The sequence below is a fragment of the Lepus europaeus genome, chromosome 2, assembly GCF_033115175.1.
Source record: "Lepus europaeus isolate LE1 chromosome 2, mLepTim1.pri, whole genome shotgun sequence".
NCBI lineage: Eukaryota > Metazoa > Chordata > Mammalia > Lagomorpha > Leporidae > Lepus > Lepus europaeus.
This window is the reverse complement of record NC_084828.1, coordinates 151,004,647-151,579,207: the sequence shown is the minus strand read 5'-3', so window position 1 is coordinate 151,579,207 and position 574,561 is coordinate 151,004,647. Positions and strand designations below refer to the sequence as shown.

At 46.5% G+C, this 574,561-nt stretch overlaps 6 protein-coding genes and 1 pseudogene across 17 annotated transcripts; 4 read left to right on the top strand and 3 right to left on the bottom strand.

Moving 5' to 3' along the window:
* Positions 1–109,333: 109,333 nt before the first annotated feature.
* ANKRD28 (ankyrin repeat domain 28) lies at positions 109,334–296,198 on the top strand. 4 transcript variants are annotated; one of them, XM_062214944.1, is made up of 29 exons: positions 109,391–109,414; positions 162,777–162,849; positions 181,536–181,619; positions 208,900–208,978; positions 224,333–224,403; positions 230,724–230,924; positions 232,220–232,307; positions 237,123–237,265; positions 241,024–241,236; positions 247,464–247,542; positions 248,434–248,548; positions 250,134–250,216; positions 251,848–251,911; positions 254,578–254,646; positions 256,581–256,721; positions 264,900–265,011; positions 266,535–266,561; positions 266,928–267,002; positions 271,403–271,604; positions 275,569–275,656; positions 276,385–276,502; positions 277,031–277,250; positions 283,881–283,968; positions 284,056–284,139; positions 285,042–285,187; positions 285,752–285,834; positions 286,271–286,353; positions 288,671–288,762; positions 294,275–296,198. In XM_062214944.1, the coding sequence occupies exons 2-29, from the start codon at positions 162,832–162,834 to the stop codon at positions 294,559–294,561; spliced, it is 3,153 nt and encodes a 1,050-aa protein (XP_062070928.1). In that variant the 5' UTR covers positions 109,391–109,414; positions 162,777–162,831; the 3' UTR covers positions 294,562–296,198. The 4 variants fall into 4 exon arrangements, with proteins under 4 accessions (XP_062070919.1, XP_062070928.1, XP_062070910.1 ...); XM_062214935.1 differs by lacking the exon at positions 162,777–162,849 and having other exon boundaries at positions 109,334–109,414; XM_062214926.1 differs by lacking the exons at positions 109,391–109,414; positions 162,777–162,849 and adding an exon at positions 178,907–180,451.
* A 23,202-nt stretch (positions 296,199–319,400) lies between these two features.
* Positions 319,401–377,480, bottom strand: BTD (biotinidase). 4 transcript variants are annotated; one of them, XM_062214990.1, is made up of 4 exons: positions 377,407–377,480; positions 328,499–328,763; positions 322,311–322,460; positions 319,401–320,772 (listed from the first exon to the last, which is right to left on the bottom strand). In XM_062214990.1, exons 2-4 carry the CDS (start codon positions 328,757–328,759, stop codon positions 319,645–319,647), a joined length of 1,539 nt encoding a protein of 512 aa, XP_062070974.1. In that variant the 5' UTR covers positions 328,760–328,763; positions 377,407–377,480; the 3' UTR covers positions 319,401–319,644. The 4 variants fall into 4 exon arrangements, with proteins under 4 accessions (XP_062070974.1, XP_062070980.1, XP_062070963.1 ...); XM_062214996.1 differs by lacking the exon at positions 377,407–377,480 and adding an exon at positions 377,374–377,396; XM_062214979.1 differs by lacking the exon at positions 377,407–377,480 and adding an exon at positions 376,977–377,094.
* A 21-nt stretch (positions 377,481–377,501) lies between these two features.
* HACL1 (2-hydroxyacyl-CoA lyase 1) lies at positions 377,502–421,908 on the top strand. The gene is made up of 17 exons (XM_062214963.1): positions 377,502–377,728; positions 377,829–377,933; positions 382,163–382,203; positions 384,724–384,804; positions 386,852–386,924; positions 389,116–389,193; positions 391,662–391,756; positions 394,032–394,144; positions 397,849–397,984; positions 405,776–405,881; positions 407,316–407,399; positions 408,558–408,659; positions 414,040–414,194; positions 414,644–414,802; positions 416,471–416,578; positions 418,169–418,355; positions 421,092–421,908. The coding sequence occupies exons 1-17, from the start codon at positions 377,639–377,641 to the stop codon at positions 421,122–421,124; spliced, it is 1,746 nt and encodes a 581-aa protein (XP_062070947.1). The 5' UTR covers positions 377,502–377,638; the 3' UTR covers positions 421,125–421,908.
* A 27,573-nt stretch (positions 421,909–449,481) lies between these two features.
* COLQ (collagen like tail subunit of asymmetric acetylcholinesterase) lies at positions 449,482–511,758 on the top strand. Of its 2 annotated transcripts, none has more exons than XM_062179100.1 (17): positions 449,482–449,625; positions 480,294–480,406; positions 482,468–482,569; positions 484,967–485,011; positions 485,329–485,355; positions 486,874–486,945; positions 490,420–490,482; positions 490,913–490,939; positions 491,574–491,618; positions 491,785–491,820; positions 496,097–496,177; positions 501,772–501,886; positions 507,136–507,275; positions 508,015–508,134; positions 508,763–508,883; positions 509,889–509,991; positions 511,152–511,758. In XM_062179100.1, the coding sequence occupies exons 1-17, from the start codon at positions 449,520–449,522 to the stop codon at positions 511,219–511,221; spliced, it is 1,386 nt and encodes a 461-aa protein (XP_062035084.1). In that variant the 5' UTR covers positions 449,482–449,519; the 3' UTR covers positions 511,222–511,758. The 2 variants fall into 2 exon arrangements, with proteins under 2 accessions (XP_062035084.1, XP_062035076.1); XM_062179092.1 differs by lacking the exon at positions 449,482–449,625 and adding an exon at positions 472,667–472,731.
* A 7,589-nt stretch (positions 511,759–519,347) lies between these two features.
* Positions 519,348–532,960, bottom strand: EAF1 (ELL associated factor 1). The gene is made up of 6 exons (XM_062214874.1): positions 532,609–532,960; positions 530,978–531,072; positions 528,378–528,514; positions 526,602–526,804; positions 524,808–525,026; positions 519,348–522,648 (listed from the first exon to the last, which is right to left on the bottom strand). The coding sequence occupies exons 1-6, from the start codon at positions 532,958–532,960 to the stop codon at positions 522,602–522,604; spliced, it is 1,053 nt and encodes a 350-aa protein (XP_062070858.1). The 3' UTR covers positions 519,348–522,601.
* Positions 532,921–554,752, top strand: METTL6 (methyltransferase 6, tRNA N3-cytidine). Of its 5 annotated transcripts, XM_062214890.1 has the most exons (7): positions 532,921–533,081; positions 533,482–533,616; positions 533,783–534,139; positions 535,714–535,848; positions 543,066–543,236; positions 552,356–552,497; positions 554,211–554,752. In XM_062214890.1, the coding sequence occupies exons 3-7, from the start codon at positions 533,915–533,917 to the stop codon at positions 554,429–554,431; spliced, it is 894 nt and encodes a 297-aa protein (XP_062070874.1). In that variant the 5' UTR covers positions 532,921–533,081; positions 533,482–533,616; positions 533,783–533,914; the 3' UTR covers positions 554,432–554,752. The 5 variants fall into 5 exon arrangements, with proteins under 5 accessions (XP_062070874.1, XP_062070868.1, XP_062070888.1 ...); XM_062214884.1 differs by lacking the exon at positions 533,482–533,616; XM_062214897.1 differs by lacking the exons at positions 532,921–533,081; positions 533,482–533,616 and adding an exon at positions 533,334–533,421.
* Positions 535,189–535,307, bottom strand: LOC133753037 (small nucleolar RNA ACA64; annotated as a pseudogene).
* Positions 554,753–574,561: the final 19,809 nt, after the last annotated feature.

Sequence of the window (574,561 nt, the reverse complement as noted above, 5' to 3'; positions counted from 1 at the left end):
GGTTGCTCCTCTTCCAGTCCAGCTCTCTCCTGTGGCCCAGGAAGGCAGTGGAGGATGGCCCAGGTCCTTAGGCCCTGCACCCGCATGGGAGACCAGGAGGAAGCACCTGGCTCCTGGCTTCGGATTGGCGCAGCGCACCGGCCACAACACACTGGCCGTAGCAGCCACTTGGGGGGTGAACCAACAGAAAAAAGGAAGACCTTTCTCTCTGTCTCTCTCTCTCTCTCACTGTCTAATTCTGCCTGTCCAAAAAAAAAAGGGGGGGGGGGATTCTGTGGATGAGGGCCCATTGTTTCCCTACTGTTCTTCTGGCCTGCAGATCTCAGTGTAACTGAACAACACGCTTGCGTGCAGCATCCTGACACAGACAGGAACAGCTGGAAACAGCCTGAGCCTTGCTGCTCGCTCCTCTAGAAGCCCGATGTCCTCTAAGCTTTGCTTAGGGGGTCTTGTCGCCCAACTGCTTAGGCCCCTGCACCCACGTGGGAGACCCGGAAGAAGCTCCTGGCTCCTGGCTTCGGATCGGCGCAGCTCCAGTCATTGCAGCCATCTGGGGAGTGAACCGGTGGATAGAAGACCTCTCTCTCTCTCTCTCTCTCTCTCTCTCTCTCTCTCTCTGCCTCTGCCTCTCTGCAACTCTTTCAAATAAATACATAGATCTCCCCTCCCCCCAAAAAAGGACTCTGTTCACCCAAGGCAGCTTTCTTGAGCCTGGGGGCACCAACTCACCATGAACCCTCACCTTCTTGCGTCCCTGGGGGTCATCTATAATAAGTCAGCTTCCTATAACTTGCTACATGTGAGTGTTCTTCCCAACAGACCTGCAGTTAGCGATACCGCAGCCCAACATGCAAGGGGCACAGTGTTGGGACTGCTATTTCTAGTGATCAGCTTGCTGGTAACCTCCGCCATCCCCCACACAGCCAGAGTCCTCCCTCGGCCCCCTGCCTGATGGCTCCTGACGTAGCAGTCTGAGGGGTAAGGCAGCAAGCTCGTCGACTTCCTGGGAGAAGAATCTCCACCTTTGTCAGCACGACCTGCTAACGGAGGTTGGTTAATTTTGTTCCACCTGCCATTAACAAATGTACACGGTTCACCGCGGGAAAGTTAGCCGCACCTGTGACTGTCACAGGTGGTATTTGTGTTCTATGACAGTGCAGCTATCACGACACATCGCTTATATCCATCCATGCTTAATTGTCACCATTATCAGGTCTGCTGCTGGAGCTTGATATGTTAGGAAAGCACCACATTTGTCACCATATCGTATTATAAATATGGAATAGTGGGGCTGGCACTGTGGCGTAGCTGGCGGGGCCACCGCCTGCAGTGCCGGCATCCCATATGGGCACCAGTTCGAGTCTCGGCTGCTCCACTTGCAATCCAGCCCTCTGCTATGGCCTGGAAAAGCAGTGGAGGATGGCCCGAGTCCTTGGGCACCTGCACCCACGTGGGAGACCTGGAGGAAGCTCTTGGCTCCTGGATTCTGGCTTTGGATCGGCGCAGCTCTGGCCGTTGCAGCCAACTGGGGAATGAACCAGCGGATAGAAGACTTCTCCCTCGGCCTCTCCTTCTCTCTCTGTGTAAATCTTTCACATAAATAAATAAATCTTTTTAAAAATAAATATGGTATAGTATATGCATATACTGTATTTCATATTTATTCTGAAAGGGGGTCTGTAGGCTTCACCCAGGGCCAAAGGGATGCATGGCTAGGGAAGGCGGGGCCAGACTACCACTGCCAACTGCTTTCCACCCTCCTTTTCGGCAGCCCTGTGCTTCCTGCCCCACCCCCAGCCCAGCCCTCTTCTTTCAGGGTTCTGGGGCCTTGGGTTGTCCTGGTTGCTTCTCAAGGGCTGCCAAGATGGGGGCCTGGACCAGGCAGCACCCCCGGGGGCAGGGAAAGCAGGGAGACTGACTCCTCCTCTCGCCTCAAATCACTCCTCAGGCCTGAACTGGGTGGCGGCTTTTGCAGATGAGCTGGGGGCACTAAGCAACCCTTCTCCTCCCTCCCTCCCAGCAAGCCCAGGGTTTCCGCCTGGCCGGACAGCCTTTTGCCATGAGATGCGCAAACGTTCTTTCCTCCCTGGCAAACATTCCTGGTCTCTCTGCCCAGGATCCAGGAGCTGCTAATAAGTGCTATTAATTGCCTTCTAATTTGCATAGCTTGTGCACTATTTGCCATTTGTAGCTACAGGAGACCAAAGCTCACAGGTACAACCCTACCCCGCCCACCCCTGCAGGGGTCTGGATTGCCCTGAAGTGCTCTTCCATGCTCAGGAGGAGCAAGCGAATGGCAGGTTTCTGGTGCTAGGGCCCAAGACACGCCGGCAGATGGAATTGACACACTCCCTGCAAATGGTGCCTGGCACAAAGGAAGCCCTTCCCCAGGGCCTGATTGGGGGGATGGCTGGATGACGCAGAGGGCATTACGATGTAGTCAGGAGCTGAAGATTTTTTGCCCCCAAGTCATGCAATCACGGGCTTGCTGGCATTAGAATTCTGAAGAGGTTTGGGGGTTCTTTGTGCCTTGGGGTTGCTTTCTTTGTTCTTCTTTTTTGAATTGCGCCTTTAAGTGCTTTGTGTTTGTAATTAGTCCTAAGCCCCGGAATGACTCAATTCACATCACCGTGCAGGGCCCCGCCCGTATGGCTTGCCCCAGTGCTGATAATTAACCCTGCAAGACAGGCAAGCCTGATTGGCAGCCGCTTTTGCAAAAGGCAACAAAGAGAACGGGCTCAGCGTCGCGGCTCCGCAGCTGTCATCGGGATTCTTTGCTGTTTCAGGCTGCCGCTGCTGAGTTTTGTGGATGCATTTCTTTCTTTGGAGATGTGAGACCTCCTGTTTTGGTAGCAATGTGTAGCTCCTGCGAGCGAGAGGAATGTCGCGTTCGATATTTGTCACAACTCCTGCGAAGGGCTGGGACGAGGAGCAGGAGTGTTCACTTTCAGATGAAGAGTGGGGCTGTTTGGAAAACGGCTTGGCAGTGTCACTAAAGCTAAACCCAGACAGCCCCTGTGGTAGGAATGCGCTTTCCCGTCTTCCTTCCAAGTTCTTGCCCTTGCGTGGGGGAAGAATTCAAAGCAGAGGCATAAGCACCGTACATAAACGAGAGCGGGATTTCTTTAAAGTGTGAGAGTGAGGCTACAGTCAGGCGTGAGTGCAGGGAGCCCCAAGAGGAGCGCTGCTTCCTGAGAGAGGGCCAGAGAGTTCCCTAGGAGAGGAGAGAACTCAGGAGAGGCAGAGAGAGAGAGCCCTCCGGGGCCAGCAGACCCCTTTATGGGGTGCGGGGTGGTGCCCTAGCTGGATATGCAAATGAGATGGTGTTTGGGCAGGATGTAGTGTGCAGGAGGATTTCTGCAAGTTTTGTGGCATCTCCACGTGGAGCTCGGCTTATATGTGCTCATCACGATGTCTCCCGCTTCCCAATCCTGGAGGAGACAAAGGTGCATCATGGGAAAAGCTGGCACACTGGACTGGCAGGTGAGGGGATGGAGTTAAGGGGCAGGGCTAGAGGCAGAAATTGTAAGAAATTTTCCAAGGCATTTTCTCCTATCTAACGCCCTGCCCATTTTGGATCCCATAACCCTGTGACCCAGCAATGCCCCTCCTGGGTGACTCCCACAGAAATATGACACGTGTTTCCCCTCCACCATGGTACTGAGATATGCGGAGCTGCCCTATTCATTAAAACCCCAAATGCCCACCAACACCATAAGGATTTCTTTTAAAATTGTGGTGAGGTTGTTGTGGGGGTGCAGACCCCCCCAGATTATGTTCTGGAGATGGAGAGCCCCAGCTGGGTTTGGAGAAAGGCCAATCGCCCCCTCCCCAAGTCTGACTTGGTCCGGCTTCTTATCTTCCTGCAAATAAGAACACAACTGACAGTCATCGACAGAGATGAACAGAAGTTATTGCAGGGTTTATTGAAAGGCAAAGGGGTAGTCCATTCAAACATGATGGCGGGCAGTGCAAGTTGGGCTCATGCTATTTTATAGGTTGGGGTGGTCCTTGGGGCAGGGACCCGTAGACGGTGCACAGGAGGCGGGGTTTGTGGTGAGGCTGCTGCGCATGTGGGGATCTCCAAGAAGGTGTCATGGCGTCTGATAGAATAAGGCTTAGCTGCGTGCTGAGCGGTGGGTGTGCCACGTCTTCAGCCGTGTTGAACAGGCGTGGCAGGTGATGGGGTTTGGATGGTGCAGTCCTTGGTTCCATACCCCTCAGGGGCTCCCTGCCTAGTCCACACCAAAGTGACACTATGCAGCAAAGAGAATACAGCCTACCGTTACACACAGCGATATGAACCAATCTTGTAAACAAGATTGAGCCAAAGAAGTTAGCCATGAGAAGAGGATATACTGTGTCGTGCTCTCTATGTAAGGAACACCAATGGATGGGCCGGCGCTGTGGCTTAACAGGCTAATCCTCCGCCCCGGCACACCGGGTTCTAGTCCCAGTTGGGGCGCCGGATTCTATCCCGGTTGCCCCTCTTCCAGGCCAGCTCTCTGCTATGACCTAGGAAGGCAGTGGAGGATGGCCCAAGTGCTTGGGCCCTGCACCTGCATGGGAGACCAGGAGAAGCACCTGGCTCCTGGCTTCGGATCAGCACAGTGCGCCGGCCACAGTGGCCATTGGAGGGCGAACCAACGGTAAAGGAAGACCTTTCTCTCTGTCTCTCTCTCTCACTATCCACTCTGCCTGTCAAAAAACAAAACAAAACAAAAAAACAAAACTAGCGGATGTTGCAATGTGTGACTAGGCTATGGCTCCTGAGTTCCTGCAGAAAGCGATGTCTAAATCCCAGAGGCTCCAAGAGCACCCTGGTCGTGCTGTCTGCCATTGGCGGCTGCCCTTGGAAGGTAGTTCTTCTGAGAGCATTGGGATGAAGGCCACGTTGGGCCCAGCTGCTGTCTCTGCCTGCTGGCTTGCCATGAGCACCTTCCTCTGCAAATACTCCTCACCGAATGACCAAACCAACCCCCATCATGGCACCGTGAGCCCCCGAACCCACAAGCCCAAATGCTTCTTCTTGCTTTATAAATAGCTTGTCTCGAGTATTTGGTTAGACTGATGAAAAGCTGACTACTACAGATGCTATGGATTCAAATCCTGGCTAACCCTGTGGGAGACAGCACCAAAAGGAAGAGAGGGTTTCCTGGTAATATTCTATTCTTGGATCTGGGAGTTGCTTATAAGAGAGTGTTAGTGTGTGAAACGTGTTGAGTTGTGGCCAGCGCCATGGCTCACTAGGCTAATCCTCCGCCTGCGGTGCTGGTACCCCGGGTTCTAGTCCCAGTCGGGGTGCCGGATTCTGTCCTGGTTGCTCCTCTTCTAGTCCAGCTCTCTGCTGTAGCCTGGGAAGGCAGTGGAGGATGGCCCAAGTCCTTGGGCCCTGCACCCGCATGGGAGACCAGGAGGAAGCATCTGGCTCCTGGCTTCAGATTGATGCAGGCAGCAGCACGCCGGCTGTGGCGGCCATTTGTGGGGTGAACCAATGGAAGGAAGACCTTTCTCTCTGTCTCTCTCTCTAACTCTGCCTGTCAAGAAAAAAAGAAAAACAAAAAGAAACATGTTGATTTGTAAACTCATATGTGTACTTTTCTTCCTCTTTATTATGCTTCTGTAAATAGTTAAATAATAATAATAAATAAATAAATGATTCCAGGAAGCCTTCTTCAGTAGGAAGCTTATGGTTGACTTGATGACCTTATAACTGGAGCTGAACCTGCCCCGGATGTGGTGTCCAAGAGAAAGACCTAGATCTGCTTTTAGGGTTGGGGTCCCTTGGCCATGGGCTATTGCTCTAAAAGCCAGGAGAGTCAGCCCAGCAGCCACCACTCCAAGAGGAGCTCATGTGAAAGCCAGGTAGATGATCTGAACAACAGTGCTGACAGGGGGGAAGGCAGGGAGTGGGGCCAGCGAGGGCATCACTGTCAGCAGCACTGACTGCATTCTCTCCGGAGCATCCCAGAATCCTGCGACATTTTTTGAGGGCTCAAAAATGCATAACTCAAACATGCAAAAAGTAAAACTACATGATCAAAGTCACTAAATGTTTAACTAAGTGTCACAAACCGTAGTGTCATGTCGAGTGACTCGCTGCTTCTTCAACACCAATAAGCCTAAAAGACACCTGGAGCTCTTGTTGGACCACAGGTTCTGACTCAGCTGATCTGGGCGGGGCCTGAGAGTCTGCCGTTCCTGACAGGTTCCCAAGGAAGGCTGACACCTAAGGGCCCTGGAATTTGAACAGCAAAGAAGTGAACTACAGCTCAACCTCGTCATAAATATAATAAATACCCCCAGAAAAGTAAAATGAATGGTTCTTTTTTTTTTTATTATTTGACAGATAGAATTACAGACAGTGAGAGAGAGAGAGAAAAGTCTGCCTTGTGTTGGTTCACTCCCCAAATGGCCATGAGGGACGGAGCTGCGCCAATCCAAAGCCAGGAGCCAAGTGCTTCCTCCTGGTCTCCCATGCAGGTGCAGGGCCCAAGCACTTGGGCCATCCTCCACTGCCTTCCCAGGCTACAGCAGAGAGCTGGACTGGAAGAGGAGCAGCCGGGACTAGAACCCGGTGCCCACATGGGATGCCGGCGCAACAGGCGGAGGATTAACCAAGTGAGCCACGGTGTCGGCCCCTGAATGGTTCATTTTTACAAGACTCAAAACATTTTGATTGTGGTAAAAGAGACATAACAGAAAACTTCCCTTCTTAACCATTTTCACATGGGCAGTGCCGTGGAGCTCAGCACAGCCCCATTTTGTGCAGCCGTTCTCACCATCTAGTCCAGATCTCTTCTCTCACCCCAAACTGACCCTCTGTACCCGTCAGACAATAGCTTTTCAGTCCCTTCTCTCCACTACCACTTCCTGCCTCTCTCAACTCAACTCTTGGAGGGACCTTGTGCGAAGGGGATCCTGCAGTATTCGGCCTCTTATGTCTGGCTTACTTCACCTAGCACAGCGGCTTCCGGGTTCGCTCATGTCTTAGCATGGGTCACACACTTCCCTGTTTAAGGCTGAACAGTGATGTCTCCCCCTCTTGGGGTCTGAATGCTTGCATCCCACACACGTTTAAATGTTGAAATCTTGACCCTCCCCACCTCAAGTCATGTCATTAGCAGCTGAGGCCTTTGAGAGATGAATGGCTCATGAGGGCCATGAATGGAATGAGTGCCCGTATACAAGGAACCCAGAGAGACCGCTCACCGCTTCTGCCACGTGAGGACACAGCAAAAATGCGGGTTACTCTGAAGAAGGCCCTCACCAGACCCTAATCTGGGACTTCGGCCTCCTAACTGTGAGAAGCGAACTAGTGTTGTTTACAAGCTGCCCGGTCGGTGGCATTTTGCTCTAGCAGCCCGAATGGAGGACACCAGCCTCACATTTTGTTTATCCGCTCATCCATTCATGGACACTTGGGCTGTCTCTGGCGAATCATGCGATGAACATGGATGTACAAATACCTGCTCAGCTTCCTGCCCTCAGCCCTTGTGGGCATAAATTCAGAACTGCAATTTCTGGGTCCTGTGATGGTGTCATATTTTTATTTACTTGAGGAACCAAAATAATAATTATTTGAAAACTTCTCAGATACTTTTATTCTGAGCATCCAGATGACCTCATTCCCTGTGTCACGTCTTCCACGTTGGCTGGGGGCCAGGATTGTCCCTGCTCTAACTAGTGAGCTACAGACAGAGTGTTCCTCCAGCAAATTATGGAGGGATGCGTTACGACGCCCACACCAGGATTAGCACTTTAAAAAAAAAAAAGATTTATTTTATTTATTTGAAAGACAGAGTTACAGAGAGAGGTAGAGCCAGAGAGAGAGGTCTTCCATTCCCTGGTCCACTCCCCAGATGGCCGCAACAGCTGGAGTTGTGCAGATCCTAAGCCAGGAGCCAGGAGCTTCTTCCGGGTCTCCCATGTATGTGCAGGGGCCCAAGGACCTGGGTATCCCAGGTCATAGCAGAGGACTGGATCAGAAGAGGAGCGGGCAAGACTAGAACCAGCGCCCATATGGGATGCCAGTGCTCCAGGCTGGGGTGTTAACCCGCTGCGCCACAGCGCTGGCTCCAGGACTACCCTTTAATTGGCCTGGCAGCTTCTGCTCTTTCTGGAACAATCCTCCTTGGAGCTGGGTCACCATGCTGTCACAGGCAGTCCTGGCAGCCACACAGGGAGATGCGCATGGGCCCAGTTAACAGCCCCAGCAGAGCTCCCCGAACCTCAGGCACTGCAGCCATTGCACCCTCAGTGAGCTCCTGGGTAAGCTTTCAGATGGTTGCTATCTCTTGCTTGGAGCAGAAGAACCGCTCTGTGAAAGCGGGCACCATTATGTCCTCTTTTTTTTTTTTTTTTTTTTTTTGAGGTCATTTGTTACACGGCATGAGCTTGCAAAAGCACCGATTCTTCCAAATCTTCTTTTGCTTTTTTTTTGACAGGCAGAGTGGACAGTGATAGAGAGAGGGACAGAGAGAAAGGTCTTCCTTTTTCCGTTGGTTCACCCCCAGTGGCTGCTGAGGCCGGCGCATCGCGCTGATCTGAAGCCAAGAGCCAGATGCTTCCCCTGGTCTCCCATGGGGTGCAGAGCCCAAGCACTTGGGCCATCCTCCACTGCACTCCCGGGCCACAGCAGAGAGCTGGCCTGGAAGAGGAGTGACCGGGACAGAATCCAGTGCCCCAACCGGGACTAGAACCGGGGGTGCTTACACCGCAGGCGGAGGATTAGCCTAGTGAGCCATGGCGTTGGCCTTCTTTTGCTTCTTTCGAGCAAAAGCAAAGCGCGTTGCACCTAGTGAGGCATGTGGGGTGTTGCATAAGGTATTTAGCAGACAATGAGGTACATACAGAATCGTCAAAGCCCCTAAATACTTCAAACACCCAGCACAAGAGAGCATGCAAAAGAGCTGGTGGGAGAGAGGCCTGCAAATAACGCAGTCCCGGAAGCAGTCGCCGCCGCAGCAGACTTTTCGGTGTGGTCATGGTTGTTGCTTTGTTGGCCCTAAAGACCCAGCTGGCCCAGAGCAGCCTGCCAGTGAGCTGTTATCATCCTTACAGCAGAAAAGCAGCCAGGGATTTCTGCACGGATGTGGCTTGGCATACGGCTTCCGGGGAATTTGAACTCTTAATTAGAAGCTGCGGCTGAGTGATAAGGACGAATTCAACCAAGTCTGATCTTGGAGTTCCATAAGTGTGGAAAAACACAGCCCGAACACAAAACTTTAAAGGGGTGGCGTGGTGCTGTCGCACCCAGTCCCCCAGTCCCTGTGCCTCTCTGCCTGCCTCGGTTCTCCCGGGCTGAGGCCTCACAGCCCACACTGGCAGGAGCTGCCCTGCCCTTGAGAACAGTGGGCAGAGGTTCTGCTCATTATCCATCAACATACCGTACAGCCTAGGTGTGTAGCAGACCATACCGCCTGGGTTTCTACACATGAAGATGTTCGTCCAATGACGAAATGACCTGGTGACACATGGTTGTATTTATTGCTTTGTCTCCATCTCCCCCATAGAAGGAAAAACACCAGGAAGGCCGTCCCTCACCCACTACTATTTCTGGGGCTCTTAAAACAATGGCTGCAGGCAGGCACTGTGGTGCAGAGGGTTAAGTGCCTGCTTAGGGTGCCACCTCCCATGCCAGGGTGCCAGCTGGGGTCCCAGCTACGCCATTTCCAATCCAGCTTCCTGCTGATGCATCCTGGGAGGCAGCAGATAATGACTTGTGTTCTTGGGCCCCTGCCACCCACACAGGAGACCCAGATGCAGTTCCTGGTTCCTGGCATCAGCCTGGCCCAGCCCTGGCTGTTGTGGGCATTTGGGGACTAAATCAACAGATGGGACCTCTCTCTCTCTCTCTCTCTCTCTCTCTCTCTCTGACCATCTCTGTGTCTGTTAACTCTACCTTTTAAGTAGATGGCAAATAAATATAAGTGAACATTTAAAGCAAAGCCTGGCACGTAGTAGTCCACAATAAGTTTGAATAACCGAATGAACAACGAGGTAAAGTTGGTACCTTTTTTACCACCAAAGAAACATTGTGTTTTTTTCTCACATGACACTTAGCTGGGGATCATACTTAATTCTTCCCACCTTTCCTCCCCCTAAGTCTACAAAACTGCAGTTATGTGATAATTTGCACTTTTTAAAAAAAGGACAAGCACATACCAACAACCAATTATATCTTCTGCTTCTCCTGGAAAAACATTGGGATCATCAGACAAGGTCGATAAACTCCAGCCAGGGACAACGCAAGTGGTCATTTTTGCCAGGAGTTGCTTCCCCCCAGTAACTGTATGATATGCAACAGGCATTTGGAAATCTTCCAAACAGCCCCCACGAATACCTATCTGCCTGATGGGGACCAGGCACTGTGCCAGCCAGGTAGACAATGATGAATCTCAGAGCTCAGAGACCAAAACCAACACGTGCTCTATATGCGACGCGTGCAGTGATGGAGCTCGGCAGAGATTCTTGCAGAACTCATGGGAAAGACACATAATACAACAGGGTAGGGTCAGGGTGAGGGGCTGCCTGGAGGAGGCATTTCCCAAGCGGAATGCTAAAGCCAGGGAGGCGGACTGGGGACAGTTGAGCATTAGGGACAGTGAGGGGAGGGCATGGAGGGGAGGAACAGCTCGAGTTTCTGGAGGGCCCTCAGCTGCTCTGGTTGCTGAAGCAGAGCCGGGGAAGAGGAGAGAGAGGAAACCGTTGGGTGCAACACTGGACTGCAGTGCCATGGACCAAGCCCTGCCTGCTGCTCCTATTGCATCTGCCTCAGGTCGCATCTCGGACCTAGCAACCCGCAGATGAGACCGCGGGCTGGAGACAAGCATTTTTATCGTTGTTGCTCATTTCTTCATAGGAAGAATTTTTTCTGCCTACCCTGGAGAGATTGAAGGTGAGCATTTTTCTCTATGACATCTTTTAGCCCCTTGTAACGGCTTGCTTTTGAAAAGTCAGCATTATGTCTATTAACTTTGAGAAACTGCAGTAGAGAATCTAGGAAATCTCCATTGTTTGGACAACTGGCAAAAGAAAATGGCCTTTTCCCAGCAGCCCGCACGGTCCACCCACTCTGCAATTAGACAGAAGGAGAGACAGCAAATAGAGGAAGAGATTAGCACTTAATGGAACCTGATTTTTCCCTGGTTTAATAGAAACCTTGGAGACTCAATTTTGTTTTCCTTTCCTGAAATAAAAGAGTGACCATTTCTCATGGTCCATGTACTTTGTGAATTAAAAGTCTTGCATCACCACAATAGGATCCGCGATACTGCGAAAACTGCAGAAGCAATCTGGGAGGAAGACCTACAGGGGAGATTTCCAACTACCCTTCCAGGCTGCCCACCGAGCAGCAAGCTAAAGTCCACCTAACACAAATGTTTAAGCCAGACCCAGAGCATCGCTCTAGTCTCAAAACCTGTCTACCACGCAGGATCTACACACACCGGCATCTTGGGTGCTTAGTGACTTGCAAGACAGGGCACTCAGCCCAGTGTCCTTAATCATGTTGGGGAGGGGCAGAAGCACCCCAGTGCTAGGTTGTCCCCTTGTGACTTCCCGGGGCTGGTGGCACTCGGGCTTTGGAGCAGGGGACAAGGGCTGAAAGCAGCAGGGGAGGTCGGGACTGATGTCAGGAGCAAGGCCATCAGAGAGGGCAGGAAGCCCTGTTGGCCCCACAGCAGTGCGGTCCTCAGACATGGTAAAACAAGTTGCAGTGGGAGAGTGGCAGGGTGGGGCTGGCGCTATGGCACAGTGGGTAAAGCTGTCTGCACTCCGGCAGCCCACATAGGTGCCGGCTCCAGACCTGTGCCTCCACTTCTGATCCAGCTCCCTGCTAAGAGAGAAGACCAGGATGAGGCTCCTGGCTCCTGGCTTTGGACTGGCCCAGCTCCAGCCATTGTAGCCATTTGGGGAGTTAAGCAGCAGATGGAAGATCTCCATCTCTCTCTCTCTCTTTCAAATAAATCAATAAATCTTAGAAGGAGAAGGAGAAGAAGAAGAAGAAGAAGAAGAAGAAGAAGAAGAAGAAGAAGAAGAAGATTGAAGAAGAAGATTGAGAGAGGAAGACCGTGTATTGGAATGACAGATTTAGCAAATAAACAGGACTCTCAGTTAAGTTGAAAGGCAGAAAAACAACAATATTTAATACAACAGGTCCCAAGTATTGCATGGGATGTACTTACACTAAAACATCTTTCCCTGTTTAACTGCAATTCAGATTTAATGGAGAATCCCATGTTAGCATTTGTTAAATCTGACAATTCCGGGGCCGGTGCTGTGGCATAGCAGGATAAAGTCCCAGTCTGCATCCCATATGGGTGCTGGTTCAAGTCCCCGCTGTTCCATTTCCAATCCAGCCCTCTGCTATGGCCTGGGAAAGCAGTAGAAGATGGCCCAAGTCCTTGGGCTCCTGTACCTGGGTGGGAGACCCTGAGGAGGCTCCTGGCTCCTGGCTTCAGATCATCACAGCTCGGGCCATTGCGGCCAACTGGGGAGTGAACCATCAGATAGAAGACCTCTCTGTCTCTCTCTGCCTTTCCTTCTCTCTGTGTAACTATGATTTTCAAATAAATCTTCAAAAAATAAATCTGAGACACCAGTGTAAGTGCCTGTGCACCCACACCTGAGTACCTAAGCTGGATTCCCAGCAGCAGCAGCAGCAGCAGCTTCTCACTCCCGCTGCCAGCCAGTGCAGACCCTGGGAGGCAGCAGGTGATGGTGCTGGTGGTTGGGTCTCCTGCATGGAGCTCCTAGCTTGCAGCTCCAGCCCTGGCCCAGCCCAGGTCATAGTGGGCATTTGCAGAGCGAACCAGCAGATGGGAGCTCACTCTCTGTCTCATATAAATTTAAAAAAAATTTTTAAAGATTTATTTATTTATTTGAAAGTCAGAGTTACACAGAGAGAGAAGGTTAGGTAGACAGAGAGAGAGAGAGAGAGAGAGAGAGAGATCTTCCATCTGCTGTTTCACTCCCTAGTTGGCCACAACAGCTGGAGCTGTGCCGAAGCCAGGAGCCAGGAGCTTCTTCTGGGTCTCCCACCAGGTGCAGGGGCCCAAGGACTTGGGCCATCTTCCACTGCTTTCCCAGGCCATAGCAGATAGTAGGATCAGAAGTGGAGGAATCGAGACTCGAACACCTATATGGGATGCCGGCACTGCAGGCAGCAGCTTACCTGCTATGCCACAGTGCCTGCCCCCCCCCCCCAAATTTTTTTTTAATTTAACTGGATTTCCTGTGTTTTGTCTGGCAACCGTTCCCAGAAGGCCTCTAGTTCCCCAGTTCCTCTTCCCCCGCCCCCTCCACTGCCTCTGCTGAGTGCCCTACTCTCCCCCTCCTCAGGCAGGAAGAATCTCCCAGCAGGTCCCTGGCAACGGAAGCTCATTCCCTCCCGGCATGCTCTCCTGCTTCACTGCACATTGACATTTTTGTTCTTGAAAGTTTAAATCCTTTGCTCTGATATTAAAACTCTCTGCCCTTCTATAGCAATATCTACATTGGAAGTGAATGTGGCAAAATGTCTTAACAAAATTATAAGAATCAACAAAAATAAAAACTTTTAAAATAAAAAATTTTAAATTAAAAATAATTTTGAAGTGGATGTCAGGGATTGGGACTAGAAATATTCAGAAGCCATTTGTCTTTATTATTAAAGAAATAATTGTTGGGGCTGGTGCTGTGGCATAGTGGGTAAAAGCCGCCGCCTGCAGTGCCGGCATACCCTATGGACGCTGGTTCAAGACCCAGCTGCCCTACTTCAGATCCAGCAGTACAAGATGGCCCAAGTCCTTGGGCCCTGCACTCACGTGGGAGACCCGGAAGAAGCACTTGGCTCCTGGCTTCAATTCGGCACAGCTCCAGCTGTTGTGGCCAGTTGGGGAATGAGCCAGCAGATGGAAGACTCTCTCTTTCTCTCTCTCTCTCTCTCTCTCTCTGCCTCTCCTTCTCTCTGTGTAACTCTGCCTTTCAAATAACTAAATAAATATTTAAAAGAAAGAAAGAATTGTTGGTCATCATAATAAATAATATCCCTTTTGCTTAATAAAGAAAGTTTAAAGACTTTATTTCCTGCTAACATTACCCGCTGTGTGATCTGCAGCTGGTGAGGGCAGTCTAAGGGTTTTAGATCTAACCTCCTTCCTTCTTCCGGAATTCCAGTGGACTCTTCCAGAATGCTAGCCATGGGAGCTGCCTCACTGGGCCTTGCGACGTCAGCACCGCCCTTTCCACTCCCAGCCTCTTCATCCTCCTCCTCCCGTGGCTGCTGTCTTAAGCCCGCTGCTGCTCGTGGGAGTTTCCGTGTAAGGATGGGAGAAATGAAAATCCCTGGGAAGGAGGAGGCAGAGGCAAAGCCTCCCACCCCACCCCCCAATGCCGGTGCCGTCTAAGCCCTGAGACTCAGCTCCCATGAGTGGCAGAGTTTGCCCGTGGGGCGATGGGTGAGTGGAGACAGCCAGCAGAGGCCAGTGATGGATGCTGGCAACCCAAATAGGAGGGAGCAGCCAACAGGGTTTGGCTGGGCGGCAGTAAAGTAATTACAGTCATTTCTGGAACCTTCTACCACAGGGATGCCTAATTGCCACCCGGCGCCATCATACTCATGCAAATCATTGTCTGTGCCTTAAATGAACTTTGTTACAAAGCGTAATTTGATCAGAACAGCAGAGCCAACAATTGAGCCTTCCCAGTTTGTCACTGGAGCAGGACAGCCATCTAAAAGGTTTAGTGCAGCTACGGTCACCTTGTGAGAGAGTGAGAGAGGCCACCATGATCAGCGGCCTTGAAAATGGTTCCCAGTGGGGCCGGCACTGTGGCATAACTGGTTAAGCCGCCGTCTGCAGTGCTGGCATCCCATATGGGTGGCAGCTCAGGTCCCAGCTGCTCCATTGCTAACGGCCTGGGAAAGCAGTGGAGGATGGTCCAAGTCCTTGGGCCCCTGCACTCATGTGGGGGACTTGGAGGAAGCTCCTGGCTCCTGGCTTTGGCCTGGCCCAGCACTGGCCATTTCAGCCATTTGGACAGTGAACCAGCGGATGGAAGATTCATTCTCTCTCTCTCTCTCTCTCCCTCTCTCTGTCTCTCCCTGTCTGTAACTCTTTCAAATAAATAAATCTTTAAAATAAAAAAAGGCTCCCTGCGACCCCATTTCCATGTTTTAGAGCCTTTGTGTAGCCACCTCCCCTCAGTGAAGGCTGCACCCCGAACCTGCCCCTCTGTACCCAGCTTTGTGAGCCTGTTGTCGAGCAAGCGTGCTGATGGCCAGGGCACTGCAGGCAGGGAGGCAGTGGGGCCCACTCTCCCTGTCCTCAGCAAACGTACAGCCAGCCTCAGGTGCTGCTGGGAGGCCTGGCTGCCTGCCCCAGACACGCCTCTGAGCCCTGTGTTTCCATCATTCCAGCCTCTCCCCTTTGTGCCCCCAGCCCTGGGGGTCCTATGGCCGCTTTCTAACAGTCGCTACTCGGCAGGAACAAGTTTGCCTTTTCAGCTGCTTCCCTAAGAGTTATTTCCATGAAATGCCCTCTGTTAAAAACAAACAAGTGTTGACTGGGCTCCTGGTTGTATTCTGACCTCTCTACCGCTGGTCTCTGGCCAAGCGCAGTGCCAGCCTCCTGTCTTAACCGTCCAGAGCCCTCCCGACCCTGCACCGTCCGTCCCCGGGTGTATACCTCCTCTATTTGCATGTCCTCAGTCCTGTCGTGACTCACCCCTAGCAGGACCGTCCTCTGGGCAAGTCCAGGGAAGTGTGCGCCACAGACACCGGTCAGCCTCAGAGCCCGACCAGAGACCTTGGAGGAAGGGGCAGGCCAGTCTAAAGAAGCCAGGGCCAGCTGGGGTTCCCTGGTGCCTCGCGAGACTCAGCTGGAGTCACCGAGACATTGAGAGTTGGGGCGGGGAGAGGGGAGACCAAACTGACTTTCCCTATTTATACAGGGGGATTGAACACAGTGAACTGATCACCCCGTTGATGGGGGAATTCAGCGGCCAGTGAGACCCAAGCTGGAAGGGCAGAGGGCAGAGGCCAGAGACCAGAGGGCAGGTTGGGGCCTCTAAAAGCACACACCTGATGTAGACTGGAGGGCAAGATGGCTTTGAGGGTCACCCCCCAGGGAAGGGAGCTGCCCCGAGATGCAGCTCGGACTCAGCCTCTCTCAGCCCAGTCTGTAGCACCGCCCACCTGTGTCCACCTGCCCCTGGACCACCAGCACCCAGCTGCTTCAGGAGGGGCGTGGTCTGGAGCAAGGTGGCTCTCTGTGCCTCGGGCAGCTGGGCGAGCAGCGGGCCTTCCCTTACAGGGCCACAGGCTGGGCTTCTCCCATGGGCGACTCAGAGCTTCCGTCCAGCACCTGGGCCCCAGGACTGCCCAGGGCAGCCTGCTGTGCCACCTCATGCTATGGCCACCGTGTCTCTCTGTGACAGACACGGAGCTGGGAGGGACGACACCCCCACTGGGACCAGGCCACAGCCTTCCTTTCTTCTCCGCCACCTGCTGCCTGCTGTCTTCCATTGCGTGAGTGTTGGTCACACGGGCACCCCCTGATCCCAGCCCGCGCCTGCTTTGGGACACAGCCAAGCTGTGACTCACGTTAACTTTGTTTCAGATTCTTCTGGCCTTTGGAGAATCTCTTCATATGTCCTTTCTCTCTTTTTAAAAGATTGATGGATTGGTTTGAAAGGCAGAGTGACAGAGAGAGAGGGAGAGACAGAGATCTTCCATCTGCTGGTTCACTTTCCAAATGGCCGCAACAGCCAGGCCTGGGCCAGGCCAAAGCCAGCAACCAAGAACTCCACTCAGGGGTCCCACAAAGGGTAGCAGGGCTCCAGGTACTTGAGCCATCATCTGCTGCCTTCCCAGGAGTATTAGCAGGAAGTTGAGTCCGAAGCAGAGTAGCCAGGACTCAAACTCGCACTCCAACATGGGATGCCCGAATCCCAAGCGGTAGCTTAACGTGCTGCACCACAACACACACCCCACGTCCGTCCTCTCCTAGCAGGGCACGGAGGCCCCTCCATCCAGCTTCCACTGAGGCCTGCGTTCATGCCAAGAATCTCCTCCCAGACAACCAGCTAGCTCAGACCTCCGCCTCTTAGGTCTATGCACAAATATCAGCCACCGCGGACCGCAGCTTTCCCCAGCTCTGCCATACCCTGCCTTGCTTTTCCTTCTCACACTTACCAATTATTTACGATGATCTGTTGGTTGACTGTCTCTGCCCGCTTGAGAGCAGGGCACTGGGCTTGGTTCGCAGCTGTATGTACGCAGCACCAGTGTTCAGCGCACAGCCTGAGAGCAATGGTGTTTGGTAATGAATTCGTTCACTTATTCACTTACTGGGTGCCAGACACTGATGATGCTTTTGGAAAGTTCTAGTCTAGTGGGAAAACTACACAAGCAGAAAAATAATTATAACGCAACAGGGTAAGTGCTGCAATTGAGTCTTGATGATCAACCAATACGATCGACCCAGGCAGGCGAGGCAGGGCCTCAGAGATGGGTGAGAAGGGACTGGCTCTCTCAGGAGAAACCTGGACCGAGCATGGCCTGGTCTGGGTCAGTAAGGAGGTGACAGCAGAGGCCACACACTTCCTGGAACCGAGCACTTGCCCATGGGGAAAGGTCCCTCGGGACACCCGCTGGCATGGAGGCACAGAGTCCCGGGCACGCGGGACCCCTCCACACTGCTCCCAGGAGGAAAAGAGCTGACTCAATCAACTTTGGAATTCTGCCTCTGTTACAAAGAGTGACAACGAGGGCGGGCTTTTGGCCGGGTGGTTAAGATACATCTCACAACAGAGTGCCTGGGTTCAAGTCCCGGCTCCCGTTCCTGTCTCCTGGGAGGCAGCAATGACGGTAGAAGTCACTGGGTTCCCGTCCCCCATGTGGGAGACCTGGATTGCGCTCCAGCCTGGCCCAGTCCCGGCTACCACAGGCATTTAGGACAGGACTTCTCTGTCTGTCTCTGAAATACATAAAGTGACACCAGTCTCTCTGTACTGGCGTGGAAAGATGTACTTTACATGATATTAAATGAAAAAAGAAATCACAGAACTATAGGGATGTGTTGATGCCCACTTTGTGCAAACAGACATGCGCACGTGGGTTCATAGCAACATGGCGAAATCCTCTAGGCTGAATTGTTGAAAGAGGGCTCGTGGGAGTGGACTAGACGCAGGAGGCTTTCTTCACTTTCTGATATCATTACAACTACCATGCATTAACTTCCAAAGTAAAAGAAAGAAGAAAGTTAGCCCGGCTGGCTGAGGAGGATTGATCAAGGCGGGTCACAAAGGGGGAAGCAAACAACGGGCAGGAACCAAGACAGTGAGTTAATTGAAGCCAAGGTCACCAGCAGGGCAATGGGGAGGGCCAGCAGCACAGGTAACCTGAGCCTGGCAGGACAGCTACCTCTTGCAGGCGGCAGATGTGTGCAGGCCTGGACAGAGCCACCTGCCGTGACCCGGTGACGCTGATGGGGGCAGGAGTGACAGAGTTAAGATGATGGGGAGGCTATCATTAGGCAGGCCAAGGTCTTCCAGCTTTCTGTAAGCCAGTCCTTGTTTGGTTAGGGCAAGACACACCACCTCTGCTTCTCTCTCTGGCTCCCGTCACCATGAAGTCCGAAGTCCGTCTTTGCTCCTTGCAAGAACTCTCAAAGCCTTCAGCAAGTTTCTCTCTTCCTTCCTTTTTCTTTTTCTTCCTTTTGGCATTGGGAATCTCCAAGAGGAAATCCAAGACTTCCTAAAAGTACATGACCACAGAGCAGACCTTGGTTAATGTTTCATTGCCATCTAGTTTTAATCACACAGGTATTGTGTGGATGCTTCTCCTTCTAAAGAATTCCAGGCTGGGAACAGGCATTTAGCCTCACAGTTAAGAAGCTGGTTAAAATGCCCCACATCCCACATCAGAGTGACTGGGTTCCAGTCTGGCTCCTGACTCCAGTTTCCTGCTAATGCAGACCCTGGGAGGCAGTGGTGATGGCTCAAGTAGTTATATTTATGCCACCCACATGGGAGACGTGGATGGAGTTTTCAGTGCCTGACTCCCGCCCAGCCCAACTTATCACAGGCCTATGGATAGTGAACCAGCAGACAGGAGCTCTTTCTGTCTCTCTGCCTCCCAAATAAAAAAAAAATTAAAGGAAAACCAGAAAGAACCCCAAGTTATGTGATTGGAGGTAAAGGTTACGTGAGGAAAAGGGGACCTAGACGAAGATACACCACGTACAGAGAGAGGCCACCTGCACAAAGTCTGAGGTGCCCCAGCCAACACACAGCACAGGGTCCCAGCCTTGAGGGTGAGGTCATCCTTGAGCCTCCACCTACCCGGCCAGCCACGTACAGACACATGAGGGGGCCAACCCTCTCCACCTGAAGTCTGGATGCAGAGCACCATGGGCAATAATTGACTGTTGTTTGGAAAGAAAGAGAGAGAGAGGTCTTTTATCTGTTGGTTCACTCGCCAACTGGCAGCAACAGCTGGAGCTGTGCTGACCCAAAGCCAGGAGCCAGGAACTTCTTCCAAGTCTCCCACATGGGTGCAGGGACCCAAGGACCTGGGCCATCCTCTACTGCTTTCCCAGGCCACAGCAGAGAGCTGGATGGGAAGTGGAGCAGCAGGGACTTGAACCGGCGCCCCTATGGGATGCGGCACTCAGGTGGTGGCTTTGCTCTGTTTTGGTGGCTCTGTCAGGTGTGTCTGCACCCTTACATGGTGTATTTTATAATTTGACTTGTTTGCTGAGCTTGTAAATATGGACTCAGGTCCCTGGTCTCATGAAATGAATGAAATGGCAGCACACCCTCCAGTGGAGCATTGTTACAGCGATTAAATGGGCAGCTGAAGTCACCAGCAGTGCTGTACTGACAGATAGCTCATACGACTATCGGCCACTTCCTCTCCTCTGACTTCCTCCTTCGGTCCCTGCATCTACTTTCTCTTAGGTTGTCCTTTTCTTAGTGACTTACTGGGAATCCTTTATGTATTTTAAGAAGTGTCCCCAAGAGTAGAATACTAGGAATTGTTCGAATCTTGAGAAACATTTTCACGAACAGAATAAAATCACCGATCACACAAATGCATCTGCGGAAGATAGTGGAAAAAAAAAAAAAAAGAATTCACAGAAATAATGACAAGTGACACAGGCTCTTTGGTTACTCGGCGGAAAATCCCAAGAGCCAGCTATTCGACCAAGCTTTAAGCTGTGTGGTCCAGGAAGAAGCCACTTACATGAGCCACTGGGCTCAGAGGTATCCGTTTCATATTTTCTTTGCCACCAATGGGTAATGCATCATTTAACTTGAGATTCAACTCCCTGTAAGCATTTGCTAGCATAGACGGATGAATTACTGTTCTTCCTAGCAGGGACTATGCATCGCACAAAGGCAAAATAGATTCCTTTAACCTCTGGAGAGTCACATTTCTTTCACTCAGGTCACTTGATAGGGCCATTATAGCCTCAGATAAGACATGTGGGACTCTGTTAAATATCTGGCCATTTTCCTGTGCCTCTTCGTTTATTAACAGAATGCATCCATTAGTGGTCATTAGTATGTCCTGTCAAGATGGGGGCTACGGCTGAAAGGAAAACGTTGTTTCAAGAAAAACAGTGGCATTAGTTGCCCAGTGGAACAGATACAGCCTTCGTGGCTGTCACCTCCCCCTCCTGCCGTCAGGAGGAATCGGACACTGCTTACCTCTGTCAAAGCTCAGGCCGTGTTCTCCTGACCCTGGGCGTCAGCGCTCCAGCCTGTGGCCTCTGCCGGGGAGCGGGGGAGGGGAGGAGGCCATGGTCCCTAGGGGCTCCATCAGCCCTTCCCTGCAAGGAGGCTCAGAGAGGCAGGGGAGGCCTCACTTAGCCAGCAGTCTCATGCAAAGGGACTATGTTTTAGCCACAGGCAGCCAAGCACTTTAGAGAAATAATCACCCTCCCGTAGCGCCCAAGGGAAACAGATCTCTCTGACCTCTGGAACGCAGGCTTTCTGGAAAACACACGGGGCTGCCTGGAGGAGGGAGGCTGCTTAGGTGTGTGATGCAAACCAACTCTGTATGAAGCTCTGTGTAGCAGAGCTGTGTCTGGTCCGTCTCTCCCGTCACAGCCATTCTCTAGAGGATTTATACTTACATCTGTGTCAGCTAAGATCCCTTCCCCTGAAAGCCCTGAGACACCAGGCCGTGGCTTAGTCAAGACGCTTCACAGACACAGGTGCAACAGGGAGGGTGGGCTGGATGAGTCCGGGCAGGCTCCCGCACATCAGCGGGGTCGCCGATGGCCAAAAGTCCCCACCGTCTTTTGCTGCGTCATCAGCATCTGTCCAAGTGGGCGCCCTCCCACCCAGCCCCTCCGCAAGGAGCCTATGCCCCCCCCCCCCCCCCCCCCCCCGCCCCACAACAGGCTCACAAGCAGAGGGGATCACACAGCCTTGGCCTTGGAAGGGTTTCTTTTATCAGGAAGAATCCTTGAGTCTCATTGGCCAGAACTGGATCCCACTGTCCTGCCTGACCAGCCAGAGTGACATAAGCTGCATTTATGATTTATGCACCTCACCTTGGGTGCACTGCACCCCAAACTCGGGAGCAGTCCCATCAAGATGAGAGGTGGCAGGGCCCAGATCTGTGGTCCAGCCCTGGCTCTTCTCACATCTCTCCTGCTTCATTGCCTTTCCCTCTCTCTCACCTCCAACGCTCTCTCACCTCCAACTCGCTCCATCAGGGATCAAGGGCCTTTTATGCCTGCGAACTTGAACTCAAACCTGAACATTTTAGCTTGGGCTTCCTTTCAGAAAAGAAGTCCCCTTGTCCTTCCCTCGGGCTAGACTGGTCAACTGACTCTTCCCAGGATGTGCCGGATGCAGTCCCATCACCGCACACCTAAGAAAACCTTTCTGCTTTCTCTCTCATCTGGAACTTCACTCGGGTTTCAGGGATGAAGCCATCTCAGGCGTGCTGCAGTAACTGTTTTCGGAAGTCCTATGTGTGTGTTGCCCTTCGAAGATTGCCAGTTTCCAAGGAGAAACGTTAGGGTTAAATAACAGCAAGTATCACCCTGCCATGGTCATTTTACCAGTGCTTTCCAATGTCCCCCAATAACCAGGTATGGTAACTAATGGTGGACTACTCGTCGTTGAATATTGAGAAAGGCTTTGAAAATATTCCATTCTAATCATTGAGCTTTGGAAGGTTCAGAGCCCACTTAAAGATAAAGGTGCTGGCTCCTCGCCCAGGGCTGCCAGATGTTTCCAGAGGGTAGCAGTGGATATAGCAACAATTTGGTGTCATCTGCCAATGGAGACCATCCACCTGCTCACTCATTGGGAGCTGGGAAATTGCCTGACAGTTGCCACTAGTATTCTTGGCAGGAGAACTCTGTTTAGGGAAGCATCTTGCCAAATGTCTTGGAGGGTAAGAATGAAGTCCAGATAGGGTTTATCATTACTGTGACACATTATGTGTGTCAGAGTGCCATGCTAATGCCCAGTCAACGTGAGGGCTCACCTTCCCAACCATAGCTCCAGAGAGAAGCACGGAGCTGCTTCAAGCAACATTGGCAAGGTTCTCCAGACATGGTCTGTGTATACAGAAACACAAGAAGATATACAGGACGGTTTTCAGTTCCAGTGTTTCATAAGAGCTATAGCAAAAGACTAGGAGGCCTTGGGCACAGTTGGAAAGAGTGGGTGAAGCTAGGTTCTGGTACCAGGCTACCCAGGGGGCTTGGTCTAAGGGAACCTGGCCAAGTGGGGCATCTGTTTTGCTATCTGCTGTTTATAAGCCTGGTAGGAATTCCAGCTCGGCTGCTTTTAAGCCTTGTCAGGACCCTCTGAATTTTTTTCTCTTTTGGAAGCTTGTAGGAGGGAGAACTCCACTACATGCAGGCTCTCCATTTCATTTTCACTATGAAATATTTATGTTTCTGGCTGCTGCGGTGGAGCTCTCAGTGTGTGACCCCTGTTACTTTGCTAGCACAGTCTGTAATGGCCACCGCGCTTGGTGCTGTGATTAACAGAAAACCCCATCTCAAGTAGCACATACCTCAAAGGGGATGCTGTGGCTCATTTCACTGAAAAAGCCCAGATGCCAGGCACCCGTCAGGCATGGGTCCATTGGCCTCCAAACAGCCTCTCCGGCTTGCTTGGGCCTTCCCTGTTGTATGCACTGGCTGGGGACTCAGGCTGATGACAAAGTGGCCGCAGCATTTCCTGGGCTGGCAATCTTGCCATAGCAATGGCCACAGGAAGACAGACCATCTCTGCCTGTGATACCACCTGTAAGAACAGGAGTCCTAAAAAGAAAGCAAGAAGGGAGGAAGGGAGGAAGGGAGGGAGGGAGGAAAGAAAGGAAGGCAAGAAGAGAAAGAAAGAAAGAAAGAAAGAAAGAAAGAAAGAAAGAAAGAAAGAAAGAAAGAAAGAGGCACCCAAAACAGCCACCCAGCCAGTAACATCTGCATTTGTCACTTGGCATGATACTAACCACTCTAATGTACCTCCCCATATTAACAATGTGTTGGAGGCAACAGAATATCCTGTTATAGGAGACTAGAAATTATTTATTTAAGACTCAGATTAGTTTTGAATTTTGTTCCTCCCCTGCAGTACTTAGGACATCTTACTTTGCACTGTTAGTAGGAATATCTCCCCTCTCTCTGCTCCACATTTAGGTCTTGAAGACATCTTGGACTTACTAGCTACCAGAATGCATGGTGGCTGGCATACATAGGGACCAAATATTCCAAGAGGGAACAAAAGAACACATACATTTTATTTGAAAACTGTCTTTTCAGAACAAATGTTTGCTTTTATTAAATGGTAACAATAAACATAAAGCATTTGAAAAATGAAGTTTAATCTCACGGCCTTCCTCTGTTAGCATAATTTGTTTTATTCACATTATTTTCATATTTGCAACCAAAGCATATGAGCATTTTGGTATTTTTTTCAGTTTAATTTTATAGATGGTTATGTTTGCATGGTGTTACTCTGTCTCCATAATCATCGCTTTTAATCCCTGTTCATATAAATGAATGTAGTATAATTTTGTCTGCTGTCAATATGTACCATGCAAACACGGCCTCAATAAAAATCCTTATGCATTAAAAAAAAAAAAAAAAAAAAAAAAAAAGAATCCTTTTACCCTGAAACTCCTAAGAAACCGTCGGTTTTATCTCACTGGCCAGAATCTGGTCACGTGCTCACCCCTGAACCAATCCCCTTGGCCTGAGGAACGCCATTCCTGGATTGGAGCACCCGGACGGGGGGGGGGGGGGGGGGGGGAGCGGGCTGAGCCTCGGATGCGCGCGGGGATGGAGGTGCCTGGGAGCAGCAGCTGGGGCCCCGGTAGAAGCACCAGGAGTTCGGCCCTTCAGAGGAAACTATAAAACCCGCTGCTTCTTGCCAGAGGCGGCTGAGCAGGGTGCAGCATGTCTGCTAACAAAACTGTGGCGCTCGCCAAGTGCGGGTCTGCCAGGTCGGTGTGTGACACAGTCCAAGATTTCCCACGAGGAAATGAGAAACGTAAACAACCACAGCTCCGAGAGCGACCTGCACCGGCACCCGTGAACCCGATTGTTTCCACTGCATATGGCATCGCAATCAGCTCGGCTACACGGGAAGGGAAGACTCGAGAGCCAAGACTGCCCCAGCGTTTCGGCAGAGGAAGACAAACAAAAAGCTTAAAAATATATTCCGCAAGCAGAGACGCAGGCCGCGTGTTGGAGAGACTCAGTCAGAAACAAGTAGCTTGCTGTTTTGTTTTTATCCACCAGGGAACACAAAAGAAGTTGGAAAATATTGGGCCCTGCACCCGCATGGGAGACCAGGAGAAGCACCTGGCTCCTACCATTGGATCAGCGCGGTGCGCCGGCCGCAGCGCGCCTACCGCGGCGGCCATTGGAAGGTGAACCAACGGCAAAAAGGAAGACCTTTCTCTCTGTCTCTCTCTCACTGTCCACTCTGCCTGTCAAAAAAAAAATATATTAAAAAAAATATACTCTCTTCAGATAGAAAAACAGGGTAATGTTGGAGAACAAGTAGAGACTGATCAGTTTTTACTGCTTCTTACAGCTGTCAATCATTAATACCATGTGCACTCTGCCGCCAAGCTCGCATTCAAGGTTTGCTTTCATGTTTGCAAACGGCATGCAGCGGTTTTGTGAGCGGTGGACAATCTTCTGCTCCCTTTTTGCTTGGGGCTGGAATTCACTTGGAGGCGCAGTTGATCCATTCTTCCACCCGCTGGGGGTCTCTGAAGTACCTGGCCCCCTGTGCCCCCAGAACAGTCCAATGGCAGCCAGCCTGCCTTCCCTTTCAGGCGAGAAAAGTGTCTTGGAGCCCATCACTTAATGTCCCCAGGCTTATGTCCCTTGTGCCCATTAGATCCTTCTCCTGAGCAGTCTTGGTCCTTCCTCCAAGGTCAGCTCAGAAAGGTCGTTGACTTACGGAGCTCCCTCCAGCATGAAAAATATGTACAAAATGCAGCAAATCAGGGGCCGGTGCTGTGGTGTAGTGGGTAAGGCCGCTGCCTGCAGCGCCGGTATCCCATATGGGTTCCGGTTCGAGTCTTGGCTGCTCCACTTCTGATCCAGCTCTCTGTTGTGGCCTGGGATAGCAGTAGAAGATGGCCCAAGTCCTTGGGCCCCTGCACCCACATGGGAAACCCGGAGGAAGCTCCTGGCTCCTGGCTTTGGGTCGGTGCAGCTCTAGCCGTTGAAGCCATCTGGGGGGAGTGGACCAGTGGATGGAAGACCTCTCTCTCTCTCTCTCTGCCTCCTCTCTCTGTGTAACTCTGACTTTCAAATAAATAAATAAATCTTCTAAAAAAAATGCAGCAAGTCACGGCCACAACGCTTGTTCCTGAGAAGCTCTCAATCTTCCTGGAGATACAGCCCCACCAGGAAAGAAAGAAGAGCACACCCACAGCAGAGTTGATGGAGCGCACCCCCAAGGTAGGTAGGACAGCAGCGAAATGCATCCTCTGTCCCCAGGTGAGCATGGGCTACATGTGCTGGGATGGGGAGACCGGGGCAGATGGAGAACAGTGGGAATGAACACCACGCCAAAGGCCCATTGTTGAAGATCCTGGAAGTCAGAGAGAGTGCTAGAGCCAGCAGGCTTGGAGAAGTGGGGAGTGGTCTACAGTTCCAACGTGGAGCCTGAAACAAAGGTTCTTCCATGCATGGTGTGCCGGAAAGAGTCTTCTGGGTCGGACCAGCCTAGGGCTGACTCCCGGCTTGGCCACCCACCAGCCTCGTGACCCTGGGGAAGCTATTTACCTTCATGCCGATAGAGAAGTAAAGTCTGTATTCTCAAGTTGAGTTGTTCAAGGCGGCAGCCCCTAGCCACTTGTGGCCATTGCACTTAAAATGTAGCTAATCCAAATACAGATGTTCGGTAGATGTGAAACACACACCTGATTTGGGAGACTGGGTATTTTTTTTTTAAAGTGAAATATCTTGTAACTTTTTAGAAAGATTTATGTATTCCTTTGACAGGCAAAGTGTCAGACAGAGAGAGAGAATAAGAGAGAGAAAGAGGGGTCTTCTATCCACTATTTCACTCTCCCAAATGGTCACACAGCCAGGGGCTGGGCCAGGCCAAGCCAATAGCCTGGAACTCCATTTGGGTCTCCCATGCAGGGGGCAGGAGCCCCAGTACTTGGGCCATCTTCTGCTGCCTTCCCAGGAGCATTAACAGGGAATTAGGTCAGAAGTGGAGCAGCCGGGACTCGAACCAGCACTCTGATGTGGGATATCAGCATCAAAGGTGGTGGTTTGCTAACCCCTCTTGTAATTCTTTACATTGTTCACATGCAGAAATAGCAACATTTGGTATCTTGGATTAAATAAAATATGTAATAAAAATGAATTTTATGTTTCTGTTTACTTTTTTAATGTAGCTACTTTAAAAGTTAAAATTACATAGCCAAACTGTTAGGTAAAACAAGCAATAGTTTTTTCTCGCTAAAGGAAACTAAAAGTAGGATTTCATCCCCTAATGTCATTTTTTTAAAGATTTTATTTATTTATTTGAGAGGTAAAGTTATAGTCAGTGAGAGGGAGAAACAGAGAAAGAAAGGTCTTCCTTCCACTTCCTTCCTTCACTCCCCAAATGGCTGCAATGGCCAAAGCTGGGCCGATCCGAAGCCAGGAGCCAGGAGCCAGGAGCTTCCTCTGAGTCTCCCACACGGGTGCAGAGGCCCAAGCACTTGGGCCATCTTCCACTGCCTTCTCAGGCCCATTAGCAGGGAGCTGGGTCAAAAGTGGAGCAGCAGGGACTCAAATCAGTGCCTATAAGGGATGCCAGCCCTACAGGTGGCAGTTTAACCCACTACACCACAACGCCGGCCGTGAGCTCAGGCATCTTTACTGCTGTGTCAAACGTCTGCTCTCTCTCTAACAAACATCTTTAAAAACTGGTGAGTGGCCGGCACCGCGGCTCACTGGGCTAATCCTCCGCCTTGCGGCGCCGGCACCCCGGGTTCTAGTCCCAGTCGGGGCACTGATCCTGTCCCGGTTGCCCCTCTTCCAGGCCAGCTCTCTGCTGTGGCCAGGGAGTGCAGTGGAGGATGGCCCAAGTGCTTGGGCCCTGCACCCCATGGGAGACCAGGAGAAGCACCTGGCTCCTGCCATCGGATCAGCGCAGTGCGCCGGCCGCAGCGCGCCAGCCGCGGCGGCCATTGGAGGGTGAACCAATGGCAAAGGAAGACCTTTCTCTCTGTCTCTCTCTCACTGTCCACTCTGCCTGTCAAAAAAAAAAAAAAAAAAAAAAAAAAAACAAAAAAAAACAAAACAAAACAAAAAAAACTGGTGAGTATGGTAATTTGTAATCACGGCCACAATTTCCATCTATGCTCCTGGGCTCTGTCTTCCCACTCTCACTCTGGACTGCACCTGTCACTTGCTTTTCCAATGGAACTTTAGCAAACATGATACAAGCAGAGGTTGTAAAACTGCTTGCACATCAGGGCTTGCTCTCTTGCTGCTCTGGGGAAGCTTGAAACAATCGCCTGTGAATTAGCCCCAGCCAGTCTGCTGGCTGAAGAAAGGTTCACGGCCAAGTGTCCCTTTGTCCCAGGTGACGTCACGCTAAGTACTAGATGAGACCATTCTAAGAATATCCAGCCTGGATGGAACTGACCCATCAGATCCACACAATCACAATCAATTACATGTAAAGATGTGTTGTTTTAACCAAAGTTTGAGGTGTCTTTGCTTAAGCAGAAAAGCTAATTAGTAGTTTGTAGATGGACCCAAGATAGCCCCAGTATGAGTCTTCTCTGAGGCCTGGGGATGGGTTGGGACTGATCAACCACAGCATAATGTCAGTGCCTGGATGAATCTGAAAAAATAACCATTCGCCCAAGCCTGGCTGTTGTGGGCATTTGGGGAGTGAACTAATGGGTAGAAGAGTCTCTCTCTCTCTCTCTCTCTCTCTCTCTCTGTTGCTCTGTCTCTCAAAATAAATAAATCTTTTTTTTAAGCATTCTTTATTCTATATGCAAAGCTTTGTGACTTGACACCATAACTTTACCGCTCCCCAAGGGTCTGTGTCCACAGCTGGGTTCAGACCACACAGGGCTGTCTGTAACGGTGCTGTGAGAAGGTATCAGGAGTGGTCTTTGTCCCTCTCTGTCCCACACTCACAGTTTACAGTGCCTAGAGAACTGCACAAGGAGATAGCACTTTGTTCCAACAAAACCAATCACAGGATTGAGTGCTAAATGAATCCACTTACATTTTGTTCACACATTTTTTGAGTGTGAAAATATGTCTACAAATGAATAGCTTTAACATAAAACTAGGGTTATTAATAACCCTGAGTTTTAGGCGTGAATTAATTTAACCACTCACACAGCTTTAGTGTGTCTGAGGTCTCCCAAAGGCCAGGTTCCAAAGACGTATCATCCCCTGTCCTCTAGCCATTCGCCAAGGTCAAGAGCACAGCGGAAGTAGAAAGTCTGCACTGGTTGTTTTCTAGCTACGCGCCTTCCTATCTGTTGACTGTTCACCTGGGACTGTATGAGTCTCTGTGACAATGCCTTATGTCTGTAGAAGCGAAGTACTTTTTTGAAGCCCTTTCATAAACCACATAGTTAGTTTTAAGAGGAAAGTGTTATTGTTTTGCCTGCTTCAGCAATGTCGAGGCAACTGAATGATGGAGACGGAATTCTCGAATTATTTACGGAGCGAGGCAGTGAAACTGCTTCCCATAGGGCAAGGATTAATCACACGTACCATATCTTCCAGCTTTTCATTAACCCAAGCCAGCGATGTGTGCTTGTCGCCAGCTCTCCAAGTGAAAAGGCTCAAGGGGTAGCACCTGACAACGTCCCTGGAGAAAATCCTCCCACAGGGCTGATTTCCAGCATCCGGGCCATGTCACTGAAACAGATTTGGGGAGAGATGTGAGTAGCACACCACTCTTCAGAGTTTCTACCATCTAGATGCAATAGACGTAATAACCTCAAGAATATGCTAATAGGGGTGGGCATTGTGGCACAGCAGGTTAGGCTGCTGCTGGGAATGCCGGCATCCCTCATTGGTGGGCCTGGCCTGAATCTTGGCTGCTCTGCCTCTGACCCAGCTTCCTGCCAATGCACTTCCTGGGAGACAGTAGCTCATAGTTCGAGTACTTGAGTCCCTGCCACCCAAGTAGGAGACCCGGAAAAGAGCTCCAAACTCCTGGCTTCTGCCTGGCCTAGCCTGTATGTTACAGGCATTTGAGAAGAGAACCAGTGGATGGAAGATCTCCCTCCCTCTCACACACATGCTCTCACTGTGCCTTTCAAATTTTTTTTTTTTTTTTTTAAAGAATATGGTGGGGGTGGTGTTGTGGCACAGTGAGTTAAGCCACCGCCTGTGACACTGGTATCCCATATGAGCAACAGTTTGAGTCTGGTAGCTCCACGCACCTAGGAAAGCAGCAAAAGAAGGTCCCAATGCTTGGGCCCCTGCTACCCACGTGGGAGACTCGGATAGAGCTTCAGACTCCTGGCTTCGGCCTGGCCAAGGCCTGGCCGTTGTGGCCATTTGGGGAGTGAGCCAGCAGATGGATTAGCTCTCTCTCTGTAACTCTACCTTTCAAATACATGAATGGTTTTTCAAAAAACAGAATATGATGATAACAAAATAATTAGAAAGTGAAAAGTTTTTTAGTATCTGTTACCTATGTGCTTAATATAATTTATCTAATTGTATTTAATTTAATTTAATCTTTTTTAAAAGAGGATCCACTTTTTTAATTAATTTATCTATTTGAAAGTTGGAGTTACACAGAAAGAGAGGCAGAGAGAGAGAAAGAGAGAGAGAGAGAGGTCCTCCATCTGCTGGTCCACTCCACAGCTCGCCACAAAGGCCAGAGCTGCACCGATCCAAAGCCAGGAGTTTCTTCCAGGTCTCCCATGTGGGTGCAGGGGCCCAAGGACATGGGCCATCCTCTACCACTTTCTTTCTTTTTTTTTTTTTAAACAGGCAGAGTGGATAGTGAGAGAGAGAGACAGAGAGAAAGGTCTTCCTTTTTGCAGTTGGTTCACCCTCCAATGGCCGCTGCGGCCAGCGCATCATGCTGACCCGAAGCCAGGAGCCAGGTGCTTCTCCTGGTCTCCCATGCGGGTGCAGGGCCCAGGGACTGGGCCATAGCAGAGAGCTGGCCTGGAAGAGGGGCCACCGGGATAGAATCCGGAGCCCCAACCGGGACTAGAACCCGGTGTGCCGGCGTCGCAAAGATTAGCCTGTTAAACCATGGCGCCGGCCAATCCTCTACCACTTTTCCAGGCCATAGAAGAGAGCTGGATTGGAAGTGGAGCTGCCGGGTCTCAAACTGGCACCCATATGGGATGCCGGCACTGCAGGCGATAGCTTCACCCGTTATGCCACAGTGCCGGCCCCATCTAATTTAATCTTTAATGATACTGTGCTTTATAAGCAGCTCACCAAATTCTTAAAAACTGAACAGTCGGCTCTCATCAGCCAGTAGGAGTTCATTTAGCATGCCGATGACCAAGTGTGTATATCCTGAACATGTATGTAAGTTATATGCACACACTATACCATTTTATACAAAGGACTCACACATCCACTGATTTTGGTACCCACAGGAGGTCTTGGAACCAATCCCGACAGATACCGTACTTCCTGCATTCCTGAAGAACTATGTTACTTAAGGAAACACAAAAATAAAAAGTTGCAGGGAGCATGTTAGCTTGGATGAAATCCTGAGCCTAATCTAGGCAAGGCACAGAGACCCACAAAGCCCTGCAAGACCTCACCTACTCCAAGGCCACCATAATGTTCAGGCAGGCTGGACTTCCACACTCTCGGTGGGAAAATGCTTATAAGGCAAATCAAAATGTGCAAACAAAGGAAATGTTGATGTTTCTTAAGAAGGAAGGCCGCAAACTATTTTTAAGTACTTGTAAGGTTATTCTGAATAAAGCCACCAGGAGCAAACAATGACTTTGCTAATTAAGAAAGCACTACTCCTGCTGACTGAAACACACAGAAGACCCTCCAAGGTGCACAGTGGTTTGGGCTTTGACATCAGTGTCAGGTGCATCAGGGTTCTCCAGAGACACAGAATCAATAGGAGATGAATATACATTATATATATAATTATACAGCAATGATATAATAATAGATAATAGATATTTGTATATATTTATACACACATATGGAGAGTTATAGGACTTGGAGGTTGAAAGACCTGTCTCCAAGTCGGAAAACCGAGAGCAGTGATATCCAAGGACAAGAATGGATGGAATTTTCAGCTCAGAAAGAAGAGCAAAGTCACTGCTCTTCCTCGGCTTTTCTGCTCTTTCCCGGCCCCTGACGGACAGATTTGATGATACCCACCGCATCAGGGACGGCCCTCTTCTTCCCGAGTTCACCGATGCCGTGCTATTCTCTTCCGGAAACACCATCACAGACACTCCCAGAAATAACACCATCATAGACACACCCAGAAATGTTTCGCCAGCTACTGAGCATCCCTTAACCCAGTCAAGTGGACACATAAAATGAATCACCTCATAGACGGGAGAAACTGTACTGCATATATTCAGGCGTCCCATATGGGTGCTGATTCGAGTCCTGGCTGCTCCTCTTCCAATCCAGCTCTCTGCTGTGGCCTGGGAAAGCAGTAGAAGATGGCCCAAGCGCTTGAGCCCCTGCACCTGTGTGGGAGACCTGGAGGAGGCTCCTGGCTCCTGGCTATGGATCAGCCCAGCTCGGACCATTGCAGCCATTTGGGAAGTGAACCAGCAGATGGAAGACCTCTCTCTTTGTCTCTCCCTCTCACTGTGACTCTACCTCTACAAATAATAAATAAAAAATCTTAAAAAAAAAAAAAGAATACTGAGAAATGTAGACCTCTCTATTGCATGGGTAGACCCAGTAATCCCAATTTTACTAAAAAAAAAAATAAATAAAGAAGCTTTTATCAAGTTGTGATCATGGTTCCCAGGCTATAGGCATTTTTCAGAAATCACGGAATAACACACTAAAAATGATAAACTTCACTATATGTAAATTATACGTCAATTTTTAAAAAGAATATGAGCACTGGGATGGGCTCAGATAGCCAAGAAATGTTTCCTAGGAGAAAAGGAGATAGGGAGATTCTCTTTTAAATTTGGTTAAATTGGAAGGGTTTCACTGTCTAAATAAAACAGTGACAATGGCCTCCGTTATGAAAAGTCGCTCTTCTGAGGACATTGTGCTGCAACCCAGCACCTCCGGTGCTCTGTAGCTGAAGACCTCCTCAGCGCCCTTGGGACCACAGTGGCCATGCTCCACACACAGCCATTTGCCTTTAGGAATCAATGGAATCTGATATTAGTAATCACATAGTGGAATGGACAATCCCTAAATTTAAATTTACAGATCTCAATGCGGTCATAATAGTCAACAAAATGTATTTGCCATGTGCGACAGACACACTATAACAAAATGCACAAAAAATCCTAGGAGGTGAATGAAATGATCGAACTGATCTTGCAGCTGGATTACTTTGGCCTCTATATTGAGAACTGGCTATAGGTGTGTGTTGGGGGGAGGGTGGACAGTGTGGATGAGAGATTTATAGGAGGCCATGGCACAGCAGTAGCCCAGGTGAGAGGTGGTGGCTCTCAATCCACAGGTTGGATTGGGAACATTCTAGAAAGAGAAGAATCAAGAATGACTTATGGCTCTCGAGTCCCTGAACAAGCACAATGATTCAGTTGCCATTTCCTGGGATGGGGAGGATGGAAGAGGAAAAGCTTCAGTGCACAGTTAAGGGCTTAGCTTTGCGCATGTCAAGTACAGATGTCACTAGCCATCCAGGAGGTTTTTCAAGAGGGCAATTGGCTAGATGAGTCTGGAATGCAGGGCAGGGGTCAGAGCGGCAGTGATTAGATCATCCCCAGCCTTGACATCGGGGAAATGACCACGGGAAGCAGAAGGCAAGCAAGAGAAGGGGTCCAGGGCTGGACTCAGCGACACTGGAATGCTTGGAGCGCATGCAGATGAGGAAGTAGGAGCAGAGAGACAGAAGGCGCAGTCTGCACGCATGAGGCTGTTCCAGCAACAGTCATGTTCTGGAAGCCCGGAGCAGAGGAGGGAGCTCTGTGGGACGACCTCAGAGGGCGAGTCCCTGGGAAGCAGCTGCAGGGCTGAGAGGCCCAAGGCTCCCAGGGCTCCCGTCTTCTTCCAGGTCACCTCACCAGTTCCTCCTGGCCTCCCAGATTGGGTCACACCCCTGTAATCCTCGCTCCCTTATCTCTCACTCCTCCAGTTTTTTGCAGTATTTCCAGTGCACAGCAGGTGCCCAATAAATGTTTGCATGGATAAATGGATGTGTAAGTGATGAGTGAGTGAGTGAGTGGGATTTCACAGGCTAGGAAGGGAGCCTGGGACAGAGAGGCATTGAAATGCCTCCCCTCCCTACCCTCTACCCCTCAACCTAAAGAAGACACGGTCTTCCGTCTTCAAGTTCCACAAGGATCAGTGATGACCTGGAGCCCTTGTATTGGCTCACATGAACTAATTGTTGAATGTTGAGGAAGGCTGAGGGTTGTCTATTAAACATGGCCAGGGTTAATCCAATGACATAAGCTTACATCTGAAAATTGTATTGAAAGCAAACTTAAGACACACTCAAAATGCACTGCTTCCCCAATTATGTTGCTTCATTTTATAAGGGTCTATGCTCCTGAGTTTATTTACATCTTCTGTATCAGGATGACGGTATGCTACAAGCAACTCCACACCATACACTCAGTGGCATTGTGCTGATTGCTGGAAATTGGCTCTGGCAAGAGTATTTACACAATAAAATGAGCAATTTCCATTCATCAGGGGCTTCCCAGAGTCGGTTGTTAAACAAAACATTTCCCATCACATTCCTGATTATTCTGTCTTTTCCACGAAAACCTCCCGTTGGCAACCTTTCTCCTATGGGGAAAATCACACCACCTTCTGGAAGACAGCATTTTCTCCTCTCGGCTCCTAGCTTTCACCTGTGTGAGTGCCAGGTGGACCAGACAACCAGCAGATTAAGCGAAGCTCTCTTTCCCTCCCACCATGCTTTGCTGGGGTGCGGACAGCAAGTGCCCAGTGCTGTCCCCGCTCACCACCCAGCAGCCTTTTCCACTGGGTGTTTCCGAGAGAAAAAGTTTAGATTTGTGAAAATCCACTCATTACGATTTAACTGGGTCAGCAGTGGAGCTGGTTATGAAACCAGCGTGTGGATAGGAAATGTGGGTATAGACTGGCAAGCTTCAGAAAATTTGAAAAGAAAAAAAAAAAAAGCAACATATACGGCAAATGTGGAAAAGAGTGGGCTCTCTCCCTTTGAAAGCTCTGACTCCAGCCTGCTTCCTCTCTGGGTCCCTCTGTAGCTCCCACGTGACTCCTGCATGACGCAATCCACCCCCTACCGGGGTACACCGTGCTCTGCAAAGACAGGAGTTAATAGAATGCTGAGAAAATCCGTCCTCTCTCATGATGGGGGCCTGCCATTTGGCAAACGCAAAGCCAAGTCTCCCTCCTCCTAAGTAGACAGAAATAAACCCCGGGGTGGGGGGACACTTGGATGGTCTCCTCCTCGCGTCCTGAATGAGTCCACACACATCTCATTCAGAGAGCGGCTGCACAGCCACGCACTGCAGAGGCGGAGACAGGACTTGGCTTCTGCCCCTCTCCCCGCAAAGAGGGCACCTATCACACACATGCATTTTGAAGGTCCTGAATGAGTCCACACACATCTCATTCAGAGAGCGGCTGCACAGCCACGCACTGCAGAGGCGGAGACAGGACTTGGCTTCTGCCCCTCTCCCCGCAAAGAGGGCACCTATCACACGCATGCATTTTGAAGGTCCTGAATGAGTCCACACACATCTCATTCAGAGGACGGCTGCACAGCCACGCACTGCAGAGGCGGAGACAGGACTTGGCTTCTGCCCCTCTCCCCGCAAAGAGGGCACCTATCACACGCATGCATTTTGAAGGTCCTGAATGAGTCCACACACATCTCATTCAGAGGACGGCTGCACAGCCACGCACTGCAGAGGCGGAGACAGGACTTGGCTTCTGCCCCTCTCCCCGCAAAGAGGGCACCTATCACACGCATGCATTTTGAAGGAACATATTCAAGTGGCATCTAAAATCCACAGCACCACCATTCATTAGGCATTTGTCATGTGCCAGGGATCCTGCTTGAAACACAATCTCTCTTGTTGTCAACAACCTTAGGAGGTAAATTCTTTTATTCCCTTTGATGGTTGTGAGGAATAGTCTGAGGTCCCTTTAAGTAGCAGAGCTGTGAGTTTGAATCAATTTCAGTTTGATTCTGAAACCAAGTCCTCAAAGCACGTTGTCCGGCACTGGCAATCCCAACTCAGAGTTAGAATCAAGCGAACGCGAGTGGTGGCTCCAGGCCTCTGCTCAGATGGAGATCACACAGACGGCCACATCAGGAGCTCCTCCATGCCGGAGGCGTCCAAGGAGAAGCTCGAAGAACATTTCCCGCTTTGACAGATTTCTAGCTCTGAGAGCCGGAACTGCAAGGAAAACAGAGAACATATTTTTGGTAAGCAGTCTTGTTCCATAAGACCAGACGATAGACATGAGGAACAAAATCCAAAGACTGAGGCCATGACGAGGAAGGATTCTTTTTAAAAATGTTTTAGATGTATTCATTTATTTGAGAGGCAGACTTACAGAGGGAGAGGCAGAGGCAGAGTGAGAGAGAGAGAGAGAGAGAGAGGGAGAGAGAGAAGTCTTCCATCCACTTGTTCACTCCCCAAATGGCTGCAACAGCTGTAGCTGAGCTGATCCAAAACCAGGAGCCAAGAGCTTCTTCCTGGTCTCCCACGCAGGTGCAGAGGCCCAGGGACTTGGGCCATCTTCCACTGCTTTCCCAGGCCATAGCAGAGAGCTAGATCTGAAGTGGGACAGCCAGGACTTGTACCACCACTCATATGGGTGGAGGCTTAACCTACTACACCACAGCGCCAGCCCCCACTTTAATATTATTTTTGTTTATTTGAAAGAGAGAGAGAGAGAGCATACTCACATCTGCTGGTTCACTCCCCAAAGGCCCAAAACAGCCAAGGCTGAGCCAGGCTGAAGCTGGGAGTCAGGAATTCAACCTGTGTCTCCCAGGTGGGTGGCAGGGCTGCAGCTACTGAGCTGTGACCCCTGACTCCCAGGGTGTACATTACTAGGTAGCTGGAATTAATAGCAGGGCAGGAACTCCAATCCGGGGGACTCCGACGCAGGATGACCACATGCCCACATGCCCACAGGATGCATCCCAAGCGGTATCTCATCCACTGCACCCAACACCGGCCTCATGCTTTGGGTTAATTTATTTTTTAATTGACAAATCAAAAGTATATATATTTGTATAAATTTATGGTGTACTATATGATGTTTGAAATATATACACATGAGGCCAGTGCCACGGCTCACTAGGCTAATCCTCCGCCTGTGGTGCTGGTACCACAGGTTCTAGTCCTGCTTGGGGCGCTGGATTCTGTCCCAATTGCTCCTCTTCCAGTCCAGCTCTCTGCTGTGGCCTGGGAGGGCAGTGGAGGATGGCCCAAGTGCTTGGGCCCTGCACCCGTGTGGGAAACCAGGAGGAAGCACCTGGCTCCTGGCTTGGGATCGGCGCAGCGCGCTGGCTGTGGCAGCCATTTTGGGGGGTGAACCAACAGAAGGAAGACCTTTCTCTCTGTCTCTCTCTCTCTCACTGTCTAACTCTGCCTGTCAAAATAAAAAAGAAAGAAAGAAAAAGAAGTATATACACATTGTAGCCTGGCTACCTGAAGCTAATTAACATACACATGATTTCTCATGCTTACCATTTGGTGGTAAGAACACTGCAAATGCACTCTCCAAGGGTGGGTGTTCGATCCAGCAGTTAAGATACCCGCATCCCATAGCAGAGTGCTGGGGTTCAATACCTGCTTCAGACTTTTTAAAAAAAAATTATTTATTTATTTGAAAGGTAGCGTGGCAGAGAGGCAGAGGCAGAGAGAGAGGTCTTCCATCCACTGGTTTACTCCCCAGATGGCCTCAACAGCTGGAGCTATACTGATCTGAAGCGAGGAGCCAGGAGCTTCTTCCAGGCCTCCCACATGAGTGCAGGGGCCCAAGCACTTGAGCCATCTTCTACTGCTTTCCCAGACCATAGCAGAGAGCTGGATTGGAAGTGGAGCAACTGGGACTTGAACCAGCGACCATATGGGTTGCCAACGCTGTAGGTGGCAGCTTTACCTGCTACACCACAGCGCCGGCCCTTCACCTGCAACTTTTTGTGTCCCTTTTGGCCTACAAGCAGCCAGGACTTGAACCAGGCAGCTATCTTAGCAAAGAGAAAGTCTAGACAGCTGTGAGTGAGCGTCCTCTCCCAGAAGCACTTCTTCCTGGACCACAGGTACCCATGCACTCCCCTACACCAACAGGAAGCCACCAACCCTGTCCCTGGCCTGCAGTGCCCTGGGCAGGCCAGCAGCCTCCACACCTCCCCCACCCCATCCTCTGTCCCCTACCGCCTAACGCAGGGCTATTTCTCAGGGGAATCCTCAAATGTATGGCCGCTTTCCTGATTTCTGAATGTGCCGCCCGCTTACACAGAAGCCTTTCCCTGCTGTATCAGCTTCCTGTGACTCCGGTAAAAAAAAAAAAAAAAAGTCACACACTTGGTGGCTTAAAACAACACACGTTTATTCTCTGGAGTCAGAAGTTCAAGATCAGGGTCAGCAAGCAGAAATGAGCTCCCTCTGCACACTCCTGGGGAAGAATCTACTGCCTGGGCTTTTCCAGGGCCCAGAGCCGCATTCTCTGCATTCCTGGGCTGGGGCTCCTTCCTTCTTCGGGAAACCAGCAGCAACAAAGCCTCCGGCTTCTCTGCCACGTGGATTTCCGCTGCTCCTGCTCGGCTTACCTGGGTTTCCCCCCCTTGCAAGGACCCTTGTGATGGACCTCTGACAGACGAGCTTTCTTTTTTATGTCTGGTCATTTTGCTTGAAAGGGAAAGAAAGAGAAAGGAGATTTCCAAACTGTTGGTTCACTTGCCAAATGCCCACAGCAGTCAGGGCTGGGCCTGGCCAAAGCCAGGAGCCCAGAACTCCATCCAGGTCTCCCAGACCTCTCTCTGCCTCTCCTTCTCTCTCTGTGTGTGTAACTCTGACTTTCAAATAAATAAAAATATATCTTTTAAAAAATGTTTTAATGTTTAACATTTTATTTTTTAAAAAAGATTTACCTTAATTTATTTGAAAGGCAGAGTTACAGAGAGGCAGAGAGAGAGAATGAGAAGTCTTCATCCACTAGCTCACTCCCCAAATGGCTACAACTGCCAGAACTGAGCCAATCCGAAGCCAGGAGCCAGGAGCTTCTTCCGGGTCTCCCATGTGGGTGCAGGGGCCCAAGTCCTTGGGCCATCTTCCACTGCTTTCCCAGGCCATAGCAGAGAGCTGGATCAGAAGTGGAGCAGCCGGGACTTGAACTGCTGTCCAAATGGGATGCCGGCGCTGCAGGCTGCGGCTTTACCTGCTACGCCTCAGCGCCAGCCCCAGTGTTAACATTTGAAAAGTCCACTTTGTAAACCTGTGTGAGTGTCCACAGGTAATGTGTACTGGATGGAACTGGAGGACCATCTATGGAGCAAAAGAAGCCAGGCACAGACAGACAAGCGCACACCTTCTCCCTGGCAGGTGGCGTTTAGAAAGTCAGGAGCAGAGCAGAGGTCACCAGAGACCAGGAAGCCAGGGAAGCAGAGCTGGGAGGGAGGGAGGGCAGATTCAGGCCCCAGATCACAGCCACCCAGCGGCAGTGGGTTCCACTGATCAGGGTTCACAACAGTCTCCTCTGTATTGCACAAAGAACTGCAAGAGAGGAGTTCCAAGGGCCAACGCAAGGAAATGTTTAAGGAGATGGAAATGCTAATTTGCCTAATTTTCTCATTACACTGTGAGTAAAGTGTGCGTACATCTATCAGCTTACCAGACTGAAGAGGATGTACAATAATTATACAGCAATCAGAATACTTCCTTTTTTTTTTTTTAATTTGACAGGTAGAATTATAGACAGTGAGAGAGACAGAGAGAAATGTCCTCCTTCCATTGGTTCACCCCCCAAATGGCCGCCACGGCTGGCGCTGCGCCAATCCAAAGCCAGGAGCCAGGTGCCTCTTCCTGGTCTCCCATGCGGGTGCAGGGGCCCAAGCACCTGGGCCATCCTCCCCACTGCCCTCCATGACCACAGCAGAGAGCTGGACTGGGAGAGGAGCAACCGGGACTAGAACCCAGCACCCATATGGGATGCCGGCACCGCAAGCAGAGGATTAACCAAGTGAGCCACAGCACCGGCCCAAGAATATTTCTTGAAATAAAGATGTCTCCAAAGCACCTGGTGTGCGCTGATGAACGCTGGTAAGTCCCTCCCTGCACACTTGCTGCTCATCCCTAGTTGCACTGACTGTGGTTGGCGTTTTGAATTTTTTCTCCATTGCCTCATATTTCCATTTTTTTTTTTTTTGAAAGTTAGAGTTACATACAGAGAGAAGGAGAGGCACAAAGAGAGAGAGGTCTTCCATCCACTGGCTCACTCACCAACTGGCTGCAATGGCCGGAGCTATGCTGATCCGTAGCCAGGAGCTTCTTCCGGGTCTCCCACGCAGGTGTAGGGGCCCAAGGACTTGGGCCATCTTCAATTGCTTTCCCAGGTCACAGCAGAGAGCTGGATTGGAAGTGGAGCAGCTGGGACTTGAACTGGTGCCCATATGGGATGCTGGCACTGCAGGTGGCGGCTTTACCTGCTACGCCACAGCGCCGGCCCCTCCATTTTTATTTGTAAATATTTGCTCATAACATGTTTTGTACCAGGCCGCAGAAGCTCAGATTAGAATGCAAGATTACAGAAAACCCTTTCCTGGCAATCACGTCCTTGGCTGTGTGTGCATCAGAACCACCTGTACCGTTGGCTCTGTCAGCTTATTGAAATGTATTTGGGCCGACGCCGTGGCTTAACAGGCTAATCCTCGGCCTTGCGGTGCCGGCACACCACGTTCTAGTCCCGGTTGGGGCGCCGGATTCTATCCCGGTTGCCCCTCTTCCAGGCCAGCTCTCTGCTATGGCCCAGGAAGGCAGTGGAGGATGGCCCAAGTCCTTGGGCCCTGCACCCGCATGGGAGACCAGGAGAAGCACCTGGCTCCTGGCTTCGGATCAGCGAGATGCGCCGGCCGCAGCGGCCACTGGAGGGTGAACCAACGGCAAAAAGGAAGACCTTTCTCTCTGTCTCTCTCTCTCTCACTGTCTACTCTGCCTGTCAAAAAAAAAAAAAAAGTATTTGGACATTTCCAAACCTACTGCACAGCGGAAGAGAACAGTATAATGAGCCTCCAAGGACCTGATTCCCAGCTCCAAGCATTGTCAGTTCTTAACCAGTTCTGTTTGCTCTGTCCGCTACCCTCGATTTTTATTTCTGCAGTATTTTGAAGACAATCTTGGATGGCATATCGGTTCACTCATAAACAGTTCGTGCTAGGACTGCCATGACAGATACCCCAGTCGGGCTGGCTAAGCAGCAGAAACTTACTTCCTCACAGTTCTGGAAACTAGAAGTCCAGATCAAGGTGCCAGCAAGGACGGCTTCTCCCGAGGTCCCCTGGTTTCGGATGACTGCGCCCCTACTCACACCGGCTCCCAGCGCCTCCCGTCCTGGAGACCTGTTAGATGGGGGCCCTGCCTTTGTGGCCTCATTTGAGCCCAGTGACCCCCATAAAGGCCCTCCTCCAAACAAAGTCGCACAGTGGTCACAGCTTCAACAGCTGGTTTTGCAGGCTTCACAATCCAGTCCATAACAGAACCTTTGCAAAATATGACCACCCCACCACGGCTGCACCTGATAGAAATAATTGCTTAACACTCTGTGGCACCCTGTCCATGCTCAAATTTTTTAAGTGTCCCCTAAACATCTGTCAATAGTGGGTTCATTTAAATTAAGGTTCAGAAGGGGAAACATTTTTAGAAGTACAGAGTCCCAAGCCTGGCCCTGGAGACATGGGTGAGCTTTGCCCTGCCGCCTCTCAATGTGTAGCCTCTGCGAGGGTCATACTATTTTTCACTATTATTTAACCTCCATGCAAATCTGACTATAAGCGGTGTCATTGGAATTAGGCCAACACTGATGGATTCCCATCAGAAAGCAGTTCCTAGAACAACTACCATTAAGTTGTGAAATTCTCTGATCAGTTTTCCATGCAGCGTGGTTTGCTTCTGGTTTTCACCGTTGTTACTTAGGGTGAATCAAAGTTACTGTGTTTGGCATTTGTTGTGGTTTGGATGTGATTCTCCCTCAAGGATTCACCTGTGAGAAGCTTGGTTCCCAGGGTGGCAGTGCTGGGAGGTGGTGTGGCCCTTTAAAAGGTGGGGCCTTGTGGCCAGTCCTTGGGTCACTGGAAGGGATTAAGGTAGTTCTAATGGGACCGGAAGTTACTTCTCCAGAGAGGGCTGTCATAAAAAGAGAAAGCTCGCTGGTTTTCTGCCTGGTAAGGTGACCGCTGGCGCTCCCACCAGCATCAGATGGCAAACTAATTGGGCTTCCAGACTCCGAAGCCGTGAGCTACATAAATCTCTTTTCTTTATAAATTTGGCCTGCCATAGGTATTTCATTATAGGAATGAAAAAATGGATTAATACAGCATCGATTATCTTTCTGTTTAAATTACAACAAAATTTGGGTTGTTATCAGGTCTTTGCTTACGTCGCATTCCACCAGTTATAACACCTGCCTCTGTGAGTTTTACTTTGTGGCTATCATTCTTACAAATCCAATTTTTCTGGGTCAGAATTGGATGTCTAGATTTTTGCCTTAGAAAACTGGGTGCTTTGGGTCATTGTCCCTCAATAACCATTTGTTTTTCTTTGATGCAGTTTTAGCCATCGCTAATCCTGCTTTTGCACTGGTTATTTCTGCTGCTGATATTCATTATTATGTTGACAAAAGGCTGAGAGCTGGGCTGATCTCTTTATGTATCCGTGAAAAAAACAGCGACGTGTGACTGAGAGCAAGGGAGACGAGTGGGGGCGGGAAAGTGACAAGACGGAGGGAGGGGCAGCCAGATGGAGGGGGAGGCTGCAGCTGTCTCGGGACAGTGCTTGCACAGCTCTCTGAGGGGCCCGAGTGTCTTGGGGGTCACGATGGCAGGATTCCAACACTAAGAAGGCTGAACTAGAGCTGGTGACAAGGGCCTGTGCAAACAGCTCAGGATGTTAAACCCTGGGAAGTTACACACACAGCTGTCATCTCGCCACCCTCTTTTGTGGCTCCTTCCTATCCTTACTCCTCCCCCCCCCCCCCCCCACTGCCTGAGAAGCGCCTTTGGCAGCAGAGATGGGTTTTATCCGTGCCTACCCAGTGCTTTGCATGCACTGGGCGCTCAATAATTACTTGTTGAGTGGTTGATCCTCAGTCATCACGCTCATTATTTAAACCCCCATCAGCGAAGCCACTGTTACCAAATCAAAACACACCGAACCACCGACTTCCCACTTCCTGGGGGGGTTAGTGGGTGGATGGAGCCGGATCCAGCAATTCTGAACTGCTGGGAGGCCTCTCAATCTGTCTGCAGAACTAAAGCTTCAAAAGTTTTATTTTTTGCCGACGTTCCCTAGCAAATGCTCGCTGCACACCCACACGCTCAGCCCGCAAAAAGCAAAAGGGAGCTCCTGCAAGATTTATTCCCTCTGGGACCAATAATCCCAGGGGTGGCCACCCCAAGGCTTCCTAGCCGACCTGGGCCCCCAGTTCGTGCCTCTTATCCAGCTCCACACCTGTCAGGGGTCGCAGCCAGGGCGGGGCTCTGAGAGAAGGTGTGGGGAGGGTGGCTCCTCCCGGGAGGGGGTGGTCCTCGGTGGGGGTGGGGGGGAGTTGAGCCCTTGGGAAGCCAGAAGGAGGGACGGAGGGACCCCGCTGCACTAAGAGAGACTGGCACAAGATGGGAAGGGCACGGCAAGGCCGGCTCTGGGGCTGAGAAGCGCAGCACCCTGCGTGCAAACTGTGTGACTGCAGCCTTGAAAGCTGAGGATTAGCAGAAGGGAAATCCAAGGGGCAAGAGAGGGATTCTGGCCTCCAAGAGAGGAAGGGAACTGAGCAGCAACAAGAGGCAAAGAGCTAGGCTCTAGGGTACTCACACTTGGCTGCAGGTTGGAACCCTGTGGGAACACGAAAAGACTGCCACCCGGCCGCCGCCCCAACCCCCTGCCCCTCGTGGCCTTAGTTGGTCTGGGGGTTGGTGGTGGTGGTGGGGGATTCCCGGGCATCAGGATGTTTCCAAGCTCCCTCCAGGCTTCTAATGTGCAGCCAGATGGGAAAACCAATGGGCCACGGCATTGACGAAGGAACAGGAAATGGAAGCAGGTACATCATTGAGGATGGAACAGGAAATGGAAGCAGGAACTCCTTGTGCCTGCCTCCTCCAGCCAAGCAGGAGAGAGGGGCCTTGAGCCTGACCACCCCTCTGTGTCCCTGGGGACAAGTTGTGTCACTGGAGCAGGGCCACCCTGCGACCGTGACACCTTGAGGGGGCTGGCTGGGGAGGACCTGGGTTCCCTGATTCACCGTGGGCCGGGCTGGTCCCTTCCTCTCTTCATGAACCGTGAGGCTGTTGCTGCCCGGTGCTAACACTGTCCACATCTCCACTTTCCTTCCACTGGCCCCATCACTTCTAGTTCAACAGATTTTTTTTTCATGAATTATTCAAACTTGGAGTTGAATGTTGAACACATTCGCAACGTCCTCGTTAAGGAGCTTCTTGCTGTGACTCTCCCTTGCTTCCACTACATCCACAGAGCCTGACTTCTGCAGAGCCGGGGAGTGCACACCGCCAGTCATTGCCATCATCTCTCGACGGTGCCACGTGGAATTAAAGCAAATGATGAGCACCCACCTGATACACAGAGCGAGCAAGAGAGAGCAGCTGCGGGTGCGTGCATGGTTCCACGCACAGCCCTCCACAAGTCCCTCAGCCTTGTTGCTTTCAGTGTCAGTCCCACCATGAGCCCCTCTTGCATGCCTCCTTGGGGAAGTGCAGCTAATCAGATGCCTCTGGGAGATGGAAGCAGACACCCAAGCAAGCAATGATGGCAGAGAACACGAGTAAGAGGCAGACTGTGGCACAGATTGTTAAGTTCTGGCTTTTCTCTTTGACTTTGAACCATCAAGTGGGAAATCCAGGATAAGCAGAAGGTAGGACCGAGTGTCCACACACACACACACACACCTCCACACACCCAAGGAGCACAGGATCTCAGCCCGTGGGACATCACGATGTCATCACAGAGGTCACCACATTGCAGACCACACAGGGCTTCGTTGTGATGGCTTCTAGAGATAGAATTGTGAAGGTGTGCAAACAGGACACAGTGATTCGCTATAAATGCATTCCAACTCTAGACGAAGGGTATTTCTAGAGAACAGCCGTGAGAGCAGATCCATTTGCTTAATTTGCAGACGCCTTCCCCTGCATCATAATTAACCAATCACCCGAGGCAGTGAGGAGGCTGCACCAGGACACTGGCCTTGCGTGTATCTGCAAGAACCAGCAGCCTAGATGCCTGGGGATGTTCTAGTCTGTCAGGGAGGCAAGTGATGCAAAGTGCTGAGACACTGACAATTTCACTTTCTTCTGCGCTGGAGACGCTGGTTGCAAGCTGCTGCGTTGTAAACCAGTAGTTCCCAAACACCAGCGTGCATCTGTAGCCGCTGACTGCTGGCCCTGCTCCCAGGGCTTCTGACTCAGCAGGGCTGGGGTGAGGCGAGAGAACTTGCACTTCCAACAAGTTCCCAGGTGACGCCGCCGCCGGTCAGGGACAGCACTTTGAGGATCACGACGCTAACACATCATGTTGCTGTTTAAGCAGCAGATCCTGTGCGTGGGAGGAGCCTCTTGGTGCTGTGCTTCTCAGCTCGGCTGTGCCAACTCTGTCCTTGTCTGTTCCGGTCCTGCCTCCTTAGCTCCCTAAGCTGTAGCACTGACCTGTGGTTGACCGGCCACAGAGAAATGTGTCCCTTCTCGGCCACTATCTTCTGGAATCATCAGTGCATAAGTGCAGCTGTGAAATCCGAGAGGGTGCAGTAGTGCAGATTCTTGTTCCCCCCTGTTCCTTCAGCAGCAAAGAACCTGGCCCAGCCTCAGGTGCCATAGCTTTACGAAGCGATCCTTTCCAGCAGCACGGTCCACCTGTGTGGAGAAGAGGAGACGGGTTCCTGTTCCAGAGCGTCATTTCTCTAGGCACACGCCAAGTCTCACTTCCTTCTCCCACAGACATTGGCCTGGGTGGGCCGTTCTGGAGGTAGAGACACAGAAGTCTAGAGGGTGGGGTGATGAGGCAGGGTGTGAACTCTGAACTCTGTCCACACTGCGGGCTTTCCCACTGCGAGGCAGAGTGAGAATAACGTCGGGAAAAGGCTTCCTCCCACCGACTGCTCTTCCACTTCCAAACTCCACAGACAGGTGGGCATTTGCTCCGCAGAGAGAGGCTTCACCTGTGGTTACAGACCTGGAGCCCCCACCCCCACCCTCTGTTTACAGAGCTGGAACCCCAGCCCCACCCTGCACTCACACACACAAAGTGACTACAGAGCCACCAGGGAGGGCGGAGGGCGGGGCCAAGCTTGGATGGCACAACTGTCAACACAGCGAAAATACTAGGAAAGGCAAAGACATTTCCAAAAGACAATCAGCCGTTTTCTTCTTGTTAGAATCAGCGGCTCTTGACCCTGTATTTCAATAGGCTTTTATTTCCCTTTAAAAAAAAAAAAAAAACACTATTCTATGTATAGCTCTTCTTATGGCAAGGTCACAACGTTCACAATCTTCACATCCAGTAATTCAACATCCCAGGCTCAAGTGACCCTCAGGAGGAAAAAGGATCTCTTACCCAACCCTAAGCAGCAGTGAGAGGGAAGTGGCAGCTGCCCCTCACCCAGGCCCTCCGAGACCACGTGGTCTTCCAGAAAGCCATCTTCACATTATTTGCCAAGACAGAGTCCAGCACAGTGTCTCTAGGTGGCTACCTGCAGAATGGAAGGCAGAGGTCAGAAGTGGAGTAGCCAGGACTCGAACCGATGCCCACATGGGATGCGGGCACTGCAAATAACAGATAAACCCACTGGGCCACAGCGCCAGCCCCCATCCCAAATCTTTCAATGGTGCATTGCCTCCGGATAAAAATCCCAACCCCCCCCCCCCCAGATTTCTAAGCAAAGAAACAATTTGAAACATTGGTTTTATTGATGAAAAAGTGACTCACATTAATAACCAATCACAAACATTTTCACCGGTAGAAGGGCATCAATACATTGTCCTCAACAAGGTTGTCAGAGACACAAATTATACTTTGTAGCAGCATATTCATAATTTTAAGGGGAAAAAATCACTAACAATTTGCTCGTTAACTCTAAAAGAATTGAATGGTATTTCTATAGCAAAACTTCCAATCCCACTGCTCAAATATGAATAAAGCTTCTTAGCACTTGCATCAATAAAAAATTAGGCGAATATTGTTGCCAAATCCTATTTTATTCTAGCAGCCATAGCCAACCATAGATATTACTAACTAAAAATAAAGCAAAGCAAAGCAAAAGCCCAATGCACACCATTAAGAAAGCAACTTCCAGTAAAGATTGTTTTATAATCATCAAAACAAATAGCTATGTTGTTTGAACCAACTGTATAACAATAATCATGATAACCACTGAATGGAAAGAGATATTTTTACATTTACAGTCTTAGCAGCTCTGAGTTTTCATGCACTCTTTAGAGAAATGACACAAAGTACATTTCACAAAGATAAGATTCTGTGAAATAAAGGAATAAAAATGGAATTATGAATCCAAGGAGAAGAAAGAACCAGGTAAAATTTGAGAAGAGTTTTTTTTTTTTTATTTCTAAAGGAACAATCATATTGACATGGAGTCGGACTGGTCTTTAGCTGGGTTTCCCTCTTGCAACTCAAAAACCTCTTATCTTTCCTCACTCTTTTTCTGAATGTTCCCTCGTCCTATGCTTTAACTTTTTTTTTTTTTTTTTTTTTTTTAAGTTCCGGCTTGCTTCAGAGAGCTACTTAGAACACAATTGCTATGTTGGCCTGATTCCAAGGCCCTGCAAACAGGCCTGGCCTGGCCAGCATTTCCGCATCCCAGCTTCCTCCTGCCTGATCCATAGAACTCTCCTCCGACCAGGGAGTCACATCTGAGCCTTGCCTTAGCCCCTGATAAACCTCCCAAGGCTTCAGCGGTTGGCTTCCCAGTGAGCACAGGCAAACAGACTTACTCTGGCTCAGTAACAGTGTCAAATCATTTAGTCCATAAACTGTATTGGAAACTTTTTTTTAAAATATGTAAAAGTCTTGTTTTAGAATGTGAGTATTCTTTTTAAAGAATTATTTTATTTATTTGAAAGAGTTACAGAGAAAGGTAGAGCCTGAGAGAGAGGTCTTCCATTCTGCTGGTTCACTCTCCAAATGACCACAATGGCCAGAGCTGAGCTAATCTAAAGCCAGAAGCCAGGAGTTTCTTCCAGGTCTCCCAGTGGGTGCAAGGGCCCAAGGACTTGGGCCATCTTCTACTGCTTTCCCAGGCCACAGCAGAGAGCTGGATCGGAAGAGGAGCAGCCAGTACTCGAACTGGCACCCACGTGGGATGTCGGCACTGCAGGTCAGGGCTTTAATCCACCATACCATAGTGCTGGCCCAAGCATGTCAATATTTTTAAAAGAGCATGATCCCGTATTTTTTACAAGGATGACTATATCAAATTACTATAGACTATGAGTATAGATGCCGTTAGAACCTTTAAAAATTATATCAGACTTGTTTTCAAGTGGCAATATTTGTAATAAGCAGAGAATTTCACTCTCCACAACTACTTAAACTTCTGATAAAAAATTTTGACAGCAACAAAAAAATTTGGGTGTCATACGTAGCTTTTCAGATTGCATTTAGAAGTTCACACACACACACACAGAGAAGAAAAACAAAAAGTTTGAAGTTAGCATGCCTGAAAGCTTTTCCTCTCTTTTTAGACACAAGACACTGTGTCGTCTTGTCCATGACGAAGCTCTCTCTGACCTCCCAGTGGGCAGGGCAAAGCATCCATGACCTCACGTCCCCGGTTCTGTGGGAGGCCTGGCTCCAGCCTCACGCTGCCATCCTGCCATTTGCTCAGCAATGCCTCCTCGTGTCATTCCCAGCACCTCCTCAACCTTGGCACGAAGGAAGAACTCAACACACGGTGAATGAAAGACAACCAATAGGTGATGCACGGATGGTTGCATGGAGGGAGGATACGGATGGGTGGATAGATGGCGAATGGGCAGAGGAAAGATGAAGTAGGGGTGATGGGTCATGATGGATGGATGACGGATGGAGGAGACACAAAGGGCGGATGATGAATGAAGAATGGATTGATGCGTGGAACGACTCCATGCTGTGTAGCCAATCACAGAATTATTCTGAGCAAAATAATTTACCATTAGGCTTAAACAGCAGCAAACGCTTCAGGACCATGGTTCCGATGTTTTTCGCTGTCTAGCTGAAGTTTTAACCAGATTATCACCATAATGTCACACGGTACGGCATACACTTGGATATGAAAACTCAATATCATGGTTTTTCTATTTGGTTTGCTTTCAAAATGACTGGCTCTACCCTCATTTTAGGTTATTACTTATTTGAGGGTTTTTTCCTGTTTTCATTTTTGGCAAGGGAAAGCAAAAGTGATGGGAAAAGTCAATAAAGGAAATACAAGGGAGTATTTGGCTGTCATCTCCTAAAGAGATCACGTCTTTGAGTTATTAGATAAACAACCATTCAGTAAGTCATCTGCTCATCTCTGACCTCCATCATGCTTTCTTGTTTCATACTTACAAAATTATCTACAATTTATAAGATATTAATAATAATATATGAGCTGCTGGGGCCAGCACCATAGCGTAGTGGGTAAAGCTGCTGCCTGCGGCACTGGCATCCCTTAGGAGCACTGGTTCCAGTCTGATCCTCCTCTTACCATCCAGCTCTCTGCGATGGCCTGGGAAAGCAGTAGAAGATGGCCCAAGTCCTTGGGCCCCTACACCCACATGGAAGACCTAGAAGAAGCTCCTGGCTTCTGCCTTGGATCGGTGCAGCTCCGGCCATTGCAGCCAACTGGGGAGTGAACCAGTGGATGGAAGACCTCTCTCTCTCTCTCGCTGCCTCTCCTCTCTCTGTGTAATTCTGCCTTTCAAATAAATAAATCAATCTTATTATTTTTTTTTTTACAGTCTCTGAGGGTCAGACGTTCGGAAGCAGCTTAGCTGGATGGTTCAGACTCAGGGTTGCTTACGGGGCACAGCCGAGACTGGGCAGGCGCTGCCTGGGATGGAAGGAGCTGCCGCCCGGATGGGTTACTCACTCACGTGGCTGATGAGGAGCCTCTCCTCTGGGCCCCGTGGACATCCCTGTAACACATCAGCCACTCGGGTGTGAATGACATCAGAGGGAGCAGCCAAGGGAAGCAATGCTGCCTCGGAGCCAACTCCTGGAAGTCACTATTGCCTCCACCATATCCGCTTGGTAGAGTCCACAATGAGACAGAAGGGACGTAGGCTTTTCTTTTTGAAGGGAGCACTGTTGAAGGATTTGTGGGCGTGTTTTAAAACCATCACAACCAAGGAGATGCTTAAAAACAAATCTTTTTTTTTAAGATTTATTCATTTACTTGATAGGCAGAATTACAAAGAGGCAGAAGCAGAGGCAGAGAGAGAGAGAGGTCTTCTAACCACTGGTTCACTCCCCAGATGGCCGCAATGGCCAGAGCTGTGCCGATCCAAAGCCAGGAGCCAGGAGCTTCTTCCAGGTCTCCTATGCAAGTGCAGGGGCCCAAGGACTTGGGCCATCTTCTCTGCTTTCCCAGGCCATAGCAGAGAGCTGGGTCGAAGTGGAGCAGCCGGGTCTTGAACCGGCACCCATATGGGATGCCGGCACTGCAGGCAGTGGCTTTACATGCTATGCCACAGGGCCAGCTCCAAAATGTTGTTTTGAGCCACTAGGTTTTGCATTAACCTATAAGGCCTCCATGGTCAGAAAACACGTGGGTCCTCTGCCAAGACAAGGAGGTGGGCTACAGAGGGCGGTGGTACATGTGAGGAAATGTCTTAGGCTTGACAAAGGCCAGGGAAAGCAGAAGCTTCTGTATTCAAATACTGTTTGCTCCCCAGCAGAGGTACCCTCTGGTTTGAGAGAGGAAGAGCAAGCCCTTGGAATTCACAGGAGACGGATACACGGTTCCATTTCAGCTTTATCAAGGGCTGATCTCCAATTCACAGAAGAAGATATGGAAGCTCGGAGATACACAACTAATAAGTGAGGAAGTAAGCTCGCCTCCCCAGCAATTACATTCTACTGGAAACTTCTATGATATCAGACACTGATCTGTCCCATGTCTACCACCCAATTTCATAAACAGCCATGAAATAGGCCCCTCACCACCCAGATAACCCCAAATTAAACCTGAGTCTTTTGTGCACAGTCTCAAAATGAACCCAGGAGTGGACCCCACCTCCCTACCTCTGCTGGCACACTCTAGCCGGAGGCACCAGCGATCCTTCTCCCCCACACTCTAACCAAGAGCCCCTCCTGCCCAGTAGCCTGCTGCATCCCTGCCCTGTTCCCATCCATTTTCCACATAACCATCAAAATGATCTTGTCAAAATACCATTTTGACCGTGCCATGCACCGGTTGATCCTTGCCGATGGATTACCATGGCACTCAGAATAAAACCCAGCCCCTCACCATGGCCTGTAAACTGTTGCAAGGTGTAGTCCTTTGCCTGCCTCCCACCCCCTTCCTGCCCCAAGACCCTCACCCTCTGGCCACCAGGACCACCTCTCAAGTCACCAGCCAACCAAGCTTCCTTCTTCCTAGGAGACTCATCTCATCTCTCCCACCTTTCAAGTGTGGGCAAACATCACCTCCTTCAGAGAGGGTTCCCCAATACCTACTTTAGTTGGATCCACCTCACCCCATCTGCTTTTCCATATCATAGCACATCCTGGATTGCCTTTCATAGTTTTATGCATTTGCCTGCTCATTATTTATTTTCTGTCTTCCCAAAATTGAATGTAAACTCTTTGAGGCCAAAAACCTGTGTATCTAGATCACACTATTTTATGTACCACCTAGCTTTGTGCCTGCATAGGGTGAGTGATGAAACAATATTAGTTGAGGGGCCAGCGCTATGGCACAATGCGTTAAAGCCCTGGCCTGGGTGCCGGCATCCCATGTGCGCGCCAGTTCGAGTCCCGGCTGCTCCTCTTCCAATCCAGCTCTCTGCTATAGCCTGGAAAAGCAGTGGCAGATGGCCCAAGTCCTTGGGCCCCTGTGCCCGCATGGGAGACCCAGAAGAAGCTCCTGGCTCTTGGCTTCAGATTGGCGCAACTCCAGCCATAGCGGCCATCTCTACCTCTCTCTGTAACTCTTTCAAATAATAAAATAAATCTTTAAAAAAAAAAGAAAGAAACAATATTAGTTAAATGAATCAATCAACCGAGTGTCAATAAATAATTACAATGCAGGTGTCAACCACTGTGTTTACTGTTTCTCTAGGGACTCTGATGAGCCTGGTGATATATGGACACATTCAACATTTTTTTAATGTCTATTTATGTATTTTAAAGGCAGAGTGATAGAAAGAGGAAGAAACAAAGAGAGAGAGATCTTCCACCCACTGGTTCACTCCTCAAATGGGTACAAAAGCTAGGGGTGGGCTCGCTGGAGCCAGGAGCCTGAACCCCATCTGGGTCTCCCACATGGATGACAGGACCCCAAGGACTTGGGCCACCTTCTGCTGTTTTCCCAGGCATGTTAGCAGGGAGCTGGATCAGAAGCTGAGCAGCTGAGACTTGAACTGGTGCTCCAGTATGGGATGCCAACATCATAAGTGCTGATATAACCCACTGTACCATAGTGCCAGCCCCCATTTAAAATTTTCACTGAATTCCTATAATAATGTACCAAGAAGTGCTAGGCCTTAAAATATCATTTATTGTTTCTCCATGAACTCTGCAAGGCAAATACCATTATCCTGATTATTATAGAGGAGCAATCTAGCAATCTGCAGCTCAAGGAAGTAACACACTTTACTGGAGCAGTAAAGTGGCAAAGCCAAGATGTGAACCAAGAAGTCTTACTACAAAGATTGCTTCTTTGCCTTCTATCACACCATCTTTGTAAAATTAGGCAACTTAAAAAAATACATGGGCTGGAATTGATGCTGTGGCTTGGTGGATAAAGCCATTGCCTGCAGTGCCGGCATCCCATACGGGTGCCAGTTTGAGTCCCAGCTGTTCCACTTCTGATCTAGCTCTCTGCTATGGCCTGGAAAAGCAGTAGAAGATGGCCCAAGTCCATGGACCCCTGTACCCATGTGGGAGACCTGGAAGAAGCTCCTGGCTCCTGGCTTTGGATCGGCACAGCTCTGGCCGTTGTGATCATCTGGGGAGTGAACCAGCGGATGGAAGACCTCTCTCTCTCTCTCTCTCTCTCTGCCTTTGCCTATCTGTAACTCTGTCTTTCAAGTAAATAAATAAATCTTTAAAAAAAAATACATGGGCTAAGATCACGACCTGACATCACCATCCTCCTTCTAACCAACAAATAAAGAAACAGCTGCAGCTGAGGGGTACAGAGTGCTATGGGACTTCTCTTACAGTGAAATACAACTATGTACAAGGATGTGAAAGCATCTTTGCATAGGAAGTGCTTAGCAGAATGCTGAGCACACAGCAGTCATCCAGAAATGCTTATTGCAACTGAGAAACTCTTAAGTGGTCCATGGCTTGGGTTTTGGAGCCAAACCAACACTAGATTCCAATCTTGGTCTCTCTTACTAGTTGTATGACCTCACATCTCTGAGCCTCAATTTCTTCCTAGATTTTCTGTACGGCTGAAATGCATTTCAATTGTTTAGCACAGTACCCTGACCCATAATGAACAACCAATGGTCATTTTCATTGGGTTGGCTAGGGAAGTATCACACAAGTGCGTTAATTCTCCTTGGGGCAGCTACCTGTGGTGCCACCTGCATTTCAGGGGTCACACAAAGCATTAGGCCTGTCAACACTACATTGATTACTTGTCTTCTTCCAAAATTGCTCCTTCAGCATGGATTCTAGACCGTGGGTGGCAAACTGGTGCTTTCATTTGGGCCACATGGGATGTTGCAACATTTTGAGTCTGTAGCCAATGTTGAAAAGTTGGCAGTTATATTAACACTGTTGGATGACTTCCATCCTCTTAGAGGTATGTTTCCCCTGGATACATTGGAAGAGGCAGGAGGTATTGTTTCCCATAAATTAAATATTACTATAATAGCTCACTAATTTACAGTGAAAGATGTTAACAGCTCCAGGAACCAGGATTCGAAGCCTCTAGGCACATTCTCTTCTAGGAGGAAATGCACATGGGTGGCCAGAGGTTGGACTGAGGATTTCTTGGTGAAGAGGTGATCAGACCCATGGGATGCCGAGCAATCCCAAAGGCAGTGACATCAATCCACAGTGAAGCATCCCCTCCCCCCTGGAGAGGCCTCCAAGGGGCAGTTACCTGAGCCTGCTCCTCTCTCTAATGGACAGCCTGCAGAACAACACCAACATTTTATTCTCTTGTATCCTGGACAACGTTTTGGCAGGGCTCTATGCAGAGGTACAAGTATAGGGGCTCTCATCTAACAAAACTGAGAGATGTAGTTTGCCCATAGCTTTTTTTTAGTTTATTTGACAGGTAGAGTTATAGAAAGAGAGAGAGACAGAGAGAAAGGTCTTCCTTCCGTTGGTTCACTCCCCAAATGGCTTCTACGGCCGGTGCTGCGCCGATCTGAAGCCAGGAGCCTGGTGCTTTTTCCTGGTCTCCCATGTGAGTTCAGGGGCCCAAGGACCTGGGCCATCCTCTACTGCCTTCCCGGGCCACAGCAGAGAGCTGGCCTGGAAGAGGAGCAACCGGGACTAGAACCCGGCACCCATATGGGATGCCAGCACCGCAGGTAGAGGATTAACCAAGTGAGCCAGGGCACTGGCCCTGTCCATAGTTTTTTTTTTTTTTTTTTTTTTTGACAGGCAGAGTTAGAGAGAGAGAGAGAGAGAGAGAGAGAGAGAGAGAGAGAGATAGATACAGGGAGAAAGGTCTTCCTTTTTCCGTTGGTTCACACCCCCCAAGTGGCCGCTACGGCAGGCGCATTGAGGCCAGCCCGAAGCCAGGAGCCAGGTGCTTCCTCCTGGTCTCCCATGCGGGTGCAGGGCCCAAGCACTTGGGCCATCCTCCACTGCCCTCCTGGGCCACAGCAGAGAGCTGGACTAGAAGAGGAGCAACTGGAACAGAATCCGGCGCCCCAACCAGGACTAGAAACCAGGGCGCCGTCGCCACAGGTGGAGGATTAGCCTAGTGAGCCGCGGCGCCGGTCCCTGTCCATAGCTTTTAAGAAGTAAATAGAAAAAAAATTATTTGGGAAAAAAATAGGCAATTGTTTAAAAAAGACTGTTTTTAAAACATACCTTAATTACCAAAATTTTTCTATAGGGCTTAGGCCTTTTCTTTAAACTCTATTTCATTTCTTTTGCCTGAAATGTATCCTTTATGGGTCATCTACAATGTCCAACTTAAATTTCTTTATGTTGGAGTGAAAACAGAAAGAGTCCACTTGAGAGGAGGATCTTTCTGGATTTTTACAGTTCTCATAATCACTGTTATCTCATTCACGTATAATTCAATAGCAACCTTATTTGAATGAAAACATTCTGTCAAGAGGTCCTCTGACATTGTGATGCGGGAGAAGCCGCTGCCTGCAACACGGGCGGCATCCAATTCAAGCACTGATTTGAGTCCTGGCTGCTCCGCTTCTGATCCAGCTTCCTGCTAATGCTCCCGGGAAAGTGACAGAGGATGGCCCAAGTACTAGGGTCCCTGCCGCCCATGTGAGAGACCAAGATAGAACTCCAGGCTCCTGGCTTTGGCCTAACCCAATCCTGGCGGTTGCAACTGTTTGGGGGATGAACCAGAAAATGAAAGATATCTCCCTCTCTCTCTCATTCTCTCTCTCTCTCTCTCTCTCTCACTCTGCTTTTCAAATAACTAAATAAATAAATCTTTTTTAAAAACCCACTCTGTAAGTCTTTTAAGTTTCATAAAACAAGAACTTAATACCCATTTTTAATCATCATTTTGTTGGTTAACAGTATATTTTATTTAATTGCATGATTACAAGATAGCACAACTGGCACAGATGGGTTTTGGAATAATCCCCACTGGCTCTAGGAAAGCATAGAGTTTCATTGGTCCAAATAAAGATACTGGACATACAAGAGACTGGGCTAGCAGCCAGAAGGTTTTAGTGAGACGTGGACATTGGTCTGTATATTTTACCAGCATACCCACTAATCTGGTTAGTCTGTTAGTGGGCTCAGTTAAAGGTGCACATTTTATAAACATGCTTTTTTCCCCTTTCTGATCGTGTCTCACGTAACTGTTTGGATCTAAGTTCTCTTAGTTATAGTCTCAGTGCTCTCTTTCCTTGCTGAGGCTACAGCCGCCTCTTTGGCCACCCAGTGAACGATCGTCAGTCAGGGAAACTTCCTTCCAGTTCCTCACAAGCTCATTCTGCGATTAAGAGCAGGATTTACCTTGCAATGGCCGCCATGGCCTGCCTCTAGGGACTGGTGTGAGGACCAAATAAAACCGTATATGAAAAACGCTTTTTGGGAGCTGGCGCTGTGGCACAGCTAGTTAAAGTCCCTGTCTGTGGTGCCGGCATCCCATGTGGGTACCAGTTCAAGTCCTGGCTGCTCCACTTCTGATCCAGCTCCCTGCTACGGCCTGGGAAAGCAGCAGAGGATGGCCCAAGTGCTTGGGCCCCTGTACCTGTGTGGGAGACCTGGAGGAAGCTTCTGGCTCCTGGCTTCAGCCTGGCCCAGCCCTAGCCATTACAGTCATCTGGGGAGTGAGCCAGCAGATAGAAGACTTTCTCTCTCTCTTTCTCTCTCTCTCTCTCTCTCTCTCTCTCTGTATCTACCTCTCTGTGTAAATCTTTTAAATAATAAAATAAATATTTAAATATCTATATGGCTGGTAATATGAATTTTAAAAAATAAAAATAAAAAATATTTTTTTATCTCAAAAGCCCTAATCTGAAGGTGAAGTCATTTATTTCATGTGTGCTGGATGTGTCCCACTAGATTATGAGTTCTGTGAGAATAACAATACAGTCCCAACCAGATCCTGTACAAAACCAGCACAGCTTGAGCACAGCAGACCCCTGGGGGCGGACCCTGCGTGGACATAACACGCATTGTCCTACCTAGGCTCATCGGCCAGGTAGAGACGCACACTGGACAGAGGACCCCACCAGTCCTGCTGGTTGCGTGCATTCTGATGCATTGTCAGTGAGTGAGAAAACAAAGGATTTCACAGGGTCCTGCACCCCAAAATGAAACCTACTGGCAGCCCCCGGGACTTACCAGTGATGACAATGGAGACTGACAAGGAGGAAAAGTGTGTGAGTTTGTCTGGGAAGAGCAGCAGTTTCAAATAAAACTACAACTCACCTTTTGTTTTGTTTTGTTTTACATTTTTCTTTGCTCTCTTCCTAGTCTAAAAGACATCTGTTTTTTAAAATCATTCAATAATTTTCTTATAGGCAAAAAAAATTTTTTTTCAAGAAGGAAAACAACCTGTCATTATTGATTTATTTTACCCTGCTCATGGGTAATAAGTAGGTTCTTTTCTCTTCCTTTCTTTTCTTCTTCTTTTGTTGATAATGGTGGTGGTGGTGGTGGTGGAGTGTGTGTGTGTGTGAGAGAGAGACAGAGAGAGAGAGAGACAGAGAGAGAGACAGAGAGAAGGGGAGAGGATAAAGACATGTCTGCAAAAGACAGAAAGCACCTGAGTTCTTGCTAGCCTAAAGAAGACCAGCTTCAAATCTCTCTAAACAGTGCTTCTCAACTCTAACCTGTATCAGACCCTCCTGGAGGGCAGAGGGCTTGTTCAAACATAGGTAGGTGGTGTCTCCCTCCGTAAGCTGTGATCCAGTAGCTCTGGGGTGAGACCCCAGGTGTTTGCACCTGCAACAAGCTCCCAGCTCCAGCCAGTGCTCTGAGTCCAAGAATCACACTTTGAGAATCGCCGACATAGGTCCTACAAGGCTACCACAGAGTGAACTGCCAAGTGCCAGGCTCTTAGTCCAGGTAGCGCAAGGAACAGCCGTATACATCAATGTACTTACTCACCGAGAACGCAGGAGGGACCACGGCAGCGGCGTCCGTCCTCTGGGCCTCAGTTTCCCTCCCCACATCTCAGTAGTAGTATTGTCCATTCTACTGCCCTTCCCAACACCACCTGTTCCCTTCCTTGCTGGCTGGCCAGGGTGGAGCACTATTCCCGATCATTGCTGCTGCCTCCTTGGCCAGGGAGGCATGGAGGAAGCAGCCCCAGAGGCCTGGGCCAGGTCAGCAGCTCGCAGAATGGGGCAGGCCAGGGATCACCCCCAGACCTAGTCTCTAAACCCTGAGTCTTAATCCCTTCCTGTGAAAATGTCACCCTTAGAGTTTGCTTAGACGTCAGATGCCTCTGAGCTTCACCCTCCCCTGGGCCCTCATGAGAGCCCAACCCTGAACAGTCACAGAGTTCTTTCCATTCCTACCTCTGCATCAACTGCTTCTTCTTGTCTTGTGGAACATGAAATCCAGCCCCAGCTCCCTTGCTGGCTGTGAGTTCCACCTTCCCTTAGAAGCCCCTGTGGCATCCATGGGGCGCTGTCCCCGATGTGGCCCTCGCCCCACGACAAAGAATTAAACGATGAATGAACAACCTGCAATGTAATGTGAGTGGTAGGGGAGGGAACCAGGGCAAGTAGGGACAGAAAGAGATCCGAAATGGAAAAGGCCAGTTCCAGAATCTTGGCTGGAGGTGATTCTGGGGACGATGATTAGCTAGTGGGGGATTACAGGAATTTCAGGTTCATTAATTCATCCATCACTGACTTAGCTTTTCTTTTGTTCTCTGGATTGGCAAGTGTGGCCAGGCTCCCGTGGGCAGCATCTGTTCTCTTCTCAAACCCTACTTGAAAATGAACGTGGCATTTGACGTTTCCTTCGGAAGTCATTGACTGAAGATATTTTTTGGAAGGGAGAAAAGGAGACTGACTTCATATATCAAATAGCAAAAACTCCCAATTCCTCATTAGGCTGTCAACCCAAGTAAGAAAGGTGAAGAACTGGTGTTGGGGCACAGCCGTGTAACTCGGCTTTCGACACCAGCATACTATATTGGAGTGCTGGTTCGAGTCCCACCTCCTCCACTTCTAATCCAGCCTCCTGCTAAGGCACCTGGGAAGGCAGTAGAAGATGGCCCAGGACCTTGGCCCCTGCCACCCATGTGGAAGACCAGGATGGAGTTCCTGGTTCTTTGCTCCTGCCTGGTCACCAGACCTGGCTGCTGGGGCCCTTTGGTGGGGAGTGAACCAGAAGATGGAAGATCACTCTCTCTGTCTCTGTCTCTGCCTGTGTGTGTGTGTGTGTGTATATCCTTCTCTCTCTATTGCTCTGCTTTTCAAAAAATAAATTTGCTTTAAAAAAAAATAACAAAGATAAAGAGGCTGCCCAGAGACAATGGGTTTATCTGGGAATGCATATGGTAGTGGGAATTCTCATGGGTATATACAAGGGGGAGGCGAAAGTTTTTCAAGGTGAAATGGAAAGGGTTACGTAAGTTGTTTTGAAGAATTATTCTTGGCCATCAAGATCGATACATAACAGGGGTGGCGTCAGGCCAAGGCTGGATGGGCAGCTGCTGGACGGACGCCGTTGCAGACAATATTCTGGCTACGGTTGCCCCAGGCTTTGTACAGACTGTGGTTGTGGAAGAGTCTTTTGCAATCGTCTGCTATCAGACACGCATGCGTGAGATCCTGCCCTTCCTGATCTCACAGTTTTGTTTGCTTTCGCCAGGGTTTGACACAAGTAACCCCAGTTCTCGCCAGACGTCTTTGTTCCCTTCAGAATGCTCTCCACTCGGCCCTCTCAGCTCTTCCTCTGGCTTCCACAGAAGCCTCGGAGACCCCTTTGCTTCCCCAAGTCCTTCGGCTCCTCTCAGACGCACCACTGTGAAAAATGGAACCGCAAGAGTTAACCAGATGGCAGTCTTCTAGGGTTCCCTGAACAAGTCCCTTTGGAAGCCCCAGAGCACCCCTCCCCCACACTCAACATGCACAAACATGAGCACTTGTTAGCCAGCCCCTGGAGCTGGGTGATAACCATGTCCTTAGGTGGTCCTCTCCCAGAGAGCATTCCAGCTGGCCTTGTGTGGCACATTGAATGTGGAGGTGCCGATTGTATAACTGCTGGAGGTAGAGCAGAATGACCTTGAAGTTAACTTTCCCTCCGTGCTCCTGGGTTACCTGCTTCTAGAGCCCTGGAGTACCGAGAGATCCAGCGATCCCGAGGTCACCCTGCAGAAAGACTTCAGGGAGAAGCCTCAGGGAGAGGCCCTGAGACTACACGAAGACCGTGAGATGCCCAGGTGGCCTGAGCTGTCCAACCCCTGCAACTCGAGTCCAAGGCCCCAGATATGCAACAGCCAAAAGTGCAGATCCCTGAGAACTTCATGTTGCATTAAAGTCACTAAGGTTCGGGCTGGTTTGTTAGATAGCAACGGATAACAGAGATATCCTCCTCCTTAACAACCAGCTCACTGGGCACAGGGAAAGCCAGAAAGACACCATCTCTTAGGTTGTTGACACAGGGTGCAACTTGGCAGACTCTACTGCTGTCCCTAGAGTCCCCAAGATAACCCCAGGGGCCCTAGACTGAAGGCCACCCTCTCTCCTTGCTCCTTCAAAGTTCTCTTCACCCTAAAGGGGGACGGAGGGGATATCATTATGTTCTCAGAACTGTAGCTACAAACCCTAATGAATCTGTTAAAACGAATAAAAATTGTTTTAAAAATTTAAAAAAATACACACACACATAAAGCTCTCTGCACCCTGCCACTCTTCCCCAAACGTCTAGGCTACTCCTGTGACAAAAGCCAAGATCCTTGCTTGGAATCTCCACTGCATTCCACAGCTCCCAGGATAAAATCCAGATTCTTTGCAGTAGCCTAAAAGATTTTGCACAAGTGAACTCCTGCCCAGATCTCTCACCTCATCTCAGGTACTTTATCTCATGCTTCCTCCACTTACCACACCTATCCTGGCTGGCTTGTTTCAGTTCCCCCAACAAACCAAACTCTTCCAAAGGCAGGGTGTTTGCCCATGCTCATCCTGCCCCGCAATGCTCTCTCCACACTGGGCTCAGGACTGGCTCCGTTTTCTCACCTCAGCCGTCAATCTCCATTTAAATGAAGCCCTCAACTAAACAAGCCTGCTTCAGCCTATATCTTGGTTACAGCACTTGTCATAGCTCAAAAATACTTGAAATGTCGATCATCGTACTTGCTTTCACTCAGTGAAACCCACTAGAATGTAAGCCCTGGGGATCAGGCCCTGGGCCCATTTTGTTGGGAGCACCCAGGAGTATGTCTCACTCACAGTGAGCGCTCTGTAAGCATTTACTAAATGTGTCAGCGCCAAGACTCTGGTACATGCACACACGGAAGTTTTCATAGCTCCACCGGAATCTTCCTGCCTAGACCTTCCTTGCTTCTGAAATCCAGTTGCTGCCAAGACACCATAATAGACTGTATTTGTAGATACTACTGAATCTCATATGAAACCTTTTTTTATGCACTATTTAAAGCATATACAAGAGTAAAGACAATAGTAGAATAGAATAGAATAGAATAGAATAGTAGACTAGAACCTGTGCACACCCATCGGCAGCTGCAACAGTCAACTCCTAGGCCATCTTGCTTCATTTACTCTGTCACCTGCTACCCCACAATATGATTTTAAACCAGTCCTAGACATCTTGTCAGTTCATCTGCAAAAAATAAAATAAATGAATACATTTTAACACTATATAATAACTTGATCACCTGTAATTTATAAGACAACTGTAAATCGGAATAGTGTAGATGTTGTTATGGTACTCCATACCGATATTGTTCATATGGAGTGCCATAGCAACATATGCAGCGTTCAGATTTGCAGTTGTCATAAATGTCAAGAACTGCGTAGTTATCTCTGTCTCTCTCTGTCTCGTTTTCTTGTTTCTAGTTTATACGAATCAAGTCCACACATTGTGATTGGTGGGTGTATCTTTTATATCTTTTAGATCTCTGTAGACTCTCTCTCTCTCTCTCTCTCCTTATCGTCACATATTTTTTGAAGAAACCGGACGCTTATCCTATAGAGTTTCCTACTGTTGAGTACTGGTCTTCTTGGGTTGCTCTTGCCAGAACAGAACACCTACACAGTGACCTCAACAGTGAAGTTGATTTTCTCACAGTTCCAGAGGCTTGGACATCCAAGATCAAGATGCCAGCAAGGTTGGCTTCCCCTGAGGCCTCGCCCCCTGCCTTGCAGAAGGCAACCTGCTTCCTGTGTCCTTACAGGGCCTTTCCTGTGCCGAGGGGAGGGGTGGGCCTGTCAGATTAGGCTCTGCCCTCAATTAACCTTAATTATTCCTTCCAAGGCCCAAGAACCTTGGAGTCACATCCAGGGTTAGGGCCTCAATATACAGACAGCCCCGGACTTAGAACAATTCAACCTGGGATTGTTTGATTTCTTGATGGTACAGAAGTCAGAGATTCAGCAGAAACCATACTTCATATTTTCATTTTGCTCTTTCCCGGGCTAGTGATACACGGCGCCGTGCCGTCTCACAGTGCTGGGCAGCAGCGTGGAGTGAATGCAGCTCCCAGCAGGCTCTGGGACCATAAAGGGAACCACGGCACTGCACGGTGTCCTGTGTGGCTGGGTTAGCATGCTCAGTAGACTAGAGCATTAGATGCATCAACTTAGGACATTTCCAGTATTTTCAACTTGTGAAGGGTTTATTGGGGGATGAGACCCCATCAGAAGTTAAGAAGCTTCTGTATGATTTGGGGGAAATATACTTCACTCCATAGCACCCACAGTCTAGATTTTGTTGATATCACCCCCATGGTGGTGTTTAACATGTTCTTATATCCTCTATATTTTCTATATTTTGGTAGCTGGATCTAGAGTCTTGATAAGATTAAGATGCAGGTTTTTTGTTGTTGTTGTTGTTGTTGTTGTTTTGACAGGCAGAGTGGACAGTGAGAGAGAGAGAGACAGAGAGAAAGGTCTTCCTTTTGCCGTTGGTTCACCCTCCAATGGCCGCCACGGCCGGCGCACCGCGCTGATCCTATGGCAGGAGCCAGGTGAAGATGCAGGTTTTTTTAAAGATGATTTCATAGTGATACTATATTCTTCCATCTATAATACTAATAAATGAATCCAACCTATGAAAATTGGATTTCTAGGGAAACGGCGCTGTGACACAGCAGGTTAATCCTCCGCCTGCGGCTCTGTCATCTCATCTGGGCACCGGTTCTAGTCCCAGCTGCTCCTGTTCTGATCCAGCTCTCTGCTATGGCCTGGGAAAGCAGTGGAAGATGGCCCAAATACTTGGGCCCCTGCACCCATGCAAGAGACCCAGAGGAAGCTCCTGGCTCCTGGCTTCGGATTGGTTCTTTAATAGTTTAATTACCCCAAACTGGAATCCAGTTCCTCAAAGAAGTTCAAATGTCCAGTGTATTTTTTCATAACTCTGCTGAAATCTTGAAAGGTGAAATGGCAGATGGCAATAATGATTGTCATGTGTGAGACATGTTGTGTTTGTTCTTCAGAACAATCCCGTCACAATACTGCTTCTTGGTTTTCCAATAGAGAAAATGGGATTTTAGGATTTCTCTATTTCAAATAGGGAAAATAGGATTTTAAAAGCTGGATTTAAAAAAAAAAAAAAAGCTCAAATATAGTTAGGCAAACACCAAACCAATTGAATTCTCCTTTGATAAAGATGGGATTTTGGTGGGGCAGTATCACGCCAGATTCTTCCTGGGAGAGCCACATGAGGCTGTCCCCAGATAGGCACCCATTCAATCATATCAAGGGTTCACCACCGCGAACTGATTCATGGTGAAACGCAAAAAAAAAGGCATGCAAATGGCTCCACCTCCCCCAATCTGATTCATTCTATTTCCTGTTATTTGCATTCCCACAGCCTGCCTGCATTTCCTTCCATTTTAATATGCATCTCACCAATTTTTGGCAAAAATCTTCATCCTCATTTGGTTGGGCGCTAGCCCTGCAAGGACTTTAAATTCTGTTTCTATTGGTGATACAGTACACCAGAGGAGGTTCAAAAGTCCGCTTTGTGGCCTCACTCACTTCACCCTCATAACAGCCTTATGAGATCAAGACTATTATTATCCCCAGATTACAGATGAGGAAAATTAGGCTCCAGGTGCTCAAATAACTCACCCAAGACCACCCAGCCCGCGAGTGGTGATGTACAAGGTTTGAATCCAAGCACTTGGCCTCCAGAGTCTGTTCTCAAAACGTCAGTGGCTTCATGACATCTAGAGCCACATGGACACTCAGATGCCCATGATGTGGCCCTAGTGGACTTCTGTCGGGCAGGGTCCGTGTGCACCATCAGCTTCACCACTGCCTCTCTCAGTGTAACTTCAGGTCCTCCATCACCTGGGCGTGGTTCACACTCAGCATCACCATGGAAACAATGCCATCTAAAAGCTGGCATTAGAGTCCAGAGGATTGGTGTGTGAGCACCCCAGGACCCTTCCTGCTGGTCACTCTCCCGTTTCCCTCACAGCATGGATGCCGTGCTGGGTGGGTGGGTGGGGGGGAGGACGTTAGGTCAGAAAGCCCAGAGGCAAGGGCTGGAAGGACAGTGCTTGCACAGGACTGGAAATGACAGCTCTGCGCACGGACCTGAAGTGGGTCAGAGCCTAGAAGTGCTGGGGTGGAGAGAAGGAGCCACCAGGACCGTGCGCTGGCTGCTCTCTGCCTGCCCCGTCCTCCTCCGTACATGCTCCGCATTTCTCTGCCCTCTTGTCCACTCAGGGAAGCTGACCCCAGCACACTGCGTCAGCCAGGCCGGCTGGCCAGCTGGCTCCTGACTGCACTCAGCACTGAGAGACTCAGCACGGGCAGGAGACTGGGAGGTGGGAGGAGAGGGAATTCAGGGTTCCCCCTTCCCCTCACTTTGCACCACATCGCAGGCCTTGGCTGCGACCCTGCACAGCCCTAACTCCTCATGCTCCACCGTGCAAGCTCCAGTCTCTTCCATTAAGCCCGAGGGTGGTAACAGCTTGCCCATTGCTGCTAGGCCCTGGGTACCCTGACTTCCCACTTGTTCCCTTGACCTGGATCACACTCTGCAAGCACTTCCTCTACTTCAAGCTTTTCCTTGGTCCCATCTGGAGTGAGCTTGGTTCTATCATGCAGCCGCCAAAACGATACATATGAACTGGGAGAGGCAGGAAAGGTAGCAAGATGTAATAAGGGCAGGCTGGGGTGGGGCTGTCTGGGAGTTAGGCCTGCATGAAGTGGAAGTGCCAGAGGCTCGCCAGTTATGGTGCAGGCAGCAGATGGTTTTAAGAGGCCTTACATGAGGCCGGCACTGTGGCAGCATCCTATATGGGTGCCGGTTCAAGTCCCAGCTGCTCTACTTCCCATCCAGATCTCTACTATGGCCTGAGATAGCAGTAGAAGATGGCCCAAGTCCTTGGGCCCCTGCACCCATGTGGGAGACCTGGAAGAAGCTCCTGGCTCCCAGTCGGATCGGCACAGCTCTGGCCATGGCAGCCAATTGGGGAGTAAACCAGCAGATGGAAGACCTCTCTCTCTCTCTCTGCTTCTGCTTCTCTCTGTGTAACTCTGACTTCCAAATAAATAAATACATATTTTTTAAGAGAGCTTACTTATCATCCACCTACATTAGGAGCCTCTTCCCCCTGTATGAAAATGACAATCCCAGGCTTTGCACAGTCATTACTGTGGCTGACAAGGGAACCCATAGTCCATGTCATGGATGAAAAATCCCCACAAGAGCCTTTGCTTTTGCTATGGCTCCAACACTGTGTCGATGTTGGGTGCAAAATGATGCCAGAACAGAGTGCCTCAGATACCCCATGATTCTACCCTCACTAGCCCTGTGGCTTAGAATAACTAGGTAATCTCTCTGGGCCTCAGCATTATCATCTGTAAAATGGGAATAATGATGGAGTTGGGGCAAGGGTTGAGTGGCCTATTCCATATAAAGCTCCTGGCACACAGCTTGATACCAGCAAATACTCAACAAGTATTATCTCCATCACTCATGTAGCCCATGACCTTGGGCAATGTACTTCAACTTTCTGTGTCTCCATTTTCTCCTCTAGGAACTTGGATAACACTGACCTCCTGGATTGTGTGGGGATTAAAAGGAAGAAAATATCAGTGTAAGTATTCTAGAAACTGGAAATTGTCTTATGAATGCAAAGCTTAAAAAAAAAAAAACCTAGTAATTATTGTAATTAAAAACCTAGCACAGGATTCTGTCCCGGTTGCCCCTCTTCCAGGCCAGCTCTCTGCTGTGGCCAGGGAGTGCAGTGGAGGATGGCCCAAGTGCTTGGGCCCTGCACCCCATGGGAGAACAGGAGAAGCACCTGGCTCCTGCCTTCGGATCAGCGCGGTGTGCCGGCCGCGGCGGCCATTGGAGGGTGAACCAACGGCAAAGGAAGACCTTTCTCTCTGTCTCTCTCTCTACTGTCCACTCTGCCTGTCAAAAAAAAAAAAACAAAAAAACAAACCTAGCAGAGGCCCCTAAGCAATTTCACAGTCACCCTTATCCCCAATATCCACAATGGGATAGAGGGAGAAATGTAACATCAAGGCCACAGGAAGCTCTTAAAGAACAGGCCATTTGGAAAAAAACCAAAAAGGTCATGAGAACTATGAGCAATGGATTTGACCTCGAGCTAACAACTTACAATTTCAAAGTAACTTCTGGAATCACTATTCCTATCACTATATTTATGTTTAGCCAAGGTCATTGATCAGGAAACCAAAGTGAACAATGACTACAAAATATGCTGGGCCAGCCACATTGAAATGAGTAGTCGCCCCCTTGCTGCTTCCTAGGCGGCTGGAGAGAGCCACTCCCTTCAGCAGAGCCACTCTCCTCCCGGCACACCTGCCCTCTCTCAAGACACCCAAGACAGCCACCACGCGGGGTCCATGACCAGGACTTTGGAAGACCAGAGAGACTCAAACTGAACTGCTTTGGCTTTCCTGCCCTCTACTCTCGGCCTTTTCCTTCCCGGGAAAGGCATTGATGAGGTCGGGGCTCAAGCCTCCTGCTCCTTCCAGTCTGTGGCCAGCGCTAGCAGCATCGCCTGGGTGCTTGCAAAACAAACAAACAAACAAACAAACTCTGCAACCTTGGGCCACCTCTCAGCCCAGACTTGCTGCTCCTGGGTCTGCGCAGGATGGCAATTCCCAGGTGACAGACGCCTCAGCTCTTCAACGTAGGAGAAGCCCATCTTCAACTTTCAGACCTGTCTTGCAAGGTTCTTGTGAGGGTTACATGAATTCAAAGCGCCTGACAAATACGAGGTGCTAAATGTGTTCATTCACCAGGCACCTGGCCCTGCCTGCGACTCTGCCTGCACCCTTCCCTAGCCCGCCCAAGCTTCTGCAGGCTGACCTTAACTTGCTTCCTTAGCCCCTGCTACTTGGCCAGAGCCCCAGATTCTGACCTCAGCTTTTTCCATGGAGTCCCTGGCACTGCGCTGTGACCTGTTGCCGTAATTCCCAGCTCTCTCCCCGCTAACCTATACCCTCCCCATGCCCCACCTCTCTTGGCCTGCCCCTCCCTCTGGATACCTAAGACCCTACAGCAACATTTATTTTAGTCCTCCGGCCACTGCTCAAAATGGTCTTGGAAGCGATCCTTGGAATTTGTTCTCACAGCCTCACACGGAGCCTGGCCCAGCAGAGATACTCAACAAAATAGCCCTTAAGGGAATTCATGGAGAACAAAGATTGGCTTCCCTCTGGGCCCCAGCATTAGGGTTTAGTGTCTCCCTTTGGAGCTTCTCTTTGCTCTTCCTTATGCTCACTGTTCTTTGGCATCCAGACAGTGTGACACAGAAGGCTGAGAATTAATATTATGTTATTTAAATTAATCACTTTTTTAAATGAATCACTTTGAAAATTGTTGCTAGAAGAGATTTTTAAAATCAATAAGCTTCGTGTTATCCTTCTGTTGGCAACACTGGTCAAGAATTTCAGCCTGAGCAGGTGAATAATGAGAAAGACATAGCAGCTTCTAGGAGCCTCCAGGTACCTCCAGCACCCTGCACCCCAGCAAGCTTCCGGGCATCTTAAGGTTCCCTAGCCATCGAGAGTCACCAAGAATGAACATGAGTGTTTATCCAAGGGTCACCGTTTAGCATTCTCTTCTGGTTAGATCGAAGAGACCTGCAGCCTTGTCCAGTGTGGTAGCATGGGATCTTGGTGGCCCCCCCATCCATCATGCCTCCCCAAACTCACCCCCTTACTGTCTTTCCCATGGCTCTAAGCCAGTCATGCTACCAGCTTCAACCTACTGAAGTAAACTGAGTCCGTTCTGGACCTAAGCCTTATGATCGCCCGGCAGCCTCCACTTCCGTGTTTAGCCAGCCAGATGTGGGATCTGGATCCAGATCCCTGGCCACCAGCCCCGCCGGAGCTCCCACTCTGCAGTCAGCACCAGCCTACTGGGCACGTGACGGGGGCCGCCTTGGAGTGGATCCTCCCTCCAGCGGCTGTTGAGTTACCTCACTTGACATCACACGGAGCACAGCTGAGCCTTCCCCACTGATTCTGCCCACGTTACAGAACCATGAGAAAATGAGTATAGTGCGTGTTACTTCGAGCCATGGAGTCTTGGTGTGATTTGTCATGCGGCAGTAGATGAAATGAAACATTAGGGTCCTGAGAGCAAAATTCCGTATATCTTGCTGAAGGCTTTTGCCTGCCCTTTAAAACTTGATGAACGAGGCCGGCGCCGTGGCTCACTAGGCTAATCCTCCACCTGCGGCACCAGCACACTGGGTTCTAGTCCCAGTTGGGGCGCCGGATTCTGTCCCGGTTGCTCCTCTTCCAGTCCAGCTGTGGCCTGGAAAGGCAGTGGAGGATGGCCCAAGTGCTTGGGCCCTGCACCCGCATGGGAGACCAGGAGGAAGCACCAGGCTCCTGGCTTCGGATCGGAGCAGCGCGCCAGCTATAGCGACCATTTGGAGGGTAAACCAACGGAAAGGAAGACCTTTCTCTCTGTCTCTCTCTCTCTAACTCTGCCTGTCAAAAAAATAAATAAAACTTGATGAACGAATGGACTCATGTTCTTGGGGCCAGCATCGTAACATAGCGGGTCAAGTCGCTGCCTGGGGAGTCCTGACTACTCTGCTTCTAAGCCCGCTCCCTGCTTATGTGTCTGGGAAGGCAGCAGAAGATGACTCCAGTCCTTGGGTGGCTGCTACCCTGTATGGAGTGCCTGCCTCCTGGCTTCAGCCTGGCACAGTGCTGGCCATTGCTGCCATTCAGGGAGTGAATCAGTGGAAGCTAGACCTCTCTCTCTCTCTCTCTCTCTCTCTCTCTCTGTTACTCTGCCTTTGAAATAAATGTAAATCTTTAAAAACATTAACTCATGCTCTTGAGTTCGCATCACCTTTGGTAAATATCACTTTCCCATACCAAGTAGCCCATTTATATTCACATGATATTTGGGTTGTTTTTGTTTTTGTTTTTTTGTTTTTAAAGATTTTATTTACTTGAAAAACAGAGTTACAGTCTTCCATCCACTGGTTCACTCCCCAAATGGCTGCAACGACCGGAGCTGGGCTGATCCAAAGTCAGGAGCGAGGAGCTTCTTCCAGGTCTCTCATGTAGGTGCAGGGGTACAAGCACTTGGGCCATCTTCTGTTGCTTTCCCAGGCCACAGCAGAGAGCTGGATCAGAAGTAGAACAGCCAGGACTCAAACTGGCACCCATATGGGATGCTGGCACAGCAGACAGCAGCTTTACCCGCTACACCACAGAGCCAGCCCCAATATTTTTATTTATTTATTTATTTTATTTGACAGGTAGAGTTATAGACAGTGAGAGAGAGAGAGACAGAGAAAAAGGTCTTCCTCCCATTGGTTCACCCCCCCCCCCAAGTTGCCGCTACGGCCGAAACTGTGCCAATCTGAAGCCAGGAGCCAGGTACTTCCTCCTGGTCTCCCATGCAGGTGCAGGGGCCCAAGCACTTGGGCCATCCTAAACTGCTTTCTCGGGCCACAGCAGAGAGCTGGACTGGAAGAGGAGCAACCAGGACTAGAACTGGTGATGCTGGCACCACAGGTGGAGGATTAACCAAGTGAGCCACGGCGTCGGCCCCATAGCCCCAATATTTGATATTAATGCTGTGTCCCCATAGAACAGATCCGGTTTTATATCAGCCGCTGCTCTTCCCCACTGTGGCAGGTGCGTGACGGATGCCTGTGATGCAGCATGCCGATGCCCTGTTCTCACCATCTCTGTCTCCACGTGCCACCTCGGTGAGTTCTTACTGCCACACTCCTTTGGACATATGAAAGCCAGGTGTCCCTGGGAGGACTCCAGGGAGCCAATAAGTAGTTCCCTGCTCAGCTACCCCTCCCTTATGAGGAAAGTGGCTCCAATTTGTACTTTGTTCCCAAAGCTCCTGTGGCTCCTGCCACACGATCTGAAGGACCCCACCTGGATAGCCTGGCTCTACGCGATAAGAACAGGAGCTAGGGGCTGAGCTAAAGACAATTAAGGGGCCAAAGGTGATGAAGTAGACACCAGCTGCTGCCTGCAGTGAATTCCACCCATTAAGAGTCTTCCCTGGTGTGTGGTGGAACTGGGCTCATCAGATTCTCCTTTGGGGTAGATGAAGGTGAGGGTCAGGGAGAGCGTGGGAACCCAGGCTAAGGCGTAGCCAGGGTGGGCCTGGGAGACACAGTCCCGGCAGGGCTGCGATGTCTCCATTTCCCGGGTATCTTCTCAAGAAAGCTCCGTGTCTTAAGATGGGGTCCTTGGAACAGACATTGAAATGAGGATTGATGTGAAAAACAATTATAAAGAAGTATCCCGGGGCCAGTGCTGTGGTACAGTCGGTTAAAGCCCTGGCCTGAAGTGCAGGCATCCAATATGGGCATCAGTTTGAGTCCCGGCTGCTCCACTTCTGATCCAGCTCTCTGCTATGGCCTGGGAAAGCAGTAGAAGATGGCCCAAGTGCTTGGGCCCCTGCACCCACATGGAAGACCCATAAGAAGCTCTTGGCTCCTGACTTTGGATAGACTCAGCTCCAGCCATTGCGGTTAACTGGGAGTGAACCAGCAGGTAGAAGACCTCTCTGTGTGTTTCTACCTCTCTCTGTAACTCTTTCAAATGAAAACAAAAAGTGTTTAAAAAGAAAAGAAATATTCCCAGGGGACTCTGGTAGGAAGTGGGGAAATCAGGACAAGTTGAATGGGTGTGATTTGGGTGGCAGTCTTGGAAAAGGATAGGGTAGCTTCAGCCTGATCCAGGTAGAAAATTCTGGAGTACAAGTTACAGGCCAGAGGTGATCGCAGATCAAGGTCAAGGACGTTGGTTCCCATCTTCTCTGTCCCCACCCCAAGTCAGTCTTGAGCAACAGATTGCTCAGCAGGAGCATGAACGGACACTTCCAACTCTGTATCAGAGGGAAAGCCACGCCCCATGCCCAATCGGAGGGAAAGCCACGCCCCATGCCCAGGCAGCGTTCTCAGAACAGTTCCAGGTACAGACGATCGCAGGCAAAGGCACCCAGGAGCTGGGGAGAAGGGCCCAGAAACCCCGACGAGAAATGAGAATTCTGGTCAGTGCATCAACAGTGTCCACTGCTGGACATCAAAGAAGGTCCCCTGGCTAATTTTTTTTTCCTGCAGCCTAAAGGGTCTGTCTGGAGCAGCCTGCAGTTCATCTAATGTTTGCTTGCGATCTGTTTGCTACAGAGTTTCCTCCTGGGCCACCACAAGTTGGGGAGAACCCAGTCAATAGGGGATCTGTTCCCTTTATCCAGCTATAAACGGATGAGTTCTACTTTTACTTGCTTTATACTTGTCTACTGGGCCCTCACGTCTTGTTTAAATACAGGTCTCCACAGCTGAAGGAAAGGCTCGGAACCTAGTGGTGCAGATAAGAGTGAAAATGAGCGTGTCAGCTTGCCATTGCTGTGTAACAAGTTCGGTCAGAAGTCCAGGCTCAGCTTGGCCACGTCCCCTGGCCAGGAGCGCAGGACTGCCATCCCAGAGTTGGCTCAGTCTGTTGTCCTATCAGAGACTCAGCTGGGGCAAGCTCTGTCGCCAGGCAGAATTCATCTCCTTGACTTAGAGGCCTGAGGTCCTGTTTTGCTGCTGGACGGCAGCGAAGACAGCAAATAGAGGCTGTCCCCTCGGGGATCCTCTCGTGACACGGCAGCTGACTTTGTCGAGACACCAGTGGAAGGACCGTCTGTAGCGTGTGCTATCAAGACAGAGCGCCATGGGGCTGACGCCATGGCTCACTTGGTTAATCCTCCGACTGCGGCGCCGGCATCCCATACAGGCTCCTCTTCCAGTCCAGCTCTTTGCCTTGGCCCGGGAGTGCAATGGAGGATGGCCCAAGTCCTTGGGCCCTGCACCCGCATGGGAGATCAGGAGGAAGCACCTGGCTCCTGGCTTCGGATCAGCACAGCGCCAGCCGTTGTGGCCAACTGGGGAGTGAACCAATGGAAGGAAGACCTTTCTCTCTGTCTGTCTCTCTCACTGTCTGTAACTCTACCTGTCAAATAAATAAAAATAAAATATTTAAAAAAAAAAAAAAGAGTGCCACACAAATACAATAACGTCATCATGGAAGTAACACCCCATCCCCTCTGCTACATTCCACCAACTAAAAGCAAGCCTTTGGTCCTATCCATGTTCAAAGGGAGGGGATTATGCAGGTTATCAAAGTGGAACCAAACTAGGGTCTGTCTACTACAATGGTAATGGAGGGAGGAAGATTAATAGAAGCCTCAGGTCCTCCTCATTCTTCCTTTCATACCAGGGTGGTCTCAGGAAAGCAAGGTCTTTCTGTGCCTACCCTGAATGGTTTGGATTCGCTGCTTTGCCATCTGATCTCTCGAATCTGAGTACGTTGCACAACACACGCTTGCCTGTCTCCTGGTTCCATCTTGTCGGCTTTGCCCAGCCTCAGTGTGCTCACAGCAGCCTCTGTCCTCAACACTGATCATCTCTTTGCTGTTAACTTCCTGCCTCAGTTTTTGAATATTTGATCGTAAATGTCATATGGGGAAAGGCCAAAGCTCCCTTTGCCAAACATAACACATTATAACTATTAAACAAGCAAATCCTGGTTAAAATTTCTTTAGCTAAAGTTAGTTGCACTTCACTGCCTTGATAAATTTGATAGCAATTAAGACTTATTTTTAGCTTTGTGACAATTTTTTTTGAAACAGCCCCATGCGACACCAGCTTGAGGGAATTTGGTTGGCATTACCAAAGGCCACATTTTGCTGGAAGTTTTTTTTTTTTTATTAACAGCCCATATTTTATGCAAAACCTGAAGACTTTGGTGCTTAGGTCCTTGGAGACAAGGTCTTAAAGTGTCACACTGTATTTCACCAACAGAAAAAGCTAACAATAAACGTTAAGGAATGAATAAGATGTTAATTGTCCAGCATTATCAGAAAAAAAAAAAAACACTAAGAACTCATCAGAAAAACAAATGGAATTTGAGAGTGAAGATCATTTCAGAGATGAACTCATCAGAGATGGTAAGGATTCAGCAGACACTACAACTCCCTCAACCTATGCCCATGACAGACATCATCAATCAATCACTATCTTCTGCTGAGTCTGGATAGAGTTTCAGCATTCTCAGCTGTAGGAAACTACTACTGGTCTGAAGAGGTCTCTTCAGTCTCAAGTCAATACAAACCACCTTGAGCCAGTCTGAGCAAGTAAGGAGGAAATGGGCATACGAGGATGTCCTGAGAAAGGCAAGCACAAGAAGGCAGCGAGACTCAGGAACCTGGGACCGCAAGGCCATCAGGACTTGCCCCTGCCCGTTTCTGTGTACCTGTCTGTTTGGTGTCACATTGCCGCTCTTAGCACCCATGTTGATACCTCCCAGCTACGGCCACCTACAGATAGGGCGTCTGCATCAGTACCAAGTTCCGAGGGCCAACCTCAGACAGTCGGTGCTGCGGTCTGGTGGTGACGCCTGGCCCAGTCAGAGCCCAGCCAACAGGAAGTGTCCAGCGAGTGTCAAGCACTGCAAAGAGCTGCCCGGTGCCCACCCCTGTAGATGCAGGGCCATTCTCAGCCAGCGCAGGCCGCCCACAGGTGTATGTGCTGCTGCTGCCATCAATCCGTAGGGGGTGGTACAAAGGATGCAGAGTGTTTTGTCTTTGGGATTCAGATCAGTGCCAAACACTGATTCTTTGACAACACAAGTGTTTTTATCTGGACTCTTCAACAAGGTAGGCACGCTCCATGTGTGAGCTATGGAGCACCTGAAATGCATCTCAGGGACCAAATTTTTCATCTTGCTTATTTTAAATTAATTTTAAGGGGCTGGCGCTTTGGTGTAGTGGGTAAAGCCATCATCTGCAGTACAGGCATCCCATACAAGCGCTGGTTCGAGTCCCGGCTACTCCACTTCCGATCCAGCTCTCTGGATCGGAAAAGCAGTAGAAAATGGCCCAAGTCATTTGGCCCCTGCACCCGCATGGGAGACCCGGAAAGAAGCTCCTGGCTCCTGGCTTTGGATCAGCGCAGCTCCAGCCATTACAGCCAATTGGGGAGTGAATCATCAGATGGAAGACCTCTCTCTCTCTCTCTCTCTCTCTCTGCCTCTCCTTCTCTCCCTGTATAACTCCAACTTTCAAATAAATAAATCAATCTTTTTAAAAATTAACTTTAGCCACAGGTAACAAGTGACTACCATATCATTAATTATATGTTAATTATATAATTATTAATTATCTAGGCTGTTCCAATTTCAAGAGAAGGAAGCCAAGCTCCTGGCCCACCCAGCTAATCAGTAACCCGGCACTAAAAGCTTGGTTTCTTCTCCTGTTTTACTTTTCTGTCTTGTTGACCAGACTTGAGGCAGCCTGCATAAGTGATTTTCCCAGACGATTCAAAATTTGCCATTTTAAATGTCCACACCCTAGCCACTCTTTTTAAAAAGATTTTTAAACATTTATTTAAGAGGTAGAGTTACAGTGAGAGGAAGAGACAAAGAGAAAGGTCTTCCTTCCATTGGTTCACTCCCCAAATGGCTGCAATGGCCGGAGCTGCGCTGATTTGAAGCCAAGAGCCAGGAGCTTCTTCCAGGTCTCCCACAGGGTGCAGGGGCCCAAGGAGTTGGGCCATCTTCTACTGCTTTCCCAGGCCACAGAAGAGAGCTGGATTGGAAGAAGAGCAGCCAGGACTAGAACTGGTGCCCATAAGGGATGCTGGCACTGCAGGCAGAGGATTAACCTACTGTGCCACAGTGGCAGCCCCGCTAACCATTCTTTGATGTAAAACTTTCTGCAATGCATCACACACTTCCCTACCTTGGAAAAAATCCAGGTGGCCACCACTGGAGACATCCCTTAATGATACAAGGTAGTAATTGTGAACCTCATTTGTCATTCTAGGTGATAGTAATGATGCCTTTAAAACAGGACCTAATGAGGCTTGCTGGGCTGTCTTCCCAGGAATGTCTCTCGGGCAAGGGAGTGACTTAGCTGCTTCCTTTCTCTCCCTGTCACCTGTAGATATGGGAGCTCCTGACAGCATCCTGCTCCCTTCACTAGCTCAGCAACGAACCAAGTACAGGGATTTAACCCATCACTGGGCTTGATTTCACCTGCAGTTCCAAATCATTAAAGTGGGGGTGGGGTGGGGATGGGGGACAGTAGAGAGGGGGCATGTGTTTGCAACTGAGTCAGGTATACAGAGTTTTATGTAAATTTTCAACAATGCAGTTTTTTTTTTTTAAAGATTCATTTGAAAGGCAGAGGGAGATACAGCATCATCTGGTTTGCCTCCCAAATGGGTGCAACAGCCAGGGCTGGACCAAGCCAAAGCCAGGAGCCAAGAACTCCATCTGGGTCTCTCATGTGGTCTTTTGGCAGGGGCCCAAGAACCTGGGCCATCCTCCATTGTTTTCCCAAGAATTTGGGCTGTCCTCTGTTGTTTTCCCAGGCACATTAGCAGGGAGATGGATTCAAAGTGGAACAGCCAGGACTCGAACCGAGGTTCCAGTATGGGCTACTAGTATTAAAAGAGGCAGCTATATGCCAGTCTATAGCTTTTTTCTTACAGGTTTATAATGATGCAAGGCTCAAAAAAGCTGATTACTCAGTACATGGCATGGTGCTTATTTCACTTTAATTGGGCATTGCGGCTATGTCAATACTGTGATGTCCAGGTTACCAAGGCACGGTGGGAGTATGCACAAAGAAGCAATGAAACTGAAGCCACAAACCGATTATTTTAGGTTAGCTTCCTGAGCTCTTTCTCCTCGGTGTATTCTCAGGCCATGGAATAGGAATGGTCTTCGGGGTCTCTTGACAATATTTAAAAACCAAAGTGAAGTTCAAGAACACTAAACACATAACCCATGTGCTCCAGTAAATCCCCATTAACACCAGGTTTGCAGGGACCATGTCTCCCCAGGATGTAGCTGAGTGCCCAGCAGCCTGCCTGGGTTGTTTTTTACACTGGGAAGTCATTGCCACCCAGCCCGTGCATCAGGGCCTGTCACCTGTAGCCAGACAAGCCTGGAGCTGGAACTGCAGGTGGGTGAGATGTGTGGCTGGGAAGCAAAGTCAGGTCCTTTTAGCAAATCCTGGGCCTCCAAAGGCTAATGGGTGGCCAGACTGTTTGCCACCTGTGAGGGGAACATCACCCATTTGCAAACAGTTAACAGCTAAAACTTTGTTGGAGGTGGGGTGGGGGGTGGAATCTACAAGGGTAGCCTTCAGTTATCTGGGAACATTATGTAAAGGCGCCATCGCCCAACAGGTGCTGCTGTGTTTGCACTCAGACTCCTGGAGCAGTTCGGGTGGGGGAGAGCACACATTCAGTCTACACCACTTTAGAAAATAACTGCCCCCAACACGTTTGTGATGCCATCCGTTATTTATAGCCAGGTTCTGATTATCCCCCAGGCAGCTTCCTGGCTCAGCTTGCAGCTCTCTGTTTGCCTTTCTCGCCTCCCACCGACATACACCATCCACAGCTCAGAATTTCCCCTGAGTCATGGCTGGCTCCCCTTCCCCCAGTCCTGGCTCAGCTCCTGCCCCCACTCCTCGAGGTCTACACACACCCAGACAATGGCCACCTTCCTCTCCACTCCCCAGTCGCAGGAGGAGGCTGCCGGGCAGCAGGCAGAGGACTCCTGAGTCAAGGTCCCCAGCCTTGAACGTGTTGGTGTCAATGTTGGGTGTGTTATATATTCCCAAGACTCGCGACACATCCTCCCCCACCAAATTCCAGATGGGTGCACAAACTCACTCCCAGAATTACTTGCTTCCTGACGCCTCTGCACTTTGGACCTCAGGGAAAGCAGCACTGGCACTCTTGTGCTGAGGGGTCTCTTCCAGATCTCCCAATTCCCCAGCCAGAGCAGCTCCCAAGCTAGTGTAGAGCCCTAGCTTAGAGCTTCTCAACCTTGCGACTCAGGTATCTGGACCTCAGCTCCGGAGTTTCTGCTCTGAACTGGGCCAAGGTAGAGCCTGAGCGCCGGGATTTTCAAACATTCCTCACCTGCAACCAAGGCTGAGAGCCACTGGTTTACAGCTGGGCTTGGCTCCATGGTGATTGCAAGCGTGATTCTGCAGGTGCACAGCTGTGGCTCCACCGATTTAGAATAAGTGTTTAAGGAGGAAGGGGAGAAGATATGCACACACATGCACACACACACAGAGAGAACAACTCGAGAGCCACTGTCCCTTGCCAAGGTCAAGATTTCATTTGCTCCTTCCCTCAACAAATGTTTGTTGACAGCTGCTACTAGGAAGGGTGGATGTGAAAATGGGTGATGAGAGGCCGGCGCCGCGGCTCACTTGGCTAATCCTCTGCCTGCGGCACCGGGACTCCGGGTTCTAGTCCCGGTTGGGGCGCAGGATTCTGTCCCGGTTGCTCCTCTTCCAGTCCAGCTCTCTGCTGTGGCCCGGGAGTGCAGTGGAGGGTGGCCCAGGTGCTTGGGCCCTGCACCCACATGGGAGACCAGGAGGAAGCACCTGGCTCCTGCCTTCATATCGGCACAGCATGCCAGCCATAGTGGTCATTTGAGGGGTGAACCAACAGAAAGGAAGACCTTTCTCTCTGTCTCTTTCTCTCACTGTCTAACTCTGCCTGTCAAAAAAAGAAAAAGAAAAGAAAAAGAAAAAGGGTGATGAGGACATAGCCACTCCCTGGAGGAAGCCTCCCAACGTGCTGTCCAGAGCCCAGGAGGGGGTCATGGTCCACTCTGGCCCTTCCTTCTGCCCTGCTCATCCCCATCCAGGGTCTCCTAATGCCCCTGCACCAGCATCTGATTTGACAGGTGCCTGTAGCCCCTGCTTGCTCTGAGGAGCGCAGTTGCTTGGATTATGACAGCTATGTCTGTTAATGAAGCTCCCTTTCTTTACCACGGAGTTATAAATACATGTGCAGCGTGCATATTCGAGGAGGCGTGTGGGAGGAATCGCGGAGCGGTGGAGCCCTTCTAGAACAGGAGCATTCCCTGGTGCGGGCACTCGTGGCTTTTCTGATATCCCCGGGAAAAAAAAGGAAAAAAAAAAAAGGCTCATCCTCAGGGCGTTCTTATAAAAGAGGTTTTACTCTAAACAGCTCTGGCGAGAAAATCAGGCGTTAGCATCCTTGACATTGGCCTCTTTCCTCAGCCCTCACATTGGATGCACCCCCATTGGCTTCCCTTCTCCCTTGCTATCCCTGAGGAAAGGAAGGGAATGAACGGGATGTCATGGCCATCAGGAAGACGAGTTGCAGGGGTAGGGACAGCCACCCCTGGAAACTCAAGCCACGTACGTCCCTTTCATCTAGGCTCTTCTGGGTGCTGGGACGGCACAAATACAGGCATCAGACCATTTAAATCCAGCTGTGATCTCCAGGAGGAGGGAAATTTCTAGAAGGAGCTTTAACGCCTGAGTACAGTGACGTCACAAATGATCAAGCAGCTGACTGTCATGTTACCATGCAGCCTGACACTTGAACGGCTTGCAAGAGATCGGACCTTGTGAGTGATGACAGGTATGTGTGGTGAGTGGTACACAGCATATTTCTTTGAGATACATAGTTAGCTACTTTGGTAACAAATATGTTTGTTTATCAAGAAACCCGTGGCTCTGGTGCAATACAGCGTGTGGTTAGCCCTGCTGGTTGCCTAACCAACAACTTTCTCTTCATTTTCCTTGCTACTCAAGCCCTGATTTGGGAGGATGTTGGTGGGTTTCAACCCTTTCCCATGTGACACAGGTGGGACGGCTGCACCCTACTCCTGGGGTCAAGGGAAATCCTCCTGGAGCCGGAGCCTATCCCAGGGCCTGCTCCCTTTGCCAGGCCCAGGTCAAGGGTGGGTGTGTTGGACGGTCTGCTGCCACAGTGACGTCAGTGCTGCTCCTTCTGAGTCTGTGACCCACACCGCCTGGAGTCATGGTTTTAGTCTCATGTAGGAACGGAGGCCGGATGTGGAGAGAGAGGGCATTATTCTCCTGCAGATGCTCAGAGGAGATTTTCCCAGCAGTCTCCTGGCCCGAGTGAGGAACTCCACCCAGATGTTCCAGGCCCAGGTCTTCCAGGGTCAACTCCTCTGATCTCCCAGGATGGAGTTTCTGAGCTCTGCTCCCAGCAGCCACGTGGATGCCACTCATTCCAGGTGAAGCCCTCCAGGTCCAGAGTGCGTAGAGTGGCCAAGGCTCTCCATCCTCAACCCTGACTGCTGCTGTGGCCGTGTGGTACCACGGTGGCCCCTAGGATGTGAGGGAGATTCCTGACTGGAGGGTGTCTTGTTCCTCCTGAGAAGGCTCTGGAAGAGACAGCCCCAGTCTGCAATTGGATGTGATACCTGGGACAGTTGTCACGATTTGCTGCCAGCCTGAAATAGAGCTAGGACCATATGCAAGTTCAAGGCCACGCCAAGAGAAACACCAGCAAGAGCGGCTGGAGTTCCGAGGAACCTATGCGCAGTGGCCTTCGCGTTGGTGTAGACCCGTGCCTCAGGGGAGCAAATGTTTAAGATGATTTGATGCTGGCAGCCATGTTTTCTGAGGCTGAGACACTGTGAGTACCGGGCACTTCAGAAAGTTCACGGAAACTGGCATTAGTAGGTAAGTTCATTTTGGTGCAAAACTTTTTTAAAGTTCATGCATATGAGGGGCCTTCAAAAAGATTAGGAAAATGCATATTATCAAAAAACTATTACAGGCATGTTTTTAACATTTGCACCAAAATAAACTTAGCTTTAATTTTTTTTTTTATTTGAGAAGCAGAGATAGACAAAGAGAGGGAGCAAGAGAGAGAAAGACAGAAACAAAGACAGAAAGAGCTCCCCTTCGGCTCCCCAAATTTCTGCTGAGTCCAGCTAAAGCCAAGAACTAGGAATTCAACTCAGGTCTCTCCAGTAGGGGAACAGGAATTCAACTACTTCAGCCAAACACACCCCTCCCAGGGTGACTGTTAGCAGGGAGCTGGATCTGGGGGCAAAGCTGGGAGGCAAAGCCAAGCACTGCAATACAGGATGCAGGTATCATAACTAACATCTTAACTTCTAAGCCAACGCTTGCCTCTAAAGTTATCTTTTAATGCCATCTTCCATGAACATTTAAAAATACCCTCATACATGGTGATTCATCCTTGTTCTCCCACTCTCAAGACAAATGAACATCCAGGTAATCTCTGGCTCAAATACATCACACACCATTGAAATAGCTATATGAGTTACTGGTTTGCATTGGCAAATGTGTCTACAATACTGTTATGGATTTTTTTTTCCATTTTTCAATTATACTCTAAAGGACACATTGCTAGAACAGTAGTCCAGTTATGTAACTTTGGGTTTCTTCTTCTTTTACCCACAACCAGATATTTTGCATGGTAGTGCAGAATAAAATTGAACCATGGAAGCTGAAACCATGCAAAGCAATCTTAATCAACAGGAGGTGGGCATTTGGCACAGTGAATGCTTGGGATTGAATCCCAATTCTACTTCCTTTTCCAGCTTCCAGCAGCAGGTAGGTGATGGCTCAAGTACTTGGGACTCCACCACCCACAGGCGACCTGGTTTGAGTTCCCCCTTCCTGGCTCTGGCCTGGCCCAGCCATGGATGTTGCAGGCATCTGGGGAGTAAATGAGTAGATGAAAGAGCTCGCTCGCTCTCTCTCTCTCTCTCTCTCTCATTATTTCCCTGCTTCTGTCTCTCTGCCTTTTAAATAAACATTAAATAAGAAGAAAAATTTTGAATGTTCCATTACAGTGTTTGCCAAAACGTTAAGAACTGTCTTATTGTCAGTTATAAAGTATAGGGGTCCTTTAAAAATAGTAAAGCTATGGGGCATCCTTTGGCCCAGAAGGTAAGCCACTGCTTGGCGTGTCCGCATCCCATACTGGAGCACCTGGGCTCAAGTCCTTGCTCTACTCCCAAGTCCAGCTTCTGATAATGCACACCCTGTGGGCAGCAGGTGATGGGCCCCTGCCATCCACATGGGAGACCCGTTATTGCATGCCTAGCTGCTGGCTTTGGCCCATCCCAGCTCCAGCTAGTGCAGACATTTGGAGAGTGAACCAGCAGATGGGAATCTTCTGTCTCTTTGTCTCTCTACCTTCCAAATAAATGATTATATTTTTAAAAAAATAATGAAACTAATATATATTTTATTGTGATTTATAAAGTTAGAAACATTAATAATTATTTTATCTGTTTGTAAAAATCTTATCAAGAGCAATTTGAGCAGTGTTTACCTTCAGAACATCTTTTCTATGCCTTGGAAAACTATATCTTTCTAGGTTTCGATCAGTTTCTAATATCTTATCCCTTGAAGTTTCTATTTTTTTAAAAGATGTACTTATTTATTTGAAAGGCAGAGTCACAAAATGAGAGAGAGAGAGAGAGAAATATCTTCCATCTGCTGGTTCAATTTCCAAATGACCACAATAGCCAGGACTGTGCCAGGAGTTTCATCCAGGTCTCCTCCATGGGTGCAGAAACCCAAGGATTTGGGCCATCCTCTACTGCTTTTCCAGGCACATTAGCAGGGAGCTGTGTTGGAAGTGGAGCAGCCGGGACTTGAACTAGCACTTGTATGGGATGCCAGCGCTGCAGGTGGTGGCTTAACCTGCTGAGCCACAACACCAGCCCCTCCTTTGCAGTTTCAACATCATAAAATATCTTTGAGGATACTTTTCATGTGAAGTTTTTGCCAGTGTCACTTCCTCTTGGACATCATTGTTTCGAATACAACCACTCACATCACATATGTTGACAAATTTGCCTTTTAGCTGCATACTTGAAGGTTCTTAAATGGTCAGCAGCATCAGCATACCCACCATGTGCCCTCTGCAAGCTGAGGAGCCAGGAAGCCAGGGGAGCCAACAGTCTCACTCTCAGCCAGAAGTCCAAAGTCTGGGGACCTGGGACTGCATGCCCCGGAATGCAGAGGCCAGAGAGCCTGGGGTTCTGATGTTCAAGGACTGGGTAAGAAGGGTATCCTAGCTTCAGAAGAGAGAGAGAATACGCTCTTCTCCCACCTTTCTGTCCATCAACAGAAGGGACCTTGGCCACCCACATTGAGGAGACCGTGGAGTTTGACTCAGCCCACTGATTGAAATGCCAACCTCTTCTGGAAACGATCGAGATAGGTGGTTGGACTAAGGACCCAGTTAAGGGGCAGGCATTTAGCATGTTGGTTAACCCTCTGCTGGGGATCTCCACACCCCGTAACAGAGGGCTTGGGTTCAAGTCCTGGCTCCGTTCCCGACTTCAGCTTCCTGCTAACACGCACCTTGGGAGGCAGCAGTGATGATCCAAAGAGCTCAGTCCCTGCCACCCCTGTGGGAGATAGTGACTGAGCTCCTGGCTCCTGGCTTCAGCCTGGCCCAGCCCCAGCTGCTGTGTGCCTTTGAGGAGTGAGTCAGGGGATGGGAGCTCACTCTGGGTCTCTTTCTGCCTCTCAAATAGCTAAAAGTAATTACTTTTGAAAAAGAACCCAGTCAAGTCGACACCTAAAATTAACCATTATGGAAGTCTAAACCAGGTTGTCAGGACAGTGTTCATTCCTTCTGGGGGCCCGAAGAATTTCCTTGCTTTCTGCAGCTTCTAGAGGCTCCCTGGATTCCTTGCTTAGGGCCTCACATCACAACAACCGCTGTCTATGTCTATACATCTTCTGTGACTCTTCCAAGCACCTTTGAGTTTACACTGGGCTCACCCAGGTAGTGTAAGACAATCTCCCCACTTCGGGGTCTCTGACTTACTCAACCCACACAGCCCCTTTTTGCCATGGAAGAGAACATATTCTCAAGATCCAGAGATCCAAATGGACATCTCTGGGGGAGGCATTTCTCGGCCTGCTACAACTCCTCACACAGAAGTCAGACAGCTGCAGGAGTCCACTTGCCCTTCCTCTGCCTGCCTTCCTGATGCCACAGTGTTCCAACAGCCACCCTGACCCGTGAGCTGACCCAGGAAAAGAAGCCACACACTAATATCCTCAGCAGCCTTGGAGTCTCCAACTCAGGCTCGGCTTACCTTCTCTGGAATTCCTTTACGTAAAGAAAAACAAACCCTCTTGTTCCAGCCACTGTCCTACTGTTGGGGGGGGGGGGATTTCTATTCTACATATTTGCAGCCAAAATACTTCTGATACAAGAATTGTTACTACTATTATTATGGTAAACTCCATGTACAAGCTTTCTGCTAGTTCCAAGTCAAGCATAGTAAAATTTTAAGAAACCTGTATATAAACATTTGGAGCTTGCCTATGAAAAGGTCAAAAAACGAGTTGCATGAATTCTCCTCTCCTTCTGGATTTCCACTTCCTAAAATGCCATTTACTTTCACCAGGAACTTTTTGGGATTAGGACTCCTCTACCCTGCTGGCTGAGGTCAGGTTTCCCCTGTGGAAAAACCAGCTGGGCATTAGAGGAAGAGAGGTTTTGTGAGGTCACCAGCATCCAGGCTAGCAGGTCAATAGGGTCTTAGGGGTCAAGTGGCAGTAGCTTCCCAAGGGCTGTGCTAGGAAAGACTCTGCAGCTAAGTCCAGGCTCAATGGGAAACAGCATCGGGATTGGCAATGGCAATGACTGTTGTCCTCAAGGGAGGGCAGCTGCACAGCATGGTGTGTGTGCTTCTCTCCGTGGAGCACAGGTCTCTCCACCACCACTGCTCTATCGGGCCCTTGGCCAAGCTGAATTTTTTTTCTACTTTAGATTCTCTCAAAATTTCCGCTGTAATCAGCGATTTTTAAAAATTTGCATAAAGGGGAAATTTTCTTTGTCCTTTATTAAATATGAATTTAGGGAACCCTTCCTAATAATCTATAAACCAGGTTCTCAAACTTAGGCAAGCATTAACATCTCTTGGAGGGCTTATTATTTTTTTTTTTTTTTTGACAGGCAGAGTTAGATAGTGATAGAGGCAGAGAGAAAGGTCTTCCTTCTGTTGGTTCACCCCCCAAAATGGCCACTATGGTCGGCGCACTGTGACGATCCGAAGCCAGGAGCCAGGTGCTTCCTCCTGGTCTCCCATGTGGGTTCAGGGCCCAAGCACTAGGGCCATCCTCCACTGCCTTCCCAGGCCACAGCAGAGAGCTGGACTGGAAGAGGAACAACTGAGACAGAATCCAGCGCCCCATCCGGGACTAGAACCTGGGGTACTGGCTCCACAGGTGGAGGATTAGCCTAGTGAGCCATGCCGCCAGCTGAAGGGCTTATTAAAACAATTCTGGGCTGGGGATGGCGCTGTGGCATAGCAGGTAAAGCCACCACCTGCAGTGCTGGCATCCCACATGAGTGCCAGTTCTAGTCCTAGCTGCTCCTCTTCCAATCCAGCTCTCTGCTGTGGCCTGGGAAAGCAGTAGAAGATGGCCCAAGTCCTTGGACCCCTGCACCCATGTGGGAGACTGAGAAGAAGCTCTGGGCTCCTGGCTTCAGATCAGCGCAGCTTGGCCCATTGCGGCCAACTGGGGAGTGAACCAGTAGATGGAAGTGCTCTCTGTCTGTAACTCTGCCTCTCAGAAGATGGAAGATATCCCTCCCTCTCTTTGCCTCTTCTCTCTCCATATAACTCTGATTCTCAAGTAAATGAATAAATCTTTAAAAATAAACAGTTCTGGGGCAAGTGTTCAGCACAGTGGTTAAGTCACTGCTTGGGACACCACATCCCACATCACGGTGTCTGGTTCAAGTCCCAGCTATTCCACTTCCAATCCCACTTCCTGCTTATGTGCACCCTGGGAGATGCGCAAGTGATGACTCAAGGACTTGGGTTTCTGCCACCCATGTAGGAGACCTGGATAGAGTTCTACATACTTGGCTTTGGTCTGGCCCAGCTCTTGCTGTTGTAGGTATTTAAGGGAGTGAACCAGCAAATGGAAGATGGGTCCCTGTCTCCCTCTCTCTCTTAAAACAAATATAAAAAATACCTGCATCACTGTCCCACCTTCAGAAATGCAAACTGGCGTGTCTGGGCTGGAGCTCAAGCGTTTGCATTAACCAGCTCCCAGGGGAGAGTGACACTGCTGATCTGGGTCCACAGCTTGCAAGTTATGGATATATGTCATTAATTTTAGTGCAGAAAGAGGGAACTCAGGTATTGAAAATGAAAGGATTTTGTAAACTAAAAAATATCAGATTCCAGGCTGGCTCTGTACCATAATGGGTTAAGCCACCACCTGCAGAGCCAGCATCCCAAGCGGATGCCAATTTGATATTCCACTTCTGATCCAGCTCCCTGCTAATGTGCCTGGGAAGGCAGTGCAAAACAGCCCAAGTACTTGGGCCCCTGCACCCATGTGGGAGACCCGGATGAAGCCCTTGGCTCCTGGCTTCAGTATGACCTAGCCCTAGCTGTTGTGGCCATCTGGGGAATGAACCAGTAGATGGAAGATCTCTCTTTCTGCCTCTGCTTCTCCCTCTCTAACTCTGCCTTTCAAATAAATAAATAAATAAATAAATAAATAAATCTTTTTAAAGAAAAATCAAGTTCCATCTTTCCTCCAAAATACACCAAACCCACATCTGTTAGTGCTCTTTCCCCAGACCCACATCGCAGCAGGTCCCAACAGCTCCTCTTCCAAGCCTTCTCTCTCCACCTCCTGCTGGAGGTAGAGAAACTGGTCTATCCTCTCTCCTACCCAAGACCTCGGTTACAGCCCTCTATTACTTCATGGTTGTACTGGTCAGAGTTGTGCTGCTGTAACAAAATACCAAAGGCTAGGTACTCTCTCAAGGAAAGCGGTCCATTCAGTTCACAGTTCTGGAGGTCCCAGAGCAGAGCTGGCATCCTGGAGCTATGTCACCATGTGGCAGAGAAGTGGGAAGGGAATCAGGCCCCTGTAATAGGGGGGACCACGCTTGCAGCATATGAACCTTTGGAAGACACACTGGAACCCTATCCCACCCACAGCAGTGGTGCAGTGAGCGTGGGCACTTGTGGGGCAGGGCTGCAGACCCTTTTAAAGGCTCGCCCTAACACCAGCAGCTCTAAAACAGAGTCTCAGTGAGTGAATGAATGACACACGTCTGGAAGAGAAGGGGAGACTATTCACATATTAAAGCTTTTTTTAAAGATTTATTTATTTTACTTGAAAGTCACAGTTACACACAGAGAGAAGGAAAGGCAGAGAGAGAGAGAGAGGTCTTCCATCCACTGGTTCACTCCCCAGATGGCCGAAACGGCCGGAGCTGTGCCGATCCAAAGCCAGGAGCCAGGAGCCTCCGAGTCTCCCATGCCAGTGCAGGGGTCCAGGGACTTAGGCCATCTTCCACTGCCTTCCCAGGCCATAGCAGAGAGCTGAATCGGAAGTGGAGCAGCCGAGTCTCCAACGGGTGCCCATATGGGATGCCGGCACTGCAGGTGGTGGCTGTACCCGCTACAACACAGCGCTGACCCTCACATATTAAAGCTTTTCCTAAGTGAAGGAGACAGCAATGGCAAGGGAAATGATTAAAAATCCAAAACAAAGTAAAACAATGAAAATACTTGGTTTTCTTAGGGCTGATTGTAACCTTCCAATCTCTTACATGATGTTAATCACACACAGTTCTGGTTTAACAGCTGTGACTTCCACTGAATACAGACATTTTTACTTGCAGTACTGGGCCTAAGGAATGACTTTATGGAATAAATGGATTCAATGCCTTTATAACGCTGGGTCTCAGAGCTCATCCCTTTTTACTTTTTTTTTTTTGACAGGCAGAGTGGACAGTGAGAGACAGAGAGACAGAGAGAAAGGTCTTCCTTTTGCCGTTGGTTCACCCTCCAATGGCCGCTGCAGCCAGCGCATCTCGCTGATCCGAAGCCAGGAGCCAGGTGCTTATCCTGGTCTCCCATGGGGTGCAGGGCCCAAGCACTTGGGCCATCCTCCACTGCCCTCCCAGACCACAGCAGAGAGCTGGCCTGGAAGAGGGGCAACCGGGACAGGATCGGTGCCCCGATCGGGACTAGAACCCGGTGTGCCGGCGCCGGCCTTCCCTTTTTACTTTAACTGCTTGTTTTGGAAACTTCAGATATACACAAAAACAAGCAGGACAGTTAGAATGAGCCTTCATGAGCCAACTTACTGGCCAATCTGTTTTCTCAGTAACTGCATCTGCTTTTCCAATCCATCTACTTAGTTTGAAGCAACTTCCAGTGTAAGATTTGCATCCATAAAAACTTCGGGGAGTATTTCTAATATATGTGCACTTAAAATATAACCATGCTGTCATTATCATACCGTAATAATAATCCCTTAGAGTGACGAAATATACAGCCGGTGTTTCAGTTTCTCCATTGTCTCATAAACTCGTCCAGATTATTTATTCAAATTAGAACATATAGGTTCACAAATTGCAACTGGTTGCTATGTCCCTGAAGTCCTCCCCAATTTTTTAAAAAATTTATTTATTTTATTTGAAAGGCAGAGTTACAGAGAGAGAGAGATAAAGAGAGGTTTTCTGTCTGCTGGTTCACTCCCCAGATGGCTGGAGCTGCACTGATCTGAAGCCAGGAGCCAGGAGCAGGTGCAGAGGCCCAAGGACTTGGGCCATCTTCTACTGCTTTCCCAGGCCATAGCAGAGAACTGGATCAGAAGTGGAGCAGCCAGGACTCTAACTGGTGCTCATATGGGATGCTGGCACTGCAAGCAGCAGTTTTACCCACTATGCCACAGCCACGGCCCCAAAGTCCCTGTTTTTAATCACTAGGTTCTCACTGCACCCTTTCTCTGTCTTTTTTAAAGGCTGTATTTACAGAGACATTGTATGGCTTTTCTAGTTTCCTGCAGTCTGGAGTTCACAGATTGTGCTCCAACTCCTGTGCTGTCATTTACCCTACTCCCTCTCCCCAGCATAGGTAAAAATTTCTTTTTCTAAAAACATTTCATTGAAGAATAGTTTCAAATTTACAAAACAAAAAATGGTGAGGTAGTAATGCAGAGTTCCCATGTACTCACTCCTCTGCCGCCTTCCCCTATGAACATCTCTTACCAGTGTCTTTCTCACAGTTAATGAGCCACACCCAGCTTCCATATTTTGTTTTATCTAAACTCCTGTTATTCCTCCCACCCCTGGCAGCCTCTAGGAACCAACATCCTGTGTTCAGACTGAGGTTTTTTTTTTGTTTGTTTGTTTTGTTTTTTTAATTCCAGCTCCCACATATGAGGGAGAACATGAAGTATTTGTCTTCCTGTGTCTGGCTTGTTTCACTCAACGTGACGTCCAACAGTTCCATCTGATTCGCTGCATACGACACGATTTCGTTCTCTCCTACATCTGAATAGTACTCATTGTGAATAGACACCACATTGCCTTTGTCCATTCATCTGATAGTGGGCACCTTGCTTGATTCCAGTGAACGGTGCTGTTTTACACATCGTGGGGGGCAGGCATCTCTGATACAAACAGTTCAGGTCTCTTGGGCATTATCCAGTAGTGGTATTGCTGGGTACATTTCCTTTAAAATTTTATAGTTTATACTTTCATTTAAAAAAAAAAAAACAGGCTAAACAGGCTATAGGCTACCATACATATTTCTCTCTGTCTTGCATTTTAAAATTGAATCTTATATTCTGGTGACCACTCCATGACAGTTTAGGGAAGAATTCTGTGTTCCTTTTTCCCATCTGCATAGGACTTCATTATGTGGGTATTATGTCATTTATTCAACCCATCTTCTATTGATATATATTTGAGTTGTTCAAAGTTTGTTGCTATCTACAAACAGTGCTGCAATACATATCCAACCTATCTTTTTGTATTTTTGCCCAAGTATCTTTAGGATAGATTCCTCTAAGGGAGACTTCTGAGACACATGACAATTGCATCTACACTTTTGATAGAAATTGCAGAAACTCTGCTTTTATTTATCTATTTAATTTTACTTAGTTTGATTGGAAAGGCAGAGGGACAGCAAGACAAAGAAAGAGATCTATCGGGGTAATGGGCTAAACCTCCACCTGTGGTGTCACCACCCCATTTGGGTGTGGGTCCGTATCCCTGCTGCTCCTCTTCCAATCCAGCTCTCTGCTATGGCCTGGGAAAGCAGTAGAAGATGGCCCAAGTGCTTGGACCCCTGCACCCACATGGGAGACCCAGAAGAGGCTCCTGGCTCCTGCCTTTGGATCAGCTTAGCTCTGGCCATTGTGGCCAACTGAGGAGTGAACCAGCTGTGGAAGACCTTTCTCTGTCTCTCTGTCTCCCTCTCTTTCTGTAACTCTACCCCTCAAATAAATAAATAAATAAATAGATCTTTAAAGAGAGAGAGAGAGAGAGACCATCTATCTATCTGCTGGTTCACTCCCCCAAATCCTTCAATAACAACGGCTGAATCAGGCTGAAGCCAGGAGCCCAGAACTCCATCCAAGAGTAGCAGGGGGCCGGTGCCACGGCTCAACAGGCTAATCCTCCACCTTGTGGTGCCAGCACACCGGGTTCTAGTCCCGGTCAGGGCGCCGGATTCTGTCCCGGTTGCCCCTCTTCCAGGCCAGCTCTCTGCTGTGGCCTGGGAGTGCAGTGGAGGATGGTCCAAGTGCTTGGGCCCTGCACCCCATGGGAGACCAGGAGAAGCACCTGGCTCCTGCCATCGGATCAGCGCGGTGCGCCAGCTGCGATGCGCCAGCCGCAGCGGCCATTGGAGGGTGAACCAACGGCAAAAAGGAAGACCTTTCTCTCTCTCTCTCTCTCTCACTGTCCACTCTGCCTATCAAAAAAAAATAAATAAATAAAATTTAAAAAAAAGAAAAAAGAGTAGCAGGAACCCAAGTACTTGAGCTATCATGTGCTGCCTCCTAGAGTACACATTAGCAGGAAGCTGGAATTGGAAGTGGAGCTGGGACATGAAGCCAGGCAATCTGATATGGGACATGGGCATCCCAAGTGGCTTCTTGCACCCAACATCCACCCTGAATCTCTGCTCTTAAATGCAATGTATTTCTGGAAGTTTTCTTGTAAAAGGGACCCTGAAGCAGATCTACTTCAGTTATTATCTACAACTAGATAACAAATTATCCCCAAAAGCGATGGCCTAAAACAATAACCATTTGTTATTTCTCCCCAGTACACAGTTTGTGAGACTCCTCAGGGCTGCTCATCTCTATGCCATGTGCTTGGCTGGGGCTGGGGAATCCACATTTTGAAGCCCACCTGCAGTGGCTGCTATGCCTGGGCACTGGGCTGACTTCTCTCTCTCTCCACGTAGTCTCACATCATCCAGGATCCCAAGTGTCTGAAACATGGTGCCTAGATCCTGAGGGAACAAAACTGGACGTGAGATCAGTTAGGAGGCGTGACGTGATCACCGTGGCCTGGGTGGGGAGGGGAGGCCAGGGAAGACTTAAGACAGGAGATCAGGCAGGGAGGAGAGCAGGGCCTTTCCTTGTGTATATGCCAAGACCCAGAGGCTGCTGCATCATTAGAGTTCCTCACCACCTGCTGAGAGAGGCCAACAAAGCCAAGTTTTAAAACTGACTGCTCTGTGTGGTAGGTAATGCAATTCCGCTAAAAATTATATATCACTCCAAGGCAAACACTGGAGTCCTATGGTGGGTGTGAAGGCTTGGTCCTTGGTGCTCATATCTGCATGCTCTCCCTTTGCGATCTCGCTTGGTCTTGGGCTCCACACAGCATCTCAATGCCAATGACTCACACCAGGAGAGCTGCAGCTCCGACATTTGCCACACTCATCTAACAGCCATCTTGGAGGTCTAAGAGGTGTGGCAAGCTCCACATGACCAAAACCAAACTCCCGATCTCCCCTGGAGAAAGCTCTGTCCCTCATCCAGTTTCACAATCATCCGAGGGCACCACTACCACGAAGCTACTTGGGTCAAAACACTTGACCTCTCTCTTTTTCTCAAACCCTACAACCAACCCTCCAGCTATCCTGTTGTTCCATCTTCAGAATATGTCTCAAGTTCAATCACTTTCCAGGACTTCTTCCTTTGGTCTCTCACTTCCTCTCATGCTGCCCACGGTCTATCCCCCACATCACTGCCAATGTCACATTTTTAAAATAAAAGTAAGGTCCTACACATCCCTAATGAAAAGCCTCCCATGGCATACCGCAGGGATTCAATCCCAATTCAACTGGCAGCCTTGGCTGAGGAGGCCTCCCATGCTTGAGCCTGAATCATGTCACCTCGTGACATGCTGTTTCTCCCATGCACCTCTCCAGCACCCTAGCTTCTTTGTGCTTCTTTTTTATTTATTTTATTTTATTTTATTTTTTATTTTTGACAGGCAGAGTGGACAGTAAGAGAGAGACAGAGAGAAAGGTCTTCCTTTTGCCATTGGTTCACCCTCCAATGGCCGCCGCGGTAGGCGCGCTGCGGCCGGCGCACTGCGCTGATCCGATGGCAGGAGCCAGGTGCTTCTCCTGGTCTCCCATGGGGTGCAGGGCCCAAGCACTTGGGCCATCCTCCACTGCACTCCCGGGCCACAGCAGAGAGCTGGCCTGGAAGAGGGGCAACCGGGACAGGATCGGTGCCCCAACCGGGACTAGAACCCGGTGTGCCAGCGCTGCAAGGCAGAGGATTAGCCTAGTGAGCCGCGGCGCCGGCCTCTTTGTGCTTCTTAGACATGCAATACCTGTTATGCCCTCGGAACCTAACATTGCTCTCCCCAGAATGCTCCTTCCTAAGCTCTTTGGCGGAGAACTCACTTTAGTTCTCAGCTCAGTTGGCACGTTACAGATACCTTTCCTGGCAACCCTATTAAAGCTCAAGTCAATCTAATAGACAAGGCCCTAGCCTTTACACGGTAGGAGATACCTTGTTACTCTGTGGTATGTTTTTCATAGCACTGGCCATGCTCTGACCTGGTCATGTTCTTCTTTGTGACTATCTTTCCCATTCAGTATCCATTGGCCAAGGGAAGCAGGGGCCAGCATTGTGATGCAGTGGGTTAAGCCGCTGCTTGCAACACTGGTATCTCGTTTGAGTGATGATTTGAGTCCTGGTTGCTCTACTTCCAATCTAGCTTCCTGCTAACGTGCCTGGGAAAGCAACATAAGATGGACCAACTGTTTGCAACCCTGCCGCTCACATGGAGGACCTGGATGGAGTTCCAGGCTCTTGGCTTCAGCCTGGCCCTTGTGGTCATCTGGGGAGTGAACCAGTGGATGGAAGATAATTCTCTCTCTGTAACTCTGCCTTTCAAATAAACAAAATAAATCTTTAAGCAAACAAAAAACAAAGGGAAAGAGCTGAGAGACCTTGGCTATCTTGCTATTCACAACTCCTCCATTCCTCCAGTTGGAGTTCAGCGAATATGCGTTAATTGTATGACTGAATATGGTGGTATGTGTTCAAAAGCATAAGTTCAAAATCACAGTTACGAAGGGAAAAGTTGTTAGAAAGGGAAAACTGTTAATGACTCCTTCACCCAAACATCCCTCTAAGCCTTCATCTCCACCCCCTAACATTATTTTAATATCTCAAGAGTCACTGGGCCCACTTATCACACTGGTACCAGAGGAACGCATGCCAGCCTAAACATTTTCTGGAGGAAATACGCCCCTTTGCTTCATGTAAAAAGTATATTCTTGGGGCCGGCGCTGTGGTGTAGTGGGTAAAGCTGCCACCTGCAGTGCCAGCATCCCATACGGTGCCGGTTCGTATCCTGACCGCTCCACTCTGATCCAGCTCTCTGCTATGGCCTGGGAAAGCAGTGGAAGATGGCCCAAGTCCTAGGATCCCTGCACCCATGTGGGAGACCTGGAGGAGGCTCCTGGCTCCTGCCTTCGGATCAGCACAGCTCCAGCTGTTCTGGCCAATTGGGGAGTGAACCAGTGGATGGAAGACCTCTCTCTCTCTCCCTCTCCCTCTCCCTCTCCCTCTCCCTCTCCCTCTGTGTGTAACTCTGCCTTTCAAATAAATAAATCAATCTTTTTTAAAAAAAATATGTATTCTTTCAAGGTCATTTTAAGCACCACTGTTCCAGTTATAGGTTCTGAAGGTGTTCTCTGTGTTCCTTTGACATAAGCGATCATGACCTGGCCAGAACCAAACAGAGATTACAGAAAAGCAAACACAGCTTTGTCAAACAAACACAGATTAGGGCCTCGGCTCTGCACCCTGTGTGGCCTAACAGAAAGATTGAACTTGACATCACAGTCTGATGCTGGACGAATTGTGTGGTTCTTCACGATACCTGTTTCTCTTTCTGTAAAATGTGTCTATTCTTCCCAACTTCCTTATGAAGCTGGTATTATTTTCTACTGGAGGATTATAGAATGCTAGGCCTTGACGCATCTTGGGAATTCTCTAGGCTACGTACAAATGTAGAAACTGAAGCCTGATGGGTTTACCTGATTTACCCAGGATCACAGCTAACTGATTGGCAGGGTTGGAAGTAGAGTTCAGACGTCCGTCCCTTGGCTGGTGTTGTTCGTGTCTGATGTGTTTGTCCTATTGTTTAGCTTTTTTACTTCGCTGATCATTTAAAATTATGATCAGGGCCTCATAGTTTGCCATCTCAACCAACCCCCTCCTACTCTTCTGGACAATTTCAGCTCTCTTTAAATCTCACACTCTCAATGCCTACTGCTTACTTTCACCTACTAACTCTCTGGAGAAACAACATTAAGCAAAGGGAGCTGCCAGCATCTTTTCTAACAGTCTGTATTCTTCACAGCAGATGAGGGTCCATGCTAACCTCTCTGTTGAGAGATAATGCTCCATTTCTTTATTTGCAGATTATATCACTGAGCATGTCTGAATAGTGAACGTCCTTGGCATATATTGTCTCTGTCTGGAACAAACAGCAGGAATGCTTATTGTCCAGTATAACACAGTGTCTCTCTCTAGATTAGAACAAAGGTCCAATATAAAAGATTCGGATTCCCTAACCACAAAATTCCTTATTGTAAGACAACCCACTGTATGTGCAGGTATCACTGGCCTTCTTCGCCTGACTCTGTGGGAACTGGGGTTTGGGGAGCTGGTGTTATGAGAAATTAGATTTTTGTCTCTTACCCAGGAGTCTCATATTTGGTGAGGATCCGTGAAACTAGGGCAGGTAAGTTGTTAGCTTGCAAGTAGGATAAATCTCAAACCCTTCAGAATTCTTCACAAGCTTTACTTAAAAAAGAGAGAGAGAGAGAGAGAGAGAGAGAGAGAGAGAGAGATCTGAAAGGCAGTGTGTCAGAGAAAGGGAGAAACAGAGAGAGATTGACCTTCCATTCACTGATTCACTCCACAGATGGCTGCAACAGCCAGGGTTGGAGCCTAGAACTCCATTCAGATCTCCTACATGGGTGGCAGGGCCCCAAGTACTTGAGCCATGATCTGTTGCCTGCCAGGGAGTGTACTAGCAGGAAGCTGAATTGGAAGTGGAATAGCTGGGACTCAAACTCAGCTCTCTGAAATGGGATGTGTGTATCTCAAGTGGCAACTTAACTACTGCATCAAATACTTGCTCCTGCTTATAATACTTTTGATTTCTGTAGGGTTGGCAATAATGCCCCTCATTCATTCCTGATTTTGGTAGTTGGTGCTGTTTTGTTTATTTTCTTGGTCAGTCTAGTTAAGGATTTGTCAATTTTGTTGGTCTTTTCAAAGAATAAACTTTTTTCCCCCAAAGAAACATTTGATTTAAAGAATACAAACTTCATGAATTTTGTAAGTACAACTTTAGGAATACAGTGATTCTTCCCACCATACCTGCCCTCCCACCCACACTCCCACCCCTCCTCCGCCTCCCTCTCCCATCCTCAGTCCCATTCTCCACTAAGATCCATTTTCAATTAACTTTATACACAGAAGATCAACTCTATACTAAGTAAAGAGTTCAACAATTTGCATGAAAAAAAAAGAAAGAAAAAACTGTTCCTCAACATTTGAGATAAGAACTGTTCAAAGTCATTGCATCTTGAAGTTAATTTCACTTTTTTTAGAAACTTAATTAACTTTAAAGACACACCCAAGAATGACACATCTTTTGGGAGCACTTAGACATAACTGTAACTTATGAGACATCAGAATATCCTCCACTTAATACATTAAAAGAAAGTAAGTCCTTGAGAATGAGTTTAATCATTAATTAGGGAAGCACCTAAGAAAACAAGCAATGGAGTTTGACACTAAGGCATAAATAAAACTTATGAGACATGGGAATGTCCTCCACTTAATATACTGAAATGAAATAAATATTTGAGAACAAGTTTTACTGTTAATTTTCATAGTACAACTCTTTGAGGACAGAGGTCCTGCATGAAAAGATAAACTTTTAAGACAATTTTTTTCAGCTATATTTATTATTATTTTCATTCCTTTTGCTTGCTTTGGGTTAACCTTGCACTTTGTTTTCCATTTGCTTAAGGTGAACATTTAGGTCTTGATTTAAGATAATTTAGGTTCTCAATTTAAGGGGAAAGTTTAGGTTCTTGATTTCTGACAACAACATCTAAAGTTACACATTTTTCTCTAAGCATTGCTTTAGATACATCCCCTAAATTTTCATATGTTGTGGTTTTGTTTTCATTCAGCACAAATTATTTAATTTCCCTCATTATGTCTTTGACTTGTTAATTATGCAGAAGTATATTGTTATGGGGCTGGCATTGTTGCATAATAGGTTAATCCAGTGCCTGCTGCACCAGCATCCCATAAGGGCACTGGTTTGAATCCCAGCTGCTCCACTTCTAATCCAGCTCCCTGCTAATGTGCCTGGGAAAGCAGCAGAAGATGGTCCAAGTGTTTGGACTCCTGCCACCGAGGTGGGAGACATAGATGCAGTTCTTGGCTCCTGGCTTTGGCCTGGCCAAACCCTGGCTGTTGTGGCTGTTTGGGGAGCAAACCAGCAGATAAAAGATCTCTCTCTCTCTCTGTAACTCTGCCTTCCAAATAAATAAAATAAATCTTTTTTAAAAACAAGTGTATTGTTTCATTTCCAAAGACAGTGTTTTATCAAATTTGCTTCTATTATTGGTTGCTGATTTAAGGCCATGGTGACTGGAGAACATGTTTTGTATATTTTCAAGATTTTTTATTTTATTGATACTTTTTTTGGCCTCTATATTATGTTCTATCCTGTAGAATGGTCCAGGAGCACCTGAATAGAATGTACACTCTCCAGTCTTTCAGTGGAGTGTTCTATAAATACCAGTTAAGCCACACTAACTGTTAGTGTTTTTGTAATTGTTCTATCAATCGTTGAAAGTGGGTATTGAAATCTCCTTTTAAAAAATTTATTGTGTACTTCTAAGATGTACAACATAATGTTTTGAGACACATATAGATAGTAAAATGGTTACTATAGTGAAACAAATTAACATATCCATCATCTCACATAGTTACCACACCCCTACCCACTTTTTTGTAGCAACAGCAGCTATAAGCCTCCCATTTAGCAAAAACTTCCAAATACAATGCACAATTCTTACTTCAAGTCCTCCTGTTGTACATTAAATCTCTCGAATTCTTTGACTTCATCTTCCATTTTCTCCATCAGTTCCCCAACTCTGCTCAGGGAGCCACTGTTTTATTCCTTCAGCAGGCTTTTTATTACTATTATTATTCCACATACAAGGTCATAAAAGAATTGTGTTATCCTTAATTCCATTAGACCCTTCAAATTAAGTGGGACAATCCAATAATTTTTCTTTCTGTGTCTGGCTTATTTCTCTTAGCATAATATCTTCCATGCTCATGCATGTTGCTGCAGATGGCAGGATTTCTTTCCTTTTTTAAGGCTGAGTAATATGACATCACACACACACACACACACACGCGTGCACGCACCTGTTTATCCCTTCATCTATCACCAGGCATTCAGTTTGCTTTGATCATTGTCATGGTCATTGTGAATAATGCCACAGTAAACCTGGGAATGTAGATATCTTTCTGATGTGATGATTTCATTTCTTTTGGGTCTATACTCACAAAATGGATTGCTGCGCCATGGGGCAGTTCTATTTTTAAATTTGCTTGAGGACTTCCATAGTGTTTTCCATGAAGGCTACCTCAATCTGTGCTCCATCAACAGCGTGCAAGGATTCACTCTTCTCCACACTCTTGCTAGCACTTGTCATCGTCTTCTCGGTCATAGCCATCGTTAGTCGATACGCAGTGGTATCTCAAGAGCACTTTTCACTTGCATTTCCCTGATGATAGTGATGTGGAGCATTTCTCCATATATCTTTTGGACATTCTTATGTTGTCTTTAGAGAAACATCTTTCATGTCCTTTGTCCATTTTTCATTGGGCTATATATTTTCTTGCTATTGAGTTGTATGAGCTCTCCCTAATTTTTAATATCAGCCCATTATCAGCTATATGGCTTGGAAACATTTTCCCCAATGTGTAGGTTACCTTGTTCATCCCATTGATTGTCTCCATTGCTGTGCAGAAGCCTTTTAGTTGGATACACTCAGATTTATCTGTTTTTGCTTTTGTAGTTTGAGTTTTTGGTGTGATATCCAAAAAGTCTCTTCAAAGACCAATGTCATGGATCATTTCCCCTATGTTTATTTTCCAGGAGTCTAATGGTTTTAGGTTTCATGGTCAGATCTTTTATCTATTCTGAGTTGATTTTTGTATATCATGTGAGAGAATGGTCCAATTTCATTGTTTTCCATGTGGAAATTAGTCTCACAGCACTGTTTTTTGTTTGTTTGTTTGTTTGTTTGTCTTTTTGACAGGCAGAGTGGACAGTGAGAGAGAGACAGAGAGAAAGGTCTTCCTTTTCCGTTGGTTCACCCTCCAATGGCTGCCGCAGTGGCGCGCTGCAACCAGCGCACCGCATTGATCCAAAGCCAGGAGCCAGATGCCTCTCCTGGTCTCCCATGTGGGTGCAGGGCCCAAGGACCTGGGCCATCCTCCACTGCACTTCCGGGCCACAGCAGAGAGCTGGACTGGAAAAGAAGCAACTGGGACAGAATCCGGCGCCCTGACTGGGACCAGAATCCGGGGTGCCGGCGCCTCAGGCAGAGGATTAGCTGTCTCCTGGAACGCCTGCATCCTATCTGGGCAGCAGTACAAGTCCTGGCTGCTCTGCTTCCAATCCAGCTCCCTGCTAATGGCCTACAAAAGCATCAGAAGGTGGCTCCTGCATCCATGTGGGAGACCTGGATGAAGCTCCTGGCTCCTGGTTTCCTCCTGGCCCAGCCCTGGCCATTGTGGCCATTTGGGGAGTGAACTAGGGGATGGAAGATCTCTCTCTCTCTCTCTGTATCTTTGCCTTTCAAATAATTAAAATAAACATTTAAAACAAAGTTGGTTAACCAAGGGTAGCAATTTGGCCTAGTTGTTAGGATGCCAGGTTAGGATGCCCACAATCCACATTTGAATATGGGGGTTTGAGTCCCAGCTCCTTTCCTGATTCCAGCTTCCTGTTAACGTACTCCTGGGGAGGCAGCAGCAATGGTCCAACTAGCTGGGCTCCTGCCACTCATGTGAGAGACCTGAACTGCTTTCCCACTCTGGCTTCACCCTAACCAGGAGCTAATGCAGGCATTCAGGGAGTAAATCCAGTGGATAAGATCTTTCTATTTGTTTCTTTCTGCCTCTCAAATAAAATAAATAATTTTAAAATTATTTATATGACCATATATGTTTGAGTTGGTCTCTGGGCTTTCTGTTTCTTTGGTCTAGGTATCCAGCTCTGTGCCAGTACCACTTTGTTTGCTTGCTATGGCTTTGTAATATAATTTAAAATCTGAATGAATGATGCCTCCAACTTTTTTTTTCTTCATCAGAATTACTTTTAGCTATGGTGAGGCTATTTGTGGTTTCCTACAAATTTTATGGTTGCTTTTCGTATCTCTGTAACTAACTTCATTGAAATTTAGGAATTGCATTGAATGTGTGTATTGCATTGGGTAGTATGGCCATTTTAACATTAATTTTTCTGATCATTAGAATGTGATATCGTACTATTTATTTGGTCTTTGATTTCTTTCATCAATGTTTGATAGTTTTTAGTATACAGGTCTTTTACACACTTGGTTGAATTTATTCATAAGTATTTATTTAACTCTTTTTGATATTGTATTTTTTCTTTTCATGTAAATATATTTCAAATAATACAAAAAAGTATAAAGGAGTTCAATGAGCAACATATAGTTAAATTTTCTTTAAACATTTTGCCGTATTTTCTTCAAATTTAGATATATGTAAGTGTACATATATGTACTACTTTTCTTGAAAGCAAGGTGGATATATTTTTTTAAAAATATTTATGTATTTATTTGAAAGTCAGAGTTACACAGAGAGAGAAGAGAGACAGAGAAAGAGAAAGAGACAGAGAGAGAGAGAGAGGTCTTTCATCCGCTGGTTCATTCCCTAATTGGCCACAACAGCTGGAGCTGTGCCGATCCGAAACCAAGAGCCAGGAGCCTCTTCTGGGTCTCCCACATGGGTGCAGGGGTCCAAGGACTTGGGCCACCTTTTACTGATTTCCCAGGCCATAGCAGAGAGCTGGATTGGAAGTGGAGCAGCTGGGTCTTGAACCGGCACCCATATGGGATGCCGGCTTCAGGCCAGGGCTTTAACCTGCTGCACTACAGCGCCAGCCCTGGGTAGATATATTAATATCACATAATGTGGGATTCATGACCAAGATCCTAAAGGTGAGGAAAGATGGCTATATTATTATATAAGGGGTATAATTCAGTGAAGACAACTTTTATAAATAACTACATACCAAATAATATAGCATCCACACATTTTCTATACCACATATATTAACTTCCACATATGAGAGAAACATGTACTTGTCTTTCTGTGCCAGGCTTATTTCACTTAGCACAATGAGCTCCAATTCCATTTTGCTGACAATGGCAAGATTTCACTCTTTTTGTGGCTAACATTCCATCATTCTTTCTCCAGCCATCAGTTGATGGACATCCAGGTTGATTCCATAGCTTTGCCATTGTAAGCTGCAACATCATAGGAGTACAGTTATCTTTCATATGCTGACTTCATTTCCTTTGGATATACTCCCAGAAGTCGAGAAGCTGGGTCACATGGTAGACCCATTTTTAGTTTGCTAAGGAATCTCCATAATGTTTCCTATAATGACTGTGCTAATTTGCATTCCCACCAACAGTGTATTGGGGTTCCTTTTCTTCACACCTTTGCTAGCTTTTGTTTTTTGGCTGTTTGATAATAGCCCTTTAAAAAGAGATTGTATTTATTTATTTGAGAGGCAGAGTCAGAGGGAAAGGTTTTCCATTTACCAATTCACTCCCAAATGACTGCAATGGCTGGAGCTGGGCCGATCTCATGCTAGGAGCTTCCTCCAAGTCTCTTAAGTGGATTAGAGACCCAAGGACTTGGGCCATCTTCCATTGCTTTCCCAGGCCATAAGCAGAGAGCTGGACTGGAAGAGGAGCAGCCAGGACATGAAGTGGTGCCACAGGCAGAGGCTTAGCCTACTACACAACAGTGCTGGTCACTGATAATAGCCATTCTTACTGGAGTGAGATTAGACCTCATTGTAGCTTTTATTTGTATTTCCTTGGTGGATAGTGAGACTGAGCATTTTTTCATGTGGTTTTTGGCTACTTGTATTTCTTCTTTTGAAATCTATTTAGATTCTTTCTTTAATCCTTGACTAGACTGTTTTGTTGCTGAGTTTCTTAAGCTTCTTTTACAATTCTGGACATTAATCCCATATCAGTTGCTTACTTTACACATATTTTCTCCCATTCCATTGGTTGTCTCTTCATTTTTTTTTTATTCTTCTCGTTGCTGTGCAGAAGGTTCTTAATTCGATATAACCCCACTTTTCTAATTTTGCTCTTATGGCCTGTTTTTATGGGTCACATCCATAAAACTGTTGGCTAGGCCAGTGTCTTAGAGTGCTTCCCCAATGTTTTCCTCTAGTGGTTTCACAGTCTTATGTTTAGATTTCTGATTCACTTGGAGTTGATTTTTGTATAGGGAACTTTTTTTTTTTTTAATGATACTGCTAATGACATTGTTTCCCTATGCTATCTCTAATATTGTGAATTATCTATTTCTGTCAGTTTTTGCTTCATCCATTTTGGAAGTCAGTTCTTACCAAATATTTATAATGGTTATATCATCTAAATGTAGTGACCTCTTGTCAAAATGTCTAATGTTCCTTGCCCTAAGTTTATTTTGTCTCTTAACAATTTAGCTACTCTACATCCTTTTTTTTTTTTTTTTTCTTCTTATTTTTGACAGGCAGAGTGGACAGTGAGAGACAGAGAGACAGAGAGAAAGGTCTTCCTTTTTGCTGTTGGTTCACCCTCCAATGGCCGCTGCGGCCGGCGCACTGTGCTGATCCGAAGGCAGGAGCCAGGTGCTTCTCCTGGTCTCCCATGGGGTGCAGGGCCCAAGCACTTGGGCCATCCTCCACTGCACTCCCGGGCCATAGCAGAGATCTGGCCTGGAAGAGGGGCAACCGGGACAGAATCCGGCGCCCCGACCGGGATTAGAACCCGGTGTGCCGGCGCCTCTAGGCAGAGGATTAGCCTGTTGAGCCATGGCGCCGGCCTCTACATCTTTTTAAAATATCTTATTTATTTATTTGAGAGGAAGAATTACAGACATAGAGAGAGAGAGACAGAAGTCTTCCATCTGCTGGTTCACTCCCCAAATGGCTGCAATGGCCTGGGCTGGGCCAGGCCAAAGACAAGAGCCAGGAGCTTCATCTGAGTCTCTCACATGGGTGGCAGGGGCCCCAAAGATTTGGGACATCCTCTGTTGCTTTCCTAGGCCATTAGCAGGGAGGTGGATAGGAAGAGGAGCAGCTGGGACTAGAGCCAGAGCTGCAGGTGGGGACTTAACCTACTAGGCCACAGCACCAGCCCCCACTCCAGATCTTTTATGGTTACTATGCATATTGTATCTTTTCCATCTGTCCCTTTCAACCTACTTATGTCTTTAACCCTCAGGAATGTCTCTTATTGACAATATGAAGAAGGGTCCTGCTGTTTTACTCAGTTTGATAATACCTGCCTGTTAAGTAGAAGTATTTATTTAGTTCACTCAGATTTTACGTACTTACTGACGTTATTAGAATTTCTTTTGATATTTTAATGGTTGTTTTCTATATATGTCATATTTTTATTATTCAATGAGGTAATGGAACCATTAAAAAATTTTAAGTTCAGGGGACGGCACTGTGGTGCAGTAGGTTAATCCTCTGCTTGCGGCGGTGCCCGCATCCCATATGGTCACCGGTTCTAGTCCCAGCTGCTCCTCTTCCGATCCAGCTCTCTGCTGTGGCCTGGGAAAGCAGTAGAAGATGGCCCAAGTGCTTGGGCCCCTGCACCCGCATGGGAGACCTGGAAGAAGCACCTGGCTCCTGGCTTCGGATCGGCGCAGCTTTGGCCATTGTGACCATTTGAGGAGTGAACCAACACAACAGACAGAAGACTTTTCTCTCTGTTTCTCCCTCTCACTGTCTGTAACTCTACCTCTCAAATAAATAAATAAATAAAATCTTAAAAAAATTTTTAAAAATTAAAAAAAATTTAAGTTCATATAAAATGCCCATATATTTGGAAACTACTTAAGTGATCTTTCAGTAAACAAAATATGCAAACTACAGAAAACCAGAAGAAATTACTCATCCTTCTGTCATTTAAACACACCTTCATTTAATATTATAATGTACTCTCTACTGGATTTTTAAGTTTTTTCTATTCATAAATGTTTGCTCACTTGTCTTTTTAAAATGGAATCTATATCATGCTATGTGAACAGTTTTTTTTTTATTTTATTTTATGCAGTCTATCAGATGCATTTTCCATGTATTTCATCCACAGAGCAAAAGTTCAGCAGGGATCCTCTCAGAAGAGCTTTTGAATAAATGGAATGGCTCTGATGACCCTATTGTTGAAATAAGTGTACTTGTCAAAAAAATTGGATGTCAGAGGGTTGAGTTGGAAGATCTGCTGCATTAAGAGTCTGTGCTTATACAACTTGGTTTTAGCCATCTACGTATTTTGTGAAGCAAAGCAAAAGAAAGGTATTTTCCGGTTCGATTCCCGGCTGTGCCACTTCTGATGCAGCTCTCCACGATAGCCTGGGAATGCAGTAGATGAAAGCAGAAAGAAAGGCATTTTCTCTTGCAAGTTTGGTAAAAATCATCAGTAAAATGGCTGAACTTGGTGTGCTGGAGAAGTGGTGTGGACAGCTTTTTACATCTGATTAAATACGTGTGTGCACAGATCGTCTCAAATGATACTAAGCTTATTGATTTTATGAGACTCAACCTTTTTGTCTCTTGCCAATGGTGTATTTGCCCATTTTTCTAAGTAATTCCAACAAATTTTGCTTTATATAGCTACAAACACACATGTTCATGACTGTATATATTCTTGGCGGGTAGGTCTTTTTTTTTTAATGATTATATTACCTGCTTATCCCAATCAATCCTCCTCACCTTAAATTTTTATGCCTGATACTAATGTTCTTATATAAACAATCTTTTGGTTTATATTTTCTTCACGTATAGTTCTTTTTTATTCCTTTTCCCCAATTTTTTTTTTGACAATGTGTTTTAATCTGTATCTTGCAAATAATATATAGCTGTTTTTTTTTTTTTTAAATCCAGGTTGTGTTGTTTTTTATAGATGGGTCTATACCACTCATACGCATTGTGTTTAATAATATACTTGAACTTTTCTATAATCTTAACTGCATTACCTATTTACCATGCTGTTGATTTTCTTCCTTTTAATCCATTTTATCTAGGCTATTTCTTTCTTCATAGATTTGGAAGTTACACATTCTATTTCTCTTATTTTGGAGAATATCTTTACATTTTAACATACATATTAGTAATGGACCCTGCCATATTTAAGGATGCCTTGATCTTTTAAATAACGTTTTTTAATATTTGGGATAACTCCCTGGTTATAGGTCCCACTTCCTGGTATTGAGTTCAGAACTTTTTTCCTTTTTCTTTTCTTTTTTCTTTTCTTTTCTTCTCTTTTCTCCTTCCTTTCTTTTCTCCCTCCCTTCCTTCCTTCCTTCCTTTTTTTGTGCCTCTCTTGCAGCTAGGAAGCAGGCCTATGAAATAAGTTCTGCTAACTAGAAATATCCATGGAAATAGGAATGTTAGAATACACTCTGCACAGATTCCATTTTTCTCTTTGCAAGGTTATGTTCCTGACACAGAATTGGCACCGATGCTGACAGCAGGAGCAAATGGAGAAAAGGTGATCTCCTGACATTTGGTGCTTGAAGGGAGTAGCAGCAGTTTTTCATGCCCCCTGTATTGCATGGTTTAGAGCTCTTTTTTGGAAGTTTTAGCCAAAGGATGTTTTTCTAGCTTGCCAATGACTCTGGGAGTTGCTACTATTTTAAGAAAATTTTACATAGAACCTGTTTGTTATTTTAAGATTTATTATTATTTATCTGGAAGGCAGAGTTAGAGAGAGACAGAGAATGAGAGAGAGAGAGAGAGAGAGAGAGAGAGAGAGATTTTCCATCTGCTGGTTCACTCCCCAATTGGCTGCAACAGCCAGGGCAGTGTCAGCCCAGAGCCAGGAGCTTCTTCCTGGTCTTCCACTTGGTTGCATGGGCCCAAGCACTTCGGTCATCCTCTGCTGCTTTCCCAGGCCATTAGCAGGGAGCTGGATGGGAAGTGGAACAGCTGGGACAGGAACCCACACCTATATAGGAAGCCAGTGCCATAGGCAGTGGCCTTACCCACTGTGCCACAGCACAGCCAATATAATAAGACTCGTTAAAGTCTACAATTAAGGAATATTTCATTCCTTATGAATAAAAGGCTAGAATACATAACTCAGTACTCCCTACTACCATCATCTACCACATCTTAAAAAAAATAGTTTATTTATTTGAAAGACAGTGTTATACAGAGAGATAGAGACAGAAAGACAGAGGTCTTCCATCCACTGGTTCACTCCCCAAATGGCTGCAATGGCTGGAGCTGTGTTGAACCAAAGCCAGGAGCCAGGAGCTCTTTCCAGGTCTCCCATGTGGGTGCAGGGGCCCAAGCACCCACATGGGAGACCTGGAAAGAGCTCCTGGCTCCTTCTTCTACTGCTTTCCCAGGCCATAGCAGAGAGCTGGATCAGAAGTGGAGCAGCTGGGACTAGAACCGGTGCCCATATGGGATGCAGGTAGTGCCTTTACCCTCCTTTACAGCACCAGCCCCATCATCTACCACATTTTTAAGGGCTAGTATTTTTAATTTCATCTTTTTTTAAACTTAAAAATGACTATACTTGAAAATAACTACATAGATTAACCAAGTTGTCTCTTGATTTAAATTTTCCAAGGTATTTGCTAACTTGTTTATCCTTTCTTTTCCTATCTCACTTTTTTTGAGTTCAACTTTTTTCACACTGGAGTGTTTTTTAGTATTTTTTTCAATAAGAATGGTGCGTCCTAAATTTTGAAAATGTGTTTACTTTGTCTTTTTTTCTTGAGAGATGGTTTAGCTAGGTATAGAATTCTAGTTTCTCAGTTATGGTCTCTCAATGCTTTGAGGATATTTTCCATCAACCACTGCTACCTGTGGTTGCTGATAAATTTGTTGATGAAATAACTGTTTTTAAAGTAATTTGACTTTTCTCAGTGATAACCTTTACTGTTTTCTTCTTATGTTTGGCATGTAATTTCATTATTAGGTAAAGGTCTCCAATTTTTTTTTTAAATTTATTTGATTGAAAGCAGTTACAGATAGAGAAAGAGAGGGAGAGACAGAGAGAAAAGTCTTCTGTCTGCTGGTTCACTCCCCAAATGGCCACAACCATCAGAGCTGGGATGATCTGAAACCAGGAGCCTGGAGCTTCTTCTGGGTCTCCCACATGGGTGCAGGGCCCCAAGTAGTTGGATCATCTTCCACTGCTTTCTCAGGCACATTAGCAAGAAGCTCCATCAGAAGTGAAGTAGCCGGGACTCGAACAGATGCCCACATGGGATGCCAGAGCCTCAGGCAGCAGCTTTACCTACCAGAGCAGGCCCCTAAAGACTCAATTTTCTGAATTTTTTCTGCCAGTGTCTTGCGTTGATCTGATGACTCATGTTTTTCTTATTCTTGGTCATTGTCTCCACAGACGTTGCTACTCTTTTGTTGTCTACTTTCATCCTTCCAGAAGCTGTTAGGCATAAGTTGGACCTTCCAGTTTGAGGTTTCTGAACTGACCTTTGCTGCTTTACTAGTCTGTTACATGCATGTCCTATGTACATCAGGCCTTTCATAAAAATCTTTTATGAGACAGGGATCACCTGGCTCAAAAGCCTTTTAACCCGTCATCCATTTCCTACCATGGACCTGGCTTTTAAGGCCCTCACACAATCAGGCCCTGCCATTGATCAGCTGGGTCACTCCAGGTGCACTTAATTTCTTTGGGCCTGGTTTCCCAGAATACAAGTTAATGAAAAACCTAAAGCATATAAGGTGCTGAGCAAGTACTCAACACATCGCGGTACAGAAATAAAACTCAGTGTGGCTGCCTTGCTCCCAGCAGTTTCCCCAGTGGTCACAGCTGTGTGACATGTTCCCTCCTGTCATTTCAGACATGCCTTCTGAGGGAAGCGGTCACCAGATCCAGCGCCTCCCAATAGTGCCTGGCTGGGGCATGGGCACATGAGTCTAGTCTAGGCAGTCATTACTTGAGACTTGTCAGGAACCTTGGCTCCTTTTTCAGTTTCCGGCTGCAGAGCCCTTAGCATGTGTGAGTGGAGCCACTGGTTGTGGGAAGGCAGAATGAAAATCACCTGAAGAAAAGAGAAGGGAGGGAGAGTGGGTAGAGAAAGACATTACTGACGCTATTTAAGTTCCTGGTGCCATTGATTTTGATGATATGGGACTTTTCCCATTGGAATACTTTGCAAGCAGGAATAACATTATAATAAAGGTTTTAAAAATATTACCGGAATTTGAACAATAATCTTACGTTCATTTCACTGCTGAATTATAAACTTATTTTTAATTCCTATCTTTCAGAATAAACATTGTTACCCTTTCACCAGCTACAGAAATAAAGCTGCAGTAATAGCAGCATTGTATCTGAACACAGGCCAGGCAATACTAAGCTGTGTTTTACAAATTGTGAAACTGGGGCCCAGAGAGGTTAAATGGCATTCTGGGTGAAAGGTGAGGAACAGCTGGATCTGAAGCACCCTCTCTGGGGACAGCTCACAGTCCACTGCCATGCAGAGACCGTGCACTGTAAACCATTTCCACTCATTGTTGTTCATCAGAAAATGTCTCAAGAACCCTGAAACGTGTCACTAGTCCAATCACAAAATCTACCAAAATGAATATTCAGTCCAAAATCTAAACCCGTACTCTCTAAAAGCACGTGCACTCTCCCCCAAAATTAATCTTTGCTAAGTTCCTGATCAAGCCTTAAATTCTAGAACTTAACCCAGAGGGGGGATTCCTGTGGGGGTGGAGAGGTGGTGGAGGTCACACGGATTCCAGGCCAATACTCCCAGGGCTTCCCAGGCTTCCGCTGGAAGGAGGGTCGATTCTCACACCACTGGCTGGAGCACCAGGCTCATTATTTACACAGGTCACAAAGCACTCTAATACTATGATCAACTCATTCACCCTGGCTGAACAGATAAGGAGAGGCTGGGCGACAAACAGTGTGCCTGTGTTAACTGTTGCAGGTGGTCAAGTCCAGAGCAAGAGCCTTGCTGGCCTCCATCCTAAGGGGGCAAATGGCATTTCTACGGCGAAGAGCGCACTTTTATGAGGGAATCAGCGCACGGCTGTGGCAAAGGCCTGTGGCGGGATCTCACTGCCGTCTTTCATCTTGCGCGCTGACATCCTCATTTTCGTGTGGGCTACAGAGCCAGAGCCGGGTGTGTGTGTGTGTGTGTGTGTGTGTGGCGTGAGGGGCGGTTAGTGCAGTGTGTGTGTGGCGTGAGGGGCGGTTAGTGCAGTGTGTGTGTGTGTGTGTGTGGCGTGAGGGGCGGTTAGTGCAGCGTCGTCAACCTGGCATGGGTCCCCGCGTCTCTCCAGACGGAGATCGATCCTCTAAACAAAGTCCGTCCCAAGACACACCAGCGATGTAGGCAGAAGGGCGGGCCTGACGCCACGCGGCGGCGTTCTCACAGCCCGCACCTCTCGTGACGCGGGGGCCGGGCCGCCGCCCCGCAGCCTCCTCCAGCGAGCGCGGACCGCGCGGAGCTCGCCTGAGGCGCCCGCTCGCCCCGCCTCGGCCCGCGCCTGCCGTGCCTTGGCAATCCTGCGAGGCAAAAAAACAAAAAACAAAAAACACCTTAGGACGCTCAGGGGAGAGAGAAGCCGGCCCGGCCGGAAGCTACGAGGCGACCCCCTACTCAACCCGGCTTCCGACAGAGAAAGGCGCGGGCGCCCGCAACCCGCACGACCGCAGAGACGACGCCCTCCGTCCCGAGGCCGCACCCGCTCAGCCCGGCGACCCCCCACCCCCACCCCACTCCCGGGCGGCTGCATCCTGCCCCCCAAGCCCAGGGTGCGTGCTCCGCTCGAGGGTCAGGGTCACCCGTCTCCCTTTCAAGCAGCGGCCCCGGGCGCCCAGCTCCGGAACCGCCCGGAGGGGACGACCGCACTCCCTCCACGTGCGTGGCCGGGGCCGTTAGCCGCCGCCCGGCTCCAGCTCCCGCCCGCGTCCGCCCAAGCGAGCGCGGCAGCAGGGACACCTGGCCACCCTCTCTGCGGCCCATCGCAGGCCCCAGCCCCGCTCCGGCCCCCGCCCAGCGCGCGGCACCGCGCACAGCCCCGCGCCCACCCTGCGCGCCTCCTCCGCCCTCCTCCTCCTCCCCCGCGGGGGCGGCGCCTCGATGGGGCGGGGCCTCTGGCGAGCGCTGCGGCGTAGCCAATGGGCGCCCGGCTTACTCTGGCCTCTCCCCCGCTCGGCTGCCAATCGCGGCGGGCGGTGGTGTAATACCGTGGAGTGGAGTTTGGTGCCGCGGCTGCCGCGGGCTGGAGCGGCGCGGCCGCGGGGGCTGCTAGGGTATTTCGGGAAGGGGGCGTGAGGCGGCTGCGGCGGGGGGCTGAGTGCGGAGGCGGCCGAGGCCCAGAGAAAGAAAGGAAGGAAGAGGGCGGGGAGACCTTCGCGGAGGAGGCGGGACCGGCCGCGCTCCTCACCTCGCGGCGGCGGCGGCAGCGGCGGCGCCGCCCCCTGCTCGCGCTCTCCTCACGGCCGCCGGCCGCCGACCCGCCGGCCACTGGGGCGAGAGCGGTGGGGCCGGGCGGCGGCGGCGGAGGCCGCCATGGCGTTCCTGAAACTCCGCGACCAGGTAGGTGCTGAGCGGCCGGGCGGGGCCGCGCCGCCGGGAGGAGGGGACCGAGGGCGGGCCGGCGCCGTGGGCCCGCGCGTCCGCGGCGGGCTGGGGGCCGCGGCGCCCCGCCTGTCAGAGCAGCCTGGGCGCGGTGCAGCCCACGTGCCGCGGGGGTCTTGGCGGCCGGGGCGGCCGGGCGGGGTCGGCGCCTCCGCCGGGCTCCGCGGGCTGCCGGGCCGGCGCCGCCGCTGTCCTGCCTGCCAGGTGAGGCTTGGGCCTAACAGGTGGCCTCCAGCAGCCTGCGGGCGGGCGGGTGCCGGCGCGGGCGACCTAGGGGCGCGACCTTGGCCGCGCTGCCCCCCCGGGTGGTGCGAGGCTCACTCCCTGCGGCTGGAAGGCGCTTGATTTCTGTCCGGAGACCCCGTGTGCGAGTTCCCAGCGCTGTTTCCTTCTGACGTCTCCTGCACCATCTTGGTTACTTCTCTTGACTTGGGGAGAGCTGGCAAAAGAATACCTGAAGTGCCAAAGACGCGTTACCTCCTGGCACTGGAAAAATACTTTGTATCCAGGACCGAAATTGCAGCTGTGGCTGAGCGATCGGTGGCTTGAAACGGTGCAAGGGTGGGCATTAGTGCTCTCAGGAGATGCAGGCGCTCCCCCGACATTCGCATCTCCCTTGTCAGGAATTGGAAAATTCACGCGTGACATTTTTCCGCGGGCGCCGGCATACTTAGAATGCAATGAAATTATTTGTTGCCATTTCATTTCCTGAACAGAAAATAGTGAACCGATCTGAAGGGAGAGTAACTTTCATGCCTTGGAAAATTGCCCAGAGTACCCCTTTGCAAGAAATGATGGGCAGAGACTCGAGATGTACTTTTGATATTATGTCGGTAGATACTGCACCTTAACTTCTAAATCTGAGTAGTATCAGTAATTCCCATTTCCCAAGTGAATTTCATGTTCAGGCTGATGACTAACCTTGTTTAGCACTTGGAGTGGGGAGAGTTTTAGATAGTGTTAACATGAAGGCGTGATCCTTTGGGGAAAAAAAAAACTTAGGTCTATGAAATTACATTCAATATAGACAATTTAAATTAATTAAAATGAGGTAAATTCAGTTCCTTAGTTTTGCTAGCCAATTGCAAGTATTCAGTAGCCACGTGTTGTTCCTGACTTCTGTACAGAACAGGGCCCTGTTAGGACATGCGTCCTTTTGGAAAGTTCTGTCGGACAATGCTGTTACACCAATAACAGGTAAAGCGTACACCATAAACCATATCCTACTACTTCCTATGCAGTTAACACATGCTTTGCTTTGATGGTGTGAAACTCAAGATACAGGTTTTCCAGTAACCTTTGCTGAGTTAGTGACGCTTCATGCGTCCATAAATGATGGTAAAGGTAATGAGTGATTGTTGTTTTTTGTTTCCGGTCCTACACTTTGGAAAAAGGGAGTTTTGTGATTTAGGTTCTTGTCTGTGTTAGGAGTTTGAGCATCCTGTTTTATTCACCATCAGGCTTAAACAGACACAAGATTGTTTTCAGTTGGACATAAAACCTAATTGAACTTTTGCATTTGTGTGTTTATAATTGCAATTATAAAGGAGTTGTGATGCTGTGTCATTTTATATGATTTTTATTAGCACTCAGTGATGGCATTGGCTTTTTTTTTTTCTTTGAGGTTTATTTTGTCTATTTGAAAGACAAAGTTACAGAGAGAGGTCTTCCATCTGGTGGTTCACTCCCCAAATGGCCACAATGGCTGGAGCTTAGCTGATCCAGAGCCAGGAGCCAGGAGCTTCTAGTGGGTCTCCCATGTGGGTGCAGGGGCCGAACCACTTGGGCTATCCTCCACTGCTGCTTTCCCAGGCACATTAGCAGGGAGCTGGATCGAAAGTGGAGTAGCCAGGACTCGAACTGGCACCCATATGGGATGTCAGTGCTGCAGGCCAGGGTTTTAACCCGCTTTGCCACAGTGCTGGCCCCGGCATTGATCTTTAAAATGTCACCTCTAAACTTGCGAGTATGTAGACAAGTTAATAAAGTGGTATGGTACAGAGAAAAAAACATTGAGGTTTACTGCTAAACTACTAAATAAATGGTGCAACTGAGCTGTCTTGGAAGACTGAGAAATGAATTGGCTTTAATGGGAATAGCTGTTTAAAAGTCATCTAATATGTTGATGCTTTGCTAGCTGTTAGAAATAATGGTAAGAATGGGCCAGTGCTGTGGCTCACTTGGTTAATCCTCCACCTGCAGGACCGGCATTCCATATGAGTGCCGGATTCTGTCCCGGTTGCTCCTCTTCCAATCCAGCTCTCTGCTGTGGCCCGGGAGGGCAGTGGAGGATGGCCCAAGTGCTTGGGCCCCTGCGCCCGCATGGGAGACCAGGGGGAGGCTCCTGGCTTCTGGCTTTGGATCAGCACAGCGCCGGCCGTAGTGGCCATTTGGGGAGTGAACCAACGGAAGGAAGACCTTTCTCTGTCTCTCTTTCTCTCTTACTGTCAATAACTCTACCTGTCAAATAAAAAAATAATAGTAAAAATGAAATGGAGTGGAAATTCTCTTAACCCTTCCAACTACAGAAAAAGCATGCGGTTCAGGAATTCTTTATTTGAAGGCAAAGAGGATAGAATCTGGATAAGTGCACAAAATACCAGACATTGAAGGTATTTTGGATAACTTTTAGCTCAAAAGCCTTATATACACTTGGTGGGAAATAGAATCCACTTTTCTGTTTGCATATTCACCTTGTATTTTGTTTTCTTCTACGTTTCAAAATACAGTTTACTACATAGACACTACGAATGGGTAGAGATTGGTTTTCCTTATGTGTTTAAGTATCAGGAAGGTTCTGAATGCTTTAAATACAAAATCAGTGAACAAAGAAAGAAATTTATTCTTATATCTAATCAGTAATCTGAATAGACAGCTCTTCCTCCTTTTCTTGCTAACACCTAATTATGAGTAGATGTAGATGAAAATAAGTTTTAATTATAAATAAAATGAAGATAATTTCTGTAGGCATAGATAGTTTTTTTTTGTTTTTTTTTTTGTTTTTTTCCTGAACTGTTTTACTTTATACATCAGGGTTGCAGAACCTTTTTTCTACCAAGGGCAGTTTGGATAATATCATTTGTTTATAATATCATTTGTGGGTCCTGCAAATTGATCAACTTAAAAACTAGCCTGCTGGGGCCGGTGCTGTGACATAGTGGGTAGAGCTGCCGCCTGGAGTGCCTGCGTCCAATATGGGCGCCAGTTCGAGTCCCAGCTACTCAACTTCCAATCCAGCTCTCTGCTGTGGCCTGGGAAGGCAGTGGAATATGGCCTGGGTTGTTGGGCCCCTAGGCCCATGTGGGAGACCCAGAAGCAGCTCCTGGCTTCAGATTGGCATAGCTCTGGCTGGTGCAGCCAGTGGGGAGTGAAAAGTTATTTTTTTATTTTTTCAACAAGTGTTACAGTCATGATTACTTGTAATTACAGTTTAATTCATCAACAGTATATCCTAGTAAGAAAGGTAGGAGGTCTTTTTTAGATTAGTGGTCACAAGGTATATAGCAACTGACTCTTCATTATTAGAAGACCATAGGACATGTTAGAGACAGCCGATAAATCAGTTGCTCCTCAGCTCCAGGTCACTGTTGCTGTGCAAGTGGGCCTAGTATTTTTAAAACTTTTTTTTTAAAGAGTTATTTATTTATTTGAAAGGCAACATTAGCGAGAGAGCGATTGCTTGATGGATCGATCTTCCATTCATTGCTTCACTCCCCTAAATGGCTGATGCTGAGCTAGGCTGAAACTAAGAGCCAGCAACTGCTTCTGGGTCTCCCAGCACTTGAGCCATCTTCTGCTGCCTTCCCAGGCACATTAGCAGGAAGCTGGATTGGAAGTGGAGTAGCTGGGACTCAAAAGTAGCTTCCAGTATGGGATGCTGTTATATGGATTGCTGACATTCCAAGTGGCAGCTTAACCAGTGTGCCATAATACTGGCCCCGATGCTGTGTATGTTTTTGTTTGTTTAAAAATTTATTTGCTTATTTTAAAGACAGAATGACACAGGTGTGGGAGAGAGATTCTATCTACAGTTCCCCCCAAAATGGCTGCAGTAGCTAGGTCTTGGCCGGATCAAAGCCAGGTGCCAGTAATTCCATCCTGGTGTCCCACATGGGTGACAGGGACCGAAGCGCTTGAGCGATCTTGTGCTGTTTGGAAGCTGGATTGGAAGCACAGTAACCAGGACTCAGAACCACGTCACAAGCACCTGCTTAACCCATTGCACCATAGCACAGGGCCCAATGCTGTGGTTTTAAAAAGGGCCTTGGGTATAGGTATTTGGGAGCTTAAGGTGCTGGTCAGTATGCTTAAGTTCCACATTGGAGTACCTGAGTCTGCTAGCAGGTTCCAGCACCTGACTCCTTTTTCCTGCTAATGCAGATCCTGGGAGGCAGCAGTGATGGTTCAAGTCAGAAGTGTTCCTGCACCCATGTGAGAGTTCGATTGGATTCCTGGTTCCTGGCTTCAGGGACTGTTGCAGGCATTTGAGTAATGAACTGGGGGTTGGGAGCTCTCTCTCACTGTGTGTGTGTGTGTGTCTCTGCTTCTCTTAAGAAGAAAAGGAGGCCTAGTAAGGACCTAGTTTGTAACTGCCAGTTTAGATCATTTTGAGGAAACAAACTGCAAAATAAGACCCTTACTAAAAAGTTTTCTGTTTTCTTTGAGATAAAGTAGCCAGAGTGGCCAAAAACTTAAAGATAAAATTTACCCTTTGAAAATGTACAGTACAGTGGATTTTAGTAAATTGACAAAGTTGCAGTTATCATCATTAATTCTAGAACAGAAACCCAAAAAGAAACCCTGAACCCATTAGTGATGACTCTTCCATTCCCCCCTCCCTCCCGCCCCTAGCGACCAGCAGTCTACTTTCTGTCTCCATGAAGTTGTCTCTTTTGGATATTTCATACAATTGGGATCGTACAGTATGTTGGTTTTTTTGTCTTTTCATTCACTTAGCATAAGTTTTTAGGTGTTTATTTTTTATTTTTATTTTTATTTTGCCTGTGATGGGACCTCACTTTGGACCCAAGAGGGACCAGTAGCTTTTTTTTTTTTTTAATTTAAAAAAATTTTTTTTATTTTTACAGGCAGAGTGGATAGTGAGAGAGAGACAGAGAGGAAGGTTTTCCTTTTTGCCATTGGTTCACCCTCCAGTGGCCGCTGCAGCCGGCGCATCACGCTGATCTGAAGCCAGTAGCCAGGTGCTTCTCCTGGTCTCCCATGGGGATGCAGGGCCCAAAGACTTGGGCCATCCTCCACTGCCTTCCCGGGCCATAGCAGAGAGCTGGCCTGGAAGAGGGGCATCCGGGATAGAATCCGACACCCCAACCAGGACTAGAACCCGGTGTGCCGGCGCCGCAAGGCGGAGGATTAGCCTGTTGAGCCACGGCACTGGCCTGGTGTTTGTTTATTTTTATCTACCTGAAAGAGCAACAGAGAGAGGGAGAGGAAGGGAGGGAGGGAAAGATATCTTCCAATCTTGTTTGCTCCCCAAATGCCCACAACAGCCAGGGCTGGGCCAGGCTGAAGCCAGGAGCCTAGAATTCCATGCAGGTTCCCCATGTGAGTGGGAGAGGCCCTCCCAGCAGGAAGCTGGATCAGAAGTGGAATAGCGGAGACTTGAACTCTGGCATTCTGATATGGGATGTGAGCATGAATCTGTTGATTTTAAGCTTTTATGGCATACTATTTTTTTTTTTTCAAGATTTATTTATTTGAAAGAGTTACGGAGAGAGGCAGAGACAGAGAGGTTTCCCATCCGCTGGTTCACTCCCCAGATGGCTACAATGGCCGGAGCTGTGCTGAGCCAAAGTCAGGAGCCAGGAGCTTCCTCCAGGTCTCCCATGCGGGTGCAGGGGCCCAAGGACTTGGGCCATCTTCTACTTTCCCAGGCCATAGCAGAGAGCTGGTTTGGAAGAGGAGGAGCCAGAACTGGAACCAGCGCCCGTATAGGATGCCGGCACTTCAGGGCTGGGCTTTAACCTGCTGTGCCACAGCGTTGGCCCCATGGCATACTTGGTTTTAAACTTTTTATTGCATGTTGCTTTTAAGCTTTTATTGCATATTTAAGAATTCTGTTTAAAAAGTTTCTATACTTAATGCTGTTTCACTGTCTCCTGTAGTGTACATATATTCTGGGATAGTATTTCTGGAATTTGTTTTATAATTAGAATTAAACTTTATTTGCAGTAGTACTAAAGGGTAATAGCTCCTTCATTTGGATTATTTTTGTATAGCAACTATGCATGCTCTCCTCTGGGTTAATAGTTGTTAGGTTTCTTGTTGTATTGAAGGTGGTTTTCTTTTTTTGGACAAGGTTGGCATATATCAGCAGGTTGATGTTGGGTGGATGAGAATAACTTAACCACTACTTTGTATAGTAAAAAGTTCTCACTTGATAAGTACCAGGAGTGGAGCTTTTGACTTTTCAGAAGGAAAAAATGATATTTGAGAAATATAGTTGGGGTTATAGAATACATGAAATGTCTGAAGAACACTGAAATGCAAGTACTCTATATCAGGTGTTGCCCTGCTTTGTGATTGGAAGACATAAGGTTGAAGTGGCTACTATCTCTGCTTTTAAGGATTTTGATTAGAAGAGTAGAAAAGATAAATGCAGAGTGTATAAGAAGTAACATGAAAAGGTTAACAGAAGTTGAAGGAAAACATGTGAGGCATACAGAGGGTCTTCAGCAAGTTCATGGAAAATGCATGTTGTGAAAAACTGTTTATGTGTTTCAAAATTTTTGCACCCAAATAAACATCTTTTCCATTTTTTCACAAACTTTTTGCAGTAGTATCTTTATATTATTTGAAAATATAACCTACAGTTCATAAATATTGAATCCTAAGTTTTTTGACTTCTTAGGATACTTTTTTTTTTTAAAGATGTATTTATTTATTTGAAAGGTAGTGTTACAGAGAGAAGAGACAAAAATCTTCCATTTGCTGGTTCACTCTCCAAATGGCCACAACAGCCAGAGCCATGCAATGCAAGGAGCTTCTTCTGGGTCTCTCACATGGGTGCAGACACCCAGGTACTTGGGCCATCTTCTGCTGCTTTCCCAGGAGCATCAGAGGGGGCTGGATTGGAAATGGAGCAGCCTGGATTGGAACTGGTGCCCATATGTGATGCTGGCACTGCAGGCTGTGGTTTAACCTGCTGCACCACAGTGCTGGCCCCTTTAAGATACTTTTTATGAGACAAAATAATGATCAGATGGTCTGATTGTAGGTAGAGGGAGACCTTCCTGGCAAAGAAAAGGTATTTAAAGATATTTTAAGGATAAGTAGAAGATTTTGTTGCTATCAAAAGCAAGCAGTTGTGCATGAAAGGAATAAGTGGAAACTATGAAGGCAAGAGAGTAGTATATTTATGTGGGGTAGTGAGGAGATTTCCAGTTTGATGTATGTATTTGGAAAAGATAGGAGATAGATTAGCTAGCTTAACACTGACTACATTACAATAATATTGGTTCAGCATCTCTAATCCCAAAAATCCAAAATTCTTGATTTAGGAGCATTTTGGGTTTCAGGTTTTCAGATTATGATGTTCAACCAGTAATATTTCCAAATTTGAAGAACTAGGAAATCAAAAACACTTCTGGTCCCAAGCATTTCTAGTAAGGGAAAATCAACCTATGGACCCAGAAATTTGGACCTCATTGGTGGGTGATGGGCAGTCATCGCTTGGCTTTCTTAAAATATAGGATCTGGGCCGGCACTGTGGCTCACTTGGCTAATCCTTTGCCTGCAGCGCTGGCACCCTGGGTTCTAGTCCTGGTTAGGGCGCTGGATTCTGTACTGGTTGTTCCTCTTCCAGTCCAGCTCTCTACTGTGGCCCAGGAAGGCATTGGAGGATGGCCCAAGTGCTTGGGCCCTGCACCTGCATGGGAGACCAGGAGGAAGCACCTGGCTCCCGGCTTTGGATCAGCGCAGCGGGCCGTAGCGGCCATTTGGGGGGCTGAACCAACGGAAGGAAGACCTTTCTGTCTGTCTGTCTGTCTGTCTCTCTCTCTCTCTCTATATATATATATATAAATATATATATATAAATATAGGATCTGTATGTGTTTCAGCAGGAAAGGGGTGTGTGTGTGTGTATGTGTGTGTATGTGTATGTATCACTTTTCTCAAGGGGCTTCATAACTTTATTAGAGCCTCAGCGAAGTCCATGACACCTGAAAGTTATAGCCACTACACTACAGGTTTAAAAAGAGTAGATTACAAGTGGGAAGAGACACTTAAGACCAACTAGTTAGCTAGTATCAGACATATTTAAAATATTTTAGTACAAACAGAACATTAAATACTAAGCTGAAGTTTGAATGAGTGCGTCTTGAAAAATTCCTACATTGATGGTCTACTTATGAGGGTATTTTGAAAAGTTGTTAGAAAATGGACCTAAAAGATAAATTTATTTAGGTATTAAAAATTTTGAGATCCATGCATACTTTTTTGCAATATACATTTTTCATACATCTTTTGAAGACCCCATTATATGCATGAATTTCAAAAAAATTTTGCCAGAATAATTTTGATTGCATTTTCTTAATAAATGTTTTGCCACTACTTTGTACGTGTGCATATGAGAATGCCTTATATTCATATGGTAATTGACAGTTTTGTATGTAGTCCCAGTAGGATAAATTAAACATTATGGAAATAGGGGCCAACATTGTGGCACAGCCTGGGACACTGAGATCCCATATGGATGCCAATTCCTGACCTGGATGCTCCACTTCTTTCCACCTCTCTGCTAATGGCCTGGGAAAGCCGGGAAAGATGGCCCAAGTACTCCTTGGAGACCTGGAAGAAGCTCCTGGCTCCTTGCTCCTGCCTGGCCCAGTGCTGACCATTGCAGCCATCTGGGGAGTGAACCAGGGAATGGAAGATCTCCCTCTTTCAATGTAACTCTTTTAGGTAAATAAATAAATCTTAAAAAATACAGTTTAACATTGCTTATAGTAGTAAAAAAAAGCACATAATCCAAGTAGTCAGATTTACATCTTCAGCATTTTGTCTTATTCCCCCCCTCCAGTATAATGTAAATTTATATTCAGTGAATGCACTCTACCTGGGATAGGGATATCCTGGAAAATATAGCTGGAGAGAATAGTTCAAGATTAACTCCTTTGTTCTGTGTAACGTATCCTGTGGACAGTTCATGTCAAAGCATATCAGTCATACAGTAATATTTCTAATTTGAAGCAAATATTAATGAAATTTTAGTTATTAAAACAGTATTTTCAGTGGTTACTGGGATTTTGTATTCAAATGTAAAACTGAAATAATTAAAATCCTCAAATACTGTAGCTTTAATTTCTACTTTCATTCCCCTAGCCCCAATGCTTAAATAAACTTTTAGGTGATTCTTCCATCCTCTTTAATATAATACTGATTTAAAGAAAAAAATGACCAAGAGTCTTCTGTGTGTTGATCGGCTTACAAAGCAGAGAGTCTGGAGAGAATTATTAGTCCCATAAGTGTAGTGACAAAGCTGCTATTTTTTTTTTTTTAAGATTTATTTTATTTATTTGAAAGAGTTACAGAGAGTGGTAGAGACAGAGAGAAAGGTATTCCATTTGCTGGTTCACTCCCCAGATGGCTACAACAGCCAGAGCTGTGCTGATCCAAAACCAGGAGCAGGAGCTTCTTCTGGGTCACCCACGTGGGTGCAGGGGCCCAAGGTCTTGGGGCCATGTTATACTGCTTTCCCAGGTCATAGCAGAGAGCTGGATCAGAAGAGGAGCAGCCAGGACTCGAACCGGCGCCCATATGGAATGCCAGCACTTCAGGCCAGGGCTTTAACCTGTTTAAACCTGCTGCGCCACAGTGCTGTCCCTGAAAGCCACTTTTTCCTAGTAAGTTAAGTTCAAGTTCTTAATTGGTATTTACTCATTAAAATTTATTGTAAATTTAAAGGTTTATCTTTCTTACTCTTAAGAAGTTAAAGCCACAGATAATACTAAAAACATTTACATCACAAGATAGTTAAAGTTTACTTGAAAAGAGGGGGCAGCGCTGTGGCATAGTGGGTAAAGCCGCTGCCTGGAGTACTGGCATCCCATTTGGGCTCCAGTTCGAGTCCCTGCTGCTCATCTTCTGATCCAGCTCTCTGCTATGGCCTGGGAAAGCAGTGGAAGATGGCCCAAGTGCTTGGGCCCCTGCACCCGAGTGGGAGATCCAGAAAAAGCTCCTGGCTTTGGATCATCGTAGCCATTTGGGGTGTGAACCAGCAGATGGAAAACCTCTCTGCCTCTGCCTCTGCCTCTGCCTCTCTCTAACTCCACCTTTCAAATAAGTAAATCTTTAAAAAATACTTGAAAATGGGAAATTGTGTAGAAAAATTCTTGTTCTAGAAACCTAGAACAAGAGTTATTGTGGTTGAGTGTTATTGTTATTTCCTGTTACTAAAGGTACTAAAAAAAGAAAAGATATGTATCCTACAGGTATAAATTATTCTCCTGCATCAATTTCTGGGTGAAAAGGTTTGATAGCAGGGCAGGTGGTATGGCACTAAGTTTTGCTTGTAAACCAGCATCCCATATTGGAATGCAGGTTCAAGTTCCAGCTACTCAGTTTCCAATCCAGCTCCCTGCTGATGCTCCTGGGAAAGCATAAGATAAATCTTTTTTTAAAAAGTTTGATAGTTTTTTTTTTTTTTAAAGATTTATTTGTTTATTTGAAAGTCAGAGTTACATAGAGGAGAGGCAGAGAGAGAGAGAGAGATCTTCATCCGATGGTTCACTCCCCAATTGGCCTCAACGGCCAGAGCTGCGCCGATCCAAAACCAGGAGCCAGGAGCTTCTTCTGGGTCTCCCATGCGTGTGCAGGGGCCCAAGCACTTGGGCCATCTTCCACTGCTTTCCCAGGCCATAGCAGAGAGCTGGATTGGAAGTGGAGCAGCCGGGACTCAAATCAGCACCCATATGAGATGCCAACACTTCAGGCCAGGGCGTTAACCCACTGTGCCACAGCATCGGCCCCAATGGTTTTTTTTAAAACAGTTTTATTGAGATCTAATGTAGTCACACATTTAAGTTGTACAGTTTAGTCTTTTTTAGCATAGTCCCGGAGTTGGGCAGAATGACCACCAAGTTTTCGAACATTTTGTCATGTGAGAAAGAAGTCTCAAATCCCTAAACCATCATCTCCAAACCTCCAGCCTCCTGCTGCTAGACAATTACTGTCTCTCTACAGATTTATCTGTTGCAATTAGCATGGATTCAGGGTTCATCCTTATTACAGTAGGATCCATATTTCTTTTTTTATTGCTGAATAATATTTTATTGTGTGGACATACCATTTTATATTTATCCACTCGTAGTTGATGGGCATTTGAGTTGTTTATACGTTTTGACTATAAATGATTGATGCCGTCATGGACATTTGAGTGCAAGTTTTTGGACATAAATTTTCATTTCCGTGGGATATATAGGAACAGAAGAGTTGAGTAATTTGGTAGCACTGTAGTTAGTCTTTCAAATGAGTAACATTTTACATTCCCAGTAGCAGTGCATCAGGATTCTGATTTCTCCACATCCTTGATACCACTTGTTGTTTGTCTTTTAAATTATGGACATTCCAGTGTATATGAAGTAGTATTTTGTTGTGGTTTTGGCTTGCTTTTCTCACCCTCACCCAACTCCACTTAGGTAATGATGTTGAACATCTTTTCATGTGTTTTTTGGCTGTTTTTATTTCTTCTTTCTTCTTCCTCCTTCCTATTTCCTGTTTGCTGCTTCCTTCTGTCTCCCTCTTCCTCCTCCTTTTTCCTTCTCCTTCCTTCCTTCCTTGTTTTTTAGATCCATCTATATTAAAGGCAGAGCCAGAGAGAGAGAGAGAGTAATCTTCCATCTGCTGGCTTACTCCCCAGATTGCCACAATAGCCAGTCCAGGCCAGGCTGAAACCAGGAGTTAGGAATTCCATCCTGGTCTGTGGAGTGCAGGGATCCAAGCACTTGGCCATCTTCCCCTTCTCTCCCAGGCTTAACAGCAGGAAGCTGCTTTGGAAGTGGAGCAGCTGGGACTTACACTGGCACTCCAACATAGGATGCCTGTGTCGTGAGCTGTGGCCCAACCTGCTGTACCACACTGCCAGACCCTGTATATCTTCTTTTTAAATTTTTGTTTGTTTGAAAGGCAGAGAGACAGAGCTTCTATTTGCTGTTTCACTTCCCAAATGCCCACAGCAGGTGAGACTGGGCCAGGCAGAAGCCAGTAGCTAGGAACTTTATCTAGGTTCCCCTCCTTGGGTGGCAGAGACCCAACCACTTGAGTCATCACCTTTTGCTCCTCAGGGTGTGCGTTAGCCGAAAGCTAGAATCAGGAGTGGAGCTGGGACTCATACATTCCCATATTAGAGGTGAGTGTGCCACTCAGCATTTTACTCACTAGGCCAAACACTCTCTTCCTTTGGGGAAATGTTTATTTAGTTCTTTTGCCTATTTTTTAATTGGGCTATTTGTCTTTTAATTATTATAAGGGTATAGAAACAAAAGAAACCCAGTTTCTGCTGTGATAGCTTTGACAACACAGAATACTTCTGTGATCAGATGTGTCACTTTTGATCTTTTCTCACATATCTAGTAAGCAGATTCTGTGGCAAATTCTCCAGTGAACAAAGGCAGAGTGTTCTCCTATTCAATTCGGTTTTGACACTGTCTACCTGGAGGAAGCGTCAGATCCCACAGGATGCCAGCTCAGTCCCACAAGAGGGCCTCTCTTAGATTCCAGTTGCAAAGGTCAGGGTGTTTTATCTCTGCTTCTAACTGGCTATAAATTGGGGTTCCCATTACCTTCTCTTTTTCTTAATTTGCTAGGATGGCTCTCAGAACTTGGAAACATCTTACTTAAATAATTCATTTGTTATCAAGGATGTTGCAGACAGCCAGATGAAAGAGATGTGCAGGGCTAAGTATGGGTGAAAGGGCACAGACCTTCTATGCTGTCTATAGATGTGTCGCTCTGCCAAGAGCCCCTGTGTATTCAGCCATAGAAGCCAACTGAACATAGTCCTTTTGGGTTTTTAATGGAAATTTTGTTATGTGGGCATAATTGAATAAATTACAAGTCATTAAGAGCCTTCAGCTCTCTCCCCTCCTTACAGATTGTAGATAGGGCTTAATATCTCAGCCCTCTAATCATGGCTTGTTCTTTGCCATGACCAACCCCCATTATGGAACCTTCTAGGGGCTACCAGTCCCAGTCATCTCATTAGCATAGAAAGGACACTAGTCTATACTCTGCAGACTCCAAACATTTTAGGAAGTGTATGTCAGTGGGATGGGAGACCAAATACCTCCATATTTTACAACGTCAGGATTGATAAATTGTGAGAGTTCTTCATATAGTCTAGATACAAGTCCCTTGTTAGAGATGATTTGTGGAAATTTTCTCCCATGCTATGAGTTGTCTTTCCACTTGATGCTTTACCTTGAAGCACAAATATTTTTAATTTGCTGAGGTCTGGTTTATCTGTTTTTTTCTGTTTGTTTTTTTTTTTTTTTTTTGCTTGCCTGTGTTTTGCTGTTACATCTAAGAAATTGTTTCTTAAGCCAAATTCATGACAGCTTACTCTTATGCTTTTTCTGAAAGTGTAGTATATCAAATAGTAGCCCTTAAAAGAAAGGTCCCGGTCCTAACTGCTGGAACCTGTGCATGTGGCCTTATTTGGAAAGAGTTTTTACAGATATAGTTAGGGGAAGGATCTTGATGAGTTTATCCTGGATTAAGGTGGGCCCCCAGCCCAAATGGTGACAGTCTTTGTAAGAGAAAGCAGTGGAGAGCACAGAGAGGTACAGATGCAGAGGGAGAGAGGGGGCAGGGATTGGATTGTGCAGCCCCAAGCCTGTAAACACTACAACAACCGGATGGACGCCTTGTTTTCTTTACTTCTTTTACCTACCACCAATCTGAGAGAATAAATTGCTGTTGTTTGAAGTCACCAGATTTGTGGTCATTTGTTATGGTAGCCCCGGAAAGTATGTAAAGATGTTTATAGTTTTAGCCCTTATATTTAAGTTTGTGATCCTTTTTGAGTGAAGTTGTATATATTCTTCAAGGTAAGAGTTTAATATCTTTTTTTCTCTTTTTGCATGTAGATACTACTTGTCATAGTACTATATGTAGCAAAGACTATTCTTTCCCCCATTGAATTATCTTGCCATCCTTAACAGAAACTAGTTGTCTAGAAATGTGAGTTTATTTCTGTACTTTTTTTTTTTTTTGAAAAGATTTATTTATTTGAGAGAGTTACAGAGAGAGGGAGAAAAGAGAGAAAGGCTTTCCATCCACTGGTTCGCTCCCTAAATGGCTGCAAAGGTTGAATCTGAGCTGATCTGAAGCCAGGAGCCAGGAACTTTTTTTTAACTTCCCACGTGGGTGTAGGGGCCCAAGCATTTGGCCATCTTATACTACTTTCCCAGGCCATAGCAGAGAGCTGCTGGATCTCGAACCGGTACCCATATGGGATACTGGCACTGTAGGCAGCAGCTTTACTTGCAGTTACACAGCACTGGCCCCAATGTCTGTACTCCTTAATTCTTTCTATACCAGTGACGGTCTGTGTGCCAGTCTTTATGCTAGTACCACATTGTCTTGATTACTGTTGCTTTGTGGGAAGTGTAAAATTGGGAAGTGTGAACCTCTACTTTGCTTTTTGTTTTTCAAGATTTTTGCTTTTTTGAGTCACTCATGTTCCCTTATGAATTTTAATGTCCACTTGTCAACTTCTGCCAAAAAGACAGTTGGGATTTTGATAAGTATTGCTTTTATTCAGTAGGTCAGCTTAGGAGTTATTGCCACTTTTGCCCTTTCATACCATGAACATGGAATACTTCCTACTAAGGTTCTTTAGTTTCTTTCAGTAATACTTTGTGGTTTCTAGAGTGCAAATTTTGGGTTTCTCTTTTTATATCAATTGCTAAGTTTTTTTTGTGCTGTTGAAAAGGCGTGTTTTCTTCATTGTATTTTCAGATTGTTTGTTGGTAATATATAGAAATTCAGTTTTTATATATTGTATCCTGTAACTTCTAGTTTATTGGTGCTTAGAGTGTTTTTTTTTTAGTAGAGTCCTGAGGCTTTTCCTTGTAAATTTTATATGTGAATAGAAATAATTTTACATCTTTCTGGTCTGGATATTTTCATTTCTTTTTGCTGCTCTGACTGGAACCTCTAGTATAGTGTTGAATAGAAGAGGTGAGAGTGAACATCCTTGTTTTGTTCATGATCTTTCATTAATGTTAGATGTGGGTTTTTTTTTTTTTTGTAGATAATTTTTATTAGGTTGAGGAAGTTCCCTTCTATTTCTAGTTTGTTGGTTGATAGCTTCTTAAATATGTAAATTAAATATTAGTTCCCATTTTGGGCAATAGCTATTTTGAGTATAATGAAATCTTAGGAAGGAAAAATTCCCTGTTTTCAGCTAAGATCACAGTATTGTCAGAACTTGTCCATTCTAGAGACTTCCAAATGTTGTTTCTTTAATAACGATTCTGGGACTGGCATTGTGGTATAGCTGATAAAGTTGCTGCCTGCGACACGGGTATTTCATATGCATGCCAGTTTGAGTCCTGGCTGCTACACATCTGATCCAGCTCCCTGCTAATGGCCTAGGAAGAGCAGCCGAAGATGACCCAAGTACGTAGACCCTTGTCACGCACATGGAACACCTGGAAGATACTCCTGGCTCCTGGCTTATGTGGCCATCTGGGGAGTGAACCAGCAGATGGAAGATCTCTTTGTCCTTTTCTCTTTTTAACTCTGACTTTCATATAAATAAATATTTTAAAAGATTCCAAAATTTGTGGTTCTAGTTTTGCATTTTCAGCATGATTGTTGCATATATTCATTTGGTCAGTTGATTTTTTTGTGTGTGTCAGATGCTATACCAGACTTGCAAAGGATATAAGAAATGTGTTCAGTGAATTGTCAGAAATTAAATAAGGTTAAAGCAGAGGGTACTTACAGTGTCAAGAGATGTTAAAGGGTCCTGTGTGCTGAAATCTGAGGAGTTGGAACTTTGCTTTGGAAGGCAGTGATGAGCCACTTAAACATCCAAAGCAGGGAATCAAAGCCAGATTTGTATTTTTGATAAACTCTTGATATGTAGTATAGGGTATGGATTGATGTTGTTGAGTTGTGAGCAGGGGAACCGGTGGGAAGTTCTATTTGAAGGGGGTTTTATTGAAGACATGGGCAATGAAGGTGGATTCCAGAAGTATTGAAAGGGACCAGTGCTGTGGCTTAGGTAAGGCTGCCACCTTAGGTGCCAGCATCCCATTTGGGTGCTGGTGCAAGTTCCGACTGCTCCACTTCTGATCCAGCCCGCTGCTGATGTGCCTGGAAATGCTGTGGAAGATGGCCCAAGTACTTAGGACCCTGTACTCAGGTGGGAGACCTGGAGGAGGACCCAGCTCCAGCTGCTGTGACCATCTGGGGAGTGAACCAGAGGATGGAAGACCTTTCTCTCTCTCTGCCTCTGCCTCTTTGTAACTCTGCCTTTCAAATAAATAAATCTTTTTTTTTTTTTTTTTTTTTTTTTTTTTTTAGTATTGAAATAAAATTGACAGGCTGTAGGAGAAGGATGAATAATGACTCCCTGGTTTTTAGTTAGGGTGCCAAGTGGATAGTGTATGCTAGAAGAAGAGCTGGTTTGAAGGTCAGGTGAAGTTTTGGATATATTGATGTCCTGGTGGGACATTTAAATGAAGGGTTGTAGAAGACAGTTAAATGTTAGTGTTTTAGGTGGTAGTTGATGTGAATGAGGTCATTCAAGGAATGAGAAGAGCTCATGGCCCAAGGAGAGTATAATATGAGTGAAGTAAAGGAAGCCCTGAGAAGAAGCTACAAATATTAGTAAGAAAGCCATTAGAGACTGCCATCACAGGCCAAAGGAGGAAAGAGTTTCCCAAGTTATACCTGTTACCTTATGGAGGTAAAAGCATGCAGGTTCAATGTTTTTATTACTTTTTGGGTGTTCCTTTTATCCAATAAATACATTGTCCATAGAAATGTTTTTCCTGTTTGCCCCAAGCTCTTTTACTTCCTAAGCCACTATTGCCCAACTTGGGAAAATATCAGACTCACTTGGCAAGCTTAAGTACATACAGATTCTTAGAGTCTCATTTGACCTGCTGAATGAGGATCACCTTAGATAATGCTGCAGAATCTGTATATATATATATATATATATATATATATATATATTTTTTTTTTTTTTTTGTACAGGCAGAGTGGATAGTGAGTGAGAGAGACAGAGAGAAAGGTCTTCCTTTTTGCCGTTGGTTCACCCTCCAATGGCCGCTGCGGCCAGCGCATCTCGCTGATCAGGAGCCAGGTGCTTCTCCTGGTCTCCCATGCAGGTGCAGGGCCCAAGGACCTGGGCCATCCTCCACTGCCTTCCCGGGCCATAGCAGAGAGCTGGCCTGGAAGAGGGGCAACCGGGATAGAATCCGGTGCCCCAACCCGGACTAGAACCCAGTGTGCCGGCGCCACAAGGCAGAGGATTAGCCTGTTAAGCCACGGCGTCGGCGCAGAATCTGTATTTTAAAACCTCAGTGATGAGCACTGAGGTTTTACCGATCTTGTTTCCTTTTCTTTGGGGCCCAAACTAATATTTACTAGCCCCCTTTGTATTTGGAGATGGCCATATAACTGAGAAATGAAGCAGAAGTGTTGATCGTTGATTTCAGCCCTGACAAATACAGGGTACTTCAAAAAGTTCATGGAACAGTGGAATTATAAGTTTATTGGAGTGGGTGTTTGACCTGGTGGTAAAGATGCTCCCATTTCAGATCTGTGTACATGAATTCATTTCCCACCAATGCAGGTTCTGGGAGGTAGCCAGGATTTCTTGAAGTCATTGGGTTCTGGCCATGCTGAGGGAGACCTGGATTGAGTTCCCAGTTCCTGGGTCAGGCCCTAAGAATTGTGGGCCTTTGAGGGGTGGACCCTCGAATGGGACCACTTTGTTGTAAGTTATTTTCATGTAAAATATTTTGAAATTCATGCATATATGAGGGATATGAGAGATCTTTAAAAATTTTCATATTATGAAAAAACTATGGATTTCAAAGGTTTTATGCACGAAAATAAATGTCCTTTAATTCTATTTTTTCGTGAACTTTTAAGAATACCCTTGTGCAAACCTTAAAATGAGACTCTTCACTGCCCTGACTGTAAGGCTCAGGATTGTTTGCAGGAGCAGCTTTAGAAATTATGGGTCAAAGGGAGCTCTGTTAGCCTGTGTTGTCCCCAGCCTCCTCATGACCCTAGCTGATCATTAACATGGATTTCTGGACTTCATGTAAGCACTATATAAAAATGAAACTACTGTTATGCTACAGTTTGGGGATTTGTCTATTACAACATCTGTTATTTAATCAGTACAGCTTCTTAGTACGGTTATTATATGAAGATTAGAATTTAGGAACCACTGCATTTGGTTTGACTATATTTTTATATTCATTTATTTGACAAGTAAGTCTTCAATTATTGATTTTCAGATTTTGTATGCTATTGTGTTTTCTCTAATTATATGTAATGGAAATAGTTATATTTAATATCCTGATTATTAGATTAAAAATATGTCTACTACCTGCTGGTTCTTGATATTGGGGATATATTCTATGCATACAACAGAGTCTGTCCCTACTGGTGAAAAGATAGGGTTACATACGAACACTTATTTTACCAGTGTTTTAGGAGAATTCTCTATTTTGTGAAAGATTATATACTAGGAAGTGTGTGGTTCCAGAGTATCCTACTGGATTCTGCCCAAAATGAGCAGTGGCCCTGGGAGAGCTGTAAACAGGCAGCTGATAACTACATCCTGGAGAAATTCTGGAGTTCGTTGGCTTGAGGGTTAACAAAATCCAGCTTTTAAAAAGAGATATGTAAGCAAATTGCAGCTTTGGGGTGAGCAGTAGAGTTGAAACTGCTGAATAGTAAGTGTTAACCTTAGTCAAGTAGGTGTAATAAGTGGCTTAATTAAGGTTATAAGCAAGTAGATAGAAACCATCATGTCTGTGAGAGCCTAAGTGATTCAAACGGAGATGTCTGGGATCAGTAGACTTCAGGAGGGTAAGGCAAAGAAGCTGTCACTTTTCAGACATTCTCATTGGGTGTTACAGCATGACCAAGAGAGGGAAGCAGGTACTTGGAGTATTTCTTAGTTGAGAAGCTAGTCAAGCAAAAAAAACTGAAACATGGTATATATGGGTTGTAGAAATGGCCTGGCAGATTGTGTGTATGTTCATTATTAGTTTATCCATTCACTTAACAGAGGATGCCCTTGCTATTTAAATAAACTTATTATAAATTAAAATAGAGAGAACATTATTGTTAATCTTACCTTTCATCATAATTTTTGTGAATTACCTTCACTTAAATTTGCATGTAGTAATTGCCTAACTGTTGTAGATCAATAGATATATTATTTTGCATTTCCTCATGTATTGTTCTAGAATGTCCTATGGTTTTGATTATTGAAATATTGCCTTTGGGGCCAGCGCTGTGGCATATCAGGTTAAAGCCCTGGCCTGAAGCGCCAGCATTACATATGGGCGCTGGTTCAAGTCCCGGCTTCTCCTCTTCCAATCCAGCTCTCTGCTATGGCCTGGGAAAGCAGTAGAAGATGGCCCAAGTCCTTGGGCCCTTGCACCACATGGGAAACCCGGAAGAGGTTCCTGGCTCCTGGCTGGCTTCGGGTCAGTACAGCTCCGACCATTGCGGGGAGTGAACCATTGGATGGAAGACCTCTCTCCTTCTCCCTCTCTCCCTCTCCTCCCTCGGTGTAACTCTTTCAAATAAATAAATCTTAAAAAAAAAAAGCTAATGTTTAATGATAAAACAATAAAAGTGAAGAAATAATAGAAATAATATTAAAAGAAGAAATATTGCCTTTAAAATGTCATTAACCAACCTGTTTGTGTTTTTTTCCTCCTACACTTGATCTTAACCAAAAGGCCGAGAAGCAATGTTTTTTTCTCCTTACCTACAGTATTGTCCCTTCCAGGCCTTCCGGATTTCTTTATAAAGTTGAAAGAATGGGGCCCAACATTGGTGTAGCTGGTTAAGCCACAGCCTGCAGTGCCAGCATCCTATCTGGGCGCTGGTTCAAGTCCTGGCTGCTCCACTTCCAATCCAGCTCCCTTTTAATTTGCCTAGGAAAGCAGTGGAAGATGGTCCAATCCCTGGTCCTCTGCACCCATGTGGAATGTTTTTAAAAAGTCTAAAGAACCCTTTACATGTTCGTCTTGTTCTCAAGCCACTGTTTGGAACTTTTGGGATTTCTTTTCTTTGACTACAGCTTCTTTCATTGTCAGTTTTTCCACTTTACCCGTAGGGAACCTGAGCTTTATGTATTGGCACCTGCTTCTCGTGGTCAGCTGGGTTCAGTTTGGCGTCTCTGGAGATGCCTTGACCTCGTGATTTGAACCAGATTGTTCAGATTAGTGTTTTCTCAATAAGACTGATGGTCTTATTTATTTGAGGGAGCTACCATTCATTGGTTCACTCCACAAATGCTTACGCTGGCTGGGACTTAAACCAGGAGTTGGGGAACTCAGTCCAGGTCCCTCATGTGGGTGACAATAACTCGGTTACTTGAGCTATTGCTGTTGCCTCTCAGGGTGTGCATTAGTGGGAAGCTAGAGTCAGGAAGCAGAAACAGCATTGAACCCAGATACTCTTGAAGTGGGACGTGGGCATCTTAACCACTGGTTAACCATCTTAACCAGTATCTTAACTGCTATGCCAGACGTCTCTGCCACAATGATGTGGTTCCTAAGATTTTTTGTGGGGGGACCAGTGCCTGGTGGGTTAAGCCTCTGCCTGCAGCTCCGGCATTCCATATAGGTGCCGGTTTGTGTCCCGGTAGCTCCTCTTCTGATCTAGTTCTCGGCTGATGATCTGGGGAAGCAGTAGAGGATGGTCCAAGTGCTTGGGCCCCTGCACCCATATGGGTAACCAGGAGAAGCTTTTGGCTCCTGGCTTCAGATCATCCTAGCTCCGGCTGTTGTAGCCATCTGGGTAGTGTACCAGCGGATGGATGGAAGACCTTTGTCTCTCTCCCTTTCTCTGTCTAACTGTACCTCTCAAGTAGATAAATTAAACTTGTAAAAAAAGATTTTTTTGTGGGTGAGCTGTCTACTTTGAATACCAGTTGACTGACACTTTCCTTGTTCCCATCCCATATTTAAGAGGGTAGCCTGGTGCGGTAGGCATGGTAACCCTACGCCTACTTCATTCTCATTTCCCTCTGGGTTATTTGGTGATCTCCCAGCTCACTATCTTGCAGCCCATCGTTGCTTTGTTCTTCATTTTATTCTCTTTAACAGCCATCCCCTTTTCCTTCAAGTTTCACGTCACTTCTGACTGTCCTGGAGCTTTCATTTCTACCTTTCTACTTGAACCACCCTCCCTTTAAGTGTTGAGCCCTAATTTATTCACACCTTTAGTTTCCTCCCTTTCATCTCAGTCTTCTGTCTCTCAGCCTGCCCATTCTTTCAGTCCTCACCCTTGTTGGACCAGTGATAGAGAAGTCTGCCTATTCACGTAGGCTTTCTTACTGAGCCTCTTCTTTATTGCAGGTCACCTATTTCTACAGTTTGCTTTTTGCCTCTATTTTTTCTTATTCGTGACTCAAAGGGATGAGTATGCATTTTTCTTTTTCAAGCTATTCTACATTCCTAATCCTATCTTTATATGGATTCTAGACACTCTTAACTTTTTCATTCCTTTTACGTTTGGTCCTCTGTCACAGTGTACTGTTGTATATTGATGTCTGGATAGACATTAGCTATTAAAATTTTAACACTCAGGTTGGGCAAAGCCGTGGTAGTAATACCCATTTTGTTAAAAGTGATCCCTGTTAAATTTAAGAGTGGAAAAGAGAGGGAGGAGATGTACAATTTGGGACATGCTCAATCGGACTTGCCCCAATTGGTGGAGTTAGAAATGTGCCAGGGGATCCCAATACAATCCCATCAAGATGGCATGTACCAATGCCATCTCACTAGTCCAAGTGATCAATTTCAGTTCACAGTTGATGGCTTTGATAGGTCTAAGAGTCAAAGGGATCACACAAACAAGACAAGTGTCTGCTAATACTAACTGATAGAATCAAAAAGGGAGAGAAAGATCCAACATGGGAAGTGGGATACACAGCAGACTCATAGAATGGCAGATGTCCTAAACAACACTCTGGCCTCAGAATCAGCCCTTAAGGCATTCGGATCTGGCTGAAGAGCCCATGAGAGTATTGTTGGCATGGAAAGCCAAGATACCATGGAAAAGAAGAAGACCTAAATGAAAGATCTCTGTGAGTGAGATCCCAGTGGAAAGAATGGGGCCATCAAAGAAGGAGGTACCTTTCTCTGAAGGGAGGAGAGAACTTCCCCTTTGACTATGACCCTATCGGAATAAGATCAAAGTCAGCGAACTCTAAAGGCTTCCAAAGCCCTGGCAACTCATGACTAGAGCCTAGGGAGATTACTGACGCCATGAACAGGAGTGTCAAATTGTTAAGTCAGCAGCAGGAGTCACTGTGTACTTACATCCCATGTGGGATCTGTCCTTAATGTGTTGTCTAATGTGAAGTAATGCTATAACTAGTACTGAAACAGTATTTTTACACTTTGTGTTTCTGTGTGGGTACAAACTGATGAGATCTTTACCAATTATATACTGAATCGATCTTCTGTATATAAAGATAATTGGAAATGAAAAAAAAAAAAAACCTGGTGTTAAATTGGAAATGGCATAGAAAATTAATTTTTTTAAAAAAATATTATGTAGGATCTCTGTCTTTAATGTGCTGTACACTCTTATTTAATGCTATAACTAGTACTCCAACAGTATTTTTTTTCACTTTGTGTTGCTATGTGGGGGCAAACTGTTGAAATCTTTACCTAATATATACTAAACTGATCTTTTGTATATAAAGAGAATTGAAAATGAATCTTGATGTGATTGGAAAGGGAGAGGGAGCGGGAAAGGGGAGGGCTGTGGGTGGGAAGGAAGTTTTGGGAGGGGGGAAGCCATTGTAACCCATAAGCTGTACTTTGGAAATTTATATTCATTAAATAAAAGTTTAATAAATGCAAAAAAAAAAAGCAATACCCATTTTGAAATTCAACCTTAACAAGACTTCTGTTTGCATGTGACTTATATTAAAATACAACTTTTTTTTTAAAGATTTTATTTTATTTATTTATTTGAAAGGTACAGTTTCAGGGAGAGAGGGAGAGACAGAGAGACAAACAGAGAGGTGTCTTTCATCCACTTATTCACTGCCCAAATAGTTTCAGTGGCTGGGGATGGGCCAGACAGAGCCAGGAGCTTCTTCCAGGTCTCTCATGTGGGAGCAGGGGCCCAAGCACTTGCGGCATCTTCCTTTGTTTAACCAGGCCATTAGCAGGGAGCTGGATTGGAAGTGGAGCAGCTAGGACTTGAGTCAGTGCTCATATGGGATGCCAGGGTCAGAGGTAGCAGCTTTACTCGCTGTGCCACAGTGCAGGCCCCTAAAATACAACTTTTTAAGATTTATTTATTTGAGAGGCAGTGTTACAGAGGCAGTCATCCTTCTCCTAGTTCACTCCCCAAATGGCTGCAACGGCCAGAGCTGGGCCAATCTGCAGCCAGGAGTGGGTCTAGGCACTTGGGCCATATTCTGTTGCTTTCCCAGGCCATAGCAGAGAGCTTGATCAGAAGTGGAGCAGCTGGGACTCAAACCTTTGCCCATGTGGGATGCCAACAGTGCTGGTGGTGGCTTTATGTGCTACTCCTAAAAAAACTTTTAAGATGCTACTTACTGGCCGGCGCCGTGGCTTAACAGGCTAATCCTCTGCCTTGCGGCGCCGGCACACCGGGTTCTAGTCCGGGTTGGGGCACCGGATTCTATCCTGGTTGCCCCTCTTCCAGGCCAGCTCTCTGCTATGGCCCGGGAAGGCAATGGAGGATGGCCCAAGTCCTTGGGCCCTGCACCCGCATGGGAGGCCAGGAGAAGCACCTGGCTCCTGGCTTCGGATCAGCATGATGCGCTGGCCGCAGCGGCCATTGGAGGGTGAACCAACTGCAAAAAGGAAGACCTTTCTGTCTCTCTCTCACTATCCACTCTACCTGTCCAAAAAAAAAAAAAAAAGATGCTACTTACTTTAGCATAAAACAGCAAATCAGTTATTTGCATCTGAATTTCTTTGATTAGCAGAGTGTTGCTCTTCCCCTCCATTATGTGGCAAGTTTAAATATATGCAAGACTTAAAAAGAAGTGGGTGTTTTTGGTAGTTATGTATTCTTTTCTTTAGTCCCTGGAGACAGATCAGACTCTTCAGATAACCTCTCTGAGCCATATTGATTCTCACATGTACTGAATTTATATAGTTTTCATTGATTTCACATTCCTTTGTGCCTAACCACCATGTCATAAAATTCAGTTCTCACCAGTTCCAATTCAGTTTTCTACATTCTGAATAGCTAACTAATAAACCTTTCAAGTTAGATTAAGGGAGATGGTGATTGGTTAGACCAGCACTTCTGTTTTTTGATAGTTAAAGTATAATTTACAAACCATAAAATTCAACTTATTTTAAGAGTACTATTCAGTTATTTTTAGTAAATTTAGAGTTGAGTACCCTTCACAGTATGGTCTTGAAACATTTCCACTGCTCCCAAAATAGACCTTATTCCCATTTTGCAGTCATTCCTGGTCCTAACTCTAACCTCAGGCAACCACTGATTAATGGTCTGTGTATAGATTTCTCTTCTAGACATTTCATATAAAAGGAATCATAAGCCGTTTGATCCTTTTGTCTTTTTTTTTTCATTTAATATAGATGTTTATGAGGTTCTTTTGCGCTGTGTAGCATGTGTTAATTTTTCACTGCTGAATAGCATTTCATTGTGTGGAAATAGCACATATTGTTTAATCATTCACCAGTTGGTGAAAATTTGCTTTTAGTAATTATGAATAATACTGCCATTAATATTCACATAAAAGTTTTTGTGTAGACATATATTTTAATTTCTTTTGGGGACATTACTAGGAGTTGAGAATAGCCAAACTGTATCATTCTTGCCTGTTGCTGGATTTGGTATACTGATATTTTGTGGAAATGTGTTTTTTGAAAGCTTAATTAATTAATTAAATGGCAGAGACAAGGAGGGAGAGAAATCTCCCATTTTCTGGTTTACTTCCTGAATAGCTGAAACAGCAAGATATGGGCCAGTATGAGTGAGGAGCTAGGAACTGGTCTTGGGCATCAAGGGACCAAGTAAATGGGCCATCATCCAGTGCTTTCCCAGGTACATTAGCAAGAAACTGGATAGGAAGTGGAGTAGCCAGGACTTGAACTGTGGCTTCATTGTGGGATGGCATCTTTGAGACTAACAGCTTCAGGCCACCATACCACCATGCTGGCCCCTTGTAAATGGCTGGCCTCATAGAATAAATAAGGAAGTAATCTCATTAAAATTCTAGGTGAGTTTGTGAAAGTTTAAGTGTTCAGTAAAATTCACCAGTGAAACTATGTGGACCAGGGTTTTCTTTGTAGGAAGATATTAATTATTAATTAAATTAATTTATTTGATATTCATGTTTTGTTTCCCCTTAAATCAGTTTCAGTAATTGGTGTCATTTCAGGAATTTTTTTTTTATAATATGTAAGTTGTTTATGTTTGTTGACATAATATTCCTTTATAATCCCTTAATTTTTCTAAGGTCAGTAGTGATGCTTTCTCTCTCATTTCTGGTTTTGGTAATTTGTTTTATCATTCTGTTTTTCCTGGTCAGTCTAGCTAAAGGTTTGCCAATTTTGTTATTTTTTTCAAAGAACCAACTTTTGATCCTGATTTTTCTGTTTTTCCTTTTTTCTGTTGCATTGATTCCTCTAATATGCATCATACCTTCTGCTTGCTTTGAGTTTAGTTCTCTTATGTGGTGATTTATGTGAGACATTCTTTATTTTTTAAAGATTTATTTATTTGAAAGTTAAAATTACAGAAAGGGAGATACAGAGAGGGAGATATTCCATCTACTGGCTTGCTTCCCAAATGGCCAGAAGAGCCAGGGTTGGGCCAAGCTGGAGCCAGGGGCTTCACTCAGGTTTCCTCCTCGGGTACAGGGTCCTAAGCACTGGAACCATCCTCCACTGCTTTCCCAGGCATATTAGCAGGGAGCTGGATTGCAAGTGGAGCAGGTGGGACTTGAACCTTCACCCATATGGGATACTGGCACTGCAGACAGAGGCTTAGCCCCTTGTATCACAGCACCAGCCCCATGACTCTTTTTGTTAATATTGGTGTTTATGGCTCTGAATTTGCCTGTAAACACTATTCATTCATTGTATCCTGTAAGTTTTGGTGTTTTGTTTTTGTTTTCATTCAACTTGATATAGATCTGTGTTTTTTAACATGGATTATTTAGCAGTGTCTTTGTTAATTTCTAAAAATTTTTGGATTTCCTTAGTTCTTTTGTTGTTGATTTCTAATTTACATTGAGATTGGAAGCATTCTTTGTATCATTTAGGTTTTTTGAAATTGAGACTTGTTTTGTGACCTAGCAAGCATCCTGAAGCATGTTCCATGCATGTTTGAGGAGAATATGTGTTCAGTTGCTTTTGGGTAGAATTTTCTATAGATGTCACTTAGGTCAAGTTGTTCATAGTGTTCAAATCTTTAGTGTCCTTGCTAATTTCCTGTTTATTGAGGGTGGGATATTGCAATTGCTATCCATTATTGTTAGATTGTCTATTTCTCTTGTCATTTTAATCATTTTTTTGCTTTCCTATTTTGGGACTGTTTTGTTAAGTGCAGATATTTTTATTTGTTATATCTTTCTGTTCATACTTTTGTCTCTAAGAGTTTTTAAAATTTATTTTTCCAGATAACTAGTGTAGCTCCTGCAGCTCTCAATATTTTTGTGTGATATGTCTTTTTCCATCCTTTCAGCATGTTTGTATCTTAATATAATGTTTCTCTTGCAGTCAGCATATAATTGGGCATTGGTTTTTTTTTTTTTTTTATCCAGTCTGAGAAGTGGTCTATTTAATGGAATGTTTGATCTTTTTATATTTAATGTTACTTTTGAAATGGTTGGATTACATCTCATTTGCTGTTTCTCTCAAGTATCTCATGTCTTCTGTTAATCTTTTATCACTTTTTTTCGAATAATTTTCTATTTTACTTTCTTAGTTTCTGTGATTTAAAAAAATTTTGGTTTTTTTAGTGTTTGTTCTGTGGATCACAGTATGCATATGAATTTAGCATAGTCTACTTCAGATTAATGCTAATAATGCTGCAGTATAGCTCATTTCCTCACTTCTCCTTTGTGCTATTTTTGTCATAATATTATGTTTATGTGTGTAATAAATAAAGTTAACAATACAGTGTTTCAGTTACTACTTTGTACAGTGTATATCCTTTAAATATGAGAAGAAAGAAAAATATGGTTTTGATATTAACTACATATTTACTACTTTGAGTAGTCTTAATTTCTTTTTGTGGGTTCTGGTTAACCATCTGGTATTGTTTTCTTGCTGTATTGTAGCTCCATTCCTTGTTTTTTTGGTGCTATTATTATTGTATGATTAAATCTTTATATGTGATAAACCCAATAATACAATTCTGTAATTGTTTTAAATCAACAGAAGAAAAAAATGGAAATTATATTTATACTGTCTTGTTTTTTAATGTCACTTTCTCTTTTTTATAATTTTTTTTTTTTTTTTTTTTTTTTTTTTTTGACAGGCAGAGTGGATAGTGAGAGAGAGAGAGAGACAGAGAGAAAGGTCTGCTAACCAGTTCCCTCTGATCTTCTCAACTGGGGAGCATATGCCTTACAGTCTTACACATGTTGTTAGTTGAGTGAGGACTGAGAAGGGGCGGAATGAGATGAACTGGGGACCGAGTATGAAGGAGCTGGTTTCTGGGGTATTTGTAATCCAAGCTGGGAGACTTGAGCCTTATTTTTAAACTCTGAGGGCAGAAGTTGGAAAATTTTATACAGACTTATTTCATCAGATTTAATCTTTAGATAAGGTCTTTGAGATGGCAGTGGCAAACCATAGGCTCTAAGAAGAAGTTAAATCTGCCCTTTTCTCTGTAATTCCTGTCTATATTCTTTTGAGCAATTAAAAGCTGTTTATTTTCAAGTAGCTACTTCCTTGAAGCATAACGTATTTATACGTTTGTATTAGAGCACTTTGTAGTTGTAGACTGGGTAGACTGGGGACCAGGAGAGCTTTCTGTGAAGTTTGTAAAACAACAGTTTGAGAATCCTGTTACAGGATGAGCAGGTTGCTTACTGTTTGTGTGTATGGAATGGGTGTGTGTTGCAAGATGAGATGAACATCCTTAGGCAACTGACCTACCTTCTTTTCTTTCTTTCTTTCTTTCTTTTTTTTTTTTTTTAATTCTTAAGGGAAGACTGGACAAATTAATGCCCTTTAGTAGTTTTGACATAACAGGGAGAAGTGTTTGATTTTTTTTCTTACTTGGTATCTACAACTTTATTATTTAGTCATAGAATGGAGATAAAAGGCTTTTTTCTCTTGTTAGGAAAAAGTGAAGACCAGAACATTTTGTTGTTGTTGTTGTTTTTAATATTAATTTATTTACTTGAAAGGTAGAGTTACATAGAGAGAAGGGGAGACCGAGAGAGAAAGATACTTTCCATCCACTGGTTCACTCTCGAAATGGCTGCAATGGATAGGTCTGGGTCAGGCTGAAACTAGGATCCTGGAACTCCATCTGGCTCTCCCACGTTGGTACCAAGGACCCAAAGACTTGGGCCATCTTCCACTGCTTTCCCAGGCACGTGAGCAGGGAGCTGGATTGGAAGTAGAACAGCTGGGACTTGAACTGGTGTTCATAGGATGCCAGTGTTGCAAGCAGGTGCTTAATCCTGCTGTATCACAATGCTGGACCCCAGAAATTTCTTTTTTTCGTAGCTTTTGTTACCAGTTCTTTACCAAAATGTAAAATGAAAGTGGAAAAAATGTCCCCTCTTGGAGTTGTGCCAGATTCTGTTGTACATGATTCCTGTAATACTCAGCTTGTCCGTGAATAATTTTTTTCTCTGAGTGGCTTGTGCAGGAGAAGCCCTCATTTCTATTCTACACTCATTTATTGCCCACACTTTGCCTTTGGGACCACAGGAGCTCTTTATCCTTATTCATAAAATCATTAAACATTCCTGTTTTTGAGAGTTTAGCATAGTGTTTTCATTGAACTGACACAAGTTATAATCGAAACTATGAGAGAATTTATCTGTTTAGTTTTCATCTTACAATTTCCCAAAAAGTAAGGTGCCACAGTTTTATCCAGCACTAGATACATAACAAGATAATTGATTTAGGCATGTAATTATGTCATAGGTTTTCTAAATACTCAGTACAAAATAAGTTTCACCCCACCACATCCAGTACTTTGATGGTAAATTTTCTGATTTAATGAAAATACAAGGAAATGCGTCCTTTTGTTTTATTTCCCTGTATTGCTCTCTGAAGTGATTCTGTGTGGTCTGTCTCCCTCTGCAAGAATATGGGTTTTAGAGGACAGGGACACTGTCTCTTATTCCTATAGCAGTGTTTTGCATATAGTAGAAAAATAATTACTGGATGAATAATATCAACTGGGTATGTCTAAGACACTTAAAAAAAAAAAAGTACCTTGAGTTAACTTATTTTGATGTGCATTCCAGAAACAAAGCCTATCTTCCTTTTGTAGTACGTAGCAGTGTGCATTTAGATACAGAAGATACATCTTTTCTGATCATTGTTAGAGACTTCCTTCACTTTTGAAATTAGTGACCTGAGTTACCTAGAAAGAATAGATTTGTTCACCACAGGTAGAATGCAGAATTTACAATCACTTTCTAACTTCAAGTAATTTAATTTAGGAAAGGTGGGAAGGAAGAGCTAAGGGAGAGTTTATTCCCTTTTTTTTTTTTTTTTCTTATTTGTTTTTAAAAAGGTCAAAGACTTCCTAGATTATTTTTCTGAAAAACAGCGATTCTTAATGTTGGGGATGTATATTTAGCAATATCTGGAGATGTTTTTGATTGTTACAGCTAGGGAAGAGACCAAGCAGTTATGTGGGGTTTGGCAGTGCAGTGTGGATATATGCACACACACCCAGTTTTTGGCCATGGGAAAAACTGAGTATTTTGTCTATAGAAACCTGTCGTTGTGGAATTGGGTTTTACATACTCAGCAGTATGATACCAACTGTGTAGTTTGGGAGGTCTTCAAGGCCACTTTCAAATTCAGTAATTGCCTAAAAAGATTCACAAAACTCAGCAAAGCAACTTCTGCTGTGGTTTATTACATCAAAAGGGTATAGATTAAAACTGGCAATGGGTAAAGGTGAATAGTGCAAAGTCCAGAAGAGTTCCAGGTGCAGACTTCCTGTTACCCTTAGTCTGTTTTGTGCTGCTATAACAAAATGCGTGAATCTAGGTAACTTAAAAAGTAAAGAGGTCTATTTGGCTCATGATTCTGATGTCTGGAAGGTCCAAACAGTATGGCACTAGCATCCTGGTGAGGGCTTCCTGGCTGTATCACAACATGAAATATCAGAAAGGGAACTGGTGGTGCACAGAGTGGGCTATGTGTGCTCGCAAGGAAAGGAGACCAGAGAAGGCCTGGCTTCTCTTTGATAATAACATGCACTCGCAGGAACTATGTAGACGCACAGACCTGACCCTCTTCTGCAGATGGCAGTAACTCATTCATGAGGGAGTAGCCCCTGTGACCTAATTACCTTTCATTGGCCTCATCTCTGAAAGGCTCCACACTTCAACGTCATCACACTCGAGACCACGCCTCTGGTGCTTGTACCACTGGGAACAAACCATATCCAAACCATAGCACCTCTCCCAGTGGACTCACAGGGACGTTGCCTACTCCTCTCAGCAATGATGTATGGCAGGGGTGGGGAATCTTTTACTGTCAAGGGCCACTTGGATATTTTATATCATCATTCATGAGCCATACAAAATTATCAGCTTAAAAATTAGCCTGATACAGATTTATTGAATTCTGGGTTTCACCTGCAGTTGCTTTGGCAGGGTCAAGTAAATGATTTTTGTGGGCCTTACACAGCCTGTGGGCCAGATGTTCCGAATCCTTGGTGTATGGCAGTGTGCTTGTAGTATTGCCAGCCAGAGACTCCCCCTGAGCTTGGTGTCCTGGGTTGTTTTTGGGGAGGTGTCAAGTCACTAGGTGTGTGAACCCCACTCTTCTCATGGTTGATCTTAGTTTCCGCCCCTTCTAGAGGTCAAGCAGATAACTGTGTGGCCTGAAGCCCCACCGCAAATCATGAATCATGTGGACCAGGGCCCCAAGCAAACAGACTATCAAGGAATGTGCCGTAGGTCTTAGAGCTTACTTTCTAGGAGCTGATCAAGGGCCCAGTCTTCCTGTGACCAAAGTTAATCCTTTGGGCTTGCTCATTTTTGTTTTTGTTGTCCTTTGAAAACAATTAGTCATCTGAGTGACTCCTAGGGGCTAGTTTAGGTTGTTCTATTGTTGAATACCAGTAAGTATGTCCAAATCTTGTATTTTAGAGACTTGGTTATACATGTAGACCAGTAGTTTTCAGAATGTGTTTCTTGAGTCCCTGGGAGTCCCTGGTATTATTATTCTTCTCATAATAATAATAATTATAATCATAATCAAAATATTACATGCCTCTTTTACTTGGTTGACATTGTACTGATGGCATAAAAGTAATGGCAGTGGCACCAAACTTATCTAGTAGCCTCCATTTTTCACTGCTCAGCACTCACATTCAGGATGGGAAAGAACTTTAAGACTGTTTTTAAGTATCAGTGACTTTTGTTACACTTGCCCCTTGGGTATGGGTATAATAAAATAGTATATGTCAGTAAGGAAAAGTACTTGTGATTTGCTCGCTTGACTAGACTTTTTTCTTTTTTAATAGAATACAATTTTACTAAAAGAACAACCAACAAACTGATTATTTGGACTTGGATATTTGGCAAATATTTCCTTGAAAAGGAACGAAGTGAACTTGTCACTTTAGGAAAGAACTGTCAGTACAGGGAGTCTTCAAAGAGTTCGTGGAAAATTGAATTAGAAGATAATGCGGGGCCAGCACCGTGGCACAGTAGGTTAATTCACCTGCAGCGCCAGCATCCCGTATGGGCGCTGTTCGAGACCCGGCTGCTCCTCTTCCAATCCAGCTGTCTGCTGTGGCCTGGGAAAGCAGTAGAAGGTGGCCCAAGTCCTTGGGCCCCTGCATCCACGTGGAAGACCCGGAGGAGGCACCTGGCTCATGGCTTCGGATCGGCACAGTTCCAGCTGTTGCCGCCATTTGGGGAGTGAACCGGTAGAAGGAAGACCTCTCTCTCTGTCTCTCCCTCTCCCTCTCTGTGACTCTACGTCTCAAATCAATAAATAAAATCTTTTTTTTACAAAAAAGATAATGCGCATTTTCCATGAACCTTTTAAAGACCCCTCATTATCTGTTACTAATGATTAAGTTTTTCATTTTTAGGAGTGGGCATTTGGTACAGTAGTTAAGAGGCTTTGGTTGTCTGCATTCCACATCAGAGTTTCTAGTTTAAATCTCAAGCTACTCTGCTTCCCATCCAGCTTCCTGCTGATGTGCACCCTGTGAGACAGTGGTGATGGCTGTAATCCCTGGATCCCTGCCACCTCTGTGAGAGACCTGGATTGAGTTCCAGGCTCCTAGCTTTGGGCCTGGGCCAGCCTTTGCTGTTGTGGACATTCAGGGAGTGAACAGCAGGTGGGAGCTCACTGTCACTCTGACTCTGTTTACTGTTTCTGTTTCTTTGTTTCTCTCTGATACACACTGCAGTGCAGCTTAACAGGATAGAAATAATAGGTTTTTTGTGTCTATAAACCCTGAAAATCAGCTTTGTGAGTTTGAGCTGTTGGTTAGGTACTATGGAAGTAATTTCAGACAACATTTATGAGAACCTACTGAAAATGACTCTACAGATATTTTCTTATATCTTTAAGGTTAATCAGGATTACCTTGAGTTAGAGGCTTGGTCTTTTTTTTTTTTAATATTTATTTATTTATTTGAGAGGCAGAGTTACAGGCAAAGAGGGAAAGACAGAGAGGTCTTCCATCCGCTGCTTCACTCCCCAATTGGCCGCAATATTTGGGAATTGACTTAACCAAGGAGTTTCTTTAAACATTTTATAGTTTTCAGTGTGCAGATCTTTTCACTCCTTGATTAAGTCTATTCCCAAATATTTCATTCTGATTTATTGTAACGGAATTTTTTCTTAATTTACTTTTCAGATTGTTCATTGTTAGTGTATAGAGACGCATTGGATTTTTGAGAGTTGATTTTGTGTACTGCAACTTTGCTAAATTTGCTTATTTTCATACTTTGTCATGGAATCTGTAGGATTTTCTACAAAGGATTATACTGTATGCAAAAAATGTTTTATTTTTCCAATTTAGATGCCCTTTATTTTTTCTTGTCTAATTGATGGAGAAATTAAATAGATGCTATTAGGTGATTTTCACACTGAAATTTGTTTATACAAAGATTTATTATGGAAGATATGTCTTGAGATTTTTTCATGTTATTCTCTGGATAACTGGAGTTTATATGTACAAAATGATAAAGATGGTCCAATTGACTCAGTTTCTAGATTTATAACAGGTTGTTTGATTTGTTTTGCTGTCTCTAAAAAAGCTTAATCACGTACATTTTCTTCTAGTTCTTGACAGCGTGCATACCTTTTGTGTTTTCTGTTTGCTTTTAAGAAGGTATTTGTTAGCATTTTAACTTTTGCATTTTTGTTGCTGAAAATAGTTGTGTAAGAGATGCCTGTTATTGACATTATGGTTATGTAAGATGTGAAGTCATTTAAAACATGATGTATCATAAATAAACTTTAGTCATTTATTTTAAATCTTAGATGAGAAAACTGAGGCCTGATGATGTACCTTATGTAAGGTCCTGTGGTTATCATCAGAGTTAGAACGAAACCTTTTTTGGTGATTTTTGTCACTTTTTTTTTTTAAAGTTTATTTATTTATTTGAAAGGCAGTGAGAGAGAGAATGAAAGAATAAATATGGGTGTCTTCTGTGCTTTGGTTCGCTCCCTAAATGCCCACAGCAGCCAGGGCTAAGTCAGGCTGAAGCTAAGACCCAGGAAGTCCATCTAGATCTCCCATGTAGGTGGCAGAGACCCAAGTACTTGAACTGTCATCTGCTGCCCCTAGGATATGTATTGGCAAGAAGCTGGATCATAAACTGAGTCACCAGGATTCAGACTCAGGCATTCTGGTATGGAATGTGCGCGTCCTAAGTGGAGGCTTAACCTGCTGTGCCATGACACTAAGCCCCATATTACTGATACTTAAATCAGACCTCACAGGATTTGAAACTTGCTCCTTGCATTGTATTTGGAACATGGGAAACTTGAAGCTTTACCTTGTTTAGTATGATACATTTATGCAGACAATCTGCCTTTCAAAAAAGGTCTCAGAACTTAGCTGATAAATGTGTTTTGAGTTTGATTTTTAATTCAAGTCCTCTTCTTTTCTCACTGCATGTTTCCCACATGCCATATTTTCAGTGATTATGTTTATACATATACATATGTGTATGATGGTTTCAAATTTTTGTGTAGCTAGACTCTCAAACTATGGTCCCCATGCTTTCTAGCTATTTCCAGCTTATGTTCTGTGTGGTCTTCAAGCTTTACATGCCTTAAATTGAATTTCTGTTCCTCCTTGAAAATCACTTTGCCCCATTTGTTTTCCACTTTATTAGCACATGGTTCTGTCATCTTCCCGGTTCCACAAGTTGTAAATTTATGCTTTTCTTTTGATCTTGCTTACTATATTAGAAGTCCTCCCCATCTGTCATCCTTTCTCCTTATGTGAACCATTGATTACTGCAAGGTTTTTTTTTGTTTTTTTTTTTTTTAAAAAAGCTTTGCTTACCTGCCTGGCTTCCTTTTCTGAGAAGCACAGAGGCAGGTAAACATCCCATCTGCTGGCTCACTTTCTAAATGTCTGCAGTGACGAGGTGTTAGAGGGAGTCAGAGCCAGGAACTCAACCCAGGTCTCCCACACGGATGTTAGGGACCCAATTGCTTGAGCCATCATACTGTCTCCTAGGAACTGCATTAGCAGGAAGCTGGGGTCAGGAACCAGAGGCAAGACTGAAACCTGGGCAATCCAGAGTAGGATGCGGGTGACTTAACCAGTAAGTCCAGTGCTTGCCCCTGCAACTGCCTTTTAGCTGTTTTCCACTTTACACTTAGTTTTTTTTTTTTTAATCATAACCATTTTTAAATTTTTTGATATTTTATTTACATTATAGTCAAAGGCTTTTTGTGCCACCAAGAGTTCAATACATAAACAATTCAATAGGAATATAGGAAAGGGCTGTAGAAAGTAATTGAATGAAATGATGTTCACTCATATAAGATAAATTTTAAAATAAGATTGTTAAGACTATAGTATATAATTATTAACAATTTGACAAAGATTTGCTAGTGTTTTGTCAAACTTGGTTTAAAAGCATTAATGCCTACATTTCTTTTAAATTTTAGTTCCCACTTAGGAGAACATGAGGTATTTGTCTTTTTGTATTGAGCATATTCTATTCAACATGATGTCCTCCAGTTGTAATCATTTTGATGCAAATGATAGAATTTTTTATAGCTGAATAATATTCCATTGTTTATATATACATCACATTTTCTTTATCCATTCATCGGATGATGTATACCATGACTGATTTCATATTTTGACTATTGTGAATAGTGCTGTTATAAACATGGTGGTGCAGGTGTCTTTGATACAGTTTGTTCATGTCTTTTGGGTATATATCCTGTAGAGGGACTGCTGGATCATATAGCAAGTCTATTTCTAGTTTTTAAACAGATCTCCATACTGGTTTCCACAGTGGCTGCACTAATTTACATTCCCACCAACAGTGTATAAGAGTTCCCCTTTCTCCACATCTTCCCCAGTATTTCTTGCTCTATGTCTTTTGGATAATAGCCATTCTGACAGGGAGAAAGCGACATCTCAGTGTGGTTCTGACTTGTGTTTCTCTGATGGCCAGTGATGTTGAGTGCTTATCCATGTATTTGTTGGTCATTTGTATTTCTTTTTCTAGAACTGTATTTCAGACCTTTACCCATTTCTTAACCGTATTTTTTTTTTTTATTGTTGAATGTTTTGAGTTGCTGGAGAAAGAAATAATGGGAATCAAAATTGGAAAGGAGGAAGTAAAAAATATCTATGTTTGCAGATGACAAGATGTTGTACATGGAAAACAATCTAAGCACCCAGAAGCTGTTAGAATTGACAAACCAATTCAGTAAAGTTGCAGTTTACAAAATATACAAAAAGTAGCTTTTTTAATGCCAGTAATGAGCTTGCCAAGAGAGAAATCAAGAAAGAAATCCCATTCACAATAGCCACCAAAAAGATCACATATTTAGGAATAAATTTAACCAAAGTAGTGAACGCTCTCTACAGTGAAAATTATAAAACATTGATGAAAGAAATAAGCAAGGACACAAGAAAATGGAAAAATATGCCTTGTTCATAGATTAGAAGACTTTATATAATTAAAATGTCTATGCTGCCTAAAGTAATCTACAGATTCAATGCAATCCCTTTGAAAATACCACTGGTATTCTTCACAGAATATAGAAAAACATCTTAAAATTCATGAGCAATTATGAAAGACCTGGAATAGTCAAAGTGATCCTAAGCAGCAAAAAAAAAAAGAAAAAGAAAGAAAGAAACTGGAGGCATAACAGTACCTGACTTCAGAGTGTGCTGTGTGTTAGTGATTAAAAAAACAACATGGTGCTGGCACAAAAGCTGATAGATCACTAGAATAGAATAGAGAGCCCGGAACTTAATCCACATACATAAAACCAACTGATTTTTGACAGGAGTGCCTAGACCATACGATGGGGAAAGGATGATCTCTTCAGTAAATGATGCTACCAAAACCGGATGTCTGTATGTAGAAGAATGAAATTAGATCCTTACCTCTCAACGTGTACAAAAACCAACTCAAGATGGAGCAAAGACCTAATATTGAGACCTGAGACTGTGAACTTGCTTGAAGAAAATGTAGGGGAAACACTTCAAGACATTGGTGTATATGATGACTTCTTGGATAAGAACACCAAAGCACAGGCAACAAAAATAAAACTAGACAAATGGTGTTATACCAAACGCAGAAGCTTCTGCACATCAAAGGAACCAATCAGTAAAGACACATCCAACAGAATGAAGAAGTATTTGCAAGCTGCTTATCCAACAAAGGCTAATCTTTTGATCTATTCTTGCTGCTGAATTCAAAGCACATAATGTTTCTTAAATACAAAATTGATTGAGCATAGTCAAGCTTAGATTTTTCTTGATTATTGTTATCTTCAGGATAAATGGTATCATTAAATATAGCTATATGTTCATTACCAGTGACATCTGATTTAATTATTTGAGTGGGCATTTAATTTTTATTTTATTTATTTTTAAATGTTTTTATTTATTTGAAAGAGTTAGAAAGAGACAGAGAGAGAGGTCTTCTATCTGCTGGTTCACTCCCCAGATGGCTGTAATGGCCGGAGCTGCCCTGATCCAAAGCCAGGAGCCAGGAGCTTCTTCCAGATCTCCCATGTGTGTGCAGGGGCCCAAGGACTTGGGCCTTCTGCTGCTGCTTCCCCAGGCCATACCAGAGAGCTGGATCAGAAGAGGAGCAGCCGGCACTCGAACAGGCGCCTATATGGGATGCTGACACTTCGGGCCAGGGCATTAACCACTGCACCACAGCGCCGCCCCCCCCCCCCCTTCCCTTTTTTTTTTTTTTTTAATGCGAATTAATGGATGAAGAAATGAGACTGGGACCTTAACCCAAGACTGTCTAATTTCAAAGTTTATGTTCTTAGGCATTTTTATTATACTATTTAAATAGGGCATTTTGTGTTGTGTCTCTTACCCATCTCTCTAGTGTTCACTTAAATTTTTTTTTTTTTTTAAGATTTTATTTTATGTATTTGAAACACAGAGAGGAGAGACAGATCTTCCACCTGCTGGTTCACTCCATAAACCCAGAACTGAACCAGGCTGAACCCACAAGCCAGGAATTTCTTACCGGTCTCCCATGTGGGTCCAGGAGCCCAAGCACTTGGTCCATCCTCCACTGCTTTCCCAGGCACATTATAGTGTGCTGAATTAGAAGTGGAGCAGCCGGGTCTTGAACTGGCACCCATATGGGATGCCAGCACTGCAGGCTGGGGCTTTAACCTGCTGCGCCACAGCGCAGGCCCCTCACTTGACATTTTAAACTGTTAATTTCCTCTAGGGTAGAAATCATTTCCCTTTCCAAGCAGTTGCCTAATATATAGTAAGTCCTTGGTAAATGTTTTTGGAATATATTTTCAGTAGTGAGTAAATAGCAGAACAATGAGAACATCCCACTGAGTATTACGTGATTCTTAGCTGTGAAAGCACCAATATTTCTCTCTAGTCAGCCCCTTCGGTTAAAGCAGAATAGTGAGAATTTTTAACAATGAGGGAAATGAAATTCAGATGCGTCACTAATGATAGTAACTGTTCTTCTTTTTTTTTTTTTTTTTTTGACAGGCAGAGTGGACAGTGAGAGAGAGAGAGAGAGAAAGGTCTTCCTTTTGCCGTTGGTTCACCCTCCAATGGCCACCGTGTCTGGTGCACTGTGGCTGGCGCACCGCGCTGATCCGATGGCAGGAGCCAGATGCTTCCTCCTGGTCTCCCATGTGGGTGCAGGGCCCTAGGACCTGGGCCATCCTCCACTGCACTCTCGGGCCACAGCAGAGAGCTGGCCTGGAAGAGGGGCAACCGGGACAGAATCCGGTGCCCCGACCAGGAGTAGAACCCGGTATGCCGGCGCTGCAGGCAGAAGATTAGCCTATTGAGCTGCGGCGCCAGCCAGTAACTGTTCTTAACGTGAATGAGTTATTTCTAGTGTTGAGTTATAATAATAATAATGAGTTAAAAATCTAGTGTTGTAAGAGCTTCAAATTGAAATTTTAAATTTGTTTGCAGTCCCTGTAGAGTTAAGGAAAAAGTTGCCTGAAGATTCAAGACAGAAAGGGTTACTCTGGTTTTTGAGAAAGGTGAAGAAAGCAGATTATATAGCTGGATTTGGCTTTCAGGTGAACTTTTGAAATAAACTACCTTAAGAGTTGCTTGTTTTCAGAAGAGATGAAACAGCTAGAAAGTAGAGAGGTGAGTGTTGTGGCACATCTGGTTAAACCATTGCTTGGGACACCCACGTCCCATATCGGAGTATAGGTTCAAGTTCTGGCTTCTCTGCTTCTGATGCAGTTTCCTGCTGATGCATTCTGGTAGCAGCAGATGGTAGCCCGAGTACGCGGGTTCCTGCCACACGTGTAGGAGACCCAGATGAAGTTCTGTGCTACTAGGTAACCCTGGGCTCTTGGCTTTGACCAGAATGAAGTTCTAGGTCTTGGCTCTTGAGGATGTTTGAGAAGTGAATCAGCAGATGAAAGATACCTCTCTTTCTCTCTCTTCCCCTCCCATCCTCCCTCCCTTTCAAGTAAAATAAGTAAGCATAAAAAGTTAGCTTGAGGCTGGCGCCCTGGCTTAAACAGGCTAATCCTCTGCCTTGCAGTGCCGGCACACCGGGTTCTAGTCCCGGTTGGGGCGCCGGATTCTATCCCGGTTGCCCCTCTTCCAGGCTAGCTCTCTGCTATGGCCCGGGAAGGCAGTGGAGGATGGCCCAAGTCCTTGGGCCCTGCACCCCATGGGAGACCAGGAGAAGCTCCTGGCTCCTGCCTTCGGATCAGCGCGGTGCGCCGGCCACAGGGCGCCGGCCACAGCGCGCCGGCCGCGGCGGCCATTGGAGGGTGAACCAACAGCAAAAAGGAAGACCTTTCTCTCTGTCTCTCTCTCACTATCCACTCTGCCTGTCCAAAGGAAAAAAAAAAAAGTTAGCTTGTATTCATTGAAGACCAACCAAAGCAGCCTAAACTTTTTATAGGAGTGTATGATATTTAAGGCATATTCATCAGATTTGCAATGGTATAGGTATGGGGGGATGCTATATTAGCCAGTATGAGGTAAATTAGTAAATAACCCTTAAATCTCAAAAATTTAAAAGCAAAAATAGTTTACTTGCTGTTCAGACTGTATGTCCATTCTCAGGTAAGAACACTTAAATATACTCTCAGCAGTTTCCAAGTACACAATACATTGTTTTTAACTATTGTCACCATATGTACTTCAGATCTCTTGAATTTATTCTAATAACTGAAACTTTGTATGTGACTAATATTTCCTCAGTTCTCTTTCCCTCCCCTCCAACCCTGTTTACCATCATTCTGTCTGGTTTTGTGAGTTCAGCTTTTCTGAGTTTAGCTTGTTTAGATTCCACATATAAATGAGATCGTGCAGTATTTGTTTTTCTGTGCCTATTTTTAAAAAAAAAAAATTTCTTTAAATTTTTGACAGGCAGAGTGGATTCTGTGCCTATTTTATTTAACACAGTGCCCTCCAGATTTATCCACATTGACAGGGTTTTCTTCTTTCTTAAGGCCGACTGTATTTTTTATTTATTTTATTTTATATATTTTATTTTATATATTGAACCTGCTGGTTCAATCCCCAGATGGCCCCAACAGCCAGGACTGGGCCAGGCTGAAGTCAGGAGCCAGGAGCTGCTTCTAAGCTTCCCTCATGGGCACAGGGACCCAAGGGCTTGGGCTATATTCCACTGTTTTTTCCAGACCATTAGCTGGGAGCTGGATCAGAAGAGGAGTAGCTGGGACACAAACCAGTGACCATATAGGATGCCGGCATTGCAGGTGGCAGCTTTACCTGCTACGCCACTGTGCAGGACCCAGGATGATTGTATCACATCTGGAAGTTTGTATCTCATATTATCTTTATCCATCGGTTGATGAGTGCTTAAGTTGATTGGTTTTGTGAATAATGCTTCAATGAACATGGGAGTACAGATATGTCTTTGGTATACTTGCTATGACTCCCAAACTCATGGTTAAATCTGAAGGTCACAGATTGTGCTGAGGGAGTAGAAAAGCAAATTTAATCCAATGATGGTATCTAGGAAGTGGGCCTAGTGGGAGGTGCTTCGGATCACTAGGGTTTGCTAGTAGGCATTGAGTTGAGCCTAGGAGCTCTCCCTGCTTCGTGGCTCGCCCTGTGATTGTACCTCTGCACTTTCTGCCTTTGCCGTGTTTCGGCTTCACAAATGACCAAACCATGAGTCTCATTGGATGTTGACTTATATGTAATCTTCCAAAACCACGAACCAACTTTCTTTTCTTCCTTAGTAGTTTGATCCAGGTGTTTCTTCCAGTGATAAAAAGCTCACTGGTACAGTACTGACTGCATTTCTTGGGTATATACCCTGTGGTGGAATTACTGACCCATAGCCATTCTATTTTTGATTTTTTGAGGAACTTTCATATTGTTTTTCATAATGGCTATACTAATTTACATTTCTACCAACAATGTACGAAGGTTTCCTTCACATTCTTGCCAACAACTATCTTTTGTCTTTTTTTATAACAGCTATTCTTTTTTTTTTTAATTTATTTTATTTTTTGACAGGCAGAGTGGATAGTGAGAGAGAGAGACAGAGAGAAAGGTCTTCCTTTGCCGTTGGTTCACCCTCCAATGGCCGCCGCGGCCAGCGCACCATGCTGATCCGAAGCCAGGAGCCAGGAGCTTCCTCCTGGTCTCCCATGGGGTGCAGGGCCCAAGGACTTGGGCCATCCTCCACTGCACTCCCGGGCCATAGCAGAGAGCTGGCCTGGAAGAGGGGCAACCGGGACAGAATCCGGCGCCCCGACCGGGACTAGAACCCGGTGTGCTGGCACCACAAGGCGGAGGACTTGCCTATTGAACCATGGCGCTGGCCTATAACAGCTATTCTAACAGGTATGAGGTGATTATCTTGTGGTTTTAATGTTCCCCTTTCTTTTGAGCATCTTTTCATATACCTATTGGCCATTTGTATGCCTTCTTTTGAGAAATGTGCTGTGTAGGAGATTTTAAAGAGAGGAAGTGACTCACAGGCATACCATGCTAGCTAATTGTACGAAGAACTCTATTCGTAACTCTTACATATATGTAATATTGATCTCTCTGCTTCCTTCTTGCATAGTCTTCGTTTATATCTTTTCTCATTAAATTATGCTAATAGTTCTCTCATCAGTACACCGTTTTCCATTCTTGTCTCTGTTTCAGTTCATCTTCTTTACTCGGGCCAGTTAGAATGATCTTTCTTGAAATATGTTTTTAATTAAATTCAAATGTTCAGACACACAGGATAAAATAAAACAGTTCTGCAGAAATCTAAGTACCTTCATGGGAGTAAAGAGATATTAGCACTTTTTTTTTTATGTTTCTTAAAGAATAAAATTTAGTTACATATAAGATAGACCCATGCCCCCATCTTTTTTTGTTTGTTTATTTTTTGGAAATATTTATTTTGAAAGGCAGAGTTACAGAGAGGGAGAGGTGGAAGAGACCAAAGAGAGATCTTTCATCTGTTGGTTCACTCCCCAGATAGCTGCAGTGGCTACGACTGGGCCAAGCCAAAGACAGGAGCTTCATCTGGATCTCCCAAGTGGGTGGCAGGGGCCCAAGCACTTGGACCATCTTCTATTGCTTTCCCGAATGTGTTAGCAGGGACCTGGATCAGAAGTGGAGCAGCCGGACATGAACTGGCACCTGTATGGGATACCAGCGTCACAGGCAGCAACTTAACCCTCTGTGTTATAGCACTGGCCCCCAACTTTCCTTAAGTCTAAACACCTTGAAAGTTGCCTCCTATCTGTCTACTTTGAATAATTTATATATCCATAAGCAATATAATAATTTACTATTTTATGCTTTCTATAATCTTCACTAAATGATATATCTTGTGTTTTTTGCAGCATTGCTTTTTAAAATTTATTCATGTTGATACTGTTTTACACTTGATATGTCTCATACAGATAAACCACGGTTTATTCTCTTAACAGGCAGTATTTAGGTCATTTCCAGTTTTGAGCTATTACAAATATCTGATTGATGTGTGGAAGTGGAATTGCTAGGGTCATGGAATGTGCACATTGTTTACCTTTACTGTGTAATTACTGTTTTACTCAGAGTGGTTATAATGATTTTATCACAACTAGCAGTTGCACAAGTTCCCTCTTTACTCAAACGTGCTGCTAATTGTTTTATTTTGTAATTTTGGCAATCTGATATGTGTGATGTGGTGTTATAATTTGCGTTTCTCAGATTCCTAGTGATATTGAATATATTTTCATAAATTTTTGAGTGATTAGGTTGTTTTGTGACTTGCCAAAATTTCCCCCTACATTGTAGTCATAAGTGTTTATCTATATCTGCATATATGTTTTAATATGTGACTATGTTTTTGGCTGTTTTTTAAAAAATTATTTATTTGAAAGACAAAGTTATTCAGAGTGAGGGAGAGACAGAGAGAGCTTCCATCCACTGAGCTTCCATTCCCAAATGGCTGCAGTAGCCAGAGGCAGGCCAGGCTGAGCCAGAAGCCAGGAGCTGCTTCTGGGTCTCCCACTTGGGTGCAGGAGCTCAACTGAGTGTTTGGACCATCTTCTGCTTTCCCAGGTGCATTAGCAGGGAGCTGGATCAGAAGTGGAACAGTGGAGCAGCCAGGACTACAACCAGCACCCATATGTGGGATGCTGACACTGCTGAATTTGGCTGGTATTTTGTTGAGGATTTTATATCTGTATTCAAAAGGGAAATTGGCTGTAGTTTTTACTTTTTTCTCGTGAGGTCTACTATAATGTGTACAAGATTTGGCTCCTCAATTCATGCAGATGTTTAAATCCCAAAGTCATCCAATTATGTTGTCTAGGAGGTGGGCCTGGTAGACGTCCTTAGGCCAATGGGGTTGTCTCTGGAAGATAGTTCTCAGTGGAGGGTTGTTTATAGAAACTGAGTTGGGCCTGGCAGCTCCCTGTTTCCAGACTTGCCATGGAAGCTCATATTCTGCTTTCTACCCCCCACAGACACCTAGGACCTTCCAGTCTTGGGTGGCAAACCTTCAAAATCATGAGCCAAAATACATCTTTCCTTAATAAGTAGCCTGTGTTGGGTATTCAGTTGTAGTGGTGAAAAGCTGGCTACTACAGTTTCTTTTTCTAGCTTTGGTAATAGTAATGTTGACCTCAAGAAATGTGGATCTAGGGGCTGGTGTCATGGCATAGTGGGTAAAGCCACTGCCTGCAACACTGGCATCCATATGGGCTCTACTTCATGTCCTGACTGCCCTGCTTGTCATCTGGCTCCCTGCTATTGTGCCTGGGAAAGCAGCATCAATAGCCCAAGTGTTTGGGACCCACGTGGGAGACCCAGATGAAGCTCTGGGTCTTTGACTTGACCCAGTGCTGGCTGTTGTGGCCATCTGGGGAGTGAACCAGTGAATGGAAAATCTCTAACTCTGACTTTTGAAATAAATAACTGAATCTTTGAGAGTCAGAGTAAACAGTGAGAGAGAGAGATACAGAGAGAAAGGTCTTCCTTTTTGCCGTTGGTTCACCCTCCAATGGCTACCGTGGGCCGGCGCGCTGTGGACGGCGCACCGCGCTGATCCGAAGGCAGGAGCCAGGTGCTTCTCCTGGTCTCCCATGGGGTGCAGGGCCCAAGGACTTGGGCCATCCTCCACTGCACTCCCGGGCCACAGCAGAGAGCTGGACTGGAAGAGGGGCAACCAGGACAGAATCCGGTGCCCTGAAAGGGACCAGAACCTGGTGTGCCGGCGCCGCAAGGTGGAGGACCAGCCTATTGAGCCGCGGCGCCGGCCAAGAAGGAACTTTTGAAGTTACCTCCTCTGTCGTATTTTGAGATATCATTTCACTGTTTGGAACCAGTTGAATGTAAACAGATAGAATGCTCATTATTTTTAGTCATTAAAAATGCTACTGGGTAGGGCAGCAAGTATTGAACCCAGGTAGTCTGATTGGGATGCAGGTGTCCTAACCAGTTTCTTGGCCACTAGGCCAATTGGCTACCTCTGTGTTTAATTTTTAAAAGGTTGAATCTTTGTCCAAGTAGTATTCATATTTCTGTTCAGATGGATCAAGTAGCTTGTCTGTCCCTAGCTAGTTTAATGCTGCTTCAAAATTTTTTTTTTTGCCAGATTTTCAGGACTGTAACTACTTGCTTTTGCATTTTACAGTAAGGGTACCATTTGAAGAAATTGTTAATTTATTATCAGTGTTTCTCAGCAGGGGGTAGTGTTGCTCCTTAATGGTTATTTTGTAATATTTGGTGACTTTTTTTGGTCATCACAGTTTGGAAACAGGTTGTACTTCCAGTATTGTGAATAGAGACCAGGATTGCTGCTAAACATCCTATAATGGGTATGGCTGGACCCCATGAGAAAGAATGTCCTTATATGTTGACAGAGTTGACATTGAGAAATACTGATTTAGATTTATCAGATTTCCTGAATTCCTTACATTACCTTATACATGTGATGTTGTGATGTTTTAGTTACTAAGTTTGGACCTAACGACTTCAACTCCACCCCCCCCCCCCACACACACCATCTGTCTCTCTCTCTTCCCCTCTCCTTCTGTGTCTCCTTTTTTCTTTTGGACTCCTCTTTCTGAAATAGTTATCCATGAAGAAAATAATAGATTTTTATCTAAATTGATTTACCCTATTTATTGAAGTCTTATATAATTGAAATTTTCTTTAATTTTTAATATAATGTAATTCCTAGATTTTCATTCATACGGGAAAAACATTAGTGAACACCTGAGAATTCATTATCCAGCTTCATCAGTTGTCAGCATTTTACCATTTCTCTACATTTTTAGAGTATTTTAAAGCAAATTCAATTCACATTTAATTTTCTTTGTGTCAGAGGTCTTTTGAAGCTTAAACTAGAACAAAACAGTTTGAACATTATATGCAATTAGTTTCTAAAGCTTCTTTCTGGAACAAGTTCTGCTCCCTTTAAAAAGTTTACATTATTTGTTAAAGAACTCATGTCGTTTGTTCTGGAGAATGTACCACTCTCTAGCCTGACTGATTACATCCCCACAGATTATTTAACATACTACTCTATATATATATATATATTTTTTCTGTAAATTGGTAACGTCAGAGCTGTGATTAGATTCAGCTACTCATTTTTTAAAGGATTTACTTATTATATTTGAAAGGAAGAGTTAGAGAAAGACAAGAGAGAGAGAGCGCTCGAGAGCGAGCGAGCTCTAGTGATTCTCTCTGCTGGTTCACTCCACAGATGGCCACAGTGGCCAGTGCTGGGTCCGCCTGAAGCCAGGAGCTTCATCCAGGTCTTCTATGTGAGTGGCAGCAGCCCAAACACTTGGGCCATCTGCTGCTGCTTTTCTCCAGGCCGTTAACAGGGAGCTGGATTGGAAATAGAGCAGCTGGACACAAACCAGCATCCATATGGGATGCCAGTGTCATAGGCGGTGGCTTTACTCACTATACTGCAATGCTGGCCCCCATCTGGCAGCCTTTGTGTTGAAGGAAAATAGACTGGCAGAGTGAAATGAACCTGTTGATTCATTTCAGTAATTTGCTAAATGAAGCATTGTTCTAAATAATTCTTACCCATATACATATGATTCACCTGTGTAACTTATATTTTTTTTTAGTTTATATATTTTTAAAGATTTATTTATTTACTTGAAAGTCAGAGTTATACAGAGAGGAGAGGCAGAGAGAAAGAGAGAGGTCTTCAATCCGATGGTTCACTGCCCAATTGGCCACAACCGCCAGAGCTGCACCTATCTGAAGTCAGGAGCCAGGAGCTTCTTCTGGGTCTACTACATGGGTGCAAGGGCCCAAGGACTTGGGCCATCTTCTACTGCTTTCCCAGGCCACAGCAGAGAGCTGGTTTGGAAGTGGAACAGCTGGGTCTTGAACAGGCACCCATATGAGATGCTGGTGCTTCAGGCTAGGGCATTAACCCGCTATGCCACAGCACCAGCCACCTGTGTAACTTTTAAAATTTAATTTTAACAGGCAATTTTATGGTTTGTGGTTTAAAAGGAAAACAAAAAGTACACTGTAAGCATTACCCCTTCCACTTCCACCCACATCATCCTCAAACCATCTGATGTCCTATATTATAGCCAAGCAGTATTGTTGTATTTATACTTAGAGATTTTGGGACTATATTGGCAAATATCCATTACCTCCGTTTTCCAAGTGGATTATCTGTTTGTCCCAGAACTGCTTGTTAGAAAGAATATTCTTTCCCTGTTGAATTGCTTTTGTACCCCTTCCAAAAATCAGTTGAATATATATGAATAATCTGTTTCTGGTCTCTTCCATCCCATTCTGTTGGATCTCTATGTTAGTCTTTTCTCTAGTAATATACTGTATTGATTACTGTAACTTTTTAGTAGTATGATTCCTCCAACTTTATTTTATTTTTCAAAATTGTTCCTTCTCATTTCTTTGCCTTCACTCTGTGAATTTTTTTTAAAAGATCTATTTATTTATTTGAAAGGCAGAGGCTGAGAGAGAGAGAGAGGTCAGCCTTTCATCCTCCGGTTCACTCCCCAGATGGCTGCAATGGCCGGAGCTGTGCCAATCCGAAGCCAGGAGCCGGGAGCTTTCTCTGAGTCTCCCACATGCGTGCAGGGGCCCAAGGATTGGGCTGTCTTCCACTGCTGTCCCAGGCCAGAGCAGAGAGCTGGATTGGAAGTGGAGCAGCAGGGACTCGAACTGGTCCTCATATTGGATGCTGGCACTTCAGGCGGCAGCGGCTTTACCTGCTATGTCACAGCGCTGGCCTCCCCATGTGAATTTTTTAATCAGCCTATTAATTTCTACAAAAAAAGCCACTGGAATTTTTTCTCATCTGTAAGTGAGTACAAGTGATATGAAATCTTCCCATCCATGAGCATGGTTTCTCTTTGTTTACTTAAGTCCTCTTTGATATTTTTCATCAATATTCTGTAGTCTTTATCATAAGGATTCTGTACATATTTTGTTAAATTGGTATCCTAGTACTTCTAGGTTCTTTGGTGCTGTTATAAATGGTACTGTGTTTTTGTTTTGATTTCAGGTTGTTCATTAGTAGAAATATATGTTGGCTTTGCTGAAATTTACTTACTAGTTCTTGGACTTTTTTTAAAAAATAGATTTGATAGAATTTTCTAAAAAGGCGATCATTGTCTAATAATGCAAGTAGTTTTATTTCTTCCTTTCCAAATCTTGTGTCTTTAATTACTTTAAAAAAAAACAATTTATTTATTTAAAAGTTACACAGAGAGAAGGAGAGGCAGAGAGAAAGAGAGAGGGAGAGGTCTTCCATCTGCTAGTTCACTCCCCAATTGGCTGCAACAGCCAGAGCTATAACCAATCTGAAGCCAGGAGCCAGGAGCTTCTTCCAGGTCTTCCCACGTGGGTGCAGGGCCCCAAGGACTTGGGCCATCTTCTACTGCTTTTCCAGCAGAGAGCTGGACCGCAAGTGGAGCAGCCGGGACTCACCTGCGCCCATATGGGATGCCAGCACTGCATGTGGCGGCTTTACCCACTGCGCCACAAGGCCGGCCTCATTAATTAGCTTAAAACCCTATTTCAGTGCCAAGTCTTCCAATATGACATGGAATAGGAGTGGTAAGAGGAGACATCCCTGCCAGTTTGCCATGTTAAGGAGAAAGAAGTCAGTAAATTACTGGTACTTTTATATTTCTCTAAACATATAAATCTCAATGCAGCGATCACATAGGAAAGGAATCCTGTTTTATTTTGTTTTTCAGGTTGCTGCTCTGTTCTGATATCATTCATTGATTGGCTTTATCTTGTGATTCCTAATGCATTATGTTCAGGAATATCATCTGACTCCTTCCCCCTTCCTAAGTCTCCCAACCTCTGTTGTGAAGAGTTGATATTAGGTTAGTCTGTGTGAAATTGCCAGTGTTAGTTTATAACCTGTAAAATATTTTATCTGGTTGGGACAAAACAGTCTTGTGCTGACAAAATAAAATAATCAGTATGGGAAGTGTTCATGCTTGAGAGCTGGTAATGGTGTGGTGTTGTGTGTTGCGCAGAATCACGAGAGCAGGTATTGTGTGAACGAGGTGCTCACTGTGAAAGACTGGCTTTTACAGTACTCAGGTGTGTTCACCTCTGTGACGAATCTGCCAGTATGTGCACAGATTTCTCAGTATGAGTTCACTCCTTATCTTAGTCTCATGCTTCTCAGGGGGGTCTTGACATGCTTTGCCATGTGATACTTTTGTGTGAGAAGATTCTCTGCATATATCTTACTCAGTTAAATGTAAATTTTTTAGTCAGTATCTAGTGGGTTGAATAAATAGTGTATTTTTCTTTTGAAATAATATGCTTCGAGAGGAAGAAGACGCATACATTTATAATAGAAAAAACCTGATATTTCTTTAGTTCTCTGTGGTAGTGTTTTTTCATGGAAATTGTGAGTGAACTAAAGCTATAATCTTTCTGCTTTTTAGGTTCTTAAGCTAATCTTTTATAACCCTCTATTACATATCTAGAAAAAGGAAATATATAAGAGATTTTATATAAGCTTCATGAAACCAGAAACTTTCTTTGGTTTACTGCTATGTTTCTTGTGGGTATAAGAGGCTGGGCTACTTATATATGATTAGAGAAAATGTAATATTTGCATAAGACATAAATTTTAGTATAAAAAGTCATTGCAGTTAGATGTTGCTTGATATGCTTCAAAAAAATCCCATAGTTGTTGAGCCAATTAAAATTGTGTTAGTAAACACTTTAGTAACAGAAGGCTGTTGTTTTTCATCAGAAATTTGCTCATGATATCATTTTGAGCATGACAGTTTAACAAGATTAGAATATAACTAACAAAACTTTGTGCGTATGTGCATGTGTGGTGTTTAAGCATTTTATATATTTGAAAGGCGAAGTGATAGGGAGGAAGAGACAGAGATCTTACGTCTGTTGTTTCAGACCCCAAATAGCTGCAATAGCCAGGGCCGGTTCAGGCCAAAGCCAGAAACTCCATCCAGCTCTTCCATGTGGGTGAATGGGGCCCAAGTACTCAGGCCATCTTCTGCTTTTCCCAGACCTTTAGCAGGGAGCTGATTAGAAGCTGAGGAGCCAGGATTAAAACCGGTGCCCCAGTATGGGATGCAGGTGTCAGCAGGCTAGGCAGTGTCTTAAACTACTGCACCACAACACGGCTCCCTCCTCATTCATCTAAGAGCTCTATTTAAAATACATGGCTCAGGGAAGACTTTACCTTTGTATTGGTAATAATGCGATGATTAGGAGTAATGAGGAAATTTCATTTCTTTTGCTTTTGCTACCACCAGATGGCAAATTATATTATCATGCGTGTTACATGCTGTAGAACACATTGTAAAAATGTCTCTTTAGTATTTTTGTTGAAATTAATTTGTTCATAAGTAATTTCAAGAAAAGGAGAAAAAAATTTTAATGTGTTTAGAATTGTAGCTACACCTCCCACTAAAATGGCTAGGGTAGTTTCTTTTTTTAAAGGGAGCCACGGATTTTTTTAATTAATTAATTTATTTGAAAGGCGGAGTTACAGAGAGGCAGAGGCAGAGAAAGAGAGAGCAAGCGAGCAAGGGATGTCTTCCATCCACTGGTTCACTCCCCAGATGGCCACAATGGCAGGAGCTGAGCCTACTGGCAGCCAGGAGTCAGGAGCTTCTTCTGTGTCTCATGAGGTACAGGAGCCCAAGGACTTGGCACCTTCTACTGCTTTCCCAGGCCATAGCACAGAACTGTATCAGAAGTGAAGCAGCGGACTCAAACCAGCGCTGATATGGGATGCTGGCACTGCAGGCGGTGGCTTTACTTGCTGTGCCACAGGGCCGACCCTAGGGTAGTTTGTTTCTTCCTCCCTCCCCCTTTTTTTTTAAAGGTTTATTTATTTATTTGAAAGTCAAGTTACACAGAGAGGAGAAGTAGAGAGACAGAGGTCTTCCATCTGCTGGTTCACTCCCCAGTTGGCCGCAAACAGCCGGAGCTGGGCCAATCTGAAGCCAGGAGCCAGGAGCTTCTTCCAGGTCTCCCATGTGGGTGCAGGAGCCCAAGGACTTGGGTCATCTTCCACTGCTTTCCCAGGCCACAGCAGAGAGCTGGATCAGAAGAGGAACAGCCGGGACTAGAACTGGTGACCACGTGGGATGCCGGCGCTTCAGGCGAGGGCATTAACCTGCTTTGCCACAGCACCGGCCCCCTTCCGTTCTTTCCTTTCCTTCCCTCCTTCCTTCTTTTCCTCCCCTTCCCCTTCCCTTCTCTTTCCTTTCCCTTTCCCTCCCTCCCTCTATCTCTCCCTCCTTCCCTCCCTCCCTCTCTTAACTAGTTTCGTGATTATTTTTTAAGTGATTTTATCATTTTGCATTTTTTAAAAATTTTAAGTTATACAAGTTTCATGTATTTCATATATACAGATTTAGGGACATACTGATACTCCCCCCAACACCTTCCCTCCAACCCCACATGCTTCAACCTTTCTTTCTTCCTCCTCCCTCTCCCATTCCCACTCTTTAATTTTTACAAAGATCTGCCTTCAGTTTGCTTAATGATTATAAAGTTAACCCTACACTAAGTAAAGGAGTTCAACAAATAATACGAAGGAAAAAAACACTTCCTCAACAGAAGAAACAAGGGCTGTAAACAATCATCGAATCTTCAAATGTCCATTTCACCCCAATACTTTACATTTCGGGTGCTGTATTAGTTACCTCAGAGCAGGGAAAAACACATGTCCATCAACTGTTAACTGGATTAAAAAAACTATGGTATACACACACACACACACACACAGTGGAGTACTACTCAGCTGTAAAAAAAAAAAAATCCTGTCTTTCGCAACAAGATGGATGCGTTTGGAAGCCATTATACTTAGTGAGATAAGCCAGTCTCAAAGTCAGTTTCTATCTTGACATTTTAGAAAGGCGTATTTAGGACATAAGCAATAATTGTTATAACAAAAGCTGATGATTCTTTCAGATGAACAAGAATTGCAGTTGGTAGCATTCTTTTATGTAGGGAATTTAATTCTGACATTTGTTCATTCTAGGTCCTTTCATGTAAGAATTATGGTGCCATAATTTTTGGCCTAATTTATATTTGAGGATAAACCATTTCTTTCTTTTTTTTTTTTTTGACAGGCAGAGTGGACAGTGAGAGAGAGACAGAGAGAAAGGTCTTCCTTTTGCCGTTGGTTCACCCTCCAATGGCCGCCGTGGTAGGCGTGCTGCGGCCCGCGCACCGCGCTATCCAATGGCAGGAGCCAGGTGCTTCTCCTGGTCTCCCATGGGGTGCAGGGCCCAAGCACTTGGGCCATCCTCCACTGCACTCCCTGGCCACAGCAGAGAGCTGGCCTGGAAGAGGGGCAACCGGGACAGGACCGGTGCCCCAACCGGGACTAGAACCCGGTGTGCCGGCGCCGCAAAGCGGAGGATTAGCCTAGTGAGCCACGGCGCCGGCCGGATAAACCATTTCTTAAAAGTTGACTAGTGGTATATTTATTTTTATTTTGGGGAAATTATTATATGAGACTATAATCTTAGAAAAATTTTTCTATATAAATGCTTATTCTCAGGAAATTGGTTAAATATGCATTGGTTTTGAATGGACTTTCATATAGTCATTTAGCATGTTGTTTAGGATTATTTACTGAATGGATAAAGTTTGCAGTGTTTAGTAGGGAGAGATGGAGAGAAGCAAGTTATTAAATATGTTATCCCAATTTTTCAAGAAGCATATCTGCAGAAAATGGTTACCAGTGTTTATCTTTGGGAGATATTATGGTGATTTCTTAAGTTTATGTATTAAATGAACATGTTTTATATTATATGGATGAATATTTTATACCATATAGGCAGTATCCTAGATTAAGATTTTTCCTATGAATAAATATATAATTATTGATTAGAAAGAAGTTGTGGTATATGTTACTAGGTGATATATTTGAAATAGGGATTGTGTGTCAGATTTACCAGGGTGACTTGTTGCTGGTAATTCCAGGAAACAGGCTGTGCTTTTTGGCTCTCTTCTGGAAATCCAGTAAGGATTAGTTCAGATATAAAGAAAGTCTTTTTTAAAAAATGTCTTATTATACAGATGAGTAATTTTCTTTCTTGATAGAAGGATAAAACCAAATTCTGAGTTAAAATCCAAAGTAAGTCTTTGAATATTATTTAATAGTTCAGTGTTAAGGTAGTAGTTATATAAAACAGCCCTTCATTTCTAGGATCAGCCTGTTCTTGCTTTTGATATCTGTTTTCTGCCACAGGCCTTTGATTGGAATTGAAACAATACAACTACTGCTTCCACCAGAGGAAAATAGTATGGGAATTCCTATTATGGTAGGTTGTTTTCTAGTAGTCTCTCTGCAGTAATAGAGGCAGCTCTTGAAATTTGTTGGTTTGTTGGTATTTATGCCTTCTTTGAACCTAAACTTTTTATATAGAACTGTATGTGAATAAATACTTAATGCTAGCCAAAAACTCATTATTATAGACATTTTCTTTATAGCAGTGGGCCCTGGATTAGTGGACTTAGTATAGGAACTTAATAATTCAGATAGATTTTCAGTGGAGGGAGCTTGAAAATGTGATTTAAGATCTCTGTGTTATCTCTTTGAGAAGAAAATATTAAATAGCTGAAAGGGGCAGTCTCACTTTGAAAATGATTAAATTAGCAGATATTTTTATCCTCTTGTTCAGCTATAAGCATCATTTTGCTCATAGCTCATTCTCTTAAATGGTAAATGTTTGGGATTCATACTTTAAACATTTTCAGACATTGAACAATCACCTGGGAATAGTCCTGTGTTTTTAATAAAAGTACTTTTAGAAATCTCATAAACCCTAGAGGTGTCAGACAAAGGCACTGGTGAAGACAATATAAACTTCTATGATATTATTTGTTCAGGCTTCTTATTTGAAATGGAAACACATTGAAATATTTACAGAATAAAAGAAAATGTGGTCCAGTAATTGGCTTGTTTACTGTACCAAACTGAAATCTGCTGTGCTTCTTGTTCAATATCTTATTTGATATAATAACCTTGATGAAAAATTATTTCAAAACCAAAATATTAATTTTTGCTAGGTTTTTGTTATAATTAGTTCTTAGTTGTATTAAACTTTTTTTTCCGTTTTAAAGAAGAGGTGGTCATTAGAAGGAAATGGAAAGATTTTACTTGGTTGTTTCTTGATAGGAAAGGAGATGGAGAACATTAAATTGGACTAAATAGGTCACGGTGTTTAGCTTGGCAGTTAAGACGCTGGTGTCCTGTGTCAGAGGGCCCGGATTCTATACCTGGCCCTGGACCCAAGGAGACAGTGGTGATTTATATAGTAGTAAACTGGGTCCCTGTCACCCACGTGGGAGACCTGAATTGAGTTCCTGGGTCATGGCTTTGGCTTGGCCCAGCAACACCTGCTGTTATGGACATTTGGGGATTGAACCAGTAGAAGGGAGTATTCTCTGCGTCTCAAATATGTAAAAATTAAAATAAATTGGAGTTTGGAGTTTGGAGTAGGAACAGGTGTTGTGGCAAAGTGGGGTAAGCTGCTGCCTGGGATTCCCAGTCTTCGGAGTCCCAACTCCTGCACTTGTAGCTTCCTGCTAATGCATTCTGGGAGGCAGCAGTTGATGGCTGCAGTGCTTGGAACCTTGCTACCTGCCCTACGTGGGAGACCCAGGTGGAGTTCCTTCCAGGTTCTTGGCTTCAGCTTGGCCTGGCCCTGGCTGTTGGACATTTGTAGAATGAGCTAGTGGATAGAAGACCTCTCTGTCTGTCTGTCCCTCCTCTCTCCCCTCTCTGAACTTCTCTTCAAGTAAAATAAATACACATTTAAAATAAATTGAAGTAAATAAAATCCTGTGACCTGAAGATTCATATTCCCTTTAGAAATTATGAACTCAAATTAAATAACTGATTGTGATTCTGAGCCTTTTTCTAGGCAGGTCTAGATTATCTGCCAAGCCAACTTTTTGTTTGTTTGTTTGTTTTGTAAGTACATAGAATAGTTATGGGTGACTAGAGAGTCCCATTGGAAATTTGTCCCCTAATACATACATACATACATACATACATACATACATATACACTTTATTTCTGGTTATAAACTGTCATGTAGCCATAGGTGCAATAAAAGCTTTGAATGAATTTTATAATGCTCTTATCCTAATTCTGTTTCCAGTCAAGCATTTGAGTAATAGGTGGGCAAGGCAGAAAAACAAGAGAATGCCAAACTCAAGATGGTAAGGATAACATTTGGTTGGGAAGACGTAATGAATAGAAGACACGTCGTTATCATAGAGTGTGTTTGTTTTTCCTTTCGTGGTGATTTCTGCATGGCTGCTTGCCATCATGCAAGTTGTAATTATCATATTTTGCCACTGGGTGGTGCCATTGTAATGGTTACCACAAACCCTTTCTAAATTTATGTAAGAAAACCTTTTGAAAGTTCACACATAAAGAGCAGTAAAATTAAGATAATGATATAGGTAGTGATATGTTTATATAAATTCAAAGTAGTAAGACATAACCATTACTTGTGATACAATGTGCACATTAAACATTTTTAAAGATAAATTCCCATATATAAGTGAAATGGTTAAGAGCTATACCTGACTATAGTTTTAATACAATCTTTGATTCTCACCTTAGAAACATGTAAAATGCTTTGATTTCTTTAGATGGTACCAAAATATAAATAGCATCTACATTAAACCACAGTTTCTTAATCTGTAATGGTAAGAAAAATACAGATGGCTCAGTTCTTAAAAAAACAAACAAACAAACAAAAAACTCCTTGATGATGATTTTGTCTTTTTCTCTTATTCTGTAGCTATTCAAACTCCTTTCATTGAAACCTTTTTATTTCACAAATACTATATTCAAAATTTGATTTCTTTAAGAGACGCAGAGAGAAAGCTCTTCCATTTACTGGTGCATTCCCCAAGTGGCTGCAATGGCCAGGGGGCCTAAGCCAGGAGCCAGGAGCTTCTTCCTGGTCTCCCACATGCGTGCAGGGGCCCAAGGACTTGGACCATCTTCTGCTGCTTTCCCAGGTGCATTAACAGGGAGCTGGATTAGAAGAGGAGCAGCTGGGTCTTGAACTGGTGCCCCATGGGATACTGGTGTCACAAGTGGCAGCTTTGCACAATACTCCACAGTACCAGCTCCCCAAAATCTGATTCTTTGTTTTAAAATCACCAAATGACTTTTTGTTATTTGAGTGAATCAGAGTCTACTTGGAATTGTAGCAATATTATAGAGATCCCAGTTCAGCAAAAATTACAATTTGATGTAATATTCTCTTACTATTTTTTTTTTTATTTTTTATTTTTTTTTTGACAGGCAGAGTGGATAGTGAGAGAGAGAGACAGAGAGAAAGGTCTTCCTTTTGCCGTTGGTTCACCCTCCAATGGCCGCCGCGGTAGCGCGCTGCGGCCGGCGCACCGCGCTGATCCGATGGCAGGAGCCAGGTGCTCCTCCTGGTCTCCCATGGGGTGCAGGGCCCAAGCACTTGGGCCATCCTCCACTGCACTCCCTAGCCACAGCAGAGAGCTGGCCTGGAAGAGGGGCAACCGGGACAGGATCGGTGCCCCGACCGGGACTAGAACCCGGTGTGCCGGCGCCGCAAGGCTCTCTTACTATTTTTAAAGAGCAAAAAGTAAGTACAGACTTCAGACTATCAATGCCCCTAAACAACTTGTTCTGAGACTTTCTCCAATCCAGTCTGTCATTATTTCTTTTTCTGTTTGAAGGATTATTTTTATAAAAACTAAGTGATAAAGATAGGCATCTTAAAATTGCCCTTTCTTGTATTTACTAGCTTTCTGAGGACCTCTGAGGTATGATTTAGAGGCTGCTACAGCCCAGTAGGTATGAATTCAGAACCTTCATTTGCCTGCAAGGCCTAACAGTTGTGGTCTCTCAGGAGTGGTGGGTTTAATGACTCTGACTCTGCAGTTCGCTTTTTAGCAGTGAGTGTTCCCTCTATCTCTCAAAGCAAAATAAAAGCCTTCTCTTAAACATAATTAAGGTTATTTTGTATGTAGTATTGTATTCTAGGTAACTTTTTAAAGTATTATCTCAGGTGTTTGGAAATTCTTTGAAAATTTGATTTTTAAATATAAAATTTCTTTTATTCACCATTTAGATTGTTTTTAATATTTTGTAATAAATGATGCTTCAGGAAAATGTTGATAGGGAAAATCTCCAGGTTTTAGGTTATTTCCTTATAGCTACATTCTTGCAAGTAGAAGTGCTGGTGGTGTTGATACGGTGCTGTCGAAAGCTGTTGGCAGGTTTTTCCTCCAGAGAAGTTACCCCAGTTTACTCTCTTCACCATCCCTCATGGCTTCTGGCCAATTACCGCATCGCTTACTAGCCTTTTCCTGCCGTTAGTGTTGCCTCATTTTTTAGGTCACCCTTGACACTGTGTCCACAGTGCGTCCTCTGATAAACAAGTCTTGTGTTGTATGTTTTTGACTGAAAATCAGTTAGTGAGCTCCCTGTCAGAATGCAGACTAGAGCCTTTACGGTTCGGCTTCCGTCTGCTTTCCTGTGCCACCCCTGCTGTGTACCTGATGATAAGAGGCAGTGGAGGAGCATTCTAGGCACGGGGAAAGGCACAGCGCGTGCTGTACAGCGGCCGGCTGCATCTGAACTGCAGCAGCTGCGTAGAGCCATGTGGACTTTCAGGCAGGTAGTGGAGGCAGTCTTCAGCGCACTTGAATAACATCTAATTGACCAAATAAAAGCAGACCAATATCATATTACCTATGACTTAGAATTAAGGACTCCTGGTGACAAAACACAGAGATCTAATTGAAACTGTCTCTGAGAGGCAAAAGGGAATTTATTGGCCAGGCTGTATGGATGGTCAGACAAAGCTAGGTTCACAACTCGGTGACAGTGAATTCTCCTTCCATTGGTTCACTCCCCAAACGGCTGCTACGGCTGGTGCTACGCCGATCCAAAGCCAGGAGCCAGGAGCTTCTTCCTGGTCTCCCATGCGGGTGCAGGGGCCCAAGGACTTGGGCCATCCTCCACTGCACTCCCAGGCCACAGCCTAAAGCTGGACTGGAAGAGGAGCAACCGGGACTAGAACCTGGCACCCAAATGGGATGCCGGCACCACAGGCGGAGAATTAAGCAAGTGAGCCACAGCGCTGGCCCCCTCTCCTACTCTTAAAAATTTGGCCTTTTTTTTCTTTCTGTCCTACAGGCAGTGTAGCTTACATTGGCTTTACAGTCCCAAAGTAAAGTTAGCCCTGGCAGTAAAGTAAAGTGCTAAGGAAGAGCGTGTCTGGTTTCCATCATGCACTTGTTCACATACTACATGTGTGACTAGCACTAGGTGGTACTATGGTCATACCTGGGTTTCTTGTATGCCTCTGGACTGAAGGTGCTCCTTGTTAAAGAGAGGATTCTTGCAGAAGGACTCGTGTCTGCCACAAGGATGGAAAGAGCTAGGAGGGTCAAGATGTATAAGACCCATTGAAAGGTAGTTTTGACAGTTCAGGTAAGGTCTGAAATGTAGCTGAATGGGTCGCCGTGTGCAAAGAGAGTTGAGGATTTTAGGTGAACTGGTTAGAACCGGGCGACTCCAGTGGGAGACACAAAAAGGGAAGGCTCCTGTGTGTCTGTGGTGACGCCATTGCTCTTAACCAATATGGGAACTCGGAAGGGGAAGGGTGCTGGAGGTGACAAGTTGAATTTTGACATGAATTTGTCTAGAAGGAGATGGTAGCCCAAAAGGAGGAAAAGCAGCTGAAAAGCAAACCAGTATTTTTAAGTATGAGTTTTAGAAGAAAAGCCAAGTGAATGGAGGCCAAAAAAGATATCTTAGAAAACAGTGAAATTTTGTGGAAGCAACAAAAAGAGTTTAATAAAGGTTATTGCTATCCAGTATTTTGGAGTAGTTGAGAAAAATGACAGTTTTATGAGAGGCTACGATTTGAGACCTTAGAGCCCGGTTAGTTGATTGTTGAGTAGGAAGCCAGATTACATTGTGTTGAAACAATTTAAAAAGTGTGTAGTAGCTTGGTAAAGAGACACGAAGGTTTTCTGTTGCCCAAGAGGAAGGAACAGAGACAGCCATGAGGACTAATTTAAGAAAGGAATCTCCCCACGTTACCTACCTTAAAAAGCATTGCTGTGAGGAACCAGTGGGAGAATAGATGGGAAAATATTGTTTAACTGGGAGGTACTGAAACAAACAGAAAAGTATAATACTTTAATTTTTTGGCATAGCTATCATTTTTTTCTATTAAAGATTGATTTATTTGAAAGAAACAGTGCTGATAAAGGAGAGGCTGCCGGTTTATTCCTCAGCTGAGGCCAGGCCCAGTGAAGCCAGGATCCAGGAAGTCCATCCTGGTATTTCACCTGGGCAGCAGGAACTCAGGTACTTGAACTGTCATCCACTGTTTTCAAGGTACATTAGTGGGGAACTGGATCAGACACGGAGTAGATGGAACTTGAGCCAGCATGCCATTGTGGGATATGGGTGTCCCGTGCAGTGACTTAACCCACTGTGGTCATTTGGGGAGTGAACCAGCTGATGGAAGACACTTCTCTCTCTCTCTCCCTCCCTCTCCCTCTCCCTCTCCCTCTCCCTCTCCCCCTCCCTCTCCCCCTCCCCCTCCCTCTCCCTCTCCCTCTCCCTCTCCCTCTCCCTCTCCCTCTTGCTCTGCCTCTCAAATAAAGTCTTTTAAAATGAAATAAAAAGAGAGCCCCAGAAAGAAACTCCTTTCTCCTGGGCAGCAATATGTATTTGATGTGATGCCATGAAGTGTGACAGGTATCTTATGACTATAAAGGAATTATCCCAAGATCCATGTTGAGTTTGAAGAGCGAAAGGTGGAAAACCTAGTCCTATGGCATAATACTGAACAGTGAATCAATCAGCCACCTTAAAGCCACCTTAGTTCAATTCTTGCTGTTTGTGGTGATAAACCTCTTTATTGTTTAAGGCAGTTTAATGTAATGTGCTATTTTAGAAAATATTTTCGGTTTCAGATAGTCCTAATGTTAAAGAGCAAACATTTATATCCTGTTACATTGAAAAGTAGACATTTTGTGGAAGGTTCATGAAGATATAATGAGCTTCTTAATCGAAATGAATTGTGTTAAGTCAGAAAAATGCTCTAAACTGAGTCATTTTAAAGTAGTCATGTTGAGTATTTTTGTCTCCACCCTTCCTGGGGTTCAGAAAGACATAAATCACTTTCCTAGCATTTCCCAATGATAATAAGTACTTTGACATGGAAGTGATATATACAGTCCCAATTTGTATATGAAATAACCAGTGTGTGTTTCACCTACTGATCTTACTGTATTTGTGGGAATTCCTTGGGCAACTCCTGTAATCATTGGTTTTAAGGGTAAACATTGGGTAGCCATGGCAACTTATTTTTAAATAGAAAATTTTCTCTCTTCAGCTTTTAAAGTGCTGTAACTTGACACTACATTCATCGTAGTGTCACCACAGTGTAGAAACCAGAATGAATTGCAAATAACCTTTTCTTGGTCTTTTTAAAGAAGGGCAAAAATTATAGCCTATTTAAAATAATTTTAAACTCTGATTTGTAATAGGGAGGCTAAAGTATCTTTGATACAGTTGCTGAAAGATAATTAATTATGCAAATAATAGTATGATTAGATTTCAGAGAATGTGTTTATCCTGGGCCTGAAAGAACAGAAATCATATGCTAGACATGCAGGAAATCACATAAATCCTAATTAAAAATTATACTAATAAGAGACAGATTGAATAGGATGTCACATTAAAAAAAAAAAAAAAACTCTTAAGTCAAGCTGACCTCCAGTCCATTCTGAATGAGGAATGCTTTTGCTTAATTTAAAACTGCTTCTTGAGGAAATCAAAGTTATTAAGACTATTTGCTCAAGTAGTTTTTTTCCCTTACTTTTGGCATGTTAGTATATTCCAGAAAACTTACCTGTGTTGTGTGGTTTCTCAAACTTTTTTGCTTGTATTCCTTTGAAAGGAAATTTCTCAAGACTCACACCTGGAAATGATCCTGTAAATATTTAGACCTTAAGTCTCAGATTTGTAGCACTTGAGTCTACATTTCTGCAGAAAATTGCTCCACTTTTGGCTTAACTGAAACTCAGTGGTTTTGTAAAATACAAGCTTCTCTAGAAACCTTAGCAAGTGTTGGCATTCCTTTGTTCACAGGCAGTATCTTGGGAATGCCTGGGGGGAGGGGGGGACGGTGGGCAAAGTCTTCTTTTGAGGCACATGCCATCTAGTTAGGCGACCTTCTATTTCCTGTTATTAACAGCTGCCAGATCTCTCTCCTTTCTGTTTGTTTCACTCATCCAGGTCATTTTGCTTCCTTGTAGACGATATTTTGGACTTCATACTTTATTTAAACTCCACATCAGCAGTCACCTGCATTTGGCTCTGGACACCTGTGTGTCAGTTACTAGGTACCTGACAACTTGTCTGCAGAAACTACCTTCACTTCTGTGTGTGTTAGCCAGCCTAGAAATCATGAGCTTTTATTGCTTTTAACTGTCCAGCTACTCACAACTGTTCAGCCACTCACTTGGACTCCTTTTCAACTCGATCCTTCCTCTTCTATTAATTTACCCACATTAGCTCTTCATTTCAAAGGAAGATGATCCCCTCTTCTTAACTCAAAGTTTTCACCTCTTAGACCTCCTCCTCTCTATCTTTGTGCTCTTCTATCAATTATTCCCACATTTTTCTTTTAGAAAAATAAGTTCTTTAGTCTTTAACAATATTTGTCTTGATCTTCAAGCTTTTTAAACACTCTCTAGCAGTTGCCAAATTTATTCTTTCTTCATAGTCAGAGTTCCCGAGGAAAACCTAATCTGTGATTACACCAACTTCTTTTCATTCTCCCATTCATTAATCAGCCTACTGTTGTCAACAGAGAAAAAGAACGTAAACTTATAAAATGTTAGAACTGAAAACAATTACAAAAATCATTTTATTTGTTTCCTTTTCAATGATAAAATAAGGCACATAACAAACAAGTGATACACTGGCAGAAAGGTAGCTGACTTCTGTTCACTTCAGCTTACAAAATCTGAGTGGAACCCTCATGTATGTGATAAGGCCCCTGGATAGTGAATAAATGGTACCTATGAAGTGCATGCACTTTGTTTTGAAAAAAACATGTCATTGCTCACGCCAAGGGTAATATTGTGATAAAATTTAAGAAGATCTGGTTTGAAAGGAGAGACACAGAAAAAAGAGAACTAGTAGCCATTCAAGTTGGGACAGAATCAGGAAAAATCAATTAAGGGAGTACTTAAAATGGCCAGTATTCATGTATAAAGTGAATGTACAAGTATATTGTTAGTTTGTTTTATAGTATAATAATGAACAGTTATATTCATATTACTGACTCTAGGCCACTGTAAAAAACCTAAGTCAGGGGCCAGCATTGTGGCACAGTGGGTTAAACTGCTGCATATGGCGCTGGCATCCCATGTGAGTGCCATGCGTCCCAGTTGCTCCAATTCCCATCCAGCTCGCTGCTAATATGCCTGGGCCAGCGGTGGAAGAAGGCCCAAGTACTTGGGCACCTGCATTCACATGGGAGATCTAGATGGAATTTCAGGCTCCTGGCTTTGGCCTGGCCTAATCATGGCCATTGCAGTTATTTTGGGGAGTTTACCCGTAGATAGAAGATCTCTCTCTTCCCCCCCCCCCCAATCTGTCTCTAACTCTGCCTTTCAAATAAATGAGTGAATCTTTAAAACATACACACAAACCTAAACCATGTTCTCTTCCTTAAGACAGTAATGTAGATGGCATGCTTGTATCTAGGACAGTTAAACTGTGATAGTATTGTCTTTTTAGGTCTAAACCAATGTTGTATGCTACGATAGCCCCTAGCTAGATGAGACTAGGTAATGTAATCGAGGAACAGATTTATTAAATTTGTGTAATTTAAATTCATTTAAATTAAAAAATAGTTTAGTTATTGGAAAACTTTTTAAGTATTATTTGAAGAAATTTGCCACATGTATTTACTTCCTCAAATGTTAATTTGATGAACTCAAAATACATATCAGTAATGTCCAATGAAAATTTATTTTTAAGATATGCCATGAATATGAAATATACAACAAATTTGAAGACTTCATAGAAGTAAAGTATCAGTTTAAATTTTTATATTGAATGAAAATTGAAATATTTTAGATAGGTTGGATTACATAAAATATTGCTAAAATTAATTTTTCCAGTTTGGTTTGGCTTCTAAAATTTTTGCTATTAAAAACGTTCAGTTATACCTGAAGAATTAGTCATGCATTGTGGTAGTTTTTAAATTTCGACCATTTTCTCAAAAATATAAGATGAGGGTCTGGTACTGTGGTGTCGTAGGCTAAGCCTCTGCCTGCAGTGCCAGCATCCTACATGGGTACTGATTAATGTCCCTGCTGCTCCTCTTCCAATCCAGTTCCCTGCTATGGCCTGGGAAAACAATGGAAGATGGCCCAAATGCTTGGGCCCCTGCCCCCACATAGGAGACCCAGAAGAAGCTTCTGGCTCTTGGCTTCAGATCTGCCCATCTCTGGCCATTGTGGCTATTTGGGAGAGAACCAGTGGATGGAAGACCTTCCTCTCTGTTTGTAACTCTACCTCTCAAAGAAATAAAATTAAAAAAAAAAAAAAAGTTAGATGAGTTTTGATATTAAATGTTCCAGCTGGCAGATCAGTAGAAAGCACTCTTCCAATAAATTAGAAGAAAAGATAACAGTGAAGTTTAAATATAGGTTTATAAAAGCATCCTTTTTTTGCCGGCGCCATGGCTCAACAGGCTTATCCTCCGCCTTGCAGTGCCGGCACACCAGGTTCTAGTCCTGGTCGGGGCGCCGGATTCTGTCCTGGTTGCCCCTCTTCCAGGCCAGCTCTCTGCTCTGGCCCGGGAAGGCAGTGGAGGATGGCCCAAGTCCTTGGGCCCTGCACCCCATGGGAGACCAGGAGAAGCACCTGGCTCCTGCCATCGGATCAGCTCGGTGCGCCGACCGCAGCGCGCTGGCCACGGCAGCCATTGGAGGGTGAACCAACTGCAAAAGGAAGACCTTTCTCTCTCTCTGTCTCTCTCTCTCACTGTCCACTCTGCCTGTCAAAAAAAAATTAATTAAAAAAATAAAATTTAAAAAAGCATCTTTTTTTTTAGAGAATGGACATTTAGAAAGTATCTTTATATTGCTGATTATAATTAATAAATTCATGTGTTACACTATTGCATGATGGAATTATTGAGTATAGTCTATATCGTATATTCATACTTAGTATTTTTGTAGCCTTACCTTGTATTGGTTAGTTTTTCTTAAAATAAAGCAAGGTACTATGTCATATTTAAATCAGTTAATAAATAATACAGGCTTTATAACTTGGCTCATCAGGCCCTGTATAACTCAACTTTGTCTGTTTCTCCATCTGCATATCCCTATGATTGCTTGCTGCAACCAGAGGAGCCTTTGTTGTATTCCTTGCTCTCTCCCAATTTTTTTCTTCTAGAATTTATCACAGTTTGTATGTAAGCACCATTAGAAAAAGGATTGATTATTTATTCATAATTCTGTTTCATTAACTAGCCCATAGTGTACAATGAACAAATACCAGGTGGATGGTGGATGAATGAGGGTGTTACTGAGTGAGCCTCTGTTCCCCATACGTAGATTAAATATTAGTACCTACCAAAAGTGACTGGAGATTCTGTGAGAATGTTGTGACAACCACGTCCTCCTCTCTCCTTACTCAAGATAATGTCATGAATTGTTTCTCAAACTGGCTGCTAGCCATTTACTGTTTCTGTCACATTTGTTGCAGCTAGTATTTCTAACCCATTTCATTATTGAAGATTTAAGTAGCTACGTGGTATGGCTGGTCAAAGAACAGGGTTGGGAGGTATGTGCTCACTCAGATAATTAAAGGAAGAATAAGATTATCCCTTAGAGTTAAGGTCAGCTCCAGGTTCCATAAATGCAAAATCACAGTAAATTAGATATGACAGAACATTTTATTTCTGACATAAAAGTTGAACAGTGAGGGGTCAGTGCTGTGGCATAGCGGGTGAAGCCACCTCTTGCAGCGCCAGCATCCCATATGGGCACCAGTTTGAGTTCCAGCTGCTCCACTTCTGATCCAGCTCTCTGCTATGGCCTGGGAAAGCAGTTGAAGATGGCCCAAGTCCTTGGACCCCTGCACCCGCATGGGAGGCCTGGAAGCAGCTCCTGACTCCTGGCTTCAGGTTGGCTCAGCTTTAACTGCTGAAGCTATCTGGGGGGTGAACCAGCAGATGGAAGACCACTTCTCTCTCCCCGCCCCCTCGCTCTCCCTCTCTTCCTCTCTGTAGCTCTGCCTTTCAAATAATAATAATAATAAAAAAAAAAAGTTGGACAGTGAGCAGTCCAGGGCTTTTATGACAGTTCCGCCCACAAAGTCAATCAAGGACTTCTAGCCTTCTAGCTTCACTGCTTGGGCTCTGCTTCTTGTTTGGTTGAAGATGGTCAGTCACCTATGTCTCAGTAAGCAGACTGAAGATGCTAGTTATCCTTTAAGAGAGTTTTCTGGAAGCCACACAGTTCTGCTTAAAATGCTGGTCAGAGGTTTGTCATTTGGATCCTAGTGACAAGGGAAGCTGAGAAATGTAGTCTTTATTCTGTGAGGCTCTGTAACTACCTAAAAGCTGGTTATTATAGTTCCCTGAAAGATGGGAAGAATTCAGTGTGAAATATAGGTTCATTGCAAGAACACATGTGACATTAATAGATGTTAATAATATGCAGTGTCTAGCAAAATTAATAAAGGAAGGGTTAACTATTACAAATACTAGTAGTGTGAAACCACTTGAGATTTTCGAATGACACTGATTATTAACCATTTTGAAAGTATGAGTGGATACACATTTTTTTAAGTGGTCTGAATCATAAATATATATGGAGAAGTATATCTGATTATTAGGATTTTGAGTTCATTTAAAAAATGTACAATGGATTTTTTGCATTGGCTCTTATTAATCACATAGATTCTGACCTTAGGCTAGAAAACAGCTATTTCCTAACCCCCTTCACACTTTTGTTTTACCTCTTTTCAGGTAAGTCTAAGTTGAAGAAGCTTGTTCAGGATTCTTGATCTGTCAGAAATGTTTTCTGAAACATGGTTTGAACCTACTTCCTTACCAATCTTTTACCACAAGCTTGATTTTGAATGCTAAGATACTAGCTTGGTACTTAGCACAGAGTAGCCACTTAATATAGCTGTGAGTGAAGTATTTTATTCTGTAAGTCAGCAATATGGAGTTCCCAGATATATAAAAGATAAGTTTAGCTTTACATTGCATCTTAGTGGAGAAAGAAGGAACCATTTGAATCAGAAAAAGAAATTCTGGTATAACAAAATTATTTATAGGAACTTGAAATAATTTAGAACTTTTAGTTTTCAGGAAGATGAAAGTTTAAACCATCTTTGCTATTATGTGATTCTGTGAAGAGTGGCTCTAAGCTCTGTGATAGGATACATTTTATATAAAGAATGGAAGGATTATGAAACTTTCCGGGTTGATTTTGTTAACTTACTAGAAACTTAATCTAATTTGGCCTAAAAAATAAGTACCTAAAGAAAAAAAAACACATCCCTTTGCTGTTTCTCTAACTGGGGGAAAAACGTTGAACTTACAGTTTGCACAATCTTTGTCAGTAATTTTTCATCAGAAGTGCTTCCTCCTTTTCTAATTTCTAATATATGTTTAGTTACCTATCGTTCCTTTAAGGTATGAGTTCCTTGAGGGTAGAGGCCTTTCTTACCCAGTAGTAGTTAAGATACAAAATAGTACTCTATGATACTGCTAATTTAAATAATAAGAATATTTGAAGTATAGTGTATCAGTTATTTTTCATCTATCTTTATGATAGCTTTCTTTTACCATATGGGCCAGTACTTTCTACCCTTTTTCTTTCTCAAAACCGTAAAATACACTGAATTGGAAAGAAAGGAAAAACCTTATGGTTTTTTTTGTTGCCTACGTTTGCTGCCCCACTCCCCAGTAACAGTAAGTGAAGAGTCCAAGACAAGCTTGTAGCAGTCTATGAAGAGGGAAAGAGGACTCTAAAAAGTGTGAGGATTTAGCACCTGAAAGGAGTGTCTCCCAATGCTAGTCTAGATTACCTCTCTGGGATTGGTTGTGTGTGTGAGGGTGTGAGTGTTTTGGGGGGATGGAGTTCTGTTTTGGGGGTCAACAGCCTTTTATCAACTCATTGGCTTCACATGAGGCATCATTCAGGTATTCATAATAATAATAATAATAATAATAAAACTTCACAACATTTTGTAGTAGATTCTCTTTGTGTCATATAATAGATGTTGAATCAGAAATAGAGAGGTTAAGTAACTTAGTTCAAGGTCACAAGGTAAGGTCAGTTAGTGGGTATCCTGGATTAGCGCTCGAGGCTATAAATCTTAAGCCATTGTGCTGTTACAGTACTATCCTCAATAGAAAACTCTGGTGTAAAGAAGTTTAGGCCCAAGACACAACTATTAAGTGGAGGAATCAGTGAACTTCAAGTAGACTGTCCCTGAGCTCTTAGCTGAAGCCATCATTCTGAATCATTATTTTATATCCTATCAACTTTTGAATTTTTATTGTTCATGTATTAGAGGTTCAAAACTCATTGTTGATGCACCTGTCTCCAGTGTTTTCTGGTTTAAGTATATGATATCATCCTCAGGTTTTTTTTAATAATTCTACCACTGTATTCCAGAGGCATTGTTAAATAATGGAACTCATTTCAATGAAATTGTTTACAGGTGGAGGACAGTGGAAGGAAACAGTATGTATGATATGTAACACAGTCCCTACCTTCAAGGAGCTTGCTTTCTGGTTGGGAAAGACCTAAGTAAGGAAGTTGATCTAGAACAAGAAACAGGATGTACCTGCTTAAGTCTAAGTAGTTGAACTTATGCACTAGATACTTTGGAACAAGTTAAAATGGCATGTATAAAAAAGAAGTTTTGCTTTAGGTGGAAAAAACTCAAGGTGGATATAATTCTTGTATTATCTATCTTTTTTTTTTTTTTTCCTTTTCATGGTTTGATAACTAAACTGGTTTAAACACGTGAGGTAAAATTAGCTCTGAAATACCCTCTTAAAAATAGCATGCTCTGGAATATTGCAATTAATAGCATATTCCTTTATTACTTAAACTCAGATTTATTTTATGTCACTTTCACAAGCCAGTACCATGGGTTAAAATACCTTGAGGAGGAAAGAGGAGAGGGTTGGAGGAAAGGAGAGAGTGAGTGAACAAGTATGTGTGTGTTCATATGATAGCTGAATAGCTTAGAAAGGGCATGTGTTTGGAATTAGGCACAACTTTGCTAATTTTTATGACTTTGGACCAAATATTTACCTTCTGAGTCTTTTTCCTTTATAATGTGGAACTGGATGTAGAAAAGTTATTGAGAGAATTAAATGAGAGTGTACAGCCCTAGCATATCATAAATATTCAAAACTATTGTGTTTCATAGACATACTAGTTGATGGAAGGAAACAAATTGAAAAAAAAATTTTTTTTCTGTTGGGAAATATCCCTGTCATTGAGTAAAACAGAGGAAGGTCAGTTACAAAATGGCTGTTTTTTGGTACTTGGTTGTACCATTGGGAAAATTATTTATAGGGCCCATAGAGGTTTTCTTTGCATTAATGTGTATTTTTTTGACATACAGATAGTTTGGACTTTAAAGAGTTGTTTCATGTAGCTATTTAACAGTTTTTAAGGTTTTATATCCACATTCAGATAAGGTAGGATTGCTTAATTTCTTCCATGAAAATTCATATGTTTCATGGAGAGTTAGGATTTTTACATTATGAAATTGGTATTTTTCTCTTTAATCAATTATTGTGTAAATTCAGCAATTCAGAAATCTTAAGTTTCTTTTGCTTAAAAAGTCATTGCATTCTGTAAAAGAATATATATCAGACAGATTAAATATAGGTTTAAAATAGTTAAAAAATAAAGCCTTAGCTTTTGTTTATTGATTTTGTTTAGTAGTCTCATAGAATATTTCTTAGGAGTTCACTGCAGTTGTATTCTTATTGTAGTTGTCATTATAGGGTTAAACATTTGCCGTATTGTACATGCGAAAGCAGTTAAGCTGTTTGGAATTGTTTACTTGCTAAAACCAGTGTTAGTCAGCAGAGGCAGTGCACCAGATTTCCTTGTGGCTTTTAGTGGAAAATGTTAAAAGCGCACTCATTTTTCAGTTATAGAATTTTTCAGCTTGATCTGGATTAGTCACAGAACTGGCATGAACTTCTAATTGTGAAGGCTGTCCAAATGTACTATTTTTTTCTCCTGCTAGAGGAAGTTACATCCTGAGCAGTAGCTCAGATCTCGGGTAAGTGTAACATGTGAGCATTACTAGGCATTTCGTCCTGCGGGACTGCAGTCTTTGCTCTTCAGACTGTTGCTCAGTTGGAATGCTTCCGTGGGGTCCCTCCTGAGGTTCAACAGATATTTCTTAGGGACCTACTCGATGGGGATGTCAGTGGCGTTTTTGCAAGATCATCTGAGGAACACGAAGGCTTCTGAAATCTACTGAAAAAATAACTAGCAGTTTTCACGGTGGAAAGAAACTGTACTGGCACAGAGACGGATGATTGAATAAAGTAGTTGGCTCCAGGAAGATGCACAGTCTGCTGTTTTTTCCTCTGAATGAAGACTGTTTAATGGAAGCTGTGCTCCTGTGGCGATCAGAGGAAACACTAGAATGATAAACTACAGGGTTTTTGTTTGTCAAGAAAAACCTGAAGCTCGGATGCCCTGATTCCTTCGCAGCCTCCGTGTTCTGCTGGGATTCTCCTCCAACACCATTTTTGTCTGGTGCCGGTGCCCTTTTGCTGGAGCAGCCACAGACAGCTGCCTGATGGAGAAGGAATAAATGCTCTGCTCTTCTTATGCTGCCGATGGGAATAAAGCTATCTGTGTTTCTCCTGTTGTATGGGAAATCTGGATTAATCAGGCAGTATTCTAGTACCAAGGGTCCTATTGTCTCCTGTGGTCTGACTCATCACATGTAAATGTACTGCAGCTTTGCTATTAATGCAGAGTGGTTTTTTGTTGTTGTTGTTTTTTCTTTTCCCAAATACTGAAAGAATTGTCAACCTCTGAGCTTCATTTTCGGAATTTGTGCTGAACCCTCAGTCTGGTTTTTTGGTTTGTTTGGCTTTTTGTATTTTGTTTTTTGGATAGTGTTAAGCCAGTGAAGCTGAAGAAATGAAGACCAATTAAAAGTAGAAACAGAATAGTGAGATTTGATTTTTCATTTTCACTTGTAAGCAGTCCAGCTCCTGGTAGCTATATGACCTTGCAGGCGAGAGTGGGTCTGCTGCGATCGCCTCTGTCCCGGCAGTTGTCTCTCATTTCATTCTGCATCGTGTGCTGTTGTGTCACCAGAACAATGCTCATTCTGTGCAAGTGATCTCTGAGACAGAGCAATCTGACCGTTTTGGTAGGGGGGAAATATTTTTAAGTGAGCCTGTACTAGACTCAGTTTTAGTTATTGACACATTGATCTTTTAATGAGTGAGGTAACCTAGTAGAAAAAGAATAGAATTTTGTTATTTTTAGGAATTTACAGGCTCATGTAGCCATAATTTTAAACTTCAGTTTTTCTGATAGTACTTCCTAACTTTAGAAAACCAGCTGCGCTGTTCAGAGAATGTTTGTAAGTGTTGTACAGAAGGGAAGGAAAAATTGCTTGAGCTCCTCCAGCTGGGACTTTGATCAAATAGCTTGGAATTTAGAGTTTTAAAAGAGCGAATGAGTCGTGTATGTATTGTTGTTTTGGAGGAGGTAGAAGATGAATCTCCTCCATTCATTTCTAAATTGCCACAGGAAAGTAAATGTCTACATCCTCCACCTGGGAATGTATTGGTAAGATACGACAGTTTATATGCTTACTATATTCTCCTGGGCTAGTGTGAATTTTATTTTTAAAGAGTAAACAAAAGTTCCCACTAACTTTATTAAAAAACCAAATTAATGAAATATGTGTAGCACTATGATACGGTATTATTTTTGCATATAAAATGCACACATTTCTGATTTTCTGCTTTCTTAAATGGTTAAATAATATTTCAGGCTGTTCAAAAGATGTTTTAAAAATAATCTAGTAGTTATGGAAACCACGTTTCTGTTTTCATTTTGTGGTTTTAGAAACTGATGTGACAAGAATCAAGAACTCTGCATATTTTAGCAAAGGTTGACTACTGGCAGTGCCAAGGCGTGACCTTTTCGTAATGGATTTTATGTATTTATCTGCACAACATGTGAAATAAAAATCAGACTTCATCCTTAACTTTATTTGTAATGCTATTGTCAGTGGCTCCTTATTTGACTAGTGTAATGTGATCCCTTATTCAAGAGGCAGTGTTATTGATTAGGAAGCTATAATGTTTAAACATGCATGTGTTTGTCTTTCCGTGTTACTCCAGTGGATGGTATTTTTTTGGTCTTTGAGTAGTAGTAATTGTCATCAGCCATCAGGTCTGCTCTTTGGGATCTGTATCTTTATACATGTAATGCTAGCCCCTGCAGGTTATGTTGATGCCTCAAATAGACCTCTTGACAGGGCCCTTGCTTCACGGGCCTCAGTGTGGCCTGGGAATTGCTTGTTTAACAAGATTTGCTCCACAAGTAGATGTTGAGATGTCAGGTTTATATTTAGAAGAGTCGGTCTTTTTATATTTATAAATGAAAAGTTTCCACTTAAATAAAGTGATTGTTATTGTCTAATTGGTCAAAGTAAATTTCTGTTTTTAAAAAAAAAATCAGCACTCTTTATTTCCAAAGACGAATCCTGTGCTTTGATATGATTTAGTTACATAAAACTTCTGGTTAGTGTGAAGAGGTAATTGATATTACAGGGAAGAAAAGTTGAAGATTTAAAGTTATACAGAAATATCTTCAGAATCATCCATGATGTGTGACTAATGTTTTTATTATTCTTATATTTTAGCCATCACTGGTGCAAGCTATATTTAATGGAGATCCTGATGAAGTTCGAGCACTAATATTTAAGAAAGAAGATGTTAACTTTCAGGTAAAACAATTAATTCATTGATGGCAACCTTTAAACCTACTTTAAAAACTCTTTCCTAGAATTGTGATTTCTCTTTCACAGGCATAACACAGTTCCGTAACCACTATTTTAAATTTGCCTCAAGCAAATGGAAAATACTGGCCTCATATTCAGGATAGTCACTAAAAGTGCAAGAGTACTAGAAGCCGCGTTCTCCCAGCTTTTTTATTTTGAAATTATTCAAATCCTGGAAGGTTGAAAAAAGTACTGTGAACCACCCGTATGCTTTTCACTTAGTTGTGGCTTTAATAACACTTTGCCACATTTGCTTTTCCTCTTACATTTACACAGATTATATACACATAATGTTTTCTCCTTGAACCCATTTGAAAGTAAGCTGCAGAAACCATAACATTTGCTGTGAAATACTTCAGTGTGCTTTTCAGATGAGGGTTCTTTTTTGTGAACTTGAAATCAAAGATACTTTTTAAAGTTTATAATATACCTAACTTAATTATAAGATCATATTTGCTTTCTATAAACAATCATAGTAAGTGCATAGCAAAGATTCCTGATTATATTTTGATTGGCTTTCAATAACAGATACTTTGTTTGAAAAGTTTCTAAACGTCAAGATATAGTAGATTTAATATTCAGGATTTACCTGCAATCCAATTTTAGAAAAAGTAGTTATATGAATACTTTTCTCTTTTTATGTTTCTCCAGCAGCCAGTAGTTTCTTTAATTTATTAAATTATGACTGAACATACGTAATTTCTTTTTATTGCTCTTTTAAGATTGATTTATATATTTGAAAGGCAGTGGGGGCAGGGGAGAGATATCTTGCATCCATGGATTCACTCTCCAAATGGCTGCAATGGCTGGAGGTAGGCCAGTTGGAAGCCAGGAGCCAGGAGCTTCTGTGAGTTCAGGGACCCAAGGCCCTGGGCCATCCTGTGCTGCTTTCCCTGGCACAGTAGCAGGGAACTGGATCAGAAGTGGAGCATCCAGGACTCGAACAGGCATCTTTATGGGATGCCAGCATTACAGGCAGTGGCTTTACCTGCTGTGCCACAAGACTGGCCCCCCATAATTTATTCTATCAAGATTGAATTCATTAATGCTTATATTTCCATTGGAAACAAACATACCTCTGAGTTATAGAGGAGTGAAAAATATGATTCATAAAGTTACTGTAGCAACCCCAAACAGATGACATAAATGTGATTGTAGTTCTGAGAAACAGATGACGTAAATGTGATTGTAGTTCTGAGAATGCACTCCTTGAAAGCTCATCTTCACCCCCATCTTTCCTCCTTTTTATTTAGCACTGCTGTGACCACTTGATGTTTGATAGTTATGAAAAACATTAAATTCATCTTAAAAACTTATCTGAATAAATTTGAGTCACTGGCTGACCTGATTAATTCTAATATTGGGTATTGATTAAAATGCTATCATTTATTTTTTTTTTTTCTTAAACTTTCTCTAAGTGAATTGCCTTCACATTTATATTTAGTTAGAAACATGCAGCTGGTTCAGTATTTATTTTAAGTGGAGCTTTGGTCACTTTACCTAATTAGGGTGCCCTGAGAGTCTACTTTTCCTAGAACAAAAAATAGCTCTAGGTGTATATAGATTTATGAAAAGGAAGGAAATAGGCTTTCTGTTCTGTTTAACTTTTAGGGGGTTTTTGTTTGTTTTATTTTAATAGTACCAACAAATCTTGGTGAAAAAGTTTGCACTATAATCCTACTTTCCATGACTAATTTCTTCATCACAACAAAGTTTATTGCTTTTCTGTTATATCCAAATTGTACTAAAATTTAGAAAATTATTCAGGGTCAGTATTTTGAGTATCAGTTTACTCATCAAATTTCCTGAGGGTGACTGTCACAGTTGTCCTCAGTGCTGTATGGGTTTTGACAGATGCCTTTATGGTTGTGACTCGTAGTTGTTGAAAGTATTGTTATAATATTAAAATTTATGAAATATTTGGTGGTCTTCTAGTTTAAGATGATAATTTTTTTCTTTCTTTGTTTTTGTTCTCTATGGTTAGGAATCATATAGGGTTTTAAGAAACAGGGTGTTAAAATCCACTATTTTGTGACAGGCTGTAAAATATCTATAAGCTTTATGTCAGTAAAATATTTTTCAGCTTTATATCAGAGTGACTGATTTTTTAATTTATTTAAATGAAGTATTTAATATTAGCAAATATGAGAAACAGCTTTCATGAAAACTTTAAGTTTTTTTTTAAGATTTTAGAATAGGTTTAAGTTCCAGTTTGCTACTATATTGTGTTTGTCATTGTATAATTTTAATTTTTTCCAATTTAGATTTGTTTTATTTAAAGTTAAAAAAAAAAAAAAAAAAGCTTTGCATCTGCTGGTTCACACCCAGATGCCTGCAATAGCCAGAACTGGATCAGGCCAAAGCCAGGCCTTCTGCTTTAGCGCAGAAGCCTTCACTTATGTTTCTGTATTTCTGTGGCCAAAATAATAAAGAAATACCTTTCCTTAGGACTTACTAAAACTTAATGGCCATATTGTGGAACCCAAATAATGAAAAAAAAATTTTTTTTTTATTAAAAGGCAGAGAAATAGACCCACACAGAGATTTCCATCTCCTGGTTTACTCCCCAATTGTGTGCAACAGCTGGGGCTGGCCAGGTCAAAGCCAGAAGCTGGAACTCAATGCAGAGCCACCATGTGGGTGGCAGGGGCCCAACCACTAAAGCCATCACCACTGCCTCCCAGGGTACGCATCAGCAGGAAGCTGGAATTGGAAGTCAGAGCCAGGACTTGAACTTAGGCACTCTGATAGAGTATGGAGTGTTGCAACCAGTGTCTTAGCCACAACACTAAACTCCTGTGCCTCCAAATAATTTAATCCAAAGTATCAATAACATTATCACATTGGAACACTCTTGACTTTTTTTATAGGAAAGTTAATTTTTTAAAAGATTTTATTTATGTATTTGAGACATAGAGTTACAGAGAAGGAGAGACAGAGAGGAAGGTCTTCTATCTGCTGGTTCATTTCCCAAGTGGCCACAACGGCTGAAGCTGGGCTAATCCAGAGCCAGGAGCTTCTTCTGGGTCTCTCAAGCATTTAGGCTGTCCTCCACTGCCTTCCCATGCTAGTGGTAAAGTAGAAGGGGCTGGCACTGAGGTGCAATGGGTTAAAACCCTGGCCTGAAGCGCTGGAATCCCATATGGGCGCCGGTTCTAGTCCCGGCTGCTCTTCTTCCGATGTAGCTCTCTGCTATGGCCTGGGAAAGCAGTGGAAGATGGCCCAAGTCCTTGCACCCATTTGGGAGACCCAGAAGAAGCTCCTGGTTCCTGGCTTCATATCGGCACAGCTCTGGCTGTTGTAGCCATCTGGGGAGTGAACCAGCAGATGGAAGGCCTTTCTCTCTGTCTCTACTACTCTCTGTAACTCTGTCTTTCAAATAAATAAAATAAGTCTTAAAAAAAAAAAAAAGATGACGTAGAAAACCCTAATTTTCCATAAATTTCCCTGAATGTCACCCACACCCATCCTTCAAAATATGTTTAAGTCTTTTTCTAGAAATTAGCCAGACATGCTGTTAAAGTTCAACAAATCTTTCCTTGTGGCCACATGTCATTTCTGCTGGCCATCAGTTTATCTAGCTATTGATGTTTCTGAGTCTTTAATGCCTCTTCATCCATTATTTGAGGTTAGGTGTGCTTTCTGACCAAACGCTGTGTTTATATGTGCTCTTCTCTTGTAGCTGCTCACAGTAATTAATGGTGGAGCCACAGCTGTTCATCCCCAGCTCAAGTGTATCCACCCAACTTCAAATTGATTTGTATGGGATAAGGAGTGGAGGGAGGTGGGTATGGTGGGAGAACCAATTTAGCTTCCACGCAGGAGAGTATTCCACACTAGTGGCTCATTACAAAAATGACACCTCTCCTCAAATGAAGCAGTGGTTTTAGATTTCAACTGCAAAATTTAAAATTTTCCTCATTGGTGTTTATTTTAGTTTGTCCCCAAGGTCATACATATCTTTTGCCATTGTGACTAAATGACTGTTAGAATAGTTTTGAAAGAAAGCAGGTATTGTCTATTAGAACCAGCAGTTTTTGTAGCTAGAAATTGATGAAGACTTTTTCTTTTTTTGACAGGCAGAGTGGACAGTGAGAGAGAGAGAGACAGAGAAAGGTCTTCCTTTACCATTGGTTCACCCCCTCAATGGCCGCTGTGGCCGGTAGCCGGCACACCGTGCTGATCTGAAGCCGGGAGCCAGGTGCTTCTCCTGGTCTCCCATGTGGGTGCAGGGCCCAAGCACTTGGGCCATCCTCCACTGCACTCCTGGGCCACTGTTGAAGACTTTTTAAAAGATTTATTTATTTATTTGAAAGTCAGATTTACAGAGAGAAGGAGAGGCAGAGGAGAGGTCTTCCATCCACTGGTTCACTCCCCAATTGGCCGCAACAGCCGGAGCTGCGCCAATCCAAAGCCAGGAGCTTCTTCCAGGTCTCCCACGCGGGTGCAGGGGCCCAAGGACTTGGGCCATCTTCAACTGCTTTCCCAGGCCATAGCAGAGAGCTGGATGGGAAGTGGAGCAGCCAGGACTAGAACCGGCGCCCATATGGGATGCTGGCACTGCAGGCGGTGGCTTTACCTGTTATGCCACAGCACCGGCCCTGAAAACATGCTTTTGTAATCCACTCATATAGATAAATATAGATATATTTATTTAATATGTTATATGTGTGTTCTGATTTTTCCTTTTTTCATCCTCAAAATATTTTGGGAGTCAGTCCACTTTAGTCTGTAGAGAGTTTCTCATTCTTTACAGCTGCATAATATTTCATTATGTAGTTGTACCATAATTTATTTGACCAGTTCCTTTTTATTACAGCTATTATTAACCTTGATCGTTAGTCATAAATGGGATTCTGCTTCAGTGGACAAGCAGATTTTTAGAGTGTATTGTAAATTATTAAATGTATTATCAGCTTCCCATTAGACTACATGTTCCTTTGATTCTGTGTTTAAATCAGTTATAGTAGTGATATACACACACATATAAATTAATGGTAGGTAAATAATGGCATTTTCTGTAGAGATCAAGTATCTGTTCTTCGTTTCTAGAATTTTATGTAGATGGAATTATAAAATGTGTATGATTTTGTCTTATAGTTTCCTTTTTAATAGAACTTATTTTTTAGAGGAGTTTTAAGTTCCCGGCAAAATTGAGAGCAGGGTGCAGAGATTTCTCATGTGCTGAAACTTGTGTACAGCCTACTCTGTTATTATTCACCATCAGAGTGGGAATACAATTGAGGAACCTACACTGATTGATACATCATTATTGCTCAAAGAACATAGTTTTCATTAGGGTTCACTCTTGGTGTTGTATGGTGGGTGGATTTGTTCCAATGTGCAATGATGTTATCCCCCATTATAATTTCATAAAGAGTAGTTTCTCTTTAAAAATCCTCTGATCTGCACTCACTTATTTCTTCCTCCTGCCTTGGCCCTGATAGCCACTGATATTTTTACTGTCTCAATAGTTCTGCTTTTGCATAGTGTCATATAGTAGGGATCATAGAGTATGTAGCCTGTGTAGATTTTGTAATGCATAGCTAAGTTTCTTACAGTGACTTGATAGCTCATTTCTTTTTAGCACTGAATAATACTCTGTTATCTAGATACACCACTGTTTGTTTATCCATTCACCTACTGAAGGACATTTTGGTTGCCTCCTCATATTTGGCAGATATGAATAAAGTGCTGTAAACACCCATATGCAGGGTTTTATGGTGACATAAGTTTTCAGCTCTTTTGGATTAAAGCAAGGAATGCAGTTGCTGGATCATATGGTAGGGAGTGTGTTTTGTTTTATAAGAAACTGCCAAACTAACTGCCAATTTGCATTCTCCCCAGGTATGAACAGACCCCTTATTTCTCTACTTGCCTTGGCGGTATTTAGCCCTTTTTTTTTTCCCTTTAAAATTCATTTGTTTTATTTGAAAGTCAGAGTTACCGATTACAGAGAGAGAGAGAGAGAGAGAGAGAGAGAGAGAGATCTTCCTTCTGCTAGTTCATTCTCCAAATGGCCACAATAGTCATGTCTGCCCCAGGGTGAAGCCAGGAGCTTCATCTGGGTCTCCCACATGGATGCAGGGGGCCAAGGACTTGGGCCATCTGCTTTTGCTTTCCCAGGCACATTAGCAGGGAACTGGAACAAAAGTAGAGCAGCCAGGACTCAAATCAGTGCCCATATGAGATACTGTGTCACAGGCAGCTACTTAACCTGATACACTGTGATGCTGGCCCCTATTTAGTCTTTTTTTTTTTTTTTTAAGATTTATTTATTTATTTATTTGAGAAGTAGAATAGAATTACAGACAGAGAAGGAGAAACAGAGAGAGAGGTATTCCATCCACAGGTTTACTCCCCTAATGGCCACAGCTGCACCATCTGAAGCCAGGAGCTTCTTTCTGGTGCAGGAGCCCAAGCACTTGGGCCATCTTCCACTGCTTTCGTAGGCCATAAGCAGAAAGCTGGATCAGAAGAGGAGCAGCCAGGGCTGGAACTGATGCCCATATGGGATGCTAGCGCTGCAGGCAGAGGCTTAGCCTAATACGTCACTGCACTGGCCCCATCCATTTTTTAAAGCGAGTAGGGACTCTTCACATTCTTACTGTTGAGCTTTAACAGTCCTTTATCTTGATAAATTTTTTGCAAGTATTTTCTCCCAGTCTGTGGTTTGTCTTTTCATTCTCAGGTGCTATCTTTTGCAAATGAGAACTTTTTAATATTAATGAAGTCCAGTTTACTGTTTGTTTCTTGGATTATGCCTTTGGTGTATCTAAAACATCATTGTGCAAACTAATGTTGAATAGTTTTTCTTCTATGTTATTTTATGGGTGGAGTTTTATAGTTTTGTGTTTTACATTTAAGACTGATCATTTTGAGTTAAATTTTGTGAAAGGTGTAAGGTCTATATCTAGATTTACTTATTTTGCATATGGATATCCGGTTGTTTGAGCACCATTGAGAAGACCGGTTCACTTTATGTTGCTTTGTATAAAATATTGCAGACAAAGAGTAGTCGTCAACATTGCTAAGAGTGCAGTGCAGTGGTGTGGTGTGTGTATTCACAGGGTTACACCGCCATCACCACGCAGGGGTGTCGAGAATGCCTTTCATCTTGCAAAACGGAAACTCTGTGCCCAAGGAATGGTAACTCCCTATTCCTCTCTCCCCCCAGCTCCCAGTAATTGCCATTCTGCTCTGTGTGATTCCGACTACTTTAAGTACCAGATATAAATGGAATCATACTGTTTGCCTGTTTGTGACTGGCTTATTTCACATAGCATAATGTACTCAAGTTTATGCATGCTGTAACATATGTCAGTTTTCTTTTTCAAGGATGATAAGGAGGAACTTCTGTCATTATCCAGTTTGTGTTCCATATGTTTTTTCTCTCATTTCTTGAATTCTTGTCTTCTTTGTGTTGAGTTGATTTATTTTGGTAGTGAAACATTTTAAATTCCTTTCTCATTTCCTCTTTTGTATACCCATAATCCTTATTCTTTTTGTAGTTACCATGGGGATTACATTTAATATCCTAAAGTTGGACTCTTAATTTGGATATAGGCCAACTATAATAACATACAAACTTGCTTCTTTACATCTCTGTTCCCACTCCTTTGGTTTTTTTTTTTTTTTTTTGTCATAAAATTAAATCTTTATACATGATTTATAAAAACTCAAATTTTTAAATACGCTACCCCTTACCCTATATAGAAAAGAAAATGTGAAGTTGTAAACTAAAGTTACAATAATACTACTAGTCTTTAGACTAACTGCTGTTTTAAAAAATATGTTGGTCTCTTATAGCAGATATTTGGCCTAGTACTTTATTTTTTTTTTTTAAAGATTTATTTATTTACTTGAAAGTCAGAGTAGAGTTACACAGAGAGAGAAGGAGAAGAAGAGGGAGGGGGAGAGAGAGAGAGGTCTTTCATCTGCTGGTTCACTCCCCAGATGGCCACAACGGCTGGAGCTGTGCTGATCCAGAGCCAGGAGCTTCTTCCGGGTCTCCCATGTGGGTGCAGGGGCCCAGAGACTTGGGCCATCTTCTGCTGCTTTCCCATGGCCTAGTAGTTGAGATGCTGCTTGGGGTGCACACTTCCCATGAGAGTGCTGGGGGTTACGTCCTGGCTCTGCTCCCAATTCTAGCTTCTTGTTTGTGTGTACCTGGTAGGCAGCAGATGATGGGTAACCAAGTAGTTGGAGAGAAAAAAAAAAAATACAGAAACTCTCCACTGAAAAAGACCTGAAGACACATCTACTAGACAAAGATGGATTAAATCTAAAAGATAGGGAGAAAGTCAAGAAAATAACGTTTGGGGGAAAAAATGAAAATATAAAGACAGAAATAGAAAATCTAGAGAGAAAAAATATTCTAAAGCTGGAAATTTGAATAACTGATATGAAGAATTAACTAGAGTAATTCAAAGGCAAATAGGAAAAATGACCCTGAAGATAAGACAAAGGAAACTAGAATTTCAGGACAGAAAGAGGATTGAAGAAAAGAAAAAATTGGGGCTGGTGCTGTGGCACAGCGGGTTAAAGCCCTGGCCTGAAGTGCCAGCATCCCATGTGGGCACCAGTTCTAGTCCCAGCTGCTCCTCTTTCAATCCAGCTCTCTGCTATGGCCTGGGAAATAGTAGAAGATGGCCCAAGTCTCTGGGCCCCTGCACCCACGTTGGAGACCCGAAAGAAGCTCCTGGCTTTGGATCGGCACAGCTCCGGCTGTTGCAGCCATCTGGGGAGTGAACCAGCGGATAGAAGACCTCTCTCTCTGTAACTTTTTCAAATAAATAAAATAAATATTAAAAAAAAAAAGTAAAGAAAAAATAGCTTAATGTATCAGTGGGACATTATCAAGTGGAAGTTCCAAGAGGAAATGAGAGAAGGGCAGGAAGAACATGGGAGCTCCTAGTGAGCTAGGAGTACTTGCCTTGAGAAAAATACTGACAGGATTCCCCAAGTAGAAGTCAAGACACTAGACAGTAACCTGAAACCACATACGTGAGATTTCAATGAAGGTAAATAATGGGCGGTCAGATAAGGTAGTAGTATTACATGGATGATTTTTAACTTTACCCTTTTGTGCATGATTTTACAGACTGATTTAAAATTATTTATTTGAGAGGCAGAGAGAGAGAGAGAGATCTGTTTTACTGTAATTCCAAATGTGCACCACAACCAGGACGAGGCCAGGCCAAAGCCAGAAGCCAGAACTCAATGCAAGTCTCCACAGAGGTAGCAGGGATCCAGCTGTGTGAGCCACCTATCGTCTGCTGCCTGCCAGGGTGCACACTGACAAGAAGCCAGAATTGGGAGCAGAGTTAGGACTCAAACTCTGACACTCTAGTATGGGAGGTGAGTGTCGTAAGCTGCATCTAAACTACTAGACCAAATGCTTGCTTTTAAAACGTAGTCTACGGACTAGTTTCTTTGTATGACGTGTGATTTTTTTGTTGTTGTTGTTGGCAGTGGTATTAATTGTTTGGACAGGTAAGGCTAATAATGGATTAATTCTGGAAGTTAGGTTCTCCCTCATCCACAGGTTTGCATCCTTTGCAGTTTTCTGGTTTTTGATTTTGTTTTTGTTAGGTGGCCACTTTGCTCAGAAGCAGTCTTAAGGGTAAACTTGGACTTTGCTAATTCTGAGTTTGCACCTTTCCCTGAACATGTGTGGTGACTTTGTAATTTCCCTTGAATTTGTGATTGTTTTTGAATATTTTAGTCTTTAATGTTGTCTGGTTCCCAGAAGGGAGAAAGAAAAATGAAAGGAGGTCAAAAAGGGCACTGGAAGTCACAAAAGGGCTTTGTAGCAGTGGAGGGAATTTCAGCAATAATTGCTGCCAACGCTCTGTTTGTACCTTTGTAATTTGAAACAATCATCAGAATTGCAGAAATCCTGGATATTTGGAAGATAGTATCCTTTTTACCCATGCAGGTTCCAAAAGCTATGTCTAGGCTGTTCCGAACACACATGGAATTTGTGTGATATGTGTACAACTGCCTACCCTGTACTGAGGGATGGAGAGCGGGTAGCTGTTAATTGTATGAAGAGCTGAGATTGATTGAAATTAACCTCAGTTGACCAAAGCAAATTACCATTTTCCTGCTTAAGCTTTCCCTTGGAAGTTGCAAGCTTTCAATAAGCTACAGAGTTCCAGAAGAGTTAAATTGGACAGATTCCTCAAGTCTAATTATTTTCAAATCGGCAAAACATTGCCAAATTCTTCCCAGAATCCTCTCCTGTCATTTACTTTTTTTTTTTTTTTTTGACAGAGTGGATAGTGAGAGAGACAGAAAGAAGGGTCTTCCTTTTTGCCGTTGGTTCACTGTCCAATGGCCGCTGTGCCAGCGCATCTCGCTGATCCGAAGCCAGGAGCCAGGTGCTTCTCCTGGTCTCCCATGCGGGTGCAGGGCCCAAGCACTTGGGCCATCCTCCACTGCCTTCCCGGGCCACAGCAGAGAGCTGGCCTGGAAGAGGGGCAACCGGGATAGAATCCGGCGCCCCGACCGGGACTAGAACCCGGTGTGCCGGTGCCACAAGGCGGAGGATTAGCCTGTTAAGCCACAGCGCCAGCCCCTGTCATTTACTTTTAATGTTTTCTTTTCTTTTTTTTTTTTTTTTTTACAGACACTATCTAGTGTCTTTCTTACCCAGTCTTTTTGATCTTTTTTAAAAACTGGTGTTTTTAGACCCCGGCAAAGTGATAACTAATATAGTTGGACTGCTACTTAGCATTTTTTAAAGATTTTATTATTTATTTGAGAAGTAGAGTAACAGAGGAAAGAGAGAGAGGTCTTCCATCCGCTGGTTCACTCCCCAAATGACTGCAACGGCTGGAGCTGAGCCAATCCAAAGCCAGGAGCCAGGAGCTTCCTCCAGGTCTCCTCCGCAGGCGCAGGGGTCCAAGCACTTGGGCCATCTTCAACTGCTTTCCCAGGCCATAGCAGAGAGCTGGATTGGAAGAGAAGCAGCTGAGACTTGAACCGCCCCCATGACATTCCGGTGCACCAGGCTTAGGCCCCTGCTTAGCATTTTTGTAACTGTTTTGTATCTATTGCTATTGTTTTTTGTTCCCATTTTGTGTTATATTCTTTCTTTTGTGGTTTTGAGAATTTTATTTTCAAAAAGCCAACCATTGGCGCTGGTATCATTTACATAAATAAAATTCAGTAATACATGTTGATATTTTCTAAGTAAGCATTTGTTACTTTAAATTGCCCAACTTTAAGTTTAGATAGATGGGTGAGTAAATTTTTTCTTTTCTTTTTTATTTGCTTGAGACGTAGAGAGGGAGGGAGAAACAGATGGACAGTGCTCCTATCATTGAGTCACTCACTAAATGTTTCTAAGGGCTGAAGCTGGGGCAGAGCTAAAGCCAGGAACTCAGTCCAGATTTCCCACATCGGTGGCAGGAGCCCAGTTGTTTGAGCCATCATTGTTGCCTCCCAAAGTGTTGCCTGGACAGGAAGCTGGAGTCAGCAGCTGGAGCCAGGAATCAAACCCAGTCACTCTGAGGAGGAACACAGGCATCTTAGTCACTACGCCAAATGCCTACTCCCTAATTTTTCTTTCCTTTCTTAATTAAAACTTTCTAAAAAATTATTTATTTATTTGAAAGGCAGAGTTATAGAGAGAGTGGGAGAGATAAGAGATAGAAATGATTTTCCCTCTACTGGTTCATTCCCCAAGTGACCATAGCAGCCTGGGCTGTGCCAGGTCAAAGCCAGGAGCCTGGAACTCCATCCCAGTCTCCCATGTGGATGGAAGGGGCTCAAGTACCTGGACCATCTTCTCCTGCTTTCCCAAATTAACACTCATATAGGGTGCTGGTGTCCCAGGAGGCAGCTTAAACCACTGTGCTGTAATGCTTCCCCCCCACACACCTCAGTTTACTTTTTAACTGACACATAAGTATATAAACTTAGGGGGTACAGTGTGATAATTTAGTATATACTCTGTGTGGTGATCAGATCAAGATAAATAGCATTTCTGTCTCTCGGTCTCCCTCTTTTTCTTTTTCTTTTCTTTTCTTTTTTTTTCTTTTTTTTTTTTTTTTAAGATTCATTTAAAAAATCTTTAGAGGGAGAGATAGATCAGTCTTTCCTCACTGGTTCATGCCCCAGATGGCCAGAACAGTCACGGTTGGGCCAGGCTGGAGCTAAGTGCTTCGTGCAGGTTTCCCACGTGGATAGCAAGGGCCTAAACACTTGGGCCATCTTCCGCTGCTTTTCCCAGGCCATTAGCAGGGAGCTGGATCAGAAGTGGAGCAGTCAGGACGTGAACCGGTGCTATATGGGATGCTGGCATTGTAGGTGGTAGCTTTACCTACTGTGCCACAATTCCAGCCCCAGCATTTTTGTCACTTTATTTGTGTATCATTTCTTTATGTTTAGAGCCTCTAAACTCCTTTCTTTGTTCTTCATAAAATATTTAATAAGTTACTTTAAACCACTGTCACTCAGCTGCTGCAGAACACTTTATTTAACTGTATTTTGATACCCATTATCCAACCTCTTTCAATGGTCCTCCCTTCCCCTCCTACCCTTTCTGCCTGTAGTAATCACTGTTGTACTCTATCATTCTTTGAGATGAACTGTTTCAGCTTCTACATATAAGTGGGAATATACAATATTTGTCTTCTTGTGACTGGCTTGTATCACTTAACATAATATTCTCCAGTTGCATCTGTTTTCCCACAAATGATAGAATTTTATCCTTTTTAATGCTGAACAGTATTCTGTTGGATATTTATACCATGTGTTCTTTGTCCATCTATCCATTGGTGTACACTTAAGTTGATTGCAAATCTTGGCTATTGTGAGGAGTACTCCAGTAAATGGGGTGCAGGTATCTCTTTGATAAGCTGTTTTATCCTTGTGGTACATATACCAGAAGTAAGATAGCAGGATTGTTATTATAGTTTTTAGATTTTTGAGAAATCTCCATACTTTTTTCCACAGTGACTGTAGTAACTTGCATTCCCATTAACAGTGTATACAATACCTTTTTCTCTACAAACTGACAGCATTTGCTACTTTTTGCCTTTTGGGGGGCAGAACACTCATTGTGGCTGAGGTGAGATGGTATGTTACTATGCTTTTAATTTCCATTTCCCTGATGATTAGTGATGTTGACCATGTTTCATAATACTTGTTGGCCATTTGTGTATTCTTTTTGTCTATTCAGATCATTTGCCTGCATTTTTAATCAGATTATTTTGTTGGTAAGTTTTTGAGCTGCTTATATATTCTGGATAATCTCTGTCACAGTAATTTATGAATATTTTCTCCAATTGTACGGGCCATTTCTTCACTATTGATTGATTTCTTTGTTGTGTAAAGTTCTGGTTTGATACAATTCCGTGTATTCATTTTTGCTTTTGTTTATGCACTGATGGTCCTTTCTTTGAAAAATCATTGCATATAGTAATATCTTAACACGTTTCCCCTATATTTTCATCTAATTGTTTCTCAGTTTCAGGTCTGACATTTAGGTTTTTGATCCATGTGGAGTTGATTTTTGTACATGATAAGAAATTAGGATATGGTTTCATTCATCTGCATGTGAATAACCAGTTTTTCCCTCAGCATTTATTAAGGAGGCTGTCCTTTCTCCATTCATTGTTTTTGATGCCTTTGCCAGAAGTCAGCCACTCGATATGAGTGGATTTATCTCTGTTCTCCATTCTGTCCCATTGATCTGTGTGTTGTTACGCCACTATCGTGGTGTCTTGTTTATTATTGCCCTGAGCTGTGTTTTGAAATCAGGTACTGTGATTCTTCCAGCTTTGATCTTTTTGCTCAAGATTACTTTAGATATCAGTATCATTTGTGGTTCCATGGGAACTTTTTTTTTTTTTTTTGACAGGCAGAGTGGACAGTGAGAGAGAGACAGAGAGAAAGGTCTTCCTTTTGCCGTTGGTTCACCCTCCAATGGCTGCCGCGGTAGGCGCGCTGCGGCCGGCGCACCGCGCTGATCCGATGGCAGGAGCCAGGTGCTTCTCCTGGTCTCCCATGGGGTGCAGGGCCCAAGGACTTGGGCCATCCTCCACTGCACTCCCTGGCCACAGCAGAGAGCTGGCCTGGAAGAGGGGCAACCGGGACAGGATTGGTGCCCCGACCGGGACTAGAACCCGGTGTGCCGGCGCCGCAAGGTGGAGGATTAGCCTAGTGAGCCGCGGCGCCGGCCTCCATGGGAACTTTAGGATTACTTTTTCTATTTCTGTTAGGAATGCCATTGGCATTTTTACTGAAATTCCATTGAATCTGTAAAATAATTCAGCATTTTAGAGCCAATGTTGTTGCTATCCCATAATAACATGGGTTTGAGGCTTGGCAGCTTCACTTCCTGTCCAGCTCCCTGGAAATGTTCCTGGGAAAGCAGCAGAATATGGCCCACATGCTGGAGAGACCAGATGAAGTTCCAGCTTCCTGACTTAGGCCTGGCCCAGCCTCAGCTGTTGCAGCCATTTGGGGGGTGAACCAGTAGGGGGAAGGTCTCTTTCTTTCTGTAACTATTGAGAACGAACTACTGAATGGTTTAAGACTTAGATCTTTTTTTTTTTTTTTTGGACAGGCAGAGTGGACAGTGAGAGAGAGAGAGAGAGAGAAAGGTCTTCCTTTTTGCCGTTGGTTCACCCTCCAATGGCCGCTGCGGCCGGCACATCTCGCTGATCCGAAGCCAGGAGCCAGGTGCTTCTCCTGGTCTGCCATGGGGTGCAGGGCCCAAGCACTTGGGCCATCCTCCACTGCCTTCCCGGGCCATAGCAGAGAGCTGGCCTGGAAGAGGGGCAACCGGGATAGAATCTGGCGCCCCAACCGGGACTAGAACCCAGTGTGCCGGCGCCGCAAGGTGGAGGATTAGCCTGTTAAGCCACAGCACCGGCCTCAGACTTAGATCTTACATATTTTGTGAAATGGCAATTTTCTGTAATAGTTTAATAGTATTTTTGAAATACAAACAAGTCGGTTGCATTTGATAATTTAAAATTCTGCAGACAGATGATTTCATATCTATTTCCTCAATCTTTTAAAAATTATTATAAACTTAATTTGAATTGAGATTATACGTGACCATCCATGCATACAATATGGATTGATTAAATCAAGTTAATGACTGTCTTGCTTGTTCATTTTCTTGTGAAATCTTTGAAATTTACATTTTTAGCTATTTCGGAATGCATAGTATGTTTTTATTGACTATATCATCCTGGTGTGCAGTAGGTCTCACAAACTTAACCCTTCTTTTACACTGATTGTTTATTTGATGGCAGAGAGAAGGCGCTCTCATCCACTGATCCACTCAGTCAAATGCCTGCAGTGACCTGGGCAAAGCCAAGCATGGCCAGCAGTCTGGGTGTCCTGCATGGGTGGCAGGGACCCAACTACTTGTACCATCGCTGCTTCCCCCCAGTCTGCACTTGAGCAGGAAGCTAGAATCAGGAGCAGGCTGAGACTAACCTAGACACTCCCATTAGGGATGTAGAATTTTTTGTCAAGTGCCTTTTCATCATCTGTTGAAATAATCATCTGGCTTTTGTGTTTCTGTTAATATAAAGTATAGTGTTAATTGGTTTGCTTATCTTGAACCATCCTTGCATCTCTGTAATGAACCCCACTTGAACATAATGAGTGATCTTTTTAATGTGCTGTGGAATTCAGTTTGCTGCTATTTTATTGAGGATTTTTGCATCTGTGTTCTTCAGAGATACTGGCTTATGGTTTTGTTGATTTTGTACCTGGATAATTTTGGCTTCATGAAATGGGTTTGGATATATTTCTACCCCTTGAAGTTTTTAATGAATTTGAGAATAATTGATAGTAGTTCTTTAGATGTTTCCTAGAGTTTCAGCAATGAAGCTGTGAGATCCTGGGCTTTCCTTTGATGTGAAATTTTCTGTTCTAATCTGAACTCCTTTCTCTTTATTGCTTTATTCAGGTTTTCTGTTTCTTCTTGAGTCTGTCTTGGTAGGTTGTATGTTCTTGAGCTTACACATTTTTCTTGGTTATCAATTTGTTGTCATATATTTGATCATAGTAGTTTCTTATCGATTGTGTCTCCTTTGTATAAAAAGTCTGTGGTATTATCTCTTTTCTGAGTTTTTGTATTTGTGTCTTTTATCTTAGTGTAGTTAAAGGATTTGTCTTTTTTTCCCTAAAAAGCCAACTCTTAGTTTTTAGATTTTTTCTATTTCTCTATAATCTCTTGTTTATTTCTACTCAGTTTTGTTATTGTAATCCTTCTGCTAACTTTGAGCCTAGTTTGTTTCTTTTTCAGGTTATAACATTGGATTATTTTGATATCTTCTTTTTTTGATACAAGTACTTCTCACTGTAAGGTTGATATGTTGTGTTTCCATTTTTTTTAAAGATTTTGTTATTTATTTGAAAGAATTAGAGCAAGAGAGGGAAAGAAGGGGAGAGAGAGAGCGCGAGAGCAAGAACGAGCTTCCATCCACTTGTTCACTCCCCAAATGATCATAATGACTGAGACTGGGCCACTCTGAAGCCAGGAGCCAGGAACCTCATCTGAGTCTTGCATGTGGGGGCAGAGACCCAAGCACTTGGGCCATTTCTGCTGCTTTCCTAGGCCAGTAGCAGGGAGCTGGGTCAGAAGTGGAGCACACAGAACTTGAATTGGCACACATATGGGATGCTACATATAGTGGCTTAACCTACTGCACCACAGCACTGGACCCTCCATTTTCATTTGTCTTGGGTATTGTCCATTTCTTCTTGATTTCTTCATTGACTCATTGATTTTTCGGAAGCATATTGCTTAATTTCCACATATTTATGATTTTTCGTTTCATGGCCATGCAGTGGGAAATGTACTGCATATGTTTTCAGTCTTTTTACATTTGAGACTTACTGTGTGACCTAACATATGACCTAATCTGGAGAATGTTCCCACATGCACTTAAGAATAACGTATATTATTTGACTGTTGGTTAAAATATTATGTGTATGTCTGTCATTTAGTCTAAAGTGTAATTTAAGTCCAGTGTGTGTGTCCTTATTGATTTTTCTGTGTGATTTGTTCATTGTTGAAATTAAGGTATTGAAGTCCCTACTATTACTGTATTGTTATCTGTCCCTTGAGATCATGTGCTTTATATATTTATGCTCTAATGTTAATTGTATATTTATTTATAATTGTTATAGGCTCTTGATGAATCGTGATTTTTATCATTATATAATTACCCACTCTGTCTCTTTACAATTATTGACATGATCTACTTTGTCCCATATAATTACAGTTACACTTGACATCTTTTGGCTTTTTTCCATCAGTATCTTGATTTCATCCCTTCATTTTCAGTCTGTTTTTCCTCACTAATAAAGTGAATCTTTTATAGACAACACATAGCTGGATCTTCGATGGGCTTTTTTGTTGCTTTTTTACAAATTCATCTTTTTGGTTGATAAGTTTGAGTCATTTGCATTCAAGGTAATCATTGATAGGTGAGGACTGGCTATAGATATTTTGTAATCTGTTTTCTGATTGTTTTGTTGTAGTTTTTTTTTTTTTTTTCTCTTGCTGTCTTCCTTGGAAGTTTGATTGTTAGATGGGTTTTTTATTTTTTTTTTTAATTGGCGGTATGCTTTGAATCGTTGAATCTTTTCTGAGTCTTGTGTAACTATTCAGGGTTTTTCTTTCTTTCTTTTTTTTTTTTTAAGATTCATTTATTTATTTGAAAGAGTTACAGATTTAGAAAGAGAGTGAGAGAGACATGTTTGGCATGTACTGGGGTAGGCCAAAGTTAGGAACCAGGCATTTCTTCCAGGTTTCCCATGTGTGTGGCAGGGGCCTAAACACTTGGGCCATCTTCTACTGCTCTTCACAGGCCATTGAAAGTGGAGCAGCCAGGACCTGAACCAGCACCCATATGGGATGCTGGTGATGCAGGCAATGACTTTACCTGTTATACCACAACACTACCCTCCAACTTAAGAGATTTTTGTTTTGTAGTTACTGGGAGGCTTACATAAAACACTTTCTATTAGAGTACTCTGAAGTGACAACAACTTCAATAACACTCAAAAATTCTGCACTTTCCCCCTCATTTACATTTATGATTTGGATATCAAAGGTTAATGTTTTTATGTAATTTGTTCCCCTTAGTAATTTATTGAAGCTACAGTTATTTTTGATAGTTTTGTGTTTTAACCTTCATATTTATTATAAAATTGCTTTACATACCACCTTTACAGTAAATTAGTGACATTTTATCCACGCTTAAAGAACTCGATTCCTTTGTATATGTTTCTAATCTCTTGCTACTTCAACAATTTATTATCTTTGATCTTTTTCTCTCAACATTTTTATTTAAGAGACAAGAGACAGTGATCTCCCACTTGGTGGTTTGCTCCCGGAAGCCCACAACAGCCCAGACTGGGTTTGTGCCAAAGTTCGTGGTGGGTACTCAGTCTAGGGTCTCCATGTCCATGGGTGTGGCAGCAGCCCAACCACTTGAGCTATCACCTGCTGTCTCAGGGTGTTCATCAGTAGGAACCTGGAATTACGAGACAGAGCTTGGACTCAGACTCAGATAACTCCTATTTGGGATGCAAATTGTCTCAGCTAGAGTTTTCAAAACACTTGGAAAATGCTCGCCCATCTGTGATTTTTGATAGTTTGATTATAATGTACCTTGATGAACTTCTCTTTGATTTGAATTTTGTTGGCAAACTCTGAGGTTCCTATACCTGAATTTTTACATATTTCCCCATATTTGGAAAAGTAGAACCACTACTTTCCTTTTTTAAAAAATATTATTTATTTGTTTGAAAGAGCTACACAGAGAGGCAGAGAGAGAAACCATCTGCTGGTTCCCTCCCCAGTTGGCCGCAACTGCTGGGGCTGCGCCTATCTGGAGCCAGGAGCCAGGAGCTTCTTCTGGGTCTCTCACACGGGTGCAGGGGCCCAAGGACTTGGACCATCTTCTACTGCTATCCCAGGCCATAGCAGAGAGCTGGATTGGAAGTGGAGCAGCTGGGACTTGAACCAGCGTCCATATGGGATGCTGGCACTACAGGCAATGGCTTGACCCACTACGCCACAGCACCGGCCTCATAGAACCACTATTTTCTTATATATGCTTTCTTTTTTCTCTCTCTTCTACTTCCTATATGCAAGTTAGTTCTGCGAATTGTGAACCATATTCTCATAGGCCCTCTTCATTCTTTTTTCTTTTTGCTTCTCTGAGAGGGTTAGTTTAAATGTCCTGTCTCTAGCTCACTGATTCTTCTGCTTGATTAAATCTTCCTTTAAAGCTTTCTGCCGTTTTTTTTTCAGTTCAATTATTGTACCCTCTATTTGCACATTTTCTTTTTTTATTGTTCTGTTTCTTTGTCCAAGTTTTCACTTTCATCATGAATCATTGCCCAAATTTCATTTAATACTCTATCCACATTTTGTGTGTATAGAAAAAAGTTGCTCTTAATTTCTTTAAATTATTATTTTTTATTATGGGATAAGGAGGTGTTTTTTTTTTTTTTTAAGATGTGTTTATTTGAAAGTCAGAGTTACACAGAGAGAGAAGGAGAGGCAGAGAGAGAGAGGTCTTCCATCCGCTAGTTCACTCCCCAGTTGGCTGCCACAGGTGGAGCTGCACTGATCCAAAGCTAGGAGCCAGGAGCTTCCTCAGGGTCTCCCACACAGGTGCAGGGGCCCAAGGACTTGGGCCATCTTCTGCTTTTCCAGAGCCGAGAGCTGGATTGGAAGTGGAGCAGCCAGGACTCGAACCTGCACCCATATGGGATGCCAACACTGTAGGCGGAGGCTTTACCCACTATACCATAGAAGCAGCCCCAAGATTATTCTTAATTCTTTGTCATTTCATAGATCTCCGTTTCTTCAGGGTCCATCATTTAAGCTTCATTAGTTCCTTTTGATGGTGTCACATTGCCCTGATTCTTCAAAATTCTTGTGTTCTTGTGTTGCTGTCTGCATTTTGCATGGAAATAACCGTATCTTCAGGTTTGTTGGTGTTCTTTGGTGATGATAGCTCTTCAGCAGTCTAGCATGAGTTTCTTGCTGGGGTAGCTGATAGCATCTGTGGACCAGCAGAATTTGCTGTCAGTTTCTGTAGTTGGCTTGTCCGTTACCTCTGCTGTGAGGTTGAGTGGAGCTGCTGTGGTGCAGTGATGCGATAGATGATGGCTGGGATCTGTGATCACCTCTAACAGAGGTGTATTCTCTGACTGAATAGCACTGCTGTCCCAGGCTGGGCTCCGAGGATAGGCAAGGTCTCTGGGTTTACTGCTTCGAAATCTTTGCTTCCTCACCACCCCACCCCCACCCCCAAAATGATAACGTGGGCATAGTGTTGTTTGCTGTACTGAGGAAGTCTTGCACAGAGCTTTGAGACTGGGTGGGGCTCTTACAAGCTACTAGGGTCAGGTGGGGCGGGATACTGCCTTGTGCACATACTCACTGTCATGCACTTGCTTCAGGTCTAGGGAACCCTAAAGTGGAGCATCCAGGCTGATGAAGCCTAGGGACTCAAGCGTGGCAGACCTGTCTACTGTGCTTCTTGCAGAGTGACGTTGGTTTCTGTAGTGAGGCACCTCAGAGCCACTAACTAAGATCCTTTACTGCTCACTGGGACCTCTGTCCATGCTTCTGGCCCTGTGTAGCTGACCCCAGATGATTGAGCCCTTTCACTCGCAGTGGTCTCTGGGACTGTCTGAAACATCCCAGGATGCTGGAGAAGCTGAATGTCCTCCTCTGGTTTTCTTTTCTCACTGTAGAAACCATGCTCCCAGAAAAATTCTCTGTGGAGCAGTGTGCTCACCCAGTCAAAGGAAAATGATTCCTCTTACCCTTCCAACATGGCTTTTCTCAGTTCTTTCATCCAAGAGGGTATCTCAGCCTCTCTCCAGAGTGCTAGGGTATTTACAAAGATATTCTTCTCTATGAATAGATGATAGTTGGATTTTTGTGAGGGAATCTGGAACTAGGGAACTCTATTTCTTCCAATTTCTTAACATCATTCCTAGTTGTGATTCTTGTTGGCCCTGTTACTGATGTATATTATAATTCTGGTGTTTTATTTCTCTAGTATGAAAAGCAGGTGGGTCTTAATTGGAAGTATCCAGTAACTACTAAATTTGTAGGATGAAGTAAATTCAGTACTTGGAATAGGATGCCCAGTGTATCTGTCATTTCAGTAGTTTTTTTTTTTTTTTTTCTTTTTTTACTGGCAGAGTGGACAGTGAGAAAGAGAGACAGAGAGAAAGGTCTTCCTTTGCCATTGGTTCACCCTCCAATGGCCACTGCGGCTGGCGCGCTGTGGCCGGCGCATCACACTGATCCGAAGGCAGGAGCCAGGTGCTTCTCCTGGTCTCCCATGGGGTGCAGGGCCCAAGCACTTGGGCCATCCTCCACTGCCTTCCCGGGCCATAGCAGAGAGCTGGCCTGGAAGAGGGGCAACTGGGACAGAATCCGGCGCCCCGACCGGGACTAGAACCCAGTGTGCCGGCGCCGCTAGGTGGAGGATTAGCCTGTTGAGCCACAGCCCCAGCCCAGCATTTTGCTTTCTGTAATCATTCAATAAATATACTTATTCATTGTATCTGCACATTTTAGTACTATTTACATCTTTTTTTTTTTTAAGATTTTTTTTTTTTTAATTTATTTGAGAGAGAGCATCACAGAGAGAGGGAGAGACTAAGAAAAAGGTCCTCCATCCATGGGTTCACTCCCTAAATGGCTGCAACAGCCAGAGCTAGGCCGATCTGAAGCCAGCAGCCAGGAGTTTCCTCTGGGTCACCCATGCGGGTGCAGGGGCCCAAGCGCTTGGGCCAACCTCTTCTGCTTTACCAGGCCATAGCAGGGAGCCAGATCAGGAGAGGAGCAGCCAGCGCCCATATGGGATGCTAGCGCTGCAGGTGGATGCTTAGCCTACTATGCCACAGCGCCAGCCCTATCTTCGTCTTTAAAAAAAATTCCTTGAAGTGTATTGCTGTGTATAAGGAAATACTCATTTTTTCATTTTTACAGATTTTTCTGAAGGGAATCTTATTGCCTAGTTTCCAGCATTTAACTGTAGTAAAATAAAATATGACACATAAATTTTCTTCCAAAATTAGCCAGTTCCCCTTTTTTTTAACTTGATTTATAGAGAGGAAAAAGCATGATCATATGAGTCATCTAACACATTAGTAGTGTTCGAAGTATTGAGTCACAGAATTACAGACATCTCGCATATACAAATGACTCATTTTCCTTGTCCCTGTGCTATCTGAACATGATAAACTATGTTCACTAGATACATTCCTCAGTTTGATTATATCTGATCATATTTAAAACTATGAAGAGTAATACTGAAAAGTCTAGACACAGAGTCCTTTTTAGCAAATGATTAAAATAGGACCCATATTTGAATAAATCCAGATATTTTAGTGTTAGCTAGATGTAGCTGTTGGAGTGGTTTCTGTTCAGAGCATTCTATTTCTTGGCAGTATATATATTAAAATAAAAAAAGTGCTCTCTTGGGGCCTGCGCTGTGGTGTAGCAGGTAAAGCTGCCGCCTGCAGTGCTGGCATCCCATATGGGCGCCAGTTTGAATCCTGGCTACTCTACTTCCGATCCAGCTCTCTGCTATGGCCTGGGAAAGCAGTAGAAGATGGCCCAAGTCCTTGGGCCCCTGCACCCATGCTGGAGCTCCTGGATCCTGACTTCAGATTGGCCCAGCTCTGGCTATTGTAGCCATCTGGGGAGTGAACCAGCAGATGGAAGATCTCTCTCTCTCTCTGTCTCTATCTCTCTCTGTCTGCCTCTGCCTCTCTGTGATTCTGCCTTTCAAATAAATATTTCTTTAATTTCCACAAGACTACTTTTTTTTTTTTTAAATCATGGTTTGAGATACAGAAGCCATCAGCTTACTAATAAGTAGTTTGACATCAATAGCCCTATACCACCCTCTCTTGAGTACTTTTGTAAGGACAAAACCAGTATCACAATTAAAATTACAATTACAATTAAAATTAAAGTATAATTATAACTTATAATTTAAATTAAATTATAATTACAATTTATAGTTATTTATAATTTGATTATGATTTAGAATTGTGATTAAAAGAAGAAATATACAAAGAGACCACAATTTTAAGTTATATATGTATCTTTATAATATCTTTACATACTATTGTTAAGCCTTTTTTAGATTCTCCATAGATATATAATCCTTCTTTTGCCTAGCATGGGTTTTTGATTTTATAGTTTTTTTCCCAATATAGTCTTAGTGTTCCCAACCATTCTTTCTTAATTGACTTTCCTAAACCAAAAAATTATTTAAAAATGAAATAAAATTTTCATTTTTAAAAAGTGATTTATTTATTTGAAAAACTGAGTGATGGGGAGAACAGAGAGGGAAGGAGGGAGACCAAGTAGGTGGAGGGGGGGAGAGACAAAGGCAGAGAGCGGGCGGGAGAGATCTTCCTTCCACTGTTGCACTTTCCAGATGGCTGTGGCAGGCCAAAGCTAGGAGCCTGGAACTGCGTCCTGGTCTCCCACGTGGGTAGCAGATGAACCATCATCTGCAGCCTTCCCAGGCGCATTAGCAAGAAGCAGGATGGGAAGCAGCGCAGCTGGGTTTGGAACTGACTCTCTGATATGGGATGCTAGTGGCATTGCAAGTGGTGGCTTAACCCACTGCACTGCAACACCAGCCCTGAATTTGTCATATATATATATTTTAATTTTGGAAATGGTAACTGTATTCTAATATGGGTAGAGGACCCCAAAATAAAGTATCTAAAATTTTAAAAAAAAATTTTTGACAGGCAGAGTTAGAGAGAGACAGAGAGAAAGGTCTTCCTTTTTCCATTGGTTCACCCCCCCCAAGTGGCCGCCAAGGCCGGCGGGTAACACCAATCCATAGCCAGGAGCCATGTGGGTGCAGGGCCCAAGGACCTGGGCCATCCTCCACTGCACTCCCGGGCCACAGCAGAGAGCTGGATTGGAAGAGGAGCAACCGGGACAGAACCGGCGCCCCAACAGAGACTAGAACCCGGGGTGCCGGCGCTGCAGGCAGAGGATTAGCCTAGTGAGCCGCAGCACCGGCCAAAAAAATTTTTTTTTGACAGGCAGAGTTAGACAGTGAGAGACAGAGAGAAAGGTCTTCCTTCTGTTGGTTCACCTCCCAAATGGCCACTACAGCCGGCGCACTATGCCGATCCGAAGCCAGGAGCCAGGTGCTTCTCCTGGTCTCCCATGCGGGTGCAGGGCCCAAGCACTTGGGCCATCCTCCACTGCTTTCCTGGGCCACAGCAGAGAGCTGGACTGGAAGAGGAGCAACTGGGGCAGAATCCGGCGCCCTGACCAGGACTAGAACCCAGAGTGCTGATGCTGCAGGTGGAGGATTAGCCAAGTGAGCCGTGGCGCTGGACTAAAAATTTTTTTTTATTTATATATTTCACTGTAGTGCTTTGAAAATAAAATGACATCTGTGTACTAGATCATGCATACATCAGCAGTGAGGTTAACTTTTCATTTCTCCACTGTTAGAATATTTAGTTTTTTGTAGGAGATGTAGCATGTAAGATGGACATGCCAAATAATTTTGGTTTTTTTGTAATCTTTTTTTGTCAATAGTATTTTATCAACCTCGATGTTAATAGAACTGTAAGTTAACCTGGGTGATAGAGTGTTTGTGGGGGAGAATCATTCAATTGTGTTACAACTGCAGTTTTTGCTAATTTCACATACACCAATAAGGAACTTGCCATAATTAACGACAAGCTAGTGTTTGTTGCACGGTGATAAATTCTTTTGAAAATACTGGTTAGCCCACTTATATGTGAAAAATGTCCTTTTTACTTAACACAGAAGAAAAAAATATTCTGAAAGTTATTTGGCCTTGCTATGTCAAAAAGTCAACTGTACAAAGTTAACCCTAAAATTATAATTTTAGAAGTCTATTAGAAAAGAAATCATGCATTTTTAGTATTAATTATGCAGAGGCTTAAAACTGTTGCAAGACCATATAATATGTTAGCTTTTATACTGCTGATGTGTGAAAGCACACTTAATTAGAATAATAAATCTGTTAATTGCACCTTTATGTATCACACTAGAGAGACAAATGCCACAGGGTCTACAGAAATGTTCAGTTCTGAGCACTCAAATCGCAGAGTAGCTTTATGTTGTAATCTTTCACATACAGAATAACAAAAGGGAAAAATTCTGCAGCCTCACATTACAAAAAATACTGCTGTAAAATATTAATAAGGGGTAAAAAGATATTATATGTAACACAGAGTAACTTACACCTAATATCAGAAAGCAAACAAAACTTCTAAATAAAAATATCAAAATACACAGGGCAATTGAAAATACCAATTTTAAATAAATGATTTCTTTGTCTGAAAGTCAGTATTTCAAGCTGGTGAGGATTGTTTAGGATCTTCTTGCTTAACAGTCTTAAGATACTGGCCCATATCTGCATGGTCAGTTGTGGTTCAGGTTTCTATCTGCCTTCCAGCCTTGCAAAATGGAAGAAGATTAGCCCAGCTCTGGAGTAGTGGTCTTTTGTGTTGAAGATGATCTGGAAACTTGCACTACCACATTAAGTAACACAGCTGTAAGGGAGGCTAGGAATGTACTCTCTCTCTCTGCATGCTAAATGACCAGCTAAAACTTATTCCTGTGGACAAAAGGGAGAACAGCAGAAAGCTACTAACAGCCTTTCACCTTCGTCAGAGATACTGGATTTAAGTTTCAGAATAAGTTCTTCTAAACCTTGGCAAATGCAGCCAGTTCAGCAACACTCTATTTTAAAATTTGTGTGTGTGTGTGTTTTGGAGGGAGGGGGAAAGTATCAATTAAAAATCCCTGAATATGGGGCCAGCATTGTGGCTTAGCAGGTTAGGCTGCCACATGAAGTGCCAGTTCGTGTCCCAGCCGCTCCATTTCCAATCCAGCTCTCTGCTAATGCACCTTGGAAAGCAGCAGGAGATGGCTCAAGTACTGGCCCCTGCCATGCACATGGGGGACCCAGGTGGAGTTCCAGGCTCCCTGGCTTTTAGCCCTGGCTGTTGTGGCCATTTGGGGAGTGAATTCAAATGTGAAATACTCTCCCTCTCCTCCCCTCTCCTCTCCTCCCCTTCCCTCCCCTCCCCTCTAACTCTGCCTTTCAAACAAAATCAATAAATCCTAAAATAAAAATCCCTGAATGTGGCCTTACCCTAAGATCTTGCTTCCCTAACTGGAGAGCACTATTTTCAAGGAAGAGGTCCATGAAGCAATGCATTAAATGTAGCTTCTCCTCCTGGAGGAATATGTACTTTTTATACTAAAACAGAATCAGTATTCTTTGAGGTTGAAATTAATACTGACAACAACATAAAGAAAAATTGTAAGATAGCGTTAAAGGATAATTTTAATTCCCCAGAGATGTTTTCTCTTTGTGACTGGGTTTTCCTATGGAAACATTTTGATAAGTGAATCTTTTGATTTCTTAAGATTTGTTTTATTTAATAAGGTCAATCAATATATATATTTTTTTTAATCTTTGACAGGCAGAGTGGACAGTGAGAGAGACAGAGAGAAAGGTCTTCCTTTTGCCATTGGTTCACCCTCCAATGGCCGCCGCGGCTGGCGCGCTGCAGCCGGCGCACCGCGCTGATCCGATGGCAGGAGCCAGGTGCTTCTCCTGGTCTCCCATGGGGTGCAGGGCCCAAGCACTTGGGCCATCCTCCACTGCACTCCCGGGCCACAGCAGAGAGCTGGCCTGGAAGAGGGGCAACCGGGACAGAATCCGGCGCCCCAACCGGGACTAGAACCCAGTGTGCCGGCGCCGCAAGGCGGAGGATTAGCCTAGTGAGCCGCGGCGCCGGCTAATCAATATTTCTAAGCTGTGTAAATACATTGGTGAAAATAAAAGAATAATATAAAGTAAAAGAGATTTGTCAATGGGTATCAGCAACCAGATCTGTATGCACATAAAGTGTAAGAAGCTATTTCTTGGTCATGTTAGAGCTTTGTGTTTATTCTTTGCTGTACTTTATGCTAGTATTTTTTTTAAAAAGGGGTTTTTTTAAGACTTTGCTTCTTCCTACAGGGAAATACCTTTTATTTAATTAATAAGATTAAAAGATTAGACTAAAGCTGTGCAAGTAGTGTTTGTAGTTAATAATGATTTTTTTTCATTTATACAATGTGAAAATTAACCTTATTTTAAAACTTAAGTTCTACTTTCCCTGCTTATTACAGGACAGTGAAAAGAGAACCCCACTGCATGCTGCTGCCTATCTTGGAGATGCAGAAATCATTGAACTGCTCATTTTATCTGGTATGGTGACCTCTCTAATAAGAACACATTATGAATATTTTTGTCATAATTAATGTTTCCAAAACATAATTGACTACTTAGTGCATGATCTGGTTCTTGGTCTTTGTTGAAAAGCTGAAATTTACTTATTCATTTATTCTGTAAATATTGTGCGTGTATCCTGTTCTGATTATTCTGAGTGCCAATTAGAGTACATGAAAAAACAAAGATGACTGCCTTGCAGAGTTTATTTTCAGATAAGAAAAAATAGCCAATAAACATAAATAGATTTTATTCTATATTAAATGATGACGAATGTTATGGAAGAATGTAAAGGTATGGCAGGATAAAAGAAGTATGGTAAGTGCTCTTTAGTTTTACGTGGAGTACCTGGAGTGGGCCTTACTGCACACGCAGCGACTGGGAGATGGCTGCAGCTCTGCACGGGAAGGCGGCAGTGCCTCCTACCAAGTATGGCAGTGGAGGCGGGCGGCAGTCGTCTGGTTGTAGGTATGTTTTGAAGCCCGTGCCAGCAAGAGTGCTATCTTATATAGTTTTACATAATTCCATTTGAGGACCTGTAAAACCCTTCGTAATAAAGTTGTACTTTACTTTTTTATTTCTTTTAATCTGTTCAAGTCTTTATTATATGTAGCTGTGCTGAACTGTCTCTTAGAGAAAAATAGCTCTTCTTGTGGTTCAAACTGCCTACAGTCCTAGAACAGGAAGTCAGCGCTTGGAAGTATTTTGTCACATAGCCAGATTGTTGCCATGATATTTATTGGGAAATGATGAATATAGTTGATTTAGTTGTTTTGAGCCTAAAATGTCATATTGCAAACATTGAAAAAATGTCCTTGCTTTGAAATTTTGCGTGAAGGAGGGCTGAGAAAAATTTTGCATGAAGTTCCCACTAAATAGTAGTTCAAATAAAGTTTTTCCATTACAAATTCATAAAAAGTTTTTAAAATTTGATTTTTATAACATGAGTTTGATTATGTGGTGGAATTAAATATGGTTAAAGATGGGCTCAGCTAGTATTGTTAGTTTCTTTATGAATAAATTTACCTCTAATGCACTAGCTTAAAGATGTCCATTCTCTATGAATGCTAGTTCAATAGGTTTCAACTGAAATTTATTAGAGATAAGAACAGGAAAGGAGTTTAAGAAAAAAAAAATCCCATTTCTTTTTAGTTGAGATAAATTCAGTCTGTGGTTGTTGAGTACGCAGGGACAGCACGCAGGGGCCTGATGTACTTGCTGAATGGACCTGCGGTTCTGGCTCTCTCTTTTTGAGAAGTTTGTTTCCATTTTGGTCTCAGTGTCCTTGTTCTTCAGTGGAAGTGAGGAGAGGTGAGATGGAGACACGGGACAGTTGTGTAGGGTTGAAGGGCTCAGGTAAGTGAAAAGAGAAAGGAGGCAGATGATTGGTTTCCTGTGGATGCTGCTGAAATTCTTTAGATTGTGTTTCTCCTCAGACTTATCACACAGGCTGCTGTTTAAGAAAAATAAAATAAAAACTTCTTTGGATGTAGAATAATGTGAGTTGAAGTGAAGTTCAAGGCTAGGTTTCTATTAAATTAGAACCTGAGTTTTACTCACAAATGAGAAAGTAAAGAAAGGAAACAGGCTCTGGGTTGCCAGGAGCTTCGCAACAGTTAGTGTAAAGAGCGGTGGTACTTTGGCAACACAGATTTGAGTGCAAATCCTGACTTTTCCTCGTAACACCCCTGTAATTGTTGGGGATTTACTCAGTATCTGTGCCTCAGTGTCCTCATTTGAAAAGTAGGAGTAAATATAAATTTTAGAGGCCTGAAGAAATGAATGAAATGTTGCAATCTGGATGCCTGGAAAAGCACTTGGCATACGGTACTCAAAGTTATAGCTGTTATAAACCCTTCTCTTTTCTTTCCTCAACATTTTTGGTCCTGACAAGTTCCATGATGTCAGAAATTACCTTTTTTTGTGACTTTAAGGTATGCTTCCTTATAAATTCTCCTCTGCCAATTTTGAAACCTAGTCACATCCTGAAGTGGTCAAAAGACTTGCTTGTAAGGGAAAAATGGAAAAGAGCATATTCCTGTAATCACGGAGGATTATATATGCTCTATAAATGGAGCAAGTGTATCCTTATTTAACAAATTCTAGAGCCAAGAAACAGATTTGAAGGTTTATGTAAGTACAGAGAAGGGCCCCCCAGAAGCTTAGCAGGTAATAAAGGCTCATTAGGTAGCACAGCTGTCATAAGAAAAAGGATAGGTAGTAAAGGGATGTGTACCTGACAGTTAAAGTTGACACTGTAGATGATAACGACCATTACCATGGACATCTATAAAAATAACCCTTTAAATAATTGAGAAAGAAAGCAGAAGAGATTCTGAAATCTGAACCAGAAAGAGTCTTACTTTGGTGGATATTTGTTCATATATTGATTTAAAGTTTCCATTGACTTTTTTTTCCTTTTTGAAAAAATTTTTATTTATTTGAAAGTCAGAGTTACACAGAGAGAGGAGAGGCAAAGAGAGTGAGAGAGGTCTTCCATCTGCTGGTTCACTCCCCAGTTGGCTGCACCTGCCGGAGCTGAGCCGATCCGAAGCCAGGAGCTTCCTCCAGGTCTTCCCATGTGGGTGCAGGAGCCCAAGGACTTGGGCCATCTTCCACTGCTTTCCCATAGCAGAGAGCTGGATCGGAAGAGGAGCAGCTGGGACTAGAACTGACACCCATATGGACTGCCGGTGCTTCAGGCCAGGGCTTTAACCCACTGCACCACAGCCCTGGTCCCTCCATTAACTCTTAATGTTGAAAGTTGATTAGAATGGAGCATATGTTACACATCTGAGATGTCAACAAGTATAAACTAAGTCCTGAAATAGATTTCCATAATTACAAATTAGTAAAGGTTAACCATATCCAAATTTTAATTCAGAATAAATTTCAGAAGAGTAATATTCTGACAGTACAATGATCAGGGAATGCCTGAAACTTCAGATTGTACCAAACCCTATATATACTGTTTTTCTCCTAAGCATATGCACCCATGATAAAGTCTGATTTATAAATTAGAGTAAGAGGTTAACAATAAAAATTTACTATAGACTAAGCAACCGCAGTGTATGATTTTTCTTTTCTTATTAAATCATGAAAGTTCACCTTTTCACTTAAAGGAGGCACGTAATGACTTTTCTTTGGTGTATCTGAATTTCCAGCACTACTGCTCTTGTGCTTTGGGGCCATTTTTAAGTGAAATAAGGTTTTCTTGAATGCAAGCACTGGACAAAGGTGTGATTCGTGGCCAAATGGGATAGTATGAGAGTTCCATCAGGCTACTCAGAATGGTGTACTTAGGAAATGTCACTTCTGGACTTTTCCATTAATATTTTTGGACCATAGTTACCTCAGGTAATTAAAACCACAGAAAGCAAAACCACAAGTGCAGGGGTAGGACTAACTATCGTCAGTAAATATAATAAGGTTCTGTAGAGATGCTTTAGGGAGTCTATCTAAACCTGATTTGGAAGCCATGGCTGCTGAGGCCCAAATTAGATTCTGGGTATGTCATAGCAGCTTTATAATATATTTCTTTAAAGATTCTTTTATTTATTTGAAAGTCAGAGTTACACAGAGAGAGAGAAAGAGAGGTCTTCCATCTGCTGGTTCACTCCCCAATTGGCTGCATCGGCCAGAGCTGTGCTGATCTGAAATCAGGCGCCAGGAGCTTCTTCCAAGTCTCCCACACGGGTGCAGGCGCCCAAGGACTTGGGCCATCTTCCACTGCTTTCCCAGGCCACAGCAGAGAGCTGGATTAGAAGTGGAACAGCCCGTTCTCAAACCAGCACCCATATGGGATGCTGGCTCAGCAGGTGGCAACTTTACCCGCTACACCACAGTGTCAGCCCCAACTTTATAATAAATTTAAGAAGTTGTGTTATAAATTAGATTTGAAACTAGCTGATCTGTTATCCAAGTAAAGAAGTAAATGGACTGGCATTGTGTCGTAGCAGGTAAAGCTGCTGCCTGTAACACCAGCATCCCAAGGGGGCACTGGTTTGTGTCTTGATCCACTTTTTGTTCTTATTTTAAACTATATTTATTTTTAAAAATGTTTACCATAAAACAGTATACTATGTTATCCTGCCAGCAACCTCATACATCAGGCAAGGTGTCTTACTATATCTTGATTGTGTTATTTTCTCTTGTGTTCAACTTAACCTCTTGTAGTTTGTTCGTCATGGTTCTAGGAGTAATTGGCTATGCCATAGATGTGTATATATATAAATACACATCATACAGCCTTGGTGTGTAGTAAGCTGTACAACCCAGGTCTGTGTAATTACACTCTGTGTTCACACAATGACAAGTCATATAACAACACATTTCTTAGAACATATCCTCTTCATTAAACAAGCCATGACTATCTATACCACAAACTAAGTGACTTAAACACCAGAAACTTCCTGTATCACTCACAGTTCTGGAGGCAGGAAGTGCAAGATAAATGCGCTGGCAGGACTGGTTCCTTTGGAAAGCCTTGAAGAAAGGATCTGTTCTAGACCTCTTGCCTTGGTCTTTTCACATGTGTGTGCCCAGATCTCTTCTTACAAGGACAGCAGTCAGATTAGGTTAGGATCTACCCTAATGTTCTCACTTTAACTTGGTGAGGACTGTGAAGACTGTCTCCATGTAGGGCCACTTTCTGAGATTCCAAGGATAAAGGCTTCAGCATAGGAATTTGGGAGCGAAGGTCGGGGAGACACAATGAAGCCCACAATAGCTGATGTCCGCAACACTGTCTCAGAAAGAGTAATGCAGAGCTTCCTTTTTTTCAGTACTGTGAGTGGCAAAGTGAAAATGCAGTTGGTTTTTGTTCATCCCATTCCCAACCTGAAAACAGAATCTGAAGCTTTTGCCACTGCTTTTGTTAGGCAGCCAAAACAAAGTGTTATTTCCAGTTTGGAAAGAGAGATGGAAGCGTTTGGCACCCGGCCCAGCTCACTGGGTCTGTACCATCTCTTCTTTGACTTATAACAGAAAAGAAGACAGTTCGCTCTGCAAATAAAAGTTTGGTAAAGGATTAATGAAGCTATTTATAATAATGAAAATAAAAATAACTTTTAATAGTACCTATCAACAAGTGCTTGGCCTAGATCAGAAGTTGAAATAAAAGGCCATATAGTTTTTACAGGCCACTCTGCAATGATTCAGCTCTATTGTAGTCTAGAAGCTATATAGTTTATACTTAAATGAACAGGGATAGCTGATTACAGTTAAACTTTACAAATTAAGCAACTGGCAGCCATAATTTGAAGACCCCTGGTGTAGATTATAAGGATACTTCCTCATATAGTTAAAGTATAGCAAGGAGTCTTAGTCCTTTTGTTCTGCTACAACAGAATACTATAAACTGTGTGGCTTATAAACGGAATTCCTTTCTCTTGGTGCTGGAGTCTGGGAATTCCTATCTTCCTGTCTGGTATCTGATGAGAGCCTACTTCCTTGCTCATAGAGAGCAGTCTTTCCACTATAACCTCACATATCAGAATGGTTGAGGGAGGGAGTTCTCTTGGTCTCTCCCTCTGCCCCCACTCCCAGCTTTATTATTCGTTTATTTGAGAAGCAGAGCTCCCATCCCCTGGCTCACTCCTCAAATACATATCCTAGGAACTGTGTCCAGGTCTCCTGTGTGGGTGGCAGGAACCCTATTACTTGAGCCATCATTGCCACTTCCAAAGCCTGCATTAGCAGGAATCTGGAGTCAGGAGCTGGATATGGAACCACCAAGCTGAAAGCCCACTGAAGGCCTCTTTTGTAAGAATACTAACAATTTCTGAAGGCCCATGACCTAAACAGCTCCTAAGGACCCATCTCCTAATACAATCACTGGTGAGGTTAGGATTTCAGCTTATGAATTTTAGGAGAATGCACACATTCCGACAATTTGACAAGGTATTTGGTAAGTGTAAAATAATTTTCTGAGTGTTTCATGGTAAGAGAATATTGTTATCGCTGGAAATGGATCATAAGGATCATTTAGCACAATCTCCTATTTTACAGGTAATTGTTCAGAAACCAAAGAATTGACTGAACTTGGTGACTGGTTACATTAGAAAGAAAGCTACTGAGCCATTATTTTGCATGATGAGACTTGGAGTCAGATGGAAAATTCCTGATAGAAGCTGCTGATGTAGATTTCACTTTGTAAAGAGCACCCTGTATTGTTTAAACCTGGGACCCATTCTCATCCCTCAGTCCCATGCACACATTCAAGGATTACGATTAACAAGGTGAAGAATCTCCTGGTTACTTGATTACTGTTAGGCAGTGAGTAGTGTGACACAGTGGATTAAGCTACCACTTGGGGTGTCGGTGTTGTGGCGTAGTAGGTAAAGCCACTGCCTATAACACTGGCATCCCATACAAGCACTGGTTCACATCCCAGCTATTCCCTTCCCATCCAGCTACCTGCCCATGGCCTGGGAAAAGCAGCAGAAGATGACCCAAGTGCTTGGACGCCTGCCACCCACAATGGGAGACCTGGATGGAGTTCCTGGCTGCTGGTTTTGGCTTGGCTCAGTCTTAGCTGTGGCAATCATTTGGGGAGTAAATCAGCGGATGGAAGATCTGCCCCACCCTCCCACCCCCACCACTGTACTTCTAACTTTCAGAAAATAAATGTCTTTAAAAAAAGCTATCACTTGTGGGGTGTATACAAACTAGTTCGAGGTTCAGGTTAGTTGCTTCCAATACAGCTCTCTGCTAACGTGCCTGCAGAGCAATGGATGATGGCTCTGGTTCCTTCAGTTTTTGCTGCTTACTTTGGCCTGACCCATCCCCAACTGTTGTGGCCATTTGGGAGTGAACCAGGAGATGGAAGATCCATCAATCTCTCTCTCACTCTGCCTTTCAAATACATCTTTTTAAATTTATTTTTTAATTTCTTTGAGAAGTAAAGTTACAGAGAGGGAAAGACAGAGAGAAAGGTCTTCAATCTGCTGGTTCGCTCCCCCAAATGGTCACAATGGCCGAAGCTGGGTCAGTCTGAAGCCAGGTGCTTCTTCCTGGTTTTCCACATGGGTGCAGGGACCCAAGCACTTAGGCTGTCTTCCACTGCTTTCCCAGGCCATAAGCAGAGAGCTGGATCAGAAGAGGAGCAGCTGGGACATGAACTGGTATCCATATGGGATGCCAGTGCTGCAGGTGGAGGCTTAGCCTACTACACCACAGCACTGCTCACCACTGCCCCCCCCCCTTTTTTTTTTGAAAAGAAGAATTACTGTTAGGAAACAGGTCTTTCTTTGGCTCCTGCCACTCACCCACAAGGTCTCTTAATAAGACCAACCCTTGCTTCAGCTCCATTACTGTCTAGAGCCCAAACTAGTCCAAATTAATTAAATCAAGAGGTTTTGCTTTTGTTTTCTAGTTACTTACATTGCTTTTCTCCAGATAAGATCAACATTCACTTAATTCTGGAAATCTCAATCTTTTATTTTTAAAAACTATTATTTCAAAGTGTATTTTTATAGAGTGATTTATTAAATGAAGAGGTGGGTAGGAGAAAGTTAGCTGGAGTTTTCTGTAAAACCTAGCTGCGATATCATGTATACATACTATTTAGCTAATCTTGCAGTTAGTATTTGCTTGTTAGTTACAGCATGTAATACCAGAAATCAGATCACAGTATACCCTGAAAAGGTGAATTCAAATTCAGTTATTTGTGTGTGAGTGTAAGCCCTGACAGCTTATTTGTCTTATAAGAAAATTTAGACAATGTGCTCGAATTAACGGAGGGAAGAGAAGTCTAGTAAAGAAAATATTGATTGTACAGTTGGATATAACTGTTTTGGAATTCATGAGATGTACTCATGGCACATACGAGGTTTACTGCAAGTATTGTTTTTGCAGCAGTCATGACATCTTTAAATTGGTATCTTGATTGTCTCCAGTTTCTTGGCAGTATTCTCTCTACCGCCGTGGCCTATCAGTAACCTGACTTCAGCAGTTGTGATGTGACTGCTTTTTTATTATGTTCTTTCCCGTTTTAATGACTAGAAGGTAGTAAAGGAAGTAATCTTCCTTGGTGACCTTATAGTCTTCCATGTGACTAGCCCAGCAGAGGTGGTTATATTCACTCTCATGTTGCTCTTAAAGACTGTTTTGTGAGTGGGTATGTTTTTCTCCTCCATCTCCTTTATTAGCTTTTGTGGCTAGTTTTCTATACTCTAGCTAGATTTTAGACTAGTTAACCGTACTTGGAAATGTTTTTGCAGTACTAGAATGACTTTTGTAGTTTGATGTGTATGTGAATATAGAGTTAGCCGGGGTGCTGTGTGTGGAGCAGAAGTCTCTGTCTTTAGAAAGTATACTGCAGTGGGCCCTGAAAGTCTGAACCATCTGAAGTACCGCTATGTTCATGGCCCTTGGACTGTTTCTCATTTTACAGGAACACAGCCAGCTCCTGTTCTTAGAATATCCACTGCTGTGTCATATTTTTCTGTTAATATGTGACCTACACACTAATCAGCCAGTGTGGACGGGAGAAATATTTGTTTTATTGGTACCCTCAAAGATGGCCTAACCATTTCTCATAGAGTTGACTTTTCTTTTTTTTTTTTTTATTTTTTAATTTTTATTTAATGAATATAAATTTCCAGTGTACAGCTTATGGATTACAATGGCTTCCCCCTCCCATAACTTCCCTCCCCTCTCCTGCTCCCTCTCCCCTTCCATTCACATCAAGATTCATTTTCAATTCTCCTTATATACAGAAGATCAATTTAGTATAAAGATTGCAACAGTTTGCACCCACATAGAAACACAAAGTGAAACATACTGTTTGAGTACTAGTTATAGCATTAAATCAAAATGTACAGCACATTAAGGACAGAGATCCCACATGAGGAGCAAGTGCACAGTGGCTCCTGTTGTTGACCCAACAAATTGACACTCTAGTTTATGGCGCCAGTAACCACCCTAGGCTCTCGTCATGAGTTGCCAAGGCTATGGAAGCCTTCCAAGTTTGCCGACTCTGATCATATTTAGACAAGGTCATAAAAGACAGAGTGAGGATAGTAACCAATGATCCTAAGAGTGGCATTTACCAGGTTTGAGCAATTATACAGCATTAAGTGGGGAAGAGGACCATCAGTACACACAGGTTGGGAGTAGAGCCATTGGTGGTAGAGGTTATGATTACAAAGGAATGAGGCCCAAGTGTGCTAGACAGGGTCTAGAACAAAGGACAGAGTCATTATTAGAGGAGCTAAGAAAGGTGCTGTCTAAGCTACAATTAAGTTTTCTGATTGAGAGGCAAATAGAATCTGATAGAAGGGGCTTGATAATAATCTGTTGGGCTTTAGGCCTTGTAAGTTAAGAGGCCCAGACCTATCTATCTCTTCACATGGGGTATATCCTAAGGGAGGTGTGAACTTCCTAGGGGAAGGCACTCTGTTGACTTTCATTACTTGGCTGGCCTGGGAGGAGAGCTGGCCAGGTAAAGGCAGGTGGCATCTCTAACAAGAAATTTACAGTTCTGCCTGCAATGTTGCTGACCCTACTTGACCATCCCCTCAGCTGCAGTGGTCACTTTGGAAGTTGGGCTGAGTGAAGGGCTTTTCAGCTTAGAGCCAATAAGATCTGTGGCTCTGACCTGGGCATCCTTCGACTCCAGGGCAGGTCCATTTCCAGTGATCCAACTCTTGGCAGAGCTGCCAGGGCTCTTCACAAGCTGACTTCTGCTGAAGCCCAGGCTTAGCACATTGAAAGCCACTGCAGTGGACTGGCCTGTTGGGTCTCCTTGAGGGCAGATCACTGTACAGATCAGCCATTAATAGGCCTGCCACCCATTGCTTCTGATGCCTAGCTTTCTTTTCCTCCTGGTTTGTGTTAAAGCAGACCAGAGGATGCAAGTCAAGGGAGTGCCCAAGTCCCATCTCTAATCTTCGGTGGCCTGAACTATAAGTTTATAGTCACAGGCATGTTCTGTAGTAGTTTTTCTAAGGTAGACAATGCCCATGAGGAAAATTATATTCTCACTTTAAAACTTTCTTTCCCTTTGGTCTGAAAGGGAGGTTTTTTCTACTTACTGCTTACTTCACTGATGGCGAAGTGAATCTAGCTATGAAATTATTATTTAAGTTCTTATTTTGGCTATGCTATTACAGAAAAATGTTAGCCATCTCTTTTATAAGGTCTAAAGATTAAATTGTGCATCCTACCTTGAAGAGAATAGAGAAATGAAAGAAGTTGGGCTTAGAATAGAGAAATGAGGGAGCAAGTCCTAGATCGCTTGCTGACAATAGCAATATCACATGAATACTTAGCAGACCATTTCAGCCATTAGATAACAACTTAAGAAAACATTTACCAGAAGGTCCAATGCCTTCTATAAATTTTAAGAATCATGTATTTGAAAACACCTCTTAAATATCTAACATGGTGTAGTTTGTTTAACCAGTAAACTTAAGCACAACCATATAAAATGTTTTTAGTTTCTTTCTACCAACAAGTTTAAAACATATGATACACAGATTTAGGTCACACAAATTAAAATGTATCTTTGATTGATTTTAGCAGCTTAAATTTATGGACAATCTTATCTATAAGCCATTTAAAATAAAACTCTTAATAAAATTTTCCCATGTGGACATACAATATGTACACACATATAACATAGCATAGTAGACCAATATAGCAATTTTAATAATAGCTTTTAAAATCTTTAACCCTGATTCAGTTTCAGGCTTTGACTTCACTCTGGCTGTTAAAGGCATTTGCTAGTGACACAGCAGATGGAAGATAGCCCCCTCCCACTCCCTCTTCTTCAAATAAAATGAAATAAATTTAAAAAAATTTTTTATAAGATTTGTTTATTTGTCAGGCAGTGTTACAGAGGAAGACAGAGAGAGATCTTGCATCTACTGGTTCAATTTCCAGATGGCTACAACAGCCAGGGCTGGGCTGGGCCAGGCCAAAGTCAGGAGCCTGGAACTCTATCCTAATTTCCTACATGGATGGCAGGGGCCCAGGCACTCAGGCCATCTTCTGCTGCTTTCCCAGGCACATTAGTAGGGATCTGGATCAGAAGTGGAACAGTTGGGACTCGAACTCATACCTATAAGGGATGCCAGCATTGCAGATGGTAGCTTAACCTGCTTAACCACAATGCCGGCCCCATAATTAAAATTTTAAAAAGCCGGGGCTGGCAAAGGTGCAGCCTGCAGTGCCAGCATCCCACATGGGTGCGAGTTCAAGTCCTGGCTGCCCCACTTGCAATTCAGTTCTCTGCTATGGCCTGGGAAAGTGGTGGAAGATGACCCACATAGGAGACCTGGAAGAATCTCCTGGCTCCTGGCTTCAGATTAGCCCAGTTCCAGCTATTGTGGCCATTTGGGGAGTGAACCAGTGGTTGGAAGACTGAGCCCTCTTTCTCTCTCTCTCTCTCTCTCTCTCTCTCTACTCTGTAACTCCGCCCTTCAAATAAATATATAAATCTTTAAAAAAATTTTTAAAAAGCCAAAATTTTTAATCAAATTTTCTGTTTGTAACAAGTGGCGATATATCCTCAGTCATCTATCAGTGTAGTCTTTGCAATCACTTAAGCATTTTGGTGGATTAATTTTGATTATGTTATTACATGTGAAGAGAAAGAAATTGTTATAACTAAATGACAGGATGCGACCAGCAGAGTTTTGTTTGTTTGTTTGTTTTTTGGTATACCGTATACCAGATGCACTTTTTTTTTTTTTTTTTTTTTTGACAGGCAGAGTGGATAGTGAGAGAGAGACAGAGAGAAAGGTCTTCCTTTTTGCTGTTGGTTCACCCTCCAATGGCCGCTGCGGCCGGCGCACCGCGCTGATCCGAAGCCTGGAGCCAGGTGCTTCTCCTGGTCTCCCATGTGGGTGCAGGGCCCAAGGACTTGGGCCATCCTCCACTGCCTTCCCGGGCCATAGCAGAGAGCTGGCCTGGAAGAGGGGCAACCGGGATAGAATCCGGCGCCCCAACCGGGACTAGAACCCGGTGCGCCGGCGCTGCAAGGTGGAGGATTAGCCTGTTGAGCCACGGCGCCGGCCCAGATGCACCATTAAAATCAGATTTTCTTCATGCAGTTGTTTATCTAATAATCTTTAAAAAAACTATCCTCACTTTACTCCCAATTACTTTAACTTTTCATTTGCACTTGGGGCTGAATTTTTAGTATATTTTCTATGATCACTTCATTTGTTCTGTTAAATGTATTTTATGTCTTAAATGGGCAATATTTCAGTTTTATTTGTTAAAAAATATGTGTACACACCCAGTATCTGAAATGCTTAGGACCAGAATTATTCAGATTCCAGATTTTTTTCATATTTTTGAATGCTTGCATATACGTAATGAGCTCTCTTGGAGTGGGATCCAAGTCTACATACAAAACTATTTTATATTCAATACATGCCTTGTGTACAAAGCCAAACGGGAGTTTTACCAAGTATTTTTAGTGTGCCTGCATTTTAACTGTGACCTGTCAACATGAGGTCAGGTGTGGATTTGATCAGTTGTAGTGTCCTGTCAGAGCTCAGAGTTGAGAGTTTTGGAACATTTCAGATTTTGATTTTCTGATTAGTCATGCTCAACCTGTGTATAGATTTTGAAGCACACAGTCTGTGGTGAAGCCGTCCTCTTTCCCCAGTCTCATATTTTTAGTGCACTTCCTTACCAGCAGAAACAGACACCCACTCGCACTTACGTGTTAGCTCCTAGAGTCTCCTTGTGATGTAAAGCCAGTGGGAATACTCATCTCTTCCTTTTGCTGCATTAACATAAAGCATGTTGTTGATACAGTTACCACGTTTTTCCCTATGTCTCAGATCCTTACCAGCACGTAGAGGACTTCCTTAGTTTTTCATGACAGCCACATTCTGTATTCTTGTTAATTAATTCCTTTAATCAAACATCTTAAGGCCCTTTATGAGGCTTCCTTCTTCTTTGCCTTTGTTAATACAGGATACTAACTCTTCTGGGCGTCTTTGTTGATACCCTTCTTGCTTTACTGCCACGGCTTGCCCTTCTGTTGTACAAATACAGAAGTGCACATAAACACAGGGATTATCGGAACCCTAAGCAGATAAACGGGAGAATGAGAGACTCTAGCTTCTGTATTGGCCTTTCACTGTCACCAGGACTCTAACCTTCCAGTTGGTAAACATTTCAAATGTTTTTACTGTCTACTCAAACATTGAAGTTACTGTGGACCGAGAGGCTGTGTTTTAACCATCTTAAGCTCTACAGAGGCCTGGCAGAGTGTTACTCAAATGTTGAATACATGTGTATACCACTCTCTGACTGCTTTTCTATGTTGCTGCTTCCTTTACTTCTCCTAAAGTCTAACTCTGAGCATTCCTTTAAGCTCCCTCATTGATTTGTTCAGTGTCCTCAAGGTTAATGCATACAGAGAACCCAATTACTTCCAGAATTTCAACTGCTACTTTTGTGGATATTTCTTAACTTTCCAGTTTAATTTTATTTTCCCAAATTCAAAGCTTATTCATTGACCTATAACATATCTAGGCTGTGTGTGCTAGGTATGGTTATTATATGTTATCTTTTTAAAAGATTTTATTTATTTGAGAGGCAGAGTTACAGAGAGAGGGAGAGACAGAGAGAAGTCTTCCACCCACTGGTTCACTCCCCAAATGGCCACGACAGCCTGAGCTAAACTGATCCAAAGTCAGGAGCTAGGAGATTCCTCGGGGTCTGCTACGTGGGTGCAAAGACTTCAGCCATCTTCTGCTTTCCCAGGCCATAAGAAGAGAGCTGGATAGGAAAAGCAGCTGGGACACAAACCAGCGCTCATAGGGGATGCCTGTGCTAAAGCTGGAGGCTTAACCTACTATGCCACAGTGCTGGGCCCTAAGATTTTTTTTTTTTGTAAGGCAGAGTTGGGATGGGAGGAAGATATAAGAGAGAGATCGATCTTCCACTGGTTCACTCCCCCAAATGATCTCAAAAGCCAGGGTGGGGCCAGACCAAAGCCAAGGGGCCAGGAACTTTTTCTGGCTCTTATAGATGGAAGCATGAGTTTAGGGACTTGGGCCATCTTCTGCTGCTTTGCCAGGCACGTTACCAGGGAACAGGATTGAAAGTCAAGCAGTGGGGACTCGAACCAGAACCAATATGGGATACCGGCATCACTAATGGCATCTTAACCCATTATGCCACATTGCTGGCTCCCACAGGTTATCTTTATAGCAAAATATTATAAGCTCTGTTTTATAGATGAAGAAATTCATGTTTAGGGAGTTCAAACAAGTAGTTAGGGGCTGACAGCTGGTAATTGCTAGAGCTGTAACTAGAAGTCACTGCACTTGATTATTCCTTGAACCTTTGAACTGAAGACATAGACATAACCTAAGCATCAGGAGTTACAACCTCTAGCCATGATTCTGCCATGGTTGGTGCGGATGCTAGGCTGTTTAGTGTACCTCTGTTTCATCATTTACAAAATAAGTAGTTAGTTAGGATCTGGAGTATAAATCTAGGGTCGTGATAGGATAGGACCTGTCAGCCAAATCCTCTACATTCCCCAAAACCATTGCTGTTCCTTCTCTTCCTAGAAGTAGAGTGATCCTGCCATGTGCTACTTTTGTTTGGTTGGAACTTTGGTACTAAATCAATGTATTTTGTCTCAGACGGATCCCCCTTTCAAATTATGTAACACATTTTGTCATAATAAATGTGTTTGTATTCTGCTAAAGTTAATTTTTACCTATTGACTTTATGATTTTTAAAGAATCATACATAGTTCATTTTTTTTTTTTTAATTTCTTCTTTAAACCTTAGGTAAAACCCAGAAAGACGTGGGTTGGTTCATTTCTTTCTCAGTTTTCCCCAAGGTCTATAGCCGTTGTATCCAATTTATATAATACCTCTGTAGTACTAATATGTCTTTAATCATAGCTGCAGAACCATTTTGATATTATTATATTACTTTATGACATGATACATTCATTAATAAAGAAGTATAATGAAAACTTTGGGATAATCTGCATTTTAATCTCTTATTATTCTTATTCATTTATTTCCGTATTTGAGTTTTTAAATGCACATTTTAAAGTGGGGTCTGATTTTTGCCTTGGATATGCTCTGTATAAAGGTGGCTTTTCTAGCCTGTTTATAAAGTGTTTATCTTTAATAGAGAGAAATAATGCCTTACTGGATAATTACGCCAATTTAAAAGGATAATTTTGTAATGTAAGAGTAATTTATTAGCAGAAAGTATAAAAATACTCTTTCAGTTGTTATTCATCCAATTTGGACTGTATATAGAACTATTATTTCAGGAGATTTATTAAAAATACTTAATGTAAACTATTTCAATTTATTTTTTTCTTCTTGTTGCAGGAGCTAGAGTTAATGCCAAAGACAGCAAATGGTTGACACCTTTACACAGAGCAGTTGCATCTTGTAGTGAGGTATGAAACATCTCTTAGTCATACGTTGTATGTAAAAACATTAAGTAGGCCACCTGTGAGTCTATACTCAAATATTCTGTTCGCAAAAGAAGTCAATAACAACTGAAGTATCTAGACTGGTGCTTAGAATTTGTACAAATCAAGTTAATTGTTTCATTTCTCCTTTTGTATGTGAGGCCTCCTAGAGACCTGAAGAAACAGAGTAGGAAATCTTGCTTCTGCCCCTCCTATAGGAGGAGTTATTTTTTAATCTTACAGAATCCTCCTCGCGATCCTTCTGTGAGGTTGACAGTAACCTGTCACAAATGTTCCACTGATTGTGATCAGCAAATAGTCTTGTGAGTCTATTTTGATAAACTGAAATATCATTTCATAAAACACTAGAATTAGTCAAAAGTGTTTCATTTTACTAATTCTAAATATATAGTCTGAAAATACCTGAAGGATCTTTCAAGGAAGAATAGTTCCTTTTTGCTTACAGCCCTATGTATTGTTTGCTCATCAAGAAAATTGACATTTTTAGAGATTATTCATTACTTGCAAAGTGTTTTTGTATTTTTCAGTGCTTTTTAATATCCTCTGTCCTCATGACATCGTTGTAGTATAAATATTTTGAAGAAACTATGTAGTTCAGTGGTAGAGATGGGATAAAAACTTGTACCTTCTTCTCTGCTGTTATTTACTACCTATGTAAAGTATATACCTTATTATAGTTGGTACTTGTTTCAAAACATTTTAAGTAATTTGATTGAAATGTAAGTTTATGTGATTATATAGGTGACTATTAGTCCATTGTTTCTTCAGAGTTGCTCAAACAGTGAGAGACAAGGAGAGAGCTCCTAAGTGTAGCTTGTTTTGCTTCTCCCCATCATGAGACCAGGTAGTTTGGAGAGGGAAAGGGAACTGTAACCAGGGCCTCAGCAGAAACTGGAGAAGCTCCTGCCACTCTCTTCTTCATATTACTCCATGTGAGCAACCCAAAACGAGCTGGTAAATGAGGAGAAGTAGAGTGGAAAAGTGACCGGGGAAGATTGCAAACCCTGTGAGATGACAGAAGCAGTCCATTAGCCACAGCCTGCTAATGTGGGGAGGGTGAGAGACACTGGAGCACACAGCCCACTCCCATCTGGGTCCTTGGCTTGCCACAGTTGATGAACTTACAGACCTTAGACTTGGAGAAATCAGCTCCAGCTACCACCTGCAACTATTTAAGGGTATGGTGTTGGGCAAATCTGGAAGTTCCAAAACTAAGACCAACTAGTCAGTGTACATTGAAATCTGAAATTCTGTGGTAATGTTACTGATTTTGTGGTTGATCCTCCATAAAGGTGTTTCTTTAAATAAAAGCAGTTAACATGTACATCACCATTGTTGGAACCTATTAATGTTATAACTATGTAGTTTTCAGTATGACTCTTGGAAATGTGGCTATTAAAGTTAGTGGAGCTTAAATCATCAGAAGGTAAACTTTGTGTTTTAGTCTACTCTTCATTCTAAAAATTACTGAACTGTGTAGTATTGACTGTTTTTGTAGGATATGGAAAACAGCTATAAAATATGGAAACTCCATGGAATTATTATTTCTGTAAACACTTGAGTAATTACTTTTTTTTTTTTTTTTTGACAGGCAGAGTGGACAGTGAGAGAGAGAGAGAGAGAGAAAGGTCTTCCTTTTTGCCGTTGGTTCATCCTCCAATGGCCGCCGCGGTAGGCGTGCTGCAGTCAGCGCACCGCGCTGATCCGATGGCAGGAGCCAGGTGCTTCTCCTGGTCTCCCATGGGGTGCAGGGCCCAAGCACTTGGGCCATCCTCCACTGCACTCCCTGGCCACAGCAGAGAGCTGGCCTGGAAGAGGGGCAACTGGGACAGGATCGGTGCCCCGACCGGGACTAGAACCCGGTGTGCCGGCGCCGCAAGGCGGAGGATTAGCCTATTGAGCCACGGCGCCGGCGAGTAATTTTTTTTTTTTTTTTTTTTAAAGAATGTCATAATTAGCAGAACAGCTAGAAAATCTACTTGGGATTCTAGGTATTCTTTGCTTTATGTTTTTGAGACTATGAGAGAAATGAAGGAGTGCCTGTGTTCTAAATTCTCCCAAGGACACACACAGCATTTACCACATATAATAATGCTTTCAGGCTTAAATCCTTCATGAAACCTAGGTTGCTAAAGACGGCCTCAGGCTAAATCCTGTGACCCTCTAACTCCAGCAGTGTATGCTTTCCAACATGTGTCCTCTTGGACTGGCTGCCTCAGTCTGTCCCTACCACTCTGGTTTGTGACTTTCGTTCTTTGAGGGTAGCACATAGTTTTTTTAAGATTCCACAAGTTTTTAAAAAATTATTATTATTTTTTTTAATTTGAAAGGTAGAGAGAAATTGATTTCCATCCTCTAATTTACTCTCAGATGCCTGCAACAGCCAAGGATGGGCCAGGCCAAAGCCCGGAGCCTGGAACCCAATCTGGGTCAGGTCGTTGATCAGCCACCTGCTACCTACCAGGGCACACATTAACAGGAAGCTGGAATGGGAATGGAGTTGGGACTGGAACCCAAGCACTCCAATATGGGATGCAGGCATCCCAAGTGGTGTCTTAACTGATGCCCAAATATCTGTCCCTGAATAAATCAATTTCCAAGTACTAAGGTTATTTGATTATTTCATGTATGGGACCAAGGTGTGTGTTTAAGAATTGAACTTAAGGGTGCTGAATCCCCTGGAGAGAACACAATTTTTTAACCTAATCAGATACATTTTATAGTGTTGATGGAGCTGCCTTCCCTGGTACCAACCACACATGGGTACACACCTGGGTGAAGCAGTGCTGGTGCTGGTGCTGCGACTCACTTGGCTAATCCTCTGCCTGCGGCGCTGGCACCCTGGGTTCTAGTCCCGGTTGGGGCGCTGGATTCTGTCCCGGTTGCTCCTCTTCCAGTGCAGCTCTCTGCTGTGGCCTGGGAGTGCAGTGGAGGATGGCCCAAGTGCTTGGGCCCTGCACCCGCATGGGAGACCAGGAGGAAGCACCTGGTCCTGGCTTCGGATCAGCGCAGCGCACCGTCCATAGCGGCCATTGCGGGTGAACCAATGGAAAAGGAAGACCTTTCTCTGTCTCTCTCTCACTGTCTAACTGCCTGTCAAAAAAAAAACAAAAAACAAAAAACCACAGTGCCAGTCTGTAGCCTCCTGTTCAAAGGAATGGGAGTACTCTCTGTCTTTAGCACTTCGTTTTCATAATAAAGTTAGCAATATGTCTAAAATTGAGATAGGTTTCACCCAGAGTAAAATTTTCACCTCTGATGTTTCTCTTCTCTCCTCTCTGCTTTTCAAGTAAAAATAATAATAATAATTAATAAATTTTAAATTATATTGTGACATATCAGTTGGCCACCCAAACTGTGTTTGTTTGCAGATTGTTGTCCTTTTTTCTTTGTCTTCCTTCAAACTGGTGGTAAGATGTGCTAGAATGGTAGAACCTAAGAGAGCTGGTGCTGTAGATCTCTCATAGATTGAGCTCAGGATAATAGTAAAGGCTCTTTGAGTATAATTGTCTGATCCTTTATCATCACCCCGAAATTCATAATTTTTTTAAATTGATGTCATGGGGTATAATCACTTAAAAAAATCTGGGCACACCATCAACATTTCTTACACAAACTCACTAACAACTGAAAGTTGAAATAGAAATTTCTTTGGTAATACTGTTAGTGAAGCCATCTATGCCCTTGGATATCTCCACATTATTTCTGTGAGCTTATAATATACCGATAATGGAATCTAGAATTGTACTAGTATATGACATCATTCTCTTTATTTGGTGGTTCTAGAAATTTCTCTGTTCTTTTTAACTATCTATAGCCTTTTGAAATTTTCTTTAGTATATTTTCTAAATTTTCAAAGACTAATGCTACTGGATCAGAGTCTTAGTTGTTAAGTTTACAGGCTTCCATAGCTGCCATGTAATACACCCTTATCTAGCATGAACTGGGTTTATTCTTGCTTTTCAATGAAGCAAAAGAAAAATTTTGATTTTTGTGTTATTACTAATGGAATGTAAACATTTCCTATACTTTTCAAAAGTTTGAATGTTTGTATTGTGAATTTCAAAGTGGGAATAAATAGGGCAAGACTGGCATTTCTAATGTGCTTTGTTTTTCCAGCCTATGCCATTAGGAATTCTTTATCTTAATTTTAATTATTTTCTAGTACATACACCAACCTACCTGCTAACATTTCCCAATATAGTGTTAGTTGTATCCTTTGAGTCACAGAGGTGGAGCTAAGAGATTCTGATGGCATTTGTTGGTAGTCTTCCATAATTTTGAGTAAGTATTCTGCTGTAGGCTATTTCTACATTCCTCTTTTAAACTAAAATATAACTTAAAATAAAATGTAAGTGTACACCATTTGAGTTTTGATAGATGTATATACTTGTGTAACCTTTATCCCAGTGAGGATGTAGAAGATTCCACCATCCTAGCAAGTCTCCTTTTCAGTCCCCAGAGACAGCCACTGTTCTGATTTCTCTTACCATAGAGTAATTTTCCCATTCTTGAACTTTATAAAAAATGGAATCATATAATATATAGTCTTGGGGCCAGCGCTATGGCACAGTGGGTTAAAGCCCCAGTCTGCAGTGTCTGCATCTCATATGGACACTGCTTCCAATCCCAGCTGCTCCACTTCCAATCCAGCTCTCCACTGTGGCCTGGGATAGCAGTAGAAGATGGTCCAAGTCCTTGGGTCCCTGCACCCACGTGGGAGACCCAGAGGAAGCTCCTGGCTTCAGAGTGGCCCAGCTCCGGCTGTTGTGGCCACTTGGGGAGTGAACCAGTGGATGGAAGACCTTTCTCTGCCTCTACCTTTCAGATAAATAAATCTTTTATTTATTTATTTATTTATTAGTCTTTTTATTTATTTATTTATTAGTCTTACATCTTGACTTACTGTATTTGCCATAAAATTTTGAGATTTGTCCATGTGGTTGCACACGTTATTGATTTGTTTTTTTAATTGTGTAGTATTATCGTAAACATGCTGTTAATCCATTTTTCTGTTGAACATTTGCAGTTCTGGACTTTGGTAGTTATGAATAAAACTGCTCTGTGCACTCTTGGGTGGATTTTTTTTTTTTTTTTTTTTTTTTTTTTTTTTTTTTTTAAGTTTCTGTTGGGTAAAACCAGAGTGAGACCAGGGAGTCAGAGGCTTCAGTATGTCTTTGGTGAGCTGGCTAACTTCCTTCACAGGTTATAGAGGATGGGCCTCTATGCAGTCTTTTGCTAACACTTTTAAATACTTGTTCTGTTCCCCATATTTAAGACAGTTCTGATTACATTTTATTTCAGATCTTTAAAAGCCATGGATGATTATATTTTGCTTAGTCCCCATTGACAATTTGTATATTTGTTGTTTACATTTTTTTAGACTTGTCATACATGTTAATTTTGTGCCTTGAAGAAGGGTAAGAGAGAATGGTGTTATCTACCCACCCCCCAAAACATTGAGGGGCAGTAATACAAGGCTTTTATAGTATACTTTGTGAATAATAGAATCAAGAATCTGCCCTGGTTCTAGTCCTTTTCATTTTAATACATACTTTGGCATTTCTCTACCAAAGATAGGATTATCACTGTGAGGAGAAAAATTTTGCTAAATTTAGTTCTGTTTGTTACATTGCTTAATGTTGCTGGTATAATGAATTCCTTGGGATCCTGCCATGAGTCCAGTTTATGAATGTGGTATTGTGAAGTTTTTCCATGTGCTTCTGGGAGATAAATCCCTCTAGACAGGAAACTCTTAAATTGCCTTAACATCGGCCTCCCTCCAGGGAGCCTCACAGCAAAGACCTTGTTTATGACATTTTTGTTTTGTTCTGTTTTTCATGAACTAGATCCTAGTGGCTTTTCATTTTGTAAAGTACAGTATATATAATACTTTGGGAAATAGAATGTTTTTGTTTTATTTATTCAATTGCAAAGTAATAAATTTACAACTATTACAAGTATGAATGAGTTGTATCTCACTATCTGGAAAAACAAAATAAAAAAATGTTTTTGAAGAATATTTGGCAGTATTTCTTTTTGCACGTTTTGATAGGAATTCTTAGTACCTTTAAATGAGAAGGTAGGGAAAGGGAATGTTGTATCTAGGTCCATCTTGTATGGCTCTGAGTACTGTATTTAAATCCAGAATAGTTTGTTTTCTTGGGTAAATTCCTACTTGCTTATAGTGAGTTCTATCAAAATTTTATTTCTTTAGGAAATTATATAATTTCTAAATCTGTTAGCTCATTTGTGTTTTATAACTTTTTCTCCGTATGTTTTAGGAAGCAGTTCAGGTACTTTTGAAGCATTCTGCAGATGTTAATGCACGAGACAAAAATTGGCAAACCCCTTTACACATAGCTGCTGCTAATAAAGCTGTCAAGTGTGCTGAAGCTCTGGTCCCCCTCCTGAGTAACGTGAATGTGTCTGACCGGGCTGGGAGAACTGCACTGCACCATGCAGCTTTCAGTGGGCATGGCGAGGTAGGTGGCCTTCAATTCAACTGACTCTCTCTACCTCCCTCTACCCCTTTAGCACTTAGTGAATCTGCCTTCGTTAGCCCCTCATTAGCCCATGGTAAAAGTACACAAAAATAGCTCTCTTGCTCGTTGTCATCAAAATTTGCCTTTAGCAGACTGTCACTTTTTTGTGTGGTGTAACTTTTTCAAATTTAGAAATTTATTTAGGACATACTGCCCTTGGACTTGAATTTCATAGTCAGCCTCAGGTAACAGCAGAGAACACTGCCAACTATCATACAACATGAAAAGTCTGTTCCGTCATTGTGGGAAAAAATAATCAGGAAAAATGGCAATTTCATTATTTCCTCGGACAGTTCTATGCAAAGCAAGCAGAGTTTAGAAAACTTAGTTTTTTTTTTAGTTTATTATCAACTTTTAGAGCATTCTTCAGTGGCAGAATCATCAAAAGAAAACAGTTTGAGACAGTTTTTAGTTGCCGTACACAACCAGCATTGCCTGTGCTAGGTGTTGCAGTGAGTGGGCTCTGCTGCACGAGGGAGACTTTGGGAAGAGGAAGTAGAGGTAGAATAGTTTACAGGCCAGCTTTTCCAGGCCTTCATTTTTATTGCAACACAGAAAGTCAAAGAGATAAAGTGATATTCCCAAGATTCCATGGCTGGGGGAGCTAGTGTCTGCTGTGTTCTTTTCACTATACCTCTGATTTTGCAACAGAAACAATCCTTGCCTTCACTGCGGTTAAGGTTACAGATGTGTCTCTATTTGAAAAACGGAGTAGCCTTTCCCGTGGAGAAACTGTTGTAAATATGGTTAGGGATAATTATTGTCCTTGGAACATTAAGAGGTAAGTAGTCTGTTCAGGGACCTTCAGGTTTAATCAGATGGTAGGTACACTGCATTTGTACTTAGATTTAAGACATTTCTGGCATGAGAATGCACTTTGTATTTTAGTAATACTTTGTGCTGGTAATAGGAAGAAAACCTCTTGTTAAATATCTCAGCTTTAGACTTCAGGAATCATACTTAATTGTTCAGAAAATAGCAGGATAAAATGTGACATTTTAAAAAGATACTGTTACCTGACTTCAGTAACACTCACAGTGAAGGTGAACCCTTTTTTCATGTTTTGTTCTGTTATTATGTTAAATGGCCTTCAGTATTTAGTCTAGCTCCTTTCTTTCCATAAATGCAGAGATGCAGTGCCAGAAAAATTGAGGTGAGTAGTCATTTACTCAGGGATATTAGTGAATAATTCTACTTCTTAATTTTGCTAAAATTTATGTATACTTTTATTTCAGATGGTCAAATTACTTTTGTCTAGAGGTGCCAATATTAATGCCTTTGACAAGAAAGATAGACGTGCTATCCATTGGGCAGCATATATGGGTATGTGTCTTTTAAATTTACTTTTTGAATATTATGTAATTAGGAAAGGTTTAATGTTTTTTTTTGTTTGTTTGTTTTGTTTTGTTTTTTTTTTTTTTTTTTGACAGGCAGAGTGGACAGTGAGAGAGAGAGAGACAGAGAGAAAGGTCTTCCTTTTGCCGTTGGTTCACCCTCTAATGGCCGCCGCGGTAGCGCGCTGCGGCCGGCGCACCGCGCTGTTCCAATGGCAGGAGCCAGGTGCTTCTCCTGGTCTCCCATGGGGTGCAGGGCCCAAGCACTTGGGCCATCCTCCACTGCACTCCCTGGCCACAGCAGAGAGCTGGCCTGGAAGAGGGGCAACCGGGACAGGATCGGTGCCCTGACCGGGACTAGAACCCGGTGTGCCGGCGCCGCAAGGCGGAGGATTAGCCTGTTGAGCCACGGCGCCGGCCAGGTTTAATGTTTTTGCCATTTGTGTAACGTTTGTGTTTTAGTGTAATGAAAAGTTACACTGTATCTGAATTTGCCTGCCAATTGGAACCAGCACTATAGTTGGAGAGGCTTGTTGCAACAGGAGTGCGTGGATCCAGTTCATCTAAAAGCTGTTTGAAATTGTGTTTACCCTCAAAGGGAAAAATCCCAGACACAGGCCTAGGGCATAAAACTTAGGGTTGATGTTTCCTAAGAGCCCATTCTCATACCCGTCCTTGTTTCCATGGGAATATTAAGGTTGAAATAATGAAATATGTTAAGGAATCCATTACTGGGGCCACACATCAAGTTAAATGTGCATGATCCTATTTGATGTCTATAACATTAATTTTACATAAAGAAACTGAGGCTTTAAAATATAGGCTTTTCTACTGTAACCTGGATATGTGTTCTAGAAAAAAATGTTACAACTGCACCCTAAAAGTAGAAAGGGGAAGATAGGTCTGAGATGGACCACTCAGAACCCATAGCACTCTGACCACAGCACTAACAAAACATTAATTGCTTCTTAAGATTAACTTGAAGAGCCACAAACTCACATCAGCCTACCTCAGGGTAGGCAGAATAGAAATGCTGGCTTGTGGGTGCCGAGACCAGGCAGATGGAAGTATATGGCCAAGTGTGGGAAAGACTGCCCGCCCACAAACCTTGAAAGTTCTGTGAGGCTGGGCTTGTGGCTCTGGGAGGAGCTTCATGGGTATTGACGTTCGTTTTACAAGTTTCTTTAAACAGAGCCATAAAACTCAGGATTTTGTCTCTTACTGCCAAGGATTATAATTCTGCTTCTGGTCTTTTTGGCTCCTCTTGATACAAAGAATCCACATGTGAAGTGACATATTGTTGTCACTGATTCACAGTCAAGCCTCTTGATTGTGATTGAAAAGGCGTGGGCCTTAATACATGTCTTAGTCTGTTTTGTGCCACCTTCTCAGCCACACCCCATCTGTCCCTAGGTGAAGCAGTCTTTTCCCTCTTTTACCCTCTCTTTTACCCTCTTCCTACACTGTGCTTACTCCAGCCAACGAGGTTGCTATGCACATTCATTTTTTCTGTTGTTCTCAGTACTTTTAACAATATCCAACTAAGTTCTACCACAGGTTACCTTACTGTGATAACTTTGACATAGAAAGTACTGAACAGATGCAGGTTACCCTGATTAGCAACTCATTATTTCTTTTTGAAGCAATACGTAATTTGAATGGTTGTGAAATGAATGTTTTTCCTTCCTCCTTTCCCTACAAATTCTACACATCACTTATTTTTCTTTCCTTATACATTTATGAACAAAGGACAAATTTAAGGAATGATCCAAATGTCTGAAGGATAGTGGTTATGTCTGTCAAGTTCACATTTTTTGGGAGGATGTCACCATTGACCAGTAAGTCCTCTACATCGTGCACCTCTGATAGATGCCATCCTGAAAGTAGACTGGGATGAATTAAATGAATTCTGGTCCCCTTGGTAGAAGGGTTTTGTGAATTGACAAAGAAGACACATAACACATTTATTTCACTCTAGAGTTTTCTTTGCTTTCTTTTAATACAAAGATACTTCAGAACATTCATGGGAAAATGAAATTAAAAGGTAAGTTTATTTAGATGCAGAGTTTTTTCATAGGATACATTTTTCAAGAACTTTTTGAAGATCCCTACTCCTTTTGGGTCTCTGTCATAGTTACTATGAAAGGCCTTCTATGTTTTTAATGGCCTATTAAAGGGATTGATCCATATTAATGAAATGTGCTCAAATATTTGTCAATTTTGAGTTTGTAGATTTGCTTATCCATTGTCCTCTTAAAATAGAGCTTTCTTCATGTTAGGAAATGTTTATACTTGCTGGAATCTGCTTGTTTGCACCCAAACTTAGTATGATCTGCGTTACTTGGTATGATGTGTTGGTTTTGAATCGTTTCTCCATGTTTGTAGCTATGCCTTCTAGTTTGAAATGTCCAGAAAACTTTTTGGCTATTGGTGAATAATATGCTCTTGGAGTGTAAAGAGCTGAATTTACATGTGAGCCTCCTGGATGTTCAAAGTCCTGGTTGCCACTACATTACAGTTAACCCAAATACTTTTTAGAGCCATAGATCAGAGAGTAGTATGTAGAAGGGATCTCTTATGCCATTTAATACTCTTTTTTCGGGGGAGAAGGGATTTTAGTTATTTGAGAGATAGAGTTGTAAATGGAGAGACAGAGAGAAAGGTCTTCCATCCGCTGATTCACTCCCCAAATGGCTGGAACCAGGCCGATCCGAAGCCAGGAGCCAAGAGCTTCTTCCAGATCTCCCACATGGGTGCCTTCTTCCACTGCTTTCCCAGGCCACAGCAGAGAGCTGGATAGGAAGAAGAGCAGCCAGGATACGAACTGGAGCCCATATGAGATGCCGGCACCATCGGTGGAAGCAAACCTACCATGTCACAGCACTGCCCCCCCCCCCCCATTTAAAACTCTCATGCTATATTCACGTTTAATTTAGCACCTTATGATTTGATACTTGTCTTTGTGAGTTTTTTCCTTAAAACATAAATGATGATTTTTTGGTTGGGTGGAAGCTGAAGAATACTACTTCACTTAATAATTTACATATAAGCAACCAAATATGTCTGATTGTGCATCATGTAGTATCCTGGCTTAATTTGGATATGGGATGCAGGCCTGTGTTTGAAAACTTCATTTTTATGGTTTATTAACTTAATATGCCCATTGTATCTGAAGAGATTATAAGATTGCCATCATAGGCCGGCACTGTGGTTCAATAGGCTAATCCTCCGCCTGCAGTGCCAGCACACCAGGCTCTAGTCCCAGTTGCTCCTCTTTCAGTCCAGCTCTCTGCTGTGGCCGGGAGTGCAGTGGAGGGCCCAAGTGCTTGGGCCCTGCACCCGCATGGGAGACCAGGAGATGCACCTGGCTCCTGGCTTCGGATCAGCGCGGTGCGCCAGCTGCAGTGGCCATTGGGGGATGAACCAACGGAAAAAGGAAGACTTTTCTCTCTCTCTCTCTCTCTCTCTCACTGTCCACTCTGCCTGTTTAAAAAAAAAAAAAAAAAAGATTGGCATCATAAGCAATTAATTTAATGTAACAAATATTTATTGGGTGCCTGTTTTGTATATAATACTGCTGTTTACCCTCTGGAATATACCAAGTGGATCATAGTCTTTACTTTTGAAAGGTGTATAATGTAATTTCAGCACATAAAAAGTATTAGAGAGTTAATAATTTCATTTTAGGAATAATCACAAAGCATTGTATAACTATTAGGTGAGATTTCTGTGTATCCGATGCTTTTGATATATGGGTCTTCTAAGGAAAAGATGATTGGGTTGGTCAGGGAAGATGGGATCTGACATGGGCCTGCAAGGAGCAGCAGCAATGATTAGGAGTGGACATCCAAGCAGAACTTTCCTTATAAGATAGAAATCTCATGAACAAAGACATAGAGGTGGGAAGAATGGTGAGGGAGAGGGAGAGAGAGCGTGTTGTATAGTGTAACCTGATAAAAGGTGAAGTATTATAAAATAATAGTGGTTCTCTCTGATCATTCAGATACATGGCCTCTTTCCTAGGCTTCTCGTGTGGTTGAGTGGGACCTAAGGCTAGTTCTGGTACCATATTGAAGCATCACTTCTGTATCAGAGCATTTAATTAATGGTGTGTGACTCCACGGTGACCAGTCATATTCAAGCTAATGCCAGCTACAGGAGCCTGAGTCTGTACACGACTGAGCATACCCCTGTTGCCAGCCTGTTACAGTGTGACTGAGTGGTTACAAAAGATTAATTTTTAAGCCATTGATATTTGAGAGTTGTCAGTCCACAGTTCAGTATACTGTAGCCTGTCCTGGTTCTTAGAAAGATGAGTAGCAGACTGAGTTGCTTAATGAGATCTGGTATACATAATAAGGAAAAAGATTTTTCAGCTGCATGTTCTAAAGACTTAACATGTTTTATTCCAAGATTTATAAGTAGAAGATTCCAGTAAGGCAAAGAATATAATTAATGCCTTATAAAAGCCCATAAAAAGCTAACTTCAGAACTTAAGATTGTATTAAAACAATGTCAGAGGGGAAAAAGATGTAGGCAAAAGGAAGAGGATAGATTGCAGGATTATTACTGGATAAAATAAATATATTGTTTTTAATTATTAGTTACCTCTACTAACATTTATCAAAATTATCCTGCATTCTTATTTTTTTCCTCTTTTCTCATAATTTATAACATGATGTACTGGTGACCTGTGTTCCATTATCTAGTTAATTTTTATTTCTATCTTTCTTTAAAAATATTCAGAATTATTTTTAGTCTTTTCTGTCTGCTCATCTCTTATTTACTCATGAACATACTTCAGGTCACATTGATGTGGTGAAACTACTTGTGGCACATGGAGCTGAAGTGACGTGCAAGGATAAGAAGTCGTACACACCTCTTCACGCAGCAGCCTCCAGTGGGATGATCAGTGTGGTCAAGTACCTTCTAGATCTTGGAGTTGATGTGAGTGTACAGTGTGAATAATAGAAAATAATGTAGTTTTATATTGTTACTGCATTGTTGGCAGAAAATAATTCAGGTATAAAAGATAATCTTTTACAATAATGTTTTTGTCCTTTAACCATATATTTATAATACTTACACTGATTTATGCTCAAGATACTTAATTGAAATATGTGAAGATGTAAAGTATATTCAAAAGATGCATGACTGATCGCTACAAATTTTCTTCCTCATTGCATTCAAGGCCCCGTAGCTCCATTATGGTTGTGGGAACCAGCATGCCAGACACACTTGAATTAGGTGGCTAGGTTATTGTTAGACTTACTTGACCAGTTAGTCTAATATTCTCTTGAAATGACTGTAACAGTTCACATTACAGAATATCAGCAAGAGCCAGGCAGGAAAACAAGGGGGTTCTTATGCACCAAGCATAAATGTTCTTACTCTGGAATTCTTTTGGTTTAAGGGATGCTGCGTTATCTGGATGTATAATTCCTGAATCGAGCTAGCTAAGAGTACCTGTAGCTTTTGCAGGGCTTTATTAAACATACGTACTTTATTCCTCTTAGTGTATTTGTGTATTCTCTATTACTTTAGATAGAGTTCTGACAAAGTCAGTGGTTCTTCAGGACAATATATTAGGAAGAGAAGGAGGAAGAGGCTCTGCTAGAAGGAGATCAGCTGCCAAAAAAAAAAAAAGTGAATAATAATCCTGGTTGGAAGAATACATGACATACCTGTAGAGTTGGATAGGCTTTTTTTTTTTTTTTTTTAAGATTTATTTTTATTTATTCCAAAGTCAGAGTTACAGAGAGAGGTCTTCCTTCTGTTGGTTCACTCCCCAGATGGCTCAAACGGCTGGAGCTGCACCAATCTGAATCCAGGAGCATCTTCTGGGTCTCCCACGTAGGCCCTAGGACTTGGGCCATCTTCTAGTGCTTTCCCAAGCCATAGCAGAGAGCTGGATCAGAAGAGGAGCAGCCAGGACTCGAACCGGCGCCCATATGGGATGCCGGCGCTTCAGACCAGGGCTTTAACCTACAGTGCTACCATGCCAGCTAGATAAGCTCTTAATGTTGCGACTCTGAAGCCCCTTACCTAAAACAAGCATTTGCTAAAATTCTAACAGTTCAGAGGTATTGTCATTCAGGGCACCTAGAGCACAAAATGGATTGAGTTTTCATTTTAACCTAGCAGACTGCTGATGTGCATAAGCGAGGCAGCCTCTTTTCTGATCACTGTTTTCAGTCCATATTTGTGGAATTTCCACACTTTTACTGTACTGACAGTAAAGTAACTTGATAGATTCTGGTGGCAGAGTGTTGTTTGAAGTAAGTGGCCATAGCTCCTTTTAATGACAGGTAACCTCCAGTTGTATGGTTTTTTAGTTTCCTAGGATGCCATAACAAATTACCCAGACTAGAAAGCCTATAACAACAGTTTAATCTCAAACTTGTGGATTACAGAAATCCTGAATCAAGGTATTGGCAAGGTTCATTCCTTCTAGAGGCTGAGAGAGAGAAATTATTCATGTCTCTGCTGGCTTCTGATGACAAAAATCTAGATACTTAGATTAAAGTTATATTACTTTTTTATATCCTCTAATTTCTGTTCCCAGTGATCTCAGAAAGGAGGGCACAGTCTCTCTCCAATGCCATCCTCACTTTAGACCAGTTCTGAGTTTGAGAGGTTCCTCAGACCACCGTAGGTCTAGTAATCCACTAGAAGGACTCCCAGAACTCAGTAAAGGCAGTTCATTATAATTGGAGAACAGTACAAATAAAGAAAGAGGCACAAAAGTAGGGACAGAATCTAGGGTATTCTGAACGCAGAGTTTCCATCGTCCCCTGCTTGTGGAATCATGCAGAGCATGTTACTTCCCCAGTGTCTCTGTGACATGTGTCGCCAGCTAGGGATGCTCACTTGAGCTTCATTTTCAGAGTTGTTCTGGGGGCCCCAATACATAGGCATGATATATGGATTGCCCATCTCCAAGTCCACTGATACCTCATGACCCTTAAATAACATTATCTGTTTATGGCTGGTGTGATTATCCTCCACAACCCCCCAGCACTACATCACAACACTGTTACTGGGTGTGTCAGATTACCTCCCTGAAACCAAGACCTCTCTTTGGGCACAAATTATTTACTATGGGGGCTGGCGCCGTGGCATAGTAAACTAAGCCTCTGCCTGCAGTTCCAGCATCTTTATAGATTCTGGTTCAAGTCCTTGCTGCTCCACCCCCAATCCAGCCCTCTGTTATGGCCTGGGAAAGCAGAAGAAGGCAGCCCAGGTACTTTGGCCCCTGCACCCGTGTGAGAGACCTGGAAGAAGCTCCTGGCTCCTGGCTTCAGGTTGGTCCAGCTCTGGCCATTGGGGCCATCTGGAGAGTGAACCGTAGATAGAAGTCAGTGTCTCTCTCTCTCTATCTCTAACTCTAGCTCTCAGATAAATAAGATCTTTAACAAAATTATTTACTATGGAAATCATGTGAACTTTAAGGTTTCTCCTTTTCATTCTTAGAAAAAAATAAAAACTTGAGTTGTGAGTTATTTCTCATTCAGCACATTCTTTTACCTTGTGATAAAATGTCATCATGAGACGCTAGAAAATATTTAGAGTCCAAGTGTGTAATGAAAATGAAATAAGTAGAAGAATGTGCTATTCATTTTTTTTAACTACCGATCTCTGCTTCATGACTAACTTCAGTCTTTTGTCACTGCAAAGTGAAAAAGCTGAAAATATGCATATTACTGAACATATTTCAGAATCTTCAGTTTGTGTGTTCATTTTTTATGATTCTTAAGAATTAATTCTGTGGTGTGTTCCTTACCTAGAAAGTGTTTAAAAATACTTGTTTTATGGAGCAGATGTTCAGCCTAGCAGTTAAGGTGACTGTGTTCCACATTGGAATGACTGGGTTCAGTTCTCACCTCCAGCTCCTAACTCTTAACTTCCTGCCAATGGGAACCCTGGAAGCCATTACCTGATGGCTCAAGTAGTTAGGTCCCCACCATGGATGTTATTGGATTGAGTTCCCTGCTTCTGGCTCCAGCCCTTGCCTCAGTCCCGTCCCAACTATTGGAAGCATTTGAGGAGTGAACCAGTGGGTAGAAACTCTCTCTCTCTCTCTCTCTCTCTCTCGCCCTCAAATAAATAAGTGACTTTTTTTTAAAAGATTTATTTATTTATTTGAAAGTCATAGTTACACAGAGAGAAAGAGAGGCAGAGAGAGAGAGAGGTCTTCCATCCAATGGTTCAATCCCCAGATGGCCACAACGGCCAGAGCGGCACCGATCCGGAGCCAGGAGCCTCTTCCAGTCTTCCACATGGGCCATCTTCTACTGCTTTCCCAGGCCACAGCAGAGAGCTGGATTGGAAGTGGAGCAGCCGTGTCTCGAACCAGCGCTGCAGGCCAGGGCGTTAACCCACCGCACCACAGTGCTGGCCCCAATAAGTGACTTTTAAAATACATTTTTTTTTTAATTTCTATCTTCTAAAATGTCTCTCTTAAAATCATTCACTTTTGTCATGAGATAGACATTGTATATATAAATTATATTCCCTGAAGGTACATTATAACACCAAAAATCCATGTTAGTGCTTCCTTGTTTTAGAAGAACCTTAGAATCATAAGCCTCACCTGTGTATTTATTCATCTCTCTATCTTCTAATAATATGATTGTGACAGGGTTGCTAAAATAGTACACAATAATAAATGGCAACACTTTTAACTTTTACGTTTCTTCCAATAGATGAATGAACCAAATGCGTATGGAAATACACCTCTTCATGTAGCCTGTTATAATGGACAAGATGTTGTAGTGAATGAACTCATAGATTGTGGTGCTAATGTAAATCAAAAGAATGAAAAAGGGTTTACTCCCTTACACTTTGCTGCTGCATCAACTCATGGAGCACTGTGTTTAGAGCTTCTGGTTGGCAATGGTGCCGACGTCAATATGAAGGTAGGAAACACAATTAGAATCCATATTTAAGTATATAGTAGTGCACTGTTTAAAATAATATCAATAATGAATACCATTCAGCTATAAAAAGGACAAACTCAAGAACATGGATAAATCTTAAAAATATTATGCTGAGTGAAAGCCTTACACAGAATATGTACACTATTTCCATTGAAAGGTTCTAGAACATACAATTCCATTTAAAGGGGGTTCTAAATCTATAGTTAGGTAAACAGCAGAACAATTGTAGCCTCTAGAGGGGAGGAGTGAAACAGATACAAGGTGATATAAGCTGATGGTAGTATTTTATTTTCAGTAGACTTTGTATTACATAGATGAGAATTTGTCAGAACTCAATAAGCTGGTACGTTTAAGATCTGTATGCTTCATTGTGAGTGAATTTTCTCTTAAATGGAAATTAAACGCCCAGTGATATGTTTTGAGGTGATGCATGGTGATGCCTATGATTAACTTTAAAAAGTACCAAACGATTGATACCTAGTAAAATGTTAGCTGTAGGAGTCGGTGTTGTTGTGCAGTAGGTTAAACCTCTGCCTATGGTGCTGGCATCCCATATGGGTGCCAACTTTATCTCCCAGTGGCTCTACTTCTGATCCAGCTCTCTGCTGATGGCTTAGCCTGGGAAAGCAGTGGAAGATGGCCCAAGTCTTGGGCTGCACCTGGCTCCTGGCTTCAGATTAATCCAGCTCCAGCCATTGCGGCCATATGGGGAATGAAACAGCAGATGGAAGACCTCACTTTGTAATTTTTTGATATTTTTCCTGTTGTGAAATTTTTCAATTTTCTGTTGAAATTTTTCTTAATGCTAGAAAAAACAGTAGTATCAGGGTGTTACACGTTGTTCCTTGGTTTTTCTTTGAGGGAGGGTCACAATCAGTTGTGGGTTTTTTTTTGTTTTTTGTTTTTTTTTTTGTTTTGTTTTGTTTTGGACAAGTAGAGTGGACAGTGAGAGAGAAAGAGAGAAAGGTCTTCCTTTACTGTTGGTTCGCTCTCCAATGGCCGCTGTGGCCGGCGCACTGCGGCCAGTGCACCGCACTGATCCGAAGCCAGGAGCCAGGTGCTTCTCCTGGTCTCCCATGCGGGTGCAGGGCCCAAGCACTTGGGCCATCCTCCACTGCCTTCCCAAGCTACAACAGAGAGCTGGCCTGGAAGAGGGGCAACCGGGACAGAATCTGGTGCCCCAACTGGGCCTAGAACCCGGTGTGCCGGCGCCGCAGGCAGACGATTAACCTAGTGATCTGCGGCGCTGGCCCCACAATCACCTTTAAAAAGAAACATTTAGATTTTAGAAACAGGTGAAAATTCTAAAGCCCGAATAAATGTACTTCTGTGTGAAAGCACATTTAGCCAGAATAGCTATTTTATAAATTGTAATCATGGTTTTAGATTTTCCAGAGGCTTTGTCTGGTTGCTGCTGTATTAATTCATCAGTTCACTTTTTGAGCCTCTGCCAAACTGTATCTTGTAGCATAAAGACAAGAAAAGCCACAGACAAAATTTAAACATTTAAGATTAGTAAAAACAGTGAAGCTTCTAGTGTGGTTTTCAGAGAATTTTAATACACGAGAGTTGACCTCTTTCTATAGTTGTGGTAAGCCAGTGTCCACTGTATCACCTAACTGCAGGGAATCCTGAATGCCACTGACCTGCTTTGACATCTACCAGTCTCCATCTGTAGTGAGGTCATTGCTTTAACTTGTCTCCTTCCAGCTAAGGGGCAAAACGTAGCATTCAAGCAAGGAAGGAAGGGCATGAGGTATCATTTAAAAACTCTTGTTATGCCTAGGGTTAAAACTACTCTTTTAATATACTTATAAATATCATAGTTTTCATTGTTCAATCAAATCATCTGGTAGTATTTATTAGATAGTTCAATTACTTAAGAATATGTTGATGATAAGTTTGACCTGCTTATTTCAATTTGAAGAATTCCAGCTTTTTGGATAATCATATCCCAGAAAAATATCTAAACTTGGTGGAAAGAAAAATTAGCTTTTCTTCAAAGACCCAATAACATTAAACACTTTTTTAAAAGAATTCTTTATTGATTTGAAAGGCAGAGTTACAGGGCCGGCGCTGCGGCTCAATAGCCTAATTCTCTGCCTGTGGCGCCGGCACACCGGGTTCTAGTCCCAGTTGGGGTGCTGGATTCTGTCCCGGTTGCTCCTCTTCCAGTCCAGCTCTCTGCTGTGGCCCGGGAGTGCAGTGGAGGATGGCCCAGGTCCTTGGGCCCTGCACCCGCATGGGAGACCAGGAGATGCACCTGGCTCCTGGCTTCAGATCATTGCGGTGCGTTGGCCGCAGCTGCCATTGGGGGAGTGAACCAATGGAAAAGGAAGACTTCTCTCTCTCTCTCTCTCTCTCTCTCTCTCTCTCTCTGTCCACTCTGCCTGTCAAAAAAAATAAAATAAAAATTTTTAAAAAGAGTTACAGAGAGTGCTTCCATCTACTAGTTTACTCCCCAAATGGATGCAACGGCTGGAGCTGAGCCTATCTGAAGACAGGATCAAGGAGCTTTTTCAGGATCTCCCACGCTGGTGCAGGGGCCCAGGGACTTAGACCATCTTCTGCTTTCCCAGGCACATTAGCGGGGAGGTGGAATGGGAGTGGAGCAGTCAGAATTCAAACTTGTGCCCATACAGCACCGCAGGCAGTAGCTTTAGAGGCTGTGCCACAGCACTGGCCCCCAACATTAAAATTTTTGAAGTAATCTTGACATTACTCAGAAGCAAAGTTCACAGCCTAATTTTTGGTATTTTCTATTGTTTAGACCAGTTTATTATAAAATAGTTAAAATCTGTGTGTTAATTCTTATGGAAACAATAGAGGCTTATCTGTATCATTAGCTAATCCCATTTTATTATGCATCTTTATATGTTACTCTCTTTAAAGGATAAAAGTTGGGCTTTCTATTTTATATACTTCCGTTAGATGTGTGAATATTTAATATAATTTTATGATAAGTCCCTTGATTGGTGTTGTTATCTCTATCACAAATACCTGTAATTGTTTTAGTCTATATTTTATTTTGAAATTTAGAATTGAGAATCAGTACTAAAGAGAGATTCCCTTACAGTAAAATGCTCAAGTCCTATTTGAAATAACCTCCTTAGTGATTTAGAAAAATTCACTGGTGGATTTCATACATAACAAGACAATTTTTTGGCCAAGGGATTAAGATGTGTCTAAGTAGATTTAAGCAGATTTGAGAACAACAGCTTACAGTATTGGTTTGGAAGTAAATTTCATTAAATTTACCTTAATTTTACCTAAGGATATATGACATCCCATTGATACGCAGTTGTTGAATTAATTGGTTTATTACCAAGGTTCATTGAAACAGGTTTCCCATGTTGGTAACTTCTAGGGTCTCTTCCAGCTCAAATATTCCACAGATATTGTTGATATGAGTTTTCAACCAACAACAATGTTTATTCATTACTGAAAACTGTATTTCCTATATGCATATTTTTCAAATTGGTATTTTATCGAGTTATAGACTGGCTAGTGGACCAGATTCATGACATTTACCACTTATCCTATGGTATAACAAATACATAATTGTCCTTAAAAATACCATTTTCTTTCTCTTTGTTTCATCTTTTCCTCCTACCCCATTCTCTGCTTTGTTGCTTCTGCCCTTGATTAAGTTTTTAGAAGTCAAAAATTGGACTGTGAAGTTAAGTGTGTGATAATTCAGTTTCTAAGGTTTATGTTGGTTATAAAGGTAAAATGATTACAGATTAAAAGACAGCATAGACTTGGTCTTTATAACTTTGGTTAACATGGGTCTTGCTGTATTTGATTGTTTCATTTACATGCACATCTTTTCCTGCCAACGGTGTTCTTTAAGAACAAATTTTAGTCAGCTAAATAAAATACTTGATTTAAAATTTAAACCTAAAAAAATAATGTGAGGGGCCAGCATTGTGGTGCAGCAGCTTTAAGCCTCTGCCTGTGACGCTGGCATCCCATGTAAGCACCAATTGGAGTCTCAGCTGCTCCATCTCTGAGCCAGCTCCCTGCTAATGTGTCTGGGGAAAAAGTAGCAGACGATGGCCCAAGTGCTTGGACTCTTGCCATCCACAAGGGAGACCCGGATGGAGTTTCAGGCTCCTCACTTTGGCCTGACCCACCCCTGGCCTTTGAGACTATTTGCAGAGGAACTAACAGATGGAAGGTCTCTGTGTGTCTGTTCCTCTCTCTCTCTGTAGTTCTGCCTTTTAAATAAATAAATAAGTCTTAAAAAGTGTAATGTGAAAGGTGTGATGTTTTTATTGTACTGCTTTTGGCTATTTGTGAAACCAACTCTTAGAATTTTAGTAGATTTTTTTTAATTTTGCTTAAAACTCCTAATCTGATTCTAAAATAATTTGAGGTGATTCAAAGAAATCTCCATGTTGTTTCTGCGATTCAGAGAGAAATGAACATGTCCTCCCTCTTACCATGTCTTGAGGTAGACTTTGCAGTTAGTAATCACAATCACTTTTTTTCTTTAGTAAACTTAGAGTACTTTATATGATCATTATGTAGACAGTAAAAAATCTTAACTCACCGCCACGTATGGTGTCATAATGACGCACTCCACTCCTTATTAGCTATGAGATGATCTAGTTAAATTCTTGAACACCAGGGCCTAAGTTTCCACATTTATAAAACAGAAATGATGGATATCTATCTCATGTGATGTGAGAATTCAATAACTAATATAAATGTTAACTAAAGTTACATTTTCTAAATGTCGTCTTTGTGTGGATTCATGTTTTTTCAGCCAGTTTGTCTTTTTTTGTGTTATATCTTTAAAAATAACTCTAGGTAAAAGATAAACCTTGAAAATGAAGGTGCATCCTTTGGGGAACATTTTGAAAAGACAAAACCAGAATCTTTTTGTTAAAATGCTTTTGTGCTTTTTGTTAAATAAAATGGCAGTCTGTTACAAAGGTTCTGGTGTGTGATAGGGACTTTTCTCAAAAGATTATTCTATCTATGAAGTATAGATAATATGCTGATTTTCAGTTGAGGAATTGTAGGCTTCAAGACAGTGGGCATCCTTGCTTGTGTTCAGTGTCAGAGCTGAAGTCCATATTCAGGCTGCTCTGACTCCGGAGCCCATGCGTGCACACATCCTCTCTTCCTCCTCCCTGCCTTCCTCACACTAGCCTCCAGATTAGGAATTCTGTAAGATTCCTTGCCTGTTGGATGGCTTGTTTACTCAAAATACTCATGAAAACATGGAATCAAATACCTAACTAGGTATTTACAATGTTGCTCTAATACTCCATTTTAGCGACATGCTGATTTCTTAAAGAGATTGGCGTTGTACATTGTTAGTATAAATTTAGACGGTAGTCACATTTCATACACAGAAGTGGTGCTGAATATTACTAGGGGGTTAGGAGCTGCAAAACACTTCATTTTGTTTGTGTTGTTCACAAACATGGTTTGATTAACCAAAAGATTTTAAGGAATAAAAACATCATCTGTCTTGAGGGTTGTTTGTCTTTATATTTAGCACTCCTTTAGAATCTCTAGGTGGAATATACATATGCACAACCAGTCTGACTTATTTTAAATAATTAAATAAAATAGTAATATTTATTACAAATAAATATATCTATAAATAGATACATATAGTTTTTAAGTGAATTATACTGGCCAAAATTGAGTAATACTCAGTTTTCCTTGGATGACTAGGAAGGAGGGAGATTCAAGGTTTTTGGGGATCAAAAGCACTGGAACAGTGTCAAATTGTGTGTCTGAGACTGGAAAGTACTTCTTAGCAGTACCATTCGTGGTTAATGACCTTTGTTGAATCATAGAATCTCCTTGTACTTCAGCTGCCCCACACATTAAATAGAATGATACATCTCTCTGTCTCTCTCTCTCACTGTCCACTCTGTCCAAAAAAAAAAAAAACGATGCAAAGTTTATAACCTACATACCACACAGAGCTTTTTAAAACTGTGGGCATAAGTTTTTGTTGTTGTTGTTGTTTTGGTTTTTGTCTTTTGTTTTTGTATTTGTGCCTTTTAATCCACTTGCTGTAATACTTCAGAATATTTTATCACCATAGTCCAGCTAAATGCCTGAGTAAATCACAGAAAGTAAAGATAAAGGAGGATATTCAAAATAAAATGAATGGTTATATGATTTATCTTGTGGGTATAACGGAGGAATTTTAAAAGTATTTTGTTCCATTATTTCAGAGTAAAGATGGGAAAACCCCACTGCACATGACTGCCCTCCACGGTAGATTCTCCAGATCACAAACCATTATCCAGAGTGGTAAAAAGTATTTCTGTTTGTTTTTATTTCTTAAATGTAGTAAAAACATCCACAAAATAAATGGTACTGAATAGCAGTCTGTATATTTTTAATATTTGATTTCACATTCACGAAAATCAAATATTAGATTATAATATTTGTGTATGCATCTTTTATAATTAATTAAATTTTATAATTTTTTATTTTTGTTTTGTTTCCCCTGAATTATAAGCACTGTTTCTCTTGCCGTTAGTGTTGACTCTTTTCCCAGTGCTGCTGCTTAGAAAGCTCTTTCTGCCAGTTTGTACTCCATATTAACACATGTACTCTATTGCATTTTATCATTTGTCCGTTTTGAATATTTTTTGCATGATCTGTAGAATTTTAGCTTCTTTTCTGAACTTGCTTTCTTTTATGCTTGAATTAGTACTAGACAAACTAACTTTTAGATGTAAAGAACTTTTAGCTGTGTTAAACACTTAAATCGGTATTTCCCTATCCCTGTTCCCAGGAATTGTTAGTAGTCCTCAAGTTAATAGAGGCTGCGGTTTTGCAGGGGAAACCAGGAATAAATTCATGACTAAATAATTTCAAAGCACTATGTGCGGTCTTATTGATGTACAAAGTATGCACATTAATGTTCCACAGATTTTTGCTATAAAGAAGTTTGTCTAATTTTGTTTTAATGAATTGGTTTGCAAACTTACTGGACCCTACAATCCTTTGTCAATTTAAAATGTGTTAAAATCTTAGGCTCAGTTCACAGAATTGCTTTCAATCTGTAAATATGATCTGAATGGAATCTAGTTAGAATTAGTTTGTGCTTGAACATCATTGTTTATCACTTTCTGCATCCTAGGCTTGACTTGATCAGGATGTAGTTGAGTGTCTGACAGTACATCCTTATTGCAGGAGCTGTAATTGACTGTGAGGATAAGAATGGAAACACCCCTTTGCACATAGCAGCACGGTATGGCCATGAGCTACTCATCAACACTCTGATTACAAGTGGTGCTGACACTGCAAAGTAAGTGGCACTTCAAGGTGTCGATAGCTGTCACAGAGAAATATAAAAGCGAGTGGATTGCATTTTTCTAGAAGGTGCAGGTGGAAATGTGGATTTTGTCCTCAATATTGTACTAATTTTTGAACCTTTTTCATTTCATATTGACATTATAGTAGATTAGTATGTTTAAATATGATTTCATTTGGTAACCAGCATAAAATATTTTTACATATTTTACGCCAGTTCTCTCTCACATGAGTAAACAGTATGCAGCTTTTAATTTTTGTTATCTATTTTTGATCTAGGAGTACTTGAAAGACAAAAAGTGTTGCACATACCAAACACTTTTCCTCATCATCTAAATACTATTTGTAAATAATAGTTTTCAAACCATACCATGTGGAGCTCAGGGATGCCATGATTACTACTACAAAGAATCCTTTTCCCCCAATTTGATCAGAACAAATCCCTTTTATTTATTTTACGTGTTTAACTTTCCATGTAAATGTTTGAAAGATAGATCCTCCTGTATATACTGTCCAAAGGAAACACCTACTGAAACCAACGTTGGTCACACCTGTATATTTTTATACTTATATCACGTTTATATGTATTCATTAACAAATTTTAAACCTTTCATGCTTTCATTAAATGATATGCTACTGTGCATATCTTTACAACTTCAAAAAGCTTTTTTTTTTTTTAAAGATTTATTTATTTATTTAAAATTCAGAATGAGAGAGTAACACACAGAAAGAAGTTTTCCACCCCCTGGTTGCCTCCCCAAATGGCTAAAGCCAGGAGCCAAGAGCTTCAGCTGGGTTCCCCAGGTAGGTGGCAGGGGCCCAAGTACTCAGACCATCTTCTGCTGCTTTTCCCAAGCCATTAGCAAGGAGCAAGCTGAATGGGAAGTGGAGCAGCCAGGACATGAACTGGTGTCCTTACAGCATGCCAGTGTCACAGGCGGCAGCTTTACCCACTATGCCACAATACCAGCCCCTAAAAATGTTTCTATGTTAACTTAATGTTTAGCCAGGGAAGTATAAATTTGGGACTTTTTCTCACCTCTCCAAGCTCTGGCTCATCCATTTCATGGAATAAAGATTTCACTATAAATTCATTCCCATTTACAAACAGGAGTTGCTTCTGATTTTTCACTATTACAGAATTACTTCAGTGAACATTCTGGAATATGTTGCCATATTGCAGTGCTTTTCAGTTGGGAGTTGTTTCATGGGAGTGAGTTTTGTTCCATCAGCAAATGTACACACATTTTTTTGATTGCCATAATTTATAAAGGAAGGCATTGTTGATATCCTGTGTGTAGAGCCGAGTAATGCTGCAGAATATCCTGTATGCACAGGAGAGCCTCGCTCAATGAAGTCCGTAATGACAGGAGTGCTAAGGTTTAAAACCTGCTTGTTAAAAATAGCTATGTAATAAGCTATGCCCACCTTCAATTCCGGGCTTGGCCAAATTGCTCTCCAGAGTATTAGAGATTTGATTCAGTTACCTTTCACTACGTAGTCTGTCATTTATTTCATTGCATGTTTGTGTGTGTGTGTGTGTGTGTGTAGTAATGAAGGTACTGTCATGTTAACTTCAGGCGCGGCATACATGGAATGTTCCCCCTCCATTTGGCAGCCTTAAGTGGTTTTTCAGATTGCTGCAGGAAACTTCTTTCTTCAGGTGAGTTGAACCTTTATAGAATTTTTTTTCTTTCTTTCTTTTTTTTTTTTTTTTTTTAATCATCTCCCTAAAACCTTCAAAATTTTAAGACGCTCTCTTTATCCTACTTTCCCGGAATTACATATACAAGATGGGTCCAGGTATAGATCACTCATTAACGTTTCAGAAAATAATTATGTTCTTCTGAAAGTCAGTTTTCTCTTTGGTTCTGGGAAATGTTTAATTTTTTCTAGTGATCTTCTCTATTGGGAAGTGGAATGTGGAATACTTCAAGAACAGCTCCTATTAATTGATGCTAGTTGTCTTGGATATGTCTGGAAGCAAAATATCTTCATTTGAATGTCATACTAGTCTTGGTTTCTATTTAAAAGCCATTTAACCATAACTTTGTGGTTTGTGAAATTATGCAGTGTCTACTTAGTAGCTTAAAGTACTGTAATCATAAGTGATTTGAAAAGAATAGGATCAATATCTTTACATATTCTAAATTATGATCCTTGTTAAGTGCATAGAATTACTAAAGATAAAATAAGACTTAATTGATTTTAAATGGTTTTCTATTTCTCATAGTGTTAAGAAAGTTGAAAAAATTGTATGTTTACACTCACGTATGTACTGGAAGAATTAGAACATTTCAGTGAAAATTCACATTATGGAGTGAGACAGATACATCTGAGTTTTTCTTAATGATATTTTTTAAGTGAGTTAATTCTGTTTTAATTTTTTCAAGTGTATGTGTGTCCACAAGTATTCACATGCTCATTTTCCATGAAAGGGAATATTAGAATCTCTTCTTAGTTTAAGACTCACAGAAAACAGAATATCTATAACTTTTTATCATTTCTATTAAAATTCATATACTCTACCGGTCATCCATTTGAAGTGTACAAGTCAGTATTTCTAATATATTTATGGGAGTACATAACCATCATTATAATCTGTTTTAAAACATCGCCACTCCCTGTAAAAGAAGCACCTTTAGCAGTTAGGTTTTATTACCCCCCTTTCCCCAGCCCTACACAACGTTAATCCACTTTTTGTTTCTAAATTTGCCTGTACTCAACAGTTCATATAAATCAGGAGTGGGGAACCTTTTTTCAGCCAAGGGCCATTTGTATATTTATAACATCATAGACAGGCCATACAAAATTAGCAACTTAAATATTAGCCTGCTATACAGATTGATTGAATGTCAAGTCCTGCCTGTGTTTCTTGGCAGAGCCATCCAGATGATTTCGTGGGCCTTATACATTCCCCATCCCTGATATAAATGGAATCACCCAAAATGTAGTCTTTGTGACTGGCTTCTTTCAAGTAGCATAGTGTTCCCAAGGGGCACCCATGTATCTGTGTCAGTACTTCACTTTTATTGCCAAATAATATTTCATTGTATTCTCTGGACTTTTAAACAAGCATTCTAGTTTGGGCCCAAAACCCCAGTCCATTATTGCTAATATTTTTGTGATACTGCACATTATTCATATATTTTTCTCATCAGTCATTTTGTTCCTACCTAGCACTCATAGTCTTGTTTGGTATTGGAGGAGAAGATGTGAGTCTTAGCATAATACTTTAAAGCAATACGTCTGTAGTAGCTGTGTGATACAGAGGAGGTGTATTCGTTTTTGCAGGGTTTGATCTAGACACTCCGGATGATTTTGGCAGGACCTGTCTGCACGCAGCTGCAGCTGGAGGGTATGTGTAACCGTGTCTTTGTCTCTTTAAGAATGAAGTGTCTGTTCATGACAGTTTTCCTCTTTATTGTTTATTAGTTTCTGTTCACAAAGTAGAAAACTATAACAGGAATAGTTTCAGAAAAGAAAGTATAAGATAGAAAAAATTGCTATTTGCATCTTCCAAGTATGTCATAGGTTATGAGTGGGAGAGACTATGAAACTACAAAGGAATTATTGCCTTCCATGAGAGAAGTAATTGCTGGATAAATGAAAAAAATTATAAACCTTTTTCTCACATTAAAATATATAATACATCTTAGGGAGCAAGTGTTTAGCTTGGTGATTAAGATACCCACATCCCACACTGGAGTACCTGGGTTCTAATCCTGGCTCCTAGAAAGACCCAGCGAGGCGGCAGAGATGCCATCCACATGGGAGACCTGGATTGAGTTCCAGGCTCCTCCAGTCCCAGCCACTGCAGGCATTTGGGGGAGTAAACCGGAGGACTGAAGCTGTCTTTTGTCTCTCAAAATTTAAAAATTATTTCCATGTATACATACACACACAGACATATTTTTCCATATATACTTGTGTGTGTGTAATGAGAAAATATTAGGAATGTTCTCAGTGGTAATAGTGCTCTATATTTTTAAAATCATATTGTCGGCCAGCGCCACGGCTCACTAGGCTAATCCTCCGCCTGCGGCGCCAGCACACTGGGTTCTAGTCCCTGTCCGGGCACCGGATTCTGTCCCGGTTGCCCCTCTTCCAGTCCAGCTCTCTGCTGTGGCCCGAGAGTACAGTGGAGGATGGCCCAAGTGCTTGGGCCCTGCACCCCATGGGAGACCAGGAGAAGCACCTGGCTCCTGGCTTCGGATCAGCACGGTGCGCCGGCTGCAGTGCGCTGGCCGCAGCGGCCATTGGAGGGTGAACCAATGGTAAAGGAAGACCTTTCTCTCTGTCTGTCTCTCTCTCTCATTGTCCACTCTGCTTGTCGGGAAAAAAAAATTTTTTTTTCTTTTTTAGAAGATTTATTTATTTATTATTTAAAAGGCAGAGATAACAGAAGAGAGAGAGAATCAGTCGATCGATCTTCCATCTGCTGGTTCACTCCTCAGATGGCTGCAATGGCTGAGGCTGGACCAGGCCAGAGCCAGGAGCTTCTTCCAGGTCTCCCATACAGGTACAGGGGCCCAAGGACTTGGACTATCTTCCACTACTTTCCCAGGCTCATTAGCAGGGAGCTGGATCAGAAGTGAAGCAGCCAGGAATTGAACCGGCACCCATATGGGATGCCAGCAATGCAGGCAGAGGCTTACCCTTCTACACCACAGCACCAGCCATCGGAAGTGGAAAATTTGAGATTAAAAGATTTTTTTATTAAGTTTTAAATAGTCTACTACTATGGGATACCAAACACGTGGTTTGACTGAACAACAAACTTCATCTAAAACTCTTGGTTTCCAAAAGGATGCTGCTAATCTCCTGATGATTTAGATTTGTAATAAACCATTTCATTCACGATGTCATTCCTGATTCACAAAAAGGACATTTCCTAAGAACTTTATTCCCTGTGATACTTCCTTAAAAATTGCCAGTGATTTCAGAGGACAACTTTGCTAAACTAAGAATACCAGCAAACCAATCTAAATTGTACGGAGGGATTGTGAGCATGTTTCTGACTCCCATGTTCTTCCAGAGTCACTAGAAGACCTACCCTCCAGTTAAACCAACGTTTCTGTAACTTGCCTACAGAGAGAGGGACAACAGGCTTGAATGTCTGACCTAAGGGCAGTTAAAGTTTATATTATAATATAAAAAGTTCATGTTCAGGCTTATAAAGATTAAATTACAAAAGAACCCATATGTGTAATGTACTCTCCTACAGTTTTAACTAAGGTAACATCTGAGTAAACAATCATAGTTTAGAAGAAGATAAGGAAAAGCTGACTTGGGACATTATCATGTTTTCAGATTTGCTTTTTTAAACCCATTTTAAGTTAATATTTTTTAAAAAACTTCCATTTAAACCATTTTAAGTACATTGTTCCCTAAACCTCCTTAGAATCTCTTTTACAAACATAATCTTCCTTTTAAACATGACAACATGATTCATTGATTATCTTTTATCAGTGTGCCAATATGGTACATGGGCGCTTCAAAAAGTTCAGGGAAAATGCACATTGTCATTTTTTTCCCTTAAGATTTATTTATTTGAAAGGCAAAGCAACAGAAAAAAGGAGATCTTCCATCCTCTGGTTCCCTCCCCAAATAGCCACAGTAGCCAGGGGTGAGCCGGACTGCAGCCAGGAGCCAGGAATTCCATCATGTCTCTCACATGGGTGACAGAGGCCCAAGTAGTTGAGCCACTTTCTGCTGCCTCCCCAGGTCCATGGTGGGGAGCTGGATTGGAAGTGGCGCAGCCTGGACTCAAATTGGCACTATGATACGGAAAGCTGCAGCTCAACCTGCTGCATTACAATGCTGGCTTCTTAATTTATTCTTCCATGTACTTTTAAAATTCTAGATGAGTTTTAATATTTCATTCTTCATAAAATATAAATGATACCATTTCATTCACATTCACTCATTTAGTGTAACATGCTTTTATACTTATTTAAACTTACCAATTTCATTATAAAATCGCTGACAATTAAGTTTTCAAATTATATTCTCCTTGATTAGGAATTTGGAGTGCCTAAACCTTCTGCTGAATACTGGTGCCGACTTCAACAAAAAGGACAAATTTGGGAGGTAGGATATTACAGTTCCTCTGTTGAGCTTAATTAACTTTATTTACTTAATGACTTGTTTGATCTGACTTCTGAGAAGGCACTGAATGAGTTAGCATCTCTTGCACTGTGGCTGTGATTTAATGAGAATCCCAGTGAATGTCAGTAGCTTCTAGTCATTCTCATCCCGTCTTCTTCACTTGGGTCTTTCCCACAGCCGCCAGCTCCCAGCCACAGCCTTTACCCCCTTATATAGTCCTGTGCTTCTTGGTGTCACATCTTTTCCTGTAATTACAGCCGCAGAGGTATAAACCCCATGGGTCCTGTGTTCTTCAAGAAACTCACAGGGCATAGGATACAGTAGTAGCACAGTCCTCCTATCTACAAGTCATTCCTTGGTGAGAGTCTGCTCCCATATCTGGTTACAAAGTACTAGTAAGAGGGAGGAAATAGGTTACAAACATAACCTTTTCCTTTGTCTTCTATATAATTTTCCTTTCTCTTCTATATAAATTTCACACTCAAATATATGCACATACGCCACTGCGGGTGCCATGACAGTTTCCTTGTAGTCAGCCAATGCTGACTCCCACCATTCAGATGCAAGCCTCATTTTCACTAATACTCGTGATCTTTGTATCTAAAGTTACCATTATTTATTAAGTTAGTTAAAATAGGAATTGACACACAGAGTGCATTAGAACTATACAGGAAAGAACTGAAGGCAGTTTGAATTGATTTGAAAGACAAATATGACAATATAAACAAAACTGTGTTTGTTGACAGTTTGAGAATTGTACACATGAAAGTTTGTGACAGGGAAGAAAGAGTGTATGTCAGAAGGGAAGTGTGTCAATGTGTTTCTTGCATGTGCTGAGACCAGAAGAGAAGCAGAAAGAATTATGTATGATAGGAAGTCAGAAATCAGTAAAACAACAGCAACAAAATCTTCATTCTCATAAGCATACTAATGGAACTAATGGCCCACAAAATCAAAAATCACTTTGTTTGCCTTTGGAATTCAGTATTTTTAAAGCTAATTTACTTTTATAATTTATATCCCATTCATATTGGTTACTGTGTTCGACTTTTAACTTTCTATATTGCAAGTAGCACTGAAGGCTTCTAAAGCACATTCTGAGTTTGGAGTCCTCAAAGAATCAGAGCTCAGTGCATTTCTGTTTTAAACAGTCACTCTAGTACTAGTATTATCCAGTGAGACACAGTAATGTTTTGTTACCATTTTACTGTATAAATGTTTTAGGAAACATACCATGAAGACTTAGGACTAAATTTGCTGTTCATTTTTCAGTGTAATTTTTTCTTAATGAAGTCATGGAATCATCATAGTTTTGTAATCCAAACTCAAGTTCTCCTAAAGTTAGTAACAGTCTGTTTCACGTCCGTAACCAGGAAGACATGAGTTACAAACATTCACACTTAGAAATTAAAGCAGCTCTTTTGATAGTGAAGTCTTCAAAACTGCATTTGTTGCTTGAGAAATTGGATTCTACTCTCCAGCCATGTCATGTCATTGATAAATTTTTAATGCTTCTTTTTTCCTGTTATCTTTATTCCTCTTCTGACACATGACAGTACTGCTGTACTCTGGGACATCTTTATTAATATGGGGAAGCTTTGTTAAAATGAACATTTTCAAGTGTTTGAGCACAATATGAATGTTATTTATAATCAGTTTAAGGGGATGGGATTGGTCTTGTGTAGGGGCCCTGAAATAGTTGTATTGTGTTAGTCTCATTTCCTGTTTTAAAAGCCTCTGCCATCTTGCTATGTCTTTCTAGCTCTGTGTTCAAGAGACTTAGTGTCTGATAGAGGCAGCCTGAGGCTCATGGTCATGTATACTGGAAACTGGGTGGAGTGAGAGTCGTCTGTGCTCTTGTTTACTAGTGCATGTCCCTGGCTTTTATCTTTCTTTTATTAATTTGGGCATAAAAGATCTCCACTGCATTACGCTGCTGCCAATTGCAATTACCAGTGCCTGTTTGCTCTTGTGGGATCAGGAGCGAGTGTGAATGACCTTGATGAGAGAGGCTGCACACCCCTGCACTACGCAGCCACGTCAGACACGGATGGCAAGTAAGTACATGTGGTGAGAGGGAAGGACACTGTTTCTGATGTATAGTCACTTCTTGAATTTTTGTTTATTATTTTTCCCTGAATCTCCAGTTTGAGAAGTAAACTGGTTTCTTAATTATTCCTAAATCGTAGTTGTTACATTCTGCTGAGCAGCCTGCCTTACTGACTGATCTGGTGGCAGAAAGATGAAGGTCCATTCTTACCCTTCCTGTGAGAAGAACAGCTTCATATCACTTCAGTGTTTTCCCATCTGTCTTCTCAGAGGCTGAAGCCTTGAGTATAGCGTGTGAGAAGGGAGAGAGCAGGGAGAGGGACAGTATCATTGGGAGATTGGGGAGAGATTGGGATTCAGGTGTGCTTCAGTGTGCAGAATGCTAGGAAGCCTTGTTAAACTGGCATCTAAAAAGGTAGTTCAATAGCAAGTAAGTGTTCGCTACTAATGAATGAGAATAAAACAATGAGTGATGCATAAACGATTTTGTAATATCCACTCAGTTACCAGTCTATTATAGTACTTTAATATATTTTTTTCTTGTAAAAAAATAAACTCATTGAAGAAAGAAAAGTAATCATCAGTATATATGATATTTTCATGTGTGTAGGACAGTGAAAAATAAAAATGTCATTGAGAAAGATAATGGCTTGTAGGGAAAGGTATTATATAAAATATGCTTCAAGGAGGTTGCATTTAACATAGAATTGTTTCTTTGGCTTTTATGACATACTTTTATCCTCAGAAGGCATATTAATGTTTAGTATAAATTCTGTAACCAATTAACTTGATTTCAAAGCCACTTTTCTCAGTGACCTTTTGTTATGTCATACTTGCGGCTAAAAGTCTCATCTTGAAAGTACTTATAAAATATACTTTCTATTTGCAGGACTATAATACTTTGTACAATTTCATGTATACCACATTATATATGATTTTGTTTGTACCAGAGAAGTTATATATAGATATTTGGGTAGAAATTAAATTATTCAAAGTATGTTTTGGATAGTAGCAAATAGCTTTTAAAATTTTTGTAATAGACTTTAAATCAGAAAATACTTTGATAAACTTGGATTAAGTATATGCATATTATTCTCTTTTTACTTTTATAATTTCTGGATTTAATATATAGATTTTCTTAAAATAGGTTATACCTGAAGTGATTTTCATCACCATCTGTGACCCTTCACCACTGCCCCCACAGCCTGGTAGCCAGGTGCAATTCATGATCTGAATCTAATGAGAGGTCACCCCCTAGCCATTCTCCCAGCTATTCTGGGGTCCTCCTGCCCTTAGACATTTACATTAAACCTGAATTCTAATGGAAAAAGAGAAAAAAGGAATAATACAGTGTTTGCCTATTGTGCTGGTAATTTGTGGTTTCATTTTAAGCCAATTTACATTTTCTACTCCCTGCTAGTACTAAACTGAATTAGATTATTAGTGTCCTCACCCAATGTAAGCTGTTTTTAGCAAGCAGGCTACAGACTTTTACTCCTCACACATTGAAGTCTTGGTATTTACATTAGGCAGGCTGTTGTGCTGGAAGGAGCTGAGTTTTGGGACTCAGACCCCAATTTAAATCTTGGGGCCTCCATTTTGTACCTGTTTGAGCCAAAGCAAGTAATTTCTTAAAGGATTTTCTTTTTTTTTTTTCCTTTTTTTTTTTTTTTTTAAAGACTTGTTTATTTTACTTGAGAGGAAGAGTTATAGACAGAAAAAGAGAGAGACACAGAGAGAGGTCTTCCATCTACTGATTCATTCTCCAAATGGCTACAACAGCCGGAGCTGGGCTGATCTGGAACCAGGAGCTTGTTCTGGGTCTCCCACGTCGGGCAGGGACCCAAGCACTTGGGCCATCCTTCCACTGCCTTCCCAGGCCATTAGCAGGGAGCTGGATTAGAAGTGGAACAGCCAGGACACCTGTATGAGATGCCAGCACTGTAGGCAGATGTTTAACCTACTATGTTGCAATGCTGGCCCCCCTCCTTTTTTTTTGAAAGACAGAAGAAAGTTAGAGAAAAGACAAAGAGAGATACACAGAAGTCTTCCTTCATCTGGTTCATTTCTCCAAATGTCTGCAATAGCCAGGGCTGAGCTTAGCTGAAACAAGATCCTAGAAATCCATCTGGGTCTCCCACATGGATTGCAGGGGCCCAGGTGCTGAGTCATCACTTGCTGCCTCCTGTGGCTCAATTTTGCAGGAAGCTGATTCAGAAGTGAACTGGAACTCAAACTTAGACACTCCTATATGGGACGTGGGCATCACAAGCAGCAACTTAACTGCTGTGCCAAATGCCTGCCCCCAGGCAAATGATTATCGATCAGAGGTTGTGTAGAAAATTAAATGAAATTGTGAACATAAAAAAACTTGGCTCTCTGTTTCTTTTTATTTTGTTTTTGTTTTTGAGAGATGGTTTATGTCCACTGATTCACTTCTCATGCCCACTGAGGCCTCATGAGGGGGTGCCTACACCCTGGGCAAGGACCTCAACCCTAGTCTCGCACATTTAGTGTCAGGAACCCAAGGACGTGGGACTTCACCACTGGTGCTCAGGGCTGCAGTAATGGGAAGCTGGAGCCAAGAATTGTACCTAGACTTCCACTGTGGGACATGGGTGCCTTGACTGCCAGGCAAGCACCCACTCCTATTACCGGCCTCTATAAAGTGTCATAATCCTAGAGGTTCTGTGAAAAGGCATCATTTATACCTCTGCCAAGCAAGACTGAAATACTTTAGAAAAGAAGCCTCAACTTATTCAATAATGTATGTTTGCTTATTTCTTAATGATTTTTTTTTTAAAAAACCTAATTTTTTAAGAGTCATTTATTTATTTGCAAGGCAGAGCTACAGAGAAGCAGAGAGAGAGAGAGGTCTTCCATCCACTGGTTCACTCCCCAGATGGCCACAACGACCTGAGCTGCGCTGATCTGAAGCCAGGAGCTTCTTCTGGGTCTCCCATGTGGGTGCAGGGACCCAAAGACTTAGGCCATCTTCCACTGCTTTCCCAGGCCATAGCAGAGAGCTGGATCCCAAGTGGAACAGCCGAGATTCAAACTGGCACCCATACAGGATGCCTCACTGCAGGCTGGGGCTTTAACCCACTGTGCCACAGCACCAGCCCCAAACCTAATTCTTTTCAACATCGCAGTTTCTACCCTTAACCTAAGGAAACCTTTCTGCACATATTTTGAAATTTGAGTTTATATATTATATATTTATGTATATTTTATTTTTTTGAGAGGGAACATCCATTTGCTGGTATATTTCCCAAATGCTGGCAATGGCCAACGCTAGTCCAGGGCTGAAGTCAGGAGCTGGAATCCAGGTCTCCCACATGGTTGGTGGGAACGCAGCTACCTGAGTTGTCTCTGCGTCTCTCCAGGGTCTATATTAGAGGGAAGCTAGACATGGCAGTTGAACCCAGGAACTGCACTGCAGGGGGCAGGTGTCTTGACTATACAGCTGAACACCCACTCCTGACAATGGTTTTCTACGGTCTAGAAATACATACAAGAAACAGGTATTTAACTAAGTGCTTAAGACACCTTTGTCCCACTTTGCGGCACCTGGGTTTGATTCCCAGCTCCATCCACTTTTACACTAGTGCAGAGCCTAGGAGGCAGCGCTGATGCCTCCTGTAGTGGGCTCCTGCCACCCTCACGGGACACCTGGACTGAGTTCCTGGCTTCAGCCTAGCTCAGCCTCAGCCCTTGTGGGACATCTGGGAAGTGGCCAGTAGATAGCAGCTTTCTTTCTCTATGCCTTTCAAAGAAAATGAAAAGAAATGATATATGGTGATTATAATTCTTTTCCTCTGTCTGAGTCCCTCCGTGCTTTGAGTAAATATTGGAAAAATACGTGATACATCCTGGTACTCACCTCATCCTTGTGAAGCCTGCATTCTTACAGATGGTCTCAACTTAGCACATCCCCTCAAGTGTCTTTATTTTATGTCATGTAAGAATCCAGCAAACAAATACATGTGTTTGTAATCCAAGGAAACATTGAATATATTAAATACTATTAAAATTCTCTTTGCCCACTGGAAAGAAGTAGGGCTGATAAGGAGCAAGGTAGTAAGAATCTCCCCCAATCCTGGATGTGGTGCCTGTCATAGAAGTGAAGGTTGAGGGTTGTTTTCTTCCTGATTACACTTTATATAAGGAAGAAATTCCTCCTCATGCCAGCTCTCCTGAGATAACCACAATGGAACATTTCAAAGTTAAAAGTCTTGCTATACGGCTTTCTGCAGGGAGCTGGATCTGAAGTGGAGCAGCCAAGACACGATCTGGTGTACGGTTGGGATGCCAGTGTTGCAGGCAGTGGCTTTACCCACTCTGCCACAACTCCGGCCCCAACAATGCTCTTATGAAATGGGATCACATTGTTTATTTGTCTTTTTTTTTTTTTTTAACTTCATGTACAGTTGTTGGTATAGAGGTTTTATAATCCTTAGATATATTCCTGAATATTTGATATTTTTGTTGTCAGAAATCCAGTTTTGCATTTCCTTTTATTTGTGGTGCTATATAGATAACATATATAACTTACATTCAGCAGCCTTGTTAAACTCACTTTGTGTATGTATATAAGACAACACTGGAGTTGCCTCTATAGCCTACTATGGGACTTTGAACAAGTTACTTAATACCCATGGCCATGTGCAGTTTAAATGGCTTTAGTATATATGAATTGCTTGGAACAGTACCTGATACATTATGATCATCTTTTAAGGGTTAGCTATATTGTGCTTAACATGCTTTTTTTCTTTTTTTGTAAAAGCACTGTAGTAAATTCTAACAGGAAGGGAGGGCTCCTGGGAGCAACAGTGCCACATTCCTTCTCCTGGGCTGAGTGTCCTCTTGGACAGGGACTTGAATCAGTCCGAATCTGCAGTGAAACTTACAGTTGTAGGGACCTGTGGGTGGGAGAGAAGAGTTTGGAGAAATTTAAATAGTCTGAAATGTACTTTGACTTATGTACTTAATTGGGATAAAGATACTTAATTTGTCTAATATATTGAATGAAGAAAACTATGAGTAAGAATAACTTACAATGTAGCTATAAATATTATTCCATATTTTGCATACTTATTTTTATTTCAGGGGAGAAAAGAGATTACAAGAAGATTAATTTCTTAATTACCTAGATTTTACAAAATCAGCACGTGTTAATTTATAATCAGAAAACCTGAAAATACAGTCTCTTCGGCCTCCTTCCTTATTTGCAAATTAAAATTTAAGTCCAGATTTTCAACATCTGGTAATTTTATAGCTCATTCTTTTACAATTACTCAGATTAATTTGCTATTATTCATTAACACTGTGGGGAACCTTTGTGGGGTCATGAAAAGAATAATAGATGGAGAATAGCCTGCCCAGGCTATATTCTAGCCAAAAGATTTGGGGCAAATCATTTAAACTTATAGAGCATCAATAATTTCTTTCATTTGTTAAAGATATTATTTACCAAGTTTACCTCACAAAGTAATTACTGAAATACATATTGCCTAGCCAGATATAAAAAGCATGCCACAAAAGGGAATTTTATTCATATAAGTCCGCCTAGTTTTTGTTTTGTTAATGTAAAAATTAAGTATTATGTAAGAAGTACCACACTTAGAACATTTACATTTCAAACCATGTAATGCTGTCAACTTGACAGTAGCCACTGTAAATAATGTGTAGAACATCCTCTCCTACTTTAGAAAGTAAACAGGGACTTAAACCTACTTGTTTTGCTTTCCTTAAATAAATAGTTTCCTCAGTACTCATGTATCAGTGGGTTATCTTAAAATAGTTTGTTCCACTGGTAGAATATGCCCGCACTCAGGTGGCAATAAGGGGAAGCTCTTTCTGCTTTAGTTACATTAGGGAACTTGATTTTCTAGGACGTTTATACCTGTGGATGAAATGCCGTGCCTATGAAGTAGTGAGGTTGCCCTGCGTACAGACCTACAGGCCTTTCCTACAGCCAGTGAGGTCTGTCCTCTGGTGTGGACACCAAGGAAAGTGTGGACAGTTACACTGTGCTTGAAACACTTCTTGTTCTGGAAGTGCACTTATAACTCGGTTATAAAACCCCCAGGAAAAACCTGTCTTGTTACTTTAGAGCTAGATCTGAGTTGTTTTTTTTTTTTTTCCCCAGTGTTACTCAACTTTTTTTTTTTTTTTTTTTTTTTTTTAAGATTTTTTATTTGAGAGGTAGAATTACAGAGAAAGGGAGAGACTGAGAGAAAGGTCTTCCATACACTGATTCACTCCCCAAATGTCTGCAGTGGCTGGAGCTGGACAGAGCTGAAGCCAGGAGCCCAGAGCCTCATCTGAGTCTCTCACGTGGGTGCAGGGGCCCAAGGAGTTGGGCCATCTTCTACTGTTTTCCCAGGCCATAGCAGAGAGCAGGGTTGGAAGAGGAGCAGCCAGGACTTGAACCTGCGCTCACAGGGGATGCCGGCACCACAGGCAGAGGCTTTACCCGCTACACCACAGCTCCCAGCCCCAAGATACTAATTTAATGGCCTTCCTTATTTACCATGTTGACTCCAAATAATTTTAGCGTGCATAAATACCAAAATTGTATTTAGGAGGATGACCATTTGCTACCATGGAGGCTGTACTAAATAAAGATTCTGAAAGTGAATCCTGAGGGATGTAAAGAGTTTTAGCAATTTAGCATTAAAGAATAGATATTAAAAGATGGGCCTTAATTTATATGCTAGAGTTACAGATTACATTGTTTTAGATTCTTTTCATTTGGTTTCATATAGCTTCAGTGCAATTGTAGAAACTTGAATCTTTATGTTATTTTATTTGAGAAACAGAGTTCCTATTCAGTGGTTCAATCCCCAAATCCTACAGAAGCTGGAGCTGGGCCAGGCTGAATCCAGTAGCTGGTAACTCAGTCCAGATCTCCTTCATGGGTGACAAGGACACAATTATTGAGCCATTACCTGCTGCCTCCCAGCATGTACAATAACAAGAAGTTGGAATCAGGAGCAGAGCCTGGCCTTGAACCCAGGCCCTCTGATGTGGAGGTGTCCCAACTGCAGCTTACCTACTAGGCCAAGCAACGTGTCCTGGAAACTTACATTTTTAGCAAGGAATATTTAATTGTACAATTCTTGCATTAACATTTAGGTAGATATATTAGAATACAAGACAAATCACTGCATAATTATAGACTAAGAATTTGAACATGAATGGACTTTAGATTATTTAGTGAACTCCCACTTTTTATCTACCAGGTGAACAGAGGCCATTTCACCATAAACCTAAAAACAAGGCCACTGATAACAAACTAACTCAAGAGGAAAATATTTCTAATGCAGTACCTTTTTTTGACCACCATAATAAAATTTATTATAACAAACTGTGATCCTTGAGGTAGCATTTAAAATTACTTTCTTCACATTTCAGTAGCATAGAAATGAAACAAGTGGTCATTCATTGTGTCTAAGTCTGTCTACCTTTGAAATACATAAAAACAAATATTTTTTTAAAAGAATAGGAGTGAAGTCTCTCTAACAGATGACCTCTGTCCCCATCTGCACCACTTGCACTGTGTATGTTTCTATACCTCTTGGTCCTGTCCCTCAGCTGATCCGAAGCCAGGAGCCAGGTGCTTCCTCCTGGTCTCCCATGCGGGTGCAGGGCCCAAGCACTTGGCCATCCTCCACTACACTCCCCGGGCCACAGCAGAGAGCTGGACTGGAAGAGGAGCAACCAGAACAGAACCGGTGCCCCAACCAGGACTAGAACCCGGAGTCCTGGTGCCGCAGGCGGAGGATTAGCCTAGTGAGCCACAGTGCCTGCCGGGAACTTTTTTTAAACATATTTTCTTGAACTCCCTGATGAGAAATTATATTTACTGTGTGTTCTTCATAGACAAGCAGTAATATTGCCAGCAGTGCCTGCTCACCACCCCTGTGAGTTTAATCCTGAGCCTTCGGAGAAACTTGAAGGTTCCCACTTTGAATGAAGGGATGCTGTTAGGAACAATTCATGTGGCTCCTTCTTGTGTTTCAGTCACTGTCATCTAAATGGTAGATTTTTGTAGCATAGCTAAATTTATGGCTTTTAAATTATTCAGATATAAGAAAAGTTCAGTTTTTAATTCATTCTCTTTTTGTCATTAGTTATAGTTCAGATTTCAAAATTTTTCATGGTATTGTTACTGTGTATAGGTGCCTGGAATACTTACTAAGAAATGATGCAAATCCAGGGATCCGGGACAAGCAAGGATACAATGCGGTTCATTACTCAGCTGCTTATGGTCACCGTCTGTGTCTTCAGCTGGTAAGATTCCTGAATTCCTGTGGAAGAGACAATGAGTCTAAGTGTAATGAAAATGAGAATACATGCAGCAAGGGACAGATTCTGTTTTTGCTTTCTGACATTTTCAGAATTCATGTGCCTCCTAAATTCTACCTGCCTCAATAGCACACCTCATTCCCTTTTTTTTTTTTTTTTTTTTTTTTTTTTGACAGGTAGAGTGGATAGGGAGAGAGAGAGACAGAGAAAAAGGTCTTCCTTTTTGCCGTTGGTTCACCCTCCAATGGCCGCTGCGGCCGGCACATTGAGCTAATCCAAAGCCAGGAGCCAGGTGCTTCTCCTGGTCTCCCATGGGGTGCAGGGCCCAAGGACTTGGGCCATCCTCCACTGCCTTCCCAGGCCATAGCAGAGAGATGGCCTGGAAGAGGGGCAACCAGGATAGAATCCGGCGCCCCAACCGGGACTAGAACCCGGTGTGCCGGCGCCGCAAGGTGGAGGATTAGCCTGTTAAGCCACGGCGCGGCCTCATTCCCTTTTCCTTTTCAGAAAGAAAGGAAAAAAACCTAGTCTCCGGAAAGGGCTACTTAGATCTCACTTCCCTTATATTGTCTTGTTTCTTTGTAGCATCTCTGTTCCTGTAAATGAATGTTTTCTATGAATTTCTAACTGATAACCACGTCTCATGTGAGAAATGAAAGTCCCTGTCAGAGGATGATTTCACCGCATGTATTTAGGGAATTCTGAGAGGCCCATTCATTTCATAATCCCCCACTAATTTAAAAAAAAAAAAAATTTATTTGTTTGCTTCATTGTATTTGAAAGGCAGAGAGAGAGGAAAGAGGTCTTCCTTCCACTGGTCCACTTACCAGATGCCTGCAACAGTCAGGGCTGGGCCAGGCCAAATCCAGAGCCCAGAACTCCATTCGGATCTCCCTTGTGGGTGGCAGGGACCCAACTACTTGGGCCATTACTTGCTGCCTCCCAGCGTGTGCTTTAGCAGAAACCTGAATCTGAAGCAGAGTAGCTGGGGCACTAATCAGACACTCCAGTGCGGGCTACAGGCACTCCCAGTGGTGACTTCACTGTACCAGCCGCCTGTCACACAAAACTACTTTTGCAAGGAAGTTTGTATTTTCAAGCACGGCCTCATTCTGGAATGTGTGTTACTCCTCACCCACTTTGCCAGACCAAAAGGAAAGTAAGGGATAAGTTAAAAGATGCTCAAGAATGTAACAAATGCTTCAAGTTAAAGGTTCCTTTATTTAGACCTAAGTTATTCACTGTTAAATTTTGCATCCCTTCAAAGGGAAATAAAATTAAAGGAGAATAGATGTGGAAGATAGAAAAAGGAGGTTAACATATTTAACACACCATTTAGAATCCTCTACAAAAGTAGCAGTTGTTGATTTTAAAATACTTGGTTTTTTTTTTTTTTTTTTGAGACAAAAACAGCACAAATTTAGAAGTTAACAAAGCTCTCTGTGAGTAGACTTCATTATATGTGAATACTTGTTAACCTGAATGTTTTCTTTTAACTTTTATTTCAGATTGCAAGTGAAACTCCTTTAGATGTTGTAAGTATTAATTGATTCTTCCTCCCATTCAGAATACTATATTTATTTCTTTGAGTTAATAGAGCTTAAGCTATTTTTACATAGTCATGGGAGCCAAGACAGTGACAGAAACCATGTATACACAGAGAGGGGAGGTGTTTACCTGGTGACAGTTTCACAGCATTTCCTCCAGACTCCTGGTTTTTATAGCCATTCCTGAAGGCCGTCAGTTTTTGGTCCTTACTATACTTTCTTGATCCTGATCAGTGGGCTTACAGAGCTACCGGTTTACGCTTGAAAAAGTATATTTGGGGGAGGGGAGGCAGTACTGCTTTATTATATTTAAAAGCGTCATTTTTAACATTTCAAATACCTCTTCTTTTTCAGTTAATGGAAACCTCTGGGACAGATATGCTAAGTGATTCAGATAACCGAGCAACAATAAGCCCATTACATTTGGCTGTGAGTACTGCCTTCATAGACAGCTTCATGATTGTTGTACTAAAACTATCTAATATATCTATTTGTGTTAACTCAAACTAGTACCCTGAACTGTTGATCCTTATAGTAGTTACCATGCTGTGAACATTTTGAGAACACTTCTCTGAATAGAGAATTAATTCTGTATGGTGTTTTGTTTTTTGCTATGTCTTTTATCACCGCCTCTCCCCACACCTCCCTAGGCCCTAAGGAAGAGAATATGCTTGTGATGATGATAAAATACCTTACCCTGGTGGGTGATCTCTGACTGGCTAGGCGGATGGTATACACACACATTACATTCTGTAGTGTTTCTGCAGCTTCTTGCTTACCTCATGATCATGAGGTGCTAACTGCTGTGTAGTCGCTAGTTCTTGAGTTGCTTATTCAGGACTTGGCTACACGCTCTATAATGTTCCTTCTACTTTCAGATCTCTAAATTTTTCCTCAGTGTAAACTACCAAGAGAAGGTTAGGGGAGAGTGTGACAGTTGTATAAATTTAATACAGAAATGAATTCGTGAGGAGCCCTCAGGTAGAGCCCAGTCTAGCTCTTTCTCTTTGAAAGAACTTATTTATTTAAGTAAAGCGTGTTACACTTTGGGGTAGGAGAAAATTTTGAGAGTTAGGAGATAAGGGTACTGACACTGCTGGAAGACCTCTGGTTGTAAGTTTAATAAAATGCCTCTAAAGGTGTATGCTTAATTTAGTGGATCATTATAAGTTCAGTGGTCCATTTTAATTGTTTCTTTTCACATGTTCTGTTCTTGCAAATGTGCTAACACTGATGCATGCACATTGCATCTTCTGCTCTTTACCCCCCTTTCTCCCCACTAGGACGTCCTGTCAGGGTGAGGCTTCCTGCTTCCTTACCCTTTCACTCCTAGGAGCACTACCATCTCTCACAGATTTGAGTGGGAAATGAGTGTGAACAAGGCAAAGCCAGCTGTGGAGAAAATAGCCACTTTACTATTAGTAACAAGAAACGAAGTGTGAGCAAATGACTAGGCTGCTCTTGCATCGTTGTGCTCGTTCGCCACCATAGTGATAGCACTGTCATCCTTTGAGCACTTGCCCAGTTGGGTATTTCCCCCTTGGGTAGATTCAGCAAATAGCAGCATGGTAAAACTCCCAAAAGTTCTGCCATCTATAGGAATTTCACATTTGTGTGCTCTTCTTTTGGAGCTTACAGATTAACAGAGTAAGTAGTGGGTTTTTTCTCTCCGTTACTTTTTTTTTTTTTAAGACTTATTCGAAAGAGTTACAGAGCAGCAGAGGGGGGAGGGGGGAGGTCTTCCATCTGCTGGTTCACTCCCCATATGGCCGCAGTGGCAAGACCTGTGCCGATCAAAAGCCAAGAGCCAAGAGCTTCTTCTGGGTCTCCCACGCAGGTGCAGGGGCCCAAGGACTTGGGCCATCTTCCACTGCTTTCCCAGGCCACAGCAGACAGAGAACTGGATCTGAAGTGGAGCAGCCAGGACTCAAACTGGCACCCATATGGGATGCTGGCACTGCAGGTGGCAGCTTTACCCACTACACCACAGCACCGGCCCCTCTCCATTACTTTTTATGTTTTGCCAAAGGTGATTTTTTTTTTTTTTTTTTTTTTTTTTTTGTGGAGGTAAAATTAAAAGGAAAAAGTGGCCGGCGCCGCGGCTCACTAGGCTAATCCTCCGCCTTGCGGCACCGGCACACCGGGTTCTAGTCCCGGTCGGGGCACCGATCCTGTCCCGGTTGCCCCTCTTCCAGGCCAGCTCTCTGCTGTGGCCAGGGAGTGCAGTGGAGGATGGCCCAAGTGCTTGGGCCCTGCACCCCATGGGAGACCAGGAGAAGCACCTGGCTCCTGCCATCGGATCGGCGCGGTGCGCCGGCAGCAGCGCGCCTACCGCAGCTGCCATTGGAGGGTGAACCAACGGCAAAGGAAGACCTTTTTCTCTGTCTCTCTCTCTCACTGTCCACTCTGCCTGCCAAAAAAATAAAAAATAAAAAAAAGGAAAAAGTGTAAAATATACCTTTATAACCACTCCTAGTTGTATAGTTCAGTGTTAAGTACATTCGCATTATTGTCCACCAATTTATGTATCTTTTTCATTTTGCAAAACTCAGTCTGTACCCAGTAAACAACTCCTCACTTTCCCCTTCTAGTCCCTGGCAACCACTGTTCTTCTAATTTGATTAATCTAGAGATCTCGTGTAAGTGTTTTTGTAACAATCTTAGCCTGACGTCCTGAAGGGTCCATCATGTTGTGGCATGTGTCAGGATCTCTTTCATGTTTAAGGCTGTTTTATATCCACTCATAGATAGCACCTTTTCTATGTGCATTCGTCTACTGAAGCACTTTGAGTTGCTTCCCTCTTTGGGCTGTTGTGTATAGGTGCTGCTGTGACTGCTAATAATGCCAAATACTGTTCTTAGACTGAATGGAAGTACTTCTATAATTTAATACATTCGGTGAAATGCGGTAATAGTAACACTTTTGCATTGTTATCTATTCCAAGGAGGTTTTCAGGAGTTCCTTAAAGTAGTTTTTCATTCCAGAGTCTTTCATAATTATCCAGACCACAGCTTGGCATATTGAAAACACCTCAGACTCAAGCAAACTAGTCTTAATTCCTAATTTTGCTCATAGTAGGTGGATGAGTGTTGCAGTTGATTTCTCAACAATGTTGCAGTGGATTCGTTTCTAAGAGGAGGAGTGTGGTGGGGGCAAGAGGCGCGGAGTCACCACACAAACCCCGGGAGTCGGGTGAAAGCAGGCCTGAGGCGAGCTGCCTGCAGACTCGTTTGAGTTAGTACAACAGCTTATATAGCCAAGACCAGCCAATCCAGTCAAGGGATGGTCTATGCTCCAACCAATCACAGCCTGTTGCCAGGCAGTTTCCAAAGCCATTCAATTACAGCCTGTTGCCAGTCAAGCTCTTGTCGCCAGGCAGTTTCTGAAACCATCCAATCATGGCCAGCCATCAGTCAGGCTCTGTTGTCATGTGGTTTCCGAAGCCACCCAATCAAAATCTTGGGAGGAAGAACCCTGTGACAGATCATCATGTTTCCTGGTCATCCTCATTTTTATACTGTCTTCTGCATACACTGTGCAGAGTTCATTTTTTTTCAGAGCATAATTTCATTGACTGAAATTAAGGAACAAAACTAGATGTGATCCTCTAGCAGTAGAGTTCTGTGACCTACAGTCAGTTTTATCTCTGAGGCGGTCAAGGTTGTTGGTTTTCAGACTTCCTACACAAAAGCATCATACAAAACCAGTAAGGCCTCAAGCAACTTTATCATTTGCTGATGTATTTTTTGACATTTTCCACAAGAAATTGCTTTATGTTCCTTTTTAGCTTATTATTGTTTTATGTCTTGCTCAGCATCCTGCCCAGTGTAAATAACATATGTTCAGGTGACATGTTGTTTCATTGAAATAAGTTACCTAGGAAACACCCTTATCTGACTTTGTAAAAGAAAGGGGGAGGATTGGGTCTAACAGACTTTCAAATCTTCTTGCCCTCTTATACAGCTAGGATAATGCTTGGTATGTGGCAGATGTTCAAACAAGGCTCAGTTTAGTGTTTCTATGTTAAAAAAAGTTATGGCACATTATGAGGTGGGGGTCATCGCTTTATCCACCACCGACTCAAGTTGGTCTGGCTATCTTGTGATTTTTAATAATAGTAAAAATTTTATCAGTGTTAATGTGTGGTACCAAACTCTGATTTAAGAATATGGGCTTTTAGCCGGCGCCGCAGCTCACTAGGCTAATCCTCCGCCTTGCGGCGCCAGTACCCCGGGTTCTAGTCCCGGTTGGGGCGCCGATCCTGTCCCGGTTGCCCCTCTTCCAGGCCAGCTCTCTGCTCTGGCCAGGGAGTGCAGTGGAGGATGGCCCAAGTGCTTGGGCCCTGCACCCCATGGGAGACCAGGAGAAGCACCTGGCTCCTGCCATCGGATCAGGCGCAGTGTGCCGGCCGCAGCGTGCCTACCGCGGCGGCCATTGGAGGGTGAACCAACGGCAAAGGAAGACCTTTCTCTCTGTCTCTCTCTCACTGTCCACTCTGCCTGTCAAAAAAAAAATAATAATAATAATATGGGCTTTGGAATCAATAGACTTTGCATCAGAGTTTTAAATGAACCCATGTCACACATCCACTGAATATCTGCCATGAAGCAGGCATTGTATACTCACGAAAAGAACATCTGTCATTTGAACTTCATTTTTTTCAGAATACCTGCTCCCTAGAACTGTAGCCTACTATATTAATAATTAGAAAAAGTATAGTTAACATTCTTAATTCTCAAAATAGAAGTTTTGTATTATGTCAAATATAAAGATAATAGGAAGTCAATCTAAATATGTGTTTTTAACTGATATTTTTATTTATTTCTAGGCCTATCACGGTCACCATCAAGCACTGGAGGTGCTAGTGCAATCTTTGTTAGATCTTGATGTGAGAAATAGTAGTGGAAGAACACCCTTAGATCTGGCAGCATTTAAGGGTCATGTGGAATGTGTGGATGTGCTCATTAATCAGGGAGCCTCCATCTTAGTGAAGGATTACATTTTGAAGAGAACACCTATACATGCAGCAGGTATGCCAGATGTTATCCTGGACTTATTTACTGCTTTCCATCTAATATTTTCTCTTTCAGTTTCTAGTATACAATACTCCTGGTAAATTGTCTTTAAATTTTTTACTTCAAATGGTAAAATGATTGTATTTTTAGAGGAAAGCTAGCAAGATATACCAACTTTAAGAAGTCATTTTCTGCCTTAGAAGTTGTATTTATATCAAATCTTTAATTTTTTTTTTTTTTTTTTTTTTTTTTGACAGGCAGAGTGGACAGAGAGAGAGACAGAGAGAAAGGTCTTCCTTTTGCCGTTGGTTCACCCTCCAATGGCCGCCGCTGTAGGCGCGCTGCGGCCAGTGCACCGCGCTGATCCGATAGCAGGAGCCAGGTGCTTCTCCTGGTCTCCCATGGGGTGCAGGGCCCAAGGACTTGGGCCATCCTCCACTGCACTCCCGGGCCACAGCAGAGAGCTGGCCTGGAAGAGGGGCAACCGGGACAGGATCGGTGCCCCGACCGGGACTAGAACCCGGTGTGCCGGCGCCGCAAGGCGGAAGATTAGCCTAGTGAGCCGCGGCGCCGGCCAAAATCTTTAAATTCTTTATCAAAGCAGTAATTTTTTTACTTCTTTTTTGATGGAAGTTATTTTGGATTGGAACATGGCTTTTATTCAACAATTGATAAACATTCTGACTCATTGTACCAGTGTTCTGCATTAACCATTGTTTCAGACAAAATATGTAGGTCATCTGCTTTATGTAAGAATTACTTCATGTTGTAATTTTGTGACTTTACTGGTAATGTGAAGACTACAGAAATCTGTAACCAAGTCATTAAAGCAACTTGATACCAGCTGTTTATCACTAGAAAGTGCAGAGGCACAGTTCTCTACAGGAATTATATTTTTTCTTTTAAATTTATTTGCATTTTATTTGAAAGGCAGACAGATCTTGCATCTGCTGGTTCACTCCCCACATGCCTATAACAGCCAAGGCTGAACCAGGCCAAAGCCAACAGTCCAGAACTCTGTCTGGGTGTCCCATGGGAGTGTCAGAGACCCAAGTACTTGAGCCATCATCTACTACTTCGCAGGGTGCACATTAGCAAGAAACTGGATCGGAAGCAGAGTAGCCAAGACTCGAACCAGGCACTCCAGTATGGATGCAACCAGATTTAACCCCTACACCAAATGCTCGCCCCATTTTAAGTAACCAAGACAGGTTTTACTTCAAATGGTAAAATGATTTTATTTTTAGAGGAAAGCCAGCAAGATATACCAACTTTAAGAAGTCATTTTCTGCCTTAGAAGTTGTATTTATATCAATTCTTTAGCTGAGTGTTTTTCTTATCTTCAGTGGGCTATCTTTATGTGATTAGATTGATTTCACTTAGTCTGCTTTTACAGAGTGATCCTTGAGATCATTTGAAGGTTGGATTTTATTTCTATACATGTTTATTTTATTTGTAAAGTTTGCATTGAAGACCATAGATAGCACCCACTCTGGCTCCCAGAGCAGTCTTTCAGAACTATCAAATACTCAAACAGGGATCAGAGGCAAATATTTTAATAATGGATTAAGACCCCAAATAAATTTATATTTAAGAGGTCAAATGCTATCACTTTGTAGTAGCTTATTCTGTAAAAGAGTAAAGTTCTGTCAGCCAACAAATAGAAAAATTATATTGTAACCACAGGTCATTTGTAGAACTAATTAAAGCTTTCATGGAGTTTTGCATTAATATTTCAGTGTTGAGCTAAAAAATTTACCAGTCCCTCACAAATGGCTCAACAATGCCATATAATCCAGCATAAGTTCTACCTACAAAAAAAAACTTATAGGTTAATGTTAGCACCTACCTATTCAATGAATGCAAGCCTTCATTTTGTAGATGTCTTTCAAATTTGGAGGTCTGCCAGGGAGCATAAGTCATGAAAAAACTCAGATTTTTTTTTTCTGGAGGTGAGCCAGTTATCTCCCAGAGTGATGCTATGCTTGGTGTTCTGACACAAAAACACTCTTCAGTAGCTATTGTGCAATGAGTATACATGAATCTTTTCAAAAATGTTGGGCCAAATAAGATCTCCTTGAACTATCCCCAGGTGTTATGGTCTCTGTCTCTCTCTCTCTCTCTGTCTCTCTCTCTCTCTCTTTTTTTTTTTTTTTTTTTTTTTTAATTAGGCAGAGTTAGAGAGACAGAGAGAAAGGTCTTCCTTTTCCATTGGTTTACCCCCCCAATGGTTGCTGCAGCCGGCACGCTGCGCCAATCCGAAGCTGGGAGCCAGGTGCTTCTCCTGGTCTCCCATGCGGGTGCAGGGCCCAAGCACTTGGGCCATCCTCCACTGCACTCCCGGGCCACAGCAGAGAGCTGGACTGGAAGAGGAGCAACTGGGACAGAATACGGCGCCCCGACCGGGACTAAAACCCGGGGTACTGGCACCGCAGGCAGAGGATTAGCCTAGTGAGCTGTGGTGCCGGCCATGGTCTGTTTATTACTGAGCAGAGTACAGCTCAGTAATCAAATTGGATGGAGTCGGAAAGGGGTGATGGTTCTAAGCTACAAATCTTACTATTAGAATTTAAAATAGGTATCAGAACATACTTCAGAATCGTGGTAGCTAGCTTGCTTTCACTAGTTTTGTCATCTAATTAGGAAGAATATTGGTACAGTGTTCCCCTCTGTATCATTATATGGCTTATATATGCTTTTAAACTTCAAACTTGATTGTATATAAGAGTAAGACCACACTTAAGCAAAAGATTTAACTGATTTTAAAAGCTTTCTGTTTTCTTTGGGATATGACTTTGCTTTATCCTTCCCCATTTTGTGTTATTTGGAAATACATAAGCACGATTTCATAGATGAATGTTGTAAATATATCATTTGACATTCTTTGAGCTATTGGTTACAGAATATGTAACTGAAAGTGGTTTCAGTGATAGGTGTTTAGTCTTTCACATAAATCAGCCAGAGAGTGTGGCAGCGATGGCCAAGTGGTTAAGGCGTTGGACTTGAAAACAGCTGGTGTTGTGGTGTCGACAGTATCCACATGGGCAACTGGTTCATGTCCTAGGTGCTTCACTTCTAATCCTGCTCCCAGCTAATATGCTTGGGAAAGAAGCAAAGGATGGCCCAAGTACTTCAGGTCTTTGCACCCACATGGGAAACCTGGAAAAACTTCCTGGCTTTGGCCTGGCCCAGCCCTGGCCTTTGCAGCCATTTGGGGAGTGAACCGGCAGATGGAAGATCTCTCTCTCTTTCTCTGTCTCATCCTCTCTCTCTATAACTCTGCCTTTCAAGTAAATAAATTTAATTTTTAAAAATGGCCAAAGTTAGATATATTTCCAGGTTTGGTTTATTCCTCCTGGGCCAAATTCTCTTACTCTTTATTTTATTTTATTTAAAAAAAAAAAAAGGGGGGGGGGTGGGCGTGCAAGGGTTTAACTTAATTATTTGAGAGACAGAACAAGCTCTCATCTGCTAGTTCACTCTTCAGATGCCTGCCTTTTGTGTTGGTGTTGCAGGATAGTCACTGCTTCTTTACAGGGTCCCATCTAAAATCAAGAAAGAGGGGTGTTTTTCATTATCAAACATAAAAGTATTTCCCAGCAGCCCTGTGGACTTCAAAATCCCAGTGGTTAAGTCTGGACCATGTGCTCACCTTAACTGATCACAGGCAAAGAGAACAGGGTTGTTGGTCTAACATGATTTTACCCATTGACTACAAGCAGGCTGCTTTCCCTGATCACAGCACCAGAAAGCTATATAAAATGAGCATTCCATTAGCTTACAGATGCTGAGGGTGGGAGTTTAGGGGGAAGAGGGCTGTGCTGACTATCCTGAGGCAGTAGAACTTCCTTTGTACCTGTAGCTTTTATTATTTCATATTAAATTCAGTCCCCAAATTTAATACTAGAAAATGTGCTGTAAGGTGTACATTTTTTATATTTATCATTATAGAATAAAATTTCAAAATTTCACTTTACAGCAACAAATGGTCACTCGGAATGCTTACGGCTGTTAATAGGAAATGCAGAACCACAGAATGCGGTAGATATTCAAGATGGAAATGGACAGTAAGTTTCAGTAACTTTTAAATTACTTCTGGGATAACTGTTAGTCTTCATGTGCTCCTGTGGGAGTAATTCTGTCATAGTATGTTACTGAGCAGCATCAAACATGGTGTCTTCATTTTAAGAGAACTGAATTCTTTTTTGTTTGATTGAATCCTCTAATGTCCACTACTACAGACCAAAGCCTGGGTCTTGTTCACTGGCTTCCGATATGGGTGGCAAGGACCCAAGTGCTTGAGCCACATCATTTGCTGCCTCCCAAGGTGTAACAGGAAGCTGGAATGGAAGTGGAGTAGTTAGTACTCAAACCAGGCATTCTAGTGTGGGATGTGGAAGGTCCCATGTAGCAACTTAGGTGCTGCGCCCAGCGCCTGCCCACCGGCCCTCACCACCTCAGTCCCGAGTGTCCCCTCAGATGCCTTCACAGAGCGCTCAACTGCAAGATACGGAGGCAGGTTTCAGACAGGGAAACTATATATAACTCTATATTCCTGATTCTTGGGTCTTTCGGCATTGGGTTTTTGTCCTCCGGAGGGATAAAATCTGTGGGAGTCAGCTCGAATGGGCAAGGGAGCATGTGTGCTGCCCCTAAATGCAGTTTTTAAATGTAAGCGTAATTCAAAACTGCACCGGAGAGCGGCATGCTGGGAAACCAGGCCGTCGTGTGGTTTGACTGTTGTTCAGAGTGCAGTCCAAGTGGTGGCGCTGAGCGTGTCACTGTTCTTACCCAGGACGCCTCTGATGCTGTCTGTTCTCAACGGGCACACGGACTGTGTCTACTCACTGCTGAACAAGGGAGCAAACGTGGATGCCAAAGACAAGTGGGGAAGGACGGCCCTGCACAGGGGGGTAAGCAGAACGCCTCATCTCCTAGCCTCTTAGTATCTAAAACTAGGCTGTTGGACTTTTCTTCATTAAACTGTTACCAAATCATGTTTACTGGCTTTTTACTTACAGGATCTTAGAGATTATCTGTTCCCCCAGTAACTTTGTTTTATATGAATCTAAGTAATTACAAAGCATAACTTAATCCAGAGAATAGTAATGCTGGAAGAAAATTGTAAAAGCCTAAAAACCTTGAGTAGAATTAATATCAATTTGAGTTTTTCCCATTATCTCAGCTATTTCCTTACATATCTTTATTTTAACTTCTCAACTTCATTATTTTCACTGGATTATATCTCCCTATTTTTCATACTACTTTTGTGGTTCTGCTTAACTGGAATGTTAAGCCACTTTCAATAAAAATACTAGATTACTGAGAAAATTATAAACAACCCTAATTGGTGAAAAGATGTGAGTAGTATGGACTTTAAAATGTTTAAATTAGCTGAAGTCGGCAAGGATTCAGCCATTTACAAGTTATTTTTCTTTCAGGCGGTTACGGGTCATGAAGAATGTGTGGATGCGTTGCTGCAGCATGGTGCTAAGTGCTTGCTCCGGGATAGCAGAGGTCGAACTCCCATACACTTGTCCGCGGCCTGTGGACACATTGGGGTCCTTGGCGCCCTGCTGCAGTCGGCAGCATCCATGGACGCAAACCCAGCCCTCGCAGACAATCATGGCTACACCGCGCTTCACTGGGCTTGCTACAATGGTTAAGTACACCACAGAAACGGCCTCAGGTTCCTGTGAATGTACCGAGCAGACAGCTGTCATGTATTCTGCTACTAGGGAAATGATATGTTAACAAGGGAAACTTAAAGTTGGAGAAGAGTAGAAAGCCTAGGAACAAGCCCCCGTTGTAGCTGTAACTCACTTCTGTCCTTTGCCAAGGCTTTAGTTGCCAAAGATATTTCAAGATAATCCATGACATTTTTTGAAGTGTTTTTTCAGACCTTTTAGTTCAACCAAGATATGCATTTCTAAGAGGTTTTTAAAACATTTTCATACCTTTTGTATAGTATGCTTGTATTGAGGATGTTCTTTAAGTCTTCTGAATGCTCTTTTAAAAAAAAAAATTAAGATTTTATTTATTTATTTGAAAGGCAGTGTTACAGAGCGGGGGGGGGGTGGGTCTTCCATCCGCTGGTTTACTCCCCAAATGGCTGCAACGGCCAAAGCTACACCAATCTGAAGCCAGGAGCTTTCTCTGAGTCTCTCACGTGGGTGCAGGGGTCCAAGGACTTGAGTCATCCTCTATTGCTTTCCCAGGCCATAGCAGAGAGCTGGATCGGAAGTGGAGCAGCCAGGATTCAAACTGGCGCTCATATGGGATGCTGGCACTGCAGGTGGTGGCCCCTGAGTGCTGTTCCATTAGAAAAAGGTGATCAGAATAGAGGAAATAATGAACTGCATCACATCAGAACTGCGGTCATTGTGTGCGTTCTGAGCGCATCACAGTCTCACCACTGACACACATGCTCAGTGTTTTGAAGCAGATCTTGGACACTCGGATGGGTGAGCTTTGCTGCCTGACTAGAGCAGAAGTACTTTCTGCTTCCTAGAGGCTCAAAGTTACCCTGTACCTGTCACAGGCTCTCAGCAGGTCATTCAGGGAAGCAGGAAGCTTTTTTTTTTTTGGACAGGCAGAGTCGACAGAAAGCTATTTTTAAGGTGTAAATGATAAAATAGTTTGGTATATGAAATATCACTATTAAAATAATTTATTGAATAGAGCAATACATTAGTTTCTTCCCTTCCTGCAGGACCCTAGGTTTGATCATCATAGAAAACATTCATATATTGCTGGCGCCGCGGCTCACTAGGCTAATCCTCCGCCTTGTAGCACCGGCACCCTGGGTTCTAGTCCCGGTCGGGGCACCGGATTCTGTCCCGGTTGCTCCTCTTCCAGTCCAGCTCTCTGCTGTGGCCAGGGAGTGCAGTGGAGGATGGTCCAAGTGCTTGGGCCCTGCACCCCATGGGAGACCAGGAGAAGCACCTGGCTCCTGCTATCGGATCAGCGTGGTGCGCTGGCAGCAGCGCGCCAGCCGTGGCGGCCATTGGAGGGTGAACCAACGGCAAAGGAAGACCTTTCTCTCTGTCTGTCTCTCTCACTGTCCATTCTGCCTGTCAAAAAAATTTAAAAAAAAAAATTCATATATTACATACATGTAAGCATGAGTTTTGTTGAAGTTTGTTTGGACTTAAGGCTTTAGCGGAGAAAAGAGGTGTTTTTGTTTCTTCTTTTTATCTTAGTACAGCACTGAGATAAGTTTTAGTTGTAACATACCTACAAAGCATAGTTTGCATTTCTAACAACTTTCTCTAAAAGTGTGAAGGAAATATAAATTACCTCTTTATATAACTATTTGCTTAAAAAATGTGGGGTTTTTTTTTTTAAGATTTTATTTATTTATTTGAGAGGTAGAATTAGAGAGAGAGGGAGAGACAGAGAAGGGTCTTCCATCTGCTGGTTCACTCTCCGAATGTCCGCAGCAGCTGGAATTGGGCTGATCTGAAGCCAAGAGCTTCTTCCAGGTCTCCCACACGGGTGCCAGGGCCCAAGCATTTTGGCCATCTTCTGCTTTCCCAGGCCATAGCAGAGAGCTGGATCAGAAGGGGAGCAGCCGGAACTAGAACCTGCACCCATATGGGATGCCGGCTCCACAGGCAGAGGCTTAGCCCAGTAGGCCACAGTGCTGGTTCCAGGTCTGTCTGTTCTAAGATTAGCTGCCTGCCTCACCAGAAAGTGGAGGTCTGCCGTCTTTCTGTAATCAGCTACTTCCTGGTTCTTCTGTTGGAAACCATTAGGACAGAGAATGTTGAATTATGATCAAAGAGGAGAAATGTGAATCTTGGGAAATTATAGTTAAATTATTTTAATAAATGTTTCATAGATAAATTTTAAATGTTTATACTAATCCTATACCAGAGTTGAGAGATCCATTCTTACATGGTAAGAAAGTACTGGGCTATTCCCAAAAATTGTTTTTTGGTTACTCTTGGTCATCCTGCAGTTCTGAGTGCTCACAGTATACACAACATGAATAATTAAATATATTGCTCAGTCAAAAAACTGAAGGTTAATCTGTTTCCTTTTCATTGCCTCAGACCCTTAACCAGCAGTTTTGAAAACTGTAAAACATTTGAGATTGACTTTTTTTTCCTTTTTCAACTCAGTAATGCTGGTCTTTAATGAGTATAGTGAAGTCCCCAAGCCCTAGAAGATACTGTATTTTTGCCTTGGGAGTTTGATTTGCATTTATAATGTCACTGGATATTTACAAGTGTAAGGAAAACTCCTAATACTTAATATAGTGGGACAACATCCACAAATGTGAATTTTGTTTAGAATGGGCATTTCTGTAAAACTGTTCTGAAGCAAATTCTGACTGCTAGACACACACAAACACACCAACACACACCCCAGTGGAAGTCACACAGCAGGGTATTCTTCCTCAGGTAGAGCATTTAGTTGTGAATGCGTGGTCACTGTCCCTTGGAGCTGCTCTCACATTTCTCACCAGGTTCCCTACTCTGTCGTTGCCCAGTGTAGACTCTGTAAGCATGTTTTTGTTCAGGACGCAGCATTTTGCAGGAATAACATGCCTGGTTGCCACTGAAAGATCCTGACAGATGTGTCTAATTTTCAGAGTGTAGCAAGATTGTGGTGTTTCTGAATTGAGCTGGAAGGAGCTAAATATGTGTTGTCCGTATGCAGTAAGAGACTGTGCAGGCAGTCTAAAATTAATACCATATTTACAGCCAAAAGTCTGTTTTGTAACTTGGTGTTCTTGAAGTAGAATATATAAAATGGTTTCAACGTGACTGGTTATTAGTAATTACTAGTATGACTGGAGAAGAGAATTTGAAAGTACTCCAACAGAACAGAAAACAACCTTTCTCTTGAAGTGGTGGCCAAATTTCAGAAAAGAACAGGCTGTACAAGCTGAAGTTAAAAGTTCAAAAATTTCAGTTTATGTAGTCATTTAATCAAGAAATTGAGTCCTTACTATCTCATTTGTTCCTTTTAAAAATTGATAAATTTTTTAAGATACTGTAAGCATCCTTGGAATTACCCAACTAAAACATGAATAGGGCTTACTTTTCTGTCCATCATCAACTGTGATACAGTGTGGTGAGATTGTTGGCTTGATTTCAGCCACTAATGATTTCTGTAGGTAACCAAGAAATCCTTTTACTCAGTCTACTTCTACTCAAGTGGTCGCTCTCATATTGTGTAGTCTGTGTAGTCACAGAATCTATGTCTGTTGATATTGATAGAAATTGATAATGATAGAAACTGAAACTGAGAAGTGTTAAAATATTTATTGATTTATTAAATAATGTTGCATATTAGTACAAATAATTTTTTTGTGAAAAATAACTATTCTAAAACAATACTTTTTTATTGACAAATGGTAATTCTCTTGAATGACTAGTTTAAGAAATGATTTATTTATTTTGAAATTCAGAGTTAGAGGGATAGAGAGAATCTTCATCTGCTGGTTCGCTCTCCAGATGGCTGCGTGGGCCAGGGCTCCCACGAGAGCGGCAGGGGCCCAAACACTTGGATCATCTGCTGCTGCTTTTTGCATGCCATTAGCAGGGAGCTGGATTGGAAGCAGATCAGTCGGACACAATCATATGGGATGCCTGCTCCATCTGGAATACACCTTCTCAGTATAACCCAGGATTTCCTAGGTAACACTAATTCATGTTCAGTGGAAAGGCTCTTAAATCAATATTGATCAGCTTTCCACTGCTATTTATTTCTCAGTGACAAGTTAATATTTAGAGAGATGGGATTAAAGCAGTAGTAATGAGTTAATATTCAGAGAGAGAATTGGCCTGGTGGGCCCGTGAGTGTGTCTTAGGAGGCACTGTCCTGTATACTACAGGATGTTTAGCAGCAACCCTGGCTTCTGCCTACCAGGTGCCAATAGCATTTCTCCATCCCCTACCGCGATAGCAGAAATGTCTAGACGTTGACAGGTTTCTTTTGACAGGCATAATAGCTACACTGGAGAACCACTGGATTAGAAGAAAAACTGGGCCGGTGCTGTGGTTCACTAGGCTAATCCTCCGCCTTGCGGCGCCGGCACACCAGGTTCTAGTCGCTGTCAGGGCACCGGATTCTGTCCCGGTTGCCCCTCTTCCAGGCCAGCTCTCTGCTCTGGCCAGGGAGTGCAGTGGAGGATGGCTCAAGTGCTTGGGCCCTGCACCCCATGGGAGACCAGGAGAAGCACCTGGCTCCTGCCATCGGATCAGCGCAGTGCGCTGGCCGCAGCGCGCCAGCCGTGGCGGCCATTGGAGGGTGAACCAACGGCAAAGGAAGACCTTTCTCTCTGTCTCTCTCTCTCTATCCACTCTGCCTGTCAAAAAAAAAAAAAAAGAAGAAGAAGAAGAAGAAAAACTGACAGACAGTTAAGAGGCTTCCTAAAGGGACCAGCACTGTGGTGTACTAGGCTAAGCCTCCTCTTGTGGCACCAGCATCCCATATGGGCGCTGGCTCGTGTCCCCTGCTCCTCTTTTGATCCAGCTCTCGACTATGACCTGGGAAAGCAGTGGAAGATGGCCCAAGTGCTTGGGCCCCTGCACCCTTGTGGGAGACCTGGAAGAAGCCCCTGGTTCCTGGCTTTGGATGAGGTCAGCCTAGCCCTTTTGGCCATTTGGGGAGTGAACCAGCGGATAGAAGACCTTTCTGTCCCTGTCTCTCTCTGTAACACTACCTCGCAAATAAATAAAACCTTTAAAAAAGAGAGATGCTTCCTAAAAATTACTTTATTTTCTTGGTGAAACAATTATAATGTTTAAGTTGAGCTGTTGTTTGAGCATGTTAGAATAATTAGCAAAGAAAACTTGATATCACTTTGTTAGATGTTAAGCCATGAAAAGAAAGAGGCTGTGTAGGAACTGAATTTATTCTCAAAGCACATCCCAAATGTCTAGTGGAATAAAAGAAGCAGTATTTCATTTGCAGCAATTAGGGTATTTTTGCTAAAACCCTGGCTTTGAAAATTGAGTTAAAAAAATCGGGTTTGAGTTTCTTGTTTTCCAAATTGCTGTTCAAAACTGTGGGCCTACTGTTTCAGTGGGCATTGCCATGGTGGTGCTGGTCCCATCGCATTGGTGGATGGGTGGGGAAATTATTCTACCCCAAAGCTTCAGGCAAAAGTTTTTGTTTGGTGTTGGCTTTTTGTTGCTTTTTTTCTTTTGGATTTCAGTTTTGCGTTTTGCATTGTGATGGTTACTATTGTAGGCCACAGACATAATGGGCAATGAATGGGCAGGAGCAGACCAGTGGGAAGGTGTTCAGGAACTCCTGTGTCTCTAACAGAGAAGGCCGCGCGGAGTAGCAAGGAGATGCTGTGTCAGCTACTGCAGCTGTCAAAGCTGCTGTCTCCCTGGACTTGAAAATTGTTCCTGGCCGGCGCCATGGCTCACTAGGCTAATCCTCCGCCTGCGGCGCCAGCACCCCAGGTTCTAGTCCCAGTTGCTCCTCTTCCCGTCCAGCTCTCTGCTGTGGCCCGGGAAGGCAGTGGAGGCTGGCCCAAGTGTTTGGGCCCTGCACCCACATGGGAGACCAGGAGAAGCACCTGGCTCCTGGCTTCAGATTGGTGAAGCATGCCGGCCTTAGCGGCCATTGGGGGGTGAACCAATGGAAAAAGGAAGACCTTTCTCTCTGTCTCTCTCTCTCTCACTGTCCACTCTGCCTGTCAAAAAAATTAAATTAGATTAAATTTTTTAAAAATTGTTCCTGTGCAGCCTATTTTTATTGAATCAAATGAACAAGAGGGTTTTGCCATGTAATGCAGGGACTGTGGGCCTGGTGGCTTTGTCAGGATGCTTGCCCTTTACCACAGTAATATGATTTCTAGGAACCTGACAAAAATCCTTGTTTCTAAAAAGTACCAGTATGTTCTGTTCCATTCCGTTCCCACTGATAATACCATGGAGACCTTTTTAAAACTAACAGCCAGCTCAAACATTCACAAATTAAATCATTGGTGATGAGCATTCACACTTTGTAGCAGAGTAAGATTTCTATGTGTGCTATCCGGAGGAGGATATTCTACAAGTTAGTAAAAGCTAGCAGCAGAACCAAGTATTTCATTTGCATTTTTAAAAAAGAGAGTATGTTTCTATGTATGTGGCTGTGTTTGCCTAGAAAGTTCCTGCAGCAGTGGAACCACAGTGGTTGTAATCCGAGAGTGGACCTAATCACAGGAATTGGGATGGGGGAGGGATTTGTAATGTCTTCCTTTAAATACTACTGAGTATTTGAGACTTTTGCCACTATCTTTTCTAGATTTTAATACCTGGTTCTTCTTTGCCTATCTAGGTCATGAGACATGTGTAGAACTTCTTTTAGAACAGGAAGTTTTCCAGAAAACAGAAGGAAATGCTTTCAGTCCATTGCATTGTGCTGTGTAAGTAAAGCCGGGATGAGTCAGGTTTGGGTTGAATGTTTTAAGAAACACCACTGCTGTGAGTGATCACCTTGTTACCTTACACAGAATCAATGACAACGAAGGTGCTGCTGAGATGTTGATTGATACGTTAGGCGCCAGCATTGTGAACACGACAGATTCCAAAGGAAGGTGAGAATTCAACTGTGTAGGAAACAGATTTACTTTCCATAGGAAAAACTTTCAGCTTCTAACTTAATGTGAGAATTTATGGAGAATCCATTGTTTGATTTTCTTTTAAAAAAGGATTTTATATATATATGAGGCAAAGTTATAGACAAAGAGGGAGAGACAAAGGTCTTCTATCCACTGGTTCACTCCCCAAATGGCTGCAATGGCCAATCAAAACCTAGGAACCAGGATCTTCTTCTGGGTTTCCCAAGGAGGGGTGCAGGGGCCCAAGGGCTAGGGCCCACATTCCACTGCTTTCCCATCCATAAGCAGAGAGCTGAATCAGAAGAGGAGCAGCCAGGACATTACCCCGCCCGTATGAGATAGGCGCAAGCTTAGCCACAGTGCCAGCCCTGAGAATCTATTATTAAATGAAAGTCAGTTTTTATATTTGCAAGCATAAGCTATTTTAAAATCTTTTTGCATTATAAAGGACTTTGCTATCTACCTATGGCAGTCTTCTTATTAAACATTTTTAATGCAAAGATTCTGCCCCACCCCCACCCCGCATTTTTAAGAAGTATCTTTGTTACCCAGAAATCACTGTTAAAAAGTTAGCACTTTCTAAATAGGAATAATGGCTGGAAGAGGGTGCAGCAGTTGGGTTAGAATTTACTTATCAAAGAATTTTTAATGATATAATGTTACTTTATTACTAGTTCTAGTTTAAAGCCTTCTATATGATCAAAAGTACAAATTTCTGTGGCAGAAATTAGTAAGCTCTATGAAGCCTTTTTGTATCTAGGCAATTTTTTGGTAGAATAATATGTAAACTATGGAAAACTGTATGTCGTAAATTAAAGTTTTTTCAGCATATGCAACTTTTGGATTACATCGTATGTTTCGGTTTCTCTGTGTCGTAGAACTCCTCTGCATGCGGCCGCCTTCACAGACCATGTTGAGTGTTTACAGCTGCTGCTCAGCCACAATGCTCAAGTCAACTCTGTGGACTCTTCTGGAAAAACACCTCTCATGATGGCCGCAGAAAACGGACAAACAAATACCGTTGGTAACGACAACAATGCATCCTGCTTGTGTGTGACTTAGAGTCCAGGCCCAGGACTTCTGCTAGTTTTATCACTTCAGTCTGCACGCACCCCACCTTTTCATCTAGGAGCACAACGTTTTCATTTCCCTTACTGACAGAAGAGGTTAGCAGGGCAGTGTAGCGTGGTGGTCAAGAACACGCCTAGAGTCTGACCGCCTGGATGGAAGTCACAGCACTTCCAGATACGTGCTCTCTTTCACAAAGTGAGAAAAATAGCAGTGCCTCCTCTGTAGAGCTGGTGTTGGGGTAAAATAAATGACTGTAAATACAGAGCATGCAAAGTAGCATTTAAAATTGAGGAAAGACGCAAAATAAATGTTAACTGCTGTTGTTATCCATGACTTATACAGCAATATAGTTATTCTGTACACTCCATGAGACAATACAGTGTTCTGTATTTTTCTTGCACTTAAGTTTTTGTGAAAGGGATTTTTCTTGCTTTATATCTTCATTTCTCTGCAGTGATTATTGGTAATCTAAGAAACATGTCCATAAACTTAGAATTGATGCACTTTTTCCTCCCAGAGATGCTGGTCAGCAGTGCTAGTGCAGATCTGACTTTACAAGATAACAGTAAAAACACCGCCCTGCATTTGGCTTGCAGCAAGGTATGTACGCACCGTGGGGACATGGGTTCACTGTGGAGCTCAGCAGTGATGTTACAGTTTTTATTCTTCACTACTATAGACAGAGCCAGGGACCACATCTCTCATGATAATTGGCATCAGGTTCTTGTACAGAAACACTGACTTATTAGGCGCCGTGGTACATGCAAGTCTCCAGTAAGCCAAGTAAGTTGTAGACTACAAGCCTGAGCATACTCACCATCTTTGCTTCACTCTTCATTCTTCTCATCCTCTCTCCCTACCCCTACTCCTAACACATAGTTAGGCAAATTTTTAAGGCATTAGCCAGGAAAATTTGTGCATGTATGGTCTTGTACATACTACTTTGAGTTACAGCTGCGAATTATTGGGTGTATATAAATTGATTTTTATATATAGTGCTCAAGTTTCTTAAAGAGTTATTTTGTCACAATTTTAGGGTCATGAAACTAGTGCCTTGTTAATATTGGAAAAGATAACAGATAGAAACCTCATCAATGCAACCAATGCAGCCTTGCAAACGTGAGTACTTCTTTGTTGACCTGTAATTCCAAAAAAAAAAAAAAAAAAAAGACTAGATTTTTTTTTTTTTTTTTTTTTTTTTGGACATGTGACCATTGGATTGGGCTCCATTAGTTAAAAAACAGTTAAAAATAAAGAACGGTTTTGGGGTTTTTTGTTTTTTGTTGTTTTTTTGTTTGTTTTTTGACAGGCAGAGTGGATAGTGAGAGAGACAGAGAGAAAGGTCTTCCTTTTGCCGTTGGTTCACCCTCCAATGGCCGCTGCGGCCGGCGCATCTCACTGATCCGAAGCCAGGAGCCAGGTGTTTCTCCTGGTCTCCCATGCGGGTGCAGGGCCCAAAGACTTGGGCCATCCTCTACTGCCTTCCCGGGCCATAGTGGAGAGCTGGCCTGGAAGAGGGGCAACCGGGATAGATTCCGGCGCCCCGGCCGGGACTAGAACCCGGTGTGCTGGCACTGCAAGGCGGAGGATTAGCCTGTTAAGCCACGGCACCGGCCAGTTTTGGGTTTTTTTAAAAAGATTTATTTGAAAGGCAGAGTTAGAGAGAGAGAGGTCTCCCATCAGCTGTTCACTCCCCAGATGGCCACAACAGCCAGAGCTGGGCCAATCCAAAGCCAGGAGCCTGGATCTTCCTTCAGGCCTCCCACATGGGTGCAGGGGGCCCAGGCACTTAGGCCATCTTCGCTGCCTTCCCAGGCACAGCAGCCAGGACTTTTAACTTGCACCCATACAGGATGTCAGCACTATGCCATAGCACCAGCCACAAGTAGTTTTTACAGTTGACAAAACTAATTTCTAAAATCATCACAACTAAAAGGCCTATTACTCAGGACTGGCATTTGGCAAGCCATTAAGATGCTACTTGGGATGCTCACGTCTCATCTTAAAGTGCCTGGGTTCTAGTCCTGGCTCTGCTTCTGAGTCCAGCTTACTGCCTGTGTGCACCCTGTGAGGCAGCAGGTGATGGCTCGATGTGAGTCCTTGCCACCAACAGGAGAGACTGATATAGAGGTCCTGGCTTCTGACCGCGGCCTGGCCCAGCCCTGGCTGTTGCAGGTATTCGGGGAGTAAACCAGCAGATAGAAGATCTCCTTCTGTCTGTCTCTCTCTCTGCCTCTCTGGTTTTCAAATAAAATGAAAATAAATAAGTAAAAATTTTGCAAAAGATTATTACTAAAAAAAACCTTTTGAACTGAAACTCTATTAGAACATTAACAGTACTACATTTTTTTCTCAATCCATTCACCCATATAATTTTCTAAAGGAAAATAGTACTGTTCTGTGTATTTTGTGGAAGTTGGCTATAAATAGGTTTTGACAGTGGCAGTAGATGAGGCAGGAGCTTCGTGTGTGCCTGTAATCTGAGTGGGTTCCAGAAAGACTCTGGGTCCTGAGAGCAGCCAGCCTCCACGTCGACAGCTCAGATCAGCGTCTCCCATGGTCCTCTCTGGGTTTTCATTTGCTCTTCTGCTTTCAGACTTGGGAAAGAGAAAAATCTTAAGAATACTGATTCACAGCCTAGGGTCACTCACATTCTTTGAGGGCCCAAAGATTAGTCATGGCACCTGTAAGCTATTTTCAAAACCTATTAAAATCTGTACTAGTGCTGTGTACAGTTTTTATTCTGGATTCTCCCATGTTCTTTGGGTGACCCCATTTCTTAAAACAATTTGAGAATGCAGTTTCAGGGAGGTTATGTACAGCAGGTGAAGGTGCTACGTGGGACACCCACATTCCATATCAGGTAGCCAGATTCAAGTCCTGCCTCTGCTTGCTGCCTTGCTGATGCACACCATGGAAGATGGCAGATGGTAACCCAGTACTTGGGTCCCTGCCACCCATGTGGGAGACCTGGATGGAGTTCCTGGCTCCTGGCTCCTGGCTTCAGCCTGGTGTAGCCCTGGCTGTTGCGGGCATTTTGGGGAGTGAACCGGACCAATAGCACTCTCTCTCCCTCTTTAACTCTGCCTTTCACGTAAAAGTTAACTTTAAAAATATTTTTCCCAGCGAATTTTTTTTTTTTTAAACAATGAGTCTTTATGGGAAGTAACAGCAGGATTGGTGATGGTGGGAGCCTGCGATGGGACCCAGGGCTAAGCCTGTACACATGGGTTACTGGGTGCCTGTGATGGGACCCAGGGCTAAGCTTGTACACATGAATGAGGTGTGGTGGTTGTGCCCCACAGAGGTCCTGCTGTGGGACTGGCTGCCTCGGGTTTGTATCTCTGGGTACTCACAGCTTGGCAACATGCTGTTTGACAGCCAGAGGTATGTGTGTTTGTACATACGTATACATGTGTAATTACTTTTCCCCTAGACCTCTGCATGTTGCTGCCCGAAATGGGCTAACAATGGTGGTTCAGGAACTTTTGGGGAAAGGAGCAAGTGTGCTTGCAGTAGATGAAAATGGTAAGTAGCTTCTACATTCTCTTCCCTTAACCTGGATCTTACGAGACACTTTTATCTTTAGATCCATATTTGAAGTTAAAAAAAATTGGTATAGTTTTTATTTGGCAAAGTAGGGAGAGACCGCTAATAGTGAATAGTACTTACTGGCAAAGGAGCAAGGGCAAGGCCGCAGGAAGAGCGCATGTAACAGATGGACTCTGAACTCACACGTCTGTTCATCTCCGCAGCCATAGATTGTGTTTAAAGAAACTCACTGAGGCCCTGACGTGTGGACTCTGATGCCAGTTCTTCCATGCACGCACTAAATTCTGTTCCCTTTGCCAACCTGAGAATATCACTGTAATAATTCTTCTCTTCCGTGTTGTGCAGTGACTTTATTTTCTTTCTGGATTGTTTCCCTTGGCATATAAACATTAGTTCTCTCATCTTAAAGAAAATATATCTTATTAATCCCTCTACTGCTGCCGTATTTCTCTGTTCTCTCTTGCGGTACAACTACTCAGGAACGGGTTTTCCTGCTCCTGATGAGACTCCCTTCTCATTCACTCATTCTCCTCAATCTCCTGACGTCAAGTCTTTGCTCCCAACACACTGCAGCACTGTTCTCATGATGTACATGCATGTACAATGCTGCTATAGAGCGGGGTGGCATGGCAGAATGGAATGATGGAAGAGAAAAATTTGGAAATGCAATCAGGAGGGTCATGAAGTGGGTCTTATGACGACTGAGAGAACAGACTCAGAGGAATAAAACGAGAGTCAATTCTTAGTTCTGTTGTACTGGACAGATCAACTTTTGGCACAACTGATTCCCTAGGTAATTGCAACCTTGTTTTAAACAGCATGAATGAGTTTATGCTAGGAATTCCTAGACTTATTTCTCTCCATCTCTGTTTTCATATATCCACCTGCCTAATTATCAATACCACATGGTAATCTAATGAACAGTTCAGAGCTAACATGTCCAGAAACTGAACTTTTGACCCCTCTTCCACAGTCTTGTTCTTGCCGCCCTTCTTGGTCTCAGTTAAGAACAGCCCATCCTTGTTGCACACGGCAGACGCTTAGGAGTTGTCCTTGACACCTTCTCTTTGACACTCTGTGGACTTTTTTATCTATGGCTACCACCCTGGTAGATCCTTTTAACACACATGGGAACGTTTTATTCCTCTGAATCTGTTCTCTCAGTCGTTGTAAGACCCACTGATTACCCTCCTGATTGCATTTCCAAATTTTTCTCTTCCATCATTCCATTCTGCCATGCCACCCCTCGACAGCAGCATTGTACATGCCTTCTGATCTCTGTTCTGGCTGTTTCCTCTGCCTGGAACACTCTGCCTCCCAAGCATTCTTTGACTAAATCCATCAGCTATTGTAGATCAGCTCAAGTTCCGTCTTCTCAATGACGTCTATCCTGACGACCACCGTCTTTGTGTGGCGGCCTGCTACGTAGCCCTACCACCGTGTGTTCAGTCCTTGCTAACCTGCCCTACTCTGTTTTCCTCTTTTATTTTCTATTGGGCTTGTTTCCTCACATACTGTGTATAATTTAACCTTTTTTCTTTTTATGTTGTGGGTTTCCCGCACTAGAATGTGAGCCCTACAAGAGCAGAGATTCCTTGTCAGTTGCCTTCTGGGATGTATTCAAAGCGCTGAGCCGCTGCCTGGACACAGCGGGGTTTCAGTGGCTAACGTCCATGGAAGATGCATACCCCGGGAAAACTGAATGGATTTCAAATTTTTTGCACCAAATTAAGCCCCTCTGTTAATTCTGTGTTTCCGTGAACTTTCTTAGTTTCTCCATGCGTGCTGTAGAAGTGATGGTTCCAAGCACCATGCCGTGTCCTGAGGAAACAGTGCAGGAAGCTGTTACGATGCCCTGGAAACAGCCTGACTGGAGTACACCTAGAATGTTCCATCCAAAGTGGGGAGGGGACGTTCTAAGCAAACACAATAGACTGTTAAGCGATTTAACATGGCTGGCAGAGGTGAGGGTGCAAGTAACACAGAATAGGCCCTAATCCATTAGATCCAATGACAAGGGGTCTGTGCATTATAAGACAACAGTTTATCTGAGGGAATCCAAGACTAGAATAAAGAAATTTACGTTAAAGATGGAAGCTGGGGGCTGGCGCTATGGTGCATCGGGTTAAAGCCCTGGCTTGAAGTGCCAGCATCCCATGTGGGCACCGGTTCTGGTCCCGGCTGCCCCTCTTCCGATCCAGCTCTCTACTGTGGCCTGGGAAAGCAGTGGAAGATGGCCCAAGTCCTTGGGCCCCTGCACCCACGTGGGAGACCCAGAAGAAGCTCCTGGCCATTGTGGCTATCTGGGGAGTGAACCAGCAGATGGAAGACCTCTTTGTCTCTACCTTTCTAACTCTCTTTCAAATAAATAAAATAAATCTTTTAAAAAAAGTAAAGATGGAGACAGTATTGTGGCATGGTGAGTTAAGCAACCACCCATGATGCCACCATCCCATATCAGGAGCACCTGTTTGAATCCCAGCTGCTCTGTTCCACCCATGTGGGAAGCCCAGATGGAGTTCTTAGCTCTTGGCTTCGGCTTAGTCCAGCCCTAGTCGTTGTAGCCATTTGGGTAGTAGACCAACAGATGGAAGACTGATTGGTCATATTCATTCACTCGTTCATTCTGTTCCTGGCTTTCAAATGTGTACATACAAGAGTCACAGATGAAGGTAGATGTCAGGATTAAGCTAGAGGCCTTGGGGAGGAAAAGACATGGGTGGTATTTGGAGATCTGAAGGTGACTGACTCAGGGACTGGGTGAAGTGATGAGGTGTGGCAGGTGAGAGGAAAGCTGTGGGGACCAAAGGCCACTGACCAAAATAAGAACATATGAAGAAGGTGCTGGGTTCATCCAGGAAAAGTCCAGTCGAACTCCAAGTCAGCAACTGGGCAGAGAGGCCTGAAACCCCAAAATAAACACCAGGTTGGACACAGATTGAGGAATCAGTAGCACTAAATCTGCTGCTGTGTAACTCAGTGGATCATTTTCAAGATTTTACACATCTGATTGTGTCTCATAAGGGATAGAAAGGATAATGAAACATAAGGAAGGTCTCTGATAGTAACACGGTATCTCCTAACACACTTTGTATTGTGATAGGAACTGTGGCCCACAGCTGACAAGTTACGCAGTTCGTAATTGCTTCTACTGACAGAACAGCAGCGTTGGTTATTAATTGTACTCTGCAATCTTAGAAGAGACAGAGCAGCTAGTAGTATAGAGTGTGCCTGTGTTCCCTCTGAGAATGGAGTTATATTTTGATTTTTCTGGAGGAGATGGGACATTATATTTGCCTGGGATGTAGGAGAACCTTGACCTTGAGAGTAACTTCTCGTCTCTCTAGACTGACCACACCAACCCTCTGCAGAGAGGAGCGGAGCCTGTTTGGGGTCCTATTCTGACCAGAAAACTTGGCCATTCTCGTCCGAGGCATTGGTGGCCATCTGATGAGTGGTCTGTTGGCCAGCAGCAGGGCCCCAGCTGGAAGCGTGGGCCATGGAGTAAAGAAAATAGGCACATCCATCCGTCACTCCTGCCTCCCTTTCCAGGGATGCCAGTTGGTCCTTTTGACCACGGACAAAACTGTATAAAGGGGAGAAAAATGGTGTTTCATTGACGAGAGCTCATATAGCACAGATGGAAACATACAGGCGGCTGGGGACAGCCACGTGCCCACTCGTTAAAGTATGTAACTATGCCATGGTCTGGGCACGAAGGAGAATACTATGCAGCAATGAAAAGGAACTGGCAGCTCTCTTGGCCAGGCAGGATAGTGGCTGCCACTGTGCACGAGGGAAAGGGCAGGTGACTGGGGTGGGGACATGTGGAATTTGTTAGGCTAGGAATGTTCTCTCTTACCCTGCATTATCGTTAGCAAATAAGTCATACAGCAGTTTACACAGCACGGCTTTGTAAATATATATAGGACAGGCATTTGGTGCACTGGTTAAGATACCACTTGGGACACGTGCTTGCTTTGTCCAAGTGTCCCAGCTCGGCTTCCAATTCCAGCTTCCTGCTAATGCACACCCCAGAAGGCAGCAGGTGAGGGCTCAAGGACCTGGGTCCCTGCCACCCCTGTACGAGCCCTGGGTTGAGTTTCAGGTTCCTGGCTTTGGCCTGGCCCTGCCCTGATGGTTGTGAGCATTTGGGGAGCAAACCAGCAAATGGAGGATCTCTGTCTGTTTCTCTGCCTTTTAAACAAGTAAAATTTATATTCATATCTGTGTGATGGCTAAAAATCGAGGAAATGTAATAGAGGAAGCAGTGTCTGAACGTAGCTGTAAACTAAGACTTTCAAGATGTTTGTTGCTAAATGCTTACTAGCTCCATGTGGCTTAAAATAAAAGAATAATGGCTTTGGGGCCAGCACTGTGGGTAAAGTCACCGCTTGCAGCGCCGGCATCCCATACAGGCCCCAGATCCAGCACTCTGCTATGGCCTGGGAAAGCAGCAGAAGATGACCCAAGTCCTTGGGCCCCTGCACCTGCGTGGGAGACCAGGAGGAAGCTCCTGGCTTCAGATTGGCACAGCTCTGGCTGGTGTGACCATCTGGGGAGTAAACCAGCAAGCAGAAGATCTATCGCTGCCTCTGCTTCTAACTCTACTTTCTAAATAACTAAATATTTAAAAAATAATAATAATGGCCTTGACCTTTCTTGGCCCCAGCTGGTACAGACAGGGCATTTGGGGAGCAAACTAGCAGATAGATCCTTCCTCTTCTTCCCTCTCTTTCATGTAAATATTTTGAAAATAGTAAGTACGAACAGTTGAGGCGTGTGGAGTGGCAGGCCTGAGCTCGCAGCTCGCACAGCGCGTCTCCCCTCTCCTCTCCCACTCCGGCTGCGTCTTTCCAGCTGAGGCGCTCAGCGTCTCCTCCTCAGTTGGCGGTGTTGATGCTTGTGGGGCCTTGTGCCTAAGGTCAGTCCTCTGCTGCTTTAAAAGGAACAGTCGGAGAAGCGGCGTTTGTCTTGGTCTCTCTACTGTTTGTCTTCAGTGGACTGACTGCAAGAGAAACACTGAGTTGCCAGCCCTCGTGCCATTCACTGAAAACATAGCTTGGAGGACCCGCTCAGTGCATACATCATGAATTCATACACAAGGGCTGCACGACTGCGAATGGACAGTAACTCTCTGTTCCCCGTGCTGAGGGAAGACGTTTTGATTTCTTTCTTTGTATTCTAGCCCAGCGCCTTCTGTGAATTCCGACGTCTGTGGCTGTTATGGGAGGGGATCTCGCACAGACTGTACATCTCCTCTGGGCTTTGGTTTCCTCTTGTGTTATTCCAGGCCATAAGGGCTCTGTCCACTCTAGACTTCTGTGATGTTTTCTCCTTCCTGCAAAACTGTGAAGCACCCTGGTTCAGACAGTTTATACACCAAGTAATTTAAAATGTGTGAAGCTGGAGCCTTGGGGGCTTATTTCCTTATATTTAGTAAAATACATGGCAAGACATTAATTTCTGATTTGATCTTTGATTCTAGGTTACACCCCAGCCTTGGCCTGTGCTCCCAATAAGGATGTGGCCGATTGCCTGGCTCTCATCTTGGCCACAATGATGCCTGTCTCATCAAGCAGCCCTTTATCATCCCTGACATTCAATGCCATTAACCGTTACACCAACACCTCAAAAACTGTCAGCTTTGAAGCTTTGCCCATCATGAGGAATGAACCCAGCTCCTACTGCAGTTTTAACAACATCGGCGGGGACCAGGAGTACTTATACACTGACGTGGACGAGCTCAATGACTCCGACTCTGAGACCTACTGAGAGGCTGAGCCTGAGGTCGAAGGAGGAAGTTCTGACACTAACGCTTCAAACTGTGCTTTTTCAGGAAAAAGGCACTTTCTCATTCACATACAAATCCACCTGAGAAGAACGATCGCACAGTGAGTGAATGTAAGAGATGGCATGACATTAAGAAGAATTTTAAAGGCAAGTTTTGCAAAAGGAACTTCTAGAATCTTGAAATAGACTTGACCAGAGGAAAACATGATGTCAGATTGCTCTGTGGAAGTGTTTAATTTGGTTTTGCAGTGCCCGGAGTAATTTGGGACACTGTGTACCCTAACCTGCTCACACAAGCCAACGCTGTTGTAAAAAGAGGGATAAAGACACTAGATTCAAATTTTACCAATAAAATTACAGCTACATTTAAAGGCAATAAAAGTTTGGTACAGTGGGCATTGTGTGCACAGCAAATTGCCAAAGGACCAAATAATTCAAAGGTTCTTTCAGTAGAATGCCATTTTGTGGAAACTGGGGTAGGTGAAATATGAGACATTATCTAAACTTTAATATTTCAGAAAATGAAGCTGAGATTTGATTTTAAGTGTTGATTTTTTTAAATAAAACATCTGAAAGAAAGCTTTCCAATACTGTATTAAACCATGAAAGAAAGCAGATGTATTTTTACATGTTTTTCTTTTACATAAAAATTTTAAAATTCCAATTTTTATAATGTTAGAATTGAAAACCAGCTGACTGGGTGTAGTAAGGGTGGAAATACACATGACATAGACATGCGGTGGGGTAGGGGCTATCGCCCAGTTTTGAATGGTTTGCATTTAAAATTGAACTATTTTTGTTTAAAAATGTAAAGAATTTCCTAGGGAAAAAAATCCATGAAGTCAAATGATTGTTCCGCCCTGTTGCAGCGAAATGGCCCTGGGGAGCGGAAGCTTCAGCCTTACCCTTGGATACACCTGTGTCACTCAGCGTCACTTCTGTGCCTCCACAATGGGTTGGGGGATTTTTGTTGCTGTCATTTATTTTGATCTTTGAGTTTTGAAAAAGTAAAGAATCAGAAGGGAACCAAATCCATTACGCTCATAAAGTAAGCATCACTGGGTCTCGTGGAAGGCATTTCTGTATTGGACAAGATTAAAACACTAAAGCCGTCAGGTCCTGCAGCGTGTTCTAGTAACCTGTCACTACTGGGAGACAGAAGAAACCGCCCGCCAAATGGAAGACGACCTTTCAAATAACAGAGAGAAGGCCAGTGTCTAGGCTTTTAAATAACAGTTGATGCGATTCTGCTGTTACTGTAAACTCACTTTCCCAGTGAATATGATTTTGCATATGTCAGGGGTCTTGAACAGGTCTGGGTAAAAGTTCCATAGATTGCAGCAAAAAGATATCCAATTTCATTTTATCTTTTTTGTATTGTGAAACTGGAAACTTTATGACATTGTAAATTATCAGCTGGTTTTTCTGAATATAAAGTGTGAAAACACAGAACAGTATTTTGATCTATTTGATAATTTTGTGGGTTTTTTGAAGAATTAATGAGCATGTACATAGAAATAGTGACTGCTTGAATACTGTATTTACTTGCACTCTTTCAGTACATCAAGATTCCTGTATATTTTAGAGTATAATAAAACACAGATGTGAGTTGTATTTAATGAATAATGTATTTGTATCTGTGCATATTATCTAAAAATCTATAAAGTTTCTAGGGCATTGAGACTACTAGATTTTAAGGAGTTTTTCTAAAGTATTTACAAAAATTATAAATGTAATCTTCCATCTTTTCTTTATAATATAAAGAAATCATAATGAACCTTCCTAACCATGAGTAGTGGGAAGGTAAATATGCATTTTAAACACAGTGGACTGCGTTTTCTATTGTACCTTTTGGGAAAAAAAAAAAAAACTCAAGAGGATTCTAAAAGTATACGTATGTGTGCTTTCTCTTTCCTTTTAGGAATTCTCTTCTGAATTCCCTGAGGGAATTTTCTAGAATCTCAGAATTGAAAGAGACCTGAGGTTCATCCAGTGTAACCTCTTAACAAATGCAGGAGTCCCTCCTACAAAGGTGCCCTTTCCACCTTGAACACCTGCAGCGACTACCTCACCACGCAGTCCATTCAGTTGCTGAGCAGCTGTTAGAAAGGTCTTCCTTGGCTGGCATGGAAGCCTCCCTCCCGCGGACTCCTGTCTCAGGCCCTGGTCTGTCCTCAGAGACAATGTCGCGAGGATGAATCTCGTGCCTCTGCCGTGTCTTCTCTCTCACAGGCTGTTGGACTCCTCTGCTGAAGTGATTTCCAGGACTCCTTGGACACACTTTGAGATAAACCACATCTAATCAGACCCAAGGTGTAGCTATAAAGTAACAAGGCTGTTTTTAATTTAGCCTCCCCCAGCCCAGAACTTAGATCCTGCATCACTTTATATAAACGATGCGGCTACTGAGATGTGTGAAGTGGTTCCTGCGGTCGCCAGCCCACTGGGAAAACGATCTCAGTGCTCTGTGCCTGCATCTCTGACAGTCTGTCCCCAGCCCAATGGGCCACTTCCTTTGGTCAGCACCTGAGGAGGGGAAGTCGCAACGTACTTGCTGAGTGGTAGCTGACCACCAAGCAGTACTGCTGGAATGAGTACACGGAGTACTTGAACCGCTGCACCACCAGTGAGCTCTTTATTGTTACACCTTATATGTCAGAAGCAGTCAGGCCCTGCTCCCTAGTGTTTTATCCTCCTCACACAGAACAGAAGAGCCTGTTTGCTTTCTTTAACATCTGCATGAAAGATGACATCTGAAATTTCTGGTGTGTATTCTAACAATACCAGCTTCTGCTCTAAAACTACTTTGGGGGAAATGGTGGTACAAGCAGATGACCTCCTTAACGAGACGTCCAACTCAAACAGTGCCATTTAGTTCAGGAGATCACTACATGTAGCTGTAAATTCGGGGTTTAATTTGGCTTATATTGGATCTTTTAAATGAAATAAAGTTTTTTAATGCAAGAAATTAAGTGTTTCTCTTCTTTATATGCAAACTACTTTTCCCTTAAAATGTTAGTGTTAACAAGTATATAACAAGTATAACAAGTATCTTTTTTGGTAAAGCTCTTTTAGACTTTGAATGAACATATCTATATAGGCTTTTCAAATACAGCCACTCAATAACTACTTTTTGCTTGTCTGCTGTAGACTTGGGGATGGGAATGAGTAGAAAGCGAGAAATTAAAAGGCGCTTATGGTTTCATTATGAAGAGGTCGAAGTGGGGGTAATGAAAATGTAGTTGAGGTGAAGATGAGTTGCTAAGGCAGTCAGAGAACAAGAAGAGCGTGGTGAGGGTGGGGCAGGACACTTCATGGAGAAGGTGGCACTAAGATTGGACCCTGAGGAACAAATACGACTTGAGCAAATGTTATCTGTGAAAAAGACAAAACCAGCAGTTGGAGAGGAAATGGACATCAGCACCTGGCATAAAAAGATCATGAAAACACACCAAACAGCTGATTTTAATACATCATGAGAACTCGATAACAGAAGTGAGAACAGAGAGATGACAATAGGTGATTGGGAAGACAGGTGAAAGGGGCTTTGGTAGCCTTTGTCAGAATTGTCTCTCTGCAAGACAGCTATAGCAGATGCCTCGACAGCAGTTTCACACTACACAGGGTTGTGAGTGCTTGAAATATATCCTCTCTTTACCCATACAGCTGTCTTAGGAGGTTAGGACTGTTCATAGCACCATATAACAGGTGAGGAAAGAGAGCAAGTGAGACAGAGTAGGCTTTGCCCACGGTCTCCTAGCTGGTAATTAAGTTCCCTAGATTCAAACCCAGGCAGCTCAGCATGACCTACTGTAGTGTGTTTCTGGTGCTGGCTAACATGGGTGGTTTTGAAGTTGACAGTACTAAATCATACCAGTTCCCTTCAGTTTTTTTCTCCTAGGTCACTGTTTTTGGGGAAAAAAAAAAGTCTGATTATTGAAAATCTGGGTGCCAGGAGCTGCCTCACTCTAGGCCTCGTGTGAGTGGTAAAAGAAGAGGTAACAAATGGATCCTGAATGAATGATGACTTCTCAGGCTTCAGCTGCTATTCCCGTCTGACCACCCCCAACCTCAGTGACTTCAGTCATACTCTCTCGTGACTTTGCAGGTTTGTCGGTGACTCTTCTCCAAACTGGGGCTCTGTTATGAGTTGGACTTGGAGCTGTCCCTTGTGTTTGTCCTGGGACCTGGGTTGGAGAACTAAAGTTACAAAGAATTCCTCCCAGAAGGCAAGCCCATCCACTGTTTGGGTGCATCACATCTGTCAGCCCTCCCTGTCCATAGCAGTCTGGCCACGTCCCCTGCCTCAGTGTGATGGGACAGTATTTCTTTGCCATGCCAGGGAGGACAGCTTGGGTTCAGTTTCTACAATTCTACTTACCCCTAAGATGATGCCAACTAATAAGTCCCTGTTTTGGTTAACATGGGCATGCTTCCAAGTCTTTCCTTTTTGCCTGTTCCTTCCCTTTTTGTGGTACCTTCTGATGTGGGGTGTGGGTGGTCCAAATGTAAAAATAGGTAGCAGAGATCCAAGGTGGTGGAATAAGGCGGGAGCTTACTGCTCTAGTCTAAGGGAAGATAGTTTTTAAAAAGCGGAGAGGGTGCAGTCTCAGGGAATAGTTAGGGAGAAAATGGCAGAACAACTTCACATTCATTAGAAGGACACTGTGGACCCACGTGGTGGCTGTGGGCCCGCACAACTCAGGACCCCAGCAGCCCAGAGCCTCAGCACCAGCCTTGGAGAGAGGTGAGACGGGTCTGCAGCAGTCCCAGCCACTCACTGGAAAGCTTCAGGAAGAGCCTGGCGTGGGCCCAGATTGGAGCCTTGTGGGGGACAGCGTACCTGCCAAACTAGAGGAAAAAGGGGGGCACTATTCTCTCTCCCTGACCACCTTGCACCAGCATCCTGTAACAAGCCAAGAGAGAGTGAGCACCATTTTGGACATGCATAGAGCTGCACCAGGTTGTGTCCATGTGCCCAGCAACCAGCTGAGCAGATACCCCTGAGTGGCTGGGAGAACTGAAACGGGCCTGGGTGCTTATGACTGTGGGAGGCTTGTGTGCTGGGACTGTGAAAACACTGGCTGCATGGGAGGGCACAGGGTGTGGCTGGGACTTTGGGCAGTCACTGTGGGTGGCTCCACAAGCTTGGGGCTCCCTGATTCCCTGGTAAGGGTCATTGCTGCTGTGTGGATGAATACTGTACCCCCTGGGGCTAGCACCGAGGCACTGGTCTCATTTAAGGAGAGGAGGCGAGCATGAGATAATGCCAAAAGAGTAGAAATAACCTCCCCTCTGATTAAAAAAAAAAAAAAAAAGATTTACCATGTCTAACCTGGGTGTGTCACCTTGGACTCTCCCTTCACCCTGGAGCACTGAGCAGAGCTCACTGGCCACACCCACCACACACCTCTGGGTATTCACTGAAAAAGCAGACCTTCCACTAAGCCACAGAGGCATAATCCAAAGATAAAAAAAAAAACAAAAAAGAAAGAGTATCTCTACAACTGCTGAATAATAAATGCAGCAATTCAAGAAAAAATAAGGAAGACAACATCTCAATACTAGAATGTAAAGGTGAAGAGTGAAGAAATGCCAGAAATGGAATTCAAAAAATTGATTGTAGGATTACTTAGAAGTAATCAGAAGCAAATCCACAAACTAATGAAATCCGTACATGACACGAAAGAAAATTTCTCCCATGAAATTGAGATCTTAAAAAGAAATCATGGAAATAAAGAGTTCATTAGAACAAATAAAGAATGCAGTGGAAAGCCTTCCAAGTTAGAAGATAAATCTCTGGAAATTTTACAGTCAGACCAAAAACAAGAAGTTACAAAACTAAATACTGTTGGAGATCTACAGGATACTTTCAAACAACCCAACATACTAGTCTTATGAATTCCTGAAGGCATGGAAAGAGAGAATGTATTAGAAGGCCCTTTTGGTGAAATAATTACAGAAAACTTACCTAATTTGGAGAAAGACATCCAAGTACAAGAAGCACAAAGAACCCCTAACAGACAAGACCAGAAAAGATCTTCACCACGATACATTCTAGTCAAACTCTCTACAATAAAACATAAGGATTCTAAAATGTGCACCAGAGAAATGCTGGAGTATGTTCAGAGGATCTCCAGTTAGATTCAGCAGACTTCTCATCAGAAACCCTACAGTCTAGGAGAGAATGGCAAGATATATTCCAAGTCTTAAGAGAAAAGAAACTGTCAACCCAGAAAACTGTACCCTGCAAAGCTCTAATTTATGAATGAAGGTGAAATAAAGACCTTCCATTATAGAAATTGAATTTGTCACCACCTGTCCAACCTTACAAAAGATGCTTAAGGATGTGCTGCACACAGAAACATAGTCATCACTACAAAAGAAGGTGAAGGCAGAAAATCTCCCAGTAAAAGTACAAAGGAAATCCAAAGTAAAAAATAGGGATATTTATGGGAAAATGGCAGGGCAAAGTCATTATTTATCAAGTCACCTTGAATGTAAATGTCCTCAACTCTACAGTTAAAAGACAGAGACTGGCTGAATGGATTAAAAAATAAAACCTGTCTATTTGCTGCCTACAAGAAACATCTCACCAACAAAGATGTACACAGACTGAAAGTGAAAGGATGGAAAAAGATATTCCATGCTAGCAGAAACCAAAAAGGAGCCAGTATAGCCATCCTAATATCAGACAAAATAGCACTATGTAATCATTAGGGCATCAGTTCAACAGGGAGATGTGACTATTATAAATATATATGCACCTAATTACAGGGCACCTGGATATTTAACACAAGGTTAATGGATCTAAAGGGAGACATAGACTCCAATACAATGGTAATAGGTGTCTTCAATACCCCACTTTCAGCAATGGACAGATCAACCAGAAAGAAACTCAGCAAGGAAACAAAAGAGTTAATCAAAGCCGGCACCACAGCTCAATAGGCTAATCCTCCACCTGCGGCACTGGCACCCCGGGTTCTAGTCCCGGTCGGGGCGCCGGATTCTGTCCCAGTTGCCCCTCTTCCAGGCCAGCTCTCTGCTGTGGCCCGGGAGTGCAGTGAAGGATGGCCCAAGTGCTTGGGCCCTGCACCTGCATGGGAGACCAGGAGGAAGCATCTGGCTCCTGGCTTCGGATCAGCACAGTGCGCCAGCCGCAGCGGCCATTGAGGGGTGAACTAACAGAAAAGGAAGACCTTTCTGTTTCTCACTGTCTACTTTACCTGTCAAAAAAAAAAAAAAAGAGTTCATCAAAACTATAGACTAAATGGACCTAACATATCTACAAAACATTGTATCCTACAGTTGAAGAATACACATTCTTCTCACAAGTACATGGAAGTTTCTCTAGGATTGACTACATGCTAGGCCATAAAGCAAGTCTCAGCAAATTCAAAAAAAATTGAAATTATACAATACATTTTCTCTGACCATGATGGAATGAAGCTGGAAATCAACAACTCAGGAATCTAGAACATATGCAAACACCTGGAGTCTGAACAACATGCTCCTGAATGAACAGTGACTCACTGAAGAAATCAAAAAAGAAAAAAATTTCTGGAAACAAATGAAGAAAATACAATATATCAAAACTTATGGGATACAGCAAAAGCAGTGTTAAGAGGAAAGTTTATAGCAATTGGTACCTACCTCAAGAAATTTTAAAAGACAACAAATAAATGAGCTATCAATGCATCTCAAGGATCCAGAAAAAACAACAGCAAACTGAACCCACAACTAATAGGCTACAAGAAAAGAAATAATTAAAATTAGAGAAGAAATTTTAAAAATTGAACCAAAAACCATACAAAAGATTAGCAAAGCGAACAGCCGACTTTTTGAAAAAATAAAATTGGCACAAGATTTGCCCAACTAACCAAAAAAAAAGAAGAAGAGAGAATACCCAGATCAATAAAATTAGATATGAAAAAGGAAATGTAACAACAGACACCACAGAAATAAAACAAAACATCAGAAATCACTACAAAGAGCAATATGCCAACAACTGGGGAAACCTAGAAGAAATGGATAGATTCCTGGATCACAAACAACCTACATAAATTGAGCCATGAAGACACAGAAAACCTAAACAGACCAATAACCAAGATGGAAATTAAATCAGTAATAAAGACCCTCCCAGTAAAGAAAAGCCCAGGACCGGATGGCTTCACTGCTGAATTCTACCAGACTTTTAAAGAAGAATTAACTGCAATTCTTCTCAAGCTGTTTAAAACATCTGAAAGGGAGGGAATCCTCCCAAAACTCCTTCTATGGAGCCAGCATCATCTTAATTCCTTCTTTTAAAAAAAATAAATTTCATTTATTTGAGAGGTAGAGTTACAGACAGTGAGAGAGAAAGAGACAAAGGTCTTCCATCCACTGGTTCACAGCCCAATTAGCCACAATGGCCAGAGCTGGGCTGATCCAAAGCCAGGAGACAGGAGCTACTTCTGGGTCTCCCACATGGGTGCAGGGGCTCAACTGCTTGAGCCATCTTGTACTGCTTTCCCCTGGCCACAGCAGAGAGCTGGATCGGAAGAGGAGCAGCTGGAACTAGAACCAGCACCCATATGGGATGCTGGCACCACAGGTGGAGGATAAACCCACTGTGCCACAGAGCTTGGCACACCTTAATTCCTAAACCTGAAAAAGATGCAAATAGAGAAAGAGGACAAATTTCCTTGATGAACATAGACAAAAAAAAATACTCAATAAAATACTAGCCAATCAAATCTAACAACACATCAGAAAGATAATTCACTCAGACCAAGTGGGATTTATCCCTGGTATGCAGGGATGGTTCAAATTTTGCAAATCAATCAATAGGATACATCACTTTAACAAATTGAAGATCAAAAACCATATGATTATCTCAATAGATGCAAAGAAAGCATTTGATAAAATACAACACCCTTTCATGTTGAAAACTAAGCAAATTTGGTATAGAAAACATTCCTCAGAACAATCAACACAATTTATGACAAACCCACAGCCAGCATCCTATTGAACAGGGAAGCATTCCAACTGAGATCCAGAACCACACAAGGATGCCCACTCTCACCATTGCTATTCAGTATAGTCTTGCCTAAAGCTCTCCACCCGGACCATGTCTGCTCTCCATCTCTCCTGTCCTGCAATGCTTAACTTCTCATTTCCTTGTGTTTTTCTCACTCCTGTGCCTTTACGATTCTTTTTCCTTTTTTTTTTTTTTTTTAACCTGAGACAGTCATCCCATCTGCCTTTTCACTGCCATATGGGTGGCAGGAACCCAGACCCCTGAGCCAGCACCAGTGCCACCCAGGGTCCGCATGAGCAGGGTGCTGGAGCCAGGAGCCAGTGCTGAATGGTGAACTCAAGTCTCCAGTGTAAGACATGAGCATCGTAACTGCTGGACTGAATGCCTACCCCAACCCAGGGATTCTCTGTTGTTTCAGTTAGAATTGAAATACAGATTAGTACCTCCTTTAATTTCAAAAATATAATTTAACATTTTTCTTCTCTTCACCCTTCTCTAAACGGAATTAAATTTCCACCTTTAAAGCCTGTTTAGCCATTCAGCAAACACTTCCTGAGCACACACTTTGTGGCAGGCATTGTCTTCAATACCAGAGAGCTCTAGGGGTGCAAAATGAACCAGATAAAGTTCCCTGCCCTTAAGAAACTTACATGTTAGCCAGGGAGGCAAGCAAGAAAAATATTCTGCAAAGAAGGACTTGTGAGTAGAACTGGATCGTCGCTGAGTTGTGTGTTTGGGGCAGGTCCTGGGGGATAAAAGGAGTCCTTACCTCTATCATGCAATGAGGGACAAACTTTTGTTTGTTTGTTTTTGACAGGCAGAGTGAACAGTGAGAGAGACAGAGAGAAAGGTCTTCCTTTGCCGTTGGTTCACCCTCCAATGGCCGCTGCGGCCAGCGCACTGCGCTGATCCGAAGGCAGGAGCCAGGTGCTTCTCCTGGTCTCCCATGGGGTGCAGGATCCAAGCACTTGGGCCATCCTCCACTGCCTTCCCGGACCATAGCAGAGAGCTGGCCTGGAAGAGGGGCAACCGGGACAGAATCTGGTGCCCCGACCGGGACTAGAACCCGGGGTGCCGGCGCCGCAGGTGGAGGATTAGCCTAGTGAGCCGCGGCGCTGGCCTGGGACAAACTTCTGACTTCTGACGTGAGGTGCTGAGTAGGAGGAAGGGTGCTGAATTAACAAACTAGTAGAGGCCAGAAAGGGTAGATGCAAATGCACAAGTACAAAGCTGAGGATACTCAGACCCCAAAACATGTCCTAAGTTAACCCAAGGAGCGTTTGCATAGGGGTGGGGGCTGGGCTTGCTGGAAGGAGCCCTTTGAGAATGCCTGCTGGCTCCATGGCTTCTGCCTTGGGGTTGGAGTAGCACAGAGCCCTAAAGCATGTGTGTCACCCAGTGGCTAGAAACAGTGAGTTGGTTTATTTCTGGTGCCCAAAGCAGCAGCAGGCACTGAGAATCCTCCTGGCCCAGATCTCGTGGAAACCACCAGAAGGCTCAGCTGGTGCCGGTCCTGTCTTTGCTTCAACCCTGCTTCTTGTCAGCCAGTGGCCCTGTTCCCACCGCAAAGGTGCAGCACCAGCACGCTGGTTCTGACGGGTAAGCCTCACAACAGAAGCCATGCTGAAATCCAAGAGGCCCTGAGTGCCAAGAACTCAAGGAACAGGGGCTGGCGCAGGCGAGCGCCGTCTGCCCGAGGCTGAGCAGCGGCAAGCCCGTGAGGCCTGCAGTTCCGTGACTAAGTGGGACCCAGGACACTACAGCCAGGAAGCTGATGGCTCAGGGCCTCCCCAGCTTTGCTTCTGCACAAAAGCAGCGAGTCGGCTGTCACGGAAGTCTGGTGGCGTAAGGCGCCAGCAATGGCAAGAGAAAAGCTGCCGCGCCTCTGCGGGAACTGTGAGCCAGACTAAGAAAATCAAAGGACAAAACCAAGCAATGTCAGAAGCGAGGGCTTTCCGCATAGACCATCAACAGGAAACGGACACGAGCCCAGTCCCTGAATGGCACGGTCTGCCGAAACACGAGCCATCCTGACCGAACAGCCCTGTGTATGGGACTCACGGTCGTGGAGGGGCAGGCGCGGACGTGTAGCAGGTTAAGCCACTGCTCGGGACGCCTGCACCCCACAGCAGACTGCTCTGCTGCCAATCCACCTTCCTGCCGAAGGATCCTGGGAGGCAAAGATGATGACGCAAGTGCCCAGGACCCTGCCACCCACATGGCAGACTGGAATGGAGGTTGTGGTTCCTGGCTTCAGCCTGGCCCAGCCCTGGCTGCTGCAGGCATTTGAGGAGGGAACCAGTGAATGGAACTCTCTACCACTCTGCCCTTCAAGTAGAAGAAAATAAGCATTTTTTAAAAAACTTAAAAACTACAGAAAATAAAATGATACAATTGACAAAAAACTCTGAAACCTGTGCACACATAACAACTGAATCAATGATAACCTTCTAAAACAGCACCAAGTCCATGTGGATTAACTGGTCCATTCCACCGTACACAGAAGAAATTACACCAGTCCTCTATAACCTTCCAGAAATGGAAGCTTCTAGACAAGCTCTTCCAGCGATAGCTCAGACAACGGGTTCCTAACTCATTTTCCGAGGCTAGCATTACCCTACTAAAACCAAAGATACTACGAGAAAACTGCAGACCAATCTTTCTTGAACAAAGATGCTGTGATCCTCAGTACAACAAAAGCGAACCAAACCCGACAATGTATGCAGAGTTATACACCGTGTGCAGAGACGGCTCAGTGTTTGTTGAATGTAATATGCTACAGAAGTCACATAATCACATCTGAATGGAGAAAAAGCACTTGACAAAACCCAACACTAATATATGGTAAAAAGTCAGTTAACTAGAACTTCAGAGGTACTTCTTCAACTTAATGAAGAAGGTACAGAGAAATCCTGCAGCTGCGTCAGCACTATGGTGCAGCAGGTCCACATCTGGTCCAGCGCTGCTACTGCGCCTGGGAAAGCAGCAGAGGATGGTTTGAGTACTTGGGCCCCTGCACCCACACAGGAGGCCCAGAAGGAGTTCCAGCTCCTTCCTTTGGCCTGGCCCTCCCCTGGCTGTTTCAACCATTTGGGGAGTGAGCCAGCAGATGGAAAATCAATTCTCTCTCTCTCCTCTCTCTCTGCCTCTCAGATAAATAAGTCTTTTTAAAAAATAAAAAGTCCTGCAGGTAAATATCATAATAACAGAATTGCAGCAAGAAGGCAAGGTTGTCCCCTCAGAACTGCTTTTCAATACTGTACTGCACTGGCCAGCGCCGTGGCTCAATAGGCTAATCCTCCACCTGCAGTGCCGGGGGTTTAGCAAACCCATACCGAAGGTGTGATCTAATGCTATTCAAGATACACAAAGTGCTTTTAAAACTCCAGAGCACATATCTGGTTTTTTAAAATTAATTATTTATTTGAAAGGCAAAGGCAGAGAAAGACCTTCCATTCACTGGTTCACTCCCCAGATGGCTGCAACAACCAGAGCTGGGCCAATCCGAAGCCACCAGTGCAGGGGCCCAAGCACTTGAGCCGTCTTCCCCTGCTTTCTCAGGCCATAGCAGAGAGCTGGATGGCAAGTGGAGCAGCCCAGTCTTGAACCAGTGCCCATATGGGATGCCGGCACTGCAGGCAGCAGCTTTACCGCTACTACACAGCGCTGGCCCCCATCTGTTTTAAGAAATGGACCAGTCAAGACCTTAAGAGACACCTCACCGGAGCAGATACACAGTAGTTCCCCCATTTTCTCAGTTTTGCTCTCTGTGGTTTCCGTTACCGAGGGCTGAAAATACGAAAGCTGTTCCAGCCAGCACGCAGCAGTGTCCTGAGCGGTATGATGGTGTCGAGCACCCTGCACCTGCCCTTCGTCCAGCGTGTCCATGCTGTGCGCACTGCCCGCCCGTTAGTCGCGTGGTGGCCCTCCAGGTCCCTACATCAGTCACTACAGGACACAGTGCTTGGTTCAAGTAACACTGATTTACTCAGTGGCCCCTAAGCGCTGGAGCAGTGACCCTGGCCACTGGGACTTGCCAGAGAAGCCAGAAGAGGCTCTTCCTTTAATGAGAGGGGCAAAGTTCTCACTTGAGAATCATAGGCTGGCCTGACTGCTGGCAGGCGCAGGAGCCCCAGGCACATCTCCCTGCCCGCTCCCTGTTGAAGGGCCCTGTCATTGCCAATCAGGCAAACAGCTCCCAGCTGTGGCCCAGGCCCATCAGGCCCACCTGGAAGGCTACTAGGCAACGTGACCTTCAAGCTGACTGGAGAGGCACAGCGGCGCCAATATCGGCTTTATCCTATGGAGTTAGTGTTGCCCTGACCTAGCTTCGGCACCTCTGCCTGCCTTTTAAAAGCTTGAGATTGACTGTGAATACACGGATATGTTCATCAAAACTTGTCCCCGGTGCTTCTTACCGAACAACGCCGTCGCCCCACCATCCCGACAGTGTGTGGGCCCGCACCTAACTTATAAACCATCAGGGGTATAGACGTATAGAAAAAACAACTAAAACTATACCTAAGCTAGGGCTCAGTACTCCCCACGGTTTCAGGCACCCAGTAGGGGAGATGAGGGGGTACTGCCACCGTGCAGATGGTGGATGAGCCGGGAACTGCTGCTCCCTGTCCTGCACCGTCAGGGAAACGGAGGAGTGCTAGGACACGTTCCCCCCACCCACACCCCGTGAGAATGCTGAGAACCCAGAAGGCTGACGTCAGCAGACGCCAGGGTGGATGGGGGGAGGGGAAACCGTCCACTGCGGGAATACAAAAACAAACGCAAACCCCCCTTGCAATCTCACCACTTGGTATTTACCCAAAGGAATGGAGAACAGACACCCAAACACCTGTGCATGGATGTTTACAGTCACTTCATAACTGCCAAGACACAGAGGGACCAAGATGTCCTTCAGAGGCCAATGGATGACCCGTGCTGCGTCCAGACTACGAGTATCAGTGTTAAGAAACCAGGGCCCGCACTGCGGCACTGCAGGTTAAGCCAGGTGAATGCCTGAGACACCAGCAGCCCGTGAGTGCCAGTCCACGTCCTGGCTGCTCCACCTCCCATCCAGCTCCCTGCTGATGCACGCGGGAAAGCTCTGGAAGATGGCCCAAGTATTTGGGTCCCTGCCACGCACATGCAAGAGCCAGGTGGAGTTCCGGGCTCCTGACTTCAGCCTGGCCCAGTCCGGGCTGTTGTGGCCATTTGGGGAGTGAACCAGCAGATGGAAGATATTTCCCTTTCTCTCTCTCTCTCTGTGTGTGTGTGTGTGTGCGCCCTTCAAATAAATTATTATTTTTTTAATAAAGGAGCCATCAAGCCCCGAGAAGACACAGAGGGGACTTAACCGTTTAAGTGTCAGAAGCCAGCCGGGCTACATACCGTCTGGTTTCAGCCCCGTGACGTCCCGGGAGGGGCAAACCCAGAGACAGCAGAAAGACAGGGCTTGTGAGGCTCGGCGGGCAGGAGGCGGACGGAGCGCAGGGATTTCCAGGGCAGCAGAGTGCCCTGACTGGGAAGGGCCCTGCCTGCCGCAGCTGAAACTGCTTTTGTATTTCCCTCCACTGTAATTATGAATGAGTCATATTTCATGGGGTTATGTTACATATCATGTGCACACATTTCTTCTTCACTTGCTATACTATAAATTCCTGTGCTAGCACACTGTGCATAGATATAAATGCAATAAACACACACGGTGCTGAGTGGCCTTCTAGTGTTCCCATGTAAGACCCTGGATGTGTTGGGTAGGAAGTCAGATATGAGCTTATGTGTGTGTGACAAAGGCCTAAACAGAAGATGTCTATGTCCAGCATATGCATCTGCATCTCAAAGTCATCCCGATAATGTTTCAGGGGCAGCCAGGTATTCGCATCCTGCCCTGCCCCCTCCTACCCGATAACTTGCCAGGTGGGGGTCCCAGCCCCTTCTGCCTGACAATCTTCCACAATCTCCCAGGTGCAGCCCAGTATCTGCATTTCAAACACCCTGCTCTGGATCCCCATTCTCCAGGGGTCTTGCTCACCTTTCCTCTAAACTCAGGATGGCACCAGCTAGGCTTCCTCCTGTCTGATACCTTCAGGGGAAAACTCAGATAGGAGTTTCTTAATATTTACAGCCATAAAATCCTTTGTTTCAGGAGGAGATGTGTGAAGACAAAGACAAAGACCCATCTACCTTTTTTTTTTTTTTTTGACAGGCAGAGTGGACAGTGAGAGAGAGAGAGACAGAGAGAAAGGTCTTCCTTTTTGCCATTGGTTCACCCTCCAATGGCCGCTGCTGCTGGCGCATCGCGCTGATCCGAAGCCAGGAGCCAGGTGCTTCTCCTGGTCTCCCATGGGGTGCAGGGCCCAAGCACTTGGGCCATCCTCCACTGCCTTCCCAGGCCATAGCAGAGAGCTGGCCTGGAAGAGGGGCAACCGGGACAGAATCCAGCGCCCCAACTGGGACTAGAACCCGATGTGCCGGCGTCTCAAGGCGGAGGATTAGCCTGTTAAGCCACGATGCCAGCCAGACCCATCTCCTTAAAAACCCCCGGCCTCAACCGTACTGCACGCTCAGCCCTCTGCCTCTCTGCTGAGCCGCCCGCCTGGCCTGCCCAGGTGTACTCTCTCCACTCAACCATGTAACCTCGCTCTCCCCGAGTCTGAGCGACTGGGCACTCTCTCAGGTCCTGTCTGGAGAGGCGCCCAACTGTTCTTACGGATGTCCTTTCCCTACTAAACTCTGTTACTTTACCTCCCACTACTCTGTCTCACGCCTGAATTCTCTCTTGCGCGAAGACAAGAATCCTGCCATTCACGATAACAGATGCATCAGCTTTTATGTTTTATGGGAATTCAGACTGAGGCAGGGGGAAGCAAAGGTGCAGCGTGGAGAAGCAAGACTGGAACCATCTGCAGCCAGGGAATTGGGCAAGGGAAAGCGAGTTCTCCCAGAGGCCAGGGCAGGCCCTCGGGAGTGAGGTGCAGCCACCGTCGGAGGCAAACTCTGAGCTGCCCTGGTGTTCCGCCTGCTAAATGGGGCCGAGGCAGGAGTTGAAGGAGAAGTTGCCAAATGCATGGTAGGAACACGGTGCTAGCGGGGCTGCTTCTTGCTTTATGGGAAGGATTTAATGAGGTAATGAGCGGTGTAGCATCTGAACTCTGCCGCTTGCCGGCTGTGTGTGACACGTGGACAAGTCACTGACCCTGCCGGAACCCCAGACAGCCCATCAGCAAGCGAGAGCCACCCTACTGTGCTCCAGGCTGGGGGAGCTGGCGCACCCACTGCACTGTTCCCTCGTGTGGGCTGCTCAGAGGCGACAGAAGCAATCAGTGTGAACTATCTGTTCTGTTAGCCCGAGTCCTCCCAGAAGCAGGTGTCAGGATAGGACCTCACAGGCTGAGTGGGAGTGGAGGAGATGCAGGAGTGACAGGCAGTAGGGATGCAGTAGGGGGTGGCACCAGGGCTGTGTCACCAGACTCAGGGGCTTAGGAGGCAGCTGGAACAAACCGGGTTTGGGCAAGTCTCACAGCCTCTCTGAGCCTCATCACCGCTGTCCGACGTGGATGGAGGCACCACGGGGTCCTGGTGAGGCGGTGGTGAGTGGGCGCCCGGCGGTGAGGGCTCAGGAAGCTGTCCCCAGGGCGCTCCGACTGTGGACGGGACACCAGGTCACTTTCCACAGGGCTGGGAGAGCAAAGGGGAGCAGGAACCTTTCCAGCCATGATGGGGGCCTGAGCCGTGTGCAGCAGCCTGTCTGTGGTGTTCGGGACCCTGGATTAAAGGGGTGCAACTTCCAGAAGACTCACATACAGCTAGTGGCCTCGGGCCATTTGCTCAGCCCCTCAATGTGTCGATTTCCTGAACTGAAAGTAGGAACGAGAAAGATCCAGGGTGGTTGGAAACATGAAATGAGTTACAGTGCCCGGAATGGTAAGAGCTCAATAAAAACCACTTTCAGTGCAACTGCTTACACGGAGGGAAATTTAAAACTGCCACAAACTCAGACCCTCTCCCCACAAAGAAGTGGGGTGTGTGTCCTCCCCTTGGATCTAGGGAGGCTCCATAGCAGCAACTTCCCTCCCAAAGAATACAGCGGAAATGCCCGCTGAGCTCGTCTCTGGCTCCAGTCCCTAAGAAATTGGCATCTCCTCGTAAGATGTCCCTGGGAACCCTCAGCTGTGCTGGAGCCCACCCCCCGGCGGGCCACTGGGCGGGCCTGCAGGAGCCCCAGCTGCCCCAGCAGCCTGCCAGGGACGGGAGTGGAGAAGCAGCCCGGAAGTGGGGTCTCCAGCTCCAGCCGCTCGGATGGGAAGAGGCAGGCTGCACAGCTGAGCCCTTCCCAAGTTCATGAACAAATGAAACGGCTGTCACTAGCCATCAGGTCTCAGCGTATTCCCTTTGCTTAGCAACAGATCATCACAACACTGATTATCAGAATCTAAACACATGAAGCAGATGAATGGCTGGGAGCGAGATGACTCATTTCAAACCGAGCCTGTTCTTGTTTGCTGTACAAACTATCCTGTCAGAGCTGCTCTGCCACGCGTGGCTATCGCTCGCCGCCTCATTTACTATTGGAGCAGGCAGCCGGGAAGGGTTGAGTCTCCCAGGGTGTCTGGACCACAGCATCTAGCTCCACCCCTTTCATGAGGACAGGGCCTGAGGCCTGGAGAGGTAAGGGGACACAGGTGCCCGAGGCCACACAGCCATAGGAGGGAGCTGGGCTTGGTGTCCCGACTCCCAGATCAGCCCTTTCACACTCTGCCCGCGTTATTTAATGGCATGTTTATTTCTGCGTTATGTAACATTGCAAGAATAAGTCTGTTTTGTAACGTGGGCCTATTTTACCCACTCAACATACACTGCCCCTCCCAGGACAGCTCTGAAGCAGAATCAGCAGGGAGCAATCGAATACAAGGGCCCCATTGTGGCGTCTTCATTGCAGAACAGTGAGATTCAGATTCGGCATCATGTTCAGATTCCTTTAGAATCCCCCAATGCTGCCCCTTATCCTAAGCACATCTTTGTCCTTCTATTCAATCAGCCCGGTACTCTGACTTGGTGCCCCAGGCTCCCCGGAGGGGTCAGCCCCTTGTCCCAGCAGCTCAGCTGAAATGCCCGCTGCCATTCAGAAGCCTCAGAGCCGCCTTTGTTCTCTGAAAGCCTGCGAGGGCATCGGAGCCAACACCGCTTCCCTTCTGGCCCCTGTGCAGTTAGGGGCTTTTCCCCTTTTAAAAGCTGAAGCCCCGCTGTATTAGAACGTGCTCAGCTCAAAATAACTCCCAAGAACCTTCGTCTTTTTTTTTTTCTTCTCTTAAATGACTATTTGTTGCAGGTTGTAAAAATGTGATTCTTCCCTTGACAGCCGCTCTTTTCTCGGGAGGAATCGAGCCGAGCCCTCAGGGCTGGTCACGCGGTGTGCCTGACTCACAGCTCTGGGAGCAGCCAGCAGGGGCCCTGGCAGTGGCCCCACATCCCCTGTGGCAGCTGCCCGGGCACACGCCTGGTCTGCCCGCTGTGCAGTGCGCCCCCCACACCCCACCCCACCCCACCACACACACACACACACACACACACCCGCTCCTCCCTTCCCCCTCTCTTGCCAGAGTGTGGCCTCACTGCCTTCTATTTTTCTAAATGTTTTAGTTCCACAGCTACGCCAAGACTGCTTGGAGGACAGCGCTCCAACACAGCCTGACATTTAGCGGCTCGGACCCGCGCGGTCGCTGCGCGCGTGGGCGGCCTCGCTGCCCTGGCTGGCCAGGGGCTCGAAGGACGAGGGCTCTGTGACAAGGGCAGTCACAGAGCCCTGCCCAGGGAGGAGGAAGGGACTCAGCCCCCCATCCCTGGGCCACGAGAGACAACGTTTTGGAAGACCGAGGAGCTGGGGACACTGCGCCGCCATCCCGGAAAGACCCAATCTCCCCCAACACCCTTCACCGGTTTGTTCTGGAGTCTGGGGATGATATGAATGCTGGGTAATTAGCACTCAGGTCCAGGTAATTGTCTCACCTTTCTCTTTAAAAAAATTTTTTTTTCAATTTACTTGAAAGAGAGCAGAGGCACAGAGAAAGCTCTCCCACCTGCTGGTTCATGCCCTGAATGTCCCTAACAGCCAGAGCTGTGCCAGACCCAAGCCAGAAGCCAGGAACTCAAACCAGGTCTCCCACGTGGGTAGCAAGGACCCAAGTACTTGAGCCATCCTCTGCTGCCTCCCAGGGGGCAATATTAGCAGGAAGCCGGATCAGAAGCAGAGCTGGGCCTTGAGCCAGGAACTCCAATACTGCAAGCCACGTCTTCACCACAGTACCACATGCCCGCCCCGCCCCGGTACTTATCTTCCCTTGGGGACTTTGCCCTCCACATTCTGTAGTTGCTAGCACATGAATCTTTAAAAAAGATATATTTATTTGAATTACACATGGGGTGGGGGGGGAGAGTGTCAGAGTGAGAGAGAAAGTCTTCCATCTGCTGGTTCACCCCCCAAATGGCTGCAACAGCCAGCGCTAGGCCAGACTGAAGCCAGGAGCTTCACCTGGGTATCAGAGGCCCAAGCACTTGGAGCCATCTCTACTGCTTTTCCCAGGCCATTAGCAGGGAACTGGATTGGAAGTGGAGCAGCTGGAGCCCATATGGGATGCCGGTATCGCTGGCTACAGCACAAAGCCAGCTCTAAGCACAGTATTTTTCACAGAGCTAATGCTTAATTGTTACTCCTGGTTTTTTTACAAGATGCAAGCTATCCATATTTGAATAAAAAATTTTTTAAAGAATTAAGAGCCAGGATTGTTACTCAGCAGGTTAACCTACCACTTGCAACTCTGGCATCCATATCAAAGACTGGCTCAAGTTCTAGCTTCTCTGCTTCCAGTCCAGCTCCCTGCTAATTCACTGGGAAGCAGCACCAGATGGCTCAAGTCTCTGAGCCTCTGCACCGGTGTGGGAGACCTGAAAGAAGCTCCTGGCTTCGGATTGGCACAGCTCCGGCCGTTGTGGCCAGTTGGGGAGTGAACCAGCGGATGGACAACCTCTCTCTCTCTGCCTAACTCTTACTTTCAAGTAAATAAATAAATCTTCTAAAAAAAAAAAAAACCACACTGGGCATAATTTTGTCTTTCTTTGATTATTCAGGAGTCACTTTAGAGCACCGGTGTTTCTCGATTAGGGTATGCATTTCAACCATCACATTCTAACACTTGGAACAAAATGGAAACTTCTGACCATGCACTCGCTGTGCAGGTGTACCTAGACCTAGGGTGGAAAAGCACAGGTTGGTGTCTCTGCCCCGAGGGTCGGCGTGTTTTCTGACAACCCACTGGGAGCCTGTGGCAACAGACTCAGGGTTCACGTGGCAAGACTACACCCCAAGTCCTGAGCTTGAAGGGTGCAACATCTGGGATTTCAGTCTCCCCAAATCAGGTGACATTTCCCGAAATTTTAAACACTTACGGTATAATAAAGCTGGTCATTGGACTGGTGTGGAAGGGCCAGTCCACCGGAGGTTCGATGTGGACAGGTCCCCTGACCATAAATACTACCCTATGTGTTTTACCCAGATTTCCTGAGAATTCTGCTGCCCGTGTTTCTTACACTGGAACTACATAAACAGATTATTCTTAAAATAACAGCAAATAAATTGGCTGGGTCAACAAAAGTTGCGTATTCCCATGAACTTTCAAGTTCACACAAAACCTGATGGAAGGCAATTCTCTGGCTCCACGTGGCATTTTCCTAGTACTCTGCCTTGAGCCAACGAAACAGAGCAATCCTGGCAGCTGGGAAAGCCACCCAGAACGGGTAACGGGGCACAAGCCAGTTCTTCTGGCTGGTGATGGGGAAGCTCTAGCTGGGCACTGCGTCTGGCCTGGGGCTCCCAGGCCCCAGCTCTGTGGCCGAGATGCGGCTGGGTCTCGGATGAGGGGCTTGCCTTCCCCAGCCTCAGTCCCCTGCTCCGCGTGGAAGCACCTGGCTGCTTCAGGCTCTGGTGTGGGAGCTGCTGGCCGAGGCCTGTGTGTCCGCTCGGGGAAGCGCTCAGCACTGCAGCAGGGGCCCGCGCTCCCCAGGAGGCCTTGCTTGCTGCTCGCTGGACTGGGGGTCCGCAGACCCCAGAGAGGCTGGTGGAGCCCATACCGGTGGACCCAAGAACGTGCGTGGCTGACAGCTTCCCAGGGGCTGCTACAGCCTTTGAAGACAGACCTCCCCCGCCACTCACTATCAGAACCCCTCTGGCCAGGCCTGATGTGGGCAATGAATATATTAAAAAAAAAAAAAAAAGTTATTTGAAAGAGTTACAGGAAGAGAGGAAAAAAGAGACAGAAAGATATTCCATCTACTGGTTCACTCCCCAGATGGCCGCAATGGTGGGCCAGGAGCTTCCTCCGGGCCTCCCACGCAGGTGCAGGGGCCCAGGCACTTGAACCATCCTCCACTGCTTTCCCAGAAGCATCAGCAGGGAGCTGCATGGGAAGTGGAGCAGCTGGGACGCGAACCGGGTCTGTGCCGGCACTGCGGGTAGCGGCTCTACCCGCTACGCCCCAGCGCCGGCCCAGCATACAGGAATTCCTAATCCAAGTTCTCGCCCCCCGCAGATGGGTGTGCAGACAGGAACAGAACTTACGGTGAGGAAAGAAGCACACATTCAGGCATAAGAGGGGGCCACACGAACACCCGACCTGAGTGGGCCAGAGCTGCCGGCGAACGAGAGAACTGGGCCAGTTACCTCCAGCGAGGGCGGGAGCAGTCCGTCAACGGTGACCCAGTCGGGGGCGGCCCAGGGCTGCAGCGAACTCTCCACCTGCCTCCCCTTCTTATAAGGAAGGGGGTGGCCCCCCAATCACGTAGTCAGTCGGGGAGGGACTGAGCATGCGTCCTGTGACAGGTGCATGCTGGGAAGGTAGGCAGATCAGGCCTGCAGTTAAAGGAACAGCATCACTTTGCAGGGAAACGAGTTCAGCTCATCTAAACCTTAACATCATAACAGGCCTAGCAGTTAAGACGCCTGGGTCCCACGTTGCCAGTACCTGGGTTTGATTCCCAGCCCCGGCTCCTGACGCCAGCTTCCTGCTAACGTCCACCCTGGGTGGCAGCAGGTGATGGCAGAGTGGTTGGGTCTCTTCCAGCCACGGGAGAGACCTGGGCTGAGTTCTGGGCTCCCAGGTTCAGCCTGGTCCAGCCCTGACCATCCCAGGAGTTTGGAGAGTGAACCAGTGGGTGAGCACCGTCTCTCATTGACCTTCAGCCTGTTAAATTAAAAAACCGGTGTTCAAGGTGATTATAGGCCACTGGGGCCTGGGGTGCTGGTTACGTGGAAGTAGAAAGCTAACACAGGCAGAGGGCTTGGCAACAAGGGGAGACGGAGGCAGTGGCAGGGGTTTGGGGCGCTCACAGATCCCGGGGCACAATACATTACAGAGCACTGCAGCTCTCTCCAGTTTGCTCTCTGTCCCCTGTGGGCAGGGCTCAGGGCTGTGCCTCCCCGTGAAGCTGCTCCCCCAACTCTGACTCGGCCCAGCCTCTCCATTTGAGCAGGTTGCCCTTTGCCCTGAGCTGGGAGGCCACAGCTAACCAAAGCTGCTCCCAGCCACTAGTCCCAGGGATATTTTCCTTCTAGAAAACGAGTTTTAGGACCAGCGCTGTGGTGTAGTGGTTGAAGCCGCCGCCTGCAGTGCCGGCATCCCATATGGGTGCCGGTTCTAGTCCAGGCTGCTCCACTTCCAATCCAGCTCTCTGCTATGGCCTGGGAAAGTAGTAGAAGATGGCCCAAGTCCTTGGGCCCCTGCAATCACGTGGGAGACCCGGAGGAAACTCCTGGCTCCTGGCTTCAGATCGGCACAGCTCTGGCTGTTGTGGTCAATTGTGGAGTGAACCAGTGGATGGAAGACCTCTCTTCCTCTCTGCCTCTCCTCTCTCTGTGTAACTCTGACTTTCAAATAAATAAGTCTTTTAAAAAACTAAGTTTCCCCGTCCTGTTGCCATCTTTCACTTTGCTCCTCCCTCTGAGCCTTCTTTTCAGGGCAAGGCCACGCTGTGGCCACCACGGCCACTTCCAGAGCCCACAGGCAGGGAGAGGGGACCCAGCAGGCGCTTCCTGGGTGTAGCCTGCGCACTGGCCTCCCAGCCTCTGTCCCTTGGCTCAGGGCGACGCCACGCGTTTCTAAGATAATTTCTGTGTCCCTGGGGTTTGGGAGGGAAGCAGAGTGGGCGGCCGACAGCCACATCCTGCCTGCCAGCTCCCTCCCGCAGCCAGTCTGCACGGGAGGGTGGGAGAGGTCCTGCTCCCGTTCCAGGGGGACTTCCCAGGGCGTGGGGATCCCAAAACTTCAGGAATTCTGAGTCATTCCTGCTTATTTCCTGAAGACTTGACTCATTCCAGGCCTTTGCAAGGAGCAGTGAGTCAGCAGGGGCCGGCGCCAGGAGGCTCCCCACGCAATCCAGCAAGGAGAAAACTGGGGCAGGAGGTTTCAATGAAGTGCCCAGCGCCACGGCCAGGGCCAGGGCTGCAGGCCTGAGGCTGCCACTCCAGAATCCGCCCTCTGACCCTTCTCGTCTCCAAGCCCCAGAGGCTCCTGGAAGACTGCATTGCAGGCGGTGCGGACCGGGGCGGTTGTGTTCACCCCAGTTTTGAATTTTTAAAACTCAACAGCCACAACATCTAACGGACTATCCATGCTGCCCTTAGGGATCTGAAAACAGTCAGTAGGCATGGAATGGAAAGGCTTCTTTAAGCAGCTTTGCCCACTCCCGCCCCCACCCCCACAGCAGCGCTGCCTCTCGGCTTCACAGACCTCGGTGCCTGGGGCTGGCAGGGCAGGTGCACGGCCAGACGGTGCGGGGCTGTGCCCCTCACACCTTCCGCACACTTTCCCTGCCTCCCACCCTGCCCGGAGCCTACCACATTCCATTCACCGTGAGCTGCTGCGCTATTTTTGAAAGCTGTTTGCTGGCGGCCCTGGCGTTGCCATTTTGTGGATGTTGTTAGGGTCACAGCGAGGGAGGCCCACAGGGCTGTTTCTAACGTGGCTTCTGCTCTGGTCCTTCCCTGAGAACTTGGCTGGGCTTGGAAACCACTTACACATCCTGGGGGGGTCACCTGATCAGCGACAAGAAAACAAACCCAGTGCCCCCTCCTCCCGCGCTGTGGTACTCGGGTTAAGTGTCCACCTGTGGTGCTGGCATCCCATATGAGCGCTGGTTCGAGTCTCGGCTGCTCCACTTCCAATCAGGCTCTCAGCGGAGAGATGGTCCAATTACTTGCGCCCCCACCACCCATGCTGGAGACCCAGATGGAGTTTCAGGTTCCTGTGGCCATTTGGGTAGTGAACCGGCAGATGTGATTCTCTCTCTCTCTCTCCTAACTCTGCCTTTCGAACAAATGTATCTCTAAAAAAAAAAAAAAAATCTGGCCGGCACCGCAGCTCACTAGGCTAATCCTCTGCCTGGGGCGCTGGCACACCAGGTTCTAGTCCCGGTCGGGGTGCCGGATTTTGTCACGGTTGCTCCTCTTCCAGGCCAGCTCTCTGCTGTGGCCCGGGAATGCAGTGGAGGATGGCCCAAGTGCTTGGGCCCTGCACCCCATGGGAGACCAGGAGGAAGCATCTGGCTCCCGGCTTCGGACTGGCACAGTGCGCTGGCTGTAGCTGCCATTTGGGGGGTGAACCAACGGAAGGAAGACCTTTCCCTCTGTCTCTCACTGCATAGCGGCCATTTGGGGAGTGAACCAACGGAAAAGGAAGACCTCTCTCTCTCTCTCTCTCTCTCACTAACTCTGCCTGTCAAAAAAAAAAAAAATCCAAAAAACTGCTTTGTGGGTATGTAAAACATACACTGACATTTATTTCCATTTTAGTTCTTAAAGCCAACTGCGTACTGAGCCATCTGCTGCAGGAAGGTGTGGTTGGGCAGACGCAGGTGCACGGGAGAAGCCAGAAAACGTCTCCATCACCGACACCTAGGAGGACGAGGGCAGCCGCGTGTTCCGCGTCTCCCCAGGGTCCCGGGCGCCAGGCAGCGCTGGTGCCCCGCCACCAGGCCGTCCGCACCAGGGGCGCCCCGCATCCCTAGTCCCTCTCGTACCACCGGCCGTACAGGGCCGCTGTCACCAGCCCGGAAGACAGCCGTCTCTTCCTCAGGAAATAGCGGCCCCGGTCCCAGCCGAGCTGGTCGGGGGTCTCCAGGCGCATCCCCGAGGTCAGGAGCAGAGGGAAGACGTAGGCCGTACTGAAGTTCCCCCACAGGTCGAAGTCGAAGCTCCCCGAGGCCTCCGTGACCTCCTGGCCGCACGTGTGGAGCTCCGAGCCCCCGCACTTGACCAGGGCGCACACCTGGAGGTAGTAGGCGCCGTTCACTGTGTGCAGGCCGTCGAAGACCCCCAGGGCGTACAGCTCGGGCGACGGGGCGGGCCGCTCGTAGAGCAGGTGACAGCACAGGCCGTGGGCGCACACTCGGAGGTAGCCCGCCTCCTCGCGGGCGGGCACCAGGGTGAAAGTGTCGTACATCATCTCGGCGTGGAAGGTCGGGGCCCCCTCGCAGCGGCCCTCCCGGGGGTCCCGCTCGCAGGTCAGCTCGCCCCACGGGGCTTGCAGAAGCTGGCGGGGCGCGGGGTCCGCACCGACGAGCCCCTGCGGGCTGGCGGCCACCCGGGCGACGAGGAGGCGGCCGCCGGGGTCACCCGCGGCGTGGTGGTACCAGGACTGGCGCGGGGTGTGGATGCCGCTGCCCGTCATCCCCAGGGCCGGCTGGTGGATGTTGGCCGCCAGCACGTTGACGCCGAAGGCCGTGGCGAAAGCTCTCTGGATCTGGATGGCGGCCAGGAGCGGGAGCTGGTTCATCCAGGCTGTCGGGTAGGCCACGTGCTTCACCTGCGCGCCCAGGAGCAGCCGCACGGCCGGCTCGAAGAAGAGGATGTCGAAGCAGGTGAAGACGCCGAAGCGGCCCGCGAACGGGGTCTCGAAGGTCGTGCGGTCCGCCGCCGCGGGCCTGTCGAAAGCTGCCTCGAAGTACAGGTTGTGCTTCCGGTAGCGGGCGACCAGGGTGCCGTGGCTGCTGAACACCACATCCGTGTTGAACTGGTATCTCCCGTCCGCCGGGCAGCCGGGGTCGCCGCGCACGCACGGCTGCTTGGTCCCGAGGTTGGCCACCAGGAACATCCGGCCCTGGATGGCCATGCAGCTCAGGCGCCGAAGGACCTGCGAGGGAGAGAGGTGCGCGTGCACGCGATCCGAATCCTGCTTTACCGTGGCCGCGTGGTTTTAAACAGAAAAGCTCCTGCCGTGTGTCTCTGAGCTATGAACTGCTGGCAAGAGGGCTGGAAAGCACATGAACAGGTGAGTTCCCAGGACAAATCCAGACAAGAGGCCCAACGTCACCACCAACAAGGCAGCGAAAGAATTAAACTCATGAGCCACCTTTGTGCGCCCGCTAAGACTGGCCCAAATTCAGAAAGTTATTCTATCTTGCGTAAGAGAACGGGCACCCACCGTTACTACTGAGATCGAAGTCTTTTGAAGGCAAAACGTGGTACTCTTTAAGGTAATCTACCGTCTATGAATATGCTTGGAAAAATTCGGTTTCTAGAAGTTTCATCTTAGAGAACAGCTCAAACATGTTTACAAAAATCACACAAACAAGAATATTCACTGGACAACTGCTTATAACAGTAAGAGTTAAAAAACAATAGACACAGGGCCAGCGCTGTGGTGTAGTGGGCAAAGCCACCTGCATCCCACGTGGGCGCTGGTTCAAGTCCCGGCTGCTCCACTTCTGATCCAGCTCTCTGCTAGGACCTGGAAAAGCAGTGGAAGATGGCCCAAGTGCTTAGGCCCCTGCACCCACATGGGAGACAGGAAAAAGCTCCTGGCTCCTAGCTTCGGATCAGCGCAGCTCCAGCTGTTGCAGCCATTTGGGGAGGGAACCAGCAGATGGAAGACCTCACTGCCTCTCCTCTGTGTAACTCTTTCAAAATAAATAAATAAATCTTAAAAAAACCCAATAGCACATGGCATGCTAAAAACAGTGTATCGCACAGCAGATAAGGGGGTGCAGGGCAGGGCACTGAGGGCAGGGTCTCTAGGAAAGGATGGGAGTGGCCTGGGAAGGGGAGGGGGAACTTTCGCTTTTGTTACTTCTACTTGGCCAGGTTGTTCGATACATTTAGACTCTTGTATTTCTTTTTTCTTTTCTTTTTTTTTTTTTTTTTTTTTTTTTTTTTGACAGGCTGAGTGGACAGTGAGAGAGAGAGACAGAGAGAAAGGTCTTCCTTTTGCCGTTGGTTCACCCTCCAATGGCCGCCGCGGTAGCGCGCTGCGGCCGGCACACCGCGCTGATCCGATGGCAGGAGCCAGGTGCTTCTCCTGGTCTCCCATGGGGTGCAGGGCCCAAGCACTTGGGCCATCCTCCACTGCACTCCCGGGCCACAGCAGAGAGCTGGCCTGGAAGAGGGGCAACCGGGACAGGATCGGTGCCCCGACCGGGACTAGAACCCGGTGTGCCGGCGCCACAAGGCGGAGGATTAGCCTAGTGAGCTGTGGCTAGACTCTTGTATTTCTGTACAATAATACGAAGAGAAAGTTCCCTGGATCCTCACGACGACCAGCATTCCTTGATGGGATGAGTGGCTCGTGCAGTCTGGGGAGTTTGGGTCTGGCTTTGTGGACCCTAGAGTCTCCTCTGGGTCTCAGCCCCGCCCAGCCCCGGGGACCCTGAGAAGGTGGGGGTCCTCACGCACCTCCGTGTCGTTGTAGCGCTGGGGCTCCAGGCATGGGTTCCACCTGACCACCTGGGGGTCCGGCATGAAGTCCAGAAATGGGTAAATGGAGGTCCTCGTGAAGTTAAACCCATGAATGCCATCTTCCGGAAACACTATGATCTGTACGCCCTGAAACCCAAACAGCGAGGCATGTTCTGTTACCCAGAACACCGTTCGTTCGCTCATGCCCACCGGGAACTTACTCTGGACTGGGAACAAGCGATGCAGAGATGGCGGCCCCGCTCTCACCGGGGATTGTGGTCTGGGGGCCGCTGCCTCACTGGGGACAAGGACTTCCAGGAATGATGCCCACTTGTGCCTGAGGGCGTGTCAGGCCAGCAGGTGTGTGTGTGAGGGGATGCAGACCAAGGTGCAGGAGTCTGTGAGGCGCACCTGCAGGGAGATCGCTGCACAGCCTCCCCTGTGCCTCTGAACCAGCCGGGGAATTTCTGAACAAACTCTGAGGCTGGGGCCCAGCAGGCCGGTGGATAGGAGTCGGGTGCGTGGATGTCAGCACGGAAACACACACTCGCTAGAAAGACCAACTCCCCCACGGGGAACTGGGAGGCTCCCCCGAGGACTCTGGCTTCCCTACCTGCCTTTGCCGCCTGGGCTCCGAGCACCACCGGCTCATTCTTCTCCTGCGCTCCACTCACACAGCTGAAAACGCCAAGGCCCGGAATGGCAGGTGGGGAAGGCAGGCCTGCAGGCACGAGTGACCTACAGCAGCAGGCAGAGGCACTGCACTGCACTCTTTTCTCCTGGTTACCAACGCTTACACGTTCAAGTGTAGAAAACTTGGGAAACAGACAAAGATATGCTGATCTTATGACCCAAGGATATTCCTATCCGCTATTTGCATCATTACTCTCTGTACGAAAGGTTCCTCAAAGAGTTCACGGAGGGGCGGGCCTTGGGTGAAGCTGTTGGATGCCGCTTGGGACATCTGCATCCTAGCTCCGCTCCCGGCTGGCTCTCTCCCTGACTCCAGCTTCCTGTCAGTGCAGGCCCCAGGAGGCAGCGGGGTTGGCCCCAGTCACTGGGCCCCTGCCACTCCCAGGAGATTCTGCGTTCCCGGCCTCGGCCTGACCCGGCTCTGGCCATCACAGGCCCCTGGGGAGAAAACCAGTAGATAGCAACTCTCTCTCTCTCTCTACCTCTCAAATAAGAATTTTCAAAAAAAAAAAAAAAAAAAACACCTGTTTGTGGGACGTGGAACGAAAAGATAAGTTTGTTTTGGAAAAAAAAATTTCAAAACCCATGTAAGCAGAAGTCTTCAAAAAGTTTACATATTATGAAAAAAATATGCATTGAATTTAAAATTGTTTTGCATCAAAAAAAAACCACAACAACCCTGTTTTAATTCCACTCTCTGTGGCCCTTCTGAAGTGCCCTCATGTGTGTATGTGTGTGTATAACTGAGAGGACGATAAGTATGTGGCCCAGCTATCATTTGCAGTGGCCACATTGTGTCTAAGAGGACCCCGTTTATCCTCTGTCGCTGGGCACTGGAAGCAGTCCCAGCTTTTTGAAATAAAAACTGTTGTGAACATTTGTATTCGGCATGAAAACTTACTGACAGTTGTCCACAATTTCCAAGTGAGTACCTCTTTCTTCAGAATAAAATCAAGTGAAATTAGTGGGTCAGGAGGCATAAAATTTTTTAAGTTTTTAACACATGTTGTCAAAAAGCTTTAGAGAATGGTTACACCAACGTGAGCAGTATGAGACTTGCTATCTCACTGCCCATGATGAGAATAGAAAAACCATCACAATCGTGGGAACCGAGCAAGATGAAGGAGTGGGCACTTGGTGCAGTGGCTACAGTGCTGCCCCAGGTGCTTGCAATCCAGATCGGACTGCTTGGGTGTGGGTCCCAGCTCTGCTCCTGATTCCAGCTTCCAGCTAAGGCTGCAGAGACGGCTCAAGTGCTCGGGTCCCTGCCACCATATGCAGACCTGGATGGAGTTCCTGGCTCCTGGCTTTGGTGTGGCCCAACCCTTGCCATTGTGGGCATTTAGAGAATGAACTAGTGGGTGGGAGAAGTTTGTGTGTTTTCTGTCTCGCTCTGCCTTTCAAATAAATAAAATTTTAAAAAATTAAAAGTGCATATATTTCCAAATTACACCGGTTACTGTTTAAGAAGCTCACTCAAGGATTATTTAATTATCTAGAGAATGTACTGTGGCTTGTTTTTATTTAAAAGATCACTTCAAAGATTAGAATTACATTGCCTTGTAGGACATTAGTCGTAAGTTTTTTTTTTTATCAATTAGCAATTTTTTTTAAATGCTCACTGCTCTAATACAATTTCATTTCTCAAAATCTTTTTAAAAAATATATTATTTAGAGCTGGCGCCGTGGCTCAACAGGCTAATCCTCCGCCTTGTGGTGCCGGCACACCGGGTTCTAGTCCCGGTCGGGGCGCCGGATTCTGTCCCGGTTGCCCCTCTTCCAGGCCAGCTCTCCACTATGGCCCGGGAGTGCAGGGGAGGATGGCCCAAGTCCTTGGGCCCTGCACCCCATGGGAGACCAGGAGAAGCACCTGGCTCCTGGCTTTGGATCAGCGAGATGCGCCGGCCGCAGTGGCCATTGGAGGGTGAACCAACGGCAAAAAGGAAGACCTTTCTCTCTGTCTCTCTCTCTCTCTCTTTGTCCACTCTGCCTGTCAAAAAAAAAAATTTTTTTTAATTGTATATATTATTTGAAAGACAGTGCTACAGAAAGAGGGGAAAAGACAGAGCTCTCCTATCAGCTGGATCACTCCCCAAATGGTAGTAACAGCTGGGTCTGAGCCAGGCCGAATCCAGGAGCCTAGACCTCCACCTGGGTCTCCCACATGGGTGGCAGGGGCCCAAGTCCTTGGGCCATCTTCTGCTTCTTTCCAAGGTAACTTAGCAGGGAGCTGGGTCAGAAGTGGAACAGCTGGGACTTGAACCAGCGCTCATGAGGGACGCCAGTGTCACAGGCTGCAGCTTAACCTGCTGTCCCACGACACCAGGCCTTCAATTCTCTTTTGATTCAGCTTTGCCATCTTGCTGGTTCCTTTATTAATTAATGAGTTCAATACGGTGGTCTAAGAGTCATGTTTTTAACTTCTTGTAGCTTATACTTGGATATGTTTTCCTTTCTTGAAAATAAAATTCTGAGTGCAACAAGTGGTTTCTGGTGGAGATGAACATTTAAGTTGCATTTACATATCACATGAGTAAGGAAATCAAATTGCATTGCCTGAGCACAGGCCAGCCAGGAATGGGGACGGGAACCAAACCCGAGCTGGGGCAGAGGGTGGCTGTGGCACTGGGAATCCTGGACGGGGAGCTGTCAGCATGCCTGAGAAAGGGCAGCAGCAGCGACTTTCTGATAGCCCTTGGGGAGATCGAGGACTCCTGAGGAGCGCAAGGCACCAAGCCGGCGAGCGCCCGGCCCAGTCCTCTTTAAACCGGACTCCTTTTCCTCCCTCCAAACAGCTCTGCCAAGAGAGAAGGGCTCGGGCCGGCTCGCTCAGGAGCCTCCGCCCCACAGCCAGGCCCGTGGGAAACTCCACTGTCTCAGAAGCTGCTCTGGCAAATACAACTGCGCGGGAGCTGAAATATCTGGAAGTGCCACACGTGGAGGGGGAAGCCTTTTGTTTCCTCCAGGCAGGTTGTTAAACCGCAAAAGCAGGGGGCGTGCACCGCCACTGCCCGCGGCCTGGCGCGTAGCAAGGGAGGAGGAGGAAGAGGGAGGTGCTGTCAGGTGCTGGAGCCACGTGGGCAAACGCCTGCGCCAGGAGAATGCATGCCCTTGGTGGGTCGGTGTCATCCGGAGCTCTGAGGGCACAGCCGGGTATTTTTACACTGACTTCAGCATAAACATAAATCAGGTGCGTGTCAAATATATGCGTGAATGACGTGAAAGAAACTGATATGCAGGATTCCTAAGTAGCCATACCTGTGAAGTCCCTGCTCTTGGCTTTGTAAGTGCAGGCTGGCAGAGGCAGCGTGGGTGTCTGTGTGTGGGCAAAGGGCACGATGCAGTCGGCAGCCGCCACCCTGTGAATCTACGGGGAGACACGACTGCCAACAGTGTCCTGGGGACCACATCTACAAGGAATCGTCAGGATCGAGAGGGCTGCAGAACTACAGGTGGCAGGCGCGGGCACTGCTGACTGACTGCTCACTGAACAGGAGACCCTTCCAGAAGTTCCCACTGTTGGAATGAGTGCACCTGCGAGAGTCAGCTCAGAGCCACTACAGTGTCCCAGGAGAAACGGGACGTCAGGTTGGGACAAGAGCGAGAGGTGTCACCTGTCAGAAGAAACTAGGCCAGGTCTTCAAGCTCCCTTCCAGCACCACCCGTGTGTCTGCCATGAGCTACAACTTTAAAATGCAGGTACCAGGCATCCTCCATTGGAGCGCCTGGGTTCAACTCCTGCCTGTGGTCCGGGTCCCAGCTTCCTGCTAATGTGGACCCTGGGAGGCAGCAGGTGATGGCTCAGAAAGTTGGCTCTCTGCCACCCTGTGGAGACCTGGATTGAGTTCCTGACTCCTGGCTTTAGCCTGACCCTGCCTTAGCCTCAGCCTCAGCCCCAGCCCCAGCCCCTGCCATTTTGGGTATCTGGGGAATGCTAGCAGGAGCTCTGTTTCTGCCTATCCAATAAATAAAATAAAAAAATTTTTAAAATGTAATGTGGCAGTAGCTGGGGGAGCTGCAGCTGCCACCCGACCAGCTGCTCCGGAATAGGAGCTGTGTGGGGGACCTGTCGGCCTCACTGCCCCTCCCTTCTAACTTCCACATGGAGTTTACCTCCTGGCCAGGCGAGGGCGGGGCTTCTCCAGCAACTGGGCTGGGGCAGCTCACCCCCTGGGGTACAGCCCGAGCCTCCTCTTGCTCACGGGTTTCCCAGGACGCCTTTTCCCCCCTCAGGTGGCATCTGGCACGTACATTTCCCTCTCTGCCCTGAGAGGCGCCTCTCCTTCACCCCACCCTTCCTGGAGTGAGGCGGAAACACAGGCCGGCAGGAAGCCTTCACAAAGGCTGGCCCAGCCTTCCCTTTGTGGGTCTGGGATTGGTTCTGTCAGGGCTTGAAAAACCCGAGGAACCCTTACTCTGGTGTTTGGTGTGCTTTATGGCGAGTGTGGCTAAGAGCTAATTGCAGATCTCTTGCTTCTGTACACATCAGCTTTGCTTGCTAACGCTTGGGGGTAAAAATGTTGCCAAACTAAAAACAAGGAACTAAGCCTGAGAACACGGAACTGGGCCCGATCCCAGGCAGGTTTCAGAGACGCCTTTCCCAGATGTTCCACCGAGATTAACGGGCAGAACATTCTGCGGGTATTCCGAGAAAATAGCCTCCTTACCCCCTCCAGGGGCAGCCACTCCCCATCTAAAAGGATCCAATGAGTACCCATGGTAACCTTTAAACTAGCCAATCAAGCCAAACCCCACGAAATATGTTAATCCTGTGGTTTTTGCCTTTAAAAGATGCTTGTAACTGCTGCTCGGGGCTTCTCTTCACCTCTGGTGACAGGGAGCCTGTTTGCGGAAATGCTTAATAAAAAATCCTCTTGCTTTTGCATCTATCGGTCTGGAGTTTGGGTCTTTGGGCGACCACCCGAGCGCATTGGAATCCCAAACTTGGGGTCCATCAGGCTAAGGTCGCAGACTGTCTGGCACAGAAGCCAGATCATCTGAAGACAGCACATGGCAGGCTGGAGGACGGGTGCTGCTTCAGCTCAGCTTTGAGTGCCTCATAGAGTGTGAGAGCTCACAGGGCTCAGTGGTTTGCAAATTTTTCCGTTCCTTGGAATTCCAAGCAGAGCCTTAGAGACATCCAAGGCCCAGATCTCATCCCTCCCTGCCCCCAAGACTCTAGGACTTGGGAACCCACACTGGAGCCCAGGGCTCCACAAACCTCAAGGACAGAGGCAGCTCTTGGAGATCCTGCCACAATGCAAATTCTAATTCAGAGCTATGGAGCTCCAGGTGCTGCTGCTCCACACTCCACTCTCGAGACTGGCAAGGCTCAAGCTAGCCAAGCGACTGAGTAAATTCAGCTGGCCTGATTTCCAGGAGGGGCCCGAGGGAGCCTGGGGCTCCCCCACCACAGATGGAGCATTACAGAGCAACAGCGTGTGTGCTGTGCTGTGAAACCAGCCCAGCTCGTAACCTACAGCGCCCCTTGCCTTGTGGGCCGCCGTCATCACTTGCTGCTCGTAGATGTCCAGGTTCTGGTTCATCAGCTCCAGGGCCTGCTTGCGACTGGTGAGCGCGAGAGGGTCTGGACTCAAGATGGGCTGGTGCTCGTACACGGCAGCCAGGTAATAGCCAGCCTCGTGGTGGTCAGCAGCGCGGTGCTCCCCGGCGAGGACGCCCCGGGCAGCCACGTAGCAGCCGAGGAGGAAGAGAGCGAGCTGACTGCTGGCTCCGGACATAATGCAGGCCATAAATCTGGAATGTAATGGGGCAAGGGGAAAACAGCTGAGTAAAGAAGGCTGCCAAGAATTTAACTTTCACAGCTGTGATTTATTCATCCCCGCAATTAAACTCGCCCGCAGCGGTACTGCGGCTCAAAGAGCTTGCTTCGTGTTCCTAACAACAGATTCCGGGTTTCTCTCCAAACACGTAGCAAGCTGTGTCTAAAATGGCTCGCCGGGCCCACTGGCTGGTTTTAGAATGTTTCCAAAACAGACCCACTGTTTGCTATGATTTTCGGTGCTCAGCAGGACGGCAATGCGTCACAACTTGCTTTTCTAACTGTGCCCTTAAGTTTTAAGCAGCGGCAATTATTCCAATGATTTGACATTAATTCCATGATGTCTCCTGCCCTCTCCACACACAACCCACTGCAGGTCACCCATCTATGCCGGCCATGGCTGTCATGAGCCTAAAAATACAGCTCAGCTCTCCTGGCTGCAAAAACGCGATGGATTAAAATTCTCCGTGCGTTCCTTTGGTTAGTTCTGAACATGACGCATAACTTCATTCAGCACAGCATTCTCTATTTGGCGCTGGGGAACCACTGACTCCTACTTGGTGTCAGCATCTACACTCTGTTAAGGGACAGGCAAAAAGCAGCCTCCCACTCAACGCACAGCTTCCCCCACCCCGCCTCACCCTAAATTTAAGAAATCATCCCTTTCTCAACCTTTGTCTCTGTGATGCCAGATCTCTGCCTCAAATGCCTATCTGTTTAAAAATAAAATCCTCCGTCCCCCCTTTTTTTTTTTGAATGACAGAATGTAATCTAGAAAACACCCGAATTTTCTAGAAAGTAAACCCAGGTGTGTAGCCCTTGCCAAGGGTGCCAGGAGGTGAGTGATCTTTCTGTCTTCTCCCCTCCTCCCAAGATCAGCCACGTTTATTTGCAACAGTTGTGTGCTTGCGGGTGTTCTACAGTGAACAGTCCAGCTCCGGAAAAGAGCCTGGCCGCCCAGCTGCAGTCGCCTCCCCTCCCCCACCCGCAGCACTCAGCCTGGCCCAGCTGGGCCACCTGCCCTGCTGAGATGTGGGCGTGCCCAACCGCCCAGGCATCTGGATTAAACAAAGACAAATGGTGGCATCACAGTGCAGACCTGAGCAAGGCGCCCCGCTGCCCTATCCCTGTCTCCCCTCCTAACCCCATACATTTCAGCCGGAATTCCCTGGTCTGCAGATCTCAAGGTGCTCATTCAGAACCCTTGGCAAATTAAACGCTAAGAACCACAAGTGATCTGCCACTCCGAGCCTGCCCATCTTAAAGGATTAGTTCCCTCTCCAGGGAGCACAGGTGCCACCCAAGTTCCCACTCCAGGATCTGCTGCCTTCATCTGGGACCCTGTCTACAGCGTCTTAGAATGGAAACGGGGCCGGCGCCGTGGCTCAACAGGCTAATCCTCCGCCTTGCGGCGCCGGCACACCGGGTTCTAGTCCCGGTCGGGGCACCGATCCTGTCCCGGTTGCCCCTCTTCCAGGCCAGCTCTCTGCTGTGGCCAGGGAGTGCAGTGGAGGATGGCCCAAGTGTTTGGGCTCTGCACCCCATGGGAGACCAGGAGAAGCACCTGGCTCCTGCCATCGGAACAGCGCGGTGCGCCGGCCATTAGAGGGTGAACCAACGGCAAAGGAAGACCTTTCTCTCTGTCTCTCTCTCTCACTGTCCACTCTGCCTGTCAAAAAAATAAAAAAAAAAAAAAAAAAAGAATGGAAACGGGGCTTTGGGTGAGCTTTTGAGTAGAAACGGAAGTATTATGGGTAAGCTTTCTTATCCGAATTTTGCCTCAAAAGCAGAGCAGGGCACAAGGCTAAATGTCTGCATCTTATCTCTGTTTGCAGAGCCGGGATCACAGGGCTGGGCTGAGGGGAGTCCCTTCAGCTTCCAAGTCACGCTGACAGTGTTTACATGGAAAACAGTGGCCTCGCTAAGGAGCGTGGAAACTGAGGCTGAGCAGTCCCTGGTGGGGGCAGGCCAGGAGTTCCTGGAGCAACCAGTGACATCCACAGGGCCCCCTCTCTTAACTGAGAGCCTAATCCCAGGGACATTTGTTTCAGTCCAAGGAACTTGCAATTTAGCAAAGCAAGGGAAGTGCAGAGCCAGCAAGATCGCACTGTCTCTTTCTATTTTGAGAAGACACAATTGATATTCTTTGCACAAAGGTGGCAAACTTCTGTGTGGTAAGCAGACTCAGCCAGGTAGTCGGGTTTCAGAGAACCACGGGTAAGGAGGTAGAAGAGACAGGAGTAATTGCAATAGAGAACCGTCTGCCCTTCCCAGGAGTGGGGGAAACACAGGAGACCTTTGAATCCGATGTCCAAGTGCTGGTTTTCCCTCTTGATCTGGCACCACACAAACTGTCGCAGGAGAAGCCAAGCCGGCATGGCCAAGGACCTGGAAGGGCTCAGCTGGCCGCAGAGGGGCTGCTGACTCTTAAAGGGGCAGCGCTGGAGAGGCCCAGCCCCCCCCCCCCCCCCCCCCCCCCGCCCCGCGCGTGCCCAGTGCTAGCCAGGGTTTTCAGATCTGGCTCAGGACAGGATGTGTGGGGGACTGGGGTGCAGGCTCCCTGGGAACAGTGGGCTCTGGAAGTCATGTGTTCTTGGAAACTCAGCAACTGACCCATCTTGAGAGCTGGTCGGGACCTGACAGTTAAGGAAATGGTGACTGGAGGTGTGTGAGCCAGGAGCCTCGGGTAGGGAGTGCCTGACTGGACGCCCAGTGGGGTGACGAAGTGTTCACCGCCACAGCATCTTCTGCGGCACGAGGCAGGCCGTGGCTCAGGAGGACACCTGCACCACCATTGCCCCGGGCTACACGGTGAACAGAGACCTCACGGGACCCACGCTCAGCCATAATGGAATATAAATACCAAGTGAGTGAGCCGGCAGTCGGAGGCAAGGAGAAGTGAACGCAGCCAAGGGGAAGGGGGCAGGGCAGAGCGTGGCCTCCACCAGCAGGGGAGGGCGCGCCAGGGCATAAGGCCTGAGGCAGGAGCCTGTCTCTCGAAAGGACGGCGGCAGAATCTGAGACAAGTCACAGAGCCGCCGCTGGCTTCCCAGGTCTCCCTGCCTTCGCCCTTGTCCTCGCCCTCTGGTCTCCTGCAGCAGCCGTCGAGGTCCAGGGAGCTCCCTTCAAAACCCTCCAGTGCCTCTCCATTTCCCACAGAGACGCAGTCAGGATCCTTGCTGGACAGATGCCCAGAGAGAGGCTGGGGGCGGGGGCAGAGGCTGCTGGAGGCAACGACAGGAGCCCTGGCAGCCTACCGTCACAGAACTCTTCCGCACTGTGAGGGAAAGAAAGGGCTAATTGCACAGAAACCCGCTTGGCGGGGGTGTGGCCACGTGCCAGCCTCTAGGCACTTTTACTTCCCCCACCTTGCTAATGATTCATCTCCTAGCTGTGCCATTTATTATGTGTTTTTAGCAATAAAATGGAAGGTTATGATTAAGGCATTCTTAATAAGGTAACTTCACAGGCAGGTAGATAGGTTTTTAAAAATTATATGAACACCTACTGATCTTTTTAAGAAACAGCTTGTCACTCTTTGTCAGGGAGAGTGATGGAGGCAGGAAAAGGTGGCAGAGGAAGAACGGAGTCTGGGGCACCTGCTAAGAATCTAGAAATCAACAAAGTATCCGCTTCTCTGTAGAGATGACAGGATGCCAAGAACATTCTGTAAAGTCCCATGCCAAGAACATTCTGTAAAGTCCTATGTAGTTTGAAAACTAGTTTCATCGGGGCCGGCGTTGTGGCATAGCGGGTAAAGCTGCTACCTGCAGTGCCGGCATCCCATATGGGTGCTGGTTTGAGTCCCAGCTGCTCCACTTCTGATCTAGCTTCCTGCTATGGCCTGGGAAAGCAATGGAAGATGGCCCAAGTGCTTGGGCCCCTGCATCCGCCTGGGAGACCTGGAAGAAGCTCCTGGCTCCTGGCTTTGGATCAGTGCAGCTCTGGCCGTTGCGGCCAATTGGGAAGTGAACCAGTGGATGGAAGACTCTCTCTCTTTGTGTGTGTGTGTACCTCTTTTAAAAATAAATAAATCTTTTAAAAAAATTAGTTTCATCAATTTTGTGATTTTCTCCTCCAAAGGAGAATGATGTCCATCCCCCACCTAATTTACATTATCTGAATTTAAAGAAATTATAAAAGAGACCTTTTATTTGTCTTTCCCAGAAAGTCCTTTCCTGCCACTTTTTCTCTGGTCCTCCTGCTGGAGCAAGGACCTTAGATCCATGTTAACCTCTCACCTACATACAGCAAGCAGGCCCCCATTTCTCTGCCCTGCAAATACAGCCCCACCCTGCCTGGACTGCTGGACACACCCCTATGGGCAGAGTCCAGCCATCAGCCTGAGCTCTCCCTGCTCCTCCCAAGCTCTCTCCCCCCAACCCAGCAGCTCAGCCCAAGTCCAGCCCACGCCCCTCCCAGCTCACACTGTGATCTCGCAGGACCTTTGGAACGAGCCCAAGTCTCCCTCTGTCTCGGCAGCCCAGCTTTAGCTCAGACCCCCTAGCCCCTTCCTGCCACTCTGTACTATATAAACTGCTAGTCTGTAAGGGAGGGGGCTTGCTCTCTGCTGTGTGTTCGAAGGCAACTCTCTGCCCGCGTTCACCCAGCAGTGAGCCCCTCCCAGGCTTCATTCTTCTGAATAAACCAGGTCTGGCATTGGCTTTGTCCTCTGCCTCTTTGCCACTGTCCATCTGGGTGTGCTTGCCATGAACCTGGCGGCGCCTAGACTCAGAACAAGCTCCACAAAGGAGTTAGCCTGGGTCACACTGACCCACCTACAAGAGTTCTGACATCCCAGCTGGAAGGTCGAGCGAAACTCTTCACACTTTAAGACAAAGAAGCTTCTCCCTTAAGTGCCCGGGCATTCTATGTATTCTTCGTGAGGCAGCTTTTTTTTTTTTTTTTTTTTTTTTTTTTTTTTTTTGTACATCCTGTTTCCTTTCTCCTTTGTAAGGGCAGAGAGAACCCCTGCCACAGGGGACTCTGCAGGCTCCCTACTGCCATCCAGTGGACACAAAGCATCACTAACTCACCGGCAGGATAGGAGGGAGCCTGTGTAGCACAGTGACAGTAAATGGGTGGGTTCTCCCTCCTTTCTTTCTCCTTTTTGTTTCCAATGCTTTACTGATCTCGTTTATAGTGTGTGTGTGTGGGGGGGGACCCAAGAAGAACTGATTTTCAAAAATTTGGGTTTCATGAAAATTGTTTTTCCTTCCCCTGCACTCCTACAATGGTTGCATCTAACATGTTCACAAGTCTAAATTTCCTGCGGTATCTTATTTTGCAGTAGTACCCCCATAGGACGTGACTGGGTGTAAAAGGTGAGCCTGCCCACCCACACTGTTACACACGCTGTTCTGCACATCCAGGATGAACGACAGCTCACAACCTGGCAGCCCTCTCTGCCGTGACCTCGCAGATGCAGAGAGAAACGGTCGGCTTCCAACTCTGTCTCTCTTCCCGGAGCCATGGAGCCTTTCTGCTTCCTTCCACTTTGTTAAACCAGAAATTAGTCGCATACCTTTCCCCCTCTGGCAAAGGTGCCAGCCTTAGGCACATCTGGCCCCTGGTTCTAACACAACTCTCAGTGCTCTGTGCCGTCCACTCGTAGAGGGCAAACACTGGCCACCTTCCCTACGTCCTGGCACACAGACCAAGCCCTCTCCACGCAGGGCTCCCTGGTGGTGGGGAGACGAGGTTGGGCAGGGTGGGCTGCAGTCTCTCCCAGGTTACCTGCAGGAACTCCATTCCTTCCTGTTCTCTCAGCACTAGAGACAAAGCAGAGGGGACAGAATAGCTCCCTCTGGGGAGGAGGCTGCTCTTACAATAGAAAGGGTGTAATCTCCAGAGCCAGGTTTTCACTCACATGTGTTCTGTTCAAAAACCCACACTGTTTTTGCCACCACACTCAAAAAAATTGGAGGGAAAAGCTAATTAAATAAGTGATATTCAGGTGGTTGAATTACAATAACCTTAGGCCATTCACAAAAATTAAGTCCAGATGAGGATTTTAATACCAAATGTTAGAAAAACTGGCATAAATTAGAATGAGGTATCAGATATTTGCTGAATCAACTTTCTAAAAATTGAAGCAGTTAAAATAACAGAAAAAACAGATTGACCAATTAAAGTTTACATGTAAAATATAAACATCAAGACAATAATTATAAACTGGCAATAAACAAGAACAGATTTTAACAAGAAAACAAATCATAAACAAAAACTTTGAAAGACAATTTATGTACAAAAATAAAAATGAAAACTGGTCCTATTAAAAATACTAAATTTGTAAAAACATTCATGTAAACAAGTAACGTGATAATGAATACATTATCTTACTGGTACAAACAGGTCATGGCCTACTTCTGAGTAGGCCTTAGGAAGTCATTCAAAAGGAGACAAAATGTATTAGATAAAGTGATGGCAAACTATGACAGTAAAGAAATCCTGGTTCTGATATTTGTTATAAATTTGTTATGTTTCACACAGCAAATTCTATTCCTGTATCTATAAATTGAAAATAAGAATATGTATTTACATATTTACATCACTTTGTGTTCAGTGAATTGAAGCTACGGAGCCAAGAACTCAATCTGAGTCTCTCAGGTGGACGACCGGGGCTCATGTCCGTGAGCCATCATCTGCTGCCTCCCAGGGTGAGCATTAGCAAGGGAGTTGGAACAGACAGCGGAGCCAGGAAGCAAACCCAGGCACTGCAATCTGGGATACAGGCATCCCATGCAGTGTCTTAACCACTATGCCATATGCCCTTCCAAAACAAAGAGAGGTGTGGAGGGGGCAGTGTTGTAGCACAGCAGGTTAAGCTGTGGCCTGCAATGCCGGCATCCCCCAAGCACCAGCTTGTGTGCTGGCTGCTCCACTTTCAATACAGCTCCCTGTTAACGTGCTTGGGAAAGCAGTGGGAGATGGCCCCAGTACTTGGGTCCCAGCCATTCACAATGGGGGTTCTGGCTTCTGCCTGGCCCAGTCCTGGCCCTTGGAGCCATTTGGGGAGTGAACCAGCAGAAGGAAGGTCTTTTTCTTTGTATGTATGTATGTGTCTCTCTCTCTAACTCTGCCTTTCGAATGAATACATCTTTTTAAAAGATAGTTATGAAGACCCTGATGATGAAATCTGCTTAAGATGTATTAAAGAGGAGGCCGGCACTATGGCATGGTAGGCTAAGCCTCCACCTGCAGCACAGGCATCCCATATGGGTGCCAATTTGTGTCCCTGCTGCTCCTCTTCCAATCCAGCTCTCTGCTATGACCTGGGAATGCAGTGGAAGATGGCCCAAGTGCTTGGGCCCCGGCACCCATGTGGGAGACCTGGAAGAGGCACCTGGCTCCTGGCTTCAGAGCAGCCTGACTCTGGCTGTTGTGGCCATCTGGGGAGTGAACCAGCAGATAGGTGGAAGACTTCTCTCTTTCTCTCCCTCTCTCTGTAGCTCTACCTCTCAAATAAATTTAAAAAATCTTGAAAGATGTATTAAACAAACATAACGGGTGGGGCAGGCTTTTGGTGCAGTGGCTAAGATGCCCCTTGGGATGCCTGCATTCCAAATTGGAGTGGTTGGTTTATGAGTTCTGGTTCCACTGCTTCCTGCTAACATGTACCCTGACAATCACGAGAGAGACCCAAATCGAATTCCAGGCTCTTGGCTCTGACCTGGCAAATACTGTTGGGCACTTGGGATGCCTTACAAATAAAATAAAAATAACTAAAGCAGACCCAGGCATTGTGGCACAGTGGTTGAGCCACCACTTGGGATGCCCACTTATATGGGAGTGCCTGGATCTGCGGCCTGCCTCTGCCTCTGATCTAGCTTCCTTGCTAATACACCTGGGAGGCAGCAGATGACAGCTTAAGAATTTGAGTCCCTGCTGCCACCCCCAGGGGGAGATCTCTTTGGAGTTCTTGGCACCTAGCTTTAGCACATCCCGGCCCTGGTCACTGCAGACATCTGGGGAATGAACCAACGAATGCAAGATTCCTCTCTGTCTCTCCTTCTCTCTCTGTCACTCTTTTAAATAAATAAATAAATGATTAAAAAACAAATTTAAAAATATAATTTGAAATTTTCTATATTAACTGTGATAATAGCTAAGTAAAATTTGTGTATGTGAAAAAAGGCTGGAAAGGAATGAGTATATGAAAACATGTGAATCAGTTTACGGGAGTTTAAAAGGTTTTCCTAGATGTTACATAGTTCTAATAAGAAGAACCTAAGGAAATGGATGAACAGCTGAGACTTCAGGCTTCTGGTCTGGCACATGAAGAGCTTGGAAGTGGCCACTCCATGGTAACAAGTAAAATCTGAACACACCTAGAGCCAACAGCTCGTCACACCTGCAGAATTGAGATCGCAGGACAAAGCACCGGCCCCAGACAGGAGAGCACAGGGCACCACAGTCAACCAGAGCACAAACCTCCCGGGGAACCACTACCTGGACAGGAAAACCTGAACCATGGCTGACAAACTGCCGGAAGCGCAACGTGGACAAGTCTGTGAGCTAAAGAAGGCCAGCCTCGGACGGGTGCACCAACTCCTTGCTGAGTTCCACCCAGAGCTGCTCTCAGGTTCTCACAAAGAAGAAGGAGAGGATTCCCCTCATGCTGGCAGCAGGAGCAGGGGAGAAGCAGCCAGACCACTCTCTTTTCCAGCAGGCTCGCCCGCCATGGAGACAATTTCACCAGAGCCAAGCTATCAGGTTTTAGCAGAGCCTAACTGACCCAGGGGAGAGAAGTAGTCTCTCACCCCTCAAGCCCTCCCCACACCCAACTCCAGCCTGTTGCAGCCACTCTCTCCCACCAGAGGCAGGGGTGGTGGCTAAGAAGCACTTGTGAGGTCCAGTCCAAGGGCACAGCTATGCTAAAAGACTGAGACCTACCCATAGGAATTTCTAGACATGGCAGGGATGTTGGAATTATCAGCTAGCGATTTAAAATAACTACGGTGGATATGCGAATAAGGCTCTACTGAAGCAAACAGCACACAGGAGATGAGTAATGTGAGCAGAGAGATGGAAATTCTAAGAAAGAATACTTGAGGGCAATTTTGGAAACCTCCAAAATTGAAAAGCAAAGGGGGAAAAAGGAGCAGAAAACATGAAACAGAATAGATCCAAGAACTGGGACAGCTACACACCGTGAAAACAGACGTAACAGGAACGCCAGAAGGAGAAGGGGGGATAGGGACAGGAACGCTATTCAAAGCAGTCATGATGGAGCGTTTCCCAGGTTGAATCAGCCTGGAGAACTCGGAGCAGGATAAACACTTAACAAGACATAACAATCCACAGGCAGGAACACATACTGAGGCTGCAGAGCATCCCAGGAAAGGGAAAACCCCAAAGGAGCCCGAGGGTGGGTGGGTAGGACACCTTCCCTATAGAGGAGTAAGGGAAAGCATCGGATCTGGCTTCTCAGACACACTGCAAACAAGAGGGAGTCGCGTGAAATATTTAAAGAGTTGAGGCCGGCGCTGTGGCTCAACAGGCTAATCCTCCGCCTTGCAGCACCGGCACACCGGGTTCTAGTCCCGGTCGGGGCACCGATCCTGTCCCGGTTGCCCCTCTTCCAGGCCAGCTCTCTGCTGTGGCCCCTGAGGGCAGTGGAGGATGGCCCAAGTGCTTGGGCTCTGCACCCGCATGGGAGACCAGGAGAAGCACCTGGCTCCTGCCATCGGAACAGCGCGGTGCGCCGGCCGCAGCGCGCTACCGCGGCGGCCATTGGAGGGTGAACCAACGGCAAAAGGAAGACCTTTCTCTCTGTCTCTCTCTCACTGTCCACTCTGCCTGTCAAAAAAAAAAAAAAAAAAAAAAAAAGAGTTGAGAGAAAAAAAAGCACCAACCTAGAGTTGTATATCCTATAAAATTTATCTTCCGACGTGAAGGAGATGTAAATGTACTTTCTGGGGCCAGCGTTGTGGCTCAGTAGGTTACGCTGCTGCCTGTGATGCTGGCATACTGTGTTGGCGCTGGTTCAAGTCCTGGCTGCTCCACTTTCTATCCAGCTCCCTGCTAATACTCCCAGGAAAGAATCAGACGATGGCCCACATGTTTGGGCCCTTGCTACCCATCTGGGAGATCTGGATAGAGATCCAGGTTTGGGACTTCAGCCTGGCCCTGTCGTGGCTGTTGTGGCCATTTGGGGAGTGAACAAATGGGTGGAAGACCTCTCTCTCTGTCCCCTCTATCTCTGTAACTCTGCCTTTCAAATAAACAAATTAATTTTAAAAACAAAAAAACTTAAATGCAAGGAGAAACAGACAAATCTTATCTAGTTGGAGACTTCAATATTCTTCTCTCAGTAATGGACAAATCAAAAGGCAGAAAACCAGTAGGGGCATAAACTCAACACCACCATCAGTCACTTGGATATGATGGACATCTGCAGGCTGCTTCATCCAGCAACTGCAAAATATACATTCTCCTAAAGTTCACATGGAACATTCATCAAGATAGAGCACATCAGGGGCCACAAAACTCAGCTAAACACATGTATGAGAACGGATGCCATACAATGTCTACCCTAAGGTCACAATGGAATTGAACTAGAAATTAGAAACAGAAAGATAGGAGCCAGCATTGTAGCATAGTGGGTAAAGCTGTCACTTGCAGGGCCAGCATCCCATGTGGGCACTGGTTTGAGTCCTAGCTGCTCCACTTCCAATCCAGCTTCCTGCTAATGGCCTGGGAAAGCAGCAGAGGATGGCCCAAGTGTTTGGACCCTTGCACCCACATGGGAGACCCAGAAGAAGCTCTTTGCTTCAGATTGCCCAGTTCCAGCCATTGGGGCCATTTGGGGAGTGAACTAGCAGATGGAAGATCATCTCTCTCTGCCTCTCCCATTTTCCATAACTCTGCCTTTCAAATAAATAAATAAATAAATCTTAAAAAGAAAAAAAAAAGCAGATAAAAACAGAATCTAAAAATACTTGGATATTAAATAACAGATGGATCAAAGAGGAAATTTCAAAAGAAACTTTATTTATTTTTAATTGGTTTTAACTGTTTATTTTATTTGAAAGGCAGAGTTAGAGAGAGAAAGAGATCTTCCATCTGCTGGTTTACCCCATATGGGATGCCAGTGTCACAGGCAGCAGCCTTACCCGCTATGCCACAATGCCAGCCCCAAGAAATTTTAAAAACAAGATGTAAAATAAGCAATCTAAGTTTCCACTCCAAAAGAAGACAAACAATTCTAAACTAATCAGAAGAAAATAATAAAAATTAGTATAGAAATCAATGAAAGTTAAAATAGGAAATCAATAGAGAAAATCAATTAAATAAAAAGTAAGTTCTTCAAAAAAGATCAGTAAAACCAGTAAGTTTCTAATCAAGCTAAAAGGAAAAAAAAAGAAGACAGAAATTGTTGATATGAGAAATGAAAGAGAACATAACTGCAGATTCCATGGACATTAAAAAGATAAGAAAGTGGGGCCGTGTTTGACACAGTGGTTAAGTTGTTGCCTGGCATCTATGAATGTCATATCAGAGTGCCCTGGTTTGAATCTCCAATACTCCACTTTTGATCCAGCTTCTTGCTATTGCACACCTTGGAGGCAACAGATGCTGTCTCACAAGCCTGGGGAGACTGGGATGGAATCTCTGACTTTTTGCTTTAGCTTGGTCCAGCCCTGGTTGGTGGAGAATGAACCAATGGATGGAAGATCGCTCCCTGTCTCTCTTTCAAATGAAGTGAAACTAAATTTATACAAGTGAAGCTGGATATCTTTTCCTTGATTATTGATTACAGTCCTGATCTATTTTCCTGCTGGAATCTGGTTTTTTTGTTTTGTTTTGTTTTATTTTTTAGTTTTTTTTTGTTTGGTTGTTTAACTCTTAAGCTAGTATAGCCATCAAACCTTAGACTATAATTTTAAAATGTTATCTCAAAAAAATTAAGGTAAAAAGAAAATGAATGCAACACTTGTAAAAAGACAATAATGCACCATTATGAACAATTTTATGCACACAAATTTGATAACCTAGATGAAATTGACCAGTTCCTGGAAAGACACAATCTGCTAAATTCACCAAGAAGACACAATTTGAATATGTTATTAAAGAAATCGAAACTATAATTCATAAACTTACTTTTTTTTTTTTTTGACAGGCAGAGTGGACAGTGAGAGAGAGAGACAGAGAGAAAAGTCTTCCTTTTGCCGTTGGTTCACCCTCCAATGGCCGCTGTGGCCAGCGCACCACGCTGATCCGAAGCCAGGAGCCAGGTGCTTCCTCCTGGTCTCCCATGCAGGTGCAGGGCCCAAGCACTTGGGCCATCCTCCACTGCACTCCCGGGACACAGCAGAGAGCTGGCCTGGAAGAGGGGCAACCGGGACAGAATCCAGCGCCCCAACCGGGACTAGAACCCAGTGTGCTGGCACCGCAAGGTGGAGGATTAGCCTGTTGAGCCACAGCACCGGCCTATAATTCATAAACTTACAAAATAGAAAGCAGTTCCAAGATGGCAGAGTAGGGAGCTTAATGCTCCAGTCCAGAAGATAGTTTTTAAAAAGTGGAGAGAGTGTAGTGTCAGGGAAAATTTAGGGAGAAAAAGGCAGAGGAAACATTATCGAAATTAGAGGGACACAGTGGACCTACGTGGAGGGCGTGGATGCCACAACTCGGGACTCCAGCAGCTGAGAGCCTACCCAGCAGCTAAGAGCCTACACACCAGCATTAGAAAGTGAGGTGAGACGGCGCCGGGGCTCACTAAGCTAATCCTCCGCCTTGCGGCGCCGGCATACCGGGTTCTAGTCCTCGGGGCTCCGGATTCTGTCCCGGTTGCCCCTCTTCCAGGCCAGCTCTCTGCTGTGTCCCGGGAGTGCAGTAGAGGATGGCCCAAGTGCTTGGGCCCTGCACCCCATGGGAGACCAGGAGAAGCACCTGGCTCCTGCCATCGGATCAGCGCAGTGCGCCAGCCGCAGCGTGCCAACCGCGGTGGCCATTGGAGGGTGAACCAACGGCAAAAGGAAGACCTTTCTCTCTGTCTCTCTCTCTCACTGTCCACTCTGCCTGTAAAAAAAAAAAAAAAAAAAAAAAAAAAAAAAAAAAAAAACACCAGAAAGTGAGGTGAGACCAGACCGCAGCAGCCCAAGCCACTGGTGATAAAGCTGCAGGAAGAGCCTAGCGGGAACATGGCTTGGGGCCCTGCGGGAGATAGTGTACTTGCCAAACTAGAGGAGGGAAAAAAAAAGGATGGACATGTTTCTCTCTCCCCTATCACTTTACAACGGCATCCTGTAACAAGCCAATAGTCTGGGCACCATTTTGGACATATGTAACAGCTGTGCCAGCTTGTGTCTGCGCCCAGCAACCAGCCGAGTAGAGACTCCCACTCTGGTTGAGAAAACTAACAGGGGGCTAGGAGCTTGTGACTGTGAGAGGCTTCTGTACTGGGACTCTGAAAAAAACAGGGTGTGTGGGAGGACCCATGATATGGCTGGGAATGAAGCTGGAAATCAGCAACTCAGGAATCTCTAGAGCATATGCAAACACATGGAGACTGAACAACATGCTCCTGAATGAACAGTGGGCCATAGAAGAAATCAAAGGAGAAATCAAAAACTTTCTGGAAACAAATGAAGATAACAATACAACATATCAAAACTTATGGGATAGCGCAAAAGCAGTGTAATGAGGAAAGTTTATAGTGACTGGTGCCTACATCAAGAAATTGGAAAGTCACTAAATAAATGAACAATCAATGCATCTCAAGGATCTAGGAAAACAACAGCTAACCAAAACCAAAACTAGTAGCAGAAAAGAAATAATTAAAATTAAGAAAAATCAACAAAATTGAATCAAAAAGAAAATACAAAAGATCAGCATAACAAAGAGCTGGTTTTTAAAAAAAAATTATTTATTTATTTGACAGGTTATAGACAGTGAGAGAGAGACAGAGAGAAAGGTCTTCCTTCCGTTGGATTACCCCCCAAATGGCCGCTACGGCCAGTGCGCTACGCCGATCCGAAGCCAGGAGCCAGGTGCTTCTGCTGGTCTCCCATGCGGGTGCAGGGTCCAAGCACTTGGGCCATCCTCCATTGCCCTCCAGGGCCACAGCAGAGAGCTGGACTGGAAGAGGAGCAACCGAGACTAAAACCTGGTGCCTATATGGGATGCCGGCGCCACAAGGCAGAGGATTAACCAAGTGAGCCACGGTGTCAGCCCTGGTTTTTTGAAAAAATAAACAAAACTGACACACCATTGGCCCAACTAACCAAAAAAAAAAAAAAAAAAAAAGAGAGAGAGAGATTAAAAAGGAAATGTAACAACAGACACCGCAGAAATAAAATGAATCATAAGTTACTACAAAGAGCTGTATGCCAACAAACTGGGAAACCTAGAAGAAATGGAGATTCGTGGGCACATTCAACCTACACACATTGAGCCATGAAGTCATAGAAAACCTAAACAGACACATAACCAAGACAGAAGTTGAATCAGTAATAAAGGCCCTCCCAACAAAGAAAACCCAGGAATGGATGGCTTCACTGTTGAATTCTACCAGACATTTAAAGAACTAACTCTAATTCTTCTCAAACTATTCAAAACAATTGAAAGAGGAAATCCTCCCAAATTCTTTCTATGAAGCCAGCATCACATTAATTCCTAAACCTGAAAAAGATCCAACAGAGAAAGAGAATTACAGACCAATTTCCCTGATGAACATAGTTGCAAAAAAATCCTCAACAAAATTCTAGCCAATAGAATACAACAATACATCAGAAACATCATCCACCCAGACCAAGTGGGATTTATCACTGGTATGCAGGGATGGTTCAATATACACAAATCAATCAATGTGTTACACCACATTAACAAACCACAGAAGAAAAACCATATGATTATCTCAATAGATGCAGAGAAAGCATTTGATAACATACACCTTTTCATGATGAAAACTCTAAGCAAATTGGGTATAGAAGGAACATTCCTGAACACAATCATGGAAATTTATGACAAACCCACAGCCAGCATCCTATTGAATGGGGAAAAGTTGGAAGCATTCCCACTGAGATCTGGTACCAGACAGGGATGCCTACTCTCACCACTGCTATTCAATACCGTCCTGGAAGTTTTAGCCAGAGCCATGAGGCAAGAAAAAGAAATCAAAGGGATACAAATTGGAAAGGAGGAAGTCAAACTATCCTTATTTGCATAAGACATGATTCTATATATAGGGGATCCAAAAGACTCCACTAAAAGGACTACTGGAACTCATAAAAGAGTTTGGTAAAGTAGCAGCATATAAAATCAATACAAAAAAATAAACATCCTTTGTATACACAGACAATGCCATGGCTGAGAAAGAACTTCTAAGATCAATTCCATTCACAATGGCTACAAAAAAAATCAAATACCTTGGAACAAATTTAACCAAGGATGTCAAAGATCTCTACGATGAGAATGATAAAACATTAAAGGAAGAAATAGAAGATACAAAAAATGGAAAAATCTTCCATGTTCATGGATTAGAAGAATCAGTATCATCAAAATGTCCATTCTTCTGAAAGCAATTTACTGATTTAATGTGATACCAATCAAAATACCAAGGACATTCTTCTCAGGTCTAGAAAAAATGATGCTGAAATTCATATGGAAGCACAGGAGACCTCAAATAGCTAAAGCAATCTTATACAACAAAAACAAAGCTGGCACATCACAATACCAGACTTCAAGACATACTACAGGGCAGTTATAGTCAAAACAGCCTGGTACTGGTACAAAAATAGATGAATAGGCTAATGGAACAGAATAGAAACACCAGAAATCAATCCAAACATTTATAACTAACTTATTATTTGATCAAGGAGCTAAAATAAATCCCTGGAGCAAGGACAGTCTTTTCAACAAATGGTGCTGGGAAAACTGGGTTTCCACATGCAGAAGTATGAAGCAAGACCCCTACCTTACACCTTACACAAAAATCTACTCAACATGGATTAAAGATCTAAATCTACAATTCAATACCATCAAATTATTAGAAAACATTGGGGAAACCCTGCAAGACATTGGCACAGACAAAGAGTTCTTGGAAAAGACCCCAGAGGCACAGGCAGTCAAAGCCAAAATTAACAATTGGGATTATATCAAATTGAGAAGTTTCTGTACAGCAAAAGAAACATGAAAGTGAAGAGGCAACCAACAGACTGGGAGAAATTATTTTCAAACTATGTAACTGATAAAGGATTAATAACCAGAATATATAAAGAGATCAAGAAACTCAACAACAAGAAAACAAATAACCCACTTAAGAAATGGGCCAAGAACTTAAACAGACATTTTTCCAAAGAGGAAATCCAATTGGCCAACAGATACATGAAAATGTTCAGGATCACTAGCTTGTCAGGGAAATGCAAATCAAAACCACAATGAGGTTTCACCTTACCCCAGTTAGAATAGCTTTCATACAGAAATCAACAAACAACAAATGCTGGTGAGGATGTGGGGAAAAAGGTTCGCTATTCCACTGTTGCTGGGAATACAAACTGGTAAAACCAATATGGAAAACTGTTTGGCGATACCTCAGAAATCTGAATATAGTCCTACCATACAACCCAGCCATCCCACTCCTTGGAATTTACCCAAGGGAAATGATATCAGCAAATAAAAGAGTCATCTGTACTTCCATGTTTACTGCAGCTCAACTCACAATAGCTAAGACATGGAATCAACCTACATGCTCGTCAACAGAAGACTGGATAAAGAAATTATGGGATATGTACTCTGTGGAATACTACACAGCAGTTTAAAAAACTAAATTCAGTCATTTGCAACAAAATGGATGAATCTGGAAAACATCATACTTAGTGAAATAAGCTAGTCCCAAAGAAACAAATAGCATATGTTCTCCCTGATCTTTGACAACTAACAGAGCATCTAAAAGGAAACCTGTAGAAGTGAAAACAATACTATGAGAAGCAATGACTTGAACAGCCCTTGTCTTGACTGTCGAGGAACAGTTTATTATTTTATTTTATTTTATTTTCTACTTAGTACCACTGGTTGAACTCTTTACTTAACATAGAATTAATTATAGGTGTATAATGTCAATTGAAAATAGATTCCAGCAAAAAATAAGAGTGGGAATAAGAGAGGGAGGAGCTGTACAGTTTGCCACACATTCCCACAGACTTACCTCTAAGGATAAAGCTAAAAACTTTCCATGGGACTCCAAATCCCTTAAGCTGGGTGGTACTAATGCCATCTTACATGTTGAAGTGATCATATTAAGTATGCAATCGATCATATTGATAGGACTAAGTATCAAAGGGATCAAATAAATAAGACCAAGTATCTGGTAATAACAACAGATAGAATTAAAAAGGAGAGAATGTTCCAACATGGGAAGCAGTCCACATAGCAGACTCATAGAATGACAAATGCCCTAAACAGCACTCTGACCTCAGAATCAGCCCTTAAGGCATTTGGATCTGGCTGAAAAGCCCATGAGAGCATTTCAGGCATGGAAAGCCAAGACACTGGGGCAAAAAATGTTCTATATGAAGGAGCTCTGTGATTGAGATCCCAGTGCAAAGAAGGGGCCATCATCTGAAGGGAGGAGAGAACTTCCACTTTGCTTATGGCCCTGTCTAAATACTGATGGAGTTTGTGGGCTCAAAAGGTTTCAATTGCCTTGGCAGCTCATGGCAAAAGCCTGGGGTGATCATTGACATCATAAATAAGAGTGTCAATTGTTAAATCAACAACAGGAGTCACTGTGTACTTACTCCCCATGTAGGACCTCTGTCCTTAATGAGGTATACTATGAGAATTAACTGTAAAGCTTGTTTTCAAACAGTACTTAATACTGTGTGTGTGATGGTGGGGGGGGTGGCTGGGTGCAAATGGTGGACATCTTTACTTAGTATAGAGTTGGTCTTCTGCATATAAAGTTAATTAAAAATGAATCTTAATGAAGAATGGGATGAGAGAGGGAGTAGGAGGTGGGATGGGAGAGTGGGTATAGGAGGAAGAATTGCTATATTCCTAAAGCTGTACCTATGAAAATTGTATTCATTACATAAAAGCTCTCTTTTTTTTTAAATTTAGAAGCATTTATTAGAATCAAGGACCTCTATCCAGAGCAGCATGGATGGGGGCTTCCAAGAGAGGAAAACTCAAAGGGGACTGGTGGCAGTTGGCTTTAAGTACAATTTTGAAGGAAAAAAAACTTGACAATTAGATTGGCATTCAGTTACCAGGCAGGGACAAAACCATCAAAAGATGTCATTTACAATTCTCCATCATGTCTGGCCTGCTAAGGGTGGAGTAGATAACTTGTTTTCACAATAAGCTATGAGCTCTGGAGGAGCTTCCTTGCTATTCTCATGGAAGGAGGGTGGCCTGTTTATTCTTGCTAAAAGTGATGTCTTGGGGAAGGAAGCCAATATTTTACATCCCAAATTCCATTGAGATCCCCTGACTACCTATTAAGCCATCTGACTGCTCACATTCCCTCCTCCTGGAGATGGAAGCCCTAACATCTGTTAGGGGGAACTGGGCGATGATCGATGATCACTCTGGCTGCTTCATGCAGAAAAGGGGTGTCTTTGGGAGGGGGAGTAAAGACAGGGTTGCGGGGGGGGGGGGGGGAGTACTTCTCAGCAGGAGGTGGCTTCTCCAGGGGGATGCAGTGCCAGCTTGCAGAAACTGCTTCCATCAGAGGTGTCACGTGCATGGCCACCTAGAATTTTACGTTTTTAAGTCCAGAGAAAACAAATTTATTTTTTTTAAGGTTTTTTGTTGTTGTTGTTGTTGTTGTTGTTTTTTTTTGACAGGCAGAGTTAGTGAGAGAGAGAGACAGAGAAAGGTCTTCCTTCCATTGGATCACCCCCCAAATGGCTGCTATGGCCGATCTGAAGCCAGGAGCCAGGTGCTTTCTCCTGGTCTCCCATGTGGGTGCAGGGTCCAAGCACTTGGGCCATCCTCCACTGCACTCCCGGGCCACAGCAGAGAGCTGGACTGGAAGAGGAGCAACCGGGACAGAACCAGCGCCCCAACCGGGAGTAGAACCTGGAGTGCTGGCGCCGCAGGCAGAGGATTAGCCTAGTGAGCTGCGGCGCCGGCCGAGAAAACGAATCTAACGAGCAGTTTAAACTCACAGGATCTAAAATCACAGGATCTAAAACCGAGGACAGAGTCATTACTAGATACCCTAAGAAAAGTGTCTAAACCATGAGCCAGTTTTTTCATTGAGAGGCAAATACAAACTGACAGAAAGGGCTTGAAAGTAATCAGGTGGGCTTAAGGCCTTGTCAGCTATGAGGCTCAGACCTATCTATATCTCTTCACATGGGGTACATCATAAAGGAGGTACCCTATGGACTTCCGTTACCTAGCTGGCCTGGGAGGAGATTGGCTTGAAGAGAAGGTAGGTGGCATACCTAAAAGAAAAACATTTATTAGTTAATATACAGCTCTGCCTGCAATGTTGTTGACCTTACTTAGCCATCCCCTGGACAGCAGTGGTTACTGTGGAAGCTGGGCTGAGTGAAGGGCTTTTCGGCTTAGAGCAAACAAGGTCTGTGGCTTTGACCTGGAGCCCTTAGACTCCAGGGCAGGTCCATTCCCAGTGACCCAACTCTTGGCTGGCATAGCTGCCAGGGCTCTTCATAAGCTGACTTCTGCTGAAGACCTGGATTTCCACATCGAAAACCAATGCAGTGGACTGGCCTGTTGGGTCTCTTTGATGGCAGATCACTGTGTAAAGCAGCCATTAATTGGCCTGAAATCTATCTTTACATTGCTTCTGCAGCCTAGCTGCCTCTTCCTCTTGGTTTCTGTTAAGCAGACCAGAGGAAACCTTTAAAAGAATACAAGTCAAGGGGATGCTCCTACCCTAATCTTTGGTGGCCTAAACTAGAAATTTGAAGTTGCCGGCACCGCAGCTCACCAGGCTAATCCTCCGCCTTGCGGCGCCGGCACACCGGGTTCTAGTCCCGGTCGGGGCACCGATCCTGTCCTGGTTGCCCCTCTTCCAGGCCAGCTCTCTGCTTTGGCCAGGGAGTGCAGTGGAGGATGGCCCAAGTCCTTGGGCCCTGCACCCCATGGGAGACCAGGAGAAGCACCTGGCTCCTGTCATCGGATCAGCGCGGTGCGCCGGCCGCAGCGCGCCAACCGCGGCAGCCATTGGAGGGTGAACCAACGGCAAAAGGAAGACCTTTCTCTCTGTCTCTCTCTCTCTCACTGTCCACTCTGCCTGTCAAAAAAAAAAAAAATTTGAAGTCACAGGCATGTTTGGATAGTGGTTCTTCTTTGAGGTAGACAATGCCCACGAGGAAAGCTATTTTAAAAATGATAACCACCTTATTTATTAAATTTTAAGCCATTACTAAAACTCTCTCCCCTTGTTTGGTTAAATAAAAGGGAGGTAGGGGCCAGTGCTGTGGCGCAGTGGGTTAAAGCCCTAGCCTGAAGCGCCGGCATCCCATGTGGGAGCTGGTTCTAGTCCCAGCTGCTCTTCTGATCTAGCTCTCTGCCATGGCCTGGGAAAGCAGTAGAAGATGGCCCAAGAGCTTGGGATCCTGCACCTACGTGGGAGACTCAGAAGAATCTCCTGGCTTCTGGCTTCGGATCTGCGCAGCTCTGGCTGTTGCAGCCATCTGGGGAGTGAACCAGCAGATGGAAGACCCCTCTCTCTGTCTCTACCGCTCTCTGTAACTCTGTCTTTCAAATAAAAAAATAAATCTTTTTATAAAAGAGGGAGGGAGGTTTTGCCTGGTTAACTGTGCCCATGGCAAAGTAAATCTAGCTGTGGAATCATAATTTAAGCTCTCGTTTTGGCTATGCTATTATTACAGAAAAACGTTAGCCATCCCTTTTTATAAGGTCTAAAGATCAAATTGTACATTCTAGAGAGTTCTTCAGAATAGAATTAGCTTCCTATCTTGAAGAGAATAGAGAAATGAAGGAATAAATTAGGCTTCCCAGATCGCTTACTGACAATAACAATATCAAATGAAAACTAGCAAACAATTTTAACTGTTAAGTAACAACTTATGAAAACATTAACCTGACGGTCCAATGCCTTCTATAAATTTCAAGATAATAGTGTGCATATTTGGAAACATTCCTTAGATATCTAACACAAATGCAACTTGTTTGACCAGCAAACCTGTTAACAAATTTGTAACATCTGGTACAGAAATTTACATCACCTGAACCAAAAAGGTATCTTTGATTAACTTAGCAGTTTGAGTTTATGAGTGATATTTTATCTGTAAGCCAATTAAAACAGAACTCTTAATAAATTTTCCCATGGTGCACACGTGTAACATAACATACAAGATAGAACAATAGAGCAGCTTCAGTAACAGTTTTCTAAAATCTTTAGCTGGTTTTTTAATTATTATTATTATTACCATCATCCAATTAGAATTACTTTCTGCTGTTAGTAACCTGAGTTAACCATACTTTTTTAAGTTTGAACCTGTAGCACACTATTGATTTTATCTGTTTACAGAACCGTCCCAGAGTATTGAACACAGGGGAAAAGAGGCCCTTTGGAATCTGAAAGGACACATTTAAACACAGAACCAACAATGCTTTAACTTCATGAGCAGCAACTATGATTTTTAAGGTTTGGAGAAAACAAAACTGTAGATGACAAAGGCTTTAGACAGCCATGTTTAAAATTATAAACTCATTAACCAACAAGAATAGGTATTCGCTTATTCCACACAGCATTTTTGAAAGCACCTCTAGGATTTTATCAAACATTTAACCCTTTTAGGCCTCTAGGCCTTTTTCATTAAGATAATCATCATGTCTGATAACAACACAAGATCATTAGAATTTTGGACATTTGTATCAGTAGCATTTTACATTATCATAACAAAATTTAGCACTGCTTCACATCTTGACAGTACCTTTAATATAATCCAAATAGCCATATTTGTTAAGGCTTAAAATAACTAGTTGAAATAGGATCCCTTTACATCATGACATAATACGGACCAAATTTGACCATTGATACAAAATGATTACTCAAATGCTTTAAAATAAGCACATATTTAAACAACCCATAGCTCTCATAAAAAAAAAAAAAAACTCAGTTGTTTTAAACAATTAGAATTTCACAGAGACATTAAGAGAACACAATAGATAACTTTAAAAGAACACAAAACTTGTCCATGGTCATCCCAAGAATTATAAATAAAACTTAAATTAGTTGGCACAGGGAATTATCCCATAACTTGGAACAATTTTAATAGAGTCAGAAACTAGGGAAGAGAAAATAGCTTACTGGAGCTAATTAGAAAACTGACAGAGTCACCAATTAAATAAAACTATTAAAAGCAGATGCTGCAGATTTTTTTTTTAAACAGATTTTTAACACTATTTCAGAATATTTACTCAAAACAAGTTTGGCAAGTTACAAAGCAACATGTTTAAAGGCAGTGATCTTCCTAGATTCAAAAGAGAAATTTCTTTAAATTCAATGTTCAGTTACAGTTGAATTAAATTCTATTTACCAAAGACATCATTTTATATTCTAATTTAATTTGAGACCAGTTTTCCTTTTACTCAAAGAAAAAAATATCTTAAGCCATGGATGCCTCTCAGCAGTCAGCTTCTGGGAACTGCCTCTGGAACCAAAGGTTTAGCAGCTGCGAGATGGGTCTCAGGGGTTACTGTAGACTAGGGACCCACGTGCCAGGGACAGGAATTCCACGGGAGATTGCTCACCATTGTTATTTTTTTTTTAATGAGAGAGGACATCCACTAGAGCAGGTAGGTACCCCTCCAGAGATTCCTAAGGAGAATCTGGTAGGTGATTTCTGCGAGGGCAGGGTAGACAGAGAAAAACTGGAAGCCCTGTAAAGAGACAAAACCCTTATACTCCAAAACCCAAAGCCAATACTGGACGTGTCTAATAGTGAGGCTGTCAGTCAAACCAGTCTCAAGAATGAGGAGTCCTAATCCTCCGCCTTGTGGCGCTGGCACACCGGGTTCTAGTCCCGGTCGGGGCACCAGATTCTATCCCGGTTGCCCCTCTTCCAGGCCAGCTCTCTGCTATGGCCCGGGAAGGCAGTGGAGGATGGCCCAAGTGCTTGGGCCCTGCACCCGCATGGGAGGCCAGGAGAAGCACCTGGCTCCTGGCTTCGGATCAGCGAGATGTGCTGGCCGCAGCGGCCATTGGAGGGTGAACCAATGGCAAAAAGCAAGACCTTTCTCTCTGTCTCTTTCTCTCTCACTATCCACTCTGCCTGTCAAAAAAAAAAAAAAAAAGAACGAGGAGTCAGGTCGGGAGGTGAGGTGTCTCAAGAAGCCATCATGTGGATTAATCCATATACATGCAATAGCATCTAAAGTTACTGGACCTAGATTCTCGCCTAGAAACCCCAGGCAAAATTAAAACAATGAGGTAACTGTCATCTGATTAAAAAACAAACCCTCCTCCACTGGGATTAAAATCAGCAGGCCCAAGCAATAACAGAACACTGGTGGCTCACTGAGTAGACCCAAGGACTCTGGGACACTCTGGAAAAGAATTCAATACGTATCAGAACACCTGCAGGGAAACAGAGGGCAGAGGTCTGTTAGGAGACAGAGTTCTGAGACGGGGAGTCAGAGCAGAGGGGCTGGCAGTTTTTACAACTCACTTAAGCTAACTTCTCTGTCCTCTAGCTTGTAAGCAGGCCAGGTGGTGGTGTAGAAAATGATGAGGCATTTTTCTGTAAGCTCAGGGGCCAAAGAAATAAAGTAGATGGCTTGCCTCCTGGCTGTAGTGAGAGCATAAAAACAGAATTTTGCTTTAAGTCTTATGTTTTCTGAGTTTGAGACATCTCTCAAAACTCTCTCACTGCCTGTGGTTGTTAGGTAGGAAGTCAGATATGAGCTCATGTGTGTGTGACAAAAGCCTAAGGAGACATCTAGGTCCAGCATATGCATCTCAAAGTCATCCCGATAACCTTGCAGGTGCAGCCCAGTGTCTGCACTTCAAACGCGCCCTGCCTCTAAGGCTCCTCTAAGGTGGGGCGACACCAGCCAGGCTTCCCCCTCTGATAACTTCAGGGGAAAAACCCAGAAAGGAATTTTTTGTATTTACGTCCAAAAAGTCCTTTATTCCAGGAGGAGAAGAGGGGAAGGCAAGGCTCATCCCCTTAAAACCCCCTGGCCTCAACCAGATTGCACGCTCAGCCCTCTGCCTCTGCTGAGTCACCCGCCTGGCCTGCCCAGGTGTACTCTCTCCACTCAACCATGTAACCTCGCTCTTCCCCAGTCTGAGCGACTGGGCACTCTCTCTCAGGTTCTGTCTGGAGAGGTGCCCATCCGTTCTTATGGATGTCCCTGCCCTAATAAACCTTGCTATTTTCTTTCTACTTACTCTCTGTCTCACGCCTGAATTCTTTCTTGTGCGAAGACAAGGACCCTTGCAGTTCCCCGGTAACATGGTGTCCAGAGGTGCACTGAAGCCCTCAGGGAAGGGAGGAGGTTAGCACAAATCACCCACTCTCGCTCAGCCTTCTATGCCTGTAGGTTAGGGTATATATTTGTCAGAAGAGCACACGCAGGGAGTGATCAGGTCCCTTACTGGCAGTGTGCTAGACTGGGCCTCTGCCTGGTCAAATATATACTGTCGCTTTGTTCTTATACATAAGAAACATAGTTGTTCTATGCCTCTCCTTGAGTCTAGTCTACAATGAGCTTTCATGGCGAGAGCCTTAGCAGAGGTGTTTGTAAGCTAGAGTGCCAGCCCTGGCTACCGCCTATGTTGGTGACTACACAGGTAAAGTCACAAAGAAGCAGAAGGGAAATATACTTCTCCCCAGTAAAACTCCTCGAAGGTAGCTGACAGTGGGGACCCACAAGAGCAGACTGGAGAAGGAAGGTGGGGATACCAAGACATACTGAGAGTTGTCTATGTCACGTGGGGACTGCATCTAATGGGAGTCTAGATCCAGAGGCTGCCTGTCTGCAAACGAGGTAGTTAGACTTTAACCCAGAACTAACGAAGAAAATATCTAGGAAATACCCACTAATGAGACCAGGAAATCGAGTCTGTAGAAACTGTGGAGACTTGAGGAGGTATAGAAAGCATTTAGAGAAGCAGAGAGAGAGAGACAGAGATCTGTCAAAGTCTGGGGTAAAGGAAAAACTCACTGAGGCATGGAGCTGGGAGCCCATGGCCTCACTCCAGGCCGCACCAGTCTCACCAACAGATTAATCCCCGGAAGGGAAGAACAGAATGCCGCTTTCAGCCAACATCCTAACGGCCCATTGTGATCTGGTGTTGTCCAGTCAGGGAGTCCTTGAAAAACACCAGAGAGTGGCCCTGGCCTGAATTTCAAGGTTACTCCAAACCTTTCTCCAGTCCCATGTGTTGGGCCGATCATCGTGAAAGGAAGCTGAGTTGGGCCAGACCAACATTCCCAGTGCTGAGATGAGAGCATGAAGACTGGAGCCTCTGGCTTTGCAGCTCGTGAGGACTCCAAAAGGGCAGGGGACTGGCTCCCCACTGGAAACTGCGTTTCTCAGCCCAATACTATTCCGGTGGTCGGAGCCTGGTGCCCAGCCCCAAGACGTTCTGAAAACGCTGGAGTGTAGCCCCAGCTAGAATCCATCAGTTGTTTCAGGCCTTCTTCCAGCCCCTCGCGAAGGGCCAATCCACGCAAGAGGGAGGGGAGGTGTTAGGACAGAATCCCAGCTCCAGGGGATTGATCTGGCCTTAATCAGCAGAATCTCAGCTCCAGGGGATTGATCTGGATTGATCTGGCCTTAGTCAGCAAGCCTCGCCTCTAAGTCTTAAGACTAATCACTTTTTTTTTTTTTTTTTAATTTTTGGACAGGCAGAGTGGATAGTGAGAGAGAAAGAGACAGAGAGAAAGGTCTTCCTTTTTGCCGTTGGTTCACCCTCCAATGGCCGCTGCGGCCGGCGCTTCTCGCTGATCCGAAGCCAGGAGCCAGGTGCTTCTCCTGGTCTCCCACGCGGGTGCAGGGCCCAAGCACTTGGGCCATCCTCCACTGCCTTCCTGGACCATAACAGAGAGCTGGCCTGGAAGAGGGGCAACTGGGATAGAATCCGGCGCTCCAAGTGGGACTAGAACCCAGTGTGCTGGCGCCGCAAGGCAGAGGATTAGCCTGTTAAGCCATGGCGCCGGCGCTAATCACTTTTAACTGGCTGACAGGGACCAGGTGTTTCGAGAAAAATGCGAGTTACAGTGAAGGAGAGGAAGTCTCTCCGAAAACAAAGTGACAGCAGTCCACATGCTCACCAGTCCAGTGGGATGATAGGACGTTGGATCCGCATCATGTAGGAGTTGCAATCTGCGTCACGACACCAAAAATGTTACAGGAAACAGCAGTGGAGAAATTACTGTTACTTCGGTTCTTGTCTCACATGGAAGAATTTCCAAGTGGACAGCAAAGAGATTTAAAAGTATTTATTAGAATCAAGGACCTCCAGCCACAGCAACATGAAGGAGGGCTTCCAAGAAAGGAAAATCCCAAAAGCATTATTAAAAAAACAAAAACAGAAAGCACCAGGCATGGGGTGTTCAACAGTGAATTCTACCAAACATACAGGGAGAAATTATACGAATTCTTGACAATTTCCTCTGGAGACAGAGCAGATGAATGCTTCCTAACTCATTCAATATATATCAAAAACTCATGAACTCATCCAATAATCCTTAGTAAAATACTAACAAACTAAATTCAATAATGTTTAAGAGGAGTGATACACCAGGACCAACTGGGATTTATCTTAGGTAAGCAAGGGAAGTTCAACACTCAAAAATCAATTTATGGGGCCGACTCCATGGTACAGTGGGTTAATCCTCTGCCTGCAGCACCAGCATCCCATGTGGGTGCCGGTTCTAGTCCCAGCTGCTCCTCTTCCAGTCCAGCTCTCTGCTGTGGCCTGGAAAAGCAGTGGAGGATGGCCTAATGCTTGGGCCCCTGCACCCGCATGGAAGTCCAGGAAGAAGCACCTGGCTTCTGGCATCAGATTGGCTCAGCTCCAGCTGTTGCAGCCATTTGGGTAGTGAATCAGTGAAGAGAAGACCTTTCTCTCTGTCTCTCCCTCTAACTGTCTGTAACTCTCTCTCTCAAATAAATGAAAATTTTGGAAAGTCAATTTATGTAATTAATATATTACAGCAATAGGCTAAAGAAAAAAAGTCACATGGTCATACCAATAGATGCAGGAAAAGCATCTGAAAAAAAAAAGATAAAAACTGAGTAAACTAGGATTAGAGGGAACTTCCTCATTAGAATAAAGAACATCTATAAAAAAAACCTACAGCTAACATATTTAATGGTGAAAAACTAGAAGCTTTCCCACTAAGACCAAGAACAAGGCTTGGGAGCTGGCACAACAGGTTAAGCCACTGCCCCTGATAACTGGCATCTCACATGAACATCAGTTCACGTCCAGGCTGCTCCACTTCAGACTCAACTCCATCTTAATGTGCCTGAAAAAGCAGTATAAGATGACCCAAGTGTCTGGGCCCCTGCCATTCATGTGGGAGACCTGGATGGAGTTCAGGCTCCTGACTTTGGCCCTGTCCAACCCTGGCCATTGCTGCCATTTGGGAGTGAACCAGTGGATAGAAGATGTGTGTGTGTGTGTGTGTGTGTCTGTTTCTCCCTCTCTCTGCAACTCTTTCAAATAAATATTTAAAAAAAAAAAAAAAAAAGAACACGGCATGAATGTCCCCTATCACCACTACTCTTTGACATCACACTAGAAGTCCTAAATCTTCCACCTGAGGCACCAGCACCCTGGGTTCTAGTCCCGCTTGGGGTGCCAGATTCTGTCCCGGTTGCTCCTCTTCCAGTCCAGCTCTCTGCTGTGTCCTGGGAAGGAAGTGGAGGATGGCCTAAGTGCTTGGGCCTTGCATCCGCATGGGAGACCAGGAGGAAGCACCTGGCTCCTGGCTTCAAATTGGCGCAACCCACTGGCCGTAGCAGCCATTTGGGGGGTGAACCAACGGAAGGAAGACCTTTCTCTTTCTCTCTCTCTCTCTCTCACTGTCTAACTCTGCCTGTCAAAAAAAAAAAAGTTAAAAAACATTAAAAAAAAAAAAGAAATAAGAAAATGAAATAAAAGGTACACAGACTTTGAAGAAAAAATAAAAACTGTCTTTATACACCTATGATATGATTATCTACACAAAAAATTTAGGAAGATCTACAAAAACAAAGAAACAAAAAAATATAACTTCCCTCCTATAACTAACAGGTGATTATACCAAGGCTGAAGGCTACAAAGTTAATACACACAGGTCAACCACTTTCCTCAATAGCAGCAATGAGCAATGGAATTTTTAATTAAAAACACAATATCATTCATATTTATACCCCAAATATAAAGTACTTAGGAATAAATCTAAGGAGAATGTATAAGTTCTATATGAAGAAAACTATAAAATCTGGATGAAAGAAATAAAATAAATAAACAGATAGTTATCCATAGATGGGAATACTCAATACTGACAAGATGTCAATTCTTCCCAACTTTGTATATATATTTTTTCCAATGTAATACCAATAACAATTCCAGCAAGGTTTTTTTGCAGATGTCCACAAGATGATTCTAAAGTGTATATGGGGGATGGCACTGTGGTGTGGAGGGTTAAGCCACTGCCTGCATTGCCGGTATCCCATGTAGGCACTGGTTCCAGTCCTGGCTGCTCTACTTCCAATCCAGCAGCCTGCTGCTCTGCCGGGGAAGGTGGTAGAGGATGGCCCAAGTGCTTGAGTCCCTGCCACTCATGTGGGAATCCAGAGGAAGCTCTTGGCTCCTGGGTTCGGCTAGGTTGAGCCCTTGCTGTTGCAACTATTTGGGAAGTGAACCAGCAGATAGAATCTCTCTCTCTCTCTCTCTCTCTCTCTCTTTCTCTCTCTCTCTCTCTGTCTGTGTCTCATTCTCATTCTCTCTCTCTGTACCTTTGCCTTTCAAATGAATAAATAAGTATATATGGAAAAGCCAAAGACCAAAAACCATCAATACAATATTTTTTAAAGATTATTTATTTGAAAGTCAGAGTTACACAGAGAGAGGAGAAGCACAGAGAGAGAGAGAGAGAGAGAGAGATCTTCCATCCATTGGTTCACTCCTCAGATGGCCGCAACTACCAGAGCTGCGCTGATCCAAGTACTTGAGCCATCTTCTACTGCTTTACCAAGCCATAACAGAGAGCTGGATTGGAAGTACTGAGCAGCCAGGATTTGAACCGGCACCCATATGGGATGCCAGCACTGCAGGTGGTGGCTTTACCCACTATGCCATAGCACCAGCCCAATCAATACAATATTGAAGAAGAAGAAATTCAGAGGAGTGATACTACCTAACTTTAAGATACACTATAGAGTTATAGTAATCAAAATATAAGGCATTTGCCAAAGAATAGACTAATAGGTTATCAGTGAAACAGAATAGAGAATCTATAAACATATCCATTTAAACATAGTAACTGATTTTTGACAAAAGAACAAAAACAATACAATAGAACAAAGATAGTTTTTTCAACAAATGGTGCTGGAAGGGGCTGAGGTTGTGGTGTAGCAGGTTAATCTGCCACCTGAAATGCTTGCATCCCACATGGGCACCAGTTTGAGTTCCAGCCACTCCACTTGCAACCTAGCTCCCTGCAAATGCACCTGGGGAAGCAGCAGATGGCCTGAGTGCTTGGGCCCCTGCACCCACATGGGAGACCTGGAAGAAGCTCCTGGCTCCTGGCTTTGGCCTGGCTGTTGTGGATTTCGGGGAGTGGACCTGAGAATGGAACAACTCTGTCTCTCTGTCTTTCCTTCTCCCTCTCTCTCTCTATAACTGTGTGTTCCAAATAAACAAATCTTTAAGAAAAGCGTAAACTATGCCCCGTGGGATAATGAAGTGCCAATGCAAGCTTTCCAGCTGTACCAAGTGTACCATTCTGGTCCAGGATATTGACAATGGGAGAGGCCATGCCTGTGTTAGGGCAGGAGTATAAAGGAACTCTATGAACTTTCTGCTCAATTTTACTCTGAACTCAATACCTCCCTAAAAATTAAGTTCTTTTAAAAATAAAAGATATGGGGGCCAGCACTGTGGTGTAGCTGGTAAAGTTGCAGCCTGCAACACGGGCAGCCCATATTATAAGCACCAGTTTGTGTCCTGGCTGCTCCACTTCAGATCCAGCTCCCTGCTGATGGCCTGGGAAAAACAGCAGAAGATGACCTAAGTATTTGGGCTCTTGCCACCCATGTGGGAGACCCAGATGAAGCTCCTGGAACCTGGCTTCAGCCTGGCCCAGCCCTAGCTGGTGCGGCTATCTGGGGACTGAACCAGAGCATGAAAGATTCTTCTCTTTCTCTTTCTTTCTTTCTTTCTTTCTTTCTTTCTTTCTTTCTTTCTTTCTTTCTTTCTTTCTTTCTCTCTCTCTTTCTCTCTCTCTCTCTCTCTCTCTCTCTCTCTCTCTCTCTTTCTCTCTCTCTCCCACACACATACCCTCCCCCTCTATAATTCTGACTTTCACAATAAATCTTCAAAATAAAAATAAATGAATAACTGAAACCCAGAATGATAACATGGGACTGGGAGATTTCCCAATCTTGATATCCAAAGGGCTTAGACTTTGAGGTCGTAAGTGGCAGAAGGCCATGTCCTGGAGTTAGAATGAGATTTATGGACACAGCTAGGAAGGTTAAGGAACTATTCTCTCAGTGGAAGGGTGGACTAAAACAAACACCTGCCTGCCTGCCTGCAAACATGTATATCTTGGACTAGAAACATGTATATCTTACTTTGGGCTCTGAATGGGGAAAGAGAGTATGCCATGCAAAGTCATAACAAAAGGCTTTTCCTTATGTAGGTTCAGGATTCAAATTCAAGCAATAGATGATCCAGGTAACCCCAAGATGAGAAATAGGCACAAAGTAGTCTTGAGATGTTAACAGTCCTCAGAAGCCTGGAACTCAATCCATATCCTCTCTAAAATAACTCTTCTTCAACTCGCTCCACTTAAAAGTCCCCCAATTACGGCACAAGTAAGCCTAAGTTCACAATTCAAAATTACAAAACACCAGACAAACTGTCATGCCAGAGAGCCAAAAGAACGTGGCAAAATCAGACCCCCAACAACTGCAGGTGACAGTAAAGCTACTCAAAATTATCAAGCCCTTACATTGAGCACGATTAAAGAAGTACCTGGGAGAATCTAAAACTGGTTTGAAAAATTAGATATGGTCGGGGCCGGCGCTGTGGTGTAGCCAGTAAAGCCGCCATCTGCAGTGCCAGTATCCCATATGGGCACCTGTTTGAGTCCTGGCTGCTCCACTGCCAATCCAGCTCCCTGCTATGGCCTGGGAAAGCAGCAGAAGATGGCCCAAGTCCCTGGGCCCCTGCGACTCACGTGGGAGAACCGGAGGAAGCTCCTGGCTCCTGACTTCGGATCGGCTCAGGTCTAGCCACTGTGGCCAACTGGGGAGTGAACCAGTGGATAGAAGATTCTCTCTCTCTCTCTCTCTCCCTCTCCCCCCACCCTCGCCTCTCCTTCTCTGTGTAACTCTGACTTTAAAATAAATAAATCAATCTTAAAAAAATTAGATATGGTCAAACTAAGCCAGACAGAAAGATTTTGTGGCATGGGAGTTAGAGCTGGGAGAAGACAAAATGCTTTAGAATGTACCCCAGAGATGACAAAAAGAAAAAAGAAGAAACACAGAAAATGTATACAATGTTCCATCATATTTATTTGGCATTTCAGAGGGAGGAAATGCAGAAAATAACACTTTTGAAGGAGTAACAGCTGAGATTTTCAGCAGTGAAATACAGAAATCCAGATTCAGGATACCCAACAAGAAATCTACAGCTAGACACAATGTAAAGAAATTACAGAACATCAAATAATTTGAGAGAACAGAATCTTGGAAGCCTCCAGAGGGAAAAGAGATGGTGACGCAAACAGAGGCAGACTTTTCAAGAGCAACCACTGAAGTAAGAAGACGATGACCTCAATGAGCTAACAGAAATAACTGGAACTCAGTGTGGCTTTGTTCACCTTCCACGTAAACCTTCTGCAGAGCACGGGAAGAAAATAAAAAGCTCACAGTCTTTTAGAAAATACTACAAGAAAACAAAGATTGCTTACTGGAAAATCACCAGAAAATACATAAAAATTGTGACTAAACATATTTCAATGAATGGAGGAAAAACATAATTGCTTCTATAAAACAAAAGCACAGAATAGTAATAAAAGCATTAAAAGAGGCCGGCGCCGCGGCTCACTAGGCTAATCCTCCGCCTTGCGGCGCCGGCACACCGGGTTCTAGTCCCGGTCAAGGCACCGATCCTGTCCTGGTTGCCCCTCTTCCAGGCCAGCTCTCTGCTGTGGCCAGGGAGTGCAGTGGAGGATGGCCCAAGTGCTTGGGCCCTGCACCCCATGGGAGACCAGGAGAAGCACCTGGCTCCTGCCATTGGATCGGCACGGTGCGCCGGCTGCAGCGCGCCTACCGCGACGGCCATTGGAGAGTGAACCAACGGCAAAGGAAGACCTTTCTCTCTGTCTCTCTCTCACTGTCCACTCTGCCTGTCAAAAATAAAAAAAAAAAAAATTAAAAAAAATTAAAAAAAAAAAGCATTAAAAGAAAATGGAGGTGGAGGAGGAGGAAGGAAGGGAAAGGGGTGGGAAGGATGCGGGAAGGGAAGAGGGGGAATGAGGAAGGCAGAAGGGGAGGAGAAGTGCAATGTTATCTGGCAGAGCTCAGGGAAGAAGTAGGAGTAAAAAAGAAAAACATCAAAGAAATCAACGCAAATACAGCAGCAGCAGATATAGTTCAGGAACTAGAAAAGTGGAAAGACAGAACTGAAAAGGAATCCAGGGGAACTTACAGCTATCGAGGACAGGTGAATGAGAACTGACACATGCATCACTGGAAAATCCATGTGCGGTAGACACATCCTTAGGTGACTCCTTGGATAATCTCCCTTCCTTCAGTGCAGGTAAAAACTGTTTTGCTTCTAACCAATAGACTATGGCACAGGTGAAGGTATGTTGCATATGCAATTAAAGTCCCAAGCCAGTTAATCTTGTTAACCAAAAGAAATCATTCTAAGTGTGCCTGATTTGATCAGATACACGTATTAAAAGAACAGGAGTGTCCCGAGTTCAGACACACACTCTCCTGCCGTCCTTGAAGGAAAAGAACTACTAGCTATGCAGCTGCAAGGAAATCAATTCTTCCACCAGCCAGCTTGGCTTGGAAGAGAACTCGACCACAGATGAGACCCTGAGCACAGCGAACACTTTCACAGGGGTCTTGTGAGATCCTGTGCAGAGGATCGGGCTGAGCCATGCTTACCCTCCTGACCCATGGAAACTTGGAAGATAGTAAATCGGGTCTTGTTTTAAGCTGCCAAATGGGTGGTACATTTTTGTACAAGAAGAGATCATATATAACACAGCAGAGAAAGAAAAAAATATTTAAAGATGTCACTGGGGGTGGGCATTTGGTTCTGTACTTAGACTCTCACAGCACATACTACAGTGTCTGGGTTTGAGTCCCGGTTTCGCTTCCATTCCAGCTTCCTGCCAGTGTGCACTCCGGGAGGCCGCAGGGGATGGCTCAAGTAGTTGAATCCCTGCCGCTCATGTGGGAAATGTGGACTGAGTTTCCAGCTCCTGGCTTCGGCCCGGACCAGCCAGGTTACTGCAGGTAACTGGGGAAGTGAACCAGTATGTGGGAGAACTGTCTGTGTCTGCCTGTCTCTCTGCCTTTCAAAATGAAACGAATGAATGACTGAGTGGTATAACTGAAGAAAACGGAAACAGAAGCCAATCTGAATTTATAGAATGAAAGAACAAAACTCAAGAAAGAAAAGAAAAGACCATGGGCACCAGCAGACAGCCTAGTAAAATTCCAGATCAAGATAAAGAATCATTTGGAAAGCCAAACAAAGAACAGGGGCATTTGTAAAGGCAAAAAAATCAGGCTACCACTGGATTTTGCCTCAATCACATCACGTGCTACTAAAAGCCTGCAGAGTCATTTTGGAGATTTTAACACTATTTCAAGTAGTGGGTCCAGTGTAAAAGTAACAGATAATAGGTTTGAAAATGCAAGAACTTGGGGGATATTAGTCTCACAAGCCTTTCTTGTAAAAATGCAAAGGAGAAAGTTGTACCTACCAAGAGTTGATTGAAAAAACTATAGTAAGAGCTTCGAATTGAAAATAAACGTGAGGATTATGTTTGTAGAACACAATGTAAAGGGGGTAGGTGTTGTGGTGTGGTGTAAGCCACTGCTAGGGATGCTACACATGCATGATCCAGGTGCTTGGGTTCCTGCCACCCATGTAGGAGACAGTAAGGAAATGTCTGGTGGTCCATTTTCAACACAGAATGGAAAATTACTGTTGGCTGATTTACAGATGTAGCAAAAATCACTAGCCAAACAGGCTGTTACTGGGGAGGGAACTCACAAGAGGCAATGATAATGGCCGGTGCCGCGGCTCAGTAGGCTAATCTGCCTGCGGCGCCGGCTCCCCGGCTCCCCGGATTCTAGTCCTGGTTGGGGCACCAGATTCTGTCCCAGTTGCTCCTCTTCCCATCCAGCTCTCTGCTGTGGCCCGGGAAGGCAGTGGAGGATGGCCCAAGTGCTTGGACCCTGCACCCATATGGGAGACTAGGAGAAGCACCTGGCTCCTGCCTTCGGATCAGCGAGATGCGCCGGCTGCAGCGGCCATTGGAGGGTGAACCAATGGCAAAGGAAGACCTTTCTCTCTATCTCTAACTCTGCCAGTCCAAAAAAAAAAAAAAAAAGGCAATGATAAAACAAAGAACAGGGGAAGGTAACTTTGTATCTTAGGTGAGTGGGGAGGGGTGCTTGTACCCCCAACAGTACTCAGGCAAGGAGGAACCAGGAGAGGGACCAGTGTGCTAGGATACAAATTGTTTGCTGTAACTGCTCATCAGACACCTGATCTCCCAAGGCCGATAATAAAGTCTCACTTTCATTGCACTCCTTGAGTCTGGGTTCATCTCTGGAGTGGGCAGGCGAGAGTATTTCCCACAGATCCCTGAATGGAGTTGCTGGTTCTTGGCTTTGGCCTGGCCCAGCCCTAGCAGGTGCAGGCATTTGGGAAGTGAACAAGTGGATGAAAGATAAATCTCTCTCTCTCCCCCTCTCTCTCTGCTACTTTGCCTTTCAAATAAATACATCTTTAAACAACAAAGGAACACAATGCAAATGTTACAAACTCTGCAAACAAGAGTGAGGGAAAGAATACAAAGCATGCACGCGGAAGGAGGGAAGGGTGTTATGGTGCAGCAAGTTAAGCCCCCACCTGGGACACCTGCATCCCATATCAGAGCACCTGGTTCCAACCTTTGCTACTCTGCCTCCCATCCAGTTTTCTGCTAGTGAGGCTGGAAGGCAGCAAATAATGGCCTACATACTTGGATCCCTGCCACTTATATGAGAGAGCAGGATGAAGTTCCAGGCTCCTGGATTTGGCCTGGCCCATCCATGGCTATTGTAAGCGTTTGGTGAGGGAACCATCAGAGAAGAGTGATGTCTCTCTCAGATAAATAAATAAAGTAAAAAAGGGGGGAGGAGTGAACTGAGGGGGTGGGTAAGTAAGCAAGTCGCAGCCAGGTGCAGCACTGAGGACACTACTTGGAACACCAGCATGCCTAGGTTCAAGTCCCAGCTTTGCTTCTGATTCCAGCTCCTGCTAATGTGTAAAACTGGGAGGCCTGGGAGGCAGTGGTGATGTTTCAATAGTCAGGTCTCTGCCACCCACATGGGAAACCTAGATTGAGTTCTCGGCTCATGGATTCAATCTGAACAAGCCCTGGTTGGCTATTGTGGGCATTTGTGGAGTGAACCAGTGGGTCGAAGAGCTCTCTCACTCTCTCACTAGCTCTCAAATAAATAAAAATATTTTTTAAAAGAAAGTTATCGGGGCCGGCACTGTGGTTTAGTAGGTAAAGCTGCTGCCAACAGTGCCAGCATCCTATATGGGCACCGATTCGAGTCCTGGCTGCTCCATTTCTGATCCAACTCTCTGCTATGGCCTGGGAAAGCTGTAGAAAATGGCCCAAGTCTTTGGGGCCCTGCACCTGCGTAGGAGACCCAGAGGAAGCTCCTGGCTACAGATCAGCACAGCTCTGGCTGTAGATGGAAGACCTCTCCCTCCACCTCTCTGTAACTCTGTCTTTCAAATAAATAAATAAACCTTTTTTAAAAAGAAAGTTATCAAACATCTACCCTCTCCTCCCAGGGAGTTTCTAGAGGAATTCTTTCTAATTCTAAAAGAAGAACAGTCCCACAGCCATTTAATGTGTCCCAGAGTATAGTAAAAGAAAAAATTTTCTTATGTAGTGATACAACTCTGTTAACAAAAGCAAAGGTGAGAGCTGCATAAGATCCTTCTCTTCCTGTCTTTAGCATGTAGCTTCCATCTTCAGAGTCACCTATGGTTACAAAATCATTTCTTCTTTTTTTTTTTTTTAAAGATTTTTATTTATTTATTTGAGAGGTAGAGTTGTAGACAGTGAGAGGGAGAGACAGAGAGAAAGGTCTTCCTTCTGTTGGTTCACTCCCCAGATGGCCGCAACGGCCGGAGTTGCGCCTATCCAAAGCCAGGAGCCGGGTGCCTCTTCCCTGTCTCCCACATGGGTGCAGGGGCCCAAGGACCCGGGCCATCCTCCATTGCCTTCCCAGGCCATAGCAGAGAGCTGGATTGGAAGAGGAGCAACCAGGACTAGAAACAGCGCCCATATGGGATGCCAGCACTGCAGGCGGAGGATTAGCCTACTGCACAATGGCGCTGGCCCCACAAAATCACTTCTATAATGTCATTTTTTAAAAGATTTATTTATTTATTTGAGAGAGAGACAGGGGAGATATAGATATAGATATAGATATAGATATAGATATAGATATAGATATAGATAGAGAGAGATCTTCCCTCCACTTGTTCACTCCCCAGATGGCCGCAACAGCAGGGGCTAGGCCAGGCTGAAGCCAGGAGCCAGGAGCCAGAAGCCTCCTCCGGGTTTTCCACATGGGCGCAGGGGCCCAAGCACTTGGGCCATCCTCCACAGCTTTCCCAGGCCATTAGCAGGGAGCTGGAATGAAGTGGAGCAGCAAGGACTTGAATCTGTGCCCACATGGGATGCCAGCACTGCAGGCAGAGGCTTAACCTTCTACGCCAAAGCATTGGCCCCTACAATGGTCATTTTGTACCATGCTATACAGAAGAGCAGGAGGGTACCTGACAGCTTCATCAGGCTTTTTCTGCCAAAAGCCCTGCACAGTGAACTTCCATTTAAATTGCGTTGGCCCACACGGGGACACATGACACACTCCTAGCTACAAGGAAGGCTTAGTGAATAAAATTTGGATTTTGGGGCTGGCGCTGTGGCAGAGTGGGCTAAGCCTCCACCTGGGTGCTGGAATCCCATATGAGTGCCAGTTCTAGTCCTGGCTGCTCCTCTTCCGATCCAGCTCTCTGCTCTGGCCTGGGAAAGCAGTGGAGGATGGTCCAAGTGTTTGGGCCCCTGCACTTGTGTGGGAGACCTGGAGGAAGCTCCAGACTCCTGGATTTGGATCAGCTCAGCTCCGGCCATTGTGGCCATTTGGGGAGTGAACCAGCGGATGGAAGACCTTTCTCTCTTTGTAACTCTACTTCTCAAATAAATAAATTAAAAAAAGTTAGATTTTGCCAAGTAAAATACAGGAGAACCAGTTATACCTAAATTTCAGATAAATAAATGTTATCACTTCCTTTAGAGCATGAGCTCTCCCAACCACTAGTTCACTCCCCAATTATCTGCAACAGCCAGGGGTAGGCTGGGCCAAAGCCAGGAGCCAGGAACTCCATCTGGGTCTCTCACATGGGTGGCAGGGACCCAACTCCAGGTCGGGACATTGTACCACCTGCCAACACAAAGACGTGCCTGAGAGAGGTCCATGAGAACAGCTGGTGACAGACAAAGCAACAGTACACCCCTGTCCTTTCCCCTGTGTGCATGACAGCTATCTTTTAAGGGGAGGAGATGGGTGGCAAACCAAGTAGACCTCCCTCCCCCAGAACGTACAATAACAAAATTTCAAAAAGAGATATTCGGGAAACTATGGTGAGGGGCTAGTGGTGTGGTGCAGCAGGTAAAGCCACTGCCTGCAGTGCTGGCATCCCATATGGGTGCTGGTTTGAGACCCGGCTGTTCCACTTCTGATCTGGCTCTCTGCTATGGCCTGGGAAAGCAGTGGGAAATGGCCCAAGTCCTTGGGCCCCTGCATCTGAGTGGGAGACCTGGAAGAGCTCCTGGCTCCTGGCTTCGGATCAGCGCAGCTCCAGCTGTTGTGGCCATCTGGGGAGTGAACCAGTGGATGGAAGACCTCTCTCTCTGCCTCTGCCTCTCTATAACTCTGCCTTTCAAAATAAATAAATAACTCTTTTAAAAAAGGAAACTATGGTGTTAAAATGACTACTGGGTAATGTATGTTATGCACGTGTTATACATGTAATACATGTTGTATGCCTATCGGGAAACTTTTGTTAAGAGCTGTTTAAATTGGCTTATAGATAAAAGATGCTCATATATATATAACTGTTAAATTAAGCCCAAAATATCTCTTTGGTTCATGTAGAAATACGTTGTTTTAAATTTGATTTTTTAAAATGGGACATGTTTATGCTTTGGGTTTGCTGGTCAAACAACCTTCAAAAACCTCAGAAAGGCTCCTTTTATCCGGGGAACCAGAGGAGGCTCTCTAGCCTTGCACACCACCTCAGCTACCCCCTACACTTCCCACAGCCCAGGGCTTAAAATATTTCCTGCTTTCAAATAAAATGAGTTTTAAGAAAAGTACCTCGGGCTGGGCGCTGTGGCTTAGTAGGTGCTGACATCCCATATGGCCACCAGTTCGAGACCTGGCTGCTCCTCTTCCAATCCAGCTCTCTGCTTATGGCCTCAGACAACAGTCGAAGATGGCCCAAGTGCTTGGGCCTTTGGGAGACCTGGAAGAAGTCCCTGGCTCCTGGCTTTAGATCAGCACAGCTCCAGCCATTTGGGGAGTGAACCAGCAGAGGGAAGACCTCTCTTTCTCTCTCCCTCTGTCTGTAACTCTGCCTCTCAAATAAATAAATAAAATCTTAAGAGAAAAAAAGAAAATTACCTCTAGAATGTTAAAAGGAGTGTCTCGACTCTAAACCGAATCTCCAACTTTGGGACTTCTAGCTGGATTCCTGGAACTCTCAAATGAGGCTAAAATATGGCAGGAAATTGGCATTGTCTTTTTCATAACCTAAAATCCATTATTGGACTCTCAAACTAAACTTCTGTTGTGCCTGCATAAGGGCCAAAAGGGATACCTAAAGGATTAAACCCCACTCCCTCCCCTCCCCTGCTGTTGAAGCTTCTTTAAGGGGAGTGGGGAAGGGGAGAGAGAGGGAGAAAGAGATGACATTTTAAACTTTTTCTTTGGTGTGTGGTAACGCCATCCCTTTGCTGGGGCTGGAGGGGGTGGGGGAGGAAAGCCAGCTGTCTCTCAGCCTGAGGTGATGACACTCAGAAGTCTCCTGGATGTAAGTTAACAGTCTCTCAGGGCCAGTGCTGTGGCATAGCGGGTAAAGCCGCTGCCTGCAGTGCCAGAATCCCATATGGGCACTGGTTCAAGGCCCAGCTGCTCCACTTCCAATCCAGCTATGGCCTGGGAAAGCAGCAGAAGATGGCCCAAGCCGGTGCACCTATGTGGGAGACCAGGAAGAAGCTTCTGGCTCCTGGCTTCGGATCAGTGCAGCTCTGGCCATTGTGGCCAATTGGGGAGTGAACCAGCATATGGAAGACCTCTCTCTCTCTCTCTGTCTTTCCTCTCTCTGTAACTCTGACTTTCAAATAAATAAATAAATCTTTTAAAAAATTAAACATTAGGCCAGCGCCACGGCTCAATAGGCTAATCCTCTGCCTGCGGCGCCAGCACCCCGAGTTCTAGTCCTGGTTGGGACACCGGATTCTGTCACGGTTGCCCCTCTTCCAGGCCAGCTCTCTGCTGTGGCTTGGGAGTGCAGTGGAGGATGACCCAAGTCCTTGGGCCCTGCACCCGCATGGGATACCAGGAGAAGCACCTGGCTCATGGCTTCGGATCAGTGCAGTTCACTCCCCAGATGGCTGCAATGGCCGGAGCTGCGCTGATCCGGAGCCAGGAGCTTTTTCCGCTTCTCCCACGCGGGTGCAGGGGCCAAAGCACTTGGGCCATCTTCCACTGCTTTCCCAGGTCATAGTAGAGAGCTGGGTCAGAAGAGGAGCAGCTGGGACTAGAACCGGCGCCCATATGGGATGCCGGCGCTTCAGGCCAGGGCCTTAACCTGCTGCGCCACAGCGCCAGCCCCTACACCTTGCTATCTTACAACTGCTCTGTCTCATGTCTGAATTCTTTCCTTAACAAAGACAAGAACCTATCCCACTCATCACAGCTAACAAACAGATAAAGCTAAAGTCTAACAATAAAAGAGAATGGTTAATTGGCGAGGCCAAGGCAACTTCTGCTGGCTGACAAGATCACAGCAGAAGGTCTGTCTCAGCAAGGCGTGAGAAGGACAGCTGCAGTCTCGTGTCTCGTGGTGGTTTTAGGTTTGTTTTTTTTTTTTTGGAACTATACTCTGTATAAGAAACCTGGAGCTTCCTGGTGGTCCCGCTAATGATTGCTGTATTCCTAATTTTAGGGAAGAATGCTTAATCTCATTATCCCCAAAATGTCCGTTGCTTTGTAGAATTTTAATAAAGCAGAACGTTAGTGTAGGAGAAAGGGTTAATGCTTTATGCAAGGTTGAGCTGTTTGTGGAAAAGAATTAAAAGGCAACAGGCTCCCTGGTAAATACTTCCCACTAGAATAAAGATAAATGTTATTAAAGCTTTAATTCAATATATGCTACAAATACTACAATGGTTATGATGTCAAAACTGTAGAATAATCTAAGTATACCTTTAAATAAGTACAATAAAAAAATTAAAGAGTTACAGAAAGAACTTCAAAGAGAGGATACATTTTAAAAAGGGTCTGCTTTGAACTTGGGGCTTCTAGTAAAGATCAGATTAGGAAGGTACTATTCTAGCTTGTGTAGCCAATTTCTGCATCGTTCAGCAGCACTCGAGGCCTTGGCTTGTGTGGGCAGCCTGTTATCTCGCACCTGTCTGTGATTGTTACCCATGCTCTGAATATGCCCTTGAAAATCAAAGAAATTGTAATTAGAAAAAATGGACAACAGGCTTTTCATTGTAAAAAGAAAGAACCATTATGTGGCTTATGCTATAAAAATAAAGTCTGGTGCTCGAGAGCCAGAGCCATGCCATCAGCCTTGCTGTGAGTGTGTCTCATTTCTTCAAGTGCCAACACCTCTCACACCTTAGGGTCCCTGGACTGACTAGAGCTGGTCTCTGGCAGTTAATTCAGGTTATTAAGAGCAAAAAGTAATGCTGATGACTTAAAAAAAAAAAACTATTACCAAAACCTCTTTATTATTTTGTCCTATAATGTTATATTAGACACTTGCAACATAAAGATATGATGCAATGCACATTACTCTCTATAGAGTCCATTTTAGCTTCTAGGGTTGTTCTTTGGCAAGATCATAACCATGCTTATCTAATATGTTAGTTTCTTAGGTAATTTATAAACAAAAGTTGATAAATATAAAAGATCTATGTTTCCAAATACATGTATTTTTGTCTTAAAATTTATAAAAGGTAGTGGATCTTTTGGTAAATGTTTTCAAAAGTTGTTAATATTTGACTGTTAACACTGCTTGCTAACTTTTCACTTGATATTAAATTGCTGAGAGTAAACAACCTGGAAGGCCTGACTTCTTACCTCATTTCTCCTCTATTCTCTTCAAGATGAAAACAAAACAAAACAAAACAAAAACACTCTGCTTTAAAAAAATAAATGTTAAAAAAAAAAGTTCGTGTGTTGAAACCTTAATTCTTCAATGTGGCAGAGTTGGGAGGTGGGGCATAGAGGGAGCTGTTTGGGTCGTGGAGCCCTTGCTGATGCATTAATGCCTTTCTTGCAGGAATGGGTTAGCTACACTCTCTCCTCTGCGCATGCTTTGTGCCTTTACACCACGAGGCCCTTATACCATGAGCTACCTACCTACCATGAGGCCCTCACCAGAAGCACAGCAGATGCCTTTGCCATGCTCAAGGACTTCTCACCTCCATTTCTGTGAGCCGAAGTAAACTACTTCACCTTATAAATTGCTCAGTCTCAGGTATTCTGTTATAGTACAGAAAATAGATGGTCCATTTCCTAAAGAATGTATAAAGTGGGAATTATAAACATCAAATTCAAGATTTTCATTACTGCTATGTTACCAGGGGTTACACCCCAGTTCAACCCTACACCCTGGGAATCACTTAGAGATTCTGCCTCAGAGATGATTGTGGTTTTTTTGTTTGTTTGTTTTGTTTTGTTTTTTGCTGACACACAGATTAAAAAAAAAACAAAACAATAAGGTCCAATTCAAAAGGCTACAGCTGAGGGGCTGCAATGAATGCAATGGGGAGGGACACACAGGAAGCTTTCCTGTGTTTGTAATATTGTGTTTCTTAAACTAGGGGGTTGGTACATTCCTGTTGAAGTGTCTGAGAGAGGTTCTAAGCCTCACATGCATAACACAGTAAATCGAAGCTCAAAGATCATAATGTAGAAAGATGTTAATGGGCTTAATGGGCTTACATTCATCACAAAGACACAAAGATGGTCCTCCTTGCCTGGGGTTAAACCTCAATCCAACTGTGCATCTTGGGAGTCACTCAGAGATTCTCCCCTAGAGATGACTTTTGCTGACACAGAGAACAGAGTAAAAGCAAAACAAACAAACAAACAAACAAACAAAAAACCGCAAACAGGTACAATTTAAAAAGCTAAAGCCAGTGGCTATGATGAATGCTACTGGCCAAACAGGAGAAGCAAATAAAAACAGGAGGTCTTTCACCACCAGCACCGTGTTCTACAGGTGCTAGCCACCCTTCACGGAGGGCCACCAACAGTGGCGTTCCATCATATTGAGAAACACTATACTTCGGTTTCCAAGTCAGTTAAGATAAATCTCTTATGTCCTCATCATACAATTAAAGGTTGTCACCACTCCATGATGTATTTTTACACAGAGTAAATCTCCTTGTCACAGCTATTTACTAAAGATGGCAAACTATCCCTAACTTGCTTAGAAAAACCCATGATGGGTGAAGCCAAAGTCAAACAGGCAAACAGTGTTCCTTCAGTTTGTTTTTCATAATGCTCCCTGCTCCAGGGCCAGGTCTCACTGGCACTGAATGCAGAGCAAAGGTTAATGGCTTAAAATCCAGGGCAGCAGTCCAACCTTTCTCCAAGCCAGAGGGTATCTGGGAATGGCTCTCAGTGCCTATTAACTGGGCACAGACAGGAGTTTCAATTATCAATTTATTACCAAGCCTTCCTTGATAACAAAGTTGCTTTACAGGTTTTGCCTTAAGCCTATCTCCGAGCCTTGGCACTTGCAGCCCATAAATTTAATGAGAAGCAAAACAAAATCAACTTAACCCTATTTAAACAACCATTTTTATTACATTATTTTGTGTACTCCTTTGTCTATGTTGATTTATTTCCTACAGCACATTTCCTGCTGTGCAATTGTCAGTGTTGGCTTTTAAAACACAGAGCACTGCATACATATCCTTTCCTGTTGTTGCTGGCTTCTTAAAAAATTTATATATTTATTTTGAAAGTCAGAGATACAGAGAGAGAGGGACAAACAGATCTCCTATCTGCTGGCCCACTCCCAGGTGGCTACAATGGCCAGCACTGGGCCAGACCAAGGCCAGGAGCTTCATCAAGGTCTTTCACACGGGGGACAAGAACCCAAACACTTGAGCCATCTTCTGCTGCTTTCCCAGGCACATCAGCAGGGAGCTGCATTGGAAGTGGAGCAGCTGGTCGAACCGTTGCCCTTATGGATGCCAGTTGCCAATGCTGGATGCCAACATTGCAGGTGGCACCTCTACTCACTACACCACAATGCCGACCCCTTTGTTTACTTTTAAGATTTTCAGTTTTGGGACTGGCACTGTGGCGTAGTAGGCTAAACCCTCGCTTGTGGCGCCGGCATCTCATGATGTCCCAACTGCTCTTCTGATCCAGCTCCCTGTTTGGAACCCTGCATCCACATGAGAGACCCGGAAAAAGCTCCTGGTTCCTGGCTTCAGATTGGCTCAGCTCCAGCTGTTGCGACCATCTGGGGAGTAAACCTATAGATGGAAGACCCCTCTTTCTGTCTTTCCCTCTCTCTATAACTCTGCCTCTCAAACAAAATAAAATCTTACAAAAAAAATTTTTCAGTTACAGGTGTTTCTTCTTTCAATTTAGCCAACTGTGTCTTCATCTATTCTATATCACATATAACCTTAATTCACTCTTCATTTGATAACCAAATATTTCAGCTTTCAATATAGCTTGTTTATGAGAGTCTTTCTAGACCCAGGTGATGCTATGCTTTAAAATAATCACAAGGATTCTCAGTGCTCTTGTTTATTGAAATTAAAATATGGGGCTGGTGCTGTGGCGCAATGGGTAAAGCCACCGCCTGCAGTGCTGACAATTCATATGGGCGCTGATTTGAGTCCCAGCTGCTCCACTTCCGTTGCAGCTCTCTGCTATGGCCTGGGAAAGCAGTAGAAGATGGCCCAAGTCCTTGGGTCCCTGCATCCACATGGGAGACCCAGAAGAAGCTCCTGGCTCCTGACTTCGGGTTGGCTGAGCTCCTGCCGATGCGGTCATCTGGGGAGTAAAGCAGTGGCTGGAAGGCCTCTCTATCTGCGTCTCCTTTCTCTGTGTAATTCTGACTTTCAAATAAGTAAATAAATCTTTTAAAAAAAGAAGTTAAAATGCACGATCACAATTTGGGACTACAGTTACTGGCTGGGCCAGTGTTGTGGTGTAGCGGGTGAAGCCATAGCCTGAAATGCCAACGCCCCATATAGGTGCCGGATGTCCTGAATGCTCCACTTCCAATCCAGCTCCCGGATAATGGCCTGGGAAAAGCAGTGGAGGATGGCCCAAGTGTTTGGACCCCAGCTACCCACATAGGAGACCTGGAAGAAGCCCCTGGTTCATGGTTTTGGCCTGGCCCAGGCCTGGCTGGTGAGGCCATCTGGGGAGTGAACCAGCGGATGAATGATCTCTCTCTCTCTCTGTCTCTCCCTCTCTCTGTCTCTCCCTCTCTTTTGGACATTCTGCCTTTTAAGTAAATAAATAAATCTTAAGAAAAAAAAAGACTCACTGGCTGCAGGGGCTGCAAAATCTACAGTGTATTTCCTCTAGGCACTATACTTGCAGCTATTTTCTTCATCCAGACAGAAGAAAGCCATTAGATAGCACTTTCTCGGTCTCAAAACCAGAACCAACCCCCCTGCCCCAATAACTGGTATGCAGACTCCTTAATGACTGGCTCTGTTCCTGGAGGGCATGGGATCAATATTTTTTTAAACGGGGGTGGGGGGGGCAGCGCTGTGGCATAGCAGGTAAAGCTGCTGCCTGCAGTGCCAGCATCCCATATAGGCACTGGTTGGAGTCCCAGCTGCTCCACTTCTGATCCAGTTCCCTGCTATGGCCTGGGAAAGCAGTAGAAGATGGCCCAAGTCCTTGGGCCCCTGCACTCGTGTGGGAAGACCCAGAGGAAGCTCCTGGCTCCTGGCTTTGGATTGGTGCAGCTCTGGCCATTGGGGCCAATTGGGGAGTGAACTAGCAGATAGAAGACCTCTCTCTCTGCCTCTCCTCTCTCTGTAACTCTTTTTATTTATTTATTTATTTATTTATTTATTTAGATTTATTTGAAAGTTACACAGAGAGAGAAGGAGAGGCAGAGAGAGACAGAGAGATAGAGGTCTTCCATCCGATGGTTCACTCCCCGTTGGCTGCAACCGCTGGAGCTGTGTTGATCCGAAGCCAGGAGCCAGGAGCTTCTTCTGGGTCTCGCATGTGAGTGCAGGGACCCAAGGACTTGGGCCATCTTCCACTGCTTTCCCAGGCCATAGCAGAGAGCTGGATCGGAAGAGGAGCAGCCGGGACTAGAACCGATGCCCACATGGGATGCCGGTGCCTCAGGCCAGGGCTTTAACCCGCTGTGCCACAGTGCCGGCCCCAACTCTGACTTTCAAATAAATAAATCTTTTTTAAAAATTAGATCTATTGCTCCCTTGGGGAATAAAGAAATAAACAAATAAACAAAAGCAAACAAAACTACAAAATTCCATGATTACTGTCAATGAAAATAATAAACCATGCAGTTAATGCTTACAAACACTGTACAAAGGGCATGGGATTACCACAAACCCTGTGATCCCACAATCACAAAAGCTTGCCCAGGAGTTGCTCCTCACCCGTGAACTCCAAGGGCTGAGAACTCCTGCGACAGCACAGCTCACAGCCCTGGACTGGGAGGTACAAAGGTGAAAGCAAGGCGGCTCACTAGGCTAATCCTCCGCCTTGCGGCGCCGGCACACTGGGTTCTAGTCCCAGTCGGGGCACCAATCCTGTCCCGGTTGCCCCTCTTCCAGGCCAGCTCTCTGCTGTGGCCCGGGAGGGCAGTGGAGGATGGCCCAAGTCCTTGGGCCCTGCACCCCATGGGAGACCAGGAGAAGCACCTGGCTCCTGCCATCGGATCAGCGCAGTGTGCCGGCCGCAGCGCGCCCACCGCGGCGGCCACTGGAGGGTGAACCAACGGCAAAAGGAAGACCTTTCTCTCTGTCTCTCACTGTCCACTCTGCCTGTCAAAAAAAAAAAAAAAAAAAAAGATCTCTGGCTCCTTTTTGCTAAACGTAGGGACCCAGCTAGCAAAGAATTCACCCTTTTGCAAAACTAGTTGCTCTGAATCCTGGGGCTTGTTCCAACACCACACTTCACACTGAGTAGCTCTGTCAGCGAGTCTTCTGAGTCAGCAGACACGGGTCCTGTGAACTGACAATCATCTAGACAGCCTTTGCTGCCAATGTCAGAGCAGAGTGAGTCCACAGCAACCAACAGTATTACCCTGACTATCGTTAAGCAATCTTACATTTAATTACCAACTCACGCCTCCAGCACGAGTCCAGAACTAGTGGTTCTCAATGTGGGGCTCTAAGTCAGAGGCCATAGGTGGCTACCTTGCCCTGTAATGCAGATGTACCAGATCTGGGATGCACCAGGCCTTATGGTTTGAAAAAGCTTTCCAGGTGATTCCGATGCAGTGGTGGCATTGGCTGTCACACAGGCAATGATCTAAACCACACTCCATGGTAGAGGGGACAAAGTCTACATTTCTAAAACACGGGTAGGAGGCACTGTGCCAAGAACTGCTCAGAGCATACAAAATGCATGCCGCCTCTTTCTGGAATGTCAATTTTACTTGACAGAAGGGCATTTTAAATGCTGGCGCCAGCATCCCATATGGGCACCAGTTCGAGTCCCCGCTGCTCCACTTCTGATCCAGCTCTCTGCTATGGCCTGGGAAAACAGTAGAAGATGGCCCAAGTCCTTGGGCCCCTGCACCGGTGTGGGAGACCTGGAAGAAGCTTCAGCCATTGTGATCATCTGGGGAGTGAACCAGCAGATGGAAGACCTCTCTCTCTGTAGCTCTGCCTTTCAAATAAATAATAAATCTTTCAAAAAATAAAATGTCATTTTTATTGGGGATGGTGGTTCCATACATACGTGAATATCTACGCCAAAACTCACTGACTTTTAAGATCTATGCACTGAATTGTGTATTATATTTAAACAACTGTTTTCATATTAAAATATGGATACAGTCTGAATGCAAAATCCGCATTTACTTTTTACATGAACTCTGAGACTTCAAAGAAATCCCCTCTTAGCTGGGGCCCCCATATCCAGGGAGTGGATCCCCCACACCCATATCCACTTCTCTCTCCCCTGCTTGCAGTGGGTGCCAAATGAAGGACCCAGGACCAGTCTGAAAACCTCTGGGTGCTCTTCATTGGTTCCACGTTGCCCATAACCCGCTCCGCCTCTCTGCTTGTCTCCTTACCCAGCGATACCTCAGCTCCTACACAAAATACGAAAGCTCCTGTCTCAGTTACGACTGGCGATTTGACAGGCGGTCCCACGAGTAGGCGGCCGCCCCAAGACACCGCACCTGGCCAGAACCCTTCCCACTCAACGACACGGCTGCCGGGCGCGGGGTGTCCCGGGGGACTGACCCTGGAGCCGGCAGAAGCCGCCCTCCTGACTGCGGGAAGCGGGGTGGGCAGGGACGGCGCCAGCAGCAGGAAAGGGTCAGGTGCCCCACGCCAAGTCCCCCAGGCGGCTCGGGCTAGGCGCTCTTCTCCTGCTCTGCGGGTTTAAGGAACGCCGCGCCTCACCGGCTTCCTGGGTGCAAAAGCGACCACGATTTCAGAAGCACACGCGCCGGGACACGCGTAAAAGCCTCGCACGGCGGACGCGGCGGGCCCAGCCCGGGAGCCCGCGCGCAGCCTCCTCAGCCGCCAGGCCCGGCGCGCGCCCCACGGCGCCCCCGGATGTGCGCATGCGCTCTCCGCCGTCCGCGGGCCTCAGCGGCCTCGGGCGGGCCGCGTCGCCGACCACGGCGGCACCTACCTGCCCGCCCCCGGCTCCGGCTTGGCTTCTTACCTGGATGGCGCGGGCCTCCGTCCTCCGCAAGTCCCGCCTCCCCCGGCGGACCGCGCCTCAGGTGAGAGGGCGCGCGCACGCCCTCGCCCCGCCCCTCCCGCGCGCTCTTTAGGGCGGCCGGCCGCGGGGCGGCGGGTCTGAGGCGCTGTCCCGCAGGGCCTGGGCGGCGTGCGTGGCGAGTGTTCGGCGCGTGGCTGCGGGCTGCGAGCGGGCCCAGGACTCTAGGTGCAAAATGCCGGGAAGCGACCCGCAGGAGCGCGGCGAGAGAAGCGACGAGCAGGTGTCCGGGGCTAAAGTCATCGCCCAGGCCCTGAAGGAGCAGGTGCGTCCGGCGCCCTGGGGACGGGGGCGGAGCCGGGCCGGGAGACCCGGGGGCGGCGTGGGGGCGACCCGCGGCTCTCCCTGTGCTCTTCGGCCTCCAGGATGTGCGGTACTTGTTCGGCGTGGTGGGCATCCCAGTGATGGAGATCGCCGTGGCGGCGCAGGAGCTGGGCCTCAGGTACATCGGGATGAGGAACGAGCAGGCGGTGAGTACGGGCGCGGGCAGCGGGGTCGCCGTGGGGCGCGATGGCGAGCGGAGCGGAGTCGCTGGCCCGCTCGGCGTGGACTCTGCCCTGCCGGTGTCAGCCACTGCTGACTGCCAGCTACTGGCAGTTGGTTTGAAAGTGAGACGCGGAGGGAGAGACAGATAGAGAGCTCGATCTGACATTCACTGGTTCGCTTCCCAAATGCCCACAATGACAGGGCTGGGCCAGGTCAAAGCCAGGAGCCCAGAATCCCATCTGAGTCTACCATGTGGGTGGCAGGGGCCCAAGCACTTGAGCCAGCATCCGCTACCTCCCAGGATGCTTTCGCGGGAAGCTGCATTGGAAGCAGAGCAGACAAGACTTGAACCGGACCCTCGGCTAAGGGAGGTGTCCCAAGTGGCGCCTCAGCCCGCTGTGCCACAGTGCTCATCCCAGCTTTGTATGTTTCTTTTTTAAATCTTAGAACTAGTGGGTCTTGGGAGCCAGCATTGTGGTGCAGCGGGTTAACCCACTGCCTGTGACGTTGGCATCCTGTCTTGAAGTGCGGCAGCTGGCTGCTCTGCTTCCCACCCATTTCCCTGCTAATGCACCTGGCGAAAAGGTGGAGGATGGCCCGAGAGCCTGGGCCTGTGCCAACCGTGTGGGAGACCAGGATGGAGTTCTTGGCTCTTAACTTTGGCTTGGCCCAGACCTGGCTGTTGTGTTCATTAGAGAATGAATTAGTGGGGGAAAGTGCTCTCTCCCTCTCTCCCACTCTCTCTCTCTCTCCCTCCTTTGTCTCTACCTCTCTCTGTTACACTGCCTTTCAGTAAATATTAAAAAAGAAAGTGGGTCTTGAATTTGTGTTGCTTCTGCCTTATACTTATCTCAGTTGGAATAACATGCTGTTCATCTCATCTGTATGAGAGGTGAAGTTAGGGATCTATTAATGGCATCTGCATTTTACTGATTTTTCTACTGCCACGGTTTCTCATAACAGCAAACATCCACTGAGCATGTACTATGTGCTAGATAGTGCGGGGGAGAGGAATACAAAGAAGGAACAAGGTTGTCTTGGCCTTCAAGCTGATCACTGTCTGGGAAAGTGAGGGCAAGGTATGCATAAGAAACCAGTTTCTAGCTCTCACAGTAGATGAGTCCATGTAAGGAGGGTAGGAAGCAGCGGGAAGACTGACTGGAGATGTGTTCGTTTATGCCGGTCCAGCAAGATAGCTTGAAGCTTTGGTGGACTCTGAGACCAGTAGCCTGCTGCCACACTGTGAGGAATCGTCTCTAGCTAGAAGAGGAGTTTGGACTGTTGTTCTCCTTTGTTTTTTGACAGTGGGAGAGACTACAGATTTCTCTAAAGAGGTCGGAGAGAGGAGCAGGCTACTATGGGAAGTTGGGATTCGAGGTAGCATGAAGTATGGGCCAGCAGAATAGGAACAAGAAGTTTCAATGCAGTCCCTCAAGCTTAGGTGAGGCTTATTTAGGTCCCAGGGGCTGTGTTGGGCACTGGATGCAGAGATGAATGATGTTTTGGTCCTGTCCTTGAGGGGGTTATCATCCAGCTGTGGAAGCAGATGGAAGCAGATGATTTTATTATAATGTGGTAAGTGCTGTGAGAGGGAGATGTCCAGGGTACTGAGCATTAGCCAGCTGGGAATGAGAGGACGGGTTCTTCCGGAAAATGGTTCCTAGTACTTGTTTGTTGACTGTTGCTGACAGTCAGACAGGGAGTAGAGTGAGAGGAGCCAGAGAGGAGGGGATATGAGAACAGGCTGAGAAGGAACTCGGGAACATGTGCTGAAGAGAAGGTATAGTTATGACTCGCTGTCTTTCTTCAGATCCTGAGTCATTAAGACGTGTAGTGGGTCTGGCGCAGTGGCGCAGTAGGTTAATCCTCCACCTGTGGCCCCGGCATCCCCTATGGGCGCCGGTTCTAGTCCTGGCTGCCTCTCTTCCAATCCAGCTCTCTACTGTGGCCTGGGAAAGCAGTGGAAGATGGCCCAAGTCCTTGGGTCCCTGCACCCGTGTAGGAGACTGGAAAGAAGCACGTGTCTCCTGGCTTCAGATTGGCTCAGCTTGGGCCATTGCAGCCATTTGGGGAGTGAACCAACGCAAGGAAGACCTTTCTCTCTGTCTCTCCCTCTCACTGTCTGTAGCTCTACCTCTCAAATAAATAAATAAATAAAATCTTAAAAAAAAAAAAAAAAAAGACGTGTAGTGACTGATCAGCCAGCAAGCCGGCGCATGGCCAGGAAGTCAGCTGTTACTGAGAGCTCACTCTGTGCTTCACTATTCCAAGTGTTTTACACCTGATAACTGATTTCATCCCCACTACAGCATTCTGACCTAACTCATTTTCGAGGTAAGAAAGCCAATGTATAGAGTGACTTGCCAGAACTATGTAGGAAGAGTGAGGGGACCTGGGATGTGAATAGAAACAGTTTGGCTCCGGAGCCTGTTAAGTACTGTGTGTACCCTCTGCCTGTGAGCAGAGGAAACGTCGTAGAAAAATGGATTTTTAATGGTTCTCAGTGTCGAAATAAGTACTGTTACTGTGGCACGTGTTTTAGGTACTTGCATCTTTAGGAGTTGTCTTATGATCACATTGTAAAAAAAAAAAAGTGAAAAAAAAAAAAAAAGAATGATCATATTGTGAGAACTTGGCCATGTGTATAAGGAGGTAGAGAGGGGGCCAATGGGGAACAGCAGCACAGAAGAGCAGAGCCTGTGTGTGTATGTGGCATCGTAACCCACCACGCCATAGCGCCGGCCTGTGTGTGTGGCCTCTTAGTGGGCATGTGGCAGAGGTGCAGAAAGACTGCGATTCTTAAGCATTTCTTGTGTTTAGGTCTTTAATATAGGTTTATTTTTATTTATTTTTAAATATTTATTTATTTTAAACAGTGACAGGGAAGGAGAGAGAGAGAGAATCTTCCATCCTCTGGTTCATTCCCCACATGGCTGCAACAGCCTGGGCTGGGCAGGCCAAAGTCGAGAGCAGGTCTCCCACACGGGACTCAGGTACTTGAGTCATACCTGCTGCTGCCAAGGTGCATTAGCAAAGAGCTGGATTGGAAGTGAAACAACCAGTTCCAAGTGTCAGCCTTAACCACAGTGCATCACAATGCCAGCCCCTAGTTTAGGTTTACTTAAATTTAGTATATTATTGCACTTAAAGCTGATTGAAGGCTAAAGAATATCTAATTTATTATTATTATAAGGAAATGAGAAGAAATAACACTGGAAAAAATGATATCCCAAACTAAAATGAATTTGAGAGAGCACTTAGCATTTTTCCAGCTTGTTTTATGTTTAGATTAGTGCCTCCTTTTTGTTAAAACTAACCTTATGCAGGCTATCAAGGAATTTTCAACAAATCACCACAGAGAAAGCCTACAGTGTATGTAACTTCACTATGTGGAAATAAAGTTGAACTTGGTTTTGGAGAGATCAGTAGAAAATTTCAGGCATTTGAAAACTAAGCAATACACTCTTTGGTGCTTTTTAAATATTTGAAAAGATTAATAAACTCTATAAATATCAAGATTGATCAATAATAAAAGAGAAAACACAGATTACCAATATCAAGAATAAAAAGGGAGACATCCCTACAGACTGTAATTAACCAGTGGGTTGAAGAAGAAATCACAGTGGAGGATAGAAGTATTGTTAATTAAAAGATGAAATGTCAGGCTTGTAGGATATAGCTAAAGCAGTTCTTACGGAGAATAGGGAACAGCTTTAAATAAGTCTGCTAGTAAAGATAATAAAATCAGCACTCTAAGCTTTTATTTTAAGATGGTAGAGAGAAAAAAGCTATCAAACTCAAAATGAATGGGATAAAATAAGAGGAAAAGTCAACCCAGTTTCCTGCTAATGCACCTGGGGAGGCAGTGGAGGATGGCCCAAGAACTTGAGCCCCTGTCACCCTGTGGAGACCTGGATGGTGTTCCTGGCTCCTAGGTTCCCTCTGTCCCAACCACAACTATTGCAACCATCTGAGGAGTGAACCAGCACACGGAAGATCTCTCTCCTCTCTCTCTCTTGCTGCTGTGCCTTTCAGATAACTTAAAGACCTAACAGATAAGACATCATATTTGGAATGTACAGATGGAACATTTCTTGTTAAAATAGAAAATGTCCCAATTCTTTCTTTACCGTTAGGTTCTAGTGTAGGAAATACTGGTAACTCTAAGGATCCTGGTATGCTTAATTTCCATGTTTTTTTTTTTTCTTTGTAGGCTTGTTATGCTGCCTCCACAGTTGGATATCTGACTGGCAGGTAAGCAAAAATCTGCTTAATTTCAATTACTTTGATGGTTTTGGATGGAACCATTATATAATTGTTGAAGAATTTGTTGACTTGAAAAGATTATAGAAGGTGGCTTTAAAAAGAAAAATAAATTTAGAACTTAGGGTCGGATCAAAAGGATAATGATACCAGAAAAGTATTTTAGAATGGAACAAACTGTCATTTTGCAGAGTGAACCACCGGTGGTCAGAGATGTGTTATACCTCGTCTTGGATCTCCTAACTGCCGTGGCATATTTAGTTCAAAATAGTTTTTCCAGGGGAGTGAACCAGCAGAATGGAAGACCTCTCTCTCTGTCTCTCTCTGGCTCTACCTGTCTCTGTAACTTTCTTTCAAATAAATAAAATAAATCTTTGAAAAAAAAAAGCTGTTCGAAAATGAGATTCCTGGGCTTGTTCTACTGGTTCAAATTTTTAGTGTGTGTCCATGCTTCCTAAGAGTATACTCACCACTCTTATTAAAAGTTGATAAACAATATTTACTTTAGATTACTTGGATATATAGTAAAGTATATAAAAAGGAAACAAATCATCTATGATCCAACAACTGTTAAAGAATTTTTTATATTTTTCCAGTTTTTTAAAAATATTTTTTGAGCAGAATTGTTGACTCCTACTATAATTTCTGTCATACTTTTTCATTTAAAAAAAAAAATATATATATATATATATATATTTTCATTTGAAAGGCAGAGAAACAGAAAAAGATCTTCAGTTCACTGGTTCACTCCCTAGGTACCCATCATAGCCAGAGCTGGACTAGGCTGAAGCTAGGAGCCAGGAACTTCTCCAGGTTTCCTACATGGGTGCAGGGGCCCAAGGACTTGGGCCGTCCTCCATCGCTTTCCCAAGCACCTTAGCAAGGAGCTGGATCAGAAGTGGAGCAGCTGTGACTATGCCACAGTGCCGGCCCTGAAATTTTGTTATTTGAATGGACTTCTAGAGCTGCACTGTCTAGTATAGGAGCTCCCAGCACATATGACTATTTACATTTAAATTAACTAATTAAAATTAAATAATATTTAAATTACAGTTGCTCAGTTGTAGTAAACACCTTTTTTATAGTTCTTTTTGTTAATCTTTTCCAATTATTATACATGATTTGTTCATTTATTTATTTGAGAGAATTACAGAGAGAGGGAGAGACAGAGAAAGGTCTTCCATCCGCTGGTTCACTCACCAAATGGCCTCTATGGCTGGAGCTAAGCAGGAGCTAAGGCAGTCCAAAGCCAAGAGCCAGGAGCTTCTTCCTGGTCTCTCACACGACTGCAGGGGCCCAAGCACTTGGGCCATCTTCTACTGCTTGCCCAGGCCATAGCAGAGAAGCAGCTGGAACTTGAACTGGTGCCCATGTGGGATGCTGGCACTGCAGGCTGAGGCTTTACCTGGTACACCATAGCACTATTTACCTTTCTTCTGATTTAAAGTACTTGAATGATTATTTACCAATTATAGTGAAGACTTGTATGTCCTGTGAAGTCAGGAAGGTTTCCATACTGCTTATAATAAAATAGATTTTGTTGGGGTGGGTGCTGTAGCATAGCAGGTTAAGCCTCCACTGCAACGCTGCCATCCCTTATGGGCGCCCATTCTGGATCGAGCTGTTCCACTTCGACCCCAACTCCCAACTAATGACCTGGGAAAAGCAGCAAAATGTGCTTTAAGTCCTTGGGCCCCTGCACCCATGTGGGAAACCCATAAGAAGTTCCTGGCTCCTGGCTTTGGCCTGGCCTAGTCCTGGTTGTTGCAGCCGTTTGGAGAATGAACCAGTGGATGGAAGATTCTCTGCCCCTCTCTTCTCCTCTCTCCTCCTCTCTCCTCTCTCCTCTCCTCTCCTCTCCTCTCCTCTCCTCTCCTCTCCTCTCCTCTCTTCTCCTCTCTTCTCTCTCCTCTGCTCTCCTCCTCTCTTCTCTCTTCTCTCTTCTCTCCTCTCTCTTCTCCCCTCCCCTCCCCTCCCCTCCCTTCCCCCCTCCCCTCCCTTCCCCTCCCTTCCCCTCCCCTCCCCTCCCCTCTCCTCTCCTCTCCTCTCCTCTCTTCTCTCTCCTCTGCTCTCCTCCTCTCTTCTCTCTTCTCTCTTCTCTCCTCTCTCTTCTCCCCTCCCCTCCCCTCCCCTCCCCTCCCTTCCCCCCTCCCCTCCCCTCCCCTCCCTTCCCCCCTCCCCTCCCCTCCCCTCCCCTCCCTTCCCCTCCCCTCCCCTCCCCTCTCCTCTCCTCTCCTCTCCTCTCCTCTCCTCTCTTCTCCTCTCTTCTCTCTCCTCTGCTCTCCTCCTCTCTTCTCTCTTCTCGCTTCTCTCTTCTCTCTTCTCTCCTCTCTCTTCTCCCCTCCCCTCCCCTCCCTTCCCCCCTCCCCTCCCCTCCCCTCCCCTCCCCTCCCCTCTCCTCTCCTCTCCTCTCCTCTCCTCTCCTCTCCTCTCCTCTCCTCTCTTCTCTTCTCTTTCTCTGTACTTTGCCTTTTGAATAAAAAATAATAATAATTTCTGTTTTTCTTGTAGGCCAGGAGTATGCCTTGTTGTTTCCGGCCCAGGTCTCATCCACGCTTTGGGTGGTATGGCAAATGCAAACATGAACTGTTGGTAATCAATCAAATTATTATTATTGATAACATTTCCTTAAAGTGTCACTGCATGGACTGAGTAGAGGTGATCTAGAGAGATTTGGCAGAGAAGCCTAATTCACAAACACAATGGAAAGGTGGTTAATCGGAGAGTAAGGAGGCAAATGGGGAATAGGGAGACAGGGTGAAAAATACAAAGTGTAACTTGTGCAGGATAAATTAGTCTATAAACCTAATCTTCCCTCCTAGCACCTTTGTAGCAAAAATATTGCTAACTGTATTGTACCGTGTACTAGAAATTTTCTAAGAGAATATATTTTAGGTACCTTTACCACACACAAAATGTAGCTACGTGAGATGATAAATGTTAGTTTAGTCTATACTCACGTTAGTATATGCATATCAAAATGTTGTATGCCTTAAGTACAATGGAAAAAGTATTTGGAAGAAAATTTTAAAATGCCAATAATTCTTTAACACTGTTAACCTTTTAGAATATCCTTCTGTAAATACTTATGTATGTGTTTGTACAAATATGTATTATTTAGTTTTGTTTACCATAAATGAATAATTTTAAAGAATTTTTTTATTTAAAAGACACACAGACACAGAGATGGAGAAGTTCCTCATCCTCTAGTTTACTTCCCAAATGCCTACAATGGCTGGGACAGGCAGGGACCCAGCTACTTGAGCCATCACCTGCTACCTCCCAGGTGCTTAGTTAGCAGGTAGCTGGAATCAGGAGTAAAGCCAGGACTGGAGCCCAAGCATTCTGATATGGGATGTGGACGTCCAAAACAGTGTCTTAACTGATGTGCCAATCACTGGCCCAGGAATTTTTTTTTTTTTTAAAGATCCCAGCTGAGTATGTAGAACTGTCTTAATTCTTCAGCTTTTCATGGTTATAAAGATAAGTGGATTCTTACACGTATTGAGCTTGCATTGTAAGCTGCTTATTATTTGTTCTCTGACCTTGCCCTTTACTCCATATGGTATTTTACAAACAAGATCAGGTTGAAGGAGATTATGCTGTAATCAGTTCATAACATATTTAATCTTCTCAGTGGGAAGGACATTGTTTTCTGGGTTTTAAGATTTTATTTATTTGAGAGGCAGAGTTACAGACAGAGAGAGGGAGAGACAGAGAGAGAGGTCTTTTCCATCCACTGGTTCACTCTCCAAATGGCTGCAGCAGCAGGAGCTAGACCGAACCAAAGCCAGAAGCTTCCTCGGGGTCTCCCATGTGGGTGCAGGGGCTCAAGTACTTGGGCCATCTTCCACTGCTTTCCCAGGCACATTAGCAGGGAGATGGATGGGAATAGGAGCAGCTGGGACAGGAACTAGCACCCATATGGGAGGCTTGGCCTGTTATGCCACAGTGTTGGCCCCATTTTTCTTGTTTATCCTGTGGTGTTTTTTTTTTGTTTTGTTTTTGTTTTTTTTCCTCTCTCTCTTTCTCTTTATTATCTTGCAGGGTAGTAATAAGGAGGAACACCACTCACTTTGCCATTTCCAAAGAGACTAAGAAAATGTAAACTTTCTCTTCCTGTTACCCCAAAAATAATAGGAGAGGAGTAAAAATGTGTTTTATGTCACTGTGTCTGGAAGTTTAGCATCCAAAAGGGGCTTGATGTGATTACTAAGTACACTCTGAACAAGTTTATCTTTATTTTTGAAGGAGGTCCGTTTATTATACATTTTATATTTCTCTAAAATTAAGAAAGGTTCTTCGTATCAGATTGCTCCCTAAGTGTTTTTTTATGGTTTATTTGAAAGGCGCACACACATACACACACACCCATACTTGAACCAGCATCTGCTGTCTCCCAGGCTCATTAGCAGGATGCTGAATTGGAGATGGAGGTGAGATTCTATCTCCGGCACTCCAGTGTGGAATCGGTATCCCAAACAGTAGCTTAACCCACTGTGTCAAGATACCCAGCACCGAATCTAAATTTTTTTTAAAGGCAAATGTGTTGTTTTTCTCATTCCTCATTGTGTGAACTATGCGTTGGGCACCCTGCTGATGTTATTTCTGATCACCTTTTGTTAATGACCCATTTCAGGCCCTTGATCGTGATCGGTGGTTCCTCTGAAAGAAGTCAGGAAACCATGGGAGCCTTTCAGGAGTTTCCTCAGGTATCCAGCTCCCTGATTTCTGTCACAGTTACATGGTCAGGGGAAAGCTATTAAACACTCCTGCCTGCAAGGTCAAAAGTAATACTAATAGTATAAATAAATCAGAAGTACCTGAGGCAATTTAAAGGCAATTTCCTTACTACAAGACAAAGCCTTGCTTAGGAGAAAACAGTCAATACCCATTTTGAGATGATTTTAAATTCTGAAAATAATTTCCTCAGAGAGTCAAGCAGTAGGAATAAAAATGATTTTGAACTATGCTTGCCAGAGTTTAGAAAACAAAAATTGAGAGAAAAAAATCCTCAACATTGATTGTTAAGCAGATCTGAACAAGATTATTTTCAAAGGTAGAAGGAAAATATTTCAAAATTAAAAGAAACTTAAGAAAATTTGTCAGAAGAATGTGTTTCAACTATGGTTATAGATAGCAAATAGGTGAGAGTAAATGGAGCTTATGAGGTAAATATATCTGAGTATTATGGGACAAGTTAAGAGCAAAGTTAAAATCTAAGTATTGGTAAATCAGGAATCACTGTGAGAACTTCAAAATGTAAACAAAATTTTATAGTTGATAAACTAATGTACGCTGGCATAGATCAGTTTATTATATTCTTGGAAGAGAATTCAGGTTCTACTTAGTGGTAGATAATAAGTTATTTAAAATATACTGATATATTGAAAATATAGATAAAGTAGATAAGCTAATCAAAATGAAATTTAAAGTTACTACAAAAACTGTATAGATGAAAAAAGAAGGATCATGTCCATTCCAAGTATCTTCTTCCTGAAAAGAATAATTGTTTATGGGGCCCACGTTGTGGCATATTGGGTTAAGCTACTGCCTACAGTGCCAACATCCCATATGGTACCAGTTAGAGACCCTGCTGCTCCACTTCTGATCCAGCTCCCTGCTAATATGCCAGTGAAAGCAGTGCAGGATGACCCAAGTCAATGGGCCCCTGTACCCATGTGGGAGACCTGGAAGAAGCTCCTGGCCTCTGGCTTTATCCTGGCCCAGCCCTGGTCATTGTGGCCATTTGGGGAGTGAACCAGCGGATGGAAGATCTCTCTATCTCTCCCTCTCTGTTTCTGTAACTCAGCCTTTAAATAAAATAAATCTTTTCAAAACATGGTTTATTAAATTAAAAGGAAAGATTGCTGATTTAAAATCCAAATGTCTGGTTTTATTTTTAAGATTATTTATTTGAAGGCTTAACAACAAAGAGGGAGAGGGGGAGAGGGAGACAGAGATCTGCCATCCACTGGTTTACTTCCCAAATGGTTGCAACAGCCAGGTCTGTGCCAGGCTGAAGTCAGAATCCAGGAACTCCACCTGGGTCTCCCACAGGAGTGACAGAGAGCCAAGCACTTGGGCCATCTTCCACTTCCTTCCCATGTACATTAGCAGGAAGCTGTATTGAAAGCAGAATAGTCAAGACTCGAACCAGCACTCCAGTAAGGGATGCTGGCTGGCATTGGCGTAACCTACTGCACCACAACACTGGCCCCCAAATACCTGTTTCTTGTTGAAGTCCTTAAAACTAAAAGTGACTGAAAGTTGGGGGAGGGATAACTCTTAACTTTGTCATGCATATGGGACCAAGACTCAACTGCTACATCAATTTCACAGCAGAAGGTATCAAGAGAAACTCTATATAATGCTTCAGGACACATGAAGAATTATTACTTAACTCACATGTTCCAAACAGCATAGCAACCACATGTACCAGAGGAGAAGTGGCAGCAGTGTAAGAACAGATTGTTACTATAGCAAGATGTAATAGATGAAGTCTTGTATTCCTAGCTGTGGAACTGCTGGGTCCAAGCGTATGCTCACTGTAATGCTGCATAGACCTTGTTACCCTCCCTTCACTTACATTCCCTCCAGCAGTTTATGAGAGTGCTGTGTCCCTGTGTTGGGATACATGATAGATATTATGAAACCTTTTATTTTTTTGCTAATATGAGAAATTAAAATGCTGTCTTGGGTTTGATTTGCAACTTCAGTCATACTAAGGCAGAAATTTGTGCTTTGAATAGGTTTTAAAGAAATACTCTAGGTAATAAATCTTCTCCAACTTGCCTCTAAACACGATAAAAAGTAATGATTTAACATTTCTGTGTTCCTTCAGAAGAGTAATATGCTTGTTAGCTGAATTTTAAGTGATTTCGATTTTCACTTTCCATATAGGTTGAAGCTTGTAGATTATATAGCAAGTTCTCTGCCCGGCCAAGCAGCATAGAAGCAATTCCCTCTGTTATTGAAAAGGTACAGTACTTAGTAACAAGTTCTCCAAGTCAAATAATTTTTCTCATTTGCTCATATTTATGTTATTTTTATTCTCAATAAAATGAATGATGATTAGGAATATACTCAGGCTATTAAAAATGACTTTTTTTATATGTATATTTTTCATCTACTTGAAAGGCAAGCAACAGAGAGAGATGGGGGGAGAGAGAGGTGTCTGGGTCATGTCTCAAATGCTCACAACAGTCATGGCTGGGCCAGACTGAATCCAGGGCCTGGAACTCCCTCGGAGTCTCCCGTCTGGGTGGCAGGGGCCACTTGTGCATTCATCCACTGCCTTCCAGGATGCATTAGCAGAAAGCTGGACCGGAAGTAGAGTAACCCAGATTTAAACCCTGCACTCTGTTCTGGGATGCAGTTGTCCTAAGCGATGGCTTAACCTGCTGTGTCACAATTCCTACCACAAATGACATTGGTAAAAACAAGCTATTTACATTCTTTTCTTTTCTTAAGATGTATTTATTTTTATTTGAAAGAGTTACACAGAGACAGGAGAGGCAGAGAGAGAGAGGTCTTCCATCCACTGGTTCACTCCCCAGGTGGTCGCAACAGCCGGAGCTGCACCCATCCAAAGCTAGAAGCCAGGAGCTTCCTCCTGGTCTCCCACGTGGGTGCAGGGGCCCAAGGACTTTGGCCATCTTCTGCTTTCCCAGGCCACAGCAGAGAGCTGGATGGGAAGTGGAGCAGCCGGGACTTGAACTGGTGTCCATATGGGATGCCGGCGCTTCAGGCCAGGGTGCTAACCCTCTGTGCCACAGCGCCAGCCCCAAAAAGCCATTTTACATTCTAATGGTCACTGTCATTAACGTTTAATTATGGAAACAGAGAGGTAAAATAAGTTATTTTGGGGAAAAGTTTCTCTTTTACTTAATTGTATAAATTATCATTTTAATTATACAAAAGAGAAATGTATGATGAACCCCTGGGCACCCTTTCTCTTATGCTGTTTTAAACGGTTATTTTTTGGCCAGCGCCGCGGCTCAATAGGCCAATCCTCCGCCTTGTGGTGCCGGCACACCGGGTTCTAGTGCTGGTCGGGGCGCCGGATTCTGTCCTGGTTGCCCCTCTTCTAGGCCAGCTGTCTGCTGTGGCCCGGGAAGGCAGTGGAGGATGGCCCAAGTCCTTGGGCCCTGCACCCCATGGGAGACCAGGAGCAGCACCTGGCTCCTGCCTTCGGTTCCGCGCGGTACGCTGGCCGCGACGGCCATTGGAGGGTGAACCAATGGCAAAGGAAGACCTTTCTCTTTGTCTCTCTCTCCCTCTCATTGTCCACTCTGCCTGTCAAAAAAAAAAAAAGGTTATTTTTAAAAATTGGGACTGGGGCTGGCGCTGTGGCATAGTGGGTAAAGCCGCTACCTGCGGTGCAGGCATCCCATATGGGTGCCGGTCCGAGTCCCGAGTGCTCTACTTCCTATCCACCTCTCTGCTGTGGCCTGGGAAAGCAGTAGAAGATGGCCCAAGCCCTTTTACTTCTACACCCACATGGAAGACCCAGAAGAAGCTCTTGGCTCCTGGCTTTGGACTGGCCCAGCTCTGGCTGTTGCTGCCAATTGAGGAGTGAACCAGCAGATGGAAGACCTTCCTCTCTCTGCCTCTCATTCTCTCTGTGTGTAACTCTGACTTTCAAGTAAAATAATAAATCTTAAAAAAAAAATTGGGACTAATACATATAGGACTATCCATTAGTTAATGAAGCAGCATGTTGCAAATTAATTTCAGCTAACCAACGTTTATTGTGAAATTACCTTTGAGCTGTTTCAAGTCCATGAATTAGAGAAGCCATTTGACACATATTACAACATGACAGTTTCTGAGAACTCTGCCAAATCACGAAGCTTAAGAACCAGGTGAAAGTACAAGTTATAGTCGTAAAACTTGGCAGGAGCAGCCTGGTGAATAAGTTCCCAGACTGAAGTGTAATAGAACATGATGTTTTTTTTTACAATTTATTTCAGAGGTAGAGAGAATCTTCCATCCACTGGTTCATTTCCCAAATGCCTGCAACAGGTGGGGCTGAGTGGACCAAACCTGGGAGCAGGGAACTCAATAATAGGTGGGCAGGATCCCAGAGTCTGCACTGGCAGGAAGCTGGAGTCAAGAGCTGGAGCTGGGACTTGAACCCAGGCTGTTTGATGTGATCTGAGCTTCCTACCTGGTAGGCTAGGTGCCCACCCCAGAACATGAATTTTAAAGTGTTAAGTGAATGCTTGTTTTCTTTTCCTTCTCCTTGTAAACAGAAATACCTTTAAAAAGATTGAGACTCACTGGAGGATGTTTCAATTTAAATTATAATTGATTGTTTCTCCAACAAAGACTCTCCAAAAGTTTAAAACAGCATTCATTTCAAAGTTTTAAATTAACTTCAAGTGAAACACAATAATAAGGATTGAGATTTTAAAACTCTTTTTATTTATTTATAATAAACATAGGCAGTAAGAAGCAGTATTTATGGCCGCCCAGGTGCTTGCTATGTTGACATACCTGCAGATTTTGTGAACCTCCAGGTGAATGTGGACTCTATAAAGTGAGTAGTAGTCCTATCCAAATTCTTTCTTAATTGTGTTATCATAATGCTCACCTTTTTTGGAGAATTTTTATGGCAGTTTGTAAGTTCGTCTCCATTTGTCTTAACTTGTAATGATTTAGTAATTAACTTCAATCCTACTCAAAGGGATTAATTCTCTTAATTAAGATGGTATTATTTAGTAATTGTATTTGAGTTTAATTACTAAGTTAAATACCTGGAACTTCCTGAGTTCTTTATTTGAATTTATTCTTCCAGTGATCATAAATATATATTCCCATATTGTAGTGTATATTATTGAATATAGTCACAGTATAAGCCAAGAGGCGAAGTAACTGTTGAAGAATTACTAGGATTCAGCATAAGAAATATTTGTGTACTGTGTCTCTCAGTGACTTAGTTACTCCAGCACAGATGTTTCTTTGATTTGTCATGTCCCCTCATTTCTCAAACACTTCATGAAAAGGAGTATGAAAAACATTTTTTTATTGACATCTACATTACCCCTGATTAGTTTGTGTGCTTGGACTAATGTATCAACCTAGGTGCCAATTAGTGTATCCCTGCTGTTGTAAACCAAATGGTTCTTTTTTTTTTTTTTTTAAAGATTTTACTTATTTATTTGAGAGGTAGACTTACAGTCAGTGAGAGGGAGAGACAGAAAGGTCCTCCCTCCATCAGTTCACTCCCTAGATGGCCGCAACGGCCGGAGCCAGGATCCAGGTGCCTCCACTAGGTCTCCCATGCAGGTGCAAGGGCCCAAGCACTTGGCCATCCCCCACTGCCTTCCCAGGCCATAGCAGAGAGCTGGATAGGAAGTGGAGCAGCTGGGACTAGAACCGGCGCCCACATGGGATGTCAGCACCACATGGGATGCTGGCACCACAGGCAGAGGATTAACCTACTGCACCATGGAGCTGGCCTCCCAAATGGTTCTTTAGTTGCTCTCAAAAGTCAGTGGGTCTGCTGTGCACTCCATATACCAAGAGTGATCTCTCTATGGCAGAGCCAGATAAAAAGGACATCTCCATTCTGCATTCAAGCTGCTTAATACCTGAACATGATAAAATAATATTGGGGAGGGGACAGGCCTCAGGGAAGTTAACTCTGTGAACCTTCTTTTAAATATATAGTCTTTTAATATATAGTCAAATATTTGGAGAATATTAAATGTCCAAATTTTGTATAGTAGGATTTTTATTAAGACAAATACCACAGTGAGGAAAAGTATTTTCAGAAATACTTAACTATGATAGTTTTAACTCTTGTACTATAAAAATATTCATTGATTCTGTGAGTGGAAATAGAGTGAAGAGATTAAATGTATGAGATTTCAAATAGAATGACTATTCCAATCTGGCCTCTGCCATGTGCCACCTGCAGACCTTAGGCAAGTTATTTTCTGAGTCGTCTTTGTCAATGCTGAAATTGAAATAATGGTAATACCTAGCCTCAATGTTTTGGAAATCACATGAGAGTAATTGGTACATAGTAAGTGTTAGGTACTAGCTTTATTTATTTTTAAAGATTTCATTTATTTATTTGAAAGGCAGAGTTAGAGAGAGGAGAGAGAGAAAGCTCTTCCATCCACTGCTTCACTCCCCAAATGGCCGCAACAGCCAGAGCTGGGCCAGGGTAAAGCTAGGAGCTTCTTCCAGGTCTCCCATGTGGGTGAGGGGCCCAAGGACTTGGGCCATCTTCCACTGCTTTCCCAGGTGCATTAGCAAGGAGGTGGATTGGAAGTGGAACAGTTGGGACTCGAACCAGCATCTATATGGGAGGCTGGCACTGCTGGTGGTGGCTTAACCTGCTGTACGACAGTGCCAGCTCCAGCTATTAGCTTTTGGTATGGTGTCTGCTGTTATTCCAACAGCTTTCTCACTACTACAGTGCAAAGCCATGAACCCAAATTTCCTGTGGATAAGTTACCCATTTGACTTTTAGATGATTTTAGGGAATACATGTTCATTTACTAGATGGAATAGTAATATTATTATGGTTGTACAGGAGAAGGGCCTAATCTCTAGAGCTGCATGGGAAATTTTCTAAGGGTGAACTTTCTTCATGCTTACAATTTACTTTAAAATGGTTCAAGAAAAAAAAAATGCATGTCTGTGTATGTATGAGGCAAAATAGTAAAATGATATTAGTTTTTCAAATCTGTGGTGGGTATAAGGGGTTTATTGTGCTATGTTTTTCTATTATTTTTATGTATTTGAAATTTTCACAAGAAATGTTGGAGTTGGCCTTTTTTCACAGAGCTCTTCCATTCTAGGTACAAGGAGTGCTGCCTGCCCCCGCCCATTAGCATGGCAGACACCTCTGCCGTGTGCCAGGCAGCATCTGTCATTAGGAACGCCAGACAGCCCCTGCTCATCATTGGGAAAGGTAGCACTCACCCTGCTGGGCTTTTGCAAGAATACAGATTCTTTTTAGGATTTGTGTTCATTTCTTTTAACTTCTGCTCTAACATCTGAAATTGGAATAAGCGTTCTGTTCGTTTAGCATTGTCTGTTTTCTAGAGATGTAACCCTTTTTTTTTTCTTTTCTTTCTTTTTTTTTTTTGACAGGCAGAGTTAGAGACAGAGAGAAAGGTCTTCCTTTTCCGTTGGTTCACCCCCCAAATGGCCGCTATGGCCAGTGTGCTGCGCCGATCTGAAGCCAGGAGCCAGGTGCTTCCTCCTGGTCTCCCATGCAGGTGCAGGGCCCAAGGACTTGGGCCATCCTGCACTGTCTTCCCAGGCCACAGCAGAGAGCTGGACTGGAAGAGGAGTAGCCGGGACAGAACCCGGCGCCCCCAACCAGGACTAGAACCCGGGGTGCTGGCACCGCAGGCAGAGGATTAGCCAAGTGAGCCATGGCACCAGCCCCCCTTCTTTTTTTCTTAAAGATTTATTTATTTAGAGATGTAACCCTTTTAAGGAAACATTTACCCATTACATTTCTTTTGTCTTATGAATAAAATGCGGAGTTTTTATCCTCCTGTAATAAAATTTTGAAAATCAGCAAAGTAGAAAGAAGAAATCTCTTCATCGGAAATAATCATTTTTAACATTACATATTTTCTATCCCCTCCCTCCCTTTTTTGAGGTAGACATAGAGAGCAAGGGAGCGAGAGAGCCCCCATCTGCTGGTTCCCTTCCAGAATGCTCACAGTTGGGGCTGAGCTCCCCAGGGTCTGCAATGGCATGAAGCTGGAATCAGGAGCCAAAGCCTGGAATAAAACTCAGGCACTGCAGTGTGGGAGGTGAGCATCTTAACTGCTAGGCTAAGTGCCTGCTCCCTCTTACTCCTTTTTTAAATGCATGTTTTACATATTATGACCCCATTGTACAGATAGTATTATAGTCTGGTCATTTAACATTGTAATTTTTTTCATTGTCTTAAAATTATTTCCTGAATATAATTTTTAATGTTTACTCATGTATAGATTAACACTTTACTGTCAGATGTTTAAATTTTTGTCAGTTATTGTTTACTTGTTTAGAGAACCTATGAAAAATGTTTGTGCCCGAAGCATTTTCTGTATTTAGTATTTAAGATAGATGCCCAGCATGAAAATCAAACAAGGTTTAAGGCTTTTGATATGTGCTGCCAAATTGCTTTCTTCCAAGGTGCTGACCAACCAAAATTTTTTTCCATTTTATTTGAAAGGCAGAGATAAATAGAGAAAGAAAGAGGTCTTTCACTCACTAATTCACTCCGCAGATGCCCACAATAGCCAGGGACGGGGTAGGCCAGAGTCAGAAACCTGGAACTCAATCCAGGTCTCCCATTTGGATGGCAGGGACCAACTGACTCCTGTTGGCAGTTCATTGTAGTATGTACTTCCTGTTCTAAAACAGGTTTCTGGGATCATGGTAGTCACTTACCAACTACTTTGAAATGAACTACATATAATATAAAAATAGTTTTAATAAGAATGGTGGACAACAGGAAAAACTATTAGATCAAAGTTGAGTTGAACACATTATGTAACAACTTAGCTCTATGACTTGGGAAAGCAACTGCTTTGAGATTCTCTTATCTGTCTTGTAATATAGGGTATTTGGATGAGTATTGTGGTGCAGCAGGTTAAGCTGCTGCTTGGGATGCTGGATCTGAGCCAGGACGAAGCCAGGAGCCAGGAACTCCATTCTGGGCGCCCACATGGGTGGCAGGGTCCCAAGTAGTTGGGCCATCTGCTGCTGCTTTCCCAGGTGCTGGGATGGAAACAGAGCAGCCAGTACTGAAGCTGGCACTCTGATATGAAATGCCTATGGCACCAGTGGTGCCTTAACCTTCTGTGCCACAGTGCTAGCCCTCACACCCCACTCCATTTTAAAGAGATAGAGGCACACACACATAATTTCCATTAATGGCCAGGGTAGGACCAAGGCTAAAGATAGGAGCCAGGAACACAATGCAGGTCTCCCACGTGAGTGATGGGAACAGAGTCACTTGAGCCATCATCTGCCGCCTCCCAGGGTCTGCATTAGCAAGAAGCTGGGATCATAAGCCAGAGGCAGGCGATATGGGATGTGGGCATCTTACTGCTAGGCTAATTGTCCACCCCCACAGTCCTCCTTCTTCTTTTTTAAAAATTCACTTTATTTATTTGAAAGAGTTAGAGAGGTAGAGACAGAGAGGGAGAGAGGTCTTCCATCCATTAGTTCACTCCCCAAGTGGCCACAACAGCTAGAGCTGAGCTAATCAGGATCCAGGAGCTTCCCCCAGGTCTCCCACATTGACATTGGTGCAGGAGCCCAGGACTTTCCCAGTTGGTGTTAGCAGGGAGCTGGATTGGAAGTAGAGCAGCTGCGACTTGAACTGGTGCCCATATGGGATGCTGGCACTGCACACAGGGGCTTTAACTTGCTGTGCCACACTGCCCCCGCCCCCATTCCTTCTTTAACACACATTTGACAAATTCTTATAAGGCAGGGATTATATAAAACGTTCATGAAGGATATTGAGAAATCACAGTTCTCACTGTGGAGGAAACAGAGCTGGTACCAAATGCAGCATGTTCTGAAGTGGAGAGAGCACTGAAAGGGAAGGTGGGTTCTCAGGGAAGGCAGCACCAGTGCGTGCAGCTGTTAGGAAACGACGACCAAGAAGAGAGGACACGGCAGCTGCACCTTGGAAAAAACGGTAGTTCACCAAGCAGAGAGCGCAAAGGCGGTCTAGGGAGAGAGAACGGAAAATGCAAAACATTGGGGCAAGAAGGAGAATACAAGAAAACTTTCTGGATGAAATAAAAGGAACTCCTTTTACCTCATGTAAGAAAGAATTCTCAGGTGATTTTGTAGGAGAAGCATTATATTGAAAGTACACTATGCTGAGATTCAATACGAAATTGCACATGCCAAATATGGAGTAATATTCTAGTCCTGTGAAAGAGTATGAAATGAAATAGCTAAAAAAAGTGGCCTTTGTGACATTAGAAATGGAAACATCTCTATCTTTCACCAATAAGTTGCTTTCAGTGACATAGACTTGTGGTTATTCCACAGGCACACAGCTGTGAAAACAAATGACATGTGTCTCGCCTGGTACCCTTGTTAACATCTCAGAATTGTAGAACCTAGAGAAAGATCTGCAGAGCTCTAGGAACTTAACACCTTTTAGAATTTCCAAGCCTGAACTAGGAGTCTCTGCAAAACAGGTTTTCTGGTCATGGAGAGCAATCTATGAGGGTAGAGAGAGCCTCTCTCTTTTGGGACAAAGTCCTTTCCTGCCAACCTGGACTTCCCAGTAAAACTAATGTGTTCGGGGAACTGTGGGTAATAGTTCCATGGGGCCAAGGCATTAAGTGGATATGTGACTGCAGGAAGAGATGTAAGATGTAATTTCTCTGGGGTGGCTAGACATCCTTCAGAATAGTTAAGGATGTCATTGGGCGGAAATGAGAACGGTTGCCTTCTTCAGCATTTTAAAGCACCAAAGATAAAAGCCATAGTCACGGTTTGTTTTGAGTGTAAGCCTATGGGTAAGCAAGGGCCAGGGCAAGGGGGAGTATTTGAGAGGATCTACAGATCCTTGTACACGAATGGCTGTTATAGGGCCTGGAGCTTAACTGAGTCCGTTCAATCCATTTGCATTGGTTGCAGGTGCTGCTTACGCCCATGCCGAGGAAAGTATCCGGAAGCTGGTGGAACAGTGTAAATTGCCATTTTTGCCCACCCCTATGGGGAAAGGTGTTGTCCCCGACAACCATCCAAACTGTGTAGGTGCAGCCAGATCCAGGTATGTGGCATTCCAGATTTTAAGTTAAATGGCTTGGCAGGTTTTATGCTGATTTAAATCATTTTTTGACCTTAAAGGATCTAGAGGGAAATTAGGAAAGAATAATATAATTTGAAGCTCTTGTTGGACTCTTGAACACTTCAAAGATGTCTAGGTATTTTGTGGCCCACATGGTTTCAGATAAGAAATCTACATTCAGTTCATGTTTTCCTACATGTAATACGTTTCTCTCTGGCTGCTTTCAAGATTTATCTTTTCAGCAGTTTAATTATGATGTATCTGGACATTGTTATCTTTTGCTTTGTCTTCTTCTTTATTTTTTTTTAAAGATTTATTTGATTTATTTGAAAGACAGAGTTACAGAGATGTAGACAGAGAGAAAGGTCTTTCCATCTGCTGGTTCACTCCCCGGATGACTGCAATGGCTGGAGCTGCGCTGATCCGAAGCCAGGAGCCAGGAGCTTCTTCCTGGTCTCCCACACGGGTGCAGGGGCCCAAGGGGCCATCTTCCACTGCTTTCCAAGGCCATAGCTGGATTGGAAGAGGTCGCTTTGTCTTCTTTGAAGTTATCCAATTTTTTTTTAACCTGTTACATCCCAAGTTTTTAATTCTGCAACTATTTCAGTGACATATTTATTTCAGGGCTACCATACATTGTATATTTATTGCTCAATTTAAGTTTTTATAGGGTCCTACATGTGGAACAGTGGGACATTGTGGGTTACTTTGAGAGCCAGGCAGAGAGAGCTCCCATCTGCTGGTTCAGTGCCCACAGACCTGCAATAGCTGGGACCAGAGCCAGCAGTTCAGTCCAGGTCTCCCACATGGGTTGCAGGAACCCAGTTATTTGAGCCATTACCACTGCCTCTCAGGGTTTGCAATAGGAGGAAGCTGGAGTCAGGAGCCAGAGCCAGGAATCTAACACAGGCGCCCTAATGTGGGATGGACCATCTTAACCGCTAGACTAAATGCCTGCTCCTTAAGTCTTCTTGAATCTGTAAATTTATGTCTTTTTTCTAAATTTGGAAAGTATTGCACTGTTATTTCTTTAGATACATTTTTCTATGCCACTCTCTCCTGTCCTTTTGGAATTCCAGTTATAAAAATATTAGACATTTTGCTATATTGTATCACAGGTCCTTGAATATCTCTTCAGTTGTTTTCAATCCTTTTGTGACTTGTATTTTAAAATTTTTCTATGTATTTGAAAGGCAGAGAGAGGAGGAGAGGGAGAAAGAGATCTTCCTCCCACTGGTTCAATTCCCAAATGCCTACAATAGCCTCCCACACGAGGGGCAGGGACTCAAGTGTTTGAGCCATTGTCTGTTGCCTCCCAAGGGTGTGTATGAGCAGGAAACTGAAATTGGAAGTGGAGCTGGGAGTTGAACTCAGGCACTCTGATATGGGATGTGGGTGTCCCAAATGGCATCTGAACCATTGCACCGACTGCCTGCCCCATTTTGTCTCATGTTTTCTGTTTCTCTGTGGAGAACTTCTATCCTTACATTTATTTTAGAGTATTTTCCTTTAGCCTCATGGAGCATAGTTACAATGACTGCTTCAAAGTCTTTACTAATTCTAGCATCTGGATCATCTTGGATTGGCATCTATTCATTATCTTTGCTTTTGAAAATTGGTCACATTTTGAAAAAATTTTCTGTACTGAATAATTTTGGACTGTATCAGAATTGTTAACTGTTATGAACTTCTGAGTCATACTAAAATCCCCTGTTGTTGATTTTTGTTTGTTTTAGCATGCAGGCTAGGTTAGGTTGGCCCAGTTAGGTTCAGACTGCATGTTCTGGGAACAGGAGTTCCAGGATCAGTGCGGTTTCAGAGTCTTTGCTGTGCTGCATTGGGTTTGTCTGCCAATGCCCAGCTTGGGTGAGCCTTAGGCATATGCTGGTTCATATCCAGATTATTAGGCATTTCTTTCCTCTCATCTCTATGACCACCCAGCTCCCAACTCCTATTCTCCAATTCCCAGAAGCCCCACCCTCCTTGGTTTTGAAAGGCCGAGAGAGATCCATCAAGCCACTGGCTCACTCCCCAAAATGCCTGCAACAGCCAAGCTGGGCCAGGCAGAAACCAGGAGCTAGGGACTCATTCCAAGTCTCCCACATAGGTGGCAGAGACCCAAGTACTTGAGCCATCACTTGCTGCCTTCTGGGGTGTACATTAGCAGGAAGCTGGGTTTGGGACTGGAGCCAAGACTTGAACCCAAGAGCTATGATGTGGGATGCAGGCATGTCAAGCCCCCCCCAAGTGGAGCCCCTTTTCCTGGCCCTTGACGGGACTGGGGCTGCGCTCTGGGCAAGCTGAAGAACAAAACAAAGGGAACTGCCTCACACTGTGCAGACCACAGGGCGTCCTTTTCCTACTTTCTTCTGCCTGAAAGATCACATTTTTCTGGGAATTTTAGCTGCTTGGAAGCCCACCAATGCAGCTCTACAGTGGGACTGCCCTCAGCAGGGCTGGGAGAGAGACAAAAAAAATCTGAACCCTTCTGCCCACAGTCTTTGGTTTGTGTGGTCCCCTTTTCCTGATCTGCTGGCCAGAAAGCCAGTAATTGTCTACCTGCAGTTCCGGACAAGGGCTGGCTCCTGGCGGCTGGGGAAAAGCTTGGAAACTCATCCACGTATGGGTTGCATCTTCAAATTTTAAATTCCCCTCAGAACCTGCCTACTGTTGTTTACTTTTCAGAATCCTGGGGTAGTTGCTCTTTCTGTTTTGTTCCAGGCTTTCCACTGTAGTCAGTGGGAGAGCTGAAGCTGTATGCGTTTATCTAGGCTTGCCTGGCACTAGAAGCCCCTGCTTTTTAGAAGTAAACTTTTTTTTTAAAGATTTTTTATTTATTTATTTGACAGGTAGAGTTACAGACAGAGAGAGACAGAGAGAAAGGTCTTCCTTCCATTGGTTCACTCCCCAAATGGCCACTACAGCCGGTGCTGCGCCGATCCGAAGCCAGGAGCCAGGTGCTTCTTCCTGGTCTCCCATGGGTGCAGGGCCCAAGGACTTGGGCCATCCTCCACTGCCCTCCTGGGCCACATCAGAGAGCTGGACTGGAAGAGGAGCAACCGGGACTAGAACTCGGTGCCCAATGGGATGCCGGCGCCACAGGCAAGGATTAACTAAGTGAGCCAAGGCGCCAGGCCCTAGAAGTAAACTTTTAAGACATATTTTTATATATATTACAGGGGTTTTTTCCTATTAATTTCTTAAAATTTCTTTATCATGAGTACTCAGGTAACCACCATTCAACTTCATTTAGTATAAATATTAACGTCACATTGCTATAGGATTTCTTAAAAATTTTTTTTGTTATAAAAGTTTCATGTTTCATGTATACCAATTTGGATACAAAGTGGGGCTTCCCTTCCCTCCCACCCACATTCCAACCCTTCCCCTTTCCCCCTTTCAGATTCCCATTCTTAATTTTTTGCAAGGATCTATTATCAGTTTACTTAACATCTTATAGTTAGCTCTACTAGTGCTGTGGCGTGGTGGGCTAAGTCTCCACATGTGGTGCCAGCATCTCATATGGGCACCGGTTCTAGTCCTGGCTGTTCCTTTTCCAATCCAGTTCTTTTACATGACCTGGAAAAGCAGTAGGAAATGGCCCAAGTGCTTGGGCTCCTGCACCCCAGTGGAAGAAGCAGAAGGCTTTGGGTCGGCTCAGCCCTGGCTGCTGTGGCCATTTGGGGGAGTGAACCAGAGGATTGAAGACCTTTCTCTCTGTCTCCCCTCTCCTTGTAACTCTACCTCTCAAATAAATAAATAAAGTCTTTAAAAAAAAAAAAAAAGGGCGTAGCTGGGATTGGTACTCTACCATGCCCATGCCAACTTGGGTGTTGCCCTAGAAACTTGCCCCACCCTATAGCATTGACCAGAGCCTCCTGGCCACACCTACCATCCACCTCCCGGCATTCACTGAAAGGGCAGACATTCCATGAAGCCACAGAAGCATAACCCCAAAGATAAAAACCAACAGAAGCAAAAATTAAAAATCAACTCCACAAATGCTGAAAAATAAGAGTTGAAGTTCAATAAACAAGAACAAGGAAGTTACCGTGACCCACCCCAGAGAAACACAACATTTCAGTATTAGAACAAGGAAGTTACTGTGACCCCCCCCCCCCAAGAGGAACACAACATTTCAGTATTAGAACGCGAAGTTGAAGAGATCGAGGAAATGCCAGAAATGGAATTTAGAAAATTAGTCATAGGATTACTAAAAAAAAAAAAATCAGAAGCAAATCCACAAACTAAAAAAAAAATACATACATGGCACGAATCAAAATTTTTCCCAGGAAATTCAGAATATAAAGAGAAATCACCGGCGCTGTGGCTTAACAGGCTAATCCTCCGCCTTGCGGTGCCAGCACACCGGGTTCTAGTCCCGGTTGGGGCGCCGGATTCTATCCCGGTTGTCCCTCTTCCAGGCCAGCTCTCTGCTATGGCCTGGGAAGGCAGTGGAGGATGGCCCAAGTGCTTGGGCCCTGCACCCGCATGGGAGACCAGGAGAAGCACCTGGCTTCTGGCTTCGGATCAGCGCGATGAGCCGGCCACGGTGGCCATTGGAGGGTGAACCAACGGCAAAAAGGAAGACCTTTCTCTCTGTCTCTCTCTCTCACTATCCACTCTGCCTGTCAAAAAAAAAAAAAAAAGAGAGAAATCAAAATGAAATTTTAGAAATGAAGAATTCAGTGGATCAAATAAAAAATGTGGTGGAAAGTCTTCACAGCAGACTTGATGAGGCAGAAGAAAGAAATCTGAACTAGAAGACAAATATATGGAAATCTTAAAGTCAGACAGAAAACAAAATAAGAAAATAGAAAACTTAAAAGCAGTGTTGGAGATCTATGGGATACTATCAAACGACCCAACGTACCGGTCTTAGGAGTTCCTGAAGGAGTGGAAAGAGAGATGGGAACAGAAAGCCTATTTAGGGGCCGGCGATTTGGCTCAGTAGGTTAATAGTACGCCTACGTTGCCAGCATCCCATATGCGCACCAGTTCTAGACCCAGCTGCTCCTCTTCCCATCCAGCTCTCTGCTATGGCCTGGGAAAGCAGTAGAAGATGACCCAGACACCTGCGCCCCTGCACCCATGTGGGAGACCCAGAAGAAGCCCCTGGATTCGGATCAGCACAGCTCCAGCTGTTGCAGCCATTTGGGGAGTGAACCAGAGGATGGAAGACCTTTTCTCTGTCTCTCCCTTTCACTGTCTCTCTCTCAAATAAATAAGATCTTTAAATAGAAAAGCCTATTTAATGAAATAATTACAGAAAACTTCTCCGATTTGGAGAGAGAAGGGGATGTTCAAGTAGAAGAAGCACATAGAACTCCTAATAGACATGACCAGAAAAGATCCTCACCATGACACATTGTAGTCAAACTTTCCACAGTAAAACATAAAGAAAAGATTCTAAAATGGGCACGAGAGAAATGCCAGATTACTTTCAGAGGATCTCCAATTAGACTCACAGTGGACTTCTCATCAGAAACCCTAGAGGCTAGTAGAGAATGGTGAGATATAGTCCAAGTCTTAAAAGAAAAAACACTGTCAACCCATAATAATATACCCCACAAGGTTTGCATTTATGAATGAAGGTGAAATAAAGACCTTACATAACAAACAGAAATTGAAAATTTTTGTTGACATTTATCTAGCCTTATAGAAGATGTTTAAGGATGTGCTACATACAGAAACACAGAAAGCTAGCCATCATTATGAAAGAATGAGAAGGCGGAAAAACCACCAGTAGAAATACAAAAGAAATCCTAAGTAAATAATAGGAATATTTAATAGCTATAGAATTTTTTAAGAAGAAATTACAGATTTATTTGCAAACTCCTATATCTTTTTTTTTAAAGATTTTATTTATTTTATTTGAGAGTTAGAGTTACAGAGAGAGAGAGAGAGAGAGAGAGAGAGAGAGAGGAGTCTTCCTTCCATTGGTTCACTCCCCAAATGGCTGCAACGGCTGAGCTGTGCTGATCCAAAGCCAGGAGCCAGGTGCTTCTTCCTGTTCTCTCACGTGGGTGCAGGGGCCCAAGGATTGGGGCCATCTTCCACTGCTTTCCCAGGCCACAGCAGAGAGCTGGACTGGAAGAGGAGCAGCCGGAACTAGAATCTGGCACCCATATGGGATGCAGAGGATTAACCTACTGCACCACGACGCCGACCCCTCCTGTATCTTTTTTTATATTCCTTCCCTTCCTCTCCATAGTTCACCACTGTCATGCATTTGGTGTTTCTCATATTCTTATGCATGGACTAAAACTAACTGCCAGGGCTTTTAAATGTAATGCTTGCTCTTTAGTCTTTAATTGTTGTTCATTTAATGCTATCTTAATAGGCCATACCTGTCCTTTTAATTCAATTATACTTTGTACAGTAATCAAATTAACAACATTAGTTGAACCAAATTTATCTTCGTTCTAGCTAAGTTTTAAAAAATAACATTAATGACATTGATAATGTAAAAAAGACCACAAGGTGATATACATTATAATCCACAATTTTAAGAGTTTTAGAGTATCAGCACACAAATATATCCTGTAATTTAGGTTTTATCTGTTAAATTGAGTCCCATGGGACTGATGCAGTGTAAGAAGATGATTTTTGAGTATTTATTTGAAATAATAACTAATGAGAAAAATTGCATTCACACTAAAGAAGACAGAGGCAATAAAAACAGGTACTGTATGGCATGATAGGAAAAAAGCCAAGAAGCAAAAAAAATGAGAAGTAAAAGTCAAAACAAAACTTAGAGAAATTATAAGACTTCAGAAAGAGAGACATTTAGATTGGATTAATAGTAACAGCAACTGTATGCATTATAAGAGGCATATCTGAAGCAAAATGAATGCAGCTTAAAAAACAGACTGGGCAAAGATATAGGAGGGCAAACATAAGATTGCCAGTCTGGCTATGTTGATGTCACTATGGATACCAAAGTAAAAGTCTTTAAATCATTAGAAGTTATGTTGACAAAAGTAATAAGGTATATAAAGTAAAACTACCATAAATATGGTTAGTATGATATTTTAGAAAGTAATTTGGGAATATGAATCTATGGTCTTAAACATACCTGCTTCTAGGAATATACATTCCCAGAACATCTGCTTCTACCAGTGTACATTAAAATTCAAGCATAAAGATGTGCAGCCTAGTACTCTTAATATCAGAAACTGTTTAGAATTTGATAAAATATTAAATAAATTATGATATATGTGTTCAATAAAATATGTAACCTTTAAAAATTATATTTAAGACAAATATGAATGACTAAAAAAGTTTATTAATAGCAAAAGTTCATGAGACAGTGTTTTATTATATAAACTCAACTTTATAAAAATATACTTAACATAGAAAAAAAACTAGAAAAAATTTGTCAGGATGTTAGTAATAGTTTATAAATTGAGAGTATTATGGGGTTATTTTGGTTTTTTCTGTATGTTTATTTTTCTGTTTTTTCCAGATTATCTGCAGTGGCCTTACATTAACTTTTCAATGATAAAAAAGTAGTGAAGCATAGATACAGCTTATGGTATTTTTCTGCTTAACTCATATTTTAGATTATTAAATAAATAATTCAATTAATTATTTTAGCTTAAAAGATAAGATTTACCTTAGAAGTGGATTCTGAAGTCTAATGGAAGTTCCAAATGGTCTAGAGTTTAGAAATACTTTAGAAAATAATTTGAGTAATTTAAGTAAGGAATAAAGTAATTTAAATAAGAAACATAAATATACTTTTGTTATATCAGATTCTTTTTTTAATAGGGCTTTGCAACATGCTGATGTAATTGTGTTATTTGGTGCCAGACTAAATTGGATTTTACATTTTGGACTGCCTCCAAGATATCAGCCAGATGTGAAGTTCATCCAGGTACCCAGAGAGGGGCGATCAAAAGTCAGAGCTGTCTGCAGTCCATTGTTCTCCCTCTCTGCCATTACTTGGCTTTCTACTTGGCTTTTCTTTCTCTTTTTACAAAAGAAGAACTTTATAAATTCTCTAACATAATTATAGGTACCAGAGTAAGCTTTTTCAAATTGATGAAACATAATGTGCCACTTCTAATCAGAAGACTTTTCAAAATCAAGTTTAAAAAAGAGTTTGAAAGTATAATTTGCCTTTTCTTCACATTTAAAGGTAGAGGAAAGACATTTTTAAGTAGGATGGTAGTTTAGAATGAAACGTTCAATATTGTTAAGGAAGGAGTTTTGCCCTCCAACACTTTCTTTCGCCCTCTGGTTGGAAATCTGTAATCCACACTGATTTTAGCTGTGTCATAAGCCAAGTGTCTGGAAGGACACCCTGACTTCTGTTTGAAGACTCATGGACCATTACGACCTTTAAAGCCACGTTCCTCAGAGGTGTGGCATGCAGATCTGTTTGTCCTACACAGTTGGCCATTTTCATTTGAAGTTTGATGACCCAGATGTAATTGCTGTCTTATCCCACTCTACCTTTTACTTTTCAACAACCCAACTTGTAATAATTCCCTTTCCACATGGGCCCTTTGAAACCTAGTGCCACAGACAGGCAAGACGGTGAGTTGCACTGAAGGATGTTGCCACCTTTTGGTTGCCCAGCTGATAACAGAATAAGATGCATCCTCTTTAGGGCAGATAAATTATTCCTCCTTACAGAAGCCATTTCACTTGTGATAAGCATCAAGAAATGAAACTTCTGAATAAATGATAGCTAACGCCGTGCTGTAGGAGTCATCCTCAAAACATGGCCCCTGGGCCAGCAGCATCAGTATCACCTGGGAAACCTGTTAGACGCGCACCTTTCTGAACTTCAGCCTACACTTACTGAAATCAGAAACTCTGCTCTGTTTGTTCTACATAAGACCACTGGTTGAACTCTGTAAAAAAAAAAAAAAAAAAAAAAAAAAAAAAGGAAACTCTGAGGTGAGCTCTGGCAGGCCATGGTTTACCAAGCTCACTGGTGATGCAGTCAGCAAGTGTGCTCAGGGGTCAGAACCCCTGCTCTAGGTGGACATTCCAAATGTAGCTCAGTAGAACCCCATTATTGATGACATTGAAAACCAGGGTTGGTTCCATCAGATGCTTTCCTGTGGCTGTAAAGGAATGATCCCCAAATTCCATGGAGTTTACAGTGAGGGAAGATGATGAGGTTCTGTATACTACTGGTGATATTCATACAGCTTTATGGATTTACTTCTGTTAAGGAGTTTCTTACATATCAGTGTTCTTTGATGTGTGTTACAGTTCATTTATTTAGGCTTAACTAATTTCTCGAAGAGTTTTAAGAATAAGCGTGTTTTGTTCCTCAGCTGTGTCTCTTTCTTAGGTTGATATCTGTGCAGAAGAATTGGGAAATAATGTAAAGCCTGCTGTAACTTTGCTAGGAGACATAAATGCTGTCACTAAACAGGTAAAAACTTTTGCCTGGGTTTTAGTTTACATAGATTGGTTTTTGTTCTTTTTAACTTGAGAGGAAGATAGATCCTGTTCTCTGGTTCACTCCCCTAACATCCACAATAGCTGCTCCTGGGCCAGAGCAGTGCTTTGATCCAGGAATTCAGTTATTTGAGCCATCATCTCTGCCTGCCAGGGTCTGCATTAGCAGGAAGCTGCAGTCGGGAGCCAGGGCTGGGAATGGAAGCCCGGTACTCTGCTATGGGACACTGTGTCCTATCCAGTAGGCAAAACACCTGCCTGGGTTGGTCTTTAGGGAACAGATAATGCTTGAAATTATTTGTCTTGATTCACTTGGTGACAGGTCTGTTAATGTCTATTTTAAACCAAATTTAGGATGGAAAACTACTCTAAAGTATAACTTTGGAACTTGGTAAATATAACTTCTATACATAGCTAATGTTTATGTACGTTACATTTTTAGAAGGTAGTTGAAAAATCTAAAGTCATTCAGTAGGCAAACAGCGGTTTACTGAGTAGGACCCAGTGGTTTACTGAGTAGGACCGCAGCTTTCAAAGGAATTGAACTTAGAGCCAATAAATGATGTATGCACTGGAAAAGTCCGCCTTGTTATTTCCTTAATGAAGAGTGTTTCACTCTTCAAATTGTAATCTGACTTGTCAAGGTTCTTAGTACTAGTGCATAATTTCTACATTTCACTGTGACAGGAGTCATGTTTGTCACTTGATTTTGTATGACAAATTAGTATGATCTTGATTATTCCATATTAGGAGCAGTTCCTACTCACAGATTAAGTCACTGGAGCATTTGGTCTATCTCCTGTATTTATCAGCTTTCCTGCAAGAGTTGTGTAGAGGGCAGTCTTCCTTCTAGTGTTGAAGACTGAGGAGGCTATTAGACCCCTTGCTGCGAGGTGAGGAGGAGGTAGCACTTCACTCTGTGCTGTGGGAACCCCAGCATCGAGGAGGTGTGCACACTGACACAAACAGAAGCTTCCCATGCCTCCCATGTCTCTTCTATCAGCTGTTTACTGCCTAGAATGATGTGAAGTGTAGGATGGATAGCAGGATTGCTTTTTAAGAGAAGAGATTTTTATGTTAATTTGGTTTATTTTCAAAAAGCAAAGAAAAAGTTACACGCTTTCTTTTCCAGCTTTTAGAACAATTTCATAAACCACTGTGGCAGTATCCTCCAGAGAGCAAGTGGTGGAAAACTCTGAGGGAAAAAATGAAGAGTAACGAAGCTTTATCCCAGGTAATACAAGACTCCCTGAAACTCAGGAGTGCTCAGGCCTATGGCTCCATGAGTCCTGCCAAAATGTGGTATTTGCATTCCTAAAAATCACTTGCTATGCAAAATCAGGCAGTAAAAGGCTGATGAGGGAAAGGAGTTAGGGGCCCTTCAAAACCCTTGTGAAAATAAAAGTAAGAAACCTACCTTGAGAGACAGCTGACGTGTCTCTAGGACTTGGCACGGGAAGCATGGCTTGCAGCTGTGAGTTACCGCAGTGGTGGAAGGGGGGTGACCTGATGCCGGACAGTTGTCACAGAGATGGCGATGGGTGTGGCTCAGCGTCCTCAGTTTGATGTGGCCACAGAACATCACAGTTAGGTGAGCTTTTGGAAACTTAGATCATGTTGTCTGCCTTCAAGATAGACACTCTGCAAGGCATACAAGTATAATCGATAACTGTTTCATCAAAATTGAAAACTTGCTCTCTTTGCCGCATCTACTGTGAGAAGGAAGACCATTCTCTACAGAAAATGTCGACATCGATCTGTCTGAAGGGCTGTGCACAGTTCTGAAAGGCCCCAGGGGAACCCTGCAGAGGGACTTCACATCAGTGGAGAGCTCGGCTACCTTGGAGCAAAGAAGAGGAGGTTCCAGGTTGACAAATGGTGGGGAACTAGAAAGGAACTGGGGGCCGTGCACGCCATCTGCAGTCACGTACAGAATGTGATCAAGGGGGCTACCCTGGGTCCCTCACAAGTTGAGGTCTGTGGGTGCTCACTTCCTCATCAACGTGGTTGTTCAAGAGAAAGGGTCTGTGGTTGAAGTCTAGGATTTCTGGAGTGAAAAGTACATCTGAAGGATTCAGGTGCTGCTTGTTCAGAATCTCAAGCCCAGAAGGACGAATTAGCCCTTGAAGTCAGTGACATGGAACTCATTTCAAATTTAGCTGCTTTGATTCAGCAGGCAACAACAGGTAAAAACAAGCATATGAGAAAAGTTTTGGATAGTACCTATGTCTCTGGAAAAGGAGCAGTGCAGCAGGCAGATGAATAAGATCTAAAAGTTGTCCTGCTACAGAAACAGGAACCGAGGTTAGAAGTCTAATTTGTGGTATTTTAATAAGGCAATAAAAGATCTATTGATTTGGGGATAAAATGGAAACTTAATCCAGTGTATAACCTTTTTTCATTTAATTTTTTAAAGATTTATTTGAAAGTCAGATGTCTCAGAGAGATAGAGATAATCTTGAAATCCAAAGTTTCAGAGAGACAAATCTCTCTTAGGGAGAGACAGAGAGATATCTTCCATCTGCTGGTTCACTCCCCAGACGGCTGCCAGGAACTTCATCTGGATCTCCTCGTGAGTATAGGAGCTGAAACACTTGGACTGCCTTCTACTGCTTATCCCAGGCCATTAGCAGGGAGTTGAATCAAAAGTAGAACAGCCAATGGCGGCCAGCATGATAGGGTAACAGGTTAAGTCTCTGGCACCGGCATCCCATATCGGCGATGGTTCAACACTCGGCTGTTCCACTTCAGTCCAGCTTCCTGCTCATGCGCCTGGATAACACAGCAGAAGATGGCCCATGTACTTGGGCCCCTGCACCCACATGGGAGACACAGAAGCAATTCCGGGCTCCTACCTTCACCCAAGCCCAGCCCCAGCCCTTGAAGCCATTTGGGGAGTGAACCAGCAGAGGAAAGCTAGCATGCATGCGCACTCTCACTTGCTCTCTCCCCTCCTCTTTGACCTTCAAATAAACAAATAAATCTTTTTTTTTTTAAATTAACTCTTTATGCCTCTATGTATAATGAGGGAGTCTTCAGATAATTCACATAATTCATATTATGAAAAAACTATTCATGAATTTCAACATTTCCACCAAAAAAAAAAAAACCTGTCAGTCATACTAACTTGTGAACATGTTTGAATGGGATCTAATTGGAGGCAGTAAGGTTAAGACATCAGTTTGAGAAGAGCCCCTATCACCCCTATCACACCAACGTGACTTCTGCTAAAATTGAAGAACAAACATCAAATTGATGGGGAAGCTTAGCGGGGGAGAATAATGAAATAATTGATGCTTTATGAAAAGTTTTGGGGCAGCGCCCCAAAGAAATCCACTTACAAATGAGTAGCTCGAGAAGGGATGAGGTGATGTTCAAAATGAAGCCCACAGCTGCAGACCACCACATGAATTTGTGAGGAAAAGATTAACCTTGTTGGTGCCCTGCTTGAGGAGAACCAGTGAGTCACAGCAGAAACAGCTGGCTCGGCGTACACAATTCTGATTGGAAACGTGGAGTAAACTTCGTTGCATGGGTGCTAAAACTTGTGTGTCCAGACCAGCTGCAGACAAAAGCAGTTTTCAGTGGAACATTTCACTATGTGGGATTAAGACTACGACGTATTTCTTCCAAAAATTGTACAAAAGGTGGAACATGGCCCTACCAGCGTGATCCTGAAGACAAGGCTCAGTCAAAGCAATGGCCGCCAAGAGGAGGAAGTGGTCCACTGTACGCGTGGGCAGGTTGGTCAAGAGCACAGATCATGGCAGCAGTTTCTTGGGCTGACCGAGGCATTTTGCTCGTTGGCCTTCTGGAGGGCCAGATGATGATAACATCTGCTTAACGGGAGTGTTTCAAGAAAGTTAGCCAAGGCTATGGCAGGAAAACGTCACCAGAGTCATCCTCTACCACGACAATGACTGCTCATCCTCTTATTAGACAAGGCCAGTTTTTCAAGAGTTAAGAGAAATCATTGGGCATCTACCCTACAGACCTGATTTGGTTCTTTTTGTTTTTTAATCTTAAAATCTTTTAATGGGCACCCATTTTTCCTCATTAATGTGAAAAAAGACTGCACTGAACTCCCAGAACCCTTAGTTCTTTAGGGATGGATGGACTAAGTGGCTGGTGTCATCACTTTCAAAAGTGCTAGAACCTGTTGGAATCTATGTTAATAATCGAAGTTTATATTTTTATTTTTTAATTGCATTTACTATGAACCTTTTTTAAGATTTGTTTGTTTGTTTGTTTGTTTGTTTTGAAAGGCAGAGTGATAGGGAGAGAGGTCTTCCATCTGCTGGTTCATTCCCCAGATGGCCACAGCAGCCAACGTTGGGCCAGGCCAAGCTAGGATACAGAAACTCTATCCAGATCTTCCATATGGGTGGCAGGGACTCAAGTACTTGAGCCATCAACTGCTGCTTCCAGGGTGCACTGGCAGGAAGCTGGACTGGAAGTGGGATAGCCTGAGCTCTGATACGGGATGTGGGGATCCCAGGTAGAGGCTTAACCTACTACGCCAAGATGCCAGAACCTCCATGAAGTTTTTAAGCCCCTCTCCCACAACACACACACACACACACACAGTACTTTCTCTTTGTAAGGGCTGTGTCTGATGTTTTCACTGTTTTGTGTTTTCCTATGTATCTTAGCCCAACTGACTGTAGTTTCCTGTGTTCATCTAGTGTTTCCCACTGATGGAATCCTGAATAAGCAGCATTACATTCAAGTTACTCTTATTTTGCTCTCTAATATAGCAATCATGTTGGAATACAGTCACATTTTTAAGTCAAGCATTATAGCAGGATTGATTATACCTGATTTCTGCCTTACACTGGAACTTTAATCAGTATCTATTTCTCTTATCAAGAACCATTTGGGGCCAGTGCTGTGGCATAGCGGGTAAAGCTGCCGCCTGCAGTACTGGCATCCCATATGGGCGCTGGTTCAAGTCCCAGCTGCTCCGCTTCTGATCCAGCTGATCCTGGGAAGGCAGTACAGGATGGGCGAGTCCTTGGGCTCCTGCACCTGCATGGGAGGCCGAGAAGAGATTCCAGGTTCCTGGCTCCTGGCTGCTGGCTCTATACCATAACTAATACTTTCTTTTTCCTAGAACTTACCTTAGTTTAAGATGGGAAGGACTCCTCTCTGGTACAGGGGTAAAGGAGCATCCCTTACCTGTCTTGGGAATGATCACCAGCAAAGGAGAAGTAGCAGTGCTGAAGCCCGTGTGATTTTCTTGGCTCTGAAAGACACATGCCAAACAAAAACATTTACCGTGGAGTTCTCCCACCATTCAGGGCTCTTTAGAATAGTAGGAGTAGCCTGTCTCCTCTGCTCTGTGGTGTGTGTGTGGTGGGGGGAGAACCAGATTTTTAAGTTGTTTTCTAAAATCTAGACTTTATTTTTAAAAGAAAGTCTTATTTATTTGAAGGCAGAGTTACACAGGGAGAGAGGGAGAGAGAGAATATGACATGGGGATCTTAAATAGCCTCTTAAACCACTAAGCTAATGCTTGTGTCAGACATTTTTAAGCTTATGGCCGTATTTCAGATGAAAATATTCTGGAATAAAGATGTTTTTCTAGGGTAGTGTTATCCTAAGAGTTCTCAAATAAGATTTTCTAGTTTAATCCGGGGTTTCCCAGCCGTCTCTACATACTGTAGGATTTTTCAGAGCTTATAATATGCTAATGTGGATCATACATCTCCAGGAAGAGGGATAGCCCCCTGTTGACAGTGTCTCAAACTGGGACTGTGGGACATGTTTTGTTTTGTTTTAAGATTTATGGGGCCAGCGCTGTGGCATAGTGGGTAAAGCCATTGCCTGTAGTGCTGGCATCCCATATGGGCACCAGTTCGAGTCCCGGCTGCTTCACTTCCAATCCAGCTCTCTGCTATGGCCTAGGAAAGCAGTAGAAGATGGCCCAAGTCCTTGGGCTCCTGCACCCATGTGGGAGACCTGGAAGAACCTCCAGGCTCCTGGCTTCAGATCAGCTTAGCTCCGGCCCTTGTGGCCCTTAGGGGAGTGAACCAGCAGATGGAAGACCTCTCTCTCTCTCTCTCTCTCTCTCTCTGTCTGTCTCTCTGTAACTCTACCTTTCAAATAAATAAATATTTAAAAAAATGATTTATTTATTTGAGAGGCAGAGTTACAGAGAGGAGAGACAGAGAGGTCTTCCATCCACTGGTTCACTCCTCAGATAGCTGCAACAGCCAGAGGTAGGCCAATCCGAAGCCGGGAGGTTCTTCAGGCTCTCCGACATGGGTACAGGGGCCCAAGCACTTGGACCATCTTCCATTGCTTTCCCAGGCCATTAGCAGAGAGCTGGATTGGAAGAGAAGCAGCCAGGACTTGAACCGGCACCCATATAGGATGCCTGCACTGCAGGCAGAGGCTTAGACTACTACACCACAGCACCGGCCCCAGAACATGTTTTTGTTGGCTTGTCCCCCGGGATTGTTCCTAGGTCAGTTAGCTTCTCAGGAGTGGCTGTTGTACAGCCTTCGGGAGCCTTGTGGTCTATAGGTTTTGCCTGTTTCCGATAAGTTCAATGGTAGCTTATTGACATGTTATCCCAGTCTTATTTGATTATATTCTCTCTACTGTTTTAGGAATTAGCATCCAAAAAATCCCTGCCTATGAATTATTACACAGTATTCTACCATGTTCAAGAACAACTCCCCCAAGACTGTTTTGTGGTAAGTGAAGGAGCAAATACTATGGACATTGGACGCACCGTGCTTCAAAATTACCTTCCCCGTCACAGGTAAGGCTTCTAGGAAAGAAATTAGAATCACGTGTGTTAAACTTGAAACCACAATAATGTGGATAAAGAAAACATTTGAGAATCATCCATGCTCACTGTATAAGGACTGTATAATAATCATCCATGTTCACCATGTAAGGACATATTTCATAAAAAGAATTCTTAAGCAAGGTTTTAGAGAGATGTGATGGGCCTGGTATGCCCACGGTATCATGTGACAGTCTGTGTACCGTGTTCCAGGGTCACATTTACAGTCTCCAAGCAATCCCATGTGGCTTTTTTCTCTCATTTTGCCCAACCTTCACAGATTAGTTCCTCACCATCTAAAAATTTAAGAAAATGTTTTCCAGTTCTTTATTTTTCCATGAACCATGTGACTACGACTAGGTTTGTGCCAGCCCAGTCTGTGACATGCCATGGAGAGTTATTTTAGCCTTGTTCCCCAACAGGCTTGATGCTGGTACTTTTGGAACAATGGGAGTCGGTTTGGGATTTGCTATTGCAGCTGCTCTCGTGGCTAAAGATAGAAACCCAGGGCAGCGGGTCATCTGTGTGGAAGGAGACAGCGCATTTGGATTTTCGGGCATGGAGGTGGAAACCATCTGCAGGTAAAACAGAATCCTGAATCAGAGAATTCCTTCCTCACCGAGGCTCGCTTGCCTGACAGACACTTGGCAAACATTCAGCACTCGCAAGACGACCTGAGCATACGATGCAGAGATGAGTGTAAATGAATCCAGTCTCCTCCCCTGGGCAGTGCTCATGGCCTCCTCACTGCACGCCAAAAACCTGTAGCACAGAAGCCGCTTTGAGGTCACTGTGGGGGGCAGAGGGGGGACACTTGTTTTCTGCGGGGAGATCTGGGCCAGGCTGATTTAATTACGGCTCTGCCACAGGTGACTTTGCTAAAATCACTTCACCTAGCTTCGGTGGCCTCTTCTCTAAAGTGGGAGTAGGAACAGTTCTCACCAGAGGACGGTTGTGAGGAACAGGTGAGATGACCTGGGAGACTTCAAGTGACACTCAAGTCAATGTGAGCCATTCCGATTAGTGTGTGGATGAGGGGAGGATGGGCATTGTTTTCCCTGGGCATATTTAAACTGTGATCAATCCATCCTGTTCTTAGCCAGGACTGTTTATGAGGACTTCTGTAAATGTTTTGGGGTTTCCAGAGCTTTGTTTTTTAAAGATTTATTTATTTGAAAGGCAGAGAGAGAGAGGGAGAGGGAGAGAGGCATCTTCCATCCGCTGATTCACTCCCCAGATGGCTGCAACGGCCAGAGCTGTGCCGATCTGAAGCCAGGAGCCAAGAGCTTCTTCCAGGTCTCCCACACAGGTGCAGGAGCCCAAGGACTTGGGCCATCTTCTACTGCTTTCCTAGGCCATAGCAGAGAGCTGGATCGGAAGTAGAGCAGCCAGGACATGAACTGGCGCCCATATGGGATGCCGGCACTGCAGCCGGTGGCTTTACCCACTACACCACAGCACTGACCCCCAGAGCTTTGTTAAGTCAAACTTTCAAGATCAAAGGAAACCATGTGCCTGTTAGAGTCTATCAGTGGCCAAGTAACAACAACATGAGGAAGTCAGCTTTCTCTAGAGGAATGATCCCCCTTGAGTGTGGAGAGCGAATCATGAGCACAATCCTTTTATTTAACATTGTACAGTTTGGTTCTGTCTTAACCCTCTTCCCTCAGACATGACATCTGTAGGAAATAAAGCCCACACACTGTTTCAGTTATCAGTCACCAGCTCTTTTTGTCGTTGTCGTACCATCGGGGACATTGTCGTTTTTTCTCTACTGATACACCATGTAATGTGTTTCTAGTGATGGGTACAGTGGTTTGAGTGCAGACTGTGTATGCTCAGCACTGTGTATCTGCCCCAGCATCCGTGAGCTCAGCAAGGAGAAAGGGGCTTTCAAAACAGTGCAGCCAGGAACCACCCAGAAATGCTGCACCAGAGAGTATTAAGTGTGGAAGGTACTTTTCCCATGACAACTGGATCTGTGAAAACCAGGATTGAGAAAAGCCCGGTGACTTGCCAGAGGTCCAAAGCTAAACAGTGATAGAACCAGGTCTACCAACCCCTCATCTTGTATTCTGTCTACTACTCCATTTCTGTTCGTTGATATTCTTTATTAGAACAATAAATGCTTAAGTTGTCTTCTTCCTCTAACATTATAAAAAGCTCATAGAAAATTTTAAGTTAAAATCTCAGCCCCAAGAAATTGCTTTAGAATGAAAAATTATTTCCTTTATATTTTGCTCTTTTAGGTACAGCTTGCCAATTATAATCTTGGTGGTGAATAATAATGGAATTTACCAAGGTTTTGATGCAGATACTTGGAAAGAAATGTTAAAATTTCAAGATGCTACTGTACGGTAAGAAATCCAGAATTGTGTATAGTTACTTTCTCTCATCTATTTTAACCTTGCTTTATAAAAGTGGCTGTTTTACTCTGGCCTCAGAATCAGCCCTTAAGGCATTTGGATCTGGCTAAAAAGCCCATGAGAGTTTCTCAGGCATGGAAAGCCAAGACATTGTGGCAAAAAATGACCCAAATCAAAGATCTTTGTGAGATCCCAGTGGAAAGAAGAGGCCATCAAAGAAGAAGGTACCTTTCTCTGAAGAGAAGAGAGAACTTCCACTTTGATTATGGCCTTGTCTAAATAATGTCAGAGTTTGTGGACTCAAGAGGCTTCCATAGCCTTGGCAGCTCATGGGTGATTACTGACCTCATAAATAAGAGTGTCAATTGTTAAATCAACAACAGGAGTCACTGTGCACCTGCTCCCCATGTAGGATCTCTGTCCTTAATGTGTTGTACTATGAGAATTAACAGTACAACTAGTCTTCAAACAATACTCGACATTTTGTGTGTCTGTGTGGGTACAAACTGTTGAAATCTTAGAGTTGATCTTCTGTATATAGATAATTAAAAATGAATCTTAAAGAATGGGATGAGAGAGGGAGTAGGAGATGGGATGGTTTGCAGGTGGGAGGGTGGTTATGGGGATAAGAACCACTATAATCCAAAAGTTGTACTTTCGAAATTTATATTTATTAAATAAAGTTTTCTATAAAAAAGTGGCTGTTTTGGCATGTGCTTACATGGCATGAGCATTGTTTGCTTTGATTGGCAGCCCTCCTAAAAGTCAGAAACCCTGTCTTCATGGTTCTTCTTTGCACAACTATCTAAGTAGTTTATGATCAGGGAGCCCCTGAGGAGTTGGATAAATGAGTATAATGTCTTAAGCCTTGTTAGTGAAAGGGCTTATTGTGAAATGCTTCCATTCCTACTGTTCCTACTACGCCATGTAGGAAAATGGATGCTTCTACAATGTGTGATCCACTGATGTGTGATCCACAGATCTTCCCTCTTTTTGCCACTAACCAAATCCTGGCTGGCTGATGGCAGAGCCAGTCTGACAGTGACAGTGTGGTAGCTGGCCATGGGGTACAGGACAGGATGGGAGGGAGCCTGGAGGTGGAGGAGGGGGTGGGTTGTATTTGTTTATGCCTCACTTCATTTGTTGTTTTGTTATTGTTTGGTATCATTTTACTGTAACCATCCCATTTTCTTTTGGGTTCATGGTAGTAGAATATTGTAGCTTGTGCCATATAGGATGTTATTAAATTTAAATCAGTTCAAATTAAATGATATTTAAAATTGAGTTCCTCAGTTCTAGTTACGTTTCAGGTGCTCACAGCAGTAGGTGGCTAGTGGCTACTTTATCAGATGGCACAATTATAAAGCATTCCCACCATCACTGAACATCTGTTGGACATTGCTGCATAAACACAAAACTCAGGGAAAATTTACCGTGCTGGCTTCTCAGCCTTGAGTGCTGGACGTAAAAGTTTACCTTTTGGCTTAGCGTAAGTTTTCTCATGAGTAACTTCAGGGAATGACTGCTTTCTGAATCCTTTCCTAGTTCAATGTCACTGACCTCACAGCTTTCTTTGTTTAGGGCCCCTCCAATGTGTCTCCTGCCAAACGCACATTACGAGCAGGTCATGACTGCATTTGGAGGCAAAGGGTATTTTGTACAAACACCAGAAGAACTCCAGAAGTCCCTGAAGCAGGCCCTGGCGGACGCAACGAAGCCCTGTCTCATCAACATCCTGATCGAGCCGCAGAGCACGCGGAAGGCCCAGGTACAGGCAGTCGCTGAGCAGAACGTAGGAAGGACGCCTGACTCCCACCCCCTCAGAGAACCACCTGCCAAACAGAAACTCGGTTAAACCCAGAGTTGTCTCCAAACCACTTCTGAGTTTGGTAATTTTTTATTTAGCCAGTATTTGCTGATATACTGTTTGGTATGTAGCATTAGGTGCTAAGAATAGCAGTAGTTGAGATCCACGCTGAGTTGTCACTTCCATGAACGTATAGGCTGACAAGGGAGAGGGACCGTGCATAAACTCACGACCAAGTGCGCACGATGGGGCGAGGTGGTTGCTCATAAAGAAAGGAACCCAGTTCTAAGCAAACGAATGACAAAGGAATCTGATTTGTATTGGGGTTAGAGGGAAGGCTTCTCTCAGAGGAAATAAACTCTGAAACCAAGACCCCCAAGGATGAGTAGGGATAACTCAGCAAAGAGAAGGGATGTGCAAAGGGTCTGTGGCAGTCGGGGGCAGGGCTAGTCTGAGGAGCCGAGGGAGGCCAGAGAGACCAGGAGACAGGGAGAAGGCACAGTCAGGGGTGAGCTGGTAATAGAATGATTTGTGCAGGTATGTTCAAAGGTAGTCACCTTGGACTGGGCATTGTGGCACAGCAAGTTAAGCCACTGCTTGGGTGTCCACATTCTGTATCAGAGTGCTTGGTGCACGTCCAGGCTACTCCAGTCTGGTCCAGCTTCCTGCTGGTGCCTATCTTGGGTGACAGTAGACAGTGTCTCAAATACGTGGGCCCTACCATCCACATGGGAGTCCTGGATTGAGTTCCAAACTCCTGTCTTTAGCCTAGCTCAGCCTTAGCTGTTGTGGGCATCTGGGGAGTCAACCAGTACATGAAGGATCTCACTTCTCTGCTTAAAAAATCTAAAATTTAAATTAAAAGTATGTATTTTCTTTGTACTTGAAAGGCAGAGAAAGAGAATATATCTTTCATCCACTGGTTCACTGCCCAAATGCCTGCAACAGCCAGGATTGGGCTAAGCCAAAGCCAGGAATTCCATCTGGGTCTGTTGTGAGGGTAGCAAAGATCCTAGCCTTTAGTCATTACCTGCTGCTGTCCAGGGTGCGCATTATCAGAAGTTGGACAGGAAGTGGAGTAGCCAGGACAGGCACCGAGGCACCCTGGTAGGAGGTGCAGGCTTCCCAAGCAGCAACTTAACCATGGCACCAAACACCCATCCCCGTGACAAAAACTTGACTGCTGAAGCAAACCTAGTATAGATTACAGCAGTCAGGTGAGTACAAGAGGCATTGTGTGATCCTCTCCCATCCCAGGTTAAGTTGTTTCTATACCGAATCTTGTACTCCAGCCCTAAAAATGACCCGTTCTCAGCAACCTGTCCTCCCTATGACATCTCACACGTCGCCCCTCCCGCGCTAACCTGCTCTTACCCACATCTCCTGTGTCACATCAGCCCCTCCTGTGCTGACCTGCTCTTACCCACCGCCCCCGTGCTTACATCTTCATACCGGCCGGCTTTCCGACAGGTCATTTTACCACATGCTTTGTCTCGGTTGCACATGTATCCACCGTGAGGGGCTTTTTAAACAAGGCAGGAGATGACTGGGTAAACACTTACTTTGGCATTCAGTGAAATGTAAATCAACTAATTTGGAAACCAGATTATATCAGGTTCTACTTAAAATCTTTGTAAAAAAGATACTGGAGACTTTGGCATTGACCCCTAACAGAGGGTCCGAGATGGTCCAGAAGCAGCCTGGTGACGAGGGAGGTGAGTGCAGACACCCAGCCAGGACAGGGACAGGCAGGCGGCACAGGCTGGGGTTCCCTGGAGCAGGCCGACAGCTTTAAGGGAGGGTTGGCCACGTGAGAATGTACTCCGCGCCCTCACGGGCTCATGGGTTGCCAGCCAGATGTGCAGTATACAGTTTTAAAACCTCATGCCATCATATTAATTCCTAACTGGAATGAATACTTCGGAGCAACTGGGATGTTAGTTTTGTGACCAAGGAAGCCCTCCTGCTGGGATCAGGATGGAAACCAAAGCCACTGTGAGCAGCTGGATGAGCACACACAGTGCTGAGGGCTGTTTGTCACCGTAGCGCCCTCATGAGGTTCCCCTCTGCCAGCAAGGTCATCCTTCTAATGACCTGCTTCCCACGGTTGTTCTGCAGCTTTCCTGTCACTTGTTCGGGAATTGCTGGAAAAATACTGTTCTTGCCTTCCTCTTGTACAATTCCAGAAGTATCCTTATATTTCTTACATTTATCACCTCAACATTATTTGTCTTCGTTCCAGTGGAATCCTGCACATGACAGTGTCCAAGCTGTGATTTTTCACTAACTGTCCATCTACCCTGTGTCACTGATTGGTGGTGTGGGCCGGCTGCCTCCTACTGTGGGGACACTGCACCCATGCACCCAGGTCTTCCTGCCACGCCTTCGCAGACTGCGAGCACGGCCCTCTGGGCCTCCCGTATTTGCTCTCTCCTTCCCGCTTCTTCTACACTCTAGTCATTCTGTGCCCTAATTACTGTAGTGGAGGACGACTCAGCATTGTGTTTTGTAGAATGAGGCGGCAAGGTTCTCTAGTGGATTCCTTAGCTCCTTTTGGGGAAAAGCACTGAACCAAAGACAAACTTGACTTTACCCCCAGGGTGTGAGACTTTTCCATTTCAGAACAAGAGTGAGGGTACAGTTTGAGATGGTTGTTTTGTCTTGTCTTACTGAATGTTTGTTGTCTTCTTTTTCTAGGATTTTCACTGGCTGACCCGCTCTAATATGTAAATAAAGATGCTGATGATTGGGCTTGAGGAGTTTTTTGCCTGCAAGATGGAATTTTATTTTCCACAGCAAAATTATAATAACATTAGAATTGTGCAAAGAAAAATTTAAAAAATTTCTAAATGACATTTATTGTAAAGGAGTGTATCAAAAATGGAAATACTAGTATTCTACCACAGAAATAATCATTTAGATGATGAAAGACATAAGGTTCTATAAATAGTATAATTGCCTAAATGTTGTTATACACTAGTATTTCTTTAAATATACTCTCAAAGTTACATGTCTTTTAAAAACATCTTCTGGGGCCTGGTGCTGTGGTGCAGCGGGTAAAGCTGCCTGCAGTGCTGGCATCCCATATTGGGCACCAATTCAAGACCCAGCTGCTCCACTTCTGATCCAGCTCTGTGCTATGGCCTGAGAAAGCAGTAGAAGATGGCCCAAGTGCTTGGGGCCCTGCACTCGCATGGGAGACCCAGAAGAAGCTCCTGGCTGCTAATTGGTGTAGCTCTGCTGGTGCAGCCATTTCTGTATGGGGCGGCTCCTCCTCTTCCAATCCAGCTCTCTGCTATGGCCTGGGAAAGCAGTGGAAGATGGCCCAAGTGCTTGGGCCCCTGCACCTGCATGGGAGACTCAGAAGAATCTCCTGGCTTCAGCTCATCTTATCTCTGGTGTTGCAGCCATTTGGGGAGTGAACCAGTGGATGAAAGACCTGTCTCTGCCTCTCAAATAAATAAAATTCTTGAAAAACAAAAAACAACTTCTACAGAATAAAACTAAGAATTATCTTAGAGTCATTTTCATTAAGTTGGGGTGCACATTTCATATTTCCATTTCATATTTTATCTTGACCACCCTGTACCTTCCTCTCTCCCCAGTAGTTAGTAGATCTTGTCATTTACACTTAGTAGGGTCGTTTGGTTTTTTTCTTGCAAAGAACTTACTAAAAGAAGTTGCAATACTCTCAAACTAATAAATTGCAGGGCACATTTGGATTAGTAGCCTTAGAGTATGCATTCCACACTGAGACCAGCAGCATTAGCCTTCGTATATAAAGAATCCTTGTAAATGAGGAAAGTGGGGCAAGAGCATGAATGTATAATTAAAAAAATACAGATGGTCAGTAAAGCTGATTATAAATATGAATGTAAAAGTTATGCTGAAAGTCTTGTCTATCCACTTGGCAAAACACTTGGAAAATTATTCTCAGGGTTGGTGCTGTGGTACAGTGGGTTAAGCCACTGTCTGCAGCACTGGCATCCCATATGGGCACTGGTTTGAGTTCCATCTGCTCCACTTCAGTCCAACTCCCTGCTGATGTACCCAGGAAAGCAGAGGAAGATGACCCCTGAACCTTTGTAGGAGACCTGGAGGAACCTCCTGGCTCCTGGCTTCAGCCTGGCCGGCCTTGGCCATTGTGACTATTTGGGGAGTGAACCAGCAGATGGAAGCTTGCTAATTCTTACAAAAAAAAATAAACAAATCTTTAAAAGAAGATTCTTAGTGCAGATGAAGGAGAAATGAAAGACTCCTATGCCACTGGTGGATGCTGAAATTGGTGCATTTCAGGAGAATAATTCTAGCAGTGCTTGTTCTTGAATTTTTTTTTTAACTTTTATTTAATGAATATAAATTTCCAGTATACAGCTTATGGATTACAATGGCTTCCCCTTCCCATAATTTCCCTCCCACCCGCAACCCTCCCCTCTCCCGCTCCCTCTCCCCTTCCATTCACATTAAGATTCATTTTCAATTCTCTTTATATACAGAAGATCAATTTAGTATATATTAAGTAAAGATTTCAACAGTTTGCACCCACATAGAAACACAAAGTGAAACATACTGTTTGAGTACTAGTTATAGCATTAAATCAAAATGTACAGTACATTAAGGACAGAGATCCCACATCAGGAGCAAGCGCACAGTGGCTCCTGTTGTTGACCCAACAAATTGACACTCTAGTTTATGGCACCAGTAACCACCCTAGGCTCTTGTCATGAGTTGCCAAGGCTATGGAAGCCTTCCAAGTTCTCCGACTCTGATCATATTTAGACAAGGTCATAAAAGACAGGGTGAGGATAGTAACCAATGATCCTAAGAGTGGCATTTACCAGGTCTGAACAATTATACAGCATTAAGTGGGGAAGAGGACCATCAGTACACACAGGTTGGGAGTAGAGCCATTGGTGGTAGAGTAGAGGTTATGATTACAAAGGAATGAGGCCCAAGTGCACCAGACAGGGTCTAGAACAAAGGACAGAGTCATTATTAGAGGAGCTAAGAAAGGTGCTGTCTAAGCTACAATTAAGTTTTCTGATTGAGAGGCAAATAGAACCTGACAGAAGGGGCTTGATAATAATCTGGTGGGCTTTAGGCTTTGTAAGTTAAGAGGCCCAGACCTATCTATCTCTTCACATGGGGTATATCCTAAGGGAGGTGTGAACCTCCTAGGGGAAGGCACTCTGTTGACTTTCATTACTTGGCTGGCCTGGGAGGAGAGCTGGCCAGGTAAAGGCAGGTGGCATCTCTAACAAGAAATTTACAGTTCTGCCTGCAATGTTGCTGACCCTACTTGACCATCCCCTCAGCTGCAGTGGTCACTTTGGAAGTTGGGCTGAGTGAAGGGCTTTTCAGCTTAGAGCCAATAAGATCTGTGGCTCTGACCTGGGCATCCTTCGACTCCAGGGCAGGTCCATTTCCAGTGACCCAACTCTTGGCAGAGCTGCCAGGGCTCTTCACAAGCTGACTTCTGCTGAAGCCCAGGCTTAGCACATTGAAAGCCACTGCAGTGGACTGGCCTGTTGGGTCTCCTTGAGGGCAGATCACCGTACAGATCAGCCATTAATAGGCCTGCCACCCATTGCTTCTGATGCCGAGCTTTCTTTTCCTCCTGGTTTGTGTTAAAGCAGACCAGAGGATGCAAGTCAAGGGAGTGCCCATGTCCCATCTCTAATCTTCGGTGGCCTGAACTACAAGTCTATAGTCACAGGCATGTTCTGTAGTAGTTTTTCTAAGGTAGACAATGCCCATGAGGAAAATTATATTCTCACTTTAAAACTTTCTTTCCCTTTGGTCTGAAAGGGAGGTGTTTTTTTTTTTCTACTTACTGTATACTTCGCTGATGGCGATGTGAATCTAGCTATGAGATTATTATTTAAGCTCTTATTTTGGCTATGCTATTACAGAAAAATGTTAGCCATCTCTTATAAGGTCTAAAGATTAAATTGTGCGTCCTACAGATTCCTTCATAATAGAATTAGTTCCCTACCTTGAAGAGAATAGAGAAATGAAAGAACAAGTTGGCCTTAGAATAGAGAAATGAGGGAGCAAGTCCTAGATCACTTGCTGACAATAGCAATATTACATGAATACTTAGCAAACCGTTTCAACCCTTAGATAAGAACTTAATAAAACATTTACCAGAAGGTCCAATGCCTTCTATAAATTTTAAGAATCATGTATTTGAAAACACCTCTTAAATATCTAAGATGGTGTAGTTTGTTTAACCAGTAAACTTAAGCACAACCATCTAAAATGTTTTTAGTTTCTTTCTACCAACAAGTTTAAAACATATGATACACAGATTCAGGTCACACAAATTAAAATGTATCTTTGATTGATTTTAGCAGCTTAAATTTATGGACAATCTTATCTAAAAGCCATTTAAAATAAAACTCTTAATAAAATTTCCCCATGTGGACATACAATATGTACGCACATATAACATAGCATAATAGACCAATATCAAAATCCAAAATATCTGGTTGAACTAAGATTCCTTAAAATCATGACATAACATAGACCAAATTTGATCATTGTTACAAGGTGATTATTCAAGTCTTTGAAAATAAGCACATAGTTAAATAACCCATAGCTCTTAATAAAAATTCAGCTGTTTTTGAACAATTAGAATTTAACAGACATCAAGAGAACATAATAGATTACTTTAACACATTGCTCTAACAGTGCATCAGAGTTTAATTCTATGTCAAAGAGAAATTGAGCTTCCTGTGATCTTTTGCTGTGAGGTTTCCTTCCTTTACCTTCTTTCATATTGGTGACCATGTTTCTGTGTTTCTGTGTGTAACACATCTTTAAGCATCTTTTGCAGGGCAGGATGAGTGGCAACAAATTCTTTCAGTTTCTGTTTGCTATGAAAAGTCTTAATTTCACCTTCATTCACAAATGAGAGCTTTGCAGGATATAATATTCTGGGCTGGCAGTTTTTCTCTCTTAGTACCTGGGCTATGTCTCGCCATTCCCTTCTAGCTTGTAGGGTTTCTGATGAGAAGTCTGCTGTGAGTCTAATTGGAGATCCTCTGAGAGTAATCTGATGATTCTCTCTTGCACCTTTTAGAATCTTTTCTTTATGTTTCACTATGGTGAGTTTGATTATGACGTGTCGTGGTGAGGATCTCTTTTGGTCATGTTTATTAGGGGTTCTATAAGCTTCCTGTACTAAGATGCCTCTGTCCTCCAAACCTGGGAAATTTTCTGCTAGTATCTCACTGAAAATGCCTTCTAATCCTTTCTCCCTCTCCATGCCTTCAGGAACTCCTAGAACCCGAATGTTGGGTTTTTTAATAGTATCCTGTAGATTCCCGACAATATTTTTTAGATTTCTAATTTCTTCTTCTTTTCTTTGGTTTGCCTGTTTCCTTTCCTGTTCTCTGTCTTCTAAGTCTGATATTCTCTCTTCTGCTTCGCCCATTCTGTTTTTAAGGCTGTCTAATGTGTTTGTCATTTGATCTATTGAATTCTTCATTTCATTATGATTTCTCATCACAATCACCATTTCTTGTTCCACTAGTTGTTTCATTTCATTTTGATTCCTCCTTAATATTTCACTTTCACGAGAGAGATTTTCTATCTTGTCCTTTAAGGATTTCTGTAGTTCAAGAATTTGTTTTTGAGAACTTCTTAATGTTCTTATCAATTTTTTGAGATCCGCTTCTTGCATTTCTTCTATCTCATCATCTTCATAATCTTGAGTTGGGGTGTCTTTTTCATTTGGGGGCGTCATAGTGTCTTCCTTGTTCTTGTCACCTCGGTTTTTGCGTTTGTTGTATGGCATGTTGGAGATATTTGGTTTCTTCACTGTGGTGTTTTTTTTTTCTTGTTATACTATGACTCTAGATTAAGTGGACTGTCTGCTTTTGGTGGAGCCTTAGAGGCTTGAGATGGGTGTGGACTGAGAGCTGTGTTTGGTTCCTCAGGGTTGAGGGTGTGTCAAGATGACACTCCCAGGTTAGGTGTGGTAAATGTCTCTTTCTTTTGTTGATTCGAAAGGGAAGTAATTCCGCACAGCTGAATGTAATTGGAGGTAGTTAGCAGGCAAATGATATACCCACAGGAGCCAGAGATTGGGAGCTCTTTCCCAAGGACCACACAGGGAATCTCTGCTGCCCTCGGTGTGGGCTCCAATTCTCCTGCAGTCTCCCACTGGGTTGCCAAGTTAGATGCTAATCTCCAGTTATTTCACCCCTCCCCCCAGAGTCAGGTTTTTCTGCTAGGCTCAGGGCCGGTGCAGACCTGAGGTCGCCCTGCTTATGACGTATGTCCAAAATGGCGCCTGCTCTTTGTCTTGCTCGCCCTTGAGGGGTGAGCGGAGAGAGAGAAACTCGTGTCCGTTTCGGTCATTTTTTTTTTCCCTCTCTCTCTTCTAGTTAGCCTGGTGAACTTTTCCCCACGGAGTTTCAAGCCTCGTTCCCTCTAGCCTCCTCTTTCCGCTTGCCCGCTGGTGTCTCGGGCTATGGAGGTTCGGCTCACCTCGCGTTCCAGCGCTGGTACATTGAGTCTGCTGCTGGTGTCCCGAACTTGGGCTCCCATGCTCTCCACGCAGGTCCACTGTGAATCACTAGTTCCGGAAGAGTTTCCTCTGCTGTTTCTTCCCCTACTCTTCCTTGACCTTGCAGTATCTCCACTTTTATTAACCTGTGTCTTGCCGAAGAATATCAATGTGCTCCCTTCCTATTCCGCCATCTTGGATCAAGTCTTGTTCTTGAATCTTAAAAATATTAATACCCTGGCCGGTGCCACAGCTCACTAGGCTAATCCTATGCCTTGCGGCGCCGGCACACCGACTAGTCCTGGTCGGGGCGCTGGATTCTGTCCCGGTTGCCCCTCTTCCAGGTCAGCTCTCTGCTGTGGCCAGGGAGTGCAGTGGAGGATGGCCCAAGTGCTTGGGCCCTGCACCCCATGGGAGACCAGGAGAAGCACCTGGCTCCTGCCGTCAGATCAGCGTGGTGCGCTGGCCGCAGCGCGCCGGCCGCAGCAGCCATTGTTGGAGGGTGAACCAACTGCAAAAGGAAGACCTTTCTCTCTCTCTCTCTCTCTCACTGTCCGCTCTGCCTGTCCAAAAAAAAAAAAATATATATATATATATATACACCCTATAATTTCTGGACCAGGAAACCTATTTAAGGAGTTAAAGGAATAATAAAATATTTCATCAAATATTTATATGAAAGGCCATTCTACCTAGTTTTATTTAGGAATAAGCTGAGTGTTTAATAACAGGACATCAGTTACAGGAATCATGGTCATTATAAAAATTATCTTAATTTTTATCTCAGTTTTTATTAATGGAGAAATAATCACAACCCATTATATGAAAAGGGCAAGCTACAAAATGGAAGGGGGGCAAATGAGGAAATGTAACCATGCACAGATACACACAGGAAGAGAGATGGGCACAAACGGGCCAAAAGCTGATTACATATCCATGATGGGATCATAGGTGATTTTTATTTTTTCCTTTTACAAAAGTACAAATTATATGATTACCAAATATTTTTAAAATATTGAAAAAGTATCAGCTATTTTTAGGGCCATTCATGTTTACAAGGGTAAAATGGAATGAAGTTGGAATGTTGACATCGTGATTTGTTCATTAGTACACATTTCCTACAGATGCACGTTTTGCAGTTGTATGTGAATTGACACATAGGATTTTATATCAAAATTCATCTGTGTGCACTCTACCAGACTTGCCTACATTGGCTAGTTTGGGGCACAAATGACCACACTCAAGTGATGGGCTCCAGGGAGCTGTGGTTTGCTCCTGACGGGCCCTGTAAGCAGGCCTGCTCTGCATGTACTTTGAAGTAGCCTGGCCAGCAGAGGCCAAAGTGGAAATGAAAACGAGCACTCAGATGTAGCTTCTCGGATCTCCCCAGCGTCCTCCTGCCCAGAGAGGCCTGCTTCTGGCAGTCGAGTGTGACACCAGAGTTTGACATAGGGTGATGTGGGGTATTACTAAATAATTTTGACTTACACCACATAAATCTGTGCATAAATACTTGATATAACATGGGAAAAAGTGCCTGTGCTAACTATTATTTCAAAGGAGAAGAAGTGTTGCAGGTCACTAGACTGTCAGCAGAGAGCAGTCTGAATCCTTAAAGACCAGAACAGTCTAGGAGCATTTTAATTGACAAAACCCATGGACGGCTTATTTGTGGAAATGATTTTGAAATTAGTCTCTTCGGAGGAGTTTTTCCTTGGAGGATAAGATTTTGAGTAAGCCCCTCTAAACCGAATGTAGCCCCTAGTTTTAATAACTCCTAAATGATCCTGACGTGTGATACTCAGGTTCCTTCTACATTTTCACTTTAGAAAGATGGTAGTGGTTTTCTTATTTTAGGAACACTTAGCATCGAGAGTTGAGATCAGTGGGAAGTAACTTCTTTGATTAGCTCCTCTATTGATTTTCAAGATACTTCCTCCCTTGTGCGGTTCGCTGGGGGATTCAAAAGCTATCAGAAGCTGTTAGCCTAATGCCTTGGCCCACAGAAGTCCCCAGGAAACACCTCTGCATTTTGAGGTGAGACTCGGGAGAGATCACTGACTGGAATTCCTGTCCAACGATGAAGGGGAAAGTGAGACAGTGCTTTGCTCTTATCAAGTGAGCCTTGCTTTCCCAAGTCCTTTAGACACGGCCTGGAAATGGGCAATGCATTTTTTTTTTTTTACTTCCTTATACATCCACAGTGTTCTGCAAGGGTTCACTAAATCACAGTTGAATGAGAACTTGTAATAGTTAAAGTCAACTCATGGAGGTTTTGTATGGTTATTTCATATACGCATCTAGGAGTAGCCCAACTTATTGAAGTGAGTATATTTTCCTTGGACAAAAGTCTCAAATTTGTGACAAGGAAATGATAGGACTTCTGAACACTGAAGGAAAGAAATGAAAATATTGAATCTAAAAATATTTCTATTCCTTTACTATTATTAAGACCCTCAGCTAGGAAACAGGGAAACACTGCATTACGGAAGAAGTGGGCCATGACTCAGAATGACAGTCACAGACCACCACATAACAACATGTTGGTTACCAGGGACCACATATATGACTGTCCCATATGATAATGGAGCGGAGAAAGGCCCACCGGCCATTGATGTCATGGCTATGGGAATGTCCTAGTGAAACCCACCACTCATGTTCACGGTGATGCTGATGTAAACACACCTGCACTGCAACCCCCTAAGATCCCAGCACAGGAGTGGGTGTTTGATGAGGTGGTCAGTGCCTGGTCCAAGTCCTGGTTCCTCCACTTCTGTTCCAGCTTCCTGCTAATGCACACCCTGGGAGGAAGCAGATAATGACTTAAGTACTTGGGGTCCTGCCACCTACATGGGAGACCCAGATGGATACTGTCCCTGTTGCCCCTCTTCCAGTCCAGCTCTCTGCTATGGCCCAGGAGCACAGTGGAGGATGGCCCAAGTGCTTGGGCCCTGCACCCGCATGGGAAACCAGGAGAAGCACCTGGCTCCTGGTTTTTGATCAGCGCGGTGCGCCAGCCGCAGCACGCCGGCCACAGCGGCCATTGGAGGGTGAACCAACGGCAAAGGAAGACCTTACTCTGTCTCTCTCTCTCACTGTCCACTCTGCTTGCAAAAAAAAGAAAAAAAGAAAAAAAGAAAAGAAGAAGAAGAAGAAGAGGAACAGCCGGGACTAGAACTGGTGCGCATATGGGATGCCGGCGCTTCAGGCCAGGGCTTTAACCCGCTGCACCATAGCACCGGCCCTCTCTCACTTTCAAACAATAAAAAGTAGTAAACACATAAACTAGCAAGTCATTTATTATCAAATATGTACTGTACATAATTGCATAGTACATATGTGTTATACTTTTAAAATTTTATTTTGAGAGAGAAAGAGACAGAAGAAGATCTTCTGTCTGCTGCTTCACTTCCCAAAGGCCTAAAACAGCCATGGCTGAGCTAAGCTGATGCCAAGAGGAACTGGGCTCCTCTTCCAGGCCAGCTCTCTGCTATGGCCCGGGAAGGCAGTGGAGGATGGCCCAAGTCCTTGGGCCCTGCACCTGCATGGGAGACCAGGAGAAGCACCTGGCTCCTGGCTTCGGATCAGCACAATGTGCCGGCCACAGCGGCCATTGGAGGGTGAACCAACGGCAAAAAGGAAGACCTTTCTCTTTCTCTCTCTCTCACTGTCCACTCTGCCTGTCAAAAATAAAAAATAAAATAAAAAAGAAAAGGGTGCCAGTGTTGCCGCACAGGTTAAGCTGCTGCCCATGACACCAGCATTCCTTCTCAGTGTCAGTTCACGTCCTGGCTGCTCCGCTTCTGACCCAGCACTATGGCTAATGCACCTGGGAAAGCAGCAATGATGGCCCAAATACTTGGGTCCCTGCCACCCAATTGGGAGACCTGGAGGAAGGTCCTGGCTTCTGTCTTGGGTCAGGCCTAGCCCTAGCTGTTGAGAATATTTGGGGAATGAGCCAGCAGATGGAAGATCTTTCTCTCTGAGGCTCAGCTATTCAAATAAATAAATCTTAAAAAGAGATTTTAAGTGTTTTTATCATAAAGAAATGATAAATGAGGAAATAGATATGTTTACGCCAATTTGAAAAGAAACAATGCATACTGTATAGAAACATCATATGGTACCATAATGTACAATTTTTGTGTATCAGTTTTTGAAGAAGATATGTCCAGGGGCCCAGTGCTGTGGCATGGAAGGTTAAGCCTCTGTCTGCAGTGCAGATGTTGGCGTGGTCCAGCCTGGGTGTGGTGGCCATTTGGGGAATGAACCAACAGGTGGACAATCTGTCTCTCTGCCTTTCAAATAAATAAATCCTTAAAATGAAGAGACAAGTACTACTCAGACTACCCAGAATCACACCAGAGAGCGCCTGAGGGTCCTCCTGCATGGTGAGAAGGGAACGTGTGGCTAAGGCCTGAGAGTCAGTTCTGCAGGAAGGAACAGGTCAACTGCAGGGCTGCTGGGGATGTCCCTAGCTGTTCGGATGTGGCCTTGCAGACATGGGGGCAGGGAGATGGTGGCCATGAGCTGGGGAGCCCGTGGAAGAGGGTCACTCAGAGGCCAGTGGGGGTTACAGTTTGTGGGTTAAGGGGTTGCCTATGCTCGCTCCAGGTCAGCAAAGCCACAGCAACTGTCACTAGGAATTAGCCATCCCTGGGTGGGGCAGTCCCTCCAGGATCAACAGGGCCCAAGTGTCACAGCACCAGAATTACAGAAGATAAAATGATTTGGTTAATAAGGAGTGGCAGTAAATGAATATTTATTAAACAGCCATATAAATATCAAATGAGTCTTAGGAGAATACAATCTTAAAATATTGATTGCATTCAAGATCAAGTTATATTTCAGTGTATTGATGTTGTTTTTCTGCCTTTGGCAGGGTTTTTTAAGATTTATTTATTTAAGCATTTATTTATTTAAAAGGCAGGGTTAGAGAGAGGGAGAGAGAGAGAATGTGTCTTCCATCCGCTGGTTACTCCCCAAATGGCCACAATGGCCAGAGCTGAGCTGATCTGAAGCCAAGAGCTTCTTCCTGATCTCCCACATGGGTGCAGGGGCCCAAGGACCTGGGCCATCTTCCACTGTTTTCCCAGGCCATAGCAGAGCTGGATGGGAAGTGGAGCAACCGGGTCTTGAACCAGTGCCCAAATGGGATGCTGGCACTGCAAGCAGTGGCTTTACCCGCTATGCCATCAGCAGGGTTTTCAAGTTCTCATCAGATTGACCCCAATTTTTGCTAAACTTCCCCCCAGACACCAATCTAGTCTGCTGTTGTAGATGAGTTCTCAGCGTCCATTATCTTTTATGCTCGGCTGTTTCCATAGTGTGTTAATTCTACTAATGAATTCTCTTAAACCTCTTTCTCCTATCTCACAGCCCTGGCTGGTGCTTCCAAAATTGTGTTCAGTAGGGTTTCAGGTGATTCTAGACCCGGCATAACCCTTATCCTTTTCCTTTGTTGAGGGGGAACAAAGGCCGTTGGAGGTAGGGTCTCAGGACTGCCACTGGCCCTTGTGGAAGGGCTGCTCCTTTAGACCGTGGGGCTGAGCAGCCGGGAGCCAGAATTCACTGGGCCGGACTCGAAAGCCCAGCGTGCGAGCCTAGTCCATCTCAGCTGTCCACCTCAGACAGACAGATGCTGGGGCGGGAAAGGTCTTTGCATGTGAGACATTTCCATCCCGGCTGTACGAGTCTCCGAGCCTCGGCTTGCCCATCTCACGGAGCTGTGTGGGTCGCGTGCGGTCTGCAGAGGCACTTAGCATCCAGCCTGGCCCCCACAGCTCCCCTGCGACCACTGGTCCACCTCCCCTCCGGCCGCTGGCCCCCAACCCTCCCAGAGTGAAGCGGCAGGAGGAGGACGCCAACGCTGCCCCCTTGTGGACTCTCCTAGTCCGCAAAGTCCCCACCTCCCCGTGGGCCTTCGACAGCTGCCCGCAGGGGAACTGGCCGCGGCGGGCATTTAATTCGGCCACCTGCTCCTACACCTCCGCGCGGGGCTGGGAGCCGATCAGCCCCAGGCGAAGGCGCATTCATGTGGGCCTAACCGCATTAGCCGGCCGGTCTGCAGCCGGGAAGTCACGTGCTGCCTTCCCAGGCCCGACAATTACCTTCAGATGCGGTCATTATCCATGCCGCCTCTCCCAGCACATCAGGGAAAGCCGGCTGCCGCCAGTTAACGGAGCTACAGCAACCAGGTCCCGCACCCGGCCCAGGCTCCCTTGGGTGAGGAACGGGGGCTCAGGGGGTCTCGGCCCGGGCGCCACGGCCGGCAGTGAATACATTCATCTGTAGCCCAGGTTCTCGCCGCTCTGACAGAAACGCCAGGCCGAGACTGGTGTGCAAACAGGAGCACACTGTACTTACAAGTGAGGGAATAAACACAGGTCCGCGCACGAGCGTGGGCCGCCCCACGCAGGGAAATGCCCAACGTGAGCGGGCCAAGGGAAACATCCAAAACGGTAACTGTAACTGGGAAGTGCAGGCTGGGAAGGCGGGAGCGGGCCCTCGAGGCCGCAACACAATGGCGAAAGACAAGGACAAGGACTACACGCCCAAGGCGCCCCACGGCGGAAGAAGCGCTAGCTTCCCGCCCTTTTTATACGGAAGGGGGCGGCACCCAATTGGCTATGCAAGCGGGGTGGGGTCTGAGCATGCGCACTGGTCCAAGCTGGTCTCCACAGGTGCATCCTGGGAAGGTGGGCGTATCAAATCGACAGTTACAGAGACAGCACCATTCTGCGGGAATGTAAGAGTTCCACCTTGGGGGCCCTGAGTTTATGGGGTAGGAGCGGGTTAAGCTGCTGCCTGCAGTGCTGGCCTCCCACATGGGTACTACTGGTTCAAGTCCCGGCTGCTCCACTTCCAATCCAGCTCCCTGCTAATGGGTCTGGGAGAGTCGTGGAGGATGGACCAAGAGTCTGGGCCCCTGTAGTCACGTGGGAGACTGGGAAGAAGCTCTTGGCTTTGGTCCGGCCCAGCCCTGACTGTTGCAGGCATTTGAGGAGTGAGCCAGAGGATGGAGGATGTCTCTCCTTCTCTCTCGGTAACTCTGCCTTTCGAATTAATTTTTTTTTTTAAGAACTGCTATTTATTGGGGTTATCGCCATGGCCCAGCAAGTTAAAGTCCATGTATGCAGCGCTGGCATCCCATATGGGCACTGGCTCGAGTCCCAGCTGCTCCACTTCCAATCCAGCTGTCTGCTTGAGCTCCTGGGAAAACAGTAGAAGATGGCCCAAGTCCATGGGCCCCTGCACCCATGTGGGAGACCTGGAAGAAGCTTCAGGCTTTGGCCTTGGCCCCAGCCCTGCTTTTTGGGGTCATTTGGGGAGTGAACCGGTGGATAGAAGACCTCTTTCTGTCCCCCTTTCTCTGTGTTAACTCCGCCCTTCAAATAAATAAATCTTTTAAAAGTGCTGTGTATTTAAACTAATTGTCAACAAACAGTATATACTGAACACATCATGTGCATCTTTAAAAAAAGGGTTCCAGCCCACCTAACTTTAACTAACTAACTAGTTACACCATGTGAGTTGTGAGTTCTTCCACATTTTCCTGCAGAAAGGGGTCATCAGGATAAGCTTGCTCCCCTGTTTCCATCACTGTATGAGGTTAGCCCTTAGACCAGTGTTCTTAGTGCGGCCCACGGGCGTGGAGCAGCCACAGCAGCACCTGGGAATGCTGCAAGTGGAGATCTCCGCCCACCTCCCGGGACTTCCTTGGTCAGAAGCTCCGGAATCTCTGTGTGAACAAACCTCCCAGGTGATTGACCGTGTGCAACCAAACCTCTCTGCTTAGCCACAGGTCCGTGTGTGTTTAGCTTTAGTAGGTAAGAAGATGTGACCCAGGTGCGCGTGGCTCTCTGGTCTTATTTGGAAGCACAGGAAGCCAGGACAGCGAAGCGGGTTTGGGGTGTGGGTTTGCTCTGGGCTACGGTGGCATCGTGCCAGTTGGAAGACCATGTGCCAGGCTCAAGAGAAGGACCAGTCTGTGTCCCCTGAAGATTGAGTTGGGGGGGGTGGGCATGGCTGGCAGAGAGGAGGCCAGCGTCTGTTTGTAAGAGGAACCCAGGAGCCTTAGATGAAGAGAAGAGCAGAATATACAAGCTTCACCCAAGAGCAGCACAGGAATGGAACATGAAACAAGAACATGAAACAATGAAACAAGACCACACATTTCTTGGGCCTTCTCCCCTTCAAGTGGAGAAGTCAGCGCTCCTCTCCCTGAGTGTGGCCTGGACTCAGCGGCGTGGCTCTGGTAGTGGTGCTGATATGGTGTAACTCGTAGTGGTGTTGATATGGTGTAACTCGTTAAGTGTGGGGGAGCTGGAGTTCCTGCAACCCTGCAATGTAATCTTACGTCTTTAACTGTTGGCTCCATGCACCGTACTTCCCAGGATGCACCTGCATCTCCTCCAGGACCCTGCTCAGCCCCTCCCTCTCCATCTGTTTGTCTGATTAAGGTACCTCGGGGAAGCATCGGATGATGGTTCAGGTACTACAGTCCCTGCCACCCACATGGGAGTTTCTGGCTCCTGGCTTTGGCCTGACCCACCCCTGCTGTTGTGGATGGACATCTTCTTCTCTCTCTGTGTGAGTCTCTCTCTGTCACTCTGCCTTTCAAATAAACAAATCTTTAAAAAAAAAAAAAAAAGGTTTGTTGGGGCCAGCATTGTAGTATAACAGGTGAAGCCACCACCTGTGATGCCAGCATCCCATTTGGGTGCCGGTTCATGTCCTGGCTGCCCTGCTTCCAATCTAGCTGCCTTCTAGCAGCCTGGGAGAAGCAGGGGAATATAGTCCAAGTGTCTGGGCCCCTGCCACCCACATGAAGGTCCTGGCTCCTGGCTTTGACCTGGCTCAGCCCTGGCTGCTGTGGCCATCTGGGGAGTGAACCAGTGGATGTAAGACCTCTCTCTCTCTCTCTCTCCCCTCTCTCTGTAACTCAGTTTTTCAAATAAATAAATAAATAAATAAATATATCTCTTTTTTTAAAGGGTTATTTAGCTCACAGTTTTGGAGGATGAAAGTCCAAGATCAAGTGTTCTCCTTGGCCCTGCCTTCGGTAAGAGCTCACAGCGCAAGGCATCACAGCGGTGGCCAAGTATAGAAGAGAATTCACGGAGTGAGATAGGAAGCCAGAGAGATTCAGGGGCCAGTCTTGCTTTTTGTATAAGAACCCACTCTTGCAGGAGTCCAAGAGAACCACATTAAGCTCTTCCCTGGTCCCTCCAATGAGCTAATGACCTTCATGGGACAACACCTCTCCCAGGTTCCCCCGCTGCCCGCCACTGCCCCCTGGGACCAAGCTGTCAGAACAGGAGACCTTGGGGAACTCACTCAAGCCATATACACACTGTAGCGGTCAAGTGCATGAGGCACCAAAGAACCAGGACAGATGACCGGTTACTGGACGTTCTGGGCTGGTAAACGTGCTGTATCGCATTGTCTTTTCCCAGATGTGGGCCAGTGTTCAAGCTGCAGTCATAGCTTTTGCTGACAATGTCAAGTGCTGAGCAGCTCTGGCTTTCAAAGGTTCAGCCTTGCCTATACCAAAACGTCAACCTTTCATCCAACTCTTATAGCAATGGGGTAAGGTGCCCACATCCACAGATGGCCCGCTTGATATTAGGGAGCCTGAAACCTGATCTACTTCCTTCTTGGCACGATGACACCCTCCCCACACCCACACAGGGGCTGGGAAGCTGCTCTGTAAGTCATTTTTCTCCTGGGGTGGGACAGTGCTCAGAGGAGCCACAAGTATTCCTGCCTCCCACCCCCACCCCAGTGGTCCATCTGGAAGGGGCTGTGTGTATCCAAGAGTCCAAGGATTCCCCTATGTAGGCCAACAGGGTGACCAGCAGTCCTTAAGCCCTAGGCACCACTGTGTGCCAGGTACTTTCCACTCGGTAATTCCCTTGAACCCCAGAAAACCCAGGAGTCCCAGCACGCAGAGGAGGAGTCAAAAGGCTCACATGGGCTTGGCAACCTGCCCACGCCTGCACGGTCAGGAAACCAATGGATCTGAACCCAGGTTCTTCAGACCCCAGCGACTATGTGACCCCTCCCATAGCTGAGAGCCATTCAGTTCAGTATGATGGGCTGTGCTGGGACCTCCCCAAATTTGCATGGTTGAGTCCTAACCCTGAGTACCTTCGATGTGACTGCATTTGGAGATAGGGGCAGTAGAAGGTGATTAGGTTAAAACAGGCCATTGGCCCTGATCCCAGCTGACGTGTATCTTTGCAAGAAGGCGAGAGTTGGACACACACGGGAAGACCAGGGAAGCAGGCACAGAGGAAAGGCCATGTTAGGACAGAGCAAGAAGGTGGAGTCGAGCCAGAGAAGAAGCCAGCTCTGTGGGCACTCGATCTTGGCCTTGTTGGCTTCCAGACACGTGAGAAATGAGTCTCGGTTGTTCAAATCACCTGGCCTGTGATCCTTAGTTATGGCTGCCCCCCAAACCACCACACTGGGCTAACGCATCTTCCGGCCACACAGGGGGACTCAGAGACTACACTTGACATTGTGCCAGCACGTTCCCCTCTGAAGACGTGGTGTTTCCTGGATCCCGAGCTGGGCACAGCAGGTTCTTTCACTGCAGGCCCGGTCGTATCCCTGATAGGCAGGTGTTCTTCACATCACGGCCGTTAAGGCACTCACTCTGCTGTGAGCTCAGGAAGGCCTCCCCGGAACCCCACACTTAGGAGCCAGACTTTGTGCAAGCTGCCTGCCATGTGTCATTTAATTTAAGCCGATGCCTCTGCAGCTGTAAACTCATGGTTCCCTGGGCAGGAGGCGTGTCTCTTCTGAGACTTTACAGAGGCGAACTTAACCTTGGATGAATTACTTTTTTTTTAAGATTTATTTATTTGAAAGGCAGAGTTACAGAGAGGAAGAGGTAGAGAGAGAGAGAGAGAGAGAGAGAGAGAGAGAGAGAGAGAGAATCTTCCGTCCACTGGTTCACTCCCCAAATGGCTGCAATGGCTAGAGCTGCACCAATCCGAAGCCAGGAGCCAGGAGCTTCTTCCAGGTCTCCCACACAGGTGCAGGGACCCAAGGGATTGGGCCATCTTCCACTGTGTTCCCAGGTCATAGCAGAGAGCTGGATTGGAAGTGGAGCAGCTGAGACTCAAACCAGCGCCCGTATGGTATGCTGACACTGCAGGCTGGGGCTTTAACCTGCTATGTCACAGCACCAGCCCCAGGTGGAACTAATTATAAGGTCCTGGATTTATGTAGCATACTTCGTGTATTTTGCATGTACCATGCTAACCAGTTCATTGATTTATTCAGCACGTATCGAATGCCTGCTGTGTATCCATCCAGTTTTGCCTTTGGAAAAATAGAGATGGGGTAGCACGGGCCTCGCGGCCAGGAGTTAACAACGTGCCCAAAATAAAGCCCACTCCTAAGTAGCTATGGCCAGAGACCCGTGTGCTCAAAGCCAATGCCCAGAGTGATGGCGCTAGGAGGTGTTCAGGTCAGGAGGGTGTAACTCTTACCAAGGAGACCCCAGAGAGCTCTTCCTTCCCAGCCGTCACGTGAGGATGCAGTGAGGAGAGGCCCTCTGTGAGGCAGATGCCAGATCTTCCCGCGCTGTGACCTTGGACTTGCCAGCCCTCCAGGACTGTGAGAAGTCACTATCTGATGTTTGTGAGTCGCCTGGCCTGCGGTGCTCTCTGACAGCAGTCCAGACAAAGACAGCCTACTGCAAGGTTGAAAGTACAGGTGAGGGGCCAGCGCTGTGGTGTGGCAGGTGAGGCCGCTGCCTGTAGTGCCAGCATCCCATGTGGGCACTGGTTCGAGTCCCGGCTGCTCCACATCCAATCCAGCTCTCTGCTGTGACCTGGGAAAGCAATAGAAGATGGCCCAAGCCCTTGGGTCCCTGTACCCGTGTGGGAGACCTGGAATAAGCTCCTAGCTCCTGGGTTTGGATTGGCGCAGCTCCAGCCATTGCGGCCAATTAGGGAATGAACAAGCAGGTGGAAGACCTCTCTCTGTCTCTCTCTGTCTCTCTGTCTGTCTCTCTTTCTCTGTGCCTCTCTGTAGCTCTGCATTTCAAATAAATAAACAAATCTTAAAAAAAATGAAAGTACAGATGAGGGCAACCTTGACCTTGACATGTACGCGCGAACAGAAGCATCTGTGTTTCTGAAGAGTTTGCATCACTCCTCTCGCATGGCAAGGCCTCTGTAAGGCCTTCTAAGTGCAGTATGTCTAATCCACACTGCCGAGGAAACCCACTCCCCATGCTCGCCCCAGGGCCACCCTCTTCTAGACTTACACCCCCTGCCCTAGAAGAGAGGAGGAGCTACCAGTCTGATGGGCCAGAACCCAGGACACTCCCTGGGCTGTAACTCATGGGCAGGGGCAGTGCTGCGGCCTGGGCCACCTTCCTGCTGCTGCTGCGCCCACCTGCAGCTGTTCACCCGGGCAGGAACTCTGTGCCCCCTCCCTCGCCCTTATCGCTGCAGGGGAAGCAGACGGGACCCTGAAGAGGGTCCGGCATCCCAGATTCCTCAGGAGCAGACAATACTTTGAGACCCCCAGGCCTACCCCAACCCCCATCCCAGCTTTGGCCAGAATCTCCGTGGTTGTTGCCACAGCTAGCAAAGCGCCGTCCCATTTCCACTTAACTGTTGATGCTTGCAAGGAGCTCGCACTGGCCAAGTCCCAAGATCTGGGCAGTCCTTGTCCAAGGAGCCCGGTGTGGCCTCCGACACTCATCACAACCCCAGAGGGGACAGCTCCTCTGTCCTGTCTCTGTCCTGAGTTGGTAAGGGGCAGAGCCATGGTCCCATCCAGGTTCCCTCTGCTTCCCGTCGTCATGGTGTTATTACTGCCAGGCACGTTGAGGGTGGCCAGGAGGAGAGGCAGGGAATACAGCGGGGAATTCCTGGAGTGGATGCATCCCTCCTGGCTGGGGCCTTGGGAGAACTGGGAGAATGGGGACATGAAGGTGGGAAGGCGGGGAGGCTTTGCAGCTGGGGGGTGAGCAGGAACTCTGGAAAGCACAAGTTGCCTGTGCCGGCTGGCAGCTCCCAGCGCGAGCAGAAACTGGAAACTATCCCCTCCCTCTCTGTCTGGCCACTTGGCACCCTGGGCCACCAGAACCTGCTGCCATCTGCCCTCCAAGCTTAGCTTATTCTCTTCCCCTCCAAGGACTCCCAAAGGACCATGAGCATGCCCACCTGTGCCCTCACCTGCTGCCCCATCCCTACGTGTCCAGACTGGGGATTGGGCTCTGTGCTCTGGTGGGCGCAGGCTCTGGGGTATGCGGGCTGCCTTTGCATCCCAGCTCTGTGGTGTCTCGGCGCTCGGCATCTGTCTTGTTGTCTGTGATGGGGAGATAGTTAGTCCCACCCGTGGAGATGCTGCGTGGCTTGTACAAGTGTGGTAGGGGGTTAGCGAACAGGGTTCAGGGTGGGTGTCCTTATGAGAATTGACTCTTCCAGGAATCCTTCCATGAGAACTGCAACCAAAATTCTTCTCCCTACTTCCTTGTTGACTCTGGTCTTCCACTTCCCTGGGACCCATGTAACCCAGATGGCAGTGGGGCCACCCAGGTCACTTCTGACTTCAACTCCATGCTATTCTGCAGGCTGCTGTCCCATGCCAGCCCACAGGCTGAGCTTGGCACCATGCCCACCTGTGTCTGCCCGTGTTTGTGGGATGGCTGCTCACTGTGGGCCCTTGCTGAGTTCCAGTAATTCTATTAGAGATCCAGAGGTGGGGTAGGGGAGGAGTTTGGCTGGGGGCAAGTATGGCGTGGGAAACAGGAGAGGTGTAGAAAGCTGAAAGGAAATGAGAGAGGTTGGGGTTCAAAGAAGGAATGGTTGGTGGGCAAGCTGCAAGTAGGAACTCAGTAAGCGCTTGTAGAATGAATGAGCAATGGACAAGTGGCTGGATGCACCCTGCACCCTGTCTGGGACCTTCCCGAATCATTGTTCTGTCTTCTCCAGCTTGGCCTGGCCCATCAACACCCTGAGGACACACACGTGACTCAGGGTCAGTAACTGTGTACGTGGGAGACAGGGTATCACACAATCCATGATAATTGGGCAGAAAATTGTTGAAAGTTCATGTATTTATTTAGTTCCGTTTTATTTGGAAGAAAGACAGACAGGGCCAGAGAGACAGATGGAGTGAGATCCGCTGGTCTGCTCTCAAAATGTCTGCAATACTGGGGACTGAGCCAGGCCAGAATCAGGAGCCCAGCATTCGATCCAAGTGTCCCACGGAGGTGGCAGGGACCCCCAGTACTTGAGCCATCACCTGCTGCCTCCTAGGGTGCACACTAGCAGGAGGCTGGTTTGGAAGTAGAAGAGCTGGGACTTGAACCAGGCCCTTGGGATGTGGGCATCCCTAGTGGTATCTTTAACCCACCCCCATTGGAAAATTTTCCATCTTTCCAGAGCTTAAAAAAAAATAATTGTCTGCTCCTCTTATCCTAGATTGCCTATGTGTATGTTTTGGCCTTGGAGGTGATCTTGAATATTTTCAGAGCACGTTAGGGCTGAAGGAGTGGAGTCAACACAGAACCTACTGAGGCCCCTGGGTTTGCACAACAGTGTGCAGAATGGGGAGGGCCTCCTTGTCACAAAAGCAGCGTAAGGCTATAGCCTAGACATGTTCTCCTCCGTCTCTCAGGGACTGTTTCATAAGTGGCATTGGCCAAGAGTTCTCTTCTATAATTAAAACAGCTTTTTACAATATATTTGAGAGACAGAGAGAGAGCAAGCATGCTCTATCTACTGGTTCCCTCCCCCACATGCCCACAATGATTTTGACCATGGCCGAAGCCAGGAAATAAGAACCCCAGATAGGTGGCAGGAACTCAATTGCTTGAGCCATCAGCACTGCCTCCCAGAGTCTGTATTAGCAGGAAGCTGGAGTCAGGAGCTGGGGACTGAGCCCAGGCACTTGGCTGTAGGACATAGCTATCTTGACGGCCAGGCCCAGTGCCCCCCTCTCTGTTGTATCATTCTATGTGGCAAGGGCAGAGCCTTTCTTGCCCTTCCTTCCTGGCCTGGGTCAGCATTAGCCCATCGCCATGTCAGGAAGAGTCCTGTTCTAAGACCTTGCAAACACAGCCCCGTGCCCTTGATCTCCATCTTCAGCGGCACAGATACTAGAGCCAAGCTTGGCAAATACCCTTGGTCTCAATCAGACAGTTCCAGTGGGCTCCCCTCCCCAGCCTGCCCAATGTATTCCAAATACAAGAGGAACTGCTCTCCGGCAGGGATGGTGCTGCAGGTGATGGGTTAGGGGGTGGAATTGAGGCAGGGGCAGGTGCCAGAGTTGGGGAAAGTGATGAAGGTAGGGGTGGGGGTGGGGGTGGGGTGGGGTAATATTCTCTCAATGAATATACAAAAATAAAATTTTGCAGGTGCTAAGTACAGGCAGTAGAGTAGGTCTATGCATCCAGGTTGGCAGGGAGGGTTTGTAGTGAATGTCTTGCCAGCCGATGCGCAGGCCTGCCAGACTTTGAGTGTAGTCTCAGCTGCCATTCCCAGAACCTCATCCCCACCTCAGTTTTCTATAAAATGGGGATTGCAGTTCGAATCCTGCTGATTTACTGTATCATGTGGAAAAGAGATACTAAAAAAGGATTGGATAAAAAGTAAAGCCCTACATCAGAATTCTTTATCACACCAGAAACATGCTTAGTATTCACAGTGGCCCCAAAAAGTTCATGGAAAATGTGCCATTTAATTCCAGTTTCCCAGGAATGTTTTGGGACATACATAAGAAAAATGGGAGAATAAATAATGGGAATTTAATAAAAAGACGTTTAGGGGCCAAGTACTTTAGGGGTAAAAATAACATCAGTACAGGATTTCTCAGTGCCTTTCATTTAAAAAAATTATTTATTTATTTATTTATTCGTTTATTTGAAAGACAGAGCAACAGAGAGAAAGAGGGAGAGACAGAGAGAGGTCTTCCATCAATAGTTTATTCCCAAATAGCTGCAACAGTCAGGTCTGGGCCAAGTCTCAGGCCTCCCACATAAGTGGCAGGGGCCCAAGCACTTGGGCCATCTTCTGTTGCTTTCCCAGGCACATTATCAGGGAGCTGGATCAGAAGTGGAGCAGACAGGACTTGAACCAATGCTGGTGTTGCAAGTGGAGGCTTAACCTGCTGTGCCACAACTCTGCCCCTCAACAGGTGTATTAGCTGCTGTGCCAAATGCCCAGCCCTTTCAGTGGCATTGAGAAGCTAATCTTTGCGAGTATTGTAAAATCCCTGGAGGCCCATAAAACAGGCAGTGTTTCCTCGTGTGTGTGTGTGTGTGTGTGTGTGTGTGAACTCCTCTGCTCCTTGAAAACAGAGCTTTTCTTGGAATGAGTGTCCCTCCACGGCACAGCCTGGGAAGCACTGCATTGGATAAGATGAGCGGAGCTTGACAACAACCGCAGGCTAGGGGCCGGCGCTATGATGTAGCGGGTAAAGCCGCCGCCTGCAATGCCAGCATCCCATAGGGACGCCGGGTTCAGGTCCCAGCTGCTCCACTTCTGATCCAGCTCTCTGCTATGGCCTGGAGAAGCAGTAAAGGATGGCCCAAGTCCTTGAGCCCCTGCATCTGCATGGGAGACCCAGAGGAAGCTCCTGGCTCCTGGCTTCAGATCAGCGCAGCTCTGACTGGTGTGGCCAACTGGGGAGTGAACCAGTGGGTGGAAGACTCTCTCTCTCTCTCTCTCTGCCTCTCCTTCTCTCTCTTTGTAACTCTGACTTTCAAATAAATAAAAGAATATAGCAAAAAAAAAAAAAAAAAAACCTGCAGGCTAAGCAGCTGGATAAGTGCTATGTGCGTGTGCGTGTGCGTGTGCGTGTGTGTGCATGTGCGTGTGTGTGCGTGAGACTTGGCTCACTCGCTCCCTGCTGCTGTCCTTTGCCGGGTGAGGTTCCATGGGTTCTCACTGTGATTTTTTTTTTAAAGATTTATTTATTTATTTGAAAGTCAGAGTTACACAGAGAGAGGAGAGGCAGAGAGAGAGAGAGAGAGATCTTCCATCCAATGATTCACTCCCCAACTGGCCGCAACAGCCGGAGCTGCACCGATCCGAAGCCAGGAGCCAGGAGCTTCTTCCAGGTCTCCCACGCAGGTGCAGGGGCCCAAGGACTTGGGCCATTTTCCACTGCTTTCCCAGGCCATAGCAGAGAGCTGGATCGGAAGAGGAGCAGCTGGGACTAGAACCGGCGCCCATATGGGATGCCGGCACTACAGGCCAGGGCGTTAACCCGCTGCGCCACAGTGCCGCCCCCTCACTGTGATTTAATCTTGGGCTGATGGGGGACCATGGGCTACGTGGAGCAGCTTCCCCCGAGCTTCTCAGCTGCCCAGTCTTGTGTCCCACCTGCTGATGCTGCTGTCGGCTGGAGGTGGCCAGGGCTTCGGAGTGACGGAATCGTTGTCAATTCTGAGCCACAGAGGCCGGGCTCGGCGGTCTGCTTCTGTGCCAGGACGCATCAGTAATTCTGTCTGCTCCCTGCATAGCGTCAGCCAAGGACGTGCCGGACCTTGGACATACAGGAAGGAGGCCTCTCTCCTGTCTTCTTTATTTCTTATTTCCAGAATTTGATTTTGTAAAATTAAAAAAATGCTTTTATTTTCAAATTCCAAATTAAATAATTCTCATTGTAAAAAATGGAAAACAATATAAATCTACGTAAGGGTAAAAGGAGAGTCTTCCTCCATCTTCCTTCATCCCCCATACAGTGTTCTAGAACTTTCTTTCTGCACACGGAAGTAGCTGGTAAAGGGATTTGCCTGTTTGTTCAGAAGTTCGATCAGGTGTACTGACTTCACTGCTTTATTCAACAAGACTTCAGGGGGCCGGCACTGTGGCACAGCAGGCTAAGCTGCCTGGGATACCAGCATCCCATATGAGCATAGATTCAGGTCCTGCCTGCTCCACTTCTGATCCTACTCCTGCTAATGCACCTGGGAAAGCAGCAGGAGATGGCCCAAGTCCTTGCACTCCCTGCTGTGGCCACTGGGGAGTGCACCAGTGTATGGAAGATCTCTCCTCCCTTCAAATACATGAATCTTAAAAAAATCCACAAAATTCCATATCAGTGCATAATTGTGAGCTATATTTCTATAAAGTCAAGTTTATTGAGGGAAAATTTACATACAATAAAACACCCTTTTAAGAGTACTGATTGACAAGTTTTGACAATGCACAGAGCACCACTTCCATCCCCACAGACATTCCCCACCCCAGGGCCCCTTTGCAGGCCACTCCCAGCTCCCAGCCCTCCCCTTTGGCAACCACTGGCAATCACTGGTCTGTTCTCCGTGGCTGTATTTTGCCTTTTCCCGAATGCCATGGAAGTATGTAGCCTGTTTGGTCCGGCAGCTTTCACACTGCTTAATGCACTTGATTTCCTGCTGTGCTACTGAGCGGCTCCATTCGCTCGCTGGCTGCTTCTGTATTGTTTGTGCCCACACAGTCTGCTTATTCAGTCATTAGTTGATGGGCATTGGGTTGGTTCTGGTTTTAGCGATTACAGAGTGGCTAGGAATACTCACTTTGTGTGCACATGTGCTTTATTTCTCTTGAGTAAATACTGAAGACAGCTGTTGAATTGTGACATAAATGTAAATTAAACTTTATTTATAAAATGGGCAAGCTCTTTTCCAAAGTGTTCATACAGTTGTTCATTCCCACGAGCAATATGCCAGCTTCCCTCTGACATGGTATTACCCGTCTTTTAATTTTAGCCATCTGACAGCCATGCAGTGGTATCCCACTGTGGTTTTAGTGACCAAAGATGCTGAATATTATCTTTCTGAACTCTTCTTTGCCATTCTTGTATCTCCCTGGTGAATTATCTAGTCACATCTGTTGCCCAGTTATCTTAGTTGGGTTGCTTATCTTATTATTGAGTTGTAAACCTTTATATATCCTGGATACAAGTCGTTTATCATATATGTGTTTTGCAAACATTTTATCCTAGTTTTTGGTTTGACTTTCCAATTTAGCAACTATATTTTAAAAAGAAAGTTTAGGGACTGGCACTGTGGCGCAGTGGGTTAACGCCCTGGCCTGCAGTGCCGGCATCCCATATGGGCGCCAGTTCTAGTCCCAGCTGCTCCACTTCCGATCCAGCTCTCTGCTATGGCCTGGGAAAGCAGTGGAAAATGGCCCAAGTCCTTGGGCCCCTGCACCTGCGTGGGAGACCTGGAAGAAGCTCCTGGCTCCTGGCTTTGGATAGGTGCAGCTCCGGCCATTGCAGCCAATTGGGGAATGAATCATTGGATGGAAGACCTCTCTCTCTCTTTCTCTCTCTCTGTCTCTGTGTAACTCTGACTTTAAAATAAATAAATAAATCTTTTTAAAAAATAAAATAAAAAGAAAGTTTAAAAAATGTTTTATGAAATCCAATTTAACTTTATATGCTTAAGATTTATGTTGTTGGCATCTTACTTAAAAAATTGCTGCCTACCCCAAGACCACCAAGATTTTCTACTTATTTGTTCTAGAAACTTAATAGCATAGCGCTTACATTGAGGTCTATGATCTATTTTGAACTAATTTTTATATATGGATCAAGGGAGTGATTAGGCTGCTGCTGCTTCTTTCTCTCCCTCCTCCTCCCCTTCCTCCTCCTCCTCCTCTTCCTCTTCTCCTTCTCCTTCCTCTTCTTCCTCTTCTCTGCAGGTGGAAGTCCATTTTCTCCAGAACCATTTGTTTACAAAGATGACCTTATTCTTTTTAACGACTGTATAACATTCCGTCGAGTGGCTGTCCCATGATTTAGTCCACCAACGTCACATCTGTGCACAGTCAGGCAGTCACGTGCGTCCTCACACCTGAACCAGTCACTGGTTAGTTGGCTGAGTATGTGTGTGGAACTTCTGGGTCAGGTGATGCATGCATTGTAAGTGGACGGGGCCAGTGGATTGTTCTCCAGTGTCCACGTCTCCATACAAGCTCTGGGAGAGAAGGCTCTGACTCTGGTTGGCTTTATTGGTGTGAGTCTTTCTCAGACCTTAAATAGTTTCCTTCTGGGCAAATCTAATGTTTTTGTGTTTTGATGCTGGAAAAAAGACAGAGCCCTTCCAGGAGGGTTTGAAGAAAGATGCATATTTCTACCTTGCTCAGTTAGGGTAAGCTCGTAAGAAGCAGGCTTATAAAATACACGAGGAAATGGAAATTCACTGACATTGTTTAAGAAAGGGTCATTCAGCTCATGGTTCTGATGGCTGGGAAGTTCAAGACCGGGTGGCAACGACCATGCCGAGTCCCAAGGCAGCACAGGGAAGCCTGCAAGGAGACAGAGCCAGCTTGGTCCCATGGGACTTTCTCTTTTTACAAAGCCACGGGAACCCAGCCCTTATGACCTCATCTTCTCCCTCCCTCTCTCACTGTCTTCACCAAAGCCCTTCCCTGGAGCCAGGCTCAGGCCTGCACAGTGTGTGCGAAGGTACCAAGGGATGCTGGGAAGAAGCGAGATGTGAGGAACAGAGTCATGTCCCTTTTCTCGCGTTCTTTTCTCCGAATCCACTCCACTGGTGTGATCTGACCCATTACTGTGCATTACTGAGGGGCTACTAGGTGCCAAGAGCTGTCCTGAGGGCCTCGAAGATTCGAAGAGCTATGGACTCCCCCCGCCCCCCGTCTTCAGGGATGTCAGCACAGGCTAAATAGCAACACGGGGATGTTTAGAAGCAATCCCAAAACAGGTGCAGCGGATGTCACAGGTGGCACATATTGACAGAGTTTGTGCCAAGTGCGTGGGCAGTGGTGGGCTTTGCAGAGGAAGGATCCGAGCTGGGTGGTGCAAGTTTAGATTTTGACACCCGGTGACTCTTCCTCTGGGGCAGATTGCACCTTCTCCAAGCCACCCAAAGCTCCCTGTAGGGGCTGCGGGCTCCAGGAGTGAACAGAAGCAAGCTTGAACGTCCTGGCTGGGTTCAGCCTACCACCACAGCTCCCCGGGTTAGACACTTGGAGAGCAGCTCAAGGGGGCAGCCCTCTTCAATCGTCCTGTGTATTTTGAACATGGCCCGGGGTGTATTATTCATGCTTATTAAAAAAGCAACTCCGTGTCAGTTCTCTGTTGCTGCCTAATGACCAAAAACTTACAGGCTTCAAACGGGAGCCATGTTATTTGCTCATGAGTCTGCCACTGCTCCCCCTGTGCCTGCCATCATCTCAAGTGGCCAGTGAGACTGGGGCGGCTGCTTCCATTCCCCAAGGCCTCCGCAATGGTGCAGACTCGTTTGCATGGTTCCCAAGGGAAAGCAGAAGCAGCAGCCGCCATGCCTCTTAAAACCTAGGCCTAGAAACGCCATAACATCCTGGGCCACGTCCTATTGGTCCGAGCAAGCCACAGATCGGCAGCATGGGAGACAGAGCCACCTTCTGGATGGGAGAGTGGCGTGCATGCTGGGGGTAGGGGGTGGGAACACAGACAACTTCTAATTCATGTGTGAGTCATCCCATATTCAACCTTCCTAACAACCCTCGAAAGTGGTCTCATTTATGAATGAGAAGACGGGGGCTCAGAGAGGCCAACTGGTCCACCATCATTCAGGGTCAGGGCTGGTCCTCAGAGACACCTGCCCCAGCCTCCAGCAACCTCCAGGCCATTTCTGAATCAACTCCAATGAAGTGCTGGGAGTATGTTGTGTGAGTTAAGGCTGAATGAACAACTCTGTGGGTTGCTGGTTTAATCATTGCAGTATCTGAGCATCTCTGTCGCAGGACGTGTGGACTCATGAGAGGTATCAATGAGAGGATGCAATCATTTCTACTTGAAGAATTTTGTCTAGCCAAAGGTCACATCGCTGATGCGGTTTCTACAAATAGGAGGGTGTTTCCAAAAGTCTGCGGAAAACAGAATTAAAAGAGTTTATTTTTGCACGAAAAGAATTTGAAATCCAAGCATCATTTTTTTTTTTTTTTTTACAATACACTTTTTCAGTGAGCGTGTTGAGGAATCCTTGATTAGCTTGCTACATAACCGTCTCCTTCCTGTCCATTGACTGTTCTCATGGACATGACTTGGTGTGGCATTTCTGGAGGGAGAGAGTCGCTCTTTCAGAGAGACCTCCCTCCTCTCCCTGGACAATGCAAGCAAAAGCATCCAGGTCAACGTGAGGGTTGTCACCCGGTGGGTGAAATGTCACCGGCTGACAAGAGAGGGGCTTCCCTCCTGGACACCAGGACACTGTGGTTGAGACCGGGACCTGGGTCCCAGGCACCGCAGGACCCCTGAGCTCCCAGCAGGTGGGTGTGGCTCAGGAACAGGACCCCTCCCCAGCGCTTGCCAGCAGCAGCCCACTGACCGGGCTGCCTCTTCCTCCCCTCTCCAAGGGCACTGACCTCAGCCTCCGAAAAAGAAAAATCTGACAGCTTAATTTTAATGTGGGCATTTGATCCAGGGCTTGAGATAAATATAACCCTGTGTAGTACGGGAGAAGGTCTAATGGGAAATGGTTGGCATTCTTTCTGGGTAGAGGCAGGGGGAAAGGGGGGGGGGGGGAAGGGGGAGGGAGGGGGAGAGGGAGGGAGAGGGAGAGAGGGAGGGAGAGCAGGCAGCAGTGAGGAAGCCAGAGCAGAGGTGAGCGGCTCCGCGCATTGCCGGCTCCCAGCATGGTGGTCCTGAATCCAATGACTCTGGGAATTTATCTCCAGCTTTTCCTGCGCTCCATCGTGTCCCAGCCGGCGCTCATCAGCAGTGTCCTCCCCATCTCAGCAGGTCAGTGATCACCACGACCTTCTTGTCTTCTCTGTCGGCCTGGGCAGGCAGAAGGGCTCCTGAGAGTTCTGGGGCTCTACTCCCGGTGGGGGCTGGGGGAGGCTGGGAGTGGGCTGGCTGCTTCCTGTCCCCCGGCTCACCTCTAAAGCCCCTTCTGCTCTGTTCCCATGGACCCCTGCCCGGCAGCCACAAGCCATGGGCCCTTTAGAAATTGCTGCTACCTCTCCTGTCTTCCCATTCACCGCGCGCGAGATTGCCTTTTGGTTGGAAATTTGTGAGAGCTAAAGAGACCTGCAAAGGAGAGAGATGCGAGTCCCAGGGGATTCCAGAAACACAAACCTGACCTCCTCCTTCGAGGTGGCTTGGCCCAAAGTGGGTATTGTGGAGTCCACAGACCCTGCCAGAGCTGGGGTGGTGACCCCCGGTGGGACAACCCACCCAAGGGACCCCGGGGTTCCTGTGTTTGCTGTCTGGGGAGAGCTTTCCCTCAGCCTCACACAAGGCATCTGGAGGTGCAGGGAGAAGCAGGTGTGTGTGTTGGGGGCAGCGGTTGCAGAGGGCGGAGTGCAGGCTGGACCTATGGGAAGGGGTTGGTGGGCTAGCCTGGCCCCTGTCTTGTGGGACCCAGGGGCAGGGGCTGCACTGGGTTGCTGGTGCGGCCTCTTCAGAGCTTTCTGAAGAAGTGCAAGTGTCTGGGGGAGGGGGAGTGGGGGAGGGGGCATGTGACAGGCAGGCAGACCCGTGGTTTCTCTGCCCGCTGCCCCTCACTGTCCCCTAAGCCACTCTCGGGGCGCTCCCCTGTAGAGGCAGGAGTTTCATCTAGGACATGGTTCCCAGGCACTCGGTGAGGGCTTGTCTCCAAATCCAGTCCTCCACAACGTCCATTCATAAAAAACAGCTCCTCCCTGGGGAGTTCTGTGTTCCCCGGCCCCAGGGCATGAGCTGGCCGCTGTGCTAATTATAAAGGTGCTGAGAGCTGAAGGAGGGAAGATGCCGGAGTGTATGGGAGTGGGGAGAGGCCGGAAAGGTGGGTGGCTGCGCCAGTCTGGGAGTGTGCCAGGTGCCCCCTCCAATTCCTGGGGGCCCGGGCAGGTCGTCATTCTCCTTGTCAAGGGGGAAGCTTGAATTCAGGGTCATGAATGCAGTTGTTCTCAATCTTGTTGGAGTCATGGATTTCTTGGAGAAGTTGCTGAAGGCTCAGGGAGTCGGGAAACTTGGGTTTCTGGTGGCAGTCCTGCCTCTGGTGGGCTCTGTGCCTTCTGGGAGACAGCCGGCAGTAGATTGTAAGCACCCTGCGGGCAGGGACTCTGTTTCCCCTGGGGTCTGAACGAAGCCAAGGAGCAGGCGTGTGGCGCAGAGGTTAAGACGCTGCTTAGACTCTCACATCCCATAGTGGAATCCGTGGCTTTGAGTTCCTGGCTCCTGGCTTTGGCCTGATCCAGTCCCTGGCAGTTGCAGGCACTGGGAGAGTGGACCAGAGAATGAAAGAGCTCTCTGTTTCTGTCTCTCTGCCTTGAACAAAAAGCCAGCATGGGTGGCGCTGTGGCATAGAGGGTAAGGCCACCACCCGTGGTGCTGGCATCCCATATGAGTGCCGGTTTGTGTCTCGGCTGCTCCACTTCCGATCCAGCTCCCTGCTGTGGCCTGCAAAAGCAGTAGAAGATGGCCCAGGTGCTTGGGCCCCTGCACCTGCATGAGAGGCCGGGAGGAGGCTCCTGGTTCCTGGCTTCAGACTGGCCCAGCTCTGACTGTTGTGGCCAACTGGGGAGTGAACCAACGGGTGGAAGACTTTCTCTCTCTCTCTCTGCCTCTCCCTCTCTGTAACTCTGCCTTTCAAATAAACAAATAAATCTTTAAAAAAAAAAAAAAAGGAAAAAGGAAAAAAAGACAAGTGTCTGGCTTAATAGGAGCTCAGTAAATGAATTAATGAATAGAAACTTTGCTCCTCTCTAGGTTGGGGCTTATCTTCATTTTGTATTACTTTATTTAAAAAAAAAAGATATTTATTTATTTATTTGAGAGAGGTAGAGTTACAGACAGTGAGAGTGAGAGACAGAGAGAAAGGTCTTTCTTCTGTTAGTTCACTCCCCAAATGGCTGCAACAGAGAACTGTGTTGATCCGAACCCAGGAGCCAGGAGTTTCTTTCTGGTCTCCCACGCAGGTGCAGGGGCCCAAGGACTTGGGCCATCTTCTACTGCTTTCCCAGGGCACAATGGAGAGCTGGATTGGAAGAGGAGCGGCTGGGACTAGAACCGGAGCCCACATGGGAGGCCGGCACTGCAGGCGGAGGATTAACCTACTGTGCCAGTTGCCGGTCCCTGTATTACTTTATTAAACTTTAAAAAATTCATCTGAGGGGCCAGCTATGTGGCATAGTGGGTTGAGCTTCTGCCTGCAGCACTGGCACCCCATATGGGTGCTGGTTGGAGTCCTGTCTGCACCACTTCCCATGCAGCTCCCTGCCAATGCTCCTGGGAAAGCAGCAGTGTTTGGGCCCCTGCCACTTGGAGACCTGGAAGAAGCTTCTGGTTCCTGGCTTTGACCTGGCCCAGTCCTGGCTGTTGTAGCCATTTGGGGAGTGGGCCAGCCAATGGAAGACCCCTCTCTCTGTCTCTGTTTTATATATATACAACTTTGCCTTTCAAAATAAATCTTTAAAATTTTTTGTATTTGAAAGACAGAGAGAAAGATAGATACAGAGTAGGCAAGGCCAGAGCTAGGGGCCTGGGACCTGGAACCCATCCTGGTCTCCCACTGGGTGGTAGAGACCCAAGTGCTTGAGCCATCATCTGCTGCTTTCCATGGTACACTTGAGCAGGAAGCTGGAATTGGAAGCAGAGCTGGGACTCCAGCCCAGGCACCCCAGTATGGGATACAGGCATCCCAAGCAGTGCCTTAACCACTGTTCAAACACCCAACCTAGTATTACTGTATTTAGATAGAATCAAAGTGATTAACGAGTTCTGAAAGCTAGAAAGAGAAGATCCTCTCTCTGTCTTCGAACTGCTTGCCCTGGAGCGCACCCTGGCACAGCTTAGACATGTCTTAGGGTAAGCTTTTTGCACATTGTGCCAGGCAGGGCAACGCCAGGGAAGGAAAAGCAAGTTGGGGGTTCCGAAGACCCGAACACAGGGCTCATTTTCAGAGTGTGGGTGGGGCTGAGGCCCCTGGAGACAGGCAGCTGCAGGCAGCTGTTCCCACGCTGTTGTGCTTGGAAAGGGCAAGAGGATGAAGCAGGGGACTGAATGCCAGGGAGGCTGGGCCCCTTGTAGGACGGACCGCCGAGCAGGCCCATTGGTCACGGAGGGACCCAAAGCAGGGAGAAAGTGGAGAAGGCAGACTCTGACCTGTCTCTCCTCCCATTTGACACCTGCGGACAATGCCACCCGTTGAAGCCAGGGGTCAGCCTGTGGGGCACACGGGGTGGAGGGGATGGAGGGGAGCGGCCCTGACATCCGCAGACTCTACTTGATGAATTGCTGTCTCTGGATCTTCTGGCTGCAGATGGGGTCTTCAGACCTTGGGGGAACAGCAGGGTAGGCCCAGGGGACTCATGAAGGTGGCAGCAGTTCAGCTCCTCCTGGACGGTTGCTCGGCTCTGTCCCCCTGGGTCAGTCACCACGGCCTCATGGCAGCTCTGTTGAGAACTTAGACCCTGCAAGGGAACTGTTCCTTCAGCTGCCCCTTGAAATGGAACTCTACTCCTTTGAAAATATTCTCTACAATCTGGGCTGAAAGAGTCCATATTCAGAAGCTTGTTGAATCTTTTTTAAAAGATTTATTTATTTATTTGAAAGCAGAGTTACAGAGAGGCAGAGGCCAGAGATAGAAAGAGAGAGGGATCCTCTATCTGCTGGTTCACTCCCCAGATGGCTGCATTGGCCAGAGCTGGGCTGATGCAAAGCCAGGAGCCAGGAGCTTCTTCCAGGTCTCCCACGCAGGTGCAGGAGCCCAAGGACTTGGGCCATTTTCCACTGCTTTCCCAGGCCATAGCAGAGAGCTGGATTGGAAGTGGAGCAGCCGGGACTAGAACTGGCACCCATATAGGATGCTGGCACTGCAGGAGTTGGCTTTCTCTGCCAGGCCACCGCGCCAACCTCGGGAAGCTTGTTGAATCTTCCTCTTCTAGGAAGACAAGCTGTGTATACACAGAAGTCACAGCCATCAGGAAACTCTCTCACTCTAATCCCATCCCTCAGTGAGCCCTGCTGAATGCTTGCTTGGTACTATGATGAGTACGTTGGGGACTTAGAGACAAGAAGGATGTGGCATCTGGGGTCCCTGCACTGGAACACGGGCAACCTATGCTAAATGCCTCAGAGACAGCCGGGATGGAGGCAGGGCTTTTACAGGCCTGCCAGCAGGTGCTCTCCCTCCATGGAGCCAGCCCTTCCAAGAATGACCAGCTCTTTGGATAAGAGGCTCATTACATGGAGCCTCCACTGCCGGGTCCCAGAGGAGAACCAGCAAGGGAGCAAAAAGCATGAGAGGCTGGGCCTGAAGTCTCAACAAGAGCACACACGCATTTGATGCACAGAAAACCACCTCTGGTCCTTCTCTATGCCTATTATCTCTGACTTGGGATACCTTTCCAGAGTGTCCAAAGTTCCTGTAGATTGGAGAGGGAGACACGGCTGCTTCAGACACCAAGACAACACAGAAGACAGCGGATAGCATGGATTGCAAGAAAAACGATGGAGCACTAGGGAATGGATCTGAGATTTCAAAAAGAATAGTCTGGAATGCCTGTTCTGCATGCAGTCCCCGAGAGCATCAGTGGCCTGTCGCACGTGGCTGGTCTTCATCGGGGTGAACTTGCAAGGCCCAGTGAAGAAAGACCTGCGTTCGCTTTCATTTGCTTCACAGGGGAGGAGAGTGTCAGATACGGCTTAGGGTGATTTCTATTGAAGAAGGCAATTGTTACAAGTGAGTTTGGGATCTTGTCTTCACCTTTACTGGATAATAAACCTCCCTAATGCTCAGTGGCTTGAAACAAGTCAGTTATTATTGCAGTTCTCCTGTTCGTGGGCCAAGCAAGGGTCAGCTGACCTAGCATGGGCTTAGCTGGCCCTCGGTGGGCTCACGTATGATCTGTGGATTGGCTCAGCTCCAGTATCCATCCAAGCAAATCCCAGTGTTGCTCTGTAGCTGTTCTAATTCTAGAATGTGGAGGCACACAGACCCAAGGGCGATAATATTGAGAGAGGGGCAAGTCTTCTACAGGTTCAATTTATGTGATTTTCACAGCACCCCGGGATGGATGTGGCATCCTTCCCACTTTTCAGTGAGGTTAAGAGACCTTACCAAGGTTGCATAGCTGGGAGAGCTGGAGAGCTGAGCTTTTACCAGCATAGACCAAACCTGCTCGTGTCTCTGGATAAACAGGTATATTGGTTTTTAAGGGCAGGCAGGTAGGGTAGGCATTTGGTGCTGCAGTTAAATGGCCACTTGGGATGCCTGCACCCCCTGCTGGAGTCTGTGGGTTTGAGACCTGTCTCTGCTTCCAATCCAGCTTCCTGCTAATGTGCATCTTAGGAGGCTCAAGTGGTTGGGTTCCTGCCACCCACATGGGAGACCCGGATGGAGTTCTGGCCTCCTGGCTTTGGCCTGGCCCAACCTAGGCTGTCTGGGGAGTCAACCAGTGGATAGAAGATTTCTCTCTGTGTCATTGCTTTAAAAATAAATAAATAAATAAATAAATAGGCCCTGCAGGCTACATTTCTGCCTTCTGGAAACTCTCCTCTGGACTCTTAATTCTCCATTCCCAGGACATCAATGCCCAGAGCTCTACCAAAAGCTTATTGAATATTACTTTATACTAAAGTGTACATGACTTTCCAGGATATTGACTTCTGTCTCCTTTGATGGATTTGCATTTTGATGGATTTAAGCTCTAAAGTAAACAACGCGTTCCAGGCAGCATATTTTGGAGTGGAGACCTGTCTGGAGCCAGGAATCATTTCACAAACATTCCCTTCAGACAATGCAAACCAACCAACTTCCAATATGGGATTTCCCAGGTAGGCAGGGGCTCGTGAGGTGACCTCGGGGTCCAGGTCTCAGAGACCAGATGGTGAGAAGACTCAAATCCAGCCCCGCGGGCGAGATGCTGTGCAAGAGTGTGACTGCGGTCAGGCACCAGCACCTTCTGCTGTTGCTGGGACGTGACCCAGGGCAGGTGTTTTGTGGTCTGCAGGGCCCAGCGTCCAGCCTTTTGTGCCCCTGTCTGGAAGCCAGCCAGGCGTCCACTTGGGAACCATCCGTGCTCTTGCCCCTGGGTTACGGGCAGTGCTGGCCAGCTATTGTTTACTGTCCTGTAATGCACTTGCCAGCCGTCTCCTCCAATTTAGCTCCTTGTATTTCCTCTCGATAATAAAATTAGAGAAGACTCTTAAATTAGAGGGTTCTCTAGGGATCCCAGGCTCCCCACCGCACCCCACCCCAAGCCTCTGCATAAATCAGTAGGCTCATCTTCAGCCCAGACACACAGAGAGATGTGGGCTGAGAGATGGGAGCTCTCCCTTTGGATACCCTGGGACCAAACGCACCTCACCATTCACCGCACGCGAGCCTTTCTTCAAATCCACATTGAAAACAACATGCAGCTCCGAAGGCACAGAGCCCTGCTGCCTTGGATCAGACACCTGCTACACTGGCCCTGTCTTCTTTTAAGTCATAAGTTCTGCCCACATTGCTCTGATGAGCGGTACCAGTGAGCCCCCAAGCCACTCTCCCAGCTGCTCCTCCCAGCAACTCCTATTGCGAAGGGTCCTGGGTTTGAATCCTGACTCTTCTGGTTACAAGAATCACTTGTGAAATGGGCGTGATGGTCCCTCTCACAGACTGCTGTGAAAATCCAGTAACTCAACAGCCAAGGAGAGCCCACTGTGTCTGGAACTGGGGTGCAGCCGAAGGCAATGACACCAAAACCCCCACTCTCCCCGAGTTTCGGCCTCACTGCCGAAAGCGGCCCAGAGCTAGTGAGAGACACGGGGAGCACAGAGGGAGTTTTGGAATTGGCTGCCCAATAACCATGTCCCGGCTTCATGGTTAGCCTTTTGTGGGGGTGATTTTTAAGATTGCCTCCATTGCTAAACATTTAAAACGTGAGTGACTTCACATTTAAAAAAAAAAAAAAGGATTTCAATGTGTCTTTAAACAAACAAGTGTCTTAAAAAGTAGGACCCAGCCCCCCCCCCCCCCCCTTGTAGGAGCCCAACGTTGCAGGTGCCGCAGCCCTAGCCCGCGCATGCGCACCACGCCCTCATGCCTTGCACCTGAGCCGCCTGCTTAGGACACGACCTGTGCAGCGCGCTCTGGCCAGGTCACTTGGTGCCAGTGTGGCCTCTGCTGTCACCTTCTTCAGCAGCCGCTGGGGTTTCTCCCGAACGCCAGAGCCCTGCCCCGCTCAGTGGGAAGGCCAAGGTTCTAGGCTGGCGCGCCTCCAACAGCAGCCCTGGTTCCAGCCCTGGCCGCATCACGCGGGGCGCTTCACAGAAGCCCAAGGTCGGGGAAACCGCAGTCTCCAGGGTGGGCTGCTCAGGGTTCTCCAGCTGATTCTAAGGAATCCCAGCCGGCGTCAGACGCCCCCTCCAGGTAATTCTGATGAACTACAGTCGCCCCCTCCAGGGCCTGCTAAAATGCAGACTGCTGGGCCCTGGCTCCGGCTCCCAGGAGGTTCTGATTCAGTACCTCTGGGGCAGGGCCTAAGAATCTGCATTGTGAACGCGCTCCAGGTGTTGCTGCTGGGCCGCACTTTGAGAACTGTTGCTCCAGCATACCTCTGAGTCACTCTTGGGACAAATCACAGACCTAACACCTCCATTCTCTCACAGCTCTCAAGGTGCCAAGCCTGAAGTCAGTCTCAGTGGGAAAAGGCAAGGAGTGGGCAAGGCCGGGCTCCGGCTGAAGGCCCCAGGGAAGTACTCTGTCTTCTGCCTCATTCAGGTCTAAGCTGCGTTTCTTGCCCTCTTCCATCCGGGCCTCTTCCTCCATTTTTAAGCAAGCAGTGTAGCATCTTGTTTCAGTGGTTGTATTGCTTTCTTGAGCTCATCTCTCTCTCTCTCTCTCTCTCTAAAGATTTATTTTTTTATTTATTTTGAAAGGCACAGTTACAGAGAGAGAGGGAGAGAGAGAGAGAGAGAGAGAGAGAGAGAGAGGTCTTCCATCTGCTGGTTCACTCCCCAAATGGCTGCAACAGCTGGAGCTGGGCCTATCTGAAGCCAGGAGCCAGGAGCTTCCTCCAGGTCTCCCACACTGGGTGCAGAGGCCTCAGAACTTGGGCCATCCTCCGCTGCTTTCCCAGGCACATTAGCAGGGAGCTGGGTCAGAAGTGGAGCAGCCCGGTCTTGAACTAGCACCCACAGAACATAAAAGCACTTTCAACAGTGCCCAAAATCCCAAACACAACCCAGACAACTTTGAGCTGAAGATATCCAGTGATGAAGGCAGTAAGAGAAGCCGTGGCTTCCAGCCGCTCCTCCCTTGTAAGCAGTCCCTAAGCAGGAGCGTGCTAATGGGGGAGGAGGCTCTGTGCTGGTGACCACCCGGCTTTCCCGGAAGCTTTAAAAATACACCTGGCCCTGCTCCATCGCCTGGCCCCGGAGCCTGAGGCTCCATTCACACTGCACTTACCTCTCATGGCAACCAACATAAACACAGGCTCGCGACAGCTGTCGGGGAGGCCGCGGGGCTGCTGTCCACTTGCACTGGCCACCAGCTGGGCCAGAGAGATCTTCTGTATCGGCTCCTCCTCCCACAGCCTCCGCCCTTCCTCCTCTCCTCCTGCCACCTGTCTTCTTGGTATCCCTCAGGGAAATGTGGGGACAGCCCCAGGAGCTTCCTGCTGCTCTGGACAGCTCTCTCCTAGGACCCATGCCCCGGGCCTCTCAGGCCTGGCCGGCTGCTGCGGCACCTGCAGAGACCTCCCTGTCCTTTCTGCTTGTGTTGGAGCTTGTGCGCTCTGTGAGGGGTTTGTGGGACAGGCCCTTACACGTGAGTTGAAAGGGGACTGCCCCTTTGTGTCTCAGCTGGGCCAACCCGGTTTCTGAGACCATGCTTCTTGGGGTGGGCCTCATGGGGTGGCCTCCCAAGAGGCTTCCGAATTCTCTGTTCCAGAAACCAAATGCTCTAGCACTGAGAATACTTCTCAGGAGGGAGGGAGGCTGCAAGCAAAGAAAACAACCTTTGCCCTCTGTCCATCCACCCGAGAGTCACCATGGGCACAGTCAGGGTGAGCAAGTGAAGGGTAGAAGGGACACATGTCCCTGTGCTGGGGAGCATCAGGGCCTTGCCAAAGCAGGGTGATCTGGGAGCCACTGTCCCCACTGTGTGCACCTGCTCCTATGAAGGCTTTGGAAGATGGGTGTGGCTTGACAAGCAATCCAGGCCCTGCAGTCCTTTCTCCAGCATAGCTCTGGCAAATGGGTTCTTGCCTTGCTCCTCCTCTTTAATCATCCAAGTCAACAACTCCCGCCCTCACTTCTCTCTGCACCTGCCAGACAGGCCTTCTGTTCGTGGCCGATGGAAAGGGGCCTGGCAGATTTCTTGGCTAATATCGTTAGAGAACCTTGTAACCTGGTGCCAGGGCACGGGGGCAAAATTCAGACACTTGCAGTGTTGGACTAGCTGCTTGCTGTCTTAAGAGACTCAGCATCCCCATCCGTGGAATGCAGAGGTGGGCCAGCTTGCAAGGATCCTGTCGGCCTTAGTCGACCTCTCACTGCGTGGTTCACAAGTTGTTTGCTGGTCTACAGAAGTAGCATGCACCCAGAGACAGGGCCTGGGCATGAGAACCCAGGTCTGTGAGTTCCAACTAGGACAGCTCTGGGCTGGAGTTATAGCTCCATGATGTGCTAGCTGAGGGTCTAAATGGCCTTGTGTTCATTCCTTAATTTTTTACTTAAATTAAAAAAATGTTTAAAGGCTTATGTATTTATTTGAAAGCCAGTGCAAGAGGGAGAGGGAGAGGGGGAGGGAGAGATCTTCTCTCTGCTGATTCACTCCCCAGATGGCTGCAACAGCAGGTCTGGGCCAGGCCGAAATCAGGAGCTGGGATTCCACCTGGGTCTCCCACATGGGTGGCAGGGGCTCAGGTACTTGGGCCATCTTCCAGGTGCATTAGCAGGGAGCTGGATTGGAAACAGAGTAGCTGGCACTACAGGATGCCAGTCTTGCAAGTGGAGGCTTAAACTGGCAGGCCATAATACTAGCTTATTTATTCGTTTTAAAATTTGCATTTATTTTCATTTTATTTGGAAGGCAGAGAGATAGAGAGACATCTTCCATCTACCTATGTACTCCCCAAATACCCACTACAGCCAGAGCTGGGCCAGGCCAAAGCCAGAGGCCAGGAGCTCAACCCAGGTCTCCCACGTGGGGGACAGTGACCCTACTACTTGTGCAGGGTGTGCACTAGGAGGAAGCTGGATTCAGAAGTGGGGCCAGGACTTGAACCCCGGCACTCCCAAACGGGCTGTGGGCATCCCACGGAGCAACTTAACAACTGTGCCACACACTTGAATTTCGTAACATCTGGAAGTGGGGATACCAGGGGCCTGGGTTGGCGGTGGCGATAAGAAGAAAATGGGCGCATGCGTATGGAGAGCTGTGTGCTGCACGCGGTCCGCTCTGGGTTACTGGCTGCAATCGTGACTCCCAGTGAGAGAATGGGAGCCGGGCCACCTGCCTCCCCGGAGATGATGTTCCATTACCACCACGACCCCACTCGCTCTTATCACAGCTGCGGCTACTGGGCATCTCCTCCATGTGTAGCCTGAGGCTGGGGCAGGCGCGCAGGACTGCATCAGCTCCGGAATCTCACAGCATCAGACTGGGGAGGCCACAGCCTCACCTGGAGCAGGGGCACATGGTAAAACCCAAGTATAGTGCACAGGGCCATTGTGAAGATGGAAGGGGGATGTGGGAAGGGCCTGGCCCTGGGCCCGGGGCAGAGCGTGCACTCAGCACAGGATTATGAAGACATAGGAGGCACGGCTCATTAAGCCTGAGGCCCCCACTTTGCCATCATCCTGTGCTCTCCAGAGCCTCTCACCTCCCCAGAATGGGCTGATCTGGGACTCCCCCCCCCCACCCCAGCCCAGCACGCTGCTGCTAAGAGCATCACCCAGTGGAAACCGTGCAGCCTAGTACAGAACCGCCCCCGGGGACAGCCACCGCTCTTCTGTCCAATTCTTCTGCGTTGGGAGAATGCGGTCCTCTGTCCACGCAGCATCCTCCTTGTGTGCAATGACATACAAGGGGCCGCCAGGTCCCCAGGCCAGCCCTGTGCAGGTCCTCCTGGGCCCTCAGAGGAAGGTTATCAGACAGGAGGTTTTCAAATGGAATGCCAGCACATGATGGCTGATTCCACACTGGGGCTCGGTGTTCTGGTCCTGTATCCACCTGCTGTATCTTTGCATTTTGCTCAATTTTTAAAAAAATATTTATTTTATTTATTTGAAAGTCAGAGCGGCCGGCACTGTGGCTCAATAGGCTAATCCGCCTGTGTCGCCGGCACCCCGAGTTCTAGTCCTAGTCGGGGTGCTGGGTTCTGTCCCGGTTGCCCCTCTTCCAGGCCAGCTCTCTGCTGTGGCCCGGGAGTGCAATGGAGGATGGCCCAAGTCCTTGGGCCCTGCACCCGCATGGGAGACCAGGAGAAGCACCTGGCTCCTGCCATCGGATCAGCGCGGTGCGCCGGCCACAGCGCGCCTACCGCGGCGGCCATTGGAGGGTGAACCAACGGCAAAGGAAGACCTTTCTCTCTGTCTCTCTCTCTCTCTCACTGTCCACTCTGCCTGTAAAAAAAAAAAAAAGAAAAAAGAAAGAAAGAAAGAAAATCAGAGCTACAGAGAGAGGGAAATAAAGAGGAAGGGAGAGAGAGAGATCTTTCATCTGCTGGTCCGCTCCCCAGTTGGCCACAATAGCCAGGGCTTGGCCAGGCCAAAGCCAGGAGCCAGAGCTTCATCCAGGTTTCCCAAGTGGGTTCAGGGGCCCAAGCACTTGGGCCAGCCTCTGTTGCTTCCCCAGGCCATTAGCAGGGAGCTGGATCAGAAATGTGGAGCAGCTGATTTGGGATGCAGGTGTGGCTTTACCAGCTATGCCACGATACTGGCTCTTCAATTTTTTTTCTCACTGGGGCAATAAAATCCATTTGAATGGATTCAGATCCTCCTCCTCCACCTCCTCCTTCTTACATTGAACTCTATCGGCAGTGTCTCAAGTCCTAGGGCTATTGCTTGAGCTATCTAACATTTGACAGACTACAACTATTCATTGTACTGCCCCCTCCTATTTGCTTAACTTCCACACTGGACAAGAACATTCATAAAACAACCCGACTCAGCTCATCAGACGATTCCTGTGACAACCCAGCCTCACTCAAGGAGCCCAGAACCTGCTGATGAGGTTAACATACCACAAAGGGAGTGGCGTAGGTCACCATGGCGACGCCCCAGCCACACAAGTGCTTGGAGTTTGCATGGGAGAAGAGCATTTGAGACAAGGAGACAGTCACCTGGATTCAAGCCGTAGCTCTTTTCCTGGCCACCTCTTAGAGCCTCAGTGCATTATCTGGCCAATGGAGAGAATATTAACAACGGGTAGGGCTGTAGAATGGTATGCATAAGCATCCGCTGCCTATGACCCAGTTTGGTGACAGCTGATGTTTGCAGGCCACATAGAGGTTTTCTTTCCTGCTTTAGGCCACAGGTAAACTGTTTTTGGAAAACAAGCAAATTTACTAACACCTTACACCAGAGTAAATCACAAAGGAATTAAGATTTAAATATGAAGCTATAGGGACCAGTGCTGTGGAGTAGCAGGTAAAGCCGCTGCCTGCAGTGCCGACATCCCATATGGATGCCGGTTCCAGACCCATATGATCCAGCTCTCTAGTATGGCCTGGGAAAGCAGTAGAAGATGGTCCTAGTCCTTGGGCCCTTGCACCCACGAGGGAGACCTGGAATAAGCTCCTGGCTCCTGGCTTCAGATCAGTGCCACTCCGGCCATTGCAGCCAATTGGAGAGTGAACCAATGAATGGAAGACACCTCTCTCTCTCTCTCTCTCTGCCTCTCCTTCTCTCTGTGTGTAACTCTGACTTTCAAATAAATAAGTAAATCTTTTTAAAAAATGCAGTTCTCCAGAAATTAAAAATAAATAAATAAATAAATATGAAGCTATAATATTATTAGAAGAAACTTGGGAGATTTTGGGGAGCAACTGTAGTGCGGGGAAAAAGCCCAGAAATCATAAAAGCTAATAAATTATTTTACTACATTTTTTAAAAAGCGTGTGTGGTGAAAACAAAATCAAAAAACCAAACCAAACAAGTGAAAAAGAATTGCAAGTTTTATCATAAAGTGTTACTTCCCTTATATATAAGGGAAAGTTATAAAAGGGGGGGGGCGGGCCAGTGCTGTGGCATAGCAGGTAAAGCCGCTGCCTGCGACTCTTGCCATTCCACATGGGCACTGGTTCAAGTCCTGGCTGCTCCACTTTGATCCAGCTCCCTGCTAATGGACCTGAGAAAGCAATGGAAGACAGCACAAGTCCTTGGGCCCCTACACATACTTAGGAGACCTGGAAGAAGCTTCTGGCTCCTGGCCTTTGCCTGGCCCAGCTCTGGTCATTGCAGCCGTTTGGGGAGTAAAGCAGCAGATGGAAGATCTCTCTCTCTCCCCCCCCCCCCCATCTCAGTAATTCTGCTCAATAGGCTAATCCTCCGCCTGCGGCGCCAGCACACCAGGTTCTAGTCCCGGTCGGGGCACCGGATTCTGTCCCTGTTGTTCCTCTTCCAGTCTAGCTCTCTGCTGTGGCCCAGGAGTGCAGTGGAGGATGGCCAAGGTCCTTGGGCCCTGTGGCCACATGGGAGACCAGGAGGGGCACCTGGCTCCTGGCTTCGGATCGGCACGCTGGCCATGGTGGCCATTGGAGGATGAACCAACAGTGAAGGAGGACCTTCCTCTCTGTCTCTCTCTCTGACTGTCCACTCTGCCTGTGGAAGGAAGGAAGGACGGAAGGGAAAAAGGCCCACAACCTAATGGAAAAACGAAGAGGGTATAAGTGGCTCTAAAATGTATGGAAACATTCTCAGTCTCATACATTGTAGCAGCAATGCAGGGGCTGGTGTTTGGAATTTGGAATCACAGGCATGTATATTACCTATTGTAAACAACCAAATCAAACGTTGTTATCTACATACAAGCATCATCTTTCCTCTGGATTTTTCTGTCTTTCAAAATCTGATAGACCCAAAGCAGGAAGGGGAATTGAGAGCTCGGAGAATTTCCGGAGTGGCTGCGTGAGGCTCAGAGTTCACCTTGCCGGCTCGATCAGCTGAGAAACTATTGCTCCATAAAGCCCAAAGGGGTCAGCCCGAGGCTCCCCAGTTTCTGGAATCAGCCAGCTTGAGTGACTCAGTGGGCAGCCAGGGGCTCCCAGGAAGCTGCTCCCTCCTGCGCACCTGCCACGGAGGGGCAATGGGGAAGGGTTAAGTGAGCCGTGAGGTTTCTAAATGACATGTGGCTGAAATGTCACTGTGGAAAAAGAAGGCCTGGAGACAGTGGCGGGACACACAGGGTCTTTCCGCTCAGCCAGTTGTCAGTGGCTGTTGGAAATACCCCCACCCTCCCCCACCCCGTCCCCACTCTGGGCCCGATCCCGATGCAGCTGCAGGTTTTTGTCTCTGACCCAAGGCCAGAGCCCCTGAATAATCTTACAAAGTTGGCCTCCTCTGTCAAGCCAGAGCAGACTGAACAGCACTCGCTGATTTATGCGGCCCGCTGTAATTGAATTCAGGGCCTTGTGCAGCCAGCGTGGGGAGGTTTCCTTATGTTCCCTAGGCTCCTAATAACGTTGTCTCCTCTTTGCTCTCTATTTACCACAGGCCATTTGGTCAAATTAAAACTCGAACTCAAAAAGCAGATGGCTTCCTTTAGATAAGGTCCAAAATAATTCCTTGTGGGAGGGGAAGGAGATGGGTTTGTTTTCTTGAATCTTTTTTTTTTTTTTAAGATTTATTTATTTATTTGAGAGGCAGAGTTAGACTGAGAGAGGAAGACACACACACACACACACACGAGAGAGAGAGAGAGAGAGAGAGAGAGAGAGAGATTTAGAGGTCTTCCATCCACTGGTTCACTCCCTAAATGGCCTCAATGGCTGGAGTTGGGCAGATCTGGAGCCAGGAGCTTCTTCTGGGTCTCCCATGTGGGTGCAGGGGCCCAAGGACTTGGGCCATCTTCCACTGCTTTCCCAGGCCATAGCAGAGAGCTGAATCGGAAGTGGAGCAGCCAGGACTCGAACCGTTGCACATATGGGATGCCTGCACTGCAGGTGGAGGCTTAGCCCACTATACGAAGCACTGTCCATCCGGGACTTGCTAAAGTAATGACTAACCCGGGATGATGACTGAGCACCACCAGGGGGCGACTTTGCCAGGCAGTTCTAGCCAATACTCTGCCTCCCCACCCCCACACATAGGCCCGGCCGCCCGCCCCTGGTGCTTATTCTTTACCCCGAACTATGCCAACACGTATCTGCTGAGCCATCCGTCTTAGTTCCTGATAGGCTTATCTTTTAAATTTTGATTTGATTATGATTTGCTTTTGTTTGAAAGGCAGAGAGACAGTTAGGGAAGCAGACAGAGAGATGGTCCATCCATTGGATCACTCTCCAAATACAGTAACAGCCTGGGCTGCACCAGGCTGGCTGAAGCCAGGAGCCAAGAACTCCTTCTGGGTCTCTCCCAATGACTTGAGCCGCCATCTACAGGAAGCTAGACCAGAAGCGAAGGAGCCGGGACATGAGCCTGGGGAGGGCCCCTTTGTGCAGTAACTGAGCTTCCTGAAGTCTCCCGAAGCAGACAAGTGGACGCAGGTCTGGCTTGCGCTGGCCGGGTGGTGTTCGGCCTCGGTACCTACCTCACCCCTGCCGAGGCTTATCATTGACGCACACCTGCTGGGGCTCTTGTGCGGCTCAGAGGAGCACTGCGTGGGACCCTCACGGGATGTTCCCCAGCGTGGTCGTCTCACGCCTGGGCAAGGCCACTGCTACCTGCTGTCGAAATAAGCTCAATCTGATCAATATTGAGTCCTTTCTGTTTTTTTGAAGATTTACTCATTTCTTTAATTGAAAGGGAGAGAGAGAGAGAGAGAGAATCTTTCATCTGCTGCTTGCAACGGTTGGGGCTGGCCAGGGTGAAGTCAGGAGCCTGGAGCCTGGAACTCCATCCAAATCTCCCACGTGGGTGGCAGGGACCCAGGCACTTGGGCCGTTCTCCATTGCATTAGCAGAGTCCTGGATGGGAGGCGGAGCAGCCAGGACTTGGCACTCTTGTGGGAGGCCGGCACGGCAGGAAGTGGCTTCGCTTGCCGCACCACACCAAAGGCCCCAACATTCAGCTTTTGCCCCCCTAACAAGAGTCCAGTGTCCTTGGTCACAGGCTGCTGTCCTTCCTGGTCGCAGGTTGCCCTCTCTGTTCTGCCATCAGAGCATGCAGGTCCTGTCTCCTTTCCCCAGGAGTTGAGTCCTTTGTACCCAGGCAGAACCACTGGCAGGAGTGGTCACCCCCCCACCCCGCTCCTCCCCACAGGGGGCTGGGAAGTACAGAGCTGGGGTCGCTCTGGCCTGTGGGCAGGGGAGGAATAAACACAGTTGGAGAACATTCGGGAATGCTTGCCTTCTCTGCCCAGCCCCAACTCCGAGGCTGTAGCTGGGGGCTCGACGGGACCCGGCCAGCTGGCCAGCGGAGGGCCATGTTAGCGGCTCTGCTGTTTTCGAGTCATGAGAACTGCAGGAAGGCATGAGCTGGGGATGGAGGATGGGAGAGCGACAGTGAGCCGTCCCCCAGGGGCTGCTACGGCAGAAGGAGAACCAGCATCAGCCATGAGGACTGAATGTGAGAATTCGAGAGAAATGTGGAGCCCAGAGGGGCTGCAGCTTCGGGGCCAGGATTTTTGCTGCACGAGGACCAGCAAGTGTGCAGCACAGGCCGCCTCCTTCCTGCCATCTCAGCAAGGACACAACTCCTTAGTCACGGCCCTCTGTCCTCAGAGTCCTTCTTAACACAGCATCCCGGGGAGTGTGTACTAATCAGGGCGCATTAGCAGATGTCATGAAAACCTTCGTCCACCAGAGGCTGGATCAGAAACTGCTTCTCCTCTGTACACTGATGGCATGGCAAGAGCATGCACACAGTAAGCACTCAGTAAGTGCTCATGCATGTGAGCAGACTCTTAACAGGGTTCAGCCAGACCTGAGTGTGTGTGTGGGGAGCCTTTTTTTTTTTTAAGATTTATTTATTTATTTGAAAGAGAGAAAGTTACACAGAGAGAGGAGAGGCAGAGAGAGAGAGAGAGGTCTTCCATCTGATGGTTCACTCCCTAATTGGCTGCAATGGCCAGAGCTGTGCCGATCTGAAGCCAGGAGTCAGGAGCTTCCTCCAGGTCTCCCACGCGAGTACAGGGGCCCAAGGACTTGGGCCATCCTCTACTGCTTTCCCAGGCCACAGCAGAGAGCTAGATCGGAAGTGGAGCAACCGGGTCTCCAACCGGCGCCTACTTGGGATGCTGGCACTGCAGGCAGCGGCTTTACCTGTTATGCCACAGCACCAGCCCCAGGAAATCTGATACTTGTTCAGGTGGTGAGACTTTATCTGTGGCTACGCCATTGGTGTCAGGACCAAGATAATAGGGGACAGAGATCAAGCTCAGCTCCCACACAAGGACAATGGGGATTTAAAAAGAATTGCCCATTCTTTCTTTTATTTTTAAAAGCATTTATTTAAAAAGCAAAGAGACAGACAGAAATGGAGACAGAGAGGCTTCCCATCTGCTGGTTTACTCCCCCAAATGCCACCAACAGCCAGGACTGAGCCAGGCCAAAGCCAGGAGCTGGGAACGCCATCTGGGCCTCCCATGTGGGTGGCAGGGACCCAGGTACTTGAGCCGTCACCTGCTGCCTCCCATGGGGCACATTAGCTGGAAGCTGTACTCCAAGGTGGAGCTGGGATTCGAACCCTGGCACTTCAATATGCAATGTGGGGGTTCGTAGCTGAGAAGCAGGTTGGGATGTTGGGGTGGGGGGAATTACTAAGAGGAGACCTCAGGCTTGGGGGATTCTGATTAACCTCCTTAATGGGATCCTGGGGGGAGAGAGATTGAGATGCCCAGATATCAAGGGTGGGGAACAAGAAATTTGTTCAGATACCAAGGGTGCAGGATTCTCTCGAAACTGAGGTCCCTAAATTCTTGCTACAACTGGGCTCGGCAAGGGTAGACCCAGAGCCCAAGTTCAAGGCCTTGTTAGGCCAAGAAGCCCAAGCAAAACTTGATTAAGCAGAGAGCCTTGGTCAAGGGGAACATAGACCTATGTCCTCTGATCGACTCCTCTGCCCACCGAGGTCTTGGGCTGGGACAGCAGATAAGTCCCCAGGCTGGGGCACCCTCGGCTCCGCCCCCAAACATGGAGACGGCTTTGCTTCATACGGGAATGTTGAGTCTGAGAGAAGGGTGCCTGAGTTATCTGAGCCCAAGTCTCTCTCTGGTAGGAATCACAGCGGGAGGAAGCCACGAGGGAGAAGCCACTTCCACGCCGTGGCAGGAAGAGGCTGCGGGTGGGGGACAGGAGTGGCTGGAACAGCGCCCGGGCAGGCAGTCTTCCAGGAGGGGTCCTCTGGCCTGGCCGATCAATCCCAGACCTTCAATTAAGACAAAACATTGTGAAGATGACACCTACGGCCAGCTGCAGGAAGGCTCCGGGAACTTTGATTACAAATTAGATTTTGCAGGCAGCTCTGCTGTGCTGAGCTGGTGCCCGGGCCAAGGAACCTAGGGAACTTAAGGGCACAGACTGGTTAGAGTGGGGGGAGCAGGGAGGTCCGGGATCCCTGTGCAGGACCCTAATGAGGGACCCTTGTCTCTCAGCAATCACAACGCCTGGGAGAAGCCAACTCTGCAAAGGGCTTAACGGCCGTCTGGTCCGACGCTCCCTATTTTACATCTGGGAAAATCGAGGCCCAGAGGGGAAGTGAGTCAGCCAAGGTCACCCAGCAAGTGACTGCCAGGGCTGGAGAGCAGGTCTCTAACTCCCAGGCTGGCACCTGGCTGAGAGGCACACCTGCTGGCATCTGATTTCAGGAAATTCGAGCAGTCACTGCTTGTAAAGACAGGGACAGAGTTGGAGACAGAGAGAAAAGAGAATGGCCGAGGAGAGAAAGGCAGAGAGAGAGAGAGACGGACAGAAGGAGATGCTGGGGAGGTCCAGCAGTCAGGATCAGAATAGAAACCCCAACAGGTCCGCGACGGTCTGGTCTGGCCGCCGTCATTTTCTTTTTTTAAATTTTTAAATTTTTTTTTTGACAGGCAGAGTGGACAGTGAGAGAGAGAGAAAGGTCTTCCTTTTGCCGTTGGTTCACCCTCCAATGGCCGCTGCGGCTGGCGCACCGCACTGATCCGAAGCCAGGAGCTTATCCTGGTCTCCCATGGGGTGCACGGCCCAAGCACTTGGGCCATCCTCCACTGCCTTCCCGGGCCATAGCAGAGAGCTGGCCTGGAAGAGGGGCAACTGGGACAGAATCCGGTGCCCCAACCGGGACTAGAACCCGGTGTGCCGGCGCCGCAAGGTGGAGGATTAGCCTATTGAGCCGCGGTGCCGCACTGTCATTTTCATAATGAATCCAGTGTGGCCGAGTGGCTGACACATTCAGGCCCTCTCGGGTCTGAAGAGATGGAGGGAATGTGACCCAGAATGGGGGGATCTGGGAAAATGATATGCAGTTGGTATTTCTGCAATCATGTGGGACTCGTGTCAGATCACTGCCTGTCCCTGTCCCCTGCTGCCTTACAATCCATTTCTGAGAAGAACAGAGGAATCAGGGAAGGAATGGAGCCTAAGTCTTTCTCCCTGGCCCCTCCCATCCTGGTCCTAACAAATCTCTGCTTTCAAGGCTCAGTTTGAGTGGCACCTCTTCCAGGAAGTCTTCCCTGGTTTCTCACTCGCACCTCCTCTCCCTCAATGGATATTCGTCTTCTCCTGTAGATCCCTCCACGTGTTCCAGCCCCACATCAGCCACGCCTTCTTTCTCTGTCTTGTTCAGTGAGTATCTGAGAGGCAGGCACGTGGGGTAGCAGTTAAGCCGTGGCTTGGGTGCTGGCATCCTTTGTCAGAGTGCCTGGTTCAAGTCCCGGCTGTGGTTACGATTCAGCTTCTAGCTAATGCTTCCCTGGGAGGTAACAGGTGATAATTCAAGCACTTGGATTCCTACCCCTGCATGGGAGACCCAGTCTGGCTTCAGCCTGGCCCAGCCCCAACTATTGTGGGCATTTGGTGAGTGGACCAGTAGATGCTGTTGCTCCGCCCTTAAAATAAATAAACATAACTTTAAAATAGTTATCCGGGGTATGCTGAAGGAGACCCCATTCTAATCCTCACTATCAACCCACAGGGCAGGTCTTGGTGTGCCCACTTCACAGACAAGCAAGCTGAGTCTCAGCGTCCCACAGCCATGGGGTGGGCAGCTGGTGCAGAGGTCAATGTGCAGCTTGGATGCCCGCATCCCGTATCAAAGTGCCAAGTTCAAGTCTCAGCTCTGCCTCCTGTTCCAGCTTCCTGCTATTGCACACCAGGGAGGCAGTGGTGACGGCTCAAGTACCATGATTGTATTCCCAGCTTCTGGCTTTGACCGGAGCCCCAGTCTTGGCTGTTGTGGGAATCTGGGCAGTGAACCAGCAGGTTGGAAGATTTCTGTCTGTTTCTTGTCTCTTTTTGCCTCTTATTAAAAAAATGTTAAAGACTGATATTTTCTAAAAGGGTCCCACAGCTGCTCAGTGGGAAAACCAGAACCTGAGCCCAAGTTCATGGGACACCAAGGCCCGTTCCATTGCCATGACACTGAATAGCACATTTGGAGGGCAGGAGCTGCGTCTGGACATTGTATCACGCAGTGTGCTGCTCCCTGTGTGTTTCTGAAGGAATGAAACATAAATCAACACACGTTCTCTCTCTCCTTTTTTTAATGACTTGTTTTATTTGAAAGCCAGAGTGACACAACGAGAGAGGGAGGGACAGAGACCATCATCCACTGGTTGATTCCCAAAATGGCTACCATGGCCAGGGCTGGGGCCAGGCAGAAGCCAGGAGCTTGGAACTCCCTCTGGGTCTCCCATGTAGGTAGTAGGGGCCCAGGTACTTGGGCCATCATCCACTGCCCTCCCAGGCCATTAGCAGGGAGCTGATGGAAAGCCGAGCAGCCAGGACTCAAACCAGTGCTCATACGGGATGCCGGCGTCGCAGGCGACAGCTTAATCCACTATGTCAGTGTCTTCCTCTTTGCTGTAGTGCAGGGGTTGGCCAATCGCAGTCTGTGGGCCAAGTCCAGTCTGCCTCTTCATTTTGTAAATAAAGTTTTATTAGGGCACAGTCACGCCCATTCTTTTATGCAATACCTATGGCTGGTTTTTTATTTGTTTGGTTGGTTGGTTCACTAAGATTTTGTTTATTGGAGCCAGTGCTGTGGCATAGTGGGTAAAGCTGCCACCTGCAGTGCTGGCATCTCATATGGGCACCAGTTCAAGACCCGGCTGCCCACTTCTGATCCAGCTCTCTGCCATGGCCTGGGAAAGAAGCAGAAGATGGCTCAAGTACTCCCTGCACCCATGTGGAAGGCCAGGAAGAAGCTCCTGGCTCCTGGCTCCTGGCTCCTGGCTCCTGGCTCCTGCTTCAGATCAGCTCAGCTCCGGCTGTTGTGGCCATTTGGGGAGTGAACCAGGGGATGGAAAGAGGTATAATTGGAGGAGAGGGAGGGAAGGGGAGAGAGAGAGAGAGAGAGAGAGAGAGAGAGAGAGAGAGAGGTGTTCCATCCTCTAGTTCATTCCCCAGATGTTACAATGTTACAAGGGCTAGTGCTGAGCCAGGCCGAAGCCAGGAGCTTCATCAGGGTCTCCCATGTAGGTGACAGGGGCCCAAATGCATCTTTGCTGCTTTCTCAGGCCATTAGCAGGGAGCTGGATTAGACGTGGACATGAACCGGTGCCCGTATGGGATGCCGGCACCACAGGCAGTAGCTTTATGGGCTGTGCCACAGCGCCAGCCTGTTTTCATGTATACTGGCAGAGTTAAGATATATATAATACAGAGACCGTAGTATGCACAAAATCTAAACTCCTTACCATCTGGCCATTTATAACAAATGCAGGCTAACTCTTGCTATAGCTTCAGGTCTTCCCTAATGGACCAAAACAACAGTGGTTATTACTAAGTCCTCATAAACTCGTCTTTTATGACCTAGAAGATTGTGTGTGTGTGTGCAGGCTCCTGCGCTGTGTGTGCCTGTGAGATGCAGATGGATTTCAGCACGTATCTGGTGTATGCCACTCTATTACTGCACAGGGAGGGTTCGCTGAGAAAGGCTTGCCCATACACCCCTTAGAGATACCAGGGTACTTCCAGAAGTACACAGGAAAATGGAAGTACAGAGTACATTAGTGCAAATAAAACCCCAGAAATCCAGGCATAGCTTTTCCATAATATGCATTTTCATGAACTCTTTGAAGGCCCCACCATAGATACAGCTAGTTGACCCATTTGTGATACTGTTGTTGCTGTCTTAGTTAAGTTCAGCTTTGTCGGCAGTGCCTTGGCACAGACATGCCGAGGGCTGGGATTCCAGCCACAAGGGTCTTCCTAGCAAGACAGGGCAGGAGGCGGCCCCAGGGTGGGGGTGGGGTGATGGACTTTGAGGCTTGCAGAACAGGCTATAGCAGGCTCTGGAGCCCAACCACGAGCAGCCTGTTTGCCGGATCCTGCTCTGTTTCCTCTGAGCCCCTAGGGGCGCCCTGTGCCCCAGCTTACATCCTTACATCCTCCAGTGGGCAGAAATCACTCTGTCTTCCAAGTCCCCCCTAGGCTGGCCTCTGGACCCCTGGCAGTGGGGATTGGCCAACTCCCACCCCAAATGCCAAGCCAGCCAGGCGCTAGGAGCACTCGGGCGCGACCAATCTCAGGCCGTGCTCCTGGGCAGTCCGCCATGGGTCTGACCTCACGATGCTGAGCCCGTCATTCAGCCTCGCTCATCTGCTCACTGTCTCAGGACTATTCTGCTGCCTGGGTGAGTCATGTGTGTGTGTACATGTGTGCATGTGTGTGTGTGCATTGTTCAGGGGAAAACAAAGACAGACTTTTGGGAAGCACACTTGTCCCAGGAATGTTTAGCAACCTTTAACTGTTAAACTTCTTGGCCGGTGGCAGAACTGCAGGGACCTGGCATTCATGTCCCTGTGTGTGCACCCATGTTGTTCCTCTGGTGACCTTGACTTCAAAGAGGCCGGCTGGTGGCTGCGGTTCCCTTGGCTTGGAAGCAAAACCCGTCTCAGAGATCCAAAGCTCCCCTGGCAGAGGGTGGTGGAGTCGCTGCCCATCAGCTCCCATAAGGACCGGCTTGGAAAACGTGGCTCAGAGGCAGCGGCCTCCAAACGCCAGATGGTTTCTGTCTGTGTTGTGTCCTCACCCGGTCTTTCAGAGGAGTTCAAACTCCCTCTGGCTTTCAGGATCAGGGGTGGTTGTCCAGGGTGCTGTGGTCCTCGTGTGGCGATGGAGGACAGTGGCAGGCAGCAGCCTTCCCTGGAACATGTGGGCCAGGAGAAAGGCGGAACCAACTGCAGCCCGTTGGCTCGAGCACTCGCTGCTCTGAGCCCTGGTCAAGGGCAGGGACACGGCGCTGCCTCTCCCCTTCTGTCCTCCCAGGGCTGCTTCTGGGGCTGGTTCCCACAGCAGGGGGAGGAGGAAGAAAAAGCTGAGTTGCCCACCTGCAGCATGGCCAGAGCCCTGGTCTGGTCATGTCCCTAACCTGCCGAAGTGGGATGTCTGTGTCCCTTCACTTCCCTGGTGGCTTCTGGCTGCGTGATGCAAACCCAGGAGGCAGAAATGGAAACAGCTATCTCAAGTAGCCCATGGCCGGCTGCTCTTGGGAGTGACAGCATGAAGATGACGTCATAAGTATTTTTAAAAAAAAGGAAAGGACTTTGGAGGAGGCTCGGGCCAAATTCTTTATGGCAGACACGAGGAAACGGGCTCACAGTTTGAGGGAGTGAGTTGTACCAGGTCCTGCGGCCACTCCTGCCTGGACTTGTGCTTTTCCGGCCACGTCTATTTCAGAGAGTGCTTTGGAGTGGAGCACTTTCCAAGGCTGTGTCTCTGTTTCCCGAAATGCAGCAGGAGAAACCCCCTTTCCTAGAGAAGCTATTGAGTCCAGAGAGCAGAAGCAGCATCAGCAATGGCGGAAACACCCCAACCCTTGCCCAAAGCCTGCATCAGACAAGAACCCATGACATGGAACGTGGTGCCCACGTACAATGTGACTTCAGAGTGTGCTTTAGTCGGGGAGTGGGCCTGACATCTGTGAGTGCTGGCATTGCCAAGGCAGCTGCCTGGGGCTGAGCCACGTGGCACACACACACACACACACTGTTTCCATTACAGCAGAGCCTGCTGGAGCTTTGCCAGGCTGGACAGACTGCGTGGTCCTGAGAGAGCCGGAGGCCACTCAATGACACCAAAATAGACATGTGAAGTCCCGGCTTAGCTGACCGGGAGGGAGGAGCGGGGAGATCCGCCCCAAACACGTCCACCTGGTGGAAACAGTCTGAGATGGAATGGGCTGTAAATAAACCAGACTGTGCTAAAAACAAACAGCTCCGGGGCCCTGGGGAAGGGCAGAAAGAATCGCCCTTCACCTGCTGAAACGCCCATAGGTCAACGGGGAGAGGCCAGGCACACGGGGTGGGGTGGGAGGGGCCATGCAGATGCCCCAGCAGGAAAAGCAACTGATCGCTTTCAAAAGATTTATTTTATTTATTTGAAAGGGAGGGAGGGAGGGAGAGAGAATCTTCCATCTGCTGATTCACGCCCCAAATGGCTGCAATAGCCAAGGCTGGACCAGGCTGAAGCCAGGAGCCAGGAGCTTCTTCCAGGTCTCCCATGTGGGTGAAGGGGCCAAAGCACTTGGGCCATCTTCTGCTGCTTTTTCCAGGCCATTAGCAGGGAGCTGGATTGGAAGTGGAGCAGCCGGGACTCAAACTGGCACCCCTATGGGATGCCGGCACTGCAGGGGGTGGCTTTACCTGCTATGGCACAGTGCCAGCCCCATGACAAATGCTTTTCATCAATGGAAGCCACACAGGGTGCTGGGTGAAGGAAGGCACTGGAGGCCATATACAGTCTGAAAAACAAGCGATGGTGGGTGTGGGTTAACCGTAAGCGTCTGAGGGCAAATTAGCCACGCAGACCTGCTGGCCTCCTCTGTATGCCTGGAAACCGCAGCCTCAGCGGCTGGGGCAAACGAGAGGCAAGGGAGGAGGTGCGGAGGGGACCCTGATAGGGTCCTGGAGTGGGGTGAGCCTGCCAGCCTTCTCCACGCGCCGCAGCTAGGTGCACCTGCCCACTCCCGGCTCCCGATGCTTTGGAGGGCATTGGCGTTGTGTTCTGTGACAATATAAGGGCACAGCCTAGCACAGTGCACTCCTGATGCCCACGAGCAGCTGTCACGGAGACCAGCAGGAGCCAAGACCTCTCGATGACTTTGACAGCGCCGAGAGTAGCTGTCACTTTCACCCACAGACACTGGCTGCCGGGTTCAAATCCTGCCTCTATCTCTTGCTAGAAACGTGACTTTGGGCAAAGCACTTAACTTCTTTGCCTCGGACCCGTGAAATGGGGATGGTAATGACACACACAGCACCCAGCTCTCAGGGCTGCTGTGAGCTTGTGTGGGAACTGCATAACTGGAACCTTGAAGATAGTATTGGATGTTGGTGTCAATAACTCAGCCTTGGGAGTGCCTGGTACGGTGCCGATCCTGGCAAAAACCCTGCTCTCACTCTCCCAGGAAGCACAGTTTAATCAGGGATGCATAAGGGAATAGTTTTACACTACAGGGAAGAGCTGATACAGAGGTAAACACAGCAGGGCCGACCGACTTTGGTCTGGGAAGTCAAGGAAAGCTTCCTGGTGGGGGCAGCACACCTGCAGCTCTTAGTGAGTGAGGAGGAGTATCCAGGGCTGTGTTACGTAGGGCAGGGCCGAGAGGAAGGACCACTGAGCTCTGTCTACAGTGAGAGGTCACTATTCAGGCACATTTCTGCCTCTCCCACAAGGCCTGTTCCAGCTTGGCAGGGTGTGCTCAAACAAGCAAGTGTCTAACACCAAATACAACAGCTTTCCCCAACTAGTGCGTCCTCCGGCTTCCGCATCTCAGACTCCAAGTGCTATCGCCCTAGGTCCCCTGCAACTTCAAAATCGCCCTTGGCTCTCCTTCCTCTGTCTCTCCTACAACACATCGGCCCCTGGTTTCTCTCTTGCCTGTAATGTGGCCTCCATCCCTTCCTTCCTGTCCCCACATCAGTCCAGACAGGCTCCCTCCCTACTTGCCAAGCTCGCCCTGGCTCTGCAGTTCCTGCATTCTGTACTCTCCAGTGACTGGGCTCCTGTCCCTTCTCCACTCCACACCTGCTGTAGCAGTCTACTCCTTTCCAAACAAAGCCCAAAGCCTTTGCAGAGCATCTAAAACTGCACGGTCTAGCTTGGACGTTGCTCCCCAGCCTTCCCTGTCCCCTGTCCCCACTGTTCTTTAAAGAGCCCCCTCTCCCATTAGCTCACCTCCTGGTCAGAGGGTCCACCTGCTCCTTACTCCCTGCAGAAGCTCCTCCCGCAGCTTTGTTGAGCCAGCACCGCCCCGCCCCCAGGATCCTGCTGCAGCACAGCCACCCCAACAACCTGCCTGGGCCATCACACTCCCCAGCAGGGCTATTTGACCCAAAAGCTACAAAGACAAAACAGATGCTAGAGGTATGGGAGTTGGGGGCGAGACTGGATCGGCCTCCATGGGGCATGCAAGAGTGAAGATGCTGAAGAAGGTGGAATGAAATAGATGTGCAGGAAGATGTGGGGGAGGAAGTGGAGGAGGAAAGTGGGTAGGGGGAAGAGAAACAGAAAGTGTCAGGTCAACACCGATGGTTGGTTTCAGCTCTTGCTGATTTTTTACATTAGCTTTTCAATTTTCGCTTCCCCCCTGAGCCAGCGGGAGGGGGTTTCTGCATCTTCCAGCCAAAGCAGCCCAGAAGAGAAAGTGTCCTCTCCCTGGGGAGCCTGTCCCTTCCATCACACAGGCGCCAGCCCTTTGGGCCAGGGTCAAGTACGCAGGAGGCCCCCAGACCTTTCCTTGGTCTACAAGACCTCCCGTCTGAATCCTCCCTGGTATTCCAGAGTTAGCAGGAATGCCCCCTTTGCCAGAAAGTGTCCCTCGTGGTCACCGGCTGCTCGTCCCGAAGTTCCTTCTGTTCCTTGTTAGCTAAGCTGGCCTGGAGCGGATGCTGCTTCCGTGCCGGGATGCAAGATTCTGCGGAACTGTTTGTGACCAAGACAGTCACCAAGCATGGGTAAACCAAGTTTTCAATGGAGCCATTTTGGAAATTTTAAGATATTTTTGGTTGTTTCAATGGCAGGACTGAGTAGAGATATCACGCAAAAGTTGACAGGATCATAGGTCGAGAATCGTGCGTGATACATGACTTTTGACACACATGCATATAATTATCTCATCCTAGAACCAAATTTTCTCTTTCAAAATTGTACTTAATTAATCCGCTAATTAATTTGAGAGTCAGAGAGAGACCCTGGTTCACTCCTCAAATGCTTGTGATAGCTGAGGGTGCCACAGCCTCAATCCAGTCTCCCGTGTGGATGGCGGGGACCCAAGTACTTGCGCCATCACCGCTTCCTCCTGAGGTCTGCATAAGTAAGAGGCTGAAGCCAGGAGCTGGAGCCGGGACTCAGACGCGGGCACTGCAACATGGGATGTGAGTAACTCAACCGCTGGGCTGAACAATTACCTCCAAATCCTCTTCTACATAAACATCTTTATGCACGGTTATAGTACAAACTGAGTTTGCTGAGACTAAAACTTTGAATAATGACAGTTCTTTCTTGGTGCGGCGGGATTGTACTCAGGATTGTTTATCATTTCAGAAAATCGCACCACAGAGTGACGCATCCTTCGCAGCATTTGGGTTGCTGATAGCAAACCTGACCTTCAGCTGTTGTACTCCCGTGATTTCACACATGGGGCAAGCATCCAATTACAGCAGGATGTGTTCTGACCACTTATAACTGAAGTCTACTTTTTCTTATCATAAATCACTTTCTTGTATTTATCTTTTGCATCACATCGTATTGGATTTTTAAATTCTGTCGGCACATTGTACTGTTTATGAACTTCATTTCAGGATAAGAAAGTATTATTTCCCACAAGAGGACTTTGTGTCTGAGAAGGCTGGGGACACTGGCACGGCCAGTGGGACAGTCCTCATTGGTTGCTCCTGGCAACCACTTCTAGTAGCACTGGAGCTGATGCCAATGGCCCTCATTCTGGAAACTTCTTGAGAGCACGGAGCACTTGCCTGGTGTCTGAGGCGGCTGCTGGGAGACAGCACAGGAAAGCAGGCAGATACTGGCCTCTGGGAGGTAGCACTACAAACTGGGGCACTGGGCCTTTGGTGCGGTGGCTAAGACGCTGCGTGGTGCACCCCACATCCCATAATGGAGTGCCCGAGTTGGAGCCCAGCGCTGTTTCTGTTTCACACTTTCTTCTAAAGTGCATCCTGGGAAGCAGCAGGTGACGGCTGCTACCCACCCGGGAGACCCGGATTGAGTTTTTGGCTCCTGGCTTCCCCCTGGCCCAGCTGGCTGTTGTGGACATTTGGTGAGTGCCACGGCGGATGGAAGTCCTCTCCCTGTCTCTCCCTTTCAAATAAAAGTAAATACACAAATAGCTGACAAGTCAATGTTTAAAAAAATTAGGGCTGGGCACTGTAGTTCGGCAGGCTGAACTGCTAACTGGGATGGCCCCATCCCATCGTGGAGTGCCACTTGGAGTCCTGGCTACCCTACTTCGGATCCATCTTCCTCCCACTAATGTGCCTGGGTGCTAGCCTAGGCACTTGGTCCCTGCCACCCACACGGGACACTCAGGTGGAGTCCCAGACTTCGGCCTGGCTGTGCAGGCATTTGGAGAGTGAATTCTGTCTCATCACTCTGCCTTTCAAATGAACACATCTTTCACATTTTTTGAACAAAAGACTATAAGCTGGGATCAGGGCCAAGAGGCACGTGGTGGGCAACCTGCCTGTGTTCTGTGACAGGGCAGAGGTGTTGGTGCCATCATGGGACCAAAGCTGGAGGCTAAGAATGATGGCCTTTGCCAATTATGGGTATTCTTGCCATGAACGTTCTAGGACATGTGTTTTCGTGAAAATACACTCATTTTTCCAGCCATGAGAGTGACATGGCTGGGCTCCAGTGTAACATCTGTGTCTGGCTTAATGAAAAAAATACCAAGCCATTTTCCAAAGAGGTCCCACCAATTTGCACTCCCGCCCACCAATGCGTGGTCATTGTGGTTGCATATCCCGGCTGCGCCGTTCTGGGTGGGAGTATAGGGGGTCCCATGCTCAGCAGAACAGATGAGCAGACTGTCGGAGGGTCGCACAACCGAGCTCTATTCAGCAAAGGCGACCACAGCGACTCCCAGGACTCCCACGGACATCATGTCAGTCAAGGAGAGGTCAGACACGGGAGTTCCTGTTGTTCGATCTCAATGACCTAAAATCCCCAAGGGGTGGCGTGAATCCCTGATGTTAGAATTCAGGATGGTGGGGGTGGGGGAGTGTGCAGACTGGAGCTTAAAGGAGCATCTGGGTGCTGGGTGTTGTGTACTTGACCTGGGTGCTGGTTTCTAAGGGCCTGTTTACTTTGTAGAATATCATGTTGTAACTTATGACTGTATTTTGGGGTAAGGCGTCGAACAACACCAACCATGTCCTAACATGGAGCACAGGTGAACCTCTATGTGAGGACCAAGGTAGGAGTAGGCCACCCATGCACCAAGGCATCCAACTGTAACTCTAGTGAGGCGGATGGCACCCAAATGCACGTGGAGTCTGTTTCAAATCACAGAGCTAGGGCTCTTGGCATCAGTGAATGCCACTGCCAGTCTCTGCTGTCTACAGAGTCTCTTCTGAGTGCGGGGTCAAAGTTAACAGCTAACACTCCGTGTGAGTCAGTTTTGCGTTGCTACACAAAATACCGAGGCAACTGACTTGGTAAAGATGCAAGGTTACTTACTCTATAGCTCAGTGTTACAGGTGCAAGCCCAACAGCAGGTGGCGCTATAGGAGTGGTCTCTGATGAGGGTGGAGGGCGGCAATGGGGAAGCAGGTGCAGAGGCAGGCTTGTGGGGAGACTTGGAGAAGGGAGAGGGAGGGGGAGGGGAGGGGGACAAAAGGGAGGGGAGGGGAGGGGGACAGGGAGGAGTGAGAGGGGGAGGGGAGAAGGGGGAAGAGGAGGGGGGACAGAGGGGAGGGGAGGAGGAGGAGAGGAAAGGGGAGAGGAGGAGAGAGAGGGAGGGGAGGGGGACAGAGGGAGAGGGGAGGGGAAAAAGGAAGCGAGGGAGGGGAGGGGGACAGAGAGGGAGGGGGGAGAAGGAGAGGAGGGGGCAGAGGGGGAGGGGGAGGGAGAGAGACACCGCACTTTTATAACCACCTTCCAAGCCACCCGGGGTGGGGTGGGGGTGCACAGGGACCGGGCAGAGGCTCTAACCAGGCCCTGCTCTCCGCACAGCACTCCCGGGCCTGGATCAGAAGAAGCGGGGCGGCCACCGAGCATGCTGCCTGCTGACGCCGCCCCCGCCGCCCCTCTTCCCGCCGCCCTTCTTCAGAGGGGGGCGCAGCACGGTGAGTCCCTGGGCCCGCCCGCCGGGAGACCCGGGAGACCCCAGCCTCCCCCGCCAGCAGAGGGCGCGCTCTGTGGCCGTGCAGGCGCCTGCAGTCCGAGGTGACCCCTGGAGGGAATTCTCAGCTGGGGACTGCGCCCCATCTTCTGGAAAATACCGCCGTGGGTGCGTGAGTGTCTGGGTCCCACCGGCTGCTCGGCGCCGACGTCCCCTTTTGCCTTCCTTCTCCCCAAGCATTTACGAATTTCCTTTCGGCCACTGGTTTCTGAAGTGGAGCCCTCCCTGGGGTGAGCGGGAAACCTTCCTCCAGGGGCCACACTGGGGTGTCGGGGGCGGAATCTGACAAGAGCAGAACCCAGGAAGTTGGTCTAGGAGACCTCAGGCCAGGGCGTCCTGGATCCTTCCAGAAGCTTAGATCTGTACCGTCCAGGACCATGGCCATTGCCCACGTGTGACTGTTGAACACTTTCTTTTTTAAGATTTATTTATTTATTTGAGAGGTAGAGTTACAGAGAGAGGGAGAGACAGAGAGAGAGGTCTTCCATCCGCTGGTTCATCCCCTAGTTGGCTGCAACAGCTGGAGCTGGGCTGATCCGAAGCCAGGAGCCAGGAGCTTCTTCTGGGTCTCCCATGAGGATGCAGGGGCCCAAGGACTCAGGCCATCTTCCGCTGCTATCCCAGGCCACAGCAGAGAGCTGGATGGGAAGAGGTGCAGCTGGGACACAGACCAGCGCTCGGATGTGATGCCGGCGCCACAGGCAGAGGGTTAACCCACCATGCTGTAATGCCGGCCTGGGGTTGAGCACTATTAATACACAAGTGTGAAACAGACACTGGATTTTGAAGACTGAGTATGAAAGAAGGAGTGTGAAATGTCTCGTAAGTGATTTTTACCATCCATATTTTACATATTTGTTATATAGCCTTTTTTCTTTTTCTTTCTTTCTTTTTTTTTTTTTTTTTTTTGGACAGGCAGAGTGGATAGTGAGAGAGAGACAGAGAGAAAGGACTTCCTTTTTGCCGTTGGTTCACCCTCCAATGGCCGCTGCGGCTGGCGCATCTCGCCGATCCGAAGCCAGGAGCCAGGTGCTTCTCCTGGTCTCCCATGGGGTGCAGGGCCCAAGGACTTGGGCCATCCTCCACTGCCTTCCCGGGCCATAGCAGAGAGCTGGCCTGGAAGAGGGGCAACCGGGATAGAATCTGGCGCCCCAACCAGGACTAGAACCCGGTGTGCCGTGCCGCAAGGCAGAGGATTAGCCTGTTAAGCCACAGCACCAGCCGATATATTTTAATATATTATTTGTAATTTTTAGAATCCAATATTTCAGGTACATTTGCATTAAATATATTATTAAAATTATGTTTTTTAAACCTTTTTAAAGGTAAGAACGTGGCTAGCAGAAAATTTAAAACTACAAGGTGGCTCTCACCAGTCACTTACATTGTGTTTTTGTTAGTGCTGTCCTAGACATTGGAGGAAGCCCATGAAAGATCTTAACTCTTGTGGCTGGCGCTGTAGTGAGTAAAACCACTGCCTGCAGTGCCAGCATCCCATATGGGCGCTGGTTCAAATCTCGGCTGCTCCACTTCCGATCCAGCTCTCTGCATGGCCTGGCAAAGCAGTGGATGATGGCCCACGTCTTTGGACCCCTGCACTCACGTGGGAGACCTGGAAGAAGCTCCTGGCTCCTGGCTTCGGATTGGCGCAGCTCTGGCTGTTGCAGCCAATTAGGGAGTGAACCAGCGGATGGAAGACCTCTTTCTCTCTGCCTCTCTTTCTCTCTGTGTGTAACTCTGCCTTTCAAAATAAATAAATAAATCTTAAAAAAAAAAAAAAAGAAAGATCTTAACTCCCTCTGAAGTGCTCATTCTACCTCTTCGACCCATTCAGACCAAAGCAGATGTGAGAACAGAAACTGGTGTCATGTCCTGGGGCGTTCACTGGGGTGTCTGGGAGCCAGCAGGCTTGGGGACCCGATCTTGGAGCAGATCTGCGTCCAGGGAGGTGACGCTTCCTCTGCCCCCAGTCTGACCTGTGACCCTGTGTTGCTTTGTACCGCAGCTTCTCTCCCCAGACGTGAAGAATCTCCTGCTGGAGCTCGAGACCTCGCAGTCCCCCTGCATGCAAGGCGCGCTTGGCTCCCCGGGGCCCCCTGGCCCCCAGGTCAGTACTCTCTGCAGAGCCGTTTACTTGCTTCCGACAAGAGCAGGGAAGCCCACTGGGCCTGGCCTCGCAGCGTCGGCCCCTTTTAGTATGATGTGAGGCTGTTTTGTCTTCCCTAGCATGCCTCTAGACAAGCCAGAACCACACGGGTGGAATACCGGTTCTCCCTTAAGTGAATTCTGGCCTCTCAGCCTTGACTTCCTCATCTGAGCAATGGGCACAGTAGTTGCCCCTGGTGTACTGGATATGGAGGGGGTGGGGGATCGAATGAGAGGTTGCCCGTATGGGTGTGGTTATTATTACGGTTATTATCAGCCACACACTTGATGACAATGTCCTTTGCACGTGGATACTTCAGAAAGCTTAAAGAAATGAAATTAAAAGATAAATTAATTTTGGTGCAAAGACATTTGCAATCCACGCACACAAATGATCTCCAAAAAGTTTATGGAAATGCACATTCTACAAAAATGGTGCGCAGATTTCCAACTTTTGCATGGAGACAACGAAGAACTTGTTATCTTGAGCTTCTCTGGGCTCCACATCTGGCTACCAATTAACCGGTTCTTTTCTCTCCAAAGAGTGAGGAACAGGCAAATCAGCTCACACCAGCTCCGTCACCGGCTGCACTCAGCCAGTGACTGTCTCTCGAGCTCTCGAGCACTGGGAGCTTGCTGCAAGGGCTCAGGGCCTTGGCACCTGCCGGTCCTGCTGCTTGGCACATTCTCGTTCTAATTTGTATCATGGCCAGCTCCTTGCAGCTGCTCAGAGCTGACTTTTCACGCTGCGTCCTCCTGGGTGTGCCTTCCCTGAGCACCCAGGCTAAATTAGTGCCCCCCCAGCTCCCATGGGTCACACGCTGTCACAATGACCTATTTTAATGGCAGCATAACCCTCTCATCCTGTTAGTTTCTTTGGATTTTGTGGGTGGTGGTGTTCCCGGTCTAATGTAAGATACGCGCTAGATGGCAACACTCAGGGACAGGCCCGTTTCTGTAACTAAGGTCTTACTGTCTATGGCTGCTCCTGTGCCAAAAGGAGCATTGAGCTGTGGCAGAGACCACATGTGAGCCACAGAGCTTCAGCTCTGTACTCTGTGGCCCTTTACAGAAGAGATGTGCGGACCCCCCGGGAACAGGGACACGGCTCATCTGGCCCATCTTCCCCCCTTCAGCGGCCTTCTCTGTCTGGCCTCAGGCCCCTGACCCCACGGAGCGCGGCTGAGAAGGCAGACTCGTTGCTGACCCCAGAAGAGCCGCTCTTCCGTCACACCTGCCCACCTCAAACCTCGTGCAATCCCATTTGAATCACCTGGAGGCTGCGCCGCCCAGCTCGGGGTTTATACAGCCACCTGTTCCCGTAGAGCAGTGTGAACCTAGCCCTTTCACAGTGAGACCTGTGGACCAGCTGCCCTGGCATCAAATGGGAGCTGGTGAGAAATGGAGAATGTTGACTCCCACCTACCGTCCAATCGGAACCTGCACTTGAGCAAGCGCCTCCCATCCCCGTGAATAGTGAGTCACCCGCACGTTAGAGTTGGAGAAGTGCTGGGCTGTAGTGTAGCAGTCTTGTGAAATAGTCCTGCTGGCTCAAAAAATGGAAGAACCTGAGGTTTAGAAAAATAGAACGAACGAACACTCTCCCTCTCCCTCCCCAAAGCAGAAGGTGGAGAAATCAAAGATGCTGACTTCCAAATGTCTACACTTAGGATCCCCTGGGAGCTTTGCAGAGGCTCTGCCCCTCCCCCTGAGGTGGTTTTTCACTTGGCCTGGGCTTTGGGATTGTAGTGTGCTGGTTGAGTTTGGGAACCATTGGCTAGGGTGGGGCTGGAGGGCATTTGGACAAGGCTCGGAGAAACCGTGTTTCACGGTCACATGGGCCTACACTCTGCAGTGGGAGCCTGGGGGATTTTAATGGGTTTTTTCTCCACTGTTCTGGGGAATTAGGAAATTAGTTATGGACCGAGTATTCCCCAGACATGTGCGCAGAAGACAGTGGCATGGCCGGCGGTGCACAAAGCTTTGGTGCAATGGGTTCTGGAGCCCTGAGCTGGAAGCAGCCAAGAAGATAGGAGAGGGGGTGACGCACATCTTGCTTTCAGCAAACGGGATTCTTCAGTTGCTCTCACCAAGTACTCAGGATGCTTCCAGCAGCCGAAGCATTGCAGGGAGAAAAATAAAATCAGACAGTGAACGTGCGAGCACTGCTGCTGTGGAAGCACTGGCGACACGGCTCAGGGAAAGCTGAATTGGGGTCGGGGGGGGGGGCATGAGGATCTCCATGGGAGCTTCAGCAAGGCTGCTGGGGCAGGAGCCCAGTGCACCACGTGCCTCCCTCGCCACCAGCCCTGCCTCAGTTTGATGTACTCTTTCTTTGCTTCTTATCTTGATTGTGTAGGGCCCACCTGGGATTCCCGGCAAGACAGGACCAAAGGGAGAGAAGGTATGGGCCACTCTCTCCTTCAACCCTCCTCTCCTTGGTAATTGCAGCCTGTTTTCTGGGGGTGACACAGAGGTTTCTGGTTGCGGTTTCAAAACGTGTGCTAATTCTGCCTTTATGCATGAGAACGGGCACCGTTCTGCTGCTGTGTGTGAGAGTTCCACGGTATGTTTGAACTTGGCCGCTGACGTGGCATGGGGGCTCTGAGAAGCCAAGAGTCAAAGCCATGGGCTGTGCACGATCACTGGCCCTACCAAAACCTTTGCTTCTTCGCTTCTCTGCCCAAGCAGTTTCGGCTCACCTGTCTTCTCCATCCACAGGGGGAGCTTGGCCGACCAGGAAGAAAGGTATGGTCCATGCTGTTCTGCCGGCGCCACATGGGCACCTGTGCCCCACGTGGGAGGGAGTGAGTGCATGCGCTCCTGGGGTGGGGACCAGCAGTGTGCTTCTGTGGCCGCCAACACCCTGCACCCAGCGCCAGAGCCCTGAACTGACGCTTGCTTGGCAGAGTTACAGCTCTGCAAGGCACAGGTGACATCTCAGCCCCACCCCAGCCGCTGTCTAAGGTACTGAGCTGGAACGAATTATGGGGCGATCTCTTTGCTCGGACCTAACAGGGATAAAGGTTGATTGGTGATGTCTGCCACAGATGTGGACGGCAAGAGCAGAAAACAGTGTCTCAGCCAGCGTGTGCACTTCCGAGCCCTCCACATCTTCAGCTACCAAGTCAGCCAGTGAGGGGCCAGCATGGGGTGCAGTGGCTTAAGCTGCCTCTCGTGCTGCGGGCATCTCACATCTTGAGTGCTAGTTTGGGTACTGGCTGCTCCGCTTCCAATCCATCGTCCTGCTGATGTGCCAGGGGAGGCAGCTGAAAATGACCCAAGTACTTGGACATCTTCCCTATTGGGGGAGACCAGGATGGAGTTCCTGGCTCCTGACCTTGGCCTGGCCCAGACCTGGCTCTTGCAAGCCATTTGGAGAGTGAACCAGCAGGTGGGAAATTTCTCTACCCCAACCTAGCCCATCTTTCTTTTGCTCTGCTTTTCAAATAAATAAACAAATCTTAAAAAAAAAAATAATAAAGAAGTGTAGAAAGGTCACATTGGGCTCCTGGCTCCTGCTCCCACTCTGTCTTGCATAGTCCCTGGCTTAGGTTAGGGTGCCAAGAAGCAGAGGTACAAATGGCATGTATCATGTGCAAGTTAATACATTGAGAAGCACGGTCAGGAGGAGCCAAGCAGTGCTTCAGTGTCAGGTTAAGCCCAGCCTCGGCAGCCTGATCCCTAGGGAGTGTCAGCATGGGTGTAGCAATAACTAAGTGAGCTAAGAGAGCTGGGCTGTGGGCCCCAGGAAGGGGAGGTACATAAATTACTGGACAATTGCAGCCACCCCAGGGCAAACTGTATATTTGCAACTTGCAGGAAAGAATTTCTAGCAGCGAGCAGGGTAGCCACCTGGGGTGGGCACTCTGAGCAGGTGATAGAGATCTTGAGATAGCATCTGCTGTTCTCGCCCAAAATAATCCTGTCTCTTTCCAAAGCATAGTCTTCAGGAGAATCCCCTGGAGTGCTTCGGCCTATGGGAGATTGGATGGAGGGATAGAAATTGAAAAACCAAGAAGTTTGGATTCCCCCCTCCTGTCTCTTTCCATTTCTTGAGTGTAGAATAAAATCTTGTTGGGTGATACGATGTGATGTCAAGGCCTGTCCCTTATAGCTAAGGGACCCCACTTTTTAGGCCAGCAGTCTTTGGGGACTTGGAAGGAGGGTCCTGGGGGCCAGTCCTGGAGGGCCTAGAGGGAAATCCCATTCTTGGAAGGGGAAAACATGCCCCATTGTCCTGACTTTTGCTCTTGGTCTTTGAAGGGTAGACCCGGCCCCCCAGGTGTTCCCGGCATGCCTGGGCCCGTTGGCTGGCCAGGCCCTGAAGGACCCAGGGTAAGTGCGGTGCGTTCTTGGGCTCATGTGGTGTCAGAACAAGACGGGTGATGGCAGCTGCCCTGGCCCCTGGCACATAGTCAAGGGGTCACTTTGCCAAGAGGAAGAAAGAGGGGCTGTCCACAGGTCCCCAGGCACTTCCTCCTTCACGTGGCTGCCAAGGCCTTGATCAGTGTAACGGCTCCCGTGCTGTGGGAGGAGAAATGGGAGCCCTGGTCCTCCTCTGTCCTGAGAACCAGCACTGTAGTCCCTGGTTTTCCTGAGATGACCCGAGAGGGAACTGGGGGTGGGCAGCTCTCGCCGGTCAGGCTGCTCCGGTGGCGCAAGTGTGGGTTGGCCGGAAGGATGGAGTTCTGCAGTCACACAGAGGTCACCAGAGGCTGGCCTTCCTCAGATAGGACATGAAAGCTGACACATCCACGTCCCTCCTCTGCTTACACTTTCCTCTTTGGTGGTCACCTCCTCCAGGGAGCAGAGCCCCTGACCCAGACACTCCGCCTGCGGGGTGGGGGGCAGGTGGATCTCACCACCTGCTCATTCCCTTATTGGATGGATTATGGTAGAAATGGTGTTTCTAGGGGCCCATGTTGTGGCGTAGCAGATAAAACTGCTGCCAGCAATGGTGGCATCCCATGTGGGCGGTGGTTCGAGTCCCACCTGCTTCAATTCCAATCCAGCTCCCTCTAATGCACCTGGGAAAGCAGTAGAAGATGGCCCAAGTACTTGGGCCCCTGCAGCCACCTAGGAGACCTGGAAGAAACTCCTGGCTCCTGACTTTGGCCTAGCCCAGCTCCAGCCATTGCAGCCATTTGGGGAATGAACCAACAGATGGAAGATTCTCTCTCTGTTTCTCTCTCTCTCTCCCTCTCTCTCTGTGTAACTCTTTCAAATTAATGAATCTTCTTTTTAATGGTATTTTTTTTTTTTTGGACAGGCAGAGTGGACAGTGAGAGAGAGAGACAGAGAGAAAGGTCTTCCTTTTTGCCGTTGGTTCACCCTCCAATGGCCGCTGCCGCTGGCACATCGTGCTAATCTGAAGCCAGGAGCCAGGCACTTCTCCCGGTCTCCCATGCGGGTGCAGGGCCCAAGGACTTGGGCCATCCTCCACTGCCTTCCCGGGCCATAGAAGAGAGCTGGCCTGGAAGAGGGGCAACCGGGACAGAATCCGGCGCCCCAACCGGGACTAGAACCCGGTGTGCCGGTGCTGCAAGGTGGAGGATTAGCCTGTTAAGCCACGGCGCCGGCCTTTTAATGGTATTTCTAATTCTCCTATGCTCCAAGGATATTTCTTTTAAAGATCTACTATACAGGGCTGGCGCCATGGCTCACTTGGTTAATCCTCCACCTGCTGGCATCCCATATGGGTGCCGGTTCTAGTCCTGGTTGCTCCTCTTCCAGTTCAGCTCTCTGCTATGGCCTGGGAAGGCAGTGGAGGATGGCCCAAGTGCTTGGGCCCCTGCACCCGCATGGGAGACCAGGAAGAAGCTCCTGGCTCCTGGCTTCGGATCGGCACAGCACCGACCGTGGTGGCCATTTGGGAAATGAACCAACAGAGGGAAGATCTGTCTCTCTCTCTCTCTCTCTGTCTATGACTCTACCAGTCAAATAAATTTTTTTTAAAAATCTACTATACAGGGAGCGGTGTTTGGCTTAACAATGAAGACGTTGGTTTCAGGCACCTGCATCGCTCATCAGAGTGCTTGGGTTCAGTGCCCAGCTCTGCTCCTGACTCCAGCTCCCTGCTAGTGCAGACCCTGGAGATGGGAGGTGAGGGCCCAAGTAGCTGGGTCCCTGCCTCTCATGTTGAAGACCTGGACTGAGTTCTGGCCCCTGGCCCAGGCCTAAAAATTGCAGACATTTGGAGAGTGATTCAGAATGGGAACTCTCTCTGTGTCTGTCTCTCTGTCACTCTGCCTCCCAAATTAATTAGAGAATAACATTTACCCAGTTCAATTATGTGACAGTGTTTGTGTTTGGAGCAAACTGTATGAACCTACTTTTTCAATTATAAATTTTAAGGAATCTAAATACAGGTCAATTATTTTGGATGCAGACTTAGCGTCTGAGTTCAGACGTGCTTGAAATATCAAGTATTTCATATGCCTAATATTTCGAGTACTTAATATAAGAACTAATATAAAATCCATCATTAATCATTGTTATATTGATTACATGCTGAAATAATTAGATCAAATAGATAATTGAAAGGATAAATAAAATATCATTAAAATATACCTTACCCGCTTAGTTTTACTTGTAATGTGACTTCTAAAAAGTTTTTTTTAACAAAGATTTATTTATTTGAAAGGCAGGAAAGGTAGAGGCACAGAGAGGGAGAGACAGAGAAAGATCTTCCAGGGGCCAGCGCTGTGGTGCAGCGGATTAAAGCCCAGACCTGCAGTGCTGGCATCCCATATGGGTGCCTGTTCGAGTCCCAGCTGCTCCACTTCCAATCCAGCTCTCTGCTGTGGCCTGGGAAAGCAGTGGAGGATGGCCCAAGTCTTTGGGCTCCCTTACTCACATGGGAAACCCGGAAGAAGCTCCTGGCTCCTGGCCTCTCTGTCTCTGCCTCTCTCTGTAAGTCTATCTTTCAGATAAATAAAATAAATATTTAAAAAGAGAGAGAGAGAGTTTCCATCTACTGGTTCACTCCCCAAGTGGCTGCAATGGCCAGAGCTGGGCCAGTCCAAAGCCAGGAGCCAGGAGCCAGGAGCTTCTTCCAGGTCTCCCACACGGGTGCAGACGCCCAAGTACTTGGGCCATCCTCTGCTGTTTTCCCAGGCACATTAGCAGGGAACTGGATAGGAGGTGGAGTAACCAGGACTCGAACCCAGCACCACAGATGATTGATGGCTTTACCACAGCACCAGCCCTCTAAAAAGTTTTAAATTTTAAAAGTATGTTGCTCACCTGGTATTGCTGCTTGTGAGCCCTGGTGTGTAGATTTTTTAGTACAGAGGGTTCTGGAAGTCCCGACTGCAGACCGTTCAGAGGGACAGCAGAGCCTGCCCCTAACCCTAGTCCCCTGCTCCCACGGTTCACACCCAGAGGGGATGTTCACCTTCTTGGCTGCAGAGCTGGGGTGAGAGCTCGTGGAGTATCTGCAAGACCACCGTGTGCAAACAGTAAAGCAGTTGTAGTTTTTTGAGTTGCCACCTTGTCTTCTAAGGCCCTAGTGCCCTCCCGTGTTTTCTCAGAAAAGTTCAAGTGTCACCATGTCCAGCTTAGTATTCAGTTTGACGATCTGCTGCACTTTGGGGATTGTCCCTTTATATTTAATCTCAACTATCAGAACGCATTGTGGAGTGTGGAGCCTGGGGGACCCTCAGGAGAGGGGCACTTGGGGACCTCAGATCCACACACCAGCTCTGAAGTCCCCAGTTCCATCCCAATCTTGCTCAAGCGCTCCTGGTTTGGTTTCTCTAAGCGATGTTGTCACTTGGGTCATTTTTGTCCTTGCTCTGATCCTCACAGGGTGAAAAAGGTGACCTGGGGATGATGGGCTTGCCAGGGTCAAGAGGACCAATGGGCTCCAAGGTCAGTGTGCGGTGCAGAGGGGCAGTTCCAGGTCTCACTGAGGCTCTGGAGCGGGGGTTGCCCTCCTGGGCTGGGGAACGTCCCAGACACGGGAGAGCTCGGTGCCAGGATGCTGGCCTTTCCCAGCCTTTGGGGGACGTCATGTCCAGGGACGTGGCTCTTGCTGCTCTCCTGGGTAGCGAAGGTTGAGTCTCTGGACGACAGAGCAGATGGAAACCTTTGTCCAGGACTTCGTGGGGAGGAGCAAGCAGTGCTGTTTTTGGGTCTAGTATAGACCAGCCCTCTGGGGCATCTTTGTGGCTGCTGATGCAACTCCACTAAGACTTGCGGAGACACACTTTGTCACCACCTCCAGGGAGTCCTTCCACTCCTGCACCGAAGCCAGAGGTCTTCAGGGCGCATTGTGATTGCACCTTCTCCTTTCTTTTAGGGCTACCCTGGATCCAGAGGGGAAAAGGTTGGTGCTTGTGTCTGGTTGTGTTTCCCAGCCTGGCCTGGGCTGTGGACTCTGGAGTCAGTGTTGAGTAGAGGTTGGGCCCAGATCTCTCTTCAGTCAGCAACATCTGGGGTCGTCCTGGCTATGCCCCCTGTCATTTGTCACTGGACGGAGAGAGAAGTGGGGGCCTCCTGAAACAGGGCAGGGGCGTGGGGAGAGAGGAGTTCCCAGTGGCAGCGCAGGCCCTGCACGTGGGATGAGCAGATGGAGCTGGCGCAGGTAGAAGATGAACACAGTTCTCAAGGGGGGGCTGGAGAAAGATGGCAAATACGTGTCTGTAGGCCAAGCTTCCAAACATCTCATTTCTCATACACACACACACACACACAACCAAAGCCAGCAAGAACCTGGGACAACCTGGGACCCAGATTTCTGATTTGTCTCTGCTTAGTGCAAGAGGTGTTTGGGTTCCAAAGCGAAGGCAGATCACAAAGTGTCCATTTCCTGGGCAAGTCACAGATGTCTCTGAGCCTCTCTCTGGCTGGCAAACAAAGCGTTGGTTTAGGAAGCTTTTCCATTTGAAATGCTCTGTTCCCCACCCACCCACCCCGCCCCATGAAATTAACTCATTGACCTGTCTTGTGTTTCCTTCTAGGGATCCAGAGGCGAAAGGGGTGACCTGGGCCCCAAAGGAGAAAAGGTATGGCCCTTCCATTGAAAAGACAAAGCACGGGGAGGCAGCGGCCCCGCCCACTGCCACCTCTCCTCCTCCGTCTCCATCTTGAAGATGGGGCCCCAGGCCCGTCCGCAGCCCTTGCAAGTGGTGTTTCAGAGCCTGTCACGGTGTTTGTTTTCCCTTTTCACAGGGCTTCCCAGGATTCCCGGGAATGTTGGGGCAAAAGGTAAGCACCTAAGAAGTAGTGAAAGTAGATCCCAGTATAAAAAGTCAGGGCCCCTGGGGTTGGCTTCTTGATTCCTGAGGCACGGCAGGTGCGTTTGGCTGTGGAAGGTTCTGGTTGGAGGCAGGAACATGTTGCCCTCCACACCGGCAGAAGCGTCCGAGCCCTCCTGTAGTTTAGAGGGAGGGACCGGACACCCTGTCTGGGTGATGAGAGGCCCTTCTTTGCCTTTCCTGGCTCGTAGAGGCTACGGTAGTATTCAAAAGCAGGCAGCTTGAGGCGAGAGACTCAGAGCTGAGCGACAGTGGTCAGGGCCACACTCAGCCCGCAGACCCCAGTGCAATGCACAGGCCTTTTCTGTGCAAAGTCACTGTTGCCTAAGCTCGCTCTTCTTAAATTCATTTTCATTTTGTTTGAAAAGTGAACAGTTAAAGAGAAAGATGCAGGCCAGCACCTCGGCTCACTAGGCTAATCCTCCGCTTGCGGCGCCGGCACCCCAGGTTCTAGTCCCGGTCGGGGCACCGGATTCTGTCCCGGTCGCTCCTCTTCCAGTCCAGCTCTCTGCTGTGGCCAGGGAGTGCAGTGGAGGATGGCCCAAGTGCTTGGGCCCTGCACCCGCATGGGAGACCGGGGGGAAGCACCTGGCTCCTGGCTTCGGATCCATGCAAGGCGCCGGCCACAATGCACTGGCCTTAGCGGCCACTTGGAGGGTGAACCAACGGAAAAAGGAAGACCTTTCTCTCTGTCTCTCTCTCTCTCACTGTCTAACTCTGCCTTTCAAAAAAAAAAAAAGAGAGAGAGAGAGAGAAAGAGAGAGATGCAGAGAGATCTTCTATCTGCTGGTTCTTTCCCCACATGGCACACGGCAACCAGAACTGGGCCAGGCTGCAGCCAGGAGCTGGGACTTGATCCAGGTCTCCCCCATGGGTGGTAGGGACACACGTACTTGAGTCACCATCTGCTGCCTCCCAGGTTGTGTGTTAGCAGGTGGAGGAGTCGGGACTTGAACCAGGTATGAATATGGATGTGGGCATCGCTAAGCAGTGACTTCACTGCTGTTCCAGATGCCCACCCCAGCCTGACTCTTAACCCAGTCCTTCTTCAGGTCACAGAAGTATTTGAGCTGGATGACAGAAAACATTCTGATAGTCAAACTTCTAATGTGAGCAGGTAACCACTTCGTGGCTCTCTTGCTTAGGCCAAGGCTTCATAAGAAAAGGAGTGTGGGCCGGCGCCGTGGCTCAACAGGCTAATCCTCCGCCTTGTGGTGCCGGCACACCGGGTTCTAGTCCTGGTCGGGGCGCCGGATTCTGTCCCGGTGGCCCCTCTTCCAGGCCAGCTCTCTGCTGTGGCCAGGGAGTGCAGTGGAGGATGGCCCAAGTGCTTGGGGCCTGCACCCCACGGGAGACTGGGAGAAGCACCTGGCTTCTGGCTTCAGATCAGCGCAGTGCGCCGACCGCAGCGGCCATTGGAGGGTGAACCAACGGCAAAAAGGAAGACCTTTCTCTCTGTCTCTCTCTCTCACTGTCCACTCTGCCTGTCAAAAAAAAAAAAAAAAAAAAAGAAAAGAAAGAAAAGAAAAGGAGTGCAAGGCTGTCGTTGGCAGGGCCAACGTTGTGCACCCTGGGAGGCCGCAGGTGATGGCTCAGGAGCTTGGGCCCCTTCCCGCCTTGTGGGAGACCAGGATAGAATTCCAGGCTCCTGAGTTCAGCCTGGCCCAGCCCTGCCTATTGCAGGCATTTGGGAGTGAACCAGAGAGTGGACAATCTCTCTCTTTCTCCCTTCCAAATTAAAAAAAAAATAATTAAGGAGCCAGTTTCAGATAACTTAAAAAATATTTGTTCATAGAGTGGTATGCAGATGTGACAAAAATTGTGAAGGTAGCAAGTGACTGACAGATTTTTGGAAACCTTTCCTGGGGACAAAAGGGTGGGAATGGGTGAGCTGAGCTGTCAGGATCAAGAGTCAGAAAGGCACAAATGACCGATCAGAACAGCTCCTAAGCCAGCACCGTAGTGTGAGTTCTTCTCCCTTAAGGAATTGCCAGTGCAAATTATTATTGTAATCTGGATCTCAGAGCCTAAGGCTCTTCAAAATTTGAAAAATGGGATGCTTTCTTTTTTTTCTTTTTCTTTAATTTTATTATTTATTTATTTATTTATTTGAAAGTCAGAGCTACACAGAGAGAGGAGAGGCAAAGAGAGAGAGAGAGGTCTTCTATCTGCTGGTTCACTCCCCAATTGGTTGCAACGGCTGGAGCTGTACTGATCGGAAGCCAAGAGCTACTTCCGGTCTCCCATGCGGGTGCAGGGTCCAAGGACTTGGGCCATCTTCCACTGCTTTCCCAGGCCACAGCAGAGAGCTGGACCCGAAGTGGAGCAGCCGGGACTAGAACCAGAGCCCATATGGGATGCTGGCACTGCAGGCGGCAGCTTTACCTGCTACGTCACAGAGCCGGCCCCAATACTTTCAAGTTTTACTTTCCTAACTGAGGCAAACAATTTTTATCTGCCCTTATCCAGTTGGTAGAGTGTGATTAAATACTGTCAATCACCATGCATCAATTTATTATGATTTCTTACTGTCTTAAGGTCTCAGAAACTCTGTTCCTGATATCCTTAATGGGTATTGGGTTTTTAAAACTCAAATCATCCTATAAACAAATCAAAGGAAACATTAAAGGGGAAAGAATAATTCAATTAAGAACCTTTCGGCGAGGTTTTCATTCAGTGCAATGGTGAACATCAAAGAACAATGCATTTCTGTAAACTTAAGTCAGACCTATGCTCTGGCCTCTGTGCGGCCGCCTAGACTTGGCCCCCAAAGACTTCTTCCCCTGTCGTGGCAGGCTGCCTTAAGACAGAGCTGATATGATAACCGGGATTAGGTCTTCGGAGAGAAGTCAAACCAAGAACTTACTGGCTGCCTCCAGTTGATGGAGAGAAGGGCCGCGCTCCCTCCTGTCTCTTTCAAAAGCTGAACTGTTGATTCCTCTCAGCCAAACAAGACAGCCCTGGCCCCTCAGCAGCCGAGGTGAAGTTGTGGGGTGGGCACCTCTCGTGGCCACACAGACCCATCCCTTTCCCACACCCTCGCTGCCTCCAGTGTTCAAGGACACTGGGTTGGAAAGAAATCATAGTTAAAGATGATTCTTGGTGAGGCAAGACATCGGTGGCTTGGGTCAGGTCATACCCGTTACGTTGGCTGAGCTGACAGATTGTTCCAGAGCTTTCTGCGTGGTTCTTACTGGGGACAGTACTGGCGTTCCCTGGGATTTCCACTGCAGCACCGCCTGTGCCCTGCACATAGAAAGGAACCTGGCTGTTTGCTCTCCTTTGGCTGCTGACCAACAGAAACTCATGGTTGCTGCTGCTACACTTAGCTTGTGGGTGTGCATTGGGCTGTAGAGGGGTTGCTGTGGATAGGAATGGTGTGTTGTGTGGGTTCATGGCCCAAACAGTAGTTGGGACTGAAATCCTAGAAGAACGTGAGAGGGGAGAGGAACTAAGATGGAAAAATAGGCTTTTGCAAAGATTGTCCTTGAACAATGAAATTCTGCACTTGGTGCGTTTGGTTCTGGTGTTCAACATGAGGCTTTTCAGCTAAAAATACTGTTTGCACTATTTTCTACCCCGTTTATGATAATCATAGGGAGCATTTCAACATATGTTTCAAACATCTCTCCCCATTAAAAAAAAATGCCTTACAAATCAAATGGACGTGAGCCAGGACTCAAATCTGTGTCCCCTGCAGATTGGCAAGGTGTGATCCTCATGGGAGATGCTTGGATTTGAACTTGTGTCTAAACCAACACATAACAAAGCACAGCATAAAAATCTCAACTAAAAGACAAAGCCCTCTGCTGGACAGCTTGTGACATCACAGGCACCTGTGTGACCAAAGCGCACGAGCGCACAAGCTTCCCACTTGAACACATTGCGTAATGAGTTGTCTTTCCCATCTGGCCCCCAACCTGTGCTCTGCCGTGTGGCTGTCTCTCTTCCATGACAGATAATTCACCCAGGGTTAGCTTTTTTCCTTCCTCCTCTGCCTTGAAAGATGTGTCTGCCTTTGACACGACCTCGTCTCTCACCCAAGCAGCCACCAGGAAGAGATTTGGAGACATCGGGAAGAGTGCCCTGGTGGGCACTGATTGTGTAGACCCACACCTACACCCACATCAGGAAGAGTGCCCTGGTGGGCGCTGACTGTGTAGACCCACACCTGCACCCACAGCATATGCCCCAATCCTCCCCTTGCTTCTCTTTCTTCTTTCCAGGGTGAAATGGGTCCAAAGGGTGAGCCTGGGATAGCGGGACACCGAGGACCCACGGGAAGACCAGGAAAACGAGGCAAGCAGGTAAGGATGCTGGGGCTTACCGCGCCCCTGGGGTCAACCTCCTGGCCGGGGGGGGGGGGGGTACACAGAGAGTGGGTAGGTGGGGTCATCCCAAGATGTTCTGTCGCCCCAGGCTCCGGGGTTTTCTGAGCTGAACCACTCGGCTTCTCTGGGGCTGCCTAGAGCCCGAGGTGGATGGAGTAGGAGGCCCAAGCTGTGCCTGAAACCAGAAGCTAAGTCTGTCTTAGCCAAAACAGACAGGGGCTGGAAACCCAAGGCAGTCACTGAACCCAGACAGCCTGCCTGTCCCCGCTGAACAGCCCCACTATTTCCATGCTGCTAAAGGGACTCTGGGTCTCAACTCAATAGGTGGATTTTCCCCAACTCAGCCCACGGTTTCTATGTGGCCCTTTTTATTAGCTTGTGGAGGGTTTCCGGGACCCTGTCGAGCCGTGTGAGGGAATGGGGCTCCAGAAAGCGGGTGATATAATTTGTACTTGCTTTTTAGTGTTGGAAGAGAAATATTCTGCACATAAAAATTTTTTAATGTTTTATTTTATTTTTAGCAGACAAGTTATAATTGTATATAGGTATGGGGTACATGTGGTGTTTTGATACATGTATACATGGTGGGATGATAAAACCAGGCTAATTAATGTAGGTATCACCTCCAATACTTATCATATCTTTGTGATGAGAACATTTAGATTCCATCCAGTTTGTTTGCTTTTTGCCTCTCTTCTCATTAAAGATGTAATATCCAGTTATCACAAGAAACCTGGGAAATTCAGAAAAACAGGGAAAGGGGATCACCAAGGACTTGACACCCAATCATTTCCTTTTAGTGTATTAAGTGGAGGATATTCTTATGTTTCATAAGTTATAGTTATGTCTAAGAGCTCGAAAAAGAGGCATCATCCTTAGGTTCTTCTTTAAAGGTAATTAATTTTCTAAAAGGAAAGAGTGGGAAAGGTAGGAAGAAAAGAAGAAAAGCAAAATTACTTTTGAGATGCAACAACTTTGAACAGCCCTTGTCTGGACTGTGGAAGAACAGGTTTCTTTTTCTCTTCTTTTTTTTTTTCTCTTTTCTTCTTTTCCTTTTTCTCTCTCTCAAACAAAGCGCTAAACTCTTTATCTAGAATAGAGCTAATAATCTGATAAAAAGTTAAATGAAGATAGATCTTGGTAAAAGGAACAAGACAGGAAACAGGAGAGGGAAGAGGAGGAGGGGTGGGAAAACTTAAAAACCACAATGTGCACGTTTTCGCTTGCTATCGTAGATATTAATTAGCATTGTGAACTTTTTTTAAAAAAGATTATTTAGGCCGGCGCCGCGGCTCACTAGGCTAATCCTCCGCCTTGCGGCGCCGGCACACCAGGTTCTAGTCCCGGTCGGGGCACCGATCCTGTCCCGGTTGCCCCTCTTCCAGGCCAGCTCTCTGCTGTGGCCAGGGAGTGCAGTGGAGGATGGCCCAAGTGCTTGGGTCCTGCACCCCATGGGAGACCAGGAGAAGCACCTGGCTCCTGCCATCGGATCAGCGCAGTGCGCCGGCCGCAGCACGCTACCGCGGCGGCCATTGGAGGGTGAACCAACGGCAAAAGGAAGACCTTTCTCTCTGTCTCTCTCTCACTGTCCACTCTGCCTGTCAAGAATTAAAAAAAAAAAAAAGATTATTTACTTATTTGAAAGGCAGAGTTACAGAGAGGCAGAGAGAGAGGTATTCCATCCACTGGTTCATTCCCCAAATGGCCACAACAGCCAGAGCTGTGCTGATCTGAAGCCAGGAGCCTCCTCTGGGTCTCCCCTGCGGGTGCAGGGGCCCAAGGACTTGGGCCATCCTCCACCACTTTCCCAAGCCATAACAGAGAGCTGGATCAGAAGTGGAGCAGCCAGGACTCGAACTGGTGCCCATATGGGATGCTGGCACTGCAGGTAGTGACTTTATCTGCTATACCACAGCATCAGGCCTGTGAACATTTTTAAATATTGACATCATATTTTACTAAATGAGTAGGCAATGCATTACCTGGACAAGAGAGGCCCACCCAGATTATTTGTGCTGCTGGGAGGGGAAGATCTCTGGCTGCAAAGCTTTTTCCATCTTTCAGTAATTCTGTGTTCTAGATCCATGGTTCTCAAACCTGAGCTTGCCCCAGAATCCCCGGGGACTGATTAAGTGCAGACTCCCTGCTCCGGGCCCAGAGGCCTCTGCTCCAAGTTTGCCTCTGGCGGTTTGTCCCCAGGGCCTGGGCCTCACTGTCACAGGCTGGGCTACCACCGGCCTGCAGCAAGGACTTTGCTTCCAGAAGCTGCTCCTGTGACTCTAACGCGCAGTCAGGGTTCAGAACCAAGAAAACACTCAGGAGCCGATTCTGGTCTTTTCCAACTAAATGGAGAAGTGACGCAGGCTCCAGTCTGGCTGGTGTAGCTGTGCAGTGACCTTTGAAGGCACATTGTTCCAGTCAGTTTTCAGAATGTTCCAGTGAGTGGCACAGTCATGGCTTCACGGTGACACCACAGACAATTGCCTAAACACCAGACTCAGAAAAAGGGAAGAGAAAAAAAAAGGTAGGAATCTTTGGATCATTTTCTCACCGCTGATAGTTTCCATACATAATCTTATAGGCTTGGGGTCCTGTCCGTTAGCTCCTTTCTTAGACAGTATTTATCTTTCCCTAGTGAGAGCCAAAGCCAGTAAGGCTATTTCTTTGCTTTTTAGTTAAAAATTATTTGCAAGGGAGAGAGAGAGAAACAGACATACAGATAGGGATCCTATCTGCTGGGAGCTTGCAAATGCTTGCAACAGCCAGGGCTGGCCAGGTCAAAGCCAGGAACCTGAAACTATCCTAGTCACCCACATGGGTGGCAGGGACCCAGGTACCTAACCAATCCCCTGCCACCTCCCAGGGTGCACTTTAGTAGGAAGCTGGGGTCTAACTGAGGCACTCTGGTATGGAAAGCAGACATCTCAGTTGCTGTCTTACCCACGAGACCAAATGCTGTCCACAGAAGGCTACTTCTTGAGCCCACTGAGCTGGACTCTGGGGGAGGAATCCTGAAAGCTGCCCCTGGGCCTGCTTTGGCAGCTCAAAGGGTGGGGGGATGAGCTCCTCTCTCCCACGAGATGTTGGGAAGACCTGGGGAGCTCCAGATCCTAGGGGTTGTTGGCCTTGGAGGCCTTACACAGTGTTTTCTGTTCATCATAAAACAACTTCCTCCTGTGTGAGTCTTGCATAAGGGCGAACCAGGTGTGTTGGGCCAGTGGTGTTGCAAGTTTCTGGAGGTTACTGTAGATCAGCCCAAAGCCAGGAGTCAGAAATGCAGAAGGGGTTTTGGATTAGAATTTCTGAGCCAGGATTTCAGAGACCACCTAGTCCGATCACCTCAGTTTATCCCTGGGGAAACTGAGGGCCAGGTCAATGGCGTCCTCCTCCAAGACGCCCTCATCAGCTAAGCCAGCCTGGGCTCAGGACTGAGAGCTGAGGCCGGTGTCTCCTGAGGCCCCATCTTCGGGTCATCAACTCACACGTCAGGGCTTGCCTTGGACAGCCTGGGGAAGCAGCTGTTGACTTTATCTGGGAAACCATCAGTTGGCACACGCTGCTGCTTGGCACACCCACATCCCATATGCGAGTCCCTCCTCCACTTCTGAGCCAACCTCCTGCTAATGTGCCCCTTAGCAGGCAGCAGTGATGGCCCAAGAACTTGGCACCTGCCGCCTACCTGAGCATCCCAGGTGGAGGTCCTGGCTCTTGGCTTTGGCTTGGCCCAGCCCTGGCCATTGCAGACATTTGAGGAGTGAACCAGCAGGTGGAAAGTCCCTGTCCCCTCTTCTCTGTCACTCTGCCTTCCAAACACATAAAACTAAGTAAATAAACCTAAAAAAAAAAGTCAGTTAAGGAGATGGAACACCTTCCTTGAGAGAGATCACTCTCCGGGCAAGGGAGGGATAAAGAAGTTTTTCCTGGAGTGCCTGCTGGTGGCGGCTGTGCTGATCCTGAGCAGGTGACCCTACTGGAATATTCCACTACTGCTGGTGTCGGAGTCAGGGAGCATTTCCTGTGCTCAGAGCCAGCTGGCACGGCTGCTAGAAAACCTTGCCCGAGCTGTGGCTATATTAAGATGGTGTGACTTCCTTTGCCACCCTGGGACCCATCTTGGTTACTGCGTGGAAGGGCTGAGACTGGAGAACTCCCCCACCCCACCCCAAGGTTGCAGTTGGAAACAAGCTCTGACCTCACAGCTTCCATACACAGAGTTCAAGAACTCCCAGCTGGCCCTCAGGGCTGTGTGGACAAGGCAGCAGGTCACACGTCACAGCTGAGTTTGGAGAGGAGTTCCATGCATGCCTGCTCCCAGGCTCGGGGAAGATTGCATTTCATCAGGTGGGCCAGCCTGCCAAGGCCCACGTGTAAGAAGGGGAGCCAGGCCAAAGGGGTCAGACAGCAATCACTGAGCGTTTAAGCCCGGGGCATGGGAGAACCCTTAGCAAATTGCTCAGGGGCAGAGCCTACAACCTGCATGAACCTTGGTTCCTGGGGTCAGTCCCAACGGTGGGCTTGAGAGGGGCCAAAGAGGCTAATCTTTCCTCTGGAGGCTCCTGGAGGAGGCAGGAATGGTTGGAGCTGCAGGTGCACCTCTGTTTAAGCATCAGGACTTCTTGTACTGTGTGGAAAAGAGGACCCCGGGCCAGTCGCTGTGCTGATCAGCTTGTTCCACATGGCCCTTCCTCCTGGCGAACCCCATTCTGATCTCTGAGATCCTGGTTAGCCTCGCAACAAACCCGTGTGGATGGAGTTTTACCGTCCCCCCAAGCCGTGCTGCGCGTCACCCGGGGTGCACTGTGGAGGTGAAATCGTTTACAGATCAACAGAGCTGCCTCCCCTTGGGGTTTTCAGCTTCTGTCTCTTCCCTTGTTGGATGTGGGGGAGGGACGTGACCAAGATAGACCCCAGCCCACAGGGAAGGCATTGATGAAGTGACGTAACTACATGCCATGGCCAGGGCAGGCACGGTGAGGGACAGCGGCGGGGTCAGCGCCCCCGACGGGGCCCACAGACTCCAGGTGGGGAGGTCGGGGAAGGCTTGCTACAGAGACACTGGAGTTGAGCGCTGGAGGTGGAGGGGAGGAGAGAGAGGTCTCTGAGAAGTCGGTTAAGAGGCGTGGTGCTCTTGATGAGAGTTGGTCTGCACCCTGAGAGCAGCAGGAGGCCCCCGGGTGGGCGATGCAGACAGCCGAGCCAAGCGTACAGAAGGCCTGAGTGCTGGCCCAGCTCCGCCACGCTGACGCCGCACGGTACCCAGAACCCTGGCCCGCTCTGAGCCTCCGCTGGCTCTCTGTCCCGGGAGGGCGGTGGGTGGGATGGGCCCCTTTCGGCTGTCACGTGCCGTGCTTCTAGGCCAGAGTGCCACCCACCAAGGCCTACAAACTCTCATAAAGCTCCGTGTCAGATGCCACTTGCCCTGAATGTTTTAGGAGCTGGTGGCCAAGCCCTTGGGCTGCCGTGGGCTCTTGCTCCTGAGTGTAAGGTGCTCCCCGATTTCCAGAATGAGTGAGGAAGGGGGGCTGCCCCTGCCGCTCTGCCCTAACAGGCTCTGCCTTTCTCTCTGCCAGGGACAGAAGGGAGACAGCGGACTCATGGGCCCGGCCGGCAAGCCTGGGCCTCCTGGTCAACCTGGTCGCCCAGGGCCAGCAGGGCCGCCAGGGCCGCCAGGCACCCCCTCTGCAGGTAAGAGCCGCGCTCGGCACAAGGTTCCAGGTGGAAGCCGCCAGAGGCACTTTAATATCGTTGTGTTAAGCCCTCCACAGCGGGGCATTCTGGTGTTTTAAAGAACAGAGAGAGGGAATAAAAAGAAAAAACATTACATTAGTGACTTGTTATTTTTAAAGAAATAACAGGCACATAATTCATCAACTGACACCTTTTTCCAGAAACACATACTTCATGACTCTGCTTTTTTTTTTTTTTAGGATTTATTTTAGTTTTATTTGAAAGAGTTACACAGAGAGAGGAGAGGCAGAGACAGAGAGAGAGAGGTCTTCCATCCAATGGTTCACTCCCCAAGTGGCCGCAATGGCGGGAGTTGCACTGATCTGAAGCCAGGAGCTTCTTCCTGGTCTCCCACACAGGTGCAGGGGCCCAAGGACTTGGGCCATCTTCTACTGCTTTCCCAGGCCATAGCAGAGAGCTGGATCGGAAGTGGAGCTGTCGGGTCTCGAACCAGCGCCCATATGGGATACCGGCGCTTCAGGCCAGGGCGTTAACTCACTGCGCCACAGCAATGGCCCCTGTTTTTCTTAAACCTAGAAGTCACGATGCCATCTCCCCGGCCCTGTGTCTGTTTGCGTTCACTGTAGCAAGAGATTGCTGAGAAACAGCTGAAAGTCTACAGCTCAGGGCGGCGTCGCTCGGGTGCCGCTTTGCTCAGCCTCGCTGAGTTTGTGAGCTGAGCCCTTCCTTTTGGTCCCTTGTCTCTCCTCGCTGCGCCCCTAGAGCCCACCCCCTGTGTAACTGCAGCATTGCTGAGTCCCAGGAGGCTGCTCAGCGACCTTTGTCCTCGAGTATACAACAGAAAGCAATTTTTATTCCAACTTTGTTCTAAGGCAAAGGAAAGCACTTTAAAATTTTCACAGGGTATGTCTCCCCAGTGTACCCCATCAGGGGATGCTAAGAAATGTCCTATCTTGTCAGAACCTTTACACCAAATCGAAGCTGACTCAGAGCCTTCAGCCTGCCAGGGTGCCGGGAAAATTCAACTTCCGGTGTTTGCAGGGTGGGAGGGTGTTAGGGGGGTTCTCTCCACGCCTCCAGCTGGCCGTGGAGGGCGCAGCACAGGTCCTGGCAGATAATGACAGAAGTCAGAGAGGGTTCCTCCTGCCCTTGATCAACCCTCCCAGCTCAGAAGCACCTGCTGGCCAGGCCCACGTGGTCCCTGGATGCCTGGCCTTGGCTGTCCTCATGGGCACCTGGGCAGTTCCAAGGCCAGGCATTCTGCTCCCGAGGTGACTTCCCCAACAGCGTCCCCCTCCGCCACGCTGTTCTTTCTGAGTCCTCCCACCTCCCCAGGATCCAGGGGTCCCCACCTCCCAGGGTGCAGGGAGCTCCCTCCTCCACTTGCTAAGAGAACTGGGCTGGAGATGTTGCATGCCTGTTTCTGTGACTTGGCCGAGGGACCCCTCCACTGCTCCTCGCCTTCCTTGGTTCTGGCTTGCGTGTGACTTTGCTGCGTGACCATGAGTGGCCAACTCTGGTGACTGCGAGCGTGGCCGAAGCCTAGGCTCTGGTGGCCCTTGAGTGCTTAGGGGGTCACAAGACAGAGGCGTAGTCTGGGAGCGTGGGGGTTGTAGAAGGGTGGTCCTTAGCAGACAGAGGCCTTAAAGGTCCCACCAAGTTTGTCCACTTGTAAGGCATTCTGGCTCTCTCCCGGGGCACGTGCTTGCGTGCGAAGGGCAGGGCCGCTGTTTGGCAGTGCCAGCTCTGGAGCGTGGCAACCCCAACGTTCCGCAGGCCTGGCGGAGTCCTGCCTCCTCCCCCTTCCAGTAAGCCCCCTCCCTCCCTCCCTCCCTCTCTCCCACCACTCCCCAGGGGACGTCCTGCTCTCTGCTGGGTGGGAACCTACTGCTGTCACCCTTGAGCCCCCAGCAGACTCTTCCGCTTCTGTCAAAGCCCCGTCTCCAGCGCGGCCTCCCATGACCACTGAAAGGGCGGCTCTCCGGGGGTGACTGATGTGCAGGGCGGGGTCTGATACTAGGCCAGTGGGGTACGTGTCATGGGTGGAGCGTGGACCATCTCTTTGGGCTGGCATCACCTCTCCACGCCTGCCTTTGAATCACTTCCTTTTTTTTTTGAAGATTTATTTATTTACTTGAAAGAGTTACACACACAGAGAGAAAGAGAGAGAGAGAGAGAGAGAGGTCTTCCATCTGCTGGTTCACTCTCCATTGGTGCAACAACTGGAGCTGTGCCAATCCGAAGCCAGGAGCTTTTTCTGGGTCTCCTTCGTGGGTTGCAGGGGCCCAAGCACTTGGGCCATCTTCTGCTGCTTTCCCAGGCCATAGCAAGGAGCTGGATCCGAAGTGGACTCGAACTGGCGCCTGTATGGGATGCCAGCACTAAGACGGTGGCTTTTCCGGTTATGCCACAGCGCCGGCCCCGTCACTGCCTTTCTAAGAACTCCAAGAGTGAGGGGCTGACGAGGAGAAAGGCGAACGGGGGCAGCGATCCTGCTGATCCTGCTGCTCGGGAAAATCTGGCGGTGGGAAGAGCAGGGGAGGAAGGTGTTTACGAGAGAAGGTGTTTACAGCCCTGCCCTGGGCCAGGACCAGTGGTAGTAATGCGGACTCAGAACCGGTCCCCAGTGACTCCTAAGGCTGCCAGGGAAAGCCGGCCCTGGAAGTCCCATCGTCCGAGGGAGCAGGTGGCTTCCTGCCCCCAGGACTGTGCTCACGACTGCCCCCCACCCGGACCCCAATCCGTCGGGTACCATCCGTGGGCTCTGGAGCCTGCACACCTGCCCTGCCCAAGTCCCGTCCTTTCTTTAGCGATCGGAACTTGGAGCCTTGAGAGAAGGGGCTTCTGCAGGTCACCATGCCCCGCGCACGGCCCCCCCTCCCCCGCAGCCGCTGCAGATGGGTGTGTGCGTCCCCTCCTGACCCGCTGTCTCTGCAGCCGGTGGAAGCGGGAGGCTCCCGGGCCAAGGCGGAGAGCCAGGTACGCCGCCTGCAGGGTGGCGTCGAGGTCAAGGTAGGGAAGTTGGGCTGCCGTGCCCTTCGGAGCTGCCTGGCAGGAAACGGGCAGGGTAACGGATGCACCTCGGACAGCTGGGAGGAAGCGGCGGCGAAAGTGCAGCCGTGGCAGCAGGCTGCCTGCCACATCCTGCCGGGTCCTGGTGCCCAGAGCCAGGCCAGAGGGTGCAGGGGGAGGTAGCGGCGTGGGAGCTTTCGCACTCCTGGGTCCCAGGGCGAGAGGGGCTGCGGGGCAGGGAGGGAAGGAGGGCAGCGTGCCTTTCGGATGTAATTTGCGCTAACTAGGTTACACACTGGGCCGAGCCCTTCCTGCCCCCAGACAGGATGTAAGTGGATCAGTGTGGTACCTGGGGACTGCCAGCTTCCTGAGGGCATCCGTCTTCCTGGCCGTTGGACTTGAGGGCGGCATGGTGTTAATTAAGCCAAGCAGGAGCTCAAATCTCAGCCTCTTTGCTCATTAGCTGGCTAATGGGACAGGCTCCTGACCCGCTAAGACACGGTGCGTGCGGGAGGAGCCCGCTGGGGGCACAGAACATTCCAGAAGGCTGCTCCAAGGCTCCTCTTACATCCGTGTCTACGGAGCATTCCCACTTCATTCTCCCCAGGTGTTTCGTTACCCACAATGCCCCGGGGCTGCTGCGGTCTCCATCTCTCTGGGCTCCTGTGGAAGTCAGAGTTGTGTCCCTGACCCTTGTTAGGACAGACCGCCCTGGCGCGGCGCAGGCAGTGGGCAGACCTCGCCTCATCTTGGGTCATCAGCCTTCTAATCCTGGACGCACCTGCCAGCCAGCTCAGGGGGTCTTGGGGGGTCAGGAGCTTCCTTGGGGGGCCCCCTCTCCAGCTGTAGCTGCCACCCCAGGGTCCTGACTGGCTGTGTCACCTGGCGTAATTTTAGTTCCTGTCTTTCTGGGACCTGTGCTCATGTTCCCAGGGCCGCTGGCCAGGTGTCACACCCCCTGAAACCCACCCCCTCCTCGCTTTACCACGAGGAGGGCTGTGTCTTTATTTCTGTTGGCGCCATCTTTGCTTCTCCTTCCCCTCTTCCTTTGGGAGGGCCCCGGCACCAGCTACAGTGTGATTTCGAGGTTTTTTGAAGACCTTCTCTCTCCAGTTAGCTGGTGCACTTTCGTCTGTTCTCTGATGCCTTCAGTCATCAAACACAGCCCAGACCTGAACTGTGTGTTGAGCCCCAGGGGATGTGAACAGGCACCAGCCCTGCCCCGCGGGGCGTGGCGCCCTGCTCCGTGGGGCGTGGCCCTGGTCGAGACTGTCTCCCAGTACAGAGGGTCAGCGTGGACATTCGAACAAGGCTTCCCCCAGGGAGTGACGTCTGGGCTCAGATCAGCAGGGAGTTAGGAGGCACCCAGGGAGGGAGGGAGGAAGAGTGATGGCGGGGGTGGGGGTGGGGTGGTGAACGTGCCTGTGCAATGTGATATTTCCTAAGGCCACGAGTTCTCAGCCTTGGGGCACACCGGAGGCACAGTGCAGACGCCTCCGTCCTGTGGTCGGGTACTCGGCCCCGGGCTGGGCGGGGCCCCGGGCATCGGGGCTCTCTAAAGTCCAGGCAGGAGCTGCTGTCCGAGGATTTCTCCCACACTGGGAGAGAGCCCCCTTCCTGGTGTGCTCTTTCCAGGGCGTGTCCTCACTTTCTCGGGATCAGAGGGCCCTAACGGGGCTGAGCGTTTGCAGACGTTCCCTTTTCTCCCAGAACAAGCCCGAGAAACGCACCCTTGGCTGTTTGTCCGTATATAAGAGGCAGCAACAACAGGAACCTCGTCAGGCAGCAGTACGTTTGTCTAAGATGCTGCCTGCTGCTGCTCACTGATAATGGGTCTAAACAAACAAGGCCTGGTTTTTCTTCAACAAGGACATCCAGAGGTGGACAGTAACTGGCTTTAGTTCAGCCTGTGTCAGTGTCAGAGCCCTAGGCCCCAGAAGCCTCTTGTCTTTCCTTAATGTGTACTTTATGGCTCATACTTCTTACTTCATGGCTGCAAAAGGGCTGCTGCAGCACCAGACTGATTCCAAGGCAGGGAGGAGGGGGAAACTATGTCTCCTACTAGCTTGTATCTCTTCCCTCCCCTCCACATCTTGGATACAAATCATCTCTTTGAACCTCTCCTAACTTGCTGTGGGTTTGAACCCTTCTGTTGAAAGGGCTGCTCCCATCTCGCCAGGCTGTTTGGTTTTCTGCCTTTGGCTCTGGTAACACAGCAGTCTGTTGCTTCCTAGGACAACTTGTGACGGGACCCAAGGGGGAAAGAGGCTTTCCCGGGCCTCCAGGAAGATGTCTCTGCGGCCCGCCCCTGAATGTGAATAACCCTTCCTACGGGGAATCCGCGTATGGGCCCAGCTCCCCGCGAGTTCCTGTGGTAAGGTCCCCTGTGTGTGTGGGGCCGCCGGCCGCTGTCTGGTAGAGTGCCGCGCCCCCCTGAATCTGGGCACACCCTGCGTTATCAGAACATCAGATGAAAACACGCCAGTTTCCCCGTGATGATGGTCCATGCGGGCTCTTTGCAGAGAGTGACTTTGATTTATACAAACAGGCTGTGTGCGAGTCGTCTCGGCTGAAATCCCACCATGCCACTACCATGTAGTGGGACCACCACCATGCAGGACCACCACCATGCCATTACCACGCTGTAAATGCCATTCTCAACTTTTGATAACAACGTAATAGCAGAACAAAGTGTGTAATGAGCTCGCATACCCTTCACCGGGCCTTCCCAATCACCAGCTCTCGGCTCACGCCAGCCCCCTAGCACCCTAGCGACGTGCACCCTGGACAGGAAGTCATCACAAACCCCGCCCCCGTCCTGGGTATTCCTGGGTATTCCTGGGTCACTCCCCAGCTTGCCGCTCGCCTAGGCAACAGCGTTGGGATTGCTCCGAGGAGGCCCATTGTTGGGATCATTTCCGGATGTGAAATGACTTACTGGAGGCCGTCACCTCTTAGTCCAGGTCCCGGGAGTATTTAAAATGCCTGCGAGGGAGGTGCTGTAACTTCAGACTTGGACCCTAGGGACGGGCGAGGTGGTAGGAAGTGGACGCCGGCACGCTGGCCCGTGCAGATGTGTGTTCTCGAACATTCACCGGTGCCTTCCCTGGCAGATCTTTGTGGTCAACAACCAGGAGGAGCTGGAGAGGCTGAGCACCCAGAACGCCATTGCCTTCCGCAGAGACCAGAGGTCGCTGTACTTCAAGGACAGCCTTGGCTGGCTCCCCATCCAGGTGCCCCGCCGCCCCTACCCAGGACACAGGCGCACCCTTGGGCAGGGGGACCGGAAGGAGCCGCACTCGCTCCGTGCCTCAGCTTTCTATGTGGTGTCTGTATCCGCGTCCCGCCAGGCGGCCAATCTTGCTTTTAGATTTAGTTACTTGAAAAGCAGAGCAGCAGAGAGGGAGACAGATATGGATAACAGAGACAGAGATAGAAAAAGAGATCAAGATCTTACTTCTGCTGGTTCACTCCCCAGATGGCTGCAACAGCCAGGGCTGGCCCAGGGCCAAAGCCAAGAGCCTTGACCTCCATCGGGGTCTCTCTTCCGCCCCCTTCCCAGGTGCATTGGCAGGGAGCTGGGTGGGAAGCAGCGGAGCCAGGGCTGCACACCCAGCACTCCGATATGGGATGTCAGCATCCCAGGAGGTGGTTTAACCCACGTGCCTCAAGACCCACCCGGGCTGCCATCTTCCTGGGACCCAGCACGCCCCCAGCCAAGAGCTCTGGGCCGCAGGGGAGGAGCACCTTTCCCACCCCCCGGGAGGAAGCAGAGCATGGATCCCCAGGGCCAGCGGCCGCGCTGCCTCCTGGCTGCCCGGCTGAGCCATCCTCTGGTTAACACCGTCTCTCTCTGGCCAGCTCACCCCTTTCTACCCAGTGGATTACACCATAGACCATCACGGCACCTGTGGGGACGGGGTCCTGCAGCCGGGGGAGGAGTGTGATGATGGCAACACCGATGAGGGTGACAGCTGCATCCGTGAGTGTGGCGCAGCCTGGGGGGGGGGGGGCGCAACAGCCCGTGGGGGTGGGGGTGTGGGGCGAGCCCTGGCCGCCAGCTCGGCGTGGGGGGAGGGGGGAGGATGTTCTAGAGCCGGGGAGGGGCTTCCACCTCCTGAGCACTTCAGCGGGGGTGGCAGTCAGGGGCCTGGTCCCAGATCCTGCCTCTCCCCGACTCCCACTTCTTGGAAACCCGCATTCAGGGCCAGGCACTGTCTTCCTGTGCTGGAGAGAGAGGCAAAAGGTAGAGGCCCGACGGAATAGGGGCTCCCTTTTCCCCAGGCCGAGCTCTAGGCGCAAGGCCCGCTCCTAGGCCGCAGGGCAGGCTGGCGGGATGGAGCGCCAGGTGCAGCCGGGAGCCTCACTGCCCTGCGCGGTCCCCTGGGCCCGATGCGACCAGCAGCTGTCTCACTGAACCTTTCTGGGGCATGTGAGGCACAGTGACCCTCCTGCCCTTGAGACGCTGGGCGGTATGGTGGCAGTGCCGAGAGGGGCGTGGGTGGCCGGGGTGGGCTCTGTCGGTGCGTCCGTGCACTGTCCCATGGCGCTTCTGGGGGGAACAACACTGGGAGACTGGCCTTGCCTGAGGTGGCCTCTGCTGCTGGCCCAGACCCCACGAGTAAGCGCACATGAGCGTGAACCGCACTGCCACGCCCCTCCCTGTGTGACAGCTGAGGGCTCTGCTGAAGGGCAGGTGGTTCCCCAGGGACTCGAAGCTGAGCCCACCCCTCTCCTCCACCTGGGGCGCTCTCTGGCGGCACCCAGTGTCCCGGTGTCACAGGACCCGGGGAGTGAACCAGCGACGTTCCTGTCCACAGTGGTCAGTGGAGGCCGTGGGGCCAACGGGGAGACCCCTCGAGAGTCAGAAGCTGCGTGGAGGGCAGGCCTCGGGCTGACGTGATGCCCCGGCCTTGTCCTTTGGGCGGGGCGTCCCCCAGCCCCGCCCCCTCTCACGGCTGTGCTTGCTTGGGTCTGGTCCCCTCAGGCTGTCGCCGGGCCTACTGTGGAGACGGTCACCGACACGAGGGCGTGGAGGACTGTGACGGCTCCGACTTTGGCTACCTGACCTGTGAGACCTATCTCCCTGGGTAGGCAGCCCCCCCCCCCCCCCAGCCATGGAAGCCCTCCTCCCGGCCCCTCCCCCACCAGTGTGCCTTCTCTCTCTGCTGGTTCACTCCCCAAACGGCCACAGTGACCTGGACTGGGCCAGGCCGAAGCCAAGAACTCCATCCTGGTCTCCCCCGTGGCTGCAGGGGCCCAGGGACTTGAACCATCTTCTGCTCTCCCAGGCCACAGCAGAGAGCTGGATGGGTAGTGAGGGGGTGGGGACTCGAGCCAGCGTTCCTGGGGGACACTGCCAGCCTCACAGGCGGCAGCCTACCCCCCTGTGCCACAGCGCTGCCCGCCCTGCACACAGGTGTTCCAGAGCCTTCTCCCATCCCTGGTACTCTGAGGACACAGAGGGATGGTGATGAAAACAGCCTGTGGGCGGGCAGCAGCAGCCACATCAGCACCCGGCACAGGCTCAGTGGGAGCAGCTTGTGGACCTGAGGCTGAGCTGGGCAGACATGGCCACCAGGCAGGCTCTGCCCCACTGTTGCCTTGGGAGCCCTCTGTGCCTAGTGGTTACCATGGCTCTGTGTGCCTTGTGGGCGGGGCCTTGCAGAGGATCGTGTGGCTCTGTAACCCTCGCCTTTTGGAAGGCCCTGCCCTCTTGTACCCCACTGCACGCGGGGGTCTTACCAGCATTCATGTGCCATTCCGCTGGTGTGGTGTGCACATGTGTGTCTCGGGGTTATGTCAGCAGCATGGACCGCACTGCCCGATGGGGCAGCCCCCATCACATTGAACCTACTTAGAATTAATTCAAGAACCCAGGGGCCCCACGTGGCGGGTAGCTGCCATCTTGGACTGCGTAGACACTGACCCTTAGCACCCATCCAGTGCTTCTCACGGGCGAGGAGAGGAGCATCCCACCTAGATGCCCACTCCCGCACCCAGCTCCCTCGGCTGGGGCCCATGGGAGAAATCCCAGCAACTGACTCAACTCCTCAGCCTAGATGAATAGAAAACCAGAATGCTTGGCCCCCGGCCCCACGTGGCAGCAGGAGTTGCGCTGTGATGAGGATTGCCCAGAAGTCACCACAGTGGCCCCTTAGAACTCGGCAGGAGCTCCTCTGCCTGCTGCCCACCTCCACCCTGACCCTGACCCTGACCCTGACCCTGACCGTGCCCTTGCCTCCTTCAGGTCGTACGGGGACCTGCGGTGCACGCAGTACTGCTACATCGACTCCACGCCCTGCCGCTACTTCACGTGAGGCCTGCCCCCCTCGCCACTGGCAGCAGCTCCGCCCTCCTCCAGCTGGTCTGCTGCTGTCCCGGGCTAGCTCCCACCAACCTTTGTGCGACACAAACAGGGACAGATGCTCGCTACTAAGATGTGCTTGTCACTCATTCTGACCGGAAGAATTTAGGACCACTGTATCCTGTCTTAATCTGAAGTTCTGGGAAACCTGCACGCCCACGCTGGAACTGTCCCCATCGCTCCTACGCGGCCGGATGGCCGGCCACCAGCTGCCCTTTCTCTTGGGGAATGTCGCCGGCCCCGGGCCGTGGATCGGCTTTGCACTGTTAGACCCTCTTAGACCTGTGGGGCTGCTGCGGTGTGTTCTGATCTGTTCTGGGGAGGCCGGTGTCCAGGCCCCCCAACCTCCGGACCCCTGCACACGTGGGCATTCCCAGCCAGAGCAAGGCCTGGGAGCCACAGGCTGAGACAGGACATGTTCTCTTGGTGTGGCTCTCACTGCACACCCACGGAGGATCCCCCAGCCGAGCCTCAGGTGGGCGGGGCTCCCAGGAAGAGACCCAACCATGAAAAGTACTGAGGCTCACCCCGAGGAGAGGGAGGTGGCTCACCAGGCCCCTTGCCATGTGAGAATGGCCCAAAGGGAAACAGCCAGCATCATCTGGACCTTGTGGCTCCCTCTGCACTTTGACTTCCGATGTGTGTGCGAATGCCCGTCGTGTCCACTTCCTGCTGGGGAGATCCACCGGGCAGGTGCTGAGCCCGCCCTCTAGGCAGAGACTGTTCCTGTCCCAGCGCCACCTCCTTGCTCCCTGCGAACTCCCGGGAAGCGCCCCGTGGCGCACCTGTGTCTGCGGCCCGCGCCGTGTGCTGGATGGATGTCTCCCCCTGCTGGAGGACGGCTGCGCTGCATGTGTGTGAGCTGCCTCCCAACCGCCAGCGTCCTGAGCGCGGCTTGGCTGGCTTGGTGTGCCCCGCACCGCACCACACTTCGGATGGGACTTGCCCGTTTGTTGCCAGGCCAAGAGGCACCCCTGGGCTGTGGCACGAAGCTGTTCAGTGAGCCTGAGTGCTGGGGACTCAGCAGGCAGGAGTGGGCATCTCGTGGCCAAGCCGTGTGTGCAGAGGTGGGCGCGCCAGGCAGCCTGGCCCCGCCGCCTCTCCTGCAGGCCCTGGGAGATTTGCCTCCAAGCTGCTGCCATCACCGTGAGGCTTCGGATGGGAAGTGGAGAAATAAAGGCCGTTCCTTTACCACCGTGGCTCTCTCTTCCTTACGGGGATGGGCCAGCCTTGCAGCACTGCTGGGGAGAGTGAGGGGGTCTGGGTTCAGTCTGCTTCCCGGGATCTGCAGAGGGTTCTAGAAGGTGGCAGCAACCCAGCCTCCTCAGGGAAGAGAGAGGAAGCTGGGGCCAGGGATGCCGTGGGACTTGGCCAAGGTCACAAAGCCTGGGGTTGCCAGCCCCGCCCTGTCCGCATGCCTTGTGTTAGGACCTTGTTTAGGACAGGATGGAGATCCAGGTCCTCCTTGGAACCTGGCCAAGAAGGGTGGCAGGATGCCACTCTGTACCCTCCCCATGGCAAGGAGCCCATGGGGCCGAGGCGATGTGACGGCCGAGGCTGGCCTGGCCCCCTTCTAGACTGTGTTCCAATACCCAGTAAACCACAGCCTCCTGCCCAAGTGGCCCTAAGCCCGTGTCCAGGGCCTGTGCAGGCCTCTTCCTGTGCCTGCCCTCCTGGGTATGGCCCATGCCCACCACTAAGCCTGAGGGGCGGGGACAGGGAGGAGCCGATTGTAGGGACTGCAGACTGAGGCTTCCACCGGTGCACAAGGCCCCCTCTCAGCGTGGGGAGGGCAGGGGTAAGAAAAGCAGGGGCCCGGCCCCACCCTGCCCTGCAGCCACACGCGGGCACAGGCGCTTGCGGAACCCACTCACAGCAAGTTCAAACCTGGCCTCGGAGCCCTGTGGAGATTTCTCCATAAGGTAGGCAGGCAGACGTGTTTAATCAGCACTTGTGGGTTGGATTGTAGCGTAGATAGTTAGACACTGGGTATGCGAGTGACACCTATACTCTCATCTGGACCTGCAGCCTTGGGGTGGGCCTGTCTCCTGCTGTCTCCAGGGAAGATTCTGAAAGGCACCGGTGTGAAAGGATTCAAGGCCTTTGGCTTTTTGAAATGGCAGAGGAGAGATCAGGGAAGATGTAGCCCCCCGAGCCCTTCCCGGAAACGCTACCTTTGGGATGTAGGGAGCAGGTTCCCTGGGAGCATAAGCGGGTAACGTGCTGCCTTGGGCCCCCGGAAGTGAGCCAGGCAGGCACGGGGCAGTATCCAGCAGGTCCCCTGTCCCAAGCAAACGTTGCCCGGGATACCGGGGCTGGAAGGACACCAACAAGGAGGCTGGGCTCCTGCCCCGACCTGTGGCTCAGCCCTTCTCACAGCCTCCGGATCTGTGCCTGGAAGAGACTTCAGAGCACAGAGGAGCTGCCGAGGCTGTCACATGGAATGGCAGACAGGATCCGAGAAGCGGTTGGTGGCTGTGCCGCTCCAGACTCTTCGGTTTGCAAGAAACGGAAAATCCAAAGTGAAAAAAAAAACACAGGATGGCATTATTTGGCTCATGGGGCTTGAGAAGTCCAATGGGGCAGGGGGCGGGGGCGGGGGCGGGGTGGGAAGAGATCAGGCCTGATTCAGTCAAGGCTCCCGCCCCGTTTCTCTGCTTTGTTTCTGTTGAGCTGTGGGGTGTATAAGTCCAGTGCTGCAGGTTCGGGCTCATGCCTGCACCCTGCAATAGCCAGAGAAAGCCAGGATGTCTGCTCCAATGGCTTTCAAGAAAGTCCTTGCCTTGAGGCTCCTCGGCCTGATTTGGAGTCACATGCCTACCCCCCAACTCACTCCTGGTCTCCGAGGCCCGGTGCCTGCTCATTGAATTGGAGCTGGACCATGGCAGCAACAGCCAAGTCTCCAGGAGCACTGTGGGGCACCCACTGTCCTTTCTGGAGGTCCTCTCTGCTCTCCTGGCTCCTTTTGGGTAGGAGCAGGTGCTAAGCCGCTTGGGGCAGATGTGGGAGAAGACTGGCCTTGGTCTACTCGGGGAGGTAGGGAAAGACATGGTGAGATGTGCAGAATAAAACAGAAGATTTGCATTTGTGCATTTGGGGTCGAAGCCTGAAGCCTGGCTCCGTCACTAACTCGCCGCTTAATTGTCCTGTGTCATCGACTGAACTTGTCTGGGCAGACCGGCAGGTAGGGTCCCTGACTCGCCGCAGGCATCTCAGCCAAGCCAGAGACGAGCTGGTGACAGGATTTGGGAAGCGACAGGATTTAGGCAGACTGTGAATGGAGCAGGCTGTGTAGAAAGGGCCCAGGCTGCAGAGTGGAGCCAGGACCCGATTCCTTTGAGGACTAGGAGTTAAGCTAAATAAGGAATGGTGCACTTGGAAACCAACCCCCGGGAGCTGTGCCTCTAGCTTAGAAGCGGCGGCTGCCTCTGTGGGTCAGAGTGACTCAGATCTTCCAGGCAAGCTCGGCCGGTTCCCTCCTCGCTGATGGCATTTCCAGCTGCGAAAGTCTCACAGCCCATGCTTTCCATCCCAGCGTTTCACAATGGTAGCAGTGACAAGGTGAGACTGGGGACGTCCTTACAAAGAATGCGCCAGTTGGGGCCAGCACTGTGGCCTAGCGGGTAAAGCTGCCGCCTACAGTGTCGGTATCCCATATGGCGCCAGTCCTACCCTGGCTGCTCTGCTTCCGATCCAACTCTCTGCTATGGCCTAGGAAAGCAGTGGAAGATGGCCCAAGTTGTTGGGCCCTTGCACCTACGTGGGAGACCTGGAAGAAGCTCCAGGCTCCTGGCTTCAGATCCACACAGCTCCAGCCATTGCGGCCATCTGGGCAGTGAACCAGCAGATGGAAGACCTCTCTCTCTCTCTCTGCCTCTCTGTAACTCTACCTTTCAAATAAACAAATCTTTAAAAAAGAAAAGAAAAGTAGCAGTCACTCAAAGAGAGCAGTACTAGGACACGTGACACCTGTAGGGGAGGCCCGAGGAGACACACCATGTCTGGTGACCTTGGCAGCTGGCTTGAGCGGAGTGCAGGGACAGTCTGATGAATGGCAGGGCTGTCCGGACTGCCTCTTTCACTCAGGCAGTGCTGGACTGCTGTGGGCGCTCTCACCACTAACAGAGGCCCTGGCTCTGCTACGCTGAGAGCCAAGGACCCAGGCCAGTCCCGGAGCTCCTTGCCATAGCCAGGGCGGCATGAGGATGGGGCTGTCCTGCCCCACCTGGAAAGCTCTTTGACTGACATCTCGGAAGGAAGCTTGGTAGCTCTAGGAACAGGTGCCTGGGAGTGGGGTAGGACAGACTCTCGAGTGTCTGTGGGACGGACACATGGGCCATCCATCACTCTAACAGGAGCCACAAGTGGGTCACACTGCTAATGAATCTCCAAAGTCATTATAAGGAATGGACCGACATGCACCTGTGACTGCTTCGCGGGAGCTGCCCCCACAGTGCCAATGCAAATTTTCAGTGAAACTGAACTTCCACTTGTGTGGCTTGAGCACCAAGGCAATTGTTATTCCTGAGCAGCCCACCCTTACCCAGAGAGTTTCCAAGAGCAAGATGTATTCTCTTCATGTGGAACAATCCTACAATTCTGAGTCACAAATTGCACAAGAGTGAGTGACCGGCTAGGGACTGCCCAGGCCGACTTCATGCAGCCCCACCCCCACCGAAGGAGGGCGGGAAGACCGCACTTTGCCTTCAGGGGTTCACCTGAGTTCCGCACGGTCTCACAAAGTTCACTTTAAGTCAGACAACTGTGACTGGGTTGTGCCCTCGTGGGTTAAGCTGCTGCCTGCAACACTGGTGTTTTGAGCACCACCCGTTCGAGTCCCAGCTGCACCACTTCCGATCCCGCTCCCTGCTAATGTGCCTGGGAAAACCGTGGAAGACAGCCTGAGTGCTTAGGCCCTGCCACCCACATGGGTGACCCGGATGGAGTTCCATTTTTCTGGCTTCAGCCTGGCCCAGCCCTGGCCATGGAAGCCATTTGGGGAGTGAACCAACAGATGAAGCTGTTTCTTCTCTCCCTCTCTTTCTTCCAAATAAATTTTTAAAAAATCATTTTTTAAAAGAATAAAGGATCAGACAACTACAAGAAGCAGCTTTAATACAGGAAGAAATTAACTATAGCTTCTGCCCTCGGTTTCCCTGGCCTCACCACTTATTATTTGTAGAAATGAAAGGGGGTCACTCAGGGCTGGGCTGTGGCAAAGCAGGTAAAGCTGCTGCCTGCAATGCCGGCATCCCACATGGGAGCTGGTTCGAGTCCCAGCTGCTCCACTTCTGATCCAGCTCTCTGCTATGGCCTGAGAAAGCAGAATATGGACCAAGTGCTTGGGCCCCCTACACCTTCATGAGAGGCCCAGAAAAAGCTCCTGGCTCCTGGCTTTGGATGGGCACAGCTCTGGCCATTGCCAAATCTGGGGAGTGAACCAGCAGATGGAAGACCTCTCTCTCTCTCTCTGCCTCTCGGTAACTTTCAAATAAATAAATAAATAAATAGATCTTAAAAAAAAAAAAAAAAAGGTATGGGGATGTCTCCTGTAGCACTGAGATTTGCTGTGGAAGACACCAGTATGTCATGCAGTTTCAGTGGAGTTGCTGGGCCGCTACAGTTTCTTCAAGGACGATGAAGACATGGCTGGCCCTGCCCCTCCGGCCCCTCCCCCCAGCCCTTTTAGATTTTGGTCTTCAGTGTTCCAACCTATAAACCCATGTACGGTTCTCCATTGCATGCCCCAAACCCTCCTTCTCCTGGGACGAGAGGTCGAAGGCAGATGCGTGGCCAGGGTCATCGTTTGGTCCTGGGGCAGTGGTTCTCAAATGTCAGACTCCTGGAAGGCTTGTCACACAGAGTGGGAGGCCCCACGCCAGAGCTTCTGATTCAGGAGGTCTGGGATGCGGCCTGAGAATTTGCATTTCTTTTTTTTTTAAAGATTTATTTATTTATTCAAAAGTCAGAGTTACACAGAGAGAGGGAGGAGAGGAAGAGAGAGAGAGAGAAGAGAGGTCTTCCATCCACTGGTTCACTCCCCAATTGGCCAAAAAGGTGCCGATCCGAAGCCAGGAGCCAGGAACTTCTTCTGGGTCTCCCACATGGGTGCAGGGGCCCAAGGACTCAAGCCATCTTCCACTGCTTTCCCAGGCCACAGCAGAGAGCTGGATCAGAAGCAGAGCAGCCAGGGCTAGAACTGGCACCCACATAGGATGCCAACGCTTCAGGCCAGGGCGTTAACCCGCTGTGCTGTAGAGCTGGCCCCGAAAATTTGCATTTCTAACAAGGTCTCTGGCTAGCTTCAGAGTCATTGCTTTGGTGAGACTTGCCTTAGAATAATGATAGAAGACCTGAGTAAGAGAATGTGAGAAGGTGGGGACTCTGGCTGAATGGCTTTCTGATCCTCTTCCATTAAAATAGTGAGGTCTGTGCCCCCTCCTCCTGAATCCCTGTGAGTTTTGAACGGCTTTGGCCAAATAGAATACTGTGGCTGTGATGCCGTGTGACTTCCCAGGCTAGAATCTAGAAGGCTATGCAGCTTCTTGGAACTGTCATTCTAGAAGACACCAGTTATCACAGAAGGCGGCTGGCCACTCGGAGACGGCCACATTGCAGAGGCCTGACAGGCCTTGGTTGACGGTCTCGGGTGAGACTGCTTCCAGCCATCCTCACCAAGGTGCCAGACATGTGAGTGAGGTCAACTTGGATCCTTCCATCCAGCCCACACCAGCTGAGTGAGCTCAGGTGAAGCTGCAGGCAGACTTATCCAGCCAAGTTCTTATTCAATTTCTAACCAACAGATTCCATGAGACAAAGCCGTGGTGGTTTGAAGCCACTGTGTTTTGAGGGTAGTTTGTTACTTGGCAATAGATTACTGGCATAGTGTAAGAGAGGCTAGGAGGGAAGCAAACTGCTTGGAGTGACTAGGGGGAGAGGGGAGCCAAGGGGAGCCATTGGTTTGCATCTGGCGCCAGCTGCAGGAGCTGAGAACAGAAACCTGGCTTACCTCCTATGGGGGTTTTTATCTGGCTGGGAAAAAATGCCAGCCCCAAGAAGCACCTTGGAGGGGACTGTGTTCTCAGCCATGATGGAGACATGGGATTGGGTGTGTGGATGTTGTAGCCTGATAATGTAGATTACCAGATTAATAGCCCCAATTCTTACTATCTCTATGTATCCACACCCTTTCCCAATCAGCAGAGTGTATTTCTCTACTCTGTGATTTCTCAACTTGACCCCGTGACTTGCTTTGGTGACACGTTAGCAATTGTGACAGCAGCATTTCCGATTCCCTCTCTCTCCCATCTCTGCCTCTGCCATAACAAGCCTGGGCTAGGTTGTTGGAGAATGAGACACACGGAACAGAACTGAGAAGCTCCAGTTGTGATGGCCAAGGCCACCCTGGATCAGATGAAGCCCAGGACTGTCCAGCCAGGCCCTATCTAAATCACCAATCCACAGTGACTTGTGAGCAAACCCATTGTGTTTTGGGATGGTTTACTACATACCATTATAGTGGCAACAGTTCCCTAAGAAGAAACTCCCTGAGGTGATGGATGTACACACACCATGTCCCCCCTGAGCTGGCCCAAGTCTCCTTATTCCACCTCAGGGAACAGCCAGTAGCTGAGGGAGTGGCAGCAGAATCGGAGACTTGTTCTAACATATATTCAACCCACATTCATTAAGCACCCACCAGAGACGCCTCAGAGAATCAAAAAGGAACACGATCACTGGTGCCTAGTGGAGCCAAGACCACGGGCAGATGTGGGCACTGCTAAAGCTGAGGTGTGGGGTGGAAGGGGCGGGACCACTGGGGGCAGAGATGCATGTGCAGGCGTGGCATGGAAGGAACTGGGTGAACTAAGATGGCTGCAAAATGTCCAAGGATTCAGTCTAACCTTTGCATAGCCAAGTAAAATGGCCTCAGATGCCTTGTGGCTTGCTAAAATCATCTTTCAGCTTTGAATTTCATACTTTTAAAAAACTGAGGTGTACTTCCCAGTGATCAGAAACACCAAATTAAAAAGGAATACATTTTATTAATCAAATTAGCTCTAAGCAAAGTGTCTTTAAAAGAACCCTACATTGCTCATTTTTTCCAGTAAAAATAAAAACAAAGCAGTAACTACATTGCTGACCTCCGTTTTTTATTTAAATATAGTGATCTTTCAAGAGAATAAACCCCAAAAAAAAAAAAAAAACTTTACACAGCAAATACTTTACATAAATGTAAACATGCATGTCTACTTCATAATTAAGCAAAATAAACTTTTAGGCACAAGATTTTAAAAAATCATTAAAGAATGAGACAATGAACTTAAGTCAGAAAAAACAGGGGCAACAAAACCACACATTTCCTAGTGCTTCAATTGGTCTTCGCTTCCAATCTACTGGTTACGGCCTGAGTGTCAGAAATCCTACCTTCCTTGCCAAATGGAAAATATCCAATTTGGCTGTACCTAATATATATCCACATAACAGTCTAAATTCTCTTTCAAAATAATGTAATAAATACATCATTCTCACACACACACATGCACGCCCGCACGCACACACACGCACACACACTGCTGAACCAGCCTTTCAAGCAGGGAAGTAAGCATTTTGGAACTTTCAAGTTTTCCTACCACGGAAGCACAGACACACTGACATCACACACAGAAAGCAATGGTTCTGCTACAGAAATGCGCCAGCAACAGCTCATGAGTGGCATTATTACAAATCCCAAGTCTATCTGGATTACGTTTCCCCCAACTGTGTCTCTTCACCTCACCTAAAGGACCCGCCCTCCAGCAGACACTGCAGAGAGCGAAAAAGGCAATTTGAACAATGCTGACTTCAAGTCAGGAAGATCAGCACACGTCTTTCAGCGTTCTCCAAGCGCCCGTCCTCTACACCTCCCCGGTCAGGTTTCTCCGTCTCCTCCCGCACCAGGCTATAAGCACCTGCCTGCTCTTGCGGACACCCCCGGGGATGCGGCGAGACCAACCGTCCTTGCTGTTAAGGAGCTTGTACCGACCAGGGGTGAGACAAGAGGAAGGTCAGAGTGTACACAGAGGGCTCCGTGCAGGCGGACACCGACGGGACCATCCGCGCAGACGGCAGCTAGAGAGAGCCTCATGAGCGGGGACTGGGCGGGCAGGAAGGCACAGCGGCAGGAAGAACAAGTCCTGGCTGGGCGGCACGAGGGGCCTCGTGAGAAGCTGTGAGGCCAGATTCTTGCCTCCCGGGACGAAAAAATTCCTTACTCTGTGGGTAAAGGTGGGGAGTGGGCGGCTCTGTGCAGAGCAACACTGGAGCCTTGCTGGAGAACAACAGAGCGCTGCCAGGTCAGACACGTGACTGGGAGAGGTCTCAGACAGCTCGACTCCCCCAGCCCAGGGGCACAGCAAGAACTTCCTATAGAAACAAACAGCTTGAGCCATCGTGCTGCAAACCACTGCTCCGTCTATATATAAACCAAGACTTTGGGAGAAAAGAGAGGGAGGGGAGAGGGACAGAGACAGCAGAGGCGTACATAGATATTTTTAGTTCAAGTTCCTGGAACCTGCCCCCAAGGGTGAGCAAGTTAAGAGCAGTGAAACAATTCCCACATCTAGTTATAATTCAAGTCTCCCAGTCACGGCGGCACCTACCCTGAGCTGTCATTATAGGGATTACAACGCAGGTATCAGCTCCCTATAAATAAGTTCCTACCTGCCACCGTATCCACTGAACCCTCGGGATGGGCTGAGACCTCACCACAGGCGACTAGCACATGGCTATTTCCTACACGTGCCTCCGGTGGTGCGGGCAGTGGCTCTTGCCCCGTCTCCAGCCCTCGCTGTGGGTCACTATGTGGACGAGACAGTCAACTCTGCAAGGTGCAACTCCAACCAAAGCCCCCACCACGGACCACCGCCCTTCCAGGTTTACGCTGCTTCCCTCCACTAGCTTGGGGGGGAGACGGGGGGGGGTGGAGGGGGGCATCTGAGTGGAGGGACCTGAGGAAGGAGAATCCTCACCAATGTCTTGATGCTCACTGAATCGAAGTGGGTGGAAATTTCTCAGGACACATTCAAATTGCAGAAATGGACGACGACATGTTAACTAAGGACAGCCTGCCACGCACCGCTCCATGTGGAACATGGCCTCGTGACCAGTTTCCTGCAACCACAGAGCCAGCTGGGAACTGCACACAAGACGGCCATCCTGTGACTTTTAGTTGTACCCGAAAACACAAAAAAATACAAGTCAGGCTGGGAGTGAAGCACGAACACTACCCAGGAGCCTGAATGGAAAGACCTTAAAGGCTGAGTTCGCTCCACACGGCAGCACTCCTGTCTGGACCCTGGTGTTTGGAAACCGCAATGCTGGTTCGCTTGTTCAGAGGCTGCTTCCCTACACTCCCTGCATGCCCACCCCCACCACGAACCCCCACAGAAGGACTTAGCGTGGACCCACCGTGGAATGAAAAGCCTCAATTTAAAAGAGGCAGATGTATTATTAGCACAGTGGCTGCTGGTTTAATCTGCTCGCCCAGCCTCATGTTTGTAGGGACTGTCTGGTTTGGAATTCAAGTTACAAGTACCCAACATTTTGGTTTTTTTTGGAATCCAATAAAAGCTCCGATGTACATCTAAAAGTCTCAAGTGTTAAGAATCTGATTTCAATCAATGAAATCCGAGGAGGAAGCAGTGAGAAGCCCGCACTCAGGCAGATGATGGGCTTCCTCTTCCTGGTTTGTAAACGAGGGGCTTGAGCCAGCAGATCTCCAGGGGCCCCCCCGGCTGACACTCAGGACCCTGAGCCCAAGTCCTTGTCTACACAGGTTTGCCAGGCGGGGCCCCGCCAAACTTCCTTACCACTTTGTGTCAATAATTTAAAAGTGGTTTTAACATACTTCTGTCATGCAGTTTGAAGCTTCCCTCCCTCTCCTATTCCTCAAAGATGTTCACTTCACTGGTGCAGACCACTTGGCCAGACTGACGGCTGCTCAGGTTGGAAACCGAATCACTGGTCTGGTGAAGACACGGCCTTTGAGTGAACCGGACCAGGGCACGCGGTATCTGTTTTTCATGAACAGTGTTAACCAAATAGAAATATAATTCTGTTAGTTCTTCTACAGATCTACTTAAACTCTGAAACATGAGATTGTTCACAAATTACATAAGAAAACCACCCATCACCCCTACGGGAAGGGCTTGAACATCTGGGCGCTCCAGAGCCCCAGCCCTGCTGCAGTCACTGATCCACGCCGCTTCCTCTCGACAACGGAATCCACGCCAAAGTAGCCCGGTCTCGCAGCATCGCTGTGCACCAGAAAGCAGATTTGGAAAGATCCGGAGCTAGTCGTCGCTGTCACTGCCAGACTCGCTCAGCTGCAAGTCATTTCCTACCAGAGGAAAACAGAATCAAACCGAAACCACAGACCTCAGAAGTGACTGCCTCAACCATCACATTACAGTCAAACCTTGCTAATTCAACTTCATTAGGGAGAAAAATCAATTTGGCTTGGTGAAAAAATAGCCTGGTACAGTCAACATTTTTATAGAAATGCTATTTCTGGTATCTGCAAAGCACAACAATAGTGCTTATTAGGATAGAGTGGGAGAGCAGTAGGCTAAGCAGCTTTTAAATGTGTTCCTAAGTAAGAAAATACTTATCAATAGCATTAACCACTGGGCAAAGTGGCTTCTACGTAGTAGCTTCATAAAGGAAAATACCTAGCTAGGCTTCCCGCTAACGAAGCTCAATGGTGGGGTCAGGCGTTTGGCAGCGGTTAACAGCAGAGTTACTAAGACACTGCTGGGGATGTCCACAACCTGTATCAGAATGCTTGGGTTCTCGCCCCGTTCTGCTCTCAATGCCAGCTTCCTGCTAACGTGCGTGCTGGGAGGCAGTGGCGATGGCTCAAATAGCTGGGTCCCCACCACCCACATGGGAGGTTTGAACCGAGTTCCCAGCTCCTGCCTCTGGCTTACCCAGCCCTGGCTGTAGTAGGCATCTGGGGAATGAACCAGTGAACAAGAGGTCTCACTAGATACCCACCTGCCTCTTCCTTTCAGAGAAATTTAAAATTTTTAATTCAACAGGTTTTTTAAAAGTCCTATTTATCTGAAAGGCAGAGAAAGACAGAGAGAGACAGACAGGAAGACAAAGAGTTGAAAGGCCTTTCCATCCAATGGTTTACTCCCCAATTGGCTGCAACGGCCAGAGCTGCGCCAATCCGAAGCCAGGAGCTTCTTCCGGGTCACCCATGTGGGTGCAGGGGCCCAAGGACTTGGACCATCTTCTACTGCTTTCCCAGGCCACAGCAGAGAACTGGAACAGAAGTGGAGCAGCCGGGACTAGAACTGGCGCCCATATGGGATGCTGGCACTGCAGGCGGCAGCTTTACTAGCTGCACCACAGCACTGGCCCCAAAGCCCTTCTTTCCTAACGTCCTTCCTGTGTGGCACCAGGTTTTCTTCATCTGCTTCAGCCTACGCTGAGAACAGGGCACATGTGGCAATGCCTTAAAATGTTTCTGTTGGGGCCGGTGCTGTGGCACAGTGGGTTAACATCCTGGCCTGAAGTGCTGGCATCCCATATGGGTGCCGGTTCTAGTCCCGGCTGCTCCTCTTCCAATCCAGCTCTCTGCTATGGCCTGGGAAAGCAGCAGAAGATGGCCCAAGTCCTTGGGCCCCTGCACCCTTGTAGGAGACCCGGAAGAAGCTCCTGGCTTCGGATCGGCACAGCTCTGGCCGTTGCGGCCATCTGGGGAGTGAACCATCGGACGGAAGACTTCTCTCTTTCTCTCTCTGCCTCTCCTCTCTCTGTGTAACTCTGACTTTCAAATAAATAAATAAATCTTTTTAAAAAAATATTTCTGTCAACACAGTAGAGGGGGATTGGTCCCAGCAGCTAGGGACAAAGGCCAGGAGTGCTCTTACACATCCCACCTGCACAGGACAGCCTCCCACAACAAAACCGGACCCAGCCCCAACATCCACAGGGCTGCACCGGAGCGTAAACCAGGGCAGCTTCTGCACCCTCGCTGCTGACCTTCCCACTTCCCAGAGGAAGATGCACCAGGGCTCCAGAGAGAGCAGAGAATCAACCCTGCCTCCAAAACAGAGAAATGCCTGTTCTTGTCCTGTTTTACCTTAAGGTCAGCTGCACTAAAAGCCAGACACCAACTGTTCCTTCCTTCCCCTCCTGCCAGAGGCCAGTAGGCCTCCAGATACCTCCCGACGGCACCTGCTGTCTGGACACAGTGGGTCCTTCTCATAGACTGGAGGCTCTGGGGCAGCAGGGAGCTCCCCTGAAGCCTGGTATGCTTCAGTATTTTCCAGAATTCGCAAAACCCAGCTAGTGTTAGGACAAGAGGAAAGAGAAAGTTTTGTGCTGTGCAGCTTTTTTGTTGTTGTTTTTGTTTTTTCACTGCTTGGCAACTCCGTCCTGTACGCTACGAATCAGCTTTGCCAAGTTCCTTCCTTGAGCCTCAAATGTCTTCAGGTTCACAGCTGAGGAGAAGCCAGAGCCAGGGCCCTGGCCGGGGAGCGCACTTACTGAGGGTGTTCATGAGCTGGCTGCTTCCTTGGGGCCGGCTGGTGCCGTTGGCAAGGGCGGGCCTGCTGTTGTAGGGCTGCGGGGGAGAGGCGGGCCCGCTGTCCTCGCCTCCGCTGCTGGAGCTGTCGTCGTCACTGCCCGAGTTGCTCTCGGAGTCTGAGGAGCCGCTCCCGCTGCTGCTGCTCATCTGTTCAATGATGTCCACCTCGGCCCTCAGCTCTGCAACGAAACCACAGGCCGTGGGCCGGGGCAGCGAGCACCCACCCCTGGGGCGGTGCCCCACTGCCGCTGGACACCGTGACCTGGCGAAACCAACAGCAACGGGAGCCGTTCAACACACTCCAACTGGACAACATTTACTGAAACCCGCAGAGCAAAAATATTTAACCCGTTTGCAGAGACAATAGAAGCATCAAATTCAGCTAAAATACACGAAATGAGAAGTGAACCAAGTCCAAAAAAAAACAAAAAACAAAAAACAAAAAACCCAACCACCTGTGATTTATGGGGCAGAACTCCAAACAAGAGAAATATTATACTTAGGGCTGAAAAACTCTTCACTGGGAAGGTCTGAGTGCTTGCTTTGGATCGGCCTCTAACCAGCAGGGACACTCAGGTGGAAATCAGCAAATCTTCCAAGCCACTCTGGAAAAACCAAGGCCAGACAGCCTCTGAGGGCCCTTCCGGCTTTCCTGTCCCACGAATAAATACAGGCTTGCAGCAAGAATCAAGACTGAAGAAAAATGGCCAAACAACACTCCTCTTCACTCTTAGCCAGCTGCCAGCTGCCATCCATGGCGGCTACTGCATTTTTTTTTTTTTTTAACAGCTGTGAAGCGGGGAAGGAAAGGCATGCTTATTTAACCGTGCAGCGCCACTGAACACATCAGCAACACATCACAGAAAAGATGTCAGCCGTTCCCGTCCAGACTCTCAGGACCGGATGGTCTTTGAGCGGCTACGGTTCTTTTAAGCCTAACTGGCAACAACTCACCACTCACAGTCTAATTCCGTTTCAGCTAACATGGAAACTTCCGTAACAGCATTCCAATATTCATGAGGGGAAAAAAAATGGCGAGGTGTGACGACTGTGCACAGGGCTAACAGGGAGCGATTCTGTGGCGTGCAAAGGCAGACTGCCCAAGGATGGCTCCTTACCTCTCCCTGTCTGCTGCCATTACGGACTTCGTTTTGTCTCATAAAACTCAGCAATACAAAGCACTCAGCCCCCCAACTTGTCAGTCTGGAGGACTAAAACCATCTACCACGAGGGGAAGAAAGGCCAGGTGAGCCCTGCTGGCTCGAGTTGTAGTGCGGAGCGCCCGGCCAGAACCGCTAACTCCTTCAGCAGACGGCATCACTTCCACTGGTCTCGTGGCCTTCCCTGGCACACGTTTCGTGTTGGCACCAAGCATCTGGTCGTGGTATTTTCACGTGGCCCTGACCAAGCTCCCCTACTAACACAGAGCTCAGGCACACTGCCACTGTTGGTGTTTGCTCCCCAACACCTGGACTCCTTTGTTAAGGTGTGTCACACGGAGCTTGGGACGGCAGGCGTGTCTACCGAAACCTCGCGCCTCTAGGCAGAACGCTGCCAGGGGGACCACTCAGCTCTGTCACAACAAGACACAGGCAGATGCTCTCATCCCCACTGCCTCTGCAATGGCAAACTCTGCAGAAAAGTTCTTGACGACAGAGCACCTGTGCTACCACCTCGACACAGCAGCCTCGAGGGCTACGCACGCACATCACCGCCCTGTGCCAGGTGGCTACCGCTGCTCCAGCAAACGTTACCTCTTTTGATGTCATCCAGCTGAGGCTCAGGGGAGGGGTTATCTTTCAAGGGAGAAGTTTTAGATGCAACCGGAGGCTTTGTTGGAGCTCTGAATGGCATGGGTGGTGGAGGCGGTGGTGGTGGCTGCGATGGCTGCGGTGGCTGGGGGGGACGGCTGGGCTGCTGCTCCATTCGGGCCTGGATTTTACTGCTCCCCTCAGCTCTGAAATGAGACAGACATTCAATTGGAGGGGTGAGGGCGGTGGTTCTGGTCCAGTTAACAAATTCTGTACCTCTGCAAAGCCGCTTTTTCTAGACTGCTGCGAGGATTGCTATGTGTGATTCACCCACGACAACTACTCATTTAACGTGAGTGCCTGCTGCATTTCCAGTACTGAGTGTGCTCCAGCTCACCCATATGGGTGGCGGGACCCCAGATTCTTGGGCCATCCTCTGCTGCCTTCCCAGGCACATTAGCAGGGAGCTGGGTCGGAAATGGAGCAGCCAGGGCTTGAACCGGAACTCTGATTTGGGATGCTGGCATCGCAAGCAATGGCTTCACCAGCTGTGCCACAACATCGGCTCCTAAGATAACTCGTAACTGATTTCATAGTCAACGTGCAACGCCTGTTGAATGAAACTGTGAAGCTCACTACTTTAAAAAATAGGCAAGGTTTTATTTGGGTATTATACTGACCTCAAAAGTATTTTATAAAAAAAATGAATCCTCTCACTTTAATAAAGAATATAGACTATTCAACGTTCCTTTCACAATTATGTCTATAACTTTAAGTATTATCCCTTAGGTAGCACCATACCAATAATCGAGAGACTAATTAAAAAAAAAAAAGCTTTATAAGCTGGCGCCGCGGCTCAGTAGGCTAATCCTCCGCCTTGCGGCGCCGGCACACCGGGTTCTAGTCCCGGTCGGGGCACCGATCCTGTCCCGGTTGCCCCTCTTCCAGGCCAGCTCTCTGCTGTGGCCAGGGAGTGCAGTGGAGGATGGCCCAAGTGCTTGGGTCCTGCACCCCATGGGAGACCAGGAGAAGCACCTGGCTCCTGCCATCGGATCAGTGCGGTGCGCCGGCCGCAGCGCGCCTACTGCGGTGGCCATTGGAGGGTGAACCAACGGCAAAAGGAAGACCTTTCTCTCTGTCTCTCTCTCTCACTGTCCACTCTGCCTGTCAAAAATTAAAAAAAAAAAAAAAAAAAAAAAAAAGACCTGACACATGGGCGTCACTGGGGAAAAGGGACTTTATTATTATAAAGCTTTTTTTTTTTTTTTGACAGACAGAGTGGACAGTGAGAGAGAGAGACAGAGAGAAAGGTCTTCCTTTTGCCGTTGGTTCACCCTCCAATGGCCGCCGCGGTAGGCGCGCTGCGGCCGGCGCACCGCGCTGTTCCGATGGCAGGAGCCAGGTGCTTCTCCTGGTCTCCCATGGGGTGCAGGGCCCAAGCACTTGGGCCATCCTCCACTGCACTCCCTGGCCACAGCAGAGAGCTGGCCTGGAAGAGGGGCAACCGGGACAGGATCGGTGCCCCGACCGGGACTAGAACCCGGTGTGCCGGCGCCGCAAGGCGGAGGATTAGCCTAGTGAGCCGCGGCGCCGGCCCAATGTGTCAGGTCTTAAAGACAGTATGTCTTTCTATGGAATTTGAGGAAGATATATTTTATTGACTCGTCTGCGAAGACCAGAGTAGAGTAACGATGCCAACGGAACACTAGGAGGAAGCAGACGCTCGTGTCCTCCACACGGAGCTTCCGAGACGCCCGTCTGCGCCTGGGGGCCACGCACCTGGTCTTCTTGACCTGAATGCTGCTGCTGAGCTTTTCCAGCACGTACTCGCCAGTGTCGTGGTTGATGATGAGCACGCAGTCTTTCTGATACGGCCGTTTGTTCCCCTTGAACACCGTCATGGGTGGCGTGGAGCCCTGGGTGCCACAAAAACACAGAGGGTGGTCTAATCAGAGGCAGCAGAAGGAATCTGCAGATAGAGATCTGATGGCTACCTCACCAACTCTTTCAGCTAATCTATTCAAAAAGAACACAATGAACCGATTTCCATGCTAATTCCTGGTGCTCCAGGTGAAAATAAAAGACAAGTAATACAGCAAGCATCTCTGACTGTGGAACTGGTTCTAAGGCAGTATACAAATTTTAAGTTACTGTATATATTTCTAAGGGATTGGGGAAGTATCATAAATAATGGGAAAGTAGGAACTCAGAGAAATAAATTCACTACTACGTGTGCTGTACTGAGCGGAACTACCACTATGAATAGTAAAAGCTAGTGCTTAGTCTCTGCATTTCTCTCTAACAGGAGAGGCCAGGTCTCCCTGCTCATGCCAAGTAACCAACAGGGCATTCCCCAAAGACAGGTCACTCTCCCGGGTAGCTCCAAGTAGGGGCGGCACGCCACTCACCTGCCTCGGCCCCACACACACCCCCTTGTATTCTCAGGCCCAAGGAGGAAACCTTAAGCAGCCCCGTGGCTGGTCCTCCAGCCTCAGCCCGCCTGCTCCGGGACAGAGGGGTGACTGGCTTCTCCCAGCCTCACCACACTCCAGCCTCCGGGAACTGCTTTTGCTCGCTACACCTGGACCCGCCTTCTTTGAGCTGCTCAAAGCTGACTTCTTCAGGGAAGCCTTCCCTGACTTTCTACGATAAGTGCTGTGTTTTCCTCCACTTACTTACACCCAGACACAAGCCCCACAAGAAAGGTGCTTGTTTTGTTCAAGAATGTATTCTTAGCACCAAGCAAGGGGCCAGCAGCACAGGGTAGGCGCTCAACTAATACTTGTCAAATATAGAGTGCAATACCTTGTTTAGAATCAAAACTCCGTAGCTCTTTAATTCCTTATTCGCACAGTAAGATGTTCCCGTTGGAAAGAACCTGGGGCTTATTTACTCAGCTCCTTCATTTTACGTGTGGGAGGCTGAGGTCCACAGGGAGGTGATGTAACCCGCCAAAGGCGAGAAGTTAACCAGAAGGCAGTTTGAAGAAGTGAAGTTAATGAGATGGCAGTCTGAAAGGCACACAAACCCTCTGCCTCACCACCAGGCTCCCAGGTCTCCTGGAGCTGTCCTGAGCCTTTTCATCCTTCCACCAGCTAACAGGAACTTTTTAAGCTCCAGGACAAGGCCATGAGGTGCAATGCCACGTGTTCCTTAGGAATACCTTGTGTGTGTGACTCCATAATCATTGTGGCCTTGGGGTGGGAGGCTTCACACAAAGTGTTTCTTGGCAGGAGGGGGCCCAATCCAGGTTCTCCCTGAGTTCTTCATCCCACAGTGAGCTGAATGCTCTCAACTTCTGGCTCTTGTCTGAACTACAGTCCCTGCCCTTGACCCCTCTGCCAGATAAAAGATGCCAGGCCTCTTTCTGCCTGCCTTGGCTCCTGGCTTGGCTGCCCTACACTCTTGAGCTGTTGTGGTCATATCAGCAGAGCACCTTGGGCTTTGCTGGAATTGCCTGGAAGAAAGAGGGGCTAGGGATACACACAGGAACCTAGCCTACTGTGCTGCAAATGGGCCAGGGTGGGGGGAAGCATGGGGAAAATGTCAATCATTCCTTTTTTAAAATAACTTTCCGGGCCGGCACCGCGGCTCACTAGGCTAATCCTCCGCCTTGTGGCGCCGGCACACCGGGTTCTAGTCCCGGTCGGGGCACCGATCCTGTCCCGGTTGCCCCTCTCCCAGGCCAGCTCTCTGCTGTAGCCAGGGAGTGTAGTGGAGGATGGCCCAAGTCCTTGGGCCCTGCACCCCATGGGAGACCAGGAGAAGCACCTGGCTCCTGCCACTGGATCAGAACGGTGCGCCGGCCGCAGCGCGCCTACCGCGGCGGCCATTGGAGGGTGAACCAACGGCAAAAGGAAGACCTTTCTCTCTGTCTCTCTCTCTCACTGTCCACTCTGCCTGTCAACAAAAAATAATAATAATAATAATAATAATAACTTTCCAAGAGGGAGGAAGGCAATACCATTATATTCTTAGAACTGTTATCTACAAAAACTATATTGAATCTGTTAAAAACTGACTCAAAATAAAAAATGGACACAAGTACCCGAGCCATCATCCGCAGCCTCCATGGTGCACATAGGCAGGAAGCTGAACCGGAAGCAGAGCAGCCAGGACTCAAACCAGGCATTCCCAGCAGGGTGTGGGCATCCCAAGCAGGGTTTTAATTGCTGTGCCAAACACCACCGCCTGACAATCATTTTTAATCAGCATCTGGGTAACATAAATCCACCCCCATTCCCCAAAATTCCTCTCCTCTCTACGTTGGCACTTTAGAAAATGGAGCAATTTTTAAGCGGTAGGAAATTCAAATCCTACCATTAAACAAGGATTCACTGTGAGCCTACATGAAAAAGACAACCACGGAGCAAACTTACAGGGATGTGTGGCAGCGTAATTGTGACCTCATCGCCTTTGCCCACCTGCAGCTCCCCTTCACAGGAGGTGTCTATTGACGCGGGCTTGAAGTCATCTAAGGGAAAGGAAAAAAAGCCCTTACTCACCAGGTGACTTGCAATAAGGCCTCCCTGGGTATTTTCACTTAGGAATTACAAATCATTACTATGCAGATACATGGAAAACAGAAATGACTTAGGATTCCTAAAAAACTTCACAAATACAGAAGTAGAGAGGAAGAACCCTTGGGATGCCACCATCCAGCTTCAATGATTTCCATCTCAGAGACAATCTTGCTTCATGTGCACCTCCACACAGCTTCCCCTTTGACTTCCCAGTGGGTTGGGGGGGGGGGGGCAGAATTTACACACCATTTTATTAAGGAAAGAGAAGCCTCTTCTCCCAAGGGACAGATGAGAAGCAACGCCTCATTATCCACCGCAAGGCGCTTTCTGACGGTTGTGAGAATCAAAGGCAACAGCATATAAAAAAAAGTGATCGAAAAACCCTACATGAAATATCACAAGGCCCCAGCATCACAAACGCTGATTTCATTTTGCACAGAAACCGTCAAAAGTAGCATCGGCCTAGTTTTGGAACGAAGAAACCTTTGGAACTCAAGTTCCACAGCCTTGACAAAAACACACTGCGGGTGTTTAACGCAGATGCCGCACCATCTCCAAAGGTTACCCTTGCCTGGGTTTCCGGACTGCAGACAGAGCACAGGGCCAACAGTGTTCACATACACCTGCCTCCAACTGCAGGCCGTTTACATTCCACATGGCCCTTCGCCCAGGAGAGATAACTGAGAAAACTGGTTTGGAAACGATGCCCTGGTCCTGTCGGCAAGACACACAGGAATGGCGTGGCAAGTGGCCACACCGAGTGGATCTTCATTATCCAACACGCCCTCTTCCTAAGCGTTGAGTCACACCGGCTAGCTCCTCTGTCCAAAACAAGTCTCAACAGCGTGAGCGCTGCGGGGAAGCCAGAAGCCCGTGAATCACGCACGGATGCTCCGTCTGTAATCACGGGGACAAGGGCCCGGCACGACGACTGTGTCGACATTCCCGGCGTCTGCTTCCAAATCTACAGCGTCCCGGGCTCACACTCTAACTTTTTTCCTCCACCCAGAAGGCACTCCGTCCAGAGCAAGAGTCGGGGTGGGGGGTAGGCGACCTTAAAAGACCATCCAAGTCGCAGAGGGGAGGCGGCCGGACGGGGACGACGCGGACCCCGGCGGCAGAGGGGGCGACGCGCAGGGCCAGGGCGGCCAGACCGGGCACGGGGGTGGAGCTCAGGGAGAGAATGCACGCGGCTGACAGCAAACAGCAAGGGCCTTTTAAACGCCGAGAGCCCCGACGCGATCCTTGGGAAAGGGGAGGTCTGGGCTTAAGGCGTGGGTGAGGGATTAACAGAGACAGGGACCCCACGACCTTCGGAATGCGCGTCTGGGACCGGGCAGAACAGTGGGGAGCGCTGAGAGGTCTGGACAAAGGGACGAACGGAGCTCCCGGAGGCCCCGGGTGTGCCTGGCCGCTGGCCTCTGCAGGACCGCGGAAGGCAGACGGGAGCCGAGCCGGCCTGCGCCCCGCGAGGAGCGCTCACTTACAGCGAATGGTGTGGAAGGAGGTCCGCGGGCGCTTTTCGAAGCTCTCTCCGAGGCGCAGGCAATGCTCCTCGCGATCCAGCAGCGGGTTCGCGGTCCCGTTCATGGCCCCGCACGGGCCTCGCGGCCGGACCGGCGCTCTCCCCGGGCGGCCGCAGCCCGAGCTTCCGGTGCTCCTGGGACACCGCTCCGGAGCGCACGCAGAGCAGCACCGGCGCCCACCAGGGACCGGAAGCAACTCCTCTCCTCGGCGTCCGGGTGGGGGAAGACGCTGAGGGAGCAAGGCCAGGGCGGGACTTCCGGCGCCGGGGAAGGACTTCCGGGTTGCCGGCCGAAGTGGCGTGGGCGGCGCCATGGTGATGGAGTTCTGCCTGGAGAATCGGAATTCTGGTTCTCCAGGGCTGGCCTGACCGGGTTCAGGTCTTTCCCGTGGCGGCTCCCAAATCCTGCCTTCGGGGTCCGGGCTTGGCTAAGGGGTGAGCGCGGCCGGCCGGTGACGCAGCCCTTGGCTGGCTATGGGTTACTGTAGGTCCGACGGGGCAGAGGGGCCGAGGAGGCCGAGTTTGTCCCGTTGGTGCCAAGAAAGGTGGACCTTCAGGGCTGTAGCCTCGTGGCACCCGAGCCTCTAACCCTTTCTTGGAGCCGTGGGCTCGGTGCGCTCGGGGTCGGGCCGCGGCGTCGCGTGGGGGCTGTCAGAAGCGGCGGCCACCCAGGCTTAGCCCCATCCCCTCCGGGAGAAGGGAGCTCCGACCCTGGGGAGACTCTGGTGGCCCCTCTGTCTGGCAGGTGGCAGCTCGCTTTCAGTGTGGCCGGCAGGTTGGTTGTCTTTAAGTCCCCCGCTCACGGGCGCCGACACTTGAATATTTTCTTCCCAAGGTTTCTCGGTGCATCCGCGAGACGGTCCTCTTTCTAAACGAAATCAGTGTATCTCAGTAACTGATTTCCTGCTGGCCTGGGTTCGAGGTCGGGGCCTGAGACCGGGCTGGCCGTTTGAATGTGGGCTCCCCGAAGGTAGGACTTGTGTCCTGGTCTCCTTTGTGACCTCGCTGGGTATATAGCGGGCACGGTTTTGTGCACCATCAGCATCTCGTACCTGTTTGGGGAACTGAACGCAGCGTGTTTATGGAGAGCCATCCTAGAAGCGCTAACCAGGATCTCGTTCTTTTTTCCTGGGAAGCACCCGAGGCTGCCTCAGCGGGGAAGACCACCCGGAAGAGCGCTTTTGAGAAAACCTTGCGCAGTCCGTTCTGGGTTACTCAAGGAAGGGGGAGATTGGACAGCGCTGAATGGGGCGCTGTCGGGTTGAGAGATGGCTTCTTTGCAGCGGAAGGAACTGCAGGCAAGGATTCTCAGCTCGGAAGAAGAGGAGAAACTGAAAAGAGACCAAGTTCTGGTGTCCCATTTTAAACAGCAAAAACTGGAAAAAGAGGCACAGAAGAACTGGGACCTTTTTTACAAAAGAAATAGTACTAATTTCTTCAAAGACAGACACTGGACCACCAGAGAGTTTGAGGAGCTGAGATCCTGTAGGGAGGTAAGGTCGGGTCTCACCTTCTCTGAGCTGCTCTTCGTGTTACCTGGGGGCGTTTCTGCGGCGACTGTGAAATAGAGAATTTGTTAAACTTACCAAAATGCTTTGTATCTTAGAAGCACACTGCCTGGTCTCAAGTGGTGTTAGCAGCTTCTGCGTCAGTCCATAGGAGAGAGAACTCTAGTTAGCATTTTGTGTTTCTTTAAAGCTAATTTGAAAACATTTGTAACACATTAAATAGGTGCCCAGTGACTTCACTGACAGATTCAGAATATTGTTACTACTACTAATAATGTGAATGAACTATTTACCATGTCTCTTTTATTTTCAAAATTGTTTTAATTTAGAAATAAGCGTCTTGGAAGAAAAAATGAAAACTCCAAGATGCATAAGCAGATTTTTACTCTGTGAGCTTCTCAAACCCTCACTTGTTAATCAGTCCCCAAAATGAAAAATTCTCTTCCAAAAGAGTATATAGTCACCAACAATGATGTTCTTAAGAGGGATATGGATTGGCCAGCGCCGTGGCTCAATAGGCTAATCCTCTGCCTGTGGCGCTGGCACACCTGGTTCTAGTCCCGGTTGGGGCGCCAGATTCTGTCCCGGTCGCTCCTCTTCCTGTCCAGCTCGCTGCTGTGGCCTGGGAGTGCAGTGGAGGATGGCCCAAGTCCTTGGGCCCTGCACCTGCATGGGAGACCAGGACAAGCACCTGGCTCCTGGCTTCGGATCAGCGCGGTGCGCTGGCCGCGGTGGCCATTGTGGGGTGAACCAACAGAAAAGGAAGACCTTTGTCTCTCTCACTGTCCACTCTGCCTGTTAAAGAAAAAGAAAAAAAAAGGATATGGATCAATTTCACAAAGAAGCCAATGAGTCCATTCTAGCGAACTGTATGGCTGTTGCCATGGCAATCCGGCATTCTTTCAAGTGTGGTGCATGTTTTAACCAGCCATATTGGGTCAGCAGACTGCATTACGTGATCTGTGATTACCTGCCACGCCACCAACTGAGGCCCCCGGGGACTACCATACCCCTTTTCTGTTCTCTTCTCCCCAGCTTGTCGGGGCCTGGGTTTCACTTTTCCTGCCCAGAAGCAGTGGGAGGTAAGCTGAGGCCCCTGGTGTCTCCATGGGCCGAATCCCACCCACGCACACCACCAAGGCTTTGGACCATTCCCCTTTTCTAAGAACTTTACATGTGTTCTTTCAGGTCTTGTAGTAACTTCTTCAAGGGTGAGGTTACTATTACTCCCATTGGCAGGTGAAATTGAGGCACAGAACTGATTTGCCCAAAGATAGAATACAGGATCAGGAGAGGAGTTAGCATTTGAGTGCAGGCAGTTAGGTCCAGAATGGTTAGCCATTCTGCTGATTTTTATTTATTTATTTTTCTCCACACCAAACTGCCCAGTGTTGAATAACAGATGAGGTACCCATAAAAGCTTTTGCTTATTAATAAGTTCACCTGTTTACAGTCTGCTTCAAGGTATCAGAGACCTTGTTTCTCCCGTTCTGGACCTTTGGTTTGTTTCTTCATTGTGCATGGATAATGGATGGTAACTTTGGGTTATTTTTCCCCAGTTTGAAGGTCAAAAATTGACTGTCCTTGAAGCCGGCTGTGGCGTTGGAAACTGCTTGTTCCCACTTTTAGAAGAGGATCTGAATATCTTTGCCTATGCCTGTGATTTTTCTCCGAGAGCGGTTGAGTATGTTAAGGTTGGTGCACAGTCAATGCGTTCTGCTCTTCATCTTTCTGAGGTTTATTTGGCCCCCTCTACAGCCATTTACGCGACTCCAGTCGTCTGCTACCCATGGTCCCCACACACGTGGAAACAAGCTTTACTCGAGGAGCAGGAAGACACACTGTAAGAACCTATATACTTAAAGCACCTTTTGCCTGATAGACCTTTTTTTTCTTCTGAACTATTTAATTTACAGATGTCAAGACATTTTCGCTCCTGAGTGTCTGCGTACATCTCCCAGAGAAAGCCTTTTTCTGTAGAAGGATCGTGGGCTTAGTAATCTAACAAAATAACTATCATTCCCTAAGGCCCTTAATACCCATCCCAGGTTCGGAGTCCCCAGATAATTCTGGGCATCTTCCATAGCCATTTTAATCCAGTCAAGGACTGTCTCTTGCACTTCCATTATGTCCTTTTAATTACCTTAGCCTGGGACTGCTGTCCTGGCACAGTGGGCTAAGCCGCTGCTGGTGACGCCAGCATCCCATATCAGTACTGGTTGGAGTCCTGGCCACTCGCTTCTATCAGCTCTCTGCTAATGCACCTGGGAAAGCAGCAAATGAAGTTGCAAGTACTTGGGCCCCCACCACCCACGTGGGAGACCTGGATGGAGTTCCAGATTCTTGGCTCGGCCTGGTGCAGACCTTGCCATTGTGGTCATTTGAGGAGGAAGCCCACAGAAGGAAGATCTCTTTCTCTAACCCTCTCTCTCTCTAACTCTGCCTTCCAAATAAATAAGTCTTAAAAAAGAAAAACAAAAAACTTCTACCTTTTTCCTCACTAGCATTGAGATTTTGGAAATGAAGCCAACTTTCTGTATTGAAGTCCCACATTCCAAATTGGCCTGATTATATTATTTTTGGTTTGTTTCTTGGAAACTAGAGGTTAGATTTAAAGCAGGCAAAACATTTTTGACAAAACTACTTTAGTCAGTGATTATTTTAATGATTATGTTGTTTCTTGCATACTGTATCCCGTCACGAGACACCCATATGGGATGCTGGCATCAGAGGCTGCAGCTTTACCCACTGTGCCACAACGCATACCCTGAGATGCTAAGTTTTTATGTCTTCTTTGAGAGTAACTTACCCCTAGGATTTAGACATGATTGTCCAGATCTTTTTTGCAACTTATGCCATGATTTGTTTTCTCATTATTTGTTCAAATAATTTCCTTAGCTCTTATTTTCTTCCTGGGATTCCATTGTCTGTATATTACCTATTTGCCATTGCATGTATATTACCCATTTGCTGTTGTCCCACTACTCTTAGCTGCTGTTGGTTTAGGGTTTCTTCTTCCATATTTTTTCTTTTCTTGTTTGTAGTTCTTTCTTCTGTTGCCCTGGAGTGGGTGTTTGTCACAGTGGTTAAGCTGCTTGGGGATGCCCCCATTCCATATCAGAGTCCCTGAGTTTCAATCCTGGCTGTACTTTTTTTTTTTTTTTTTTTTTAAGATTTATTTTATGTATTTGTAGGATAGAGTTACAGAGAGAGATAGAGACAGCGAGAAAGGTCTTCCATTCTCTGGTTCACTCCCCTAGATGGCCACATGGCCGGAGCTGTGCCAATCTGAAGCCAGGAGCCTCTTCCAGTCTCCCACGTGGGTGCAGGGGCCCAAGGACTTGGGCCATCCTCCACTGCTATCCCAGGCCGTAGCAGAGAGCTGGATCAGAAGTGGAGCAGCCGGGACTGGAACTGGCGCCCATATGGGATGCCAGCGCTTCCAGCCAGGGCTTTAACCTGCTGTGCCACAGCAGTAGCCTGTCCCCACCCCCCCTTCTGATTCCAGCTTCCTGCTAATACAGACCCTGGGAGAAGTGATGAATCCGACACCCATGTAGGATGTCTGAATTTAATTTCTGGCTCCCAGCTTCAGCCTGGCCCAGCCCTGGCTGTTGTGGGCATTTGGGGCATGAACCAGTGGATGGAAGATCTCTATCTCTTGTCTCTCTGCCTTTCAAATTAAAAATAAATAAATAAAAATGTATTATCCCTATTATCCTGTCCTTGAGTTTTCCGATTCTTTGGACAGTAAGTGTTCCTACTGATGTACCTGCCAGGTGCATTCTACATTTCTGTTTCTTTGGTTTTGGTTTTCAGCATTTCCATTTGAGTCTTTCTGGTCTCCATCATTGAAATTGCCTCTCTGATCTTGCACATGGTCTGCCTTTCCCACTTGTGCTCTTCACATTTTGATCAGTTACCTTACAGGTTCCAGTAGCATGTCATCCTGGAGTCTGGCTCTGCTGATCGCTTTGCATCTTCACGCACTGTTTTTCCTTGCCTTTTGTTATGTCTGTTCTCTGTTGAAGCCGGGTATGTTATACAGGCCAGTAACTGAGATAATAGGGATTTGTAATGACTTAGTGAACAGCTGGGCTGTGTGTTAAGTCTGGCGTTGCTGTATTACCTGTGAGATTTGTTGTCCTGCACTGCGGGCACCAGAGACCTCAAACTCCTCTGGTGACTCTGTGTTCACCAAGAACATGACCTTTATTCTGGGTTTGGGGTTTTCCCTTTGTGCTGTTCCCCAAAAAGAGTCTCCTATACCTCTCCCAACTACAATTCACTGTTGTTACTCCAGACTTGTTGGTGGGATGTGAGTCTGGTTTGAAAGCCAGAGAGAGAGAGAACCATCTGTTGGTTCGCTCCTCAGAAGCCTGCAACAGCTAGAGCTGGGCCAGGCCAAAGCCAGGAGCCCAGAACTCCATCGGGTCTCATGTACTGGAGTCACCACCTGCTGCCTCGCAGAGTGTGCATCAGCATGCAGCTGGGCTAGAAGCAGAGGCGGGGGTCAAACCCAGGGACTCAGTGGGTAAAATGGGATGCATCGTACCTACGGAACAGTTTAATCACCATGTAACAATGCCCAGCCCACCCGCCTTCTGTTTTTTTTTTTTTTAAGGTTTACTTATTTGAGAGGTAGAGTTACAGAGAGAGGGAGAGACAGAGAGGAAGGTCTTCTATCCGCTGGCTCACTCCCCAAATGGCCACAGTGACTGAAGCTGGGCCAATCTGAAGCCAGGAGCCAGGAGCTTTCTTCAGGTCTCCCATGTGGGTACAGGAGCTCAAGCAGCTGGGCCATCTTCTACTGCTTTCCCAGGCCATTTGCTGGGAGCTGGATCAGAAGAGGGACAGCCGGGACATGAACCAGTGCCAGCACGCATATGGAATGCCGGCACTGCAGGCGGAGGCTTAGCCTACCATGCCACAGTACTGGTGCCTTCCTTCTAGTTTTGAACTGTACCATGCACATGTGTCTCAAGAATATTATTTCACAAGTTTCTCTGCCTCTCCAAGAATAGAGCTTTTTTCCTCCATCAGGAAGTGTGCACTAGTGTCCTGTGTATTCTTGGGGCTATTCTGCCTGCAGATTAAGATTGGGTCTGGGGGCTGACGCTCTGGTTCAGTGGATTAAGCTGCCATGTGCAGCACCAGCATCCTGTATGGGCACCAGTTCAAGTCCCAGCTGCTCTGCTTCTAATCCAGCTTCCTACTGATGTTCCTGGGAAAGCAGCAGAAGATGGCCCAAGTACTTGGGCCCCTGCCACCCATGTGGGAGACCCAGAAGAAGCTCCTGGCTCCTAGCTTCAGGCTGGCCCAGCCATGGTCGTTGTGGCCAGTTGGGGAGTGAACCAACGGGTGGAAGATCTCTCTCTCTCTGATTCTTGGTCCCTCTCTAACTCTGCCTTTCAAATAAATAAATCTTTTTTTAAAAGTGAGTAAAGATGAATATGCGAAGATCAATATCTTTCCTGAATTCCTAATATTAATGAGAAAAATAAATAGTTAAAAAAAAAAAGACTGGGTCTGAGCAGAACAGTTCCTTACTTCTGGTCTTCCATCAGAGCCTCTTAGGCTATGGGCCTCGATGAACATTCCTGAGAAGGTTCAGCCTTTTCCTCCGTGGAGGACTTGAGGGAAGCCAGTAGCACAAAGAACGCCATCCTCTGTGAGAGCCTGGTGCTGCACTTGCCAAGGCAGAGAGATCAACCCTGTGACTTCCCACTCTTAACACCCACACCCGGTCTCCATTGTCAAAGTCCTCGTTTCATCTTTCTGCCTCCGCCAGGCAAGTGCATTGAGTCTTGTCTCCCTCTAAAAGCACGTGTTTCTCTGCAGAATTAGAGGTGATGAGTTGTTCTGCACCCTCTGTTCTTCAGTGAGTTCACAAAAAGGTCATGACTGTCATTCCAGCTTTTCTTGTTTCCAGATGATAGCCATCTTCTACTTGTATACATTTGAGCTGAAACTGAAAGTCCTTTAATGTGTATACATATCCAGTTACATTAGTTGCCTTTTAATCTACCTTTTAATCTAATTGTCGCCTTTGTCTGCTTTTACCAGGTTCTAAATCTGATTTAAAAAAAAATATTTAGACCGGCGCCATGGTGCAATAGGTTAATCCTCCACCTGCGGTGCCAGCATCCCACATGGGCAACCGGTTCTAGTCCCGGTTGCTCCTCTTCCAATCCAGCTCTCTGCTGTGGCCTGGGAAAGCAGTAGAACATGGCCCAAGTGCTTGGGCCCCTGCACCCACATGGGAGACTGGGAAGAAGCACCTGGCTCCTGCCTTCAGATTGGCACAGCTCTAGCCGTTGTGGTCATTTGGGGAGTGAACCAATGGAAGGAAGACCTTTCTCTCTGTCTCTCCCTCTCACCATCTGTAACTCTACTTCTCAAATAAATAAATAAATTATCTTTAAAAAATATTTATTTTAAAAAGATTTTTTATTTATTTGAAAAGTAGAGTGGGAGAGAGGGAGGTCTACCATCCTCTGGTTCACTCCCCAAATGGCTGCAATGGCCAGGGCTGTGTCAGACCAAAGCCAAGAGCCCAGAACTCCATCCAGGTCTCCCACATGAGGGGCAGGGGCCCAAGGACTCGAACCATCATCTCCTTTCTAATGCACATCATCAGGGAGCCGGGTCAGAAGTGGAGCAGCTAGTTAGTGGAACCCACACTCTGATAAGGGATGCCAGCATCGCAAACAGCAGCTTAACCCTCGGCACCACAACACCGGCCCCCTAAAGCTGACTTTAAAAATCGGATCTTTCATCTGGTACCTATATGGAAGAGGTAAATGTCTATTTGGGGACTTTTCTTTCTCAGTGATTGTATTATCTTTTTACCTCATATGTTTTATTATTATCTGTTTGAGAGGGAGAGCAACAGAGAAGGAGAGGCACAGTGATATCTTCCATCCTCCTGTTCACTCCCCACGTGGCCAGAATAGTCAGGTCTGGGCCTGACTCACATCCTGGTCTCCCACATGGGTGGCAGGGACTCAACTACCTGGGCCATACTCCTCTGCTTTTCCAAGTGCATTAGCAAGAAACCAGATTAGAAGTGGTGCAGCCAGTACTCGAACCAGCATGCCAGTAGGGGATGCTGACATTGTAAGCCACAACTTAATCCACTGTGCCAGAATGCCAGCACCCATATGTTTTGATATCTAGAAATGTACCTTTCCTTCCAAATGAATTAATTTCACCATATCAAGTTTCTAGAAATACACTGGGATTCAGTTGAGGTTGCATTGGATTTGTAGGTGGAGTTAACGGTAGAGTTGGCATCTTTTCAGTATTGAACTTTCCCATCCAGCAGCTTGTGTAAATCTGTTCATTTCCTCATTTACATGAAACAAGAAATAAGTATTTTTATTTTCAATACTCTGGTGGCATATGTTAATGTCTACTAGCCCAAATGTACCAGGAACACACTTCCGGGTGCACAGTTTACTTGGCTTGCCGCATCATGGGGAAGTGTACCCCAGAAGACCGGTGGCAGAGTGTCAGACAAGGCAGAACACTTCTCAAAGGCCTGGGCTTGTTCTGGGTGATTCGAGAGTTAGTCAAGAAGCAAAGGGCAGTTTTATTTATTTAACTTTTTAAAGATTTATATATTTTTATTTGAAAGAGTTACAGAGAGGCAGAGGTAGAGACAGACAGAGAGATCTTCCATCTGCTGGTTCACTCCCTAGATGGCTGCAATGGCCAGTGCTGCACCGATCCGAAGCCAGGAGCATCTTCCAGGTCTCCCATGCGGGTTCAGGGGCCCAAGGACTTGGGCCATCTTCTACTGCTTTTCCAGGCTATAGCAGAGAGCTGGATTGGAAGTGGAGCAACCGGGACTGGAACCGGTGCCTATATGGGATGCTGGCACTGCAAGGCAGCAGCTTTACTGGCTAAACTGTGGTTTTCACAGTACCAGCCCCAGACGGCAGTTTTAGATCACCACTTCTAAACTCAGTTGTGAATATATGTATCGATGGCTGTATTCTATCCTTAGTTAAAAATGATTTAAGGCCGACGCCACGACTCACTAGGCTAATCCTCCGCCTGCAGCACCGGCACACCGGGTTCTAGTCCCGATCGGGGCGCCAGATTCTGTCCTGGTTGCTCCTCTTCCAGGCCAGCTCTCTGCTGTGGCCCAGGAGTGCAGTGGAGGATGGCCCAAGTCCTTGGGCCCTGCACCCTCATGGGAGACCAGGAGAAGCACCTGGCTCCTGGCTTCGGATCGGCACGGTGCGCCGACTGCAGCATGCCGGCTGCAACGGCCGTTGGGGGGTGAACCAACAGAAAAGGAAGACCTTTCTCTTTGTCTCTTCACTGTCCACTCTGCCCGTCAAAAAAAAAAAAAAAGAAAGAAAGAAAGAAAAGTAATTCTGAGGCTTGCATTGTGGAGCAGTGAGCTGAGCTCCTGCTTGTAACATCAGTATCCCACGTTGGAGTGCTAATTCGAGTTCTGGCTGCTCTGCTTCAATCCAGCTCCCGGCTAATGCACCTCAGAAGGCAGTGGAGAATGGCCCAGGGATGTGGGCCCCTGCTACCCACGTGGGAGACCTGGATGGAGTTCTAGGCTTCTGGTTTTGGGCCTGAACCAGTCCTGGGCATTGCGGCCACTTGGGGAGTGTATTAATAGATGCAAGATCTCTCTCTCACTCTCACTCTCACTCTCACTCTTCCTTTCAAGTAAATAAATAAATCTTACAGAAATAAATGCAGTTCTGCCCGTCATAGCAGTGTTCACTGTTACACACTTTATATGTGAACGGTTGAGTCACACAGCGGTCATTCACTTCTGTGCAGCAGTACGAAGGTGGAAGTAGGCTCTCCTCTCCATGCTGGGTTTTTCTGTGTGTCAGCATGGTGGTTGCATTAAAATTCTTTTGTTTTTCCTCTTCGCTAGCAAAACCCTTTGTATGATCCAGAAAGGTGCCGGGTGTTCCAGTGCGATCTGACTGCAGATGACCTTCTGGGCCACGTGCCCCCGGAGTCTGTGGATGCGGTCCTGTTGGTCTTCGTGCTCTCAGCTGTGCACCCCGAGAAGATGCACCTTGTTTTACAAAACCTCTACAAGGTTAGTGACCGGGGGCCTGCTCTTGAGGGCTGCACGTCCCGACCCCTTGCTGACCCTCCCTCTGAGGCCTGTGGAGTGGGAGTCTCCCCAGTCTCACTAGCTGGGCTTTACGGTCAGTGTGTGGAGTGGGGGTTCTCTGGTATGAAGCAAGCACCCCGGATCCAGATTTGTGCAGTGCCAGGGCGGTCTTGCAGCTGCATGCGTGTGTGGAGCCATGCTGTCAGGCGAGAGGACGTATGGGTCAGTGGTCAGCAGTCTTGGTCAGTGCCAGGATTCGGAACCTGGCTTCCTCACCTTCTTCTAGAAAATGGTGAGATAATGGTTCGTAGAGCAGAGGACTTGGGGGAAGTCAGAGATAAGTCAGAAGTGCGTAGCCCGATGCTTAGAACATGGTAAGTGATCTCTAAAAGTCGGCCATTACTGTTATTGCCGTCGTTATTGTTGCTAGAATGGGGAGAGCCCGAGGTTCAGTGGCCACCAGGAGGCTGCTGTAACACTCAGGAAGTAAAGCTTCACTCACTGTCATGTGACTCAAGACTTAACCACCTTACCTTTTTTTAAAAAAAATTTTTTATTTATGTATTTGAGAGGTAGCATTACAGATAGAGAGAAAGGTCTTCCATCCCCTGGTTCACTCTCCAGTTGGCCGCAATGGCTGGAGCCGGCCTGATCTGAAGCCAGGTGCCAGGAGCTTCTTCTGGGTCTCCCACATGGGTGCGGGGCCCAAGGACCTGGGCCATCCTCCACTGCTTTCCCAGGCCACAGCAGAGAGCTGGACTGGAAGGGGAGCAGGAGGGACGTGAATTGGCACCAATATGGAATGCCGGTCCCACAAGCGGAGGCCTAGCCTACTAGGCCACAGCACCGGCCCCCTACCATCTTTCAGCCTCAGTTTCCTTCTCTATAAAATGGGAGTGTGTCAGAGTCGTGAGATGCCAGTGAAACGGTTGTATAAACAATTGTTTATGGTGTTAACTTTAAAACTCAAGAAATCATTTAAAAATGATACATTTTAACCTTAAACATTTTATTATACTCTAAAATATGTAGTCATTTCTCATCACTCTTTTGATGTGGGACCAAGGCCTTCCCATTTATTTACTTACTTACTTATTTACTTATTTGAAAGGCAGAGTGACAACAAGAGCTAATCCTCCGCCTAGCGGCGCCAGCACACCGGGTTCTAGTCCCGGTCGGGGCGCCAAATTCTTTTTTTTTTTTTTTTTGACAGGCAGAGTGGACAGTGAGAGAGAGAGACAGAGAGAAAGGTCTTCCTTTTTGCCGCTGGTTCACCCTCCAATGGCCGCTGCGGCCGGCGCATCGCGCTGATCCGAAGCCAGGAGCCAGGTGCTTGTCCTGGTCTCCCATGCGGGTGCAGGGCCCAAGGACTTGGGCCATCCTCCACTGCCTTCCCGGGCCATAGCAGAGAGCTGGCCTGGAAGAGGGGCAACCGGGATAGAATCCGGCGCCCCAACCGGGACTAGTACCCGGTGTGCCGGCGCCGCAAGGCGGAGGATTAGCCTGTTAAGCCATGGCGCAGGGCGCCAAATTCTGTCCCAGTTGCCCCTCTTCCAGGCCAGCTCTCTGCTATGGCCCGGGACTGCAGTGGAGGATGGCCCAAGTTCTTGGGCCCTGCACCCCATGGGAGACCAGGACAAGCACCTGGCTCCTGCCTTCGGATCAGCGCGGTGCGCTGGCCGCGGTGGCCATTGGAGGGTGAACCAACAGCAAAAGGAAGACCCTTTCTCTCTCTCTCTCTCTTACTGTCCACTCTGCCTGTCAAAAAAAAAAAAAAAAAAAGAGAGATCTTCCATCTGCTGGTTCACTGCCCAAATACCTGCAACAGGTGGGGCTGGCCTAGGCCAAAGCCAGGATCCCAGAACTTCATCTGAGTTTCCAAGTGCTTGGGCTATCATCTGCTGCCTTCCCAGGCACATTAGCAGGGAGCTGAATTGGAAGCCGAGCAGCCAGGGGTGGAACGAGCACACTATTGGTTATGGGTGTCCCAAGTGGTGGTTTAACCTGCTGTGCCACAATGCCCACCCCTCAAGGCCTTTTCTTTGAGTAGGGGGTCATTGATTGGGTTTCTTATATAAACCCCATATATAATGGAGTTTTTGCTTTCTTTAAATGTGGAGCAAGAACTTAGAAACAATTGAAAAGCAATGTGTGGGCAAATTATTTTATATTTTTACCCAGACTTTCACAGTTGATTTTTTTTCATACCTAATTAAAAGCAGTTCATTTAGCCCTTTATCAAGTTTTTCCAAAATGTTTAACTTACTTCTTACAAAAAATTTAAATGCTCCCTATTTATATTCATATATCATTATTATATACTCTTTTCTTTAAAAAAAGATTTATTTATTTGAAACATAGAGTTCCAGAGAGAGAGTCAGAATGAGAGACAGAGACAGAGAGGTCTTCCATTCACTGGTTCATTCCCCAAATGGCCACAATGGCCAGAGCTGGGCTTATGCGAAGTGAGTAGCTAGGAACCTCATCCGGGTCTCCCACATGGGTGCAAGGACCCAAGCACTTACTTGAGCCATCTTCAGCTGCTTTCCCAGGTGGAAGTAGAGCAGCCAGGACTCGAACAGCCTTCCATATGGGATGCCAGCGTTGCAGGCAGTTCCTTTACCCACTATGCCACAGTGCTGGCCCCAAACTCTACTAATTAAAGTGTGTAATTCTGGAAGCAAAGGCGAGTGTCTGATGTAAGCATACAGCTCCCCCGGGAGCACCAGCCTCAGCCAGCAGGGAATTATAGGCTCTGGTCAGGCTGCTGTATAGAGGTGTTGAGTGAGAAAGCTGTGTGTTTAGAGCTGCACATAAAAATTAGCCCTAGTTTTAATTGCCTTAAAATAGTAAATTAGAAATTTCAAGGTCTTGGAAACCTGTCAGGGAATTATTCTAATTTTAAACCGTTTTTGTTTTCTTTTTGACAGATAGAGTTAGACAGTGAGAGAGAGAGACAGAGAGAAAGGTCTTCCTTCCCTTGGTTCACCCCCCAAATGGCCACTACGATCGGCGCTGCGCCGATCCGAAGCCAGGAGCCAGTGCTTCCTCTCGTCTCTCATGCGGGTGCAGGCGCCCAAGCACTTGGACCATCCTCCACTGCCTTCCTGTGCCACAGCAGAGAGCTGGACTGGAAAAGGAGCAGCCAGGACTAGAACCGGCGCCCACATGGGATGCCAGTGCCGCATGTGGAGGATTAGCCAAGTGAGCCACGGTGCCGGCCCCAAGTCTGCCTTTCAAGTAAATAAAATTTAAAAATAAAAAAAAAGGAAGAAGGGCTTCAGGAAAAGATGGTGGTATCTCCTGATTTAGAGGTCCAGGTGAGAGTGAAGGATTATTAAAGGTAAAGAACTAGAGAGAGCTGGAAAGGAGGAGGTGGTCAAAGAGAATAACTCGTCTGACACTGGAGTGTGGAGGCGTTATACTTCCTAGTGTTTGACAGGGCGTTAGGATGTTACTAGGAGAGTAAGTGATTTAGTGTTTGTTTATTTGAAAGAGCATCAGAGAAATCTTACATCCTGTGTTTCACTCCCCAAATGGCCACAACAGCCAGGTCTGGGCCAGGGACTCCATTCTGGTCTCCTGCGTGGATAGGAAGGTCCCAGAAACTTGGGCCATTCTCCACTGCCTTCCCAGGCGCATTAACAGGAAGCTGGATCAGAAGCAGAACAGCACTGGCACCCTGATAAGGGATGCTGGTGTTTCAGTGGCAGTTTATAGCCACTGCATCACAATGCTGGCTCAAATAAGTGGTTTAGATCGATCTTTAGAAGAGAGAAGCTCTAACAGAGGCCGGGATACCTGGAAGAATAATCTGCATGTGTACTGAAATTGACCAGAATTAAGGCCAGAATAGCACTGAGGATCTGATGGTTAGCCAGGAGATAAATTTGTCACGAAATAGAGGAAAACAACCCTGGACTGAGAGATGACACTGATAGTACAAGGTAGTGGGCGTTACAATCTGAGGACATGAGACCTGACTAGGGAGTTGAGGAGGAGGAGAGAGAACGCACAGAAAGTAGAAAGGAGGAGCTGGAGGACTCCAGAGGATACCAGCTCTGCCTCTAGGCCCAGGGGTACAAGCGCCATGAGAGAAAACACCTGAGGGCTTGCGGGAAGAGCAGTACCCCCAAGGGACCATCGGGTTTCTGTAAGCACAAGGATGGGAAGGGAACTTTGGGAAGAGGTAGAGGATACCAGTGAATACACTGATGAAGGGTTACAGGTACTAGGGAGGAGTAGAAGATGGGGCGGTTTATTCTATACCAGATACGAAGACTTCTCACAGCTGCAATGATTAAGACCACTGTATTGATAGAAGAACAGATAGAGTGACAGATGGAGTGCAATACATAGCTACATAGCACAGATAGGGAAACTGGCTATATGATAGAGGTGCCATTGAATATCATTGGAAAAGGAAAGATTGTGCAATGCATGATGACATTGGTGCCCGCATGGGAAAGGCCAAAGTTGTGTTCCTATTTCACAGTCTACAAAAATCATTCTCAAGTGGATCAGAGACTCACCTGGAAAAGATGAAAATTTAGAAGTTGCAAAAGAAAAAACAGGAGAAAATATGACTTCACAGTGGGGAAATGTTCCTCTAAGGAGACCCAAAATAAGCATAAGAGTGATTTTAATGAAATTAGGGCTTTCTGTTCTTCAAAATACAATATAAGAAACTGAGGGATAAGTTAGGAAGTAATTTACAACCCATACACCTGGCAAAAGATTGTCTCTACAATACTTTCATAAGGAATTTCTGTCTGTCAGTAAGAAAAATAAATGAATAGAAAACTAGACAACCGTGAAGTCATTTTACAGAGTGGAACACAGAGGTCAGTCTGACGTGACTTGGTGGTGTTCCTTGTTGTTCGTGCATTCCACGAAGAAACGTGTCACCTGCACCAAGAGACACACAGGAGCCTGCTCATGGCGGCAGTGTTCATCAGGACAAGAAGCGGAAAATAACTCAAAATCCATCAGTAGAAGAGACATAAATCGTGAGCAGCAGTGAAAGAATGACCTTACCTGTGTGCAGTAGCTTGGGTTAGTTTTTAAAAAGCCTACCACTTTGAGCAGTCTTCCCCCATCTCCCTCCCAGAAAAAGAAAGAAAAGCTGTGGACTGGTAACACACATCTAGGCTGGTGGGGCTTTCAGACAGGGGTTCTTACCATTTGGTACCATGAACACTCTTGGTAGTCTGGTGAAATCCATGGACCCTTCAGAATGTTCACTGCCTAAAATAAAATAGATGGCAGGGCGGGAGTTGTGGTGCGGTATGTTAAAAATGTTGCCTGGGACACCTGCATTCCAGGCCTGAAAGAGTGCCTGGGACTGAGTCCTGTCACAGCTTCCACTCCGGCTGCTCACTAACGCGCACCATGGGAGACAGCAGATGCTGGCTTAAGTACTTGGGCGCTGCTGCTCACTCAGGAGACTCAAATGGAGTTGCTGGCTTTGGCTTCCGCCTGGCCTGTGCCCAGCTACTGCGGGCAGCTGGGGACTGACCCAGTGGATGGAAGCACTCTGCTGCTCTGCTTTTCAAAGAAATTTTTTTAAATAATTAAAAATAAAAAAGGTTACCAAGGAAAACCATATTGAAATATGGTTTCAGTCATATATATTATAAAACAAATTTTAATGTGATAAATGTGCTTTTTTATTCACACATCAGCAGGATTCTTAGGTCTAATAAATGCAGTTTTGAAGAAGTAGTAAGTGTCAATTGAGGGACCTGCAAGAACTAATACCATCGTATAAGAAGACTTGTGATTTCTGTTAGTGTCAGATTTTTGTTTGCCTCCACTTGTAGTTGAGGAAGTACTGTTTCCTTTAGAAGTCGTGAAAATGGAGCTGTGATTTTGCTCTCTACCTACATTGTACCACTCCCACCGCCACTCTAATCTTGGGCGCCCTAGGTCTGTGGCCTCCAGGCTGGGAATTCCTGTGCCAGGGGCGGGCAGGGGCATGGTGCAGGGGAGGAGCATACAGGTTGACGCAAGAGCGGTGGTGATGTTCTGGCTGTTAACCTGGGCAGCAGGTTTGACTTGTAATTCACAGCTCACCTGTGTTATCTGTATTTTTGTACTTTCCTGAGGTTTACAATATACACAGGGTGGGTACCCCCGTCGTAAGACAAGTTCTCACAAGTATGTACACTGTGAAATGCACCTAGATGTGCCTGCCTCTCACATCTCTGCAGGCTTCCCAGGGCTGCCCTCCACCCAGACACCCAGGCAACCACTCTTCTCACCTGTGCCCTCCTAGATGAGTTCCAGAACTTCGCAGGAAAAGGGAAATATACAGTACACTATGTTGATTTTTTTTTTTTTTTTTTTTTTTTGGCAGGCAGAGTGGATAGAGAGAGAGACAGAGAGAAAGGTCTTCCTTTTTGCCGTTGGTTCACCCTCCAATGGCCTCTGCGGCCGGCGCATCTCGCTGATCCGAAGCCAGGAGCCAGGTGCTTCTCCTGGTCTCCCATGTGGGTGCAGGCCCCAAGGACTTGGGCCATCCTCCACTGCCTTCCCGGGCCATAGCAGAGAGCTGGCCTGGAAGAGGGGCAACTGGGATAGAATCCGGCGCCCCAACCGGGACTAGAACCTGGTGTGCCAGCGCCGCAAGGCGGAGGATTAGCCTGTTAAGCCACGGTGCCGGCCTCTATGTTGATATTTTTAGGAGACATTGAATGTTATGCTAAACAGAGAACAATTGACTTGAGCTGTCCCAGGCCACCTTTCTGGTCACAAGTTTCATCTTGGCACTCCTGCATTCACTCCCCAGCAGAAGTCAGTCCTGCTGATCTGGAGTGAGTTCACAGTGGTGGACTTGTTTACCTTCTCTCTCCCTTGGTGGTGACCGGTCCAGTGACTTATAATCCTGTCCTTCATCCGGAAATTGCCAGAGGGAGGGGCTGTCTCTCACCGCAGACACTGTGAAGCCCATTAGGAGCAAGCATAGTAGTGAGCCGCCCCGAGATAGATCTGACCGTTCCAGAATGTTCTCACAGAGATATGTTCTGAATCGCAGAATTTTAAACTGTAAGACAACCTTAAAGTTGACTTCTGTCATTTTTGGAGTTAAATGGGAAAGTAAAAATAAACTAAGCGTCTCACCTCAAGACCTGATTTTTGGTCTTCCTCTGTGCCACCCACTTGCCGTGAGCCCTCAGGTGAGGAAGTCAGCTTCACTCTGAGCCTCCCCTGCCGTCGTAAGTGGGCTCAACAGACCTGAGCTACCCGTTTCTCAGAGTTGCTGTGAGAACGAAAGAACATGACCTTGAGAAATGCCTGCCTAGCTGTGCAGGTGCGTGTTCAGAGGAGGCGTTGGTGTCGTCTGTTATCTTCCAGGTGAGAAAGCAGTCAGGGGGATGAAAGTGCTTGCTCAAGGCCCTTCACGTGGTAATGAAGAGCGGGGACTGAATCAAGCGTTCGGATTCCTGAGGGAGTGGTCTTCCCACTGTCCCATGGGTGACACCTTTGCCTCCTTCTGAAACAGAGAGTAAGTTGAAATGTTTCAGAAGTTCCCCGTAGTGATCCTCATTTCCAGCTTCACATTCTGGCCCAGGGAAGAGAGTTTTGTATCTAAGAGGCTCTATACTGACAACAGTAAGGCATGCTGGGAGTGGGCATCCCCCACTGGCGTGCCTGAACCTGATTCCTGGCTCCGGACTCCAGCTTCCTGCTAGTGCATACCATGGAAGCCAGCAATGACAGCTCCACCCACGTGAGAGACCTGGCTTGAGTTCCCAGTTTGGGGAGAAAACCAGCAGATGGAATCTCTCTCTTTCTCTGCCTCTCAAATAAATGAATTAACATAAATAATATACATGCTTGTATTGATAAGAATTTACTAAAAGAGAAAGTCTGCCAGCACCCTGGAAAATATGTGGTCAGTCCTTCCTGTTCTACTCAGAAGAGGAGATATGTCAAACTATATTTGGAAAAGTTGACAGGCACATCCAACACTTCCAAAGGAGATAAAAATGTGTTACCCCAGGTGACCTATGTTCTAGTTCAGATAAATGTCTTCGAAGTCATTTTGTTGTGCTGGGTCAGCATGATAAGATCTGATAACCTCAGTGCCCCCTTTGAGATTCCCTCTCCCTTGGTAGTGTCACACGTTGGAAAGAATTTCCCTGTAAAGAGCAAGTGTCGCTGTAGGTAACAGGGTGTTCTGAGAGGCATACGGCTGTTTCCTGTGTAGCAGATGACGCCCACACGCTGCTGGCCTGGCCTTCTCAGTTTGGATCAGCTACTCTGACACCTTATCTCCGAAAGGCTTTCCCGTGGGACTCACCACCAACCCCTGACACTGACCCCCTTGCCTGGCTCAGGAGTCCCTCTTTGTAGCAAGAAGCCCAAGGCTCTGGGGGAAGGCTACTGAGACCCACCCTCCCCTCTGAGCCTGTCTTCTCTTGTCTGGAGTATGAACAGAGTGACGTCTAGCTGCATCGCCCCCGCCCCTGGGCTAACAAGTCTGGATGCCACACTGAGACCTTTTGACCTCCATGTGCTAGTGACCATGTGATCATCGGGTAGCACACTTAACCTTTTTAAGTGTTGAATTCCTTATCTCAGGTGCAGATATTCACACACTCTCATCTCAGAATTGGGTGAAAATCCCAGGAGCCCAGTGCCAGGCACAGATCTGTTACTAACCTGGGGTGAGAGCTGCACTATATTGTATGACAGTGTGACTGCGGCTGAGATTTAGAAAAAGGAAAACCAGCCTGAACCTGTAAAAACCTAAAATGAGTGCATATTTTAAAGGCGCGGTTAGGTACAGTTTGAGGACAGCGTGATGGCTGGTGCAGCGTTGGGAGCATGTGCTTCCCTGAGAGTAGCAGGCTCGTGTGGTCTTCAGCATTCTAACTGTGACCCTGCACCCTGCAGTGTTCTTGCGGGTACTCAGGTCCTGTCTCCAGGGTTAGGGGCCCTGCCAGGTCCCACCGTCCTTTGGCCTAGCAGGCCCTCTCTCCTCCATTGTGTGGGTGGCTCATAATCTCACAAGTTTATTGTCATTCCTAGCTGAGGCAGATTTTGTTCTACTTGACTGTTCCCCAGAGTCACGTGCTGTCTGCTTTTGTCCCCAGGTATTAAAGCCAGGCAAAAGTGTCTTGTTTCGTGACTATGGGCTGTACGATCACGCCATGCTTAGGTTTAAAGCTGGGAGCAAACTTGGAGAAAACTTTTATGTCCGACAAGATGGAACCAGATCGTACTTTTTTACTAAAGGTAGGATGGCCGAAATGTAGCCTTAAATGTCTGATCTTTGTTTCTGTGGATTCGGTTGTGTTCTCACTGCTGCCCAGGTTTGGGGGGGCGTGCATTTGTGCTCAGCACACACACACACAAGACCCTGGCACAAGGGCTCTGACACAGGCTGCTTACCCGGCACCTGGGATGACACAGCCCTTGCCCATGGGGCATTCCTCAGCCTTCCCTGGGGATGAGGCCCAGTTAGTGAGCCTTGGTTCGTGGACACATCACAGTGCCATGTGGATGCCCCGCAGGAACCCTGTCAGAAAGAAAGCCCTGAGACAGTGTGGGAATGCTGCCCTCCTAGCCGTAAGGGTGTCCGCATCCCACCTCGGAGTGCCTGGGTTCAGTTCCCGCCTCCAGCTCCTGACTCGGGCTTTCTGATCGTAGAGGCTCTGGGAGGCCGTGGTGATGGCTCGAGTAATTGGGCTCCTGCCACTCACTCTGGAAACCTGGATTGAGTTCCTGATGACTGGCTTTAGCCTCACCCTGGCTGTTCTGGCTTGTAGGAAGTGAACTAGTAGTTGGCGGCCCCTCTGTGTTTGTCTCTGGGACAGGACAAAAATCAGTGTAATGCCTTGAGATTGCTCCATCCCGAAGGCAAGGGACCTTTTTGAATAAGTGAATGGGCCTGTTTTTAAATATACAAATTTGCTGTAAAGGGATCTTTAAAAAGTAATTTTTCAAAATTTATGTATTAGAAAGGCAGAGCAACACAGAGAGATCGCTTCCATCTGTTAGTTCACTTCCCAAATGCCTACAGCAACCAGGGCTGGGCCAGACCAAAGTCCTCGTGGGTGGCAGGGACCCAAGTACTTGAGCCACCATCTGGCACCTCCCGGGTGCATGTTAGCAGGAAGCTGGATCCGAAGCTGAGCTGGGCCTCAATCCAAGGGATGCAGGTGCCCCAGCATCTGCCCCCAAAAGTTGTCTTGGATAGGAAGAATCCAGACATTAGCTCAGCCTTTTGGGTGTTCTGAACATTGGTTTTTAGTTTGTCTGTTAGTAACCTGGACCATAAGAAAATTACCTCTGTTACTAAAAAGAAAGTGAAAATGAGTGATTACCATCAAAGCTGAAAAACGAAACTGTGGGGTGAAAACTGAAAAGGCACTGTGGTGTCTGTGATTCATAACTAACGGAGGGGGTGGGTGGTATCTGGCGTGCTCTGGGGCACGTAGTCTGGAGTAGCGCTCCTAGGGTCCTCGTTGCAGCACGCAACCGTCCATTCTGCTTGTGTGATTTGCCGTGCGGTGATGTGTTGTCTGGGTTAAGTTTTCCCATGGGTGGCCAGCGTGAGCTAGTATTTCCCTGACTCCCAGGTTTGCTCCCTGTGTGTTGGGATGGGCGAGGTGCTCGGGGTGCACAGTTTAAGCACATTCAGACCTTGGTCGAGGATAGCCGGTATGGGATTCTCTGTTGGCTTGGGTATCTGGGAACTCGTGATAGGCAGGGTAGGCACAGTCCATTGCTCCTTCAACTCTTCTGGTTAAATTGTTTAATTGGTGGGTTCTATGTGGAGCCTGTTAGTTTCCAAAATAAAATCTTCTAAGTGGGAGCATTGAAGTTTTCATTACCAAAAAATAAAGACAAGAAAATCCCATCCCTCTGCTCCTCCTTAGCACTGCAGAGCCGGGGCCAGGGCGATGTTACCAGGCCTCTGACCTCCTGGTCCTTCTTGTCATGCAGAATTCCTAGCTCGGCTCTTCGCAGACACAGGTTATGAAGAAGTGGTGAACGAGTACGTGCTTCGAGAGACAGTGAATAAAAAAGAAGGCCTGTGTGTGCCAAGGGTCTTCCTCCAGAGCAAATTCCAGAAGTCTCCGAAGAACCCAAATCATGCCACCCTGGGCCTGGGACACCAGGTTGGCAGTTGTGCCTCCCCCCTTGACAAGGAGAGTTTAAGATAACTCACTGGGGGCCAGCGCCGTGGCGCTATGGGTTAAAGCCACTGCCTGCAGTGCTGGCATCCCGTGTGGGTGCCGGTTCAAGTCTCAGCTGTTCCACTTCCAATCCAGCTCTCTGCTATGGCCTGGGAAAGCAGTAGAAGAAGGCCCAAGTGCTTGGGCCTCTGCACCCATGTGGGAGACCCAGAAGAGGTTCCTGGCTCCTGGTTTTGGGTTGTTGTGGCCAACAGGGAAGTGAACCAGCGGATGGAAGATCTCTCTCTCTCTCTCTGCCTCTGCCTCTATGTAACACTTTCAAATAAATAAATCTTTTTTTAAAAAAGATTACTCATCACTCTTTTTACTTTGTGTACTTTTATATTTTAATTTTTAAATGAGCATAGATCATTTTTCTGTTAAAAAGTACTAAATGTGTGTGTGTGACAGGAATGCAGGTCAAACTGCAAGGCCTGAAAAGTCAAGAGAATTTGGTGGTCTAACCTAACCTGGCCATGGTGAATCGTAGTAAATCTGGCTGTAAAAGTCCTCCCAGGAAACCGGAAGAGCCCTGTAGCACTTAAGGAGGTCCTTGTCATTAGTGTAAGTGTGCCTCCAGCTCACATAACCCCACCAACAATGGAGCCAAGTAGACGAAAATAACGTTCCTGGAGATGCTTTGCACCTGAAGGATTCTCTTCTCTCTCCCTGTGTCCTCCCTCAGCTCACGTGTGGCTCTCTCAGGACCAGGGTAGCACACGTACCGCTTCGGCTGTGTCTCTGCTGCAGGACGCACTGGGCTCTCTGCCCGAGTCCTCAGACCCTCTGTGATTGGGCTCATTCCCACTGCGCTGTTTGCCCTGGCAGAGGGAGGGGGAGGCCGCCCCCCACCCCACCTCCATCTGTGCAGAGTAGTGTTCCTGGGAATTCAGTTGATGCCTAGTTTAGCGTTCCAATTTTGTTGCTGAGATGGGCACAAATGGGCTGTCCCAACCCCTGTCGTGCAGTGAGGCAGCCGTGGCCAGGGGTAAAGGATGCGGCTCAGGTCACACAGCAGGTGTGGTGGACTGTGGGGGAACCCCGTATTGATCTGCTGACTCGTTTCTCCAGTACTGCCATAGGGTGACTTTCACTATGAAATAAAAGCAGAGTGCTTATGGTCAGCTCACAAGACTTGATCCGAAAGCTTGTATGTCTCCCTTTCTGCAGAAGGCTGTTTACGAGCGCATGGGGGGGACTGTGCACACAGCAGGCTAGGGCCCTGCCGCCCGAACCAGGCCTGGAGACAGGCACCCCAGAGGGGCGGGCTGGATCATAGTCTTCACAATCAAATAAATCCTCTTGGCTCCTGGGGAGAAGGACAGGCAGGGGCGCTCGGAGCGTACTTGCTTGCTGACCGCACTCTGCCATCTGTCCTCAATTCCTTGGGAGAGGTGCAGGAGGGAGCAGATCTTTTGCTGGTCTGTTGGTTTGATTTTCTCTATCCTCCTTTGGAGACTGGAAGATAGCTGTTCCAGATAAGAGCAAAACTGACAAGGGAGCTGGCACTGTGGCACAGTAGGTTAATCCTCTGCCTGTAGCACCAGCAGCCCATATGGGTGCTGGTTCTAGTCCTGGCTGCTCCTTTTCCAATCCAGCTCTGCTATGGCCTGGGAAAGCAGAAGATGACCAAAGCACTTTGGTCCCTGCACCCACATGGGAGACCCAGAAGAATCTCCTGGCTGCTGACTTCAGATTGGCCCAGTTCTGGTCATTGTGGCCATTTGGGGAGTGAACCAGTGGATAGAAGACCTTCCTCCATTTCTCCCTCTCACTGTCTGTAACTACCTCTCAAATAAAATCTTGAAAAAAACTGATCAGGAATAAAACAGAGCTGATTTTTTTCCTGAAATCCACTTGTGCAGCAGGTGGGAGGCTCGTAGGCCTCAGAGTGACTGTTGGGGAGAGCCAGGACCAGCCCCAGGCTTCTCAAGATAGTCCAGGGCTCTTGCCTCTAAGCCTCCTCCACCCACTGAATCCCAGGCCGGCGTCAGTCTGGGACGCTGCCCAGCACCCTCCTCACAAGTCCTTCACCTGTGTTCCCAGCAGGTCTGATCCGCCTCTGGGTTGTAGTGGCTGAGCCGGATGGAGACCATATTGAAAGTGGAGAGCAGCGAGCAGTTTAGTGTAATAGGAGAAGAACGGCTTTGTTATCAAAAGAAAACCATTTGGAATTTTAAAAAAGTTTATATTTTATTTATTGGAAAGGCAATCAGAGAGGAGAGAGAGCGAGCGAGCTTGCATCCGCTGGTTAAGTCCCGAAATGGCCATAACAGCCGAGGCTGGGCCATGTGGAAGCCAGGAGCCTGGAGCTTTTTCTGAATCTTCCACGTGGGTGGCAGGGGCCCAAGTACTTGGGCCATCGCTTGCTGCTTTCCCAGGCACATTAGCAGGGAGCTGGATGGGAAGTAGAGCAGGTATGTCTCAAACGGTGCCCATATGAGATGGTGGCGTTGCAAGCAGAGGCTTAACCTGCTACGCCATTTGGAATTCTGAGCTCATCCTGTGACCTGTTTGAACCTCAGATTGAATTCCTCCTTTGGAAAATGGCTGTGGTTTTACTCTAAAAGTGTTCTTAGGATGACAGGGAAAACTATGTATAATGTGTGGCACCTAATAACCTTGTAATATCCGTAAAGTAGCATTCCCTTCACTTTCTGCTAACATTTTATTGAACTTTAGCATACGTGCAGAGGGCTTCCGCACAAGTTGTCTGGCTCAGTGACGTCACAGTGAAGACACCTGTGTAGCGAGCGTACCAGCAGAGAGACAGGAGGACCAGCGTGCCAGAACCCCCTTTCCCGGCCCCTTCCAGTCGCCGTCTTCCCTCTCCTCCGCCACCAAGGTCACCAGTATTCTGCCATCTAACACCATAATTTTTGTTTTATTTTTAAATTCTCTCCCTCCCCCCCAAAAAGAGTTTAAGAATAGCTTAGGCAAATAAATTACAAGATTTTAAGTAAGGAAATGAGAATAAAGGGGAAAAAAGCAAGTTGAGGCCAGGAATAAGGTTAGCAATAGGCCATATTATAGGAGGTTGGCTGTACTTCAGACAGATTGCGGGTTTGACTTGCAGTGTCTCACTACAGAGTGGGGCACGGACTTGAGAGGAACGCGAGGCAGCTACTGGAGATCTGAAGACGCCTCCCCTCCAGCTCACAGCACTTTCACAGCGGCTTCACCAATAGTAAGTGCAAGCATCCAGTGCTGTTTCTGGGAATGTCGCTTAATCCAGATCAACCCCCCAGAGTGGGCCAGTCCTTGATCCGGTGGCTGGATGGATGGGCGATAGGCTGGGTGGGTTTTAGAATCCCCGGGGTGGTGGGTGGCTGGCCCTCCCGAAGTCCCTGGGAGTAGTGTTCTCAGTCACAGGTTTGATATGAACTGAGGAACCAGGCGGTTAAGTGCCCCTCCCTGAGAAGTGCAGCTGTTGGCGGCTGCTGCAAGGCCAGACCATTGCCCAAGAGAGACAGGCGGGATTGGCTGGGAGAGAAGGCCAGCGGCCGACCAAGGGATGGGGGGCACCTGTGAACCAGGCCAGCGGTTTCCTCCAAAGACAGCTTGGAGTGGCCGCCACCCACGGGAGCAGTGACTGCCCAAGGTCTGGCCAGCAAAGAGGCTACACAAGTTTTCCCTTGGAACATCCCGAGCTGCTTTTGTGGTGTGTCTGCCTCTGACGCTGAGCAAGGCAACCTCTCAGTGACCCTGCTGGCAGATGCTTTGATTGTGAAACACACTTGTTAAATGAATAAGGTCACTGAGTCCTTCAGAGGAGCCAGTGGATTGGTTTAGGAAACTCAGGCTTTCCTTAAAAAGGCTAAGCATAAAAAAAAAAAAAAAAAAAAAATGGCTTCAGTCCCACTACCCTAGGGCCCGTGTGTCCATTTTCCCAGGTACACGTCCATTAATGCACGCCAAAATAAGAGCAGAGGAGGGGGCGAGTGTTGTGGTACAGCAGCTTAAGCCACCTCTGTGTCCTCATTGGAGTGCTTCTTCAAGTCCCAGCTATTCCGCTTACGATCTAGCTCCCTGCTAATGTGCCTGGGAGGCAACAGAAGATGGCCCAAGTACTTGAGTTCCTGCTACTCATGCAGGAGACCAGGATGAAGTTCTTGGGTTATGGTTTCAGCCTGGCCCAGCCCCGGCTAAGTGGAGAGTCTATTCCCCCATAGTTTGTATGCCTGGGGACCAGAAAAACAAAACTCTGGTTGGTTTAGTAGCAAAACTCTGATGCTAATAGCATTGGTGGCATTCTGTGGAGTGCAGAGTCAGCCGGCATTGCCTTGTCTTCTCAGAAAACAACCCTCAGAAAAGGCATGAGCACTGATTACCAGCACTATGAGCCCAGTGGAAGTATATGTAAGCACATTTATGTAGATGTCATATGCTATATATGTACTTTGAGTTTTTGTTACGTACAAAGATTGTATAGGTGATGTAGTAATAAATACACATTTCTGCACACAGTCCATACAGTAGCACTAATGAAACTTGGAGTGGCAATGTCTAGATTGAAGTCCATACAAGTCACCTCTCCTCCAAGACTGAGACTCCAGTCCTTGTAGCTGGGGCTGCTGCCGGAATGAAACAGCATCATTCACTGGGAGAACTTTGCTTTCAGTGTCAGTCGGGTGCTAGTAATTTCTATTATTTTGTATTCCTCAAGAATACAATCTTGTGATTGTCATTCTCTGCAGAGTGGAAACAGCTCACGAGAAAGCTGTCATTTGTCCTGGCGGGGGCCTGGGGCTTGAACTCACCTCCACAAGGGGGCGTTAGAGGCCAACTATTCCCATTGGCCTTCCATTGAATGACATTTTTTTTTGTCATTGAAGAGGGAGGAAAGTACTTGCTACAAATGTGTTTTCTAGGTCAACTCTGGCTCGTAAGATCCATTTTTGCTTCCTTGGATAAGCCAGCGAGGGTGATTTGTACCCAGCATTGCACCTTACTTTCCCTACGTAGGCAGTCTGTGTGCTCAATGGCAGACAGCATTCTGAGCAGCCTCTGAATGGGAAGGTGACTGCGAGGCGCCAGGCACATCAGGGAATAGAAATGTCTGTCTGGGACGCCAGCCAAGGACGTTGTTGCCCTGTGGATAGATCACATCCGCTGGCCTCTTGTTTATTCTGAAATGGTTCTGAGGACTCGTTCTGACTGTCATTTGGGACTCGGAGAGGGAGCTGCAACATGCCTCCGTTGTCCTGAGCATTTGGGTCCTATTTCATGGCCGCCTACCAAGGAAGAGACATGTGAAGTCAATCGAGTGAACCCAGAAGGTGTTCCGTGGAATCGTATTTTCTGTTGGGAAGTATTTCCAGTAAACAAATAAGGTTCAGCCCCCGAAGCCAGCTGTCTCTTCCCTTTTCCTTTATGTGTTTCTCAAGTGTGTGATGTTTCATCCAATAGCGTTCAGGTGGGTTGGGGGCAGTCCGAGGACACCTGGAGACCAGGGTTGGGAGAGGGACAGTGAGGGCACAGTGCAGAGGTGGGGCCGTCCCCCCAGCACTTCCCGGAGAGGAGACCACACACACACACACACAGGACAACAGAGCAAGGAGAAAGAGGAAGAGAGGGGCCACAAGACTTGCGGGGGGCAACTGTCACCAGCGTGTGGAAAGAATCTTCCACACCTACACAGTAGAGGTCTCACGTGCTGTGGTCTGGGGCATGGCCGGGGAAATGGAGACCGGCCTTAGCTCCTCTAAAATACCTTGCAAAGCACATCCAGATCTGTAAGAGAAATACCATGAGTGGCAAAAATGAAGCCATTCCCACAGGACATACAACTGCTAACAAAAATGGGCAAAATGGGGCCGGTGCCGCGGCTCACTTGGCTAATCCTCTGCCTGTGGCACCAGCACCCCAGGTTCTAGTCCCGGTTGGGGTGCCGGATTCTGTCCCAGTTGCTCCTCTTCCAGTCCAGCTCTCTGCTGTGGCCTAGGAGAGCAGTGGAGGATGGCCCAAGTGCTTGGGCCCTGCACCCGCGTGGGAGACCAGGAGGAAGCACCTGGCTTCAGATCAGCTCAGCTCCACCCCTTGCAGCCATTTGGGGAGTGAACCAGTGGATGGAAGACCTTTCTGTGTCTCTCCCACTCTCTATATTAACTCTGCCTCTCAAATAAATTAATCTTAAAAAAAAAGTTCTCCATCTTCATTGCCCAGTGTGGTAGCCATTAGCCATATGGCTAGTAACAACAGGCTAGGGCAAGAGAAAAATTGATTTTTTTTATATTGCTTTTAAATTTACATGCAAATAGCCCCATGTGGCTGATGGCCACCATACTGGACAGCACAGGTCTAAAATACAAATAGGTATTGTGTGTCAGACCCCTTAAATCTATTTACAAGCTTTGATCTCGAATGTTTTGGAATTCAGATTAAGGAAATAGAGGAGTTTATGTGAAGATTTTCAGCACTGTGCTGTTTGCAATAGCTTAAATAGTTTAAATGTCTAAAAGTAGATTGGTTATATACATGGTAGCACAATAAGTAAATCTCTCATCCTTAGCAACAAGAAAATGTTCATGATCTAAGGTACATAAACAGAAATCTAAGGCTGGAGGTAAGTGTAGTTTCAATAATGTTTAAAAAGAAATATAAAAAGTAGGGGCCGGTGCTGTGGTGCAGTGAGGTAAAGCCCCAGCAGTGCCGGCATCTCATATGGGTGCCGGTTCGAGTCCCGGCTGCTCCTCTTCCGATCCAGCTCTCTGTGGTGGCCTGGGAAAGCAGTGGAAGGTGGCCCAAGTCCTTGGGCCCCTGCACCTGTGTGGGAGATCTGGAGGAAGCTCCTGGATCCTGGCATCAAATTGGTGCAGCTCTGGCCATTGTGGCCAATTGGGGAGTGAACCAGCAAATGGAAGACCTCTCTCTCTCTGTGTGGCTTCTCTCTCTCTCTCTCTCTCTCTCTCTCTCTCTCTCTCTCTGTGTGTGTGTGTGTGTAACTCTGACTTTCAAATAAATAAATAGTTTAAATAAAGAAAGAAATATAAAAGGGTAGGGAGCTGATTATTTGGTGTGTGCATGGAGGGGAGGGGAATGGGTAGCTCACACAGAACAAGGAACCAATCCAGAATATTTTGGGTATTTCTTTAAGAGTTCTTGAATTGTATTTGGTAATTTTTTCTAAAGATTTATTTATTTATTTCAAAAAACAGAGATACAGAGAAGAGAGAAAAAGAGAGAAAGATCTTCCATCCACTGGTTTACTCCCCAGATGGCTGCAACAGCCAGGGCTGGGCCAGGCCAAAACCAGGAGCTAGGAGCTTCATCTGGGTCTCCCACTGAGTGCAGGGACCCAGGCACTTTGAGCCACCTTCTGCTGCTTTCCTAGGTGCACAAGCAAGGAGCTGAACTGGAAGTAGAGCAGCTGGACTCAAACTGGTGCCCCTACAGATGGCGGCACTGCAGGTGGAGTCTTAGGCCTCTACGCCACAGTGCCAGCACCCATACCTGATAGGTTGTTTTTTTTTTTTTTTTTACTTTTCTGAAGCTCACAAGTTTTCTCTAATGAACATATATTAGTTTTATATTAAAATTCTAGCAGGGCCCACGTTGTAGCCCAGTGGGTTATCTGCAGTTTGCAATGCTATGCCACCTACTAAAGCAATGGTTAGAGTCCTGGCTACTTCACTTCGGATCCAGCTTCCTGCTAATGTGACTGGGAGGCAGCAGAAGATGGCCCAAGTCCTTGAGTCCCTGCCCCCATGGTGGAAAGCAGGATGGAGTTCCTGACTTCAGCCTGGTCCAGACCTAGCTGTTACAGCCATTTAGAAAGTAAAACCAGTGGATGGAAACTCTCTATTTCTGTCTTTCCCACTCTGTTGTTCTGCTGTTCAAATATTTAAAACACACACACGCAAGCATTAGCAGAACTTGTTTCTGAAACTCATAAATCAAGTGAACTAAAGTTCTTGTGACAAATCCACTAGGAATTCCAGCTCAGCCTTCTAAGGGGCTACTCTCTTTGTACCCAGGTCTAGAATGTGGCAGTGAAGTGCTGCCAATAGGGGCGTTTTCACCCTTTGGCCTGGGCCTTGCATGGCTGCTATGAATTTGGGGATACGTATCCTTTGGTTTGGGGAAAGTTACTTCAATTATTTATTTAATGATTCCCACCACTCTGAACACTCCCCCACCTCTCAACATTCCCCTACATACACACATTTTCTCCTCTTTAACTCTTATTAAATTTTTTCACTTTATTTGAAAAGCAAAGAGATAAAGAGATTTCCAACTGCTGGTTCACTCCCCCAAATGCCCTCTGCAGTCAAGGCTGAGCCAGGTCAAAGGCAGGAGCCAAGAACCCCGTCCTCCAGGCCTCCCACAGGGGTGGGCAGGGACCTGCCTCCCAGGGTGCGCATTAGTGGGAGGCTTGACTGGAAGCAGGGTAGTTAGGACTCAAGCATGCACTGCAGTATGGGGTGTGGACATCCCATGTCGTGACAACCGCTGCACCGAACAACACCCCGTGCCCTGGAACTCCCGTTAAAATACGGAGCTTTCTGAACCGATGCTTCAATTGCAGGTTGTGTTACCTCCTTGGCTGTCGTTTCTCTTGATGTTTTGCTTTCTAGGAGACTGAACTCACAATCCCTTGTGTTTTTAATTTCTGCTTTTGTATGTTTAAGTTCCAAGCGCTCTTTCTTATTCTTTCAGTGGTCAGTCTTTAAATAGCACCTTCACTGTGTTACCTGGATGCAGTGTCTGCTCCTGGCTCCCTAAGGCATGGCTTCTCCAAGGGGCAATGTCCCCCAAGGGGGCCACAACTGAGTCTTTGGGGTTGGCAAACAATCTTCTATTTACAATGGTCTGTGGCCCCCCAAAGCTCAGCACTACTCAAGAAAACCATATTTTTTCAATATTTAGTTTCTGCAGGGTCAGTTTCCTCTTTTCTTCTTTCCTGTTTTGGCATCTGCCTTTACTGAGGGGACTTCCTCAGATGTGGGTGACCCTTGGTTTTTCATTCACACATCTTTAACTGCGGAACTGAAGCGCTGCTTGCGTGGAGGGCCTGGCAAGGCGGGCTGCTTTGGCGGGCGGGCTGGGCTGGAGCGCTGCAGGACCAACAGGAAACAGTTTTTGGTCCTCCCCTGTTTTCAGGGGGGCAGCATTCTCACTTCTGCCTGGGGACCTCTTACCCTGAGAGCGTTGTTTCCGGCTCCAGGCTTGTGTCTAGGGTGGACAGTGTACTGTTGTCTGACTGCATGGACTGGGGTCAGAGAGGGTGTGGGGCGGAGCCCTTCTTACCCACAACCAGTCCTTCTTGGTGCAGTTCCCTCTGAACTCCGGCTTCTGCAGGCAGCTGGAGTCGCCAGATGCAGAGGCCCAAGACCCCCGGAGTGTTTGCTTCGGTCAGCCGCCCTGTTCCAGCCTCCTCGGGCTTTTACTTTCTGTTTTCACTTGACGGATAATCATTGTGTATATTTACAGGGCACAATGTGAAGTCGTGACGTATGTATCCACGGTGGAATGATTGTGCCAAGCTAATTAGAATACCCATCGCCTCGTATACTGATGGGTTTTTTGCAGTGAGAACGTGTGAAGCCCTTTCAGAATTTTGAAATATACAATATAGTATTATCTCCCCCAGTTACCATTTGTATAGATCTCAAAACCTTATTCCTTCTGTCCCTTTGGGCAACATCTCCCCTCCCCACCCTCCCCCTGGTCTCTGGTAACCACTCTGCATTCCGCTCCCGGGAGTTCAGCTCTCTTGGGTTCTACGTATGGATGAACACTCGGTGTTTGTCTTTCTGAGCCTGGCTTATTTCATTTAGTACTATGTCCTCCAGATGCATTCATGGAGTTCTAAGTAAACAGGATTTCGTCTCCCTCTCTCTCTCACTCTCTCTCTCTGTCTCTCGGGTTATTTCCATTTATTTATTTATTTATTTGAAAGCCAGAGAGACAGACACAGACAGATAAGGCAGATCTCTAATCTGCTGGTTTACTCCCGAGATGCCTGCAATGGCCAGTGCTGGGCCAGGCTGAAACCAGGGACCAGGAACTCCATCCAGGTCTCCCACAAGGGTGGACACAAGTATTTGAGCTATCTCGTCTGCCCCGAGGGTGTGCGTTAGTGGGAAGCTGGAATTGAGAGGGCAGCCAGAACTCGGGCCAGGCACTCTGATGTGGGATGCAGGGATCCACCCCCAAATTGCTGCCTTTTTTTTTTTAAGGTCTATTTATTTATTCAAAAGGCAGATTTACACAGAGAGAAGGAGAGAGAGAGAGAGAGACACAGAGAGAGAGAGGTCTTGCATCCTCTGGTTCACTCCCCAAATGGCGGCAACAGCCGGAGCCGGGCTGATCCGAAGCCAGGAGCCAAGAGCTTCTTCCAAGTCTCCCATGCTGGTGCAGGGGCCCAAGGACTTGGGCCATCTTCTGCTGCTTTCCCAGGCCATGGCCGAGAGCTGGATTGGAAGTGGGGCAGCCAGGACTCGAACCGGTACCCATAAGGGATGCCTGCACTGCAGGTGGCAGCTTTACCTGCTACACCACAGCACTGGCCCCAGATTGCCTTCTTTTTAATGGCCCCTCAGATTTTATCACTTTTGGTAGGTATATTCCATAATTATTCCTTTTGCTGTCATTTTCATGAGATTTCCAAAAGGTGCTGGTATGCACTTCGTCTGGTATCTTTAGCCAGTTGGGTTGGGCAGGAAAGGGTAGCGTCTGGAGGCTGATGGACAATTTGGGCAGGAAATAGATTGGCATGATTGTCAAGGATGAAGAGGCTGAAGTATTGGAACCAGTGCTGTGGCGTAGTGGGTAAGGCCACTGCCTGCAGTGCCGGCATCCTGTATGGGTGCCAGTTCAAGTCCTGGCTGCTCCACTTCCAATCCAGCTCTCAGCTATGGCCTGGGAAAGCAGTGGAAGCTGGCCCAAGTCCTTGGACCCCTGCACCCACGTGGGAGACCCAGAAGAAGCTCCTGGCTCCAGATCTGCCCAATTCCAGCCATTGCAACCATCTGGGGAGTGATGCAGCAGATGGAAGCCCTCTCTCTCTTTCTCGCTCGCTCTCGCTCTCTTTCTTTCTCTCATTCTCTATCTCTGACTCTGCCTTTCAAATTAAAAAAGAAAAAGAGGCTGAAGTATCTGTTGAAGGGATGGAGGTGATTCAGAGGCACCAAACTTGGTGATGCGCGCTTAGAACCAAGCAAAGTCTCATTTCAGGGACTCCCATGGGGCCAACTCCAAGAGAGATGTTAAATCAGGCAAGATGGCTATTCATAGAGCTACGTCAGCCTCTGCCCCAGATGTTGTAGGACCTTGTAAATGGCCCTACTTTTCTATGCCAGTAACTCCATTTGCGGTGTCCTCTCCCAAGAGCTCGTGGGCCACAGGTGCGAGGACTACTTGGCAAAGATCGTCAGCTGTCTCCCTTTCGATGCTCACCATTGGGAGTAAACTGAGCCAGGGGTTAGCAAGCTGCAGCCCACAGGTTCATCCAGTGCCCCCTTGACTTTGGTCAACAAAGTGTGCGGGCACTCACCACACCCACGCAGGGTTCTTTTGGATGCTTTTATGCTACAGTGTTGGAGCTCTGGAGAAAAGCTTATCAACCCCTGGTCTAAATGACTGGTAAGGGAATGGTGACATCAACTAAGGAGCAGCCATACCATGAAACAGACCATAATCAGCAAACTCTGTGGCTAGGAAAAATGCCCCTTAACATTTTAATAGAATGTTCATATTGTAATATTGTTAAAAATCTACATAAAATTATACACTCTGTTCTGAAATATATATAAAGATTTGCTGACAGTGGCCGTTTGGCACAGTGGTTAAGATGCCACTTGGGAGGCCCACATCCCATATTGGAGTACCTGTTTCCTGTCCCAGCTTCCTGCTGATGTGCACCCTGGGAGGCAGCAGGTGGTAGCTCAGGTACGTGGGTCCCTGCCACCCAAGAAGACCCAGGTTGAGTTTGAGGCTCCGGCTTCAGCCTGACGCAGCCCTTTGGGCCGTGAACCAGTGGATGGAAGATCTCCCTGTGCTGTCTCTGTCTACAGTGTGAGGGAGCCACCAGGAACTTCCCTCATGCACATAGCAACAGTCAAAAGCTCCCACTATGGGGGAGCTCCAGGAGGAGAGTGCCACCCCTCTGGGTTTGCCAGGACGGCCCGGCTTTAGCAGGGCCTGCTCAGTACAGGAGGGCCCTCGGGTTGCCATCCGTGCACCATGATCTCCCGCGCACACGCTGCTACTGCCCTGGCTGGCCTGGTGAAGTATGCGGCCATGCCTTCATCACTTGTTCACTGCTCCGGTGGGCTCGATGGTGGGGCACCATTAACCGACTTGGTGCAGCCCCTCTGGTTGAAGGCCCCTTTCTGGTAGCCAGGCCCTGGTCGGGGCTTCCAGCATGGCAAGCAAAGCTGGATTTCGGGCCCCATCCTCGCCACAGGCACCTTTGCACAGTGCACATACTGCACAACCACAGGGGGAAGCCTGCTGCTCGGGCTCCAGACGGATTTGTTCCCAGTCCCCGCTGCCTGCAACACCAGCAGTGCCGGAAGACACGGGATTTTCTTCCTCAGGGAATTCTGTCCTTTTTGTCTCAGAAACTGTGCCTGCCGTGTGTGCAACGTCCAAAATAAACACCGGAATTGTTCCGAGTTTCTCCAACAGAGTGAGGAGGTGCTGGAAATAGAGGACAACAAGATGAAAAGCCATCTGGAGGGAAACAGGCAGCCAAGGATAGCGTGCAGGTGGCAGGAAGTCCTCCCTTTGATGCGGATTCCCAGGAGGTGACGCCCACTGGGGGGCGCAAGCACGGCGGCCACCACCACCCCTGTTTCCTGCATGGCCTCTTGTCCATGGTCGGTGCTGCCACCGGCACCTGTCAGCCGCTCCATCTTCAGAGTGGCCGCAGCCCTGGTCTTGGCCGCTCCCTGGGTCTCTGTCTCGGAACCCTCTGTGTTTCCCACCCTTTTGTTTCCTAAGATTTCCCTCTTCAGAGCCGGCTTCCGAATGTTCCCTACTTCTCTCTTTGGATTTCTGTGCTGTAAATCTATCCACTGAAGTCGGGGTGTGTGTGTGTGCACAGGCATAGACGTGTATAGTACTCATATTTTAGTTACCGCACTTTTTTCCGTTTTCCTATTGCATTCCTTTTCACATAGACTACATTGCTTTGGATAGTTTCCTGTTCCTGGAAGATATCAACAAGTTTGCCTTTTTAAAACAGATGGCCAGCTACTTCAAGGTCTCCATCTGATCACGCCAAAACTGAACTCTTTGCAGATCTGTTTCTTTTTTTTTTTAAGATTTATTTATGTATTTGAAAGAATTACACACAGAGAGAAGGAGAGGCAGAGAGAGAGAGAGAGAGGGAGAGGTCTTCCATCCATTGGTTCAATCCCCAAATTGACTGCAATGGCCGGAGCTGTGCCGATCCAAAGCCAAGAACCAGGAGCTTCTTCCAGGTCTCCCACGCAGGTGCAGGGGCCAAGGACTTGGGCCATCTTCTACTGCTTTCCCAGGTCACAGCAGAGAGCTGGATTGGAAGTGGAGCAGGCGAGTCTTGAACCGGTGCCCATGTGGGATGCTGGCGCTTCAGGCCAGGGCGTTAACCCACTGCGCCACAGCGCCGGCCCCAGATCTGTTTCTGTTATCTGTTTTCCCTGCTAATTCCTACCAATGGCCACTCCTGGTGTCTATGAGAGCCCTGTGATTTTGTGCTAGGTGATGTTTCTGAATCCATTATGTGTAGAAATTGTTTGAGGCCTATGCTGAGGTCTTTCCTTCAGGAAGTCTTGCATTTGCTGCTGTAAGGTGTCTAGGGGTTTAAGAGTCACAAAGCATTTCAAGTTCAAGGTTTGATGTTCCCTGACACACTACTGGTAGGATCTACCACAAATGAATCAAAAATCAAGAAAATAAAAAACACATGTGTGCACACACACACACACGTGCTCAATGAATACACAATTAACCCGGAGGAGGGGAGCACAGGTGCACCTGAGGTTTTCCCTGGGCTCCAGGCCCTGGGATGCACCTAACACATTCTAGGCAGCATCAGCAAGTGTGCCAGCCAGGGTAGAGATGACCGTGAACTCACAGGAGTCATCTGAGAGCAGTTGCTTTGTCCATCTAGGCCGCTGTGCAGCGGCAGGACTGTGCCATCAGTGTTGTCCACGTGTTAGTGTTCACCTACCCCCTGAGGAGCTTGTGAAACAGTCAGTGAGTGTGGGCGGGGCTCTGAGAGTCTCTGTTTCTCCCTAAGTGGCTCCCAGCTGATCCCAGTCCACCCACCCGTGGCCCACACTTGCAGGAGAGAGGGCTGACATAGACCCTGAGTTGCTCTCCTGGGTGAGTCTTGGCGAGTGGGGGCCCTGGGGAGGCCTGCCAGGTTAAGCAGGTCCCCTCCTCCACCTGGACTGGGACTGGGTAATTCCATCTCATGTTCCACCCACAAGAGGAGAAGAGTAGAGTGAGGTTCCAGTGTCACCTCCTCCAGGAAGCCTTCCCTGGCACCTGTGTCTATGGTTCATCCCATGAACAGTGTGGAGCCTGCCTCAGTCTCAGGGCACTGAATCACCCAGTAGCACAGTGCCTGGATATACTCAGTAGAAACTTGCAGTGTAGAGTGGAAAAACAATCCAGTGTAAGTTCTAATGAGGGCTAGAGGGGTGGGAGGTGTCCCAGCCCTTTCCTTACCGGAGCTTAAACCCAGGTTTCTTCTCAGAGTTGCAAATATCCCCTCAGCTCCTGCTCTGGACTGAATTATATCCCCACCCCCACCCCTAGATTCGTAAGTCGAAGTCCTAAGCCCCAGTGGTAAGGGCTTGGGGCCACCAGCTCAGAGCCCGATGGGACTGATGCTCTCATAGGAGGGGAGGGGGCGTCGGGGCGCACCTGCCGAGGAGAGGCTGGGTGAGGGCCCAGCACGAAGTTGCCCGTGTGAGAGGCAGGCAGGGAGGCCTCAGGAGAAGCCGGACCTGCCCTACCCTGGGACGCCAGCCTCCAGACGGTGAGAAAACAAATGCCTGTCGTTCAAGGTCGCGGTGAGTGGTGTTTGGCTATGGCAGCCCACGCTGAGCTGACTACTGGAGCCCTTGCCCTGGGGAAGAGCCAGGGGGCTGGCAGCCTTCCCGGGAGGCTGCAGGCCTGAAGACACCCCCAGAGTGCTCAGTGCCTTCCAGCTGTCCCCGAGGCCAGGAGAGCGCCCTCCCTGGGCTGCATGGCTTGCTTGGGGACGCCAGTGAGCAGTGCTGCTCCCGATGGCCTCTGTGCCCCTTACGCCAGGGCCAGCCACTGGCTGCCCTCCATGGAGCGCCTGGAGCTCTCCTCTCTACTTCCTCCAGGTCTCAGTATCCGGATATTGTCTGTGGCCACGCCCCTGTCCCCAGTCTCCTCTACGTCTCGGGGCCTAGGGGCCTGACTGCGGTTCCCAAACCTGCTTGCCAGCTGTGCTTCTTGCCAGGAAGTTCGGCCAGTGGCAGGCCTGTGAGAGGTCAGCTAGGAGGCAGGAGGAAGGCGGAAGCCATGCTTTACTGTGTGTGACATCAGCAGCAGCCTTGGCAGGCACTGGTGGGCTCTGCAATGGGGGCAGGGGCCTCAGGGCGACTCCGGCAGCCCTGGTGGGAGCTTCAGTGGCATGCCCAGGTGGGCTCCTGGCTCCCTGCTCAGCGGGAGAGCCAGTGATTTCAGCGGTGGCAGCCCAGCACTGCAGGTGTGCCCACTGTAGGAGCAGACTGCTGGGCTCTTGGTGAAACCGTTCTCCTTGTCCCTCTGTGCAGTGGGACTCTCGTGCAGTCATGTGATCACTGCTTTCTTCCTTTTCTTCTTTAATTAATTAATTTATTTGAAAGACAGAGTTACAGAGAGGAGAGACAGAGCTCCCATCCACGGATTCATTCCCCGAACGGCCGCAATGGCCAGAGCTACGGCAGGCTGAAGCCAGGAGCTTCTTCCAGGTCTCCCACATGGGTAGCAGGGGTTCAAGGACTTGGGCCATCTGTGCTTTCCTAGGCACATTAGCAGGAAGCTGGATGGGAAGGACAGGAGCCGGACTTGAACTAGCACTCTGATATGGAATGCAGGTGTCACAACACCCTCCCCATCTGTGAGGTTTTTGTTTTTTTTTTTTTTTTTAAATACTGCTATTTGAGTTCCACCCTCAGAAATACTAATCATTGATCAAGTACATGGCCTAGGCATTTGCATTTTAAAATAATCCCCAAGTAATTGAGAATCAGAGATTTAAACTGGCCCATAGGAAAATATGGAAAGTTTTGGGGGCCGGCATGTGGCACGGGTTAACCCTCTGCTTCCAAATGCCTGCGCCCTCATCAGAACGCCTGTTCAAGCCCCAGCTGTTCTGTTCTGATCTGGCTCTGGCTGATGTGCCTAGGCAGACAGCAGAGAGCGGCCCAAGTCCTTGGGCTCCTGCCATCTGTGTGGGAGGCTAGGATGGATTTCCTGGCTCCTGGCTTTGGGCTGTTGTGGCCATTTGAGGAGTGAGCCAGCAGATGGAAAAATCTCTCTGTCTCTCTCCCTTTCAGATAAATAAATAAATCTTAAAAAAAAAAAAAAAAGAGGGGGAGCTTTAAGAAATGAAGCTAACAAAGAATGAATTCTCTTAAATTAAAAAAAAAAAAAACAAAGTGTAGACCAATATCATTCATGATTAAAAATGATTTAAAAAACCTCACAACAAACCAAGCATAATTTGTTCCAGCAATACAAAAATTAGTGTGCTGGGGCCTGGCACTGTGACGTAGTGGGTAAAGCCGCCGCCTGCAGTGCCAGCATTCGATACGGGCACTGGTTCGAGTCCCAGCTGCTCCACTTCCAATCCTGCTCTCTGCTATGGCTGGGAAAACAGTAGAAGATGGCCCAAGTCCTTGGGCCTCTGCACCTGTGTGGGAGACCCAGAGGAGGCTCCTGACTCCTGGCTTCGGATCAGCGCAGTTCCAGCCGTTGTGGCCAATTGGGGGATGAACCAGTGGATGGAAGACCTCTCTCTCTCTCTCCCTCTCTGTATAACTCTGACTTTCAAATAAATAGATAAATATTTTTTAAAAATTGTGTTCTTGTTTGACAGCTAGCTCTCTGGAAAAGAAAAAATTCGTCCTGATTTGTCACATGTGCCAGTTCCTTTGGTGTCAATGCTCCTGTCATGGCCAGTTTTAAGCCATGACCATGACTTCAGGCAGCCTGAAAAAGTCCTGAAACCTGAACAGCTGGCTCCCACCAGCTGGTCACAGCGAGCTGCAGCCAACACCCGGGGTTGATCCAAACTTAGGGACTCCACGAAGGACACTGTCCTGTGAGTGCATTGGAGAAGGAAGGCCACATTACCATATCACAACGTGTGGGACGGTGCAGTCCGTGGCCTTGATCTCCACCTTGGCGCATTGCGTGTTGTCTGTCACCCAGCCCACCTGCTGGCCCCTGAACACAGGTGCACCTGTGACACTGGCCTTCCTGCCAAGTCAGGCCTGACCCAGACTTGCTGGGTCACTTTCCCTTGTGGTCCAGGCAAGGCCTGGACTTGCAACACTCCTTTGGGGGCAGATGGCGACGTTGTTGTCACCTGTTTTTCCAGCCGGTAGAACGGGCAGGGCACTTGGTCTGCATCCTCAATCCACGGATGGCCTATTTCAGACGTGTTTGCCCTTTCTCAACCCTGAAAGGAACGGAAGAGCGAGGCAGGGCCCCCTCCCGTGCCCGGAAACCAGGGGCTGGGTTTCCTGCCCCTTGTCCTCACGCTCACCTACACGGCCCTGTGTTCCCTTCCTTCCTGGGCTTGGTCACATCAGTCTCTCCTTCAGGGGTCCCGAGGCTCTGATGCCTTCCCAGTAAACGCGCATTTCATTGAGAAATCCGATGTCAGTTTCATTGCAACCGAGCCATTCCTGAGTATCATTCCCAAATTCCAGGCCTCTTAACCAGGAGGGCCAGCAGGCACCAGACTCCAAATTGGTGTTCATGCCAGGGGCAATGACAGCTAGCCACCCATAGACCTTGTCAGGGGGCCTGGGGCTGGGGGGACATCAGTCGCTATTCCGGTAACCAGAAGGTGCTCGGGATCCCCAAGGGGCTGCTGTGCGGCTGCCCGAGAGCTCCCTCCTTCCCCCTCCCCTCCCCTGCCCACGAGAACAATGCCACTCCTATCCCTGGCAAAGAGGGGGTTAGCAGAGACTCTGTTCCCCAAGCAAGCGTGTTTCTCAGGGGGACAGACTGCATGGAGCCATTCACCTCCTGTAATTGTTATGCACCTGTTATGGCCACTCCGCGGGGGATGAGCAGGGAGTGCAGCGAGGGACACCCCGTGTGCCCCGCATTCCATCGGGAGGGAAAACCAGCAAAAACAGAGGCAAGGAAATGAATGAGCAGGTTGATTTCGGAGGCTGGAAGTGACATGGAGAAAACCAGAGTGTAGAGGAAGAGAGAAGATGGCAAGGTCAGAAGGTCAGAGAAGGGCACCCTGGGCAATGAGTTGAGGGCTGTGCGAGGAGGGAGAGCCCGCTGGGAACTGCAGGTGCCAAGGCCCTGGGGTGGCAATGGCGTGGCATGGTTTTGGGGCCAGGGGGGCTGGTGCAAGGGCAGAGTATGCAGAAGTTCAGATATTATTCTAATGGAAACTGGGATACCAAGTTGTTCTTTTTTTGTTTTTAAGATTTATTTAATCAGCTCCATGCTAACATGCCCGGGAAAGTAGCAGAAGATGGCCCAAGTGCTTGAACGCCTACACTCACATGGGAGACCCAGAAATTCCTGGCTCCTGGCTTCAGCCTGGCCCAGCCCTGGCTGTCATAGCCATTTAGGGAGTGAACTAGCGGATGGAAGGTCTCTCTATATAAGAGTGACAGAAAAGAGAGGAAGGTCTTCCATCTTCTGATTCAATCCCCAAATGGTAGAAAGAAGGCAAGAGCCAGGAATTCCATTTGGATCTCCCACATGGATGCAGGGACCCAAGTACTTGGGTCATCTTCCCCTGCTTTCCCAGGCGCATTAGCAGGGAGTTGGATTCTAAGTAGAGCAGCTGATATGGGATGGCGGCATTGCAAGCCACGGCCTAATCTGCTGTGCTGACCTTATCAGGATGGAAAGTTTACTGGGGGGGGGGGGGGGGACGTCCTAAGCTCTGGTTCATGGTGTAGGAAGCCCAGTGTGTCCATGGTTGGGGCAGGTGCCTGCTGGGAGGCTTCCGAGGCCTGTGGCCTGCAGGAGAGCCACGCGGAGCTGCCAGGCGGGACTTAATCACCACTCATCCGCAAAGACTCCGCACGGTCAGAAGGCATCGGCGCAGCCCAGGAACACAGCAATTACTTGCCAGAAAACACCATGAGTTTATTCTGGAACAACAGTAATTCAGGGCCAGGCTCCTCACATGTCCCGCGCTAACTCCCGGGTGCCCCCACAATTATTAATTCCTCGGAGAAGTCGCTCTTCAGCCCACCCGCTCCTGCACTGTGGATGCTTGGGTTCCCCAAGGTGCCTGCCGCTCCCCAGCATCCTTAGTGACTTACTCCAGAGCGCCAGACGCGCGTAGGGTTCGGATGGGCTTTTGGAGATAAATTCCACATAGCACTAATCCTTTGGTTTCTTTTTTTTTTTTTTTTTTTTTTGACAGGCAGAGTGGACAGTGAGAGAGAGAGACAGAGAGAAAGGTCTTCCTTTACTGTTGGTTCACCCTCCAATGGCCACTGCGGCCGGCGCATCTTGCTGATCCGAAGCCAGGAGCCAGGTGCTTCTCCTGGTCTCCCATGGGGTGCAGGGCCCAAGTACTTGTGCCATCCTCCACTGCATTCCCGGGTCACAGCAGAGAGCTGGCCTGGAAGAGGGGCAACAGGGACAGAATCTGGCACCCTGACCAGGACTAGAACCCGGTGTGCCAGCGCCGCAGGCGGAGGATTAGCCTATTGAGCCTCGGCGCCGGCCCTTTGGTTTCTTTTACATCACTGATGGATCGCAAGTCCTCTATCTACCCAGGGGGATGTCTTCCCTCACTCATTTGTCCGCTCATTCATTTGACAAGCATATGTTGAAATCTGAACCACATTTCCCGTCCCATGATGGGCAGGCGCTGGAGATGCAGAGGCAAAAGACACTGGCCCCACCCTCCGGCGGGGGTGGGGGGGGGGGTGGGGAGGCAGCCATCTG

Bases quoted from the DNA above. Each gene is read 5' to 3' on its own strand.
- ANKRD28 (XM_062214926.1), top strand. From the start codon at position 180,338: ATGAGTCGTGTATGTATTGTTGTTTTGGAGGAGGTAGAAGATGAATCT. The intron at 237,266-241,023 runs GTGAGTGTACAG...TTCTTCCAATAG, and splicing joins TTCTAGATCTTGGAGTTGAT to ATGAATGAACCAAATGCGTA. The intron at 288,763-294,274 runs GTAAGTAGCTTC...CTTTGATTCTAG, and splicing joins GCTTGCAGTAGATGAAAATG to GTTACACCCCAGCCTTGGCC.
- BTD (XM_062214990.1), bottom strand. From the start codon at position 328,759: ATGGCCTGCATTATGTCCGGAGCCAGCAGTCAGCTCGCTCTCTTCCTC. The intron at 322,461-328,498 runs GCAAGGGGCGCT...TTTGGGTTTCAG, and splicing joins TGATGACGGCGGCCCACAAG to GGCGTACAGATCATAGTGTT. The intron at 320,773-322,310 runs GTGCGTGAGGAC...TCTCCCTCGCAG, and splicing joins AGCGCTACAACGACACGGAG to GTCCTTCGGCGCCTGAGCTG.
- HACL1 (XM_062214963.1), top strand. From the start codon at position 377,639: ATGCCGGGAAGCGACCCGCAGGAGCGCGGCGAGAGAAGCGACGAGCAG. The intron at 382,204-384,723 runs GTAAGCAAAAAT...TTTTTCTTGTAG, and splicing joins GTTGGATATCTGACTGGCAG to GCCAGGAGTATGCCTTGTTG. The intron at 408,660-414,039 runs GTAATACAAGAC...CTACTGTTTTAG, and splicing joins GTAACGAAGCTTTATCCCAG to GAATTAGCATCCAAAAAATC.
- COLQ (XM_062179100.1), top strand. From the start codon at position 449,520: ATGGTGGTCCTGAATCCAATGACTCTGGGAATTTATCTCCAGCTTTTC. The intron at 480,407-482,467 runs GTGAGTCCCTGG...TTTGTACCGCAG, and splicing joins TCAGAGGGGGGCGCAGCACG to CTTCTCTCCCCAGACGTGAA. The intron at 509,992-511,151 runs GTAGGCAGCCCC...TGCCTCCTTCAG, and splicing joins TGTGAGACCTATCTCCCTGG to GTCGTACGGGGACCTGCGGT.
- EAF1 (XM_062214874.1), bottom strand. From the start codon at position 532,960: ATGGCGCCGCCCACGCCACTTCGGCCGGCAACCCGGAAGTCCTTCCCC. The intron at 528,515-530,977 runs GTAAGTTTGCTC...TGTGGCACCCAG, and splicing joins TTACGCTGCCACACATCCCT to GGCTCCACGCCACCCATGAC. The intron at 526,805-528,377 runs GTGCGTGGCCCC...GTCTCATTTCAG, and splicing joins ATTCAGGTCAAGAAGACCAG to AGCTGAGGGGAGCAGTAAAA.
- METTL6 (XM_062214884.1), top strand. From the start codon at position 533,915: ATGGCTTCTTTGCAGCGGAAGGAACTGCAGGCAAGGATTCTCAGCTCG. The intron at 534,140-535,713 runs GTAAGGTCGGGT...ATTTTTCCCCAG, and splicing joins AGCTGAGATCCTGTAGGGAG to TTTGAAGGTCAAAAATTGAC. The intron at 535,849-543,065 runs GTTGGTGCACAG...CCTCTTCGCTAG, and splicing joins GAGCGGTTGAGTATGTTAAG to CAAAACCCTTTGTATGATCC.